We start from the raw sequence: 576,716 nt of genomic DNA on the forward strand, positions 1-576,716 counted from the left end.
TGCTTATTCCCATATCATTCCATTTTTATGCTGTTCATTTCCTGTAAGAGCTTTGCCACACTGAAGTGAAAGAGTGAAATCCTTTCCCATGAAGTCACGGGGACAGTTCTAATACATACAACTTCTTCCACAACATCCAGCTGAGGTCACCAAGCTCAGAGTGTTGTGTTCGTAAAAGCGTGGATGATTTGTGTTGGAAGGGGCCTTAAAACCCATCCCATCCCACCCCTTGCCATGGGCAGGGACACCTTCCACTATCCCAGGTTTCTCAAAGCCCCCTCCAGCCTGGCCTTGGACACTCCCAGGGATGGAGCAGCCACAGCTTCTCTGGGCAACCTGTGCCAGGGCCTCACCACCTTCACAGCCAGGAATTTCTTCCTAATTTCTAGTTTAAATCTACTTTGTGCCAGTTAAACCATGGCTGAGACCATTGACAACCCCTCTGCACAAGCTACCAGTTCCTGAGTTGTCAATGACTTTGTATCCAGAGGGGAGTCCTTCTTCTGAAAGGTGCATGGATGCTCTGGGTTTGGGGGGAGTATACTGCATTCTTCTTCTGTAGGTCCTGACTTCACTTTTAAGCCTGGAGTATGGTATTCCCAGAAGGGCAAAGCCAGGTCCTGTGCTGGGCCATGCACAAACACAGTTTATTGTGCATTAGAATATAGAGTCATACAACCATAGAATATTTTGGTTTGGAACGGACCCTAAAGACTATATTGGACAGGGATACAAAATATTGGCTTTTTCTTACCAAGTTATTACTAAAGGTGAGCACAAGCATTGATATTTGATTCCTGAGCCGATCTTTCACAATACATAGGAGGTGCCAAGGCTTGAGGTTTTGGTCTGAGCTTGTCTTTACTAGCAAGTCCAATCCTTTATTACAGAATAACAGCAGTAATACCTGATTCCTGGAGATAATTCCCAGCTATGTTCTCTGATTTCCCTGATGTAACAATGGTAGGACTGTGTTTCTGCCTTTGGGAAATGAAGATACCTCTGCTGTGAGCAATCAGAATTAGGGGAATTTAATAGTGTCCTGGGAGGAGCAGAAGATAAGAAAGAAATGTGTTTGATTTTAGAGGGATAATCACATATTTTGATTGTACCAAGTGCATACTTTTTTTTCCTTTTAGGCTCAGTTGTGTTATTTATGTGTGTGGTCTCTATTATGCAATGTAATGGGAATTTTAATTGTTTTTCTTCTTTTTTTGAAAAATGTGTATGGGGAAAAAAAACATGTGTGAAAAGCATTTATTGCCCGTGTAAAACTGTGCAGGATTTATTCATACAGGTAGGTGTAGCTTCCTGCCACTGGGTGGAGCGTTTTAAACACCCTACATGTCTCCCTGCCTTACAAAGGCATCTGTACTCCTTGTGGTGGCACGGCCTTCCTCCTAAGTGCTGACTGGGTTAAACTTGAAACTGAAACACTTGAAGGTTCAGGTCCCATTTCTCCTTTTATGTGTTTTAAGCAGGCAGATGCCACGATACCAACATGCCTTTGCTGCTCTGCTCCCCGGAGCGTGTGGTGCTGCTGGATTCCAAGTGCATTAGAAAGCATTTGTTGTTTTGCAGAGTTTGAGAGGATGATGTCTGGAGGGCTGTATCTGACAGAAGGTGAGGAAGAGATTAGACTTTGTGATTCCTTTTTGCACAAGAAAAGCTATTAAACCTTAATCCTGAACAACTGTACGTGAGAGAGATGGAGAAGGTACAGAGGCTAGACAGAGATAGATTTACCTGTTGCATTCCCTTCTGGATTATATATAAGCAGTTCTGTTATGCTGCTAGTGGAGCTCCAGTAATTAAGATGGGGTGTTGTGGAGAATTCTATATATAAAAAAATTACATCTTGAACCTCCTAAAGTTGCACATTTTCAGGGAAGTCTCACCTCATTGTGAGAGCATTTCTATTAAGCTCTTCCTCCATCTGTAAATCCAGACGTTTTCCATCTGGTGTGGTGCTGTTAAGCTGGGCAGGGCTCTGTCTCGCTTCTCCACCTGCCAAAGTCTGTGAGATTGTCTGACTGGATGCTTCACAGGGATGCTGAGGGGGATCAGAGGGGAATTGAATCCTTTTGAGAGCTCCCCAGCTAAGGGTTTAATAACGGAGGTGCAGTTCTCCTCTTCTGAAAACAGTTACAAGGCACTCAGTGCTGGTGATGTCTTTGCTGACTTCAGGACATTTACATGAAAAATTAAGTTGAACAGGTAGATTGGAGCATGAGTTAAGTAGGAATTACACTTGTGATTGTTGGTTTTTGGCTTTATAATGGGTAAGTAGTTCTCATGGAAGGTGAACCAAGATCAAAACCAAGAGCAAAAGGTAACATTTTTTAACTTATTCAAGGCTGCTGTTTGAGAACAACTCCATTTGTAGACCTAGTGATGCTCGGTCAAAACGCTGGAGTCATAGGAATGGCAGGGCAGATCAGGTGTAATCTCAGGCTGTTAATCCACAGCTATTTGAAATTGTCAGCATGATAAATTCCTCGTGGCAGGTGTTAAACCAGAGCAGCTATTGTTTTCCCCCTGGTGGTCATGCTCTTGCTCTGAATCAGCAGAAGCAGGGCTGTGTGTTCACACCCTACCTGGGCTGAGTGTGTTTTCTCTGAGACTAGGAATTGCCCAAATGTGCCATTAATGATTGTGAAACCAGGGCTTTAATCTCTTTGAAAATCAGTGAGCCAGGGAGCTGTTGCACAGAAGCTCAAGGCAGTAAGCTCAGTAGAGTTAAGGAGCCAGTCTGGAGAGATTGTGGTGCCCAACCTGGACACCAAGAGCAAGGCAGAACAAATTCCTGACCATGGGAGTGGAGTGGGGCACAGACTGGCCTTGCTGGGTAGTTCCTTGCTGTCCCAAAACAGACATCACACCAGGTCCTCTGCAGTACCAGGGTACTTGGAATAAATTTTGTTTGGAAAAAAAAGTATCTGTGAGTCAAAACCTATGAAGTATAGGGTTGCAGGAGGCAAAAGAGGGGAAAGTTTTGTGCCTTCATTTCTGTGTTGCTGCCTGATAACCTATGTGAAATGTTTATCATTCCTGTTACCAACTAATCGATTAGTGGAGCTTGTAAACTCCATCTGACCACATCTCAAAGGAAAACTCACTCAAGTTCTGCTTTGAGAGATCTTGGCACAGACAACAAACTGAAAGCTCAGAGTTTTTATGGTGTTAGATACTTCTGCAAGTTCCTGTGCTATATCCAAACATGTTCGTTCAGTTTTGAGTGCATGTCTTCTATTTCACATATTTTCTCTAACGGTGTATTTATTATAGCTGTTGCCAGGGAGAAAAAAAAAATTAATCCCTCTTTATAAACATTTAGCTCTAGTGTAAGATACACATGATATAATCATTGGGCTTTTTGTTTTGCTTGAAAGAGTACTTTACACTACAATGTTTTCCTCTCTGCTGTGGTCATTTATAAATAGAGATTTTTTTTTTTCAGGTCTTAAAAAGGGATTTGCAAAATCTAGAGTGTGAAGCAGAAGACAACATAATTTAAACACAGAAGGGAGAACTGAAGGGATGGCAGAGCATTGAGAAGTTCTATTTACTGGAACTATAATTGTTGAATTGACCATGAAACAGCTAATTTTCAGGAGGTTTTTCTCACGCTCACTAGGCTGAAGTTTCTCACCTACACAAGACTAAAGTTATGCTTGTTTTAGTGAAAGTACATTCAACAAAGTCCAGAAACTTCTAAATCACCAGAAGAGTAATAATGAAACTTTGAGGTTCAGCAAATCTGCAGTTGGTAGAATGATAAAAAAAATGACTGGTTTGGAGAAAAGCCTGTGAGGTTGAAGTAAGCAAGAAACAGAATATTTATGACTATTCCTCTAACAGTGGCAAGTGTGTCAGTCTGCAAATAACTGCAAATTCAGGAGACAGTAAGGAAGTAGAACATGGAGTAGACTGAGTATGGAGTAGGGTATGGGGTAGATATTGAGTATGGAGTAGGTTGAAGTTGAGAGAAAGGGCAAGGATGGATATGAATCAAGAACTGACTGTGGCAGGTGCTGGACACAGAACAAAACTACCCTACACAGACACTGCTATTTATTCATTAATCCTATTTCTAAAAAAAAGGTGAGGTTCAGGTGCTGTGTGCCAGGACTAGGGATGTCCTGCTTCTGGCATTACCCTGGAGGTAATTGTGCCCTGGAGGCTGGGAGCCCTGAGCCCTGGTGCTCTGGGCAGAAGTGTGTGCTTCAGGACTCTGTGCTTCTGCTTTCTCTTAAAACAGCTTCCAGATACCTCAGTGGAGGCCTGTGACTCTTGTACTTCAGAGCAGGTGTGCTCCTTGCTCAGGTCTGTTTCTCTTGTGCTGGAGGACTGATCTCTGTCTTTAGCCTATCCCAGGACTGAGGTGGGAGGCAGGGTGATGGAGGGCCATGGAAAAATGCAATTGCAGGTCTAAAAATAGGTTCCCTGAGAATCACCTGCCACCTGTGTGATTCCAGTCTAAATCACTTCAGAGACCTTTTACTGACTCTCCTGGGAGGGAAGGGGGAGTGTCAGTGACTCCCATCAGTGTGATGGAGGATAAGTAACTTGGATACTCTAACCATACAGGAGTGTTCTCTTATTCCTTTGCATCCCTGTTCTCCCCTTGTTCACAGTATGTGTGGGTTGGACATTTGTGCAGTTAGTGGGGACAGTGTTTGGGGACAGTGAGGCAACCAGAGAGACAGATGTGCCTCTGCTGGACTGGGCCTCTCCATGAGTTAGCTGTAGGTGTGGTGAGCTTACTGTTATCCCTCAGCCTGCTTCTTAAGGACAGCAGAAGCATGTGTGTCAGGAGATTCTCTGGTTCGGTATGACATTGCAGGTGGTCCCCTATCGTGGAATGGTTTGGTTTGGAAGGGACCTTAAAACCCATCTTGTCCAACCCCCTGCCGTGGGCAGGGACACCTTCCACTAGACGAGGTTGTTGTCTCCCATCCATGGATCTGGGGAACATACTGCATGAGTACAAGAGATGTTTGGAAATCAGATGCAAAACTGTGGAGCACAGCACAGGCACCCAAAGGCTGGATTGCCACGCTCCTCACTATCCCCCTTCCTAATGCTTTCCTCAACATACTCCCTTGTGCAAAGTTTGAGCTCAAGTCAGTAGATTGTCTTTAGGTCAAGCCCTGAGCAGAATTTGAGAGCAGAGCTATTGGGCTGGGTAGAAGTTGAGCATTAGGAAATTGCTTTTCCAGGAAATAAAGCGCATTAAAATTCTGAAGTGCCTTCCTGTGTGAGTTACCTTGTTAAACCATTGTCTACCACTGATAGTGCTGGGATTGGCCATAGAATCACAGAATGATTTGGATTGACAGGGACCTTTAAAGGACATCTAATCCAACCTCCCTGCAATGAGCAGGGACATTTTCCAACAGATCAGGTTGTTCAGAGTCCCACCCAACCTGGCCTCGTATGTTTCCAGATTTGGGGCACGGGGGTGGTACCAAATGCCTCGTACAAAGGCTGTAGCACACTGCACACAGTGGGTGTCAGAATCTGGTACGTTACAAACAATTAGTCAAAACCTGGCCTTCAAATTCACGGCCCTCAGCCCATTTTCCATTCCAGCCCTCGAGCTTATTCCAGCGCCACCCTCGCTAGATGGGCCTTTTCCAATGTGCAGTGGAGCAACTGGGCTCTCCTGCTGGCCTTGGCCAATGCCAGGCTGCAGGTGGGGAGCTCCGTGGTGTGACCTGATATTCAAATCAGTCACCTGCAGCAGTGACAGCTGAAGCAGCTCCTGACCTGCATCTGATAATGGGGCCCAGGCCACCAGAGGAAGTATTTGGAGCCCAGCTTCCTCAGCTGCCAGAAATGTGGCCGTGGCTGTGCCCTGCAGGTTTAGGGGTGCGTGTGGGTCCTCACTGCTCTGTGCAGCTGTTTGATTCACCCTGACCTGGCACTTGAGGCCCCCGCTGAGCTTCTCCAGTGGCACAACTGCTGTGTGAGCACATAATCTGAATCCCAGATGAGGTGAGATAAGGTTAAGTTGGTGTGTGCCGCGTTCACAAAGTCTGATTAGGAAATGAGTGTTCTCAGCAGTTGCTAAACGAAATCATTTTACAGTCTGTTGTTTGTCCTCGGGGAAGTTTTTATTTATTACGTAAATTTGTGATTTGTGAGCCCCTTTGAGGCCAGTACAGGGGTCAGCTTGACATGTTTTGGAGTGACTATCAGCTGCTTAAAGCATGTATTTGATATAAATAAAATCCTTTAGGACATCAACCACCAGAAATATGCTGAAGTTCATCAAGGTATTTGTTAATCTGATTGAAAACTTGCAACTGGAGCTCCCCATGCCCCTTTATACCATGAGTTTGTGATAGAAAAACAGAGAGGACTCTTCACAGGGAAAATAACGTTCTACTGATGGCAACTGTATTTCTAAAAGTGTTTAATGTAATTTATGGAGCTGCTTGTTGGAGGCGTTTGTACAGTGATAGTTTGGTGGCCATGTAGCACATGAGCTGAGGTATCTCTGGCTTTTGTAGGCTTCTTGGCAGTGTTCTCCAAGCTCTCTTTGTGCTGAGAAGAAGTAAAAGAGATCCCTCTCTTCCCATTTCAGATTTCAATGCCTGGATGGTAGAACTATTGCACAGTTATGCACCTATATGAATAGTGCACCAATGCACCTATATGAATAGGTGCTAAGTGTGGTGGGACTCCTCCAGTCTCAACCCTAAGGTTGTATGGTAGATGTACAGTCCAGTGCTAGAATAATGAAAAATTACATATGATTTTAAAGGACAGTTTCAACTGAGCACCCCTTCTTGTTCTTGCCCTCCAGAGAGGTGTCAGAGGTGGTGTTTGTACAGCTTACAGTGTGCCTTACTGTACAAGCCCACAGCTTGCCCATGGGGCAGAGTTAAACCTGCTCATCTTCCTACAGGATAGACAAAAAACCACAGGTACTAAAACTTGTAGCCTTCCTGGGGAACGAGGAGGGAAAAACTTGAACCCCTCTTTCTTGTGGGATGCAGAATTATGCCACTGCCAGTACCCAGGGCTGGATTTGTGGCAGTCCCTCCTCCCCTACGTGTGAATACAGAATCACAGAATATGCTGAGTTGGAAGGGACCCACAAGGATCACCGAGTCCAGCTCTTAACCCTGCACAGGCCCATCCCCAAGAGTCACCCCATGTGCCTAAAGACCATACTAAAATACACAAATGCTAAAGACAGTGGGAGCAAATATGCAGCACTCGAGATCAGCCTGTGGCACAAGGCATGGCCATTCTCCTGGATTTGCCCTCTTTATTCCATTTCCCAGGTGTGCTCCAGGCCCAGGAGTGTGCACCCTCCAAAACAGCAGAGGTGCCTGTCAGGATGGGGCTGCTCTGCTGTAATGAGGTTTCAACAGCATGGACAGACTGTTCCTTGGAGAAGTGGTTTCTCCTGTTGTTTATTTTGGACTGGGTCTTTGGTCTTACTCAGCACCAGCTCTCTGGCAGGTGGTGTGCACTGGTTCTACCTGCTCCATCTCCACCCACAGCTCCTCCACTTCCCACCTGGCATGAGACGGATGGACGGTATTCATCCAAGTCTCAGCGCTCTGGGGCTGCTGCCTTCGGCCAAGCAGAGCATCAGAAGAAGATCAGGGTGACCTGTAGCACTTTCACAGCTGGCAGAGGTTCTTTAGGATGATCTGGGAGAGGTGAGACCCCGCTTTTCCCCTCAAGATGCCCTGAGTTTCCCATGTAGCTGCTCTTACAGCGCTATTGATGTGGGCACCCGGGGCTGGGCTGTTCATACCCATATTTGTCCACATTAGCACTCTCAAAGCAGCTTCTGGAAAGGCCCAGCTGGTATTTGCAGAGGAGATGAGTATCTTGGGTGTACTTTGTGCTCAGGAACGTGCCAGATCTTGCATGGACTGTGACAACCTGCAGCACACATGAAACCTGTGTATCCCTGCAGTCACATCACAGGGCTTATCACGCAGATCACAGGGCTGTCAGGCAGACACAATGTGGCCCTGTTTAGGAGGGCCTCAGCATCTTCTCTGACAAATAGATGGCTCTGTGCCAGGCTGAGCTTTGCTTGAGGTCTTGGCCAACCAGGTGCCATGGAGAAAACCAGCCTTGGACGAGGCCATCCACCTCCTGAAGGCAAGGGATGGGGATAGGTGGCAAATAAAGTTTACAAACCATGTCTTTACAGTCTTCTGCAGCACTTGTGGTCTGGAGTTCATTTTTTTTTTCCCAGACTCATTTCAGTGGGCCTGGGGTCAGAGTCCTTATACAACTTTTGGGGTGAGTGGATGCCTGTTGGGACGTCAGGGTTCATAGAGGCTTATTGTCATCCAAGAGATGTATTTACATTGGTTCCTAACTTCTTTTGAGCAAGTTATGCAATGAATTCTGCAAATTTCATTGCCACTCATTCGAGGGCTCAAGAAGTGGAAGCGAGGGTGACAAGTGAGCCCTGTTAGGAGCTGGCAGACTGTGTGACAATGTTGCAGGGAACAGTCATGTGAAAATAAGGAGGTGATAAGGGATTTTTACTCACTGGAAAACTGTGTAGTACAAATCTGTTTTAAATTTTGTAGATGAGGATTGTAGTACTTGCATCAGGAAGAGGTAATGCTTTAAGAACCCTGACTTATAATGGCACCTATTTTAGTGTTCATGTTATTTACCCTGCAGTTCCCCTGTGTTTGTCCTTGCTTGTAGTTAAAGCACAATTTTGGGGTGGGAAGGAGGAGGACAAAAGACAAAGACACAGAAATGCAAAGCTCAAAGGATTTTGTAGATCTTCACAGTACCACAAAATGTCTCTACCAAATCATACTTAATGCTTTAGGCATCAAAGGCAGTCATGTCAGCTCTTTCCAGCTGGCTTGCTGTGCTTGGGCAGTGACACATCCACCCAGAGACGGATTTTTTGTGGATTACACCTCCCAGAAGACTGGACTGTGGTATTGTTGTCTGGCTTGGACTCTCTCCATCCGGAGAGGACATGTCTGAGTTGTGGATTCAGCTCACAGCCTCCTTGCAACACGCAGCCAGCTCTCTGCAAGCCTGTCACTTTTGGTACGATTTCAATTTGCGCGGATTTATTCTGAAACTCTGGCTGACAGAAAGGATTTCCCTTTATGCCTCTGGTTGTGTTGCACCAAGCTCAACCGGGGTTGGGAAATCGAATGCTGTTCTTGTCAAACGGCTTCCACTTGCCTCCGATTACAACAGAAGACACGCGGCAACAGGAAACACAAAACTCCCGGAACTGGGGGGAGAGATGCAAAAATAAGTCTCTAAGAATTGAGGGAGGAGGAGGAGGAGGAGGAGGAGGGCTGGGGGGGGGGCAGAACGCGGAATTTGCAGCCGAACAGCATCCGCAGAATGTCCAGGAGGACTGGGCAGTGGTGCCACGGCTGCGGTGCAGCTGAGGTCAGGCTCGCTGGACCCGCGCTTACGCAGTGCCGGGCTCTGCCGTTCGGGATGTGCCGTGGTTCCCTCCGGCACCATCCGCAGCCTCCGACCGAGATTGGCTGCGCCGGAGTCAGCCCATATCTGACTAGAGGGAAACTTGAGACCCACCAAGCCCAAATGTCAAATGCTGCCTAGTCAGATGAATAGCTGCAGTCACCGGGAGCCAGCCCGGGCTCTTTCCGCGTTTCGTCAGGGGCAGCGTTTTGCGTCGAACCTTTGTTTCTCAGAGGAACGTGTTAGAAAAATAAAACTCCGTGTGGAGCTGGCAGCCTGCGTGGAAAACCAGCATCCGCCATGCAAAAAAAACCCCCAAAAAGCAGATGAGTTTCCTCTCCTCCCTGCTCCCACCCTGCTCCCCACATACCTTCCCCTGACAGCTGGATGCTAAATATGCGACCCACAAAGGGCAAAGCCCTCTCTGGGGAACCTTGTGTTGGGTTTGCAGTGCAAGACTTCAGCAATAAAAGTAGGGGCTTCTTTCCAGGACTTCTCCTTCCCACCCCTTAGATCTCCAAATGTCTCATGGATGTGCTTTTCTGGCAGGTGGGGGCTTGTAGTGCTGCTCTCACATTTCCCAGAGCACCCTGCACACACCTACACTACCACCCCCTAGCTTGGGGATGCTGTTCATGGGACACCCTTTGCCTCAGGCACCCAAATACAGCCCCAAGGGTCGTGTGGTGTGCTGCTCTCAGGAGGAGAAGCTGGTTTGGTCAGGCCCTGTTCTCTCCTGGTTCTGTGCATGTACACATGCATGCACAAGCTTGCTTGCTTGTGTGGTTGTTACAGTGCAATGAAAAATAGAAGTCGTGGACACATTTAAACTTTTTTTCTGGTTTTTTTTTTTTTTTCCTCCCTTGTTGGACCTTTTTGGTGGGTTTTACTGTAGTTCCTGCCTTTGAACTGCAGTATTGCTCATTCAAGTGCTTTCAGAGCGATGCTGCCCTCACAGGGGTCAGCAATATCTAACAGTAAAAATATCCCAAGTGATTAATCTCGACAGAGAGGGTGGGAGCACAAGCACCTTGTTTGCTTCCACGTTTGCCTTTCCATTTGAACCAAAGGAAAAAGGCACTGGTGTGCTCTCCTGGAAGATGCTGGATGCAGGTCTCTCCAATGGGCTGCCATAGCACCTCAGGTCATCCTGACCTCTCTAAATCCCTGGGCAGCAGCAGCAGAGGACTAAAACACCCTTCCAGAATTACAGCTGTGATTTTTCCAGGGATTCCAGTACGCTTTGGATACAGACCATGCATTCAGGAGCTGTGCTGAGGGTGGGATACCTTCGGTTTAGTTTCAGCCCCCTGTTTAAGTTTGGCACTTGAGTGCTTTCTGTAATCTCTGGGGAGAGAGGCAGGGCGGACCTGCACATAGCAGCTATTTTAATCTGTGTTTAAAAAGAATCCAAGATGACTATCAGCCATTTAATTTTTAGATGGCTTATGTTAGGGGAAATGAATCCCTTCCTTTGCATCTGCCACTTGCAGAATATAGATGCAAATGTCTGCTAAATACCTCCAGCTTCTCCTCCCCCCTCTGCAGGGGTGGGAATGCAGGGCGAGCTGTGCCTTGTGGAAATGTGAAATTCTAGAGCTAAAAATGAGCCTTCTGGAGGTTTTTCTGGTGTTGTGTCTTATTTCTACAGTTATACATACCAGGAGGGTGTTTTTTTTCCTTTTTTCCCCTACGTATTCCAATGGGGTTAGTTTACTGCAAGCTCTTGTTTTGTTTCTAAAGACTTGTAAATGTGGAATATGGACTCTTAATTCAGCAACTGTGTGGCATTTCCCATTTAATAATACCTGGCTTCCCTGAAGAAAAATGAGCATGGATGTTCACAGACTCCAGTAAGTGTTTCCAGGGATAACTTTTCCCTAAAACTGTGGCTCCGGTTGGAAAGGAGCTGGAAAGGGGTGAATGTTCTGGCAGAGCTGATGCCTCTGATGAGAACAGTGTTTGAGTGGGAGCAGAAAAGAAATGTGGGATCTGTGATTTTGTATTTGAGCACTGGTGTCGTTCCATCATTGAAATTCACCTTCCCTACTACAACTTTACGCTTGACCAGTTCTCCTCCCCATCCACCTCCTTGGAAAATCCTCCAAGACTTTCACAGGGCAGGAGAACAGTAGTGAGAAGTTCATTTTCTACAAACTGAGGGCTAATCAACACATTTTCCAGGGGGAAATACCATATGAAAAGACAGATATAACCTTGTGCATCAACACTGTCCCTTGGAAGATGAAATTTTGGGGCTGCGTCTTGAAATCCCAGCAAATTTATCAACCTAAGCCAGCAGTGAGTGTGGAATTTGTGTTTAACCTCCAGCTCTAAGAGGAGCCCAACTATTTTCCTTTCCTGCAGTGTTCTTCTTGCCTTCAGGGTCTGTTTATTCAGAAAAAAAAAAAAAGGCAAAGATTGGTGAAATCTAAGGGAGCTTTTACACAGTAAAATGTTTTGCAACTGGCAATGTAAATAACACGCTGTGTTTCTGGAAATTCAAGTACAAACTGCTTGCACAGAGCTGCCAAATGATGTATGAAGTCTCCTTGTTTCAAGAAATCAAGAGAAAATAAGAATATTTCTGGTTTATGGGAAGAAAGAATTATTGGGACGTGATAGAAAGAAGTTGTAAAAATTATTCAGCTCTATGATCTTTAAAAATGAGGCATTTAGTGTGCTTTAAGTATAGACACAAAGTTGCATTCACAACTTTTTTAGTATGGAAATACCTTCTGCATCCCTTCAGGGAAATGACAGATCCTTTAGCACAACTACAGTAAACTTTATCAGCAGGTTCAGAAATGTGGACCAAGCTTTCCAAAATGGATTACACCTTCCCTCAAAAAGTTTTTAAGTTCTTAAATAAGTAAAAAGATTTTTTTTTTAAGCATTTAGTAGCTACATTTAGTATTGGGAAGTTTGGGAGTTTTTTAGGTAATATACAACTGCTTATGAAGGGATGTGGGTTCTGATAACTGGTAGATGTGACTTCTGGAGTCTACTGGGATTCATTTACTCAAGGCAAGGTTTACTAAATAGTTTCTGAAATCTGAGTATTTCTGTTGGTAGCAAATTAAGTGGTCTTCAAGAAACTCTGAAATAATCTAAATAATTTTTTTATTTAATAAATAAAAATATTGAGATCACCTGAGATCGCTTCTTGGAGGATGGGGAGAATTACTCATGATGAAAATAGTACAACTACAACCTATTTGATCCCAGAAAACGTCCGTGGGCAACTACCTTGATGGGATATGACTGTCTTGTGTCTTTTTTTTAAAGAGGGGTTTGGATACAGCAAATGCAGTTTCTGCCGAGACAGGAAACACCAGGGAGTGTTCAGCTTGAATAAATGGGAGCACAAGAAGGAAAAAATAAGTTGTTCCTTTTCCATAGGTGCTGCAACAGGAAATCTCCAAGTTTCTTGGCATCGCAGCCATCCAGTGCTTGTCCCTGTGGTTTGGCTTCCCCTGATGTCTCCACTACCAGGGCGTGTGGAGTCTGACACTGCTGGGAGGGGGAGACACTTGTGTGGCTCTGAGTGGCTCTTGGAGGGAGAGTGATGAAGTCTGAGACATCACTGAGAAATTTAATTTTAAACTGGGGGGGAAGACAGAGGGGAAAGTGAGCTCTGGGTACCGACACTCAGGGATGGCTGAGTGGGACCGAAGACCCAAGAAGCCAAGACTGGGCTTGTGGCATTCTTCAGTGTGAGCTCTTGGAGATGAAAAAGACAGTGAAGGATAAAGGGGAAGCAGAATCTACATTTTAAAGGCCAGGAGAGCTGTGGGTTTTCAACCTGGAGAAGAGAAGGCCACAGGGAGACCTGAGAGCCCCTTCCAGGGCCTAAAGGGGCTCCAGGAGAGCTGGAGAGGGACTGGGGACAAGGGATGGAGGGACAGGACAAGGGGGAATGGCTTCCCACTGTGAGAGGACAGAGTTACATGGGATATTGGTAAGGAATTGCTGTCTGTGAGGGTGCTGAGGCCCTGGCACAGGTTGTCCAGAGAAGTTGTGTCTGCCCCTGAATCCCTGGAAGTGTCCAAGGCCCGGTTGGACGTGGCTTGGAGCAACCATGTCTAGTGGAAGGTGTCCCTGCCCATGGCAGGGGATGGAACTGGATGATCTTTAAGGTCCCTTCCAACCCAAATTATGCTATGATTCAGTGGTTCTATGATTTTGGTTCTGAGCCCCCTTCCTAGGAGCATCACAATTCTTATTCCACAGAGGAAGAATCTCCACCAGCCCAGTGAATGAGGGAGAGAGGGTCTGGGAGATGCTGAGTGTGAAAATGGGATGGGTAAACTTTCATTTATGTATCTCTGAGGTGTGGTACATGAGGAAAACACCTGAATCAGCAACTCTATCACAGGCTCTTTCGTAACTCTGGTGTGAAGAAGAGTCTTGCAATACAGTCTAGAGCAAGTACAAAATCAGGTGATTCAGATGCCTTGTGCTGAGGTAGCTGTCACCAGGGCCATGTTTTTGTGTGAAGGAAAGGATTAGAGAGTTGCAGGTAGGGGGAAATGATATAAAGACCCATACTAGTGTTGTGCTTACTCTGGTCCCACCGAGATGTGCCAGTGCTCTAACAGTGACAACTCAGGAATTGACATAAAAGCTGAGCTTAAACAAGAGTTCCCAACTACAACAAATTCAAATCACAGATAAATAAGTAGTTATTTTGAGCAACAATCCCTGAAACTTGGTCTGGAAACCAAGAGTCATTCTGTGCTCCTTCCTGTTCACTCATTAACAAGAATAATCCCATGGATGGGTCTTCATTGCTGCCTCTGGCAAGGTATGAACCACAGAGGTAAAGGAGTTCATGAATAAAACAGGAGTGAAAATTAGCACCGATTCCTTCTCACCTGTGTGGTTACATGTTACAGTTGTATCTTTGCAATAAAAAACTTCTGCTTGTACCAAGTCACCTTCTTTTACTAATCCTATCAAAATTTTAGCACCTGGGCTTCTTCCAACGCTGGGGCAGAGCTGAACCTCACCATTAGTTTAAGAAACTGCTTTGAGACAACCAAACTCAGGGCTGCAATAACAGTGTGGTTGCAGCTTTTTCCATTTTGGATCAGGATCTAAACTGTTCTATTCCTGCTTTCTCTGCCTCACTGCATAAAGTGCGCGTCAAGTTGTTGGAAATGGGCTCTATTCATGCAGGAAAGTAGGGAATAAGTATGTAAATATGTATGTCAGGTAGGAGATATTATGTAAATATACCTGAACTGGGAAAACCTTGTGGCTTACTGAGACCAGGCCTCATCTGTGTTGGGCTGTATTTATGGACCCATCCAGCTGTTTCCTACCTGGAGTTAGGGACCAAGGTTGTCTGGATCTGGTAACCACTCTTTAGATGCATTTGGTTTTGCCAGAGACCTTTTAGGGCTTGATGGTATCCTGGGAAGGCAGGAGATGTGAAGTAAGCCTCACCCATCACACCTTACACCAGCTGGACCTGCTCGTGCACCCCGGGGCCAGTCGGAGGCAGATTCCCACATAAGGCAACACGGATCGCTGGAGCGCTGTTATTGCGACGGAGCAGCTCCAGGCTATGCCAGGAATCCTCCTCTTCGGCGGCTGAAAATACCCAGGTTGCTTTCCCAATGACAGCTGATTTCCGAGTTTAAATTTAGGGGTTGAGATCACCGTGGGCAATGGGTGGGTTTTTCTTGATGCAGCTGCAGGGAGAGGGGCTGTGCTCTGCGCTTTCCCCCGGAGAACTTCACTTTGCAGAGATGTTTTTAATTAATGTCCGTTTTATTCCGGGCTGTGCCGAAGCTGTTGGTCCTTCTGGTGGTGATAAGTGTTGATAAGATGAGGACCCCCAAGAGAGAATGAGCCGGCGCTCTCTGGCTGTGGTATTTCTGTGATTCCCCTGCCATCAACTGAGACCTTCTTGTCCGTGAGCATCACAGCTTAGGGATCTGTGGGAGAAGTCTGCCCAGGGAGCTTGTAGCCTCCATCCTTGGAGACTTGCGTGACTCAGCTGGATCAAGCCCTGAGCAACCTGGTGTGACTCCACAGCTGACCTTGCTCGGAGCAGGGGTTTGGGCTGCAGACTTCCCCCGAGGCCCATTCCAACCTGAATCATCCTGTGAGCCTAACGTGGAGGTTGCTAGACGAGCTCGGTAATTAGCTCTGGGTCCTTCCCTGGTGAAACAGCTGCTCACTTCAAATTTGTATGGTTTGGAAACCAGCTTTTTGTTTCTTGTATGCTGTCCAAAAGAAAGGGAAAAAACCCACATTCCTGTGAGCATTGCAGCTAGGATTTACTATGATTTACTATGAGTTTGTGTCTTGATGTTGATTAACTTTGGTGTTTAAGGAAGTATGAGCTCTGATTGAAAGCTCTCTGATGGTCAAGGTATTTAAAGGGGTCTCTGGTGTGTATGTTTCTCCAGTATTTAATAGGACGTGAACCCACAGTTCGATTCTTACTCTCAATGGATACACTTACAGGGGTTTTTTTCTCTCTGTTCTACTTAACATAAACTTCCAGAAACTTTGTAATAAAGCTAATTCTTTGAGATCTCTTCTTCTTTGCCTAAGTTACTTAAAAACTTGCCAACATGGAGCATGGTGGAGGGAGTGGGATCCTAAACTGCTCATCTACATTCACACAGGGAGCAGAGCTGCAGATCTTTTGGGCTCTCAGTTTAGGAAATGATAGGCACTGACCTCTTTGGAAATGTGACCCTTATTCAGGTTTGTGCGTGAGAGACGATATCTACGAATTTCTGGTGTTGTATTTCTTTCTGTCAAGAAAACGAGCCATAATATGACATGTGACTGTGTAGAAGTGGGATGGACCTTAATGATCAAGGACAAGATCAAAAGCAAAGTGCTTTGTACAAGGCTCTGGGTGCCCTTTAACCTCTGATCCTCCTCCCCCTCTGTCTCCTCCTCTTCCTTTTTTTCTTCTCTTTGCTTTCTTTGTTGCCTGGTCACCCTAGTGTTTGCTACCAAAAGCAAAAATATAGTGTTGTGCAGTGAACTGGGGACACATAGAACAAAATCCTACCTTGCTTTTCCTTGTGGTGGTTCTTCTCCATTGCATTCTGCCATGGAGTAGACAATTGGTGACTAAAATACCATGGCAGGAAAGCCTGGGGTCTATCTTGGGGCTCCCTTCATGCTTGTGTGGAAGATTTCTGTATCCTCTCAGTCAAACCTTAATTTTTTCTGTTTATTGACTAAGTGAACTGAGACACTGGACAAGTCCTGTGCTTCAAGAGACAATTCTGTGAACGAGGGCCCTAATTCCCTGTTCCTGCGTCCAGGAAGCTCCAGCATGAACCTGATAGTAGTAGTTAAGTGTCTGGAAGGAGTATTTTACCTCCTATCTTAGACAACAGGAGATATCTAAACATCACTTTCATGCCTCTAAGCATGATGAGATAATGAAGTCCCGTGAGAATGAAGGTTTCCAATCCATTGTCATCCAGGACAAGAAGTGTCACCACACTGAAGGTAAAGGACAAAAGAATATCAGAAAAATGAGGGCAATCATCAGGGTCTGTTGGGGTTTGGAGGTTACTGCCAGCTCTCACTGTGGGATGTTGTGTCCTGTTTGAGACCCCTAAGCCAGCTGAGAGGCAGTAGTCTGACAGCAAGAAGAGATGGCATGAAAACCCTGGGCCTCTTAAAGAGGATAAAGTGCATTCTTTTCCCCACAAAATATCGCATGTTTCATTGCCTTATCTTGTGTGGTCATGTTTCTCTGCTGGGAAGGCCGGGAAGGAGGAATGCAGCCTGTGTTTCACACAGAAACGTGGGCTTGGTTACGCTCTGGCTTCTGCCACTCGAGGAAAGTCCATACCTGGTGGGTGTAGGGGTTGGAACAACAACCTGCCCCATTTACATATATTAAAAGAAGTATTTTAACAAAGAGCGCTGTGTTCTGGCTAATTCTCCATTCAGTGCCCTGGTCAGCTCTGAAATGCCATCAAGAAGATTGGCCTCGCCAGGGAGAGGTCACGACTACAAAGGGGCAGAGCAAGGGAGCAGGAGCGAGCGCGACGGGATTTGTCTGAGTGCTGCAGATCAATGGCTCGGTCCCCCCGCGCTTCCCACGCTCTGTGTGTTGCGTTCCCGAAAGAAATATGGTGCAGAAGGGTGGTGTGAGTCAAATGACGTGGCCTGAAGCAGCAGTGGTGTCAGCAGGGCTCCCGTTGTTGCTCTCCTGCAAGCCAGCAGAGAAAGCCCTCAGCGGAGAAGGAAAAGACATAGTTAAAAAGGGAATTATAATTACGTTGCAATGGCACTTAGGTCTTACAGGTGGCATTAGTTTCACTGTGACAGACTTCAAAGCACTGCTGGGTAAGTGCTGCTGGGCTCCTGTAGCAGGGAGGGAAGCTGAGGCACACGGGTTTGGCCCTCACTCGAGGTGAGGAAACAGCTCAGTGCTAGAGATGGAGACAGATTTTGCTGCTTTGTCAGCCCTAGAGAGCAGTCCAGGCACTGCAAGAGCCAAATCAGTTGTTCCCATTCTGAAGTGTGACCCACTGCAAAGCTCAAGTACCTGAGATCAGATATAGGTGGAGTTCAGACCTGAACTTTAAATAACGCTGCTGCCCAATTTCTGCCTAGTACAGGGATCCTGACAGGGTCCTTGATAGAGTACATAGGGATTCATGGAGCCCCTTCAGAGATATTCCCAACCCATTTGCCACAGCAAAGCTCTATCTCCAGACTGGGTTTGCAGGAAGCCTTTTTTTGCCTGGCAGCAAGCCTGGGCTGAGATCTGAGCACCCCAAGCTAAATCCAGTGAAACTCCTGCTTCTTCCAGGGCTGAACCTGGACTCAGGCTGAATTTTTCCCTTGGTTTTATGGGCCTGCTTGAGCTTTATTACCAACAAAATGCACAAGGGCAGTCACCAAGGTCTCTTGGAGCAGCTGGTGGCTCTCCCATGAGGCTGGGAATCAGCCCCACCTTCAGAACAAATAAATGTACTGATCACAGGGTGCAGGTGATGAAAAGGGAGGTAAAGGGACATATCTGGCATCTCCTTCCTGGGGTGGGTTTGACTCTTTCAGCCTGAATCCCATCAAAGCTTGCTAAGGTTTTTCCTAGGAAAGTGGGTGACCAGTCTGAGTCAACAGGGGGACCTGAGGCCAGACAGGATCAGTCCTCTGAGCTGGAAGATCTCAACCTGCTGCTCTCCTGACAAAGAAACCATCTGTGTGCCTTGCTGCTAGCTTGATCACTGCTTCTAAATTTGATCCTGGAGTATGGAAAAACTTGTCAACTCATAAAGCAGCTGGCTGGAGAAGCTCGTTGGCAGGCTGCAGCAGGGAGCAGTGTCCAGCGTGCATCATGTTCTGGCATGTCCGTGTCTCTTTCTAGCCACCTTGGAAGATTTCCCAAGATATTACTTCTTTATGAAAAAAAAAAAAAAAGAGAAAGGGGGGCAAAAAAGCAAAACCCAGCAATACAGCACATCACTCCATGGCCATCTCCCTGCAGTTCACTGGAGCAGGAGAACAGCTACGGCACCGCGCTGTGACGCTGCACGCTCGCTCTGGATTTCATCCAGCCCGTGCTTTCCTGCTTCAGCGATGATTATCCCTGTCTTCTACAAACACCCTTGAAAACAAATGCTCTGACAACAAAATCACTGAGGCAGGCTTCTAGGAAAGTCTGCCTTGCCTGCTGCCTTGGGGAACCCCAGCGCCCTGCGGGGCTCACAGCCTCGAGCACTGGAAAGCCTGACCTCAGTCAACGTATCTGTGCGTGCCAGGTTTTCTAAAAACCATACAGTGATCTATTTTTCTACCTTATAGCTGATGCAGATGATTGAACACTTTATCTCACAGGTGAATTGCGGGAAATCAAAGCCATGGCTTGGATTCAGTGAATCCAGATGTTGGCGCTGGCAGTCACTGATTAGAGTTTTGGTTTTTTTGAGGCTTGTATAGCCAGCTGGAGGCTGATCACACTGTCAGGTTGGCTTTGCACCTCTTGCTTCTTCTATCAACTCCTAAGAAAGCAGCTAGAAAGCTTCAGGATCTGCCTTGCAGCATCTCCCACTGGTCACGGGATGACGGCAACTCGTGGACGTTGGCTGGGGTTTAAGGCTCTGAAACGTGTGGTGGATGTGGCACAGGGATGTCTCCCAGCGTTGCCCCACTGCTGACCACACACAGATGGCTGCAATCACAGCAATCCATGGGCACGTTTGACTTCTGTAAGTTTGGATGACAAAGATCTTGACGGGAGAACAGGACTGACCTTGGTGTCACGGTGACCAAATAAGTATGTTTGTTTCTATTTAAGGCTGCACTTCTTTTAGTCTTCTAAGAGATGAGGTCTGCTATTCTGTGGTAATTAAGGATTTTCTCCAGTCCATGAGTAGGTGGTGAAATATCCATGTGCGTATTATTATTTGCTCTGCTGACACCTCAAATATTTTAATGTGGTTTTTAATGCCATTTGTTGAATGGAGCGGGCGTTTGCAAAAGATGTCAACACTGGATTGGAGTTTGCCAACGTTGACGTGGTCACTGGGAAGCCAAATATGTTGTGCAAATAGAGAATGAAAAAAGTGGTGATGTCAGTGACCCTTCCTATGTGATAGGAATTCTGTAGCACTGCCGAGTGGGCTGTCGCATCCAAAGTGGCTGGAGAAGAGATATCCATCTGTCTGTCCATCCATCCATCCATCCTTGGGACTTCCCACTCCTCTCTGACCTCTAGAACCAGCTTTCTTGTGCAAAAGGGAGGAAAATACTTGACAGAGATGTTTGCTCTGGGAAAAGGCGTGTTCCTGACTTGAGTAATCAGCAAGGATACAACAGGATACTGAAGGCTTTTGAGAAACATGCGAAACAAAAAAACCTATGTTTTGAAATTAAAATTTAACATTTAAATTGAATTTGAAATTTAAATGGGCATCAGAGTTCAATGCTTTTTTTTTTGTTCAGCCCTCTGGTGTGTCTGGAATAAATTGGGAGAGGGGAAATAACTGCCTGTCAAGAAAAGGAGGGTTACTGAATATAATCAACATAGTCTTATTTAGGGAACACCCTGGGGACGTGTAATTGGAAGGTAAGATAGCCCTGTATATAATGTTATGGTAGGCTGTCAGCAAGTGGCTGTGTTCCAGACAGACATCCAAGATATTTTCTTTAATGTGTGAGCCAGTGCTCAGTTTGGGGAGGACAAGCCATGGTGATGTTAGCTTTCTATTATGTCCTGCTCTGCAGAGAAATCAGTGCCTTGGAGAAGCAGTTTATGAACGCATTTACTTCTCGCTTGTCTGCTTTGCTCTGGATTTTTCTAGCAAGGCACTTTGTTTAGCTGGTGTAAATGTGTCAGGGTAATGAGCAGGTCCAGATTTTGGGGCTGGTTTCTGATCCACTGGAAAGGCAACCTGGGAGGTTACCTGACGAGCAGCCCTGGGTGGGAGATATTCTGTGTCTGCTAAGAATGCAGATGTACAAATAAGCACGTACAAGGCAGATGCCCCTCTGGGCTCATGTAAATGATGAACTTGATAAACAGATGCTTGTTAAGGGGGTCAGATCTGTTGGTCTCTATGTGCCCCCCTTGTGAATAGTTTCCTCTTTAGCAGCTGAGCCTGTCACCTGCGTTAAGGGTTTGAATTTCACACCTCTGCCAAGCTGGACATTTCCTGGCTCTTTGTAAGCAGGAAATCTCTCCTTTCCGTTTTCCTGCGCTTGCAGAGATATGTGATGATGTGCACGAGCCTCTAATTGGCTCCATGGATTATGTGTGCAACACACAGCCCATGAGCCTGATCTGGGATCCTCCATCCCAGAGGAACAGCAGCTTGAGAGATCTTTGTACAGCGCAGCAATTCAGTGGGTTTTAATATTGCAGGAACCCCAGCTCACCTTAAATTGCCAGTGCTGGACTGTACAGCATCCACGTGTATCAGCTTTCTTTTTTATGAATCACTTGCAAAGCTTGCATTTGGCTCAAAAAATGTTTCTAGAATTCATTCATCTCTGGCTGTGCTGCGTTTCTCTGCAGGTCGAACACCAGCTCCTAAGTGGGATCTGATATTGATTCAAAACACATTGAGGCTTTTCATCAAAATCCTTCTCTTTAAGTGCACCGTGGCAAATCTGGATGTTTAATACATTTGAGGAGAAAAATAATTTTTTTTTCCTCCTTTTTCAGTCTCGCAGATAGTCTTACCCTGTAAAACGTGGTGGCTGCAAAAGTAGAAAGTGTGTCTGCACAAAGGGGAATTTCTGCTGGAGGGGTCACTGTTTATTGTGAGGCTGCTCGAGGATGAATGAAGGAGTATAAAATCATGTGATACAAGTATCTGGGGTTACTGCGAGTCACTGAACTTCAATTGCAGCATAGGTAACACCTCAGGCCCTGTCTTCCAATAGGAAAAGGACTTTTACAGGGAGAAATCAGGAGAGTTTGTCGACCAATGAACGTGTTCTCTGGGAGTGAGTCACATTCATAAAGAGTTTCAAGTCTGTGGTCTGGCAGATCCTGAGAGATGATTAAACCCACATAAAAGACCTTTATTAATAAAGTTTCTATGGCTCTGCAGCCGTGTTAGTTTATGCAGATGGAGCAAGAGAAGAGCTATAGAGGGGGTGGGGGGAAATTACTTACCCATGCTGGCAGCATGAGTCATTGCTGGGCGAAATACAATCCCTAAATTCTCTGTGGGCTCTGCATACCTGCTGGCACTCTTATCACAAAATTCCTATCTGGGACAAATACAGAAGCTATGGTAGTTACAGAGCAATTGGCCCAGAGGATTTTTAGCCGTGGTGTTTATCCAAGGTTGCTTTGAAGCAGATTTCCACCTCCTGGTCCCTGGTATACTGCCTGCTGTCCCAGCAGTGCTGCCTGGCTGGGATGGTGACCCTGGGACCCCATCACTATTCAGCACTGGGGCAAACCAGAGGGGCAGGTCAGCCCCAACTGCTTAGTCAGGGTTTTCCTGGAGTGGTACCCACCTCTGAATGGCTTCCTGGCAAGATGCTTGTTGTCTCTCTCTTCCCACCACCGGGAACAATTCACAGATTTATAGAATCCGTGTCTTGTGTCGGAATAATTTGTCTTGATTTTTTAACATTAAGATGATTTCTTAATGTTTCTATCCCTGGAAGTCTTCTGTTAGAGGAAATGTTTCTCATTATCGGCTATGAGGTTGCCAGGTCTGGGAAGTATTTCTGTTTTATATTACTGTCTGTGTTTCTCCTGGTGTACATGAGACGTCCCAGGACCAAAGATGATGAGATCCGTATTTTATCCATAGGAAAAAGATGATACAGATTACAGGGGGCTGCAGCCCCATCCGTGGTACAACCACCAAAATCCCATAGTCTGTAATCAGACCTTCATCCCCCTGGGAGAGCCAAGCGTGGGGATGCCTCAGGATGGTTGTCTCTGCAGCCCCCATTCTACCACCCTCCTGACCTGCCCTCCTCACTGGAGGAGAGAAACAGGTTTCATTCTGACACATCTTTGGTACCACTGCACCAGCTGCCAGGGAAAGTGCTAAAATAATGACGGGAAGGATGGGAAAGGGGTAAATTACAGAGTGACAATCTCTCAACATCAGATCAGAAGCGGCTTTAAACCCATGCTGTGTTTGCCTGCAGCAGGTGACTTCTGGGGTGGGATCTGCCTCCCTTGTCTTGGGGAAACTGCTTGAGAAAACTTTGCCATAGAATTTGACCAAAACTTTGTCAGGGACTGAAAGCTTTAGCAAAGTCTGTCCTGGTCTGCCTGTGTTTTTAAGAGGCTGTAAAACAGATTTGATCTACAGCTGCTGTTTAGGACTTCAGGTGGACTCTTTTCCACCTACTGCACTTATCCATAAGGCAGGAGATGTCTGTGGCCCTTATGCACTCCTGTTAGAGCTGTGAGCAGGACAATGAGTTTTCTCTTCCGTAGCCTTTGATCTACTAACAACTCTTGCCACCTCTTACCTGAAATCACTGCTTTTCCCAAATCCCACCCCTCCCACCATAGAGTGAGTAACACAGGGGATTGTCACAGGGAATTCTCTTCTTCTCACCCTGCTCAGGGGCTCGTCGAGGAGATGCAACAGCTTCCACATTTCATCCTCTTTGAGGGCAAGGAGAGAAAGGGACCTCTTTATCACCTGGCCCCACGGGCTGCTCTGACCAGATCAGATCCCAGCTGAGGTCACACTATTCCTACCTGATTATACCCTGTAATTTTCTGCCTAGGTAAATAATCCCACACCAGCTTCAGGAAGGGCAGTTCCATGCTGAACTAAATATTTCTACAAGCAGACACTGTTCTAGTATTTTTGGAATGAAACTTAATAAATAAATAAATAATTTTGCTGTTCCTCAGGATCACTTCCACCTCTGTTCTGCAGCTGTGCCAGGCTGGATGTTATCAACACTGGACTAAGTAATTTTTTTACCAACACTGAACTAAGTAATTTTCCATCCAATATATGTGTGTTGGGAATGCTGTTCTCATCCTTTTGTCTTCCTGATGAGGAATCAAAGTGCAGTTGGTCTCAGCTACACCTGCTGTCTCATTCACATTCTCAGGGCTTTTCATGTGGAAAGGAGCTAAGAAATAATTTTCTCAGGTCTGCCTAAATGGGAAGAGCTGGTAGCAGTGATTGTTCGTGGCTGTGCTCCAAAAAATGTTACAGTCTTGCTCTTCCCACGCCCAAGTGGAGCTCTGAGCTGGTATCCTTCAAGGTACATGATCTCCTCCCTGGAATGGGGGTCTCCTGGATAAATATCTCCTTGGACGGGGCCGAATTGGTTGCTGTGGCTCAGCATCAAAGCAAATGATGCAGCCAACTCTGCTGCACAGTGCCTGGGTGGAGAAAGCCCTCTCTAATTGCAGTTTGTGAGTAGCAAGGGCAAGATTTGTGCTGAGCACGCTCTGCTCTGAAGGTGCTGCTGTGGATGGGGCAGCTTTGGCTCAAGTGCTGAAGAGAGATGAAAAGGGACCCAACTCGACTTGTGACAGCTTCCCTGGGTGGTGAGGGAGCTGGGAGCTCTTATCCAGACATGGTTCAGCCAGTAGATTTAGTATCACTCTTCACATTAGATAGTAAAGGCTCGGGGCAAGGACTCAACTGTTACCTGCAGGATTATGGGGACGGAGCCTTGGCTGGAAATGACAACCAGACATGTCACCATCAGGATATCTCCAAGGAAAGTCTCATACTGTGGTCCATGGACAAATAGCTCCCTGTGGCTAAAAATCACACGTAAGTGTGCTGCATGTCTTCAAGGGAAGAAATGGATTGGCCAGAGAGGTGGTGGATGTCCCAAACCTGGAAAAAGAATCACAGAATCATTTAGGTAGGAAAAACCCTCCAAGGCCATTGAGTCCAACCTGTGCCTGACCTCCACCTTCTCCCCCAGCCCAGAGCACTGAGTGCCACGTCCAGTCATTCCTTGGACACCTCCAGGGATGGGGACTCCACCACCTCCCTGGGCAGCCCCTGCCAAGGCCTGACCAGCCTTTGCAGGAAGAAATTCCTCCTGATGTCCAGCCTGAACTTCCCCCGTTGCAACTCGAGACTATAAAACATTCAAGGCCGGGTTGGACAGTCCCCTCTCCCTCTCTGGATCTTTGACTGGAGAAGGGAAAGCCTAACATTGCACAAGTGTTTAAAAGAAAACCCCACTAGGAAGGCTTTCCCTAAGTAAATTCTGCTAAGCTATTTAATCTTTTTTTCTGGCAAATTTACACTTCTGATGGACAGACAGGAACTTTTCGCTGCAGAGAAGTTTGTGGGGTTTCATCTTCTGAGAAAGTTTCAGAGCCTTCACTTGAAAGGGGGATTTTGGTGGAGTGAGTTCGGCGGATATGCTCACGCTGCACAGCGACAGAAGAGGCTTTCAGAAAGGTCTGAGGCACTTCCCACTTCCTTGAAATGTTAGATGGGGAATTTGCTTTGCTGCCATCAGCTGCTGCTTTTCAAAGGAAATCCCCAGTGCAATCCCATATCAGTAAACTATAAAAAAAGTCTCTGCTGAGCCCTAGTCCCATGCCTGGATGGCTTGCAGTAAGCCTGGGAGGTGTGGCTTTGGGGAGAAACAGATGCATCAGTCTTGCATGTGAGTGTGTTCAGGAAAAACATTTTTTAAAAACCTATTAGCGTCAGTTAATTTTGCTGATTGAAGGCCATTAATGCACGGCTTTGGTTTTGCCATTCTGAAGAAATTCACATCCTCAATCACGATTTTTCCTCCATTTTTTTTTTCTTATTTTCTCCTCAAGCCAGTCTTTATAGACAGACTGTGTTCCTGGGTAGATGGTCTTTGTTTTTCAGCTGTAGCTGATGTTCATGGTTTGATAGTAACAAAATAATCCCTTAAAATTATTCCACTGTCTGATCAGCACCTCTGTATCCTGATCTTCAATTAATAAAGCACCAGGAGCTAACACTTTTTCTGAAACAGACACTTTGCAAGTATTTCCCCCCCCAAAAAAAAATCCAAAATTGATTTATTTTGATACTTTACAGAGGCAGAACCATTTTTTGGTTGCTGGTGCAAAATATTCTCTCGTATTTGGTAGCTAGGAGGATTTAGTCTTCAAATAAATAAATAAATAAATAAATAAATCCCTGGGAAAAAAATGATGGTTTAATCCCCATTTGTTGGCCAGTTATTTCCTGGGGAAGTAACTGTTGCATGGTAGAGTTAGAAAGAGAAACTGAGAATTTTCCTTTCCCGCAGTTCATCCTGGTTTTATATGGCCATAGCACGGAAAAATACAGTAGAAGGGGTAATGCAGAATGCAACTTCTTGTAGCAGTGCTTGGGGATCTTGAACTTGACCAGGACTCCAGCTCCAGACACGAAGGTGTCACCTGGAATGGCCCCTCCTCCCCTCTCTCTTGTTGAGGCATTTGATTTCTGTGTCAGCTTCAGCCCTGGGTCCCTCACTTATTAAGTTAATTAAAAGTTAATCACTTGCCTATCTCTTCTTCCCAGCACAGAAAGTTGTTTGAAGTCACAGAGGCTTGTTTGAAATAGTGGGTTCATGGAGGTTTGTTTACCTTTTCACCTTTGAGCTTTTTGGTCCTGTTTCCCTAGCGTCCACAAGAAAGAGCTTTTGGTTTTATATTGGTGACAGCTAGACTTTTCCTGTAAGAGCAGAAGCCCAGGAGCTAAATTCTTAAAGAAACCACTGAACATCATGAACCTGAGGGAGCAGTAAGAGTGAAGAAGAGCAGTAAGAGTGAAGAAGCAACTCTGATTTAATTAACTGTGAAAGGTACCCGTGTGCTTTGGACATGCAAGGTTCACCTTGTATGTAATTCCACTACCTGCCTATGTTTTTCAGTTTATAAAAGCATACAATGTAAGCAATTTTCTTACAGTTTGATGCCTGCTAAGTGACTGTGAGTGTTCTTTGGGCTGGTTTCCGACTCTGCAAAGGGATGTGATGGTGCTGGTGATTTTTAGTGTGAGAAACTGTAACCTGTGGTTTCCCTGTAGACTGGGAACGTCGTGCTGACATCCTCCCCAGGAGAGGAGAACTTCAGCCCCATGGAGAACAGCTACTCAGAGGTCTTGTACCACCTTTGTTGAACAAGCGTGGAAGTGTTTTGGGGTTTAGCATATTTTATTCTTTTTTAGTGGGAGTCCCCAGCACCAGAAGGACGTGGATCTGCTGGAACGAGTCCAGAGGAGGCCACGGAGATGCTCCAAGGGCCCCTCTGCTCTGGAGCCAGGTTGGGAGAGCTGGGAAGGTTCACCTGGAGAAGAGAAGGATCCAGGGAGACCTGAGAGCCCCTTCCAGTGCCTAAAGGGGCTCCAGGAGAGCTGGAGAGGGACTTGGGACAGGGGATGGAAGGACAGGACAAGGGGGAATGGCTTCCCACTGGCAGAGGGTAGGGTTAGATGGGATATTGGGAAGGAATTGTTGTCTGTGAGGGTGGGGAGGCCCTGGCACAGATTTCTCAGAGAAGCTGTGTCTGTCCCTGGATCCCTGGAAGTGTCCAAGTCCAGGTTGGACGTGGTTTGGAGCAACCTGTTCTAGTGGAAGGTGTCCCTGCCCATGGCAGGGGAGCTGGAAAAAGATGATCTTTAAGGTCCCTTCCGACTTAAAGCATTCTGGGATTCTCTGATAAAGTGTCCCGGACTATTATTGAGCTATCATTTGGCTTCCAGGCAGTATGGAAAGGACTGACATATAAAACCACTTTTTACCCAGCCACTACTCAAGGAATAATGCTATTCTCTCACAACTCACTGATTCATGCAGCTTCAACCCAGCTGTTGAAAAAGGAGAGAGCAAGGGATGAGGGTATCTGAGAGGGGGTGGCCTATGCCCTCTGGAGGACATGGAGCAATTTGGAAATGGACCCTTGACATCTCCCTGTGCTCTTGAGCCCAACAGATAAACAGGAATGATGAGAGGTAGGTCACTGCCCTGAGCTGCAGCTGTTGGCTAAAGGATTTCTCTGGGCAGGAAATGGGGAATAGACCCATCAGCCTAAGAGATGCTGCGTCATAAAGTTGGATGTGAAAATGCAGTGTTTTCTTGACTGTATGATAAATTAGGGATTTGTGCATAAATTTACTGTTGGGGCCTGGTGGAGCTGAAAGGTCTTTTGTGAGGTAGATGGTTCACATGAAGACAGATGGCCTTGGGGTGCTAAAGGAAGAATAGCGTTTAAAAGCTGAAGAACAACTCTGAAGAGCATCAACTGGTGCCACACACAACATAAGCTGTTACTTCACTTAGACTCAAACATTTCAGGGAGGTACTTTGGCCTAGGAGCATGTTGAGCCATAGGTGGGCCATGATGATGTTCTTTCTGAGTAATATGCAGGTATTATGTGGGAAGCACTGAATGTTTCTTAGGGATTATGAGTTCACATGTGTGTTCAACAATCTTGCTGCAGGTCAGAGAACTTCCTTGAGTTTTTTGGTCACTGGAGGCACCTTTTTCCCTCCCTTACCTGATCAGCAGCAGCTCATGACCCAGGTAGTATCTGACATGAATCACAGAACATCCTGAGTTTGAAAAGACCCACAGGGATCATCAAGTCCAACCCCTGGCCCTGCAAAGGACACCCCAACAATCCCACCTTATCCCTGAGAGCGTTGTCCAAACACTCCTTGAGCTCTGGCAGCTTTGGGGCCATGACCACTGCCCTGGGGAGCCTGTTCAGTGCCCAGCCACCCTCTGGGGGAAGAACCTTTTCCTGAGATCCAGCCTAAACCTCCCCTGACACAGTTCCAGCTGTTACCTTGGGTCCTGTCACTCGTCACAGGGAGCAGAGATCAGAGCTGCCCCTCTGCTGCCCCTCGTGAGGAATTTGTAGACCTTGTTGAAGCAAACCTCAGTGCCCATTGATGCAGTATTTTGGGGAAGTAGCACAGGGAAATCATGTCCCCATATCCCAGTTTGAAGAATCTCCAACCCCAGGGGTGGAGAACACCTTGTTGTGTCTCAGCTCACACTCACCCAGCCAAGAGTCTTGTCACAAGAGTCACTGTCTTGTACTACTAGACAAGACAGTCAGAAGGCTAAAAAAGTAGATTTTGAGTAAAGAAACAAAGATGAAAGAAGATAAAGCAAGAAAATATCTTATTAATGCTATGCTTAATTACAGAGATGGTGCTTAGATGATTCAGCCCTTTGACTGACACGTGTTGTTCTTTTGACTGGAAAGAAGCTGGAATCACCCTCTTTTTTCCTCCAGTTACTAAGACAGGTCTTTGTTTCCTCTCTTCTGAAAGAAGAAAAAGGTCCCGAGGAAAATGTGTGAGACCTTTCCAATTAACAAGCCCAGGCTCAAGTACCCCTGGTTGTGTGTGTTTGTTGAAGCAAGCTTCACACCTCATTCTCTGTGACAGGTTGGTGGAACCGTGCTTGGACTTAGAAGGGGTGAAATCCTATCTTCCTCAAAGCTTTCTGTGTGTTTGCACCCTTGTTAGCACTTCAGTGGCCTCTGGCTGCTTTCTTCCTCTTTAGCTATGTAAAGATGTGCCAGTAAAACTCTTTACATCTTGAGAATATCCTGACTTTTCTAGCTGAGTTATAATTCTTTTTGACTAGAAGCAGTGTATGATGAAGTCCATGGGTGCTTTGCTGGGGGTCTGTGCAAAGGAAAGGAAATGTGCTGCCAAGAGGTTTTCCTGTACGTGAGGCCAAGCCTTCCATGGGAAATAGTCAGAGGCTCAGGAAATCATGAGGTTGAAAATTCTGGCCATAGGGTTCAGCCCCGTTAGGCTAAAAATTAACAGAGACATGTGAAAACCTCAGCCCACATCTGTGGTAAGTGAAGGTTTACAGCTGAACAAATTGCTGCTGAAGGCTGGTGGCTCCATGGATTCGCTGGAGCTCTGGTGGGTCTGTCAAAGGCTGAGTTTTGCTTTTCAGCACTTCTCCACATTATGTCAGACAAGCAACAACACCAGTGTTCTGTGGAAATCCAGCCTTGTCCTCTCCTGACATCCTCATGGTTAGCAAAGCACACGGTGCATCCAGCCAGATAGCCAAGGCATGGGCTGCGAGTGCAAACTGCTTTTGTCAAGGAGTAATGAGGTTTAAGACGGAAAACAAGCCCTGGTTATGCGGGTAAACGCCAGCAACAAAATCAAAGTACCTGGGACAGCCTCCTGGTAATGGCTGTATGCATCTGCTGGTATTTACTTTGCACCCCAATGCAGGTGAGTGCTCAGTGGCTGCCTGCTGAGCGCCACGTATTGCCCAGGGGATGGCCACTCAGCTGTCAGGTGGATGTGCTGTGAAAACATGTGGGCTTGTTTATAAGGCCTCATTCGAAGTTTTTTTTCAGCAGAGTAAACGAAGACAGGATGTCCTCAAAAGTCTTGACGCAGCCATCTCGAAGGGCTGTGCCCTTGGGGTGGCTGAACCGAAGGTCCCCGCGCTGAAAGAGACGGTGGTAGGGCTGATTCGGGGAGGACTGTGGCACTAGGACAGATTTTGTTTCCAGCCAAGAGGGAATGTTTCAACCTTCCAACCTTTTGGTCATTAAGCTGAAGAGGAATTTTTTTTGTGCCACCTGAAATTCTAGGGAATTCCCCAGGGCATTCCAGTTTGCTGGAATCTGCCTAGCACCCAGGGCTGTTCTCATGTCATGCCTGCTTCATTCTTTCCTCCTGCCATCCATTATCCTGTACGTGCCTTGCTGCCTTCATGCCTTGCCTCCCAACATCATTTACATAAGAGGAAAATTAGCAGCTTGAGTAATTATGAATAACTCACATTAGACAAAGAGGCCTTCAGGCTGAATGTGTGCAGCTGAGATGTCTGGCACCGCAGACCTTCCACGCACCCAACGGCCAGGAAAGGATCTTCCTCGGGAAAAACAACTTTCTTTTGGGGTTTCCCAGAAATGCCAAGGGGTTTAGGAACCCAAATCCCACGGATGCTCAGTGGGAGGCTGGTGAAAACCTGAGGAATGCTCGGTGTGCAAATCTGAGGTGAGCAAGCAAAGCTGACCTAGCTGGAGTTTGGTCTCGCTCAGCTTTGTAAACCCTGCTCATCCCCGGTCGAGGTCTGGACAGTCCTTGATTTAAAAGGAAAAAGATCAGAGTCTGTGTTGGTGTTTTCCAGTTGAAGGGTTACCAGCCACATCTAATGAGGAGGATGGATGCTGCTGAGCTGAGTCCAGGACAACAGCTGCTGCTAGTAAAAATAATGATTGTTTTTACTAGGGAAAAACTATTCTGCTGACAGCAGAAAAGGAGTTCTACTTGAGCAGAAACTGCAGAGCCTGCCTCCTGATACCCAAATATACACATAAATCTTGAAAGGACAGCTTGTAAACAGCTAATGGTATTGTCTGCAAGGCCTGGTGAATAAAAAGGAACCTATTTCAGGTTTTGCATGTATTTTCACACTTACTTGCATAAAAAGCAGTTTACTGTTGCTTATAAAATATTAAAATAAGTGTAAAAAAGTTTAGGCTCATGGGCGTTTTTCTACAGGGTATAACCACAATTTCCAAGGAGTGACCATACCTGCCCCGTGGCAAATTTCTGTGCTGAAAATCCCCAAGTGTTGGAGCTAATATTTAATTTTTTTTTTTTAGGTGGTTCCCATTTGAAATGCAAATCCCAGAGCTCACATCAGGGCACGCATGCTGGCCCATACAGAGGCATCGTGAGGGGTCCCAGCAGAGCCAGGCTGATATGAACATACATCTGACCAGTAGATTCTAATTGCAGCCCAAGGTAGTCTCAATAGTCTTTTTTTTTCTTTTTTTTTTTTTTTTGTTCCATGCCATGAAAAGGATGAAGTGCTTCTCCCACCATTTATATATGGAAAAGGTCTGGTTCTGAAATAGTGCACTTCCCACTTGGAAAGCGATGACTGCTTCACAGCCTGCTGATCTTCAGTGTTACTCCCCCAAAATGTGTCATGGGATGACACATTTCAAGAGCATGATTTTTTTTCTTTTCTCTCCTGCACCACAGGACCTATTTGCAACTCATTTTTTCCAATTCTGGCCTCTGATTGTTTCCTGTTTCCTCAAAACTTTTTTTTCCTGCTATTGTTTTGTATCCTTTTGGTGTATTTCAAGGCCAGGTTGGATGGGGCTTGGAGCAACCTGGTCTAGTGGAAGCTGTCCCTGCTCATGGCAGCAGATGGAATGAAATGAGTTTTAAGGTCCCTTCCAAGTCAAACCATTCTGGGATTCTGTCTGACAGGATTTCTATTTTATTCCAGCTGTCATATTTTTTTGGGATTTTGGTCAGCCTGGCTGACTACAACATGTATAGGCCAGAATAAAAGCTTTGTTTGGCAGAGGTGTTGAATAGCTTCTCAGTGAGCACAGTTTACTGTACACAAAGACATCAGGGAGGAGAAATTTCCTTCTGTGTTTCTCCCTCTTTCCCCCCCCCCCCCGCAATTAAGCCTCTTTCTTCTAGATCTTGTACCCCAGTGCTGCTGGTTAATGTGAATTTTCTTAAAGATTCATTTTATCATCTTCAATCCACCGACTCTTCCAACCTTTTATGGGCTTGCCTCCTAATAGAAGAGGTTTTAAACTTTTTTTTCCTGAGGTTTTTTTTATGGCATCTAAGGAAATGAAGGGGGTCACAGTCTTTTGTCACTGTTGCTTCATTTTAACCTGTTCATTTGAGACAATATCACAGGGCAGAGAGTTTGCCAGGTTATGCTTCATGTTGTATAAAATCACAGCTGAACCCTTTGACTCACTTTTATTTTGCTTTTCAATATTCCCACTTGATCCCCGTGAGTTTTGGTCGCCTCATACCACCTGCATAATGACACCAAAAATCTCCTTCTGTAATATTTTGGCTTCTTAACAAGTAGTCATTTGTTTGCTATAAATCCTTTGGTGTATTTTACATTGTTTTCCATGCAAAGATAATTTTAAGAAAAGTTGCAGTATTGCAGATACTGAAAGGTCATGGGAACCTCTTCCTAAGATTAGTCCAACTTCTTCCTATCAATAGCTGTAAGTGGCATTGGCATTGTAAAAGGAGTACTGTGTGAGCATTAAAAGACATTTTTTTCTCCCCCAAGTACACATTGAAAAGCACTTTTATCCCATGTCTAGGGCTGGGCACTAACTGGAGCTCTATCACTATGGGCTGATGTTTTCTATTCAGGGGCTCACAGAGAATGCATTGTTCGAAGGGGAGCTGAGCTGCAGAGGTTGGAACAATTTCATAAGCACAAAATTACTGCAAGGTGTCTATGAGGAGCCTTCAGATGGAAGAGAAACCCAAGAATACAGGCCGTTAAGCAGATGAGCTCTGCACTGTACAACTCTCAGTATGGAAAAAATAAAAAACAACACAGTGTTGTCACTTCCCTTCTCTTTGCTCGGTTTATCATCACTAGGAGCTGGACAGAAAACACCATGTTGTACTGAACAGCTCTGATGAGGAGCAGCTGAGGGAGCTGGGGGGGCTCAGCCTGGAGCAAAGGAGGCTCAGGGGGGACCTTCTGGCTCTGCAACTCCCTGACAGGAGGGGGGAGCCAGGGGGGATTGGGCTCTGCTCCCAGGGAACAAGGGACAGGGTGAGAGGAAACGTCCTCAAGCTGTGCCAGGAGAGGTTCACATTGAACATCAGGAGGAATTTCTTCCTGGAAAGGGTTGTTAAACATTGGCACACCTGCCCAGGGCAGTGGTGGAGTCCCCATCCCCGGAGGGGTTCAAAAGCTGTGTGGATGTGGCACTTGGGGGTATGGGTTGGTGGTGGCCTTGGCAGGAATAGTTGGGCTCAATGATCTTAGAAGGCTTTTGATTCTAAAATCAAAATGATCTATTCTAATATAGAATCATCTAAAATCATTCTATTATTCTGTGAATTTCTTCAAGGATTTACAAACGAACATTATTCAACACAAAACATCCCTCTCCAGCGTGCTGGCCCTTAGGAGCCAGCACAGTGCTGATGCTGTAAGAGCATGGACACATGTTTTTCTAAAACTTGACAGATACAACTCTGATTTGTTCACTCTACCCAGATGAATTTAATTTCTCAGATGAATGCTTCTGGTTCTCCTTCATGGCATCTGGAGTCTTTACTGAGGGGTAGTTGTAGGCTGGGAGCCCTTATCTCCAGGGGCTGCACCCAGGAGTGGCTGGAGGCCACCTTTTTAGAAGCTGCATGGATTGTCCTGGGCAAAACTACTCTGTGCTGATCAACCTGAGCACCCCTGGCAGATTATTTCAGTTATGTGCATTTCTGCAAATATTGAGGGCCGAATGTGTTGCTTGGTGGCTTTTCTGCTCCCTCCAGGTCACCGTTGGCAGCGTAGACCACAGGCTGCTCTCGTGCTTGCTCAGCCCTTATAAAGAGGCAGAGAAACCAACTTGGAAGGACACCGAATTCCACAGGGGAAGAATTAAAACATCAGGCAACTACTGAAAACTCTAACGTGCAGTGACAACAAATATCACGATGCAACCGGAGAAAGACAAAGATGTCCCTCGAGTAGGATCAGGGCTGGCTTGTGTAGCAGGAGGAACAAGCTGTGCTTTTGGGGAGTTTTCTCTCCCCTAAAGAACAGATCATTCTTCAGAGAATTCTTGTACTGCTTACCAAGTGGTGCTTCCCACTGAAAGGCTGATTCATGATGCCAAAGGCTCCTTCAGCAGATGAAAAGCACCCAGTTCCTCCTTGTTTTCCCCCCCCCCATTGCAATGCAAGTACAATACTTTGTATTTGGCTAAAGCACACTATTGAGAAAGGTGATGTCTGGAGCTGAAGGTACCAAGAAATGCAGATCTATCACCTCCTATGACAGTTATCCCATGTGACTAATCAAATCCTTGGAAAAGGGAACTTTATTCTTCATTTGAGTTGTCTGGCAGCTGAGGGTCCATCAGTGTCCATTTATTTTTTTCCCAGCCCAGGCTCTCATATGCAGTGATCAAGACAATCTTCAACCCTCCTTTGGCTAAACCAGAGAGAACAGTGCCCTCAGTCCCCAGGATGAATGGAATCTTCTGTGACATCTCCCAGTAGCAAGGATCCCAGCTGGCAAATGCCCTCACTCAATGCAATATCTGAAAATCTTACCAGCCTCTCTGCTGTGGGGACACCACAGCCCGAGTCAGAGCGATGAACTCCAAATGAATATATTTTTTTGTCCTTCCATTTGACACAGAGACCTGAAAGTATTTTTTCTACCTTAAAACAACTTTTTCAATGCTTTCATTTTTTTTGGCACTGCTACCAACTTCTTCAATATCATTGCAGTTGCATCATCAGTCTAATATCGTTGCATCTGAATTTTTTTCAGCTGAAACCTTCCAGGACACATTTTCCCACCACGCAAATAACAGCTCCAGTTCTTGCTTTCTGTACAGCTCAGTAAAAATAGGATTTGTTGGAATAGGTTTGGCTGGCTGAAGGATCCCTGTCATCCTGTGCAGCTGCCCTGCCCCCAGCGATAGCTGCCATCCTGCCAATGCTAATACTGCCCACAGATTTTATCAGCAGTGTCATGTAGGTGTTTTTCAGGATCGTTTATTAAAAAGGTCAATTAACATTATGATATTTCCCACCTAAAAAAAAAAACCCAACTAAAGGATCAGAGTTGATTCCAAATTCCTGAGATTCCAAAGCTCTGAGAGTCTTTAAAAAGAGTGGGGAGATGATGCTGCATGAAGGAAATTGCCTTTCAAGCTGGAAATTTTTATAATTTCCGCCCACTCATTGTGCCTACTGGTATATTCTCTCTCATCACAATTTCTGTGGTGCAGAAGTAGCCAGGGACGGGAATGTTTTGGTTGTGGGGTTTCCTTTCTGTAAGATTGGTTTATTTCCCGGGAAAAACCTGCCAGCCTCTGTAAGGGCTCTTCAGTGGGAGCTCAAAAGCCTTGCTGGTTTTGAGAGTGTGTCAAAGGGCAAGAACAGAAAAATTCGTGATGTAACACAGATACAAAAACCCTGTGAAATTTGAAGGCAGGTAGATCTGAGGTTCTGCCCCAGGTCCACTCCTAAATCCTAGCAGTCCATCCAACAGCACCACGGCTTCTCTTTGGAAACTCTTCTGCTCCATCAACCAAAGTGTGCCTGGGTGCTCTCACAGGGGTTGTCAGTAGTAATATTTTCCACCCCGGGAGTCCAGTGTTGGCACTGGGATATCTTTTGGCTGAGGCTGATAAGAAGTTACAAGTCAGAGCAAATATTTTATTTATATTTAATACACACCCTCAGCGAAACTGTTGTGGGGTGTGTGACTGCTTGAAATGTAAACATAAATTTTACTCTTCATTAATTTCATGCAAAGAAATTAGGAAACCATTTGCAATATGACGTGTGTGGGAAAAACTTGGCCCAGAACAGGGTTGATATAGAATGATATTCTGTGATGTTATTTTTTTTTTCCATTTACTTTAGGGAGTGGACAGTACACAGTTTTGGCAGTTTCATTAGGAGCCACCACTGAAACACTACTGGAATTGGTCTGGAGAACTTCTCATAAGTGTTTCTTAAATGGGTTCCAACAGCTTAAATAAATTCATTCGTAGTTATCAATAAAAACAACTTAATGGCAACAATGAACAATCTGACTTTGTCTCAAGCTTTTATGCAGTTCCTTTTTGAGGTTAGTGAGAGGATGAGGTCGTTCTTATGGGACACATAGTGGATGAGGTTGGATGAGATGAAATGAACTCTCTCTATATGAAGAGTAGGATACAGAAATTACTGCAATGCTTTCTCTAAGCCAGTGTTCTACTTGATTTTCTTTGCTTGTCCAGAGTGGATGAGACAACTATGGCAAAATTGTGTGATTTTTCTGGCCGTGGTAGCATATTGAGAGTTCTTGCTGAAGAGGCTGATATTGTGATCATACCACAGTGGTCATACCCAATCTGTTAAACTTATCATAGGATACCAGGACAATCCCACTTGAGCACCTTCTCAGTGCCCTACAGAAATGTCCGGGGAGCAGGGTGGGAAAAGGCCAGCTCCGAGGCACAGGTGTGGTCCAGCCTGTGGGAACACCAACCCCAAGGGTAGCTTATGGTTTTCTGTGACATCCTGGATGGTTTGGGAGCTACAAATCCCAACAAACCCTGAACGGCAGTGCAAATTCTGGTTTGGTTGATGCTCACCTGAGTTGTGCCATTCCAGGCGTGGCCATGGTCCCTCAGGTGAACAATGAGACCTGTTGTTTCAAGGACAAAGGCTGCATTCCCCAGAAAATAAAGCTGTGATTGCTTTTAATGAAGTATGGGGAGCAAACAGGATCCTTGTGTCTCCCATGTGGCTGTGTAACATCATTCCTGAATGCCCCGTGCTGGATGCAGGGCCTTGTTTCAGTTCTGAGGAGTCCAGAAAATGCCAGTGGTCGTCCGAGTTTAAGGCTTTGGCATAGCCAAAGGGTAAGAAACTTGCTGGTCCTGACCAAACAAAAAAAATCTGGTAGCAGAGAGTTTGGCTTTTATTTTTTCCTATGTGGATTTAGACTGGATATTAGGACAAATTCCTTCACGGAAAGGGCTGTCCAGCCCTGGCACAGCTGCCCAGGGCAGTGTTGGAGTCCCCATCCCTGGTGGGATTTAAAAGCCCTGTGGATGTGGCACTTGGGGACATGGGTTAGTGGTGGGATTGGCAGTGCTGGGGGAAGGGTTGAACTCGATGATCTTAGAGGGTTTTTCCCACATAAAGGACCCTATGATTCAATAATCTATAAATGAATCCTATTATTTCATTCCCTTTCAGACCTTTCAATCCAAATATTACATGTTTGAATACTTTAAGGGCTCCCAGGATGCAGAGGCTGCAAGGTTATAACACTTATTCAATCTCCAGGTTGGGTCTGAGCTGGATGGCATCAGTTCTGTGCACCTGGAGCCTGAAGGGAGCAGGGACCTTTCAGAGGGAGACCCCAGAAGCATCCTCCTGGGTGAAAATGAAGCTCTGACATTGCCCAAGGGCCAAGCTGTGGTTTATGGACACAGATCAATTGTGGGTGCTCTAGTTGCCCCAGGTACTTGTCCTCCCCCTCACCCAGGATCCCCATCTCTGCCACACGGGTGGTTAAGCTCCCACGGAGCAGCTGCTCAACAGCTGCATGTTACACTTCATATATGAAAGAAACCCTAAATCTGTGTGAAATTTCCAGTGGTTTAACAGCTGTTGCCTGAGCCAGGCTGTCTGTGTCACATATACAGTGACACTGGAGGGGAAGGAGGCAGGACAGACAGCTGGGAGCAGTCACTCCTCCAGGCGCTTAGTTTTAATATGCTTTTGCTCATGTCAGAGCCCTTGGAGTGAAAATTTGAGAATGGAGAACCCTTTGGATTTATTTTCTCCCTTTTCTCACCCCTTACCCCACGATCGCAGCGAGTTTAGCCTGAGCCAAACTCTGTCATTAAGGGATTTTTTTTCCCAGAGGGACTTTTTAGTGGCATTCATTGCAACTTTAAATATTTGAGCAAGTCAAATGCTCATTCTTGGGAATGGAGAGGAGTAGTTTCTCTGTCTAGGAATGAATGGTTCAGCTTTGGTTTTAGGCAAAGACAATTTGCTTTGAGTCTTCTCTAAGTCTAAAGTTACTTTCTTTTTTTGGGCAGCAGTGCTAGTTGTGTATCCCAGAATGTGCTGGATCTTCTGGGAAGGCAAAGATGTTCTGGACAAATGAGAAATTGTTGAGGGAGTGCCACTGAAAGTCAGGAAACTGATTGTGTGCTTTGAAAAACCCATGTGGAGCAATTTGCCAGAGGATCTGGAGGGTGTTTAAAATATCCACATATTAATAGGTTGCAGTGTGACCAAGAGACTAACCTTGTTTGCTTGTGGAGAGGGAAGGTTTTATGCCTAGGACATAGCAGGGAAAAGTCTGGGTCACCAAAAGGGCTTCGTTCACCTCAGTCAGCAATAAAGTGCAGGATAAAATCTGTGGTGTTGCTGGGATTTATTTTAAAAAACCCTGGTGCAAACAGTTGATTTTATTTCCTGACATTTTATGCTCTCTCTGCATTTATAAAAATAAAACGACCCATTAATTCATAATCAAAACCAGTTCTTAAATCTAGTTTTTACTGAAATTGTATTTATGCCAGGAATCCCTTATTTGCTCTTAAAAGCAGATTCAGGTTAACCAAAAATGATGTGATTTTTCAGCTGTGGGAAGCACTGCTCTCAGCAGAGACGGCACTGCAAAGGTAAAGCCCACATAGCACCCTCTGAGGAGCTCACGTGTTCCCAGCACTGCTAGCTTGGATTTCAGCTGGGTTTCCCTGCTTTGTTCCTTGCCCCAAGAGTCTCCTGTAACGTCACATCAGTCTTTGTTCAGAAAATAACAACATCAAGGAATTACCTCTGGCTGCAACGAGGTCTTCTGCCAACGAAGCAGTGGACAGGTCACTTCAGTCTTGGTTGGTCTGCTTGAAATTGTGATTTTAGTTGAAGTTTTGGTGCAAGATCAAAATGGTTTGGGTCTGAGTGTCCCAAAACCCCTTGGCCATGCAGGGTGCTGTTACTGCACCCCGGTCCTGCCTGCAGATCTCATGGCTACAAAGGAATGGGACATCAGGAAGGGAGAAGGGATGGAGAGGCAGAGTTAGACCTTGGATATCACAGAATAGTTTGGGTTGGATGAGTCCTTATGGATCAGGTCCCCCAGAGACTTGGAGATTCTTGTGGGTGAGAAGCTGGACATGAGCCAACAGTGTACACTCAAAGCCTGGAAGACCAAACACATTCTGGGCTGCATCAGACGGGTGTGGGTAGCAGGTCAAGGAAGGGGATTCTACCCCTCTACTCTGCCCCTTGAGAACACACTTGGAGCCTTGTGTCCAGCTCTGAAGTCCTCAGCACAAGAAAGATGTGGCCCTGTTAGAGCAGGTCTGGAGATGCTCTGAGAGCTGGAGCCCCTCTGCTCTGGAGCCAGGCTGGGAGAGCTGGGGGGGTTCACCCAGAGAAGAAAAGGCTCCAGGGAGACCTGAGAGCCCCTTCCAGTGCCTAAAGGGGCTCCAGGAGAGCTGGACAAGGATGGAGGGACAGGACAAGGAGGAATGGCTTCCCACTGGCAGAGGGCAGGGTTAGATGGGATATTGAGAAGGAATTTCTGCCTGTGAGGGTGGTGAGGCCCCGGTCCAAGTTTCCCAGAGAAGCTGTGGCTGCCCCTGGATCCCTGGAAGTGCTGAAGTCCTGTATGGACGTGGCTTGGAGCAACTTGTTCTAGTGGCAGAGAAACTGGAACAAGATGATCTTTAAGGTCCCTTCCACCCTAAACCATCCCGTGGTTCTATGGTTCTATGATCATTTCGTTCCAACCCCCCTGCCATGGGCAGGGACACCTCGCACTAGACCAGGCTGATCAATGTGGTGCCAGAAGAAGCCCTGCATCTCCTGTGTCCTCCCCAGCAGCTTGAACACAGCTTCAGTGACTCCCCAACTGTGTCATGAGCAGCACAAACTGGAGTTTCCTGGTTGTGGCTGTGGGCTGTAAGCCTCAGGGCTCATACCCAAGGATAGCTAGAGGGGGCAGGAACAGCCTGGAGGCCTTCAGACTGGTGGGAGTTGTGCTGGTCCCCAGCTGCTGTTGGACCCATGGACATGCTCCCCATGGAAGGGACAGCAGAAAACAGGGCAGATCCTTCCAAATTGGGACAGAGCTGGCAGGGTGCCTGTATTTCCCTTCCCCAGCACTTGCAAGGGTTCTGTCATGCCAAAAACCTCTCCTTGGCACAATGGTGTAGAAAAGAAGTGCTCCATGTTGTCCCCTGCTTTCAAGGCACTGTCACCCTCACTGTCCCACCGGGGAGCTCGAGGGATACAGGATACCCTGTCTCTGAGATTGGTCCCACTGAGGGGCACAAGCTGGGATGGCACCAGGGATGGCAGGGCACAAAACAAGGTGTTTACCCCTTCCCTTCCCTGTCACTGAGTTACCCCTGGCCCCGGCACAGGGGCTGGACTCCTCCAGAAAACTCAAAGCAGAAAAATACCAGGGTTGGATGGGCGATGGTTTGGTTTTGTTGTCTTGTTTTAAACAGCCCGTGTGAACAACTGTTGTGTGCGAGGGGCGGGAAGGGGGGTTACCATGGCAAAATGGGATTTGCTGGGAATGAATAGCTTTCTTTTTCTCCCCTGAAATGAATGGGTTGCTGAGACCTCCCTGCATACGGAGACTGTAGGTGCTACCCTTGGTGGAAGGGACGGCGAACAATACCTGCCCCCCCCCAGCTTTACGTTATCCACAGGCTTCTTAATACAACTCAGTGTTATTACACACACAAAAAAAATGTGAACTCAAGTGTAGATTGAGAGAGACAAAATGTTCACAGTGGGATCTATCCGTGTCTCTTCCCCAGTCCCCTCCGACAACAGGGATTAGCAGCAATGTTTGCACTGACTGTAACTAGGACATAAAGACCATGGTTCATTTCTTCCCATTCAGCTAATTCTTTACATTGCAGACACTACAGGATCCATTTATGGGTTGTTGGTTTTTTGTTGGTTTTTTTTTTTTTGGCCTCTTTTGTGAAAGTAGGTTGGGGCGGGAGGGGGCGAGGGGGAGAAATCTGCTGAAGAAACTGTTGGCATCTCCAAAGAAAAGTATCTTTTCAACCCTCAGCCTGAAGCCCACAGCCCTCCTCTGCCGGGGATGAAAGGAGCCGCAATCCCTGTCTGGTGTGATGGCAACGTTGCTTTTAGGTGAAGGCCACGATACATTTGCCAGGAATGGCGACTTCCAAGAAATAAAGTGATTTAAGCTGGCAGATTTGACCTCCCGTATCAAGCTCCGGGATTTTTCTTTAAGCAAATGGGAGGGCTTACTCTCAGCCATCTCTCATTCCTGACACGTACCCACCTCTAAAGCAAACTACAGCACCAACTTTACGTATGGTTGCTTTTTTTTTCTGGGAGAGCTTCGCAAGGTAGGATTTGACCACGTGGGAAGGGTTTGGCTAGAACCCATGGGTAAGTATTTTTGCCAGCCACACAATCCCTAACATGCACCAATTGATAACATTCATGTTTTTCTCTGATTTGGAGGAAAACTTCTCCAGCAGCCCAAAATACAGTTCTGGGACACAAGACATGCAAAAGAGCTGGAAAATGCACTTGGCTTTGTGCAGCACAATCACACCACAACCTCAGCCTGTCTGGGGAAGGGTTAGCGAAGCAGCAGCACCTGGAACATCTTTGTGCAGGTCCTGAACTTGGTCCATCCCACTTCTGGGGCTCAGGGACAAGAGAAGAGATGGTTAATACTGCCAAAATGCCTCTGGCTGACCCAGGAACACACATTATCTGCTCCAAAGCCATGCATCAATCTTGCCTTAGCAGACAAGTCCTGCTGACTCATGGCAGGTTCAGGGGAGGTTACGTGGCAAAAGTGAAGGATTATGAGATGAAAGAGGGACTCATAAATCTTTCCAAGGTGGAGGACAGGTAGGGCTGTGTGTCACAGTCAGTGCAAGGATGTGGTGACCCACCTCTGCCCCGTGGTGTCTTGCTCCTCGCTGCTGCAGGCAAATGCTATAGAAATAAGAGCCACAGAGCTGATTTCAGGGCTTCAAAATGTGGATTTTGGGGGTTTATTTCCTTATTAAATTGCAAACTTCCAATCTCAGAGAGGAAAAGTGCACAAAGTGGACCCACCTCTCATCTGAAGTTTGGCCATCACCATTGTAAGCCATAATCCATGCAAGGATTAACCTGGATTTGTGCACAGACAAGAGAGAGGAAAAATGACCTTATGTTGCACCATGCATCTCGGGTGACCTTAGATAATGTGCCCCAAATGTCTGTGATGATATATCTACTAACTCTCACCTCCGTTCTTGGCACTGGGAGAGAGAGTGGATGAATCTGAGATGAATCTGAGCTGTCCTTGGGGGGAGCACAGGCTTGCAAGGGCTTCAACACATGTTTCAGAGAGCAATAATGCATGTGCTTGGAGTGGAGGATGATGCCTGAGTGCACTTTTTTGCTGCACTGGAAATATCCTAGGAATGGGCAAGTGCTGATATGCACGACAGATTCCTGGGCTCCTTCCAGCAAAGGGAAGACATGAATGGTACCTTGGAGAAAGTCGCCTTTTTGGCACCTCAGCTCTTCTCATAAAGGGTGTTTTTTGGTCCAGACCTCCCAGGGTGTCGATGTTGAGACTGATGGACAACATGTGTTCCCTGTTGGTTTGCAAGGGAAAAAAAAATAATAGGACTTTCACAGGGTCCTACCTGAAATCTGCTTTAGTGTAAGCGAAGTGGTCTCCAGCCTCCAACACCTGCATGACACAGTCACGGAGGCCCAGAATGGTTTGGGTTGGAAGGGACCTTAGAAATCATGTCATTCCCATGGCAGGGACACCTTCCACTAGACCAGGTTGCTCCAAGCCCTGTCCAACCTGGTCTTCAACACTTGCAGGGATGGGGCATCAGATCTCAGATGGCTCTGGAGGGAGCTCAGATGTTTAGCACATGTACAGACGCCTCCATTCAGGTGTTTCACATCTGGGGCTGAATCTTCTTGCTACTCACAGGGACACCTTTTGTTCTGCTGTTATTCCCCCAAAAATATACAGGACTCTTGGTCTGCTCATCCCAGGAACAGTATGGGGATACTTACCAAAGCTGCACATGGTTAATAGAATGTCTGTCCTGGGGAGTTTTCCTACCAGGGAGGGATGAGCTTTGGGTAGGTCAAAGGATGCTATGCATCAAAATAAAGGCATTTTGGAGAACACATGCTCATGCTGACATATTCACTGATGTTAATTAATAAGGACAGGGGAAATATGTTGTCAGGTTCAGAACAGTATGTTAGCTCACCCCTCACAGTCCTGTGCTGGGTGAATGATTTATACCTTTAAACCTAAAGAATTTGGAAACAGGGTTGTATTTTCTTCCCATGGGATTAGCACTGACTCCACTTGTTCTAGTTTGTTTTTTTTTTTAAGTCTGAAACAAAGATGTTTTTAGTTCATTACTGTCAAATGTGAGTGATGCTCTGACTTTGCAAAAATGCAACATAGTTCTAAAATTAGTGTCATCCTGTTTCACCTTTTTCCCAGTCACACTGTGCAAGCAAAGAGATCATACTTTTGTGCTTCTCCAGAATAGAAATTGTTCACTTTTTTCTTCATTTAAAATGAGGTTGGTGTGTATCCACACAGAGGACAAACTGCTTTGTGTTTGAAAATCAGGTGGAAAGAAGAGCATACTTTGATATTAGGAAATGTTCTGAACTTCAGAGTGCTCTTCAAAGATAATTGGAGATCAAAAACCTTTCTGCTTCAAAAGCAAAGAATAATGTACCCTGCTGCATAAGAGAAAAAGTCAAATAGGCAAGACACAAGGTAAGCTTTTTACTTATTTCAGTCATCATCAGATATCACCTGGGATAAAGCTGAAACACAGCTTTATGTACTACCTGTTCTGATTTCGGATGGAGGGATGAACTTAAAAATACTTCCTACCCTATTCAATATTTTTTATAGGTTTTCAATGTTTTTTAAGTGGAAATTATTCATTGTTTTTAATGAATATCATGTAATGGCCACAGGAAGGCAGCTATCACTTAGTTCCAGGTGGACTACTTTGGTTGTCAATTAACTTGGCGGAGTTAATCAAAGTTTCTGCTTTTACCCAGAAGGTAAATCACCCACTTAATGCAATGATGAAGCTGCTGTGGGTGCTTGTGAGAACTTAGGGCAATTAATTACCTGTGTATTTCCTCCTGTAGCAGGAGGAACACCACTTGCTGGAACTATCTTAACTAACACAAGCCTGGACAGTGTCAACCACCTCGTTACCACAGACATGAAAGTCAGTCTTATCTTGGTATAAAAGCAGTCTGGCTGAAGGTGCCCTTTGCCACTGAGAACATATTCAGAATTAGCACCAGGAGATGCAGTTCACCTGTGAGAAGAAATATTGGGGGGTTGTTTCTGAACACAACTGCAATTAATTACCAAAAGATGGGAGTGTCTCTCTCTAGCAGCGGGGGATGTGTAGGTCTCTGTCAGAAATCCAAATGTAATCAAAAAGCTCAGTTAAAAAAACCTCCCTGTGGATGTGGCGAGTCCACCCCCGTGCACAGGAGGATCACCAAGGTCACCACGATCAGAGTGATCTGTTCATAAAATCATGGAATGCTTTTGGGTTGGAAGGGACCTTAAAGACTCCTGCCCTGGGCAGGGACATCTTCCACTAGACCAGGTTTCTCCAAGCACTGTCCAACCTGCACTTGAAGGTTTCCAGATATGTGACATCCACTACCTTTCTGGGAAGCCTGTGCCATTGTTTTACCATCCTCACAGTAAAAAAAAACTTCTTCCTTGTATCTAATGCAAATCTCTCCTCTTTAATAATGAACTTCATCACAAGCTCAGGTACTGGGGTGGAAAATGGGAGGTAAGGATCAACCTTGCAGGAAAACCACTGCCCAAATTCAACAACTTCTCATCGATTTCTACCCAGATGGTTTCACAGGAGGCCACGAGGACACGTGTTTTTGCTGCTGGTCGGGAGCACAATCACTCCTGCTGCTAATTACCCCACCAGATGGGAGGGGTAATACGTTAGGTCTGATTCCCCCCTACTAACCTTGAGTGGAGCAGGGTAGTGAGGCTGGAACAGCACTGGGATGGCAGGAAGAGGATGTCAGGTGGAGGAGCAGTAGAGTCTTCAAACCATGCAATGAGTCCATTGGTGGTCCATTTGCTTTATTTCCATCTGAGCTATTCGCTTCAGGAGAAAGGCAAGTGTTTAATTTCTGTTTATTTTCTTACTGAGAGCTTGCAGTGGCTGGTGGGGGTCATTATTTTTAAGGAGCAGGAGGAGGATGTGCTGGTGTGGATGGAGGCGTGAGCAGCCATATGGATGTTGGCTCCTTTGGCTGTGCTGGGGTGTCACAAATGCTCTGTTGGACACAGCCTTTGTGTACCCAAGGATGCTGAATCTCTAATTCTGGTAATTATGGTCTTTTGCACTTTATCTGTGTCTGACAGGAGGTGGCTGGTAAATAAGGAGCAGATATGCTGTTGTATTTTTTCAGCTTTCTGGGAATTTTGGAGCGTTATATGTTGATAAATGAACTAGGGGATTTTTCTTGGAGATGTTATTTTACTCAGTTGCTAGTCTTATCTGAGAAATGTTTCCTGGCTAGAAGTCCAATAAAACTGTTGGAATGGTAATGAAGTTGAAAAGTATGATGTTTGGGAAGCGTTATCATGAATTATTCATATCCTGCCTTTCTGTTGTTGTTTACCTATTCCATTGCAATATCCTTTTTATTTTATGTATCTACATGTTGTTATTCTCAGAGAATTCAGTATGAGTGCATGCCTTGTGCAGAATACGGATGAACTACTTGGAAAAATAAGGAGAGGTTCTTTATGTTAAATAATTTCATTAGTACGGAATGAACACTTCTAGTCTTTAAGCATATGGTCCAATTGTCAAGCTTTGCCTATGCGATCTAAAATCATACTTACTGTCATTTTTAGTGTATTTAGAATATATAATGAATAGACACTTTCAAATTTGCCATCAGTATTTGAAGTGATGACATATACTGTTAAAGCACATTTGAAGACCAGCTTTAGCAGAATTATTTAAATGTAGATTTCCATCAAATTATGTACTTACAAAAGTGGAATTCTCTCCTCACTGGGTCAGGGAACAAAGACAACAAATACATCAGTTGTAAAGAACTGAAGAGATTTCAGTTATGTAAATTGGGATTTTTGAAGGTAAAAAGATGAGCTCATTTCCTCATTCAGGGTCCCAGCAGCCCCACACTTTACTGAAGCTCTTGACATGCAGCTCTCTGTGTACAGATAACCCACCCCCAGGTGTTTGGGGAGTTAAGGCACACCCTTGCCTGAAATCCTTCGCATGTTTTTCCCATTTCACAGTGTTGTGTTATTGGATACAAGTTCTATTTACAGTAAAATAATCTCTGATCTATATTCTGCTGTGAAGGTGAGCTGTGTCTCACTTGGCTGCTGAAGGAGGAGTGTTAGTCATCCCTACCCTCTCTGTAGTTGCTGGAGCAGGACAACTTCAGGAAGCTGGGGGGGGCTTTTTTATTATTTCTTTGGGTTTTTTAAGCTTGGATGAGACTGTTCAAAGTCACTTGCCCATATATATTCTTACACGTGGCTATTTAAGTTGAGATCATCCCCCTCCTGGAAATACTCCTCTCCTGGCTGTAGATGAGATGTTTCCTGTGGTGATGGCTGGAGGGAGATAAAACACCACTTTCCAGCCGTGTCCCCGCCAGGCTACAGCGCTGACATCACACGTGGAGCTGATGTGATTTCTCTGCCTGGATACCCCTGTTCTGTGTTTTCTTGGAGGAAGACAGGGCGAGAGGAGGTGCTGATGAGGGAGAGGGCAGAACATCTGGGACAGGGGGTGTGCAGTAAGAAGCCAAGCAGAAAGACAGGAGGGCCTGTCAGGGGATGATCTCTCCATCCTGCCTTCTTAGCTCTTGGTTTTTGGTTGTTTTTTTTTTTTTCTTTTTTACTGCCTTTTGATCTAGTTGTGCCTTTTATGCACCAACCTGAGCTGAGGCTGAGCAGTGTTGTTTGGGTGGATGGTTGCTGGCCAGGAGCTGGACGTGGGTCAGGTGTTCTCCAGCACATTTATCAGGTCATACAAGGATTTCCATGGGGTGGGTTATGTGACCTGTGATGTGAATGAGATGGAGGGGGGAAACAAAGGAGAACAAACACCAAATCCCATGATTTTCTCTATTAGCTTATATATGAATATGTGTGTTCTGCCACAGCTCCTCCACGTTTGGGCAGAAGCAGGAATTTGCTACTTCTGGCTCCTTTGGGGCTCAGTAAGTCCCTCTTTGGGGACTTTTTGGGCTGGGGAGGGGAGGCAGGGCAAGCTCCCCACATGACTGGTGCATAACAAGGACCAAGGGGAGGAAGGACAGATGAACATGAAATCCCCTTTGCTGTGACTTCTCAGGGGCACCAGGGAGACTTCAGAGCTCCCAGACCTCCTCCTGCCGTGATTAATTCAAATTCCCTTGGGATGAAGGTCGATGGGAAGTTCCTTTCCTGTCTATTCACAAGGCTGCTTGGAGGGGGGTGTTGTCTGAAGGCCAAGGCTGCAAAAACCACCAAAATAAGAACTCTTTGCTGTGAGCAACACTATTAACTGGGTGCTGGTAGGGTGATGCTCTGCAAAACAGGGTGATACCTTGGGGGCACGGTGGGAGATAGAAAACAGCCAGGAATGAGAAGTGTGTCAGGACAGCTTGTCTCAGAAATGTTTTCAGGGTTTACTTCGGGCTTTTTTCAACAGTTGAACTTATTAGAGGTGAAACCACTTGTGGTTTCCTGTTTTCAAGATTTGGCTTTTTTTTTTTTTTTTTTTTTTACTGTATGTCAAGGATATTTCTTAGAAGTAGAGATTCAAATCTCCAGGCCCACTTTGGTGCTACCGTGCAGGTAGCATGAACACCCAGAGACCCATTTAAGGTTTTGGCACCCCTTAAAAAGAAAGCAGCTGTTTATGGTAAAGGAGAGGGCAAATAAAAGCAGTGTGAGGCTCATCTTGTCACAGAGTCAAAAGAAATCTGGCTGTGTGTCTACTCTTGTTGTGGATACCCCAAGTTCCTCAGCTGGAGACCATCACTGATTTACAACACTGCAGAAAGCCCTGAGAGCTGGAGCAGAAAAAACAGGAAGTCAAAAAAAAAAAAAAAGCTTTATAAATGCACCAATTACTAAGAAATTGCTGAGTATTGGGCAGTCTTACCGAATTATGGTGCTTTTCCCATGAGTGTGTCCATGGGGAATAAAAAAATAGAGCATGTACTGGGCCAGCTCTTTGACTACTTTTCCCAGAAGTGTCTCTATGGGGGGAAATCAACCCTGTGGTTTTCCCCCCGTCCCAAGTTAAACCCACTATTGATACAATCATTCGAAATATGACAGATCATAGAATCACAGAATGGTTTGGGTTGGAAAGGACCTTAAAACCCATCCCATTCCAACCCTCTGCCATGGGCAGGGATGCCTTCCACTAGACCAGATTGCTCCAAGTCCTGTCCAACCTGACCTTCAACACTTCCAGGGATCCAGGGGCAGCCACAGTTTCTTTGATCAACCTGTGCCAGGGCCTCATCACCCTCTTAGCCAGGAATTCCTTCCTAATACCTGATCTCACCCCCCACTGTGAATGTGAAACCATTCCCCCTTTGTCTCCCATCCTTCTTGTGTTCCAGATGGCTGAAATTTCCTAGAATTAGTGGGGTTTTGGCCAGTCCAGGTGCATGAGGGAGAAGGTGTTGCACCCAACGGACCATCAGCACGCACTTTTGTGGAGCTGAGAGAAGCACAGTGTGGTGGGGAACTCTTGGCCCCAGGGTTGGTTCAGCAGCAGCATTTATCTGCATCCAGGATTGCAGAGAAATGTGATAATGGGAAAACATGGGCAAAAGTTGCTGCTGCACTTGGAGAAGAGCCCCTGCTCCTGCAGCCAGTGCCACAGAGCTGAAAACACGTGGTTAGTGAAGTCTTGCAAATGGAATAATCTCTCTCTCTGTCCTGTTGGGTTCAGTAGGAGTTTTGCTGCTCTTTCAGGCTGGTGCTGGGCTAGAGCCTGTAAAGGCCAGGAAGGAGAGGAATGTGTTAGTCTCCTCCTTGCTTCCCCCCCATCATCTGTCAAACTCATCCCAAAACACCTCCTCACATTGCAATGGCATCATGATGTGCTGCAAGTGACCTTCTTCCCTAAACATCTAGAGATAAACTTAGCTTTTTAGTTCCTTTCATCCACAAGGGAAACTTCTCCTTTTTATGAGCTCTATAACTAAACCCTGAAGGTCAGTACCGACAAGTGGATCTTTGTCATGTTTCCTGGAAAGTTTGTTAATTTATAGCACAGGATTTCTTTTAGGAGAGACAAAATTGTTCACGTTGTATAAACCTTTTTGAGGCACTGGGAGCTGTAAGTGCTGATAGAGCCGTGTTACACCAGTTTACATTCTGCAGATGGCTGATTTATGAAGGTGACAAGTTGGTGAGGCTTTTTCCCCCCTCTAGATGCAAGGCAATTTCCTGAGCAGGCCTGAGGCTGAGTGTCTGTCACGTGCATCCTGCACAAAATGTTTGGGTTTTTTTAAAGATATCTCCAGAATGAGACAATTGAATGCCCTACCTGTATGCAATTAGTACAAAGTTGTTTGCAGTGAGCAGAAAACTCTCCCCAGGCTGTGGTTGAGATGAAGATGCTGGGGGGACAGGGTGGCTCCCTGCTGGTTCCTGATGAGCAAAGAACCATCACTGGAGAAACACTTCATCGAAAACTATGAAGTTAATAACTAAGGGCTTTAGACAATTATTTCTCCCTTAAGAAAAAGCTGCTCACATGGAAGTAGAGGTGTGCAAGCAGCACTGGAAGAGAAATGCCACTGGTGTTTGGCCTGTGAAGGTTTTTATGAACAACCATGGCAGTTCCCTGTAGCAGAACGCAGCTGAATGCACTTGAGAATGCTTTTATTTTTCCATTCTACAGCTCAGCCACAGTAAACACTGTCTCCTCTTCACGAAAAACAGCTAATCACTGTTTATACTCATAATAACATCTCCGTTTCCAAGTGTTTCTTTGAAATTTCATCCGCTTGAAATGCCACAACTGGATGAAAAGTATCTGGGGATACGCCTGAAGTGGGGCTGACCTTCCTTGCAAGCATCAAACCTCCCCAGGTGAAGCAATGAGAGGTGTCTGCGGGTTTGCTTTTAGAGAGCTGCAAGTGTCCCACTTAATTTGGGTTACCCTCGTAAAATTTTTCCCTCCAAGCTCCACCCACTGAATGGATGCAGGAGGATACAGAGGGAGTTAAGCAGATATTTCAACTTGTGCTCAGGACCTGCCAGGTGCATTTCCACCTGCAGCTTGATGGGGGGATTGCACTAGCTGGAGCGGGCACAAGCTTTGAGGGACAAAAGAGTTTTGATGCCACATCCCACCTTCCAGGAAATCTGCTCCCCCCCAAAATATCTGGGAAAAAAACACCAACCCCCAAACCACTAAACAATGGAAACGGCTCAACTTTTCCTACAGTGGATCACTACACAGAGCTTTTCAGTGCTATCCTGTCCCGTAGTTTCCTTCCCTGATTCTGTTTCCCTTCTTCATATGTGCATCAGCAGATGGATTAGCTGGATTTAAATGGATTTAAATGTCCACCTGGCTGAGATCCTTCATAATGAGTCAGTGGCACTTCCCAGCTGTGCACAGGCCCCTGCATGTGGCTGCAAGCCTCCAAGCAGAAGCTCTGCAGGTATTTTCAGCTTTTTTAATGAACAGAAATGTAAAAAGCTTTGTCACTGCCAGCAAATGACAACAGGATCACCTGAGAGGTAGGAAGGAGAAAGGAAGTGAGGTTCTTCTTTCACAGAAAGACAAATTCCAGGAAATAGAAGAAAAACAACAGAAAACTGACTGCAAATTGAAAACTGCAAATAAAAGAAGCCTGTCCTGTGGAGTTAGGATTCTCCCTCTCCATCAAAGATGTGGTTTGAAACTAAAGTAAAAACCTACACATCTCCACCAGTGAGAGCGAGAATATTCCTGTCCAGCTCTGCCCATCAGCTTTCCAGTAATATGCATTATTTTGGCTTCCCTTAAGGTACAAGCTGCAACAGGCAGATTACAGGGACAGCTGTCTGCAAACAGTTGATACTGGGAATAAAACTGGTAAAATTTGGAAGTGTGCCTTGTCTGCAGCATCAGTGCTGTACTGATGCAGATGTGCTCTGATGGAAAATGCAGGGAGAACCCCACATTCAGAGCCATCCTTAAAAACAACAACAACAAAAAACCCTACAAACCACCACCACCAAACCCCTTCCCTGTGTGCAGCATGAACTTGTGATTACATGATGCTCAAAGAGATACTGGTGATGTGACCAGTGTAAGAGCTGCACTGAAAATTGTTTTGGAAGCATCTTGGGAATGAAATGGTCTAAAGAATACACTGTTCCAACGTTGCTGACATTGAGCAGGGAAACAAAACTGAAACAAAATGAAACAAAAATTGAAATATTAATGTAGATAGAAGTGACTCCTTGGAGAAGACGCATGTGTGGATAGAGTAGCTTCGTGGAGGACTGTCCTCATATGGTGATGCAGATCCTCTCTGCAGGCAGCAGAGGCAGAGGAGCTCTTCAGGAGTGTCCATTCCTCCTAAGAAAAAAGCATAAACATGAGAAACATCATCTTCTAAAGTGCCCATTATCTCCGCTGGGTGTAACAAACCTCTTGCCGAGACTTGAACGTCAAAAGTTTTAGCAGCCTAAGGGCATAGAGAAGCCTTCTGTGTCCAGGTTGGATCATCCAGCTGGCCCCTCTCTCTTTGTGCTACTCCAGGTCTGTGGAGATCACTTAGAACCACAGAGTTGTTCAGGTTGGAAAAGCCCTCTCAGACCATCAAGTCCAACTGTTCCCCAGCACTGCCAAGGCCGCCACTGACCCGTGTCCCTGAGTGCCACATCCACAGGGCTTTTAAATCCCTCCAGGGATGGGGACTCCACCATTGCCCTGTGGCTGGACAATCCTTTCCATTAAGAAATTTTCCCAATGTCCAACCTAAACCTCCCTGTGACAACTTAAGGCCGTTTCCTCTTGTTCTGTCACTTGTTACCTGGGAGAAGAGACCGACCCTCACCTGGCTACATTCTCCTGTCAAGGAGTTGTAGAGAGCAAAAGATCTTAATTCTTCTTGCTGCGACGGGACCTGAGGGAGCTGGGTGAATGCAGACCCTTCTCCTTTAACAGGCTCTGCCCGGGGAGTGTTTGCTGCAGCTGCTGCCTGGATACTTCAGTGGCTCAGATTTCAAGCCTTTTGTCTGCTCCAAATTGCATTGTTCTCCCATTCATGCGCCCCTGCTCATGAAGAGACATCCCCCTGGTGTTTTGGCAGCTCATCTTGTGGGCACTGTGAATTGGCTGGTGCTTTCTGTGTTGTTTCAGCTCCCAGGGTGCAGTGGCTGGAAGCCTGTGGCCAGTCAGAGCAAGGTGGCGTGGGCTCCACGTGCTTTATGGATGACTCTGTGGGTGATGGATGGTGTCAGACCAACAGGCTACGAGTAACTGGAGTCCATGAATTACTATGTCATGCTGTGAAGACAGGAAGGGGAGAGGTCAGTTTAATTACTCTGCAAATTTGAGTCATTTCATAATTTTCCTGTCACAACTGGGATCTGGATCTGGATCAAGCCTATTCATTCAGATTTTGCAAGCATGGGAAGAACAGGTCCCTCAATGCCCTCCAGCCGTTTATTTTGAGTAGTGTCCAGCTCCTCTTCTCTCTCTAGAAGCTTCTACAGTGTTTATTGCATTAGGAAGCATCTTCCTTGGAGAGTGGCTTTTTACAGGAACAGATACTGACAGGATGAGCAGGAACATTTTTAAACTAAGAGGGGGATTTCCAGGAAGAAATTCTTGGCTGTGAGACTGGGGAGGCCCCAGCACAGGTTGCTCAGAGAAGCTGTGGCTGCCCCATCCCTGGAGATGTTCAAGGTCGGATTGGACAGGGCTTGGAGCAACCTGGGGTAGTGGAAGGTGTCCCTGCCCATGGCAGGGGTTGGGTCTGGATGAGCTTTAAGTTCCCTTCCAACCCAAACCATTCTGTGGTTCTGCAATTCACTCTGAAATGTGCTAATGTGCTCAAAGGTCTCCTCCACACGTAGGAGCCTTGACTTGCTGGTCATCTTTGGATCTTCTTTTTTTCTTTCAAACACCACAATTATGTTAATAACAGGTCCGCCTGTGGCGAGACACTGGTCCCCTGTAGTCATGGCAAAAGATGGTTGTGTGTTTGGGGTGGGAGCAGAGGACAATTCTTTCTGACTCAGCCCTGGTCAGGAAGTTGCTGGAGCACTTTCATGTTGGAACAATTTCTGTTAAAGCATGACAGTGACCCATAACATACCTTATGTGGCCAGTGAGTAATTTGGTTAAATAGTCAAGAAGTTCCTCCTGCTGTTTTGGCTGGAATATGGGATTTTCCTGCTTCAGCCCCCCATTAAACAGGTGCTTTGTATCATCTGGAAATAGCTGCATTTCAGCAGGAGGATCAAGTGGATTTCACGGGGAGGCTGGGATTTGCTTTCAAGCCTGGCTCATGTGACGTGAAAAGCCGCTCTACATGTAATAAGCACTAATATTATTAAAGTGTGCTTCAGGGTGGGCACTCTGACAAAAAATACCACTTTATCACAAATGCAAAAGTGAAGGGTGAGGATTTTCCCAGTTTCGGAGGGGATTTTTGTCTTTTGTTATTGTTCCAAACCACAGTGCACTTTGTCTAACCCACAGTAATAAAATATAGATTATCTCAGGGATGGAGCAGGACAGTAAGCTCATCACCACTCTTTGCTGATAACAGAGAACAAAGCAGCCTTTGCATTTCAGCGTGTCAGAGGAACAGGCTGCACTCTCTCCCTTGCCTGGGTCAAGTCAAAGTAACAGTCTTGGCTGTGCATGTGAAAACAGGGTGCCAAGAGCTCTTTTTGTTTTCCTGCTTAGTTGATTTATTATAACTCCACCTGCAAGGTATTCCCAAAACTACATCTATTTTTTCCAGCATTGTCCTGATACAGTAAAATAGGGCCATGATTCCCCAAAAAAGTAAGAAGTATGGTGTGCTCACCCTCTCACCCTCTCTACCCTTTTTTTTTGTTTATTTTGTGAAAAAGAGGAAGAAAAGTGAAATCCTACTGAGGATAAAAATAATTGTTGCCTGTGTTAGGAAAAAGGGGTCTGAAATGACAAGACTTTTAATTCCTCCACTTAGACCTTACTGTTTTCTTTCCTTTGCATCAGCTTGGCTGTGGCAGCATCCCTTGCAGCCTCGAGGAGCACACTGGGTGGATGCACAGTGAGGGGAGGGTGTCACTCCCAGCACTACACGGGCTCGTGGCACGTCTCCCAGCATCATGCAACAACTGCAACAAATCCTTCATCTCCTGTGTATCACACCAGCACGTTCAAAGGATTTAATTAACTGTGAAGGCAGTAAAATTTTTGATAAATCAACCTGAAGACAGTTTGAGGTGCTACTCTCTGGTGCTTCAGTTTCCCAAACACACCTTCCCATGTTTTGTAATCATGGTCTTTGAAAGATCCCTAGAGACTGCAGAGACTGGGCACACACAGACAGAACAAGTGGAAGCAGGGAATTCTCTCTTCCTCTCTCAGCTGCTGAGATTTTCCTTTCTCCCAGCTGTGTTACTTTTCAGAAAACCAAAAGCTGATGTCAGTTGTACTGTACTTTGTGCAACAATCCAAAAATTACTATAAGAGGCATGTGGAAGCAGTAATACATTTTCAGATTCAAGTAATTCATTTGCCCAAATGCTAATATATTGAACAATTTACCAAACAAGCGCAGATTTTTATGAGTAAACCTCTACCTATCCCCATGTCTTTGATTATTTTGACCACTCTGTGTTTTCCTTTCTCAAGGAATAGCCTTAAGCTAATTTTATCTGAAGATATTTTATGCTGTAAGAGGTGCTGTTGCTACAATATTTGTACTGATGGGTTTGCAAGGTGGGAGCACTTTCATGATGGAGACATTGCTGTGTGTGGGCTTGGGAGGGTGATCCACTAGAAATAAGGGGCTAAATGCAATGTGGGACTTGGGGACAGGAGGACCAGGGAGCCACCTCCCCTCTTCTCTGCGTGCAGGGAGGGTTGAACCCCCAGGAGAGAGCTCAGGATGGGAGAGAGCTGGAGCAGCTGAAGTCTGCACACCGAGCAGATGCAACAGGACCTCGGGTGTCTGAAGCTTCAGCCAAACTAAACTCCCTCCTGACTACTTGCTCCCCAGATGTTCCCTGGAAAATCCTGCACATTCCTTTTTGCACCAGAGATCCACGGCCAGACTGCACACACCCACCTTTGTCAGGACTGCACAATCCGTCATGCTCTAGCGATGAGTAACAACAAATTTCCCATATATTTTGTGAATGACATGGATACTTGCAGGCAAGAGGATTGGGTAAGGAATAGCTCCAAGCCCCGCTCAATTCCCAAGGAGTTACCAGTCTCCACATGAAATGAGTTTTCCCTAAAGCACGGACGCTGCAATGAAGCAACACAGAAATGTTGGTCTCCTGTTTTGGTGAGAACACCTGGATCCTTGGAGGACCAGAGAGGCTGGGAGACTGCTGAGGTCTTTGCCCTTCCTACACCTCCATTTCACCTCTGCAGATACCAAAGCAGGTGGGGAAAAAAAAAGAGAAGTTTTGGCTCTAAGGTGTCAATATTTCAGTGCGTTGAATGTCTCCAGCTTATCAGGAGATATTCAATCCATTTTCTTTGCCTTTTCTACGAGAATAGGAAAGGCTGAGAGAATCAGGATTGTTCACTCTGGAGAAGAGAGAAGCATCCAGGGTGACCTAACTGTGGCCTTCCAGTACCTAAAAGGAGCCTACAGGAAAGATAGAGAGAGACCTATTTACAAGGGCCTGGAGGGACTTTGCACAAGGGGGAATGGCTTCCCACTGCCAGAGGGCAGGGTTAGATGGGGTATTGGGAAGGAATTCCTGGCTGTGAGGGTGGGGAGGCCCTGGCACAGGTTTCCCAGAGAAGCTGTGGCTGCCCCTGGATCCCTGGAAGTGTCCAAGGCCAGGTTGGACAGGGCTTGGAGCAACTTGGCATAGTGTAAGGTGTCCCTGCCCATGACAGGAATGAGATGATCTTTAAGGTCCCTTCCAACCCAAACCATTCTGTGATTCTGTGATCAGCTGCCAGATGGTCACTAGGAAGGACCTTCCCAAGCCAGTAGTTCTCCTGTCCATGGGCTGTGGGTACATTATACACCTTCCCCTGGGTGACAGCTGAGGCACACCTTCCTCAACCCCATGGATAACTTCGCCAGGGAGGTTGTGGAGGAACCCTCTCATGGGGGGACCTGAGGAGCCATCTCTCCTCTGGAAGGTGTTACACCTCAAGGCAACCTAGAAAACACAATTTATTATTTCCAGAGAGAATCCCCAGCATGTGAACCATGGGTCCAGGTCCCCTTTCTATCAATGCAGAACATCTCTCACCCCTGGGAATGACACCTTTTTTCCTGGGGAAGGGGATCCACTCACACCATCAGGTTATACTCTGGTCATGTTTTTCATGATTTCTTTTTTCCTTTTTTCGCCTTACACTCATAGATGGTCAGGAGCTTTGTTTATTTGTTTAACAAAAACTGAGTTTCTCACAAACACAAGAAATAGGGCTTTAGAAAAATCATCACAGCAAATTGCAAGAGTTACGAAAGAAACCTCGTGACCTTGTAACAGTACAGTTATATATAGAAATTTTTGAATTTAAGAAATTAGGACTTTAGAAAAACACATATATTAAGAAATACTGTGCATTAGAACCAACTACAAATCTGACACAAAGCCAAATAGTTGTGCAGCAAACCTCTTAAATACCATCATTTTTGGCTTTCAGCCTCACCCTGGGAAAATCCATCTTGACCCTCTTCCTCTGCGTAATTGATTTTTCGTATCAGATATTTTTGTCTCACAAGAAAGAAACGGCAAAGTAACCCAAAATCCTGGCTGTGCCTTGCTTACCACAACCAGCTTGAGCCAAAAAGCAGCAGATACACCTTTGAGAAGGATCATGTTGGTACTTGTGAATTCAATTCCTGTTTTCATGATAACCAGCTGAAGTGAACCCATTCTGCCTCTTAACATCACGTGGCTTTTGCCAGACTTTACTGGTTTCATTAGCTACAAATATTCCAAAGTGGGCCATGAGGCATCTGCTCATGCTGGGTTTGAGTTCCCACCACGATCCCTCTGGTCCTACCTCCAGCCTCAGAGCTGCAGGCTTAACTTTCCATGGCTGTTCTGTGTCTTGGGACGCGAGAAACTTCTGTGACTGCTTCAAACCCTTAACTCCTTCTGGACAATCAAAATGAAGATGGAAAAGCTTGGCATGGAAAAAAGTGCCTCCAACGTGGACACCAGCTTTAAAGCAGAGTTTTGTAGCTGCTGCCAGCCTAAGGGAAACAATGAAACTGCATTAAAAAAAATGAAAGGTGTTGTAATTATGCCCAGGAATAAAGGTTTGTCATCAGTATCTCCATATCATTAGAAGGTGCATCTGCAAATACTCAGATGCAACTGCATGGTTTTGTACAGCACTAAAAAGATTATTTTCATATCCCATTCTGATGACCAAGCTGCCTATTTTGCATCCACGCTCTTACAACCCAACTACAGAAGTGCAACAAATTAAATCACCAGGTAGAAGCTTCAAAAAAAGGTGTCAAGAAGGTCTATTTTATCACAGAATCATTTGGGTTGGAAAGGGACTTTTAAAGGTCATCTGATCCAACCTTTTTTATTCATTGCCTCATGAAGCTGTGAAAAACCATGGACATGATGATATTGGTCTCAGTGGGACCAGGCTGGGCAGGATTGGGGGCTTTTAAGGCAGTGAAGTCTATCCAAGCTGCAGATAACACCTCAGGCTCAGATACTGCTGTGGCCTTGTGCTCTTTTTTTTTTTTCCTGGAGAGCTGCTGTGCCTGAGCACATCTATTTGCAGCAGCAACACAACCCCTCAGCTTGTTAAATGCAGCAGTTTCAAACTGGAGGCTGACAACACAAATACCAGCTGTTTGCTGCACACCCTGCCCTTCCAGCCGCCTTCCCCGCTGTTAACAGCTGCTGCCTCCCTGTTCATACGGGTCAAAATCCTACGTAGATGTGCCAGATCGGGGACTTAAAAAGGCCTTTTCAGCAGGAACACGTCTCCTTTCTAACCCTCTCCCTGATGTGGGCTGGGAAGACCGATGCAAAGCAGGGAAATAGAAACAATAAAATATGTTAATCGCTCTTTTGCCAACCAGAGAGCAGAGCTGGGCCCCAGGGGGAAGCAGCATTTTCAGTTCTATCTCAGTGGCACTGCTCCCTTCAGTGCTGAAAAAAACTTGCTTTTTCATTACAGATATCTGAATATTCAGTATGTCATTTAAACTGGCTTCGGATCCGTTCCTATTGCCAGTGCTCCTCCTGGAAGCCTGGTGAGTCTAAACCACGAGCTTATATCTCCCATCAGGTTGTTTTGTCCAAGTCCAAAGTTTCTTTGTCTTGGGAAATCAAAACAACCCTGCCTGCTTCAAGGGACTTTCACTTTTTCAAGGGAATCCCATGCACAAGGATAGTTCTGCAGATCTTCTGTTTACATAATAACCCAGACAGCATGAGGATCCATCATAACTGAAAGGAAAACCTTGCTTTTCCCAGAATTTGGGAGGACTGGCTTTTCGTTCTGTTTTGATGGTGAGTGCAGCACCACAAGTGGAGAAACACTGGCATTTATAGTCTGGGAGGGATTTTAACAGAAGCAAACATTCATTTTAAAGAGAAAGAATAGAGAATCTAAGGGAAAATAAACTTGCTGGGCTCAAAGAACTCAAACAAAGACAAAAGAAAGGGCCTTTGAAATCTGCAGGGTGTCTGTGTCTCTCACCCTACCCCCAAAAGGTATCTGTGTCTCCCTCCCTTTTTGACCTCCCCCACTCCAAGTTTACATGACCCCAAACAAAATTTGGGCCTCAAAAGAAGGATAGTTCACACCACGTTCCCAAGGGCAGCTTGGATAGGACTGAGTCCAGCTGGGCACCTGCTATCCAAAGCTGGACTCAGCAAGGTTTGCAACCACAGGCATGTGTGCTCAGGACACCCAAGTAACAAGAGACAGCACAAGAGGAAACGTCCACAAGTTACACCACAGGAGGTTCAGGTTGGATATCAGGGAAAAATTCTTCATGGAGAAGGCTGTTCAGGGCAGCGTTGGAGTCCCCATCCCTGATGGGATTTAAAAACCATGTGGATGTGGCACTTGGGGACATGGATTGGTGGTGGCCTTGGCAGTACTGGGGAACAGTTGGACTCAATAATCTTAAGAGTGCTTTTCCTACCTAAATGATTCCATGACACTATAATGGAATCTCCCAAATCCCCAGCCAAGCTGCTGCAGAACATGCCTCCAAGCTCCCAAAGCACATCACAACCCTATGAAGGAGGGGATATCCATTTTGACTCAAACACTGAAACATTTTAAGTGGGGTGAGAGAGCACTAGGCTCAAATCATCCTTGCCCAAGTTTCAGCTTTGTCCTCTGCCCTCAGCCAGTGTCTCCTGTTGAAACAGCTCTCATTTATACAAGTAATTGTGTAAAGCCTGAAGAAGAGATTGCAGCTCAGTGCTCTTTGATGTTTCAGGTGAGTGGTCTCTCCATTGTAGTACTAAATCTGAGACAGACCTTGCTTTACCCTGTTTTCAGAAAAAAAATGCCCCTTTCTCTCTGCCTCTCTTCCACATCCTAAAATGAGGAGTCATTCCAAACCTCATGAACTCCTAGAAGTACTTTACCAAATTCCTTCTTCAGCTGAGCTCACCCCCTACAATGAGCCTTTTATCCTGGATAAATGGGAAGTGAAGCTCCATATAATGATTGTGAATCTCCATTACCTGAATTTTGAAACAGAAAAAAGGGAAGGTACTGAGTTGTTTCTTGTGTGATTACCTTAGCACTTCTACTCTAAAATGTTTCTGCACATTTTTTCTAATTTTTATCTTGTATTGGACAAGAAAATGACTGTACTTTTACATTATGAATGCTTAACTTTTGGTATTGTCTGTCTGGAAAACCTTTCAGATTTGGAAACCTATTGCACTGGATTCTGTGCAAACCACATGGGGAAGCATCATCAGTTCTCTTTGAAAAACTGAGTCAGAGAACCAGGTTTGACACAGATAGTGTCCCAGGGGTGGTGAAAATGACCTTATTATACTTAGAAAAATGCCTGTGTAAGTGGACAGACACATCCATCATGTATCTATCGACTTGGTGTTCCACTTGGTCAAATGACCATCTGGAAATATGATCCTTTGGCTTTACGTGGGCCATCGTGTCCTCCTGCAGGACCCCTGCCAAAGGCACTTACCTCCATTCTAGCTGGCTTGGAGGCTGAAGTTTGAAGAAGCATTTTTAAGAAAAAAGTTTGAGCTTGAAGTGATTAAAACCAACAAATAATTGCTGTGTTTCAGTTGGCATGAAGCTTGTACTGCGTTGGGGATGAGCAGGATTAGCAGTCCAGCAGTGATTGTCCGTTTCTTCTGTTCTTTGATCCCAGTCCTAATGCATTTCTGAGGGCTGTGCTTTGGGCAAATGTAAGCGTTTGGCCCCAGTACAAGGGTGACTGGATGGATGGAGCCTCCCAGAGCAGCCTCCAAAAAGTGTGCAGTTCAACCTCTTGTTTGGATATCATCCCCTTTAAAGTAAGAACCACCCACGGAGATTTGGTCTAATTTTAAACTTTCTAGGAGCGTTCGGAGGATTTGACAGAGGTACTCAGTTGGGGGCTGAAGTAGGTGGATAGAACACACAGATGAGCTCCGTGGTCAGATAAATAGGATCCTAACAGAGAAGGCCCATCATGACATAAACACATATGCTCCTTAACAGTTAGATATTCACTAGGGCTATTTGTGTCTGTCTGATCCTTTATGCAATCACTGAAATGACCTGAAAAAGCAAAGGTGGTGAACCAGAGTGAAGCAGGATTATCATGGCTCAAAATTACCTGAAGCAGCCTCAGAAAGCCGAGGAGAAGTTGGGGAATGCCCATCGGAAAGAGGCTTTCGGTAGGACCATGGGATGAAGGCTGGATGGAGAAACACCTGTTGCTGTTGAATTTCTGCAGGTTTCCCATAAAGAGATCTTAGTGTTCCTGTTTATGTATGTACTCCACGTGTGTGGAGTCAAACACGTAACTCATCACAAGTTAAATTTTTGGCAGGAAAGAAAAAGAGTCTTGACTGTTTCTGGGTTGTCAGAACTCCTTTCCTCAGGGTTAAGCTGTCTTCATTGTAATTGCCTTTAGAATTCTCAGTGCTTGGAGTCCTGCTGGGCCAAGTCCCCCACGCTCCAAAAAGAGAGTGTCTGTCCCAAACAATTTGCAGCCTGAATACAAGAAAAGGAAGGCATGCAGATGGGGAGAGCCAAAAAAGTGAGGATACACCTCTAGAGACAGCAATAGCGAGCAGTCTGCACCTGCCATCTGCTAAACTCCCTTTGGCAAATGTTTCTGCTCAGCAGCTGTATCTGAAATGTTTCTATCAATCCAAACTATTCTTCTCCCTTCCTCTCATGCAATCATTGTGGTTTTATCTTTCTTTTTCCTCAATTTTTATGCATTTTGTGTGTTGCTGCTTTGACGCTTTGTGTTTTTATTGTTTCTCCTTATCTCCACAGCCCACATTATTGTATTTTTTCTTCCCAGATTTTGAGGACCCAGACTTCAGCTGCTTCAGCTACAGAGGTGGCCAGACAAAAAATGGCCACCTCCCACCACTAATTCCCTAGAGTCTGGTGCAACCTGAGTCCCCAGCACAGGTTCTGGATAACAAACTTTTTGGTGTGATGCTGTTAGACATGTGCAGAGCTTGGGTCAGCATAGCAAGTCATTTAACTGATCTGTAAGTAATTCTAGAATGATTTGGCTTGGAAGGGGCCTTCAAGACCATCTGCCATGGGCAGAGACACCTTCCACTATCCCAGGTTGCTCCAAGCCCTGTCCAACCTGGACTTCAACACTTCCAGGGATCCAGGGGCAGCCACAGCTTCTCTGGGCAACCTGTGCCAGGGCCTCACCACCCTCACAGTCAGGAGGAATTCCTTCCCCATATCCCATCTAACCCTGCCCTCTGGTAGTGAGAAGCCATTACCCCCTGTCCTGTCACAGCAAGCCCTGCTAGAAAGTTTGTCCCTGTAAGGGACAGACCCCTGCTCATGACACACGGTGGGCGATGGTGGAGACCTCTCCCACTCTCCCTGCTGCAGTAACACTGTGGTCCCAGGGTCCTCTCTGGCTGCTCCCAGCCCCACAGAGAGTAAGAAAGACCCTACAGAGGAACTGTTTTTGTTTGATGGGCTTAGCAGGAAAGCTGCCAGGTGGAACCCAGCCAAGAGGCAGCAGACCATGACGGGTAGACCCACACCGTTTAGACAGCAGCAGCGACCCAAGGGAAGAATCCAGCCAAGGAGGGGGAAAACACACCCCCCCACACACACACGGGCACATCCACACTCACACACGGGCCCGGCGCAGCCGGAGGTCAAAGTCCAATTAGGTACTTTATTACTCATTTAAGCCTTGTCTGGCTTTCAGGGCTGGGAGAATGGTGGTGCGCGCACGTGAACCCGCGGCTCCGCCGGGACGAGCAGCGATTTGCATCTGAAGCGAGTCACTGATCCCATTCCCAGGAGGTTTACTTGATGCATGGCTTAGCTGAGGGGCAGCTTGGTTTTATTTACCGCCGGGACTTGGCACACGCTGGCGGCTCCGCATTCGCCCGCAGCCCCAAGGACCTGCGAGCCGCCTCTCGCTTCCAGAGACCACATGGAGAGTGGTTTGCACAGGAGAGTTAGTCCCTTAGGACTTCCCAATCCCACCAATCCCTCTACCTCCCATACTCCAAAAAACTGAAGGCTTTCCTAGGAAATTCCGCCGCTCTGGGTAGAAGGGACCTTCAAGACCACCTTGTTCCAGCCCCCTGCCGCGGGCAGGGACACCTTCCACTAGACCAGGTTGCTCCACACCCTGTTTAACGTGGCCTTCAACACTTCCAAGGATGGGGAATACCACCAGCCTCAGCCAACGGGAACTGAGCAGAGGGAAAATGCAGATTAATCAAACAGACCCAGGGAGACACGTCCCAGAGGTTACCAGGGACAAGAGGTTGATCGAGGACAAGACTGGGAGCTGGATGTGGTCGACACGCATGCAAAACCTCAACAATAACAGGGAACATAACACGGGGGGGGGGGAGCGATAAAGGTTTATCAGCTTCCTAAATGTGTTTGTGCTGAGTCAGATCCATCCTCACAACAGTCTCCCACATGACGGAAACAAGTCAGGGGCAGTCAATCAGCTGAGAAGGTGAGTTCAACAGGGTGAACACTCAACACCTGGAAATATGATGCCATTGTTCTGGATGACAAATGACTGAATATAGAGAGAGAGACCAGGGAAAAAGAGTCATTGATTCATTAGATGCCCAAGCACATGGAAAAGTGACCACTGATATCAAATTCAGCTGCCAAGAAAGTTATTTAGACACCAAAGTAAGCACCCAGGTCATGGAGGGAATAAAAAAATCGCAAGGGTGAGCATAAAAACTGGCTGCAAGGATCAAAACTGAAGTTGCTTTTCCTTAGAAGTCTAAACAGGACCTATGCTTTTTAAAATCCATTCCAACTTTCAGTACTTGAGCAGCTGGAAATCCATGACAGGCTAGGACTGTGTCACAGGAAGAAGGGCTTCTCCTCCCAGATCTAAAGCCATGTGCAAATATGCAGGCAGAAACCTGATATACTCAATCCTGGAGCCTGGCCAGCAGCACAGGCTCCAGGACTGAGCACATCTCTCTGATGCAGAAAGACCAGTCTCCTGAGTTAAAAAAAAAAAAGAAAAAAAAAACAAACCAAAACATCTGTTTGCTTGTGGAATTTCTACCCAGAACCCTAATTTGGAACATTATCAGTTACAAGTTTGGGGGAGTCTAGTTCTTTAAGAGCCATCTGTTCATTCTGGCACAGAGGGAGAGTTTCCCAGATCTAACTGCTTCTTTCAGGACAACACTGCTTGGGACAAGATCTCAAGAGCCATAACCCTGCAGTAGCTCAAGCCCAGGCAAAAGCAATACCCTTGTCATACGGTGGAGAGCCCAATTCTGCAACTGGCACAGCCCTAAAGTGAGCTGCTCAGGTTTATCCAACTGCCTAAATGCATAGTGAGCTTTTTCTAAGTCTGAGAGTCTCATTGTACTTCCTCAGCATCTGAAAAATTTTGCCTGAACACACCCCAAAGCGACTGTGTTGTAGAGGTTGGATCAGGATCCGTGAGCCTGAGTGCTCCAAATGTCATGAACCTGCAAAACTGGGCAAGAGAACGGCCTCATACTGCAAAATACAGTCCCTGTGCAGTTTCAGATGTTCAGTAAACACTAACTGGGATATTCACATCTCCACCCATTAATTTAATTATTATCCAATGTGTGCACTGCCATAAGACAAGGGGAGAATGGCTTCCCACTGCCAGAAGGCAGAGTTAGATGGGATATGGAGAAGGAGTTGTTGGCTGTGAGGGTGGTGAGGCCCTGGCACAGGTTGCCCAGAGAAGCTGTGGCTGCCCCTGGATCCCTGGGAATGTTGAAGTCCAGGTTGGACAGGGCTTGGAGCAACCTGGGCTAGTGGAAGGTGTCCCTGCCCATGACAGGGGGTGGAACAAGATGAGCTTTAAGGTCTCTTCCAACCAAACCATTCAATAATTTCATTCAAGTTCTCTGCCCTTATCAAGGGAAAAAGGTGTTTAAAGCTTTAGTGAATCCCACAGGGGATGTTTTGGAGATGAAATTCCTTGATTCATGTAGGCAGAGAAAGAGGTTGGATTAGAAAAGGTGCCAGTGTTGTTACTTTGTTTGGTCGTTTTGGTTGGTTTTGTTGTTTTGTTTCTTTTTTTTTTTTAAGGTTAAGAATCCCTAGTCATGCCTAACTTCTGTAGGAATGGCTGAGGGAGCTGGGTTTGTTTACTCCCAAGAAGAGGAGTCTCAGGGGGGACCTCGTCACTGAACCTTCACTGATCGGGAGCTTAGAACTGGTGGAAACTTTTGTAATAATTTATAAAAGCTTTGGTCATTCAGGAATATTGCATGTTGTATTGCTGTTGTAGGGATTTTGGTTCATTGTCTCAAGGTCTTGATAGTGCCTGGAGGGCACGGGAGGGAAGCTGTGCCTCCCTGGGGAGATTTAACTGGTGCTTCTCACTGTAGAGAACTGAGCCATTGATGGGTTTTGTGACCTGGTTGATTCACTTTGCTTCTTCTTACCTTCATTTCCCTCCTCACACTTCATGGTGTTGCTTTATGCAATGTGATCCCTGGGCAATTGCTCTTTATTTAGGGGTACCAGAATAGCGCCTGAAAAAAATTATGGAATTTTGATATATTTTGAGGCCTCCAAGATCTAATTTCTTTCCCATACCAATTAAATCCTCTGGAATAAGTTCTGCTCTACTACGTAAGGTGATCTACAGCCATCTCTTTATCTTCCCTTTATGCTGAGCACCAGGAATAAAGAAAAACAGAGAGAAAACAAATAAGCCCTGCCAGAGACAAATGGGCTTCATATGGAGTTAATTCTTGTTTTGCTGTTGCACACACTGTGATATTTCTGCTCTCCTCTAATTCATCTCCCTCCCGGCCAGCACAGGCTTGCACAGATGCAGCTGAAAGTGGAACGAGGCCCAAGGTCCATGAACACTTCACTCAAGATTAAAGGTACTCCGTGAATGCAGAGCATGTTGTCAGATGTTTCCAGATGAGAGAAAAACAGATTATCCTTCAGCCTGGTCAACAAACGTATCACATTGCAGAGCCAGACTCTGGAAATATGGTTTGAAACAAACCAAAACTAGTTTGAGAGACAAAGGAAAATATGTTATCTTGTTATCCTTCGTAGCAAATAGGGTTGAGATGGTACAGTGTCTGACACAATTTCTTCAAGATTTCCTCTTGTTCTGTGTTTGTTTGTTGTTTTTTTTTTTTTAGGATCTTACTAGCTAATTTCTTGTTTGCTCTTCATTTGAAAATGGAAAACAAGCAGTTCCTGCCTCTGGAAGGAATTAAAAGCCATGTGGATGTGGCACTTCAGGACATGGGTTAGTGGTGGCGTTGGCAGCGCTGGGGGAATAGTTGAACTTGATGATTTTGGAATGTTCTTTCAACCCAAATGATTCTGTTATTCTGTGACCAAACCACTGGGACAGTTTCTCGTGTTAAAAAGCAGAGTGAGGATTTGGTGCTGTTAAGCACTGAGCTCCCCACTGCCACATGGTAGATTTTTGTAGAAGAAACCCTGTTGATTCCTTGGGGAGGTGATGGTTTTGGTAGGCAAAAGCAATATGTCAAGGTAAGACTCTTGCATTGGAAAGTTGTCTTTCACTGAGTCGAAATTGCCAGAGCTTTCAGAGCTGTTCCAAATGCTCACGGAGAAGATTTTAAATGGGCTGTAATTTGGGTGAGATGGGGAAGTCTCAAATAAATTCAAAAAAGTCAGGTATTGCATCTTGTGTGTTCGAGTTTGATTTAAATTTCACTTTAAGAATTTAAGCTGGACTTAAAATTTTGCTGTCATGAGAGATGAAGAGTTGACCATGATGGGTCAATTTTTTTGGTAGTGGTGGGGTTTTTTGTTTGTTTATTTGTTTTTTTTTTTATTTGTTTTGTTATGTTTTTATAAAAGAGATAAAAATCACAATTTAGAAACTGCAGAGGGGTTATCAGAGGTAATTGTCTCTTTCTTACCAGGTGTATAGATAGGTGGATACATCCTTCAGCTTCACATGATGCTGATAATTCAGACATGATGCTGATAATTCAGACATGATGCTGATAATTATGCCCTTTCTACCATGGCCTGAACACAATGGTCCATGCAGCCACATGCTCCAAAACTCATCCCACGGTGTGCTTCTGTCCCTTTTTTCATTCTTCCAGCCTGGTTTACATATGTGTCAGTGAAGTCTAAGGGAAAAGAAGTGAGAATATGTGCTTCTTGCCGTAGCTGTTGGTTGTCTGGGTAGCTCCCTTGGGTTCTTATGCTCTGTCCCATATGCAGAGAGCCCCAGGGCAGGACCCCGTTCGTGGTCGTGGTGCATGACAAGCATTCCCCACCTCTGAGGCTCTTGGAAATCAAAACGCCCATTTAATAACCTGAACTCACTCATTTTCACATCAAAGGCAGGGCTAACAGTGGCTTTAGATCTGCTTCAGTGTCTTCCAGCTTAGGCCAGCTTTCCCAGGAGGTACAAGAAAGCAGTCAAGGAAGAGCTGGCATACAGTCCAAGCCCTTTGCAGCAGGTGAGCATAGTCTTGAGAAGAGGATTTATCTACAGATCTAGAAATCTGAGTTGCTCCAAGACTGAAATTCCTGCATATGTAGAAACCCCTGTGTAAAACCTGTGTTTCTTGTCTCTTGACAAGTGAAAGCATCAACCACAAAGTCCATAAAATGTCAAGTTCTGGCAGAAGCTCTTGTAAACATGCTGGAGAACTGGTCTGGGGGCTCAGGTTTCGGTATGGTATGGTCTCCTCTGCTGTAGGAAAGGGCTTTTTGCAGAGACTGTTATCATCTTAGATTTGTTTTCTGAGTGTTTTGAAGAACAAGGGATATGATAAGAGCAGAAGATGACCAGAAAGTGGAGGTCATCAAGGGACAGGCAGAGGAGCCTCATCCTCTGCATGGTTGGGTGCATCCTCTGAAGACAGTCCAGAAGAGCCCTGTTTGAGCCCACGTTCTTCTTTGGGCACCTGAACACCTGAGAATTGCTCATAGGAGTTATTTTAGGCCCCTGAACTGGAACATGAAAGTCAATATGGGTTAACCTGTTTATTGTCATGGGCAGAGAAAACTGCTTTGTCTGTGGTTTTGCTGCACAAATTCTTCTTTTAGACTTTTTTTGTGTCTTTGTCCCCTCTGGACCATCTGTGAGATTAGAAAGTGTTTGAGCAGGGATAAGGATGAAATTAATTTTCCTAACTTTTCCTCACTTATTTTTCGATGCTGCCTGTACTTGGAGGGCAGTTCAGGAATGCCAATGGTCTGTAGAGGGTTGCTCTGCTCCTAGTCAGTTTGTCACTTACTTCTGCCTTTGGTTTGCAACCTGACAGCAAATGGCCCCTCCAATTTGAAGCTCCCCAGACTGAGCACCACCATGCTGGAGGTGCCTGGAGAACACACCCCTGGGCTGTGACTCAGGAAGTCTGGTCATGGATGAATGGAGCAGGTTGGTTTTACTACAGTAACCAGTGGGAGGCTGCCCAGCAGCTTTACAGGTCTAACAAAGGACATCAGCAGCCTTCTGGTGTGCTCCCTTGAGGGTGCAAGAGAAACACTGGGGACCAGATTGTCCCCAGAGGCTGAAAATTGTATCCCTTGGTGACACAGCATCAGGGACTATTTATTCTGCAGCTTCCAACGAGGTGGGAGCTCTGACAATGTTCTTCTACTGATGAAAAAGTCCGTAGTTGCCAAACTAAGTATTGCCCCTTTTTTCACCCTCGGTCAACACTGGTCCTTGATGTTACACATGGGGTTGAGGGACTGTGTCTGTCTGTCTGTCTGCTCGTTCTAACCTGTGCTTGCACACAGCTGTGTGCAGGATTGCCACGTGGGGAGCTGGGGTCATATTTGGCACATTGTAAGACGTCCCTTGGTAGCTTTCACACCCTCTGCAACCATCCTGAGCTTGTCATGGGTCTGCAGTAGGATTGTCTTAGACCCAGCAGCCTTTCAGTTGAAAGAAAAACCACAAGATCAAGATGGGGCCAGCATAAATGTTTGTCTTTAAATAGATTTCGCCCTTGAAAATCACCTTCATCCAGGCTGGGTTGCGGGGAACGTCCTTTCCCACCTCTCACACCTCAGCAAGCAGCTCATGTCCAGACCTGAAGCAGTTTCACCTGCATTTGTGGACAGTAAGTACAGTGAGAATAGCGAATTATGGGGATGCTGTTGAGGGATTTCTGGCCTCAAGGTCTGGGTGGGCTTCAAGCATCCTGCAGGAGCAGAGACCAGCAACCTCATGGTCCACTGTTGGCACTTTGCCAAGGGCTTCAGAGCATATTTGGTCTGTCTCTGCCAGTCTGTGACCTTTAGGTTGTCCTTCAGTGTCAGTGTTGATGGCCAACCTTGGAACTACTTTGCTGTTCTGCGATACAGACAAGAGATCCTTTTTTGTGGTCAGCCAGCCAGTCAAAATAATACAACTGTGATTGCTTCAGCATCATCTCCAGAGACTCTGGGGAGTCCAGTAGCCAGGAAGGGGATGCTTGGTGTGCGTTTTGCAATAGGTCACCTTTAACTGCAATGGCTACAGAGGCTGTCTGCAGTTTAACAAGCACTGAGAGGCTTTTTGTTGCCGGGGGGGAGTGGATCTGTTCACAGCAAAATTCAAGTTAATAGCTCCTAAAATCTGCAACCTGCTGGGCCCCAGCTGCTCCATCTTAACAATTGTATATGGGGGGTGCTCCAAGAGAGGTGGTAAGGGACTTTGGACAAGGGCCTGGAATGACGCAAGGGGGAATGCCTTCCCACTGGCAGAGGGCAGGGTTAGATGGGATATTGGGCAAGAATTCTTGGCTGTGAGGGTGGTGAGGCCTTGGCACAGGTTGCCCAGAGAAGCTGTGGCTGCCCCATCCCTGGAAGTGTTGAAGTCCAGGTTGGATGTGGCTTGGAGCAACCATGTCTAGTGGAAGGTGTCCCTGCCCATGGCAGGGGGTGGGACGAGATGGTCTTTAAAGATCCTTCCAACCCCAACCATTCCAGATTCTATGATTTTTTTTTTCCCAAAAAGCGGGATGGAAAAGCCACATCCGCATGCACTCAAGCCTGAACTTGGTCCTTTGCTCTGTTTTTTGAGCTCAGTCCCACTGAAGCTATGCAATAAGATGCTCTAGGCAGGGCAGTCTGGACAGGCTGGCACAAACAGCCTCCTGGCCATTGGAGCAGCAAAATGCTGCTGAAACTGCACGAGGAGGTAACTCAGTGGGATTACAAAAACAAATTTTGCTTCTTTCTTAAATAAAATGTTCTTTTTTTTTAAATGGAAGTTAAAAGCTGATACAGTAAAACTGAAATAAAAACAACACAGCAGGAATTTATAAAAAACTGGTTTTGTTTGCCAGCCACAGAGTACAACAATGTGCCTCTTTGTCTGAAGCACGGATTATGCAGGAATAAAATAATAAATAAAAGGGCTGCTGAATGGGGCTGACATCGTGTCCCTTCTGAAGGACACTGAATTACCAAGGGGAATAAATCATCCTTGGTTTACAAACAAACAGGCTTGCTGGTGTGCCCATCTCCCAAAGTGTAAATCAGCCCCAGCTCAACCCTGGCAGTGAGCAGCTGTTCCAGTCCTGTGGCCAGGTCTGGAGCTGGAGCGAGGCAGGCGCTGCAGGTGGCTTTATCCTGGCTTTAAATAAAATTCAGATTGGTAGAGTGAGCAGAGAGCACAGCTCTGCTGCTGTACAGTCACTGTGGATCCCCACGGATGATGAGGAGCCTGACTGGGTGAGGACACAGTCCTTCAACTTCAATTCCCAAATTGACCACAAATATAGGCAAGGGTGATATGATCAAGGAGGGAGTCCTCTAAATGCCTTTGAGGTTTTTTTGGTTCCTACAGAAACTTCCAGTGAAGTGGCAAACAGCCTGGAACTCTGGTGTCCTCCGTCCATGGATGAGTGCACCATGCCTGCTGCTGTTACCACAGCTCCTGGTGGGAAATTCCACACTGGCTGGAAGGTTTTTTGTTGCGTGGGGTTCACCAGGTGACAGCAGCCAAGAGGGACAGGGCCCAGCAATGCAGGTGTGCCCTCTGCCCACCTGTGCCTTCCTTTATAAGATGCAGGTGAGGAGGGGCTGCCAGCTGTGCCTCTCCTGGGGGGTCCTAGGAGAGAATGCAATTGAGGACTGAGCTCCAAGGGTTTCTGCACAAGGGCTGCATCTCTTCCAACCTCGCCAGCACCCAAAGGGTTATGGCAGGGAGCAGATGGCCTGGCTGGAACAAGTTCTCCTCTATCACTGTTTGCCAAAGAATCATATAAAACTGTTTCCTGGACCTCAGCTGCTTTGATGTGTGGCCCTGGAGGTGCAGAGACATGGGAAGACTGTCAGCTTGCTAAGGCAATGACACTGCTCATCTCACTTGCCTGGTACTGGGGCTGGGAATGGGGTTTCTGCTGCAGGGAAGGAGCAACTCATCCTCAGGTATTTCAAAGCTTGCCCTAGATGCTCTCCTGTGCTTTTTCCACTCCTCTGCTAAGGAGGAGGAGAGTACTCAGAGCCTTCCAGGGGTTACATATTAGGGGGGCTGTGCACCCAGGAAGAAGACAAGGAGGAGCTCAAGATGTCAGCTGAGCTTTGGAGGGAGCTGGAATGTCGGCTGCCCTTGGTCAAGTCCCGTGCTGGGAGGCTGTTTGATAGGAATGATGGTGGGAAGAACCTCCTGGATAATGGCAAAGCAGTGGGTGGGCTGAGAGTGGTGACACTGAACTGGATGGATGGAGTGTAACTTAATGCTGGGGAGGAGTTAATACAGGTGAGGAATGGGAAGCAGAAGGTGAGAGGAAAAGACTGAGCAAGAGGTGGGCTTGGACTTGTGGGTAACAGGGGTAGCTGTTCCCAGCGCTGCTGGTGGGGTTACACTGACAGCCACTGGGGTTTGTATAGAATCTCAGGATGGTTTGGGTTGGAAGGGACCTTCAAACCATCTCGTTTCACCACTCTGCCATGGGCAGGGACACCTTCCACTAGACCAGATTGCTCCAAGCCACCTCCAACCTGGACTTCAACACTTCCAGGGATCCAGGGGCAGACACAGTTGCTCTGGGAAACCTGGGCCAGGGCCTCACCACCCTCACAGACAACAATTCCTTCCCAGTATCCCATCTAACCCTGCCCTCTGGCACTGGGAAGCCATTCCCCCTTGTCCTGTCCCTCCATCCCTTGTCCCAACTCCCCCTCCAGCTCTCCTGGAGCCCCTTTAGGCACTGGAAGGGGCTCTCAGGTCTCCCTGGATCCTTCTCTTCTCCAGGTGAACCCCCCCAGCTCTCCCAGCCTGGCTCCAGAGCAGAGGGGCTCCAGCCCTTGGAGCATCTCCGTGGCCTCCTCTGGACTCCCTCCAGCAGCTCCACATCCCTGTGCTGTTGTTCCCCAGGGCTGGAGGCAGCTCTGCAGGAGGGTCTCACCTGAGCAGAGTAGCTGATATTTGGGTGCAGATATTGAGCCTTTGGAGGACAAGCATGGGCTCACTGATCTCTAAAATGTGGGCAATAGTGGAAGAGGCCTGTTCTTGTAAAACTTGGAAGAAAAAGCAATGAGGAACATGGATATGAATCTATGGGATAGGGAGTGCTCAGCAGATGGGAGCCAACCCAAGGATGTAAATGGAAAAACATGGGTGCAGGTTGACTTTCACAGATAGTGATTATGAAGAATTATCTAAAAAATCTGTCTTCTAAATGTTTTCTGGGCACTAATGATGAAGAGCAGATCTTGGCTTTGGCTCCAGTGACCTGCAGAGGATGTGATTTGAATTAACACAATCTTTATTAAAATGCTTGGGGTTTTTTTTAACGTATAATTTTAGTGGAAGTGAAAGAGTGGAAAATTTTTTTCTGGCTGCTTTCTCTTGTCCCAGTTATTTGCAGAACTAGTGATGATTATCATAAGGAGATAGTATCTATTAAATACCACATGTCTATTTGATTTTGTCCTTGCTTCCCCCCGCTACTTAATAACTTGTAATAGAACTAGAAGAAAAGGAAACACTGGTGGGTTATTTCTTTAAGTCTTTCTTTTCTTTTCCATTTTTTTCCTCGATCATTTATCAGCATTTCACTTACACAATCAGGTTTGTTGCTTCTCCCATGTGGCTAACAGGTTTTCTCCACTTATTTCTCATGGTCTTCCAGTTGAGAAGGGGAAACAACTACGAAGAGCTCTATTACGGAGTAGCAAAAGTTAATTGAGGATCTTTGGATCAAACTGAAAAACCGGAGCTTCTCTTGGCTCATTTCTGTAAAGATGAACTGGATATAAAGTTCATCATGTCCTGTTAAGTAGCTGTTGGCCAGAACACAGAATCAGCCTAGGTCAGGGCTTTGATGTTGTTACTGGAGCTGGCTTGGAGGCAGCGTGTGGCTTGGACTTCACACAGGAATTTGTGTCAATGACTGAGGATGATGGGAGGAAGAAACCTGACAAAAATGTGTGCAGAGTTTTGATTTTGCTACATTTATGCCTTTCATTACCAGTCTTGCACAGCGCGGCACATGCTCCTCACCTCGGCGTTCCACCCACAGCGCCAGCTCCCTGGGCCAGCATCTCTCCATGGGTTAAAAACCACCAGAGCCTTGCTGAAGCACAAGGGGACACTCCAGGACGTGTCTAAGGGGAGCCAGCTGGAACACTTGTGCATCCCTGAGCTGTGGTCCCACCGAGCAGTGAACCCCGAGCCCGTGGGACAGCGGCTACTTGGAGCTCTCGGGACAAGGACTCGAGAGGGGTCAGGAGGAAACTCTGCAGACACAACTGACAGAGAAGCTGTCGTGTCATGTCCCTGCTGTTGCAGCTTTAGCTCCTTTGGCTGAGGAAATCATTAAGGGAATTAGGTACAGTGTGTAAATGTGCTGCTGCTCCCCTGGGGATAGATGTTCTGCCATAACAGCCATTAGGAGTGTTACAGAGTCCTGAAAGATCATCTCATCCCACCCCCTGCCATGGGCAGGGACACCTTCCACTAGAACAGGTTGCTCCAAGCCATGTTCAACCTGGACTTCAACACTTCCAGGGATCCAGGGGCAGACACAGTTGCTCTGGGAAACCTGTACCAGGGCTTCACCACCCTCATAGACAAAAATTCCTGCCCAATATCCCAATATCCCATCTATCCCTGCCCTCTGGCAGTAGGAAGCCATTCCCTCTTGTCCTGTCGCTCCATCCCTTGTCCCAAGTCCCTCTCCAGCTCTCCTGGAGCCCCTTTAGGCACTGGAAGGGGCTCTCAGGTCTCCCTGGAGCCTTCTCTTCTCCAGGTGAACCCCCCCAGCTCTCCCAGCCTGGCTCCAGAGCAGAGGGGCTCCAGCCTTTGGAGTATCTCCATGGCCCTTCTCTCCCTTTTAATTTTCAATTTCTTTTACCTGCTTCCATATTATATCTGGATTAGACCACATCAGACCAGGCTGAACTATTAGAAGAAATATTTAGTAAGCAAAATAAACTCCTCAACTATTTTTTTTTTCTTGAGGGTTGCTCAGGAGAGAAGACCATGAACTGTTCTGGTGTGTGTGCTGAGCTGTTATCCAAGGTGAAGGCATCTGGGCTTTGTCTCTCTCAATTGGTTGTGGAGTGTTTTTAAGGCAAATCTGTTAATCTTCTCATACTATGGGTTGATTTTGTTGTGTTTGAACAGATTTGTGTTCCTCAGCAATAAAGACAACACTAATAAACTCTTTGTAAAGAGAGCAGCAAGGTTCTTGAATAACCTTAGTCCTCTGCAAATCACACGGATCCACTGATTTGGAATTTGGAGAGAAATTTTAAGCTTTATTATCCAGCTTATTCTGAGATCATTGGATGTTCCCTCCATGGCAAGGCATGAATAAAATACAACTCAGCTTTTCCATGGATGTTTCTTTAATGGGCTATTCAAAGAACCGACAGATTGGCTGTTTCACAGAGATCTGCAGAGCAAGGCTCTTCTTCTCATTAACATCTGCAGATTTTATGGCAGGGGAGTATGATTATTTCAGTGCCCTTGCTTAGCTCCAGCTAAGCTGGTGTGGCCTTTCTCTTCATAGCTTTGTAGGACACATCTGTTTTCAGCCAAAAACAGGATATGGAAAGGAAAGGAGGAAAAAAAAGTCACTGAGGTTTGGTCCAAGTCTCATGTCATTTCTTACTTTGTCTGAGCTGGTTTGCCTCTTTCCAGTAATAAGCAAAGGTGGAACAACATGGCCTGGAAAGCCTGTTTTGTTGGTCCATTTTTCTCATTTTTCAATGTTATTACAAGTCAGGTCAGAAGAAAAGGATTCTGAATGTGTGCACTTTTTGTCTTCTTTGTATGGATTGCCATAAATATGCTGAAGCTTTGTGAAACAGCTGCAAAACAACCTGGAACAGAAAGGACAGAGATAGGAAAAGCCAGTAATCGAGCAATAAAAAATGATCTGATTTTTAGCTTTAAACTTGGGTCAGCTCTGGGTCAAGCTGCTTTACCTATCCCTCTGGGCAGCGTGAGGTCTCTCATGCTCTTACACGGACTTGCAGAAGTTGCCGGGTCCTTTGTGTTTGCTGCTGGGCTGGATGGGATTGCTGGGAAGGCAATGAACTGTATAATTTATGTTGGAATGCCAGCATCGGAAAAGGCGTGAAATTACAACTCGTTATCACAGGCTGAGGAGCAAGATCTTGGGTTTCCTGGACAGTCACAGTCACGTCTTGGAGAGGCTGCTCTTGGGGACCACTGAAAATATTTACCTGGTGGAGCGGGGCTGGGTTGTTGTTTCAGTATGGGAAGCCAGCAAAGAGTGTGATGTCCTTGTTCCTGAAAGGCTGGTCTGGTCCTTTTCTTCCCAAACAAATTTTTTCTGCCCAGATTTTTGTAGTTTGGAAGCAGCGTGAGACAGCTGGCACCTGCTGCACTGGGGTCCTCTGCTGATCCACCTTTCAGCACTGCCAAAGGGGGCTGTTACCCTGGGAAATGAGGGAGCAGAAAACTCCAAATGGACTTTGTGTTCAATGCGCCTCCTAAAGAGGGATTCTGGGGTGTACTTGACAGGCTGGGAGAGCTGGGGGAGTTCACCTGGAGACAAGAAGGATCCAAGGAGACCTGAGAGCCCCTTCCAGTCCCTAAAGGGGCTCCAGAAGAGCTGGAGAGGGACCTGGGATAAGGGATGGAGGGACAGGAGGGTAGGGCAGGGTTAGATGGGATATTGGGAAGGAATTGCTGTCTGTGAGGGTGGTGAGGCCCTGGTACCTGTTTCCCAGAGAAGCTGTGTCTGCCCCTGGATCCCTGGAAGTGTTGAAGTCCAGGTTGGATGGGGCTCAGAGCAACATGTTCTAGTGGAAGGTGTCCCTGCCCATGGCAGGGGGAGAACCAGGTGGTCTTTAAGGTCCTTCTCCAACCCAAACCATTCTGGGATTCTGTGATTCTGACTCTGTGATACTTGGTGAAACAGTGCCTGGTTGTTGCTGCCTGTGAGGCTGGGATGGCCCTGGACAGGGGTGAGGGGGTTTATAAAACATTCCCCATGCTGGGCCTATTGTTCCTCAGAGAACAGCCTGACCTTTGGTGGGACCTGACTCATGGGGCTGAATGGAGTGGCTGTGAAAAACTGACCCCAAAGAAACCTGGGGGAGGGGGAGGGATGCCAGGCAGCTGAGAGCACAGTGGTCAGCCCCACAGCACGTCCAGCCTCAGCCCTGCCTCACACAGACTTGGGATGTGCCCGGTCTGCCAGTCCTAAGCTGTTTAGAGACTTCAAAAATACCCTAAATTCTCTGGACACTTCAAAAAAATGCCCTCCTCTGTTTGTTTTCCCACTTGTCCAATGCACAACCAAACTCCTAACTAAGGCAGCTGTGCAGGGATGCATCTTGATGTGCCAGGAGGTGTGATTCCTCAACATATGTGGAGCAGCAGGAATGGTGCATTTGGGAGACAACACTTGGTGTGTGAAGGGCCAGATGCCTGAAGAGGATGCCCATGGATGTGAAAGAGCTACAGCCTGTTTCTCCCCTCTTGTGAGCTTATATTCTTCAACCTTTTCCTTTAGAGGCCAGCTCCTGCTTGTCCTTGCAGGGGGCTCACCCTGAAAGAGTCCCCAGCCCTTGTGCTGCAGCCGTATCCAAGGGGTAGTAGCCAAAAAATGAGTTGCAGATAACTGGAATGACTTCTGGTATTAGCTCACACACACACACACACTTTACACACAGTGGAAAGAAGTCCCACAGGGACACATCAGGAAAAAAGCTCCACTTCTGGGGTGCAGAGTACATCAAACATCTCTGTGCCACACCCACCAAGGCAGTTTTCCTCACAGCCAGGCACTGCTGGGTTTTCCATAGGAAAAGGTTAGTTAAGTAACTGGATGTAAATCTTCCTCAGCTCAGAGGTGTTTACTTTGTTTGCAGAGTCCTTCTGTCGCTGCTGGGTTTGTGCCACCAATTTGTGTCAGGCACAGTCAGAGTACAGTGAGAGGCTTCCCTTTAAATTTGGTGATGTGGCTGCTGGGAAAAGCTGGAAAAATCTGGGAAAACTCAGTTAGCTATAAGATTTGGGTAAGTTTTCTTAAAAGTATTCACCAGTGGGCTACCTAGTGAAGTTAGACAAAGGTGAAGCATTTCAGGCAAAATATAAGTGACATTTAATGGAGGAAAAAAGCATTAATGCAGGAAATCAAAGGAGAAGAAGGAGTTTGTCTGAACCTGTCCTGACTAGCCTGGCACAGCAACAATTCCAGAGTCCACTGTGTTCACTGCAATAGCCATAGAGAGCAAGTAACACACAATCTTTTTTTTTCCCCAGCCAAAAGCAGTAGTGGTATTGCCATGTCTGAAAGAAAACAGGTTGGGAAGGAAAGGCTTTAGTAGAGCTCCCTGCTGAATGTGGTTTATGGCCTTTGTGGGGAAGGGGCAGCCAGAACACCCCTCCACTGCAGCCCAGAGAAGGATTTTGATTTTCTGTTATTCACTCTGCCAAAAAAAATATGATCCCTTGAAATCATGTCCTCATTGCTGGGTTAAAGCTGGAAGTAAACCTGTAATCACAGGAAGGTTTGGTTTGGAGGGGACCTTCGAGTTCATCTCATTCCACCCCTGGCATGGACAGGGACAACTTACACTAGAACAGGTTGCTCCAAGCCCTGTCCAACCTGGACTTCAACACTTCCAGGGATCCAGGGGCAGCCACAACTTCTCTGGGAAACCTGGGCCAGGGACTCACCACCCTCACAGACAGCAATATCCCATCTATCCCTGCCCTCTGGCAGTGGGAAGCCATTCCCCCTTGTCCTGTCCCTCCAGCCCTTGTCCCAAGTCCCTCTCCAGCTCTCCTGGAGCCCCTTTAGGCACTGGAAGGGGCTCTCAGGTCTCCCTGGATCCTTCTCTTCTCCAGGTGAACCCCCCCAGCTCTCCCAACCTGGCTCCAGAGCAGAGGGGCTCCAGCCCTGGGAAGATGTCCTTGGCCCCCCTCTCCTAATGTATGAGGGGCCTCTCTACAAAGCAGGAGGAGATGGGGAGTGACTGGAGGCAGCAAGTGGTACGTGCATGGAGAGACCCATCTGACTTTGGCAACAGAGCCTGGAGGAGTCAGGAGGAGGTGCTGGCTAAGGGCACCTACCTGGCTGCAGGTCTCAAGGAGGTTGCCTGGCTGCAGGCTGCCCAGGACAGGGGTGAGTCCCCATCCCTGCAGGGATTTAAAAGCCATGTGGATGTGGCACTTGGGGACATGGGTTAGTGGTGGCTTTGGCAGTGTTGGGGGAATGGTTGGACTTGATGATCCTGGAGGGCTTTTCCGACCTAAAAAATTCTGTGATCAATAAGAAGACTGCTTATTTTTACAGAGCCCTTTATTTTTTGTCTTAAGGCTTATAAAAATTGTTACTTAAAACCAAAATGTTTAAAAATGTTTACATATGTACAATATGAGAAATAAATTATGTTTTAAGTCATACAAAAACCACAATATACAAATAGGGCTTTGAAACTGCTCTAAGTATGGCACGGTGACAAGTCACAGACACTTACCAAAGGCTTCAGTTATTGAAGCCTTTGCATAAAACCATGGAAAAAAATATCCCCAAATGTGCTTGCTTTGGTTGGGTTGAAGCTCTACAAAAACTCAAGAGATCTGCAGGCCTCAGAAGGACTTGCTAAGTCTTCAGAACTCAGTGCACCACCTGGCAACACCATTTTTGAGACTGGCTTTCTGCATGCCAAAGCTCAACATCATTCTCCTTAGGAAGAAAAAAGGTTAAAAAAAACCCAAACAACAAACCAAACCAACAAAAAAACCCCACTACTAAAAAAACCCAACCAAGCAAAACAAAACCTAGTTCACCTCTGACAAGGTCCACTCTGCTGCAGCAAACATGACAGCTGTAGAGTCTGCCAAACTCAAAGCAAAGCCAAGATCACCTGGGACCAGGGACTCCAATTGAGATGTTGTAGCAATCAGGGTAGGAGGTTGGCTGTTTGGCTCGTTTAAATATTTTACTAAAAAAATAAGGTCTTAATTATGCATTGGTACTACGACAGCATCTGAGCAGAGGGGAACATGTCCTCAGCAGCTGAAAGGACTGGTGCAAAGCTCTCCTGAAGCAGCACGGTGCATCTCGTTCCTCCATCCCCTACGGTCAGCAGGAGGGCAGCTGCTCTTTGCCTCTTAGAAAGGGATCCCCATGTGTGACTGGGCAGCCTCACTGCAGACACTGACCAGGGAGCAGCTGCCACCACCACCACCACACGTGCACCGTGTTGTGCCCCAGGCACAGGGAGGACAGAGCACTACCATCCTATCAAGGTAATATACAGAGATTTCGGTATCGGCCAGACACGGAACAGACTATTTTTAAGGCAAGCAAAAGACAACTTGAAGTTAAGTGGCATTGTGCTTACTCCCACCCCTTCCCTGAACAACCCCACGCACTTGACCTGTGCTGGTCACACCTTCCCACAGCCCATAGTGCTATTGGACCCACGGTAACTCCTGCACCAGGCACTAATTTGTTCTCAGCAGCTCTGTCCCCCGCAGCCTGGCGGGCAGTTAGCGTGGTTATTTATCCTCTCAACTCCACTGGCAGGCAGACCAGAAGATCATTGCTGAGGTCTGGGTGTGTGAAGATCTTGTGCATAGTCCTGGTTAATAGGAGCAGGGCAGGAAAAATGCAGCGTGTAACAGGTCAAGGTAAGGTTAAACACACAAACCAGGCTCCTTGGGAAAGGGAGGATGGAGTTTTAGTTATTCTAGGTCTAGGACCAAGGTCCATCAATTGCTCCTCAGTTTCTTGCATCCAATCCAAGCTGTTTTTTCCAGAAGAGCTAGTTGCTTTAAGTGCTACCAAGCCAGATTTTTTTCCCAGAGCATCTTGCCACCTGCGTGGTCTTCATGCATCTGGGTTGCTTGGCTGTGAGTCTTTAGGGAAGTCTTCAGAGCAGATTTGAGACAGATCTGGGAAAAAGCAGAGAGGGGAAAAAAACCCCCAGTTAAACGCAAAAGTTAATAGGAATAACAAAGAATTTCTAAGAACCTCTGGGGTGCTAAGAACAGGTTTGGACAGTACAGGCTGGTATTCTGTCAAAGCCACATTTCGCCCAGTAGCTACTCAGTGAGAGCCTCAAGCAGACATTATGCAGGCTGCAAATAGAAATTACAGGGCTTGAGCTAGACTCTGCCTGTGCAGCTCCATTCGGAGAGGACAGATGTTTGCAGTCTCAGTCTCCAAGCAGGGAACTATAATATTCCACTGACTTGGCAGAAACTGAGAGCTGAACAGCAAGTAATCGCTTGTCATTTCTGGGAGGATTGACCATTTCCTAGCAAAAAAAGTGGTGTGCTGGAGCTGAGCTCAGCCCCTCTGCCTCGTGCACAAGCTGCACTCCACGAGCAAGCAGGCAGGGCACATCTGCCAGCAATTCTGTTTTATGGGGGTTACCGAGTAGCATATCGAAACAGCCTTTTATTGTACCTGCAGGAATGTTTACTTGATCTTTTAGGACTTGTGGCAGAGCAACAAGTTTGTGCACAGGGATTTCATTCACAGACTGATTTGCTACTGTCTGTAGCACAGCTTGCTGGTTTCTGCCAAAAACTGGTCCTGGAACAGGACCAGCTCACACTTCTGAGCCGAGCTCTGCTGCTTGGGAGGGTTGTGCAAAGCTCGACTTCCACAGGGCTTTGCTAGTCCTAACAAGCACTTTGTCCTGTGGATTGGAAGTGACAAAGCTCTAAGTTTGCAAACTGAAATTTTAGGAGAGGGCAAAAGGCTGGGCTTCATCCAAGGGAGACTATCATTTAGACAAATGAACAGGGTTTTGTTCATTCAAAACATGACCAGAGGCATCTGAGGCAATCAAGTTGTCACTGCTGGGACCAGACTTTCTGGAAGTCATGCTCTGAGGACTGATCCAGGTGCCTGGAAGTCCCCCCAAAAGGTTAAGCAGGGCTGAGATGCTTTGTCAGTGGCAGAGTTTGCACCCTCCTGAACCTGAGGAGATCAGCGTGGCTGGAGATGAAGCCATAGGAGTCACTGCTGTAACACCATGGCAGATCCTCAGCTCTGTCCTGCTCATGCACTTGACCTCAAACTTTAATCAAGGGATTTCTCCACAGCTCAAGGTCTTCCACCAGGCTGAAACAATCTTCGAGGCAATTTCCTGCACTCCTCCCAGCTTCCCTCTGTTTTACAGGGCAGTTAATAGATACCTCTACTCAACTTCCCACTATTACACAGATCTTGGGGATTGGCAGAACCTCATTTTAGCCTCTACCACAATTAGGACCAAGGATTTTGCTGCACCCATTTGGTAGTAAACATGTAAAGGTACAAGGTGATAATCCAAGGTCAGGAGGGAGGATAATATCATCTAGTTAGCAACAGTTACAGCATACATTAAAATTAAGTCTAATACCCGTGAGTCCTGGGCTAGAATTTATTAACCTTCTTGAAAGAAAAACAGGTTCCAGGAGTGAAAAAACCCAAAAGGCTCCACTCATCCCAGCACAGCCACATGCATCAGACGGAATTTCTGTTGGCTGATTTCCATACCTTTTTCGCCATTCCTCTGTGCATTTCACAAACCAGAGCTCTTTGCCGGGAGTTATACTGGTTAGCTGGGAATCCTCCACACAGAAAGCAAACCTACAGGGAGGAATCAGAAGTCAAGAGAAGGTGAACTGTTGTCTCCGTGATTAACAAATAACAAGTAGTATGGGTTGCAGCTAGTTCTAAGACTAGTTGTTTGATTTAACATGCATCCCACAGAGCATCTTGATACGCCATTAGCATTCTGAATGGGTTTTTATTTCCTATATCAGAATTTATTTGGGGATCTTTGCTTCTACTTTGCTTCTACCCCTATGTTTCGTAGAGTGTAGAAACCAGGATGCACAATACCTTTCAGATGATAGGTGACGCTTATTTAAAGTTTTTAGAAATGTGGGAGCTTGTCAATGTCAACTGCTGCTCTTTGACAGATCTGGGTTACCTTCAGAACAACATTAACACATGATGTGGGAGTGCAGTGCTACATGCTTGGCAGATTTAAAACTTTTTGGATGCTCAGGTAGTTTTCCAGTTGCAAACAGAATCACAGGATCAGAGAATGATTTGGGTGGGATGAGACGTTAAGGATCATCTAGTTCCAACCCTCTGTCATGGCAGGGAATCTTCCACTAGAATTCTATGGCCAATTCTATGATCTAAGGATAATGATTGGGGTTGGAAGCGACTCTAAAGATCATCTAGTTCCAATCCCCCTGTCAGACCTCAGAAGGAGCAATATAGTACTTAAGGGGTTGATGGCACTATGTTACTGGTTGCAGTTTCAGGTCTAGCTTGCTCTGCCAAATCAGAACCTCATGCCTGGAAATAATAGCCATGACCACTCATGTTTCTGTATTTTCAATGCTTAGTATTTTATCCCTTCAAGTATCATCTAAACCACCTTGAAGGAGGCTAATTTAGTCCCCAGGGGATGTCACAGTATCTAAATAAAGCAAAAGATCTGATCTGCGGTGACCAGTTTTGCATAAAGCTTAGTTTGCAACCTTGTGCTGGCCAGTGACCCTCTCTCCTACACCCTGAAGGAGTGGTGACACCAAAAATGAGAGGCAGCTCAAGATACCAACTACGTCCAGAACACCAACTTTTTTTTGCTAGGTCCTGAACATTTCTCCTTTTGGCTGAAGTTTGAGTCAGTTCACGTGCAGCCTAGCACGGTCATTACCTCTGTTGTGTTTCCCCAGATTTCACACGTATCCGTCTGATATGCAGCTCCTGGGTGGAATTCACGGGCCGATACCAGTAGCTCCTCAGCTCTTTCCACAGATCATACCATGACTGAGATGTCCCCTCCCAGGTGAGCTTTATTTTCAAAAGTTCACCCATGTCCTCTTCAGTGTAGACCAGGAAGGTGTTCGTGGCGTTCAGGCCAATTAGATCAAGCCTGAAAGAAAAGGAGAGACTCAGCATTTCTTCCTTATGGAAGCATGCCAGGCGCTCCTTCGTTCCACGTGAGAGGTTAAACAGAGCCCTTTGCAGCTTATCAAGGGTTTTGCATGTTCAACAGTCACCAGTTAATTGTTGATTACACTAAAGAAAGTGAGCTCAGATAGCTGGTTCAATACAACGCATCATGTATTTAGCTCAGCCATACTTCCATAGCTTAGAGGTGGATTTTATGCCTTGCCTTTCTCCTGGGAGAGGCTAAAGGAGGTCAGCAATGCCTCCAGAGACATGGGTGCTGTATCCAAACGGTAGAGGGAAAAAGCAAGAGGAAGTACTCCAGCAATGAGCTGTGAAGGCTCATGCATAGAGGACTGGGCACATCAAATTGTTTTCTCAGCCAAAAATTATAATTAACTCAGTGGATGAAAAGTTTTTTTGAATGGTGGTGAAGTGAGGCTGCCAGGTTGGGGTGCAATGCTAGTGTTAGAAGAGGAAAAAGAATGTCTCCACCCTGTCTAGTCCCTGTGGCCTTCTTACTTAGTCAAACACAACAGGGCAGTTTACTTACATTTCTAAAGACAGGGGTTCAGATTCTCCATTGGTGCCATGGAGGGTGACGGAGAAAGTGGGATCAACCTCTCCCAAGCTCTTGTAGCTGAAGACATGCATTTTCATCTGATAGTGGTAGACTGGGGAGAAAGGAGAGAGCAGAGATGGAACCGAGTTTGAGAAACTATATTGCTCAGCATTGCTCCATGTGAAATGTTGCTGGGAGACAAAAGCCAGACCCGTCCTTTATTGAGACAGCATCGATGACTTTTTTCTGCCCTTACTGATTACGAATTTGACTTTTACACAACAGCAGCAGAAGGTCCACTCTGGGGAAGGCTGCCCAGACCTTACACTGCTCTAAGGTTGAGCCTTGCTCATGTATGACTTTTAAACCTTAGTCCTGCTCAAAAGGCAGAGTGCCCTTATGGCCAGGTCCTGTTGATTTTACACAGGGGAAGGAGCCCAGCAATGCCACAGGACCGTGCAGCCAGGTAACAGCAGAACATTAATGCCTGGAGCTGCACAGCTTTGAGGCGATGCTGCTCCTCCACCTCTACATCCTTCCCAGCGCTGACTTTGGGAGGCTGCTCCTACAGGTGAGACCACGCTCTTCCTAAGAGGGAAAGCGTACCTTTGAAGGGCATGTCAGCCCTTGTTTTCAGGTACATCTTGCTGTTCCTCTTGTGCCGTATCCTCCGGGCGTTGTAGCCGATGCCGTTGCAGCGGTTCTTGCGGCAGCTCAGGCAGATGCCCTTCTTGAAGCGGCTGGAGTCGGTGCACTGGAACGCAAAGCTCTGCTTGTCCTGGTTCACCAGGGAGTCCACGAAGAGGTGCACAGACCGCTCGTGCTCGCACTTGACCACCTCACCGATTGCTGGGGAAGCAGAGTTGCGAGGGACACGCTCGGTTAAAGCATTTGTCACCCCCCAGCAGCTGGTAAGGTGAAGTGAGCTAAGCCTCTTTGGTAGCCCAAGATGAGCCGACCATGGCCAAATGTTTCAAATAGTAGCAATTCAAGAGGTTAGTGGAAGATGCTTGGAGACTGTCCACTTAGTCCCTACTGTGAAGGGAGCTTTAAGAGGACCCTAGTCCCAGCATAAGAAGACCACATTTTGCGATCAAGTGTTGTGGCGAGAACATGTTACTTCAGAATAAAACCATGTGTAGTTTCTAGCAACTGTCTCCAGTAGTACAGAGAGTTTAGAAGGAAAAAATGGTTTTCTCCCCTTTCGTAAAACACATCATCCCCCACCATCAACCCAAGTCTGCTTGTGAGCAGTCTACACTGACCAGAGGCAAAATATGTAACGAGAACTTACTCCCATAAGCAATGGCTCCCAAGACATCACTCAGACCACAGCCAGGCTGGAAGTCTCCTCCATTGGGGTAGATGTCAATGTGGCCTACAGGCATCTGGATCCCAATGCTAACACCTAGTGTTTCCCTTGTGTAGGTGTGAAGGACATCCACAAAGTTGGCATCGTCGGGGGAGAGGCGCCTGCTGGGATCCACTCCTTCAAACATGGGGCCAGCTGGATCCAAGCCTGGAGTCAGAGACAAGATGCCAGGTGAAAAACTGGGTTATTTCATGTGGAATATAGCTCTCCTCACCAGGTGATGCACAGACAGTCCCAGGCCCCATTGCTGGTACTGTCCCCAAAGATCTCTTCACCGCAGGCTCACTGAGGGAACAAATAAGGTGCTTCACAGCACTTTTGGGGCAATGCAACCCAATAGTAGCACCAGATGGCTTCAGAGTGCCTGTTAGAAGCAAAGAGCTTTTGCCAGGTCACAGTGAAGAGGTACTTCAAGAGGCAGCTCCAAGGTCTAGCACCCCAGGGACAGCTGGCAGATAAAGCTGCCTCAGATATTTAGGCTGTTTTCAGACTGGACATTTGGAGGGACTAACACAATTTAAGCAGTAGCCAGGTAATCCCTGCATCTGAGATCCCATGATGGGTTTGGGATGCTCTGTTAACCCCTGAGCCTCACCCCCCAACCTGAAGCTGCACTCCTGAGCTGTTCTCCAACTTGACTGTTAGGTGATTTTTTTTCCTGATTAACTGAATACAGATAGCAATTGCTAGGCTTTGTGGAATTCTTACTGCCCTTGTCACATTTAAATGCTTAATTCAATCCCTTGCACTATGCTCTAAGTTGTAGAAATCAGCTTTGCCCTGGAGCCAGAAACAAACTCTTCCATTAGTTCCAGAATGAGGGGTTAGAGCTGTGTGATTTTTTTATTTTTATTCAGACATCCTGTGGTACAAACAGCACTCAGAAGCTCTCACTTCCATTAGCTTATGAGCTGCAATTACAAAAACAGTATCACTCAAAGGCATAGGATTTGGACAGCAAGAGTTTGAGCGGGACTTGTTTTGAACCCACATATAACTCCAAGTAAACTCAAGATCAGGTTGTCCTCAGTGAGGTTTTTTTATCAAACCTCTGCTATATTTTTAATGTGAAGGGACCTGTTCTTCCCACTGCTGCCACAGGTAGGAAACTTGTAATTTCTGAAAGAATAAGGCCAAAACAACATTGCAGCAACACAGGAAACGAGCCTCTTCGGGGAAACTCACTGCCACCAAGGAGAGGTAAGAGACTACTTGAAAAGGCACTTGCCTGTAATTCTGCCTATAGTCCCACGGACGTGGTTACCAGCAAAGCCAGCCACGTGGGCACCCAGGCTGTACCCAATCAGGTGCACATTCTCAAGCTGGAAGAGTGGGTCTTCCTGCAAAGAAAAAAAGATATGGTCATTTGACCCCCTGCCTTTCAGAGCATCTGGTGCTGGTCCTGTCTGCATGACTATAAAGTCCAACTCCAAGAAGAGATTGGAGGGAGGGGGCAGACAAGCATGCTTCGTTCTATATTTCGTCAAGGCAAGTAGGATGGTCTGGATGGTACTTGTGGTTTACCCATATTCCAACCCGAATTATGACATCCTTTGTTCAGGCAGCAGCTGGAGCAGCCTTTCCCCAGGGAGCTGCCACCAGACCTCGGCACTAGCTGTGGCCTCAGGAGCCAAGCGCAGCACCGTGGGCCTTTCCTTCTCCTTTCCCACCCTCTTGCCAAGCCAGCACTGACTTTGAATGCCCAAATCCCGAGTTCACATTGCTCAGGCAGGACTTCCAAACCTGAAATCCACCTGAGCATCCCTGATCCAAGCACCTGTGAGGCAGCATCCCCCAGGAAAGCAGGGTATCACTTGCACGCGCTGAGTGCAGCACCTCAGCTATGAGCCAGCACCCTGCCAAGCCCTGGGGTGGGGATTACACCAGAGCCTGCCCCACTGGTGCACCCTGGAGCTGGTGAAGGCTCTCCCTTGTGCAACAGTCCCTCATGGAGCATTACAACAGAGGCTGATCTCCACTCATGTTACCTGTAACCAGTCAAGCAGCCTTGCTATGGTTTTTCCAACAACCTGCGTATTGTTCACGGCATCGGTGTAGAGCTGGTGGGCAAGAGAAAGCCAGTCCACCACCACCACATTGGCATCCTTCTCCCTCTCCTGAAGAGCAGACACCAAGCTGTCCAGCCAGGTTTCGAACATGCCACTCATCTAGAGAGAGATTCAGGTGTTAGTTTCCAGCTTGCAGGACCGAGATGACGCATTCACAGTTAAGCTATTTGTATATCATTTACATATTCTGCTCCAGCTGCATGCTGCTCCTCTGCAAGCCCCACTACTTCTCAGCACTGCACTAATGGAGTAAGAAAAACAGGTTTTGAGAGACTCTGGCTGTAATTAGCCACTTGCCTTTTAAGGCAGGAGGGAGAAGCATTCGTTACGTGGCACCTTATCGTTCTTTTTCTCAAGACTTCCAGAAATTCTGATGGGCTGTAAAATTATTGCCCAGTCTTGGCACTGCTGTTTGCATAAGCCCTGGCAGAGCTGATAAGTCCCCTCGTGGCACGCACTTGTCCACATGAATAGCAGAAAAAAAAGTTTGATAAAGGCTGTGTGCCCTCTTGTTCCTTTATCAGGGAGACCTCGTAGCAGATGTCAGGGCTCTGGGCACCCAGCTACGATTATAGAAAGTCTAAGCACGTGTCAAGTCAAGTGTTGCATTCATAGTGGTCAGTTAGTTGGACTGTAGGGAAAAATCCAAAGTTCCCTTTACCACATTCACGTTATACAGCTATGAAGTGATCTTGTGCAGTTATGAATGAGTTGGGTGATTTCACAGAGTTCTTAAGCCTGACCCACATTGCTTTGTTTCAGAGACCCCAGGTGCAGAAACCACAGTGCTTGAAACATGAAAAGTTTTCACAATTCTCATATATTCATAGAATTCTAGAAAAGTTTGGGTTGGAAGGGACCTTTAAGATCATTTAGTTCCAACTCCCCTGCCTTGGGCACCTTCCACTAGATCAGGTTGTTCAAAGCACCATCCAGCCTGGCATGGGACACTTTCAGGGACAGGGCAGCCACAGAAATTCCAGAACAGAAATACTCTGGAGACACAGCTCGTGTGCAGGGCAGTTTGCTCGCTCTGAGCAGAGAGACTAAGCATTGCCCGGGGTCCTCCGTACTTACTGTCCAGCCGTGAATGATGAAGAAGGTTTTGGCTGTCACGTTGAACTTGCAGTCCTCCAGCCACTGGTGCTGGCCGACGGCGATCGCGCACCCATCCTCATCGGCGTCCGGCGACGAGCGCACCCCGAACCTCACCCGCGGCTTCGGCGCCGGCACACGCTCCGCGCTGCCATCTGCGAGCCCAGCGGGGACAGAAGGGTCAGCAAAGCGCCCCCGAACCCGCCCGCCCCGGCGGGGCAGAGCCCGCTCCGCCGCTGCCCCCGGTCCCGCGTGGGACCGCGCTCACCCACCTCCCGCCTCCGCGCCCCGCGCCGCGATGCAACAGGTCACGCCGGTGCACAGCAGGAGGACGAGCCTCCTCATGGCTCGGGAGGACGGACGGAAGGGAGGACGGACAGACGGACGGACGGACGGAGGGGTGGGAGGGTGGAGGAAGGCACGGACGGACGGACGGACGGACGCGCGGCGGCGGCGGCGGCGCTTTAAGGGGCCGCGCGGGGCGGTGCTCGTGGCACGATGGGGCGGGGCCGGGCCTCAGCGCCGCTCCCATTGGTCACGCCTTCTCTGACGTCACGCGAGGCATGAATGGGAGGCCACGCCCCCCGTGGGGAACCCGCGGGGGGCTTGGGAGGTCACGGGGGGACCCCAGCGCTGGTACCCCGGCGGATTTTGGGGACATGAGGGGGCTTGGGGGGCCACAGGGGGCCCCCAGTGTTCTCACCCCGAGGGGCAGAAGGGACATACGGGGGGTTTGCGCGGTCACGGGGGGATCCAGCTCTGGGACCCCAAGGGATTTTGGGGACATGCCAGGGTTTGGGGGGTCACGGGGGTCTCAGGGCTGAACCCCGAGGGATTCTGGGACATGAGGGGGGTCTGGGGGATCACGGGGACACCCAGCGCTGGTGCCCCAAGGGATTTTGGGGATATGTGGGGGGGTTTGGGGGGTGTCACAGCTCTCACCCTGAGGGGTGGAGGGGACATGCAGGGGCTTGGGGGGCTAACGGGGGTCCCCATCATTGACACGCCAAGGGGATTTTTGGGACATGCAAGGTTTGGGGGGTTCACAAGGGGTCCCCAGAACTCTCACCTCGAGGGGCAGGGGGGACATGAAGGGTTTAGGGAGAGTCATGGGAAAGTCTCCAGCGTTCTCACCCTGGAGGTAAGAAGAGACAAGTGGCCCCATGCAGGGAATTCACAGGGCTTGGGGGGGCTCACGGGTGCTGACCCCCTCATGCTGTGCCCCCTGACTCGGGTGCCTAGTAGGGGTTTAGGAATTCCAGCTCCATCTGTGGGAAACCCCCAGTTCTTTGCCACTTGGGGCCCTCTGGACCTACTGGCACAAGATGCTTCCTTAAGGGCATTACCTGACTTGCAGCCCACCACCTTCTGCAGTCACATTATCAATACCATAAATGCTTTTGTACCATTTATTCCTTGTTTTTTGTTACCTGTATGTTTACTGATCCAAGGCAAGTTATTTCATTTCATAGCACTAGTGTCTCACCATACAGTATAAGAAGAGGTCACATTCAGGGACACATGACTTTCCTGCTCTCTTTTTCTTCCCCTTCCTCAGCCCTGTGGCTCTTCTTTCCCTTCAAACTCACAGCAGAAAGCAAGGAGAAGGCACCAGGGTCCGTGGTGGGTAAAGGAAAAAAAGGTGCAGGCAAATGATGGCTAAAGATTAGTACTGTGGTGCCTCACCCCTAAGGGGAAGGGAGCACCTAAAATTCAGAGATGATCATAGTCGAAAGAAATTATGAAGGTCAGAGGGTCTGCAAAATGTACAAAGTTTTATTAGTAAATTACAGATTTGGCCTGGAAATTGGTGTGTTAGTCCCTGATTTTTTTAGTGTAAACACACAGCAGTGGATTTTGAGTAAGGGCTGTGGTGAAAGGAAAGAGAGAGAGAGATGGAGAGAAGGAAGGAGGGAAGGAAGTAGGGAAGGAAAGAAGGGAGGGGTGTAGGGAGGAAGGAAGGGATAGAGGGAGGGAGGGAAATTATGGAAAATCAGATACAGGACTTGCTTTAGCCCTCACCAGTATCTATGGAGACATCTGACTTTCCAGTTGTGCATTCCTTCAGCCCAGTCACCTCCTGATTCTGTGTGGATTGGCAGTTGGACTACACAATCATTGTAGGTCACTTTCAAATGAAATATTCTACTCCTATTCTATTCTATTCTATTCTATTCTATTCTATTCTATTCTATTCTGTTCTGTTCTGTTCTGTTCTGTTCTGTTCGATTCTATTAATTCTACTCTATTTATTCTGTAAGGTTTTCTCACAGCTCTCATATATGGGACACGTTGTGGCTGGGGACTGCTGCTCTTCTCCCCTTTGGGGATCATTCCTAGAACGTCTTAGTTCCTGACTCTGCAGGTTGAACACATGTTCTGGGAGCTCCTGGAGCACGTTCTGTTTCAGGGGGCTGGAGATGATGCTCACGCTCCTCCTCAGGGAGCGTGTGGTTGAGCAGAGTGTACTGAGGATGCAGTGTCTCCTGCAGCTGCGTGGTCCCTCTCGAGGAGCAGCATCCTGACAGCACTGACCTAACACAGAATGGACAGAGGCTTCTCAGCTCCTGGCCCACAACTTAGCCCCGCAGGAAATTAATCAGCTAAGCCTCATCACCCAACACTTCATCATCTTTAAAAACTCCTGGTGCCAACAAAACCCTGCCAGACTGTTGGCCACCGTGACATTATTGTGGTTTAATCATCATGTCTTGTCATTCTCCTTCTGTTGTCTCTTTCAGTTGTAAAGCTCCTCCTTTTGTCTGTGCAACTTCAGGCTCTGGGGAGGGGTGTCCTGGTGTTTGCCTCTGGCTTCCAAGAATGACAGTAGCAGTGAGAATAGCTTAGCAACAGCAAGGAAGAAATGCATCAGAATAATTCCTGGCTGCTTTGGCCAAAAGGTGATGAGCATCTGGGGAGATGCTCTGGAACTGTTGTGATGGGCATGGTATCAATGCACAGACTGTGGCTCTGCACTGACCTCTCTGTAACCCTAATGGCCTGGGGGGAAGGAGGCTCCCACCCAGAGCTGCTTGGAAAATAACAGTTCGTTAAGCCAAATAATTTTGAGGAAAAACTCCTAGTTTTGATTAGTTTTTCACTGGGAAAGTTTTTTCATGGCTCCCAGATGGAATTTCTGGATATCGTAATAAGTAATAAATAATAAACCAGGATAAAGTGGATAATAATCCACTTTAAAAGAGATGGAAGCTCGAGAATCACAGCACTTGTAGGGATGTTGGAGGCAGCTGGTGTCCCAGCAACGCTCAGGGAGATAGTGGCTGTTCTTGGAGGCATCTTTCTGGCTCTTGTCTTCTCACTCTGGCTTCATTCCCACTGTGATTTCCTACAGGTCTCAGTTCAGTCCAAAAGCAGAAGAGGAATGTTTTTGAAATCATGAACATTTTTATAGGAAATACAAAAATGTCTCACTCATTTGTAGTCACAAGCTCTTTGCAGGTGGGTGCTGGGTGAATTGAGTCTGGTTTCTTCTTCAGCACCAGATGTGGTGAGTCAGAGCAGAGTCATGAGATGTGGAGGTAGAAGGGACATGAGAGGAGTTAAGCTTTTTCCTTAGTAGCACAAAGCTAAATTTAGTGCGATATGTAAATTAAGATTCAAAAATATTTAAGTATCTGGAGTCTCCTGGTGCTCTCGAGGAAGGATTAGGCAGGTTTTGCGGCAGCAGCACCATTTAATTTGAGAGGTTTACGTGTCCATGCATCCATCAAGGAGGCACTTTCAATGCTGTTTCCATATGAGCAGAGCACCTCAGACCTAGGTTATGGTCAGTGTCTTCTGCAGGAGCTCAGTCCCTGAGAGAAACGGGCTGTCCCAGTCCTGCTCAAGGAGACTGAAACCGGGAGACCTTTGTAAAATATTTTGTCTTTAATGCTTCTATTTCCCTGTCTTTAAAATTAGTGTGCTGACACCTCCTTTCCTTGGAGAAATGGCTGCACCATTAAAGAGCTGAGCATTAAAGGAAAAGGGGAAACCCTTCAGCATCACACCACCTCTCAAAAGACCTGCAGAGGTAGAGCAATTCTGGTGTGAGCCGTTCTGGAGATCACAAGGAAAATTAGCAGCAGCCTTTTGCATGAACAGCGCTGCCAGCATTACATCCCTCATCCTCCCATGGGTGACCTGCCGTGGAAAGAGCAGCAGAGAGGATATTTTGTTGCCCAGGACTGGGTACCACCACCCCCATGAGAGGCTGCAGGAGGGATGTGCACAGTATTCCTATGGCTAAGACTGCATCACATTGCATTCTAGGAAAGCACAAGTGGAACACCTGACCAATCCTGATGGGGGAAATGTGTGGCTCTTGTCTTTATGAGGTGCTTGTTACTGAAAGCAATGGAACAGCAACCAGAGTCAAAGACACACAACGTAGAGATTGGTGTCATGGCTTTAGGTCAGACATTCAGTGTCAGGGAGTGATTATCGCTATCCTGAAAACTTTTAATTCAGCATTTAGAAACCTGAGAGTGTTTTACCCACCCTCCATTCTTCCTGCCTGCTTCTTCTCTATTCTCATTCTATTTCTCCAAAGGCAGAAGGAGTAGGATTTATAAGATAGGAGGAGGAGGGGGGGGAAAAGGAAGGGATCATTCTCTTTTTTTTTTTTTTTGTTATAAAACAGCTTTTCTTTTCTGTTATAAAACATAGCTCAGGCAGTAGAATTCAGTGGAATTAGTACTAGTTTCCCCTCTTGACTCCTTCTGCCTGCTTCATCTCTGAGATGATGGGGGAGGAGAGGTAGAGAAGAAACCAAGAGAAGGGAGGGCTTCTTGGATGGCAGCAGCCTCAGAGTGCACTGAGCTGGGACGAAGGCCTGGGAAGGAACCCCACATCAGATGGCTGTACAGAGCTGACTGCACCCCCCAAGGGGTCTGTGTTCCTGCAGAGGCAGCTCTGCAGTGAAACATCATCCTGGGTTAATCCTTGCCTGCTCAGCCCAGGACCTCCTGGTTTGTCCTCATCCCATCACACCACAATTATTTTATACTCAGTGCTTGCTGCAGAGGGAGGAGATATTATTTATGTGGCACAGTTTCTGCTCTGGATGCTTTTGTTCTGAGAGCACCAAACTGGGGTGAAAACAGGCCATGGTGCCTTTGTTTCACAGCCGTTCTTTACCCCACAGAGTCTCGTCTCCCCTCCTCAGCCTTTCAAACACAGCTCCTCTGTGAACGTGCTTTATAGGACCAATATACTTCATACCCCTGGATAGGTTTGTTTGCTTACAGAAGAGGCTAATCTCCATCAGGTTATGAAATCAGCTCACATGCTTCAGTGGCCTTACTCACTATTGATATCCCTGTTCGATCCCTGTTGAGCTCTCTTTGTCGGAGGTAACCCCTTCTCCTACTCCTCCTAAGCTTATTTCTTAAGCCACCTCATTCAAGTCCCACATCCCCATGGTATTTAGATGTATTAAAAATGACTGGGAGGAAAATAAATGGCAGGCAGTGAGGCCACTAAACTGTCTGACTATTAATGGTCCTGTTAGTTGCAAATTTACTTTACCACAAAGCCCCCAGCATGTAATCCTTAGATGAATGCCTTTGATTGTGAGGGAATATTTACAGCTGACCCTGCCAGCAGTCTGCAAACCTGCAATGGGCCTCCTGTCCCACATTAAATCCGCTGGCATCTGTTCCTGGGTTCTTATCAAGCACATGCTCTGTTGGTGCAGTGTTTGGGCTGCAGTGCTGGCAGATACGGTGGGCCTTGAAGAATAAATCCCCACATTCCTGGGAAATGCTAATTCTTGTGAACCGTTGTCACACAGGGAGGATGGTTACAGTGTGTACCTGCCTCCAGGCATCACCATCCACTGGGAGGTTTCCCTGAGGCTTTGATCCCTGCCGGCCACCCCCTCACCATAGCAGGACTCTGGTCCTGCTGCTGGACCACTCTTCACCGAGGACAAAATTCTTCTCACGTCTTCAGACTTCTCCTACCATTTTTTCAGACATGCCTGAGCGACATGAAGTGATTTTTATGATGTTTTTTATCTCTTTTCCCCCTTGCCGACACCTTGCATTAGTCCCCAGTTGCTCTTATTGAGCATGTTGCTCTTGCAGAGACCCTCAGGTGATTCTGGCCTCCTCCAGCCACAGCAGAGCTCTGCAGCAGCACAGGCTGAAAGCCAGCGAGAGCTCAGTGTGTCCTGATGCCTGTTCCCCGTGCCCAAGTGGACAAGTGAAACTCAGCTTGTCATTCCCAGCATGTCCCAGGGTACGTGAGATGGATCCAGACTACTTGGCTGCTTTGTGTCACACAGGAGACCTGGTGGTGTGTGGTGGGCCTGCTCCATCCACTCTGCAGACAGGGATGTCTTTAGGCCTGCGCTGAGGAATGACATGCATTTTCTCTCTTCTTATGCCTTTACCCAAAACTCACGCTTTTCCATCCAAGCTGGATGAATGCTGAGCATGTCTGGGCTTGAACACGGACTTGGAGCCAAGACCATTGGCAGTGCAGAGGTGTCGTGGGTGGCTAGGGGGATATTTGCTTTTGCTTTTTCTGAGGTCCTACTTTGGTGGGGAATTGGAGAAACGTCTCGGAAGTTTGTGATCACTTGACCCTTCAGGTGTCGGATGGTGAGTTCCCAGCAGAGTTTGTGCTTTAACTCTCCTGCACCCTACAAAGGGAAAATATTAAAAAAGTAATAAATTACTAAGACTGCTCCTCTGCCTTTATTTGAAGTAGAGCCTGGAGCTGCTAGAGCATCCCAAGAAGAGTTTGAGGACAGTTTGGTTTAGGGATTGCTTTAGAGTGTATATACTCTTACCCACTCACTTTTTCTTCAAATCCGCTGCAACATTTGGCCCAAGGCTGGCATGGATGTGGTAGCACCACCAGTGAGATGCACTCAGCCTCAGCTGGGCTGCAGCTCAAGAGGACACTGTAAGGACTGGCAGCGCAGGCAGTGGCCCTCCTGTGCACCGAGATAGGTCTGTCAGACCTGGCACAGCTCTGGACTGGGGTTATTTTGGGCTAATTTCTGGTCATTGACAGGTACAAGATCTTGGCATTTTGGCAGAGTAATTAGTAAGCTGACACCCCCTTCTTATCTGAAAAGCCCCCAGACTAAACCCCAAACCAGTTGTCTGGAACCAGATTGGACAGGGCTTGGAGCAACCTTGTCTAGGGGGAGGTGTCCCTGCCCACGGCAGGGGGGGGGGAAATAGACGATCTTTAAGGTCCCTTCCAATCCAAACCCATTCCATGACTAATTTTCAGCACTCCTACATCCACTTTGAATTGTTCTCAGTGGCATTCAGGCTTTCAAAACTGATCCTGTAAATCTGGATGGACACCAAAACCAGGAAACTCTGAGCATGCCACTCAGCTTCCAGTGCCTACGGGAAAGAAAATTACTTTTTATTAAAACCAATTAATTTGTTACTTACTTTAGAAAAGCCCTATAAAAACATATGAAGTTAGTTCTCACCCTTACTGCTAATTTGTACCCAAGCTCTACAGTTGCAAATCTCAGGTAACTGTTTCTTCCCGGGTGGTTGTTGTGTCAGATCACACACATTCCTCATCTATTTCTGGTCCTGATTGCTGATTCAGCTGGTGTTTAGGAGACCCTCTGGCAGTATTTCCCTGTGTTTCACACTGAAGAGTAATCCTATTTTAAAACCACAAACAAAGCCTTTACGCACTATCTTTTGTTTTTCATAAAGAGGGTGACAAACAGTTTGGGGATAGAAATAAGCAGCACAAGATGATGCTGTCTATCATCAAGGTCAGCATCATCTGTCCTCCAGCACCCTGTTTTTAATTAACCCTCTCCTTTGAACTTTTTGCCTTCACAAATCCGTGCGGGTGTAGTGCTGGGATCTGCCTGAGACGAGAAAGCCTTGAGTCATCTTTAGAGATACGGGGAGCCTCCTGCTTTTCTCAGATGTTGGCTTTACTTACAACAGTATTACTCATTTAGTTTTTCACCAGCCTGCACATTTTACTTTCAGAATTCATCAGTTGTCCCATCCCTGAAACCAGTCCCATTCCTTGGTGTCTCAATGAAAAGGACATCTGCCACATCCACTTGCAATGGGAAAATGGGCAAGAATGAGATGGCCCTGAGGATGCTGGTCCCCACCAGGCACTGTTTCAACTTCTGGCCATTTATTCCTAATTGCCTAATTTCTCCCATTTATTGTGCTTATTGAGTGTGTGGATCTTATTAGGAAGATTCAATGGCTCTGTAATTAATTAAGAAAAGCTTGGGGCATTTCTTAGTGCTTTGTACTCATATTCCTGCCTGCAATGTACAGACGGTGCTGATATTCATCCCAGGAATTCCCAGTCCAAGGTCAGACAGGCAGAAACACTGAGGTCAGGGCAGAGGGAGAAAAAAAGGGCTTCTCTGTACAGGTTGGTTATACCCTGGGCTGATCCCCAGCAGTGTGACAGGCAGGTCAAGGGGGAGATTCTTCCCTTCTGCCCTGATCAGGTGAGACCCCACCTGCAGAGCTGCCTCCAGCCCTGGGACCCAACAGCACAGGGATGTGGAGCTGCTGGAGAGAGTCCAGAGGAGGCCACGGAGATGCTCCGAGGGCTGGAACCCCTCTGCTCTGGAACCAGGCTGGGAGAGCTGGGGGGGTTCACCTGGAGAAGAGAAGGATCCAGGGAGACCTGAGAGCCCCTTCCAGTGCCTAAAGGGGCTCCAAGAGAGCTGGAGGGGAGTTGGGACAAGGGATGGAGGGACAGGACAAGAGGGAATGGCTTCCCACTGTCAGAGGGCAGGGATAGATGGGATATTGGGAGGGAATTCCTAGTCGTGAGGGTGGTGAGGCTCTGGTACAGGTTTCCCAGAGAAGTTGTGTCTGCCCCTGGATCCCTGGAAGTGTTGAAGTCCAGGTTGGACGTGGCGTGGAGCAATCTGGTCTAGTGGAAGGTGTCCCTGCCTATGGCAGAGGGTGGAACAAGACAGGCTTTAAGGTCCCTTCCAACCCAAATCATTCTGGGGTTCTATTCTGTGACTCTATTCTGTGATTCTATGACATGCTCTGCAGACCAAGGCTGGTATCCTCTGAGCAGAGCACAATGCAGGTGTGAGCAGAGACCTCCTGGGCAGGTAGGACAGGGGAGCAGCAGCAGCAGCAGACCTGCCTGGCCTGGGATTTGGGTGCAGGACCTGTCCCACTAACCACCTCCCCTCGTGGAAAGGTCCTTCCTTGCATTACAGTCCAATTCCACAGCCTCTGCTTCCCATGCAGGCTGCAGGTCCAGCTCCTGAGTGAGTCACGGGGTGGCCCATGGCAGGGGGGTGGGAGCTGGAGGTGTGGTACCTATCAGGGACCCTGTTCAGCAGCCGCCTGCCACAGCCTTGCCCGGCAGTCCCTACCCATCATATGACCTTCCTGAGCACTGGCATGTGACTGGACCATGCTGGAAAAGACCCGGCAGAGCAGAGCAGAGAGGCTGCAGAGGGGGAGGGCAGTTCTGCCAGAGAGGATTAGTAAGCTAAACAGATAGGGAAAGCTTTGAAAGAGGGGGCTTGTGTCAGAGTTGATGCAATAGCAAAGGGGGAGGTAGCTGGATGACTGGGAGAGGGAGGCATGGGGCAAGTCGGGAGGGAGAGATGACCTCAGAGGTGACATCTGGGGTCAAAGCAGGGAAGTCTGAGTCTGGTGGAGAGGAAGACACTGCAGTCATCAGAGCAGGAGAGAGCAGAAACTTGAGGAAGATCTCTGACAATAAGACTAGTAAGAAATGAACACAGAAGCCATGCACTGGGATGAAACATGAAGGTGCTGGGAGGGTTGCTGTGGGAATGAATTTTGGAAGAGATGTTCAGAGCTGCAGCTTCTTGCCATGCCATGAACAGAAAGTTGCCTGCTGGTTGAAACTTTGGCACAGGTTGTGTTAACAGGCATCATCCAACCTTGTTTCACAGGCTCTGAGCAGAGCTCTGCACAGCCAGGTCCTTCCTGCAAGGACTGTACCTGTCCTGGGTCCCTGTGTGCTTTGTCTGCCAGCAGGGAGGTGGAGAAGCCCCTGGAAGGGAAAATCAGCATTGATTGTGGTTTATCAGCTGATCCAGGGGAGCTCTTGAGCAAAGGAGCAGAAAAAAGGAGCAGATAGAATTATAGAATTGTTTAAGACTGGAAAACACCTCTAATGTCATCAAGTCCAACTGTCCAACCCATCACCGCCACGTTAATAATCATGATTATAACAGAGGAGAGGAGAAGGATTCTTTGATCCATTTTGGAGGTACAGGAGAAGAAAGGGAATTTGAGGCTGTGTTTTACAGTACAGGGCACATTCAGCTTTAGAAATGTTGACAGGATTCAGAGATAAAGAAACGTTGAGGTTGGAAAGGGCCAGTGGAGACCATCTAGAGCACCCTCCCTACAGCTCAAAGCAGGGTCAGCCAGAGCTGGTTGCCCAGGACATTCTCTCTGGCCCACCTGTTCCAGGGTACAACCATTCTCTTCTGCTTAAACAGAATGCCCCATAGTTTAATTTGTGCCTAAATTGTGGGCAATATCCCTGATTCCAGGGATATTTTTGGTTTAATTAATCAAAAGCACATTTAAAGTAGTACTTCGTGGTTATGAGCAAGAGAGGCTAGGGCAAATGTAAACACAGGATTTAATTTATCCCCAAAAGGCTTTATGATCGGGCACTTACATGATGCCTTTATTTACTCATCATGACCACTGGCTGGTCCATTTCTGGCCATTCAAGCCAGGAACGCACAACCTGCGTAAACGGTTTGCTGGCAAAAACTATCCTGGATAAACACAAACTTCAGCTACAAGGTTATTTAATCACACAGGAGGTTTGTTTTACCAGTGACTCCCTCCTAGCTGGGCGTGCAGGGGGTGGATGAACCCGCAGCGCTCGGACAGCATTCCAAAAATATTGAGTATTAAGACAGCATCACAAATTGCTGTGTTTTTTTTGTTTTGTTTTGACTGCAATCCTGGCAGGCGGGTCCCCAGCAGAGAGGAGAAGGTGCTGTGCCTGCTGCGTCACACTCCAGCAGCAGTGACAGGGAGGGCAGATCCTCGACTGTTTCCTCACCTCTGGTCTATGTACAGCATACACAGGACAGAAATTATTTAAGTAGAATGTGTAGCTAATCTCCTGTTGCAAAGAGTTGCCCACGTTCTGGGAGGACTCACCGGGTATCAAAAGCGTTTCAGTTGTTTGCATCTTTTAGGTGATACACTTACGATGAGTTATATATGTACACATATATACAGATATAAACACATAAATATATGTATGTAACTAATTTTATCTGCTTCAGTAAGGAACTTGTGGCCCCCTGTGGAAGCATCTCTTCTTAAAAATCACAGGGAGGAACATATAACATAACTGAGCTCTGCAGGTGACCCAGACAGAATTACAGACACTCTGTATCATCAAATACAGATGCTGACTTGCATCAGCAAATCTCTGATGCAGGTCAGTCCATCTTCTGGAGATGCATTTCACCCTTTTCCATGGAGTGACAGAACAAGGGGAATGGCTTCCCACTGCCAGAGGGCAGGGTTAGATGGGATATTGGGAAGGAATTGTTGGCTGGGAGGGTGGGGAGGCCCTGGCACAGATTTCCCAGAGAAGCTGTGTCTGCCCCTGGATCCCTGGAAGTGTTGAAATCCAGGTTGGATGGGGCTTGGAGCAACCTGAGATGGTGGAAGGTGTCCCTGCCCATGGCAGCGGGGTGTAATGAGATGGTCTTTAAGGTCCTTTCCAACCCAAACCATTCTGGGATTCTAAGATTCTATGATCTTGCTCCTGGGACTCACTGCCAGTAGATTTTAAGACATGCTTGTGGACAGCAGCTTAACTGGAGAACTCATCTACCATGTGTCCAGATGCTTCTGTTTTGCTGTCCATGGGAGGAAAAGGCAAACAATGGGGGTCAGCTGTGCCTCTGGAGGAGCCAGGCATGTGGGAGAAGGAGAGCAAGAGTCCGTAGGCTGGTCAGGAGAGAAGATTTCAGGGAAAGAAGGTGCAGGCAGCTGTTTGAAGGCTGGAAAGCTCCAGCGTTTGCAGCATTCAATCTGGTTTCAATTTAAAATGTCTTTGTCTTGAAGATTTCCTGCTTAAGCATTAGGACAAGGAACCCATTTGTGTGTAATTTCTGTGAACGACAGTTTAATATCCCCACATAATCCTCAGACTCCAAAAGCTGGGTCTGTCAGAGAAATGCCAAGAAATCTACAAAGAGGTTTGAGGAATTGGCTTCCATTCCTGTGCAAAGAACAGGTCAAGCCCCCTCCTGCAGCATGGAGGATATGTGGTGTGTTTTACTGAGCTGGAGTTAAGCTTGACCAATCATCCCAGTGGATCCACGTGTTAAAGGGGTTTTAGCACAGACCCTCCTGTGACTCCACGTGCCCCTCTAGTAGAAGTGAGTGCCCTAAGTCTGAGCTGAGTGTCAGGCTGGAAGGTGAGCAGGAAGGTCCCCTGGCTGGAAGTGAACTCTTTGTGGTTTCCGACCTGCCATGAAAACATAACCCCAGCCAGTCTCGAAGCTCACCTGTCCCTCCACCTGTCCACCAGCCAGGAGGGATGGTGGCTGTCAGGGGCATTGGCAGATTGTCACTTAGGGTGACATTTGGCTTGGCAGTTCCCGTAGCACTGATAAGCTTGTTCACTCACAGCCAAAGCCACAAAAGAACTTACATGAGACAACACTCCTGTGCCCGTTCACTCCCTGCTGCCTGCTGGGCAATGCCAGGGCAGGTAAAGGGGTGCAGCCCTCTTCCAGCCCCGGGGACACATTCAGAGGAGAGAATCATGGGATCAGAGAATGCTCTGGGTTGGAAGGGATCTTTAAGCTTATCCAGTCCCTGTCTCCTGCCATGGGCAGGGACACCTTCTACTACCCCCAGTTGCTCCAAGCCCCATCCAGCCTTGACTTCAACACTTCCAGGGATCCAGGGGCCGACAGAGCTTCTCTGGGAAATCTGGGCCAGGGCCTCACCACTCTCACAGCCAAGAATTCCTTCCCAATATCCCATCTAACCCTCTCCTCTGGCAGTGGGAAGCCATTCCCCTTGTCCTGTCCCTCCAGCCCTTGTCCTAAGTCCCTCTCCAGCTCTCCTGGAGCCCCTTTAGGCACTGGAAGGGGCTCTCAGGTCTCTCTGGATCCTTCTCTTCTCCAAGTGAACCCCCCCAGCTCTCCCAGCCTGGCTCCAGAGCAGAAGGGATGGCAGAAGCCTTTGCTGCCATTGTCATCAGCCCTTCAGGGGAGGATGCTACCAGCAGGGGCTCCCAGAGCACAGAGTTCAGGTCTGAGCACAGCTGGATGTTTGCTGCCAGTGCCTGTTGGGACAGGGAGGTCTCCCTGGGCTTGCACAGCACAGGTACCAGGGATAAGGGACAAGGGAGCTGAGAGGGGTGGCACCAGTGGAGTTTAAGGTGAAGTCTTACGGAACTGAGAATTAGGAGGCAGCTGCCTCCTACACAGGAGTTTTCAGGAATATGATTTTGGACTTACATGCCTGAATTTTCTGCTTAGGAACCCAAAGCTCTTTTTGAGTCAGCTCATACAAACCAAATATCCAAGGCAGGTGGTGCACCAGGGGAATAACCTGATTAAAACCCAACAAGGCCACACGCTCAGCTGCCTCATCGCTGGTGCCAGCACCAGATATGTGCTAGGCTGCCCCTGAGAACAGTTGTCAACCTCCCAGTAAAGCTGAACATGCATCTCAGGGCAGTGGTCACAGCCTCAGGTCTGCCAGAGCTCAAGGAGCATTTGGACAATGCTCTCAGGCACACGATGGGATTGTTGGGGTGTCCTGTGCAGGACCAGGAGTTGGACTGGATAATCCTTGTGGGTCCCTTCCAACTCAGGATGTTCTGTGATAGCCTCCCACCACTGCAAGCCCTCAGCAGCTGAGCAAAACAGTTCCACCTGTGGGGAAACAGAAAATGCAAGTAACAAAAAGCACACCCTGTTTGTTTTGGGTTTGATTGATGAGCACAGGTGATAATCCCCACCACGTGTCAACCACTTGTGTTTCACACCTCTCCTCCAGCTCTCCCTGACTGCAGCGTTGCTCCTGTGCTCTGCTATCAAGAAGCAGCTGTGTGTAGAGGTGCTTCCCATGGAAAGGCCGTGCTCCTGCCCTGGAAGAACACGGGAACAGGTGGGGGGGAGGGCAGTAAGGACAGAGGAGGAGAGTTGCATTCAGGTGTGTTGTGAGAGGGGATTCCCGCAGTATGGTGGGCAAGGCTTTAGAAGTGTTGAGGACCTCAGCTTCAGCCAGTTTTAATTTATTGTATCTGGAAACTCAGTGTTATAGAGCGTTGCCCAGAGAAGCTGTGGCTGCCCCTGGATCCCTGGAAGTGTCCAAGGCCAGGTTGGATGGGCCTTGGAGCAACCTGGGCTAGTGGAAGGTGTCCCTGCCCACGGCAGGGGGTGGAACTGGATGAGCTTTAAGGTCCCTTCCAACCCAAACCATTCTGTGATTCTATGTTAAAAATAAGAAATAATATTTAGCCATGTCCCAGGTTTCCCTCCTTGGAGATCAGTGCTTGGAAGTTGTTTGAAGACTTTGCAGAAAGCTTCCCCCCTGCCGAAACCAAAGTAAAAGGCACATTTTAAGGCAGGTAAATGAAGAGCTGCAGTCACAATTAGAGCTCTTACACTTTCCAGACATGTAAATATTTGTGATAGCTTGAATATTTTCCTCTTCTCACCTGGGTGAAATCCTAGCAGCAAAGCTTTGGGGGTTTTTAACTCTAAACAAGAGAGACAAAAATAACATCCTGGTTATTGCATTTAGATAGGCAGCAAGTTCTTGCTCTGCTTATCTAAACTCAAGAGTTAAACCCAGACTGTCTCATGCTGGGGAGCTGCCTGCACACCAGATTACTGCCCTCTCAGGAAGATATGCCTCTTTTTTTTCCCCATTCTATCAAACTTGTCTCAATGAGCCTTTTGCTGCAGCCAGGTACCGCTTTCAGAAAACGTTTTGCTTTTACTGAGCTGCTTTGTCAGATTTCCCAAACAGTTCTAGTCGCAAACGCCGTCTAAAATGGAAAAAAGAAATATCTTTCATCTTAACGAGTCAGTCTGTGATTATTTTATAACGGTGCAATAAACAGCAGTTGTGATTTATAAACACAAGTCTCTTTGCTCTGGTTTCCTGGTCACCTCAGTGAGCGATGTGCTGCTCTATTCCCATCCTAAGCTGCCACCTAATGGTGAACATGGTAAGGCTGCTGGGATGAAGGTGGACTCGATCATCTTAAAGGTCTGTTCCAAACTTAACAATTTTGTGACTATGTGATCTCAGGTGGAGGTTGGACTCTTTTTGCAGGGAACAAGGGACAGGATAAGACGACAAGAGTCTCAAGCTGTGCCAGGGGAGGTTCAGGTTGGACATCAGGAGGAATTTCCTCCTTGAAAGGGCTGTCAGGCCTTGGAAAGGGCTGCCCAGGGAGGTGGCGGAGTCCCCGTTCCCAGAGGTGTCCAAGGAACGCCTGGATGTGGCACTCAGTGCTCTGGGCTGGGGGACAAGGTGGGGATCGAGCACAAGTTGGACTCGATGGTCTGGGAGGGCTTTTCCAACCTCAATGATCATCTCACTCCATGAGGATCAGCACGGCCAAGTCAGATATGGCAGTGCACTCTCTGAGCCCTTTCTAATAAAGAATTGTGTGATTCTGGGATTGTGTGATTCCCTCACTAAAAGCACCTGTTCTGTGAGCCGAGTGTGAATCCTAGAAGAGGCTGAGTTGGAAGCGGCCCACAGGGATCATCGAGTCCAACCCTTAGCCCTGCACAGGCCCATCCCCAAGAGTCCCCCCCTGCGCCCCAGAGGATCACCCAAACGCTGCCGGTCTCGGTGCTGTGCCCACTGCCCTGGGGAGCCTGTTCAGTGCCCAACCACCCCCTGGGGGAAGAACCTTTTCCTGAGATCCAACGTAAGCCTGCCCTTACACAACTCCAGGCCATTCCCTGGGTGCTGTCCCTGGTCCCCCCGAGCAGAGCTCAGGGCCTGCCCCTTCTCTGCCCCTCCCCAGGAAGTTGGAACTGCAGTGACGTCTCCCGTCAGTCTCCTCCAGCTGAGCACACCAAGTGCCCTCAGCCGCTCCTCACACGGCTTCCCCTCGCGGCCCTTCCCCATCTCCGTCGCCCTCCTCTGGACGCCCACAAAACAAAACGGCATCAGTTTTATTCACAACGCGCGCCACAGAAGGGCCCCGCCTCCCTCCCCCTCAGGGCCCGGCCCCGCCGCCATGGCGGAAATCTCGCGAGATCGCGCACGCGCTGCTGGCGCGCCCCGCCCCCATCTCCCCCTCTCCGTCGCCGCCATCCCGAGGTGAGGAGCCATGGCCGGGCCCGGCCTGCCGCTATCTGCCGCCATCCTCGCCCATCCCGCCCCGTCCCACCCGCCAGCGCCCTCCCGCACATCGGGAGCGGTCCCACGCGCCCCGCGCCCGCGGTATTCCCGGGGATGGCGCGCGGGAGGGCAGGCAGGGGGCCGATGGGGTTGTGGGGGCGCGGGAGGGGCAGCACTCCCTGTGGGACTCCGTGGCTGCGGTGATGACTCTCTTAGGACACCTTTGGATGTAACCGTGAAAAGAAAGCGAAATTCCTGAGCGGCCGCGCCGGTAGGGCGAGCGGCCCGGGCCCTGCGTGCCGGTGTGCTGCGGGTTTAATGTGATTTTGTTTTAATCGGTGTTTTCCAGCTGAGCTCCCAAGATGGTGCGCTACTCCCTGGACCCGGAGAACCCCACCAAATGTGAGTTGATGTTTTGGGAGAGTTCGTGTAGGGAAGCCGCTGAGGTTTTGATTTCAAAAGTTGGTCTTTTTTCTCTCCCGCAGCGTGCAAGTCACGGGGATCCAACCTGCGGGTGCACTTCAAGGTAAGGAATGTGTAGTGAGCAGGAAGTGCAAATTCGGTTGTATTTTATGTTGGTTTTGTTAGGTTTTATATTATTTTTTAAAAGAACCCCGGACTGGGATTTTAAGGATCATCCCGCTTCAATGCCCTGGTATGGGCAGGGACACCTTCCACTAGCCCAGGTTGCTCCAAGCCCCGTCCAGCCTGGCCTTGGACACTTCCAGGGATCCAGGAGTAGCCACAGCTGCTCTGGGCAACCTGTGCTAGGGCCTCACCACCCTCATAGGCAAGAATTCCTTCCCAATATCACAAGTTTTCACTTTGGTTTGCCTTTTTATTACCATCAGGATTATAGTTACTCTCTGACTTCTGCAGTTAGTAAGTACTATCTTAACACTGAGATTTTATCCTTAATTTTTTGTTCTAAGCCCTTTCTTTTCTCCCCTTTGCAGTTCCTTCACAGGAAAATTGCATTGCCTGGAATTACATTGTTAACAAAAGTTGAAATTTTCTTGGTTGGATGTAGCCATTAGGTAAAAAACAGTAAAAGTGTGCTGGAGCCACAAAATCAGCAGTGGTAGTTACACCAAGGGTTAGAAAAGCAGATAACAAAGAAAAAAAGTGTTATTAATTATTCTTCATTGTTTGAGGAGGTTTTTTTTGTGAGTACTTCCTTTGTAGTCACAGGACAAGGGTCTGGGATCCATGATTACGTTGGAAAGATGTGTTACTTTGTGTGCTCTGTGTTGCAGAACACCCGGGAGACTGCACAGGCCATCAAGGGAATGCACATCCGCAAGGCCACCAAGTACCTGAAGGATGTCACCCTAAAGAAGCAGTGTGTCCCCTTCCGGCGCTACAACGGGGGCGTCGGTAGGTGTGCCCAGGTGAGACCCTAGGGGAAACAGGGGACTGTGCCCAGGTGAGATCCCTGGGGAAATGGGGGACTGTGCCCAGGTGAGATCCCTGGGGAAAGGGGGGACTGTGCCCAGGTGAGATCCCTGGGGAAAGGGGGGACTGTGCCCAGGTGAGATCCCAGGGAAATGGGGGACTGTGCCCAGGTGAGATCCCTGGGGAAAGGGGGGACTGTGCCCAGGTGAGATCCCTGGGGAAAGGGGGGACTGTGCCCAGGTGAGATCCCAGGGAAATGGGGGACTGTGCCCAGGTGAGATCCCAGGGGAAGTGGGGGAACGTGCCCAGGTGAGATCCCAGGGGAAATGGGGGACTGTGCCCAGGTGAGATCCCTGGGGAAACGGGGGACTGTGCCCAGGTGAGATCCCTGGGGAAACGGGGGAATGTGCCCAGGTGAAATCCCAGGGAAATGGGGGAGATGTGTCCAGGAGAGATTTTAGGGAAATGGGGGAGTATGCCCAGGTGAGATGCTAGGGAAACGGGGGAAGTGTGCCCAGATGAGATCTGGGGAGACACTAGAGCCCCTTCAGTGCCTAAAGGGGCTTCAGGAGAGCTGGAGAGAGACTTGGTATTAGGGATGAAGGGACAGCACAAGGGGGAATGGCTTCCCACTGCCAGAGGGCAGGGTTAGATGGGATATTGAGAAGGAATTGCTGTCTGTGAGGGTGGTGAGGCCCTGGCACAGGTTTCCCAGAGCAGGTGTGGAGTAACAGGACAAGGGGACCGGCTTCACATTGGCACAAGTTGCCCAGAGAAGCTGTGGCTGCCCCTGGATCTTTGGAAGTGTTAAAGGCCAGGTTGGACATGGCTTGGAGCAACGTGGGCTAGTGGAAGGTGTCCCTGCCCATGGCAGGGGGTGGGATGAGATGGTCTTTAAGGTTCCTTCCAACCCAAGCCATTGTAGGATTATGGCAAGTTCGTGATGCCTGATGTGTGAACTGTGTTGTACTGGGATAAAAGCAGAAGTTCACTGTTGCCCTCTCATTGCAGGCCAAGCAGTGGGGCTGGACCCAGGGCCGCTGGCCTAAGAAGAGCGCGGAGTTCCTGCTGCACATGCTCAAGAACGCAGAGAGCAACGCTGAGCTCAAGGTGGGTGTTACTGAGCACAGTGTCCCTGTTCTGCTGCCTGTCAGCAACCCTGACCCGTGTCACTGACGTGGAGGGACAGGGAACTCCATGGCACCGCCAGGCCCAGCTGTTTCCTTGGTCAATCCTTGGTGGATCCACAGCTCCCTGACACTGCTAAGCTTGGCTGTTTCATTGGTGAATCCTTTGTAAATCCTCAGGTCCATGGCACTGCCATGCTCGGGTATTCTATTGCTAAATCCTTTGTAAATCTTTGGCTCTGGGACACTGCTAAGCTTGGCTGTTCCATTGGTCAATCCTTTGTAAATCCTCAGATCCATGGCACTGCCATGCTCGGGTATTCCATTGGTAAATCCTTCATAAATCTTCAGCTCTGGGACACTGCTGAGCTCAGCTGTTCTGTTGGCAAATCCTTGGTAAATGCTCAGTTCCATGCACCACTGTGCTCATCTGTTCCAGTAAATCCTCAGGTGTGTGACCCAGCCAAACTTGGCTGTTTTGTTGGTGCATCCTTGGAAGACCCTCAGCTCTGTGACACTGACAAGCTTGGGTGTTTCTTTAGTGAATTCTTGGAAAACCCTCAGCTCCCTGTTGCAGCCAAGCTAGGGCGTTCATTCACCAGCAGTGGTGACTGGGACAGTAACTCACATTCTTGCTGTGGAGGTGGTTGATTTGCAGATGAAAACAAGTGACAGGTTTTATTTCTCTCCAGGGCCTCGATGTGGATTCCCTGGTGATCGAGCACATCCAGGTGAACAAGGCTCCCAAGATGCGCCGGCGCACGTACCGGGCACACGGCAGGATCAACCCCTACATGAGCTCCCCGTGCCACATCGAGATGATCCTCACCGAGAAGGAGCAGATTGTGCCCAAGCCAGAGGAGGAAGTGGCCCAGAAGAAAAAGGTATGGAGAGCCCTGTGTGCCTTTTCCTCCGTCACGTCATGAGAGCCAAGCATTCAGCAGAGGGGTTGCTGTGATGACTATCTTAGGACACCTTTGGAATTCCCATGAAAAAAATTCAGTTATTTCTGAGCAACCCCATTTTTAATTTTAACACAATATTAAGCACTTAAAAACCCTAAGAACCTTTTTTTTTTTCCTCAGTTGTGCAGGGGTTTTGTTCTTCCCTCTCATAACCACAGTATTCCCTGACTGCTTGGGTGAAGGTGGGGTGTGTGCGATTAAACTTAATTAAACTTGAGTTCAGAGTGTGTGAGCAGCATAGGGATTCCTGTGTGCATGCAGGTGTGATCAGTGGATCATCAGTGAAGGAATTTCTAACAGCTCTCAGTGCTTCCAGAAGATCTTGCAGATGAACTTGTGAGATGTTTTAGGAAGACGTTTTCTCATTTCACGGTTTTCACATTTCACCATCTTCTCATTCCGCCATTTTCCCGTTTTCGTGTTTTTCAGATCTCCCAGAAGAAGCTGAAGAAGCAGAAGCTGATGGCCCGGGAGTAAATCTGCACAGGCAGATGTACATAAATAAAACAAGAAAGCTTAAGATATTACTCCGTGTGTGTGTTTCTGTGCTCTGGGTTCTGACCAGTGGGACATGGGCAGGGAGAATTATGGGATCACAGACTGGTTTGGGTTGGAAGGGACCTTAATATCATGCAGTCCAACCCCCTGGTGTGGGCAGGGACACCTTCCAGTAGACTGGGTTGCTCCAAGCAGTTCTTCGTCAAAAGAGAGCAAATTGTGAGGATTGCCATTAATCATAGAATCCCAGAATGGTTTGGATTGGGAGGGACCTTCAAGCTCATCCAGTCCCACCCCCTGCCATGGGCAGGGACACCTTCCACTAGCCCAGGTTGCTCCAAGGCCCATCCATCATGGCTAGGCTTCGCAAACGAAGATTTGGGAAGGCTCTATCCACATTTGTTACAGGCACGCTGGTGTCTTATGAGGCCAATACGTGACAGACATATCTGATTACATAAGGCACAGCAGAAAGACTCCTTAGATGGTGTATTCTGCAAGACACGGTTCTTTCTGCATTGCCTTTTCTCCTCGAGAGTGATCCTGCGTGTGTTCTCAAAGGAGGCAGCTGCGTTATAGATGGTGTGTCTCCAGGTCTCCCGATTTGAGGCCAGAGTAGACCAGTTATGGTGATCACTATGGCCAAGGCTGAGATGTTGTTTTCAGGGAGTCCTTGTATCTTTTCTTCGGGGCTCCTCTCATGCGGCAGCCAGTGGCAAGTTCACCATAGAGCAGGATCTTAGGGAGCCTGGCCTTGAACATTCCAGGGATCCAGGGTTGCCCTGGGCAACCTGTACCAGGGCCTCACCACCCTCACGGAGGAATTCCTTCCCAGTATCTCATCTAAAGCCGGTCCGCCTGTTCCCGCGTGGGTGCCGATGCCGTACCGCCGTTACTCCCCCCCCCACACCGTGATAATTTGGGACACTTCCTGCCCCTGGAATTTTTTGGGGGGGGCCCTCTAACGCAGCCGGGGGGCGGGGCTGGAGGTCACGTGACGCGCGCTGCCACCTCCCATTGGCGGAAGCGGCGCCCCGGAAGTGCGGGGCCGTTCCGGTGCGGGCGCGGTGAGTGCGGGGCGCGGGGGGCGATCCCGGTATCCCGACATATCCCGCTATATCCCGATATCCCGTCATCCCACCTCGCCCCCGCCCCTCCAGCACAGCCGGCCGTGCCCGGCGCCGCCGCTCGCCGCGAGTGCGCAGGGTGTACCGGCCCGAACGTCCTCGGCAGGGCAGAACGGGAACGCCTCCTGGCATAACTCGCCCTTCCAGGCTGGCTCGTCCTTTATGAGAAAACGGGGGAAAACGGACTTTTTGTCCGCGTGGCCCTTTCCAGCCTCCACATCCACTGGGAGGAAGGCCCCACTGAGGTTTTCCTGTCACGGCGTTCCCTGTGCCCCCGGCGTGTGGGGGCTCACACTGAGGAGCGAAACCTCCTGTCGCAGAGAAATAACCTGTTAAAACCTGACCTTTTTTTTTTTTTTTCCTCCCTACTTTCCTTTTTTCCTTCTTTTTTTTTTTTTTTTTAACGTATTTTTCTTGCTCACCAGGTGACGGCGCATCACCAAGTGACAGCAGGAATCCATCAGGACGGTGATTCCCCCTGTTGGGACGAGTGGCTCCAGAGGGTCACTCGTGACCCTGGCACAGGTAAGGGTGATTGTTTGGCCTGGAATCTTGACACGAAGTGGCTGCAGAGACAAAACACAACACATGCTGTTTCCTTGGGACAGAGCATGGGAGTGACAGGACAAGGGGGAATGGCTCCACACTGCCAGCAAGCAGGGTTAGATGGGGTATTGGGAAGGGATACCTGGCTGTGAGCGTGGTGAGACCCTGGCACAGGTTGCCCAGGGAAGCTGTGGCTGCCCTTGGATCCCTGGAAGTGTCCAAGGCCAGGTTGGAATAACCTGTTCTAGTGTAAGGTGTCCCTGCCCATGGCAGGGGGTGGAACTGGATGATCCTTAAAATCCCTTCCAACCCAAAGTATTCTGTGGTTCTGTGATAATTCTATATCCTGGGGTGTTCCCTCCAGCCACTTTATTCAACTGCTGGATGAATCCTCAACATCTTGCTGGAAATTTAGTGTCTAGGAAGTTTTGGTGAAGAGAATACCTGAGTCATGTTGTCTCAATTTAACATTCCTCCCTAGACTTCAGAGAGCAGATTTAAACTATATTTGAAGCAGCCAGAACAGAACTTGGAAGTAGTCAACTGGAAATCGATATTCTCTTTTTTCACGGGGCTTAAAATCTTTAGGATAGCTTAAAACTTTTCCCTGGCGAAGCGTCCACGTCTGCCTGTTCATTGTCCATCTTGGAAAGCTTTTGTTTTCCTTCTTAATGCGAGAACTGAGATGTCAGCAGCCCAGAAAGGAGGAATGTGAAGGGCAAAGCTCTGTAGCAGCAGAGTGTGTCTAATGTATTGCTCGTCAGCACTGGCAGGGACAGCTCTAATCCCACTTAACTGCTTCCTCTCCCAATCATACCTCTCTGCCCCTCTGCTTTGGTTTTCTGCCTTTTTTTTTTTTTTTTAGCACAGACTCCAGGCTGCCAATTTTGAGGACTTCTCTGTGGGTTACAGAGAGAGGGGATGGTTCATTTTCTAATAGTTAATTTTATGGGATTGATGTGGGATCAAGGGATTCCTCTTGGGCAGGAGGAAGGAAATAACCCACATTCTGTTTCTCTCAAATCCTCACTGGGATTTTCTTCCTTCTCCCACGGTCCTGCCTTTTAGTGGTAGCAGACCACTGGATGACTTGGAGTGCTGCTGTTTAATTTCCCTTTAATTAAAAAGAGATTAAGAAAAACAAACCCTTTGGACTCTTTCCTACAGCAAGAACTGGGCTAATATCTTGCTGCTTAAACTGTTTTTGTGTGGTTTTAGCAAAAACTCTCATTTTCTGAATTAGTCTTTCTGAATTGCAGCTGCAAGATTGATGAATTAGTAACAAATTACTGGGGTTTTTTGTTAAAATGTGAAGAATGTTCCCCTTCTGGAGGATTTTGTAATGTTGAAACACACAGCAATTTTAACAGCTAATTTATAATTAAAGAAGACTCTATGCCCTAATATCAACTACAGCCTTTATTTAATTTGTTTTCTTGGATCATGACATACAACATTCTCATTCCGAGCTGTTTTTTTTCCCTCACCACCTTTGTCACAGGGCAAGGGGCAGCCATGGTGTGCATTCCCTGCATTGTCATTCCTGTCCTCCTCTGGGTCTACAAGAAGTTCCTGGAGCCGTACATCTACCCCGTGATCGCCCCCTTCATCAAACGTGTGTGGCCCAAGAAAGCTGTGGAAGATCCCACAGGCACAAAACAAGGACAAGGAGGCAGCTCTGGGGATCCTCCAGCACCTTCAGCTGCAAAAAGAGGCCTGGAGTATGAATCTGGAAGCTATAAAGTAAGATTAATTCACTTAGCTAACCAGGGAAACTCAGGGGTAGTTCAGGGTGGGCACCACAGAAGGATTGATAGTTGGGTGTTTTTACAGACCTTTTTGGGGAGATTTTCTTATGGATAGGACTTGCCACTACTGAGCCAGCTAGAAATAGTGGCTTCAAGACAGCTCGTGGCCTTGGAGAGATAGGAATTGCTCTTGTTTCCTGAAACAGCTTAATTAATTTATGCTTTTTTTAGGACTGGCTATTCTTTCAGAGAAGGAAAAAAGTCAAATATTTGGTAAATTGCACAAGATGTATGAAGCAGAATTAAAAAAAAACCAAAACCCTCTCTTCAGCCAGCTCTGCCAGTCATAATGGGGAAAGATGTTTAGTGCATGTAAATCGTGCATTTATTATTTATTTCTTCTGTCAAATTTAAAAGACTTGTGAACGTTGTCTCTGCTCTCATTTCCCCTGAAGGGATTATTATTTGCAAATCTGCGCAGACACCACCACTTTTGGTTCTTGCTGCAGATTTCTTCATAGATCTTCACTGGCCTTGCCCCCAAAACCCATTTTCGTCTCCAGCTGTTTGGGTGTGAAGTCCTCTTTTCGACATCCATTAATGGCACTGTCTTTTATTTGCAGTTTGAAAGCAACAGCATTGCAAATGGAATTGCTGCAAAGAGATCCACAGGAGCTTATGACAAGAAAACGGATTAGAGGAGTTAATTCCTAAGGATTTTATTCCCCCGTGTCCAATATGAACTGCTGATATTTCTCGCTCTCTGAGACTTGTTTTCTTTGCACATTTTAGCTGAATAAAAACCTTTATTGCTTGCAGGAGAGAGTCTGTTTTGCCACTAAAATGGCATCTAGTTCGTTTTTAGTTTAAAATATTTGAAAGCTGAAGTTATTGTATTTTTCTTGCTGGAACTACTTTTCATCTACCATTTATTTAGTGTGATTAGAGTTTAGGTTAAATAACTTATGAATAAACCTATCTATGGAAGGTAAATGTATCTTAGCATCTTAATTTCACTAAGTGCTAGTGGAATACTTGAGACTTTCACCTTAAAAGTTGTGTCTGTTCTTGACCTCTCTAAAGGACTGTGGATTGCATTGTGGCAACAGAAGCTCTTGTTTAAACTATAGGGGATTTATATTTTTCATGCCAAATCTGTGGATGAGGTAGAGGAGTTGTGCTATATGCAAAATTTGCTTAGCTTACTAAAACAGAAACTCTCGATGTGATACTTCTGTTAATTATTGTCCTTTAAATACTATGTCTTTTTGTTTGTTTGTTTCCTGAAGAGGAGCAGCAGAGGCATGATGCAAAAGAATTATTGCTTTATCTTCTGTTGTGGTGATTTAAAATGGTGCAGTTCCGGCTTTAAAAAAAGAAAACAACTAAAACCTCTTTAACATGTTTGTGGAATTTTAACTATAATAAACGAGGATTTTCTTTAAATATAAGTCGCTTCATGCAGTTGTTCTTGGGCATCTGAGTGATAAACACCTAAAATCTTTGAAAACCTGTAGACAGGCCCCAGGCAGAAGGAGGTCTTAAAACTCCATGACTTCATGATAAAGTGAACTGGGCAAGTCCAGCTTTGCCTCCTCCTGGGAAGATGGACTCTGCCGCTGACTTGAGTACCAACCATGATGTGTTTTGAGTGTCCCTGGGCTTAGTAAAGAATAAAACTGATAATTCCTGCTTTCCCCTCTCTGCCAAACCAGAGCACTCTTTGAAAGATTCAAAACCAAAACCACTCCAGCAGTTTTGGATTGCTATTTATGGTTTAATTTCCCTAAAATCCTACCCCAGACATGCCTAAAAAGGTACACCTTTTTATACAGGCAGTCCGTGTCACTGTGGTCCAGTGTTGTGCTTGTGACTGTGATTTCTCCTACCAGATAATTAATTATGCTCACCCAATGCCTCTGGTGAGGTGCATCATTTCCTACCACTGCCTGATTTGGTCAGGCCTTGTGTGAATCCATCTGCAGCATCCACTGATGGATATCAGGCCCTGGTTGCTACAGCCATTGCTTCTGTAATGAGCAGAGTCACAGAAAACCCCTTGTAAGACGTTGCTTAATGCTGTTTGCTCTCCCTTAATGAGCGAGTCTGTTCAAAAGTGAATTTGGAATTGCTGTTTAATCAGCTCTTGCCTCATCCTTGGAACATAATCCCCCACAGGATCAGTGTGTCGCAGATACAGCTTCCTCCTAGATCAGTGAATCACTGAATCATGGAATCATGATTAAAAAAGCCCTCCAAGACCATCGAGTCTTGTGCTCGACCCCCACCTTGTCGTCCAGCCCAGAGCTCTGAGTGCCACATCCAGTCGCTCCTTGGACACCTCCAGGAATGGGGGATCCACCACCTCCCTGGGCAGCGCCTTCCCATGCCTGACTACCCTTTCCATGAAGAAATTCCTCCTGATGTCCAACCTGACCCTCCCCTGGCACAGCTTGAGGCTGTTTCCTCTCATCCTGTCCCTTGTTCCTTGGCAGCAGAGCCCAACTCCCACCTCGCTCCCCGCTCCTGTCAGGGAGTTGGAGAGCCAGAAGGTCCCTCTTGAGCCTCCTTTTCTCCAGGATGAGTCCCCCCAGCTCCCTCAGCCCCTCCTGCTGCTCCAGACCCTTCCCCAGCTCCGTTCCCTTCCCTGCACACTCTCCAGCCCCTCAATGTCTCTCTTGTCTGAGGGCCCAGAACTGCCCCAGCACTGGAGGGGCCTCAGCAGTGCAGAGTCCAAGCTACAGCTGAGCAGCTGAACAGGAATATGTGTCCTGATATCCTGAGCATTGCTGAAAAGATTGTCCCTTCCCCTGTGCTTCCTGTGCCAGGTAACCCCAGCCGCTGTTTTACTGTGCTGGGCACCTCACAAACAGGCCACAAGTTTAGAGTGTGTCCACCTCTAGCAGATGTGAGCACAACAAAAAGCAGAGCAAGAGCTGTACTGGGGCTCCTTTAATCTGTAAACCTAGGCAGTCAATTTATAAAGGGTACGTAATGAATTATTTTGAGTTATTTAGGATATTATTACACAAGGAAGTGCATCAGACAATAACATGGAAAATAAAGGGTACAGTAAATTAGACTGCAGGCTGCACTGGGCTTCCAGCTTTGTATCAGCCCTGTATTTAAACACCAGGCCTACTGAAAAAAAAAAATGCAAAAACCAAAAGAGGCAGATAATGCAAGTGAAACTACATGTTTATGCTTTCTAGAATGCTGTTCCAGTACTTCTACTAGCTGCAGCTAAACCCTGAAATGAGTAATCTACATCACAAAACTTACCTCAGTGAGGCACTTCACTGGAAGCTCTGGTAGGAGATTTGTGTTATAACTCTTCTGTTCCTATTCTTTTCCAAGAATAGGTCAATAATCCTGTTGTGTTGTGAACAGTAAAAAAAAAAACAAAAAAACCAAAATCATGTGAAAGCAAAGGAACTGCCTGAGACTGGGCAGGAGAGGAGGAGATCATCTGGGATACAAAGAAGTGCACAAAGCCTTGTTTAAGGAGAAGAAGTAGACAGAAATTAAGGAAATCCTCACATGAAAATAATATATAGCAAGTGAATTTAAGTGAGAAAATTCCCGTATTTTTGTTACTCACTGAAAACAAGATTTAAAAAGGTTTAGGTATCTGATGATGGCAGGTGGACATCTGCCAGAATTTTCTTGACCAAGTAGCAGCTCAATTTATGCTGCAGACTTTTAGAAAATTGCAGAGTTGGCATCTTTAGGGACCAAAGTGCTTCTGTAAATCCAGTCCTAAGACCCTCACAATTAAAACCACCTGGCTTTATTTAGATACTATTGAGGAAGGATCAGTAAATAAATAAATATTTGAAAAGCCATAATTCAAATCAACTAATTTCAAGTGTTTTTTTCTTAATGGGAAGGTCTAAATGTGACGTGGTGCCTTCCACGTTGGTTTGCACAGGTAGCTGGATGCCAAGAAGTCAACTGAAATTCATGTAAAAAAAACCCCCTGCAAGTGTATGCAAAAAAACTCTTAAATAAAATTTTATGTTGCAGGTTATTTTGATGGGCCTGATTCTGAACGGAAATGAAATTCTGGCAGGTTAAGTGTAATGTGAACAGCTGCTAAGGATGTCTAAACTGATAATAAATTCACTGCAAAGTGATCTTTACTGAGATGTGTTCACAGAACACAGTTAAATTCTGATGTAATGATATTAACGTAATATGCTGTTATTACCCAGATGTAGCAATCATGGCTCATCTGGGATTCTGGGGAGCTGTTGAACTTGCTGCTGAAGTTCAGTCCTCAGAGTCATTCCTTCTTGATCTCTGTACAATGCAGAACATTATTGCTGAAAGAACGGCCCTTTCAGAGGCTGCAGGTGAAGGAAATGAAGAGAAATTTAATTTACACTTAGGTTAACTAAATCTCCTTTAGTGAGAACTAATTCTGTTTCATTAAACTTCCAAGGACATAAAAGAAGGGATTATCTTCCTTGTGAGGTTTTCTGATTGTTAGAACATGCTCACTGAACCAAATCATATTTTGGTTTTAGCAGATTGCCATTATTTTTGTGTTTCAGTGAACCTGACTGCAGTAATTTAATTGAAATGGTCTGGAAGGCCATGTTTGCCACAGTGACTCTCTTGCTTTAGGAATGCTTTTAGGTGATAGTGCTGCATTCTTCTTTCACTGTTGTTTTAGAATCACGGACTAGTTTGGGTTGGAAGGGACCTTAATTATCATGTGGTCCAATTCCCTTGCCATGGGCAGGGACACAGATTGCTCCACGGCCCCATCCAGCCTGGCCTTGGACACTGCCAGAGGTGGGGCATTGAAACATAAACTATCTGAAACATTGTGAATAGATGTATTTATACACAGGCAGATGTAGCGATTCTCGTTCTTGGCCCGGGGATTGTTTTACAGCTCCTTTTCTGTGCGTACAGCGCTTTACAGCTGCCCTGTTGATCCTGCACAACCCTTATTGCACCACCTTCATTCCGATCAAGCACTGTGTGGACGTGAGGGCCAACCCCATGCCAGGATTCTTGCGGTAAGGTGGCAATGTTTGCACAGTGGTCACACCCCAACTGTGCTGTTTGCATGCACAGCCTGGTTACGGGTACGTGTAAGAGCCCGGATGGATACTGGGAATCACACACCTTGTGGAATGTGGGACTCTGCTCAGGGCTACATTGGGAAGGGCTTCATTTCTAGGGAACGAACAGGTACCTTTGGAACCAGCCACTGGTGGCACAAAAAGCACCTCAGAGATGGAGGTTACCAGAGGCAGAAGCAATGACTTAAAGCAGTGTGAGGGCAAGGCTAGGCCTGGTAATTCATCCTTCCATCTGTCCCATCAGCTCTTAGTCCCACTTTCCAGAGCTACCTTGTGTCCCTCTGACTGAAAAGGTGGGATGCAGAGCAAAGAATCACAGAATGAATCCCAGACTGGCTTGGGTGGGAAGGAACCTTAAAGACCATCTCATTCCACTCCCCCTGCCATGGGCCACCCCGTGACTCACTCAGGAGCTGGACCTGCAGCCTGCACGGGAAGCAGAGGCTGTGGAATTGGACTGTAATGCAAGGAAGGACCTTTCCACGAGGGGAGGTGGTTAGTGGGACAAGTCCTGCACCCAAATCCCAGGCCAGGCAGGTCTGCTGCTGCTGCTGCTCCCCTGTCCTACCTGCCCAGCAGGTCTCTGCTCACACCTGCATCGTGTTCTGCTCAGAGAATACCAGCCTTGGTCTGCAGAGCATGTCATAGAATCACAGAATAGAGTCACAGAATAGAATCCCAGAATGGTTTGGGTCGGAAGGGACCTTAAAGCCCGTCTTGTCCTACCCTCTGCCATGGGCAGGGACACCTTCCACTAGACATGGTTGCTCCAAGTCACATCCAACTTGGACTTCACTTCCAGGGATCCAGGGGCAGACACAACTTCTCTGGGAAACCTGTACCAGGGCCTCACCACCCTCACAGACAGCAATTCCTTCCCAATATCCCATCTAACCCTGCCCTCTGGCACTGGGAAGCCATTCCCCCTTGTCCTGTCCCTCCATCCCTTGTCCCCAGTCCCTCTCCAGCTCTCCTGGAGCCCCTTTAGGCCCTGGAAGGGGCTCTCAGGTCTCCCTGGATCCTTCTCTTCTCCAGGTGAACCCCCCCAGCTCTCCCAGCCTGGCTCCAGAGCAGAGGGGCTCCAGCCCTTGGAGCATCTCTGTGGCCTCCTCTGGACTCTCTCCAGCAGCTCCACGTCCCTGTGCCGTTGTTCCCCAGGGAACAGGAGGCAGCTCTGCAGGTGGGGTCAGACCCGAGGGGTCAGAGGGTCTCAACTCCCCCCTCACGCTCTGGGGTCACGTCCCGCTCCCGGTTCGGGGGCTCCGCACCCCTCCTCCCGCACTACAACTCCCGTCGTGCCCCGCGGGAGCCCCCGGGCGCGCTCCGCGCACGCGCAGCGGGGCCGCGCCGGCGACGTGGAGGCGGGCGGGGACCGAGAGGGGCCGTGAGGGGACCGGGAGCGGCGGCGGCGGCCGAGGGGCCCGGGACTGACCCCGCACCGACCCGGCTCTGACCCGGCACCGACCCGGCACCCACCCGGCTCCGACGGTAAGCGCGGCCTCTGCGGGTGGACTCGGCGGGCGCCGGCTCCGAGAGGGGCCCCCGAGGTTCCCCCCGGTTCTCCCAACGCCACCGTCCCCTCGTGGCGCGGGCCCGTGTCGCGACAGAGGGAGGGATGCGCTTGTGTAAGTCGGCACCGGCGCTGCGGAGAGTAACATCAGCACCGCCGTGTCCCCGGCCGGGCTGAGGCATCTCCAGGGATCCCTTAGGGGAGATCCAGGGATCTCTGGCAGAGTCCCCAGGATGTGCCGGTGTCGCTTTATCCACCCCCCGGGTGCTCCCTGACAGGCATCCAGGGATCCCTCGCAGGTCCACAGGATGTGCCTGTGTATCTTAGGGATCCAGTGATCCCTCACAGCGTCCCTGGAGTGTGCCTGTTCCCCTTAGGGATCCAGAGGATTCCTCACAGGGTCCCTGGGATGTGCCTGTGTCCGTTAGGAATCCAAGGATCCCTCACAGAATCTCTGGGATGTGCCTGTGTCCTTTATCCAGCCCAAAGGTGCTCCCTTGACAGGGATCCAGGGATCCCCTCAGGGTCCCCAGGGTGCCCCTGTGTTCCTTTGGGTGCCCTCAGTACCAGAATGCCAGAGGTTCACACCTGTATTACCGGAATGCCAGAGGTTCACACCCGTATTTCTTGTTTTGTGCTCATAATGACATTTGTTATTTGTACATAGGTGATAAATTGGTGTATTTTCCATCCTCTTCCTGAGAACGAGAGCGTTTTCTGGTGCTCTACACCATCTCAGGTCTGCTCACTCCACCTCCTGCTCTCTCCTGCCACTTGTTTTCATGCTTCTGAAAGACAATATTTATTGAAAGCGAGGCATATTTGACTTTAAAACAGAATTTGTCTCTTATCAGGCTTTGTATTACCTCCTCTGCCTTCATGCCAAACACTGTTTTTTGTTTTTTTTTTTTTTTAAACTTATTTATTCTTTTTAATCTTCTGTGCTGAGCATAGGGAGTTCGCGGGGCCGTAATCTGATTTCCCCCCTTGCCTGTGCTGAGGGATAACGTGTTTGGGCTGCGCCTCTAATCATTGGAGGTATTTGCAGGAGTAACCAGGCTGTTGATATTCCCTGCACGGATCACTTTTGGGAGTGCAGGGGAGGGGAAAGAGGCTCCCAGGTGGTTGGGCCCAGTTTCCCAACGCAGGGTTGTGTAACCCCACGTTGTGTCAATTCCCAGCTGAAAACCATTGAAGTTGCTCCAGTTGGGGTGGCTTCAAAACTATTCTTGCTCCTTGGGTTGCCAGGAGCTTGGGAAGGCCTTGTGCTGTCCTTTCTGTAGGCTGTGTTGCCTTTCCACGTTGCTGCTGTATCAGCAGAAGCCCATGGACGGCCCAGGGAATGATGGACCCAGCTCAGCACTCTCACCTACCTGGAGCATCCGTTAGATCCTCCTCTTCCAGCCCTGTGCTGGTGTTTTACTGGCACAGCCTTGAATCCCTGATATTTCCTGCTAAATTCAGCAATAAAGTATTTATAGCAAATTATTGCTAAGCTCAGGTGGCTCTGGTGCTTCCTTCCAGTGCTTTTATCAGATTAATGGGAAGATCCCAAGATCACAGAATCCCAGAACGGGTTGGGAGGGAAGAGACCTTAAGGAAAATCTCGTTCCACCCCTGCCATGGGCAGGGACACCTCCCAGGTTGCTCCAAGCTCTGTCCAACCTGGCCTTGGACACTTCCAGGGATCCAGGGCCAGCCACAGCTTCTCTGGGCAACCTGTGCCAGGGCCTCTCCACCCTCACAGTCAACAATTCCTTCCCAGTATCCCATCTAACCCTGCCCTCTGGCAGTTTTTAACATACTTTGTTTTTTACATTGGTGAGGTGTTTTTAACATGCTGATGACTGACAAAAGTTACTAAAAGCAAGAAATCCTGTTTGGTGTCTGATGAGCTGATGTCAGAGTGGGAGATTAAAGATTATAACAGTATTTCTTCCAAGTGTATTTTGTAGAGTGGGAAGCCTCTTGCACCTTGTAGTAATCCCACACTCTGGCAAGTATAGTTTCATTTACAGTAGATCCTGGAGATAGGTGATGTAAATCATGATGTGTAATATAATAAAAAATTATTACACATAAAAAAGAGATTTGTCCTTCTGCACAACATGCTTTTTTATGCTGTGGATAGATTTCTAGCTGTGAGAAACTTCTAAAGCAGAGACGAACAGCCCTGTTGTAAAAATATGCATAATTCCCAATTCAAGAAGAGTACAGATGCCAAAATAACTGTATAACCTTTGAAATACAGAAACATATACCAATATTGAAACAAATGCAGACTTTCCAATGGACATCAGAGCACCTGTTTGAAGCTTTAAAGGTGGTTGAATGATCTTTTTGAAACATTACTTTGGCCATTAGGCAGGTTTTATTTATGTCTGGGAGAAAATCTTTGTGTGTAACAATAATCTTAACACTCCTTGCATAAAGAAGCTACATAGTTTATTAAGCCATGCTGGGTTTTTCCTGACTTGTGTCATATCCAACCTGGCTGCCTGTTTTAATTGTGGTGAAGACTGAATGGATTACTATAAATTGATGTTTAGGTATGTGTACTGAGTATTAAAACAAACAAACAAAAAAAAGAGGGACAGATTCAACAAAAACATTCTCATATTGAACAAAATTTCCGACACTGCAATCCATCATAGGTTGTCAGGGTACTGGTGTAAGGTTGTGTTTTGGAAGACCACTGCTGTATTTGTGGTGTTAAAAGTCTCTTTTTGGCCGCTGGAAGAAGATAAAACCAGCAACATTGTTACTGATGTGCAGTTATGCCAAGTCAGGTCTCTTTATGCATATTCTTGATTAGTCTTTTTTTTTTTTAAGCTCCATATCCCTTTGACGCTCTTGTTTAAAGTTCAGTTTGTTGGTCTTGTTTTGTAGTTCCAGCACAGCCATCCTGCAGGCAGCAGGAGCCTCACCGGTGAGGGCAAACACCAGATTTACAGAAGTACCTGCCCACTGCAAAGAGCAGAGATAGTATTTTAATTTTCCTTTCTTGAAACTTTTGCAAAGTGTGTTATTTACCTGTAACAGTTTCATAACGGGTGCAGAAAGCTGACCCTTTTACACGGAAATTGTAAGGTGTGCTTGACTCAGCCTTCCTCCCTTCTAACTGTGCTTACTAATTGGATTAAAGAAATTACTTCTGCATATACTCCAGAAAACACTGGCTGTGTTTGAGTGCTGACCTTTCCTTGGTGTGTAGGAATGTCTGAATAAGGATAGAGGTAACTTTTTTTTTATAATTGCCCCCACACCACCTCTCCTCCCCCTCTGTCACAGGACGTTTTTCTAAAACTGATTCTGTCATTCTACTCTCAGATTCGTCAGATTGGTGCAGTAATTATTTCACGGAATGTTATGTAGGAGTTACGTCAGAAAAATTATCAGGTTTGTAGCTTTAAGTTTTGTTAGCTCCTCATAAATTTTAGAGGCTTTTGTGTCTTTAGGCCACAAGTATGGTGTTTTGGTGGGGGCGTGTAACTGCCACCATTAAAAACGGACAAAATTGAGGAGTCCCTAACAGATCTTGTGGATTTTTGTGTCCATGAACTAGAGATATGTTTTGCTGCATGTGTGGGAATTGGACAAAGAAGTCCTTAGATTCTATAAATGTTTATTTACTTGTAAAAGTTAAATGGCAGCTCTCTGAACTTCTTAACAGAAAGGTGTTTGTGGGATTCAAAAAACTCCTTCCAGAGATTGAACACGTACCCGCTGTCCTACCCCTGACAAAACATGGTGACTGAGGACAGAGAGGACAAAAAGCTTAACATAAATTAGTTGTGTCACCTAATGATTGTGTGTTAATGGAGAGACCAATACTTGGTGGGTGGCAATACAACAATTTGGGGGTTTAGGTCTTCGAAACAGGATTATTGTTTGTCACAAGCATACATTTACTTTATTGGTGTTCGGTGCCATCACGTAACATTTTCATATGTTTTAGAGCAGTATCACAAGATTTTGTTATGAGGCAAAAGGTTGGAATGGTATTTTTGTGTCAGGCTTCTTTGGATCTTGAATAACTTTAGAGAAAAGAGATTTGAGCAAGGCTGGTTTTTTTTTCACCTGTGAGTCAGTAGTTCCATTTCAGGGTGAGGCTGTGAAGGTGACTAGTGAGGGTGACTAGTAGTTCATTTGAAATAAGCTTTTTTGAGATTATTAAACGGGCATCTCCTTATCAAAATTAGTAGGTTTGATGATCAGACATTAGCTGTTTGGATCACCAGTAACCTGGTGGTTAGTGATTGCATGTTACTATAAAGAATGAATTAAAATGTGTGAAGCTTCCGTGATGGCACTGAGAAAGCAGACCAGCTGTACATGTCAGTCTCGTGTATAGAATTCAGGTTTTCGTTTTTCTGTCACCTCCTTTCAGAATGCTCCATTGCAACACGACAAACCGTGTAGGGTGAACTGTCAAAGACAGAGGTGATTTATAGCATCTCTTGTGGAGCAGTCCGGGCAACCACCACAGCATCCGGGCTCGCTCACATCCGATTCCTTCTGCTTGAAATACTCTGCCTCACTGTGAAGGTCTTGAAAAATCCCTTCTTCGTTTGGGAGCAGAACGACTGTCCCGTAGGTGGGATGTGAAGGAAGCAGATTGTGCTCTTCAGAATTAGGCTTTTATTGACGACTGACTCCCACGAAAATGCTGTGGAAAAGGAACTGGAGCAGAAAACACAGCATCGTCACCCGTTTTTTCAGCTGCGTGCCCTCCCTGTGAGGGGCCTTCTCTGCCTGCAGTAAATCTATCAAGATAAATCACTTCTGCTACGTGCAGGACTCCCCAGGCTTCAGTGGAAGCCAGAAGGACCATGCTACTGTCACTGCAGTGCTGCTTTATTCAGGCTCTTGCTGCAGAAGAGGAAGGCAGTAGAATAGTCCAGGAGGACCAAAAGGGATGCTGTGCTTGTTCATCCAGCAGAATAAACAGTGGACAAGTCAGATAATTTATATTGGGAGCTGCCTTAAGACCTGAAGATGGATGTTTTTATTTTCCTTGTACTTAAGGTTTATGGGGACCACTTCATAATCCTGTGGCATTTCTTACTGCTGTCCAGAAGTGCTTCTGTCCTAAAGTACTTAGGTACTTTCAGGGAAGGTACTTTTGTACCTGGTGAATGGTTACTGTGCTGTGCTGCTGCAAAGGTTAAGTTGAAGGGTTGTAGGTACAGACTTTCACAACCCCAGGCAGTAGCCATCAAACTTGGTAGTGTGTGAAAAGTTCTGGGTAGAGGAGAAATGGATAATTATCTAGAAAACCAGGAAAGATGGTGTTGGCCCCCAAGTTGCAAGGATAGACCCCATCATGGTCATGTTGTATTTTTCACAAAAGTCTGCTACTTCTCGCAAAACCTTATTTTTTTTCTTTTTTTTTGGTTTCAGGGGTTTTTTTTTGGGTGCTTGTATGTGTCTCAACAGTTGCAGTGTGAAAAAGTGAAGGGGGTGGATAAAGGGAATTGGAGAAAGGAGTTGTCGCCAAATATGCTGCAGAAAAGGGAAGAAAAATTGCACATCAGTGAAAAGTAAAGTGAGCAGAAACAGTCTTTTCTGCATCAGTCGTTAACTTAAAAACAGTAGGAAACTTTTTAAATTGGTCATGAAGAACACATTTATTCCATTCTGAAATCTCCCAGGTAGTTTGGTTGTAAGTGACTAGGGTATCAGAGAAGGTGAATTCTTAACAGTGGTTTGACTCTATTTGATGATTGCCAGGCACTGAGTTATAGCTGAAATATTTTGACTCTTTAACATGCTTTAAAAACAAAGATTATTTCAGTGCTCTCCTCTGATTTAAAATGGCAAAAAATCCTAAAGTCCGAGGATTGTAAAGATTTTTTTTTTCCCCTAAAGATTCCTTTTACAGTCATGAGTAAAAGGAGAAATACACATTGCTGTGTATTTCTGCATCATTAGTTTTGTTTAGCAGAATGTTACCGATTTAATTGGTAGAAACAAAGTTCTTAAACTTTTGTGCCTCTTTTTGTGTGAAAACTAGTGAATGATTCCTTGGTATTAATGAAATATTTGCGTAACTGCCTTTTATCTTTGCAGAAAGATAAAATTTCATTTCTTGTTTTTTTTCTTTTTCTTTTTTTTATTTTTTCGAGCCTTGGTGACAGCACCAAAACTTCTTCAAAACAGTTGCCCAGGCAGTGCAGGTGCATAAACACTGAGTATGCCTGGGAAGCTGCAAAGCTGTCCTTATTGAGGGAGCTTTGTCACCCTGTTTTTCGGAGAGTGATTAGGAGATTTGGAGAGCTAACATAGCTGTGATTTGAATTACAGGGTCTGCTTACTGTTGCCTTCTTTCCTGGAATGGAGCAGAAGGCCTTATGTAGGTAAGAGAAACTGTAGGTCAGCTCCTGAAATCAAATCTCTTCAGTTTTACAGTGTCTGTGCTCATTCCATACAATCCCAGAATGGTTTGGGTTGAAAGGGACCTTAAAGCTCATCCAGTTCCACCCCCTGCCATGGGCAGGGACACCTTCCACTAGCCCAGGTTGCTCCAAGCCCTGTCCAACCTGGCCTTCAACACTTCCAGGGATGGGGCAGCCACAGCTTCTCTGGGAAACCTGTGCCAGGGCCTCAGCACCCTCACAGGGAGGAATTCCTTCCCAATATCCCATCTAACCCTGCCCTCTGGCAGTGGGAAGCCACTCCCCCTTGTCCTGTCATAGCAGTTAATATCTGTGACTCCTATTCTGGTTCCTTTGGGTAGGTGTGGTACCCAGTTCCAGTTTCTCTGGGAAAATTGCTTTGTATGGAGCCCGTTGGTATTTCTGTCAGCAGTTAATCCGTACAAAGATTCTGATCCTAAGGTACAGTGGAGGACCAGGTGATGTTGTTTCTTTTTGCATATTGTTTTATTTGTTACGTTTTCTTGGGCCCTGGAGTGTTCTGTGGTTTGTTTACTGATGGGCAGAAATAAGATCTCTTAGGTCATGAAGATTTTGCAGTCATTGGGATGTGATGAAACACGGGACAGGTTTAGTGAAGCTGAGGTGCAGAGGGGTGAGTATTAAAGCAGTACATGCAAGATCTTGCCCAGATCAGCTGGCACTTAATTTGATCTGTCTTTGGTTTGACTACCTCCCTACCTGCCTTTCAGAGGCCCTAGAGAAGTTTTGAGATATTTTGTGTGTTGGGTGGAAAATAGGGATATTTTAATAGGAATAAAATCCTGTATTAGGGAATAAGCTAGGACAGAATATTGAGGCTGTGACAGAAGTAGGTTAGTGAGTTGCAAAAGCTGGTTTACGGGGAGCAGGAAGGTGAGTATCTTCATAAAGATGGCAAAATAAGCAGGGCTTCTGGTTTACTGCAGCTTTTCCTGCTCTAGTAAAGCAAGTTGAAACACATTAAACAAATAGAAAGAGACTTCGAGGCTGTGCAGCTGCTTCAGACAACTCACTCTGATCCTGCACAGGAATATACATCTATAAGGTGTAACTTTGGGTTTTTTAGACTGTTCTTTAGCTGTGGATGCACTGCTGGCAAGTTGTGTATGATATTTAGTCCATAAAGCATTGGATCCTTGGGTCTAAATATCCTTCCCTGTGAGGGTGGGGAGGCCCTGGCACAGGCTGCCCAGAGAAGCTGTGGCTGGTCCTGGATCCCTGGGAGTGTCCAAGGGCAGGTTGGACGGGGCTTGGAGCAACCTGGGCTAGTGTAAGGTGTCCCTGCCCATGGCAGGGGGTGGAATGAGGAGAGCTTTAAGGTCCCTTCCCAGTCAAACCAGTCTGTGTTCCAGTGGAATATTACTGTAATATGAATGAGTAGTCAGAATTCAAATATGCTGTGTGGACAGTAAAATTCACATATTGGGGCTGAATAATGCATACTGTTAATATAACTTCTGTGTCTTCTGTTGCATGGAGAATCATATATATATAATGCAGTAGTCTCATAACTCTGTGGGAAGTTTCATGTTAGGAAAAAATATATATCATCTATATTATTCATGTTGTCTGCAAACTCAGCCACACAGTCATGGGAAGGATAGTTTTGGAAGGGGGAGCTGGCTGTGCTGGACAGATTAACAAAATGTCAGCACTGGCAGTTAGGTTGTGAGACCAGTAGAAGATTTAATCCTGAAAGGAACTATAATTACTTGTCTAAAATTATTTAAATAGAAAGTTTAGAGAGCATGACGAGTTTTTTCCCAAGTTCAGTAGTACACATCTGTGCCTTCACTTACACTTATGAGCACAGACCCAGCAGGTATCTATTGCTGAATTGCTTTTAACTTTCAGAGGAAAAAATATATTCTTGTAAACACTGTTAATAATTAATACTAAAATCTTTTAGAAGAAACAGTAAATTCGGGATTTATATCTGCCCTTAGCAATTTGAGGTTGGAATGAGTCCTGATGTGCAAAACAAACTCCCTTGTGTTGCTGTGGAGCATCTGCTGCTGCATCGTGGAGCCAAGTTCTGGGACTGAACATATGTTGGGTATAATAGAGCATGACACTTGCAGACCAGGCTGTGGTTCTACAGGGGTGTAATAACACTGATTTAAACTGAATGAGTTGCTAATAAGTTGTGTTTGAATTTCTTTTCTTTTCCTTTTTTCCTTTTTTTTTTTTTTTTAGCAGATAATTAGATTTGATTTTCAAGAGGAGATTTAACTTTTTTTTTTTAATTTTAATGAACTATGCATTTATTTAGTGTATTTCAAGTTAAAAAAAATTAGATTTCGTTGGTAATTTACTGCTGGGGTAAGGACTGACTTTTCTGGAGTGAAAGAGGATTTGCCATGATTTGGTGTTTCTTGGGTGTGTTGCACTTCAGCATGTGAGGAAGCAGAAGCTGTTCAACCTTGTTTTTTGCAGTGACTTTGGAATCCCCTGGAGCAGCCCTTCTATACAGCGGGGGCTGTTATGGAAGTCAAGTCAAAGTAGGGAAAATTATGGATAAATAAATTTTAAATACTATCTAAAACATAGTGTTGTAATTGTGTTCCAAATACTGATCAAACTTTTATGTTGTTTAAAGACTTTATAGGGCAGTTGAACCTCTACTGCCTTAACCAGCATTCAGGCACAGCAATAGCACCTCTTAGTCAAGAGCAATGTCCACATTTAAGTGGCTGTGTGTTACATTTGAGTGGCCTTTTCAGCCAAAGGCAGCTGTTTCTAAAAGAAACATTTAATAGCATGTTTGAAAATGATTTAAGGTGGTGACTAGCATTTAATTTAATATTGTGTAGTAACATCTGTCTTGGAAATGTATTCGAGATCATGGCTAGAATGTAACCAGATAAGTTAAAACATTGGGGTTAATCTGTTACTGTTGTTAAAATGCCTGGAAGTGAAATGTTGATAATGTTTATTCTAATTGTAGTTATTTTTGGACATTTTTGCTGTAGGATATTCATGAACTCTTGAGGAGGGATTTGTTTCCTGAGTCACCTGGTGGCTGGAGTTCCTCAAAAATGTCTTGCTTATTTAAAGCAGGGCCTGTGGCTGCTCAAGTTGTAGGAGCTGAAGGTGCTCAGGCTGCATCAAAAAGTCCTTGCAGAGCACTTCAGCAAGCTTTGAGATAACACAAGGTCCTGGTGGAAGGAGTTAGGAAGGAGTCCACTCTGTTACACCTGTTTTATGTTGTTTGTAAGTGTGGTCGTCTAGAACTTGCTGAGATTTTTACTTTGGAGGAGTATAGTGAATATAATGTTCTTACAAGAGGGAAAAAAACCTCCTGGGATATAACAAAGAGAGAAAAAGCCACGTTTGATTGCTCCAAGATTTGTTGGCTCCCAAATGAGTGGAAGGCAAAGCTTGCCAAGTCCACTTATCTACAAACTACTATCTGGAGCTCAAACTAGCAATCACATTCTTTTCACAGATCTCAATGGCTTGGTGTTTATTTCATCTAGAGGAGAAAATAGTCAGCCAGTGCCTCGTTTTCCTGTCACTTCAGGGCAGGGCTGTGGAGTCAAACATGTTCTCTGCAGTTTGGAAAGAGCCAACTGGGCATTAGGGCTGGGGAGCTCACTAGGAATTCCAACCAGCAGCTCGTCCTGTTGCTCGAGAGTGTGGCTGTGGCCACGGAACTGGGTGTGTTTTTGGGCACTGCAATTTGACACTGACTCTGAAAAAAAAACATGGCAAATATTTTGCTGAGACTTGCAGTTAAAGCACTATTTGTTTTGGATTTGTGTTAATGGAATTTAACCTGCTGGGATACTGTTGGAAATCTGGAAAGTATGCAGACTCTTTTTCAAGAATTAGCATGCAACCTGTTCCCATTGCTCTCATATTTCTGGGAAAGTGGGTTAAATGGGGGGCTCTGGGGAGCTGCAGCAAGCTGTAAGAATAGTTTGGGAAACAAAGAATATAGTTACTCATCTTAGGAGAACAGGCTAAGGATTTTGGATGCTGTCAATGCTCTGACATGGGGAACTCAAGAGTTCCAGGTTAAGGTGGAGGGATTTGAAGGCAGGGCTCCAACTGCCTCTTGGTTCTCTTCTCCCTTAGGTGTTCCTCCTGGAGCAAGTGGACTGGAAAACATGAGCAGACAATGGGAACATGAAGCAGACACAGACCAGACTTGTCTTTTCTCCAAGAAGTAATGGTTTAAATGTAGGGCCTCTAAGTCATTTAAAGGTGCAGGGAAGGGACCTGAGTCAAAATATGGGTCCAGGGCCAACAGTGTTGTTGTTGGCTTCTGTGGTAGTTGAACATGTTGGAAATGTGTTCAGGTTGGACAAGGCTTGGAGCAACCTGGGATAGTGGAAGGTGTCCCTGCCCATGGCAGGGGGTGGAACAAGATGAGCTTTAACGTCCCCTCCAACCCAAACCATCCTGTGATTCTGTGAAACGAGGGGATGCAGAGCTGAGATGTCCATGTACTAGCTCAACCTCGATTCTTTTACAAAGTGATCATCCAGTATTCTCAGATATTACACAAATTGGTTTCTCTTCTACTTTATTCTATAGCTTTAGTATTCATTGGCATTGTTTCGAAGGCAGAATACACTGATTCAGGGGATTTTTTCTTTGAGGTGGCAAAATTTGTGTTCAGGTTAAGATGCACTCATTTGGTCCTGTGAGTAAGTATTCGACCAAAGTTCTGGAAATCCTCTTAGACTAATTACATTTTATAGTCCTTTAATGCTTTTCCACAGAATTCCCTGGCACAAAGTCCCATTTTCACTCCTAGGCTACTTTAAATTTCTCTTCCTGCAGGTAGCCCCTGTGACAAAGCCAGCTTTTTCAAGTGCTGTAGGCAGTGTCTTTAGAGCTTTTTGCTAAGGGAGGTGTATATAAAGTTGTAAGGTTATTGCATTGGGTCAGGTCTAAAGGGAGGTGGTGAAAACCCAACTGTCCCATAAAAACAAAGAGCTCCCTAGGTGCATTTTGGCAGAGTTATGGTGGTGGAGTTGTTGAAGGAGAAGAGATACTGAGTCATTGTAAAGGTTTCATCTTTCAGTATCCTGTCCTCTAGAGCAGCTGATAGTGACAGTGCTGGAATGGAGGGAAGGAGTGTGGAGTGGTGTATTTCCAGCCAGTAGAGTCCCCTACAAATAAAATTTAGAAAATAATAAACAATGTCCTCATTCTTGTAGCATTTCACCTTCTACTGCTTAATATATCTTATATTCTACTCTCTGTACTGGCATTTTGTTGTTTCTGAAATATTTAGGTACTGTACATATGCTCTAAATATGAGAGAGAAGTTCTTCAGGCACCTCCACGATGGCTGCAAACATTGCAGCTTTTCCTTGCATATCTTTCTTTGTTCTTAGTAAGCTTTCCTCATATTTATACTGTTCTTTATTAATATTAACTTCTGCTAGAATTGTCATTTCTGGAAGTAATTGCTACTGCAAAGTCGAGAGAATCAGTACTGGAGTGATTCATGAAACAGATCCTGTATCTTTGTCAAGGGAAGAGTTGCTGATGGGTAGTAGCTTGAGTCTCCTAAGGTAGCTGTCCCTGTTCTTGTGTCTTATGCCAGCTCAGGAGTAACTGTTTGGCTTGCACAGTAATATGTTGCGCAGCACTTTTATCTTGGGAATGCTTTTTTTTTCATATAAACTCTTAAAGCTATCAGTCACAGTTATTTCTTCCCAAAAGATGGAAGATTATTGAATCTGATATCCTGGAAAGATGTAAGATACTTGGAATCATCCCTGGCACATAGTCGATAGCATCGTGGTGTTTTTTTTTTTTTTTCTTTAATTAAGTTGTTTATAAAGATGAGAAGCAGTGATAAGCTGCATGAAGAACTGAAACCTCATTCTTTGCACAGATCAAGTACAACACAGCTAGTAATGAAAAGAGGATTTGGAGTGCCAACTTCTGCACTGTTCTTTCAAAAAGCAGTTGTGTTTCCGATGGGTTTATTTTTTATCTTTTCCCCTTTGAAGTAGTTGCCCAGGAACAACCACGTTATTTTACAGAGATGGTCCAGTAGTACATTTCCTTGCTGGATAACAGCACAACAATAGCTGTGCTTTCTCTGGCAAGGCAGGAGCTTTCAAGGTGTCGATCCTTGGTGGCACACTGCATCTTTACAGAAGCAGCCATGTTCTGTCTGTGCGTATTCAGTTTGAAAATGTATTCCTGAATTGCTTGTCAACCTGTCACCCCTGTTAAAACTGTGGATTCTTTGCAGATTCCCCCACTGGTAGCAGCCCTGGTACTGATAAAACTGTCCTGAGTGTGATATACTTAAATCCAAGTGAGATGATGACTGAAATATATACCACAGAAACATCTAACTTCCTTGGATGAGGATGTCATTCTCCTAAGTTTTTGAAAGAAAGTCTAAAGTCTTCCTCTGCACGTGATTTCTACGTCTCAGTGATTTTTCAAGGGAATGAACTAAAGCTTTAGTGCTGTCTAATTTAGGATCCATATATTCCTTATTTGTACAAGAGACTTACGTTTCTCTCTTCTTCTTTTTTATTTCCTCAAAGAAATGAACGTTTAGAAAGAGATTTGCCAAACAAAGAAGATGGGAGCAAACAGCAGCAGCATCAGTGAGCTTCCAGAAAACGAGTACTTAAAAAAATTGTCAGGAGCAGAGCCCATCTCTGAGAATGACCCGTTCTGGAATCAACTGCTGTCTTTTAGCTTCACCACTCCAACAAACAGGTAAGAGGGTGCTGAAGAACTAAACTTAAAAGATATATTTATAGAAGTGACAAGTCCAAAAGCAAATGAGTGGTTATGTTGATTGTTCCTGTTTTAAGTAGCATAGGAATAAATGCCTGTGTAGAATAGGCTGTTGCTCCTAAGTTTGGAAATGTTTTCCACCAACTTTTCCATTCATGTGGGTTTCTTTCTTCTTCATGATGGCTGTAATTGCTATTCATTCTCCTGGGAAAGATCTGAAATAGGGTCTGTAGTGTTGGGGGAAAATTTTTTCTTTTCCTTGTTGTTTTAGGAAGCTTTCTTTTTCTTTGGTGTAGCCTCTGGGGTGACTGGACTTGCTGAATATTCCAACTCTTGATGTTTCCTCTCAACTTACAGTGAATTTTACGTCTTCCATGATTTAATTATATGTTAGCTGTTTAGTTTTTTAGTCTCTATGGCTTTTTTTCACCTTCTTTTACATTTTAAAAAGAAGTTTGGCATGTTGTGTTCGTACAGATATTTTCTAAATATCTAAAATTCAAGCTTTGAACATCTTTTCATTCCAGCAAGTGGTGTGGATATAAATAGAATTAGTATTTTTGAGAGGATCCATAGCACACCTCCAGGAACAGAGAATATAAGTCCTTGTGACTTCTGTTAACCCAACATTGCTAAATTCCTTGGCCTCTGTGCTGATAATCATTCTTACAAGAACAATCTGATACTATTTAACACCTTTAAGTGTTACTTAAACTGCTTTTACCTTTTACAACAGTGACCTGATGCTTTTCTGTGAATAAGTGAAAGTTCAGACAGCTGGAGTGGAAAATGGGTTAAGGTAAATAACTCTGAGGCATTTACTAGGTGCTATTTTTGTGAAGAGTGAGGAGGAAGAAGTGTTTTGGCTTCTGCCTGGAGAGAATAGCCAGAGGTTAGGAAGAAGGTGCAGTGCTGTGGAGGGCTGTAAAGCTTGTGAAGGATGTTTTGTAATTGGGAGTGTGTGAGGGAACAATTGTATTTCCTCTAAGATCCCTGATGAGACATGAATTATTTATGGCCTACCCATGGCTAAGAAGATGTACAATATTCCAAGTTATATAATACTCTATTGTTTGGGTTTTTTTAGGGGAAAATAGTTATATATAAACCCCCAGCAATTTCTTTGAGTGGTTCTACTCTTTTTCCTTCCTCTGTGGAAGTTAAAGAGTTTTTCGTAGTTTGCTTTGCTATTCACAGAATCAGATCCAGCACAGAGTAAATTTTCTAAAAATAAACCCCACCCAACTGAACAAAGCAAAAACCTAACTAAACAAACAAACAAAAAAACAACCCCAAGCAGTAAATATAATAAAAAACAAAGCAAGCAACAACAACAAAAATGATCCAAACTCAGGTTGAAAGCTTTAATTAGCTGAACACCAGATGGTGCTCTTGCCTGGCAGCTGGAGGAGAAATATTTTTAGAGGCATCTTTTTCTGCAGCTTAATAATTGGAGGGAAACAGAAATTTCCCATTAACTTGCACATCTATCTGAGAGAGCCATTTGACAAGTGATTTTGGGTGATGTTGGCACCCTCAGCCACTGTCTGTATCAGATAACCTTGCCTGCAGGAACAGAACAATAGAGGTCAATATTCATCTCTGAGACTAGAAGCTTGCAATTTGTCAAGTTAACTCTGTTTTTAATGAAGCCTGAGTGTAGGTCATACCTTTGTCAGGAGCAAGATGCTGGTTCGTGACTTGTGGAAGGGAGTCAGTTGAATGGGACAGAGTTTTAAAGTTTTCTTCTCTTTTTAAATTTACTTTTTCTGTTGCAAAATTAGTGACTGTTTGCAAGTGTTATTGGGAGCCATGTAAGTATTGTGGGTTGTTTTTGTGGAGGTAAATGGTGATACTCTAGAGTTTTTGCAAAGATGGGACTAATATGATCCCCAAGGAGAAGAGGGTTGTCTTTTCTGGATGCTGCTTTGGACATAATTCTGTTCCACATAGAGCAGTATCCCAGAGAAAGAGGGGGAGAAATACATGAGAAGAGAAGGCAGTGGGAAAATGCATGTTAGTAGGAAAAGCAATCAACCAAAGCCAAAATATCCAAGGAAAAACCAACAATGTGGGGAAGTTGCTGGGGTGGGGCTGGGGTAGATTTCCTCCTTTCAGCAGCAGGTGCCTGGCATGTTCACCTTGTTCAAGAAACCTTGGCCATAGCAAGGAATCAGTACCTGCAAGGAAGACATCTAAGGGGAATCTGAATCTGTGTAAGTGAAGTTTGTAGGGTTTCTAACACTTTTCCATGCTTGCTTTCCCTGGGGAGGGACGTGTGACTAGTGCTTTGCTTTACAGGAGCTGTTCCAAGTTAGTCCAGGTGCTGCTGGTCCCAGGTGCCAAACTGAGCTGGATTTTCTGAGGAACAATAGTCTTTTAATCTTCTAAATCAGAAGCCTAGGGCTTGGCTTGAGAGATGGGGAATTACTGTCTTTCTGCTCTGAGAAATACAAGGACATGACACTGTATCTTGTATTATAATGGCACCACTCTCTATGCTCTGCTGTCTGTCTTCATTTTTCTTTTACTTTGCTTGTCTTGGCACTTTTGTACTCTCTTCTGCATCCTTATTTTGCTTTTCCCTCTTTTCCCTTTCAGTTTGGTTGTGTTCTTCCTCTACTCATCCATTTCTCGTCTTCCTGGTTCTCTCCTTTGGTTTCTCTCCCTAGCCCTATGTGTCTTAATCTCTCTTCAGCATTGCTCATTTCCTCAGCCATGCCTTCTTTACTAGGTTTATTTTTTCAGTCCTGTTAACTTCTTGATCTGTTTCTGTGAAGAACACGAGGTAGTTTTCTCTGGGGAATAAGGTTTGCCAAATACCTTCTGACTGCGAAGTCACTGTGTCTCTGTCAGCAACACTGATGCAAGATGCTCTTGCCCTTTCACTATCTCTTCCAGTGTTTATCTGGTTCTGTTGTGGGTTTAATCAGGAACTAATCTGTCTGAAAAATAACACGGCCAAAAAAAAAGTGTTTGTTTTTTCAGCTGAGTTAATTCCCTAGAGTGATTCATACCTTGGCGCCACAAAACAATTCTGGCATAGTGAGGGATTGATTTTTTGGGGGGCCACAGCAGACTGTTGGGCTAAAAGGTGGGATTGCTTAAAACTGCTGTTTTAACCATCCAAATATGAGTGGAAAAGCATGTGGTCAAAGCAGAGCTGGCTGCTAGAAGTGTAACATTCTGCTCTTCTGGGCTGTTTGTTCTTCCTCATGTAATGTTGATTTTCTTAATAATTAGCAAGTATTAAGAGGAAATATTAGGTGTAACTAACTCTGGTCTGTGTATTCACAAACCCTGATTCTGAATCAGCTGTCAGTGATCAGCAATGAGCTGATGGTGAATCCCTGTGACTCCCCTGCCAGGAGTGATAGTAACAGCCAGAGCCAGTCTCAGCTATTTGGCAGGTAAGGGAGTCCACTGGGGCCTTTCACAGTCTGGGAGTGGTAGGAGATAAGTGGTATATACATAAGTGATAGTAAAAGGGAAAGTTACCAGCAGTTTAGTTTTAGGTTGCCTCATGCTTTCTGCCGTAAAAGGTTTATTGTGATATCATCTGACAGAAGTTTCTGCTGAGAAATTTCTGGTTTCAACCATTTGGAAGTACTTGGTGCTCCAATTTCACACTCCTGCACGTTCTTTTTTTTTTTTTTTCCCTTCATGGGTCTTTATTTGTTGCACAGAATGGACTTCTGGGAGCTGAATTAAAATTGTATAAAACCTCTTTAAATCTTACACTTCTACCTTTCAAGTGGCTGACTTATCAATCTGAATAATGTTTGGATATTGGAAAAACACAATACAGCTTTTCTGGATGACTTTTTTAGTTATTGTTACGATGAAGAGCTGTGAAGTTTACTTTGGAGCCTTAACTCTCAGTCTAGGCAGACCTTGTGTTTGTCTGGCTCTCCTATGAGTTGCTACCAAGAATGCAACCTCCTCCTTAGCAGTGGTATTAGTTACAATTATTTTCTGATGGAAAACTTGCAAGTTAACTAAAGCAGAACTTGCTGAAAATCATGTGCTTAATATTTACTGTTCAGCTTTGTTCCTTCCCTGGAGTTATTAATGAGTTGCTGGTTCAGGAATAGTGTGCATGGGCCTTTAGTGGAAAGACATAAAAATGAGCAGCTTTTATGTTGCCTTAACGTGGTACATTTTTAAAGTGGTACAATAAATCATATGCAGCCTTATGTTCTTTGATGTCTTTCCTCCAACTAGTCCATTAAAATCAGCATTCCCACAGTATGAATTGACTAAATGGGCTGGTTCTCCTGTTTTGTATTCAATGGCAAAGAAAAAAGGCCTTCCTATGAGGAAAAATAGTCAGGAAAGCTGCTCCTTTGGGTTTTTTTTCTACCTCGTTTTTTAAAGGGGGTGGTTGTCTGCTTTGGTTTGGGTCTTTTTCTTACCATAACAAGGGCAGGTGTCCTGGTATGTTTGTAATTACAGTTTGTATGCAGAATGTTTCCTCTTGCCATGTTGAGACACTTTAAGAAAAGTCACTACCACTTTGAAACCTCTTGTATGGTGATGCTGTTAAACTAAAAGGGGATAAGACCACGTTCTTCAAAGTTCACTGCTGTCAGGAAGCAACTTTTGCTGCCTTCTGGTAATTGTGGTTTTGTTCAAGTCTGTGGGACTGATTGATAATAAATTTATAGTAAGGCAACTGAATTCAACTGCTCTAAAATAATCCTCTTCATAATGCTACTGGGTTTTTTTCCTTCTGTTTTTTTTTTTTCCCCTCTTCTCTTTGGAAGTAATGTTTTTTTACAGTATATGCCATAATAGCTGACCACAGAATCCAGTTGTCTGGTAGTTTGAAGCCAAAAATAAAAGTCTGCAGTCAATGAAAACAATGAAATTTTTTTGACTGGCAGACTGCTTGATTTACCATTCTTTCCCACCTCCACTGAGGAGATGCTTCTTAAAGAAAACTCATTCCCTGATGAAGAAACTCCTTGTACTCTGATCAGCAACTACAGAGTGATTAAATCCCAACAAATTAACGATTATCCTTGGTTACTCTTTACTTCCACCACAGATGGGTGGTAGCTGGAGTCACATAGATTTTGCCTGTGCATAGTTGGGTTTGTAGTGGCAATTGGTGTGCAAAATACTCTTACTGCTTGGTGTTGGGGTGTTACAGACAATAATCACTGTTAAACCTCTCCTGATTTTATACCTTTAAAATTAAACAAGATAAAACCATTTTCTTTAAAGAATTCTGTGCTGTCAAGGGAACAAATTTTGCTATTATTAGTTTTAGTTTTGCTGAAGTCTGTGGACTTAACCCTCTACATAAAAAAAAGCAAATAAAGTAATTTCTTTCCTTTATGAAGTACTTTGAAAATGCTGACCATCAGGTCACAGGATGAGGCAGGAACTCCTGTGAAGCCTGGAATTTTTTCCTAAAGTGTGTGGGAAGCAACTCTGCACCTCACACACATGCTTGGATCTAAGTGGGCCAGTCAAGCCACTGTGGTTAAGAATATTTTGCTTTAAATCCTCAGTGTTTCCCCCCTGTGCTCACAGCCTGTTTGAATCCCTACACCAGGTGGTACCTTTTGCTCATTCCTTGGAAAATTGTAGAACTGATAAATATGTAAATATGTACAGCTTTCCCAAAACAAGGTAGGAGCTTAGTTCAGGTAGTGCCAGTTCAAATACATAATTACAAGAACAAACTCACCCAGGTCATTGTGATCATGCTGTTAAAGATCCGTGGCTTGAAACTGGTGTTTTATGTCATAGAATCCCAGAATGGTTTAGGTTGGAAAACGTGTGGGGTTTTTCATGTGCTTTGCCGAAAGATTGTGGCTTCCTTGATTCTCCCATAGATACTTTGTTACAATTAAATGTATTGTGTCGAAGGGGAACGATGTAAATGCATTTTTAACTTAGTCCCAAACTGTTATGTTATTCCCAGATATTTGCCTAAAATCATGGAATTGTTTAGGTTGGAAAAACCCTCCAAGGCCATCAAGTCCAACCATTCCCCAGCACTGCCAAGGCCACCACTGACCCATGTCCCCAAGTGCCACATCCACAGGGCTTTTAAATCCCTCCAGGGATGGGGACTCCAACACTGCCTGGGCAACCCCTTCCAATGCCTGACAGCCCTTTCCATGAAGAAGTTTTCCCAGTATCCAGCCTAAGCCTCCCCTGGCACAACTTGAGGCTGTTTCCTCTCATCCTGTCCCTTGTTCCCTGGGAGCAGAGCCGGACCCCCCCCCGGCTCCCCCCTCCTGTCAGGGAGTTGCAGAGCCAGAAGGTCCCCCCTGAGCCTCCTTTTCTCCAGGATGAGCCCCCCCAGCTCCCTCAGACGCTCCTGCTGCTCCAGACCCTTCCCCAGCTCTGTTCCCTGCTCTGGACACAAAGTATATATGTCTATATACATATTTGACAACATGGCAGTCCATATTCCTCAGGTGAGGAATGTTTTTAGAGAAAATTGGAGCTTTTATTTTTGATCAGTGAAGTGAAGGAGCTTCGCTCTGTGCTGGCTCTTGTTTGTGCTGAAATACAGTTTGAATATTTAGTACCAGTGCTGCTCTGTGGGTTAAGGAAAAGACAAATGTTTCAGTGTCGGGTTTCCATTCTTACATTAATTCATTAGCCAGATGTCATCTCCACAGGGACTGTAGAGCAAAGTCAGTACCACAGTTGCTTGCAGCATTTCCTTTGTGCCACCTTATGACTCTTAGCTTTGCCATTTTCTAGCTAAGTGTTACTGTAATTTGCCTTCTGTCTCTTCACTACACAAAAAAATACCTAGTCTCTCACTCCTCCGTGTCTCTCACTCCACTTTCCTGCCCAAGCAGAGGAAAGAAAGCCACTGCTAAGCTTGCCCCCAAGTACCTGGGAATGAGCTGCTATTTTTGTACCCCCCATACTCTCTCCATGAATCTATCCACGGGGATGTGACAGTATTAGTACTTCTGTTCAGTGCAAGAACACCATTTCACTGGTGTATGTATGTCTGTGTGTGTGTGTGTGTGTGTTGGGGTGGTGTTTCTGCTGAAATTCCTCCTCACCAGATGTTTCTGTTGAGTGAACTGAAATTCTGTGTGTGGCAATTTTGTGTGTCTTGTGTGTGGCAAAATTCACTTTTGTGTTCTTGTTGTATGAGTAAGAGTGAGTGGGCTGTAGGTAGTTTTTAAGCATTGCACTTCATTTGGGTAGAAAAAAAGAATGACTCGAGTGTTAAAAGCTTTGCTGAAGATCTGAAGGCCTTGCTTGGTTTTTCACTGGTTTTGATCCTGGCAACTTGCAGAAATTAGGCAACTCTGTGGAATTTGTTTGAGGATTTTGTGTGGATTTTAATAACTCAATGGGAAGAAAAAAAAATCTGTAAGAACACTATACTTTGAACTCCAACTGCTTAGAAATGAGGGGAAAATGAACCATAATTCAAAGCTGCATGTCTGCATTTATGGTTTAAATCCTGAAGCAATTATAATAACCACTCAGACTGTGTCCCCAGGATCTTTGAATAGTGGGAGGTGGGTCACGTTGTGTTAGATGATGATTATTCAGTACCTAAGAATTCTCTACTGAGTTGGTGTCCTATGCAATATTCACCCTCCCTGCTCTTAGGAAGGAATAAATCCTGATGACAAGCAGCCAGCTGGGCAAATTTAGAAGTTTGTTTGTTGTTTTTTTTTTTTCAGTGCAAGGTCACACAGACCTAGAAAACTGTGTTGTCATGAACCTGTTGTGTGTAGTTGCTGGTGGTGTGTTCTTACTCAATACCATTTGTTTTTAATTACTCCTCATGTTTTTAGTGCTGAAACAAGAGACCACCTTCGAGACCAAGTCCATTGTTTTTTAAGTATATATCAAAGTGTAAGTTTGTTCTTTCTGAATCTTATGTTTCAAAGCATAAGAGAGGAACGAATGCTGATATTTGATATCAGGACAAGCCAATCTGCATAAAGTTGTCTTAGGATATTCAGCTGTAGGTGAAGAGCTGTCTCAGCTGTCAGCTCACTGCACAGTAAATTACTCTGGTATACAGGGAAATTTGCAGCCATCTTAAAACTTAATATGTTTGATGTCTTTATCTTGAATAATTTCCTATTGAAGGGTTTTGAAATAATTCTTTTTGCTGCTGTTCCTGCCAATGTCGTCTAATCCTCAGGAGTTTGGTCACAGCTCAAACTCCACAGCTTCCAAGAGCACATCTCCACAGGGTTTTCGGCAGTGGAGCGGGTTTAGGTGCTTCCCACACAGCACCACTGATAATCTCAGGTTGATTGTATTACCAATCTAAATTTAAAAACAGAAAGAAGGAGGGCTGTTTTCCCCCACCACTGTCTTTTAGGTTGCTGGTAGAGCTGTAGGTGGTTGCTGAGATGGGGTTGAGCAGGTGGGACAGAGAGTTAGTCTCTGATAGTTTTGTATAAATCAGATTACTCTTCAGAAAACTTAATGCTTAGGAAGGAACAGCGACTTTGGCAATCTAATTATTGCAGTATTCAGTTTTGCTATATTTTTGTGTGAGAGTAGCTCTGCAAGAGAGGCTGTACCACCAACCTTTATAGGCTTAGCACTGTTCAGGTGTCGTTACATTGCCGCTCTCCTGTTTATTCTGAGGATGGTGGTTGTCATACCTTTCATTACAAGGATGTGGCTGCATGAGCTCTGAAATTGTTCAGCTATATTACATACAGTTAATTCAGTCTATGTAGGGGCTGTACAGTCTCCTTCAAAGCCCTGAGCAGTAGGACCTGCAGTGATAGGACAGGGGGTGATGTTTTTAAACTAGGAGAGGGTAGATTCACAATAGCTAGGAGAGGGAAGATTCAGACTAGACAGAAGTGAGAAATTTTAATGACGAGGGTGATGGGACAGGGTGCCCTTTAGTTATTAATATTGAGACACCTTCGTATGGCTCAGTGCGGCACTGGAGACAATATCTGGTTATTCATCTTGTTTTCCCATCTGTTGAGGATGTTTTTGAGTATCACTTGTCCTGCACTGGTAGATTTGTAGTGTTGCAAGTATGTGTTTGACGCAGATGGTGTTTACTTTCAGTGGTTGTTGGCTGGTTTTGCTTTACTGCTTTATTGTTCTTCTCGGATGATGGTTTTCTGAGGCGTATCAACAGGCAATTAATGAAGTTACAAAAAATTTGGTGTTTCTGATGTGGTTGTAGCATTAGTATAATAACATTAATTCAAGGAAACGCTATTAGCTTGAGGTTAAATATTGGGTTAAGGTTTCTTTAATTCGTGCTTTAAAAATATATAATTTCAAATGAAATTTCTTGTAAAAAAAAATCAAGTTCACTCTGTAGGCTGCTGTACTTTCAGTGGTGCCAAACTAAGTGTGACAGCACTAGGGCCACAAAGGTAGTGGTAACAAAAATGATCACAGAATTCCTTAGATTGGAAGGGGGCTCTATGGTCATCTAGTCCAGGCATCCCCCCAGCACTGCCAAGGCCACCACTAACCTATGTCCCCTGGTGCCACATCCACAGGGCTTTTAATTCCCTGCAGGGATGGGGACTCCACCACTGCCTGGGACAGCTGTGCCAGAGCTGGACAACCCTTTCAGTGAAGAAATTTTCCTTGAATATCCGACGTGAACCTCCCCTGGCACAACTTGAGGCCATTTACTCTTGTCCTGTCACTTGTTACTTGGAAGAAGAGACATTTCACTTGGACTGTTCACTTTTGAGTGTTAGTTTCCTGCATTATAGTTGCTGTACTTTGAATACGTCTTGCAGTGCCTGGTATTAGGATGACCAAGCACTAGAATGGGTTGCCTAGAGAGCTTGTGGAGATACTCCAAAGCCACTCGGACATGGTCCTGGGCAGCTGGCTCTAGGGAACCCTGCTTAGGCAGGTTTAACAAGCTGACCTCTGCCAGCTAATGGATTGCTGAAATTAAGTGCTTCATAGAAGTATTCTATGACTGTTTTGTAATGAATTTTCACTTCCAGTGCAGGAACCCAACTGCTTGTGTAACCATTTTTCTTTTCTTTCTTCCGTAGCGCTGACTTAAAGCTCTTGGAAGAAGCCACAATCTCAGTCTGCAAGTCTTTAGGTGAGAAATTGTGACATGTTTTTTTCCACGTGCTTTTCCAGAAAAATTAAGGACCAGCATCCCCATGCACATTCATGTCTTCAGTATTCTATTTGTACGTGTTACACTAGTGAGATTAAAGCAGTGTAAAGATTGTGTTTATGCATATCCCAAACCTTTAGAAACTTCTGCCATTAGCTGTTTTACAGAATGAAAGGTTTAAAACAAACAATTCCACCCCTACTACCTCTTCTTCCCTCTGCCCTCTGATCTGATCAGTAAGGGGAAGGGATCAGAGGACAAAAGGAAGGAATGATATAAATGTGATCAACGGTGTTTCAGTAAGGTAAAAGGCAGTTGTGAAAACCTGCCCAGTGTTCTGACAGGAGACTGCTATGGTGTAGACAAGTCTTGGAAAGAAAGCAGTATGAGTATCCCACCTTGGGGCTATTTTAAATCTAGGGTGAATAGTATTTTTTAGTGGTAAATCATGTGCTGGAGAATCTTAAAAGAACAACACCTGTACAGCCAAACAAGGCATACTGTGCTTTATGTAGAAATATTTAAGACATTGAAATTTGTGGTTTTTTCTATATGTTGTTTGAATGAAATAGTGTCACCTTAGACATGTTATGTAATTGTGTCTTATTTTTCCTTATCTAGTTGAGAAGAATCCTCGGACAGGAAACCTTGGGTCATTGATTAAAGTCTTTCTTTCTAGAACCAAAGAATTAAAAATTTCAGCAGAATGTCAGAAGTAAGTCCCTGGAGAAAAAGCTTGTGTGCCATAATTTTTTAAATGTTCCTTTTGTTGCTAGCCCTTGAATTTTTTACTTTACTCATTAACATGCTCACAGATCAAACCTTGGAATTCTCTTATATTGTGGTTTGAAGCAGAACAAGTGTCTAGTACTTTTCCAGACACAGAAGATTAAGTACAATAGTAGATAGGTTGCTGATGAAAAAGACATATTTGTGTTTTAGATGAACATATTTGTGTACAAATGGTGGAAGTTAGGATTACTACTGGTTTAGAACTGTTTAAAAATCACCTGAGCTTTTTAGCTCAAGCTTAATGAATAAACCAGTATTTTATCTTGGAAATGTTTAAAATATATAAATAATAAAAGCACATATAAATATATAAAATATATATTTATAAATATATGTATAAATATGTATCGAGATATTGCTTTCATGTCATGTTGTGCAGCTGCCACTGGTTTTGCTTGCCCCTTTCAGCAGTAGGAAAGAACTCCAGGAGATTACCTGTGCAGCACTGTGGGGCTTTTGCAGGAGTCTTTCCATAGTTGGTCCCTGACCCCCATAGATGAATGTCCCACTCTCATCAGATCTGAGGCTGCAAACCCAAAACTTCCTTTTTGGTGCCCCCTTGCTCCCAGGACTGCCATCAGTTTTTTTGCTTGTATCTGGAGAAAGAAGTTGCTCCTGGCTGGAGAGCTTTTGCTGCTTTAATCCAAAGATACCTTGAAAGTGGTAGTTGACTCTGTGCTGTTGCATGGGCTTCCAAGCAGTTACTTATTGGGACTCAAGAAAGTGTAATGAAGCTATATTCCCCTTCCAGGCATAAAACCTGGCAGATATTTGTGTAAGTTGCATAGGAAAGCTGTATGGTGCTTATGAAGTCCATGAATGCTTATGGTTATTTGAGGGTTATTTGACTCGGAGAAGGGATAAGGTTCATGGAGCCAGAGAAGCTTTCAGGTCTCAAATCTGTTGGAACTTTTCCAGTGTCTGGGTGCCTCGAGTCCCTAGTGTCTAGAAACCTTCAGATGTTTGCTGAACCATCAAAGACTAATACTTCTGTCAGCTCTGGTGTTTGTAACTATAAATGTCTTTGGGAATAAGGTTGTATTTTCTGTACTACTTTTAAATACATTTCCATTGTGTTTTCAGTTTTCAATTGAACTCCCTGCTTGAGCAGTTTGGATTTTCTTTGCTTCAGCTCCAGGGACTTTGTCTACTCTGGCACTTATTTTCTTGTGGTTTTTGATGTATGCTTGCTGGTGAAGCGTTACTGATTCTTGTTTGTTTCTGCTTCTTTTCTAGCCACCTCTTTATCTGGCAGGCTCACAATGCACTGTTCATTATTTGCTGTCTGCTGAAGGTATTCATCAGTCGAATGTCAGAAGAGGAGCTCCAACTTCACCTTACTTACGAAGAGAAAGCCGGACCAGGCTCATATGGTAGGTACACACTAGTACTAGTGAAACAAACATCCCATGAGAAAATAAAATGTTTTCATGTTTGCAGGTGTGGCACTTAGGGAAATGGTTTAGTGCTGGACTTGGTAGAGTCACGTAAATGGTTGGACTTACTTTAAGGGTCTTTTGCCTTTGACCCTTTAGGGTCTAATTAATTCTGTGATTCTGTGTTTTGTTTGGACTAAGAATCCCAAACTTTGCTTTAAAACTAGGAATTAAGCGCTAGACGTTTGGATTAATTTGGCAATTTTTAAACAGTTGTTCAGAAATGGTGCTGCAGACCTACTTGTCATTTTCACACAGTTTGAAGGGTGTTAATGGACCTCTTCAGAGGAACAGAACAGAACTAGGGTGAAGCTGACTGTATACTAATGTTGGAACAGCAGTACTGAAATTAATGCTTCTTTTCACATATTTTTCGTAAACCAACAGCAGCCACGGAGTGGAGTTAATGCAATTTTTAGGAATCTAGTGAGGGAAGGTGACAGTACTGTGGTTAGACTTGATCCATTGAAAAGGCAGCTACTGGGCAAGAGTTTATATGAGTACAAGAAAAGCCAAAGAATTTAGGCAGAATGTTCAAAAATGGGTCCATCTCCAGGAAATGGAGCATGTATTACACAAGATGGAAGATGGCAGGGAAGAAACTCAAGTAATCCAGCTGGTTTTTTTCCGTTCTTTCTTTTTGAATAAGTATAATATGAATGCATTCAAAATCAGTTAGATTGCAGCAAAAAGACAGTGTTAACGCTGTCTGCCACAAACCTTTGCGCAGCGCTGTATCAGGATGCTCTTACAGAGTTGCAAAGCACATGATGGAAAACGCTGGCATGGGAGCCTTGGTTTCCTTCTCTTTGTTGTGAGTCCTGGAATCGTGCAGGTTGGAAAAGCCCTCTGCGGTCATCGAGTCCAGCCGCTAACCCAGCACTGCCAGGGCCAGCTCCGGGCACTGTTCAGTTTGCAGATGCATGTTGTTCACCCCATAAAGGCAAGAACGTCTCAGAATGCTGATACAGTGTGAGTGGATTGTGGGAGGACAACCAGAAGGATCTCACTGTGGATTTCCTGCAAGGGGGATGCTCGTTGAGGACCCCGAATCGCTGCTTGCTCACTGAGCAGTGAAAACTGCTCGTTAAAGTCTGTTTAACTCCTTGGCGCCCGCCACTACTCTGGGGAAATCAGAATTCTGGTGCCGAAAGATTAAGTACTACATGTTGAAATGGTTTAATGTATTTAAACTGTGATGAGTGATCTCCAGGAATGAAGTCAGCTCGCTGATGCATTAGAAAGGAAAACCTGCTTGTAATAAGCTATCCCTGCAGACTGCTGTGGGTTAGTTCCTGATCTGAAAAAATGGCCCACCTCTTGTTGCAGTGTACAGCATAACCCAGTGGGATGGGTGGAAAAGCCGATACTTTTGTTGGGTTGAACCCCTGTGATCTTTATTCCTTGCTCTGGGAGTTCCTCGCAGCGTGGTATGGAAAGTGATTCTTGTCACTGGGGTAGATCCGTGTTTATACTGTGTCTAGTAGCACTTGACTGTAATTCACAGTGACATTTATTAGCGATAATTTTGTGCATATTGGTGGCAAATGTACTTAGCAATTATCTCCGAGCAGATTGTTCATGGGATGTTGTTGATTAGGAAGGTAATTGTGTGTGGTCTGCTGGGGAGGCAGGAAATGAGCCGCTCCTCGGCTCCTCCTCGTGTTTCCAGCTGGGGATGGTTCTTGCGTCCTTCCTCAGGGTATTGAGGTTCCTTATGGGATGAGTTTACACAGCCACTGGGTTTGGCTCCTAAAAATTTTCACACTGGTTTTTCAAAATATCTGTAGAGTGTGGGAATAAGGTGACTACCTTCCTATAATGAAGTCAAGTGTAGCTTTCTTTAAGTTTTATTTTTTACTCTTTGGAAACTAGACCATGCCTGTTATTGCGAAGTTGACGTAGATTCATAAGTATTTTTACTGAGGTTTTACTGTATTTGGCAAACATGCTTTTTAAAAATTATGTTCTTGGTCATCCTTGCTGGTTTTTTGTTCACTGGAGCTTGATGTTATTTATAATTCTTCGATCGCAAGCATGGTAAAACAAGCCTTATAAAAGACATTATTATATCTACTAGATAATGTAAATAAAATGTCCATATAGATAAAAGCTTTATTACAGTGTCTGAATTTTGAAATTTCCTTATTTCCTTAATGCCTGGTGAGTAGTTACTGAAAAGAACAGCACAACCACCCAACAACACAAACAACCTCTCTTTCCTGTGATCCATTTTCATGTTTTGTTCAGTCTCTCAGCTTTCTGAGAAAAGGTAACTGTTCTTCTCAGGATCATCAAAACTCCTTTGGAAGTCACACTGTGGTGGTGTTTGTTTGCCTGCTTAAACTGTGAGCATCACATTTTTTTCCTTCTAGTTGGATAATATATTCAGTACCATGTTCCCTGAGTTTAAATACAGCACCTGGGAGCTCAGAGCACGTTGGGATGCTCACGCTGCAGTCAGAGCATCAGCACCTGCTTGGGATATTTGATCTCCTCCCAGATTTTGCAGTTCATATGCTTTGCCTTTTTCTGAATGTCCTGTTTGTGCTTTTCCCTGCTAGACTGTGTTTTAAACTCAGAAGAAAGCTGTGCAATTGTGTTTTGTGTCATAAAATGTGGGTTTTTTCAATGTTTGAGTGCATGGATATGTTGTAGCTGACCATTACAAAATTGTAGTGAAGGAATTGCACAGCGTTTAGTCCCCACTAGCAGCACTGTGTTTCGATTTACTTCAGAAGAGTCATACCATGAGTAGAAATTTCTTCCTTTCGACAGTTTTCACGCGATCCTTTAGCCCAGGAAGTACAGCCTTTGCCTCTTCATCCATAATTGGGAATTTGCTTATAATTTTGGAGGATATTGCATAGTTTTGATTGCAGGAAAATTCTTACAGAGACTTAAACCATATTCTTTTAAGATGCAGCTAAAAAATCCTGATAATAATAAATCCCAAACTGGACTTGGCATCTGTTGATCTGAAGCTGGAGTTAGTCTCACCAACACAAATCATTCATCTTTCCACTGTCTGCATCCCATTATTGCTGCACAGTCTTTAGCTGTGTTGTGATTCAGAGGTGTAAGAGAGCACATGCTGGGTATTGTATTCTGAGTCAGACCACCAATTCATTTAACCTATTCCCTGAGCTGTAATAGGAAGCTTTATCCACTCTTTGTTTTATCACAAGGCTGCTGCGGGCTGTTCCTGGTGTATTAAAGCAAGTAAGAGGACTTAGAGGAGGGAATAAATAACAACACATTTACTGCAACCCTTAAATGATTTTGTGAGTGTTCAGCTGTCACATAAAGGAAATGAGGGATGGCAATTAATTTATGTACTTATTATTAGGACTCTTAAATGGAAGTTGGGAGTTCCTGAGAGTCCTTAGAGCTGAATATCAAACCACAAAACCCAAGGAAGCCTTAATTCTGTTCTGCAACAAATGATTTATCTCATTAATTGTGTCCAGGTTCTGTCCTATCTGTATGAGCAACAGGGCAGAAAAACAAGTGGCATCTAAGGTGAGGATACCTGGCTATGCCTGAATATCTTATTAATATTAGGCACATCCAGCTGCTACAGCAGCTCAGATCAGGTCTTGGCAACGTAGTGGTTTGGTTCTTGAGAAGAAAGACTGTTGTGATGTTGTTCTTTGTGTCATGGCCAAGGATGGAGCTGGTTTTGCTAGAAGTGGAACCTCCTGGCACGTACAGTTTCTTCTGGCTAAGCCATTTTGCCTGTGCACTGTGTGCTAATCCAGTGTCTGAAAGGTGTGTAGCTTTGGAAAAGTGTGTGTTTGTGTGTGTGTGTGTATAAAAAAAAAACGAACAAAAACCCTATATATAATATATGTTATATATTTATATAATATATATTTATATATAATATAAAATATATATATTTATATATATATAAATATATAAACCAAACCAAGCAAACCCCACCAAAAAGTAAAAATCTAGCAAATTACCTGCGAATTTAAGTAATCCATGTGTTTGAGGACTTAAACATAGCTGATGTAAAAATGGTACTTTAGCATAACTGAACATTTTAAGGCCTGAGTGTGTTTACAGTTCTGCAGTGGAGTTTGGAAGATGCACCTATGATTCCTCTCTCTGTGAGTCTGCTCTAATCTTATCTGGACAGGTTCACCCTTTACTTATTTCCCCCAAGGCTTTACACGTGTCTTTGATCCAAGTATGTGATCTATTAATGTGAATGAGTCTTGTGTGTATTGTCTTTATCCTGCTATTGAAAGAGGCATTGTTTGTCAAAACACAGAGTGTTCCATGTTTATGGCTCTCTCTCACGTTATAGATTTGGCTTGTATCCTCCTCATTGTCTTGGCAAGATGAAAATTAAACAAGAATGCTGTGCCCCAATGGGGAAAAGGACACATTAATTATTGTAGCTGAATGACATTGATTACAGCAATTAAGCTTTTTTAAAAAAAAAAAACAAACCAGACATCATCTATGTGACTGTGCTAACCCAATATTTTCTTCCTTCATTTTGAATATAGTCTTGGGGGAAAAGCCTTTTTTCGTATTCAAATAACATTATTCTCTCTTCAGATGAGTTGTGTGCGTAGTATGGTGGAAGAAACAATATCTTAAAAACTCGTTCACTTTACTTTTTTCATCCTTTTTTCTCAATTCCCTTTCCTCTGTTGTCAAGAGAAAAAATTAGGTACCTGCTGGGAACTAGCAGAAGTTTTGCTTTATAAGCATTTTCTAGATTCAGAAAGCCTCAGGAAAATGTCACATTCGAGTTACTTTAGAATACATTATCTGGGCTCCATTATTGGCTGTGGTTTCTGTCCAAGGTTAAATACTCCGAGCAGTTCTCGGTTTTTACTAACAGGAGCTACATTGTGTTACTCATGGGGGATTCTATATAAAGGAAACCACGTTTCCGTGATAAAAAACTGATTTCCTTTAGAATGTGCAGTTCACTAGGTGACAATTTTTAATGTGTTTTTAATAAATCAGTTGTGGAAAGAAATGATTTTGCTTTGTTGTGAATATTCCCCCCCGTGTGCTTCTTAAAATTGAGTCCTGGGCTCAAGAACAAACTTGGGTTAAACAGAGTAAAACTGTTGTAACCTGGCTATAATGTTGTGTTTATGGCAAGACTTATTTATTGGAAAATACAAAATAAACAGGCATTTGGGTAATTATTTTGCTGCAGTGCTGTAATGCAGGGGATAAACTATGCCTGCTCTTAAGCCATTCACCACCATAAACTCCTCCACTTCTTTATGGTGCTGTAAGTTTCTCTTCATAATTTTATTTTTGAAAGCAGAAAGAATCCTGATGAGCCAAGAGATTTATCTTCTGGGTTTTTTTAGTATTATATGAAAACTTCAGATGGTTTAATAAGCTTTTTCCTCAGTGAGTCTTACAAGTCTTTTTTTTTTGCCGTTGCTTTTAAAAATTGCAGTGCTGATGTAAAATACCACCAGTTTTATTGCTTAGAACAGCTGAATGTTTTAAAATAATTTTGAATCATTTCATGCATTTTGACGCATTGTGTATGACTAGAGAATAATTTCTGTTCCCTTAAAATGCACTTACTTGTCACTGATATGTGTAAAACCTCTTCAATAAGTAAAGATATATTAATGAAAAAACTGTATGTACATTACTTGAGAGCAGCAGTGATGTGCTCTGTAGCTGCATTCTTTTGACAGGTCACAACTTAGAATATTCAGTGTATGTTAGACAAATGAAAGTGTTTTCTATCTGTCTCTGATTATTCTCCAGTTGATTTAGCAAAAGGGGGGAGGAAAATGTGTGAAGTGATGGGAATTTTGAGAGATTTGACTGTGGACCAGTGAGAAGTCAGTAGTGATTAGTTCAACTGTTAGTAATGACACTGTTTAATATGACCTTATGCAAGTAGTAAAGTAAGGCTTGATGTGCGAAATGTTAGCATATTCCTACAATACCACCATCTCATTTAATTCATGCACGTGTTATTAGTTGTTTGTTTTATGTAAAAAAGTGAAGACATCACCATTTTCTCTGGTGATAATCCCAAGTACCTTCTATTTCAGGATAAAAATCCCATCTCCTTTAACAGGTGGAACTTCTCTTGTAATGTTTGTTCCTTAATTTAAATATTGACTATGTGAATCTGTGTTCTTAAAGCTTTGTTTTCTTTTGGTATTTGAAAATCAAGAAATCTTTTGATGTAATTGTTTTCAGGAGCAGAGTGTGAAGACCTCATAGAAGAGTTGCTGTGTTGCCTCATCCAGCTTATTGTTGAAATTCCACTCTTGTAAGTTGGCTTCTTTAATTTTTTTTCAGCCTTCTTGTATAAACTGATCATTTGAGACAATATGAAACTTGTAGTGATGGGTTTATAGTGTTTAAATACTTGCATGTGAATGTTCCACATGATGGTGCAGTACTGATAATGATACCCTTCTGTCAGTGCCAGCCCTGAATGTTCTGTTGGCAGAACTACATGGTGAGCATCTCACACACACTTCACACCATCAACAGAAGTTATTCCATATAGTTTTGGAGGAGTTTTGACGTTTGTTTCAGGTACCTCTGTCAGCACACATCCGGCTACTGGTGGAAGGGGTTGTGCTGATGGTACATTGGAGGTGACACTTCGTCTCTGGGGGATGCAGAGAGGTGAAAACTAAAGTTCCTCTGCAGTTGAGTGGGGTTTTAAACGGCAAAAATAAATCACTCGTTTGGTACTGATTTCTGAAATACCAGCAAATTGATGTCTGAGGAAGAGAAATGAGTAAGTGGAATGTTTCTGTAGATCTGCAGATTTGTTTACATGGCTCTTTTTTTCAGGCATCTGCTGTGTTTGAGAGATGTTGATTCCACATCTCTCTGGGATATGTGACATAAACCATACTTCAGTGTTGTATGCAGGGGACCTTACTTTGTTCTTTGGAAATAAGTGTTCTTCCATACCTGTTCTGATGAGTTTTCACCTCTTTTTTCCCCAAGATAAACTTTACTAAAGATAGTGTTAGCAGTGTCTTTAGTGTTAAATTGCAATATAGTCTGTGCCTAAAATGCAGTGCCCCAGTTGAAGGTTCTCAGCTCTGAAAGAGTTTCAGGTTATGTGTTACAATCTCTGCTGATTTTTTACTTGGAATTGTTCTTTTGGCTGGAGAACTGACAAAGATGCAGTGCTTTTTGAAACATTCCTCTCATTAAATACGGCTCTGTCAACATCACAGGAGGGTTTTGTGTAGGTAGTGTGTAATGAGTTAGTGGTATGATTCAGTGTCGTTCCGCAGAGCTTGTCAGGACTTCCTGGAACAGATACACTCTTTGTTCGGAGCAGATTAGAGGAAGTACAAAGGGCTGAAAGGACTGTGATACACGGGCAAGTTCATAAATCCTTCAGGGTTTTATTTGTCTTTCTTGGAAGTATCAATGTGTGTGTGTGGAGCCCAATATCATTTATTCTGCCTTTTCTGGCAGAAGGAGATTTACTGGCGTGATTGTTCTTCACCCCCTTTCAGCAGCTGAACCTGCCAGCATCTCTGTTCCTGCGTGAATGAAGTTGCTGGGAGTGGAAGCAGCTGTTGAAAGCACTTGGTTTGCTGTATAATCTAGTGATAATAATGGCTTATTAAAGAAAAAAAGTTATAAAGCCTGTCCATAATCTTTAGTATTCGTCTATATCAAAAACTTTTCATAAGAGACAGATGTGGAGATTTTTGTTTTGTTTTGTTTTCTTAGCTAATTTTTTCCTGAAGTAGCATGCTGCTGAATTATTAATAAGATACTAACACTTTAAAAAACGTATATTATTTCCTTGTATACCAGTAGAATATGTTTAACAATGTGATATGGCCTTAACTAAAAATTTTATTCCCATATCATCAAAGGGGAGGTAGGGTAGGGGAAAGGAGATATGGGAAAACCTTTGTTTCTCTCATAGATAATCCAAATTTCTTCTTCATAAAGATGTTTTAAGATATTACTGCAATACTGATTTTTTTCAGGAAAATGGTCAGGATTGTTTTAGTAGTGAGTTTACCTTTTGCTTACCTCGCTCTCCCTGAATCACTGTAGATTCTTTTCCAACTTTGTGTCAAGGGGATAGATAATTTCTGTCTTCAGCTGGAATAAATTGAGAGAATTACAAGCCTAGTATGTGAATTTGGGGAAGGAGTAGACTGAGTGGAATACATGAAATATTCAAACTTGTAGTAATTTCTGTGTCAGACTTAGGATCACCTACTAGAGGACAGGCAGCTTTGGGAGCTTACAGTGGCACTGTAACAGAGCGTGTGTCTGTAAAGCTGCTATTAAAGATGAATTTTTGTTGTGGCAGACCATTAAAATCTCTATGCTGAGCCTGTCTTTGAAGTGTCATTCAGAATAGCAAAGATTTTGTTAGGAGCATTCAATAACCTTAACAGGATTGTCACAATTAGTGTGTCCCTTGGGCTCTGTAGATCCAGTTTGGTGAAGGAGTGGATACAGCTGGCAGCTGCTGTCTTAATATATTGCTTCTCTGCACCCCAGTTTAAGCTTCTGGTTTTGTCCTTCACTGAAACTTTAACATTATTTCTGAAGCAGGGAAGACCCATCTCCGTGCCCAGAATGCAGGAGGAGAGGTAGCTGTGCAACAGCACTCCTTGCTTTTGGACGGGTTCTGAGTGTCACATCAGGTGCTTGGGATACCCGTGTGTGGTATTTTCCAGGGAGGGTGGCCCTGGGGAGAAGGTCCTGGGGGCTGGTGGGGGAGAGGCTGGACATGAACCAGCCCAGAAACCCCCTGCCCTGGGCTGATCCCACAGCATGGGCAGCAGGGCAGGGGGGGATTCTACCCCTCTGCCCCCTCAGGTGAGACCCCCCTGCAGAGCTGCCTCCAGTCCTGGGGAACAACAGCACAGGGACATGGAGCTGCTGGAGAGAGTCCAGAGGAGGCCACGGAGATGCTCCCAGGGCTGGAGCCCCTCTGCTCTGGAGCCAGGCTGGGAGAGCTGGGGGGGTTCACCTGGAGAAGAGAAGGATCCAGGGAGACCTGAGAGCCCCTTCCAGTGCCTAAAGGGGCTCCAGGAGAGCTGAGAGGGACTGGGGACAAGGGATGGAGGGACAGGAACAAGGGGGAATGGCTTCCCAGTGCCAGAGGGCAGGGTTAGATGGGATAGTGGGAAGGAATTGCGTCTGTGAGGGTGGTGAGTCCCTGGCTCAGGTTTCCCAGAGAAGCTGTGTCTGCCCCTGTATCTCTGGAAGTGTCCAAGACCAGGCTGGATGGGATTTGGAATAACCTGTTCTAATGGAAGGTGTCCCTGCTTTAAGTTTCCTCCCAACCCAAACCATTCCAGGATTCTAAGTGTAAGAGTTTGGGCTTGGCAGGGACACTGAATTCATGAAGGCTCAAGTCCTTCCCAAGCTTGGGCAGAGCTTGCTCACCTCTCAGCTTGCTCTAGTAGCAGCCCTGGCAGAATAAGCTCATTTCTGAGTACAAAACAACCTACGGACGTACTTGGAAATTGCAGGTGGGCGGCCTAGCTCAGAGCTAATAAGGAAGGTGGGGGATGGGGAACTAGATAAATGGCAAATGTGTAACCCACCTCTCTGTATCCCTTATTATGAAACGTAATTGGTTTTTGTTGGGAAAGGCTGCAGAGATGTATAGCAGAGCACATTTAGGAGTGTCTCAGTTTTCTACAATGAATTAAAGTATTTCTTAAAGTTAGCTTGTACTGGAAAAGGCAAATATGCTTTAAGGCAGAAATAGGTTGCAGAAGGGACTCTGGGACTGTGCAGCATTTTAGTGCTGTGTCTGAGAGGTATTAAAAAGATCTTGAATTACCTTTTTGAAAAACAGGCTGTGCGGCTTTGTACAGAATGCCAGGGAACAAGGTTTCAGGTTTAATTTTATAGAAAATACAGCATTATTGCTTTTCAAGAATTAGACTTATACAGTCCCTTGTAACATTTGTGTTACCGTGTGTCGATGTTTGATTTATGATTCCCTTGGGAATGTTATGGATACTCTGCTTTTTCTTTGGTTTTGTTAATCTTAACACTCAAGAGTGTACACTAATGATTAAAACTGCATAGTCGGCAAAAAGATGCAACATTAGTATTTAATTTAATTGTATGACTTTTATGTAGAAACTGTTGCTAACGTTTTGTTGCAGGATAGAGCTCCCAAAGCTTTGAATTATAAAGGCTTCTTTCAGCAGCTTGTTAAGAGCTGGTATCCATAGCTGAACATCTGGTTGTTATCAGTGCATTTTCACTTCATTAAAAACTATAAATGCATATGGGGGAAAAATGAAATACTGTGATCTAGTTACATCACTCCTTAGTAGCACCCTGTGGTGCCAGTACAAGTTAGTTGTATTTCTATTACATTCCAGTATTTTCTGTAGTTACAGCTGTTTTAGGTGGCGGTCTTAGTTGTTTGCAAGTTTAAATGTTAATGTTTTGACTCATTTAAGGATGCTTGCTGTGTTTCGTGGGAACTTGAAAGTCGAACGTAGGAGGGAAGAAAGGCAGTATAATTGATTAAAAAGCTCTACAGAATCGCTGCAGCATAGAAACGGTGCCGCTTGCAGACACAGGGAAATGTTCAGCCCTTTTTCCTTGCTAGTTGTGAGCAGAGAAAAGGATAAGAACTGTTTCTGTCCTACTTCAGGAGTGTCATATTTGAATGCTTTTTTTTGTTATTTTCGAAAGAATAGGTCAGAATGCTGCTTTTTAAAGGAGGTCTGTTCAGGGAACTTTTACCAAGATTGTGGAGGTTTCATTGTTTGAAAAGCTATTTGCCTTTTGCATTTTTGGTGACTTTGTCTAATCGCCAAAGGCAAACTTCCATCTGCTGAAACTGAGGTGGAAAGTAGCGAAAATGCTCAAACTCAGAGAGATTTGTGTTGCTTCACTTTGAAGAGCCTCAAAGTTTGAGACTATTGTGCTCTGTTTAGGAGGAGTCTGATTCATATAAAGGGAGTTTCACTTGCTGCTGCACCTTGGGGTGGAGCAAATAGAACATATTTATGTATTAGGAAGATTTTCTTTCTTACTCATATCCTCATTTGTGATGGCAGATGTGTGGTGTCCTAAGTGTCTGAAGGTCCTGAAAAGGAAAGCTTTTATCTGTATCACATATTCTTTGTTCTGTTCTAATTTAGTTTTTATTTTAGACTTCGATCACTGTTTCTCCATGACCAGTCTTTTCACTACACAAGTTTTAACCAATGTTCAACTTGCAGCAAACTTTCTAACCACAGAGCATACTATCAGAAGTCTGTACAGTTCATCATACATTGTACTGTGTATTCAAATTCCTAATAATCTGCTTTCTGCTATGGTTTTCAGCACTTTTTTTGTAAAAGATGATCTTGAAAAACCCTGGCTGCAGGGTCTCAGCAGCAAAGGCACGGAGAGACTGTGGAGCCAGGTCTGCCTTTCACTTGGGCTGCCTGGATGGAATGCAGGACATGATTCCTGTGGTCTGGCTCTGTCCAGAAGCCTGTAGCTTTTTGATCACCTGTGTCATCTTCTTCTCTGTGGCTGCCTCTTCCCTGTGGGTTGGAAGCCACACCTGGGAGTCACTGCAGCTGTCCATTTTTATGGGAATTTGGATATAGCTAACAAGACTTGTTGATATGAAAAGTAGATACAGAAGAATATGGATTCTCTGTGCAATGTTTAAGAGTCCAAAACTTTTTTTAGTATTTTTAATCTGTAGAGGGAAGAACTGAATGCCGATGAGGTGAAAATGGACAAAGTCACGTAGTCTCAGGTGGTTTAGGAACAGGTCTGGGAATAAAGGCTCTTGAATCCAACTGTTATATTAATCCTTTAGGTACTACCTTTAGAGTGTTTCCATACTTTTGATGATCAGAGAGCTGGAGCCCCTCTGCTCTGGAGCCAGGCTGGGACAGCTGGGGGGGGTTCACCTGGAGAAGAGAAGGCTCCAGGGAGACCTCAGAGCCTCTTCCAGGGCCTAAAGGGGCTCCAGGAGAGCTGGAGAGGGAGTTGGGACAGGGAGTGGAGGGACAGGACAAGAGGGAATGGCTTCCCACTGCCAGAGGGCAGGGTTAGATGGGATATTGGGAAGGAATTGTTGTCTGTGAGGGTGGGGAGGCCCTGGCCCAGGTTTCCCAGAGAAGCTGTGTCTGCCCCTGTATCCCTGGAAGTGTTGAAGGGCAGGTTGGACGAGGCTTGGAGCAACCTGGGGTATAGTGGAAGGTGTCCCTGCCCATGGCAGGGGGTGGAACCTGATGATCTCTAAGGTCCCTTCAAACCCAAACCATTCTGGGAGGTTTTGTTTCCTCACTCTCATTCTTCTCCCAGTCCAGAACACCCAATGTGGGGAGATGCAGTAGGAAGTGTCAGAGGTACTGTCTGCTTCCAGCCAGTGTTTGTTGAGTGCCGCTTTGGGACAGCTCCCAAATGTTTGGAGTCAGCTGTAATGAGTGTAGTGCATTATCAGCTGCCACAGTGCCTATGTGCCATCAGTGAGTGTAAAATTAGGAGTGACTCCAAGAGGAAAGATTATGTTCTCTTTGAGTTGTTGTACTTGTATCCTGAGACTGATAACCAGATACTCGACTTGCTTTTCAGTTTCCAAAACTGATCCTATTCTCTGTGGTGACTCCTCTTTCACCTTTCTGATGGGCCCTCAGGAAGAAGGGAAATGAAACCTGGTTCCTGTATGATTTGAGAGTTTTTGTATGAATCAGCCCTTTTGGCAACTCTCCTAAATTAGAAAATGGGTTACCTTTTAACCTTTTAATACTCGGAGTAGACAGCTCTGGCTGGGTGAAAGTTCAGCAAAATATTTGAACAGGGAGGGGGCTTGGTCTAGGGGTGGGAGTTGAAATTCGGAGTTTGGTTTCTGACTGTTCAGGCTGTTTGCTCTGTAGGTGTGAAATCATTTACGAGGTCTCAGCCTCTCTGTGCTGATATAGAAATAGCTGCATTTCACTGAGTAATTAAAGTGTTTACAACAGCATGTGCCTTCAGAGTGTTAATTGGAGTTCCTAGCTGAGATTTTCCTCTATGGTGCCTCTGTGCTTCACCTTGGTTCCTCTGTCACAGACCTCTCTCTTGCAGGCAGGGAACAAAGCTTGAATGATTGGGAGCACAGAAAGCACTTGTGAGCCTTGCTTGGCCTTGGAGAGAAGCCAGCAGCAGCAGGATGGTGACACATAGGGAGATTGTGGAAGTTCTTGGTAGGTGATGCTGATAGAAGGTCATCCACATGGTTTTGAATGGAAAAAGCAGATGCCAAGGGTACTGGGGAGCTGAGGTTTTAACAGGACTGTAGTTCTTGTTCTGTTCCATTTGGAAACAGTAGTTAGGTTAAGGTTGGATGGGGCTTGAAGCAACTTGGTCTAGTGGAAGGTGTCCCTGCCCAAGGCAGGGGGTGGACCTGGATGAGCTTTAAGGTCCCTTCCAACCCAAACCACTCTGTGATTCTATTATTCTAATTTTTGTCTTTTGATTTAATGAGTTATTATCTAAAGATTACTACAATTCAAACTGTATGTGGTTGCTTAATTTAAAAGTGTTCGTTGAAATGATCTGGCATCATTTGCTTTTGGAAGGAGTTTGTTGATGTATCAGTTTCTCACTGAAATGTAGATACTGAACACGTGTTAAATACATGCACAAGTTTATTGTGGCAGTATGGGGGAATATTGTATTTTGGAGCTCAAGTTGGCATTCTGTGAAGGACCCGTAATTTAAGATAATCTCAGATATAAATGACATGTCTTTTCTTTAGAGAGTAAATGTTTATATGTAAGGTTTGTTGCCAGAAATCAGTTTTAACGTGGGTGTCATGTGCAAGAACCTGGACCTGTTCCATCTGGTTCAAGGAACAGGCACTTGTTTTGTGTCACCGAGTAAAATATGCAGTACAAGGACAGCTACCTGCAATAAGGAGAGAACCCAAAGAGAGAAATGATTGCCGTCATTTCCAGAGTTCAGTCTGTGCCAGATTCTTTCCTCGTGAGAGAGGAACATCTTGAGGGACAAAAGAATAATATCTGATAGCTTTCCCACCTCGTATGCGAATATATCCTCCAGTGGAAAGGTGAGAAAGAGGAAAAAATTGAGGATAACTGTTGAATCTCTGAAAGAGAAAATCTAGAAGCAGAAAAAGAAAAAACCTGTGTATGTTTTGGTACACTGCTCTATGAAGTCCATTCACCCAGAACATGAGCTTTATCTGAGTTTGTTTTATATGACACTTGAGAAGGGGAGGAAAAAAAAACAAACCTCAGAAGCTCAAAACAACATGCAGTTGTTCTGGTTTTCTGAAATAAATGGCTAAATAATTTTGACATGTAATTGATACATGAGTTCATTATTTCTAGTTTCCTCCTTATCTGCAATCAGTTTTAAGAGGAAGTTGAAGATCAGCATAAATTCCATGTAAAGGCATTCTGTATGACCGATAGCTTTGAATAAAAAAAGAAAAAAAAAAATCAAGAACAAGACCCCCTATTCTATAGTCTCTAAATATAAATAAACAGTATATTTTCTTTGAAGTTAAAAGAGGTTCCTGGTGGTTCTTGTGACCCTTTAGAAATGCTTGAGTTTCAGAAAACCATACATCTGACCCTTGGTGGAGAAAATAATTTTGCTCTGAAGCTTTATCCTTGTGCTGATAAATTAAGGGTGACTGTAGCTGAGGGGTTACCCCAGATATCAGGACCCTGGTTGTGTTTATGTCAGAGCAGATTTAATTTGAACAGATTCTACAGGTTGAGTGGAATTTTTCTGCAGTTAGATGTGCCCTGTCTGGGTTTTGAATGGGGAGAAAATGAGAATAACTCACTAACTCTGACTGCATGAATTCAGCTTTCTGTTTGTTTTTTTCTTTCGGAGTTATGTAAGGATATTGAAAGCAGATTTTTTCCCCCCAAAAATTTACTTAGTGCATTACAGTAATCTCTTTGCTTATTTTTTTAATACTGATTCTTATAAAAACAGAAAATAATTTTATAACATTTCCTCAAATTTGCTATTACACTTGTATGGTTTATCAGAAAAATAAAGGAATGAATGACTGAAATGGAGAAAAAGTATGATAAACTCCAAAGTTTGTTTCCTCTCTGCAGAGTGTCCCAGTACATATTGTAGTGTGTCATGAAATTACCCTTTTCATTCATCAGCTTGGGGTGGGAGACATTGTTCTTGTATTCTCAGCCTTGGTAAATAATGATGAGCTTCTGAATTTTAGTGGGTTTTTTTAATAGCTAAAAAGTATTTTTCTGAGCCGTTCTTTTTACTTCGATAGGAAAACTTTTTTTTTTTTTTTTTTTTGCTGGTGGCTAAAGCTCTGATAATTTTTTTTATGTATATGTATGTCTTCCTTTCTTTGCTTGGGATGAGCATGGGTGGTGGATTTCACAGCATCCCTGGTTTGGAGAGGGAGCGGGCACCACTCCCAGCACAGCCTTGCTTCTGGCTGAGATGAATTTGCAGTGGAATCAGATCAGAGTGTAACCTCTGGCCTGATCTAATTATCATCATTTACACTGGCAGACTTCCTCAGGAGTGGGCAAAAAGTCAGGTAACTCACAGAAACAAAACGTAATTAGAATGGACTTCATGATTTTCAAGGAGCATGTTACTCGAGCAATACGTCTCTTCCTGACCTATAATTTGAGATGATAGGGGTTCACATACTCAAATCAGGTGAGAGGAAATAAAACCAGTGAGTTTGCATAACCTTCACTTTCAAAAACATTTTTGTATCAAGAGGTGCTGCGGTTCTATGGATAGATCCTGGAAATTGTGATTCCAGTTTGCTGTTGACTTTGAGTAAATAACTGCACTCTCTGGCACCCAGAAACTTCTTTTTACACTTCACAGTAATGCATGGTATTTACAGTGCATCTGGCAGCACACTTGAGAATATTAAAATATTTGAATGTGTTAAAAATCAGATTGATTTCTTCTAAATGAAACCCTTTTTGTTCTGATAAGGACCACACCAGTTCCCATCCTGAGACTAATGAAAATCTAGACTGGTCTGCATTTAATTTATTTTGGTTCAGGAGCTTGCACTGTAGTTTTCAAGTGATCATCGTTTGGAAGGGCACTTGGTTTTATGTTTATACCTGTTTTAACTGTTGAGAATAAAATTTTTGGAAGGAGACATTGTAACAAAGAAAAACTTCATCACTGATTAAACACACATGGATGCTGATTTGTTGTTTGGTGTTTGGTGCAAGGATGATACTGATTCAAGTCCTAGTTACTTCGTTGTGTTTTAAAAGGTTTTTTGCAGCCTGCAGTTTGTTACTGATTGCAGTAGCAAATGCCATTTTCCTCTCCCTTTTAAAAATAAGACCTCTAGCAAAGTCATTATAGGCAGAGGTGGGAACAGAAAGCACAAGATATCCTAAATAGTGGGTCTGTCATGCATTTTGCTGCACAGCCTTTCCTAATCAACCTTAATGAGCTTTGCTGAACTGTCTGCTGTCAGTATTTAACCATTACAGCACATTCTTTGGGATTGTGTGTAATATCTTGAGACTTTCTACTTCACTATTACCTCGAAAATATCATTTAAAACTGAACAACGTATGTGATACCCTGAGCTTTTTGTACACTTGAACTAGCATTTGTGTATTATATTCCTTTCATAAGAGTCCACTTTTCCTGGGAGATGGAGCTCTGTTTGGCTAGATGGACATTCCCTGACTTACTTTGCATAATAGTTTTGTGACAATTTTGTTTAACAGGACGAAGGATGCACTCTTGAGAGATATTTATTATTTTTAGGTAGAAACGTACTCTGAAAATTGCAACTCTAGTGTTCTGGGCAATACCTCAGTGTTTTTACATTGTTTTTTCTTTTGGCATATAAAAAAAAATACTTATGTCTGAGAAAAACAACCCTGTTTTGGTATGAAGTTGTTCTGGGTTTCTTGAATTTGTTGTTTACATGTTCCCAATTGACACTCTCTGTGCTACACAGTCTATAACTTCAGGTGAAGCTACCCAGTGTTCTTGGAAGTCAGCTTGTAAACAAACCCAACAGATTAATCTCTGCAAATTTTCCCTTTTTCCCTGCAGAGACATTACATACAGTATTTCTTTGGAAGCTGTGACAACTCTCATCGTCTTCCTCTCCTGCCAGTTATTCCACAAAGAGATTCTACGAGAGAGCATCATCCACAGATACCTGATGCGTGGTCGATGGTATGTCCTGCTCTGGTGTGGTGCCTGATGGCAGAGCAAATGCTTCTGATCACTTGTTTAGGTTGTTTGTACCTGGAAACAAAAGGCAGCAAAAATACATTTTGATAGAAGACTTGTTCTGCTCAAAAGAAAAGAGAACACGAAAGCAAACACTTGTAAAGGCTGTTGGAGGGTTTCAGGTTTAAATCTCGCAGCCCAGACTTCAGTAAAACTATTTTGGAAATAATTTCTGGTTTTGAGGGTAATTTCATTAACTTAAAACAGCATTTCCTTTTCAGGATGGTTCTTTTTTTTGATTCAGCTCTGGGGCTTTTCCTGTAACACTGCAGCCTAGAGAACCCACATACCTCAGAAGTGCTAGAGCCTTCTTGCCATACAAATAAAAAGGAAAGATGCAAATGTGTGCTATGCTGAGCACTTGGCAGGTGGTAAACTCAGTTGTGTGAGTGATACCACTTGTTCTGGCAAGTTGGTGGTTGTGTTTAAATGCTTTGTCACAGTGACTTATATGCATTTTAGGCTCCCATTCATCCTCTTTCAACTTTAAGTTCCATGTGGGCAGATTTTTGATGAATATGTTTGTTATCTTGTTTTCTGAAGTTACTCCTACATGTAAAAGGGAGGTACTGCTCTGGGGTGACATGAAAGGAAGGGGCTCAGCTTGGAGCATGGGACAGAAAAACATGAAACATCAGCAGGGTAGAGGCAGAGCCTCAGGATGTGTGGGGTCTGGTGATACTTAAATCTCTGGACTGAAGGAATTGAGGGTTTGGGGGGAAATGGGGAATGTTTGGGAGAAGAGTTAGTGTGTGGTCTGAGATCTGTTTTGGGATTAGCAGGTGCCTGGCCCCTGGGAAGAGGGGTGGGAATTCAGTTCCTGGGAGCCCAGAGCAATGTGAAGAGTTGGAAGGTGTGGTGTCCCACCCCCGAGGAGACGGAAGCACCCAGGGTTTGTAGATGCTCATAGGCAAAAGGAACAACAAAAGTCAGTCAGAGGGTCTGCAAAAACTCACAAAGCTTAGTCCCTGGTCTCCTGGTGTGAGCACATGGCAGTGGGTTTGGATAAAGGGATGGGGTGAGGGGGAAGAGAGACAGAGAGATGGATCAAAGAGGAGGAGAGAGAGAAATGAAGGGAGAAAGAGAGTTCACCAGTCCTGACTCCAGTATCTGTTCAGCTGATGGCATGTCCAGGTCCTGGAGCACCACCCGGACTTCCTGGTGGCACCTTTTAAGTTTTACCCTCCCATGCAAATTAATTCTTGTGTGCAGTCTCTTCTTCCAGACCTTTTTGGGAGTGGGCTGGAGGCTTTGGGTGGTCTTTATCCCGCGCTACAGTCCGTGCCCATTTCTCAGCCTTGTTCCTGCCCCTGTGTCGTGCTGATCTCCAGGAGCCAGGACAGGGACATGTGTGCTGCCCTCCCTCCACAGGGCCCCTTCTCCAGCCACATCCTGGTCTTTCTCACGAGGGTTGTTACCAACAATCCTTGGCTGGGGTTCCTGAAAAGCCTTGGTTGGTTCAACAGCCAGCTATTGGTGTCTGGGACATACACATTAACCCTTTATCTTCTGGGCTTCTACAGATGTTTAGAGGGTTCGTCCTAACACAGCTCTTATCTTTTCACCTCTGAATCACACTATTTGTTTGCTTCTGTGGAAATCCTCCTCTGTTAGGAAATATTATAAACTTTTACTTAAACCCAACAAATTTTATGTGCATTTGTCAAATTCACTGATATGAAGTCGGTTGTTTCATTGGTCTTTGCAAATTCATGGAATTGTAGAATCCTTTAGATTGGAGAAGACTGGTCCAAGTTGCACACACAGGCAGAAATATTGTGGGCATGGAGAAATGCTGTTGTTACCTGCTCTGTGTAACCAAAGCATGGAGTGAAAACTGAACAAATACAGTGTTTCTTTCCCTTGCATAAATATTTTTCTGGTTGTATTTGGAGGTAAGTGAATACAATGATTCAACAAACTAAATGGTTTATTTTAAAGTGGTATTGAAAAAAGAAAACAAAAGGTGGTTTCCATGACCCTGCTGTGGGAAGGTGCTCCTGCAGAGCCCTGCTGGAGTCTGGGCAGCTTTGCACGGGCAAAACCTTGGTGTTCTTTCCCTTTCCAGTCTGGTCAGCCCGGGGGGAGAGTTACTGACTGTCTTTAATGCCAAAACTCCAGCCTTTGCACCCTGCCTGGGCTTTGTCAGTTGTGAGTCAACTAAAGCTGTTTTTCCTTCTCTTTCCAGTCTCCCATACACCAGCAGACTTGTGAAAACTTTGCTGTATAATTTCATCAGACAAGAGAGAAGCCCTCCTCCAGGGACCCATGTCTTTCAGCAGCAAACAGATGGAGGAGGATTGCTTTATGGAATTGCATCTGGGGTGGCAAGTGAGTCTGATTTTCTATAAATTGTGCTTCAGACCATACGAAGTATTGCCTTCTATGTGACCTCTCTTGCAAACACACCTGTAGCCCATTTCTTTTTCAGCAAGTGGTGCCAGTGTAGAAAAGCTGTCCACAGGCCTGCTTGGACCTCAGGATGTGTTAGAATCTGAAGCAATTATACCTGCAGGACAGCAGATGGTGAAAGGATCACTTAGCCCGTTTGGTTTTTTTACTGACATATTAGAAAAGCCTCAACCAACAGAGTAGTGCCCTATTTGATAAATCACATGATTACGATTAATTAAAATGTTGGAAGAAATAGTTTTATGTGCTTGCTTTGTTTTTTATAATTACTCAGTGGATGAAGTGACCTGCTCTGTGGCTCTGCTTGGACTAGGTGGTCTCAAGGGGTCCCTCCAAGAGGGGTTCTGTGATGTAAGGGAGCGACCCAGATAGGAATTTTTGTAACATGTTTTAGTGAATGCCTTTCCCAGTAAGTTGACTAATATTTTTTCCTGATTAGTATGACTACGTTCTGACCTTTCACGTGTGGACTGTTTGCTATAGAGAAGTACTGCCTGAAAAATAGGAAAGACTTGCTGCCATTCTTTGTTCAGAAAAAGGTTTATCATGTTTGTTATGCTATATACTCTCTTTTGGTTGGTGGTTGCTCTTTTCTCCACACCAGATGTGTTTTACTGGTGTGTGCATTACACATAAAAATTATTCCTGAAGGTTTTTTGTTTCCACCTAATAAGAATAAAACATAATACAGTGCTAACAGTAAAGGTAGACGTTATTTTCCTTCTCCCCGATAAACTAAATAACACTTTGCAAGTCAGCTGCTGTTAAAAACGATACTATTTATTTTGCTCTTTTGTGAAATCCATTCACTGGCAGTGTCCCGAGGGAATATTAAAGTTCAGGCCGCAAGTGGTCTGCCAGAAAATACTTCCCAGTCCGTGGCAGTGCACGGGGCTCTCCTCACGGAGGCAGTAAAAGAGCACGTCTGTCACACGCAGCTCCCGGTGCTGCTGGAACACCATCTCCTGGTCTCCAGGGCAGACCCACTGCGTGTTTGGGTTGCCTTTGTAACATAAACGCGACAGAAAGCGGTGGCTTGGTTTGCAGTGTGCTTAATCACCGACGAAATTAATTGAGTTGTTCCTTACAGTGTTTTCATTCCAGAGTTCCATCAAGTGCATTCTTTTCCTTCATTTCAATTGCAAGAGAAAATGGCACTGAACTTGTTTTTCTGCAGCAGTTTTCACTGTCTGGTTTGTAGTTTTTCAGTTCTTGCTCTGTGTTTTGATGCCTGTTACTTACTACCTGATCATGTTGTTATTATTCTGATCTCTTGAGTGTCTTTCTGCCTTAGTGCTGCCGCAGGCGGAACAGCTTCCTTCCCCTCTTCTGGTTACTTGATTGATTTGTAAAGTCCATCCATACTGCCAGACTCCAGCCTCCCTCTGTGACACCTCTGATATCATATCCCCCATAACTTTTTACTTGTTGTATTTCAAGTTTCCATTTCTTAATGCAAACTCTTAAGGTTTCAGCCTACGTCTGTTCTTGTCTCTTCCTACACTTCCAACCCCTTCACTCCTGAACCATTCCCTTAACAACTCCCTCAGCGTACGCCTACACTTGTTTTCTTGCTTCTTTCAGCAGTACCTGAAGTGCCATCTCATCTCCCAGCAAATTAAGTATAGTCATTTAAAGCTTTGAGAGGAGCAGCCTTTTATGAAGAGCTTTCTAATTTCCTGCCTGGGAAAGGGGAAAAAATAAGTACCACATCCTGTTAGAAAATAGAGATTTTTTTTTCTCTGTCTGTGCCCAAACAGTTGGTTGATTATTTTTTATGTTTTTTTTTTTTTTTAAATATTATTTGCCTGTATATGAAGTTGGACTATAGGTGAAACTTCAACACAGTAGAGTTGGTAAAGTAAATGGCATATTTGCCCATCTAATCCCTGAATGATATCAAATCAATCCTCTGGATAATGTAGGATCAGGTACATGGATAGAGTGCAGTACAAATCAGAATAGAGCAAATTCGTAGTCTGCTATGGAACAGAGGCAAGTTTTGAGCAATGAACAGCTGTGGAAAACTTCAATGTAATTTCTGTATTGTGTTATTTTTGTGTGTTTTGTAGTCTTTACGGAATAAGGATTGAAAGAAGAATGGAAGAATTGAAAATTCACTTTTATGTTGCTCAGTGCTTTTTAAATACCACATAATGCTTAAAATAAGTTTGCTGAAGTAGCCTAACTGAAATCTACTTAGGATGAAGGGAGCTGGGAGGCTGGTTTTAAAAAACGTATGGAAATTTGAGGCCTAAAATAATTATTGTACTTTTACATTGTTTAACTTGATACTACAGTCATCTGCGTGACCATGTATTAAGTTAAGACTGTTTTGTAGTCACTTACACAGCAGCAGGAGATCAACAAGCTCTTATAAGCACCATATTTTAAATCCACCCCCCTTTTCCTTCCTTGTGATTCAGCAGGAGTGATAATTATACACAATATGAGCAGAAGTTTACCCTTTCCCACAGTTAACCTTCTCCTGCTTCTCATCCTTAGTAGCTTGTTTTTTTTCCTCTCATGAGCCTCCTTCAGTCTGAAACCACACAGCAGCATCCTCACACCAGTTACTCCTGGGTTTGGCCACTGACTGTGTCCAGGTTGTCTGTGTGCAAGCACCTTTCTCCATCCTGGATATAAAATACCTGGGTTAGAATTGTGTTGCCAATTCCATGACCCTCCAGTGGTTAAAGGAGCAGTTGTGGGCTTAGAAGGAGGGGGGAAATAATCAATATAATTTTTGTAACTTCTTGGAGGACATTGTTCTGTACTGAGTCAGCTTTGTTTTGTCTTTGCAGTCTTTCTCTGGGTGTGAAAATAATTGTAAAGTACTAGATTTGGTACAGTATAGTGAAGGCATAAATGACATCAACATGCATGCTAGTAGAGGTTAGATATTAGAAAGTAATTTATTGGAAACCAGAAATTCACGTTTTGTGGTTCACAACATACATTGAACCAACTTACTGTCGAAAAAAAGTATTTTTGTGGGCTTTAAGTGCCCTCTTCTTTCTTTCTTGAATAATATTAGCATATGCCAGTTCATGGTCTGCAGTCAACCGACTTGACTTTTTGTGGGCAAGCAAATTTTTTTTAATTAGTCATTTTATTGCTTGCAAAATAAAATCCTTGTTACAGCAAGGAACTGCCAAACAGATGATGTGCTAAGACAGGAAAATGTTAATGCTGCCCAAGACTATTGAAAAAGAAGTCACCTTAAATGGTTTCCTTTTAAATAGTTGATCCAGTTTATACTTTGCTATTAAAAATACCCCAAACACTTTAATTCATCTTGCAGGACTAAGGAGTTACTGCAACAGTAAGATCTAATTGACTTGGTTTGTGCTGTTTGGGTTTTTATAGATGTAATGGGCACAATGTTAAATCTGTAAGGAACTAAAGAAGAGGCAATAACCAGATTCATCTTCATTAATCACCTAAGTCTTCATCATAACTAACCTGCCCACAAATATACTGTTGTAGCATTAATTGCAGAATTCTGTGTATAGTGATCAATAATGACTTGTTTTTTCATGTCTTTGGTTGAAACCAGACAAACATTCCTGGCCATTAATGGCTTTATATCATGCAAGTATATGCTTTACTCTGCATTATGCTATTCAGCATTAGGCTACTTGAAGGCATCTGACCTGTGTTGTACATTTGTGATTTAAATATACTGTAGCTTATTCCTGTTTTTATTGGTGCTACTTTCTGGTTAATAGGAGCACTTGCAGATTAATCTTTAACTTTACAAGAAAACTATTTATTAATATTTAGTGTTTTATGTTATTTTTTTTCCCTTCAATTTTATGTAACCTGATTTGTAATATCTAGATGAAAATACATCAAAGTAGAGAGACACAAAAAGCTACCAGCAATGCGTCTGTTATTTCTCGTGATTCCAGCAACCTTTTTTTCTGCTAACAGATATTTCAGGCTGGTTGTTTGTACCTTCCAGAGCCTTTTCATGATGTGCCACAGATCAGGTGTATGATCTGCTCCATAGCTACAGCCCTGTCTGTCTCTGGTGCTTAGTCAGTGTTTAATTGTCTGTTCATGCTCACCACAATGGAGACGTGGATCTGAGCTTTCTGTCCCACTTCTGTCTGTTCGTCTTCGTCCTTGCTTGTTCTCACAGTCTGTAACAGCGTCATCCTCTTGACACTGTACCTGTGATATTTCTGCCTTCCTGGATGGGAGGATTTAGATAGTTTCCAGACCTTTAACCTTTCTCTTAGTTTCTCTGAAGATGTGCCTGACCCAGAACAAAACAAGTGGCGGCAGTTCAAGCACACGTTCTGTGAGGATAAGTGGCTGAGTGTTAGTAGTTGTGTAGCTGTGTCAGGGTCAGTCTGAAAAAGCTGCCCAGCAAACTGAGTACCAGAGCAGCTCCATCCTGACCAGAATCTGTGCTTGGGTGCTATGAGTGCCATATCAGCTGATTTGGAGTTTGGTTGAACTGCTTCCAGAGCAGTACCTCGGTGTCCCCTTGGAGAGTATTCATGTTTTCATGAGAAAAACTCATCTTCTGCTTTAACCACAGTAGTACAGAAAAACCTTGCCTCTGGTATAAATCCCTTCAGGCCATAGATGTGCTCACCATAAGGCACTTAGATACTTCCTTTGATGTACACTGTGTTGTGTTTTTTGGTTTTTTTTTTTGAAATCTAATGTATCTTTGTGTTTATGAATGATGTGAGGAAATAGAATGGTTATACAGCAACAGCAGTTCAGGTAGCACTTGGCTCCAGCTCCACCAACCTCTTGGGGCTTTTCAGCTGCAAAGATCTGAAACCAGAAGAGTTGTAGTATAATTATATAAGAAATAAGGATGTTCTGAGGGTTGGAGCCCTCCAGAGCTCTGGAGCCAGGCTGAGAGAGCTGGGGGGGTTCACCTGGAGAAGAGAAGGCTCCAGGGAGACCTGAGAGCCCCTTCCAGGGCCCAAAGGGGCTCCAGAAGAGCTGGAGAGGGACTGGGGACAAGGACTTGGAACAACAGGACAAGAGGGAATGGCTTCCCACTGCCGGAGGGCAGGGTTGGATGTAATGTTGGACAGGAATTGGTGTCTGTGAGGGTGACAAGGCCCTGGCACAGGTTTCCCAGAGAAACTGTGCCTGCCCCTGAATCCCTGGAAGTGTTGAAGTCCAGGTTGGATGTGGCTTGGAGTAACCTGGGATAATGGAAGGTGTCCCTGCCTGTGGCAGAGGGTGGAATTGGATGAACTTTAAAGTCCCTTGCAACCCAAACCATTCTGGGATTACATAAAATGGTTGATCAGTGTTGTAAGCTGCACCAGCATGTTTTTGATAGTAAGCCACCATTAATTAGAACCACCTGAACAGGTAGCAGAGACTTTTTCCTCTGTGAACTCTACTCTTTTCATAGACATTGGTGGCAGTGATAACAAAGCATTCTTTCCCAGAAGAGCAATTTATACTGTATGTTCCTGGGCTTGATAGATCATGGAAGTTTTCCATTGCCTCCAGTGAACTTGTAAGTACCTGAATGGAGGGGTCAGAGGATGCACCAGGCTCTGCTCTGGGATGCTCAGCAATGGCACAAGAGGAACGGGCAGGAACTGATGCCCAGGAAGTTCCACCTGAACATGAGGAAGAACTGCTTTGCTGTGCAGTGACCAAGCACTGAACAGGTTGCCCAAAGAGGATGTGGAGTCTCTCTCAGTGGGGATATTCCAGAACCTTCTGAGCACAATCCTGTGCCACGTGCTCTGGGATGGCCCTGCTCAAGCAGTGAGATGGGACCAGGTGACCCACTGTGGTCCCTTCCAACCTGAACCACTCTGGGATTCTGTGAATCCGTAGGGTTTTTTTTTCGTTTGGAGAGGCTGATGCTGCTGGGGACCCTTGGCTGCCACCACTCCACCCTTATGACAGTGTCTGAATATTTCATACTAAACATTCTCAAGTCTTACGTGTTTTTAAAGTCACTAAAGCCTCTTTTCTGTGTTTTCTACCCCACACTTTCCAGGCTTGCGGAATGTTGGGAGCTCTGCTTTTGCTGTATGTATCCTGTCAGCTGCTTGGAGTAGGGACTGTCAGTACACAGCACAGTGAGGCTGTGGTTCATGACTAGAGCTTCTGATTTCTGTGGTCATACAAATCCTAATTGTAACCATATGCTCCAGCTTGTTTACTGGGAGTGCTGCAGCAAGTTTCACGAGGTGTGTTGGTGATTTATCTCCCTGACATTTATCCTGATATTCCAAAACCTGAGCGGCTTCAAATAACCCATTATAAAAGAAAAAAAAGAAAGCCTATTGGCTCAAGGATGATTTTTCTTTAATTCTTCAGGGGAAATTGCTTGTTAAAGGAAACTTAGAAGCAAGCCGATATATTAAATAAAATTTTAAAACTTGGTGTCTTGCAATGACTAGGGCTAGAGTTTTTGGTGGCCATCCTTCTGAATGGCACATACAGAGTATGTAGGGTTAATACAGGAGTCAAAGGATGGGGTTTTTTTTTCAGTAATATGGGATATTAAAGTACACTTATGAGTTACAACTCCGGAAGGGATTTATTCTTCATAATTTTAAAAGTATCTGCAGTGAGCTGCTCAGGCTGGGGTGTTCTGCTACACATCTTCTCATGAAAATGGTTCAGTAGTTCAGGAAAAAGGATGATCTGTCGGGTTCCAGATGCACTGATGCCACATTATGAATGGTTTACACTTGATGTCTGGTTACTGGCAGGTCCCCTGGATGGCTTGGAAAGTGAAGGGACAGGAAAAACTGAGCTGCATTTCAGACCGTGGTGAGGAACACTGATAAAGCACAACAAATTCTGTTCTTTCTTTCTTTGTTACAATGTGTTTTTGAGGTTTGCTAATAGGTTAAATCCATCCAAAGCTGCATTTGTTAATAAATTACATGTTATTAAATTACACGTTAACTGTTTTCCCTTCATTGTCCTGCCAGATGTCAGTGCCATCTTTTGAGGTGGGAGTGTTCAGACATCAGATCATTCAGATTAACCATCGCCCATGTTCAGCAGGGCAGGGGAGCTGCTTTGCCTGGTGTGTGAGACACCTTTTAATAGTTAAATTTTGTGGGTTTGTTTATTGGTTGTTGTGTGTAAAGGCTAAAGAAATGAAAAGGCAATGCTGTGCACTGCCTGTATATATTGATTAGCTATCTCCATTTTCTAGGTGTTTTGTTTTGTTTCCTCCAGTAGGCTGCTGGAGTACCAGTTCTGTGAAGGTGGCCTGTTATTTTGCATTTTTTCTTTATGATTTTATTTTTACTGTTTTTATATTATAGGTGAAAGGGGGGTAGATCAAAGTGTGTCTGTGTGCTTTCTGTTCCCTGTTCTCCTTTACCTTTAGCTTCCTGCTCCTTCCCCAAAATAAATAATGATAGATTTTTTTTTTTTTAGTGCATCTGCAAGGAAAGTCTGTATTTTCACCCATTCCTCAAATAACTCCTGAAGTCTGGTAGATCTTTTGACACATACAAAGTGAGAGAGAAGTTTGTTTGTATGGTATCTATTATGTTGGGCATAGAAAGAACTATTGATGGGAGCAGCACCTTTCAGTCGTGGAAGTTTTGTGTCATGATCAAATTAGGTCAGGTTCTGAAACAGTTTTATTCTCCTTTCAATGATTTTATCAGGGAGGAAGAGTAATTACTTCAAAGCTTCCAATAAATTGAAGCAGCCTTTGAAAATGCAAAACTGAAGAGTACCTTTCCACAGTTAGGGACGCAATCAGTTGTGGTTGGGAGAGGGAGGCAACATCTACCACTTCAGTGGACAAGAGGAGCAGTGAGTTTGCTTACCTGTTAATTGCATTAAATCCTTAAATCCTTAAATTGACGCATGAGAACTTCCCAAATAGACTTGTTGCAGCTACAGCAGAGCTTACGGTTTTCCAATTAGCAGTAGATATTTTAATTTGCGTAACAGCTCAGATCTAGCGTGCAAATCTAGCCTTGATCTGTGATGTCAGTTTACTCATCTGTGATGTCAGTTTACTCAACTGCAATGCTTAGATATAAAGAATAGTTTGTATAAGGAGCTTGCAGATGAACTCTTATTTAACACTGTACTTGTGAGACAAGAATTCTCCTTGCAGGAAATGGTACCCGTCTTGCCAATGTGAAGTACCCGTCCAGAAGTTGGTGGATAATTAACCACCTTGATAACAAAGTCATTAACACGAGTAGAAAGATGTATAACTGGCTGTTTAATGTACATGGTGCAAAGGAATGCTGTGCTTTTAGATGATGGCTGTGGTAGGTTTTTGCTGTGTCTCTAAGGGATATGAAGGGAAACATGAATGTGTTACGAAAGCAAAACTTCCACTGGCACCAAAACTCAGAATCAGAGGAACACTTGAATCTGATTAATCTGTAATGAAAATATTTGTATGCATTAGGATGTTTGCAGTTCTAAATCGTGGTCTTGCAGATTTGTACAGAAACTTTCGTCCTTGACCCGTATCACAGAACTAGAATTTTTATTTTCCTATGCAGCATTGTTTGTAATTCAGTTGTGTGCATTTTTCTAATTGTGGTTGGAATGCAAGGAGTGTGTTGAATTTGCAGAGTGAGAGACAAAAATATTTTGGAGGATAAGAGAAACCCCATGATCCCTGGAAGTGTTCAAGGCCAGGTTGGATGGGGCTTGGAGCAACCTGGTGTAGTGGAAAGTGTCCCTGACCATGGCAGGATGTTGGAATGAGATGGGCTAAAAGGTCCCTTCCAATCCAAACCATTCTGTGATAAGGGGACATACCATGAAAGTCTTGGCTATAATTAATTTTGTAATTTTGAGGTACTGCAACCTTGATGGAGCCATACTCTTATCTGTTTGTGGCTCAGAGCATGTTTTCTCTTGAACCTCGTTGGGAATGTGCTTATGAGCACATATTTACAGTATTGCCTGTATGGACTGAAGTCCTGATTTTGAGGGTTGATTTCAGAAATAATTTCATTTCAAGAGCTGTAGTTTCTAATGGACAATTTTTGTTCAAGAGGGGAAAATGTTCCTCTACGTTTAAGCCTAAAAAATTTGGAAGTCTCTCCATCTTTCTTTTATTTCTGTGGATTATAGTTGTACTTCCTTGTTTTTGTAGACCCACGGAGGAGCTAAGCTCTGCACAGAATGATCTAAGATTTAATGAGGCCTTTGACTAAAATCTTTGTCTTAAACCAACAAAGACAAACCCTTAATGCGATTATACCATCGTTATTTTTTACCTAACGTTCTAGAAGAGCCAGTGGTAATTAAATGTGTTCTGCCAATTTGTAGTTTCCAACACAAGTATGAGATTTTTACATAACCTGATAAATGGCTATTTTTCCTTTTGATTAAGCCATCAAAAACTTTTTCCGTCTTTCTGCGAAAGACTTCCCAGCCAAAGCAGAGCAAAGCCAAGCAGATCATGTGCTTAGCAGTGTATTAGTAGAAACTATTTTCACAGTTACAGATTTAACTTGTCCTGAAGCCAGTTACTATTGTTGAGTAATTTGGAACTTTTGTGATTGAGGTTTGAGTTATCAGTATGTGGTAGTTGTGGCATCGAGCATGAACATTCATTTTTGTGACACTTGGGTTTGTTTGTCAATTTTTCTCTTTCAAGAGAGTGGCATTTTCCAGAGTGAGTCACTTTGGGGAAAGAAAAATACTATTAACAGGAAAAGAATGTGACACCTAGGAATAGACATCCTAGTTGAAAAGAATGGATTTCCATTATTGAAAAATAAATTTCTGCATTACATGGAAATTCAATTACTATCCTTAGAGGAAAGTGAGAATTGTTGCTCGCTTCTCAGTAATTTGATTTTTACTCGTATTTTGAATGTACACCAAGCCCAGAGCTGCTGCCAAGCCCTGTCACTTGGTGTCTGGTTGATGGTGACTGTCACAGGTGAGGGGACATGTCTCAGACTGAAGTGAGGTGCTGCTTTGTGCATGCTCAGCTGCTGACTCAGGGGCAGGGGCTGCAACTAGTGGGGAGAAATGGCATTTTGCTGGATTCTGCTGTGCTAAGGATGCTCTGCTGATGACTGTCATATGGTGCCATTCCTGAAGGTGCCCACAAGAGATGGTCTCTGAGTCTCACAAGAGTAGCTGTAAAGTTGTTGTAGTGGTGTTACAGTGATGATGAGGGTTTTTTATAATTTTGCATTATACCAGTTAGTGCAGTTGGAATAACACAAGGATGTGTATGCAGTGTGGCACCCTCCACGTGCTACCCAAACCATCCAAGGATTTAACCTTAAGAGGGAGCTTAAAGACTTGGAATTAAGCACCCACAGGAAGCTTTCTCTAACCATTTTACTGGGAACATTAATGGGATCCACAAATTCTGTTACTGGCACCATACCTGGGATACAGCTTTATTCGTTTAATCTTTTGTCAACAAATATTTCAGTTTAATAAAACAAAGCATTGCAAACTTGAGAGCTGAATCTCTTTTGCCATGTAAAGTAAGGGGAAGGACTAGAGAGATGACAGGCTGGAGAGGAAGGCACAGAAGGAAATCCCTTATTGCATGAGTTTCCCATATTGTCTTCTGCTCTTGTCAAACAGAAAGAATGGGGATGTCATGGAGCTGGGAAGGCAGAGTAGATGGAGGGATGAGGATGATATCTCTAACCCAGGTATGATTTGGCTGCCTGATATGAAGACTCCTGCCTAATTTACAGCTGTGGATGTAAACCCATTCCTGATGTGAGTGTATATCCAGAAGGTAATGGTAAAAAAACTTCCTTCGTTGGAGTATCACTAGGCCCTTGCTCATGCCAGAGGGGAGAGCATGTTGGTCTGAGAGGCTCCTGCACATTATTTTTATTTAGCATGTTAAGCAAATGCTTTCATGTTTGGCCTTTCCAGATTGGTCTCTAGACAGTATTTCTTCCCTTGTGCCAAGCATCGCCCTCTTTCCCACTCCTTTTGGAGCATTTTGTGAGGTTTGAATTAGACTGTTATTGCTGGAAATACTGCAGTTCAATGGACAAATTTTTCTTGGCCGAGATCCAAACCTTGTCTTCTTTTTGTGGATATTAATAATGACAGAGTTGAGACCTTGTCACTCTTCTGCTGAATTGGGTAGGTAATAAATTTAAAAATAAGTTTCATAAGAGAATTGTGGTCAGGAACAGGACAAGGTTTGGACAAGGTTTTCTGTCTAAATGAAAAATTTTAGAATGAGTCTAACTCTGGAATAATTCCTTATTTATTAAAAGACTGAATTTCTTAGCATTCCTGTTAATATTTTGGATTTTTCCTCAGCATTATGAGATACTATAGCTGATAAATACCCAGACCTGTAGTTTTAGTCTGAACTGAGAATTTTTACTTTCCTTTTGGTCTTAGTTCACACAAACCCCTCACACTGAGTTGATTTTATTCTGCAGTTAACATCCACAGCCAGCGTAAGTCCATTTATTTCTGCCATGCACATACATGGGTTCTGTTTTAAATAGCTGTTACAGGACTTTGGGTTTTAATAGGCATCTGGGGCAATGTGCAAGTCTTCAGGGTGCTGGAAGGTGAAAGACTTTATCAGTAGACTTTCTCAGATTGGCTTCAACTGGCATTTTCTAATCAGGCTTCAATCAGGTATTTAAGGTTGGCTTCCTGGACTTACTTTGCACTTCAAATCCTGAGGAGGGTACACCTAAAACATGCAGAATTCATCAGTAACCCCATTCCTAGAACGCACAGTGGCTATAATGGGATGCACAGGGCTGTTCTGCATCAGACCCAGTGTCTTTCCACCCTGAGACTGTAATCACTGTCCTGTGTCACTTCTGTCCATCACAGGCAGAGTCTGCACAGGTGAGATGTCCTGGTGGATATTCACAGCTGGTGTTGTGGCTGAAGGGTTTTAGGAAGGGCACAGCAGCCATGCCTTGCACAGGAGTTTGCTTTTCATTTTCTTTAGTATTTTGTGGTTTTGGTTTTTTCCCCTTCTTTCTCTTCTTTTAGAGAAGTAAGGAGTAGGAAACTTCAGTCTTGCATTTTCTGGGGGACTGTCAGCACCCTCACCTGCTCCATCTGAAGTAACCAACTTTGCTTTGCTCTGCCACTCAGACTGTGTTGTCAGTGTGTAAGCACTGGTTTTACATTAGAGAAATTTAACCTTTAGAAACCCTGGAAGTGTCCAAGGCTGGGTTGGACGGCGCTTGGAGCAACATGGTCCAGTGGAAGGGTCCCTGCCCATGGCAAGGGGTGGGATGAGGCAGTCTTTAAGGTCCCTTCCAGCCCAAACCACTCTGTGATTCTTTCTGTATCTGCATTCTGTAAAATATGTTATCTCTAAGTTTCCTCAATGATCCAGTTGTTTAGTCTCGAGAAAACAAATGAATAGCAACAAATTTACGGTTGGACTTGATGATCTTGGAGGTCTTTCCAACCATAACAATTCTGTGGTTCTATCAAATCTGAAGTAGTTTTTTGGAATTAAAAATCCTACCCAATCAAGCAGAATCTTTAACAGAATAATGGTGAGCCTGGGACTCTGCCTCCCTTTCTTGAATAGGTAGGGGATTTCATTGCTACCAAGTCTGACCTTAGTTGTGGTTCTCCATGGATTTTATGTTGCCAAACATTTGGTAGAGTGAATCAGATGACTGTAATGAGAAAGCTTTTGGGATGACTTTTATTCAGCCTCTTCAAATTGACTTGCCTCTGACCAAGAGGGGAGAGAAGGCAAAGTGTTCTTCCACTGGCATTTTCAGAAGCAGTGTTGTTCTTCTAGAGTCTCTCTCAAACAGCACCTGGAGCATCTTCTCCCCAAATTAAATCTAAGATTTGCACATAGCAACGTCTAGTGGCAGGTCTGCTGTTTCAGCTAATCTCAGGATAGTTTAGTGATCATTGAGTGGAGTTTGTCAGCATGCTTAAACATAATACCACTTTATTAGGGACAAATCTTTACTGGTTTCAGGCTTCTTTGTACTTCGTGAGTTCCTCTCCTGTTGTTCAGTTTGGGGATTTTGTGTGCTGTCTTTAAAATCTTAAATTAGGGATTTACTGCACAACATCATCCTTGAGGTGGTGTTTGTTGTTTCTAGGTCCAAGCAGCCCAGGAGATGGACAGAAGCTATAGAGCCTCTGATTTTTGTCACAGTTGTTCTTGGACAGGAATCACATGTAATCTAGGTTAGAGAACTGCTTGTTATGTAAAGGCTTTATGCAATTGGAAGTGCAGCATTTTACATTTTTGCAATTAAGAAGGTTGTCCTGAAATAGTCTTAGCCTACATGGAAAATGTGCTCATTAGCCACGTTCCTATTCTTGCCCAATGTTCTGTTTAATTTTTCTGTAACCTTTTAACTTGCTGTGGCTGCTGTCACTGCATTTTTTTGTTATAATTACTGTATTGATTCAAATTGCTTATTAATGAAGATTTATGTAAATTTTTCCCTTTCTGAGATATATTTACTTTCCCTATCCCAATTTCTAAAACACTCTGAAGCTTTGCAGAAGTTGTACTGTTTCCCAAGCAAACAATTTTGAACTGCTGTAGCAGTCAGAAAACAAAGTCCTGGTGACAGCACTTGGTGCAGCCGAGTGATTTAATTGCAGCATTAAAATGAACAAATGCAGAGAAAACTATTGTGTGGCTGGTCTGGGTGTGTTTGCCATTTGTGCTGGTGCTGCTTTATGAGTAGAAAATGCGTTATGTTTAATATGGGCTCTCCTGGGGCTGTGGAAGTTTACGAAACCAGTGCATCAAGTGATATGAAGAAAACAAGCAGTAGGCTGTTAGTCTTGTCTCTTCCTCCACGGTTTTCCTGTTCCCTTGGTGCACTCTGTCGACTTGTAAAAGCCTTTCAGAACTGAAGGCAAACTTACTTTGAACAGTATAGAGAGAATAAAATGTAGTATTTTCTAGAGTACTCAACTAAAGTGTTTTAAACATAATCCTATGTAGCTTGTCTAGTCAGGTTAATGATTTGTCACATAATGTGTGGCTACTTGTGGAATTTTTGCCCTTGCTAAATAGAAAATGTTTGTCTTTGCCATTTGGCTTCCTAGTATTTTCACTGGAAGAAGAAAAAATAACCTTGCGAGCTTTTGCAGTTTGTGTATTGGAAAATAATGTGTTCTCAATCACTCTTACAGTGTTTCTCTTCCTGTCTTTTTAATAGCATCTTTTTTTCCCCTCTGTGTTTTGCACTCTCTCTCCCCACCACAGACACCACCAGTCTGCTCGAACTCATGGCATGCTCAGATATTTGGAGTCATTTTTTAAGTCATTTCAGCATCTCATTGGTATGTCAAGAACTGGCATATTTGCAAATTGCAGAAGTCAATTTGTAAAGCATATAAACTGTGTAAAAGTTTGCTTCGGCACATATTTAGAGCTCCCCAGTTAATTAATTTTAAATTGAATTTTCACTGTGGTTTGGCACATACTTGAAACAAGCACAGTGCAACTCCTAAAGATGGAAAGTAAATACTAAATAATTATTGCACCTTACGTACAAATAAATCCCTTTTGTTGTATAGAACTGACTCTTTCCCTGTCCCTGTATCCTCCTTAGGAGGCAAGCTTTGAAAAGGAGTAATGACTGTATAAATTAAAATGTATAGTTCTGTCTGGTTAGTGTGGGTGTTGTGCTAGACAGCATTCCTTATGGAGTGTGGTGTCCGTTATGGGATCGTCACTGTATGCTTTCTCAAGCGTAGGAAGGGATTTTATAATCTACTGGAATGCCAGATGCTTTTAACTAGAATTAAAAGTGGTCCATGATCCATAAATTATAATCATGTGTGGGTGTGGGTGTCTTATCATTAAACTCTTATGTCTGCATGAGAGGTGTGGGAGGAAATAAAAGCGTGGGATGTAATAGTGGATTATGTTGTACATTTTGTTTTTCCAATTTGTTCTGAATGTATTTTGGAGTCCTTTAATTCACGCCTTCCTCAAACAAATTAATGCTGTGTTCGCTTAAAAGTATATTAATTAAGCAGCATCTTCTTTTGTTTTGTGGTGTTTTTTTTTTTCTTTTGGGCTTGTTTCAAATAGTGATTAATAACTAGCTAACAAGGTCCATGGCCTCTGCTTGAGTTTGTAAGGCATGTTTACGCAAATTCATACTGATTTTAGGTATTTGAGTTAGAACTGAAACTCTTACTGCTGTAACTGCATTGGGACATTCCTTATTGTGGAGGCAGGTGTTTCTATAACTGCTGATGCTTTTTTTAATTACTTAAACCCAAGGAAGAGGAGCTTGGCGTAGCTGTAATTGTATCTGAAGTGAGGATTCCTACGTGTGAAATTAATGTAAACAGTAAAAAGTAAGGGCATGCATCACTTCAGGGACACAGCTGAAGCTCTGATGTGGGTATTGAGTCTTGTGAGACAATCTGAAAATGCTGCGTTTCTTAAAAAATCCAGAATTTCCTCTAAATCTTCTGCTGACCCTTCATTTGAAGACTGGTACTCCAAAGGCAGCCTCCCCTTGAGCCTGTGATCTCCCACCCTTAAAGATAAGGGTGCACCCAGGGCTCGTGGATGCTCGTGATCAAAAGGAATGACAAAAGTCAGAGGGTCCACAAAAGTTTATGGGGTTTTATTGGTAAATTACACACTTGGCCTGGAAATCAGTGTGTTAGTCCCTGACCTGCTATATGAGCACACAGCAGTGGGGTTTGATGAGAGGGGTAGGGTGAAAGGGAAGAGAAAAAGAGAGAGAGATTAAAGAGAGGGAGAAAGAAAGGAAAGAGAGATCACCAGTCCTGTTTCCAGTGTCGATCCAGCGTAGTTAATTAGCCAGAGCCTGACCTTCTTGAGGTGCTCCCTTAACACCTCCATGGCTTCTTGGCTTCTCTGAGGACCTGTCTACTTCAGATTCTTCAAAAAGGCTTTTACTGTTGATTTTCTTACCTTTAGCAAGCTGTTCCCAGGTTATTTTTGGCTTGACTCAATCTGGTTTAGCACCGAACTTGCCAAAGCTTATGTACCTTTTTCTTTCCTGATTTGGAAAAGACTTAATCTTTTTGAATTTAATAGTCTCCTTTCTCTGCAGTTGTGTCATGGTCCTTTTTTTTTCTGTTTGGGGTCTCTAATACCTGATCCACATCCTCTCTGAGCCTTTATGTGGTGACTTTAAGTTGTTTTATTGCCATCCAGCAATTCATAAACTGAGCCTGTTTTCTTACCTGTTTCTTAATCTTTCTGAACGTTTTGTAGTTAATGGACTTCAGTTACGAATTATGGACATACCTGTGTGGGAGACTAGTGGGAGTTTTGGTTTTTAGGAAAAAAAATCAGATCATGGGATCCTGGAATGGTTTGGGCTGGAAGGGACCTTAAGGATCATCCAGTTCCACAGCCCTGCCATGGGCAGGGACACCTTCCACAAGACCAGGTTGCTCCAAGCCCTATCCAGCCTGGCCTTGAACACTTCTAGGAATGGGGCAGCCACATCATGTCCTTGAGCAAAGATGTTTTCCTTATCTGCAAAAGAAGGAAAAGTAGATATGTGGGAGGTTTCAGCAGAATTTACTCTCAGCTGGAAGGAAAATCTGGATCAAATTAATTCCACCAAGAATGGGAGATGTTTTTAGGCACCACAGCAGTTGACAGTTGTTTGGTACTCACTAGTTCTGTGTGTGGATGTGTATGTTTATTATATATATAAAAACTGCATAATATAAATAAAATATAGTGAGTATACAGAAAATATATAAACATCAATACGTTTAATAATATAAATATATATGACCAAGTATACTATATCTATATATTTAGTATGTATATACAAAAAATTACTATTCAATTATTGAAATACATAGAAATATAAAAATAAAACATGCATAAATTATATATAGGAATGAGTTGTTATATAAATATAGAATAGATTATATGAGTATAACATATATTTAGCAGTCATGCTGTTTGCATGTGACAGTGTGTAAGATTCCCACTTAAACAAATTCAGGTGGTTTTGTAAGATGTATATCAGCACATAAATATAACATATGTAAATATATTAAATATATATATTAAACGTAGATAATACAGAATATGAAAATAGTGACAGGAAAAAAATTTTGGCTTGCATAATTTCAAGTTTGCCTTCAGATTTATCCATCTAACTCACTGCTGGCTTCTGAGTCGAGCCTCTCTATGTTATATTATGGAATTAATTCTCTCAGCAGTTGTCATTGTCAGGATGTCTGTCAAGGTCTGTCTTTGTATCTCTCCGAATAACTATATCTGTGTAATTAGATCTATTCTATATAATTAAATAGTTGTATGTGTATATGTATGTATGTGTGCATGTATATACACATTGTGTGTATAATCTATTCCAGTGTACATATAATCTGCTCTGACTCTCTTCGGTGGCTCAGAGATCTTTAGAAGATTGGGGCATTAGCTCTGGAACAGCTCACATTCAGACCAAGGGAACCAGGGGTTAAATGCCCATTTTAAGTATAAAATTCTCATTTTTACAGATAGGGGAAATAGAGGAAATAACATCCTTGAAGCTTGGCTAAAATTATGTAATCATTTGACATTGCAGATAGGAATAAAATTCCAACGTCCTGATCTTTATCCTCGTGTTTTAACTGCTGGGCCTCGCTTCAAGGTTAATGAAACATGCTGTTTGGTTGTGATAACGTGTGCAGGAGTCCTTCTTACCAAACAATGTCAGGTGATTTTGCAAGGTGTATATACAGCATGTAGGTGTTTCTCGTTGTCTGTTCTTGTACAGACAATTGTAACGGTTTTGAGAAGGGCCTGGTCACGAGGCCCTGCTGTCACTTCCTACCAGATGGGTTGGCAGCATTTGTGACTTTGCACAAAGTTATCTCATAATGGCTGTGAGAATGTGGGGTGAGTTCCATCCTGAGAAGAGAAGTGTCTGAGGAGACCTGAGAGCCCCTTCCAGAGCCTAAAGGGGCACCAGAAGAGCTGGAAAGTGACTTTGGACAAGGGATGGAGGGACAGGACAAGGGAGAATGGCTTCCCACTGCCTGAGGGCAGGGTTAGATGGGATATGAGGAAGTAATTCCTGTCTATGAGGGTGGTGAGGCCCTGGCACAGGTTGCCCAGAGAAGCTGTGGCTGCCCCTGGATGTCTGGAAGTGTCCAAGGCCAGGTTGGACGTGGCTTAGAGCAACCATGTCTAGTGGAAGGTGTCCCTGCCCATGGCAAGGAATGGAACCAGATGAGCTTTAAGATTCCTTCCAACCCAAACCATTCTGCAATTCTATGAACATTTGGGATAGCAAAAATCTTACAATATTCAAATATAACAATATTCAAATTATCTACTCAAAACCTAAAAGCCTAAAAAGGTGACTCTACACAAGGGGCAGCAGCTGATGCTAAAGGCCTACAAAGTTTGAACACAGCATAGGGCTTGCCTGGGGTACGTTGGGATGGCCAAGTGGCTTCGACAGGAGTGAGATCTGCGTGGAAATCTGGAGGCATTGATATCATGTGTCGACCTCAAGGGCAGTCATCTTCCCAGATTGGCTTTTTGACTTCCAGATTGATCTCATGCACGATGAGAATTGTGTCAAATGTTATGTTAAAAAGTTACATGAGCTTCTCCTTCTCAGACCTGGGCATAGTCCTGTTGTGAGCGATGGCAGAGAGACAGTCATGGGTTGTCCACAGTATTTCCTAACTGTGCCCCCCAGAGAGCATACTCTTTCCCCTTCATGGCTTGGCATTATTGCAAAATCCTTAGGAACAGGAAAAGCCCAGAGGAATCCCTCACCCTGTGCTAAAAATTTTGGGTACTGAAGATAAAACATTTTGGAACTGAACATGCATGCTAGAGACAAAATAAACTGCCTCTAAATATAATTTTTCATATAAATGCAAATCTTTATGTAATTCATTCCATAAATTGGTGAATCAGTTTTTGGAACCCAAACTTTCTCAATACATTATATGTAATTTTAGTCTTTAATAGTAAAGTTGGGGAGTGTTAGCACATGTTTCTATATAATTTCAATGTTAACTATCAATTTTTGCTGGGAAAAAAATATAGAGGCAGAGTCAGTAATACTTAGTCAGCCTTTTTGTCCCCCCATAGTGTTGTGTTTTTGTAGTCAGCGAATTTGATACACCAAAACCCTTCCCAACACGATTCCCTCCACGCTGGCCATCTACCCAAAAGACACTGGAATTTAATCGGTATTAGATCCATAGGAAGACTTCAAACAGGATCTTGTGTGCTGCAGCTCTGTTTTGTTGGTCTGGATCCAGCCGTGGTGTCTGGTGACAGAAATGTGTTCCTGTCTGATGCCTCTGGAGTTGATGTCAGTTCAGAGAGCGGAGCCAAAGGGCAGGTGCTGACATAAAACAGCTCATCAGCCTTGGCAGTAACTCACGTCCTGCCCTTAGTGGTGAGCAGGGACGCAGGGTTCTTTCAGCTGAGGAGGCATTTTCTGCTAGTCAAGATAATGAAAAATGTTGCCTGTGGCACGCTTGTTCTGAGGATAAGACTTCATTCTTCAGCACTGCCGTTTTCCTCAGCGCTTCATCATTAAAACTGCCATTTTAATAATGTGCATATGGCTGGAGCTGGTATTGATGCCTCAAGATAAGCTTATATAGCACTTTCTGTAGTGAAATCCAATTTTCAATGGCTCATAATTTTTTTTCCCCCAAACTTCAGTTGTTTGTGATGAAACTTTTCATGCTGAGCGTCTTCCTTAGGCTCTTTTTTTTTTTAAGTTTTTTTTTTTTTTTTTTTTTTGGCACTGCTTTAATTGAAAACAGTTCTTCTGTTCCTGAGAATGAGGTTAGGGAAAAATGTTACTTAACCAATGCTGAATTCTTACATCTGTTTTATTGAGGAGTTTTAGAGCCTTCATGCCTTGGAACAGGCTCTTGAGATTTGGGGAGGGGGGCTTAGGGGAGTGAAGCTGGGGATAGAGATGTGCCATTTACAGTCCCTCTTAAAGTTTACTAAATCTGGCCAATTTACAAGATCCTGAAACTTGCCGTTTGCATACATGGAGCAGAAACTTGCTGAAAAACTGGCAGCAAAATTGTCTGAACGTTGAGCTTTCGTGAAGTGTGTTCCACAGAGCGTCGTGCCAGTGGGGCTTGGGACACAGCACCCCTTGTGAAGTCTGTGAGCCCGTTCCAGCATCCAGGGGGAACTTTCCCTGCAGTTGCTTCTTCCAGTTGTTGGTGGACCAGGTTTCAAGCAGGAGAGTTAACACTCGGGGATTTCCTCTTCCTTGGTGCAGCAGGTAGAGTAGAGGAAGAAGTTATCTCACTGTTTGACAGAATGTCACCACTTAGAGTGAAAATAGGGATGGGATGGGGTAGGGTGCATTAAACAACAACATGCCCATTGCACTGGGGAGAGGTGGCAGGCTCCAAGAAGTGTGAGCAAATCACTCCCAAACTGTGTAACTCTGAGTTTTCCAGCCCTACTTACATTAGGAATTTTAATTTAGTTGTTTTTAAATGCTCTCCTGAAGGCTCTGTTAAGAGAAACCAGTTGGAATTGCTGCAGGTACCAGTGCTCAGGTGCTTCACAAGTTTGGAGGAGGGAAAGTGAGGCCCTAGGAGGGAATCAGGAGATCTGTGCTGACTTTGCTGTCCTGGCTATTGCTTCTCAGTTTTGTATGGGATCTTTTTCTGGCTTATGGGCAGTAGGCTGGAGAAAGGAGCAAGCAGGGATTTATTTGACAGAATCCCAGAATCCTTTAAGTTGGAAAAGCCCTCCAAGATCATCAAGTCCAACCTGTGCCCGATCCCCACCTTTTCACCCAGCCCAGAACACTGAGAGCCACATCCAGTCGTTCCTTGAGCACCTCCAGGGATGGGGACTCCCCGGGCAGTTCATTCCAAAACAACCTATTTCAATGGAAGGAAGGACATGATGAGGCTGGGAAGGTGCCAAGTTATAGCTGTTGAGACATAATTCAGTGGTGGGTTGGAGGGAATAATGAAAACTGTGACCAGGAGGAGAGATTCATCCTGCCAGAGCTGAGTCCAGCAGTTCTGCTGATCGGTCCTGTTAGAATGCAGGCAGTGAATTTACCCCTTATCTCATCCTGCTCCTGGAGCTGCTTAATTCTTGCCTGATTAAACACAGAGAGGAGCTCAGTTTTTTGCCATGGTAAAGCTGATCTTTGTTATTTCCTGAATACTGAAGTTCATAGAATCACAGAATGGTTTGGGTTGGAAGGGACTTTAAAGCTCACCCAGTCCCACCCCCTGCCACGGGCAGGGACACCTTCCACTAGACATGGTTGCTCCAAGCCTCATCCAACCTGGCCTTGGACACTTCCAGGGATCCAGGACCAGCCACAGCTTCTCTGGGCAACCTGTGCCAGGGCCTCTCCACCCTCCCAGCCAGGAATTCCTTCCCAATATCCCATCTAACCCTTCCCTCTGGCAGTGGGAAGCCATTCCCTGTGTCCTGTCCCTCCATCCCTTTTCCCAAGTCCCTCTCCACCTCTCCTGGAGCCCCTTTAGGCTCTGGAAGGGGCTCTCAGGTCTCCCCAGAGCCTTATTTTCTCCAGGATGAACAGACTGAACAACCCCAGCTCTTCCAGCATGGCTCTGCAAAAGACTTGAACTAAGTCTGGATTTGACCCCATGACTGGTGGGAAGAATGATCTCTGAAGTCTGCCAAGGGATGTATCTTCTCATGGAACTGGGATAAGCCTTGTCATGATATTTACCATGAAAATTGAGCTGCATACATTTAACAAGTAAGGGAATAGAAGGGTGAAAATTATCTTGTGGCTTAGACAGTTGAGTTCAGAAAAACATTAGGTCTCCCTTGCCTCTTTGCATTTTTATTATACTTTTCTTTTTTTAGGCTATTAGGCAGAATTCTTTAGAGGGAGACTTTCCCAGAAGCCACTTGCTCATGTTCCTCATGTTCTCATGTCTCAAGAAACAGGTTCATTTTGAATTGAGGACCTGGCATCACAACAAGCCAACAGGAGCAGTGTGCTAAACTCACTAACTGATATAAAATGCTAACTGCTCTGGAAAAGTCATTTGTTGGATGCCTTGATCTGTCTCGCAATGTTACAGGTCACTTCAGTCAATGGATGTCTGGATTTCTTCTTCCCCCTTCCCCTTCTGTGTGGGGATGAAGTTCTTCTGAGGGTCTTGCGTCAAAAGCATTAGTTAATATCGGTGCCCTGATTAACACTATTTAAAAATAATACTACCAGGGCTTGATTTTTTTAAACATTTCCACGTTTGTTTCTGTCTCGCATTTTGTCCAATTGAGTGGACAAAAAAATGTTACTGAAAATCCCGGTATTGGTTGGATTATAAACGTGCACTGTGTTCCCTCCCATTCTGACCACAACAATAAAGTACAGGGATGATGCCCTGGGCAAAAGCCAGAGGAGTCTTCTATTAAAGACAAAAATAAATAAATAAATAATAACTTAAAAAAAACCCCAGCAACAAAACCAAACTAAAAAACTCCTGAAAACTAACTGCTCCTCCCCCAAATCCTACCAAAACAACCCAAACCAAAAAAAGCCCCAAAACCCCACCATCCAACAAGTCCCTTTTAATGTCTCGCTATGTGAACTTTCTGTTGTCGTGAGGTTTGCTGTTCCAAGGCTGAAGGATGATTGAGTCAGACAGTTCCTCTAAAATTCAATCCAACACTGGGTGGATTTGCAGTTTTTCCCACATTTCTCATTCGTTTTCCTCTCTCTCACCCTCTTCGAGCTTGCACTTAGTTTCCCAGGTTTCAAGTAGTCATAATACTATGATATTGTGCTCTTGTATAATACCATAAAACCTGTATTTATTTTTTCTTGATATTGTGGTCACATTTGCTGCTTCAGTTGTACTGGAGAGTCTTCAAATGCGCAGCAGGAATTTCGTTCCATCTCAAAAATTTTATCACTTGTGTCCAAAGGAGTTGAAATAGGTGTTGCCAGCAACAGGCCAGGACTGGAGCTAATAAAAATGTGAAGATTCTTGATTTAAGATGTTCCCTTCCTATAGTTCTTTTAATATATTTCTAGAAGTGAATTAGTGGTTTATTAAGGTTATTTCCAGCCTTATTGAAGACTTGGTAGCCTTTTGATTCAGGAACGTGATGTGTAACTTGCTTTACTTAATTCTTCAACGTGTCTGGGTATGTCTGCTACTCATATTCCAATTACAGATACTAAAAATGTTGTCAGGGGTTTCCAGCTAACAAAGGTATTCCATGCTTCAACATCTCTGTACAACTAAGAGAAGCAGACCCCATCTGCAAATGTTAAATTTATCATAGACTCACGGAATCATTAAGGTTGGAAAAGACCTCTAAGGTTGCCGATTCCAACCGTAAATAATATATATAATTATATGCAGTATAATTTCAGTGAGTTTGCAGGTGTTGACTTTGCTTTTAAATGTTTCTGTACTTTTTCGGATTAAATACTTTCTTGGGGGTGTCTTAATACATTTCTGATAGAGCTGTGGTGTCAAAAGCTTTGATGGGTTTGCAAGTCCACAACTGAGCTTCATGGTCATGGGAGAAGGGGGTTGTCTCTTTATTTTGAAGTTCAAAACCAGAAGAAGAGTTATGGTGGAATAGATGGGGTTCCTGCCCCTGAGGAGAGTCTGTCACATTTTGTATGTTACAGCGAACATCTCCCGAAATCTAGAGATAAAAAATAATATGAAAATTTTAAAATGAAATAAACACTATTTTTGCAGTGAAATGAGGAACATGCTTGTTTATTGTAGTAAATCTACAAAGTTTAGTGTTTGTAATGCTTTTCAGTTCCATGACATTTGAAAGGTCGTGCAAAGTATTGGAGCTGCGATTAATCACAGGAAGCAAAATGGAAAAGACTTTCAAAGAAAGGAAAGAAAAATCTGTGTATGTAATTTGGCTGGGCAACAAAGGAGACCTGACTGTGCCTTTTATTTAAAGGCTGTAAACACTGAACTGGGGAAGAAATGTTTTATGGTATTTCGTAGAACCACTTACAGGAATAAGGAGATGAAGCTGAACAAAGTAATGCTTAGGCTGAATATTAGGAAAAAAATCTCAACATTGAGGTTTATTAGATTATGGAACACTCTTCCCAAAGGATGTGGTTCAAGCTCCATTACTAGTTCCTTAAAATTAGACTGGATAGAATAACAAACTGGAGGGAACACTGTTGCATGGGTAGGGGATGGACACAGTTACCTAATACATCTTTGCATTTCGCTTGCTTCCATGATTCATTTCCTGAAAAGCTGCTTCCAGAATGTGTTAATGACATCACGGCCCCGGCAGCCTCAGGCCCGTCGGAACTCCTCCAGCTTTGGAGGGCTTATGTGGAGATTTCCTGGGCTACCTTTTCCCCAGCGGCTCCTACATCCCGGCCATTCCCTGCGGCTTCCCTGTCCTGCTGCAGCATTGGGAACAATGCCTGGGGTGTGCTTTAAAAATGTGGATACACAGACGTGAACTGAGCTGTTCCCAGTGACCAGGAGTGGAGCAGGCAGGGAATTGGTGTTGCAGAGCTTGGCTTCACAGAAATAACTACCTTCTGCTGTTCTTGGCAAGTGGGATGAAATACTGGTCGCCTTTACAATAGTGTTATTAAGTGTGAAAAACCTCAAACAATTAAGTCATACTCAGTCATATATTTCAATGAGCCAGTTGAAATATATGAAATACAGAACAGTCGTTCTGTCTCACTGATTTGACAAGAAGAAAGTAACTTGGTTTTTAAAACATTTGTTCTATACTTTTTTTTTTTAACATTTAAAGAAGTAATCTAAAACACGCTCTTAATCTTTCTATAGCATGTCAGTCACTTTTCTGTAGTATTTAGGAACTAAATACTGAAAATAAAGTATTATAATAAAGCACCTGAAATAGAGGAAAGCACCTGAAATACAATGAAGCATGTGATATAAAGCCCATGGCAATCCACTGTGTAGATTGTTGAAATGTGTGACTTTGACCTCACACTAAGGACTAAGTGGTAGTTTGATAGGATTTTGAGCCTGGATATGCAGTTTACAAGTGATCACAAATTGATTCTGGTACTCATCATGTGCCTTTCCTGTACTCCAGAAAGGTAGAGTCAAGATGGACTGGTACATAGCTGTTGTGTCAAAATGCTTTTAAATTCAGTATCTCCCACATGTGAAGTCTTGCTGCAGCCTGCTAATGACTTAGAGAGCAGCTAGCCTACCAGTATGTAAAATGTGAATTCGTTTTGCTAGACTGTGTGTCACCCAGAAACTATTCATTTATAGCTGTTTGTAAAACTTTTTTCCTTCTGTGTCTCAAACTTGCTTGGGTTAATTCTGTTACTCCAGTGTCAGGCAGTGGAGAGCATGAAAAATACTGCTGAAAATTAAAAACTGTTACTTCTGTCATTTCTATTACTATGCCCAGGTATAATGTTGCAAAAATGTGTAATTTATGAGATCTTTTGTCAGCTGAAAAAGTTTCTGCAATTAAGGAGTAACTGCAAACAAAAAGTTATTGCAGTATTTAGGACAGCCATTTTTGTGCTTCTGAGTTTTGTAATTTCCCTGCCTAAAATATTTATGCTCTGATCAGATGCCCTTTTTCAGTCAGCGGTCGTAGTTTTGTGTGTTTATGCTCCAGATGAGCTTAATCTTGCCTGAGGATGGAATATTTAACATGCAGGTTCATAAAACACAGAAAAATCATTCCATATTTCCTATGCTTCAGCTTTGCTCATTTCTTGCTGTAATGAATCTTCCCAAACCTGCAATGGTACTTTCCTAAAATGAACATAGCTGCTGTTTTTGTAGTCTTTTAAGCAAGTATACCCAGTATTCCTCACAGTCTGCAGTTTTAAGTTGCCTAGCTAAAGATCTGAGACGTTGAGGATGTGCTCATAGAGTGTAAAATGCCTTTGATACAACAGCTGCCTCACTGATCCCTGTTCATCATTCCGTGGACCACTTTTTCCTCTCCCATTCATTATCACATAACATCCCCGTGGCAACTTGAGAAATTGCTTACATGGAAAAGTAACCGTAGGAAAGTATTTATGTATTTTTAGCTTTCTTCTAACACAATGTAGCAGCTGGAAACGAGGACAAGAGCCAGCACAACGTGATCTGCCAGCTCTCCACGGGCCACCAGAAAGTGTTCACCAGACCACAGTGTGAGAACCATTGAATTGACTTAAGAAATGTGACACACATAATAAGCATTAAGTAAAAAAAACAACCCCTCAAGTTCCCAAAGCTGCTGCTTGAATGTAATAAGAATTAAATAGTAATTGTAATGTTTTTTAATAATACGTTATTCACTGGTTTTAGTGGAGGAAGTACAGGATGGTATCAATTAGATGCAATGAAAATCACTTTTGCTTTAGTTCATTGTCTGTATTTACTGATGCCTTAGATTTTATTGCAGCACTGGACAATCTTTTGGATGCTGAAAGTTTCAGAAATAGGAAATCAGAGTGTGGAGCTAGGACTTGATTTGGACAGATTGCTAAACATAAGTTAGAACTGTTTCAGTTTTTTTTCTTCATTGTTGGGTTTTCTTTCTGGTGTTTGGCAGTTTTTTTACCAACTTCTGTAGCCTCATCTGTTTGTGTTCTTTCCATTTTTGCAACAGGGGAGCAGGATTGTTGTTTTGGAAATGTTACAATGACAGGGAGAGATCAAGATGAAGATCTCTTTTGAAGATATTCATGTCTACTAAAACTCTTGTTTCATCCTTTTCAGTCTTGAAAGCAGCCTGAGGCTGCACCTCAACCTGGTGCCCTCTGAAAAATAATTTCAAAAGCAATAAAACTCATTGGGAAAATGCTGATGATGTATGAGGGGACTTGGGCTGTGAGATGAGAGAAGAGGCAATGATCTGCTTTGTTACCAAGCTCCACTGAGGAGAGGCATGAGCATACTCAAAAAGGCTTTGCCCGTATGAATTGAAATTTAATGCCTGTATTTAAACTTAATGAAGAATAGGCTGTTCAAAGGAAAGCTTGAAGTTCAGTTATTACTGTGATTGCATTTTGCAGCTGCTGTTAGATTTTAAAAAAAAAATAAAATCTTCATTTCGTAGAAAGGTGCTTGGAAATAAGTAATACCAATTTCCTCAGCGTTAGTTTAATGCTCTGTCCAGGGGGAAAGCTCAGAGAATTTGTCATCCAAGCCTTTATACTGAAGATTGGAAGGTAAGTAACACATTTTGTGGAAGGATTGCAAGTAGTTCAATAACTACCCTAAGAGAGCTCACAAATCAATTACACCTCACAGTCAGTTGATATACTGACTTAAAATAATGGTAGACACTACTAGAAGTTGTTGACTATAAACTGCAATGCTTTATATGAGTATAATGAGTTTTTAAAGTACCCTCTGCATTCCTACCTGTCTGTTGGTTTTAAAATGTATTCAGAACCAAACTCTTAAAATTCTGCTTAGTCACATGAAACTATAAATAAGTGGGTTTAAACTTTTCTTCAAGGAGGTACAAACATGAACCTTATTTGTTATCTCGTTGTGTAACAGAGACCAGGCACTGGGCTGAGATTTCTGCAGAATTGTGTTTGTGTTAAATAACAGTCAGGTGAAAGAAAGTTCTATTTTGATGGATGTGTCATAACTTCATTTTGCCATTAAGTGTTGTTTCACAGACTGTCAAACTACATTAAAGTCCTGGGTTTGTTTTCATGACTGTGAACTGTGTTTCCAGCCATCTTACAGAAGGCCTCAGGTTCTCTGTTGCAAAAAAACATACCTTGCTCTTAAGACCTGCCTTTCTTGCTCTGCCTTACATTGTTTGAGTGGGGAAAAAAATCTGTGATGGGTACTTTGGTGGAAGAGAAGGACAAAAATATATCTATAATTTAGTTTTAAAGGTGAAAGCAGTCAGTACCCGTATCAAAGTGTCCGGCTATTTGACAGAAATAGTTGGCAGGATTTTATATTTCTCAAATTGACAAACATTCTAGCAATGTGGTTCCATGTGGAACCGAGTCAAGAAATAAAGTTATATTAGAGAATTCCAGAGTGGTTTGGGCTGGAAGGGACCACAGTGGGTCATCTGGTCCCACCTCCCTGCTCCAGCAGGGTTGTCCCAGAGCACGTGGCACAGAATTGTATCCAGATGGTTCTGGAATATCCCCAGAGAGGAAGACTCTTCTGTATATTCTGTTATTACTATTATTATTGCTGTTATTATCATCACCATCATCATCATCATTTTCCCATCCTTTTCTATCCTAGTGAACAGAAAAACTCTCAACCCATGAGTTTTACAGTTCTTTTTTTCCAGTTCTCTCCTCCATCCCACCAGGGAGGAGCGAATGATTGGCTGTGTAGTGTTAAACCACAACAACATTGAAGAGGCTGTTTTAGGGTTATGGATTATTAACTTCATCAGGCTTATAATTAGGACCAGAAAGGTAGTATTTGGTAATGTAGAGGCTTTTCAAGAGTTTATAAATCTTCAGAAGCACTTTGGCTCACAATGCTATTTCAGGTAATCTGCTCCTCCCTCCGTTTCACAGTTCAGTGGTTTAGTTTTGAGAACCCTATCCTGTCTTGGCCGCCTCCCAGAGATCTAGAAAGCTGTAAGAAAACTTTGTGAATTTGCATTTCCCTTGAGAATATGGAAAAATGACAAGAGAATAGGAGTAAATTAAATTTAAAGTGAAAATTCAATGTGAAAGAAATCCAAGCTCTGTATGTTGAATTGTATGTTGATGTCTAGGCCAAATTTCTCTTAGTGCTTGTAGTGGTGCCAGGCAACACTAGTACTGTTACAGCCACCTATGGCTATCCTGTTGGCTTATATAGGAATTTTCATAGAATCATGGAATCCCAGAATGGTTTGGGTTGGAAGGGACCTCAAAGCTCATCTCATTCCACCTCCCTGCCATGGGCAGGGACACATTCCACTAGATCAGGTTGCTCCGAGCCTCGTCCAACCTGGCCTTCATCTCTTTTAAATATGGCATTTTCTTCCTTTTATTCTGTGGGGTTTTTTTGGTGTTGTGTTTTTTTTTGGTGTTTTTTTGTTTGGTTTGGTTTTGTTTTTATTTGTGTTTTGTTGTTGTTGTTTTTGTTTTGTTTTTGTTGGTGGTTGTTGTTGTTGTTTTGTTTTGTTTTTGTTTCTGTGATGTTCTGAAGAAGCAGAATCTGAAATGTGAGTTACTTGGTTCATATATTAATATGCAGATTTCTCTTGCACATGATGACCTCGTTCTCCCTGGTGGAAGATTCAGATTTTGCCCACATCCCTCCTTTCCTGACTGTTGAGGAAAGGTATAGCAGTGGCAGATGCCAGCCACAGAAGGGTGGGGTGGTGGAAAACAAAAAATGAGAACTCAGCTGAAGTTTAAGAAAGACAATGTGCCAAATTTGAATTTACTTAACCTATGATAAATGTATGGTTGTTTCGGTTTTCTTACAGTACTTTCTCTGCACACTACCCCTCTGGATAACTCACGAGAGTTTCAAAAACTAACTTCATGGTCAGCATCATTCATTCTGATTTAAAGGACAGTGGATCGAAACCATGGTGATAAAGGGTTATTAATGGAACATTAAATTTTTGCTAAGAAGACTGTAATTACAGTGCTTTTTATTATAAGAACTCCCTCAAGCTGCTTAACACTGAGTGGTATTAGTTCCCTTGCCCTTGACATGGCAGTAATTGCCCTGCAATTGTGCTGATGAGGGAGCACTGGTTTATTACATAATCTGACTGTACAATTACATTTGAAGAAAAACGCTCTTTGGAATGGCTTGAAATTTTGTAGGGCTAAGAGTACTTGAAATTCTTTTTAATTGGTTACACTACACTTAATGCTTTGCGTTCACATGGCTTACAGGATTTTATCATTTGCACCTTGAATCTCTCAGACTAGAAGATCGAAAACTAAACTTCCTTAATTTTTTTCTGTCTTCTTTAAGAAGTGGGGAAAATTGTAATTAATTTTCAGTTTAGGCATTAAATAAAAGAGGAAATAAGAATTTTCTATTTTTTTTTTAGTTGAGCTTTTTTTTTTCTCTATAATTCAGGACTTTGACCTATTAAATGAATAATTTGATGAAATGCTCAGTCTGTGCCATAAAATTTGAAGATACACTCAGAAAAATGAACTGCTGGGCAGGCATCTGGGGAGGAATGCAGTACACTGTGATTGAGAGAGGCTGCTTCTTATTCCCCTGGGAATGTATCAGGGGCTCAGATGTGATAAACATAGAGGGTTTGTCCTTCTTCTTGACTTTGTCCCCCAGTAATGCTGAGTTTGCAGCATCTCTCTTTCAGTTTTACTGTTTTTCTTATTTTTTTTTCAGTGGTGTAAGAGAGTGCCATGAGCAGTTGTAGGGAAATAAGGACTAATGGACTTTCTGGAGAAGGATAAAGAGAGTCCTCTGATGCTCCTTCTCCTCTGATTGGTACTTAGGCACGTTGCTGGTCAGCTTGGTTCGCCAACACTGCTGTAATTGGGAACAGGAATTTCAAATGCAGTTAGTGTTGGAGTTTATTTTTTGTTTTTTAGTGCTGTAAGTATGAAAATGACTCTGTGTTTCAGGCTCAAACGTCGAACTTTAAGCTGTGTGATAATGAGTTTTGACGAGCAGCATTTGGGGACATTGCTTTGACTTTGTACATTATGCCTTTAATACTGGACTGGTACGTGCACCATGTACAATCACACAATGGTTCGGGTTGCAAGGGACCTCAAAGCTCACTTCATTCCACCTCCTGCCGTAGGCAGGGACACCTTCCAATATCCCAGGTTGCTCCAAGCCCCGTCCAACCTGGCCTTGGACACTCCCACAGATGGGGCAGCCACAGCTTCTCTGGGCAACCTGTGCCAGGGCCTCACCACCCTCACAGGGAAGAATTTCTCCCTCACAACTAATCTAACCCTGGCCTCTAGAGGAGTTCTGTTTATTGAAACATTAACATGCTGTTTTGTGCTTTCCTCTGCAGCTGGCCTGTGGACGGTGTTCACACTCGGCGGGGTGGGCAGCAAAGCGTCACCGCAGCTGGAGCAGTGCTCCCCGCTCGCCAGCCAGAGCCTGCTGCTGCTGCTGGTCTTGGCCAACCTGACTGATGCCCCAGACATGCCCAACCCCTACAGGCAAGCTATTATGTCCTTCAAGAACACACAAGGTTCGTATCTGTTCTTATCTGTAAGCACGAGCTGTTGAAAGTGAATTTTAAGTTGCTGTGATTTCTTAGAGGTTCTCTTTCCAAAAATTGTTGTTCTTCCAGCAAACCCGTGGAAGAGCAGTAATTGTGCCTTTTCTTCTGGGAGTTTTGAGGTGACGTTCCTCAGCTGCTGGAATTTAATGGTAGGGACAGAGGAAGGATACTTTGTCCTTCAGACTTGAGAAAGATTAGAAAACTTTGTGATTCTAGTCCTGTTTACGGTTGGACAAAGATAATCTTGAAGGGTTCTTCCAACCTTGATGGTTCTGTGACTCTGTAATTTCATAAAGTATAAATAAAACTGACTTATAAGTCAGTTTATCAGGCTATCCAAGAGTCTGCTGGAGTCACCTAAAACTTTACAGAGAAATCCTGTTTAGCTGGAGTCATGTTCCTTAGAGTGAAGATAAGCAATTGAATTACTACCTGGATGGATTTGCTGACTATATTTTTCTGTTGCAAGTGTGAGGTAAAATATAATTTAAATAAGATTAACTTTAATAATTTTAATAAGGTTAGTATAAGCACTTTCATGAGTTTTGCTTATGTGGAAGGCTTCAGAGTATTTTCAGTGCTTGTCTTGTTTTTGAGAAGGCTGGTTCCAGTCTCTGTATCAGGTAACTGCAGGTGCTGTGCTGACTCTCTGACTGACAGAGGGTCTTGTTTGGGACACAGTGGTTCCTTGACACAGCCTGGACTGTCTGGGCAGCTCAGTGAGCAGCTGTGGTGCTTTTCATAGAATCACAGCATTGTTTAGGTTGGAAAAGCCCTCTAAGATCATGGAGTCCAACAGTTCGCCCACACTGCCAAGGCCACCACCAACCCATGTCCCCAAGTGCCACATCCACATGGTTTTTAAATCCCTGCAGGGATGGGGACTCCCAACACTTCCCATATATGTTTTATGGACTTAAATCTCTGAGTTTGAGCCATGGGGTTTTACCTTTCATTGGCTTTGTGTAGGTTGACAGCATGCACAGAGTTCAGGAGGAATGTGACAACCTATGAAGCCACAATAATCCCTCTGAGTTACTCACTTTCAGACAGTTTTTGTATTCCTTTAACCATTAAGTATTTAGCAGGTTGAGCTCTAAATTATTTACGTTTACCTAGGAAATTTTGTTAGATCATGAGGATGGAGGTTTGTTCTCATTAGAAGAATTCTGAATCCTAACATGCTCCTTGGATTTATTGTATGCCATTTACAGGTGGTTGAGATCAAATTGTTGATAAAGTTTTTGTTTTGCTCTATTTTTGAAACTGCAAATTTCCATTAATGTTTTATTTTGGTTGACTTTGATTAAATTCACTAGTAGCCAGTAAATTTTGTTGAGAAGTGTTATAGGCTTATCATTATAAAATTTTAAAAGAACTTCTTCTATGTCAAAAGTAACATAAAAAGCTGTATTTTCTCTAGATGTGCATGGTTATAGAACAACTTATGATTTCCCAGAAACTTGTTTCCACTTGTGATACTCATAATTGAGCTTAAATTTGATTCTTGTAAACATTCTGAGGGCTTAGTATGAGGAAAGTGAGATGAAAAAAGAAAGCTGGTTGCTGTCACAATGATCTATAGCACGTGACTATAAAAAGAAAACTTTTTTTTTTTAAGTAATTTATATGATTTAATTGTGACAACACTAGTAGAATTCAGGGTAGTTTTCTTTATTCTACATGGTCTAGAATAGTTTAGTTTTTCTGTTGATCAGCCTAATGTTCTATAGAATAATACAGGATTGTGCTGCTGTTGCTGGTAAGTTTCTTTAATACTATTTAGATTTTTATTACTGATAGTGAAAGGCTATAAATCCAAGTGGCACAGTTTAAACATCCACCGAGGTGAAGCTGGAGAGTCAGTGGACACTTCTCAGCTAATGAACTGTGGCACATCAAGGATGGAATTGTTCTGATTTTGCTGTCTACGTCCAAACCTCCCCCTGTGGAGAGGAATTTTCACCCAAAGCAGGAGGTTTTACACCAGTTGGTCCACAAGCGTGGTCAGTAGTTCAGCAAGGGCAGGTTTGGGTCTCTGTGGGTACATTGGTTTGGGACAGGCAGCGGGGCTGTGTCTCGCCTCCGTGTGCGCGGCAGCGCTTCCCGGCTCCCGCAGCAGGAGGAGGGTTTGCTCCAGGGCTCCTGCTGACTCCAGCTGAATGGCTGGAGCTGCCACCCCTCGCCCAGGCCAAGGGGAGCGGCGGCTCCCCAGCACGTCGTCTCTGCCGGGCCCCCAGAAAACTGAGGGGAGCCAGGGCTCCTGGGGGGCTCCCACAGGGCCTCCAAGCACTTTCTCCTTCCAAAGCGGGTGGAAGTGTTGCTCAAAATAAGTGACGACTATCGCATTCTTCTGTGCTGAAAGCTGTTTAGGAACTTTGCCAAGAATACGGGCTACAAATCAGAGAACCACAGTGTAGTTTGGGTTGGAAGGGACCCTCAAGATCGCCCAGTTCCATCCACCCCCTGCCATGGGCAGGGACACCTTCCACTGTCCCAGGTTGCTCCAAGCCACGTCCAGCCTGGCCTTGGACACTCCCAGGGATGGGGCAGCCACAGCTTCTCTGGGCGACTTGTGCCAGGGCCTCACCACCTTCAGTGTAAAGAATTTCTTCCTAATCTATTATCTAAATGTCTCCTCTTTCGGTTTAAAACCACTCCCCCTTGTCCTGTCACTATTTGCCCATGTAAAAAGTCACTCTCCATTTTTTTTAAAAGCCCCCTTTGAGTTCTAGCCTTTTCTGTTTCCACTGGGAACTTCTAGACCACAGAGATCTGTGCAGATGTTTACCAGTTTTTATTGAAACTGATAAAGGTTCTGTGAACAGAAATCTGTTCTATTTTCACTTCCAGCTCTGGCACAGAGTGTATTGTGAATATCAACAAACTGCTGTTACTTTGAGGGATGTCAGACGATGTGATGTCGTGTTTTACACCACTTAACCCATGAAATTCCCCACCACACACATCTAAGGTCCTGACAAAATCTGTGTTTCACTGAGATACCACAATAGTCTTGACCTATGCACATATCCCCTTCATGCCAAGATACTCCATATTGATGCCAGGGAACTAAACCTGGAAGTGTGGGGTGCAGGGTTTGGAAACACATGAATTGTCAGGATATTCGTTCCTGAGAAGATATTGTACCTGTTCTACTTGCAGCAGCTCCTGGGACCACATTCCTTCTTAGCAGGAAAAGCCATTTGGACAAAAAGAATAGCTTTATGAAAAAAGAAGAGTGTTTTGTGCAGGTAGTAGAGGGGTCTAACGTGCTCACGTGGGAGGACAACCTCAGCCTTTTTGGCACAGCTGAATCTTCATGAGACCCTATTAGGGTTTATGACCATTGGTGATAGGAGTTATGGATGATTTTTATTTCCTCCTCACTGTGGTGTCTGTATAAAATATTTCACCAAGGGATTTTTATCTGAATGATAAGTGTATTTGTTCAAGATTTACTCTTATTTCTTTATTTCAGATAACACGGCTTTTTCATCGTCAAATCCACACGCTTTCCAGATTAACTTTAACAGCTTATACACAGCTTTGTGTGAGCAGCAGAAGTCTGATCAGGCCACTCTCCTTTTGTACATGCTTCTGCACCAGAACAGCAACGTGCGGACGTACGTGTTGGCACGGACAGACATAGAAAATCTGGTAAGTCTTTCTCTGCCTGCCTGATTTTCGTCACAAGGGGCTGGACCTGAGTGTCAGCAGCTGCCAGTGGTCCCTGTTCTGCAGTGGGAGCAGTAGGTCCTGTCTCACGTTTTCACCAGTTCTAGCTCACTTATTCATTTTTGTTATGTCATCTCAGGAGTGTGATGCAGAACATGTCACTGCAGTAAAGGGTAGTACTGGTAAAGCTACAAGGCTGTCTCTTTCCCTCTTTCTCTGTGCCACTATTATGATCCAGGTCAAACCTGCTCACTTCTGTGATCGTAGTATAAAGAAACTGGTGGCAAATATCATTCTATTCATTATTTTATTTATCTCTTTTAGGTATTTGGACTAAAAAGTTGCATGAGCTTACTGTGTACATTCAGGAATAATAGTTAACAAAATGAGCTGTAACTTGACTAACATGCCAAATGTCGTACAGGGTTGACCTGAGACTGAAACTCCTCATGGAGCAGCTCACAGGTTTTATAGAAATACAGCTGTAGTGAGTTTTTAGCCACTTAAATAGGATTGTGGTTAATGGGCAATATAACAGACACCTGGTATGGTTTTTGTAGGTTATAAATTAGCTTATGCTCCCCACTTTAGTCATGTCACAAACCACTTTAGCAAATCTTACTTATTAAAAAGCATTCCTTTAATAAGATAATGGCTGTCTAGGGGGATTGGTAACGGAATAGAGAACTCTTTCCATTTTAATATTTGAAATCTTGCCAGGTAATTAGATCCCTTGCCTGTTTGATGGCAGATATGGAGTGAGTTTGGTTTCAGTCCAAGTTCCAGCAGATGTATTGCTAAAATCGGAGTTGATAGACGCCACTGTTGGCAAACGGGGGTGAGATGGTTGGTATTGAATTGATTCAAGACTGAACTCCTGTGTCATCTGCTGAGGATTATCTGGGCAGGGGCTGAGTCATTTTGCATGAGTTCTGTGAACAAATGGCAAAGTATAATTTTTGGGGCAGTTAGTGTGTGATATGAGAAGTTTAACAGCTGCTAACCTTAACAATTTGCTGTATCTTTAGACTCATCAAATAGAATCCCAGAATGGTTTAGATTGGAAGGGACCTTAGAGCTCATCTTGTTCCAACCCTCTGCAATGGGCAGGGACACCTTCCACTAGACCAGGTTGCTTTGGAGAAGAAAAGGTTAGGTGTGTGCTTTGTTTTAGAATCATGTTGTCTGATATACTGTAAAACTTCCAGAAAAACCATGAGGTGCATGTGTCAAAACAACTCCAAATGCAGGTACTCAGATGCTCTGCAATGTGGGATATTTTCATATATTATCACCTAAAAAAAAAAAATAAAAAGATCAGAAAATCCCAGAAATCATCAGCAGCATTTAACACTGTGTGGGAAAGTCTGAGAAAATTCAGACAAGCATCACTGAAAAGTCAACAGTATGTTTTTGGGGGGTGGTTTGGGGTTTTTTGGATACCAACATTTGAAACTGCCTGCTCTTATTTTGCTCTTCCCGCATACTGCTGCTTTTTTGTGATCTGTACTGACAAGTTACTGACATCTTTGTCCAATCCTCTTGTTTTTATCGGGCCAGTAGGTAAGAATGAGCAGCAACCAACTGAGAAGAGCAATTGTAATTGCTCAGTAACACAGACCCAAAAAGAACTGGGGGAGTTGGAGGATTACTGGACAAAGAAATCATTATCTCCTAATTACAACCCTGCAGTGAAAAAAAAAGCTAATTCAGTCTTGGGCTTGTAAATGAGATGAAGGGCCTTGAATATTGGAGCTGGTTATTCCTTCCTATGTGGCAAGGTGCTAATACACTGTGTAGTCTTCTGGTGGTGTACTACCATACTTCATGAAATAGTTACAAGCTGTTGAAAAATGGAGACAGTGTAGAGAATTTTAATTTTTGTTTGCCTTAAAATTATCAATAAAACTGTGAGAGGCTTAGGAATCTTACATGGTAGGTCAGAGAAGAGCTTGAGAAGCATCAGGACGTGTATGTGCCTTCATAAGGGGGAATCCTTGAACAGAGAGGACTCCCTGCTTGCAGAGAGGGGTGGTGATTCATTTGTATATGAATCTCTCTCTGTCAGTTATAGGTAAATACCTTCACCTTCTGTTGAGCTTCATGTTTTATTGTTAGTGAATCAACTTTTTTGCTCTTCCAGAAAGTGGAGGGACAGTTGAAATAGGATGCAGTTAACAAATATTTGATAGGCATAGCATCGTGGTCTGTGGATGAGAGAATGTTAAGCCTTTTCCTGTTTGAAAGTGCAATTAACACCAATACTGCAACTAAAAATGCCAGTGAGATTTCTGCTTATAAGGAATGAGCTATTCAATGTGTTTGCTTTGGCTGCTGAGTTGAGCTTTTGTTGCTGCTCGACATGACTGGACTGAAATAATGTATATAATGATGTATTTATATCAATTGATGGTACAGCAATATTTTTGCCTGTGCTATAATTTGGCTTAAGCAGGTTACTGCTTGTGTTTTGTTGATTTCTAAAGACAAGCTATTTTAAAACTCTTTATTGGGGAAACCAGCCCGGGACTGAATATAGCACCTGCAATTTTCAGTGTCTGTTTTTACCTGCCACTTGTTTTGAGGATTAAAAGTAACTTTTTAATGGTGGCTGTGTCTTGCCAGTTAAAAGCTGCTCCTGATGGGGGAGTGTCAGCAGTAGTGGTGGTTTACTGACTATAAGGTCCAGTAATACTAAAATAGGTGGTTGTTGTCTTGTCAGTGCATGGGTGGACAAAACCATCGCATAAGAAGGAAGCTCCCTGAGATGATTTTCCTCTTTTGGAGAAAACTATCTCCTCCAGATTCCAACTGGCATGTCCCAAAGTCTTTTCACTTTTCTGTTTTAATATAATTAGAATTTTAATTGAATCTTACATCCTAACTTTTTTATTTAAGTTGTGGCTTGTCAAACAGCTTTTGTTCTGAGCACAGTAATACTTGTCCTAAAGGCATGTGCACCTTGCAATCACTATAAAGGAAAAAGTGTTGGAAGGAGGAAGGGTTATGGAAACTGTGTGAATTTATTCTATTTTCATCTGGAAATGGCAGGTAGGAGTTGCCATTTGCCTCCCTGAGCTTCATCTGGTGTGTAGATGGAGAGAAGCCTAGAAGAGGAGTGGAAAGGGAATCGTGGCCAGGGCAGTGGAGGTGGGAAGAGGTTTTGAAAGAACAGAGGTTTGTTTGGGGCAGGAGGATTGATTGCAGTAATTTGGAAAGCCAGTCCACTGTTCAGTGGCTAGTATGAAATTTTAGTAAGAGTTTGACATATTGGCTCATAGGGAAATGTCTCTGATGTCTTAGTATCAAGGCATGCTTTTTAAATGTAGTTGGTAGCCACACACTGGTAGGACTCAGAGCACTTGAGGAACATGGATGGACTTTTTCAGCTACAATTTGAGCTAATATTAATGTGCATAGAAAGAGAAGATATTCTGAGCTGTTTGGAAGGATTATGCTTTGTGTGGAATTATTTAACACTAACCACACTGGATCTCAGTTACCTTTAAAGGTCTCTTCCAAGCCAAACCATTAAATGATTCTACTTGGGATCTGCCTAGAAAACCAAGAAGTTATTCCACTGGTTGACTTCAGCAAGGCTTTTGTTGTTCTCCTTGCAAAGTCCAGTTGTAAATGCAATTCTTGGTTAGTTTTATGTTGCTTCCAGCTCTATGCAGCCTATTATCATAACTCTTGGACTGGGAAAGGACTTAGAGCTTGTGCAGTCAAAGCTGCATGCAAGTGTTGGAGGTAGAAATAATTTGAACAGTAGACTAAAGTTAAAATAATTTAAACAGTGGACTAAATGTTTGTCTTCCTTTTCCCCCACCCAAGGAAAAGGGCTAATGTTTTTTGGCCATACATCAGTTACACGTTCTAGGGAAAACCTGGTCTTTAGTCAAGACCGACATTCAGAAAACACAAAGATGTTGACTCAAGTTTCTACTGGAGAGAGAAGTTTGTGAAGGATCCTTTAAAATGGCAAAGAAAGCATGATTGCAATGTATAAATATTTTTATGTAATGTTTTTTATTTTCATATTTATTTAATAGTAATAAAAATATTATTGTAAATATATTGTCCCTCAGCTTCTGTTGCGGTCTTGTCTTGACCCTGACCAAAGCATCTGTCAAAAGGTTTTGTGGCCTGCAGCATTTAAATCAATCTCATTTCATTTTAATAGAAACTGTTTTAGTATGTTCCAGCTGTTTTGAGGATGGTTGATTGTAAGAGAACATTTTGGTAACTTCAGAGGCTTGTGAAGCACTCGGTGTCCTGGCCACTCACCAGAATAGGTTTCACATGATTCATCCTGCTGCACTTGGCCTGTTTTGAAAAACAGCAAGCCTTTAGGTGTTTAGAAGCTTCTTGGAACTGAGAGTTTTCTCCAGTTCCTTTTTCCAGGGTATTTTGTGATTTAGGCCTATTTCTGCAGCCTGGGAAAGCCACGTCGTACTTAGCCAGTGGAAAGCTAATTTTCAGTTGGTAGAGGGACAGCGTTTGCATCTGGATTAACTTTAGACTAGCATTCAGGTATGCTTGCTGTTGCAATGAAATCTCATTTTCGTTATTATTGCAAGACTTTGGCTTAAACTGTTCATCCTGGTGGAAATGTTGCAAGACCTTGGGCTGAACTCTCATCATAATGTCAGTTCTCTTTGGCTGCATAATATCTAAAATTGGAAAAACAGGCCTTTTCTAGTCTTAACCCAACCAAAACTGGTTCTTTTCTGGGATCATCCTCGCACACCAAAATGAGATTTGACTCAAAATGCGTCTGTTCACCTCAGCTCCAATTTGCATGGCTAGATTTGATGAGGAAAGTCCTTTCACACCAGGCATGTGGTAGCACAGATGGTTAGAAACAACTGTTTTCCTGCTTGAACTGGTGAGAATCTTGTTTAGCAATTTGATTTTCCCCGTAGTGTAGAGAGGAGAACTGAAGCGTGAGGGGCCTATGGTAGGTATGGCTGGGAATCTCATTTATTAGGGATTGAAATTCCATGTCTGACCACACGAAAGCATTTTTTTAGACTCTCTTGCAGAGACAAAATCACTGCTTAGGGGTGGTTATTTCAAGAGGGAGGAATTGGTATGATATTGAGAAGGACATGGGAGCTTTAGAGCCTCCTCTGTTTATTGTCTGAAGTATTTGAAGAATAAACTAATAGGCACGTTTTTCCTTCCCTAAAGGTTCTGCCAATTCTTGAAATTCTGTACCACGTTGAGGAAAGGAACTCACACCATGTTTACATGGCTCTTATCATTTTGCTGATCCTCACAGAGGACGATGGCTTCAACCGATCCATTCATGAAGTGGTGAGTTGTTGTTTTGGTAAATAATCCTTCAGCTCTAAACATTATTTCAGTGTTTACTTGTATGAAGATACATTGGCAGATATGTTCCCTCAGAGGAGGCTGAATGGGCTCATCCAAATTTGATGACAGATACATATTTCTTTTGTAAGGATGGGTAACCTGAAGAGCAATTTCAAAACTTTTCCTCTCCCTCTTGTAGAGGAAGCGCTGCATATACCTCTTTTTCTTTGTCTTTTTTGGTGTTCCTGTTACAAAGTAATGTGGTAATAGCCAGGCAGGCTACCTCAAAGATGCTGAATGTTTGCTGTGGAAGTCGAGGGCCTAGAGGAGAGGGGAAAAAAACAGGAAGCCTTTTTTTATTTCTAATTAAAATCTTTGCTTAACCGGTCTGATGCAGCTTTTAGCTTTAACTGGAGTTTTATTTTCCAGACTGACTGTTACTTCCTTACTTGGCATTTCTTTTTGTGTCATTCTGCTAGATTCGTTTCTATTTTATGTTATCCATATAATAGAATCCAAATTTTGGCTAACTTTGGTGGACCTTGACCGTCTCTGCTGGACAATACCTTGGACAACTATGTTCTAGTTTCCCAGCTTCTAAAGCTGTGATAATGCATGAGATATCTGCACTGTTTAATTTCATTTTTAGACTGGGACACAGAAACTCTCTCTTGGGTTTATGTGAAATTATTGAAATGGCAAAAAAGCTGCAAGCTAGTTTCAAAGTTTCTAAACAGAACTCTTCCCAGGTAAATTTCCAGCCTGTTTTGGAAGGAGAGGCAATTTTTTTTGGTTACAGCATTTATTTTCTGAAATTTCAGATTATTTACTGTAGCTCTGAGGGTAGAAAGCAAGAAGAGATGATTTATATGCAATTTCCTGGCAATACCTTTTAGGAAGCAGCTTTTGGTAGGAGCACCTATAGTAACCATGAAGATGACAGAAATATTTTCCCGAAGCTTTTTTTCTCCTGCCTCCAACTTCGTGTGCCTTGAACCTGTAAATGTGTACCAGAGGTGTACGTGTGTGATGTGTATTTTTGGGTTCTGTGTCACTAAGTCATTTAACCTCTCCCATAAACTGAGCTGCAGACAAGGCTTCATTCCTGCCTCAGTCTCTTCCCCCATCATTCTTCATTCAGTTTGAAGGCTTTACACACAGTCTTTTAATAAATTCCTTACTGGATGAGTAAAAGTGGAAGATTTCCCTAAAATTTCTTAATGAGGATCCAGCTGTGAAATGAAAACATAGATCAAGTTTTCTTGTCCGGTTTATTCTTGCCTTTCAGCTCACCCTGCCAGCAGAGTTGTAGTGTTTGCTGTGCAGTGTGGATATTGGTTTGCTACTTCCATCTTAATAAAAACACAACCCCCACCTTGTTCCTTCTACCCTGCACTGATTTCCTTTTTTTCAGTCATGCCTTTGCTTCTTCCATTTTCTCCTGAATTTAATCTTTGATTTTACTTCAGATTTTCACTAACTGCTTCTTTCCTCCCCTCTGTGCCTGGTGAGAAGCATCTGTTCATTAACAGAGTGTGGCCAGAGTTTTGCTGGATTTGCTTCTTAGGTGGATAATGAGAGGTGGCTGTGAGATACCTGAGTCTGCAGCACTGTCTGTGTGAGCTTCTCCTGACAGCCACACTGCAGAAAAAGCTGTGAAAATGCAAACTTTTGCCCTCAAAAGCCAAAGCTGTGCTAAGGCACTGCAGAGAACAGGTGTGGAATAGTCTTAATTCCTCCTCCTGTTGTCCTCTGTTCCTTATTATTCTTTCTTTTATCCTTTTCTCCATTCTCACCTGGATGGGGCATGTTTGATGCCAAAGGAGAGAGCAAATTTGGAGGCAAAGCAGCTTTGCAGTGCCTTTTTTATTGAACTTAAAGGCTTTTTTTTTTTTAGATCAGCCTGTTTTTCTCTCTGCTGCTCTATATCCTGTGTACTGTTCTTATAAGAAGCATGACTGTACAGTCCATTTATGGGCTATTTTCCTTTGTGGCATTTAACCCACATTTATTTATTGATTTTTCAGATTAATTTTAGTAAGCAAAGTTTTATAAATCTGGTGATTATACCAGCTGGTAAAGAGCTCAGGAAACCACAAAAACTCTTTTTGACTGCTGTAGGATGCTGAAGGATTTTTTTATTTAAAATGAATGTGGTCTTAACTGCCTGGAAAATATGATCAAAAGCATAGGTCCTGCAATTGGTTGAATGCAGCTGGGTCACTGTAACCACATAGAGCTCAATTGCTTTTACTACTACTACTACTACTACTACTACTACTACTACTACTACTACTACTACTACTACTACTGCTACCAGAGTAAATGAGTAAATACAGGAATTCCCCAAAGGAGACATGTATTGGTGATTTTTGGTCTCTGATTTATGAAACTGTAAATAAAATTACACCAGATGTCAAAATAACATAATACAAAATGTTATGTAGCAGTACCCTTTTAGTACTACTACAGCACTGCATGCTGTAGTAAATGGTGATAGACTGTAAATCACGATTTAACTGTTTATTTTTAGTGTGTTAAAAAATATCTCATGAGGAAAGTTATGGGAAACTGAGAATCTTGCTGCTTGGTATATGTAGATCTGAGCTCCTGCTCTTTGCATGTGCTGTTTGTGCTCCCTGAGTTGTAGGTGTCCAGGAGCCTGGTGTTAAAAAGAGTAATTCATCAAAACATTTAATTTTTTTTTCTTTAATTATTCTTGCAAGACCACCCCAGGACTGAGCCTTTTCCTTTTTCCTTCTGCTTTTTAATGTTATCTGCAAATCAGTGAGGTTGGTCAATTGTGGCACTGTTTTCAGGTAGATGATTTTGAAATTTAGAATATTTTCATGGTTCATGCTTCTGAAACCCAAAGCTGTGTGAGGGATGGTGGTGGTTGCTGTTGTTGTTTTTCAAATAGTTGTTTCATTGCCTACCAGCTGTGGTTGCTTTCTTCGTTGTGGAGGAGAGGAGAGGTAACAGGTTCTCAGAGGTAACTTTTTAACCTTGAATTTATTTATTCATTTAGGAGTAAGTATATTATTTCAAGGAATAGTTGTCTCAGTGACTGGCCTTTTCCCAGGCTGATGTTTTTAGATTTTCAGGGAGAACCATTTGCCATTTCTGGAGTGAGACCGGGACACGAACACGTCTTTGTCTGTGCTTACAGCTGTCAGCATGTTTTTTTAACAATCTCTGGTAACTTCATGTTTTGCATTAGGCATTTGAAACTTTGTCAGGTGGCCTTTGTGCCAGGGCTCTGTTGCTGATAATGTGACTAATTGTGACCAAATTACCAGTCTCGGGGGCATGGGGAGTCTGTTTCCATCTGCGCAGCACCTATGTAACTGGAGGTGCCCTGACGTCCGTGGTGACTGAATATTCTCATTTTGCTGTTCCCAGAGCCAGCTGGGCTGTTTGCATCCTCCTCTGCACAGGGGTCATGTTGTCAGGTGAAATCCATAGGGACAAGCTTATGTAAGTGCTGCTTCCAGCTCCTCTGGGATGGCACTCTGCTCCCAGTGGTGGTTCTGTTGCTGCTTGGCAGTGGTTGAAACCACACAGAATTGTTTAGGTTGGGAAAAGTCCTTTAAGGCCGTCAAGTCCAACTGTTCTCCCAGCACTGCCAAGGCCACCACCAAACCCGTGTCCCCAAGTGCCACATCCACATGTTGAAAGTGTGTAGGAACAGGAGCCCTGATGTGAAAGGCGGAATTGGAAACAGGCTGTGGCTGGCTGTACAAGGAACATGGGATGGTGTAATGGGGGAGAGAGATAAGAATTAAACAAGAAACAAGTAAGATTTGGGACTGCTGAGCAAAGAAATGGGTAAAGAGGCAGGACAGGAACAGAGTGACAAAATGCTGAGGAAGATGGAGGCAGCCTTCTTTTTGATGAGAGATCGGAATGGGCAAGGTAGGACAAGGGGGAATGGCTTCCCACTGCCAGAGGGCAGGGCTAGGTGGGATATTGGGAAGGGATTCCTGGCTGTGAGGGTGGTGAGGCCCTGGCACAGGTTTCCTAGAGAAGCTGTGGCTGTTCCTGGATCCCTGGAAGTGTCCAAGGCCAGGTTGGACGTGGCTTGGAGCAACCATGTCTAGTGGAAGGTGTCCCTGCCCATGGCGTGGAGGTGGGACTGGGTGAGCTTTCAGGTCCCTTTGGGCCCAAACCATTCTGTGATGCCATGATTGTCAGGTGTGCGTGGGGGAGTGGAAGCTGATAAAAAAAAGAACTGAGAAGGAATGGGGTCTGTGGAGGCAAAGAATTGGGAATGAATTACAGGGAGGGAAAACTGGAAGGACGATGGCTTGTATATAACACAGGGAGCCATGGGTGGATGAGAAAGATGTGGATGGAGGGCTCAAGGTCCTGCTTGAGATTACCTAACTTCTCCCAGTCCTATCCCTCTTGTCCCACTGGGGCACCTTTTTGGAGAGAGGATTTGATGGGACCTGCTCCTGAGTCCCAGCTTAGTGTGAATCAGGAGCTTCCACTTCGCTTCATAAAGTGCAGGGATGTGCCCCACAAAATAGCACCAAAGGGAGTGGGAGGAAACATGGGGCTAATTTTATTTGTGGGAGGAGGTTGCTTTACTATTTCACTCGTAAATGAGAGACTACAAGAAATACCTTCTTAGAGATTTAATGATTCAAGCTGATATTTTTTTGTTGGACTAAGTGTATTTTGTCTCAGAGAGGAAAAAAAAAACCAATCCAACCCTTGGGTATTGTTTTAGAGCAAATCGAGTGCAATTATGTCTTTTCAATAATCTTCTGGAAATGTGTTTGGATTTGCATTGTGCGTCATGTCAAAACAAATAATATTTTCTACCTCCCCTTTTCATAGCTATATTGTGTTTTACAAGGAGTATGTTAGATTTTCAATAAGGTTTTAAAAGTCAGGAAATGAAATGTGCAACCACAACTTATCCCTCTTATATTTATGTGTTACAGAGTGTAACCATTACTTAATGATCATGTAATATATTCTTCAAATAACAGTATACTTTTGTTCTGGAGGATTCCAATGCTGAGCTTGAGATATTTTTTTTTGTCCAAGTAGTTAATTAATTTTCATATATAAAATCTTCTCTTGAAAACAGGTATATTCACATAGTCATAAATAAGCCATTATTAAGAATCATAACTAATGGCAACCAGAATGACTGTCTACACTTATTTTATGATTTTGCAGCTGTGAAGTAACCCAAGAACTTGCTATGTCTGATCATAGGTTTATGCTTAGCAGCGTTGGGGTGATCAAGTTCTCCTCTAGCAGTGAAGTTCATATATGTGTAATCATTTAATTATCCAACTAACAGCTTTTTAACTTTCCGATTGCCTTTTTTTGGTTAAAATAGGTGTGGATTTTGCTTTGTCTTTCAGGCATTTCCTGTTAATCATCTGTGTTGTTCATACCAACTAGTTGTCCTTGTTTACTGAAACTCCTTGGATGACTTGCTTTCATTTATACCATCACCACTTTGTCTTAAAATAGTATTAGTGACTTGTTATAACCAGAAATTATACTGGCTTCCGCATCCACTCATCACCTGCTATTTGTGGAAGCCTTTCTTGTAGAGATTTCGTGTTTCCTATCTGTTCCTCAGCCTTGACCATTCTTCCCTTAAATACCTCTCAAGCCTTCCCCTCTTCCCCGTATTCTGATTTTGTGATCCTTTTAGCAAAAGGTGTTTACCAGAACCCACCACACCTGAGCCTGCAGCTGGGGATGTTTGTCACCTTCGCCATTAATTAGTGGTTTTCCCATCTATGGGTTGCAGTCATTTGGCTTCATTTTAGCTTCCATGTGGGAAATAGGAAGGTGCTGACAAAAAGTGAGGTACCGTGCAATGTGTGATAATGGACATACCTTTTTAAAATTTATTTTAAATTTATTTCAATGTTCTGAACTTTTGTCTCTTCATATATAGTAAAGAAAGGACTTCTGTATCTCAAACTGCATCAGCTTACCAACTAATAGGAGTCATAAGCAGAATACTATTTCAAATGACTCTTGTACTGTGAAAGAGCTTCAAGAGACAGAGAATCATTGAATGCCAGAATGTCTTGGGTTTGGAGAGACATTCACGCTCATCCAGTTCCAACCCCCTGCCATGGGCAGGGACACCTTCCACTAGACATGGTTGCTCCAAGTCCCATCCAACCTGGCCTTGAACACTTGCAGGGATCCAGGGGCAGCCACAGCTTCTCTGGACAGCCTGTGCCAGGGCCTCCCCACCCTCACAGCCAGGAATTCCTTCCCAATATCCCATCTAACTGTGCCCTCTGGCAGTGGGAAGCCATTCCCCCTTCTCCTATCCCTCCATGTCCTTGTCCTAAGTCCCTCTCCAGCTCTCCTGGAGCCCCTTCTGACACTGGAAGGGCTCTGAGGTCTCCCTGGATCCTTCTCTTCTCCAGCTCTCCTAGCCTGGCTCCAGAGCAGAGGGGCTCCAGCCCTTGGAGCATCTCTGTGGCCTCCTCTGGACTCTCTCCAACAGGTTCACATCCTTCTTGTGTTGAAACACCTGAATATAGTCAGAAGTGTTTTCATGTAACTTCTGTAGAGAAGAGGTTAAATAGAGGTTGATAGTTGAGATTGATGTGGTTTGGAATTTTTAAGACATCCGTATTATTTTCGTTGAATCTGAAGTTTCAGTAAAACACACTTAAGTATCTCCAAGATGAAGTTATACAGAGCAGCAGCTTTGTGTGCAATAGTCCTTCTTAAACATATTTAAGTTTTGACCCAGAATAACCCTGAATTTATAGAGGATCTTTTCCATGTTTTTAGGACAGTTCCTGTTGACTCATTTTTACCAGTCTTTTAAGTCATGGTGTTTTGTGCACATGTTTCCTCCGTGTTGGTTGGCGGAGTACAAGGAAAGAATGGAGTGATTCTCCTCCTGCAATAAGTTTGGAAATGGTGGTAAACTTCATCCACCCCAATAGTGGAGAGCACTGAAAGATACGAAAGCCTTAACCTAGCTGATGACTTTGTTTAAGTGTTAAGGGAAGAGGCCTTGTGTCTGGCAAGAGAAAGGCGTCAGTGTGGAGTCAACATTTCGCCTGTGGATCTGCCCCGTGACCCTCAGCGTGTGAGCTCTTGCCCATCAGTCAGAGCTCCTCCTGCATGCTGCCTCTTGCCCAGCCTGTGGTGAGGGAAAATGGGAAGGAATTGGCAGCAGTATTCACGTGTCTAGGGTGGAAATGGAGTCTTTATAAGGTGAAAAGGGTTAAAATCAAAAAGAATATAGGAGTGTGGTGGCACAGGGCATAGAAAATAGGGAATAACTAAATGTAGTACTCTTTCTGCAGCTGGCGTGTTTCCACAGGGCTTAAAGTTGGTGAGATCTCCTAGGTGATAATGCTGCAGAGGTCTGACTTTTTTTTTTTTTTTTTTAAATTTTGTTTTGCTCATGCTTTGGAATACAAAAATTAAGTGACATTTGAGTCTGGAAGGTAATTTAAGGAATTTGTCTTAAGGAACATGAGATTCCAGACAGCTTCCCATGTTCTTTATTCAGACAGAGGTGCTGAAGAACCTTGTTCTTTTTTTTTTTTTTTTTTTTTCCCCCAGATACTGAAAAACATCACTTGGTATGCTGAGCGTGTCCTAACAGAGATCTCACTTGGGAGTCTCCTGATACTGGTGGTGATAAGAACCATCCAGTACAACATGACACGGACAAGGGTGAGTTACGCGGAGCCCTTGCGTGTGGATTTCCAACTCCCAACTTCAAACAGGGTGTGGGATTTTATTCATTCTGTTGCAGCCAGGTGGCATCTGGATTTGCAGCGGAGAATGGACAAATCAGGTACATTAACTGTGCGGTGTTTCTGAACTTGTAACACAATTTCTGTATTGTCATCCAGTTCATCGAGTAGGATTCTCTAAAGACCTTAAGTCAGGCATCAAACCCATCTTCAAACAAGAAGAAAGAGTTCCTTAGATTCAAGAAAAGAAATAAATTATTGCAGATTGTTTGTCCCTCTTAAATGACTTAAAAGAGGGAATTTCATTTCTACTTATGGTTAGCGATTTTACTTCTTCACCTTTATAGGCTCATATCAGATGGGTTATGTGCATTTTTCAAGAATTTGGTTTTATACTTTTTTTCAAACATATAAGCATAGTATCGTGCACTTCTGAATATTTCCAGCAATTAAAAGCACAGAATTTTTGCATTAAAAAGTAGCCAAAAAAATTAATTGTGTTTTAAATTGGAAGAATTAAAGATTTTGCTCTTATGATCAAAAGAATTGAAAGGAAGGAGGACGATTTTGGCATATATTTGTCATATTTAGAATCTGTTATGTTATGCAAATGAATATTTTAGACTTGAGTAGGGAAACTAATCCCTTTTGGATTGGATAAGTGGGCAGGTTTTTTTCTGTGAAAAACCCTTGACTTTGACAGGGCAATCAGTTAGTTGCTTATCTGGTCAAGTGGTTTCAGGGATGCTGAAATGAGGATCAGTTCCCTGAAGTGTACTATGGTTATAGTTTTGGGATATATGGAATGCTGTGAAAGAGTTAATAAGGAGATGAGTTATGAAGTAGAAAGTTTCAGGATAAGACTATAAAAGGGAGAGAGGAAGGGAGAGAAGAGGAAGATGTCTCTGTGTATTTTTTACATCTGTTATGCCATTGTAAGTCAACATCGCTAAAGATATGAAGACACACACCTACAAGTCTGTACATATAGATATAAACACCCTGAAATCTGTATGGAATCACTCTGTGCTTTTGACCCTGTCCTTTAAAACAACATACATTACTCAGCCTTTTGAATGACTCCTGCAGGAGGTGTCAGTGTCTGTCAGAAGAACAGTTTGATGTGTTGGTTTTTTTATCTTTCCTCTTCTTTCTGACAGGACAAATACCTTCATACAAATTGTCTGGCAGCCTTAGCAAACATGTCAGCCCAGTTCCGCTCCCTTCATCAGTATGCTGCTCAGAGGATCATCAGGTAAATATACAGACTTCTCTGAAAATCATCTTTGCTGAAACTCAGGAGTGGAGAAACTTGGATTTTATGTGATTTGATTGATACCAATGAACTAAGCAGCAGAAATGATAACTGAGTAACTAAATAATGCCAGAATATATCTTAACTTGCTTATACTTGAACCTGCTCTGAATGGACAAAAACCCCACTGTCTTGTCTGTCTGAGAAACTTCTGCCTTTTGGTTCTCTTAACAGAACAGCTCAGTAGCTGCTTTCAAACCACAAGGTTTTCAGAGATTTTTGTGAATTATGGTTTTTTTCAGTCATGTATCATGTTATTATAAAAATGCACTGAATGGTGGTTCTCAACTACTATGCAGGATGGATTTTCAGCTTACTTCTTCCTGCATAATTGGCTAAAGGTCTCTGTTAAATCAGACATAACGGAATGGTTGTTTTGTGACAGCACCCTGCAAATATGGGCAATAAAACCTAAATCCGTGCTTTTCAATGGATAAAGCTTATTTTCCTGTATAGTAATAAATAGTCAATATCTGCTGTGGTTCTAATACAGGGCCATAACTTTAAAGAAGTAGGTATCGAAGTGGGTCATTCCTATTTTGTTTCCGTGCTGCAAAGCACTTTGTAAGGGCAGATAATCCTGCATCAGGCATCCTTCTCATCTTGGCAGCCAACCCTGCTCCACGTTCCAAGGGAAACTGGGAAGGTCCTTGTTAATGTGATCTGGAATAAGCTGTTATGGTGCTTGTCAGGTACAGACAGTGTGCCACAAATAAGGAAATTATGACTGCGTGCCTGTGCACTTTGTGGAGGACTGGGTTAACATGAGATAACAGCTTGTTAAGGATTTAATTCTCTCCAAGCCACTTCTCTTTTGGAAATGGTTGTTTGTAAAAGTGTGGACAGGTAACCAGGATGAATGCATTCTGTTGTTGCCTTTTCCCTGCTTGATACTCATGCTCTTTTCATACCCTTGGCCGTGGTGATGAGGGTTCAGAGTTTGAACAGAAGCTACTTTCCCCTTACTTATCGCAGGCGTTGTCTTAAATGCCTGCTGTCTTCATTTCCCAAAACTCATAGAAATGGAGCCGAGTTTTCCAAGCATTTGCAACATCCTGAAATCACAGGTGTGAGATACACTTCCTTGGTTCTCAAAAACTTGGTCTGGTTTTTACTGTGATGCTTCATTTGCCACTTCTGAGCTTCTTCCCATGATCCTGGGTTCTGATTTTGTTCCATTTTATTCTAATGCTGTTTTTGCAGCCCAGAGTAAGAGGTGGGAGAGGGAGAGGTTATCTTGCTAGTCTCAAGACCCAAGAATTTCTCTTGCATTCCTTGTGTAAGTGTTTCAGTAGGATGCTCTGACATTTGGGATCCTTATTCCCCATATCTCTAGACATGCCCAGTTACAATATGACTTTAACATTGCTGCTTGATTTTACATGGGAAATGACTTTGCTGACATTCTCACTGAAGGCAGACAGACTTCCACTGGTGCTTGACAGTGGTGCATGTGGAAAGAAGGCAGTGGGGTGGATGGCAGAAAACAGGGAAACTAAATTCTGTCACAGTGAAAGATCGTTGAGTCCTACTGTTGGAGTCCCTGTCCCTGGAGGAATTTAAAAGCCCTATGGATGTGGCACTGGGGGACATGGGTTAGTGGTGGCCTTGGCAGTGCTGGGGAATGGTTGGACTCCATGACCCTGGAGGGCTTTTCCAACCTAAACAATTCTATGGTTCTGTTCTTTGGTTCTATAAATTAGACTGAGACCTCAGTGCATTTGGAGGACTGTAGAGGTTTTAGTCTCATAGGATAGCAGTTTGAGAAGGATGTTGGTCATCCCAACCACTGGGTGCCGTGAGGGTTGGAGTTTATTTTTCCGGTTGGAAATAATGTAAGAATTGATAGAGAAAATGGTCATACTCATCAACTGAAGAAGCAAAACAAAATGGCAATAGACTCTATATTATATAATATGATATTCTTACATAATTCATAGATATTCCATGTTGTTACTTTTAAGCTTCTGCCTTTCATAGCCAGATGCTCCATATTATTATATAGTGGAAATTGTAATGAAGGAGGTGACTTTAAATAAACAAAAGAGTATTAGGGAGAGAGGACTGGAGTTATATTCTGGAGTTATAAAACTGTACACCTGGACAATAAACAAAAATGATCACCAAGACTGGGATTTGATTTGTCACTGTGACCACCAAGACTGGGATTTAATTTGTCACTGTGATCATGATTGCTTATAAATAAAAGGACCCCAGTATAAAAATGTATTAAAATCTGTTCTAAAATGTCCAGTGGGACCAGGACATGGGCAGGCTGGAAGGAAGAGCTGGTTCTGGGGGCAGCCTGTTGCCTGTAGGACTTTAATGTGTTTTCTTCTCAGGAGCTTTACAGCCTTAGGTTCCTTGTTAGGTTTAAGCACCATAAAGAAGGTATTTTAACCTGATTTCCTCTCAAAATACGCAGATTTGTTATAAAGTTTCAGTTATCAAGAAAAGTAGTAAGAATACACGTATTTCTTAAGAGATTGATGTTTGAGTCATATATGCTTCTTCCTTCTTCTACCTTAGGAAGTCTGTTACCCACAATTATTAAATTTAACTAGCAGTGATGTTCCATGATGCCAAAGCAGAATATTTATATTTATACTCCTGTTCTGCTTCTGCCATCAGAGTACAAGCATCTCTGAGAGCAGAAAGCACAGTATCCATAAAGAGAAGGTGTTCTGTGTGAAGGAAAAGCCTAAAAAGAAAATATTACCTGAAGTATTTCAGGGTATAGGTTTCTAAATTAAGTAGCTGTGAAACACTTAACTTAAAAACTGCTTAGCAATACAACTGAATAGGCAGTCATAATTTAAGCCTCACCAGATGCTCTAATGACTCCTTCCTTAATGTGAGAAGTAATTCCGTTTCCACGCAGGCTTTTTCCTAATCCCATTCTGAGCAGAGACAGCCAATTGTTTTAAATTCTGAAGACTATTTTCTATGAAAGAATGATCTGGGAATATTCAATCTACTGCACTTAAGACCTCAGTAAAATACGACTTCATAATGCTGGGTAATTTGTACCACGTTCCAGCAAGCATGAAAATTGTCAGATTTGTATAAATCTATCACAAGTATAAATTTTGCACAAGCAGCTGCTGGAAGTAAAAATAGAAGTAAGAGATGTTTCATAGTAAAATCCAGGGCAATATTACTTTAGGCTGGATGTTCTCTGATGCAGTTTGCCCTGACTTTTAGATCCTTCTCTTCTCTATCTGCTGTTATCAGAGATTTGTGTTTAATTACACAGAGCTGTTTTATCAGCATAGTGACACTGCACTGCTCTGTGGAGTGCTGGTGTTTGTAGTATCTTTAAATTATGTTTAAATATACCTACATAGTGGTGCAGGTATTCAGTTTGACACTCAAAACTGCAAGTCATTTGGCATTAATTTCTTTAACGTATTTGGAAGCAGCTTCCACGATATTTGGCTTCTCTGCAACTTGGCCTGCCTGCCCTAGGATATGGAACATGTGGAGGGTCTTCCTCGGATCCGGTGTGTTCTGTCATCTCATCACCATGTCATTTGGATGAAGTCAGTGACAAGAAGACAGCTGATCACTTAAGGCAAATGCTTTTTGTATGGCTTCATATGTTGGAATGCTTGCTGTTTTCTAAGCAGGCATATGCCACTAGAGGTTGCCATACACCTCACTAATTAGACATGCACTTTTAATGTTAAATGACTTTATACTGCTGGAAACACCACCCAGTTTTCCTTTTTTTCTGTACTGTCACCACAGCTGTTCATGTGCTGGGCTGTGTGAGACCCTAAGAACACTTTATTGGCTGCACCTTTCCCTGTTGGATGACTGAAAGAACTTAAATATCAAAAGGTGGCCTGTAATTGTATCAGTGTCATATTTTGCTGGTTTCTTTGGCTGTCATAGAGGGCTCAGTGAGATTCAGGGAACAGCATGAGGAAAGAGGTTTGTGACAATACTCCTGATGCTTGTAGGAGTCAGGTGGAATTAGAGAAGAAGGTGTGCTTAAAAAGGATACAGATCAGAGACTTCAGCTTGTGTGTGCTATGGGATGCAGTGGGTTGTACCCAAGTGTCATCACAGCCCTGCTGTGCCTGCTGTGAGAGCAAAGCCTGAGGCTGTAAAGAGGCTGTAAAGGTTGGTGTAGGTTTCTTTTGTAAGTGCTTAAGTATCCATGCTTGTAAAGTCTGACTGCATTGCTGGGGTTCATCAATTCTCACCTGAGAGAAGGATGAAGCCCTGCATTCCCTTTTCACTCTTCAACAAAGTCTTCACCATTTTGTAGGGTCAGTTGTGTTTCAGAAGCTGCTGTGAAAAATTGCCATCCATTCTGATATGTGCTGCTGTATTTGAGAAGTTTCAGCTGCCCCCAAAAAACATTTGGTTCGTGGTTTGCTGCATTAGTAATTTAACTTCTCTGGTGTGGTTTCCTCCTATATGAGTCTGGTGGGATTTTCTTGGGTGAAATTGTGTTTGACAGTTGTTTAGGAATGAGTACCTGATGTTACTTTAAGCTGCACTTTTTTAGCTTGGCTTATGTTGGACTAAAAATTGTCTTTAGGTTGTAGTGTGTAAGTTTCTATAGAAAAATTGTATTGTGATTGCAGTGTATTTCATGGACTCCCAGAATGGTTTGGGTTGGAAGGGACCTTAAAGCCCATCCAGTGCCACCCCCTGCCTTGGGACAGGACACATTCCACTGGACCAAGTTGCTCCAAGCCCCGTCCAACCTATCCTTGAATATTTTCCTTACTGTGAATAAATTTCTCGTTCACCAACACCCCCTTCTCCTCAGGGCTGCTCTCTACCCAGAGAAATATGTGTGAATTCCTGTGTGTTCAGCAAAGAAGAAAAATGTTTACGGAGCAGCAGGACATGTGTGATCTGCCCTGCATTTTAGGGGCCACACTGAACTGAAAAATCTGAAATTTTTAAGTGTGTGAATGTGATGAAATCAGAAATTACAAATTACTTAATAATAGTTTTTAGCAGTGCCAATAATGAGATGTAATTGCTGGCTCAAAACTCACTAGGCTGCTCACAGAGGAAGATAAACAAATTTCTCTCCCACACAGCTTTAAACTCTGTAAGCATTCTGGTTTTCCTGCCTTTTTTTCTTTGATGTCAACAATGTTTTCAGGAAGCTCTTTAACACAGAGCTTCCTCTTTCACTGGAGAACAGTGATGGGATAGCTGGAGCAGAAAACTAGTGAGATGGAGTTACCCAATTCAAAGATGCTTCTTGAGAAGAAAAACCGGGAAGAAAAAGCCAGGTTGCTGCATGAATGCTTCAAAGTTGTTTGCTTTCTGATTTAATTCTTGTTTGGAAACCTGGGTATGGAACATAAGTGTTTCTTCTCATACAGGAGTCGTGATTTGTAAATTGTAAGATTTGAGCTAGTTAGTCATTTCAGACTCTAACTGAGATGTCTAAATTGAGCAAATCAAATTAGGTGAATAAGGTATTTAGCAGTTCTGTTAAACTCGTCATTCTGGCTTTTTTCTTCCAGCAGGGGAGTGAATGGTGTCAAATTAGAGCCATTTTTCAGATAGAAAACCTCCTGAAATTGTTCTAGATTTGTGAGTTGGAACCTGTTGACCCCAGGAAAAATAATTTTGAAAAAGTCTAATTTCAGCAGTGTCAGTTTTCAGTAATCAAAAAGCAAGATAACACGAGTAAGATGTCAGTGATGGATTTACAACACAATCACCGACCTCTACCTTTATGAACATGAGCATTCGTTCCTCCCTCCTTTTTTCCTTCTGCAACAGTTGGTACTGTTGGAACAAGGGATTTGTGCTGCCTAGAGCTGCACAGCTCTGGGAATCTTTGAAACACACAGGTTTGTGTCACACCACACATGCAGGGGGCCTGGGCTGTGATGACACTGTAGGAATGATCAATAGACAAGGTCTTCGTGTTCTGGGTTCAAACCTTCGTCTATTAATTGGGCCATTAAATTAGATCTCAGTTTACTGATCTCTCAATCATAATAGAGAAGTGTTTGTAATGGAAAACCCTAGAGAAAAGAGACTCTGCTCCCACAGCAGCAGAGATTGAGAGGCTTCACAAGTTGAATTTTATCATAATAAAAGATCAAGCTCGGAAAAGGCTTCTTGGAATTAATGCCCTGTGGCCAGAGCTGTTAAATACTGAACCCTCTGAGCATCAGCTTTCCAATTCCTTTTTTATAACCAAAAGAAAAGAAGAGAAGGAGGAACTGAGGGTAATGAAGAGTTTCACTGCAGCAGTGAAATCTGCCTCTATGGATATGAGGGGGGGAAAAGTCACAAATCCCTCATTTCTGATAGTGAAATGTAAATATCTGCAGTCTGAGCTGTTCAAGAGTAACGGGTAACTTTTCCTTCTCTTTTACATCACACAGTAGCTGTACTAGGAAGAAATTACCTCTGTGAAAGTTATGGCAACAGTATGACTGTTTTCTAAATTTCCTAAAAGAGGTTTTTAACCTTAGGGTTAGGTTGGTTTTCACTGGTGGTGCAGGATGCCCTGCAGCCCTGCTCTCCAATTCTGTGCTTTGGGGGGACCTGTTCATACCAACAGTGGCTTTTGGTAGTTCCTGTCCCCAGATATTTTCAGGCAGACATCATGCCACTGAGATAAACAGGCAGAGACCATCTTTCTGTGGATACAGCTTCGGGTTATTTATCTGCAACTCAGGCAGTTGTTTGCTCTTCTGTGTTTGCTTTAAAGCAGATGACCTGTTTATCCCAGCAAACTTACATTGCCATACAATACTCTGCCTGGTAAATTTGTTACTTTGCAAAATTTGTGTTGATTTTTTTTCCCACTGTGTCCTTCACTTTGGTGGCATTTTCCATGTGCTGTAAGACAGAGATTTTAGCAATCAATTCTCTTCAATATGGAGGGATACAGAACTGACTGGTTGGTGTTGCCTCAAAAGTAAGAATTAAAATCCTTGAAGACTAATTTAGTGCTTCTTAACTTTGAAATAGTTTTGCAGGATTTTAGTTTGGAGGAGAAAGCATTTATTGTCTAGCCCTGTTATAAAATGGCTTCACAGAGATGGGGGGGTGGTATTGGGAAGGAATTCATGGCTGTGAGGCTCTAGCACAGGTTGCCCAGAGAAGCTGTGGCTGCCCCTAGGTCTCTGGAACTGCCCAAGACCAGGTTGGACAGGGTTTGGAGCAACCTGGTCTAGTGGAAGATGTCTCTGCCCATGGCAGATGGTCTTTGAAGTCCCTTCCAACCCAAAACATTCCATGTTTCTATGATAAAGTGATATTCTGTTTATAATAAACTGCTTTATAATGAGATTTTTTTTAACCCCCATGCAGTGTGGTATGTTGCGAAATTATAATCCCATTTTTATTAGATGTTCAGAGTAGAGTGGAAACTAATGTCTTCTCAGAAAAAGGGCCTTCATGATATTCCCATGCTCAGGCTGTGTTTGAACGAGGACATTGTGGAAGTGGAAAATCAAGCAGCTTCAAGCCACTGGGCCTGAACTTTGCTTTTCACCTGTGGACTGTCAGTTGTGTGCACAGCAGGGTACCTGGAGAGAGCTTTTGAGTCACCTGGTCAGCCTTGGGCAGCTTTGCCTTGCTCTGCGTTGAGCTGTTCACGGACACAGTGCTCTGTGTACAGGTTCTTACACTGTTTGTTCTGTTCTGTTACTGTTACTACTTAAACATACAGAGGTTCTCAAATCTATGGAGTGGCTTTTGTTGGGAGACAGAAGTGATTTATGAAGATCTCAATAGCGTTAAATAAAAGAAACATATGCTGGCCTTATTAGTAGCTTGTTGACTTAGATTAGCTGTGGGGAAGCTTATAAGCTGATCAGCCCTTCCAAAATTGGGAGGTGTCATTGCAATTAGTAGGAAAGGCTGTGACAAAAGGGAAGACAACAATTGTTCAGACAAGGGAAAAGAGAATATTGGTAGCAAATGTGCTGTTGCTGGTATGACTTAGTGATGCAAATAGAATGAAGTTAGTTTTTAAAAGGAAAGAAGCATCCTTTGTTACTTAGAATTGAGTGTAGTTGTGGTCAGATGTACTAAAATGCTGCTTTTGCTGTGTCAACAACAAGAAGAGTACTCCATGTGGTCTCGCCTGTTTGTGCCTGTGTGTAACATATGGAGGCGAGGTTTTAGGCTGATATCAGCTGTTTCCAACATGGAAATATCATTGAACTCGGTTTAAGCCTGGTTGAACCTGCTGGGGATTCTGAGCGGGCGCCTGATGGGACAGTAATACTCTGGTCCCCCATCTGTTGTGGGCAGCCGAGTGCCCTGCGTGCCTTTGGAAGTGTTTTTGCAGCCCAGAATCCCCCAGCTCACAGGTCATGGAGACTTCCCAGATGGACAGACTCCCAGCTTTATTTACAGATAGATTGGATCAGGGTGAACCACAAAGGGGTCTTGGGGAAAGGTTGCTTCTCTCTGTCTCAGCGTCTCCTCACGTGGAGCAGAGTGGCTGAACTGTTTTCTGCTCTGCAGGTAATGGCACAGGACTCCTTAAAAATTGTTGATTGCTGACCTGGCTTAAAAAGGTATTTAGTACCTAAATATGCACCACTCTGAGAGCTCACCTTTGGACAAGGTAGTCTGCTCTTCCCTCAACCACTTTTTGTGTCTCTGCTGACTTGTGGGCCACATCCAGTGGGATAATTTTCTAATTTTGTCATTTTTTGGGGGGGGGGCAAGGCACTGATACAACTCATTTGTCTTCTGCCATCCAGAAAATCATGTGGCACTTCAGTGTCTTACAAACTGCAAGCCATTGCTTGGCAGGGTGTGAGATTACATGAACGTGTTGCAAATCAGCGTGGAACTGAGGTTTGTTGAATCTTGATCCCTACTTCACAGGATCTAGACCATCACACATGTCACAGAGAGCTGGAGTTCTGAGGGAAAAGGCCCCCGTAGTGCCATCTTTAATTATTGTGAATTTAATTATTCATAGTTACTGTGCCATATAAGCTCTTTGGAAACACTATGATTTGATAGTAATCTTCAAATTGAGGAATTAAACTTTTCTTCTTCTGTGGAACCTTAAAATTGTTGATCTTGTGAATCTCTTCTGAGGAAGAGGAAGAAATATCTGAGGAAATTACTGAGAGAAATTACTATTTTTCTGATACACTTCCAGTGTTGTTTTACAGATGAATTTGCAGAGACTGAGGTTGTTCTGAGTTGTATGACTTAAGTTTTCTACACGTTTAATAGCTAAAGGAAGCAAAAATGAGAAGCCAGGAACATTATTCCAGTCCTGCTAGTACAATTTTGATTTCTTTTAGCTGCCCTGGAAAAAGGTTAAGGCCACTAAAATGTTTACTGGGTTGTATCCAGCTATATTATTTGGGATTTGTGTGTACAGTGAGGATCGTAGAGTGCTTTGGGTTGGAAGATCATCTGGATGTGATACTTCCAGCTTTTGTATTATAAAATGTCTGTTCAAATTACTAGTAATTAATCCTGCAGAAGATTTTTCTGAGATTTAAAAAAACAAGGGATTTCCAATAGTCTTTTAGAAACTATTATTTGCCACTCCCGTAGAATCCTAGAAACTGCAGTCTTGTCTTAGTTTGTTTTGAATGGTGCATATTTATGGGACAGTGTTCCTTAACAGAAGTAGAGGTGATTCAGGATAATGACTTGCTTGAACCTGTCGTTTATCCTCAGTTGCAGGGTATTTGGCTCATTAATGCTTTATTCAGATACAGCATGTACTCTTTCCTTTTTAGAAATTGTCTCTTTGGAAAAAACAGTTCACTGGGATCTAAAGAAATAAATGACTAATGAACTTACAAAGATTTATCTGACAAACTGAAATAGTGTTATGGCTCTAAGTAAACATCAGAATGAAACAAAAATATAGCAAAAAATATAGGATTGATTATAAATATTTTCTTTCCTTTTTTTTCCTTGTCTGGCTGCTGCTTATTTCACGTTTTAACTGATGTCATTATAGATGTCTAGTGTGTGAAGCCAGAATAGGTAAGAGTGCCTGCAGGGAGAGGAGCAGATCAGTTTAACATTCAACTAACCTGTGCCTGTGCCCTCCAAATTGCTCCTGAAAACTTTCCTTTCCACCACACATGGAAATTTTCAGTTTGTTCAGACCCCACACTTCGGTGAGGATTTTCAAACAGGCTTTCTAATGGATTTTAGGAATACAAAATAACAGTTTATGAAATTTCTAAGTCTCTTAAGTACTCAAACCAAGGTATTTTCCACCACATTGTAGTCTCACTGTAGTTTGCAAGGAGAATATTGCACTTTGAATCATCTGACACGTGTAAATGGAGGGTGAAACTATAGGTACGGGAGAATCAGGATTTAACAACTTTGATGTGCACCAGGCCTTTATAACCATTGAATGACTCAACCTTTTTAATGGAAATGGCCTTCAGCAAGTTAAGGAAAGAACAGGCTTTTAGGGAAAGTAAATACACTTAGTTCTGCAGTGAATAGATAAATTTGCTGTGAAGTTGTGTAGAGACATGCTTCTGTAACTCATTAATTGTGTGCTGGGTCCGCAAGTGGGTGTTTCTCCAAGAACCCCAGTTTGCAGGGGCTGAGGTGGGTGAACCCTGCTGGGGAGCAGGGCAGAGGCTGACGTGGTGCCCTCTCTTGCAGTGTCTCCCGGCTCCCGAGGGAGGATTTTCCAGGCCCAGGCAGATGGAGATGTAAATGTCCCCTTTAATGAGGGTGTCCTAGCATCCCTGTAATCCCGTGCAGAGCCTGTGAATTATCACAAGTGTCTAGCCAAGGGATAAAAGCGCAGGAGGTTTCCAAAACAACATTCCCATAGTAGCATCTCTTAAGCTGCCAGGGATATGTGCCTTCCAAGTAACCAGTGCATCTGGGTGATTAAAGCCTTCGCCCTTTGTCTGAAACATCAGAACTGAATAGACATTTCCTCCAAGCTCTTTCATATCTTTTTTTGCTTATGGGTCATCAGTTGCTTGTGTCTGCTTTTAATATACAAATCCTTTTGTTCTTTTTGATGGAACTTCATCTGTACAGAAGTAATTTGGCCTTTCTATAGAAGAATCTCATATATTTCTCCTTTTGTTTTCAGTCTATCAGACATCTCCAGAACTTGTTTGGTTTTCATTTCCTTGCCCTCCTATAAATACTTTCATGCATAGAGATAATTCTCCTCTTGTAAGCCTGTTTTGTACATTTGGCCAGTACTGTGACAGAGTGCTGCTTCAGGGCATGGGAACTTATGTCTGTGACACATTATCACAAATAATCGCTTCTTGAGTATTTAAATAATTTTCATCCTTTTCTTTTCTGTGTTGTTATGGCACCTTTAACCCTATAATGACCCCTCGCCCCCAAACTGCTGTTTTGCAATAATGTAATTTACAATCCTGTCATCAGTCTATGCTATAAGATATAAATTTAGGGATGCTTGTATCTGAGAAGAAGGCCTGCAGGGATGAAGTATTTTTAGAAAGCTATGAGAATGTTGCTTAGATGAGGAAGTTAGGTGGGGGTCAAGGCAGAAGGAAAGTGCCAGCAGTGGAAAAGGATCAAATCAGGGATTACTGGAGAACTGACACATCCATATCCATGGGACCTGGTGAAAAGCACCTGGGAGCCCCATGGGAGCTGACTCATGACAATGCAAGAGCACTGGAAGATGTCGGGAAAACCACATCCAGGTTTTGGGCCCCTAGACACAGGAGAGGGGTTGCCCAGCTGGAGCAAGTTCAGTGGAGGGCTCTGTGGTGGTTGGGTGCTGGTGTAGGAAGGTGGTCTGAGAGAACCAGCCTTGTTTAACCTGCAGGAGAAAAGGCTTCAGGGCAAGGAGGGTCAGAGAAGGGGTGAGAAGCATTCCCAGGTCTAGGAGAAGGTTACTGAGGAGAGGGTGCCAGCCTCTTTATATGGAAGTTTGTGACAGAAAGATGAGAGAGAATGGTCAGGAGGTTCCAACCTGAGGGAAGAAGGCAATTTTTCATTGTCAGGGGAGTATTGGCACAACAGCACAGAGAAGTTGTAGAGTCTCTGTCCCACTGGATAAACCCCTGCTCAGGTGTGGATTCAGTTTTAACCCTACTTTGAGCAGGAGGTTGGGCTACAAACCTCCTAAGGTCTCTTTCATTGTAATTATGACTGTAAGATAAGAATAATAATTTTTAGGAAAACTGAATGAAAAATGAGGAATTTTTTGAGAAGCTTAACTGTGCTAACACCACAGTGGCAGAAACTCACCCTAAAGAAGCCCAAACCACCTTTCCGTGAACACAGCACGTCAATCTTTAATAGCAGTCTTGGCACTGAAAACCAAATACACAGTAGTATTTCTGCTGTGGTTCATCAGTACCACAGTTCATCACATCCTCAGTGGCAGTATAATAAAAATGAAAAGTGTAATCCAAAATTCTAATTTTGCATGATGTATATGATGTATTTTACTGTTAGCAAGAATCACAGTATCCTGGAATGGTTTGGGTTGGAAGGGATCTTAAAAATCATCTTGTTCCAGCCCCCTGCCATGGGCAGGGACACCTTCCACGAGACCTGGTTGCTCCAAACCCCATCCAGACTGGCCTTGAGATAGGCAGATAGATGGTTTGCTTTTCAGCTGTTTGTACCATATGAAATAACATCAATAGGTGATATTTTAGGCAGCAAATAAATCAGCAGTTCTCATGGAGTGGATGATCTAGTAAGTTGTTGTTATCATCTGCGTAGTATTTTAGTACAGAATGTGTTTCAGTTGGCTTGGTCTTTGGGAACAGAAGAGCAGTGACTAATAGGACTTCCTAGAGCACAGGTTATCAAACATGAACAATAGTGGAATGTTCATTGCGCGTCATGACATTCTGCCCACGTGTGCAGAGATAGTTCGGTGTGTGGACTGGTGCATACTAGTTTAATTAGCTTATACTTTCATTTATTTTTCTTTTAAAGACTTTCATATTGGCTTTTCCATAGAGTCATGTTGCAACATAACTACCTTTTGAAAATACACTGATTAAGTCTTCAGACTCAGCCGAAGATGTTATTTGCTGTGCATTTTTCAAATTCTGCCGCAGAAACGATATGACCTAAATATTTAATCAGGCTTAGCAGAATTGGCTTTTTTTTTATTATTATTATTGCTGCAGATTAATCTAGTTTCTCTGAGCTAATACACATGGCATGTATGTCTTCAAGACCTTTCTTTTTCTCAATAACGTTAAAGATTTATAGCCCTCATAAAATCTGGCATGCGCCAAGGGGAAGATTATGAATTACAATTACTTAAACATTAGCACTGGGAATTTTTCTTTTGAATTCTGTATATGATGTTTCAACCTAGGTTGTATTTATAGAGGGGTTAGTGAATACTGGTTTTATACCACTTTTCTATACCCTACCCAATTTGCTTCATTTCTGTGTTGTTAAGATGTTGGCTTGGTGCTGTTTACATTTTTGCCTTTGATATATTTATTTTAAAATTGCAGTTGACTTCACTAGAGAAAATATCAGATTTCTAGTTTAAACAAATAAGGATGTAAATGGCTTTGAATGTTTTGCTTACTGCCGTTGTCTTGTTCAAGTCTTAAATTTTGGATGAAAAAATAAATGTAAACATATAATGAATTTCAGCACTTCTTATTTTCAAACTCTTGTTTTTGCTAGGTGTTTAGTCTGTGACTGTAGTCTTGTGTACACTTCTTGAATTAATTTCGAGTTTGAGTTAAAAATTGGAAGTGATATGATCACCTAAACCAAAACAATTGCAGTGGCCATTTAGGATGTTGAGTTTTTTTCAGAGAAACAGCAGGTTTGGAAAAATCTTCAGGAAAGTTCCATTTGTTTGCTGGTTTTGATAATCTGTGTGTTTCACACAAGATCCTTGGAGGGCTTTCAGATGATCAAGGAGGCTCAGTAAAACTGCAAGAACCCAAGACAGCCCAGGAGGAAAACCACATCCTGGGGCACACCAAACACAGCAAAACCAATGGGCCAAGGCATTTCTTTACCAGGAGAGTGGTTAAACCCTGGAACAGACTTCTTAGAGAGGTCATCAATCACAGAACCATAGAATGGCTTGGTTTCAAAGAGATCTTAAAGCCCATCTCATTCCACCCCCTGCCATGGGCAGGGACACCTTCCACCAGACCAGGTTGCTCCAAGCCCTGTCCAACCTGGCTTTCAACACTTCCAGGGATCCAGGGAGTGTTCCCACAGCTTCTCTGGGAAACCTGTGCCACTACTGTAACATACTTTAACTTGGTCAGCCCTGAATTGCTCAGGCATTTGGACTAGATAGTCATTTTAAGTCCCTTCCTACTGAAAATACTCTCTTCTATTCACATGGGAACCTCCACCTTCCCTCTAGCTGTCCACATGACACTGCCATTGATTTTGAAGTGTGTCTTTAATGTCCTTGTTTAACTGCTGTCATCAGAATATCTTTATGGATTGGGATTGGCCAAACTCTGTGGAAAGAAGACTTTTCATCAAACCTGCATCAAATTACAAATAAATATATAGATGTATTGGGTTAATTTTTATATGTATATAAAAATCACGTTTCCCCTACATGTGCCTGGGTGTCAGGCAGAGAAGAGTGTGTTCAGGGGGGGTCTCAAGCCTTCATTTTAACTGCTGCTGGTTCAGACAAATCTGAAAAGCTCTCGAGGAGGACCAGAGCCTCCAGGATTGGAGGAGATTGGGATAAGCAGGTGAGAGTATTCTCACAGCAGTCAGAGGAAGGTGTTCACCTCTTGGAATATTGATGAGGACAGGCTGTCCTTGCAGGGTAGAAGAGGGAAGGACAACTCCAGAAGCTGGAGAGAGTTACAAGCAGGAGCAATTATCCACTTGAGCAAATTTACCTTTTTTTTTTTTTTTTTCTAGAAGGTAGATATAGCTGACTGATGTAGTTAGTTTGGGGGGTTTTTTTCTTTCTTTTTTTCCTATTGGGATTTTTTGGTTTTTTTCTTTGGATCTTATTTACCAGCCAATAATGCAGCTTCCTCCCTGCCCTCTCAACTTATACCAGCTGCTGGGCAAGATTAGACAGTGCCAGATCAGGAAAGGAAACATGTTCATATCCATATCCATAAACAAATAGTTATGTTATAGGACACTTTACTTTTTAGCTATTAGAAGTTGGCACTGTCCTACTGTGTTATCAGAATTCAAAATGTTGATCAGATGGCTCTTTATAAGAGGGGATTACAATCATTTGGAGTGGGATTTTAGTACAGTGTAGGCTACAGTTTTGTCCTCCAAGTAAACAGAATATGTGAATAATACACATGCACACAAACACCATAAATCAAATATAATGGCCTTTATTTTCTGCAGTAGTGCTTTTTCAAATTGTGTCAGTACTATATTGTAGTTGAAGATTGGCTTTTGCTGCAAAATAAAAGAAATGTACCCCATGGAACATAAAGAAAACAAAAACGTCAATAACATGTAACTGTAGCTGTAGCTGGACATCTGATTTCTGGTGGATCGAGTAAGCCAGTTTCAAACACATGATGAGTCAGTGAAAATTCAGTGTCAACTTTTCTTAATGTACGTGCTCTTAAAGGAACTAAGCCTTGATTTTATTCAGGTTTACCTTGGAGGATTTAATGATGGAGATGCTTAATCTTCAATGTGATGCAAGCTCTGGTGGTCAAAGGGACTGTTAAAAAACCACAGGTTTGTGGGATTGCATTGCTCTTGGTATGGGTTTACTTTTCAGTAAACAAGTTCAGCTTTGAAAATGGGAACAGCCTAATAAATTTCTCCTCTTCATTACCACATGCTGTGGTCTCATCCAGTTGATGAGTTAAGCCTAAATGTGATGGTTGTGACTGAGTGTCTTGTTGTTCCTGTCCATGGAGAACGTTGGCAGGAGTCAAAGATAAAGTGATATCACTTACCTTATGGAGCCAGGCTGGGAGAGCTGGGGGTGTTCACCTGGAAAAGAGAAGGCTCCAGGGAGACTTGAGAGCCTCTTCCAGTGCCTAAAGGGGCTCCAGGAGAGTTGGAGAGGGACTTGAGACAAGGGATGGAGAGATAGGACAAGGGGGAATGGCTTCCCACTGGTAGAGGGCAGGGTTAGGTGGGATATTGGGAAGGAATCAGTGTCTGTGAGGGTGGTGAGGCCCTGGCACAGGCTGTCCAGAGAAGCTGTGTCTGCCCCTGGATCACCTGGAAGTGTCCAAGGCCAGGTTGGATGGGGCCTGGAGCAACCTGGTCTAGTGGAAGGTGTCCCTGCCCATGGCAGTGGGGTGGAATGAGATGGTCTTGAAGATCCTTTCCAACCCAAACAATTCTGTGATTCTGCAGCTGAAGGTCCTTTCAATTTCTTGTCTAGTCTAACCAGATTGAATGGCCGGAGTGAGACCTATAGAGGCTTGACATAAGGTACAGTGTTCTGGTAACAAGGCTGGTAAAATATACTAAATGGGAACAGTGGACTTACGAGCATTTAGATCTTCTAAACATCATCATTCTAAAATATACTCTTTAATTTGGTTTAGAAAAAAAGGTCTGTGGCCTCTGTGTGTATCTGGAAGGGCAGGCCTGTGGGTTGAGGGTTTTCCTCAGTGTGGGATCCTGTAAATTCTTTATCTTCTCTATCCCTGGCCTGTGGAGCAAAGAGAATAGCCTGTGTTGTTCAAAACAAGCTGTGGTCAGGGAAAAAAAAGGCATAAAAGCTTAGGATATTGCCTCCTTGCAGCTGCTTCCTCTCCTGAAAATTATTATATCTGCAAATGAAGTGCCGAAAGGGACTGTGTGTTTCTCAACTTCCAGAGCAAAGGTAGGTGACTGATTTAACCGGGTTGCAAATGTTGTTTAAAGCAAAGCAATGGGAGCTGTTGGGTTTGATAAAGTCTTGGGCTTAGAGCCCTGCTGGTTATACCTGGGGGTCATCTGCTGGTGGCACTCCTTTCTGTCCTACTCTTTGACCAAGGTACACAAATAATTTTGTCTCTAGAAACAGTGCTTTAACCACGCTTGACTATGTCCAACAGGGATTGTAGAGAGATACCAGCCTGTGAAATGTGGGTGGTTGGGTACAAAACCCCCTGGCCAAGTTTTCACCTATGAAGCCATTGATTTGGTGGGGGTGTTGTAGCCTAAAGTTCATGTGTTTGTTGATTCTTGCCAAAGTCATCAAAGGAGACTTAATTTTGTAAATCTTCACTGGAAGCTTTTCCAGTTTAGCACTCCAGGGGTATGTTTCTCCTGGAGAGATACCAGGTTCCAGTGGGGATAGCTTAGTAGGACCATCATGAACTGACTTTTTTATCTCACAATACCTTAGGCTAGTTAAGGCTTGCTGGAGGACTTGGAATCATGGAGTAATTTAGGTTGGAAAGGACTTCCAGGATTACCAGGTCCAGCTTTAAGATCACTGAGTCACATCATCACATCACATCATCACACTTGCCATGCTCTGGGCTGAGCACCATTATGCAGTGAAGCATTTTCTTTGCAAACCCTATAACAGAAGATGGTCGAGGTTTTATTTTGTACATGCTTCAGAGTTTACCAGTGAGGCAGTTTGTTGCAGGTGAACTGCTCTAATGAATTTATTTTCCTTTCCATTATGAGTGGGAGGATATCCTGTACATAGGCATAGGCTATATATCTATTATTCAAGAGCATTCAGAGTTGCTTAATGTGAATATTAAATGTTCTATTGCTTGCTCTATAGTTACTTCATGGAAGTGATTGTAGTTTTTCGTGGAAAAGCTGACCAGGTCTTAATTGTGTAACTCGATTATGATAAAGCACTATGTTTGAGGAACTAGAATTAAATACAGGAGTGAGTACTCTACCACTGGAATCCCAGGCTGCAAGGCCAGTTCACATTGATCAATAATTCTGTTGGAACTTTTTCCCTTGAGTCAGGTGTCAGTTTTCATGAAAATAAGTTAAATATTGTCAATACTCTCAGATTTTTTTTAAAAAGTAAACTTTGTAAACCAGGGCCAGTCCTCTGCACTTACAATTTTAGGGCAGGTGCAGAGAGGCATAAGACTTTCCTTAAGATAGTATTGTCTCCAAAAAAAAAAAAGAAAAAAAAAAAAGAGGGGGACACACCCAAAAAAGGCCCAAATTCTTGTGTCTCCAGTGCCTGAGACCTGCAGGTTCCCCTTGCAGTAGTGACAGAACCAGCGTTGTGGGCGCAGGCGAACGGATCCCTCCGTCTCTCGAAACTGTTGTTTTATGTCAAACCGCCCCATTGCTTTCTTGGCATCTTCCATTGACTCTTGGCACAAAAACCAAGGATGTTAAACCATGACTTAGCTTTCTTAAAGGAAAATACCTCTTTTTTCTGTTTTGTCTCCCTCTGCCCTTGTCTTTCAGTTATACCTGCCGCCACTTGCGGAGATATGTGTATGTCTTGGACAAACTGTATTTCCCCCACTCCCACTGCTCTACGCTGCAGCATTGCTTCTCGACCCTCAGTGACAATGGAGAGGAACTCTTGTCTTTAACTTGTTCTCACATTCTCAGATCCTATGCTTCCAGGTTATTAACCTCTGCTCTCCATTTACTGCATGCTGCATGCTCTGTGCCTGATCTGTGCATGTTTTCAGTTAACTGATGAATAATTTTAATTTCTAAGGGGATGGTTTGTGTCTTGATGGCATCCTTGATGTGTATCCTAAAAAGTGTGGTAGAAATGGGAGTCTAGTAATGGTTTGGTTTTATCTTTTTAACTTTAGAATACAAATTCTGTGGCCTTTGGAAGTTTTAAATGCTTTTTATGTTGAAGTATTTTAGTCCTTTTCCAAAGCTATGACATAAGAATCATGAACTGTAATTCACAAACCTTTCATACAGTTGCATAGTTTGTTTGGAATTAGTTCAGAGATATAAGTTGTCAAAGACTTCCTTGACACCCACTGTTTTGGTAATATTGTCTATATAAATTGCTTTTCAAGAATGGAAATCACTGAGCTTTTCCCTCAAGTTCAGTAAATTTTCATGACAGTTAATCATAGGATCATTTATGTTGGAGAAACCTTCCAAGATCATCAAGTCCAACCATTCCCCAGCACTACCCCATGACCCAAGTGCCACATCCACACAGCTTTTAAATCCCTCCAGGGACAGGGACTCCACCACTACCCTGGGAAGCTGTACCAGGGATGGACAACACAGTGAAGAAGTTTTTTCCAGTATAGAACCTAAACCTCACCTGGGACAACTTGAGTCCATTTCTTCTTGTTCTGTCACTAGTTATTTGGGAGAAGAGACTGACAGTTAAGAAAGATCTGTCTTTTTTATATGGCTGATCAGTTTTGATTGTATGGAATAAGAATGATGAGAATCCATCAGCTCAAAATGACAATATATAGTCTTTGTTCATGGTGTAGAATTATAGGTATTCTACAAAAACTATAAAGAAACTGTAAAGGGGGTGAGTTTAAAAATAAGTTCTGCTTGAAATACCAGAAGATTTCCCTAAGCTCTTTACTCCAAGTAAAAATTCAAGTTTTACTATTTCACTCTTGATGCTGTGGATAATTGAATACGTTAACCATGATCCTAGAAGCTTTAGGAAAACAAGGAAAAAATTGCGTGACAAAATTGATCAGAACATGGAAAGCATCCAGGGTGGAAATGCAGCTTCCCAGCTAAGAAAGCGTACAATAGCAAGAGACCACACAGTAAACATAAGTAAAACCAGCTTGATTGTCAAGGGAAGAAAATAGGGCATGCAAGCTGAAATAGCTCTTTTTTGTACAGAAGAAAAAATTTTATGGTAGTACATAATGATGGAGAGTTATACTGAAGGATCTCAACAGGAGATGAAAATCTAGCTGTCCCAGGGGCATTCTCCGGATTAATTTGGAACAGGAATATGGTATTAAAGTAGTCAAAAGCCTAAGATTTCAAAGGCTTATTTAAAAATGAATACTAATAACGAGGGGAGTCCACGGCAGAATCTCGTTTAAGATGTACTGTTTTACATGTAGGAATGATGTCCTGAAAACATAAAAGAAATAGCACAATTCTCCCAGCTTGTTTCCGTGAAATTTTGGTAATTCTGTACAGCGGCAACACTACAAGGTTAAGATGACAGAATCGTCCTTGGGAGACTAAGTGCTGTTCCAAGGATATTGCGTCTTTCAGGTGTTTTATGTGTGTAAATAAGAACTGATAGCACTATATGCTCTCTCATGTAACAAGCTTGTGAAGTTTTTAGAGTGAAAAGTTCGTCTAGTTATTCCCCGAACTGAAACTGATGGAAAAATAGTTTACTGGTATCACTTTCAGAAATGGGAGTTATGCATCAGTTGAGGTACATTAGAATACATCAGTCTGGGAGATTGTAAAATCACAGATTTTCATTACAGGTTGTCCTGTTCCGAGGCAGGAGGAGAGTAGAGGATTTGGAATAGAAATTACTGCTGTAGAAATATAGAGGTAGTGGCTTTTAATGGCTAAATCTCTGTTGTTCTGGTACTGTATGATTAGAAAAGTGGATTCTCAGGAAACCTGCCTGCCTGGGTCTGTAAGCATCAAATGTAGCAGCATAACTGAGTCGCCAAAAGTCTTTTGTATGAATCCATGCACCCCTTCTGTATTACATACTGAACAGCCTGGTTAGAGAAGAGATGGAATTTATAAATTACTAAAGGCAGAGGATAATTAACTGATACCCCCAGATGGTGTTGCCTGTCTTTGTACATCCCATAGAATTAAGGTTTTTATTACTATTTTGAAACATTTTGTGTGCAAATATATTTATTTTTGAATGAAACATATTCAAAAGCAACGTGGGCAGCGGGGAAGGGGAGGACTCTGACCCTCTGCCCCTCAGGTGAGACCCCCCTGCAGAGCTACCTCCAGCTCTGGGGAACAACAGCACAGGGACGTGGAGCTGCTGGAGAGAGTCCAGAGGAGGCCATGGAGATGCTCCAAGGGCTGGAGCCCCTCTGCTCTGGAGCCAGGCTGGGAGAGCTGGGGGGGTTCACCTGGAGAAGAAAAGGATCCAGGGAGACCTGAGAGCCCCTTCCAGTGCCTAAAGGGGCTCCAGGAGAGCTGGAGAGGGACTGGGGACAAGGGATGGAGGGACAGGAACAAGGGGGAATGGCTTCTTGCTGCTAGAGGGCAGGGTTAGATGGGCTATTGGGCAGGAATTGCTGTCTGTGAGGGTGGTGAGGCCCTGGCAGAGGTTTCCCAGAGAAGCTGTGTCTGCTCCTGGATCCCTGGAAGTCTTTAAGGCCAGGTTGGATGGGACTTGAAGCAACCTGTTCTAGTGGAAAGTGTCCCTGCCCATGGCAGAGTGTGGAACTGGATGAGCTTTAAGGCCCCTTCCAGCCTAAACCAATCTGTTATTCTAAGTTTTTCAAGCTTCCGTGGATGTGTGTAAGATAGTGGCTGTGATGTGTGGCAGCCATAGGCACACCACATCCCACACTTCCTGAACAGCTATGGGTAAAGTGGGGGATAGGGAAAGGAAAATAGTACATGTTTTGCTATCCCACGGGGAGTAGGCCCACAACACCAATTCTCCAGGCAGCTTTAACTGGGATTTAGTGCCAGTGTCGCTTCGATTTCTTTTCCAAATTCTTCAATCATAGGAGATACAATACCTGTTTTATTATGCACTGCATTAGGTTGCACAAATAGTGAGCCTGGGATTGTAATCTGTCATTTCAAATGTGTAATAATTCTGCTGGGGCTGTGCTATATATTGATTACTGCAATAACTGTGCTTCGTCATGTGAAATATGTTCTCCCACTCTTACCGTTGTGGTTTCCTTTTGCATTGCATGTTCATCGTGTGATGTTTTAATGCTCGTGTGTGTTCCCTTTTTGTTTTAAAACTCTTTGGCTTGCAGTCAAGCTCAGGAAAATTGCTTTTGAAGATGAACTGTCTTAGTGCATGTGCTAGTAGAGAGGCAGCTAACAAGAAATGATTAGTTCTGGGACGCTAAACAAATTAAGGACAGTTTTATTTTCATAGCAGGCTTGACATTGTGTGTGAAAGGAAATATGGTTTTGCTGAGCCTTGTAAATTGAGTAAACATATTCTTAATGTAGTAGAGGTAAAAATTATTATGGACTAATTTGAATTAAGTTTTTTTTTTTTCCCCAGAGAAAAAAGACCAACAAATACAATGTCAAGCTGGCACACAGTTTACCTATTTTGCATATCTTTTATTGCTTAGTGCTAGGTTTGTTTAAACAGCAAAATGTATGTAATAAGATTTTAATACTCCCTTTCAGAAATGTTCTGGCATATTGTCTCAAGCGTATAGAGGATAAGCTTTGCAGCCATCCTCCTCCAATGCCATCAGAGTCAAGAGAATTATGCAATTACACTAATTTAAGAATGTGCAGCCTCTGCTGGGATCAGGGCCTTGGAGGTTAGCTCTAAGAAATACTGCTAATTGCTAGAAATGGTTCTGGTGCTGCAAAGTGATGCTGAAGTGCTGCTTAAAGCCAACTTGAACTCATTCTCCAACTGCCAGCTCCTTTTTCCTTGGAGTGTGAGCTATGCTGGGGCATAGGGAGGGCCTGTATCCCAGTCCTTTGTCCTAGTGTGGGTTTCTGGCCTGTCCTTGAGTACAAACAGGAAAGGTGTCAGGGTATCCTCCTCAGAAACAGATAAAACATTTGCAACTCTGATGTGTTTTCTTTGGCTTTAGTCTGTGAAGGAAAGGTGGGGAAAAGTGTAAGGCAAATACATTTATTATTGAACCTTAAATGATTTTTGTGTGAATTAATGGAAATAAAGATGTACCTCAATTAATATTCTTTCAAATGGGTTTTGACAAATGTGAATTCTTTTTCTCTGATTCTGTAGATCATCCTGAGTGTTTGTTTACATTCAGCTTTTAGGCAGTTAGTATAAAAATCTGAGTTAGTGCAAGTGAAATAGTCAGTACATCAGCCTGGCTTAGAGTCATCAAATTGTTTGGATTGGAAGGGACCTTAGAGCTCATCCAGTTCCACCCCCTGCCACGGGCAGGGACACTTTCCACTAGACCAGGTTGCTCCAAGCCCAATCCAGCCTGGTCTGGAACACTTCCAGGGATGGGAAAAATACTGATCCTCACTTCATTGTGAGCTTAACCTGTCAGAAGTTTTATGAATAGCCCCACTTACGTCACAGGAAAAGAAGTAGAATAACGAAAATGGCAGAATCTGGATCTGTCACAGGCAAGAAACAGCTTCACTTCATCTCTTACTAAAGAAAACTAGTTTTGGAATGTCAGACAACTTAGTTTAAAATATTTCTCCCCTCCCCCCCCCCCCAGTATTTCTCCGATAAAAAGATCTAAAAACCTTGGTAGATTTCAGTGCTTTTAAGGAATAAACAGACTTGTTTCTCTTTTTGACTATGCTGACTAAAAACATTTTTTCTGCAGAGTATTTTAGTAAGATTCTGCACTTTGCCTCCAAAACTGGCGTCTGACAAATGATCTGTGGGTGTTTTTAACCCCACAAGCAGTATTCAGTGATCTCTGCTCAGCATCCTGCCAAGCTGGAAGGCTGATGGGAAGAGGATTGGTACCCAGTCAGGGATTGCAGTATCATTGCATTATCGTAGAGTGATATGTGAAATTTTTCTTGTTTTTGAGACATATGTCATCATTCCTGCACCCTTTAATGTCAGAGTTGGACATTGTACAGTTTTTTGACAATGAGTAAATTTATTTGTCCTATTGGGATAACCTGTGCCACCGACAAATTCCGACTGCTGCCATTAACTGGTGCTTAACCTAAAGACTCAAAGGTGGTCTTTTCCTGACTGGGTTTAATATTCACAGTTTTACGTTTTATTTTCAGTGCCAACCCAGTGCTGTGAGTTGTTGTAATAGTCATTGATTTCAGTGGTTATGGAACGTGTATTTTAAAGTTCAGTCTTAGGTAGACCATAGAACAGCTGACAGAATTTAATTAAGTCACTTAAGAAGTAAGTGGAAGTAAGAATAAGTGAAAATTGACAAGGGGAAAAAAAGAGACAATCAAGCTGCATTAGTATTTCTTCAAGGATGCAGGCTGGTTTGTAAATACCCATATGCTGAGATTTCTGTAGAGCAGCCTGCAAATTTTTATGGAAACTCAGTTTCTGAGTTCCTGAGCTGGGAGCACAGGTCAGGAGATGAGGCTTTTTCTTTGGCTGCTGTGATGATGTGGAACAAGGTTTTCCTTTGGGGGAAAATAAATAGAATTAAAAAAAAATGGTCAGAGATCTGTTGAATGAACATAATTTAATATTTTATGGCTTTTAGATTGTGATTTTTAGTCAGCTGCTGATAATTTTATTGAAGGATTGGAGTTGTTTATTATGGAAGGATCACTTTACACTCAACATTGAGTGACTTGGCAGAGCTGAATTGTTTATAAATAATTCTATTACAGATTATTTATCTTCGTACTGCACAGCATAATGATTAAGAAACCAGTGAGATATAAAATCAATGCTGTGGGTATTCAATGGGTGAAGAATTGTCTGGCTTGCAAGTCTCAAATGCGGTTTAACTGGATGCTTATCAAGTGTGTGCATGTCTCGTGGAAACCCACTGCTTTGGTTCATTAACTCCTGCCCTATTTAAAATAAAGTATCAAGGATAGTTTTTAGGGAGGAAGGTGATCAGTGAAGGGGAGAGATTGCTGATATCAAAATGTAACTGTCCAAACTTGATGCAAGCAAGGCGTATTTTCATAAAGCTGGTAGAATTTCATGTGTGTAGGTCATGCCACGAGGTGAGAGGTCCAGATTGGCTTCAAAAGAACTCAGAAGTGCTCTGTGGCGTTTTTATGAGTTTACTCTTAAATTATTTGGAAGTTTAAGGGTAAATCCTTCAGCAAGGGGCTCTTTTTATTAAGATATATCAGGGGAGGTTTAGGTTGGATATTAGAAAGAGATTCTTCCCCCAGAGGGTGGTTGGGCACTGAACAGGCTCCCCAGGGGCAGTGGGCACAGCACCAAAGCTGTCAGAGCTCCGGGAGAGTTTGGACAGTGATCTCAGGGACAGGGTGGGATTGTTGGGGTGTCCTGTGCAGGGCCAGGAACTGGACTGGATGATCCCTGAGGGTCCTTTCCACCTTGGGACATTCTATGATTCTATGCAAAATATAATGCACTCCAGTATCTGGAAATTGAAGCAAACCCAGCTGAGATTGATCCATCTTTTTTTAACATGGTGAATGAGTCACTGGAATAGTTTAACAAAGGCTCTGGATTTCCCAAAATTGGAATTTTTAAATGAGATTGGAAGTTTTCCTAAAAGATATGTCCAGGTCCAGCCAAAGCTATTGGACTTGAAGGAGGAAGTAGCTGAGGGAATTCCTATGGCTTGTGTCAGACAAGCTGATCAAAGTGGCTTCTTTTGGCATGAAAAATGGAAGTTATAGGCAGATTGCCGTGCAAGATTTTGTTGGTTTGTTTGCCTCACAGATTTCTTTAACGGGCTGCGTTTTGATTTGCAATTTTCCCATTACAAGTGTTATCTTCTCAGGTTCCCCAGGTGATCTGACCTGAACAGTACAAAACAGCACAGATTGCCAAAACCCTACATTCTCATGCACAAAAAGCGAAATTTAAAGGGAAAAACTGCACGAGTGATATTCTTTTTATGTGATAACCTTTGTTTCTCCCACTCTGGTAAAAATTCATCACAGGCATGAGCTAGATGTGTTCTACCACACGAGCATGTGAGGCTAAAACACATCTTGGTCGGTCAGAATTATTTTTAATTGGATGCTTATGAGCCCACATTCCCATGAGATCAAGTTGGAACAAAATTACTTTCACACATTTCCATTGTAGCAGGATGTTCAGAGGCCGGGGGTTTTGCGTTCCTACGTAATGTTTGGCGATTAATCAGCGTTGGGGAGGGTGCCTTATTCTTTTATAAGTATGTAAATAAGCTATTGTTTTGGGACTAAAAAGAGGAAAATTCTATAGCCTGCCTGAAGAGTTCAGGAGAACACTAGTAAAGCAGTGCACATCAGACTGAATGTAGTGTAATAGTTTGTAACTGGAAGGAGAAAGGATTTATGCTCACTAAGCCACTGTTCTGCTGTGACCAAATAGCCTTGCTGAGGTGCAGCAAGTCTGTAGTATCTGCTGACTTTCCTCGGGGGCAGGATGTCACCTCTCCAGCAGCTTCCTTAAATCACTGTCACTGGCAGCATGGAGTGCCTGCGGGTGTCCTTTGCTTTGTCCATCCAGGTGATGCACTGGTGTCTGTTTTGGTTTTCCAAACAGCATTGCGCGAACTTTGACTAGGGAAGGCAACTTCGTGAAATGTGTAATTATTGTCTAAATATAGAAAATTATTCCCTAAGAGAATAACAGGCGTATGTTACTGATTCAAAACGTCTTCCCATTTGTCTCATTAGAGCACGGATTCTCACCAAAGCTACATTTTGGCTTATGCAGAAGCCCTCTTCATCATGAGCTCTCATGACTGTAGCTGTGATTCCAGTGCTCCTTTTGTTGGGATGGAACTAGTGGAAAGCACTGACTGCGGCTAGAATTATCACAATTGATAATTTTGATTAAGATGTTCCAACCAGAATGCCTGAAGCATCAAAATATATACTGTTTTCTCTCCTAAGTGGTGAGGGGTGTCTACATCTTGATATCAATTGAGAACTAAATGTTTAATCCATATACATGGGTCTCTTGAGAGAGATCTCGGTGTCTACCTGGCACTGGGCAGTGCCTTCAGTACTAAAACGTTTCAAAGAACTTTGCCAACCTTGACTAAAAAATGATTCACAAGTACACTGTAAGAACAGTGGAGCAAAAACCTTTGCAGGTGTCTCTTGGAGACAGGGATGTAGGTGATTAAGGGATTCAAATCATGCATATGAACAGTGATGATGAATGAACTTTTAAATTTTGGTAAAGGACTCTGAAGAACAGAGGCAGCAAGGAATTTGTTTTGTTAATGTAAAAGAAAAGAGTTTTAAGGTTTTAGGATTTTACAGTTGGATGCAAAATGTCCCACTTCATAAAATATATGGAATTTTTGTGCAGCAGTAATTTTTAGTCAATAAACCCAAGAATCAAGAGTGCAGTTGAAAATGAAAGAGAAAACCTCACAACATTCTTGTAGCTTTGTAGGTGGCTTTCACTTGAAATGTAATTTGATTAGTGAGATGTGTGTAAGATGTATGGCTGAGTGGTCTGCTGATTTGGGGCTGGTATGTTAGTTTAAAAGTGATGAGTCTGGGAGATAAACCTTATATAGTAAAATCTAAGGGTTTTTTTCTCAGTAAGCCCAGACTGTCTCAAAACAGATGTTGTGATATCTGCTGCAGAGATATTCTGCACAGGAGCCACAGGGCAGAACTGCTCAGTGGAAATACCTGAGAGTTTCCATTATCCTGTTAACTGCAGCTCTGGTTAGCACAAGTATGGAAAAGTTGGTTTATTTGGGTTTCTTTTAGCAGAAAAATAAAATCTTCTTTATTTAATATTTGATTAACGATATAAGTGATTAGGGGCGTCATCCTGATGGTTCTCCTTCTGGAGTAGCTCTGGGTGGTCTCTCAGCTGTCCAGCTGTTCAATTTAAATCAGGGATTCTCCATCAAAGAGGCAGGTGCCACCAGTGAGGTGTCACAAGCACATTAGAACGGAGGCAGAGCCCCCGAGCCTCTGGGTCCTGTGTGGCTGGGACAGGACGGGGAGGAAAAGAACTGAATGGAGGGAACAGGGAACATTGCTGACCTGCTTATTGGAGGTGTAACTGCTAAAAAATGGAAAATGGGCATCCAGATCCATTCACGCTGATCTAAATGACCCAAGCCATTCCAGATTTGCAGAATTAATAACACTGTAAGAATGATTTCTTCTGTTCTTTTCATTTGCAGCTTCTATTGAGAACATCCAACTACAAGGACTGTCGTGTCTTCTCACATTTTGGCCTATTTGACCAAGAAATTTAGACGTGGAAAAAAAAAAAGGAGCGGGGGGGGAGGAATTAGTCAGCTTTTTATTCCAATCCTCCGAAGGATTGATTTAAGTTGTGTAAGGAGTTTTTGGATCCCCACTCTACAGCAGGATGTAGGGGGTGAGAGCTGTGAGCTATTCTTAAGTGGTTTTGTTCTTTCGTGTTTGTAAGCTGAATTTATGAGAAAACATTGATGAGAATGCTCCCACTGCACCAGCCACAGATCAGAAAAAGCAGTGGGAGAGGAAAATAAGAACAACCACAACTGGTTTCCAAAGATGACTAATGCTGCAGCCCCGGTGTAACCTCCAGGACAGTGATTAGCGTTTGGCTTTTCTTCTGAATGCTGGAAGAGTTTTCTGGGGCGTCAGCCTGGATGAAAACTGGTTCAATGCATGTAACTAATGAAACAAGATTTTAAAGTTTCCATTTAACGTTCCTGCCTCACGCACTTGGTTACTTCAAATGCTTTTGGGTGCATGAGGTGCAGCATCACATCACATCTCACCTATATTCCATTTTACTTATCAGAATATTTTATAAGCAAGAAAAGTCTAGTTTTATGGGTGAGATACAATAAGGTAACTCTAAGGGAAGCGATCTGTCAGCAATAGTATGGTAAGGTTTTTGACTTCCAGCTGGTGAAAATTCAGTGATTGCTCCTCAGTTCTGCAGAAGAGTTTTACAGGAATTCAACAGAGATGTTTTCCTTTTCACCACAGTGCAAAAGTTTCAAGTCCTTTCTTTTAGTGTGACCTTCACCGGCAGAAATTAAAAATTGGTGATTATAAAAAAACCCCCAACCTAATAAATAAAATCAGGTCTTTTTGATGCTGCATCCTTGTAATTAATCAGCAAGCCGTCCTCTTGCTACTGCAGAATTTTGCCCTAAAGGATATTTTCCATATTTCCTAGAGTGCTTTTTAGTGCTGTTGTAGCTCTGAAGGTTTCTACTTTGACTTGGTGTTCATTCCCAACAGGCAATGTTCCTTGCACTTTGTTGTTTATTGATCTGAGCTCAGTGTTTAGCCATCCTCGTGGTCATTCCAGTGAGTCACCAAAGCGCCCGAGGTTGGGAAGCACCCATGGAGACTGTCAAATCCAAGGGCAGGGTCATGTAGAGCCATTTTCCCCAGGTGATTTTTAATATCTCCAAGGATGGTGACACTACAATCTCTCAGAGTAACTTGTGATTCTTCTCTTATGATTAAATGTGATTTCCTGTATTTCAGTTTGGGCCCATTTCCTCTTGCCCTTTCTCTGGCACCACTGAGTCTGGCTTCATCATCTCTACACGTTCCCATCAGATATTTGTGCATACTGAGATCCCCTCGAGCCTTTTCTTCCCCAGGCTAATCACAGGTCTCTCAGCTTTCTCTTTGCCACCTTTGTGGCAGTTTGCTGGACTTGCTGCACTACATGCGTGTCTCTGCTGCTGGGGAGCCCAGTGCTCCAGGGGAGCTTCCCAGTGCTGAGCAGAGAGGAGGGATCCTCTCCTTTGGTGTGCTGGCAGTGCTTTGCCTAGTGCAGCCTGTGGTGCCCGTGACTGTGTTTACTCCACTTCTGGAGTGTGTTCAATTCCGTGTTCCCCGGGAGCCTTGGGTACCTTGCTGCAAAGCTGCTATTTCTGGTCGACCCTCAATATCCAGGATCTGATTTAAGCAAGGTTTCTCTTGGTGTGTTTCTCCACCCTGTCCTGGTCCCCCCGGCTGCATCCCTTCTCCTCCCAGTTCTTTATCACTGCAAACTTGCCACAGCTGCAGTCAGCCCCACCAGCTGGTCATCAGTGGAGATGTTAGAAAGCATTGGTCCCAGAGTGATGGATGGTTGAAGGTGATCTTTAAAGCCCATCTTGTTCCAACCGAGGGCAGGGACAATTTTCACTATCCCAGGTTGCTCCAAGCCCCATCCAACCTGGACATGGACACTTCCAGAGATCCAAGGGCAGCCACAGCTTCTCTGGGCAACCTGTGCCAGGACCTGACCACCCTCCCAGCCAGGAATTCCTTCCCAATATCCCATCTAACCGTGCCCTCTGGCAGTGGGAAGCCATTACCCCTCATCCTGTCTCTCCATCCCTTGTCCCGAGTCCCTCTCCAGCTCTCTTGGAGCCCCTTTAGGCCCTGGAATGAGCTCTCAGATCTCCGTGGAGCCTTCTCTTCTCCAAGTGAACACCCCCAGCTGTCCCAACTTGGCTCCAGAGCAGAGGGGCTCCAGACCTTGGCACATCTCTGTGGCCTCCTTTGGAATCAGTACATGGGATGCACCACTCATGGTTAGGCTCCAGCTGGACTTTTTGCTGCTGTCTTAGCTCTCTGACCCCATGTGTTCAGCCAGGTTTCTGTCCACCTCCCTGTCCATTTATCTAGCCTCAACTGCATCAGTTTGTCACAACTTGGCTTAATTTGAGAATACCACGATTATCTTGATTGTATCTTTGAGAGCCTTTATAATGTTTGTATAGTTGTTCACATTTACAAATTGTTTTATTATCCAGGATAGTTTTGGCCTTGCATTAATCCAGATTACACCAGCGAGGTTGGGAAAACTCATATGCATGGGTTTGGTCATCACTGTGATCTCTGCTGGGCACTGCTGAGGTGCCCCAGGTCCTGTATTCAGTTCTGGACCCCTCACAAGAAGAGAGACATTGAGGGGCTGGACTGTGTGCAGGGAAGGGAACAGAGCTGGGGAAGGGTCTGGAGCAGCAGGAGGGGCTGAGGGAGCTGGGGGGGCTCATCCTGGAGCAAAGGAGGCTCAGGGGGGACCTTCTGGCTCTGCAACTCCCTGACAGGAGAGGGGAGTGAGGTGGGAGTTGGACTCTGCTACCAGGGAACAAGGGACAGGAGGAGAGGAATCGACCTCAAGCTGTGCCAGGGGATGTTCAGGTTGGATATCAGGAGGAATTTCTTCATGGAAAGGACTGTCAGGCATTGGCAGGGGCTGCCCAGGGAGGTGGTGGATTCCCATCCCTGGAGGTGTCCAAGGAAGGACTGGAGACTGGACATGGCACTCAGTGCTCTGGACTGGGGAACAAGGTGGGGATGAGGCACTGGGCACAGGTTGGACTCAATGACCTTGGAGGGCTTTTCCAGCCTAAATGGTCTATGATTCTGTGGTTCAGTCAACTGGATAAATTGAATTTCAGAAATATATTTGTATGTGTCTAGAAAGCCTTGTTAAGCCTCTTCTGAAAATTCTATTGAAATACAGTTTATATTTGGTCCAGTGGTTGAGTGTTTGTTTCCCAAGGTGGTGGGGAATTAACATCCCAACCCATGAGGGTTGTATTTGCTTCTTGTACAGTATAGAATATAAATTGTTAGTGTTTGCTTTATCATCATGAATTCCGTTCTTGGAAGTGTTGTCTTTGCTTTGGGAAAAACAGAGTGAACTGGAACATCACAGAAATGTGTCTTTTAAAAAGTACATTTTGGGGAGGGCATTGTTTTGGAATTTAGGAGGATTTTTGGATTGATAGAGGCAGAAAGAATTACACAGGGGAATAAGATTATAAAACTGAGTGGGAGGTAAAGCACAACCTCTTTTCTCTGTGGGAAGGAGGTTAATTTCCAAATAAATTGAAGACAATGTAAATTTAATTACTGTGCAGCTTGAGGGACTGGGACTTAAAAGCTATCATGTTAGTTTTTAAGATGGAAAAATATTGCACAACAGCAAGAATGCTGAAATGAATCATTAAATCAAATCTGTATTAGTTTTCCCACCAATCCTGAGACTTGAGTGTGATTGTGTGAAGGCAATAAAATAATCTCTCTTCAGAATGACATGTTCAGTAGTGGGTAAGGTAATTTTGGATGACAGTCTATGTGGGAAATAATGACCTTTTTCCTGCTGAAAAGTAATGAACAATAGCTTTAAAATGTTACCTAAAATAAAACCTGCCTTCTCTTACATAAGGGCTGTTCATGCCCATTTAACATTTCTAAATCTCACCGGTAATGTCTGTAACACCCTTTTCGCTGGAGAATAAAATTAAAAACACTGGCAGGCAGACCAGAGTGAGGAAACGTGGTTACATTTCAGCTCTGTCAAGGTTGGATTATGAAACTTGGGTAAGACGTGACTTTTGCTAAATAAGGGAGGTATTTTTATAAAAGATGAAGGGAAGGTCCAAGCCCGGGCTCCTTCAGGATGCTGACAAGCCTTTTCCTGCTGCGAGCTGCCGTGATTTGGGTTGCACGTGTTTGTCGTTTGGGAGAGCAGTGCTGGTGACGGAGACAAAAGCTGGGTGAACTCAGTGCTCCAAACATCTTTGCTTCCTTAAAACCTTCCAGATGATCTGTTCCAAAACTGTCATCTTCCTGCAACGATGAGTAGTTTAGAGCCTTTCAAACTCCCTGTAGGGTACTTCTGGAAGGGTTCTGTACATGCTGAAGACCATGGTATGTTCTTGATATGTATATACCGTACCCAGGAGTTGTGTTTTTAACCTTCCCAGGTCTTTGCTCTGCATTTCAAGGAATCGTTTAGGTTGGAAAAGCTCTTTAAGACCATCGAGTCCAACCATTCCCCAGCACTGCCAGGGCAACCGCTAACCCCTGTCCCCAAGTGCCACATCCACACAGCTTTTAGGTCCCTTCAGGTTTGGAGGGTTGTTTCACAGGTTGTTTTTCCCCCTTTTATGCTTTTTTTTTTTTTATGAGCTGTAGAACGAGGGAGAGAAAATCACCAAACACTCTGAATTTATGATGTGATGTTAGGAAGGTCAACTTTACTGTTCATAATACAGATACACAGAAAATGAAGCAGATGAAAGGCCCTGGCGTTATCTCTAAGACATACATAGGAAAGGGCATGGGTGCTGCTGAGAGGCTGTAGCTCCTAAGAAGAAAGAAATAAAGAAAATAAATCAAAAATGTTAAATAACAGGAATTAAGAAAATGCCGTGGGCTGACTTCCCAGGATGTTGGCACAGCACTTACACTGAACTGGGCAAAGGCAGGCTGGGGCTTCCTAAAGCCAAGTTAACCTCTGTGTGGATCATTAACTGTAGCTTTTTCCATAGTGAATTGCACTCTTATGAAATGCTTCATTATCACTTGTTTTGTTCAGCATTCACTGCTTTTAGATTTTGACTGAATATTAACATCCTTTGCAAAGAATTCAATATTCATGATAAATATTTTCTTTCAATGACGCAGATATTTTTCAGGATGAAAACACCTATTGTTATTTCTCATCTATTTAGACATGAATTGTCCTTTGGAAAGAGGTTTATTTATGACAGGCTACATTTTGCAGGTTTATATCTAAGCAGAGAAATTCACAGAAATGCAACAAAGGAGATGGATGTTGATATTACAATGAAGGATGTAGACCATTTTTATTTGTGGTACTTATTCTTCAGGTACCATGTTGTTATGATATTACAGGATAGGTTTAGTAATAGAAATTAAACTTAATCTTGGTCTTGGTATTCAAAAACATTATCCTATCTTTTTCCTACATTTTTGCTTTTTTTCCAAGTACTAGTACCTCCACGTGCCTCTGAAAATTTTTAAGCATTTCATCTCTTTCAAAGTATGTGTTTCTGCAGATCAGTGCTATTTGCAGAGAAGGTGATATTTCCAACAAATCTCTCTCTCTGGGGAAAGTGTGTGTGTGTGTGTATGTAGGTACATCCATTTATCCCGGAATCACAGAGTGGTTTGGGTTGGAAGAGACCTTCAAGCTCATCCAGTTCCACCCCCTGCCATGGGCAGGGACACCTTCCACTAGACATGGTTGCTCCAAGCCCCATCCAGCCTGGCTTTGGACACTTCCAGGAATCCAAGAGCAACCACAGCTTCTCTGGGAAACCTGTGCCAGGGCCTCAGAACTCTCTCAGCCAGGAATTCCTTCCCAATAGCCCATCTAACCCTGCCCTCTAGGAGCAAGAAGCCATTCCTCTTGTTCCTCCATCCCTTGTCCCCAGTCCCTCTCCAGCTCTCCTGGAGCCCCTTTAGGCACTGGAAGAGGCTCTCAGGTTTCCCTGGATCCTTCTCTTCTCCAGGGGAACCCCCCCCAGCTCTCCCAGCCTGGCTCCAGAGCAGAGGGGCTCCAGCCCTTGGAGCATCTCCGTGGCCTCCTCTGGACTCTCTCCAGCAGCTCCACGTCCCTGTGCTGTTGTTCCCCAGGGCTGGAGGCAGCTCTGCAGGGGGGTCTCCCCTGAGGGTGCAGAGGGGCAGAATCCCTCCCTGCCCTGCTGCCCATGCTGTGGGATCAGCCCAGGGCTTGGGGGTTTCTGGGCTGGTTCATGTCCAGCCTCTCCCCCACCAGCCCCCAGGACCTTCTCCCCAGGGCTGCTCCATCTGTTCATCCCCGGCCTGGATTGATCCAGGGGCTGCCCCGGCCCAGGAGCAGCACCAGCACTTGATCTCATTGAACCTCGTGAGGTTCCCATGGCCCTTTTCTTGAGCTGGTCTGGACGATGTCATACCACATATTGTATTGTGACTTTTGAGTTATAAAGTTATAAAATCCTCTTCTCTATTCCTTCTAAGGCATTTCGTGTCTGACATAATATATTCAGAAAGGAATGCATAAGCTAAATTTGAAAATTGCCTAGAAATTCTGTATGTGCTGGTTTGAGAGCGTGTGCCTTGGGAATTGCAGTTTGTGCACCAAGAAGGAACATCCTGCTGGAGAAGAACTTTCTGGTGAAGCTGTAGGGGGAATGAACAAAATTCTGCTCTGACCTTGGCTTTTTAGTAGTGCCACTCAAAATATGGTTTTTTTTTTCATGTCTTGAAATACAGTAAAACTAGATATTTGAGCCAAAATCACAGTATGGATGGTGCTACTCTGCTGAATGAGGTGGTAATACACTCAATGTATTATATTTTATGCACTTACTGCCTAAAAATTGTCCTGATCAATGTTGAAATTTCACTCAAAGTTCAGGAAATAATAGATTAAGGTTGTTTGAGAAATTTTAATTCATTATCTTTGTTTCAAAAGCAAAATACAGCATTTAATTAAGTGATTGTACATTGTGCTTTGTTCTGAATGTAGCATTATTCACTGCTTCGGGTTTTTTTACATTGTCTTTATTCCCCATGTGGCCTCAGGCACACTGAACACATACCATCTAAACTTTATCCGGAAGACAAAAAATACTCATTTCCTTAATTACTGATCTTTTTAGAGCCCGTGGTATTCATAACAGTTTTTCAGCGGTTCACAAATACTCACAGTGAAAATACAGAGAATTGAGAAAAAAAAAACAAAAGTCTACTGATCATGAATAGTTGGGGAAGATATCCACAGATATAAATGTGTTACCTTTCAATTTCTTCCCTTATGGGGTTCTGGAAGTTTAGAAATGGCCTCACTGTTATGTGAGAAACAGTCCTTGCATCCAAAATTATGTTTCAGAGAACACTTTAGTGGTGAGGCCTATGTCAGGTTTGAATTTTTGGTTGTTTCTGTAGGGTCCTTTGGAATGGCTTTGTTGCAAATAAATACAATACTGATATATGAAATACGTTTAAATAAAAGATAAAAAAATGATATAAGTACAATACTGATCAGTCCAACTTATTTTCTTTATTTCTTTTTGACCAAAGAGAAGGTCACTCCCTGAGGAAAACAGTAAACTCCTTCCTGTGGAGCGAGAAGGGTGAAGAGATCTTTCAGAAGAAAGGCAGGGGAAAAGGAAATTAAGGCATTAGAGAGAAATAATATTGTCTGTCTACAGGACGGTGATGTGTCCTCACAGCAGCTTGTTTCTTGTTCTACTGCTTCAATATTGAAAATTGAAAATTTTATGAAGTTAGGTCAAAGCCTGGAGAAGAGAAGGCTCCAGGGAGACCTTAGAACCCCTTCCAGGGCCTAAAGGGGCTCCAGGAGAGCTGGAGAGGGACTTGGGACAAGGGATGGAGGGACAGGACACAGGGAATGGCTTCCCACTGCCAGGGCAAGGTCCATGAGGACTCTCAGTTACAGAAACAGGCTCCAGACTCATATTCTGCTTAAGCCTTATCCCAAAGAGGACTGTTAGCAATGCACATACCCTGTGACCTTCTGCCTGTGAAACAAGTCTGTTAACTCCTAAAGTGGATCCAGATTCCTTCCTGTCAGAGCGAGTTCAGAGAGGCACAGAAATTTTCTTTATTAGTATAGCAAGGGCCCAAATACATATAAATACATGTGTGCATGCACACCCAGTGTGTTTGAGCAAAGCTGTGTCAAATAAAAGCTGCTCAAAGGGCAGGGATTTGGACCTTAGGTTACATGGCACTGGTGTCTTTTTAATTTGCCTGTTGTTGTTTCTTTGTTCAGAGTCTGTCTTCGGGTTTTTGGGTGGGAGTTTTGCTCAGGCTGCTTTCTCCAGCAATTTCCTCTTATTCTCACCCACAGAGCTTTGTCCTAATTCAAGGCAAATGTCATCTCTCAGCAGCTATGAGACACCCTGTTGAATGGAGAGCAAATAGATGAAATAGAGATATTGTGGGCTCTGCCCGTCCAGTATTCTTACAAAATAATAACAGCTCAAACACAGGGATCATTGAAAGGAGTTGCATTCATGTCTTGAGACACCTAAGACAGGTTTGGGGATATTAAGCTCAGAATAAACTTTATAATCTGAGCTTTGAAAACATGTACTCTGTTTGTACTGGACTGCACACATTTTCCTCCCTTAGCTTTCAGCCTTCCAGAATTCAGTTTCCAACTTGCCACTCTTGATTACAGGAAAATACAGGAGAGAGAGGGTGCTCGGCAAAGTGCCCTGCCAAATCACCATGTTCTGTAGGATTTGCTTGGGGGAATTCAGTCCATGGAAGACCCCAGTCTGATTACTCAGTTTATGCTTTAACACAAGGGGGAGTTAGGAAGATGGTGTTCCTAATCTGTGCTCCTCATCCTCTCCTGACCCTGCCCTTCGAGTGGAATTTCAAGGATGTTATTTGGCATGCCAGACTAAAGGGGAATAAAACGATTTGTACCAAGATACAGGGGAAGTATTTTACTGCTTTCTGTTCCTTTTGCTTCTCTAGCGATAGGAGCATCAATTTCCCAACATTGGCTGGAAAGAGGCCACGAGCTGCCGAACAGTTTATGCCTTCGGTTGAAAAATACATTTCCTGGTCCCTGCAAATTAAACTCTTGGCTTATTTTGTAAATATTTACTTTAGTCTTGCCACATCAAATTCCTTTCTTTCTTGCTTTTACTGCTGTCATTGTCTTTTAAACTCCATTTTAGCAGGAAATCCTGTTCGTTAATGAAAAACCTCCCTTAATTGTTCTAAGTTGTTTCTCAATTTGCTTGTATACATACCAGTGTGTGGTGACTGCATGTTTTTTCTACTTATTGTAATAATATTCTAATTAATAATATTGTCCTCTATGAGACAGAATGTGGTATGGCTTTACAGCACATGGCTTCTAGATAACATACATATCACATGACTTGATACGTAAGCAGTGGCAGATAAAAGGATACTCTTTAAAAATTAATGGGTTGCTTTTGTCGGGAATAAAGATATCTCAAAGTACATCATTTATTATGATAAAGTTTAGGATTGGAGAACTGAAAGAGTGGTCCTTAATGCTTGCTGTTTAACAGACAGATGGGACAGAAATCATTTGCTTACCCAGGCTGCATTAAAATCCTCTGTGATGCATGAGGGTGGCTTGGGAGACCGATTTTCTAAATGGGTGTGTAGTGACAGGACAAGGGGGAACGGTCTTAAACTGGCAGAGGGGAGATTTAAATTGGATACTGGGAAAAAATTCTTTACTCAGAGGGTGGAGAGGCCCTGGCACAGGTTGCCCAGAGAAGCTGTGGCTGCCCCTGAATCCCTGGAAGTGTCCAAGGCCAGATTGGACATGGCTTGGAGCAACCTGTTCTAGTGGAAGGTGTGCCTGCCCATGGCAGGGGGTGGAACAAGATGATCTTTAATGTTCCTTCCAACCCAAGCCATTCTAGTATTCTATGATTCTATGCTTCAGGATTTGCCCTGTAATATCCAGCAGCTGAGGCACACAGCCTGTTTCCAAGGCAACACAAACATATTTTTGAGAAGGCACTAAACAAGAAAAGCCAAAAAAAGTCAGATCACTGTCCAGCAAAGTCAGGACATGGGAATTCCAGCTTCATGAGGACTTTTTTCTCCCTGGGAGAAGATCTTTAAATCCCCTGATCCCCCCCTTTGTCCATCAGTGGTGCCCATACAAATGATGTTATTTGTGGACGTGACGTTTGTGGAGTCTGGGCACCGTGAGTCTCTTGGTTTCACATCATCTCCACAAGCCAGGTGGACCTAATAGGAAGTATAGCAAAACTTTATTCAGGAGAAGTTAGTCATGCTTCACTGTACGAGATTAGGAAGAAAGGTATAAAGCGTGTTCTTACTTTCTGGTTAGCAATTTGATATCTTAATTGGTTAAATTCCCTTTCCTGGGATCCTAAATATCTCCCAGGCATTAGAGTTGTGCTCAAATAAATAAGATCACTGTTCCTCCATGGAATAAACTGCCCTGCAAGGCCCCTGGAGTTCTCCGTGGCTATTCTCTCTCCATATTTCTATTTATATGCCGTTACAGCTCGGATAATTCAAATGTAAAAAGCCTCAGGGGCTCTTTAGTAGACATAGGGCTTTGGGGACTTAGTAATTTTTTTTCTGCATTTATTTGTGCTACGTGAATTTCTCCCAGGGCTGGGATCCTTAAGTGCTCACAGGGCACTTCTCCATCACCCACAGAAAGGCTGCACTTGCTTACAGTCTGTCCCCTGTACATGACTTTAGGACAATGCATTTATTGTGTTTGAAATGAAACAGCACAGGGCATTTGTTTTGTTATGACGTCTTGTGTGACCATCCATGAAACTTTATTCAGCCCTTGTATAGAGTTCTTGTGTCATAGCACACTCTTTTTTTCCTGTAATTCATTAAAAAAAATTAAGTCAAACCAAAGAAGTGTTCCTTACATATACAGGAATCAAGGTATGCTTTTAACTTTCAGATGTCGGGTTTCAAAAATAAGATATTTTTAGCACTTGCTATAGAAAGGAGCTTTTTTCTGATGCGATTGTGGCATTGTAAACCCCTATTGTTTAGGGAGTATTTGCGTAACGTGGTTTTGGTTTTTAGGGCTTACATTTAATTCTTTAAAATGAAGAACAATAGTGCATTTGGCATGTATATGGGAGCAGGCAGAATAAACAGCTCGGAGTGTTGCTGAATTGTTTGAGAACATTCGTCATCGAATTTTTTGATCCGTGGAACTGGGTTTTTTCCGTCACCAGATAGTGGTTAGTGTTTGTGTGCTGTTCAGTTTGCTTGCAGCACTTCTGAACTGGGAGAGTGAGGAGAAAAAGATTCAGAACGTCTGAATTCCAAGCTTCAAAAAAATTCTGTGGAACAGTACTTTAGTCCTCAAGTAACTCTTCACTCAGCACATATAGAATATTTCTAAATATTCAGATAAATGAAAATTCAAGAGCTCATTAGTGATTTGGATTGGGAGAAATCCAAGTCTTATCCCTTTTTCCTGTCATATAACTCAATCTGACCTTCCTCTGCTGATGTCCTCAGTCTGTCTCCCACTCTCTGTCCATGACCCTGTTTTTAAGGCTTCCATCTCTTTCTCTGTATCGTGGCATCAGTCTGAGCTCATCTTGTACGCTTGGTATTGAGATTCCCTTTCCTCTAAGATTTTTTGCTCCTTTCTACCATTGCTATGACACTGTAAATAGAAATTTATTGCACCTCTAGGCTGGTTTCACCCTCCTTTGTAAAAGAGATCTATGATTCTGTAGTGGTGCTTAACTTTCTGTTGCAGTAACTTTTTTTTCTTCTGAAATCTTTTGGTTGGAAAAGACATTTAAGCTTGAGTCTGAACATTCCCCCAGCATTGCCAAGGCCACCACTAGCCCATGTCCCCAAGTGCCACATCCACAGGGCTTTTCAATCCCTCCAGGAATGGGGACTCCAACACTGCCTGTGCAGGACAGCCCGTTCCATGGAGAAATTTTCCCTAATATCCAGTCTAAGCCTCCCCTGGTATAACTTGAGGCCATTTTTCCTTGTCCTATCCCTTGTTCCCTGGGAGCAGAGCCCGACTCTCCCCCAGCTTCCCCCTCCTGTCAGGGAGTTGCAGAGCCAGAAGGTCCCCCCTGAGCCTCCTTTTCCCCAGGATGAGCCCCCCCAGCTCCCTCAGCCCCTCCTGCTGCTCCAGACCCTTCCCCAGCTCCGTTCCCTTCCCTGCACACGCTCCAGCCCCTCAATGTCTCTCCTGTTGTGAGAAGCCATATTTTAGTTAAAACTGAAGTCAGTTGCTTTTCCAGCAGCTTTGATGCACTATGGGCAGCTGTTTGCTGTGTGCTGGTCAGCACACAGGGTGAGATCCTTCACACTTAAGGAGCAGGTTGGATTCTTTGCTGCTCCATATATGCCTTTCAAGTTTGGCTGGATTAAATCTCTGCAAGTTGGTCTTGCGTCCAATTTTTTGAAAGGTAAAGAAAAATCTAATCAAAATGCCTTTTCTCTTTATGTGCCACTCCTGTAACGACTCTGCCATTTGCACGTAACGTTTTGTAGAATCGTAGAACATCCTAGTTTGGAAAGGACCCACAGGGATCATCCAGTCCAACCCCTGGCCCTGCACAGAACACCCCAACAATCCCACCCTCTCCCTGAGTGTGTTGTCCAAACCCTCCTGGAGCTCTGTCAGCCTTGGTACTGTGCCCACTGCCCTGGGGAGCCTTTTCAGTGCCCAACCACCCTCTGGGGGAAGAACCTTCTCCTGAGATCCAACCTAAGCCTCTCCTGGCACAGCTCCAGCCACTGGCATTTCTTTATCGTTGATGTGTATCAATGATACCTGTCACCTTATATATCCTGTATGTTGAAAGTATTTAATTAGCTTTAGCAAGTGTTTAGTAGCTTTAGGTATTTAGACGGGCCAAGAATATATTCTTTTTTGGCCCTATTAAGAAAATTTATTTCAATTCAAATGTGAAGATTTTTCAGGCTGTTGAGACTTTCAGTTCATAGAGTGCATCCTGTGTTGCTTTTTTATCATTCAACTGTCTTAATAAAAAAAAAAAAAATCCCATGTGGTACAAAGTCATATGAATGACATGTACAAGCCTGTTGCAACAGGGGTGCTATTGTGCTTTATTTGATTGCTAGTCTCATTGAAAAAAATTGACAATGTGTATTTTTCAATGCCAGTGATATCCTCCTTGGAATGAGTCTTGCAATCAGAGTTCCATTATTATGCTCGGGATAAACCGACATGTAATTTCCTTGGGGCATCCTATTTATTTTCTTAAAATAAAGCACACAGGTACCTTTCCTGTGCAAAGCTGTGCAAAGCTTTCAGAAAGCTCTGTTTTTTGGCAAATTCTAACTTTGTATTTCCTTTCAACTTTTAATTTTAATTCCCATATCTTTTTTTTTCCATTTTTTTTTTGTTATAAAACTTCCATTTTATACATTTATTTTCTGATGTGAGAAGTGGACTTTATGAGCTGTTTGGAGCTGATGTAAATCAGACTTTCTGAGGAACTTGTTAAATGAGTCTCCCTATTGGCTCCTTTTTTTTTTTTTTGGATCTACAGCCTTTGTGGAGTTGACTTTTTGAAAGCGTTAAGTTCATATATTACAGGTTTGAATTTTATTGTGTGTGCAAGTAGCACTTAATCAAATCACTGGTATTTAAGCAACTATTACTCTTTAGTCTGTAATAATTTTTTTTACTTATCGAAGTTCAGCGTTGTGACAAATTAAAAACAACTTCTCCATAGGGGGAGAAAAGAAACCAATGTTGTTTTTAATTCCTTAAAATCAGAAACATGAGACCTTGAGATTGTTGTTCCTTGTTGGCTGAGCTCATCGATGGTGTGATCTGTAACAGATCATATTATCCTGGAATGGTTTGCATTGGAAGGGACCTTGAGGATCATCTTGTTCCCACCCTCTACCATGGGCAGGGACACCTTCCTCTATCTTGGGGTGCTCCAAGCCCCATCCTACCAGGTCTTGTGCACTTCCAGGGATGGGGCAGCCACAGCTTCTCTGGCCAGCCTGTGCCAGGGCCTCACCACCCTCACAACCAAGAATTTCTTCCAAATGATGCCAAGCTGATAGTTCATAATCTTCATAACAGATGCCAGCTGTTATCTCATCTTGCTATTATTCCAGCATTTTATTTTGTTTGCTAAGCATTGGCCCTTAAGTACTTCTGTGAGTGAGGGATGGGTTGAGGTACCAAGACGTTTTCACTGCTCTGAACATGATTTTTTGTTATTATAAAATGTCCATGATGGGGAAGGTGAAAGGGCTGTAGAGCTCCACAGCCTGTCTGACAGTCAATGGAGAAGAAGGGATGAAAGAGGGGAATTATTCTGGTAAAAAAATCCGTATTCTTGTCAGCCTGTGCAGGCTGCCCTTGGTGACCACACAGTATATGTATTTTTCTATTCAATTTCAACTTGACTTTTACTGAGGCAAAAATAGAAGTCTGACTAGGACATGTGAGGCAAACTTGGGAAACAGTCTTAATTTCCACTTCTCCATGAACTGGCACTTTTACCTTGTTGTGGATAGGAGAACAGGCTTGTAGTAAAACATTTTTGCCTTTTTTAAGTTGCATTATTCATGCCTTAAAAGTCAAAATCAAGCCCAGTGTTTTACAGACACTGCAGATGTGACTTCTGCAAAATCAAGCACCTCCTGTAGAAGGCAGAATTTGTTTGATGGTGAAAGATATTTATGAGCTAAAGTACATACAAATGCCTTTCGATGATTGCAGCTAAGTCTGTACTGAGATTGTAAAAATTAATCTGATATTTATCAAGGTGTTTTTCAGAGTTGGAGGCAGAGGCGTAATAATAAGTGAATGACTTGGTGTCTAATTTTTGCACCATTTCAGGAGGCAACAGTACTTTGTGGGAGCTCCAGTTTCGTCTGTAAATCACATATTTGGCCTTATTTTTTTTCTGTTTAGCTGTAATGTTCCAGTTAAGTTTGCAGTTCTTTGTATTTTTATTATGAAAAATTTAGTATCAGAAATTCCTGCGTATGTGTCCCTGCCCTTCTGCTCTTCTAAGGGGTGGTCCTTTGAGAAGGATAGTGGATTTACGAAGAAAAGAATTTGTGTTGAGGGTTTTTTTTAACCTGAATATCTGTGTCCTGGGCAGTGGTCCCACAAAGAATTGTCTCAGCATGGTGTGAGGGACATGAGCTTGTGGCAGGAATGCAGAACTTTGCGAGGGGAAGCCCCTGTGCCAAAGACAATGTATAACAGCCCCTCACTGCTCCTTCGGAACTAGAGATCAGCCACCAAGGGCTTGCTTATGCCATAAACTCTAGTTTAGTTATAGTACACTTAATTAAAAAAAAAAAAAAAGTATTTAAGGAAGCAAAAATAGGATCTGAAGAAATAATCCTCTGTGCTTTTCCTTTACCCTTCTTTTTCTCAGTTCTCTACGTTTCTGCCAGAGAAAATAAATTTGCTTTTTGCTATTCCAATTCCATGTGGAATACCAGTGTATGTGCATTTTCCTCTTCACATATATTGAATAAATGCACTTTCCAAAATCTTGATCCCTCTTCTTTGTTTATATTTAAATTTCCTTTTGAGCCAGAAGCGCTTTATGTATTTTGGAGAAGAATCTACGAGTTGGAAATCCTTTTTATTCCAAATTCTTCCTCTTCGTGAAATTGTCTGTATCTTCAGAAGCATTCAGACATCAGATTTAACCTGTTCTTCCTGCACCCTCCCATAAAGCATCACCAGGGTGGTTTTAGCTGATTATTCTGTCTCCGCAGCACTAGATGGTGCTGATGACAGTATCTCTGAAATCCGAGCCTTCAAAAATTGGAAAAGTAGTGCTGCTGCTTCCAACCAAGGACAACAAGTTTGCACATCCAAATATACTGGATTGGGAAAAAACCACTTCAGACTGTGAATGCAATCACAGACTATGGGAGGCAAAAAAGGTGGAAAGCCACAGCTGTATCTAGTGGTGGAATTTACTGAGTTTGCTCTCAAGAGCTGAGATTTGAGCTTGAGAAGCGTAACTAATTTGTCATGGCAGTGAGAATTGTTGGAAGAGCCTTCTCCTGAGGCTCTTGACTAGCAACGTGGGGACGAGCACCAATACTCTGAGAAATCTACGCCTTGTGAAGATCTCATCAAAAAATGATACATTCTAAGTTTAAAAAATTCAGAGAACTACTTCAAAGTGCTGAGCATCATTTCCTGAGGCAGAAAAGCTTTCCAATTATGTGCCTCCAAGCAGTGAAACTGTCCTCCAATTCCAAGAAATAGAGGTTATCCAGAGTATAACAATGAGGGAGTTTTTTGCCACTTATAAGTGAATTTTGTTCGTAGAGCCCCAGACTGGTTTGGGTTGGAAGGGACCTCAAAGCTCATCTCCTTCTACCCCTTCCACTGCCCCAGGTTGCTCCAAGTCCTGTCCAGCCTGGCCTTGGACACTTCCAGGGATCCATGGGCAGCCACAGCTTCTCTGGGCAACCTGTGCCAGGGCCTCATCACCATCACCCTTATTCGTGCTTATTGGTCATAGCAGCCTTTCCACCCTCTAAGGACACACATAGTCATCCTAGGAAAGCCTGATAGGAGTCCTCTACTGGTCCAAAAAGAAGCCCAAGTAATGTTTTTAAACACAGAAAGTCTTAAAACATCTGAGCTATAACAAGATTAAATGGCCCCAAGTTGCACCAGGGGAAGTTCAGATTAGATATTTGGGAAAATTTCTCTGTGGGAAGGGTTGTCCTTTCACAGGCTGCCCAGGGTGGAGTCCCCATCCCTGGAGGGATTTAAAAGCCATGTGGATGTGACACTTGGGAACATGGGGGTTAGTGGTGGCCTTGGCAGTGCTGGGGGAATGGTTGGACTTGATGATCTTAGAAGCTCTTCTGCAATCAAAACAGCTCTAAGATTGGGATGGGGTTATCTGTGAGTTGAAAGCTGTGTTTGAGGTACACAGGGCTTTAGAGCAGTATCTGACTCCTTGGAGCTGCTGAGCACTGGCTGGTGGCCTTTGCCCGCTGCTGCTGCTTCCACCATTCTCCTCATATATCGGGTTATACCACCCTCTATGAGTGCCACTGCTGTACTTTTTTTCAAAATGCAAGAAAAATATGTTTATTTTTCCATATATGTGTGGACCTCTGATTTCACACATTACTTATAAGCACTAAGATAATCCTTTTTTCCTTAACTTAAGCTAAAATAAATTTGAAAATAGTATATGCTAGTAAATGCAGAAACTCAGTGTCCCAACACCCAAAGCTTTTGTCATGTGCTTGGATTTCTCCTGTCTAAGCAATTAGGTTATTACAATGAATAATACATGAGATGCTTAAGGATATATTGCAGTGTATTGCATGAGGTGCTGCACTTAAAATTTGCATTTTAGTGAACACACACTAGTTATGAACTAAAAATGCATGTATGCCATTCGTTCTGTTACAGTTTGACTTTTAAGAATTTAATCATGAACATAAAATGTTCTTCACAACATTTATTGTATAGAATATTTCTGATTCAAACTGCTGTTACTTACTAAGGTGTGAAATAAATAAATAAATCATATAACTATCATGCATTACATTCTAAAGATCTTGTGTATATAATAAAACATTTCTTCTGACTGAATGGTCAAACTATTTGAGGACATTATTGTGAAATTATTTTGATTTTTTTTTATCCTTTTTTTTTTCCAGTTTATTTTCTCTGTTGTCTAAAAAACACAACAAAGTGCTGGAACAAGCCACACAGTCCTTAAGAGGTTCCCTGGGTTCAAGCGACTCTCCGTGTCCTGATTATGTGAGTATCAAACTGAATGTCGCAGTGGGTGATTCAAAAACAAGTGGCACATTCCTAAATCTGCAAAGAATTCTCAAAGTGTGACAGCTGAGCAATCACCGACATCAAAATACAGGAACCTGTAGGGATGATGTCATGTCTGAGATGTCTTTAAAAAACGCAAGAATTACACTTAAAAATGGCAGAGCAAACCCACAGTGATTCAGAGCGAAGAAACTTACTGTCAACTCATGATTTTCAACCCATTTGTAATTCAAGAAATTTAAATGACACAGTCGAAAACATTATTTTTAAGAATGGGGCTTTGGCATCCACATTATGTTAAAATACCTAAAAATTATTGGAAACAATTCCCAGTGAGCCTTTGGGGGACTACTGTAGTCATGGGGCAAATTGGTATGTTGTGAGCACATGGATACTTACATTTCTCTTCAGTTTCCTGAGCCAATGCCCACAAATAGGCAACAATTTTGTAATTTAATTGCATGGCTTGTTGGAAAATCTCTAGTTTCAGTACAAGAAGGAGACGTCTTGCAAGGACTTGAATAATATCTTTGTGCTGGTGAAGTATCTTTGGTTTGTACTCATTTGAACTCTTGCTGCAATACTGTGCGAAGAAAAAAAAAAAAGACTTGATTTATCAGTTGTTTTGGATTTTTGAGGATGAAAATGTAACAACTGTTTTATTTTCAGGGTTAATACAAGGTCCGGGACATGCCTGCTTGAGACTTTACATATCATATTACTCTAGCATTAAGTATAAAAATACGTGAAGAAATAATTTGATATAATGGTTTGATGACTTAAATCTCATACAACTAACCAGGTTTCTTAACCTGCATCTTTTAGTTATCTCTGACACATACCCTACAAACTAGAGGCACTTTTTTATTCAGGGACGTGTGGGTTTGTAAAGCAGATTAATCACTTGCAGGATTTTCCTGTGTATTCCTGCTGCCTTACCATGCCCTAAGTCACGTGAAACTCCTAACAGCACCCGTGGTTTAGGCCCTCTGATTTCCCTCCTAGAAATTGCTCTCAGACCTTTAATTTTCGGAACTTGAAACATTTCAGCAAGAACACCCTCAAATTAGTCTGTGGTTGAAGAGCAGGAGGTCCCACTCCTGTTTGCCTTGTGAGGTGATACACAGGCTGGATAAAGCTCTTTCATCTGCATGGGCATGAACAACTAAAAGCCTCCAAGACTTTAGACCCCTTGGCCTTTTTCTGTCTTTTTTCCATGGGTTTACTTCTGAGGAATAGGAACCTCTTGTCAGGAAGATACTGATTTTATGAAGAAAGATCCTTACGTTTTCTTCCTAAAATACCATCCCCACTGTTCAGAGAAAAGCAAACAGCATGATACATACATGTGTTTGTATAAGAGCACATATACATAAATATATATATGTATGTTCATGCACACTTAGGCGTGTGAAGATATATATATATATATGTACATATATTTTGGGGCTGTGTAAGAATTTGGTGCTGAAAAATATTTTGTAGGTTTTATACTCTGGAGTACAGCCAAGAGGCTCAGACACTTCCCTGAATTTCTTGTCTCCTATGGTTGGTATGACGTAGGGGTAGAGGAAACAAAGAGCAGTTGGAAAGATTGGTGCAGGAGAGAGTGAAATAAGTTCATGGCCTGTGTTTTAAAAGGACAAGGTAAACTGTTGTGGAGGGCTTTCTGGTCTTTTTTTTTTTTCCCCCTCTCCAATTGCTCGTGTTCCCACTTAATCTGAGCCATAGTCAGTTGACTAAATGAAAGTTTGGGCCAGGTTTCATCACTTCAGCATATTCTGCTTCTGAAAGTTCATATTTATGTTGTCTGTAAGAATGAGGAAGATTGTAGGAACTGAGGTGGCTGAAATGTCTGAAATCCTGAAGCCCGTTGTACCTCTGTGTTTCTGATAAAGAAAGAGATGATTCCCATATTACCTGCTCTGCACAGGTTTCTGGAGAAGTCTCTGGAGAGACCTGAAAGCCCCTTCCAGAACTTAAAGGGACTCACTCCAAGAAAACTGGAAAGGAACTTTGGACAAGGGATGGAGGGACAGGAAAGGGGGAATGGCTTCAAATTCACAGAGAGCAGGGTTAGGTTAAGTATTGGGAAGAAATTCCTGGGTGTGAGGGTGGGGAGGCCCTGGCACAGGCTGACCAGAGAAGCTGTGGCTGCCCCTGAATCCCTGGAAGTGTCCAAGGCCAGGTTGGACGGGGTTTGGAGCAGCCTGGGCTAGTGGAAGTTGTCCCTGTCCATGGCAGGGAGTGGAATGAGATGAGCTTTAAGGTCCTTTCCACATTGTTCTTGTTGAGGTTTTTCTGGTCTTTAAAAAAGAAAAGAACAAGTAGTTTCATTTATTAAGACTGGACCAGTTTCCTCATCCTTTCCTGATAAACTCCTGTCATTGTGATGGGATTCAGGAGCAGGATGAAGAAGCCAGCAGGGAAGAGGGAACCACCCCCTGCCATTAAACCATTGCCTCAAAGACAGGATCCTTGGTCAGACTAATTCTCATGCTACTTTGTTTACTCATTATTTCATAAGTTTATTATTCATCATTTTCATAGTAGCACTGGCCTCTTTTGAAATACCACACTTTGATCCCATTGTCCTTGTCTCCAGGCTTGAAGAAATGGGAAAAATCCAGTGAAGTTTATCTTTATTGCTTTCTCGCATTCAATGAAAGCACATTTTCTAAAATTCTCAGCAAACAAGAAAACTGGTAATAAAATAATTGAGGATTTTTGCTTCTTTCAGTTCAAATCAAGACAAATTACTTAAGTAAACATATCAATGATTTTCTTGGTAATTTGATTACAGCCTAATGTAATTTATTAAATCAGAGGTACTTAACAGCACAACTGGAGACACGCTAACTTCCCTTGGGAAGTAGCACGTCAGACGTGTTGTTGGAGCTACCATCTACCCAAGTAATTGCTTTTTAAGGATTTCATGGCATTGCTTATGATTTTTGAGCCCTTCAGTGCTTGTTATACTACAGCTGGTAACGAGAGATTCTCCTTAACTCTTTCTGGGGAGAGAAGGGATGGAGAAGGAGGGACTAAGTTTTGAATTTTTGCAAGCTTTTGTCAGGGGTTCAGAATTTTCTTGCTGATATAAAAAAAATAAGAATTTTCTTAATGCAAAACATTGAGTAAAATAAAAATCAAATACAGGAATAGTTTTAGATTCAAATAGTTTGGCACATATTGTCACTTGAGTCCTACCTTCTAAATTTTGGTTTAAAAAAAAGATACATCGTTCTATCCAGATGAAGCTTAAATGTGTTAGGAAAAATTCTAAAAATAATCCCACTTAGTGCCAATATCTTCCATTATTTCATATATAGGACTATCATTTAAGCAGCACTTCGATGGTGGATGGAATTCATCGAGGGTAGAAGCAATGTATGTAATGTTAGATTTTCATATTTATAGATGTACTCCTGTCAGTACATGAAGAGCCATCTTTTAATCCCCTGTCCAAAATCTGTTGGTTTTTTTGGGTTAGCTAGCATAGAAATAAATGCATGTTGGCAATCCGAAGGGAAAAATATGAAAATCTGAATGTAGTGATCTCTGTGTGTGTATATATATAAAAATATATATTTTAATATCTATTTGTGTATATGAAGTCTGCAGTAGCAAAGCCTGGCTATACCAGGAGGGTTCCCAATCAGAGCTGACTTTTCCTGACTCCTTCCCAATCCAGTTAGACCTACCTGCTGTGCACAGCTGGTGTTACATGGAGGCCTGGAATTCTGCAAATGCTGATGAGTTTCTCTCTCATCTTGATAACCAGAATTAAGCTTTGCATTTGGGTGATGCAATTTCTATGTTTTTTTTTCTTTTCCCTCTCAGTTTGTGCTCCATAATGGGCCAAATGAATTCCAATATTTAGATTCTTCTTTGATTTTTCCCTGATTTATATGGTAAATAGAAAGCAGCTGTCTGTTTAACCATCTAACTCTTGAAACTCCTAGGCCCCTCGAGCGTCATCTGGAAGTAATGTAGCTTGTAAAACAAAGCTAAGAAGAAAAAGCAATGTTTGTTTTATGTGGGATGAATGACTTCAGTTGGGGTCCCTCTAATTCGGCCATTATGAGAGTTATTAAAAAGCAGTATTACAAAAGTGGTTTCAACAAAAAAGGAATATTTTTGGGGGGAAACTTGTATCTTGTTATTACAGTTGATTATATTCGAAGCTCCAAGTACTTCATAAATAGTCCTTCGTTTTAGTTTCTACAACAGAGAACCAACATAATCTCCCCTCTGCACATCAATGGATGTTAAAAGGTTCCCTGTTTCATTTACTCCCTGGGAAGAAATTGTCTTTTATAATTAAAGGCACCCTATTTATCTTGGAAATTGGGTATTGCTAAAGAGTAGGTGAAATCAGGTCTATGAACTGCAGTATTTGCTGCCTCTCAAACGTAATGAAACAGATCTAAAATCCATAAATGTTCTAGATTCAGTTACATGCAAAGAAGTTAACTATTTTTAGCTTATCCAGCCTTTAGCAAACAATTAATTCATTCACTATTGATGTGAACAATATTTGACCTTTAAATAAGCATTGTGATGTTTTGGGAGTTGGAACAAGATGATATTTAAGGTCCCTTCCAACCCAAACCACCCTGGGATTCTATGAATCATACAATCATTTGGAGTGGAAAAAGACCTCTAAGGTTGTTAGGTCCTATAATATCTTCTGTGCTTGCATATGTAATACTGCATTAGATATCCTGCAGCTCTATTTGTTGGGGTTTTTTTGTTATCTTAAGGAGAACAGTTTAGTGCAGAACTCTACCATCACACAGAGGTGTTTTCCTATAAACGTGTGCTGTCGTGAAGAAGTAGAAAGTCTTCCCTGTGATCATCTTATGACTCCAGTAATGATGCAGAAATGAAATTAAACCCACTTCCAAATAAACTGGTCAAGCATAATAGAGTTAGTGTGATGCAATTAACGTTGTTTAGCTGGTAGTCTGTAAAAATACTGCTTAGTGGTAACTGCTGAGAACACACAAAATATGTAAAATTGAATACACTGTTGGCAGAACGGGAAACTTTTACAAATTAAATCAAGACTCCTAATTGAGATATGTCCATATTTGTCGAATACGGGGGTGAGGAAAAAAAGCTAAGGTAGTTTTTTTTGTCATAATCTTTCTTTAAAACTCAGTAAAACTCCTACTTTTCACCCAAAGCACTGCCCAGGTCTCTTCAATATCCTTTTTGCCTCTATTTTCTTCCAATTTTATATGTTGCCTAGTAACTCTGTAGGTTTTTTTGATTGCATTGGCCAGGCATTGTTAATGGCCTAAAAAACCTTCGTTTTTGTGTGTCAATTTTTAGATCCTTTTGTTGTCTAGTGAAATAAACTTAAAATATGATTATACAAGAACATTTTTACTAGTGTGTTGTTTACTGAAAGCAGCATATGGCAAACCAATATAATGTTTTAGTGGGTTTTATATGGTAGGTGGATTCTAGCAATTTAAGTTGCATTTAGTGGGACCTTGTTTTACACTATTTTACCTTCTTTTTGATTACTCTGAGTTGATGGCTCATGAAGTAACATTTTCAATGTCAGGTTATTCTTGGGTTTGCCTGTCTCCAGTTTAGAGCAGGAGGCCTATAAATACATTTTCTAAATATTAGTCATACCCTCCTTCAGATGAATTATATTTTAAAGACTATTACTCCTACCTAATCCCCCTATTTTTGTATCGCCAAAAAATAGCTATTTCAGAATAGACTGAAATAACCAACCTAACCCAAATCTAAAGCGAGCTTTTGTATTGAGTAATAGCTGAATTCTGCAGTTCTGTCTGAATTCTTAATCAGTACTTTTCTTCAAATGAATTGGAAACTTTCCTGTGAAAATACTGCATAAATTATCCTTAAGCAAAAGAACTATCCTAATATCCTTGAGATGTTGATGGATTTCAGTCTATTTAAACTTCTCCATATTACTATGAAGTTCTAATAGTTATTTGCAGTGGGTCTTTGCATTATTGTGTCTTAAATGATACACTGGCTGTGGTTGAAGAATTTTTGAGCAAATATACTGAAGAACATGAAGATGATGTTCTTCAAAAAGGTGATGTTCTTTCATCACTCAGGAGTTCCACAGAAGTGTCATTGGTGTCTGGTATTTGTGTTATATAGGTGTTGTTAAGCCTTATTTCACTTGAAAATTCTCAATATTTTGGAAAATAAGGATGAAAATTACTTTTTTTTTAAAAAAGAACATTTTGTGTGGCAGCAGCATCTCATGACCATCTGATTGAAAATCTTTAATTCTTCAGATCTATGAAACGAGAACAAATTGGAAGAAGTAGAACTGTAGACAGTAGCAATACAAACACCAGCTGAAGTAATTTTAAAAACCTACTGTTGTGCATGTTAGACACATTTGAAGCAAGCCAAACATGAGCTTTGTAATTTTTTACTTATTAAAGGAGGAAAATTGCTTTTCCTCCTTTAATAGTTCTAGAGGTTTAGGGCATTGTCATTATTTTGCAGGAGAGGGTATAAATTATGGCATTTGTTTGCATTTTTGAACTCAAAGGACGTGCTTTTGATAAGGCTACTCAAATGAACATCCTTAGAAGATGATTAAGCTAAAGAAGTTGCGAGAACTTGTGTTAGAAATGCATGAGATCTTGGGGTTCCTTCACATCTCCATATATTGAGCAGTGGAATTTTGTACGCTGATTTTTCTCCTGCACAGCTAATTGAGCTGCGTTGGAGGGAACTGGAAGCCTGATGGAATACTGGGATTCTAGAAGGGTCTGAGGCATAGCTATACATAGAAAATGTGATGCATTGATAAGAGAAAGCACTCACAAGCCTGTCTATAAACACAGTGTATTACTGCCATGAAGCCAAGTGCCGTGAAGCTCAGTTCAGACAAATGACAAATTTTGAAGTGCCTGAGTGAAAAAAAGGGACAGTACTGATCTCCAAGGCGTCCTTCTTACTTGGTTTGGCCTTTAGATGTTGTTTGTGCTGCCTCCCGCACGGGAGTGGGTTGTTCAGGGCTTCTCGGAAGTCGATTGTTCTGGATGGTTCATCCTCGTCATAGCTCCACCAGACAAACAGAACAGCCTAATGCAGTAGCTCTCCAAAGAGCAGGATTTATTTCTGTAACAGCAATGTATTTCAACAATGCAGGAAAACAATTTCTAGTGTTCCTAAAGCAAGGTTTTGATTGAAAAATGCAGTGCTTCAAAACCATAAATATGTGACCATATGTTATGAACATCTCAGTAATTGCTTTTTTAAACATGCAGCCATGTAGACTAATGGAAATGGATGTGGAAGGAAGTCTGTACAGAACCTTTTAGGCTATTTGGTACTAAATACCTAATTGGAATTGGAATTTTTATTTTTGCACTGCTTTGTGAGGCAGTGATGGAACATGTTGTACCTTCCATTTCCATCTTTTTCTCTTCATACTTTACAGGGACAGTTACGGACAAACTGGTGAGTTTTTTAAACAGTTCTGGTTGTTGATTATAAAGAGCAATCCATTTCTATCAAAGAGTAGTAAGGAGTTATTTTAAAAGGAAACATAACAAAGTTCTTTAGATTCTTTCACTGCAGTTATCTGTGATTTGGAATTGGAAAGAAAGAGAGAGAATATAATAGAAATGAAGGTAAACCAAGACTCAGTGATTTTGAGAGACATGATAAGAGACATCAACTCACAGTTTATATTTTGCAGAGGTATTATCCCCCTGAACAGCATTTCCCACTGTCTCGCTGAGGGCAATTCTCCCACTAATGGCTGTTGTTAATATTACCTATAATGTTATGCAACTGCTGTTAATTGGCAGTGTGGGTGGCCAGGAGACTGAAATGATGGGATGAAGGAAAGGGGAATATTTTAAAGGGTATGAGTCAAGCAAGATTGAAAGACAGTCTTGGTATGAAGTGAATAAGAGAGAGGTTTGGAGAAGAATAATTATTAATATAGGCAGAAATTCAAAACCAAAAGTGGGTTTTGAAAAAGCGTTGGTTCCTCTGTGCTGCTCATATGAAGTATCACATGCAGCAAAATAAGCCACTTGCTGAAAACTGATTTCCTCATCACCTGGCCTTAAAAGCAGCATTAAAGAAATGTATAAGGGAGTATTTTCATTTTGTTTATCCCTACTGACAGTGGTAGTTGCTTGTTCTCTGTAAAATTTCTTGTGGGAAACTGTTACGGCCCAATGGGGAAATAAGGGACGCTTACTCAGGGTTTGTTGTAGGTATGTAGGTGGATGAGCAAGTAAGTAAACCCTTTATTAACATGGCTTCCCCTTTATATAGGGGAAGAAAGGAACATTCTGGAACTGGGGGTGTGAACATGACATTTAGGGAAAGAGAAGGAGGGAACTTGCCTTAATAGGGAGAATAAGGAGGGGTTACATCTCTATAAGGGTTAAAGGGGAGAGGCATAACCTTGTATGGAACATCTGCACTGCGGCAGCTACACAGAACATGGGGATAAAAGGAATAAACAATGTGAGGGGATTTTCCATAAAAATACGGGAGTACAAAGTAGGAAAATATAACAAACATCAAAACCCGTGCATTCATGCAATAGTCCATTGTATTTGCTGAAAGTCCCTTATGTTCAAACTTCATCTTCCTCTTCTATGGATTTTTGTAATGCTTTCTTCCATCTCTAGTACTGTTCTTCTTCGTGGTCCAACTCCCACATCTCCGCCTGTTTTGTTTTCTAAAAAGAACGCTGAGGAAACATTCTTGATAATAAATCTTTTGACATAAGCAAAAAGGCAAAGTAGGATTAACAAAGTTATAACTAGAGAAAACAGAATTGAAAAACAAATTATAATTATTTGTTTGAGCCAATTGGGGGTGTTTGGAAGTTGAAACCAATCAAAAAGATCATTGGAGCTATACTTGGGAGATGCATGTATCTCTTTTGTTAAGTTTCTTAACTCGGAGATGCTACTACTAATTGACTGAGAATGATCAAAAAAATTGAGACAATGCATTCCTTTGAATTCTTGGCAACCATGACCATGAGCAAGTAGTAGAAAGTCTATGGCTGCTCTGTTTTGTGAGGTAACTTCTTTTAATTTTTGGGTGTCGGCTAAGAGGCCTTCGATGGCTGTGCTGGTGGCGTTGGCCTCCTTGGCCAACCAGCAACCCCATGTGTGTCAGAAGTGACAACGCATGTGCAGTTCTGATCCCTGGTAGAATGAAGTTACTCCAGAAATTTTTCATTCTTGACCAAATATAGATATTAGGGTCACAGTCTTCTGTAAATGGTAGGTTTTCTGTAAACGGAAAGAGACCTGGATGGGGCAGCATATAGCCTGAGGAAAGAATGGTCAGGCTCATTGTGGTTTGTTTTTTTCTTAGTACTTTTGAAATAGAAGTAGGAAATGGAATACCTTTGGGGAATCTCCAGTCAAATTTTTGTGGAGCTTTAGTGGTGGGCAGCACCTTATATGCAATAAATGATCTTTTAATTTTTGGTGGCTGAATTTAAGTAGATGGTTTCTGACTTGGGAGAAAGTTTTTCCCTGGATTAAATAATGCCAATTTCCAAACTGAAAAAGGCTCTCCTACCAGGTGGGAAGGAACTCCTGCCCAGGCTCTTTCTCCACAGATCAGAAAATTGCCTTGTGGAAAAGCCATTGGTTTAGCAATTGTTTCTGTAACAATCTTTTTAGTTTTTTTTTCCATTGCAGCAAATAGAAGTATTGGTATATGTGTTTTTTCTAGGTGTTACATTTTGTGTAATTTTTCACGTAGTGGTGATTTTTTCAAACACAAGGCAATGATTAGTCTTGATTGAACCTAAGAGGTTTCTCTCTTGAGGTTCAATATCAGTGAACGAATGACTACGTAGAAATTCGTTAAACTCTTGTTCTGAGGGCATACCCACTAAACAATTTTTAAACAACTTTTTCAAATTTGAAATAGATAAACATGAAGTATCTGACCCGGTTTTATTTGCCAACTTCACCCAAATGTTTTCTTCTGTTTAGTGGGTCCAGGAAGGAAGGGTAGTTGACTGTATTCGATGGCAGACCATGAATCCATAGGCAATGATGAGGATGGAGGTGATGAAGAAATGGTGATATGGCTTGGTCCATCTTGATGGAATCCACATGGGACCTTTATCTGTTAAGACACAGGCGTGTCCTCTCCCCCATATAATTAGAGGGAAAGGACCCACCTATTCACCTGTGATTGATCAAAAGCAAAAATAGATAATTTTTGCTTTTGATGTTTGGGGACTGTCTCAAGAGAGAAAGTGTTTCTGTACTGGAGTGATTTCATTTTCTATTCGATTTAAAAAATTTAAAACACACATGACTTTCTGGAGTTGTTCTTGGGGAGTTAGTCCCATACTCCCCCTTTTTTGTTTTATTAGCATGTTTTTAATTGTTTGGTGCGCGCGCTCTACAGTTGCCTGTCCTGTAGGGTTATGAGGAATGCCTGTCTTGTGTTCGATGCCCCACAGTGCTAGGAACTCTTGTGTTGTTTTTGAGATGTATGCGGGGTCATTATCTGTTTTACACTCCCGTGTGTGTAAATGCTGTCATAAGGTGTTTTTTCACGTCTTTACTCTTTTCACTAGAATGTATGGTTGCCACAATGTATTTTGAAAATGTTTCAATCAAAACATGTACGTACTTTAATTTACCAAATGAAGAAACATGAGTTATATCACTTTGCCAAATTTGGAGGGGTTCCCACCCTTGGGGATTAATTCCTTCTCGTTTTAGTGGAGATACTAATTGACAATCTAGACAATGTTTGTATTATTGTTTTTGCTTGATTTTGGGTTATACCGAATTGTTTTTGCAACGATTTTGCATTCTGGTGAAAAAATTCAGGTGACAGTTTGGCTTGCTCCAAGCACTGTGGGATAACTGTCAAACCTCCTGGTTGGTCTGTGAGGCAATTCCCTTCCACTACAGGACCAGGCAAGGAGGTGCGTTATGAAAAATGGGAAGTTGGGATTCTGAATAAGAACTAACAATTGTTTAAATAAGTTAAATAAGGTTTGATTGTTTATATCACATAAGTAAGAATTTTCAACCCTTTGTACAATCCCAACAACATATTGGGAGTTGGAGACTATGTTTATACTTCAGGATGAAAGCAAGGTCAGGGCACAAACAACTGCAGACAACTCATTTGAGGAGGACCTTTCACTTTGGATGTCTTGATGCCAGTTATCCTTTTCTTTCCAAATCATTACCGCATTTCTAGCTCTCCCTGATCCATCTGTAAATACTGTTTTCTTACCTTTTATTGGAGTTTTTGATAAATTTGATTCAATTGAAGTGGAATTTGGTTTAATCTCTGAACAAAGTTGCAAGCAGGAAGGTGAATTTTAATTTCTCTTGTAAAATTTGACATGGCAATTTGACAGTCGTGGCTCGTTGTCTGCAGCTTTTCAAGCTGCTTGGAGGTCAGGGGCAGATACACTGTCTGTGGATCTGTGCCTGAGAGCTCCCAGCACCTTGTCTTGCCTTTGAAACATAATTGACTCAACATTTCTGGAGAGGTTACTAGTGTTTTACAAAATTGATGAGATAGAAACAACCATTCCCATACACAAAATTCAGTTCCTTGATGGTAAAACTGTCCCAGCAGCCCAAATGGTTGCATTTGACCTTTTAAGATTATTAATACAGGAGGTTCACTTTCTCGCTTTCTGTGTCCTTGTTGATCATCTAACTTTTGTTCTACTACTCTCAAGGCTTGTGTGGCTTCTGGGGTGAGAGTTCTGGTAGAGGTAAGATCTGGATTTCCTTTTAGAAGAGAGAAAAGAGGATGTAATTCATCTGTGGTTATACCTAACACGGAACAGACCCAGTTGATCTGACCTAAAAGCTTTTGCAAGTCATTTAGAGTAGAAATCTTTGTGTTAATAGTTACTTGTTGTGTTAATAGTTACTTGTTACCCCCAATAGTTACTGGTGTGATGGAGGATTCTGTGATTTTTCCATCCTAGGTATTTCCAGGGAGATTCTCACTGTGTTTTGTCTTCTGAAATTTGCAAGTCATGTGTTTTTAGGGTGTTAACTGTTGTTTGTAAAACTTCCTGCACCACAGAGTAATTTTGATCACAAATTAATATATCATCCATGTAATGGAACAAAATGGTTTAAGGGTACCTTTTTTTGATCAAAGACAAAATATCTGCAACGTACTGCTGACACAGAGTTGGGGAATTTCTCATTCCTTGTGGGAGAACTCTCCACTGGTAACTCTGGCGTGGTTCAGCAATGTTCGTTGAGGGAACTGAAAAAGCAAACTTCAAACAATCTTTAGGGTTAAGTCAGATATGAAAAAAGCAATCTTTAATGTGGATTATAACTAAGGGCCATTTTTCTGGCAATATTGCAGGCGATGGCATGCCTGGTTTCAGTGCTCCCATCGGCTCTATGACCTCGTTGATCTTCCTAAGATCTTGTAAAAGTCTTCACTGTCCTGAAGACTTTTTTATAACAAAAACTGGTGAGTTCCAAGCACTAGCAGAAGGTTCAATATGATTTTTGTTTAAGTGTTCTTCTACTAATTGATAAAGGATGCTCAGCTTTACTCCTTTTAATGGCCACTGGTCTACCCATATTGGTTTTTCTGATTTCCACTGTAGATGGGGTAGCTGCTACGTGCCAGTGGCCGCTATTATAAATTTGATGAAATTAAGACTCCCCACTGAAATAAAACATCCCTTCCCCAAAGAGTCAGACGTAACTGCAAAACAAAAGGTTGGACAGTTGCTGTCCTCTCTTCCGATCCGGTAATTGTCAAGATGTTTGCACTCTGATTGGGTGATTGGGAACCACCTACCCCATTGATGTGAATGAATGATGAGGTCAGCGTCCAGTGTCAAGGCCAGTCTTCTTCTGCTATAATTGTAACATCAGGTCCTGTGTCTGTTAATCCGACAGTGGAAACTGTTTGACCTACTACAGGAGAATAGACAGAACAAGTTATTATCGGTCTTTCACTATTAATTGATTGTGCCCAGTTCACTTCTAAGGGTTCTTCAGTTGAAAATTTGGATAGTTGAGACAAAGACAGTAAATGCGCTATTGGTGATTCATCTGAAACTGCCACTGGTGAAAAAGCGACATTTACTTTAATGTTTAAGGAATTAGTCTTTAAATTCTTTACTACTTGTGGTACAATTATGATGCCTTTTTTGGCTGCTGAAGCAGAGTTTGTCAAAAGGTATGTGTCTTCAACGAAAACTTCTTTTGATGGTGCTACAGGAATTTTATGAAAATCACTGTTTTAAATTGTTGATGGTATAATAGGAGATAAATCTATCCACTGTAGGATTACATTTCTGTGTCTTCCGGTGCTGAGGGTAGTGTTTGGCAGTGCTAACAGTTCGGGAGAGTCTTTTGTGTCTGTGCACTCCCTCTGGCGCTCTTCACCCCGTTTCCCTGTACTGGCCCTTTCCTGTTTTGTGGTGGTGTTTTAGGTGGTAAAGGTCTTCCTGAAATGTCGTATTTAGATCTACAAGTGTGAGTCCAATGTCTGCCCTTCCCGCAATTCTTGCATGGGTAAGGTGGAAGAGGAGGAGGCAGAGTTTTAATTTTTGGACAAGCCTTTTTTAAGTGACCGCTTTCTCCGCAATTAAAACATTTTTGTGGCTCTTTCATTGCTGTTGCAAGTAATTTCGTTTTATGGTTATGTGAGCCAACATGACGACATGCCTCTACCATTTCCATTAACGTAGGATTTTTTAAATGTTTTAGTATTTCTCGGCAATCTTCATTAGCTTTTTCAACAGCTAATTTTTGAAATAGGGCTTCTTGGGCTTCCTTATGAGAAATTTGTCTTGAAATTGCCTCTCTCAATCTGGTAGCAAATTCAAAAAATGGTTCTTTCACTCCTTGGTGAATGGTGGTGAATGATTGACTAGGAGTGGAGGCATCAGCTACTGATTTAATTGCAACTAAGGCAAAATTTTTTGTGCGGTCTAGTTCTTCGATGTTGATTCTCGCTTGTTGGTTATTTGAGGCATATGGCCCTTCGCCGTAAAGGCGATTAATGGTATCATTAACAGATATTCTTCTGTATGCCAAAGTCTCATCAACATATTTCCTTATCGAGGCTTTCCATTCGTTCTCAAACATGTAATACTGCATGGTGGTAAGGATTGCTTTTGTTAATGTTCTTATGTCATTTGGTGTTAACGTATACGCATAAAATAATGATTCTAATAATCCTATCGTGAATGGCGCATTAAGTCCGTATTCATGTATTGCCTTTTTTATATCTTTGAGAACAGGGTATGAAAGCGGTTGCCATGTTGGTGGGTGACCCTCTTCTGTGTAAACAGGAAAAGCTTTTATAAATTCTAGGTCGCCTGCTTCCTCCGCTTGTTTGCGTGGAATGGCCCATCTACTGTTGGGGTTTGTTGGATCTGTGTCTGATAGTGTATCATGGATGGCACCATCTTTCCGGAAGTTTACACCGGAAGTATCATGGGCGCTGCCATTTTGATGACTCCCTTCACCTTCTAATTTCCAGGGTGATGATGTCATTATAGGGTTAGAGGATATGGACATGTCTTGTGTGTTGTTATGTTCTGGCGTTGCTAAGGTGCTAGTTGTTATGTCGCCATTTTGTAAGTTAGTTTTCCAGCCCATTGCCGCAACGCCATCTTGAGGGTTACTTTTTGCGCCATTTTGGTCACCACCCCTTTGCTTGCCATCTTGGATTTCTGTGAAGTTCCCACCTTTCTTTGAGGAGACAGGAGAGCTACCATTTTGAGGCATTGAATCTCTCCAAGGACTTTTTTGTCTTGTCTTTCTCTGTTGTTTTACTATGAGTAAAATCGTTCGCCAGGCTATTAGCGATTTAATTGCAAGTTTGTCTCCCCTATCGCTTGCTTTCCACAATTTTTCTCCAATTTTGTCCCATTCCTCATAATTTAGAATTTCAGAGACTGATTCTTTTCTTTTTTCTATCCATTTGGCTAGTGACTTTAGCGAATTTTTATCATAAGTATGGCCATGTTGATCAATTAATGTTTTTAAATTGTGGTATACTTCATTTTCGCTCCTTGATAGCTGAGCTCCCATGATTAAATTTTTGATTGGAATGGGTAGAGGAAATCACAGGAAAAGATGTGTTGCCCGCAGCTGCTCACCTCTTTCTTTTTGGGTGCGTGGATCAGCCCGCTCGTAGCGCGTGTCCGCCGTTCAGCTGGGAGAGGCCGTCGGAGTACGCCTCTCACCTCTCTCTCCGGCAATACTCGTGCCTTGGTGGGCAGGCGAGTTCCTTCAGTGTGAAGGACCTACAAAACCTGCCTCACGCCTTGGGTGCCGTTTGTTACGGCCCAGCGGGGAAATAAGGGACGCTTACTCAGGGTTCGTTGTAGGTATGTAGGTGGATGAGCAAGTAAGTAAGCCCTTTATTAACATGGCTACCCCTTTATATAGGGGAAGAAAGGAACATTCTGGAACCGGGGGTGTGAACATGACATTTAGGGAAAGAGAAGGAGGGAACTCACCTTAGCAGGGAGAATAAGGAGGGGTTACATCTCTATAAGGGTTAAAGGGGAGAGGCATAACCTTGTATGGAACATTTGCGTTGCGGCAGCTACACAACCAATCAGAACATGGGGATAAAAGGAATAAACAACGTGAGGGGATTTTTCATAAAAGTGTGGGAGTACAAAGTGGGAAAATGTAACAAACATCAAAAACCACTCATTCCATTGTATTTGCTGAAAGTCCCTTATGTTCAAACTTCATCTTCCTCTTCCATGGATTCTTGTAATGCTTTCTTCCATCTCTGATACTGTTCTTCTTCGTGGTCCTCAACTCTCACAGGAAACCTCTCAAAACATGTGAAGAGTGTATTTAGAAGAAATAGAAATTTGTAAGAATCTCTCTTACTCATGTTTATTGCATTGTATAGAGACACCCTAATGTGTTTCACGGGTGCAATTGGAAAGATAAACTTTTAATTCTCTTACATGTAACCAGCAATTTCTTTGAAATGTTTCATTTTTTTGTGGATCAGGAACTAAGCGAATTACAGGAATACACTGCACATTTTGTATGCTGGATCAGTTTTTATAAATTGGAGTTATTCCACAGAATTGGTTAATTACAGAAATAATAACACAGAATTTGGACAAAAAGTAGCAATTCTTAACAAGGTCTCAGTTAGATACAGAGGGCTGGGGGTGTTCAGCTGGAGAAAAGAAGGCTGCAGGGGGACCTGAGAGCCCCTTCCAGTGCCTAAAGGGGCTCCAGGAGAGCTGGAGAGGGACTTGGGACAAGGGATGGAGGGACAGCACAAGGGGGAATGGCTTCCCACTGCCAGAGGGCAGGGTTAGATGGGCTATTGGGAAGGAATCAGTGTCTGTGAGGGTGATGAGGCCCTGGCAGAGGTTTCCCTGAGAAGCTGTGTCTACCTCTGAATCCCTGGAAGTGTCCAAGACCAGGCTGGACAGAGCTTGGAGCAACCTGGGACGATGCTTTCAGTTGATGTCTGGCTTCCTAGGGTTTAACTACAGCAACAGCAGGAGAAGGTTTGGAATAACACATATGAAAAATACTCTTTTTTTTTCTTTCTTAATTTATGCCAACTTAAATTTTTCTCATGTTTTAGGGGAAAATAAGGGGGAAAGACATTTTAAAAACACAAAACAAAGACTCAAAACAGAAAAACATAACAAAACAAAATAGAAAACCAAACCAAGAAGCTGATAGTCATACTCTACATCTGTTTTCTACCAGTGAAATACCAAATATAAAGCCATGTCAGGAAAGTATCTTTTAAAACATTCATGAGAAAATTCTCTAATATATTTCTGGTATTTAATACTCCTGTACTTCTTGTCCCCAGCACTGTTGGGAGATGTCTGATTGCCTTCGTCTGAAACAAAGCTGGGACAATTAAGATACCTTTTCTTCTTAAAATTGTCTTTCAGATATGTTTCTGGAATGTGGTGGAGCTCTTCCACAGATGCTCTTGTACTTATTTAGGCTGGAGCCCAAGCTGTGTCCTGCTACTGAATATACGACATTTTCATCAAATACACTGTGTTCTGATCCATTTTTGTTGCCATCAAGCTGGTACAATGTGTACAGAGCCTGTTCCACTCCATCATTTATGTGTGTACTAACCCAAACTCTTGACCTCAAAGATAATGTTTGCTAATAACAAAAAACAACCGTCCTGTTCTAGAGAAAATAGGATTTATTGTAACATTGCACGTTCAATTTGTTTTGTTCACTGCAATCAGAATCATTATCTCAAGTGTATCTCCTCTCCCTAAATAAACTGGGAAAATGGATGTTGCAGTTCCTAAAAGCGAGTCTTTCAGCCATTCACCAGCAACTAATCTGTGGCACTTGCAGAGAAATGAGATGTTTACTCAGTGCAGCCACAAAAGAGTTACCAGAACAAATAATGATAAGTTTTCCCATTCTCACACTGATCTTTTAGATTTTGATATATCAAGTCAATAGGAAGAGTCATGTTACATTCCTATGGAAAAAGGCTTCATGGACTTTTTCTGAAATATAAAATCATTTTTCTGCAAAAAATTAGCCATCTGACCTTGTGGTAGACTATGTTATTTAAAATTCATTAGAAAACTTAGTGTAGACTATAGGTAAACAATCATAATCATGTACAAGATTTTGCTGAGGAAGAGTCGACTGACTCCAGATGGATATACAACATACCCAGGTGCTTCTCTGCCTTTCAGCAGTAATCTTTCATCTTGTCCCTGTCTGTCACTGCTGCACTTGATGAACCAGGCTGCACAAAATTAAATTTGGTCCCAAAATAGATGAGGCTTCATAAATATTCCAGGAAATTTTATTTAGCTGGATAATGCAGTTTTTACGTATTTCTATCAAGAGTGTTTTGCTTCAACATTTGACAAAATGTCATCTGTTGCTTATGGTTCATTTGGGAACACGTGCCTATGTACACAGACTTCCACAATTATTTCATGTGAGTTTTGAGTTTTCCAAATCTCAGTTAAAGGATTGGGTTTTGGCCTTCAGGCTACAGCTGCTTTGTGCTTCCAGAGCATTGAGCAGGAAGCAGAGCAGTGGTCATCCGCCTGTGTTTTTCAGAACTGATACAGCGTCCTTGTGTCCAAGTGTCCTTGAAAAGTAAGATGGAATGTAGTAAAACCAGCATTCAATCAAAAAGTTACCCCATTTATTTGGTTTTTCTGCTATCAGCCCTCAGAAGGGCTGTTTCTTATCTCCTTATGATTTGCAGTTTATCCAACTGGAGAAAGCGGGTACTGAAATTCGTTCATGGAGGTTTTTTGGGCCAATCTTAATTGATTAAATGATACTTTTACCGACAGTGACTCGTTTTGAAGAGTTGGTAAGGTAAGAGGAAAACAAATAAAAACACTTTCTTATACTTTGTAATATTTTAAAAGGACTTATCTATAGATCCTTTATACTGCACACCACTTCAAAGATCAGTAATGCAATTTTTCCTTTTAATATAATTGACTTCTCACACCTTTGTTAATCTATCCCCTTTAATTTTCAGAATATTTAACACCACTGAAAGAATGAATATGTATGTATGCCAAGTGGTCTCATAAAGAGTTTATTTCTGAATTACTTTCCTAACCATGCTGCTATCTCTTAATATATCATGAGAAATAAAAGCCCTCTCCATGATTTATCTTCAACTTTGGTGTAAGATGATGGCTGTAAAGCAGCATATTACTGCTCACAGCAGTTTGAGAATTTGCTACCATATCCCCTTATCAAGTGTCTCTCACCTGATACCTGACATTTTTTATCATGCACTGCTGGTCCTTCATACTGAACCACCATTAGAAGTTTTCTGTGCGCACACAGTCACCTTCTACATGAACAGCAACATGTTGAATCAACCTTTTTTACGTCACTACTATTTTTAAACATGCCTGATATTGTCATGAGGCCGTCAGCAGGGGTTTTTTGCATTTTGTTGTGATTTTCTATCAATGTGCTGCCCACCTTGGTTTACCTTTGCAGTGATTGTTGGTGTCTGAGCAGAGCAGGAGTCTTGCACTGTGGAATCAGGGGCAGTGTGGCCTCAGCAGTAACACCCCTTCGCTTGCCTCCTTGGCATTCCCCACGTTGTAATGATGGATATGTCTGCTCTGCAAATGCCTTCTTGACTTTCTTATGCCTCCCACAGAAATTTCAATAGCAATTTTCACCCCAAGGGCAGGAATACATAATCCTTTGGCTGCTGGGTAGAGAGCAGCACTGACTTTTCCCACTGATATCCTGTGTGTCATCAGGACCGGAAGATCTTCTGCTTGGATAGTATAGAAATTATGGAAACTCCACACAGGCTGTGTTGTTATTGAGAACTTGGATTACACAGTCTTGTCATGTTTCTTCCCTTAGACAGAGTCAAAATTATTCAGAGTGGTACTTTCAGTGGGAGACAACTGTCATAGTTCCAAGTCAGTAATGGTTTTGAAATCTCATGGCAGAGATGCTGAACCACAGGATCTAATCAGTGTGGAACCAGAGGAGAACTTAGGAATTCACCTTCTGTGCAACTCACAGCTTTAGTCAGGGATTGCTGTATGTTCAGGTTGGTTTGATATCTTCCCAATTAAAATCGCTTAGACACTAAAGGTAGGTCTGCAAAATTGTTGAATCACAGGTTTATGTTGGAGAAGCCCTCTAAAATAATCAAGTCCAGCTTTTCCCCCAGCACTGCCAAGGCCACCAGTAACCCACATCCCCAAGTGCCACATCCACACAGCTTTTAAATCCCTCCAGGGATGGGGACTCCACCACTACCCTGGGCAGCCTGTGCCAATGCCTGACAGCCCTTTCCATGAGGAAATTTTCCCGATATCCAACCTTTAACATCCCCTGGCACAGCTTGATTCTGTTTACTTTCATCCCTTCCCTTGCTCCTTGGGAGAAGACCCCAGCTACTCCCCCCGGATCCATCAGGGAGTTGCAGAGCCAGAAGGTCCCCCCTGAGCCTCCTTTTCTCCAGGATGAGCCCCCCCAGCTCCCTCAGCTGCTCCTGCTGCTCCAGACCCTTCCCCAGCTCCGTTCCCTTCCAGCCCTTCAATGTCTCTCTTGTCATGAAGGAGCCCAGAACTGAGCCCAAGATTTGAGTAATCTGTGGCACTGAGTGATTTTCTTGAATGACAGCTGTTGATTCATGGGAAATATGCTAATATATGTGTATATATAATTTTTGCAATGAGTATCATAGTTGTTACTGCTAAACATAATACGAGGGTGAAGAATATAGTTGATAATATAGCCGGAGATGATGTTGGGGCTATAAAGAACTAGTGGATAAATCCTGTAACTGTGGTGTACTGTACAGAGGAAAGTTTGGGAGGTGTGAAGGAAAAATGTGAAGAAAACTGTTTGGTTTAAATTGCTAATTGGTCTTTTTTTCTGGCCGTTTGCAAGATGTCGTATTTTTCCATCTTATTCTTCTTCATGATAGAAATAAGGCTTTCTCTACTTCAAAACATCACATAGGATGAAAAGGTTAAGAACCCATTCTAAAGCAGCAATAAAGATATGACAAGGATGATTAAATCTCTACTTAGATAGATACTGAAACACAAAAATGAGTGTGTATGTAGTGACTGTACCAACCTACGCAATTGTTGTTTGTTCCTTCTTGGAAGACCACTTACTTCCTTTCAAAGATGTTCTTCAGAAATTGTCTTTCAGACATATACTTGTAAGTCTATAGATTTCAGTAAGTACCATTATGCATCAAACACATAAATGAGAAACTTTGTGTTGTATTACACCTACCATGCAATTGAAAAAAATTGAATTAGGAAGTACCTGAAGGGAGCCTACAAGAAAATGGAGAGGGACTTTTTACTGGATCATGGAGTGGCAGGACAAGGGGGAATGGCTTTCCACTGCCAGAGGGCAGGATTAGATGGGATATTGGAAAGGAATTGCTGGCTGGGAGGGTTCTGAGGCCCTGGCACAAGTTTCCCAGAGAAGCTGTGTCTGCCCCTGGATCCCTGGAAGTGTCCAAGGCTAGGTTGGATGTGGCTTGGAGCAACCTGGAATAGGGGAAGGTGTCCCTACTGGTGGAATAGGGATTGGAATGAGATGGTCTTCACGGTCCTTTCCAACCCAAACCATTCTGTGATTCCATGATGAGTATCACGATTTCAGTTCCCACAGCAGTAATTGCTGAATGACTCCTCCAAACTGATTTGTTGGTGACATTTTGCAGCTAAGCTGAGTGTGTAGGGCTGGAATCAGAAATTTTTCACTTGAGGAATGTCTCTAAAGTCCTTGAACTCTTCTCAAGGTAGATGGGTTCTGTTAATTAAAGCCTGTATCATAATGATCTATTTACCTTTGTATGGTGGAGTTGGGGTTGCATAGGGAACTTGTCCTTTCCTGTTCTACCAGTCAAACTAAACAAAATCTTCCCATACCTCTAGGGAACAGTGCTTAGTTTCAAGGAGAAGTGGAGAAATCTCCATTTCCTTTCAACAGCAAGAGAACCTCATTAGTATTTCAAGTATGATTTGACAAAAATACAAATTCACAGTTTTAACTTTAATTTTCTTAGCAGGAATGCTGTCATTTTCCTAGCAGCAGTTGCTTCCCCAGTTTTGTGGTACCTTAGACAATGATTGGGTTTAGTTCTACTAAACCATATTTGCATTTTGTTGTCATTGTTGAATGTGGTTTGGAAATGCTGTCTTCTTTCGTGTGCAATGTTGGAGCCCCTAGCCGGTGACTGTCAGGTTTTTTGGGCACTGAGGTGGACCCCCTTGTGCTGGAGCTTCTTGGTGGACTTAGACTTGCCTCTTGAAGAGATGCCTAGCATAGTAATTTACTTTTTCTAAGCTAGCTGGGATGAAAATAATTTGATTTGATTGATTGATCATGGGGGCTTTGAGCACCCTGGCCTAGTGGAAGGTGTCCCTTGCCAACGGAACAAGATGAGCTTTAAGGTCCCTTCCAAACCAAACCATTCTGAGATTCTTTGAACTGTAAAGTCCTCAGTAAACAGGTAAAATGGGTAGAGGTCTAGGATGATGAAGCATCACCAAGAATCAGTAAAGCACTGAGGGAATTTGGGCTATTTTATAGTATTTTTGATTGATTTTGGACTTTGAGAGAGGTAAAGGCTAAATTAAGTTATTTCAACATGAAGTGTTTTAGGATTGGAATTTCCAAGATAGCAAGGATGGATGGAAGAAGAGATGGAAGTGAAGGTGTGGCCAGGAGATGAGCTGTGCATTAGCTGTGGGTCAGCTGGATAACAAACACAATGAAGTCACATAAGAACTACCTAAAGCACCTACACCTTCACTTGCATATACACGTGCCCTCAGAAACAGCTTTGTCTTTCCTTGGCCAGTGGCTATTGAAGCCCAACCCTGTGGCAGACAGGGTTTCTTCCAAGCAGTTGGGTTTGCTGCCTTGGCAGGTGTCATTTAGTGTGTTTTCCCTTGGAGCAGCAGCTCCTGGGCCTTTTTCCCTGGGACAGGACACACCACCACGGCATCTCCTACAGCGTCACCGTGTTGTGGGCTGTGGTGAGCTTTGGCATCGTGGTACAGGCTAGAAGCACCATGTTCCTCATTGGAAATGTTGTGTTACCACATGGGCTGGCTGGACATGGGTGAAAACCTGCCCTTTTAGCTTGCTCAGTTATTCAGGAGGGCAGTGAAGGAGTGTCAGAATGGACAGTTTGTTTAGTAAAGTGTCTGGCAACAAACTTTGCTCTGGTGTGACAGCTCTGCTTTCATTTCTAAGCAGTGATCAGAGATGCCAGAGTTACTTTTTGAGGCTATAATCACCATAGGCCCTGCATTTTTTCACTTAATACCTACTTGACCAAAAGTTGTCTGGGTTTGACATAGAACAGCTGAAGTGTATTGCCAGTAAAAGAGATGAAGATAAGATTCCGGTCACCAAAGGCTTGGCTTTGAAGTTCCTTTGCTCAGTGAGGGTAAGAACAGCTTTCTTGTGAGCTTCCTTCTTTCCCCTCCGCTCTTCCACTCCTTTGGCAGAGCGAGTTTATTTTGTTGAAGGTTTTATTTTCTGCTGAAAATGCAGGAAATTCAGACAGCTCTCTTGGAATCTCCCCAAAGCTAATACAAACAAGATACATATGCTTCTCTTAAAGCAACTAAAAATAAATTATTTGAAACTATTTAACTGTAGATATTCCTCTTTAAAAAGGAAAGGGAAGTTTACATCATTTATAATTGTAGATGCTGTTAAATTGTGTTATCAAGGTGAAATTCCCTGAAGTGTCACTTGTCTATTCCACACAGAAGAGTGTGGAAAACCACCCTGGAATCTGTAATGGGTGGCTTTCAGGCAGGCATAGAAGAACTAACTACTGAATGTCCAAAAACATAATTATTTGAAGTATTCCTTAGCATGTACAAAGCCAGATGAAAAAAAAGTGTGATGGAAAATGATCTGAACTGTTCATTCAGCTATACATTTTGTGGCTGCAGCTTATGGATCTGGAACAGTTTACCAAATTTTTCCTCCTTGTTTCTCCCTGGTAAAAGGAATGGCAGGAGCTGTTTGGGGTTAATTTGGCATTCTTAGTCTTTTTGGTATCTGTTAAATATTCGGGATGTGTGTCCATTTGTTTTCCATTGCTGACAAAATTGCCTTTATAGTCATGTCTGCGTCATGAAGGAAGTAGTCATTTATGACTAGAAATTTTTATGATTTGTGTTTGCAAATTATGGAATCTCACTGATGAAAAATTATAGTGAGTCATCGTGAATAGGGGCTCAGAATGGAGAAAAGCCATAATTAATGTTGCCTGGGCAACGTCCACCCTCACCTTTCTTCTATCCCTGTATCCACATGGAAGCTTTCGGCCCCAGAGCTGAGGATGATGGGTGGGTCCCACTGTGGGTGCAGCAACACAGACATGGTGCAGCCCTCCCTGATATATGGAGTGCTGTACCTGGTGCTTGCTGCGCCTTCCTCTGACTCCTCTTCCTACATACTGCCTGGCTGGGAGAGGAGGACTTGACCCCACCTGCAGAGCTGCCTCCAACTCTGGGGTCCACAACAGCACAGGGATGTGGAGCTGTTGGAGAGAGTCCAGAGGAGGCCACAGAGATACTCCAAGGGCTGGAGCCCCTCTGCTCTGGAGCCAGGCTGGGAGAGCTGGGGGGGTTCACCTGGAGAAGAGAAGGCTCCAGGGAGACCTGAGAGCCCCTTCCAGGGCCTGGAGAGGGACTTGGGACAAGGGATGGAGGGACAGGACAAGGGGGCAATGGCTTCTCATTGCCAGAGGGCAGGGTTAGATGGGATATTGGGAAGGAATTCCTGGCTGGGAGGATGGTGAGATCCTGGCCCAGGTTTCCCAGAGAAGTTGTGTCTGCCCCTGGATCCCTGGAAGTGTCCAAGTCCAGGTTGGATGGGGCTTGGAGCAGCCTATTCTAGTGGAAGGTTCCCTGCCTATGGCAGTGGAGTAGAATGAGATGAGCTTTAAGTTTCCTTCTAACCCAAGCCATTCTGGGATTCTCTGACTTAGGCAAAGGGAGCAGATGCCCTTTAAGTGGTCACTCAGAACTACCTGGGTGAGTGGTGAGTCCAAGGTGGTTTTGCTGATGTGAATTGTGGAGTTCCTGGGAAGGAAACTGTTACAGTGTCTCCAGCTGTTTTAAGTAGCTTCTTCACAGCTTTTTCATACTGTGTGCACTCCTTGCTCTGCTGGAGAGGGACCTGCAGTGTCAGTTGTTGTGAACTAAAGCCACCAAGCTGTGACATAAAGAAACTTGCCCTTTTGAAAATTCATATGTCAAAGCATCCTATTACTGGCAGCAAGATCCCACTTGCTGAAAGCCATTTATTGTCATAAGCAATAAGTTCAGGACTGCGTTTGGACATGTTGTTTTTTTTGTCAGGCTGCATTTCCATCGCATGTTTCTTTTGCTATTACATGTGACGCACTGACTTTACTTCATCAGGTTTCTTTGGATTAAGACTTCAGTACCATGTGCCTTTCCTGTTGTGTTGATTTTTTTACCCTGTTTACATTGTAGAATTGTAGGGTATTGCCTTACCCATCCCTGCTCAGGTTTTGTTTTTTGAGGCAGATTAACTTCTTCCTGCTTTTTTGTGCTAGCTGTACATTTAGTAGTTGTTTAGCTGAAAGCACTGTTTGTCTGGAAAATTACTGCAATATGGATGCACAGTGAGAAATGGAGCTTCTTTAGTAGGCAGCAGCAACCTGGATCGATATACTCGTTGTCGTGTGGTGCATAACACCATTCATATGGATCTTGCCACAAAGGAAAGGGTGCTCTATTAGATCTCAGATTTGTAAAAAAAGTTGCAAAGTAGACCTGTTTAGGCTTAAAATTATTTGTTACTTTGGACTGGGGATTACTATACATCCAGGTATAACAGGGGGAAAAAAATTGTTTCATTTAAGTGAATTCTAGTTTGCTATAAATAAATACATAATGATAGATAATAATATATAATCTGAAATATGTAGTTGTTATGTGGACATGATATGAGACTTAAGTTTGTGCACCAGTAGTTTTTAGAATCATGGAACAGAATCCCAGAATGGTTTGGATTGGAAGGGATCTTAAAGATCATCTCGTTCCACCTCCTGCCACGGGCAGGGACGCATTCTACAATTCCAAATTGCTCCAAGCCCCATCCAAGCTGGCCTGGGACACTTCCAGGCATGGGAAAGCCACAGCTTCTCTGGGCAGGCTGTTCCAGTGTTTTACCTCTCTCATTGCAAACAATTTCTTCTTACATCTGGTCTGAATCTCCCCTCTTTCAGTTTAAAACCATCACCCCTTTTCTTACTGCTACAGACCCTACAGAGAACTCTGCCCCCATCTTTCTTATAAGCCCCCTTTACATATTGAAAGTCTAAATTTTTAACCTAAAGAAAATAATTATTTCATTCATCATTTCAGCCTGAAATTAAGACTCCCAACATTTCCTTGGATACAGCTGTGCTGTCACTGCTGGTAACGGGCAGTTGAAGTGTTACCCCAGCTCAGATTGTGGGGCCATCCCCACGAGGGATGGTTATACAAACTTAAGCTGAATCATACAAGGACGTGCCTCCCTTTATCTCCTCAGAACTGTTGACATTTAGAGGCTGGAGATTTGCATTAACTCATAACAGAACTTTATTTACCAGTTCTTTATTATTACAAAAATTACAATTAATTTGACGTCAAATTGAATTAGAAAGATGAGCACTCAGAATGTTCTATTGTGGGAACCAGAAGATGGGTACCCTAAATTAAACAGGTTTTTGGTGACACTGAATTTTTGCAGCCTCCACTGACAGTGTTTTGATGGGTAAATATGTCTGTAAGGAACCAAACTATGAGCACATGCCTGGGGTTTGCTGTTAGGCTGCTTGACTTCTTTGGTTTTTATAAGCCATATACTTTTCAACTGGTTTTACGCGTCAGTGTGTAAGTATTGAATCCGGAACTCTTTGCCCAGGAGGATGACATGCTAATTAGCAATTGTATTGCAGTAAGGAAAGCAACAGTATTCCAGCCTGGTCAGATCCAAGAACATCCAACTCTGCCCGTCATGTGCCTTGCTTTTGCACTTTTGTGTCTTCCTTCATAGTGTTTATCAAACTCAAACTGTTTTTCTCCAGATAACGTTCTCATTTGTCATATTTTCCCCTGCATCCTCTCAGATTGTTTCCATTCTCTTTCCTCTGGCGTGATCACTTGTTTTTTCCTTTTTCTTTTAACAAAAGAGACCCAGACTACCCAGAACTCTACCTGGCTTCTTGTAGCTGTCGCTGCCTGGTTTATTCCTTGTACAGCTAGAACATGACCAAGCATCTGGCTTTTTGCCTTAAAAATTAGAATCTTTGCAAGAAAAGCACCACATTTAATTCCTCTCTGGAGAAGGAACATGAGGTGGTTCCCTAGGATTACCCTTTGATGCTGTGACTGCATTCCCATCCCCTTTGCTGTTTTAATTTAAGTCTCACAGAGTCAGTACCAAGCTTTTAGTTGCCACCTTTCTTTTAATTATTGGTATAATTATTTCCAGGGGTATAAATGAAAAAGCCAAAAAAAAGGTGGTGGAGGTTTGGTACACATCAGTGTCAACAGAGCCATTTTCTGAGCCCTGTTCTGTAAAGGAATACTGTAATAATTTTAAATGTGAATGCCACATTGAATTTGTCAATTGTAAGCATAGGAAAATGCTGTTACTTTGAACTCCTCTCGGTTAAACGTACTGTTTAATAGGTTGAAACGTGTCTATTCATCCCCTGCAAATCAATATCTGGCTTTTCTTTCCATATAACAGCTAATCCAGTCAAAAACATCACAGTCTTACTCTGCTGCTGAGGATGGTGGGGTAGTCCTTGACTTGGCCATACACATGCAGCGTTTCAGATGTGTTCAGCTACTCTGAAAATAATACACAGGGTGATAAACTTCGACGGCAAAACATTTTTGTAGCCGTGTTTATACCTGTCTCGATGCTATGTCTGGGTGCAGAGGGACTGTACCCTGATACTGGTGATACAGAGCAGAAAAATCACACGACATTTTATCAGCTCTTACAGCATTTCTCCATTATCTCGTCCAGATGCTGTCCTTGGCTCTTGGCTTGTTTTTTCCTTTGTTTTGAAGACTTCTAAGCCTTTAGAAATGCTTCTATCACTAATTATAGGAGAGTACAGTTCTTCTGATAACGTATATGCAATACCAGGATTCAGTCCCACTTCTCTATCTTTCATGGAGGTCATTCTTCTTATAACTTATTTTTTTTTGGTCTAGTCAGTTGTGGGTAAAAATCTTCAATGTATCTCCTGTTTTCCTTCACTAGAGTCCCAGATTCTTCACCTGGAACATGGCAGCTGAAAAACAGATGGTTGATTCTGTCCATCAGCTCCTAAAAACTTTATATTTAATTACTGAGCAATAACTTCTGCAACTTTTCATTGATTGAAGCTGACCACCAGCAGTCTCCAACCTAGTTGGAGATGGTTAGCAATGCTTTATGCTTCATCTAGCTGTGTGTCTGGGGTTTAAGGTGAATATATTTTATTAAAAAGCATTTAATTTTTGAAAAGTAGTTGTGCAGTTTCTTACCTTTCTGGTAACTGGGTAGATCTCACTTGATTCTGAATCATAATGTTCTGTAAAAGTCATGTAGTCTGTATTTTAGGATAGTGTCTTGCTCAGCAGCTCACCTTGCTGCATGGGGGAGGGAATTATACCAGTGCTTAGAGCTTTTAAAAACACACCATAATCCAGCATATTCTGAAATAAATCCAGGTTGATAGGCAAGCATCACCACCAAGATAAGTTACGTGTGGATTTTTCTTCAGATTGCAGCTGAAGCAGTTATTTCATTCCCACTGCTAGAGGGTAGGGTTAGATGGGATACTGGGAAGGAAATCCTGGCTGGGAGGGTTCTGAGGCCCTGGCACAGGTTGTCCAGAGAAGCTGTGGCTGCCCCTGGATCTCTGGAAGTGTCCAAGGCCAGGTTGGATGTGGCTTGGAGCAGCCTGGAATAGGGGAAGGTGTCCCTGCCCATGGCAGGGGGTGGAAAGAGATGGTCTTTCAGGTCCCTTCCAATCCAAACTGTTCTGGGATTCTGTGATCTACAGTTTCAGGAAGAAATGCACCTTTGCTTTGCATTGAAAGCAGCCAGAGTGGTAGCAAAGAATTTTGCTCTTCATGAGTCTAAACAGGACAGCAAAAACTTCCTGTGTTGTCTTCTGCCTTGATAAGAATGTACATCTGGCAAGTAACAATTCCTACAGTGCTACTTTATAGTAGAAAATAACTATATACAGGTTGAATGGCAGTCCAACAAAATGCTGTTACAAGTACTGCCTTATTATGAAGAATTTAAGTGCCATGTGGTAACTCAGAGAATGAGCTTTGTGGGCAGTTGGTAAAGGGAAATATTGGTGATTTCAGTGGTTTTGTACCCAGCAGAAAAACTCAGGCTGGTTTAATGTGATTCACATTCTTGCCAGACCTGTAAAGTCTCCCAGTCCTGTGTTTGATGTGATGGAGAGACCAAACGGTACAAGCAAGGTAGAATTGCCTTTATTAACTCTATTCCAAAGGAGGATAGACAGCTCTCCAATCTGAATGATCATATTGGAAATATCGTGATGTGAAGCTCAGGGAGAGAAATTCAGAAGGCTGGCAGGAGTTCATATGCCAGCTTGTTCAGCTTAGAAAGTTTTGAGTTTCAGAATCATCAGGAATGGTTTGTCAAAGGCACTGACAAGATGAAAAGCTCTACAAGTTTATCTTGAGTGTTAAAGCTTAGTGCACTACAAAAGGAGACTTCTTCTTTTTCATTTATTACAAGTATTCTTCAATGCCAGAAAAATAGTTTTTTAAAAAAAGCTCAGAAGGACAAAGTCTGGTAACAGTGATGGACGTTCAAGGTGCAGTGGGGTTTGATCCAGTCGGTTTTACTTGTGCTGTCTTTGCTTTTCTCTTTCACCAGCCATTTTTTATTTTTCTGATATTTTTTCTCTCTTCTCCCTCTCCCTCCTCCCCCAAGCAGGGGCTCAACAGAAAATGTGTTAAATTAAATATAAACTGAAGTGCTTTTACTTAGCATGGGAAAGGTTGAGAAGACTAAGTTCATTTAACCCTTGGTGAATTTGGCTGATTGCTATAAGATAATGCTTTATGTCATGAGGAGATGGCTCCTGTTGAGAGAATCAAGCTGTGAGGCCGAATACTAGTGTGATGCATTTCAATTAAAATTTTGGTGATTACAGGAGAAAACACGTCTCTTTCCAGATACTGGGGTGCCAGATTTGCTCACCAGAGAGACATTAACCATCTAATAGCTCCATTAATAATAATTACATGTGCGCTGCCTTTATTACTCAGTGTATTTTACAACGGAAAAGGGCACGCTAACCTTTTATTCCTTTCTTAAAGGCACAAGACCTGAACGTGATCGAGGAGGTGATCAGAATGATGCTGGAGATCATCAACTCCTGCCTGACGAATTCCCTCCATCACAACCCGAACCTGGTGTATGCGCTGCTCTACAAGCGGGATCTCTTCGAGCAGTTCCGGACTCACCCTTCCTTCCAGGACATCATGCAAAACATAGATCTGGTGAGTGGCATGTGATACCAGAGGTGGTTTGCACGTGGTTATTTGATCTCCTTTGAGAGGTGGAAATATTCATCACTTTCATCGGTTTGTTTTAACGTGTTGAGTTTGAGTTTCTCTTTCCTATTTTCTGGGTCTCCGTTGTAATACCTTTGGGGCAACACAGAAACACAGAATGGTTTGGGTTGGAAGAGTCCTTGAAGACCAGCTAGTTCCAACCCTCTAATTTCTTTAACAACCTTTTCCCATATCTTTAACTCAGCAGAGTCAGAGGGATTTTGAGTTGCCTCTGATAAGGAATTCCCAAGCTTTGACACATCTTTCACCCCTCCAAAGGGAGGACAGCATCAGCTTCTCTTTACTGCCCCTTGATAGAAACTGGTCTGTCAGGAGAGCAAAAGCAGATTTTCATCATCAAACAATCCTTTTTTTTTTTCTCTGACTCCCATCACCAGCTTATTAATGATCACAGGGAATTATTTTTCAATACCTAAGAGCAGGCTTCAGCTGCCATATTTTCTGGGCTGTGTGTTGTTTTCACCTACAAACAACAACCTTCCCATTGGATAAGGAAACATTTTAGAAAAAAAAAAACAAAAGAAAATAGCTGTGGATGAGAAACTGCAACCACTGTGGCTCTCTATGGTGTGTGACTTTGGGAAGCAGTTGTTAATTATTGCTGCATCTGATAGTGGCTTTAATGCTCATATTGAGAACTTGAAAAATTATTCCTACTAGAAAAATTTTACGTGTAAAAAAACGTTTCCCTTTCTTCCAGTCCGTATTTGCAGAGCTGAGCAATGCATGAAGCCACACTAGATGCAAAATACTGAAAGGGAGGGCTGAGCAGGGTGCTAAATCTCTTGCTGCAGTGAATAACACATTTAGTGTGGATAAAAATCTGCTGGTCCATAAAGGAGGGTAATTTTAAAAGTGGAACTGAAATCCTGCTCTGTACCTATCCCTTCTCTTATCACTTCATATTTTTCTGGTCATGCAAGAGCTTGGAGAGATGAGAACTTGAAGCTCAAAACTCTCCAAACTTTCAGCAGCTGCAGACTACAGCCACCGTGATACAGCCTGGATGATTAGGACAAGGTGTTTTCAGCTTGTGTAAAGAGGATATGGTGCAGTGAAGATAACAGTAGTCTTCATTCCTGACTGAGATAGGGACCTTCTCTGGTTACTCATCCAAATTCAGGGTAACTGGTGGTGTCCAGATCCTTCTGCGTGCAGCCCCGTGCCTCCCACAGATAGCAGGATGTCCTTTCCTTTGTAACACTTACATGTTGGTTTTCCTCAAAAATTTAAACTATTCCTCCCCAAAACTATTTAATATTGGCTTACAGCATAATGCCAGTTGCATTCAGAAACTATTTAAGGCTTTCCAAGGGAGCATGTTGAATTTTAAAATAGCTCCTTTGTTAGAGAAGCGAGGATGTCAAAAAAAAGATTTTTTAAAATTATTTTTTTTTAAAATGTACCTGTCACCAGCTGGCAAGTGGTGAGAGCTGTCAGGCTTGTAGATCTGAATAAAAGATGAGATTCAGCTGACTCCTCGTCTACCCTGTCACGTCCTGCACTTCATACACAGTATTGGCAGCACTACCATCCTGTACAGAACCAATCTTTGTCTTGTGTGCTACAGCCAAAACATTCTAACTGATCTTACTATCCCTTGAAAAAGTGGCAAATCATGTTAGTTTTACTGTACACACTGCAGGGAGCTTGCCTGGGACCATGTGGGCAGGGTCTGAGAAAAGCAAAAACGAGTTTCTCTCTCTGAGAACTTGTCAGGCTTTTCTCTGCAGTGTTAGAGCTGGGAACTCCACCCTCATGGCTGTGTGGGACACTGTGGATGTCTGAAATGCAGATGTGCTCTAAAAGGAGTCATAAAAGAAAAACTTTTAAGATTTGGCTCAATAAATTTCTAAACTGTATGTTGCTGGAGGCTGAGAGGATGTATTCATGGGGAGGATCTCCCTATTCTTTTCCTGCTCTCATTTAAGCATCCATCACAGCCTGCTTTCAAACAGAATAGTGAGCTGGCCAGGCTTTTTGTGTGGCCAAGGCTGGTTATTCAGAAGAGGATGGATCCAACAACTTCCCATGTATTGGGGAGCTGTGTTGGGTTTCAATGGAATTTTGTGGCACAAACTGTGTAAATTGCAGGTGGAATAAGAAGCTGTTGCAGCTTTTGGTAATGAAAGACTGGGGAAGAGAAATTACCGTTCTGAAGCCCCCAAGTATGTCTACAGAGGCTGTGCTACAGCCCTCTCTTGGTACTTTCTCTGGTCATTAAACAGCAAAGTGGGTTTGGATTATCTGCACCCATGCTACAGTGGAACCATGAGTGTAGTTTTTGACAATGGCATGGAGTGGCAGGACAAGGGGGAATGGCTTCCCGCTACCAGAGGGCAGGGTTAGATGGGATATTGGGAAGGAATTCTTGGCTGGGAGAGTGGGGAGGCCCTGGTACAGGTTGCCCAGAGAAGCTGTGTCTGCCCTTGGATCCCTGGAAGTGTCCAAGGCCAGAGAAGCTGTGGCTGCCCCATCCCAGGAAGTGTTGAAGTCCAGGTTGGACAGGGCTTGGAGCAACCTGTTCTAGTGGAAGGTGTCCCTGCCAATGGCAGAGAGTGGAATGAGATGATCTTTAAGGTCCCTTGCAACCCTAGCCATTCTGGGATTCTGTGATTCCCATCATCAGATGGCACTAGAGATCCACCTGAGCAGAAGGTGCATGTTACACTCTGGGTCACTTTGACATCCCTCTGCTCCAGCAAATTCCACCCACCAATTGGTATGAGATTCTCTGATCCTAAACTGTAGTCCAGATTTGTATTTCATGCAGAAAAACTAACAGACAGCATGGTAATGTTCCATATTGAAGAAATATGACCAAAATACAGAATATGTGAAGTCTGTAGTGAGTTTTGGACACCAGAACAGTTGCCAGTTTGCCTTGTCAAGAATATATAAAATAGATATGACATATATTGACTTTAATACTTACTGTTTTTACTCTGTTGCGCATAATGTTCTCATCAACCAACAGGAAGCATGGAAGAGGTGAAAAGGCTAAAAATTTGATGGAGAATTAGTTGGAAAATATTCTGAGGAGGTAATAATGAGTACTTGATGGTGCAAATAGAAAGAGGCATCTGCTGTTGTTCTGTGTGGGTATGGAAATGGAGAACAGCCTGGAGGTGTCCTCTAAGCCTACTCATGCTGGTGACATCTTAGCTGGATTTCGAATCACAGAATCATTTAGGTTGGAAAAGCCCTCCAAGACTGTGGAGTCCAGCTTTTCCCCCAGCACTGCCAAGGCCACCACTGACCCATGTCCCCAAGTGCCACATCCACATGGCTTTTAAATCCCTCCAGGGATGGGGACTCCACCAGTGCCCTGGGCAGCCTGTGCCAATGCCTGACAGCCCTTTCTATGAGGAAATTTTCCCAATATCCAGCCTTTAACATCCCCTGGCACAGCTTGAGGCTGTTTCCTCTCATCCTGTCCCTTGTTCCCTGGCAGCAGAGCCTGACCCCCATTGGGCTCCCCCCTCCTGTCAGGGAGTTGCAGAGCCAGAAGGTCCCCCCAAGCCTCCTTTTCTCCAGGCTGAGCCCCTCCAGCTCCCTCAGCTGCTCCTGCTGCTCCAGACCCTTCCCCAGCTCCATTCTCTTCTCTGGACACGCTCCAGAACCTCAAAGTCTTTCTTTCAGGGAGAAATAAGAGCTGTAGAAAACAGGACCTCTGAAAGTGCTGATTTGCCAAAGGAAGGTGAAAGTGATGTGACATTTTTCAAATAAAATATTGCTCTGAAAGGAAGTGGAATAATCTTTTTCACATACTTGTGGGTTCACAGGTCATAAGGAAACACTTTCCAAGGTTAATAATAATGAAGCACTGTGGTAGGTTTCCAGGGACTTCAGCATTGGAGACCTCTGGATAGCAGACATTTGACAGGATGACGCTGGGGCAGAGGACAGACCAGAACAGATCTGTAGGCACAGGTGGATATGGAAGGGGCCCTGCAGCTCCTCCAGAGCTCTGACCAGAGCAGGAATTGCCAGGGTTACCTGTGGTACAGACCTAGCCACAGTAACTCTGGATTGCACCTCAGGATTTGTGCCATTCCATTTACTCTGGAGATAACACATAACTGCTGTGTGCATCATCATTGAGGCAAGAATGGGTAAAACTCTAAGGGTCATCAGTTATTGAAAACTACTTATTTGTCCCTGGATTTTTATAAAGGATCTAAAAATCACCATTGCCAGCTGACTGGGGACATATGGGAACCATTAATGCTGTACAGAAGAAACTGAAATCAAAATACCTTCTGTTTCTTATTAATTTACTTTTCATTTTAGAAAGCCATCTTAATAGGATATTGTGCATCTTATTTAGCTAAATGGGATATTCTTCTTCTGGATGGTGACCAGAGAGGAATGTTACGGTTCCTCTTCTGGCCTTGTGCAGAAATATTTCAGCTGGGAACTGTCTGTATGCCTCTGCTTCAGAGGTGGTCTGTAACTTGGTCAGCAACCTCAGATGTGTCAGGAATTTGGTGGGGAATCTTCGCTCGTCATTCCTATGGATGCATTTGGTTCATGGCCACGGCGAGAACTCCTTGGCTTTCACTGCTCTCATATTTCCTATGAGCGAGTGACAGATACCGTGTGGTTGGACAGGCTTGACTAGGAGCTGCTGGAATTTTGTTTGCAAAATAGTCTGATAGGAATCAGGAGGTCGGGGGCAATGGCTTAGTGATGCAAAGGACTTGATTGGTGCAATTTCCTACTAGGAATTTAATTCTCTGAAGGCATTTCCCTGCTAGATTTTAAACTCAGTTGAGTTGGTTTGGCTCTGGCATAGCAACTCCTATTGCAAGACCTGCAGGACTTGAGAACTAACTTTTCATGGTTTTCCTTAAAATGTCTGTCGGAAAATCTTGATCCTGCTGATTACCAGAGCCTGGTTAAACATTCTAAGGGGTTTTTTTGTTTAGGTCTTTTTTGTCTGGCTTTTTTCCTCCCCACTCCTCTCCACTTGCTTTGCTAATAGTGGGGAGAGAAGAGCATAGCATCTTGAAAAGTTCACATGTCTTTGAACATGCTCCTCTTTTCAAGATGAACCTGTAAAGCTTCAGTACTTCAAGTTCGCTGATAAACCTCTTGTGTTTCTCCTGCTGTTGAATCACCTGGAGCTGTTTCATCCCTTCTTAGATCAGGGAGGGTTGGCTTTGCCTCCCTTTTGCTCCAGGTATGACTGTTGGCAACTGAATGTAGCTGTGATTTATGTTTTCCTACTTAGCTGAAGTGCTAATCCTGTGATGCTTTATGACAAGAGGTTTGTTTTCTTCTTTTCGTCTCCTTTCAGTGCGCCATCAGTACATCATATCACTCTCAAAGTGGTGAGTGTGGCTGGAAATAAAAATACCCAGGGTCAAAATGTGTGTTTTTCCCTTTCAGTCGCTTTCTGAAGGGGGGGAAAAAGAATTAAAAATTGACAGAAACAGCTTAAAAATGTTTTCATTTTGTGCCGAGTGATTTTCTTCCTCTCTCAGAGCTGACCTTTACAGTTGCAGGCAGAGGAGGCAGCAGCGCTTCATGCTGTTATTTTTAGCTGGAGGAGAGAGTAGCTGTAGTGTTAGTTAGGCAGTGCCACTGCCTGGGCTGCCACGGGCCTCGCAGCACTTCAGAATCCAGGTGGAGAAAACATCTTGCCCCTGATACCTCTGCTGCTTGGTGCATGCTGTAGGAAAGAGAAATACTTCTTTTCTTCAGCCTTGCAGCCGAATTGAAAACAATAGTTGGGTGAAATTAGTAGACGCTGTGGTTGTTTCCTCAGAATTAAAAAAAAAAAAAAAACAACTCCAAAACATAAAATACTGCTTTTGAATGAAAAACACCTCGAAATCATTCTAATCTTTTTCTTGTAGTGCTTTTAATCTCCAACAATACCTCTAAGTTTATTATTTAGAAAACAGAAGGACTAAAGATGAGTTTCTCATTGACCTCTAGGAAGGAATTCTTCCCTGTGAGGGTGGTGAGGCCCTGGCACAGGTTGCCCAGAGAAGCTGTGGCTGTCCCTGGATCCCTGGAAGTGTCCAAGGCCAGACTGGATGGGGCTTGGAGCAACCTGTTCTAGTGGAAGGTGTCCCTGCCCATGGCAGGGGGCTTGGAACTGGAAGGTCTTCCAGGTCCCTTCCAACCCAAACCATTCCATGAGTCTGTGGTTCAAACCAATTTTGGAAATCACTATAGAAACCAGTTTTTGTTTCTAAATATTAATGGTATTTTAATACAAAGCCTGGGGATTCCCAAGCCGGTGGTGACCAGGCCACGTCCCTCATGCCCATCACACCACAGGTCTGGGTACCTCGCACAGCCAGGATTAGACTCTGCACTGTGCCAGTTGCTTTCAGTGCATTGTTTTATCTGGACAGTGGTGAGATATTCCTTATGAGGGGTTGTCTAATCCAGGATTAGACGTGCCTTTTAATCTCTGTTAATATGGAAGCCAGACTGGAGGGAGAGCTCTTCAGAACGGGTTATGTTCCTTGCATGGAGAGGCCTTTCAGCACTCAGCAGGACTTGGATACAAGTAATTCACAGCAACTTCTGGAGTTTCTTCTTATTCCTCTTCTTAGAGCAGTCTTTGCAATTGTTTTCTATTTTCTTAGCCCAGTTGCCTAAATAATGAGAAAATTAATTTTCAGAATATCAAAAAAACACCCTCTCTCAGCCTTGTTTATTTGCCCTAAGATCTGGGGGTGTTTTTTTATGCATTACAGTCATATGCTCAGCATTGGGCTTTAAAACATGTGCTAAAACCTGAAACTCATTTATTATTATTCACCCAGTTTGTTTTTTCTGGTTCATTTTCTTTTTAATTGGATAAAGAGTTGAAATCTGTTAATTTTCATTATTATTTTAAATGCAGCTGTTACTTAATGGTGGAAGATAATTAAAGCACTTTCAAAGGAAAAGGCTGCTCTTCCTTAAATTTTAAACTTTTGTATTTTTACATTTGGCCAGATTAGTAGGTAAAGTGTTAGACCCTCTGCTACAGAGGGAGCTTGGGCAGTAGGGCTGTGATGCTGGATGCTTTTTAGTTTTATTCCTGATACAGTGGTAATAAGCAAATGCCTCTTTTAGGATCTTCTCTGTATAACTCATCTTCTTCTTTTTAATTTTTATTTTTCTTTTTTCTTATTTGATTGGGGTACTCATTGGGTACCTGAGTATCTCCTTGGGGTATTGTGCTCTCAAGGTCCAAAAGAGAGTAACTCCAATTCTATACTGTTTGAAGTAGTAAGACAAATAACACCTACAGGAAAGTGGTATTGTAAAGTCGGTATTTTTAATTTCAGTCATCAATTGTGTATCAAGAATAGCCATTCAAAGTTTTGTGAAATGCTGACATAGCCTGCAAATAGTGGAAGCCTGTCTTGCTTTTGTTCTTTGTGAAATATTACCTGGCCAAGATTAGTACCTTTACCACAAAAACGTAAGTCTTTTAAAAACATGTTAAGGTTGAAGGGTTTGACTTTCCAAAATAGGAAACGTCAGAATTCAGGTAGTATCTGTGAGCTTCATTCAGGTTTTTTACATGTTTGCATTGTGATAGTATTTTATCCTTTTAATTAAAAGCTAAATACTAAATTTTGCTTTTGTTGTGGTTTAGCAGAACTTGAGCTAACAAGGCAGCGCCAGTGGGATGGATTCCCTGCAGGAGCCTGCCCTGGGCGAGGATGGGTTTCACCAGTGATTACTGACAATAGAGGAGTGTTGAAATGCAGGAAGATGTTTTTTTCTTTCGAAGTTTGCGGGCAACTTGCTCATTCCTCTGTGAGCTGTGTATCCTCCACCAGCAATTTGTCCCAGACTCTTTGCCAAAACCATGTCAGCCTCGCTCCGAGGTCCTCACGCTCTGTGCACAAGCTCTTTCTTGCCGTTTTCCTCTGTTATTTCTGGTCCCTCCCTCCAGCTCCTTTGCTTATGAACTCAGCATGTCTTCCTACTCCTGGTTTTTTTTTTTCCAAGGATCAGAGATCACAGAGATCCGACAGGTCCTTATCTGTAAGAATGTAAAAACCTACCTGCAGCGTCTGCCAGAGGCAGTGAAATTCTCCCTTTCTCTTCAACTACGGAGATAATAGTAGGGACAGCACAGAAGGTTAAACCTGAATTTTCTCTTGACTGATTTCCATACTTCTGTTGTTTAAAACAAAACAGAAAAAAAAAAAGCACCAAAACCTCATAACAACCTCAAAAAGCAACTTCCAGCAACTTTAACCTGCTTCTATCTCACTCGGTGCAAGTTTCTAGAGATCCCAGCAAGTCTCCCAGCTCGGAACAAGGGCTGGGCTTTCAGGGGGGGTCACAAAAAGGAACAACAAATTTGAATCTCACAGTAATCGAGCCATCAGCTGTCTTTGTTTTATGAACAGCAGCTGAGCTGGGAGGCATAATTAGGGTAATGGTTTCTGGCTCCAGCTGTGTCTCACTACAGAACAAAGAGAGCTCAGCAGAGATTTTGTAGTATAATACATTTTTCCCCCCTTCTACTTGGGAGAATTAACAAAGATTACTCGATGGACTGGGGCCGTGATTCAGTTACAAGTGGACACGAGTATTTCTCCATGGAGAGTGTGTCTGAAGCCGATGGGATTTTGGGGAACTACCATCAGCATTGCCATGAGGGAAAGCTGTGCTTGCCTCCAGCCCAAGGGTACCCAGGTGCTCAAGTGTAGACAGGTTCTACCAAGTGGGTTGTGTGGTACTTCCAAAGGACTCTGAAATTTTTCCCTGGACCCTTTTTGTGTTGTTTTCAGTTCTGGATCCCCTGCGTGACTGCGGAGTTCCTCTGGGATGAGGGATGGGTTTTGCAAAGTGTGTTCTTTTTGGATTAAAGTAGCAATAGAAATGGAGGTTTTCTGATGTCCCACATGGAGAACTGCCGGTGGGATGTCTGCTTCTGGTGTGACCTACTGAGCTTGGAGAGGGATAAAAGTTAAAGCCTGACCTAACTGAGTTTGAGTTCTAGCTAACAAGGACCAGCTGGGTCACAGAAAAGGGGGTGGGGAGGGAAATATGGGGAAAATCAGCTTAGCCTCACCGAGGAGGTGACTGGGGGATGTGAGCATTGAGAGAGAACGTGCAGGTCCTTGGGTCTGGAATGTGTAATGGGGAAGGTACCTGGGGCACTTCAGATCATTAATCTGGGGAGAAGGGGAACTTTGTGGACTTTTTTTTCCCCATCCACTCGCTGTGGCTTTGAATGCTACAAAAACCCCCAGGAAATCATGTAGACTTTCATACTGAGATATTTTGTACTTGTCATAAAACCTTTTGTCCAGGAGTCATTGAAATTATAATGATTTTACTTTAATGCTCAACAGTCAGAGTAAATTTCTAGCTCAAATTATAGAAAGGAAGACCTAAAAAATCCTGACGTGCAGAACTGACAGATAGAAATATAGGCATATGTCAGTGCACAGTACTTGAAAATGTAAATTTATTAATTCAGCTGTGTGTGTTAAATTGTAAAATCATCTGTCTGTTAAAAATGACTGCGGGAGGATGCTGAGAATTGCGCTAACTTGACATTAACAAAGTCTCCCTGGCTGTGACACAAGCAGTAACAAGTAAGAAGCACAGATACACAATGCTGAGAAAGAAGATGACAGCTTCGTGTGCAAATTGATACAAGATCTCTTCATTTCTATTTATTTATGTGCTCTGATGTTTCATTTCAGGTGATCAGCTTTTTCAGCTCCCGATTAGAGCAAGCTGGAGCTGAGCTGTCAGTGGAGCGAGTTCTGGAAATCATCAAGCAGGGAGCTGTTGCTTTGCCCAAAGACAGGCTAAGAGTAAGTGCTTAAGACCTCATCAATTAAAGTGTACTGTTCCAATCAATTACTCATATTTGTCCTTTATATCTGTAATGTCAAAGCATCATTTCTCCTATCAATAGCGACTGAAAAGTGATTACGCTGTTGATTGCCGTATGTATATGTTTATATTTAAATTCCTAATTTCTGCTAAATGTTTGGGTGAGTTTTCATGATTAGTTATTAAATTGAAGCATGTGGAGGAATTAAAATTTGCTGAAGCTAAGGTGTTCTTCATCGCATTTGGAGAAGCAGCCTCACCTCTCCATCTGTTGTTTAGTTCTGTTGTAACCAAATTTTGATCATTCTTTTTTTTTTCCAGTTAATTTATTCTTCTTTCTCTAGTGTTCTACACCTCCTTCTGGGTCTGTATAAAATGCTATAAAGATAAATTTCTGGGGCTTTAGTTAAGACTTACCCAACCTAGTGAAAATCAGTTCAGGACCTGTAAGACTGGTCAACATGATGATGAGCTTTCTGTATAATCCTGAGCAGCCCTCTCTATTCTCTTCTGAGAATCTCTCAGATCTCTTGAGGGATTTACCAACTTGACAGGTTTTGTGAAGCTAAAATCCATTAATGGCTGTGTGATGTTTGAATACTGCAATAAGGAAATCTGTGTAAGTAGGTAAGTAAGTAAATGGGAGTTTTTTAAACACAATGAATTTTGCTTCTCTGTTATGCCAAGTATATTTTAAATACGGTCTGCTCTCGGCAGAACAATTTTTGTTCCTGCTCTGTGATAAGAGAGTGAGAGTGTCTTCTCAAGACCCATTTCTTTCGTGGTAACTTTAGGAAAATATCATCTGATAAGGCACACTGAGTCCGCACGGCCATTGGCGACGGCTGGTAATTTATTTATACCCTGGTAATTTTAAAACACCCAGTGGGAATTGTCTAGCTGGCTGCATATACTGATGTCTTTCCTGCAGTTCCCTGTGCCCCTGAGATGGCACGTATTTAGTCACTCAGACTGAATTACTTTGGGAGAGGTTGGTCCATGGTCCAAGTCCTGAGCCGCAGTACAGGAATAGCCTAAGTAACACCAGAGGAGTTGTTGTATCCAAACCCAACCCTTCAGGTTGTGTCCTTGCTACACTGTGATACTGTGGATAGAGAGGAACACTGGAACTTCGGCTTTGTCTGTGACAACTTATGTGCAGATAATTAAAAGCTCTTACGCTGAGGCTGCAGTGATTCCTTCTTGACAAAGAGGCATCACCAAATAAATTCACTGCTTACAAAAAAATTAAGGTTTTGTCAGTTCCTTAGTGTGCCACATAGACTCACATGTCAGGCCACAATTTACAGAAATGCTGTTTCTGGAGTGAAATCCCATCAAGTTTAAATTTTCTGTGTTAATGATATACAGTATTCAAAATTATATATTGCCACTTAAAGCAACAAACCAACAGTTTGTGACGTGCCAAGCTCTGAAAGTCCTCACCAAGCAGTTGAGTACTTCCATTTTTAAGGATGCTTAGTGTGGTTTGGAGAAATTCCCTTTCCTCTGGAGGACTTGAGTTTGGGGACAGAGTTACCAAGTGAACACAGCCAGCCTGGCACGTAATTCTTCTATACTGCCCACTTACACTGAAGAAGTTTTGTCCTTTTTTTTTTTTTTTAAATAGTTCTGCTGAGCAGCAGTTTGGCCAGAGCAAGTTTTTTCTTTACAGTCCTCTGTGAAGAAAAGTTGATGACATTGACCTTGGTATGTGTGTATATATATATACACATGTAGTCATGCATATATTTGTACATGCAAATAACATCCTTCCTTTGCACAGGCAGTGATGATGAGCAGCATGTGTTTCCCTCCTGTAGAAATGACCTTGTGAGTCTGGGTACCCTCTGTCCTTGTACCTCTCTCATAGGAGAGTCTCACAGTTCCTCTGGCCTTCCCACTTCAGTCTCTGAGGTTTTCAGGGGAAGCTATTCTAAAGCTTGACAAACTCATATTAAGATCAGACTGAAGATATAGTTACACAATAACTCTGGCAACTCTCAGGAATTTTCAGCAGCTAAATAAAGGAGAAAGCTTTAATCCACATGTCTTTAATGACACTCTCTGGGCAAGTCTGGATGGGTGGGAGCAGCCCTACCCACACTCTCTTTGATGACACCTTTCAGGGAGTTGCAGAGAGCAAGAAGGTCCCCCCCAAGCCTCTTTTTCTCCAGGCTGAGCCCTCCCAGCTCCCTCAGCTGCTCCTGCTGCTCCAGACCCTTCCCCAGCTCCATTCCCTTCCTTGCACACGCTCCAGCATCTCAGTGTCCTTCTGAGGGGCCCAGAACTGACCCCAGGATTCAAGGTGCAAACAGGATAGGGGTCAACTTGTGCCCAGCCAGCTTGGACAATGTCTGGAGGAATTACAAATCTGTTGCATCTGTGTTGACACAACCAACATGTAATTATAGTGTGCAAAGCTGTGGAGTTCAACCCTGAGAATTTATGGATCAACTTTGCAATTAATTGCTAATTAATTTTCAAGCCGTCTTTGCCTTTTGCCACAGCAATACTGAAGTGTTCTAAAGTACAAGAGACCCTGCAGAGACATTATTCCTACCTCCTAGAAATAACCATCTTCAGCTGAAGCACTCAGGGGAGGCATTTGAAACATGGGTATGATTTGGAAAAAAGAGGACTAAAGCACTCCTGTTTCCTTGCAGCTCAGACAATGATGGTTTTTTTCTTATGTGAAGTACCTAATGTATGCACGGATGTTTTCAAGTGAATGTTTTCAAGTTGCTTATCTTGGCCTTTGTCGAGGAAGTGAGCATTCAAGAGGCGTTACATGCACTCGGGTCCCAGTCAGTTGCTTAGCCCATAGTTCAAACATGAATCAACAGTCAACTAAAAATAACAGCACTTAGAGCCACGATCCTGATCTGCATAATGGAGCTTATCAGTTTTGTAGCACACCCTGGTGCTCCTGCTCCCTTTTCACTGTGGTAAGCAACACGGGGTGCAAAGTGAGCATGTGTGGTAGGAGTAGGTCATGGATAAATATATATTATATGTGAGTGTGTGTGTCTGTGTTAGGAAAGGTATCTTGAATTTTCTTAGCAAATAATTGTTGGGAAATGGGAAATCTAACTCAGATTTTCCTTCCAGTCCTGGAGCAGTCTGACTGGAGACAAATAATACAATTAACATTATTTTAAGCGTATGCTTTTAGCCGTGCACTGTGGAAGGCAGAGAAGGTCCAAGCTGAGTAATTAGCCTTTTAGAAGACTTCTGCACAAACAGAGAGATAAAGGGCAGGTGCTGAAATCAAGAGCTAGTTATTTCTCCCTCAGTCTGTGGGAGGAGATAAATGAAGTTAATATGCCAGGGATGGAGGCAGAAGCTACGGCGTGGAGATAGAGCTGTCTCCTTCGCAGACGAGCAGCCCACAATCCAGGCTCCCTGGTATATTGCAGAAGCTTATTAAAGGCAATTTAGAGATCACAGTGATAGGTGAAAATTGGCCTCATTCGTTCCTTTTTTTTTTTTTTTTTAAAGTTCTCAGGCTGCCTCTCTTCCCTTTTGGTGAACTATCTGTACTTTCTGGATTAGGAGTGTGAGAGAAGTGGGACCATGTCTGGAGCCTGTGAGTTATCTCAGGGTTTCAAGGGGAGTTAGCCAGCAGATAATCACTCTTTTGCAATAAGTGGGAAAACTTGTTTCAAATGCCAGCTAGTGACTGGAAGCTGACATTTGGGTTCATGGAGTGATCACACTTGGGAGGCCACGTTTAATGCTTTCTAAAAGAAAAGTTCCCATTAGCTAAACCACTTCAGGTAGAGATTTGATTTTCATGAGCATTTTCTGAGCTGCTTGTGTTTTTCTCCTATGCCTTTTCTCTTCATGTCAATGAGTATTTTGTCATCAGTGTGTGCTCTGTCAGATGTTCTTCATGTGCTATGCAGATGTGCCACTATGCCATCAACTTGCACCTTTTTGGTATGGTACAAAATTCAATATTTATTAAAGTGCATTTGAGTTCAATGGGCATTAAAATTTCACATAATATGTAAAAGGAGCAGAGGTAAAAGCCTTCAGTCTCTTAACAGAACACGGTTCGCTTTAGGTGTTAAAAGCACTTCTCATATGTTTCCCCTTCTATTAACAATGTACTTCCAACTCCATCAGCTTCCATCTCTTTCACTGGAGAAAGCTCCTAATCACTGAGGCAGCAGAGCACAGGGCAAGAGTAAATTATCATCAGAGTTATAGCAGATACTGCCTGGGACCTGGACCAGAGCACCTTTGTGTCCCGAGCTCATTACCCTGGGAAGCAGCACCAGCACCAAAAGTTCAGCTACCAAAAGTGTCATAAAAATAATGTGGCTGTTGACTGAGGTGGCAGTGAATTCAACAGGGGATTTCAAGCTTAGGTATTTTCATAGAATATCATTTAGGTTGGAAAATGCCTCCAAGACCATCAAGTCCAACCATCCCCCAGCACTGCCAAGGCCACCACTAACCCATGTCCCCAAGTGCCTCATCCACACAGATTTTCAATCCCTCCAGGGGTGCAGACTCCACCACTACCCTGGGCAGGACAGCCCTTTCCATGGAGAAATTTTCCCTATTGTCCAATCTAAGCCTCCCCTACCACACCTTGAGGCTGTTTCTCCTTGTCATGTCCCTTGTTCCCTGGGAGCAGATCTCGACCCCCACCTGGCTCCACCCTCCTGTCAGGGAATTGGAGAGAGGGAGAAGTTTCCCCCTGAGCCTCTTTTTCTCCAGGCTGAGCCCTCCCAGCTCACTCAGCCACTCCTCCTCAGACTTGTGCTCATGGAAAATCTGGAAAGAGGAGTAGCCATAAAAGAAAGCACATGTGAAGTCCCCGCTACTGAAGGAACCTAAGAAATTTCTTGGTTTGGGTACTGAGCTGTCTCTAGAATGGTTTTCCTGCTTCTACAGATGCTCCTCCCAGGGAGGAGAACTGACATCTGTTCAGCAGTCAGTTGTGCCATCACACCATGAAGAGGGGCAGGACATGGGCAGCACTCACACAACATCACAGATTGCAAAGGAAATGGTTAAAGTTTCCTATATATGCACTCTGTTGATCCCAACAGACCACCCATTGCTCCACCTTTTATTAGGATTGCTTGTGATGATTTCTTTTTTCCTGGAGTCCTGCTGTCCATAGTCCTGAGTGCTTGTTATTTGTCCATGGCCAGGTAATGGATTCACGATGCAGACCAATGGTCTTTAATGATCTAAATTAAACCTTGGGGCAGATCTGTAATTGCTCTAAAAACTGCATACAGCTTTCTTGTGTTTGTTTTACTGCTGTAACAGTTCCTTACTGCCTGGGTTTGTGTGAAATAGTGCAAAAATTAACTCTGTGTGACACCATAAAGAGGTAGGGACAGAGGAGTTACAGAGACCAGCAACTCCTTTACAGATCTCCAGGGCACAGCACTAAGCAAGAGAGACAGAAAACTTCCTTAAAAAATAAATTCATACAGTTCTTCCTGATATTTATCTTTTTTTTTTTTTCCCATCTGGCTGAAAGGTCAAAGATCTTACAATAGTGGAAGCTGATTGTGTCTAATACATCCTTAGGTCTGACGCTAGGCAGGCGCCTATAACACAGACTTCCTCTTGCTGACCCTCAGCTGCTGTTAACCCTTAACCTGAAGAAGATCAGATTAGTGAGAGAAGTGTAAGAAACTTTTAAACAGAGTGCTTTTTGGGCCTTTCCAAAACACCAACCATATGCTAAGAATAAGAATATTTATGGATTGTATATTTCCTTCTGACAGTTTATACCCTCAATTAAGATGTCAGACTTCCCTGCTTCCGTGAGCTGACCTGTAAGTGATGGACAATAACTCACATTTCTTTTGAAGGCATTTGTTCTCAGAGATCTCAAGTAGAAAAGAATATGCTCCTTGTTCCTTGAGAAATATTATTTTGGGTAATCAAAATTCCAGGGGGGGAAAAAAATCATCTTGAAAGTTTTGATGGGCTTTGTGGTCAGAAAACAACTTATCATCGTGAAACTGTGAGCAGCCGAAGACATGTCTGCACTCAGCTGACTCTGCCTGATCTTACAGTGGGATTATAAACCTGTCTGTCTGTCTGAGCCAGGGCAAACCCTCATGCAGGTGCTTTTCTATTAATGTAAGCCTGGCTACTTAAATTGTTGAGAATGAGCTGAAACTAAACTGAATGACACCACTTTATAATAGGTGCGTCCAAGCAAGAGTTTATATCATTTAAATCTATTTAATTAAATGGTGCAAACTTGTGTGTAGGCAAGATCTAAAGTACGTGAAAAATGTTATGGAAAAACTGTGATTATTATAGTGCTTGGAGTTAGATACTTGCTGACATAATGCATAGTATGGGAACTCTTGACTGTGCGTTTTAAAAACTTACAGAAAGAAAAATAGTTGCATTATCCCAGAAGAGAACGAAAGCTTTGGAGTTTTAGTTCAGAAATAAATACCTCCCTCACTTTTAAACATTAATATGATAATCCACAGAAATGTGTCTTTGATAGGAGGTAGACCTGAGTAGCTACTTAGAACGTGTGGCATGGCAACAAAAAAACTTACTTGTATACCTGATTGCTTTCCTTTAACACTGAAAATGCCAAGGGCCAAAGTAAATTTGCTTTGACATCTGTGGATTTAAAGTCGTAGAATCACAGAATCCCTTAGGTTGGAAAAGCCCTCTAAAATAATCAAGTCCAGCTGTTCCCCCAGCAGTGCAGAGGCCGCCACTAACCCATGTCCCCAGGTGTCACATCTACAAGGCTTTTGAACGCTTATTTGTTCAAAAGTCTTTTAAAATGTGGTGAATCCTGTTGTTCCTTGGTTAGAGGTGGGTTTCAGCAGTCTTCAGAGAGCCTTGTTTGTAGCTACGTGTAATGCAAATACAGCTGATGAGTTGGATTGAATGCTAACAACACTTCATTTTCAGAAGCATCCTTCAGGTAAGATGGAAGAAATCAGTTAACTTAGAGACTTTTGGGAAGGAGAAATAAATTATGCTTCAGTCTTTCGAAATGTAGTTTGCCTTGAAATTTACAATCCAGGGTGCTTCATATTGCTGGACTCAAGATGTTTGAAATGTTGGCATAGGCTGGTAGTGTTGGTGAGTCACTTATAAAGCTTATTTATTTATTTTTCAAAGTTTGCTTTAATACTTTCATGTGAAAAAAAACCCCCAACCTGAACTCTTCATACGGATACCTATTCCCGTAAGTGTTTGCATGGATTTTGACTGACATGCAGGTTAAGGTTTGGGTTTCTTTGGTGTGGTGTAAGAGGAGTCCTTTTGCACACAAGGTCTGGATTACAGCTGAGTATTTTATGTGTTTGAGTGCTGCCAGGTCCAACACCAGTGGTGTGCACTGTGGCATTCACAACCTCTCTTTGGCACTCCCAAAGAGAGTTCACTCACGCTGGAACCAACACCGTATTTACATGTTACTCTCAAGGCTGCTTGAAAAGGGGATGTGCTCTCCACCTTTCCCCAGTTTTCTTACAGTATCACAGTTTTTAAATTATTTTTTCCTAGCATTATGGGGAAAAGGGACCCAAAAAAGAAAAAAAAAAATCCCCACCCCTCAAACGAATCCAGGAAACTTAATTTTTCAAATGTGAATGTTCCTGAGAACCCAGACAATATAGGTTTGCTTTTACACAGCGGCTGTCATTCAATTTTGAGATTAAAAACAGCTTTTTAACTTCAGTTTACTTCAGTGGTTATAAATTCTTCCATGGGGGCGGAGAAAAATAAACAGTAACTTTTGGCATTGTTGACTAGAACAAGAAAAAAAAAAACCAGCTATTTTATTTTGCTTGTCTGCCTGGCACACAGTTAAAAACATATTAATGCTTTTCTGACACCTCCCTATTGAAGAGTAATATAAACATCATTGCAGCATCAACATAGGAAAATATGCATTAGCAAACTCTTGAATCTCTGATCTTTAAACTGTTTCTCATGTAATATCAGTTTCTTACTGTAAAGCAGCCAAAAATCCCTTCGAACAGAAAATAGTAATCATGCTTTCGACTTAGAGCGCTGTATAAAGCTTTTCTTCTCAGATTAAGAATAAACTGAGAACTTCAGCCTTGTTTTCTTCCTAGTCACTGAAGCATTCATTTCCATGGGGAAAATCCTGCTTTCACTGGAGAGTTTTGCTGTTGGCTCCAACATTCTTAAGTTTGTCGAGCTATATCTTCATGCTTATGAGATGCCACCAGGCATGATGTGAGCAGGACACCAGGCAGGACCCAAGGCTTTTGCGTGTCCCGTGGTGGGGAGCATGTGGCTCACAGTGACTGGTATTAATTAGGAGGGAAGAAGGACTGCACTTCACTTCTCCCTGCCCTCTCCTGTGTTTCCCTGGCTGCTGTTTTGTAGGCGTCGCATTGACTGCGCGGTAGCTCAGAAAGTTGAGCTGCTGCGATGGTCAGCAGCCTGGTCAGGGTCTCATGGCATGAGGTCCTTGTGTTTCTTCCTGTGCTGTGTGTGAACAGAGTAGGAAAACTGAGTCTGTGAACTCCTGAGCTTTACCACCTGGGCTGAAGTGGTGATGGAGCCCCGTTAACCAGTGAACGGGCAGTTCAGAGGAGCTGGGAGTGGGTCTTGGTTGCCCACACAAAACCCATTCAGCTGTTGCAAGCTCCCATGTTGAATAGTTTACATTTTAACCATCCTTTTTGATGAGCGATTTATTTTACAGGTTATAACTGAAATAAGACACTGATGCCTGAATCCCTTCGATGTGTTTTGACTACTTGTTATAGGTTTAAATTAGATATTGGGAAGAAATTCTTGGCTGTGAGGGTGATGAGGCTCTGGCATATATTGGCCAGAGAAGCTGTGGCTGCTGCATCCCTGGAAGTGTTCAAGGCCAGGTGGGATGGGGCTTGGAGCAACCTGGGATAGTGATAGATTTCCCTGCCTGTGGAGTTGGAACAAAGTGAACTTAAAGGTCCCTTCTAAGCCAAACCATTCTGTCGTTCTGTGATAGAAATGCTGATGTTGCAGTGCTGCGTTTTACTTATGTCAACCAGTCCATGGCACTCCATACCCTGCAGTGTTATCCCCCAGTTTAAAGCCACAGCCTGAAGAGAGGAGAAAGAAGACTACTTGTTTTCCTGCTGTAGTGTTTCTTGCTTGTTATGCGATGTTCTATGTCGAGTCATCTCAGTATTTGGTTGAAACAGAGCAGTAGCTCAAAAAGGATCAAGGATCCTTTAAAGGCATCAGAGTTGTAAATATCCAGATGCTCCAAAGAAGACCATATCCTTCTTGTATCCCTTTCAGCTCTTCCCTTTGCTTTTCTCATCTGAGGGCTAAAGGGTGCAATAATTAAGGTGAGTAAAGTCATGGAAGGAGAAGTGGGAATGGGGAGTTTGTTTGGTCTAAGAGTGGGTATTATGTCTCAAGTCCTGCTTTGATGTTCCTCCAAGACTAAGTACTGTTTTTGCAGACCTGGGTAGATAGTGAATATAGAGAACTGGGGGTTTTTTATGTTATTGGCTTTTGTCACAGCCTTGAGCAGAAAGCATCCAAGATCCCAGCAGAGCCATGGATAGTGGTGGGTGTGATAAGGGGGCAGACTGAGTCAAGTGAGTAGCAGTTTCCTTGGGAGCAAGAAAGAATTTATCCTGGGCTTTCTAAAGAACTAGGAAATGCAGTAAAACTGGATTCAGACACTTTGAGAACAAGCATAATATTTCTTTAGCTTCCTCACCTTCCATTTCAGATGTTTTGTCTTTCAGTGATAGGATGTTCTGCATCCCAGGAAACTCCAAACCCACAGTACTTTCTCCCTGTCCCTGAGACATCTGGTTGTGCTGGGGGAGGTAATCAATTGCAGACGTTGTTGCTATTAAAAGCCTGCAAGCCACTTGAAAAGTTACCCAGGATTTTGGTAATGAAGGGCCTGAAGTTATTATTTGAGCTTTTTTTTTTTTTCTTTGTTTTAACTTCCCTTCAGGGGTCATCAGACTGGCAATATTTTATTCTTTTTTTACAAGCTCAAATTTTAGACTTTTGGAAGTTCAAATCTGTTTGTGTAAAGCTACTCGAATTTCCTATAAAAGTGTTGTGAGTTGTGAATTGATTTGTAATAATACAAAAGTGAACAAACATCCAGATTAACTCTGTCTGAAAAATTGTTATTTAAATAGCTCAGAAACTCAGGGCTGAGCTTGGGTTGAGGCACATTTGTCATTTTGCAATTAGAGCTGATATTTACTGTTAACATTCAGTAAGTCTATCAGTCACATTTATGATAAGTTCACAAAAAATCCATTTATAGTTTAAAACCAAGAGTGGTTTTAAAACTGGAGAGTGACGTTCAGCTCTCGACACAACACACCCTACAGCTCCAACTGAAAACCCCTCCTTCAAAGCCTCACTAATGCCAGAATCTACCCAATAATGAATGATTTATCATTCTGTATTTGGCTTTTTCCTGTTGGAAGGGCAAGGGGGGAAGATTCTAAACTCCAGAATACCGAGTCACTCCTAGCGCTTGACTCCGAAACACATAAACAACACGGACCCGTCACAAGCCCCGTCCCAACACCTGTTTTACACAACCACGTGTTCCCAGCCCTGTCCCTAAAGTCTGATGTGAGGGGTGTGCTGGTTTGTTTTTTGGGGGGGATCCCACGTGCCGATGAAGTGCCATCGCCCTGTGCCTCCATCCGGCCCGGGATGGAGCCTGGCAGCGCCGGCGTTCCGCTGGTGCCGCTCGGCTGGGCGGCGATAAGCAAAGAGACAGTCTGGCTCCTTCCAGGAGCCTCTCGGTCATGTCTGAGCACTCGGCAGTTCCCAAAGCCTCTGGCTGACTTTCCCCTGTGGACCGTTCATTTATCAGGAAATGGAATTGGTTACAGGATTTCACACGTTGCCAAACCTCACTGACGAAATCGGGCCCGTTCCTGCTCTCAGAAGTAGGAAGGATGTATTAACTCTTTGTACCTTGTTTATAGTGCTTTTGCTGAGGGAAAAAAAAAAAAAAAGCCAGACTCCTTCCTACTTTTAAAGGTTTCTGGAAATTGCTGACACACTTTCACCCTGTATGAATATACTACTAATTTTGCCTGTTGTACTTGCTCCTTTGCATCACAGTTGCCACTGTCTTTACAAATATTATTTTAGGACAACTGAATGATTTTAGGGCAGTTAAATTATGCTAATATGAGATTTGCCTATTGAATTCAGTGTATTCTTGTTTGAAATATAGTTCTAAAGTAGAGGAGTGTAAATTAAAATTTATTAAAAATGTAAACATTGTCTTGTTGTTTACAGGGAGTCTTTAAAGCAGGTTATATATAATCTTTAGAAGCTTAACCAGAATTGAATAGAAATATGTCTTTAATTATGCAGATAGAATGACAACAAAAAAACCAAGTACAGTTGTTTCTGAGTGTATTGCTGGGTTTGCATGTAGTTAGAAAGCCAGTTGTCTAATGGCAAGGTAGACACCACTCTTTTTAGATGCTATTTGGATGTCATCATCTTTCGTTGTAGATCATGTTTTCAGCAAACTTCAAAAACCAAATGCACTTCTAGAAATCCAGATGCTTTTTTTTTTTTTTTGAGACTCACCGAACTTCAGGTCACTCCAAAGTTTGTAGGGCAGAGCTGGTTGGCAATCGTAGAATCATTTGGGTTGGAAAAGCCCTCTGAGATCATCCAGTCCAACTGTTCACCTAAGCCCAGCACTAACTCACATCCCAAGGTGCCACAACCACACAACTTTTAAATCCCTCCAGGGATGGGGACTCCACCACTACCCTGTGCCAGGGCTGGACAGCCCTTTTGGTGAAGAAATTTTCCTAATATCCAACCTAAATGTTAGCAAATTCTCAGTGGGGCAGATTGCAGTGAGAAATAAAAGAGCCACTTTATTTTTATTAATTTATTTATGTTGGTAGGACATTCTCCTAGGGATTTTTCATCTCTCCAGTGGTTAACACCTGTCTCTTAAGACCCCCTAATTTTCTCCCTCGGCATCTGAGCTCACTGCTGTCATTCTCCCCTTTCAATACTGTGTTTGTGTGTTTAGGAGGGGATGTACAAATGACCATTTGCAAGTTGTCCACTGGTGGGTGCAGGTAGCTGCTTCTGTTTCACTTGGATCATTCTAGTTTGTGCAACGATGTGTTGCAGCAGGAGCATTTCTGTTGTAACACATCAGTATGTTTTAATGCAATCAATAGTTGTAACCTGCCATGTATGAAATTAATAAGCTCAGAGGTAAAGCACAGCATGCATATGGTAATTATTATGTCTGGAAGTGCTTGCTGCATCAATTGATAGGGGCAGCAAGTAATACAGCCTCACTTAATTCCATTGCTTCTTATACCAAGATCCTGTAAAAAGAATTTTTGCAATCTAGTACGTCAGAGGGTTTTTTGTCTTTTAAATATGAGAATATTTAGAGCTCTCATAGCTTATTTAGCGTTGTGACAATTTTTGGCTATAGATAAAATGTGACTGAAAACAGCTTGTCCACAACCTGTGAAAGTGCCTTTTAAGTCTCATCTGCTGCTCACTGGGACATGGCTGGAGTTGCAGGATCAGCCTTGTGGCTGGTGCCAGCCACAGGGACCCTGTTCACAGCCTGCATCCTGTGAGGCTGAACCACTGCAGGGGAGGGTAAGTGGGTGACTTGGCCTCGTTGCTGGCATAACTGAGACTCGGGAAAAATCAGATGTTTTCAAAACTGTGTCTGCAGCTCAAGTTAACTAAAAAATATTACAAACTTAGCATTCCTTGCATAAATATGATTTTCCATTTTAAAACAGTGCATCAGGTATGTTCCTGAGAATCTCAGAACACTGGTCCTTTCTGTTATATACCAGGGAAGCCAGAAGATGGCTGGGGGCTGTGCATGCTTGGAGATCCCTCATGTCTGTCAGTGACAGGCTGTTGATGGTCAAGGCCAAAGTGGCACTAACACTCAAATCCACTTGCTTTATAATATGTTGAAAAATGAGTGAACTTGTCATGGTCCCAAAAAGACCTTTATTGTGATCCGGGGAAGCTCCAAACAGTTTAGAACCATCATTTGGGTTTAGAACCATATCAGTGGTTTGGGTTGGAAGGGACCTTAAAGCTCATCTTGTTCCCACCCCCCTGCCATGGGCAGGGACACCTTCCACTGTCCCAGGTTGCTCCAAGCCCTGTCCAACCTGGCCTTGGACACTTCCAGGGGTGAGGCAGCCACAGCTTCTCTGGGCAACCTGTGCCAGGGCCTCACCTTTCTTCAACACTTTCTTAAGATCCTAATTTTCGTTAATACATGCAGGATAAAGGACTGGCTGAAAATAGACTATTTCAGGGTGCTAGGTAGTAAAACTGAATCGTATAAATGCATGTAGAAAGACCTTACATGTAGGATTCTCAGACACACTGGTGGGGGTTCACTGGCTTCAGGGTTATAGTGATAATAGTAGTTTTTAAATCCAGTATATTGTGTATTTTTATTTTCTCCTTCATGTCCTACTTGTAGTTCAGTTGTAGTTCTCTAGAAGAGTTGCATCCTGCTCATACAGAGGGCTTTGTTTATCGTACTGAAATCCAGGGAAGCACATTTCATCCCAGGATGACGGAGTGCATCAGAGCTGGGTATTGCACAAGAAGCCAAGGTAGCTTGTGGGAGGGTGGTGCTTGGGTGAGTGACTTGAGTAGCAGTGATTCTGCAGTTCAGGAATGAGGTGCATTGGCCAAGATGAGGATGAAGGGTGGGCTTGCACTGGACACTCCTATTCCCAAGCTGCTGTCTACATGGAGACTAATATTTACATGGAGGCTTAATGTCTGTCCCCTCCACCCCTGAAAACTATTCCAGTTACCTTCTGGAAGCTGCATTCTGGATTCAGTCACTTCATTCCCAAGTCATTGCTTTCTTTACAAAGCTCAACAATTACAGTGGAATGAAATCACCTTATTCTGGAGTTGCCATAGTTGCTTCTGAAGAGCTATTGTATAATACTGTTATGCAGGTCAGTCTTCTGCAGAGGTCTGGACAGTGTTTTCACTATCCCAAACTAGTTTTGGGAATAAACTGAGAAGTTTAGATGACAAGGTCCTACCTGCTCAGCCAGGAGACATGCGCTAGGTAAAAGTAAAAAATTGAACTGTATAAATGCAAATATAGTAATATTATATAAATACAGTAATATATGTTGTTGTTCTGAGGCTTAATTCTGAGACTGAACCAATAAAACTGGAAAAAAGAAAAATAAAACCCTTCTAGGAGCAGGGTGATCAGTGGTGCAGGAGTTTGCTGTTTATCTTCTGTGGTTGTCTTCACTTTGCCATCACCTTTGCTGCTCTGCAGAGCCGTAACTGCAGTCACAGCCCTGTACCCAGCCAAGCTGATTAATGTCTCAACCTTGCCTGTGGCAGCCTGTGGGTTGTAATTATCTACTGCTCAGATGAGAATTCATGCAGTTACATGCAGAGGCTTTAGAAGATGGAATAGTGTCCTGTAACAACAGTTATTAAAGGGGTTTTTATTTCTTTTTTTCACTCAAGACGAAGGGGAAAGGTTTTAAACTAAAAAAAGATAGATTCAGACTAGATATAAGGAAGAAACTTTTTATGATGAGGGTGGTGAAAGACTGGCACAGGTTGACCAGGGAGGTGTTGAATGCTCCATCCCTGGAATTGTTCAAGGCCAGGTTGGATGGGGCTTGGAGCAACCTGGGATAACAGAAGGTGTCCCTGCCCATGGCAGGGGGGTGGAACTGGATGATCTGTAAAGGTCCCTTCCAACCCAAACCATTCCATAAGTCTATGATGCTGTGAAATAAATGTGTAATTGTAAATGTGTAATTCTTTATGCTACCTGTAGGGAGCAGAAAAATATTTCTGTAAGGGGCACAAGGGAAGTCCACTGCAAAGATCTTCTCCTTCCTTGGATCAGAAGAGTCTGGTTGTGCTCTACTGGTGACAGAGACAGCATGAGAGGGACCTCTCAGCATCTTCATCTCGTGTCCAGGGAAAGGTGCCCCAGCTGGTTCTTACCCAGGAGGATGCTGTTGGGCAGTGAGGAGCAGCAGCCATTGCTGTTAGGAATAATGTCTTGGAGGACAAAAATGATGGCATTTTCCTGCTGTCACCCGTGATGAGGAATGTTTTCCAAGCTGCTCTGCCTGTGGCAGAACGTCCTAGCTCAGGGCATTGCCAGAGGTAATAGCTGGGGGAGCTGGTGTTAGGTGAGGTTAGGTACTGTGCAAACTTCGTGGAGGGGAAGGGTCAGGACATGACACACAAACTCCGGTCACTAAAGGGAGCATGGGTTGGCAAAAGAGATCAATCAAATACTTCTTTATGCACAAGTGAAACCTGGTCTTGGCCTTCCATTGTACTGTGAAATACTCAGTGAGACTGGAAGTGAGTGCAGCAACAGGATCTGATTTTCCATGTGAGTTCTTGAGACACTGCATTGTCTGTGAGTCTGCTTTGACTTAAATGTGCAATTTAAAAATAAAGAAATAGTCCCTAAATTTAATTTTTCCATGACATTTAGAAAGATAGGGTCATTTAAATGGGAAGAAGGATGTTTAGATTAGATATTGGGAAAAAATTCTTGGCTGTGAGGGTCATGATGCATAGGTTGCCCAGAGAAGCTGTGGCTGCCCCTGGATCCCTGAAAGTGTCCAAGGCCACGCTGGAGTAACCTGGTCTAGTGGAACATGAAGCAGTCTGTGTATCTGTTGTTTGACACCAGATACATTAAATTGGTTGATTTCATTGGTTTAAGGAAGCTACTACAAGAAAGAGACACCAAATACAAGGCAGAAAGCAAGCACTGGAGAAATGAGATGATGGGAAAGCAGTGTGAGACTTTCCAAGTCGCTCCCCATGGTAACAGAGCTCTGACCCTGGTAAACAACATTCTGCACGTGTACGTCTCTCAAAGCTACTTCCATTCTGCTGGCCTGCCACATCATTTGAACTCTGTTAACCCTCAAGGATGATCCCTTTTTTTTTTTTTTTTTTGAAAGGGAGCACAGAGGAGCTTCCCTGCCCAGAGCTGCAGAGCTTTGGCTTCGCAGCAGCTTGGCAGGAGCCCAGTGCTCATGAGCAGCCCATCACTCCCTGTCCAGCACATCTTACAGGAGGGCTCCAGGCCAAGGCCCAGCCCCTCTTCGCTTCGGAGCTGTGCAGTTGCTCGGGCTAAATAACATTCCCCAAGTTCCCCTCCCTAGAAAGCCTCCCTATACTTTCATTATGTTTTTTGCTGTGACTGAATCTGCCTCACATGTGTTGTGCAGTTCTTCCCTCCCTCTGCTGCATATGTTCTGAGTCCAATGAAAAGTCCAGTGCCAAGTGCGCTGCATGTGCATGACGTGTTGTTTCCAAATATCTTGCGACTTTGGTCAAAGCAAAGTAAAATTACACTGAAATGCTCTGACCTTTTATTCCCCCCCCCCCTCAGTTGAAAGCTGTTTCCAACCCCTGTGTTCATTTCCTACTGCAAACCTTCGGTATAGGTAGAGTAGCTGAAAAGTAAAAAAAAAAAAAAAAGGAAAGTTGCATTTAAAATTGATTTTTTAGTTTCTTTGATTAATAAAAACCCACATTTTTTCTGATTCCATAAAAAAAAAAGTATTAACCACTTTTTAAATAAAATGCAAATTAATGAGGCAGAGGCAAATAACTTTATCGCAGAAGGTGCAAGATTTGTTGAGTTATGACCACTGAATACAGGATAGAGGGAGAAAAAAAATCATGTAACCAACTTCCAATTATACTGATCCAATTGCTCTTCCACTTTTAAGGTTTAGCTGTCTTTTCTGAATTAGTCTTTTGAATTAAGTTTCCATAACATGTGGCAGATTGAGAAAAACAGTCCTCAGAAAATTGCTGCCCTGGATGACAGATGAACTAGATAATGGAGTATAATCTCTTCCATTTTCATGATTTTGACACATTTTCACTTCTGTGTGTATGTTTAAATCAAGGAATCAAAATAATTTTGAGTACAGAATATAAATCCTAGACAAAATTACAGCTTTCATTGCAGCGTTGGGTTAAATGTAAACAGCAGGAATGTTATAGATATCTTCTAATTAAATGCATAAATCAGAGAAATATCTTGAATGTTTACAGTAACTGCACCAAGAAGTGAGAATGAGGAAGAGATGTACTTTGTCAGCTGATGGCTGCCTCCGCTGCATTGCCATACTGAGTTTAATTTTGTCACAACCTTTGGTGCAAGTTGCAGAGCTTCTCTCTAGTTGATTTACAGGCTGTTTGTTCCTGCTGAGGATGATTAGTGTTGGAGATGGCTTTCTCCTGGCCAAGCAGGGGATTTCTCATGTCTGCCAGCATCACTGCTGAGGGCTCTGCTGCTGGGATTTAGAGGGCAACTGGTTTAGGTCACCATGCCTTTCTTGTAGCTCTAGTTGTTCTGTAGTATCAGGTGATGGCACTGAATCTTAAATCCATGTGGATTTAGGCTGGATTTGTGGTTCCTGAGGTTGTGGCGCTCAACCCACAGTCTGTTGAGCCTGCAAAGAAAAACTGATTTTCCTTGACCGTGTTCTCGTGCTGACTCTGTACCCTAAAAACCCTACTATGCTCCCTTCTACCCAGCTTTTCTCCTTGCCCTGTAGGTTGGAAAAGCCCTCCCAGACCATCAAGTCCAACTGTTCTCCAGCACTTCCAAGGTCACCGCAAACCCATGTCCCCAAGTGCCACATCCACATGGCTTTTAAATCTCTTCAGGGAGGGGGACTCCACCACTACCCTGGGCAGCTGTGCCAGGGCTGGACAATCCTTTCCATGAAGAAATTTTCCCTAATATCCAACCTGAACCTCCCCTGGCACAACTTGAGGCTGTTTCCTCCCATCCTGTCACTTGTTCCCTGGGAGCAGAGACAGGCAGGTGCGAAGTGTTTTCAGTCACTGTGGGCTCTTAGAGCACAGGACATGAGAAGAGACAGAGAGTCCTGCATTTACTCTTTCCATGCCAGCTAGGTGATTTATTCTAGTTCTCTGTCACAAAAGATCCCAGAGTCACAGAATGGTTTAAAGACCTGAAAGACCATCTCATTCCAACCACCTGCCAAGGGTAGGGACACCTTCCACTATCCCAGGTTGCTCCAAGCCCTGTCCAACCTGGCCTTGGACACTTCCAGGGATGGAGCTGCCCCAGCTTCTCTGGGCAACCTGTGCCAGGACCTCACCACCCTCCTAGCCAGGAATTCCTTCCAAACATCCCATCTAACCCTGCCCTCTGGCAGTAGGAGCTGTGGCTCATGAGCTGAGTTCAGCTTGAGGACAGACAGTGTAGCAATGGGGTGACAATTTCCCACTCTGATGATGCTGCAGCAGCAGTAGCATCCAGAAGCTCCAGGAGGAAGATTGCCCCTCCTTCACTGCAGCACGTGAGCTGTCCACAGCAAGGATTGTTTTTTACATAGGAAACCTGAGGCTTGTATCAGATATCTCACTGAAGGAAGGTCTCCTAGGTGGTATGAGCAACTGGCAGCTCCAAATAAGAGCAGGAAATTCTGTGCCTGTGCAGTAGAGTGGGAGGAGAGCTCAGGCCCTAAACTTAGGTGTTGTCCTCAAATGTGGGACCCGTGAGACTCTAGTGGTGCCTGTAGCTCTGAGCTCAGAGTCAGGCAGCAAAACTTTATTTGAATTCCTTATGCTTATCTGTCCCGTCAGGTTTTGCCAAGCTCCATCCTCCTGAGCTGAGACCAGCAAACCCTGCTTGTTACCACTAGGGTAAACAATCCTGACCTGAATGCACAGGGAGGAAGGGGGCAGTTATGTTTGATAACCAAGGAGCATAATAGCATTTAGGAATAAATGACTTCGAAAATTCCCCGGCCTGAGCTGGGGAGTTCTCTAGAAATGTTTGATTCATGTCCTAAGGACAGTCTTTACAAGAATAAGTCTTAATACAGTTGAGGTCATTGAAGGCAAACAAATCTGGAAATGCAGTGTCTATAGCATAGTGAAACAGAAAATACAAGTAATTTTCATTTGTTATTGGAAAAGCAGCTCGCTTGGGGCCCTTTTTCAGATCCGGGTGGTTGTTTGCATTAGAAGAAAAAGCAGTTTCACTCTAAGAGTGTGCTACTTTTTAAACTGGTGGCTTCAGGAAGACACCAAGCAAACATCCTTTTTGGACACAGTCAGCTCCTGACTCCCTCTGCTCAGGCAGTCAAGGAGATGCAGTTGCCCAGCTTGAAGACTTGTAAAAATGCTCTCCACCTTGAAACAATCCTTGTCGTATTCAGCAGTAGCTCTCCCTTTCTCCCTTCTACCCACTGCTTTCCTCTGTCATTGATAAAGGCACGTTTCCAGTACCTAATTTGAACTTTTTATCACAACCTTCATGAATATAATAGAATATAGAATAAAATACAGAATAGAATGAACAATCTAAAAATCCATTTTTAGAAAAGGCACCCTAGTTATTTTTTGAGGTCAGGTTAACCCCTCCCCTTGCAAACCTTGGGTTTGTCTTCACTGGAGTCTTAACGTTAGGGCAAATTTTTTTTTTTTTAAAAAGCTGTGAAGGTCCACATCCGCAAAATAACTGTGTAAACGTCCACATTTGGCACCGATTCCTCGTCTGGCAGTCCCAGCAGAGATAAGGCTGCAGTCTGGCACCGCGTGCTGTGGCTGGAGAGGCCTTACTGTCATTTCACCTTTCGCTCCTTGAGACAAATAAATGGGGTTTCCTGGCATGCGGCGGGGCAGTGCTGCTCATCCCACGGCACTGGTTGTCTCTTTGCAGAGGCTTGAAATACTTAAGAAGGGAGTATGTCCGTTGGGGTGTACGTTTTCCAGTTTGGGGAGATTAGGGAGCCAAAGGTCTGCAGACTCAATAGGGTGTTAGTCAGTGTGTCCTGAGCCTCAGGCAGATAAGGGTCCACTTCCTAGGCTGCCCTGATCTGAGAGTTAACAGTTGGTGACAGCGAGTCTGTCTCTGTTCTTAAGTCATTGTTATCATTTTTTTGTAATATTTACAGGCCTGGCTCTCTCAGATTAAAAAGTACAAAATCAAAAGGAGGTCTTCCTCCGTGGGGGTGGGGGGAGAGGATGTTTGGGCTTGGCGTGCAGCCCCGCCGCCGTGCTGGGTGGGAGGGACCGGAGGAGGATGTCGGGCTTGGGCTTCGTCTCTGTGGCTGCTGTTAAGTAAACGTCTAACCTCGTAAAGCGACCCGTGAGGAACCCTCCACACGAGGAAATGTGCTGCAAATGTCAGCCTCCCAGGGGCAAATCAAAGCTCAGCTGGGAGAAGGGGTCTTATCTCTCTGGTTGGTGTGCAAAGCCAAGGTCTGGGCGGCGGTTTGGACCCCTGTGCAGTGATAACGGAGAGGAGCGTGGTCCCAGTTGTCCAAAGGAATGTTCTTTTTGGCTTGGTGGGATGTTTTGGATGCAGCGTTGCACCAATATCCAGTGAAAGCATGTCTGGGACCTCGTCACTGGAAAAATATGCAAACTGAATCACTCTGCTCTTCTCCTGCCACCTTTTGTGTTGGGGGAATATATTCTATGCAACTAAATGAGAAAACAAAACTGACATTGCAGTAACTCTGGATTTGGGGTGAAAGAAACAGGCGGGTGACAACAGCATTTTTGACTTCTCGATGCTTTGTAGTTCTTCTGGATAATCCCAAGACTGTATTAGAGCAGAGAGGGGTCATGTAGGTGATTTGCAAAAGGAAGAATCCTTAAACTATGAAATTAGTGTGGTTTATGCAGTCATTATGCTTCAGTCTCTTCCCAGCTCAGATCCTGAAGAGCAAGGAGGTCAGCACTCCATAGGTGATCACCAGCTCCACCACCAAGCACAGGGTGGGATCAAGTCAGATGGCAAAATCTCCATCTCCTTTTCCAGGGTAGGTGAAGAAGAATCTAACCCTGGGCATTACAATCCATATTAAAAAAAAAAAAAATGAGAAAAGAGCAGTGTTTACCTATTACTGGGCCAGAATTTGTACATAATCCAGACAGGTTCCTAAGGTGCATCCCTCTGGCAGCAAGGCACAGTGTTTGCTCAGGTGTCTTACTGAAACACAAAAATGTGGGTTAATTTCTTGAAGTTCAGTTGTTTCCTTCATTGTCACATGTGTGTCCAACACCCTCTGGGTGGCACAAACCGTGGCAAGACTTTTATTTGCACAATAGCTGAGTTTTTGGTGGAAGTAGGAGCCGGGCAACAGTGAGAGGTTTATCTGGGGTTTGTTTTGGGATGATGGGATGGTGCCTTAGCCTAGGTGGGGCAGTCATCCGTGATGTTATCTGGAGCACAAAGCATTTCCATGATAAACAACATTCCTTGTATTTTAGAGTAGTCTGCTATCAAAGTCAAAACAACTGCTCTGACTTAGACAGTAGCACTCACTGCTCAAAATTTTTAAAATACATAGTTGGCTCCAAGATTTGTCAAGAGTAGTTCTACCATGTCTTTGAGTATATAGCTACACATATCATTCATTATTCAGCAGGGTTAGTTTCTCCAAAGCTTCCATCTTTCATACATTTCATAGGCCTTTTTCCAGTGAGTTTTTCTTTACTGTTAAAAGAAAGTTTAATAAATTATATCTATTGGACTAAAAGTGTGGAACTCACTTTTCAGAAAATAATTAGCAGGTGATCGTCTCTGGCAGGAGAACTGGAATATTGTTTGGCATTTATAACATTGGCTTTGTTTTTAAAAAAAAAACAGGTACACAGTTATGGAGTTAATCCTTCTTTGCTGCCTTCTCTTACAGTATCTCCAATAGGAGACTGCTTTTTTCACCCCTACTTTACCCTCCTTTGAGTTCCTTCACATTGTTACAAGTAATCAAATTGCACAGCAAGAATTATTCTTATCTTTGGTGAGTCCTGAACCATAAAAAACCCCTTTTGTATTATGTAAGGGTTTCCCCACTGACCAGCTGATGAAGGCCCTTGAAGGCACTGTGAACTTTTTATGGACTGATCAAGCACCTCAGTCTCTCACAGGTCACAAAATCGCAGAATTGTCTGGGTTGGAAAAGCCCTCTGAGATTATCGAGTCCAACCATTCCCCCAGCACTACCAAGTCCACCACTAACCCATATTCCCAAGTGCCACATCCACAGAGCTTTTAAATCCCTCCGGGGATGGTGATTTGCTCCAGATCTGCTGGTTGACTGCAGAACTGATCCTACTCTGCCTTCACTTGCTTGCTGAACTTTATGTCTTCTGTCTTTGGCAGAGTGATCCAAACAGTACATGTATGGATTTAGGACAACTTGAGTTTATGGCCAATGTGAGACCTTCAAAGAGTTGTTCCTCCCCCTGCTACCAATTTACACAATACATGAAAGTGAGATGTTCCCAACTGAGTTATGACAGCCAGTTTCTTAAACTTTACCTTTTGCACCCTTGAAAAGGGCAAATGGTATTTTGGTGTTTGGAAAGTCTTTATAAGGTTGCAGGGTTTGAGACTTAAAAAATTTCTAGATGTCTAAGCCCTTCTTTGAGGGTACTGCTAAAGCATCATGGTCTTAATTGTGAGTTGTAGCAGAGTGAAGTGTCTGAATTCTACTGCTAATCTTGTGACCTTTTGTTAGCAGCTGTAGAAGTCTTCTGTATAAAGGTATCAGTGAATGAGTGATTTCTAAACTCATTTCAGTTTTAACAGAGGTGTTTGCTGCAAACCTACTGTTTTTCATGGCCACATAAAGCTCTGCACATCAATCTAGAGGCGGATGGGTTGTGAGGTGAAGCACAGGAAGCCAGGGCTTAAACTCATTTGCATCTTCCTTAGCACTGGTAAAAATAGGGACTGCTGTTATGAAATGTGCATTTTCTGCAAATCCCATGGTAGGAAGGGCTTATACCTCCACTTCACATCAATAGAAGTTTTCTGAGTTGACAGGCTCATCCCCGTTTGTGCTGTGCTGCCCTTGAATGCCACTGAGAAATGGGTCCAGGGATTATTCTGGTTTTCAGATTTTAATTCTCTAAATTCAAAAGCACACAAAGGATTTTATTTATTTATCTGAGTAGTTGATGTGTGGGTCACGAGTGCTTGAGCGGGGTCAGGACCTAGAACCATTTTTGTCAGTTGAGTCAGTAGCTTTCTTCATTCCACATGTTTAAATCTTTATTAGTTTTACTTCAATTTTAAAAACACTCTTTGTTTTTAACTGTTGTCATCTCGAGGTTCTTTACTTTTTACTCAAATCTATATTCTTTCTTCTAAAAGGCCTCTGTATTTTCAAAGAGTTATTGTTTTGGGTTAACCCTGAAGTGAATGAAAGTAGTCTTTTTTGTTGATGATACCTGGTTTACACGCCATGCCTTCATCCTTGCACTTAAAATTTTAATTACATATATCAATCTCTAGTCCACTTTTTTCTCATTATTTGGTAAAGCCAACATATATTGTATATTCTGGAGTGTTGCAAATTCCTCGTAGTGTTCCTGTTGCAGTTCCCCATCTCTCCCTGGTCAGGCAGCAAGTCAAAGCTCTGTCTGGCTCCTAGGTGTTGAACTGTCTTCTTGGAAGTGTTCTGGAAAAATGTGTGTCTGTCTAGAGAACATGGCATAGAGAACAATCCTGACAGGGCAAGCAAACTGTAGTTACAGCTCTAAATCCTTGAGTTGGGACTATGTATGTATAATACATACAGTGTTTTCTAGAGGTTAATGATGCTTAACAGTGTGTAATATCTGAGTTTTTCTTTGGTCTTTCATCTTCCTAATCTTTTCTTCCTGTTTCAAAATTTCTCCAGGAAGACACAGTATCTCTGAAGCTGAGCAGGGATCCCCATTTTTTCTCAAACTGAGTGCTTTAAGGAATTTTCAGAGAATCCCAGAATAGTTTGTGTTGGAAGGAACCTTAAGGCTCATCTCATTCCACCCCCTACCATGGGCAGGGACACCTTCCACTAAGCCAGATCAGGTTGCTCCAAGTCCCATCCAACCTGGCCTTGGATATTTCCAGGGATCCAGGGGCAGACACAGCTGCTCTGGGAAACCTGGACCAGGGCCTCACCACCCTCACAGACAAAAATTCCTTCTCAATATCCCATCTAACCCTGCCCTCTGGCAGTGGGAAGCCATTCCCTGTGTCCTGTCCCTCCATCCCTTGTCCCCAGTCCCTCTCCAGCTCTCCTGGAGCCCCTTTAGGCACTGGAAGGGGCTCTCAGCTCTCCCTGGAGCCTTCTCTTCTCCGGGTGAACCCCCCCAGCTCTCCCAGCCTGTCCTTACAGCTGCTGACCAGTGTTTTAGTTTATTTACTGTCCTGTCTAAAAGTAGCCCAGAGTCCAGGTGTTTCTGAAGTGGACTCAGGAGAGCCTGAATTGGCTACCTGGCCTCTTCCTGTGTCCAGATATGTGTGTTTATACAGTGCTTTTGGAATTTGTATAGATTAACAACTCAATATGAAGACAAAAATCATTTCTATGGCATGGTTTGGAGCTATTGACATTTATCAGCAATATTACTTAGCTGGGTAGAAGAGAAAAAAGTGTGGATGTATTTGCATCCCTGAATTTCTAGGACTTTAAAACTGTCAGTATTTGCCATTCTATCCCAGAAAGAAATGCAGTCTTCCTCTTATGGTACCCTGCAAAGCTTTGTGCCCTGGCAGGTTTACCACAACTATTTATCTCATTTAAATCATGGAGTTTTTACCAATAAACATCTAGTCAGAGCTGTTTGGCTAATTTTTCCCCAAATGACCTGGCTTCTCAGTACTCTGTTAAAATAAAATGATAATTGCTGAACTCTCACCAGAGGCACGTCTGCTTTTCTGGTGGTGGTTCACGTCCAACACTGAAAATTCACTGCTGAACATTTATTTTCCTACAGCTCTGGTTGTACAAACCTTTACTCAAAGTGACCTGAAGACAGAAGTCACGTATCAATGATCCTAACTTTCTAAACAGCTGTCTCCCTATAGATTAACTTACCTGCCCTGCTGAACCAGGAAGATTGTGTCCCAATAGGAGAGTATGGGTTACCTGTCTTATGGAATTTTACTCCCTGGGTAAAATGTTGTTGTCTACTACAACTCGTGTAATTCCTTAAACTTTTACATTTCTTTTATTATACATAATACTATATTTATTATATTTAACATATTTAGCTTGTGCATAGGTGGTTTTGAACATCTTATCACCCTGAGTTTTCTGTTTCTTTCTCAACCCTCCTGGCATGTTCCGAGCCCCAGTTTTCTTCACCATCTTTCAGTTTGCACCTATTCCTCACGCAGATCTCTGAACAAGACATGCGGCTCACACCTAGTCTAGCATGTTTCCTGTTTGCTTCCCTCATCTCCCCACCACCATCCTCTGCTGGGCTGTCTGTGCTGCAGGCCTGAGAAGGAGAAAAAGATGGTATCAGGCAGGTGTGGTGTAGCCCATACAGATATTTCGCCAAAGCCACACCGGCTTTCTGTCTGAAGTCAAAGAGAAGCACCGCAGACACGAACAGAAACAGAGGAAGATGAAAGGGCCTTATCACCTCAAAAGAATTAAATAATTGCAAAAATTCAGTCTATCAGTGTCTTAAACCAAGCACTGAGATGTTTGCATCCACGAATTGTGTTCCATTAAAGAACTCAAGTGCTTGTATTTATATAAAAAACAATTACATCAATGCTTACATATGTACCTGGGTATTGATACCATGCACAGTGTACCAGGCATGACTGTTGAGGTTTTTTCCAGGATTGCTGTTTTGGGGACCAGATTTCAAGGTGGCATTGTGGATTTTGCAGACAATAACAAGTGCACTTCCTTTGCCCAAACTCCTTACAGGTTGGTGTGTTTGGTGCAAGGCAGGTTGTAGGGGCAATCATGGCTAGAGTAAATATTCATTATGGACCCTAGAATAGAGACTTGGTACAATGCTGAATCTGAACCCTGTCTCTTTTTTTCTTTGCCATTTGATGTATTTTGCTAATAAAGTCCAATCCTACAGATGCTCTGCAGGCAATACTGCTATATTTAGCTGAAACAATATGAAACACATAATTTGCCAGCATGTCATTAGGTTACCAAACAGGACTCAGAGTAAGCTTTTCAAACACACACAAATCCCACTTTCAGAAAGACTTTGAAGGTTTGGATTGATGGAAAGTCCCCATGAATTTGACTCTCAAATGTGTTCAGACTCTTTTGGAAATGGTACTTTCCTCCTCAAAGAGTCACCTGTTTTTGAAAACAGTGACCTGCACTTGATTGCTGTTTCAGAAACCAGAGTTTCTAACCACAAATAGAGGAAAAGAGGATTCTCCACATTTTTATTAATACAGTTCTTTAATTTCTTTATTTTCCACAGTGACTGCCCCATTTCTTTGGCGAGTCCTGCTTTTCATCCAGTAAAACATCTAGATCAGGGAATAAAGCAAAGACATCGCTCTTAAAGCAGCTCCATATGCCCTTGCTTATATTATGTTCGTGGAGATCATCCACTGACATAACACTGTAGCCTAGGAGCAGCTCCAAGGGTTGATTTGAAGGGAAAGGCTATTTTATTTAACGTACAGCTCAAGCCTTGCAGTGCAGATGCCACTGCGTTGCCTGGAGCGGGGCCAGGTGCTGCTGGCTGGCCATGATGTTCTCTTCCTCAACGTTAACTGAAAAAAGAGAAAAAAAAAGACCAAAAAGAAACCAAAACACCCCGATGTTGTTGAACTTCTGCGGTGGGGGAGTTATTGCAGTTCAGTTCTTCATCTGTTCATCAGGCTTCTTGTGGTTTTTCATCGAATCATATGATTGACAACGCAGACAGTCTGCAAAGTTCTCGGTCTGTCTCGTTTGTACCCTCGTCCCAACCACTAAATCTGACTTCTGCTTTGTCTGGCAGAAGAAAACAAGATAGGGTGCAGTGGTGGAGTGATTCACCGGAGCTGATAAGTGATGTCTCTGTTTAACTTGTGCTGCTCAAACCGTAGCGTTACCTCCGCCTCTCGGGTTTTCAGGGACTGCCTCAGGTTGGTTTGTTTTGAACTATCTGGGGTTGTTTGTCCTCTATAAGGGCTGGAGGGAAATGCAAATAATGGCTCCAGTGGACCCATTTGTGTTCAAAAACTTAAATAGTGAACAGCATCGTATATGGGATCACAGAGGGTGTTGTGTTGGGAGGGACCTTAAAGATTATCCAGTTCTAACCCCTGCCATGGGCAGGGACATCTCCGCTAGCCCAGGTTGCTCCAAGCCATGCCCATCCTGACCTATGACACTTCCAGGATCCAGGGACAGCCACAGCTTCTCTGGGCAACCTGTGCCAGGGCCTCACCACCCTCACAGCCAGGAATTCCTTCCCAGTATCCCATCTAACCCTACCTTCTGGCAGCGGGAAACCCTTGTTTTGTCACTCCAGGCCTTCCCAAGTCCCTCTCCAGCTCTCCTGGAGCCCCTTTAGGCATTGGAAGGGGCTCTCAGGTCTTCCCAGGCTCTTCTCTTCTCCAGGCTGAACACCCCCACCTCTCCCAGCCTGGCTCCAGAGCAGAGGGGCTCCATCTTTCGACACCGTCACAAACAGGACTGTCAAGGAAAAAAAGGGATGATTAATCTCGTGCCAGGGCTTGTCCTCTGTTATTAAGACTACTGTTTAAGATGCCTTAAGACGGTCCCTCTTTTCAAAAGAGGTTCACTGGAGTGTCACCAGCTGGGGAGCAAATGTCTTTCCAGGAGTAAGTTGGACACAACAGCAGCAAAGCAGAAGAAAATGGTTTTGTGCACTGCTGGTTTGATGTGCCACTTTGGGAATTTTGTTAACCGTGATAGAAACTCAACAGTGCTGGCTGGGACATTGCTGGGAGTGCCCCGAGACTCCTGTGACCTGGTTGTTTTACAGCTCTGCAGAAACACTCATTCAGTGTCACCTCCTGTCTGCAACACATGGCTAAGGCTCCTGATCACTCATTTGGAAGCAGTACATGCAGGAGGCAAATGGCACAGATCTGAATTGAACCATTCCTTGAACCCATTGAAAATCTTACGGCTTTTTTTCCTCAATAAAGCTTCTTATGTGGTTTCTAATTCTGGCTGTTGCAAATAGTTTTAAAGTCAGTCTGATAAGAAAGAAACTTTTTGAGGTGGCTTAAATTTGGTGGTTTTGTTTGTTAATAAATTCTGTTTTCAGTGAACACCCTTGTAGTGAGACAGTATGGGTAGTTTATCATCTTAGCAGTGAATGACTGCCATGGTTAATCTTGCAAGGTAGATCACAAAATCACTGAGGTTAGAAAAACCCTCTAAGATCAAGTTCAACCATTAACACAGCACCACTGTGTTCACCACTAAACCATATTCCCAAGTGCCACATCCACATCCCAAAGATGCTGGTGCAGTTCTCTCCATGCTGGGCCTCTAGGATTTCTCATTTTTAATGAATGAGAAACCGTGGCCAGCACACAGCCAGGCATCACTGCAGCCGTCTAAAGAAGGTGGGTTTGAACTGCTGACCTGCAATTCAGATTCTCCGTGTGTCATTAACAGTGCATTGAGCTGTCCTGGGCCCACTGTTCAGGTGGACCATCACAAATCTGTCACTCCTGCCATTACTTACATTATTTTTATACAAAGGCATTCAAAATTGTGTGTATGTAATGGCGACATGTATGATCCCTCTGCTTAAAAGTCTCATTTTCCTTTTCTACATTTCCAAGATACAGTGCAGACTGTTCAAGGCATGTGTTGAGTGTGAGAGAGTGCAGACTGACTGCAGTGAGTTATAGCCTTTAATCTGAAATTGATTATTAAATTGCTGCAGTACGATTGCAATCGATGGCAACATCGATCAGCCTGAAGAAAAGCTTAATAATAAAATCAATGCATGGCTTATTGCCTGAAAATATGAATGCTATCTGATTTATTTTATGCTGCCCCTCCAGCTGAGAGATAATGGGATAGTAAGACCTGAGCATCTCAGATGGAGCTGTTGGAACTTCTAATACAATTTTACCTACAGCTTTAGGGCTGGAGATGTTTGTTAGGCTTCACAAGAGCCCAGAATGCTCCCAGCTTACTGCCACAAGTGTTTGCAAAAGCAGTAGCTGTATCTGTGTCCCCGAACGTGGGGAAAAAAAAAAGTTATCTGTGTTTAATTCAACTGAAATTAGTATCTTTAATCACTTTTCCCCCCTTCCCTCCCAGAAGGACTACTCCAGGCTGCAGTCCTGTCGTGCAGCTGCCCCTGGGGTGAAGAGTGGCAGCTGTTTAAGGCTTTTCTCTGCCTTGAAACGTTACCATGGTGTAACCATGAGGTTTAACCATTCATTCTGCTGATGCAGTGCTGAAGGGAATGTGCTGCTGTCAACACTGACCACAAGTCAGGATGTTTTGGAGGGAAGTGGGGAAGACTGCACTGAGGATAAGCAGAGTAGAATATCAGGGTTTTTTTAAAAAAATAAATAGTTATGAAAATATACTTGAGGGCTTGATTGGGGTGAGGTTTAACCTTCCAAAAGAATTATAGTGTCCTGAGAGGAGGGGTAGGGTGGCAGAAGAGGAAGGCAGGGACAGTTTGAGAACTTGGAGATGTGGTGGGAAGGGATAGAGGATATTAATGAAAAGGAAGATCTCTTGAGGCTGATGAGAAAAAAGAAAACTTGCTTGGGCAAGTTCAAAATAGAAAGATACATTAAAGAGAGAGGATAAGGATGCAGTGGAAGGGAGTTGGGGTGGGAGTAGGATAGGAGGCAGGAAATGAGAGATGGGGGTGAGTATGGGTGCAAGGTGCCTGAGAGTGAGAAAATAAAGTGATGCAGAACATTAAACAGGCTCATCAAAACAGACCTGGGGAAGAGAGGTGGTAGAAAGTGGGATGGGTGCGCGAAAAGGCTGTCGTAGAGCTTCTCTACCACAAACTGCATGTCTGACACAGGAAATTAAACTTGCTGATGTACCTTTGAGGTTCTGAGCTTTGAACTCAACAGGAGTTAAGTGCAGAAGTGCCTTTAACAACCTGGTCTTTTATGTGCCTTAGTTCCTTGAACAGAGATAGTGGTGTCCTCCTTCCCTCCCTGACTGCTCTGAGGCTGAGCTCCCCACTCCTTCCAAAGTCCTGAAGTACAATAATGACAGTCAGAATGGTTCCTCCCAGGCTCCACATTGTCATCTGGCTAAGTAGAGCTGTGATTGAGGGCCTGACCCCAAAATGAGCCAAACCATGGCAGCTCCAGAATGTGAGAGCACTTGGAAGGTGGCACTGACATCCTCAGCAATGGAGGAGATGTCACATTGTCACCCAAGGCTGTGGTTGAGCCAAGCTGGACAAGCTGTCCATGGAGACATGTAGGAGGTGGCACATTGTCACTTGGGAGGGTTGGAAGAAGCTGTCCATGGAGACATCCTCCTTGTAAAGCACAGCACAGGTGGCACCTTTGTGTCTCGGTGTAATTGTGTGCTCAGCACTTGCACCAAACTGCTCCAGTAGCAGCAGCAGCAGCACAAGGAAGGAGTAGAAACATAGAGTCACAGAATCCTTGAGGTGGAAAAACCCTCCAAGATCATTGAGTCCAAATGTTACCCCAGCACTGGCAAGCCCACCACTAACCCACGCCCCCAGGTGCCACTTTTACATGTTTTCTACAACTTTCTACAGGTTTCCATGTTTACTGGCTCCAAGAATACAAATAACCTGAGTGCACAGAAGTTAAATACATAACCCTGAAAACCAAGAGGCCAAGAAAGGCTCCTTTAAAGGAGACTGATCAAGCCAGAAGTCCTGTACCCTAAGGCAAGGAAACAGGACACTGTGAGCTCAAGAAATAGGATAGGGAATCCCTTCATTATTAATGGGCAAAGAGGCTCCTTAGCCATTGCTGTGCTTGTTCTGATCATGTCACACCGTTGAGTTTATTCTTAGTCTTAGCCACAGCCTTATAAATAATAAAATGCATCGTGTTTTATCTTACCCCAGTGATCATTGCAATGCGGCTTTTGTCTGAGACTCTGCCAAGCTCAGGCACAGGCAACATTTAGAAGTGGATAAAGTGAAGACCAGAGTACAAAAGTAGACTCAGCCCTTCCAAAAGCACACTGAGAGTGAACACAGTGGGTTTTCAGTGTGTGTTGCTTTGGGAGGGGGGTGGAATGAGAGGACTGGGAAACTAAAGTCGCAGCATGTCTGTCTCTGCTCTCTGGTGAGAGACAGGACCCGAAGGAATGGCCAGAGCTGTGTCAGGGGAGGATTGGGTTGGATCTCAGGAAAAAGTTCTTCCCCCAGAGGGTGGTTGGGCACTGAACAGGCTCCCCAGGGCAGTGGTCACAGCACCATGGCTGACAGAGCTCCAGGAGTGTTTGGACAATGCTCTCAGGGCCAGGGTGGGATTGTTGGGGTGTCCTGTGCAGGGCCAGGGGTTGGACTTGATGATCCCATGGGTCTGTTCCAGCTCAGGATATTCTGTGATATCACAGGCTGTGTTTATTCTTACAGCCTTTCCAAAGGATTCTCCTGCTAAAGAGCCAAGTAAAATTAACAGCAAAATGCTTTCTAGGGAAAACTGCAATAAACAGGTCTGTATGTGCAAAAGCAAGAAGGCCTTTGTGAAGCTGCTGAAAATGACAGTTTTCCTTAGGACCTTTGTGTTTCGTAAACGATTCACGTGTTCAGTCTGTTAACATGCAAATGGATTGTGACCAACAGTAAAGGAGTTGAATACAATATGCTAATGTAACACTCATTCAAAGAAGAAATTATAAATGATCTCTTTATCCTGTAAATATTTTCCTTTGGGTCTAATGGTTTAGTTCCTCCCATTATTTTGTTGACCAGACCTCTTTCTTCAGTGTTTACATGGGCCGTGTGTTTGCAAACAGACATGCAAAGCTCCCCTCATTGGACTTTGGTTTCTTGTTGCAGAAGTTCCCGGAGCTGAAGTTCAAGTATGTGGAGGAGGAGCAGCCTGAGGAGTTCTTCATCCCCTACGTGTGGTCCTTGGTCTACAACTCTGCCGTGGCCCTGTACTGGAACCCCCACGACATCCAGCTCTTCACCATGGACTCTGGCTGAAGGACACCCAACCCAACCCAACCCAACTCTGTCTTCTTACAGAAAACGAACCTCTGCACCGCGTGTTGATACGTGACCCTTTCCAACATGCACCCTCTGACCCCAAAGCTTACAGAGAATGAAGTTGCCACCACTGTACAGCCCATTTTTGGAAGCAGATTGCCACCGACACGCTGGTGGCAGGCTGTGGTGTGAGGGACTTGTAGGCACCCTTGTATTTATACCCATAACCTAGAGCTTGTTTGATGAAAATGAGGCCTTACACATGGGGTGTGATGTTACTACCAACCACAAACCTGATTTTTCTTTTAACTTAACGGGGTAAATGAGGAAAGAGGCTTTGGTTTGGAAGCAGCGTTTGTGTTTTTGTTTCTTTCAGGCGAGGCAGCTTCGTTGGGTCAAGCTTTTTATGGTCTGTTGGATTCTGCCGTGGGTTGATTGTTACCTAATCCCGTGTTTTCACTCACAGCCCTCCGTTTCCGTGGCACTGTCAGGGCTGCAGTCCTGAAATTGGTGTCTACACTGTCATCCAAGGGAACTAAGCAAGCAGCATCTTAATCAGATTAGTTCCCAGGCAGATTCAAAACACTTGATTTAGATGTTTGTGGGAGGATTTTCAATAGCAAGTCTTTTTTTTTTGTTGTTGTTGTTTTGACTGACTCTACATAGGGCTAGAAACACCAGCTTTCGGGGTCAAGTCCCTTACAGACTTGTTTTTCTGTGCTCCTGTACAAAAGTTGTTCCTGGAAATTGAAGGTGTAGGGAAGGGGGGGGGTTGGAAAAAGTCCAAAGAAAATAATTATAAGATTGTAAAGTAGACCAGTGTCCTGTAATGTGCGTAATGGTGACAGTGTGTCCTGGGGGTCCTTGACGAAGCTCTGTGTTGAAACCCCTCTTTTTGGTATTGAAGGTTTTATGGCAGAAGTATAAATTTATCTGAATGTAGAGTACTTCTCTTTCTTTCTGTTGTTGTTTTCAAGTGCCCTTTCCTGATACACCTGTTTCAGCAGTGGGAAAAGCAGAAGAAATGTGGTGTGATTTTGAAAGAACATCTCATGTTATCAAAGTGGGGATACTTTTTTGGGAGAGACTCCCAACGATGCCCGTTGCACACACGTGTGCACACTCTCCCCATCCCATGTGCTGCTGTGGGGGGGGACTGTCACCAGTGCATTGCATGCCAAAACTTCCAATTTCAAGGAATCAGTTCCTAAACATATGTGGCAACCCTCTGTATTCACTGCCTGCTCCAGCATGTTCTGTTTGTTGACCTGAGGAATCAGGTGCATTTGCTTTCAGACAGTCCTTCAAGTGGCTTTAAATAGAATTTCTTGCACTGTTTGGTCCCCCTAAAGGATGTGCTAAGATTGTGCTTTCCTTTTATCTGCTTGTTTAGAGGTGGAAGTCCATTTGAATCCTACACAAATGGAATTGCTGGCTTAAAAAAAAAAAAGCTTTCCAGATTTATTAAAATATAGCTACAAAGGGATATATATATATCTACAGCCCTGGAGCATTTAGGACTTTATGGCAGAAGCTTTTGAGAAAAGGCAACGTTAAGACTGGGGATGCAGTGTTTTCTTAGGCAAATAGGAGAAATGAATGAACCATGACTGAGCTGCACATAAGTTGATGCTGTGTTTTTGAACTTATTCTGTTTTGTTTTGTTCTTTGAGCAAACGTCAAAAGGGGATGACTTTTCTTACTTACTGTAGTGATTCGTAATTTTGTCTTTATTAAAAGACTAAGAGTGTTTGTGAGTCAGCAGGGCTGCCCAGCTTTGGAGAGGTCAGTCTGAAGATGCACTTTTAAACTGGGGATTCTGAAGCTACTGGGATGGCTCAGTGTTCATCTGTTTTAAGCAGAACTTGAACCTGCCCAAGGGGAGCACCCTCCACCCCCGGGCGAGAGAGGCCTCACCAGAGCAGACAACTCAGCCAGGTGCCAGACTGCAGAGAGCCTGATTTCTTCTGCAAAAGGGCTTTTTTACAAAGAGAAGGGTACATAAAGCAGCAGTCTGACAGAATAGGTCAAACCAGCTGCTGAACCAGCGTGGGAGTCGCACAGCGAATTGTCTCTCACTGTCCTCTCATTGTGGGGACACTGAAGTACAGAAGGAACAGGTTTGTTCCAATGGCATAATTTCCTTGTGTGTTTAATAATATGCTGTGATCCCAGATCCCAGTTGGTTTGGAACAGCTGGAGTTACCACCTAAAGCTGGAACAGCAGAGCCAGACCAAGATTTACACTAAAATCCATTGACTCTTCCAAGAGTTGGAGCGTGATGTGGGTCTGGCAGTGCCCTGATGTCTGCACTCTGGTACGGTCACAAATACTCTTGTTTTCCTTCACCTTAGGGATCCTTTTCATTACTTTGTGTGAAAGATTTATTATGCATAATAAAAAAAAAATAAAACAGTACGTACAGAGTGTTGTTCTGCTTTCTGTGATAGCTGCCGTGGGATGAGTCTTGGGCTGGTCATCAGGCCTAACGTGCACAAGGCTTTATAACATCCTCCAGGATGTGCAGTAAGAAGGATGTTATTTTATTTACTGTATAAAGTAAATAATTGTTTAAATCAGTGCTTGGTGCAAGACGGGAAGTGTCATATGGAATCTCACCTCTTGACAACTCAACCTCGACGGTCGTGGGGGAAAACAGAGCAGGGACTGGATTGTCCACACCAGACCAGATGTGATGTGCTGCTGCACCCCCAACTTCTCTTTCCTGTTGTTCTGGCCACCCCATGTAAGCCAATGTTGTGTCTCTGTTTTTTGGGGGGACAGGATGAGTGTGTCACGGGGGCCTTCACCTGACCATACTCATATTTGGGGTGATCTAACGGTGGCCTTGCAGTACTTGAAGAGAACCAACAAGAAAGATGGAGATGGGCTTTGGGGAGGCCTGGAGTGACAGGACAAGGGGGAATGGCTTCCCACTGCCAGATGGCAGGGTTAGATGGGATATTGGGAAGGAATTCCTGGCTGAGAGGGTGGTGAGGCCCTGGCACATGCTGCCCAGAGAAGCTGTGTCTGCCCCTGGATCCCTGGAAGTGTCCAAGGTCAGGTTGGATGGGGTTTGGAGCAACTTGGTCTAGTGGAAGGTGTCCCTGCCCACAGCAGAAGGTGGAACAAGATGGTCTTTAAGGTCCTTTCCAACCAAAACCGTTCTGAGATTCTATTCTGTTCTTGCTCTGAGTGCTGGTCACCAGTGACACCACCTGCTTGGGCTCCTTGAGTAGCTCTGGAGAGGGAAATCCATCACTTCAGGGATGGGGAGGAGAAGAGAGGTCAGTTCTCAGAAGACCAAGCTTTGTGGATAACAGGCAGGAAACCCAGTTGCTGTCTGTTGTGGGCTGTGCCTGTGGAGCCTGATGCACATATCCCTGGTGAGGGAGAAATTCTCCTTCCTCAGAGTGAAACTCTGATCTCACTTTGAAACTGAGGTGGTGGGTGGTAAGCTACGAATGAGTTGGGAATCACTCACTTTGGAAGGTTTTTGGGCTGCCTTTGCCAGGTGTCCTGGCTTTTCTTGACCCTACTAGCCTAAAACCGAAGAGTATTAGGCAAGTTACGGGAAAAAAAAACCCCAAACAGTTCTCTGTGTCCCTCTAGATTGTTGATCTACCAGTTAAACAGGAAAGGAAGAAGCAAACAACCCCCCTCCCTTCTTTGGAAACTCTAAAGCTTTTTGTACAACCTTTTCTACCAGTTTCATTCTCGTGTACGTTGTCTAATTCAGCCAACTAAAGGTCAGATGCCATCTTACGTTTAGTCAACCCCGGGGTCTCTCCTGATGGATTGGGCTCAGTGTGTGTAAATCTCAGTGTGTGTAAATCCTGGAAGAGCAGGAGTTTTTATGTAATTGCACTTCTAGAATCACCTGACCCCTGTAAATCCTTTCCCATTTCTTCCCATTAGCAGGGCTTTGGCCACCTCACCTAAAAATAAGTACCACTGGTACCAGTAATGACATAAAATTCAGGGTCGCAGCTGCTTTTGTGTTTGGTTTGCTCTGAATTTGGGGATTTTGAGGGGAGTTATTATAATATTTATTATCTGTTTTTATAACAGACTCTACTGACTCACAACTAGCAGTTTAAGGTAACAGCTGCACGTCTGATGGCAACACACAACAGCCTCATCCTGAGCACCTGGAGGATGAAGCATCAGCTCCTGGACACCTTCTGGCAGCAGCTTTGATGGCTGTGGGCTCTCAATATGGTGCAGATATTCCCTTGAGACTGACTTCTGTGGGGAATGACGTCCTGGGTGTCACGGAGTTGGTTGTCTGGGCTAGGATGGAGGTGGCTGGGTATTACTTGGGGCTTGGCTAGAAGGCAGAACCTAAACTCTGAGAATTATTCATTCATGGTCATTCACGGGTCATTCATGACGTCCAGATGTGTGTGAAGGGCTCAGGGAAAGGTTCATGCACGCAGGGAGTTTGCCTGGGTTTTTTTCCCTTTCAGGAAAGGATCCTGCTGGCAGGACATCCCCGGGCTGTGACATCACCAGACAAGTGCTCCGGGGCCATCCTTCTTCTGCATGAGACACCAACACACGTCACCAGCATCGCCCATGGCGCTGATAACAGTTCTGCTAAAGGGAGATAATGGTGTTTCAAAGACAAAAGGGCAACTGTTACAACCTCCACTGACCTGGACAGCAGAGCTGCACTTCCTGCTGTGACTTCGGGAACAGCGACTCATCGGGAGCAGGGCAGGGAGGTGCTGTGGGCTGTGGACATGAGGATTCAAGGTAATCATAGAATGGTTTGGATTGGAAGGGACCTTAAAGATCTGAGGGCTGGAGCCTCTCTGCTCTGGAGCCAAGCTGGGACAGCTGGGGGTGTTCACCTGGAGAGGATAAGGCTCCAGGGAGAACTTGGAGCCCCTTCCAGTGCCTAAAGGGGCTCCAGGAGAGCTGGAGAGGGACCTGGGACAAGGACTGGAGGGACAGGACAAGGGGAATGGCTTCCCATTGGCAGAGGAGAGGGTTAGATGGGATATTGGGAAGGAATTGCTGTCTGTGAGGGTGGTGAGATCCTGGCACAGGTTGCCCAGGGAAGTTGATGGGGCCATGGAAATGGCTGCAGGCTTGCCTGAGCTGGGATCTCAAAAGCAGCAACCCATCTCTCCTTTGCATGTCACTGACTACAGATTTTGGCACCCCTTCAATGGGAATACCGGGGGCTGCTCTGGAGTGACAGCGCTGTAAATGCTTTTACTCTTGGAGGGTAGTTAACCCCAAACTGCAGGGCTCCAGCTGAGATTACAGCTTGTAAGCATTTAATCATAGATGCTGGTTATTGCTGGGTGGATGCATTTCGGATGTTACAGGCTGTGCTGCCTGTTTGTAAATGAATTGCTCCAAGTGGCCATGTTTAATATTGAAGGCACTGCTACCACCCATGGGCTGTGCCAGCACTTACACGAGCTCAGATAAATGGAAGTGTCACTATTGGTGAATCCCTCCAAATCAAATGCACCCCAGAGCTGCCAAGCTGGGACAATTTGAATGAGAAGTTTAAAGAAGAGAGAGGTTGGTGGGGGGTTTTTTTAATTTTTTTTTTTTTAATGCCTGCTGAAGCGCACGGCACAATCCTTCATCATCACTTTAAAAACTGTCTTAAAATTAATCCGAAATGACTATGTCTTGGCAGACGTGATGAAATGTTCAGCTGTACATAATGCTTTTGCCAGATGTCTTGGCAAACTGAATGGCAGACTTCAGTCTTCCTTATAGTCACTTTGTGCTGCTGAAAGCCCTGAATCTGATGGCACTGGGAGAAAATTGGAGGCCTTTGAGGATCTGGAGAGGAGCAGTGACAAAGTAGGTGACATCCTCGATGATGCTGCCCCGGCCCCTCCTCCTGTTTATGAAATGATGAAACAAATGCTTTTCAAAGAGCAAAACAGCTTATTAAAAACTGGCAATTTAAACTAGGAACAGCTGTCCTCGCCCTGCTGCTTCTATTTTTGCCCCTGAAGCCGTTGTCAGGGTCCATCCCTTCTCCCAGCACAGCTCCTGCATCCCAGTCTGCAGTGCCCCCTCTTTCCATGAATCCTGCTGTGTGTGGGTGCTCGGGGCACAGCAGACCTGGGATGCTCAGCCCCACCAGAGCTGTCTGTCACTATTTAAGGACTGTATCAACTAGGGGATAATGGAAATAAACCATACAGGGGCAAACCTGTACCTGGAAATTCAAAACCTCTCCCAGAACAGGTACTTGAAGACCTAAAATGGTGGGTTTTTTTCCCAAAACACCCTTGTGTGTAGTTTTGTTGCTCCTGCTGCTTCCTACAGGGGGAAAACCCACTGTCATTCCTGGATGTGGGATATTCAGTATCCAGTATTTACTTGTCTGGGCTTCATATTAAATGTTCTGCTTAGTGCCTTGTGTCTTGTCTGTGTACCTGCAGTGCTGAGCTGTGCAGTAGAGAAGCAACAGAGCCACTTTCACCCTGGAATGCAGCTCTTTATGATGGCTCCAGAAAAAAATCCTCACCCTCTTCCCCCCCCCAAAAAACCCATCTGTGGCGTCTCCTGTCTTGCAAGTTTCTCCCAACTGAAATACGAAGTGAAAATTAAATTTAAATTCTTTTCTTTCTCCTAAATCAAATCTCACGGGCGCCAATTGCCCTTTAAAAGGTCAAGCTTTTAGCACACAAAATTGTAATCGATACATTATTGACCTAAACAATAGCCATAAACTTCGGGCTCCCTTTGTCTCCTTGCTTGGCTTCTCCTCCTTCCTGATAGAGCACGTTTGGGCCAGGGAAGTGGGAGCTCCTGATGAAGGTGAGATGGAGAGAGTTCATAAAATCGCACATCCACAGCAAGACCAGAGGAATCCATCCATCCATCCATCCTTCCTTCCTTCCTTCCTTCCTTCCTTCCGTCCTTCCTTCCTTCCTTCCTTTCTTCCTTCCTTCCTTCCCTCCTTCCTTCTCTCCTTCCTTCCTTCCCTCCTTCTCTCCTTCTGTTCCTTCTTCCTTCCTTTCTCCCCTCCCTTCCTTCCCTCCTTCCATCTTCCCCACTGGTGTGTACTGGAGGCACATGGCAGAGGCCATTCTCAATTATTTTGGGGAAGAAACAGCCATTTTCAGTCGATACCTTCATGCTTGTTGTCAGTGAGTATGCAGCCAAATGAAAGTCCATTGAGTACCCACATGAGCAGTGCTAGAGAACAAACCAGAAGCCATGGTCCTGACCCAAAGAGTAATAATTAGCAAGAAAGTAAACTGACTGGGAAGGGACTGAGCCCAGATAGGTAGCTTGGATGTATGTGTATAGTGTGCATGTGTGTATCTGTGGTATGTATATGTATATATATATAGCATTTACATATGTATATGTGTGTCAAAATGGCACATCATTATTAATTATAATTCTGTCATTACCCATAAAGTGACTCCTTTTCTCAGCACCACCCTGTCTGACGAAGGGCCACGAGAGGAAGCACAGCACTGGTCGGGTTTAGGTGGGTGCCCTGCAGAACTCCTCGGCCCCCAAGAGGCGATGGATGAGTACAGTGACTACAGGTGACATCTCAGCTGCACCTGGGGCAGGACTTCAGGAGACACCAGGCTTTTCCCAGGCAGGTTCCAGCCCTCCCCGGGTTGCTGAGGCTCTGGGAGGGCTCTGGGAGGGCGCAGGGCAGCACGCCCCGTGCACCAAGGCTGCTGTTGATGGATTCACCTCATCCATTACCTTGTGCCCCACGTGTGTTTATGTTGTGGCTACGAGCATTAAGCGAGGGCAGATTAGTTGTGTTTGTGCAGCTGCCAAGCTCGCTGTTGTGACATTTCCATCTGCCTCGCTGTTGTATAACCCTCTGCTCCTGATGAAATCAAGAGCGGGGAAGAAATCCCCTCCTTCCCCGGTATCTCATGCCCAGGCTGGCAGGGCAGCTTATCCCCTAGCCGTCAGTATCAAGTCCCAAGGCCTTCCCTCCAGCCTACACCTGAAATCTCATGTCTAGCTCATGGCCTTGGGCTGATCTGTAGTCAACAGAAAGCCAAACCCCTGTTTGTACCGATGAGTTTCAGCATCACATGTGTCTCTGATAAGCTTCAAGGACTGACAGCCATCTTCAGTCAAAATAATTTAGGACCTGGTCCTGGAAAGCCTTTGATTCACATCTCTGATGTGCACCCCCAGGAGATATTGGCAAGGGCAGGAGCTGTTCCTGCCATGGCAGACCCTTATCCTCCCTTATCCCTCAAAAAAGATACAGTAGGATGAAGAGCATCTCTGAAACATTTCAAATCACAACCTGCAGAGACCTGGCTGATGGATCCAGGGCTTTTTCCTCAGACCTGGCTGATGGACCCAGGGCTTTTTCTTTAAGTCTGGGGCTCAGATCTGGGGCTCGTGAAGTTGGGAATAGTGGCCTGCTACACCTTCTTCCCAGGCAGTGCCCCCAGCCCTGTGATGGACCATAAGGACCAGAAGTTTTCCATTGAATCCTCTTGATTTAAGAGACGTAGAAGAGGATTTGGCACCCTGCACTCCCAGTTTAAGGCCAGATGGAGAGGGACTAGGCTCGGGGCAGATGGATTTTTACTGATGCCTTTAAAGTACTGCCCCTTCAAGTTTTAAGAGTGTCTTCACTTAGCAGCTTTCTCCTACCTCGACAGTAACCCTTGGGATGGCGGGTTGGTAGGGGTGCGTGTGGGAGATGATGAAAGACAGGGAGATGCAGAAACTTGTACTGAACACACTGTTGGCTCCAGGCCTGCGACGCTGGGCCTGCTCGAGGTCCTGCCAACATCGTTTTCTCTGGGAGGATACACTGATGATGACAGCCAGGTATTTCTCTGCTGCAACTCTGTGTATTAATCAGGAAAGTACGTGGAGTCCCATTTCCCCAAACACCACGGGACCGAAGAGGCTGCAACAGCCCTGGGCCCAAGCCCGAGCCTGCCTGGAGCCACTCCTGCACACCCCGTGTGCCTTCCTGCTCCCCCTCCTCACGTTGCACTTCCCCAGCTCCCTCTTTGGAACCTCCCTGGCTCTTTGCTGGCTTTTCCTTTTCTTTCTCATCCCTTTGGTGTACTTAAAATACACGCACACTCCCTTCTGTGCAAGCAGCTGACACCCAACCAGCGCCCTGGAAGGACGAGCAGACTCCCCTCCATCCTTTACAGAGATTCCCAGGGAAATTTCTCATTTTTGAGTGATTCTGAGCAATTTCCATGGTGGTTTGTGGCCTCCGTGAGAGTTTTTCCTGTTTTGACTTTCACCACACAAGGGTGAGAATGTCTTCCTTCCTTTAGCCTCAAGGCAATGTAGGAAATTGACCAACTCAGTGACAATAAAAAAATTGTTTCCCAGAGAGATTGAGGACTCCTCATTCTTGGAAGAGCCCGAGAACAGGTTGGATAGGGCTTGGAGCAACTTGGTCTAGTGGAGGGTGTCCCTGCCCGTGGCAGGGGGATGGAACAAGATGATCTTTAAGGTCCCTTCCCACCCAAACCATTCTGGGATTTTTCTGATTCTGTGAAAAATCCCATATTGGGGTGGAGAGGAAAACACAAGGAGGTGTTTGCCAAGACCAGACCACCCAGAGGCTGCCCAGGACTGGGAGGAGCAGGAGTCTGTCTAAGCCGTGCCTGGACGTTTTTCTGTGTGGATGCTCAGAGGGACCAACAACCGCAGCAATGCAGTCGAGGAGAAAAGGGAGCTTATGTTTTCAGGGGAAAGGTACCAGATTTGGGGGTCTGCCCAAGGCAGATTTGTGCATGGGGTGTCCTGCAGACAGAGGAACCCAAGGGGCCACTCGAGGCATTGAGTAACCCGGATTCCCACCACGATTTTAGCGTGAGATGGTTTGGTTTTCTTCTTTCTGGGAAAATTGAACGTTCTTTCGCAGCATTCATGAGAGTGGCCCACGCACGGAACAACGACGTAAGAGGGGATGCTCTTTTTTTTTTTTGTATGTGTGCTCAGGACAGAATGTCTCTGAACTGGTGACAAATAATGAATGAAACACCAATGCAGGGTGTTTCCCTGCTGACGCCGCCGTGCGTTACCCCGACGGGACCCCGGCGTGTGCCGGGGGTCGTGACCAGCACACTCACACACACAGGGCAGCACGCTGGGGACAGAAACACATTTTTCATCGTGGGGGACGTCCGTGACTCCTTCATGGGGCAGTGCACCACCAGGCACTCGGCACATCCAAATGAGAGCAGAACATCTGGACTGCTGCTCGATAAACAAGACGTGGGCAAGTCACGCCCCTCCAGATAATCCGTTGTTCAAAGTGAGAGCTCGCCACAGAAATTTGGAAAAGGAGGCGGCAGGACCGGGGTAGGACTTTTATTGTGCTTGGAAACTATTTAAATATGTCAATATTAAGGGAGCGTAATTACCACTCAAGCAGTTCCAGCAAACAAGTCGGTAACAGCGCCTGCTTTACGGGAAGTGCATTTCCTCTTGGCAGTCTTCTGGCAGGGAGTTATTGAGTGTGCAGCTCTCCCCTCCATCCACTTCATCACCAGCACCAGGGGGACCAGCATCTTCCAGCCAAGCAGGGCCATGAAGAGATGTGTGTGCTGGGGTGCCTGTAATGTGTGTGAGGGACCATGCTGGTCAGTGGAACCCCCCTGGAAGTGATGCCCCAACCCCTGATGAGGTCTACTGTGAGTCTGAGGACACTGAGCAGCCCCGTAGTGCTGAGGAGCCCCGTCCCATGCTGTCCTTGGAGTCAGTGGTGACCATCATTTCTGTGGTTGCAGTCACCAGGAGCACCCCAGAGCTACTCCGCTTCCCAAAGTGTCTGCCCAGAGCTTCCCTTGCAGCTGCACTGTGGAAGGAGTCAGAGGACAGAGAGGGTTGTGGTTCAGGGAGTGGACTCTGTGCCCAGATCTCCTGAGTCAGCTCCCAGCGTGTCACCAATGTCCATGTCACCTCGGGCAAGTTGCCTCACCCTCAGTGTCTCTGGCTCCAGCCTTACAAAGCCCTTCTGTGGTCAACTGTGTGGCAACACAGGGTTGTACTCTGGCTTGGGGGAAGTTACTCAGGGCCTTTGACTTCTCCTGGTTTGAAAACACTGAACCTAAAAGTGAAGTTCCTTGAACCATTAGTCATCGAAGAAACAACAGCTTCCCAAAGCTGCTGAGAACCTTCCCAGGGCTGCTCGAGTTGGGGGCAACCTTCCCCTCCCTGTTAGAGATGTTTGGGGAGCATCCAGGCTGGCACATGGTCCAGAGAGACACTGAAACTGGTTGATACCCATGAACAGTGGGAATTACCTCATGGGAAAGCCACCCTGTAGAGTGGCCACCCTGCAGCTGTCCCCTCCAGGATCACCCACGGGCGAGGCCACCCAGCTGCCCCGTGCCATTTACACAGGAACCCACTAAGGGCACCACAAAAACCCAATCTTCGACCAAGGCAGTGGCAATTAACCTCATCACTCCTTAGCTAGGGCCTTGTGTATAGTCCTCGTTGCTGAATCTGGGTGTTTTCCAGCATCTCTGGGTGCTGTGGAAGTCCTTTCATCCACACACTGCAGATGGTGAACCAAGATCTCAGGAGTCTGGAATGAGATGAACTTTGATTTCCCTTTCAACCCAAACCATTCTGGGATTCTGTGATTTTTGTCACCGTTTTGTCTAGTTTGGAACTGCACCGGCCCAGCATTGCCCCAGATGTTCTTTACAGGCCTGATATGAGATATGTGAGTGCTCATTATTGTCCATAATAAATGGACCATGGTAGGAACCCTTTTAAATTCATCAAATAAACACAAATATTTTTAATTTATTTCTTTTTTTTACAATACCCACCCAATTTGAGCCCTAATCCCATCTCAACGGCTGCGGAGGATCTATAACAAAAGATTAGCTCGTGTTTAATGTCTTTAATGAAAGGCATCTTGAAAATGTAAAATGACACAGAAATGCTGAATAGTCATATTTTTGTTGTCAACACTCCCCTTGAGCAATGCCCTTAAGCCTGACAAATGCTCACTGCAAGCGAAGCAAACATCCTCTCATTACATTTGAACAATCCCGTCTCCTGCCCTGACGTACAGAGCGCCTACAATGGTGCCTGGCTAGCTGGGCACAGCCCCAGTTTTTGAGTCTCCCCATAATTTCTCATTGCAAAGCTCGGATTTCTGCCCACTGCTGACCCCCTGCCTGCAGTAGCTCGTGCAGTCCCAGAAGATAAGGGGCTGGTGTGCATGTCTCCAGCACCGATGGCTGGGTGGCCGTGGGGCCAACCAAGGACTTTTGTGAATAACAGACAAACCTTGTTGGTGATATCACACATGAGAAAGACCAGGTTAGAGAAGGCTGGAGAAGGGGCCATGCAGGGGTAAAGCAGCACTTTTCTGGGGACAAACCAGCACAGGTCAAGAAGCAGGCATGGGCTCCAGTAAACCCTTTGATACTCTCTCCCGTGCATTCTCCTGGAGAAGCTGCAGCCCACGGCTCAGACAGGTGCTCTCTTTGCTGGGTTAAGAACTGGCTGATGGCTGGGCTCAGAGAGTGGTGGGAAATGGTGCTACACCCAGTTCAATCCCAGGTAGTGTTGCCCAGGGCTCAGGAGGGGGGCCAGTCCTGCTTAATGTCCTTATCAGTGATCTGGATGAGCAGATCAAGGGCACCCTCAGTAGGTTTGTGGATAACACCAAGTTGGGTGGGAGTGTTGGTGTGCTGGAGGACAGAAGGCTCTGCAGAGGGATCTGGACAGGCTGGATTCATGGGCTGAGGCCAAAGGTGTGAGAGTCAGCAAGGGCAAGTACCATGTCCTGCCCTTGGGTCACAGAAACCTCCTGCAGCTCCAGGCTGGGACAGCGGAACTGGAAAGTTCCCTGTGCTGGCCCTGCTGAGGCACCTCCAGTGCTGGGGCAGTTCTGGGCCCTCAGACAGGAGAGACATTGAGGGGCTGGAGCGTGTGCAGGGAAGGGAACGGAGCTGGGGAAGGGTCTGGAGCAGCAGGAGCGTCTGAGGGAGCTGGGGGGGGTTCATCCTGGAGAAAAGGAGGCTCAGGGGGGACCTTCTGGCTCTGCAACTCCCTGACAGGAGGGGGGGGCCAGAGGGGAATTGGGCTCTGCTGCCATGGAACAAGGGATAGGAAACAGCCTCAATGGCAGCAGGAGATGTTCAGGTTGGACATCAGGAGGAATTTCTTCATGGGAAGGGTTGGAAGGGGCTGCCCAGGGAGGTGGTGGATCCCCATCCCTGGAGGTGTCCAAGGAAGGCCTGGACATGGCACTCAGTGCTCTGGGCTGGGGGACAAGGTGGGGGTTGGTCGCAGGTTGGATTTGGAGGGCTTTTCCAACTTAAAGGATTCTGTGATTCTGTGGCTGTAGAGGGGATCAAGACCACACGAGACCTCTGAAGCCTCCAGAAAGGTCTGGAAGAAAGGACTATGCATGAGAACTAATCTCCATAGAAAGTGAGAAACTTCTCTCCAGGGTGGTGAAAACTTACCTATAAAGGTACCCCCACGAAGCCCATATGCCACTTCAAGGATCTTGGACATCTCATCAGCTGGACCAACTCTAGCATCAGGACTGGTGATCTGTCCTTCTCCCTTCCTTCCTTTCTTCCTCTTTCCCCCTCTTTAATTCATCCCTCTCTCTTTTCCCTTTCACTGCACCCCTATATCCAAAACCCACTGATGTGTACTTACATTGGGAGGTCAGGCACTAACACACCAGTTTACAGGCCAGGTGTCTAACTTACTAAAAAAGCTTTGTGAGTTTTTGCAGACCCTCAGATTTTGTTGTTCCTTTTGATCATGAGCATCTACAAACCCTGGGTGCTCCCTTCCCCTCAGGGGTGGGACACCACACAGCTGCTACTCAGCCTCCAATGCCCCTGCAGAAAACCAGCGGATGGGACTCCCCCATCCACATCTTGGACAGGGAAAGCTGGTCTGAGCTGCTCCATTTTCCTGTGTTTCACCCTTCACGAAGTGTGTTGGCAAGTGTGATGCTGAATTTTTGCTGAAAACCCACCGCTGGGACAACAAATATTTTTTGGGGTTGTGTTTCCATTTTATTTTGCCCATTTGTGGGGGGGCGGGGAGGGGGTAGAAGACACCGCGCTCCACAACTTTTTTGTTGCATCCCTGAGATCATAACAGCTGATCCCATAGCTGTGTCCATGCTTTTCTCCTCTAACAGCCCCAGCCTGCACTGTCTGGGGGAGCCGGGGCTGCCCTCTCAGCACCGCATTGATCAGCGCGGTAATTCCTCCAGCAGCGTGGGGCACGCTGTGCATTAATCTGCTCCCGTTGGCCGTAATTTGATAACATTAATGCTTGGAGGCCAGCCTGTGGGATCATATGGATGGCTTCCCACTTGCTTCAGGCTCCTGCTCTTTCTCAGGGCGCGCTGTGACGCAGGGCCGGGCGCTGCAGTGTGCGGTTTGAGGGGGGAGCCTCTTAATGTGGGTAATGCACTCAGGAAGTCAGCTGTGGGGGAAGAGAAATCAACAAAACCTTAAAGGAGGCAGCAGAGGAAGGTGCTTCCCGTCGTCCCTCAGTGCAGCTGCTGGGGTACTGTGGGGTTTGAGCGAGGATGGGCCATAACAGCACTGGGTACCAGATAATTATGGAGAGTTTACATGAGAAATAACTCAGCATGGGAAATACATGGACCTGCTGGAGCAGGTCCAGAGGAGGCCAAGGAGATGCTCCAAGGGCTGGAGCCCCTCTGCTCTGGAGACAGGCTGGGACAGCTGGGGGGGTTCACCCGGAGAAGAGAAGGCTCCAGGGAGACCTGAGAGCCCCTTCCAGAGCCTAAAGGGGCTCCAGGAGAGCTGGAGAGGGACTGGGGACAAGGGATGGAGGGACAGGACAAGAGGAATGGCTTCCCACTGCCAGAGGGCAGGGTTAGATGGGATAGTGGGACGAAATTGCTGTCTGTGAGGGTGCTGAGACCCTGCATCCCAGATTGCCCAGAGCAGCTGTGTCTGCCCCTGGATCCCTGGAAGTGTTGAAGGCCAGGTTGGATGGGACTTGGAGCAACTTGGTCTACTGGAAGGTGTCCCTGCCCATGCTGGGGGGGCGGAACGAGATGACCTTTAAGCCCAAACCAGTCTGCCCTTCAAACATCAAGTGCCTCAATCAGGATAGAAGGTTCCAGGCACACAGAGGAGCTGCTCAGTGAAATGAAGACAAGTATGCTGGTGCTGATGGTGATGCCCAGGCACAGAACCTGCTCCTAGGCAGGGTGTCAGGAGGGATGCTGATGTTTTGCAGCATGGTCCAAACTATTCTGAGTTGATCCCCTTTGCTCATTAAAGGATTTTAATGTTGACTGGTCACTGCAGAGGAGGTGGAGGAGGCAGGAGAGCACAGCCACATCTGCCCCAGTGGCACATGCTGGGCTGTCTGGGGGCTCCCTGCATCCATGGCAGGGATGTGGAGAGGAATGCGATGTTGGCTGAGGGCATGGTCCTGGATGTGGATGCCCAAGGCCGTGCTGGCTTTGTCCTTGGCTGCATGACAACATCCTGAAACCATGAGCTGCTTCCTTGCCCTTTCTGCATAAGGCACATTGCTCGATAAGGACGGACTTTCTCAAGGTGGGACAATTCTAGTTAGTGCCTAAAACTGAGTTCTTTAAATTTAAGAGCTGTTGGGAACAAAACCTGGCATAGATGGAAATACAGGAGCTCGAGGCTTGAATCCTTCAAGATCGATGATAAAACTGCAGTTGTCTTCAGTGGGGCCAGAGCAGAAAGACAAACCCAGCTGTGCTGCAGGGAGAAAGAGTTCTACTAAAGCAGCAGGTCACTTAGAAGAGTGATTTCTGGCTGTGATCCCAACAGTAGTGCACTCAGAGAGAGAACTGAGACACTAATACCGAGGAAGCTTGATACTTCATGTCTAGTTTATTTGTCTGATGAAAAATTATCGGGGCACAAACGGGAAAAGTGGTTCTTATTTTCTTTACTATGTAAATGTTAGAGAAAATAATTTCTCTTCCCTGTAATAAACCTTGGGGAGAAACTTCTGTGGCAGACATTTCACCCCAGCTGTCAGCTGAGAAAGATGCATGAGGAGATGTAGAAGGAAAATAAGGAGATTTAAAAATAATGTAGATTCTGTTTCTCTATCAGATGTAATTTAAAGAGAGCCTAACCATCCACATCTCATTGCCTGCAGACAAAACATGGTGTAACATTGATCCCTTCAGATGATTAAGAGGTGATTAAGAGAAAGGCTTTCATAGAACATATTTTCTTGAATAAACAGCAGTCTTCTTCCCAGCTTTGGCCCCAGATACTGCACCACAGTGATCTCAGCATCTCCCAAAATGAATTTTGGGTGGGGAAAAAACCAAACTCTGGGGTGCGAAACGCACCAAGGTAAGAGGATCTTCTGCTTAGGCAACCAAAGGTCTCCAGGGAGACCTGCAGCCAACCTGGTTTTCAGGGAACTGTTAAATATCCAGCTCTGAACGTCCTCAGATACCTCTGGCCTGGAAAGCCCTGCAGAGGCAGAGTGTCCTGCTTGTGTCACGCGTTCATATGGATGCGAGCTTGGATTTTAGCCACAGTGTCCTAGTGGAGATTAAGCAACCCCACAAGCAGCTGCTCTGTGGTGATATCAAATGGAGACTGGATGAATTTATCAATTTAGATGGAACTGGGGAAGTTCTGCTAATGCACTCGAACAACAAAGGTGCACAGATGGCAGCTGGAATGCTTAAGGGAACTTCTTAAGAAAAATCCAGCTGAGCCTTATAAACAAATGTCCTTTGTAAAACCGGCATCTAAGGAGCAAGTGAGAGAGACTCTGTCTGAACCACTTTAATTAAAATATTATTTTTTTTTTTGCCATCAGGGGCCTGTCTGAAGTGTGAGGTGTTTAAATTATCAGTACCATTGCAGCAGCCACATGGCTGCAGGGAATGAAGGAAGGATTTGCCTGGGGCCCACCAGCAATCGTTAGGGAAAGGGCAATTCTTTTCTTTTTTTTTTAAAAAAAAACAAACAAACAACCAACCAAAAAAAAGGAAAACAGCTTTATACAATTATTTCCCTCTCATTTCTGTGGGCAGGGATCATTTCTGAGCACAGCACCTTGCATCCATTCAGATGGGTCTTTGAAGCCGCCCAAACACAAAACATCGGGCTGACGGAGATTGCCTCGCTTGACACTGAGGACAGGAGGCAAGGCAGCTTAGCTGACGGCTTTGAACTCATGCATGTACTTTCCAATGATTCAGATGGCCTCGTCAGATAAACATCAGCACCCAGGGATCACCGTTCATATTCACAAGAACAAATGTTCCAGATTTTCAGCCCATAACTTATTCAAACCAGTTGGTCGGGCACCGGGGCTGTTGAACCTGTGTTACCTTTAAACTTCAAACCTCCCAGGGAAGGGACTTGTCTGGCCCCATTCACCTGTCCAGGTTCTCTGAGGTGATTCTGCCCCTCTGCCCTGCAGTGAGATCCCCCTGCAGTGAGATCCCCCTGCAGTGAGATCCCCCTGCAGTGAGATCCCCCTGCAGAGCTGCCTCCAGCCCTGGGGGCCCAGCACAGGAAGGACATGGAGCTGCTGGAGTGAGTCCAGAGGAGGCACCAAGATGATCAGAGGAATGGAGCAACTCTGGTAAGAGGAAAGGCTGAGAGAGTTGGGATTGTTCAGCCTGGAGAAGAAGAAGGCTAATTGCAGCCTTTCAGTACTTGAGGGGAGTTGACAAAAAAGGATGAAGACTGTTTACAAGGGTCTGGAGCAACAGGACAAGTGGGAATGGCTTGAAACTGTCACAGGGTAGGGTTAGATGGGAAGAAATTCCTGGCTGTGAGGGTGATGAGGCCCTGGCACAGGTTGTCCAGGGAAGCTGTGGCTGCCCCTGGATACTTGGCAATGTTGAAGACCAGGTTGGATGGGACTTGGAGCAACCTGGTCTAGTGGAAGATGTCCCTGCCCATGGCAGGGGGCAGAATGAGATGACCTTGAAAGTCCCTTGCAACTGAAACTATCTCTGATTCTATGATACAGAATAATCGGTGGGGTCGAGTGATCCTGTATTTGGAAGGTATCCAAGTGTGCTCTGACATCACAGGGGATGTTTTTCTGTGAGAAGAACATTAACATCATCATCATCAGATGACGGGGTGTTCATGTTTTGTTGGGGAATCGAGCAGGCAGCATCCTCATCATCCTTCCATCACTGCTCCTCTCAGAATGGATCGGCTCATCTCCAGTCAGAGCCTGTATTTCCATGCCAGGTCCTCAGCAGTACTGGGATGGTGCTGCCTGCCATGGCCCATGTCCCCTTGTATGAATCCCCCCTCTGTGCACAGATCTAAGGGCAACTGGGCTCTTCAAGGGTTGCTGCAGCTCTTGCTGGCCACAGGAGGGTTTGAGGCCAAAGGAGTAGCTGAGGCACTGATGAGTAAATGCTAATTAAGTATAACTCATACTCTGGTCTGTGGCTCGGCAGGACACCCAGAGCTGGCCTACAACATAAGGGCCACTCCCAGTGTGCACCACCAGGTGGAATTAGCAATGTGTCTCATGCAAAGTTCATGCCAGGAGACGGTGCCCAGAGGCAGGGGAGAAGCACACACATGCCACTGTGATGTCCAGGGGCCCAGGCTCAGCCTGCCTTCGTCATCCCTCCCATGCCAAGCCCATGGAAAACCACCACCTCTGGTTACTTGATGGCTGTGTCAGACTTCGGACAGCATTTGGTGGAGACTGATAGAGGGAGGAGAAGGTGAAAGGTGGGTTCTGCAGACAACAAAGAGGAGGAGTTTGCTGTTCTACTTATGGATTACCACAGCTAACTTTATTCTTCGTGTGCTGGTTTTACTTACCTTTGCAAATCCAACTAGTTAGGGAGAAAGCAAGAACACATGAACACATTAGAATCACAGAATCATGGAATGGTTTGGGTTGGAAGGGTCTTTTAAAGGGCATCCACTCCAACCCTCCTGCGATGAGCAAGGACACCTTCAACACACTGACAAGCTCTTTAAAAATTGATTTTGCTATACTTTGAAATGATGCAAGCCAATGGCAGAGATGGGTATTGATGTTTCCGAAAGCCAAGTGAAGTACATGGTGCATGGACTGGGGCCAGTGGTTTGAATTTTTGTGGGTCAAAGGGTCTGTGTCTTCATTGCTTAACCTGAACCAGCCACACGCAGACAACAGTGACATTTTTGTCTTCTTTGGAGGCACAATAAAATCACTCACGTGCTGGAAGATGGAGGAGTTATGCCATAATAATAAAAATGACTGTACAGGCTGTGCCAGTCAATTTCCCCTTAAAAACAAGCCCTAGCATGTGCCTTGTTCCTTGACGTTTAATTTAAGACCTGTTTCCTATTTCTTTTTTGAATGAGAATAGCAAATTCTGTGATGTTAGGGAAGGTCAGGGATTTTTCACTGTGCAAAGCAAAATAATTTCACTTCACAAACAGCCATGGGTACTCAAAATGCAACCCCAAAGGAATGGACCCCGTGTTTTTAACACAGGGTGGTTTCTCCAGTTGCATGTAGTCACACATAGATTCTTTTTGCTTCTTTGCCTGGTGACCTGACTGAGAAGCTAATTCACAGGGTATTTAGTGCAAATAATTTCTGACAATAGTTGGAATTGTAATTCAATTGCAATTCTAACCCATCATCTTATGGGTTATCTAGTATGGACCAAATGTCAAGATCCTCCTCTTGCTCTTAAGTCAACAGTTGCCACACTTTGAAAAGGCTGTCCCTGTTTCAGTAACACACACTGATTGGCCTGATCTTATTTGTCAGCCATTCTCAGAAAAGGAGAAGCTGCATATAATATTTTGCTGTCTAATTGTGAGATCCATTTTAGTACTCAGTCTGCTGTTCTCACGCATTGATGTTTGTATTTTAATAAAAGCTGAAAAGAGCCTTTACAATTCACCATTCAGTAAAGCAGACACATGTACTGGTCAGGCCGCTGAGCAGCAGAGATGTCCTTATCCTCAGGGCACCAGTCCCCATTTTCTCCTTATCTGTGGTTCACTGAGCAGCCACCACACTTATGTTGGGGTTTTGTGAGAGGCTGAGAAGCCACACAGTTTTTCTCTTGGGAAAGGGGAATCTAAGCTCTTGGGTATATCACAGAATCATGGAATCAGACTGCTGTGGGTCAGAAGGGATGTTGGAGCTCATCCAGTTTCACCCCCTGCCACAGGCAGGGACACCTTTCACTAGACATGGTTACTCCAAGCCACATCCAACCTGGACTTCAACACTTCCAGGGATCCAGGGGCAGACACAGCTGCTCTGACCAACCTTGAGAGGGCCTCACCACCCTCACAGACTACAATTCCTTCCCAGTATCCCATCTAAACCTACCGTCTGCCAGTGGGAAGCCATTCCTCTTGTCCTGTCTCTCCATTCCTTGTCCCAAGTCCCCCTCCAGCTCTCCTGGAGCCCCTTTAGGCACTGGAAGGGGCTCTCAGGTCTCCCTGGATCCTTCTCTTCTGCAGGTGAACCCCCCCAGCTGTCCCAGCCTGGCTCCAGAGCAGAGAGGCTCCAGCCCTAATGCAAAGGTCTTTTTTGGGGGGGATTTTTCTCACTGAAGTACAACGGGTGCAACTTCCAGCTGTGCTTCACGGGGATCCTGCCATCATCCAAAGACACTCAAGAGTCTTGCACATCTAGGACAGGCTTCAAGGAAAATGAGTGAACTCAGGAGGTGCAGCAATGGAAATAATAACCCAGTTCTGGATTTGGCAAATGGACAAGGGCTTATGTCCGGAAACAGGGTGGAGGCACGACAGGCTGATGCCACCCAGCAGGGAGCCAGGACTGCCATTTCTCTGAGAGAATGGGGATTGTTTGCTCTGGTTGCTTTCCAAAGTCATCCTGATGACTCGGATGTGAAGGGGTTTCAAGGAAACATTCGAGGTGCTCATTTGGTCACATCCAGACCTGGTTTTAAAACATGCCTCAGCAAAATGACTCCCTGTTTCACACGGGAAGGCTCTGAGTGCGTCGGCACTGGGAAGTGCTGGAGGCAGAGGAACACTGCAAGGACAGTGCTGAGTCCATTGGGAGGAAAGAGAAATGTATTCTAGGATGAATGCTTCCTAATAAATCAAGAGGTCTTTGTTCATCTGCCAGTTCCCTCACGGGCTGGCTGGGTGGTCTTGCTGTGAGTTAAATCTCTCTAACCTCAGTTTCTCTATCTGCAAGATGGGAAGGAAAATCATATATTCCCTCATCCCCTTTAATAAATGTCAAACTCCAAAATAAATGTAAAACAATTAACAAGTGCTGGAGAAGTCTGAGTTGTTGCTGCTATTTGTTACATGGCAAAGGCCAAAGCTCCTTGGGTGAGGAGTCCTTTTAGCCTTAGTTATCACAGAGATTTTTCTAAGATAATGGTAATCCATGAGAGGAGACGGACAAAAATTGCCAGATCCTGAATGGGATTCCTTCCAAACTGGAGAAGTGGGGCAGAAGCCTTCCTTCCATCAGCAGACTGATAATCTGCTGCCTATAGAAAGGGGACTGTCAGGAACTATCTGAAAACATGTCATCCCACCTTGGATACCCAGGCTTTACAGCAGGAACACCATGACCTGCAAAGGGCAGCCAGACTTCAGGATGCTTATTAGACCTGATCAAGTTTCCCAGTGCTCACTAAGCCAGGGCTCACTTCATCTCTTTATTACAGTATAGTCTTTCCTGATCCAGTCTGTTTTTTAGTTAATTGTTTTTCACCTTGGATTACCTACAACAAAGTTTTTATGTAACAGCTCTTGCTGAGAAGAAAAGCATGAGAGATGGAGCCTGGGGTCAAGTAGCTTGGTACTTAGGTGGCCCTGCCAAGAGTGTGGTCAAGAATGCTGTAAAAAAATGGTAAATCTCAGCATCCACAGCATCCACCACGTAAAGGAGCTGCAACTCAAAACACAAAGGCAGCCATCCAGAGGGAACTGGATTTGTTTTTCAAAGTAGCTGGTCTAGACATAATTTTACCACCTTCCACCTTTGTATTCTCCCCTTATTCCTCTCTTCTCTTATTGCCCCTTGGGGAAAATCCTGAGGTTGCATTTCGTTATGTTCTACCATCAGCTCCGAACTGTGCTCACACAAACTGCAACGTGTTAGCAAATAGTAGAAACAGTAAAAACACTTCACTGCTGTTGTGAAAGCGTAGGTATAATGTATCTATTTACTGAATTACAGAAAATTCCTTTCCTCCCGCAGATGAGTGTGGGCAAAATTGGTCACTTGATTCTGAAAGACTGAGAGAAAGTAACAGCAATTACTTCAATGTCATGGCAACACATGGCAGCACTGTGAGGCTCCACACGTCTCCTCATTGCAGTCCTCCCTTGGGGGGGGGGGTGTGTGGGGAAATCATCTTTTTTGGCAGCAGTTTAGCACTGAGGTTTCCTGGGGAGGCATCACCCATGCTACCATGTCTGCTGGATTTGGGGGAGCATCTCCACCAGCCCCATTCTGAGCATCCTTCAGGCAGCTGCCTCTGCCCAGCCCAGGATTACCATCGGCAGGCGTTCAACAGCACCTCCCTGTCTGCTGTTGGAATCCTCCCCCAAGCATGCACAGGGCTTTTCAGTAGAGCAGCCTCTGAAAGAGCACAGGACCAACCTTTTGTGCACCTTTGCAGCCATCTCACACGACCAAGGGCTTCAAGGGGCTTTGCTGGGTGATGCAGTGATGACCAGTGTGGGTGTGGGGGCTCAGGCTTTTGGCTTCACCCTCTGAGAGTAAATGTAAATTATCTTGCTCTCCAAGCTAATGAGAATAAAATCCTTACAGGCTGTAAATTACACTGAGTCTCTCTAGGATCTATGGACTCACCCTCTCGAAAATCAGCTCTTTTGCCTTCAGCCAGGGCTCAGCAGAACGTATGGGTGGAGTATGGGTGGATTCCCAATGATATCATGGAAGGATGTGGGTTTGCCTGCAAATTCCTGTGTCTTCTCCTGAGCTAATTTCACTCTTTGTTTACTCTTATCAGGACTTCTGCAGCCAAGAATTAATTAGCAGCACTGCCTTAGTACACTGGGGTCCTACCAGTTCGAGGCATTGTACACACACAGAGCCAAGAAGATCTGCACAGCTTAAAACAATTTTTTAAAGGAAGCCACTTCTAAGCACTATTACTAGTTAAAAAAATCAGCTAATTATGCCAGCAAAAATAAACACTGAAGTGGGGGACATCTCTGCAGCTTCACTGTATAAAGCAAGTGGTGCTAGTGGTTTGGAAGAGGATGTTTTAGTAAGGACTTTGGCATTTTCTCTTTGGTTGCTGAAGAGCTTTCTGATTGCCCTCTACCATGCCAGCTACCTGGATAGGTCAGGCCAGAGAGCCTCACTTAATGCACTGCCTGGGGCCGTGCATTTTTACTTCTGTGCAGGGGTTTTGTATGCTTTGGAGGTTTTTTAGAAGGATAAAAGGCATCCTAAACAGAGTGATACTGTCACACAGCATTAAGTGGAGTTCTTTGAAGCGAGACACCAGGGGGTTATTTGCTTCCTCTATTTTCTAAAGCAAATAAATCATGTGTAGATTAAGTGGTGCACAAGGAAGGCTACATTGTACACAATATCCCTCGGCAGACGGTTATATTGCAGAGATAAGATACGTGGCAGAAAAGTCTGATGAACCACAGGCTTTAGTATGAAAATACTACTTACTATTATGTCTACTAAAAATACCACCCAGATATACTTGCTAAAATAAACGTTTATATGCACAGATAACCCCAAGCTTTGATGTGTAAACCAATGGGTAGTGGAAAACTGTTAGGAAAAGCTGTGCTAGTAAGTGGGTACCTGCAACTGGCCTGTCAGAGGCTCTTTTCTGGAATCCTGTCCAAATTACTGACAGGAGTTGGGACACATCGGCAAGTGGAAGGAAATCCAGGCCTCATGTCCCAGAACAAACAAAATACAACAACAACAACAGAAAAAAGAGCCATGAAGATGCTCCGAGGGCTGGAGCCCCTCTGCTCTGGAGCCGGGCTGGGAGAGCTGGGGGTGTTCACCTGGAGAAGAGAAGGATCCAGGGAGACCTGAGAGCCCCTTCCAGTGCCTAAAGGGGCTCCAGGAGAGCTGGAGAGGGACCTGGGACAAGGCCCTGGAGGGACAGGACAAGGGGAATAACTTCAAAATCACAGAGAGCAGGGTTAGGTTAAATATTGGGAAGAAATTTTTGTCTGTGAGGGTGGTGAGGTCCTGGCCCAGATTGCCCAAAGAAGCTGTGGCTGCCCCCAGATCCCTGGAAGTGTTGAAGGCTGGGTTGGATGAGGCTTAGAGCAACCCTGTCTAGTGAAAGGTGTCCCTGCCCATGGCAGTGGGGGGTTTGGAACCTGATGAGCTTCAAGGTCCAAACCAAACTACTCTGTGACTCTACGTAATTTCTTCTATTGTTTGTTTTAAGTAGAAGAAAAACTTTAGTAAATATTTTCACATCATAATTTTCATGCCGATGAGAGCATCAGACCAAGATAACGGGAGTGTCATTTCCTCTTAGGAAACTAACTAAGGCATGAGGCTTGGAAAGAAGCTCATGAAGTCAACTAATCTGTCACCCAGCTCCACGAGAGGGTTACCCACAGTGCACATGAATCCTGAAGGAGCCCTTTCCATCAGGGACAGTGTGGTAGAAGACCCTGCATAAGCCAGCCCTGGCATAAAACCCCCATCCCAGTGTGCTCCCACCCCTTTCTATTTCCTCTTGAGGGAAAGTCCGTATTCCATGTATGGTAAGTAGACATGTTTAGCCATAAAAAGGTTCCTGACTTACAGAAGGCATTTATTTATTTTTCTGTGGTGTGGGAAGATGGGACATTAAGTAAGTAGTCATTTGCCAGACAAAATCAACTCCAGAATGCAAAACCTTCTACATTGGGAGACCGAAAGCCAGTTAAGCAACTTATTCAAGTGTTCTTATGGGATAATTAGAATTCCAGAATGGTTTGGGTTGAAAGGGACCTTAAATATCACCTAGTTCCAACACACTGCCATGGGCAGGGACATTTTCACTAGACCAGGTTGCTCAAAGCCATGCTTCTGCTCAGTGAAGACTATGTCTGTTTTTTCATCTAAATATTTTGCAACATTTTGGCCCTCTGTTTCTGCCTACTTTTTTGTGCCGGGGATGGGAAGGCAGCACCGTGGCCTTGAGATAAAACAGTACAGCTCCTGAAGCATGAGAGAAATAGCTGTCACTGCTTATACAAGGAAGAGTTCATCAGGTAAACCTGAATGAAAAAACAGTGAGATACACACCAAAATGATGTACTGGGGCTCAGTACATACAAATCCCAGAATAAAGATAACACAGTGTAACCAGCTGGATACATATGTCATACAATAGCTTATGCAATTTGGGTTTTTTCTTCTTAATCCTCCTGTACCAAAAAAAGAAAATGAAGTTAACTATGAACATGTTGTCGGGGGGGGTGGGGTGGGGTGCAGTTGTTCTACCACAAACACCTTAATTGGAAAATCCTTGAGCAAACTGTTCGTTTTCTATTCCAAATCTTAAAACAAATAAAAGCAACAATCTCCCCCCCTACCAAAAAAAGTTAACAATTGAATTTTGCCACGGAAGTCCAAGCAGATATGTCCCCTTTTAATACTAGGTATTTACTTTCTTGTATTAAGTGTTCCTAGTAGACAAGTGAAAGAAAATATCTCAATTTTTGCCTCTCACAATGTCACTTCTAAGAAACATTTTTTCAGTTCCAGGAAAGATCAATCACGTTATTGCTGGCAGTAAGTAGCACTCCCACAAGCTGTTAAATTCTTTACCTGCAGACGAGTGGCTCTTGAACAGCTAAAAAAAATATTTCCTGCCTTTTGAAGATATGAAAGAGACCCAAAAGGATTATGAAATCATTGTAGTAGATAACCTTCAGACAGCAGTATCATCAAAAGGCAAGGATAAACGACGAAATTCATCCAATATCTAACTGTTTAAAGTCAATAAGTTCCAGACGGAGATGAATTGCCTTCAGCAAAGCCAGGTCTACAAGGTGCTGTCTTAGTGAGTATAAGGAAAGATTGGCAGATATTAGATTGACAGCAGTAGTATATATATAAATATATTTATGTGTATATACATATATATATATGTATGCATATATATATATAAATCTGAAATAACATACAACACTTCAGAGGAATGAAACCACAGACCTGGGGTAAAATTAACAAAAGGTACCAGGATGATACAGAAGCCTTTTCCCAAATTTAAAATAAAAATATCCTACAGTCTAAACTGGGACTCTCAGGCCAAAAAACTCTGGGTTCACTTTGTCCAGGAGAGACAAGCTCACCCCTCAGAAAGGGTCTGTTTGTTGTGCACATCCTACAATCACATGCAACCACCTGAAAAGATTTTTGATAGATTAGTCTTTTATTAAAGCCCTTAAGTCCAAGTGCTCTGCATGAGGTATGCACTGGGACAGACGTTGGGCCGTAGACACATCTCTCTTTCTTCCTAAGACCTTCTTCATTGGATCTCTCACTTCTGCTGCTCATTTCACTCATGGCTTGCCCATGGTTACCCATCTGCCAGTAAGGTCAACATCAGGAAAATAAGGTGCTTGTGTATTGACCAAACCCAACTTCCCAGACAGAGACACCTCTACCTTTAAAAGTATTCTACCCCAAACAAAAGTTGTAAACACTTTCAAGCTCTCCCTGGTGTCAGTAATAATTGAGGATGCTCTACCTTCCATGGGAACAAATTTTGTTTCCAGGCATACTAAAATTTCTTTAGGTTATTTTGGTGTCTCATTCGAAATAAACCCCACTGGACTCTTGCATTGACTTGTTTGCATTGATTATGTTTGCCCAGCATTCCACAAGGCATGAGGCTACAGTATAACTCAGTCCTCTGCTTCTATCTTCATCTCACACGTAATATTTTGAAAATTTGCAAGAAAACCATAATTTGTGTTATTTATTATCGCTCAGTGCCAGCACCCTCACAATCCTGGAGGACTTCTTTTTTCTCGAGAGGGAGCAGTTCCTGCTCCATAAATGGCTCAGGATCCAAGTGGGTGGACAGGTTAACAGAGGGATACGAACCTACACCCTGAAAATGAAAAGAAAGAAAATGGCCAGACTTGAGGTTTGACTGGCAGGGCCAATGAGTATCAGCAAAAATATCCTCCCAGAAGTGTAGACTTTGAAGATCAGCACAAACAGGTCCTCCTGCTCTTCCAGCTCATGCCATTTGGGAGAGGACTTTAAGCAACACCTTACAGGAAGGGTTTAGAAGTTGGTATGAGACGTATTTCCTGAGCAAGAAGTATCTGGGTGCAATGGTACAATTCTGCTGCTAACTCCTCTGAGCACAGACAAGACCAGTTCCTGTCCTAACCAACCTCACCTGGAAGGCTAAGTCTGCTGAAAAGGTATTAATTAAGAACTATTCACCTGGAGCCAGACTTGGTAAGTGTTTGCACCAATGACCAAGCCAAATAAAGGGCAGACTAGGCACTCTGCAAGTTCTCCATGGGCAGAGCTACCCAGGGCAGTGAAACACATGATGACAAGCAGTATATTTTCTTATGTCCTTTGATCCTGGTCCAGATGCTGTTCTGCCTGTGTCATCCACATCACTCCATGACCAAGCTCTGGATGAGTGAAACTAAGTGAAGGATGGCCTGTGCTTGGGTTCCTGAGGATGAACCATGTACCAGCAGGTAACAGTAAGCCAGCAATGTGGGATTAACATTCTGGTGGCTCATATTTTGTCCATCATCGCTGACAGAGGACTTGGAGACAGATGTCTCGCCTGCAGTGACAAATGAACTCATGTTTTGAAGTTAACAGCTTCTCTTGAATTCCTCTCGTTATTCCATACCACAGACTGCCATTACTTTATGGACATCTTATCTTGAGCCAACCCTACCAGAATGACTGGGTTTAATATTATATCACAAAGTGGCCGGATGAGATAGTGATACGTGTCTCTCTACATGCCATTTCCCACAACGCCTTGAAGGCATCATCATACTTTATTTTATGATCAGTGGGTCACTCATCTATATCTGCTTTGAAGCCACAATAGACTTTTTGCCAATCACTAATAGAAACTAAATAAACACAGCCAAACAGTGTCATCTATCTGTGTGGTGAGTAATTGTGAGGGGTTCCTCTTTAAATAGATGCTTAAGTAAATATAGAAATATCATTTTACAAATGCTGGCTCAAGAAGAGATGTTGGGGAATTACAAAGAAGGGACACCTCACTTAAGTATGTACATACAGAAGTGCAAACGTGACCCTACACTGTTATCAAGTACGTACCAAAGGAATTTATTTTGGCTTTTATAGTCACATGCGTGCGTTCTTCAATGTACCATACTCAAGAGGGAAGAGTACTTTCCTATTTCCAAAGACTTCATTCACAAAAATGACCTTTTTCTTTAGCGTTTTCGTATTAGCGGGCAACACTATTTATTTCTCAAGGAGGCTCTCGGGGGACTATTTCACATAAAAGTTTGTGCAATACAACGGAGGGTTATAACGTGGCTGCATGATCCTTCTATACCCTATCTCTCCCTCCTGTTTATTAATGACCCTGTATCACTGAGCCCAAAGCACTGGGCGTCCTGGCTGACGCAAGTTGTTTTGCTCTCAAGGACAATCCTCCCTCCGTGTCTCTGGGACACTGTGTCTCTTTAGCCTCACCTCTCCACCTGCAGTGTCAGGCTGCACCATGGGTCAAGAGGTGGATGCCTCTCAGTGCCATCTGGAGCTGCCTGCTACCTGCAGTGCAGTCACTTGAATATTAAGGATGGGTTGGTTTGCAAAGTTCAGCTCTCGGTGAGCAAAACTCAACTGCAGGAAGAGGGAAGTAGAAATAGGGAAGAGGAAGCAACGGGGAAGCAAAAATGGTTTCAAATGCCTTTGTAATTGTCTGTGGATCAGACATGAGGCTGGTGACTCCCACTGACACCTGCCAGCATGACACCACCATGGCTCACTCAGACACCTGAGTGCGACTGAAAGATTTATCTCCAGACAAGTAATGGAGATGGTGGTATCGAGGGAGCAGACAGACATGAAAGAGAGTGGAGCATGGGGAATCACTCACAGGCAGGAAACTTGGGCACCCAAATCTGGAGAAAGAAGGGAACAGGTCTCTCGGAGCTTCTGGTATTTGAGCATTACCTGTCATTTTGTTTCTACCCTTCTTCTTTGCCTCCCCTCAGTGGCTCAGTCCCTTCAGCCTCCCCTCACTCACTGCCTCCCTTCTTCCTATTGATAAAACTCTTGAACCAGAAAGGAAGAAGAACGCAGACCTTTTGCAATACTTCTGCCATTGCATGAAAATAAGTTGGCAGCGAGGCCAGGAGTCAGGATTCCTGGGACTTGCACCCACACAGAGAGAGACAGCAACAGTACACACGCTTTTGCAAGGGGACAACCCTACTTCTCCAGCACTCAGGGGCCCTGAGTTCAGCAGGATTACATGGTGAAATGCCACATCATTGCTTGCTTTCTATCAGACAAGGTCATGCCCTTTCTATTTTAAGGAAATTGGTGTTTTCTGACTACCTGCAGACACTCGGTGGCAGCTGTGGCCAGGAGTGTGGGCTGGGTACAGCCCAGACTGTGGGCAGCAGGTGAGGAGGGGATTCTGCCCCTCTGCTTCACTCAGGTGAGACCCCCCCTGCAATGCTGCCTTCACACTGCTGGGATACCAACATCAGAAGGACATGGAGATATCAGAGCAAGTCCAGAGGAGGCCATGGAGATGCTCCAAGGGCTGGAGCCCCTCTGCTCTGGAGCCAGGCTGGGAGAGCTGGAGGGGTTCACCTGGAGAAGAGAAGAATCCAGGGAGACCTGAGAGCCCCTTCCAGTGCCTAAAGGGGCTCCAGGAGAGCTGGAGAGGGACCTGGGACAGGGGATGGAGGGATGGGACACAGGGAATGGCTTCCCACTGTCAGAGGGCAGGGTTAGATGGAATATTGGGAAGGAATTGCTGTCTGTGAGGCTGGTGAGGCCCTGGTAGAGGTTTCCCAGAGCAGCTGTGTCTGGATCCCTGCAAGTGTTGAAGTCCATGTTAGACGTGGCTTGGAGCAATCTGTTCTAGTGGAAGGTGTTCCTGCCCATGGAAGGGGTGTTGAAATGAGATGAACTTTAATGTCCCTTCCAACCCAAACCATTCCATGATTCTATGAGATCAGCTGCTCCCAGCTGGGCAGTGGCACCATCTCCCCCCAGAACTGATGCAGACTTCTTGGGTAGCAATCATTTGTTGAGACACAAGGCAGCAGCCCCCAAATCAAACCTGCCTGGGCCGCAGCACATCACTCACCTGTGCCTTACCCTGTGTGTCACCGGGACCACATAGCTCCCTGGGCATCTTCTGGGAGCAAACACCAAGGGTGTCACACCCACACTGTGATGGGTGTCGAGGAGAAGGGAGAGGAATTGCAATCTGTAGGGATTTTTCTCTCTCAGAGATCCTGAGGAGATCCCACACAACATTACACCAGAATTTTAACTTTCTTCCCTCTGAATTTACGCAAGATGAACACTGTCTTATAAATGGCCCAGCCAGGTAAGTACCAATAGTGACATTAATTATTTCAATCAATGTCAAACGATGTATGAGCTAATTGAGTTTTTCCTATCCAGTCTAGTGAACAGAGATGAAGTGCCTTGGCAGATGCTGGAACAGAAATCCACACTGCCCTCAGGGGTGCATATAATGGCATGGGATTTCTGTACGTTACAACATTCCTTTAACACCATGTCATCTAATGACAGACTTTCTTCTCTTTTTTAGGGGGGAAGGGATAGAGAATTAGGTTTGTTTTATGGCTTTTTTTCCCTCTGCTGCTTCTTGGTTTAGTTTCCAGACAGACCATGGAATACGTGTTCACTGTGAAATAAAAAAAAAAAAAGTAAAATAAGTTCTGCAGAGCAGAACTTCACCCTTTGGAGTCTGGGAGGGGAGTAACTGTGTGCCTTCTGACTGTGAGTAGTTGATTTGCCTTGGAGTAATTACTCAGTGAGTAACCTGTTAGTAAGCACAGTCATGCTGGGTAGACTGAGGCAGGGGGGTGGCCCTGGTGAAAAAGGGTGTCATGGAACAGGGTGGGCACAGGATCTGGCAAAGTGGAGTGGTGGCATCGGGTGGGGCTGCTGAGGGCGAAGGGCAGTGGAGGAGGAGGAAGAAGAAGAAGAGAATAAGAAAGAGGAGAAGGTGGCAGGGAATCTCCAGCCCCAGGGAGACTGGTAGGGGCTGAGCAGGGCAGCTCCATGGACTGAGGGGTAATTGTGTGTTGTGTAATGTCCCTGTGATGACACTGCTGAGGCACCTCCAGTGCTGGGGCAGTTCTGGGCCCTCAGACAAGAGAGACATTGAGGGGCTGGAGGGTGTGCAGGGAAGGGAACGGAGCTGGGGAAGGGTCTGGAGCAGCGGGAGGGGCTGAGGGAGCTGGGGGGGCTCATCCTGGAGAAAAGGAGGCTCAGGGGGGACCTTCTGGCTCTGCAACTCCCTGACAAGAGGGAGGAGCTGGGAGTGGGTCAGGCTCTGCTGCCAGGGAACAAGGGACAGGATGAGAAGAAATGGCCTCGAGTGGCACCATGGGAGGTTTAGGCTGGATATCAGGGAAAATTTCATCACAGAAGGAGTTGTCCAGCCCTGGCACAGCTCCTCATCCCTGGAGGGATTTAAAAACTGTGTGGATGTGGCACATGGGGACACAGGTTAGTGGTGGCCTTGGCAGTGCTGGGGGAACAATTGGACTTGATAATCTTGGGGGGCTTTCCCAATCTAAACAATTCCGTGTTTCTACAAATAATTTTAATATTTTACTGTCACCAAATATCTCCCGTTCATTCAACTGAAAGGTGCTCAGAAGCTGTCTTACATCCTTTATCCCAGGGCTGCATCCCAGCTGGTGCTATGTAAGAGCCTTGGTGGGGACAGGACTCTGCAGTCAGGGAGGTAGTGCTTAAAACAGTTCAGGTGTACGGAAATGCATCCTTGCTTCTGAGGCTCTGAGTAGTTCTCAGTTCAGAGCAAATTAAGAGGGCTTTCTGGCTTTACTTAGTCTAATTTATCACATTTTTCTGTAATGAATATGTTGCAAAATAGTTTAGCTAGTCCAAACAAAATGAACCTTCAGAGCAGTGCCAGTTTAGGTTACCTGATGTTCTGCAAATAGATGTGAGATGGAGGAAGATGATGCACTTAGACTCACCCTAGGACTCACCAGAGGCATCAGGACAGTGTGTCATGGTGTTTCTAGCTTCGCCCTGAGAAGATGAAATTTTGCTCTCCCTTCTTTCTATCCTAGGAAGTATTTAAGGCCAGGTTGGACAGGGTTTGGAGCAACCAACCCCATGGCAGGGGGTTGGAATGAGATGATCTTTAAGGTCACTTCTGACCCAAACCACTCCCAGATTCTGTGACCTTCCCAAGGGACCAAGTGGTGCTGGAAAAGTCCTGAGAGCCCTGAACTGCAATTGACACCCTTTGGAGGTGAGGCTGCTCCCAGCAGGAGTCAGTGTGATCTTGAGAAACCTGAGTTGCAGACTTCCTAGCACATCACCATAAACAGAGAGAGTAATAGTAGTAATAATAATAATAATACTTAGCACGTAAGGACAGTATCTGTTGGGGCTGTGAATGGGATGGTTCTTGCACAGCTCTGTTTATGGTGCCGGTGATATCAGCAGTCTGGCAGGAGGTCTGCTGCTCAGATTTCTTAAGGGCTTTAGGAGGTGGTAATTGTCTCACTTTTGCTTTAAACACCGTGTTAATTATGTTTTTAAACAATGGCTACAAACTCATGCTTTAATTCTTTGTGAAGTGCTCTTCACCATCTCTGTGATTTGAGGGGGTGAATATTGGAAGGCAGTGGGGGGAGATTACAGCTAAATATCATCACTAGGCTAGCAAACAAAAAAAAAATCTTTTTAATTTTGCTGATTGTAGTGATATACTTTAATATCTAAGGTCTTTCTCAGAACTTGAAGGCACAGTTAGCATAGGATCCATTAGAGTGCACTTTCTCTCTTTGCTTTAATTCAGTTTTCTACTCTGTTCCATATATGGTGTTGGGTGGTTCAACTTTGTGCCATTAAATTATGGCAGCAAATGCCCACAAAAACATAAAATGGAGGGGAAAAAAATAAAAAAGAGTGCCTCTAATATACTTTGGATGTTTCAGACCCAAACGTACTTTTATGTCTTTGAAAAAAACCCAAGTATTAATACATGTGGGAAAAGGAGGGCTGTGTTCTGCAGCCTCTAGAGGACCCACAGGTATCTCAGCCAGTACAGCTGCTTTTACCTTCTCACAGAATATGTAATTTTTCCTCTTAAATGAGGAGAACATGTCTGGGCCTCCTTTGGATTAATCACTGGTATCAGATGGCGTGCCTTCCTCCCTCCAGATGAAATGAATGTGCAGGTTTGGGTAATGTGCTTTTGAAAATCCAATCTTTAAATTACACTTCACTACTAATACTTCTTTTTTCTTCAATTTATGCAATTTGGATTGTGAAATCAGGGTAGTCAGGTCCCGTCCAATCCTATATTTCTTGTTTACCTGAAACTCCCTTATTTCAGGTTGAAAGGAATTTTCTCATCCTGGTGGTAGTGACTATCAGGCAGAGTTCCAGTTTTATTTCAGTGCCACTCTCCAGTTCTCAAGCAATTTCCATCACTTGGATATTTTAGAGAAAAAAAAAAAAATCAATTCCCAGCAGGTTGCTTTTCCTGGAACCGAGCCATGTGCAAGACTGTCATGAAAGCATTTCAGTTGGGTTTAATATCTGTAAAAAGCTATTAAAGAATCCCAGCCCTACATTTAGACAAATGAGGACTTTTCAATTATCTGTTTTAATACACTGTCTCTACTAATTCATAAATTATCGGGTACGAAGGGTTATGCCTGCTGTCTAGACGATCCCACCTGAGTAACTCGGGGCAAAAAGGCTCCCTGCACCCGTGCAGGTTTGAACCAGCTGGAGCTCATCGCCCGAATACCACCAAAACCTCACTTCACAATTACTATTGACGAAGCATCCACCACAAACAGCGGTTTGCTCCACCTGGATCATTACCATTGAAAAACGATGCTTCACTTCTCACTTGTATCCTCCTAGCAGAGCATCTTGGTTTTGGGTTGTCCTCAGTCTTTGACAGGCTCAATGAACTGTTATCAAAACATTTTTTTGTTTTGTTTTGTTTTGTTTTGTTTTTTCTGCTGATGTAGGTATTTCTTGACTAAGTCATCGTAGTTAAAAGACACGATTTGTCTCAGTTGTTAGCATTTTGGAGCATCTCATAATTATTTGCATGCACTTCTCCACTCTCTCTCATGCACATCACAGAAGTGTATCATACCTAAGTCTGAAATATTGTCATCTAGAGCTAAAATGCTCCCAGAGAGCCAGAAGATAGAGAAGCATCCAACAACTTGTTATTTTAAGCAAGAATTTGTGTTGGATTTGAGGATGAGAAATCCAAACCCTGTTCCTTGAAGCAGATTTGCACAGTGTAACTGCAATACTCCACACGGAAAAGGTCAGCGCTTTATAAAGTCCTTGATCGCAGATGTCTGAACACTGGATTATTTTTTTTTTGTCAAGCTGTAGGTCAGGGTGAGGCACACTGATCCTAAACAACCCACCATAAACATGAGAATTCTCTTTTTGCAACCAGGCTGATTGTCCAGCTCTGACTGGACAAAATTCCTGCTAGCATCAGTGGGAATTTTCCTTGGAAATGTCAGTAGAAAGCATAGGCTGGTATATTGTCATCCATGAGGACATGACTAATGTCTGAGGGAGAGAAATCAGCTTCACAGTGCATCTGGCCAGGCCACTGCAATAAACACAGAAAGACACATAAATGATGGTAAGGTTATGACCTATCCCATTAAAAAAGGAAGGAACTCCAAAATTACACCCCTACCTGCCAGCAATAGGAAATACAGAAGCTGGAGTTTTTCCTCTTGCTTTGCCTGCTACTCTGCCATCCCTTTTACAGCTATTGCCTTCTGACAAAAAGGGTTTGGTGTGTTTTTGTTTGTATTTAAGAAGGGGATTGTGGGCTCCTCCCGCTGGTAAACTGATCTGCGGAGCAGTGGCACCTCAGTCCTTTGTTCTGGGTAAGAAGGAGGGCACATCCCTGCCTTGTGGCTGCATCTGAGAAGCCCATCTTTCACGATCTGATAAATCTCCCTAAAGCCAAAATTCAGGGATCGGCTTGATAAGGTTAAGACTAAAATGCTGCTTTTAAGTGATGGACACCCCACCCTTTCCCAGTGCTCCTAGGCATGGGTGTTGCAATGTTGTGTGTGCCATGTATTCAGAGTCTAGGAGGTAGTGCATCCTCACATGGGATGTACCCTGGTGTCCTAGAATCATGGAAACACAGTGTGGTTTGGGTTGGAAAGGACCCTAGAGATCATCTAGTTTCAACTCCCCTGCCATGGGTAGGTCTATTGGCAAACCTAATTGAAACCATAAAGTCTCCGTCTCCTCTGAGCCCTGGAGGTGTCAGGAGAAGGAATTATAGGGTTACAAACACTCCTAGTTCTCATGTCAGCCCCAACTCTTTCCATATATCCCCCTATCTGGTCCAGAGCTTGCCATGGGTAACTATAGGTAACTACAAATAAAACATGCAGGCAGTTCATGCACCTGGAAAATGTACTTAATTGAAATAAAGAGGATTTTGATTTCCACCACTGAAATTGAAATGTTGAAAGGAGTGTGTCAGCTATACTCTCCACATGTGCTTACCTTCAAAATGCTCCAGCAGAGCCACTTTGCTATTTCCTTATAGAAAAAAAAAATCCCTTTTTGAGAGCTTAGACACCAGAACAAACCTGAACAAGTGTGTTTACTATTTCAGGCGTCTGAAACACAGAAGTACAGGTACAATACAGATGAAGAGTTACACATAAGGTGGTGCATTAAGGCTGTATTTTTATACTAATATTGAGATTCCCACTCTGCTAGATCCTAAGGAGCTCCAAGGCATTAGGATCTCTAGGCTGGACTGCTGGAGGAAGAAACCACCCTCTTTCTCAGCATAATATGTCCCTACCAAAGGCTTTTGAAGGCTTTCCCACGTCCCTAAAGGAAAATATTCCACCTATCTCCAATCCTTCCCTTTACACCTCCCCTTCAACAGCCCTGCGTCTCCTCTGCCTGGCTGCTGGCTCTCAAATGACATCGTGTTCTCGTGTGCTGCAGCGCCCAGCTCCAGCATCATCCCCTCCCAGACTGTCTGACCTAAATCCCTCTCACCTCCTGGTCACAAATCCCACTGGTGACACTCGCCAGGAGCTGGGCTGAACCTTGGCCCCACTGGAGACACAGCACTGCTGCCACGAGTCATTTGAGGGACAGGGGTGTGACACAGCTCAGTGGACACTGTGTGGCTGTGAGTGGCCACCAGAGAGGCCACGAAGGGCAGGCACTGCTCCTGCTGTCCAGCTTGGTTTGTGTCGTGGCTGTGGGACACCAGATCCTTCCTGGCAGCAGCAGCACTCACCCTCTGACACCAGATCAAGTCAGTTCTTTCTTTCTCTCCAGCCTGATCCCTAAACCATGCACGTTCCACTTTGATGGGCATCGTTATACTGGCACCTTACATTCCAAACAGCAAGTTCTTCCGCTATCATTAGGGAGACATTCTATAGATTTAATACATATTTATATATATAATTTCCTTTACGTGTCCATAAGGGAGTCCTGGTAAAGGAGAGTGCCTTGTGTTTAACTCCTCTAAGCAATACAACATTCGTGCAGCTGAACTGTAAAGCTAACAAAATGTCAGCAAACAAAGCACATACCCAAAGTCAGGCATGTGTGAGTGCTCTGTTGAGTCAAAGTATTACCACATCCACATGAGCCCCCCAGAGCCAGCACTGGTGCCTGCCATAGCTACTGCTGGGTGCTGGATTTGGATGGATCAATTCCCAGGGCTTGAGAAAGGAGTGTTTTTCCACATACCTGTTAAGCACAGGCAAGGTTCTGTCTCACCAGGTCTTTTCTTATTTTCAGACTCATGGAATGTTTTGCCTTGGAAGGGACATTAAAGCTCACCTTCCTCCACTCTCCAGACATGGGCAGGGACACCTTCCACTAGACATGGTTGCTCCAAGCCACATCCAACATGGACTTCAACACTTGTAGGGATCCAGGAGCTGCTACAGCTTCTCTGGGAAACCTGGGCCAGGGCCTCCCCACCCTCACAGACAACAATTCCTTCCCAATATCCCATCTAACCCTGCCCTCTGACAGTGGGAAGCCATTCCCCCATGTCCTGTCCCTCCATCCCTTGTCCCAGGTCCCTCTCCAGCTCTCCTGGAGCCCCTTTAGGCACTGGAAGGGTCTCTCAGGTCTCCTTGGATCCTTCTCTTCTCCAGGTGAACACCTCTAGTTGTCCCAGCCTGGCTCCAGAGCAGAGGGGCTCCAGCCCTCGGAGCATCTCTGTGACCTCCTCTGGACTTGCTCCAACAGCTCCATGTCCTTCTTACACTGGAGACCCTAGAGTTGGAAGCAGTGAATATCCCCTTGCTCACACTTGCACTGAATCCATTTCCAAAATGCCAGTGTTGGAATGGCTGCTTACACCCAGGAGCACACGCACTGAAATGATTTCAGCCTGCAGTGCTGCGTGACAAGAGCGAGAGCATGAGGTCCCTGTCTCCCTGTGATCTGCCACTCAGCACAGAGAAAGGTTGCCTGGAGAATACTTTTCTTTGCAGACCTGAACTCTTGTAGCTTGAATTTGCTGTCTCGACACGAGCTGCTGTAGTGGAAGGAGACTTTGGCTACAGTCAAAATGGCATCATAACCCAGACTTTGAACATTGCTTGAGAGCTCTGCTCTCAAAATAATGCATAAAAATAGAAGCAGGACCACAGGCTTAGCTATTCCTAATGTGCACAAAAGGATGGGAGAGTGCCAGGAGCCAGCCTGCCCTGCCTCTGCCCTGCCTTCAGCCCGGCTTGTTCTCTCCTACCTCCCCTGAATGGCTTTTCACTGCTGTGAAAAGGAGAGACATACCCCCAAAAGAGCAAAGTGTGTTTGTTATTGACCCTCGCCTGGAAAGTGTATGAAGAGGGATCAGCTCTGTTTGTTTGTACCCGGTAATGATGTCAGGAAAAGGTTTTTTTTTTTTTCCCCAAGTCTGGTTTTATCCCCTTTGTTGGAAGTGCCTTTGGTGAGTCTCACACCCTGGTGCTGTTAGCAAAACAATTAGGTTAACAGTGCCTTGGCTCCAACTGTCTGTCAAAGGCTGAATTGCAATGCAAATTAACTCGGCTTTAGCTCTTCAAAGCCAGCTGGGTTCCAGAAAGGCCCCCAGAAACCCCCGTGAGAATGAAGGTTTAGGGCTGGGGAGGGTGGGCTCCGTGGGATTTTACATCCAGGACCTAATGTGTTTGGCAAGAGGGATGCAGTACGTTGTACTGCAAACACATCTCCAAAATGCAGTAAATCGTATAAATCCTTTCAGTACTTGAGAGGGGCTTAGAAGAAAGATGGGGACAGACTTTTTAGTCGGGTTTGGAGTGACAGGACTAGGGGTGATGGTTCTAAACTAAAAGAGGGAACATTCAGGCTACACAGAAAGGAGAAATTCCTGTCTGTGGGGCCCTGGCACAGGTTGCCCAGAGAAGCTGTGGCTACCTCATCCTTGGAAGTGTCCAAGGCCAGGTTGTACCGGACCAGAGCAACCTGGTCTAGTGGAAGGTGTTCCTGCTCTGATAGGGGGGTTGGAACGAGATGAGCTTGTAAGAGAGATCCCTTCCATTCCAAAGGAGTCTGGGACTCTATGACTCAAACAGATTTTTTTCCTTCTCAGGGATTAATAGTGTCCCTTGTACATTTTGGAACAGTTTTCTGGCCCAGGTTGACATTTGAGCAACACATCCAGAGCAGTTCAGGCTGTGGGTATAACCTCCCTTCTGAGCATCCCCCCAAGCCATGCCCATACTTATCAGCTTCATTATGCTTATTTCTGTATTTTCCATATGGGCACATACATATGGTCTATTTAAACAAGCTTGCAGGGTTAATTAGAAAGCAGTTCTTTATCACTTATTTAATATTTAGCACTTCTGGGGTAGTTTTCACTTGCAGAGATCACAAAACTAGGCAAGCACCGATGGCCCAGGTGTACCAATGGGCAACCAGAGGCGCCAAAACCCAGGTCTCTACTCACAGGGAAAGGGATGTGCCCAAGGTCACCTGGAGAACTTATGGTGGGGCCAAAAAATTATATTAACTTCTGGACTCCATTCTTGTTCTCTATCTCTTTGCAGTATATACCATGTTATACTTTTTTCACTTCCTTGATGACAATTGTAGTCCTCAGTGGTGAAGCAAGAGGAACCAAAAGCGGGAAAAAAAGAAAAGAAAATTTTGATCTATTTTATAACAGTCTGGGAAGTTTTAAAAAATTAAGAAGCATAATGCATGGATTAATGGACGTGTCCAGTGTGTCTTTCACCAGCAAACATGGGAATGAGGTCTTTTTTTTTCCCCTCTCAATTCACCATATGCATCACAGGAAAAAGGGATTGAGGTTCTCTGAGGAAGTGAGGAAATCAGCCTTGGTGTACACAAGGTCACTTCAGAGGCTGCTGAACAAGACATTGAACTGAAAACATTACCCAAATTCCACTTTTCAGGCTGCAGAAGTGACCATTTTAAATGCAATGGGATTTTTTTTTTTTTTTTTTGCACATGCAGCAGACCCAGACACTGATGCTGTTCCGATTTGGTCCCTGCTGTCACCCTGAGGCCGGAGGGCTGTGCCCTGGGCTCCCCACAGCTCACTCCTGCTCTTACTCCACCTTGGCTACAGCATCAGCTACTGCAGAATTCAAGGAGCTGCTTAATGAGCATCTTTTACTTTTACCTTTAATTATTTGGAGGTGCAGTGAGGAGTCCACCCGCTTCCTCAGACTCCAGCTGTATAGCAAGCCTTCCTAAATTGTCCTTTCTGATGCAAGAAAATAATGTTCTTCCCCTCCTCAATTTTTCCCCTACTATTTATCAAGATATTGAGCAGATTTGTGCCTGGGTGGGTTTAGTCTCGTTAAGATTTGACCAGGCTGCTTCGGAAACTAGCCCCTTTCTAGCTAATTTAGATCCACGTTCTGCAAATACCAGGCCTGTTTGGAGCATCCCTAATCAACTCACGTGAATATTTGTACAACTGAGCTCTAAAATTATCCCTGCCCTCCTGCCTACACCAAAGGCAGGGGTCCAGGACAGGCACCCCCAGGGATGCCCTGCCTGCACGGCACAGGTCATCTCCTGTTTTATGTGGTTTATGGCTGGTGTGGTGCTTAGTTGGGTCTATTCGTTTCAGGTTTGGATTTGAACTGTATTTGCTTGTAGCAGCCGTGATTTAAGAGCCTTGGCTCTTCCTTCCGACGCGATAACTGACTTAGTGACCTTAAAGCAACTTATCCGCCCGCAGTTATTCTGTGAAAAAGGAGCTGCTCCTCCGTGGGAGTGCGTGCGGGATGGGGACCCCTGGGGAGTTCTCCTGCCCTGCCAAGCCTGGCGCTAGGAAGTCTGGCCGGACTTCCCAGCTCGGCCACAGAGCGCCGCGGGGCTGGCCCAAGAGCGCAGCCTCTTGGTGGCTTAGTTTCCCAGCCCTCTGCAGGTCCAGAATTGGAATGGGGGATCTGCGGAGCACTCAGGGTGCCAGGGATTGTTACCATTAGTAGTAGAACATCAGAGCGCCGCGTGCTCATCAGTTTTGCTTTACTTTCGGTGAGAATCGGGGTGTAACGAGCCCCCACGGGATATTTTCCCGTCCTTTGGTGACAGGTGCCGGGAAAATACAAATTACTATTACTATTATTATTATTATTACTACTACTTTTTGTGCCGTGCCCTTATTCGACACGCAGAACCATATCAATATTTTAAATTTTTTTTTAAGGTTGATTTGGTTTAATGTTGCAATACTTAAAGACTGAGCACGGGCACCCCTCCAGCCCCGGGGGCTCCCCACTGGGTACGGGGTTGGGGCGGGGTGGGGGGAACACACATACACCCCCTCCAACATCTCCGCACCCCCATCCAGGGGCAGGGATGAAGGTGGACAGGGGTGGGTGGGGGGGGGGTGTCACGGACCCACAACCTCCCCGCAACCCGAAGCCGCCTCTTGCGCAAAAGGGCGGTTGGAGATAAATATAATATATAGATATATTTATTTTTTTTTTTTTTCTCCCCGGAGCGACACGGTGTCTAGACGCCCACGTGACGGGGCCGGGGCCGGGCCGGGCCGGGCCGCTGCGCACTGCGAAGCCGCCGCCGGGGCGGGGGGGACCGGGGGAGGGCGCAGGCACCGCGCCGGCTCCGCTCCCGCCGCGCCCCGCGCCCGCAGCACGGCACACAGCGAGGTGCGGGCAGCGAGCGAGCGAGGGAGGGAGGGAGGGAGGCTGCGGAGAGAGGGGAGGGGGGAAAGGGGGAACAAAAAAAAAAAAAAAAAAGAAAAAGGGGGGGGGGAGGGAAAAAAAAAAAAAAAAAAGCAGCCAAGCCGAGAAAGGAGGAGGAGGTGGAGGAGGAGGAGAAAGGAGGAGGAGGAGGAGGAGGGGAAGGCAGGAAGGAGGAGAGAGGAGGGGAAAAAAAGGCACCGCGGCAGAGGCGCCGGCAGCGCGGAGAAGGGTCGGCGGCCGGCGGGCACCCCCGCACCCATGTAAGCACCGCCGGGAGCGGCGGGCCCGGCTCGGCCCGGCGCGGCTGCTGGGCAAGGCAGGCAGGAAGAAGAGGGACGCAGCCCCACTTTTCGCCTTCTTCTTCTTCTTCTCTCTTTTTTTTTTTTTTTATTTTTTTTTTTTATTTCCTTTCTTTCTCTTCGTAGCAGCCGGATCAAGACTCCGTGTGGATTAAAACCACTGGGAAGAAGGAGGAAAAAAAGACAAACCAAAACCAACCAAAAACCAAAAAAAAAAAAAAAACCCGCCCCGAAACCCCGCATCAGGACGACCTGGGCTTTAAAAAAGGGATACAACACTCTGGATGCGCTCGTCCGCCTCTTTTGTGACAGATGCTTAAACCGACGTCCAGACCTTAGGGTTGGTTTTTAAAATTTATTAATTTTTTTAATAATTTTTTTTTTTTTTTTTGATAAATAAGACGCCGGTTTAGCTCGCGTTTTTCAGTTTCGCCTCCCGATTCTGCCGTGCGCCGCATCCCTGCCCCCGCGCCCCTTCCCCGGCGTGGCGGGTTGATGGGCGCCGCGGCCCCCGAGCGCCCGAGGCTCCCCCGCGTCTCGGGCCGCGCTCCGCACCCGCGCAGGGCGGCGCGGCGCCGGCAGCCCCCGCCCGCCTCCCCCCGCGCCGGGCGCCGCGGGCTCTAGACGGGGATTTTTTTTTTTTTTTAAAATTTTATTTTTTCTTCGCTTTTTTGGGCAAAGCCGGAGCGAGCGGCGGCTCTTACCCTTCCCCCCTCCCTCCCCCCCGGCACCTCCTCCCTTTATTTTTTTCTTTCTTTTTTTTTTTTTTTCCCTCCCCGTCCTTTAAATTTTATTTTTTTTTGGGGGTGCAATTTTTTTAATTTTAATTTTCTCGCAGCGGGCGGAGGCGCGGCCGGCGCATCCCCCCGCGGGAGGCGGCGGGACCCGCGGCCCCAGCGCGGAGACTGGCGCATGCCACGACCCGCCTCGGCCCCGCTGCCCCCCGCCGCTGCCCCCCGCCGCCGCCGCACCCCGGCTGCCGGCCCCTTCATGCTCGGCGGACGACATGCCCGTTTTGTAGCCGGGGGCCCCTCCTCTCGTCCCGCATGTTCAGGACCAAACGCTCGGTGCTCGTCCGGCGGCTCTGGCGGAGCCGCGCGCCCGGCGGCGAGGAGGAGGAGGAGGCGGCGGCGGGCGAGCCCGGCGCGGCGGCGGCGGGGGCCGAGCCCCGGGCGCACCTGGGCGGGGGTCGCGGGTGCTGCCCGGGCAAGGCGGCCCGCGGCGGGCGGGCGGCGGCGGGCGCGGAGGCGGAACTGAAGGCGCTGACCCACGCCGTGCTGAAGCGGCTGAAGGAGCGGCAGCTGGAGGGGCTGCTGCACGCCGTGGAGTCCCGCGGCGGGGCGCGGACCCCCTGCCTGCTGCTGCCCGCCAAGGCCGACTCGCGGCTGGGGCAGCACTGGTACCCGCTGCCGGTGCTGCTCTGCAAGGTGTTCCGCTGGCCCGACCTCCGCCACTGCTCAGAAGTGAAGCGGTTATGTTGCTGTGAATCCTACGGCAAGGCTCACCCCGAGCTCGTCTGCTGCAACCCGCACCACCTCAGCCGGCTCTGCGAGCTAGGTACGGGCGGCGGGGAGGGATGGCGGGGGGTGTGCTGGGGATGCAGGGGGGGATGGAGGGGCTGCAGAGGTGCTAGGGGGTGGAGGAATTAACAGGGCTGTAAGGGATGGAGGGCATGCAGGAATAATATAGGGGGTGCAAGGGATGGAGGGCATAAAAGTGCAGGGGTTGGAGAGAATGCAGGGGTGCAGGGGCTAGAGGTGTGCAGGTGATGGAGGGATTGCGGGAATATAGGGGATACGGGGATGCAGGGGTATAGGAAATACAGAGTTGCAGGGGATGGAGGTGATGCAGGAGTATAAGGGTGCAGGGGATGGAGGGGATTCAGGGATATAGGGGTACAGGGTCTCAGGGGAGGGACGGGATGCAGGGGTACAGGGGAGGGAGGACATAAAGGGGTGCAGGGGATAGAGGTGTGCAGGAGATGGAAGGGTTGCAGGGGATGCATGTGTGAAGGGGATACAGGAACGCATGGGTGCAGCCCCACTCACCTCCCAGCCCACTAAACATTTTTTTTTTTCCTCCTGGAAAAAAAAAACAAACCCAAACAAACAAAAAACAACCAAAACCCCCAAAACAACCCACAACAAACGACAAAGCCCATCGCACACGCACAAAACCTTTCCACTGCCGTGGTTTATGTGTTTCTTCTGTATTTAGAGGAGGGGGTGACCCCCCCTACTTCCCCATCGGCGCCCCCCTCCCCTCCCGGGGGCCCCGGCGCTGCCTCCCCGCCGTCCCCGCGCGGTGCCGGGGGATTAGGGGCCGGGCGGCCCCGGCGCTGCCGCGGCTCCGCCGAGCCAAGGAGGCCCCGATCAGACAGCCCGAGCGGCAGATAGCAGGGAGACTGGCGCCAGACGGACCCTTTTGTTTATCTGACAGCTAAATATCAAGGCAATCACCGCCTCGCTGCCCTGCCTCCAACCCCCAGAGCTAAGACAAACAGTTTTGCTAAAAGAATGCCACTGTTATCATAAGTTCCTATCTTTTTTCCTTTTTTTTTTTTTTTTTTCTTTCTCATGGCTCTGCCTTTATTTTCTCTGTACTTTTCTAATTCCAGAGTCTCCCCCTCCACCCTACTCCAGATATCCAATGGATTTTCTCAAACCAACTGGTAAGTGGACTTTTTTTCAATACAGATAAAAGAGAGATAAAAAAAGGGAAAACAGACCCTTTCTCAGGGAAAACAGTGTCCTGACTTTGTCATGCATTTCGTTTTTGGCCGCTTTAGTGCTTCTGTGCCTCTTGCTACCCCTGGAAGAATTAACATATAATTTATCTAAGCCACCTTGTGCACAAAGTAGGATTTTAAAACTCTGGCAGGAAACTCCAAGAGGGATTGCAATGCGGCACAGGCCTGTGCTGCTTGAGTCAGCCAGGAAAACCATGAGCTCCAGTTGAAAATGGCAATGCTCCCGCACCCCTGGGCGAATTTTTAGGGATTTAGGTTGGGATCCAGCACAGCATCTCCATGATGCCTGGGAATCTCAATGAACCTTGACAGACTTGTTAGAAATCTTTCTGAGTTTTATAGAAGCTTAATCCTGCCTCATCAGGTTGGAAAAAAAAAAAAAAAAGAAACCCAGGAAAAGAGGTTGAAAAGTTTTTTTTCTTTTTTTTTTCTTTTCTTTTTTTTTTTTTTTTTAAAGTTTTAGCACCACTCTGCATGCCTGTTGCTTGTAATTGAATGTCAGGGTGCCAGGGGAGAAGCCCATTTGAGGCTGGCACCAGCTCTTTTGCGGTTGTCTGCATAAACTCTTGGTTGGCAGTGAGCTCTCCGAGTGTGAGATAAATCAGGCTGGAAGGAGGAGAGGTGGGGGGAATCGGAAACGGGGCGGGGGGGGGGGGGGGGGAGCTCGGGAGGAGTAGCTCCTGGCTCCCTGAGGATTAGTGGATCTGGAGTGCTGGCTGGAGCACGGTGGTCTCTGTGGTCATGGCAGACAGGAGAGGCACGGCGGTGCAGGGAGGCAAAGGTAGAGGTATTTGTGAAGACCGATATCAGGTTATTTGTTTTGGGGTTTTTTGGGCCAAAGAAACGACTTTTATTAAATTACCTGTCTTCAGTTTCTTGCGACTAAAAGAAACCCCAACCCTGAAGCTGCTTTGCTACCTTTGTGGGGTCCCGTCCTGCCCACTGCTCCCTTAGAGGCTGTACTGTTCTTTTTCCCCCTCTGCAAACTCCTTAAGAACACAGATAAGTGTTCTTAAGTGTTACTTAAGTAAGTTACTGTGTTAGTTGTGAGTTAAGTGTTAGATAAGTGTTGCTGTGCCTCCTGGAAATAAGCAGAGCTGTTTAACAAACAATCGGGTTACAAGGCATGAGATATTTTGCCTTGGTGTAAAAAACAGGAGATAAAAGCTTATGAATGGAAGAGGGATACTGGGAGTAGGTTCAGCACTCCGGGCATGTGCTGGGGTGCAGAAGGGTTGTTCTGTAAGAGGCTCTGAGAGTCTGCTGGGTCACAAAGTTTTGTGGGAGTTGGCATCATTTTGACTGCATCCCTGGAGTGGTCCCCCAAGATTTCCTTATTTCTGCCTTCATGACCTTTTCACCCATTGATGATCCTGGCATTGGGGTGCAAAGGGGTTTGGAGCTGCAGGAGTGAAGGGTTAAAGCTTGGTTTTGGTTTCCTGATGAAGATGTTAGGATAAATCTATTAGCAGCATTTAAACATCCAGTCTGCCTCTGCCAGGATCTTATTTTCAGTTAGCTGAATGATATATTTATTCATTAGCAAGTGTTGACATAAGGTAGCAAAATGTGTGTAAACAGAAAAGCCGCAGAACATGAATGTGCCATTTCGAAAGGAAAAGTTATTCCTATCGGCCAATAGGAAGTGATTAACGCTGCCCATCGGAAGCACAGAAACAACTGGGTTACTCACCAAAAAGTCCTTTTTTTTTACTTTTTGAAAGAAAAATCCCTTTGGCAGCTGAGGTCTGACTAACGGGGCTGCGACAGGCGCAAGCGGAGCCTGGAAGTCTGTTGTGGCAGGTGGGTTTTGCAAGCTCAGGGTTTCTCAGTGTTTCCTCTGCGGAGGGTTTCCCGTCCCAGCATTGGTGCCGTCTCCTGCGACAGTTCCCCAGCTGCTGTTGAGGATTGCTCGTCATGGGCTGGTTAGATGGGATGGGGAACAGTAGGTGACCGTGGGAAGGTGTGAGGATTTTTACCTGGCCAATGCACATCAGCTCTCTTCTCCCCAGGGATCTTGTGTGGGAACAGCCCTACATTTAGACTCTGGCAGCGGGGCTGGGGATGTTCATCCAGGAGGAAACTTCTGCTTTTCCATCAAGCGTGGTAGTGGTGATAAAAGTTTTTAAATGTTTAGTGCTAAGCCTTGTAAGTGATTCATATGGGCAGACAGGCAGGTAGCACCTGAAACTGGTGATCATAGAATCAAATAATAGTTTGTGTTGGGAGAGACTCTAAAAGCCATCTGGTCCAGCCCTCCTGCAGTGATCAGGGACATCTTCGACTAGAACTGGTTGCTCACAGTCCTATCCAGCCTGACCTTGAAGGTTTCCAGGGATAGGGGGTCTCCCACCTTTGTGGGCAATCTGTGTCAATGCCTCACCACCCTCATGATGAACAGTTTCTTCCTTCTGTTTCCTCTAAATATCTCCTCTTCTAGTTAAAAACCCTTATGATGGGGATTAAATTGTGGGTTTTTTGGGTGATGGAGGCTGAGACAGGCTGTGTTGCAGGCTGGAGGAAAGCAGGGATGGACAGGGAGCTTGGAGTCTGTTGTAGGCAATGAAATGCCATGTCAGATTGTGTGTTGGTAGGGTAGATTTAGTGTTTGTGTCCTTGTAGACTGGAAAGATCTGCCCTTGATGGTTGGGTTACCTGTGGGAAGGCTGAAGGTCAGGCTGACTTGCTTGGCCATAGAGTCCCAGAAGGGTTTGGGTTGGAAGGGACCTTAAAGCTCACCTTCTTCCACGTCTGGACAACTTCCACTACACCAGGTTGCTCCAAGCCCTGTCCAAGCTGGCCTTGAACTTGCTGGGGATCGGGGAGGGCTTTCATCAAGGAGAGGACTTTTCCTCTTCCTTAAGAGGATGTTTGCAGGGATGGATGATGATGGCTTGCTCTGGAGGTGTGGGGCTGCTCAGCATTCCTGATGTCCCTACAGGAGCTGCCACTTGCAGCTGTGTTGAAAGCGAGATGGACAGTAGTGCCCTCAAATAATTCAGGCAGATTGTTGATTCATCATTAAGCGAGACAAGGGGCTGCAAGTGGTTCCACTGTGCCCCTGCGTGACTGGTCATGGTGGTGCTGGAGTATGAGAGTGCAGGAGACTCGCTGAGATGTCTTTGCAGAGCCAAATGCCCTCCTGTGGCATCAACTTTCAGGGGAGCTGGAGGTTTGGCAGCTTCCAGGAGCTATTTGAGACCTTGCAAGGTTGGGCTGGTGGCCACCAGGAATAATTGTACGTCTCTGCAATGGTTTCATACTCTGGGAAGGCAGCGTTGGGAGGAGATTAATGTGCAGCAGGCTTGGATGAACCTCTGATCCTATGACCTGTATGGTGCTGAGGATAAAATGAGCCCTAGTACCCCTTACTAACAGGAACCCTGGGCAGCTCTGAAGGGGATGGGAAGAGTGTCCGGATGAATTCAGCCATGAGAGTCCTGCCTTTGGGCTTATCCCATACCTGACTGTCATGGTTGGTCTAGAGTTAAGGTGCATTAGCTCTGTGTTTTGTAAAGAGACTTCAGAGAGTGGTTCATAGATGAGGGGAACTGTCTGTTGGATAGTGGGACACAGGAAGGGAGCTGATGAAGTCATGAAAGCACATGCCCCTATTGCTAGTGTTGTGCGTTTTAAGTTGGGATAGGATTCTGTTCTGCAAGTCCTGTCTGATGTGCTAACAGAGGACCTGGTCGTGTCTGATCCCTACAGCAAGAGAATGTGCAAAGGGCCAATTATGTTCCTTATCTGCAGGAACTCCTCGGGGAGCTGTAGCTGGGAGCAGAGGGAGCCCAGGGCAGGGCAGGGTGGTCCAACCTGCATTTAAGAAAGCATCTGTAGTCCAAGCAGGTTGAAGCTATCCCAAGGTAATGGTGGGGGGAATCTTCTATCTAGACTAGAAAGGGTTAAAAGAAGTGGAAAACTTGTTTCTTTAAAGCATAGAAAGCAGGACAAGGCATTTAGGGAGCCAAGGCATTTAGAGAGCGTATGGTATACAGTGTTTCACAAGTAAGTCTATTTCCTGTCTCCCCTATTGTTTTCGGTTTGATTAAGTATATCCTGTTAAACTGTATATTCCTGTTAGGGCTTCTACTTCACTCTGATAAAATGAGGTTATGCAGACAGGAATTTCTTATTCACTGGGATTTCAGGGATGGGATCTGGAAGAATTGCTTTATCAGTAGGGAGAAAATCACCTCTGCTCTCCTGGTGGTGGCCCTCGCTTTGAGATACAGATGTGAGCGAAATGATGTCATTAGGGAGCCCAAATTTGATGAAGCCTAAAGCCCCTAAGGACCAGAAAGTTGCATGAACTTTACAGGTCTTCTCAGGCTTGTCCTTGAGCTTGTAGTTCTGCATGGTAGTGACCAAGAAGCTGGAGTTTGCATGTAAGACCAGGAGATCAGTGTTGGCTTCTGACTTGTCACCTGGCGGAGCAGGCTTGGGATGGAAAGGTCCAGACCTTGAGCTCCAACAGCTCCACACATCAAGAGAAACCTCTAATGGAGCAGCCAATCTTACCCTGCCCTCTGACTGTGAGTGGAGTAGGTCCAGTTGCCCACCTGTCCCAGGAGTTGACAGCAAGATCTGTCAGAGCTGGCGGTGACAAAAATTGAGCATGGGAACGCAAACTTAGCCCGTTTGCCGCAAAAAGGCGGCGATGAGACGTTTCCCTTTCGGTTCCCTTTTTGGTGAGTTACAGGTGTCGACTAAATCGGGCGCATAAAGCCATGATTTAAGCATTTTTGGAAGCTCGCTTACATCAGGACGGTGACAACCTTGATCTCCTTACCCGGTGACGGGGCCGGAGAGGTGGCAACCAGCCTGTAATTTCTGCCGGTCTATAATCAGCGTTGGCTGGCGATGAAGCGCAGCCTTGACTGAGACAACGAGTTAGGGTGGATGCTTCTTGATGAACTACTGTCTCTGCGCGGACAATTAGTAATCGCTTCCTGCTAAGCCCTTTGGAATGTGTGTCCTGCTTGCGGCGATGCTGGGAGCCTTCAAAGAACCACCTATATACTGATTATTCTTTTTTTTTTTTTCCCTTTTCCTCTGCTCCAACAGATTGTCCAGACTCTGTGCCTTCCTCCACTGAAACAGGGGGAACTAATTGTCTAGCCCCTGGGGGGCTTTCAGGTAAGACATCTCTTGTTGTCCTTGATCTTGGCTGTGGGTTGCATTGACCGGGGGTCCCGAGGGAAGGCGAAATGATGCTGGGGGGATTTGGGAATGTCTGTCACTGAGAAAGGTGTGCTCGAAGGGGAAGTTGGGTTTCACTTCGGTGGCAGCTGTGTACATCTCGTGCAGAGGATGTGTTGAAATCCCAGGTGAGGTTCTCCTTTGAATTCCAGCCTTATGGCTCCATTCATTTTTGGACTGAGGCAGGAGGAGGTGTGCTGGGGAAGGCTAAGTGATGTTGACTGACTGTTCATTTGGATATGTGGATTATGGGAGTAGATGTACTTTTAGGAAGGATTCAATGTCAGGGTCTCCTTGACTTGGTGGTGGTGGTGGTGACATGTCTTGTCTCTGGGATGAGAACCATGCTTGGACTTTGCTCCAGGTAAGGCCGTCAGCACCTTGCATCTGATGCACAAGGGTCATAGTGCCCGGGGAGGAAAGGTGGTTCTGTTTCATGCAGAGATTATTGCAGAGGGAGTCGGTGATCCTTATGGATCCCTTCCAACTTGATATATTCTACGATCACCCATTTGCCATCTCCTTCAGCCCGCAGGTGCTGTTACACAGTGCAGGGCTGGAAGGCACCCCTCTTTCCTCACCCTGCTTGGGCTTTTCATAGAAATACAGAATGGTTTGGGTTGGAAAGGACCTTATAAAGGTCACCTAGTCCAACTCCCAACCGCTTTTCCAAGGTGTGATATCTCCAACGCTGCATGTCCCATTCCGGATTGGACAGCTTTGTGGCTGGGCTCTGTCTCCACCAGCATTAAAGTGTCTGAAACCCTGTACCTGCAAGTACTTGCTGATGTTTGAAGGTGCTTCCCTTTGTGGTGATGTCTCCTTGATTTATGATTTATTCATCGCCCTGAAACTGGAATTCAGAAGTAGGTCGGCGGCGGCCGCACGCGCGCGTGCGTCTGCCCCTGCCTCTCTCCAGGAATTGCGTTTGGTGTGGATGTCTTTAAGTGAGCCTTGTTTGTTTTTTTTTGGGTGTAATATATACCCTGTCTGTTATTTGAGAGGGGAGCATATTGTTTGTTCAAAGGCCCTAATGAGAATTAATCAAACGAAGGGGGAGAGGGAACAGAGAAGCTTGTTGCTGTTTTGTTTTTTTTTTTTTTTTTAAATTCAGAAGACTTTGGGGTTTTTTATTTTTTTTGCTATTGGAGCCTATAGCTTCAGGGAATTAAAAAAAAAAAAAAAAGAGACTGTGGAAAGAAAAGACAAGAAGCAAAACAACACAATAAATAAGGATGTTGTTAGATCTTTTTTTTTTTCCTTTTTCCTCCTGAAATACACCCATTGCAGAGGGGAGGAGAGAGTTCAGTTCCACAGGATACCACATGAAATAAGCAGAGGAAGTACTCGCTTTTAAAAGGGGGCTTTCTGTAAGGTTCAGCCTTTTGATAACATCTCGTCTGGCTGCTCTGCTCCCGAAGGGAAGGCGGGAGGTGGGGGCTTGGACTGCAGGAAATAACATGGCTCGTTCCTGGTGCCTCCTAAAGGGCCATGGAAGGGGACCTCTAGCTCCTTAATTGAGCTTCTTCCCCCAGTGAAAGCACATTTCCACCTGAAAATACATTTTTTACTTACTTTATTATATTGTTATTATTTCACTGGATTTTCTTTTTTTTTTTTTTTTTTTTTTTGTCTCCCTTATCAAAGGTTCCCCCCTCTCCCCAAGCCTGGAAACAGAACCTTTTACGATCATTAACCGCTCTTTTTTTCCTCCCCAAATGTAATTGTAGCCATTTAGTTTAATGAGGAGCTGATAGGAGAGTTGGCTCATGAAGGGATACGGTTAGCTACCCAAGCCCTGAAACAAAGCCGAATGCCTCCACATGAAAGAGCATTTGTTTTGAATTTGCTCTGATTTACTGGCATCTCCCTTCCGCGTGCAGAAGTGCAGAGCTGAAAATTCCCAACTGGAGAGACCGAGTCAAGAAAGGAAAATAAACGCACTTTGCAACAATCCTCCAAAGCTCACTTTCTCCTCCTTTTTTTTTTTCCTACCCCCTCCTGCATATTTTAGTTAGCAGGAGAGCGTGTTTGAAGGGGGCTTTAATGAGTTATTGGCAGGGTACATGGCCCGCTCTTTGGCTTGGTCTTACCTACGTTTGGGCAGATGGGGATGGGTGACGCTGGGTGGAGAGTCCAGCATCCCTCATCCCCTCCAGAACTGCACAGGTTGGATTTGCAGCTCTTTGATGAAAGGATGGCTTAAGAAAAGAAAAAAAAAACAAACAAACATTTTGGTAGTTTGGAAACTGTACTGGGTGGCTGAGGAGAAAGACATCATGGTGGGTGGTGGTGGGTTCCTGTAGCACTGCGGGCTTTGGCCATCAGTGATGGGCTGTGGATGCTGCTGTAGCAGTGGAGATCAAGGTCAGTAGACCTGCTCTGATGTGTTGAAGTTGGAAGAGCAGGATATAGCAAGGAAGACTGCTCTCAGCCCTGAGAATTTGGGAATAGGGACAGCCAGGGGTTTGCAGCCCCTCTGGCAGGGAAACCACATGGGGGGGTTGAGGGGGTGGTGGCAAGGGGAGCATTAAAGGGGCTCAAAGCAAGAACCCCTTGCAGCTCTCTATGAGGATCCTTTGATGATGAGGAGTCTCAGATCCAGCCCCCACCGGGGTCTGTCTCTTTCTGGAGGCTGAAGGCAGTTTTGTTGATGGATACCAGAGGCACTGGAGGATGTGGTGGGGGAAGGGGAGCGGCGTGGCCGGGGAGATGTACGGGGAGTGTTTCCCCTTTGTGATAACTGATCTGAGCTGTTCCTTTCCTCCCTCCTTCTTCTCTCTGTTCTCCTTCCTGACCCAGGAATGCAATATTTGGCAGTCCTTCACACCGTGCTTGGTGTCCTCTTCTCATCCCACCTCTGCTCTCTCTTCCCCCGCCATCCTCTTCTCCAGCTGATGGACCTCGCGCTTTCCCTGAGGCACTGAATCTCACTTATGTGTTCTTGCCTTTATTTTTTTTCTTATATCATCTTTATTTTTGTCGGTGGTCAGTCTGTGGGTAGGGCAGGACTCCTCGCTCACGTTATCTCCCACTGACATGGCTGTGCTCGGGTATTACCAGCCAGATCCTCTCTGCCCTCAGTGTGGTTAAAGAGCAAAAATATCCCATTTGAGATAAAAATAATTCCTGTAAATGGGAGACAGAGGGTGCTTTTCCTGTATTTTGAGCTGACTTGTTCTCAGCAGATGTGTTTGGTTATGACTTCTTTCAAACAAGCAAAGCTATGCTTGGAGAGCATGGAGGTGGCTGGCCCGTGGTCCAGTGGCATTGGATTGGTGGGAGTGAAATTCCTGTGGGACCCATGGAGAAGCTCTGCTCCAAGGGTAGAAGTGAGCAGATAGTGTTTGATGGTGTTGGTGCTGGGTCTCCATGAAGTGTGATCCCCCAGCCCTGGACATCTCTGTCTTGACCCCTGTGTGGTGTGGGACTAGTGGCTCTTGGGTGATGGGAGGTTGTGGTGTCCACGGTGGGCGAGAGGGTGACTCTCCAGCAGGACAGGTGAATAGTGCTGTATCTGCTGGCAAAGCAAAGCTCTCCAAGAAGCTCAGAGCTTGTCATCAGAGAGGGAAAGCAAGATGAGCTGGCTTGTGTCCTCACCGCCTCCACTGCTCTTTTATTTATAGAGGTTGTTCCTAAAATACCAAACCCGAGAGTTTACCCAGATTTTGGCCCAATCCTGTTCACTTGCCCAGACTCTGGAACTGCCTCAGGGTTTCCAAGAGCCAGTGTATGTTGAGTGATGATGCTTGGTGAACGCTGGACCAAGGCTCTGCAAGGCTTGAGGCTGGGAGACCTGCAAGGCGCTCCTGCAGCAGGCACAGACTCAGTTTCTCCCCCCCAACTCCACACCAAAAAGATGGGGAAAAGACCTCCATAGGCTGGAAAAGCATCAGCATCGCTCCCTGCTGTGGGACCTTGTCTGGTTTAAGGGACCTCTTGGCTGATTGACATTTCATTCCAAAATTGCGGACAGGCCGGGAATGTTTCACTATGCCTCTGATCCCTGCTGGTATCTGCTCACCAGGGAAGAAGCACCTTGTCCAAATCCGGAGCTATTTGCCCCCCGAAGCGGCTCCCCACTGCTTTCCCCCCGCCCATGTAAACAGGATCCTGAGCTGTTCCTCTGCCAGAGTCCTGCCTGTGTTTTCCCATTCCCCCTACTTCCACCTCTATCTCCTACAGAGTTTATAACCTCCTGTGAAATGCCTTTATTTACAAATTGGCATCCTATTATAATCTGAAATTGAGACTTCTTCCTGTGGAACTAGGATTGTATATTTGTCCCAGGGATAAACAATTGCTTGGGAATTTTTTTTTCTTTAAGTCACTTATTTTTGGTTTATTTTTGAGCTTGTGTCCTTTTAATATTTTTTTTTTTTTTATTTGCTTTGAGCTTCTCGGGGCATTGCACTCTTTCCTTCCCAGCCTCGTTGGAGACACGGCTCCCCCCTCCCCCATACCCCCTTGCCTACCTAAAAACCACCGTCCTGTCCTGGAAAGGACAAGGTTATCAGGGGTTAACGCCAGGATGACAGCACTGGAGCCTCTGGAGCAGAGCAGGCTGCCTGCCAGACTAGGAGCCTCCCGGCTCGCCTCGCACATCATCTGACCGTGGCCGACTGGGAGGAGGGAGCCGGCGCTTGGCATCGGCCCCGGGCTCTTGGCTTGGCCACCCGCTCCGGTTCCTTGAGCCCCGTGAGGGCTCTTTTTTTTTTTTTTTTTTAAGGGGGTTCTCACCCTGTGGGGACCCCCCTGGGACATGGCCAGGATAGTCTCTGTGCTGCTGCAGGGATGCAGGGGGCATCCTCCCCGCAGCTCCGCGCGTTTTGCTGGACAAGATCCTTCCAAAGCAAATAGAATCCATTTAATAATTACTTTTAAGTGCTCCAGAGCCTCTTGAGCCTTTCCTAGATACTCTTCTATGATGTGTTTTATAAAGACATGGTGGCAGAGGTGCTCCCCCCATTAGGTACTGGTTATTTCAGTCTGTACCTGTACAGGTCCATTAAATCCATTTTTCCAGGTGCTGATTGATTTTCCCAACCTTTGGAACAGCTGATGATAAAATGCAGAAGAAGAACCCTCAACCAGAATCCACCATGGTGGGGGATGGTGGTGTGGACCAATGATGGGGACTGTGAGGGGAACAATCGCATTTTAATCCCTGTACGTGGCACTTTTTAGGGAGTAACGAGGGCGCAAAGGAGAATTTTGGAAGTTAGGTGTCAATCCAAACTGTGCCCTGCTCGCAGTGGCCACCCCGATGAGCGCCGGCAACTTGATCATTGGGGACATTTAAAACTCGATGGGACAAAAACACTCGTAGAGGAGCAGCCCCGGGCTGGCAGGGATTCGGGCTGCATCGTTTCCATCCCTGCTGTCTGCCAGTGGGTATCACTTACACTAGAGGAACCAGTAACATTATCCACATGCATTTCCCCGCCACCGGCATGGGGGGATGCCTATTTCGAACGGCGTCGGCCAAGACCGTAAACCTCCATGCTGGCTTGAAACGGGGTACACCCCATTTTGGGGCACACAGGAAGAACACTGTGTGCAACGACCTGCTCCTCAGCCCTAGCTGTGCCCCGGCAGGGCCACGGGCTGGGCAGGTGGGTGGGTGCCAGCCCCACCGCCGTCCCCCGCCGGCGTGAATGACCCACGCCGCAGCCTGGCCGCCTGCCTACTGTCACAAAGGAGCTTCCTTTCCAGTTTATTTTCAGCACCGAGATATTATTAACCGCCGAGGCACGGTCTCTGCTCTAGCCGCCCTTGCTTTTTGCCTGAATCGCTTTGTTTTCGCCCCCCGCCTCGGCTGCCGGCGCGGCCCCGGTGCCGCCGGGGTACCGGCTGCGTCACGGCTGCTGTTGAGGAACAGAGGGCACGAAGGGCCTGATCCTGCTCGGGGCTGAGGTCGGGCGAGGGAAGGAGCTCTCAGCGGCTCACAGGATTTCCGCCTGCTGTCTTTGGATTAGCCCCTGGGTTCTCTCTCTCTCTCTCTCTCTCTCTCTCTCTCTCTCTCTCTCTCTCCCTCTCTCTCTTTTTTTTTTTTTATTCTTCAACTTCTTCTTTTAATAAAGGCAACGTCTTGGGTGTTGCCATCTGCTTCTTCCTCTGCAGGTTATTTTATTTTACGTCTGTTCTCTTTTATTATTTTGTTGCTTTTTTTTCTTCTTCTATTTCTTCTTTTTTCTTCTTTTTCCTTCTGTTTTCCTTCTTTTTCTTCTTTTTCTCCTTCTTTTTCTCCTTCATTTTCTCCTACTTTTTTTCTTTCCTCCTTCTTCCTTCTTCTTTTTCTTCTTATACTTGTTTTCCTTCTTCTTCCTGTTTTTCCTCTTATTCTCGTTTTCCTTCTTTTTATAGTTTCCTTTGTAATGCAAGAAAAAAAACTTTTGTGGGCAGGCATTGCAGGGATTTTCCATCCCCATCCAGGGAAGGGTGGGGGCTCAGATCCCCTGTGCACAAACCTGCTGTGAGAGCCACCCTTGGGGGGGATCTTTGCCCATGGTCTCAAGTCATCGGTTCCAAAAAGCTTTTTCCAGGGGGTTTTGTGCTGTTGGGGATGTGATGTGGTGTTTGCTAGCAGATGGCCCTACTCTCTTCTTTCTTTTTGCTTTTCTTTTTTATTAATTTTTCTCTTGGTTTTTTTTCCTCTCCCCTCTTTTGGGTTACCATTCAAATGCGTGATGATAACTTTCACCCTGTTAATTAACAGGAAACATTGGGACAAGACAGGAAATTACATCAGTCTTTTATGAGGAAAGAGCCAAGAAAAAAAAATGCAAGAAAACATAGTTATTAGTGAAAGGAAAGAAAGTGCCAGGGGAGGAGGAGAAAGAAGGAGAAAAAAAGGGAGGATAAAACACCATCCCATAGGCCCTGCTTTTCCGAGGGAGGCTGCTCCAGCACTTGATTTTATTTTTATTGTATTGAAAAATATTTGTCTAGAAGGGTCACCTTTGCTTGAGTGCGACGTTCTGGCTTCCCAAGGAATCTTTTTTTTTTTATTTTCATGCTTTTTCTCAGCTTCCTTCCCCAAACTGTGAGGCCTAGGAAGTTCTTGGCTGGGAGACTAATTTTGGTTTGGCTGCTCAGCCCTTCAAATTGGTCCCCACCCAGTGTCATTATCTTGGTTTTAACTTGCAAGGGGAAAAGAAAAAAAATAAAAAAACCACCCTGTAAGAGCTGGCTCAGCCCTTCTCTACCCTTTTAACCTCACTGAATAAAAAAACCATACTGGCTTCAGCCTCCCCGGCTGGATTGTGCTGGCAGTGCTGAAGCACCGTGGGATGGTTGCAGGAGGTCCTGGTGATGCTCTTGTGATGCTTCTCTGTGTGTGATGGCTGCTACCTGGCTCTGTGGTCCTTCCTCATCCTCCCTCAGAGATGAAGTGAGATCCCTGGTGGGGTGCTGAGGTTTGGCAAGCCACCTTTGGGGTGAAGTCCTGGCTCCCTTGGGCTTTCCTGGCTTTTCCTTGAATACCTGGGTAGGTGGAAAGGCAAATTTTGCCATCATGAATAATTCAGAACAGCTGGGGGCTCTTAACCCTTGTTGCAAATATGTAGCTGTAGATATACATCATAAGAGAGACTGTAGATGGTTAAATATTCAGCAAAATCTGTTCAGCCTATTTGTATAGGTTAATGTATATGGAGATAATATAGTCAATATACTATATGTATAATTATACAGGATATATTCAGTATATAATGAATATATTCAATATATTCATTGTATATTGGACAGATTCCATACTAGAATTCTATATTATACATATATAGGTTAAATAGATTTTGCTTGTTAGAACCAGACCTGCATCAATAAGTGCTGGCTTTGTGTTGGAGAAATGGGGCGGTTGGGAAGGTAGTGGAAGCTCAAACTTCTGTGGCTTTTGAAAGTGGTGAAGTTGACTCTGGATCCAATAATTCTTGGTGATGGAAACCTATGGGTTGAATTTAGGGATGATAAAAATTACCGGGCATCAGTGGTGAGGAGGAGGTCCCTCCATGGTGGGTGATGCAAAATAATACCAGAGGCGTTTTGTGTCTGTTCACACGCTGGTGTGCAAGGTGGGGCTTTGAGTGGAAAAGCAGGGAAAATGGCAAAATAGTCGAGAAACTAAACCCTGAGATGAGGTCCTGCTCGCCCACGTGGGATGGCTGTCAGTGACCCTGTGGCTGGGCTCTGACAGCACCTTCCCAGGCAGAGTGGATGGAGTAAATAACTCCATAAAGTCATTCTTCGAGCAGGAATCAAATAACAGGAGTTTTATTTGGAAAAGGAGCTGGGAGCCTGAAGTTACATCACTGCGTTTGAAGTGATGAATTCATTTACTTTGGAAGCCAGGCTGAGACTTCTTAGCTCACGATAAGGAACAAACCCATAAATCATAGGCAGAGGCCTGTAGTTTTCCTGTTCTTTGTCACAGCCAAGCATTGAAAATGTATCCTGGGTGTCAAGAGCAAGAAGCCTTGGCTCACCTGAGATGTTGCACTGGGGAAGCTGGTGTGGTGCTGGGTCTGCCAATCCTCAGATCCCCTGGGCTTTATCCCTGTGGGAAGGTGCTGCTGGGTCTCAGTGATGCCTGAATCCCTTGGGTTTTGTCCCCATGGGAGGATGCTTCCTGGGTCTCTGTGATGCCCAGATCCCTTGGGTTTTGTCTCCATGGGAGAATGCTGGTGACACACCAAATCCCCTGAGCTTTGTCCCCATGGGTGGATGCTGCTGGTTGTTGGTGATGCCCAGCTTCTCTGGGCTTTGTCCCCGTGGGTGGATGCTCCTGGTTGCTGGTGACAGCACAAATCCTCTGAGCTTTGTCCCCATGGGAGGATGATTCTGGGTGGTGGCACCCCGATGATGACATGGTCCCCTCCTGGGACCCTTCTCTGCTGTTGCCACCAAAACTGGGGTGAGATGAGCCACGAGGAGCTTTTTGGTGTTTTTTTTAATCTGGGTGCTGCCAACCTGCCCCGTTTTATAGCCTGGGGCAAACCTCTGCCGGCCTCCGTCTGTGAGAAGGGGGTGCCAGCTCCACCAGAGCGCCGGGAGGGTTAATTACTTAATGAATATAATATTCTCTATAATTGCTATGCGTTATTAATCCAGAGCAAAGTGAGAGGCGAGGGGAGGGGTGTGTGCGTGGCCAGGCTTGCGAACTCCGTCCCAATGCCGTCCGTCCCGTCTGTCCATCCCACCCGTCCATCCCGCGCTTGCCCCCTGCGCGGGTCGGGGCTGGTGCTGTCCGTCTGTCCGTCCCTGGGTGGTGACCCTGCCTGTACTCCAGCGTGCTTTTCGCCTGCTCTTAGGAATAGGCGTGATTAGATTATGAAGGCAGACAGAAGTAATGATTAACTTTTTCAGTCTGCCTGCTGTCTCCAGTCTGGCGCTGGGTGTTTTTTTTTCCCCCTAAGTAGGCCCTGGCCCCGCGTCGACAGGGTATTAGGTTGTAAAGAAAGCCAGGAGGAATGAAGGCAAGTGAGGGAGGGGAAAGAGGAGGGAGGGAGCCTTTTCCATCGGATCCGGGACTGGAATTTATTGGCAGGAATGCAGTAAATGCTCCAAATGCCAGCCCAGCTAAACAGTTTTCATAATTGTTATGGAGCAGGGCACGACGAGCGTGAAAAGGACTTTTGTTCCTACCCTGCTTTTTCCATGCGTTTACATCCCTGTGAGGGAGATGCTGCTCTGGGAAAAGGAACTGGGGGAGGTGGGCTTTTTTTTTTTTTTTTTTTTTTTGCCGGGGTGAGAAACATATATTTACGTCTGTTTTCAGTCTTTGGTGAGAATTCTGGGTTGGTGTGCTGCAGGGAGAGGCTTTTTTTTCAATACTGAAATGAGAACGGCAGTGATGCTGTGTCTGTGTCTGTATGGAATGCAGTTGGGGGGGGGGAAAGAAAAAATCCTAACACACATCTGTGTATTGGGTATCCCATTTGGAAATCCTAGACTGCTCTACTTCAGTTTTTATTAAGGTCTTTACAAGGTTTTTAACGTGTAACCCACATAGCTACATGTTGTCAGTGGAGGGTTGTGGCTTTGGTGTGACTGTATCCCTACCCTCCCTAGGGCATCACCAGATACTGAGTGACCCTATTTGCAACAGTGGAGCTTTATTTTTAAATTACCAAAGCTTTTTAAGGCCATCCTCTAAACTCGAGCTTGGTGGCTGCTTTGAGGGGATCAGTGATGCCATGGCTGGCGTGGCCAGCTGGTGGCCTCTGGTGGCTTCAGTGTCTGTGGATTTATCCAGGAAAGGTGATGGGCAGGATGCTGCCACAGGAGCCTCCAGCACAACCCAAGTCGGGAAAGATATTTTGGCAAGCTCACCTCGCGTCTGATTTGCATCGCTGTAAGTCAGGATCCCTTTGTGTGCTGGTTTCTCTTTCTCAGAAGTTTTCTGGTTGAGATCTGGGTTGGGTATGGGTGGAGAAGAGGTGTGTCTTTGGTAGCTACTGCGGCTGAAGCATGGAGGTGGCTGCTCCTCTCTGTGAGCTGGGGTTGGTGCCATCCTTGAGTCACTTGGGGATCCCGTGGCATCATCTCATGAGCACTGGCTTGGGCTTCCTGTATTTTCCAGAGGAGCCTCTTGTCTGATTTGTTATGAAAGTGTGATTATTCCGGGTTGCTCTCAAGGAAGGGGAGGAGGTTGGAGGGTGCACAGGGCAGTGGAGCACCGTGCAGCACCTCCCGAGCCAGCAAGTCCTCCCACCAGCACGGGAGAACAGCAACAGGGACACATGCAGCGAAAATAGCATTTCTAGGGGTTTTCCACAAGGATCTTCATGCCCTTGTGGCTATTTGGATGGCCTAGGTTTCTTAAAAATCCCATGGATGTTGGCAGGACCACTCTGGAAGGGTCTCCCCTCTTGAAGAATCCCTGTGTCTCACCCAACTGTTGGGCTGGAGCTTGGGGAAGGGATTCCCGTCCTACTGCTTTTTTGAAACAAGGGAAAAGTTTTCCCACACCTTTGAGGGGTGCAGAAGGAGAGGCAGATAAAGACGGTTCTTTAAATTAAAACTTCAAAAATAATTAGGCTGACTGTATACTAAACAACAGCAAAGAGGCCCATTTACTGTAAATATTATGAATGGATTTGGCTGGCTTCTTCATCCCCACCCTTCCTCTAAGGCTTTTCTCTGAGCTGAGTCGAAATTCGGCCTTCAGACAGCACGATACTCTATAATTTGCATGGCTGATGAGGCCTGAAGCCTGGTACGGAGGAAACTGGAGTCAGCTGGCTCCTCTAACCACTGGAGACAGGCAGACAGGCATTTTTGGTGTGTGCCTGTGTGCTTCCCCCCCCCGCTCCACCTCCTTGTAGCTCCAGCCTTGCTTGGCTTTTAAAGAGAATGGTCACAAAAAAAGGGTTCTTCTCTTCTGGAGTCGTTTTTAGCCGTGGTAATTGATTAATCACCGTAATTAGACAGGAACAGTGACTAATGGGATGTTTATGAATCAAATTTCTGGTTTGGTGGACTCCATGAACTCAGCAGTTTCACTTGGGTTCTTTCTTTGCTGTCCTGCAATGCAGGGGACATTGATCACCCCATATTTTTCAAACTTGAACACCTCTCCTGATTCAACCTTGGTGTCTGCCATGCTGGTGTGTGCTTTGTGTGCAACATTCTTAGAGGGCTCCTTTCTCACTTTACTTTCTTGATTTTATTGTCCCATCCCTGAATTAACCCTCAAAAGGTCAGGGCTGGGTTCCAGGCTGGGAGAAAGTTGGCTCAAGATGCCACCAAGCTGGGGTGGGAGCCTGAGGGGATGTCCTCAAGGGTGAGTCATCTCTACCCACCATCTCACCTGACCTCATTTTTGTCCTGATTTCACAAGGGGGTTTCCCAGCTGTGGTGAAGGTCATGGAAGTTCTTGGTTGGGTCACCTGGGGACTGAGTGGAGCACTCCCAAACTTGTAGGTGGCCACTGAGTCAAATCTGAGCCAAAGCCCCAGAAATATTGGGAAATAAGAGACTCCTTCCCCTAGTGGCTTCTGCCATGTTTTATCCTCTTTGTCCTCATTGAACTCGCCCTTAGACAACATCAGCAAACTGAAGTCTTGTGGGGAAACTCAGGTGGATGTTTATTTTCATGCAAGGTTGACTGATTTTGCAAGGAGCCAGGAGCCATTAGAGTGATTGGGTGGACAACTTGCTAATAAATTAAAGAAATAATCTTAAGGCTCTTTAGCCTGCCTGACTACTGTATATGCTGAGTAATAAGAGCTGCCTAATTAGGCATAGACACAAATTTATGGTCTAGCCTGTCAATCCGCGGATTAAGGACTGCATAAGTACCTACTGACACGATGGGCTGTAATGGCTCCTAAAGAGATGTTATGGTCTATCGTGTCAATAATCCACAGATTAAAGGCTCCCTAAGTATGTGTTGACGTGACTGACTGTCTCAGCTCTTTGGGGGCTCTTGTGCTGGTGAGGTGGACAGACCCCACAGGCCACCTTGGGCGGTGGCATCCCTGCAGTAGGTAAGGGTTTATTTTCTCTGCAAACAACAGGAGCTTAACACATAACCATCCCCTAAATTAGGCTTTCAGAAACCATCCCAGCCATCAAAATCAGGGGGTGGTGAGGAAGGTGAAGCTGTCTAGCCCTTGTGTGCAGGGAGATATAAAAGGTTTGGGGCAAACATTGCTGTGGGTGGTGTCTCCAGAGTGCCCACAAACTCCGTTAAAGGCACAAAGACCCTTTTCTGCAGCAGGGTATATCCTTTAATTTGGATTTTTTTTTTTCCCTTTGCTTTTGCAAAACATACCTGGAAATCTGGCTTTAAGTATTTTTCTTGGGGTTTCATTTGTTTTGTTTTGTTTTGTTTTGTTTTGTCCGTTCACCCCTGTAAATAACCTGAGATTTAACTTTTGGGCGCCCATTTTATTTTGTTTTGATGAGCATGTCATGCTCTGCATTCTCCTCACCCTGATGTTATGCCACTTCACTTCTCAAGTTAGGGCTGGGGGGGGGGATGTGTTTTTCCCGAGATCCTACAAAATCAGCACTTTCCAATAATAGGAGGGGCAAAGCGGCAACCAGAGTGCCCGAGCTGTCCTGAAGACCGCCTGGAAGAGCATGACAACAACAAAACCTGTAAAAAATTCCAGGTTTTGTGTCTCCATCTCAAAGAGTAGGAGAAGACAGTGATCACGTCTCTGCCCCGGGCACACAGATGCCACTTAAGGTCAGCCAAGAGAGATTACCGGGTGCGAGACGTGCTGAGCTTGGTCTCAGCCCCGGCCCAGCCAGACAACACGTTGTGCTGACACCAGTCCAGCCCGTTTTTTTTTTTTTTAAGCACCGATCGCCCTCCGTATGTGCAGGTGGATAAAGGGGGAAGGACTGTAATGTGTTCATCTGCTCCTCAGCAGGTGCCCACAGCACTTGTTTTCCAGCAGAAAGCTGTCTCCTGGAAAGCTTGGCAGGGATCTCTCCGGGTCTCTGGGGTCCTCAACATGATAAGGGCGTGGAGCTGCTGGAGCGAGTCCAGAGGAGGCCATGGAGATGCTCCCAGGGCTGGAGCCCCTCTGCTCTGGAGCCAGGCTGGGGGAGCTGGGGGGGTTCACCTGGAGAAGAGAAGGATCCAGGGAGACCTGAGAGCCCCTTCCAGTGCCTAAAGGGGCTCCAGGAGAGCTGGAGAGGGACTTGGGATAGGGGATGGAGGGACAGGACAAGGGGGAATGGCTTCCCACTGTCAGAGGGTAGGGTTAGATGGGATAGTGGGAAGGAATTTTTGTCTGTGAGGGTGGTGAGACCCTGCATCCCAGATTGCCCAGAGAAACTGTGGCTGCCCCATCCCTGGGAGTGTTGAAGGCCAGGTTGGACGTGGCTTGGAGCAACCATGTCTAGTGGAAGGTGTCTCTGCCCATGTCAGGGGGCTGGAATGAGATGGTCTTTAAAAGTCCTGTTCAACCCAAACCATTCTGTGATTCTGTGAAAATGAGAAGACTTTTGTTAGCAGTTCAGGGTAGATGCTACCATGGTGAGTGTTGCGTTAGGGTTGATGTTTGATGGGGAAGCCAGACCCAGGGGTCACAGAGGAATGAGGGAGAGGAGGGGGTGAGATGGTGAGTAGTTTAGGAAGAGCGTGAGAAGATACTCGGGATCAAAACTGCCCTTTCAAAAAATAAATATATAAGTATATATATATATATATATATATATTAGAAAAAGCATTCATACATAGTTTGAAACAACTCTACAGTTGGATAATTTTATTGGCCTCTAATCCTAATATCATTGATGAAAGATCCAGTTACAGGCATTTAAAAACCTCATCAGGAACACCATTTTATTCCCATTTTCAGCAGTGAGTTGTTATTATTGCAGATACTGGTGACGATTTTGACAGCTCTTGACGTGATCTGCTGGGGGCAGTCCTGGTGGGTGAGATAGCTCAGTGTGTGCTAAACTTGCTGTTTTCTTTCAAAGTCCGTTGACTGCAGGAAAACTTTTACCTATGTCAAAACAAAACACAAACAAAGGATCCCCAGCCCACCTCCCCTCCTTGTCCATGAACTTGGCCCTGGCACAAAAGGTGGACAGGAGCTACGTTGTTTTAGTTTATTACTATTACTTTTTAAATTCAGTTTTGCTAAAATGCTTTGGTTCTTTGTGAATTAAAAGAAAAACCCCAAACCACTTTTTCTTCCCAAATGCCTAATAAAACTGTTGGAGCTTGGAAAGAAAAACTGTGGATGACATGGTTTCATCATCTTAGAAGTGTTCATGTGATGGGGAGAAAAGCCACACCAGAAATTTCCTACCACTTCCAAGTGATGTGAGATATGAGTCCTCCTGCCATGGCTTGGAAGAACCAAGTGTGGGGCCTTTCTGTTAAACTTGGGTGTTTCCATGGTGTGAATCTCCCATACTCACCGTCCTCTGGACCCCATTGGTTTCAGCAGCTGTTAATTTTTTGGAGTTATTGCTTTGGTATCCAATCCTCCAGGATTTCTGTACGGATGAAGCGTTTTCAGCAGCATCCCTGCCTGGAGTAGGATGATGCCCTGAGCCCACAGGCGGCATGGGCACACCCCCAGTGTAGAGGCATCCTGGCTGTGGTCTCTTATTGAACAATTTTGGGCAGGATTTGGTGTCCCTGAGGGTCAAGGCAAGTGTTGGGGAACCTCACAGCCTCTTGTGCTGATTGGCATGTTAGAAAGTAGCTGGGATGGTGCTTTTATGGAGGACAAGGGTTGCGTTGGCAAAGTCAGGGCAGCCCCTCAGGAAAATTCAGGGAGGTGTGAAAAATACGGAGAAAAAAAGAGTTTTCCAGTGGGATTGAAATACTGTATAATATGGTTGTGCTGGGGCATCACTGGTGATGAACCGTCTGCATCAGAATTACAAAAAATGTCACCCTAAGGACTTTGGGGTATCAAGTTACTGCCTTGACATCCCCCCTCTGCGAGGAACTGTTGTGGGTGGTTGTTCCCCGTCTACCCAACTATGAGTTGATCAATAAAACTAATTCCCTAAATTCCCGAGGGCGGACTCACTTCATTTTCAGTTATTTCTGTACTATTATTTTTGCACAATAAGCTTGCACAACGCACTGGGGTAGGGTGGGGGGAGCCTGGCAGAGCCCCGAGACAGGCTGCAGTGGGAACCATGGAAAATCCTAATAAACCTGGCTGATAGCAGCAAATGGAGGGGTGCTTAATAACGAAATAATAGCGCGGATGTTTATAGCATTAAACATTATCATTGTTTGCTGGAATATGGGAACACTCCCGGTTTGCTGGGAGTTTTCCAGGCATTTAGAAAGGGATGTGTTTGCTCCGAGTTGCTCGTAAAAGCCATGCTTTTAACTCAAAACAGGGATCCCAAAGCGTTTGCAGCCGTTTGTGGGCTGTCGCACACGAGGGTGTCTTGAGGATGATGCGGCTGTGAATTTCCTGGGATCTGGGTTTTTGTGTGAGTTGGCAGAGAGCAGAGATGGGTGTTGGATGGTGGGTCCCTGCCATGACCCCAGGTTCCACGGGATGAACTGCATTTTTGGGCAAAATCCTTCTATTTGCTTCATTTGCACACATCATTGCCACCAAAAAAAGCCTTTTAGGGGGAAAAAAAAGAAAAGTCTGTCACTGTAGGAAGCATCTCTGAGTCATTTTTTCCTTCTCTCCTGCCCGGGTGATGCCACTGGCGTTTCCCACCCCTTTTCCTGGTGGATGCCAGAGCTGGGGAGGTGGGTGGGAGTGAGGAGGCTCTGATGGGGTCCCAACAACTGTGAAAAGCAGCTTTGGTGGCGGCTGGCAAGGAGGCCTGAGCCTGTTTATCCCAGCTCAGCCCTTATATTCTCATGGCTTTTTGACTAGACACCCAGTCAACAGCCGAAGCCCGCAAACGGAAGAGGCTCTGGCATATTTATGCTGTGTGCTGGCATCAGCTCCTTAAAAAAAAAAAAATATCCCGGATTACCTAAGATTCGTCCTTGAGGTCTGGTCACCCCGTGTCATTGAAAAACCTAGTGGGATTCATTCATGAACTTCCAGCCCTCCATAAAGGCCTGTTCATTCATCGCCAAGGCAGTTTGCTATTTTTTTTTTCCCCTTTTTTTTTTTTTTCTTAAATGCTCTGGCAATTAACTAACTCTTTGTAAGTGGCAACAGGCTGGTTGTTAAGTGGTCTTCACCAATGCAAGCACAAATGCCAGGTGAAAAAGTCCTTTTTTCACCCTCTGCTCCCTCCTGATGTTCAAATAGATAAAAACCTATAGGAATTTCAGCAGGGATTCAATGGCTGTTGCTCCAGAATTCCCTCAGCTGCTGTAAAACCAAACCCAAGAGGCTCTGAACATCACTGGCAGGCAGTCAGTGGGGAGGAGGGTGGTGGGTGGTCAGTGCAGATCCCCTTGGATGCAGGACCATCCTCCTCATGGATCTAGAAGCATCCTTCCCCTGGATCCAGCATCATCCTCTCTAAATTCCTCTGTCTCCCAGGCATCCTGCACCCCAGTTCCTCCATCTCCCAGGCGGGTGGTGGAAACTCCACCTTTGGGGGTATTTCCTGCCCCTCTGAGTGCACCTTTAGGTGGGGGGCACCCTATTTGGGTTAGTGGGGAGGAAACCCAAACTGCCCACCCTGTCCCTCCTCCTCCTCTGTCCCTGGTTCCAGCAGGATATAAAGTTGTCTACAACAAAGTCTTGTGAGGCACCAAAAAAGGGAGGTGGGAGGACAAACCAAGCTGCACCTTGACAGATGCTGTCCCAGGGGCCACCCCACCACGACTGGAACCCTCACCCTGGTTTAACCTGGGAGCAAGGGTCCCTATTTTGAGGCAATACATGGCCAGGCCCATTTTTAGTAGCTGCCTCCAGCGACTGGAGAAATATTTTCCTCGCTGGCATAGAAATGAGGAAATTAAAAGTGTGTGGTTCTTTCTTTCTTTCTTTCTTTCTTTCTTTCTTTCTTTCTTTCTTTCTTTCTTTCTTTCTTTCTTTCTTTCTTTCTTTCTTTCTTTCTTTCTTTCTTTCTTTCTTTCTTTCTTTCTTTCTTTCTTTCTTTCTCTCTTTCTTTCTCTCTTTCTTTCTCTCTCTCTCTCTCTCTTTCTCTCTTTCTCTCTTTCTCTCTTTCTCTCTTAGAAGCACAGTGCAGGGCTTCAAACACAACTCTGAGACGGGAGAAAAACGCCTGCGCTGAGGAAACGGGTTATTAATAGCAAAAAATTGAGAAAACAGGGAAGCCAGCGTGTTGCCATGGGGAGGGGGAGAATTGAGGAGCTGCAGGGAGGGCTTTGGGTTGCTGGGTCACCCACCATCCCATCTCCCATGGTGCAGGGGATTATTTTGGTAGTGCTCACTAACTTGCATTCCCAGTTAGTCGTTTTGTTGTTTTTTTTTTTTTTTAAATACAATTATAGAGATGAATAGTTCCCAGGTCTTAACATGCCTACTGAGGCTGGAAGGAATTACCCACTGAGCAGCGCCAGCCTGCTAGGGATCCTCCATAAGGAAAAGGGGCTTTCTCACATTTTTTCCCTCCTCCTCCCTTGCTTTTTACTCCTGCATCATATCCTTGCTGCACACACAGGGTAGCTATCAGGAAGGAAGTTGAAAGAAGGGCTAAGGGAATTTAGTTCTAGGGGTTTTTTTGAGTTTTTTTAAGCCATTTTTGTTAATAAGTGTGAGATTTTTTGTTCCATCTATCTCTTGGTGCTTCCCATGAGTTAGAGTTTTGTCTGACATGTCCATCCTCTCTATCACCCAGGCTCTATATCTGGGTAGGAAAAAGCCCCATGAACTGGGGGCAAGTTCCCATCCCCTCTGGTCCCATGGAGTGAACTTCAATGTGGTTTTCTTAGCAGCATCTCATGTTTTTTCTGTGCCTGTGAACAGTGGATCATTGTTTATGGAAATTATTCCACCATTTGTTGGGTAAAAATAAGGGGCCTTAGTGTGTTTGGTCTTGATGGATGCTGCTAGCTGGAACATCTCCTCTCCTTTTGGCACTGAAGATGGTCCTGGTGTTGGTGTGGGTGAGGGTGACTGTGCCTCAGGGGCTGCTGGTATGTCTGAAGCCACCTTTAAAGATGGACCTGGTGATTTAGGACCCACAAATCCAGCTAAAGCTAGGCACTGGAACAGCACAGGAGTCCCCCAAACCTGGAAATGTTCTTGATAACATGACTTTTGGAAACAGAGGGTGTGCTGTGGATGTTGGTTTGTGCATGGAGAGCATCATGAGGACATGGGCAGGGCAAGGTCCTGCCGTTTCTGCATCGCTTTTGGTTCATATCAACACCCCTGGTGCTAAATTTCTCCTTTTTTTTTTTTGTTTTATTTTCTGTTGTTCTGTAGATTCTCAAGTTCTTCAGGAGCCAGGGGATAGGTCACACTGGTGTGTGGTGGCATACTGGGAAGAGAAGACGCGCGTGGGTCGGCTGTACTCTGTCCAAGAGCCCTCCCTGGATATCTTCTATGATCTACCTCAGGGGAATGGTTTCTGCCTCGGACAGCTCAACTCAGACAACAAAAGCCAACTGGTGCAGAAGGTCCGCAGCAAGATCGGCTACGGCATCCAGCTCACCAAGGAAGTGGACGGCGTGTGGGTGTACAACCGCAGCAGTTACCCCATCTTCATCAAGTCGGCCACACTGGACAACCCCGACTCCAGGACGTTGCTGGTTCACAAAGTGTTTCCGGGTTTTTCCATCAAGGCTTTTGACTACGAGAAGGCGTACAGCCTGCAGAGACCCAACGACCACGAGTTCATGCAGCAGCCGTGGACCGGATTTACCGTTCAGATCAGCTTTGTGAAAGGCTGGGGCCAGTGCTACACGAGACAGTTCATCAGCAGTTGCCCGTGCTGGTTGGAGGTTATTTTTAATAACCGATGACTCGAGACAGTGTGGACTCATGACATTTATACTACTTTGCTGCTACTATTTCCTTCTGAGTGCTTGCTTTTCATGCAAACTTTTTGGTTTTGTTTTGTTTTTGTTTGTTACCCCTCTCTTCGTTTTGAGAAATAGCTTATGGAAAGATATTTTTTTTTTTTCTCGCCTTGGGGGTATTTTGATAAATATATCTATTTTTTAGAAGTGTGAATGACCAATGACTCAGAAGGGTGAGAGAAGGGTGCAAGGGGGATATCTAGAATCACATAAGATAATTATTTCACACCTTTGAAGGGGATCGACGGATTTGAAAGCCACTTGCTCTATGTTACAGCTCCTTCTCTTGGACAAATCAACAAGATACCTGTATTTTTTACGCACCACCTTCCCAACCCTGGTGACGGTGACACCGAGATCCCTTCCCCAGCGGTGCTAACCCTGCGTTGCCGCCGGAGGATGGTGCAAAACTTTCCCAACCGGGTCTTTTACCGACCCTTTTGAATTTTTATTGTGTTTTTCTTGTTGCTGGGTTCGTGTCTTGTCACTGTGTTCATCCTTCCACTGCTTTTTCCGTGTGTTTTACGGCCGTGGATTTGATGCAAGGGGAGAAAACAACAGCGGAGGAGCTTCGCCCATGGCCCGTGCTTGGTAATTTCAGCTGAGATGTGAAGCGACAGAAGCCTAAGCCTAAAAAAAAAAACCCAACCATAAAACAAAACAAAAGAAAAAAACCAAATGGGGAAAACAAAAAGACAAAGTGTTCACCATAGTTGGTCTGTTGTAACCTGCTTAGATCAGGTTATCCAGGTACCACCTTATCTGGAAATGCAGTTGTGCTTTCATTTCTTCTTGAATTCATACACGAGTATGATACTTTTACACTGTTCTTAGCTCAATGAGCATGTTTAGACCTTAACATAAGCTATTTTTCTAAATATAAAGGTTTAATTGAACAAGAGAGCATTCTCATTGGATCTTTAGCATTGTAGTGCTTTCGAAATACACACACACACACAAAAAAAAAAGGACTCCTTAAAAAACCCTGAGATTTATTAAAGAAAAAAAATGTATTTTATGTTATATATAAATATATTATTACTTGTAAATATAAAGACTTTTATAAGCATCATTATTTATGTATTGTGCAATGTGTATAAACGAGAAAAAATAAGAAAGATGCACTTTGCTTTAATATAAATGCAAATAACAAATGCCAAATTAAAAAAAAAAAAAAAAAAAGAACACGAGATTGGTGTTTTTTCTATGGGTGTTATCATCCAGCTGAATGTTGTTGTTTTTTTTTCTAAAGGAGTTTATGTTCTGTTAAAAAATAAAAATGTACACTTGATCCCAGGCTGTGCCAAGTGGCTTTTTTAGTGGTGGGGGGGAGGCAGGCAGGAGAGATGCTGCTCCAAGTGGGTCCTGCGTGGGGTCAGCGGTGGGAGCTCCCACCCCAGTCCTGTGTGGGGCTTCTCTGGTGTGGGTGGCACCGGGGTGGGTTCATCCTGAGATCTGGGTTCTGTTGGGTCGATTTGGTGCACGTGACTTTGGGCTCCCCAGCTTGAGTGCACCCCGTCAGCCCCAAGAGTGGAGGGACTGGCTGCCCAAAATCTGCTGGATTATTGTTCCTGTTTTTCATAATTTCAGCTTGGAAGAACCCCAGTGCTAAGGACACAGCTCACATTAGACGCTGTCCCTGTCTCTGAAATACCCGGGGAGGCCAAGCTTCTGCTCTGTGCTGGGACACAGGTGTCTGTGCCACCAGGTGAGGAGGAAAATTTGAGAAGAGGAGGAAGCCTTCGTGGGTTTCCCCAATTATTTCCCACCCCTTTTATCTCCCACCCCTCTGGAAGTAAAGGTTTTTATTCCTTTTGCCCCGCTTCACCCTTCCTTCAGGCATTCACTGCCCCACATCCCCCTTGCGCACGTGCTCTGCCAGGGAGAAGATCCCTACAGCTGGTTCCTGCCTTTTGGGGAGAGGGACCTTGAGTGGAACTGCCAGAGTCCTGGAGACTGGAGGATGTGAAGAAGTAAAAGGTTTGTATTCTACCCCACCAAAATGACTGGACCCCGGGAGTGTGACTTTAGCCTCTGCTGTCCTTTGGGTGGTGGATGGACGTTGCAGCAGATCAGACTGTGAACAAAAGCTCCATGATGTACCTTCTGTTCAGTGGAGAGGTGCTCATCCCAGAGGGGTTTACTGAGATACAGCATTTGGTTGTCTCTGAATGGACTGTGTCTTCAGCTGGATTCATGTTACTGAACCCATGAACCAGCTTCAAAACGGCTTCTGATTGTGTGCACGGTTTGTGTGGGAGTTTCCAGGCTCTCACCTTGTCCTTCAGGTGGGAATCAGCATGGAAAGCTGAGGGCACGATGAATGCAGCCATTCTGTCTTGCTTGATGTGTACTGAGAGGCAGCTGTAAGAACAAGTCTTGAAACAATGCCATCTACACTACAATTTGGCTTTGGCCAGCAAACTTGAAATATCCAATAATCACATGACACCTGCGTGCTCCAGCAGCCAAGCTGGCAGTGATGACGTGTCAGGAGCTCAAGGAACACTATCAAAGGTTCTGCAGGTGAAGGATGAAACAGACAACTTCATTGCAAAGCCAACTGTTGACTCCTTATGTGTGAGTTTTTGTAGCATTGATCTGTGTGAGCAGGTCTGTGTGGGCAGTAGTGACCTGGGGTTAGATCATTCCAAACCTAGGAGCCACCACATCAGTGACCACTCTGGGGTTACAGTCAGCTGTCTGACAAGCACAGAAATCTGAAAAATCCCAGAATGGTTTGGATTGGAAGGGACTTTAAAGATCATCTCTACCACTTCTCTACCATGGGCAGGGACACCTTCCACTAGACATGGTTGCTCCAAGCCCCGTCCAGCCTGGCCTTGGACACTTCCAGGGATGGGGCTGCCACAGCTGGGTGGCTTTTGCCTTAGATTAACCAAAAGATGGGGAATATTTGGTTCACTTGTACTTCTCCCACCTCCAAACTGTGCTTCTGAAAACTGCTTGTGGATCTTAAGCCAGAAGAGATGAGATGATAGTTTTGCCTCTGATGTGTGGCACCAAAGTAGCATTGAGCCATGTGGACACACCAGAGAACTCTGCATTGTAGAGATGTTTTGCAGATGTTTTCACCTGGTTCCATGAGGTATGTGCTGTATCCTGGTGGTAAAAGCCCTGAAGTAAAATTGTAGCTTTGTCCCTTGAACTGAGATCTGGTTCTTATTCTCACTCCTCAGCCCATGAGATGTGACCAAATAATTTAACCTTCCTATCTTTCAGGGTTTCCTCTTGTGAGGTACAGAAACTACATGAAATTGCTCATCCCGAAAGCCGAAAGCAGAAGATAAAAATACTGTACCCCTAAATGAACTCTTCACAGCAGCTTTCCAAAATATATAGGGTCACAATAATGCTCAGAGGCTGAAGCTGCTCTATCATGGAGACAGAAGTGACATGGCTGGGAGAGCTGGGAGTGGTCAGCCTGGAGAAGACTCCAGGGAAACTTTAGAACCCCTTCCAGTGCCTAAAGGGGCTGCAGGAGAGCTGAAGAGGGACTTTGGAAAAGGGCCTGGAGGGACAGGACAAGGGGGAATGGCTTCAAACTATTAGAAAGAAATTCCTGGCTGTGAGGGTGATGAGGCCCTGACACAGGCTGCCCAGAGAAGCTGTGGCTGCCCCTGGATCCCTGGAAGTGTCCAAGGGCAGGTTGGATGAGGCTTGGAGCAGCCTGGGACAGTGGAGGGTGTACCTACACGTGGCAGGGCGGTGGAATGAGATGATCTTTTAACTGTTCTATTGTTCTATGACAGTGCAAAGAGGAAAAACGATCCAGTAAAGCCCAGAGTTTGGCCATGGAGGTGCCCCCCAGATGGGTGCAGTGCCAGCGGGCTGTTTTTGGAAGGTGCAGTGAAGGGTCTGGGACGTCCTCCACACCCCTTACCTGACTACCCCTGGCCATGGCTATGACACATTGAACTGTCCAGACCTTCAGGTGGACATGCTTTTCCAGGTCAAATGTTAAATCATCCGGAGAATGACCTGAAAAGCCTCATGGCTCACTTTATTTTATGGGATCTTTGCTTGCATTCATCTGTCAAAATAAACGACCCGGCGATGCTGTTCACAGTAAGAAAGCTGAGAAATAATCAGCAAAACTATGGCTTTTCAGTGCTATGACAGCTTTAGCTAAAATGTTCCAGCCTTCACCTCCTGCTGAGCTAATTTTAGCCCTCATTCAATGCAACAAAAAGAAAGGGAAAAGAAAAAAAGAACGTGACAGAAGGTTGCTGAGCACCAGCTCATATGTGTCCCCATTCACCCAGAGCTCACTTAGCTCTAGAACTGGTAGATTTGGGGTGAGTGGGAGGTAGTCTGAAGGTTAAAATAGAGATTGGAGGTTAAGCAAGGAAGAATTTCCCCTTGCCTGGGGTTTGCCAATGCTGTAAATCCATCTTTAGGGCTCAGAAAAGTTGCAGCCACAGGAAGCAAAGCGCTGACCTGGAGTAAACCTGGTCTGAATAGAACCACAGCCCCGACCTGCCCTTGGGTGGAGGATCTGCGGGCAAGAGCAGAGCCAGGTCCTTCCCAAATGACAGGTTGCTCCTGGACAGCAACATGATGTCCTTCTTGCTTCATGCCCTCAGCACCTAAATTCAGGTCTCCCCAGCTCCATTAACATCTTCCAGCAGAACAATGGAGGCCCTGGGACCTCACCTATCCTCGTGCTCTGTATGGCTTAGCTGTGGATTCCACTCTTCCCTCCTTGGAAATCACCTTAGGGAAATCTCATCCACTTAAGAGGCTCAGACATCAGGTGGTTGAGACAGTCTGAAGTCCAGATTTTCCAGTGGATGGCAGGACATGTCTCCCTCCTCTCTTCCTCAGAAAAGGATTTCTCTGAAAATTTGGGATGTCTGACATCAGCCTGTCCCTGTTAACTGTGCTCTTTCTTTGGACCACAGCTCCAGAATCATCAGTACTAAATCTTCTAATGACATATGGCAACAAAGTAAATTGCAGCACGGTTGGGCCTTTTTTTCCCCAATGTTGCCAAGCAGTAACTGAGGAGTGCAATAAAGAGGGGTCAAACGATGCAGTTATTGTGGTAAATCATACGTAAAATATTGTCAAAATGTCAGCTGCTGATGTACTGTAAGGGAAGGTGGTAAAATTCCACCCTCTTGAGGTCATGGTTTTTCACATAGGAAAACCATTTGCAAGTGGTGCAGAGCCATGATCCCAGTCTCAGGTAATGCTCAGCATCTGACTCACTCCTCCGACTCTCCAAAGTATCTGTGGACTCTTGTCTTGCAGGTTGTCTTCCAGCCCATGAGATGAATGGGTCCTTCTGCCCATGTCCCTGGTCTGAAAGGCCTTCTGGAGGCAAAATGGTGAAAAATTGGCTTAGGAGGAATTAGTAAACCCACCCCCCCCACATGGAAACAGCATTTTCTTTGTGCTGTCTACGTGCATTTTAAAATTCATCCTGGTTTGCTGGGCACGCAGTGGAGACATATCAAGGTGGGGACAAATGTCTGGTGGTTTAAGGGAGGAGATGAAAATGGGCTGGGACAGCTAATTGGGAAAAATATTCACAGCAAGAAGTGATGGATGGAGCTTCTCCCATACCATACGGTATCATGGACTCACGTGGTGAGTTCTGGGCTTTTTTGGGCCAGGCATTACAAAGACCTTGCCCAAAGCAGTCTATGCACAAGCAGCAATGAGAAGTGAGGTGCTGGGGGTGACAGCAAGGCCATGATTGGACCTGAACAGCCATGGCTGAACACCCAATACTGGTTGGAGAGGTCCATCCCCTGTGATCCCACTGTGTCACCGGACTTTGGCAGGAGGAGTCCCTTCTCAGCCTTGTACAGAGGAGCCAGAGGAACATCCCCAGACTCTCCAGCAAGTCACTGTACAAATTTTTGTGTGGCTTAAAGATGAAATGAAACAAAAAATGAAACACTTGAGAGGCTTGGGTGGTTCTTGTGGTTAACGGGGAAGTCACTGCTGTGTAATGTTTACCAGCCAAGGTCCTTGTCATCAGCTCTGGTGGAAAAGCCCAGGATGTTTCCTCTTCGTCATGCTTCTGGATCACCCTTATAAACTGCCAAATTGCTCCTGCTGATGAATCTGACCATCCTCTTGGGTTTTTTTAGACACTCTGATTTCTGAAAGGAAAGAGGCTCTGATGTTCACACATCCATCTGGCTGTCAGCTGCACACATGGTTGGACTTGATGGTCTTGGAGGTCTTTTCCAACCTTGACGATTTTATGATTCTGTGATTCTGAATAACTCCTGAACCTTGTGACAAGGTTCATGAAGTCTGAAAGTGACGGAAATCTGAGGGTGAATTCATCTCCTACTTCCAGGAATGACAAAGGTTGTGTGGAGGGAGAAGACCTGAATCAGCAGCTGTGCTCAAAGCAGTCCGGGCTATGCTGTGACTCATCCTCGTGGAGGGACCCTGTGGTGGGAACAAGAGTCTGCTTTTCTGTCTGGGCTGGAGTGATGGTCTGGGCTTTTGGGATGCTCATTGAAGCAAGGAAAAGCAGTGCTGATCAGGAGCACAACTCTTCTTCAGTGGCTAAGACACCCTGTGCAGAGGGATATTGGTGTCCCTGTCCCCAGCCCTGGCGTGTGCCTCATACCATCTGACGTATTTACTTCAGCCCATTTGGGCTGAAACAAGAGATTAAGGGTGCCTGGGTACCCTCCACACACAGCTCAGTCTGTAGGCACCATGGAGAGGTTGGGGGTGTTCTAAATTCCTTCAGCCAAGAGATGTTGAGCCCCTCTGAGCAAAGCTGATCCTGATGCTGTGGGCAGGTGCTCAGAGATGGTGGCTCCATCCCTTGCATTTGAGCGAGCTTAGGGCTAAAGGGAGGAAGGCTGAGGCCCACCGGGTTGTTAGATCAGCTCTGAGAGTCAAATCTGGGTGGTTTCATTAGCTTTCAGTGTGGTGAAGTGTTTGCAGGCTTTTTTTGTACCAGACGGGAACAAAGCAGCGCGAGTCAGACGGCGGTGCGGGTGCTGTCGGTTACCAGGGTTACAACACGCATGGGAAAAAGGGAAAAAAAATCCCACATATTGCAAAGCACTAACTACTAATTTTGCTGCTGTGGCGATACAGAGGGCTGGCATTACCATGGATGTATTTATATCCCCTGCCCTGTAGAAAATATGCAAGTTATTCTCAGGCGTGTGCATACCCAAGTCTGGAGCTGGACCACCAGAGACCTCCAGGGAGTTGCTGTGTGAGAGTTAAGGGGGTCTCCTCTTATTCCCCACAGCTGTCCAGATGAGAATGTCAATCTGAATATGCTTAAAATAGGGAAAATCACATTCTAACCCCAAAGGTATCTGTTTTACACAAAGCACCCTACAAAGGAAGGAGTAGACAGCTTGGGGTCCCAACCTTCAGCGCCAGTATCACACCTACCAAAGCCTGTCAGCTCAATTCAGAGCCAATCTCCAGTGGAAAATGGGTCAGGAAACAAGTTTTGCCTCTCATCAGCAAGGTAAGCCAAGGCTGAGAGCTTGCAAAAGGCAGAAACTAGAAAATAAAGAGAATGTAAAAGGGGTCCAGTGAAAGATAATGGGAAACAAACCTGATGGAGGTGACAGAATGGAAACCAACCTTCCTGATCTTGATGGGAGCTGGGTGGTGAGATCCCACAGAGCAGTGGGTGGGCAGTGTGGTCACCTGAGTTGGCTGCAGGAGTCAAGGGGCAACACTGGTGCAAACAAAACCAAACCCCTGGAGATGCCCCAGCACCCCAAAAGGCCCTGCTGGAAGTGGTATTTACTCCTTCCCTGGAAGCTCTGGCCCTGCGGTTTGGTTCTTCCAGCCCAGCATGCCGTGGGGAAGCTGGGATGAATTTCATGGTTGGAGAATTTTCTGTTTTTAATAATTGATCAAGGGCGAGCAGTGGGGATGGAAAGGCCTCGTGCAGGGATGTGCTGCTTGTGGGCTCACCGGCAGAACCACTTCCAACCAGGAGACAGAGTGGAGCAGGAATGGAGGGAATCGCCTCCATGGGACGGACTGTTCAGGGCTTTACAGCCTCCACAACCAGGCGGAGAGGTTTGCTTTCATCTCCCCGCCTGCAACATCTGCAGCCTGGACTCGTAAAACTTTCATTGTTACTTTAACCCTTCAGGGTCTTTTTTTTTTTTTTTTTTTTTAGGGATTTTGTTTTGGGACAAAAGGCTGCAGTTGTGCTGCCAGCTCCGTCTGCTGCCCCTGGAGAGAAGGACAGTGGCACCTGAACCCTCAACTGGGATTGTCCCCTGGAGACCTCTAGCCTGAGAGAGACTGCTGGACCAGGCCAACACTGATGTTTTAGTGTGCCTACTATCAAAACAACATTTCTTGGGACTTTTTTTTTGCAGGGATGCATCACCACACTTGGCAGCAGCGTGGCTCCAGGGTTGGATTGATTTTCAGCACAGTCAACCCTGATGTTCCTAATCCAAAGCCTTTCAGCTCTTGGAGGTCATGCTGAGTTCAGGAGGAAAATTTCTCACCTGGGGCATATTTTTGTTGCACGGAAACAGATCTCTAGATAGGGACCTGCTTTGCTAGAGGAAACCGATCTCCAGATACAGACCTGCTTGTAACTTGGGAAGCTCCAGGAAGATGGAGCCAGGGTGATTTTGGTGTTCAGAGCTCAGCAGTTTCTAATACACCCATCTCCTTCCAGTAGAGATGCATGGTCCAGTGAACTACCTCAGCTGAAGCAATAAGGTGCACAAGATAATAATAAAGCAGAATATGATGAATGTCTAAACTGGACCTGAAAGTGGAGGTGGTCTTCATGAAGAGCAGGAAAGCACAAGGTACAGCAGATCTTGGTTATACATTTCTGTGCCAAAGTCTTAGCTGCTTTTTGAAGCTCCATGTAAGGTTCCCACTTGTGGATTCTGCTTGGTGTGGCTGCAAAAGGCTGACAAGCATCTGTGAGCTCCTGGAGCCATGTAGGTATGAAAAAGTGGAAAGCACAACTCTCCAGTCCTCCAAATGTAGAAGAAAGTTTAGAAGTGCAGGATGAAGAGTCAGAGGGAGAGGAGGGAAAAAATGGCTATCCTGACTTTTAAATCAGCCTTAGGATGGGAGCAATTCTTTTTGTTTTTTTTAATAGTTGGATTGGCAGGGCTTGGCTGGGCTCTGGGACTCTCACTGGGAACAACTGAGGACAGTCCCAGGCTTGTCGTGCCCAGAGGTGTGCAAATGCTCCTCCATCAGGCACTGAAACCTCCAAACCTGCTCCAAGTAAGCTGCGATGGATTGAAGGATGGGGGAAGAGGGAAAAGGCACACCTTGCACAGAGAAAAGAAGTCATGATGGAAATGGATATATTCTTCCATATCCGTCATTCCCTGAAGCAAATTTCTGCTCCTCTGTGGCTTTGTTTTGAGTGGTTGTATCTCAGAGTCTGACCCAGAACCCTAAAACCTGGACTTTAAGCTTGGCTTTTGGTATCTGGCCCATGGGTGTGATCTCTCTTCCGCATCTCACAGTTACACAGTGGTTCATAGTCCATGCTGGCCTCACTCTGCCAGTTTCTCCTGCTGCTGCAGCCTTCCAGATGCATCCCTGAGCTTGTCACATCACAGAAACACTCTGAGTGACCTCGGGCAAAGTGCTTCTGCCTTACTTTCCCCTCCCTCTCAGTTATCAGCCCCTGTGCGTTGGGTGGCATCTAGGATGACTTTCCTCCACCAGCAGAATTTGTTTATTTTAGAGGCTGGAGATGGCTTCTCCCCAGTCTATTTATAGACCTGTTGCCCAATAGAGTGCTGGAGATGAAAGCTGTGATCCTTCCCGACAGAGAACACACCACGGGAAGGGTGTTTGCAGCTGGGACATGAGCGCTGCTACCGCTGCCGGTGTTTGTAAGAGCCAAGAGACATCAAAGAGGGCATGGCACCCTCAGCTCCCAGGCAGCGGGGAGCTGAAATGCCCTTCCAGTTCAGGCATGCCTCACAGTTTGCTCAAAAAACCCCACTTCTTATTAATCTGCGATTGAAACTGTAATTATGTCATCGCTCTGAACAGCCCCATCGACAAGTTTGGGCATGGGACGAGCCTGAGCTGCTGAGGCTGGTGTGCTGTGCTCAGCCCAGCCTGGCCGCCTCTCCCGCACTCACTGTGGGGTTACCCGGGCTGGCAAACCCCACTGTGGGCCCTGGTGCCCTCTCCAGCAGGGACAAAATGCGTGCCAGGCTCCAGGGAGAGCAAAATTGCCTGTGATGGACCAGTGTGGTCACTGTGGCCACTGCCCCCCTGCACTGCTGCTGCAGTTCTGTGGTTGCTCCCACCCTCGTGGCACAAATCTGGGTGCCTGTCCTCAGTGCCTTTACCCTGCCTTCACAAAGGCCAGATTCTTCCATTTCTTGCCTGAATGGGCATCCCTTTGGGAATGCAGGGCTCAGCTGCCTCTGCAGGGTGCTTAATGCAGGCAGCAGCCCCTCAATGCACCCTGGGGGGCTTCTGGGTCCCAAAAGGGCCCCAGCTTCTGATGCTGCTGGTTCCCTACCTCCCTAAATGCCATCTCAGATGGCTGGTGCTTCCCTTGTCCCATGCACAGCCCTAGGAGCCAGGGCATCTCCTATCCCAGGGGATGCTCAGTCCTTCCTCCACCGGGGTGTTCGACCCAGCAACTCTTCTGAACACCCATCGCCCAACTTTTCTCACCCCAGAAGCTTCCACCTCCTCAGGTGCCCCTCATCCCCCAGGAAGCCAGCCCTCCAGCTCCCTCAGCCCCACACTTGCCTCTGTTTGTTCCGAAAATGCTGGTTTCAGCTTTCATTGCTCTCAGATGTTTTTTTGGACCCTATTAAATAACATTGCAATTGCTGATGTTAATTAAAATTCCTCCTAACCGCTCCCTGCTCGGCCTCCTCTTGTAACCCCTCCTTAAAACCTCATTCATTTTTGGGACCTTCCCAAACAGAGGCTCTCCAGACCCGGCTTTATTTGGAGTGTTTCTCCATGCCACATCCCTCCTCTGCAAATAAGCTCTGAGATGTAAAGCCCTGCCTGCTTTTTCTTCATCTCCATCTTCCTATCATTTTGTCTGTCCTTGGACTTTAAGCCTGAGGAACATCAAAAGGATTTATCACGTAAATGCTGGTGTTTTTGCCAGGAATGCTATCAACATCTCATGGAAACAGACCTTCTCCAGGTTGGTACATCTCTCTGGAAGATGATATTTTAGAAACTGAGCTCCCATCTGTTCAGCATTGGACCTTTAATACCTGGAGTAATGTCTACTGTATCCCTGGAGTTTGCTATTAGTAATCCCTGTTGCTGTTTTTTTGGCCCCCTTTAGAGATTTGTTGTCCCTGCTGAAGGAGAAGACATCTTCCCTCTGGAAGACTGGTCTGCAGATAACGACAGAAATGCTAAAGTGAGATATTTCTTTAAACTTCAAAACACAATCCAACCAAGGAAGCAAAATAAACTGAATAACATAAAATGGTGCTGGAAGAGAGCACTGAAAATCAGCTAACCTCCTGCTAATCCCAAGGACAATCCCGACATCCTTAAGCCACTTTCCAACATGTTCTTAAAAATCTCTAGTGTGGCCCTACAATGTTTTTTCAGGCAACTTTTTCCAGGCCTCTGTCACCCAGACTGCATCTTCCTTCCTGCAGGTTAAGCCCATGACTTCTCAGCCCTCCTTTTGTGATAATGAAGAGTTTATTTCCTTTCTCTCAACAGCCATATTTTGTGATTTACAATACACTCTCATCTTTTTTTTTTCTTCTCTAGACTAAACAGCCCCAGGTCCTTCCAGGTCTTTCCTTTCTTGGGATATCTTTTTATTTTCTAAGAACTTTACACACCGTCCTCCAGACTCCCTCTGTTACTACTTTACCACCTTTATTACTAAATCATTACCCAGGATTCATTAGACATCACTTATTTGGGTAAATGCTATTTATTATAATATCCTTGTTCTTCTTGTTATTATGGACTGTAATAGCTGCCATCCAGCCATCTGCCAGCTCTTTATAGCTTTGCAGAAGTGAGGGACAAGTGTGTAAGAGCAGTTATTTTCAGCACCAAGTTGCAACAGGACCATAGGGGAGCTTGGAGGGGTTTAATAAGGACCAACTCAGTGGTTCCAAACTTCCCAACCATCACTCAGATGTGTTTGGGGACCCTGTTCTCACAGAGGTGTGAAACACCCACCAGAACTTTGGGGGTCCTCTGAGATCTACATAATTTTGGGAACCCCTGGACTGCTGCAGCTCACAGGATCCCGAGGAAATTCCGAGTGAAGTCTCCGTATTTCTGCTGGGCAGGGAGCAGCCCAGCCAGGTGTTAAAAGAAAATGGGTCAAGATCACCACATTTCTATCCATTCTGAAATTATGTTTTCCTGCACAAAAACATTTTGATAAGGAAAAGCATTTTGTGCTATTTATTGCAACTAGCTCTGAGGATACAACTGACTCTGCCGAAGATAAGGAGGACCTTGGAATTGCAGGAGCAGGATCACCAGTGAGTTAAGCAGCAGCCACTAGTGCATAGTGGGTTTCCATTTCAGACAGAGGACATCAGACCCCCAGCTAGAGTAAAACCCACCAGTCCTACACAAGTACACACAGCTAGGAATATTTTTTCCAGTTGAAGACTGGGATCTGTACAGCAAAGCAGTGAGTTGTTGTGCATGAACTGCATGTCTGCTAAGGGTGTTTAAAATGCAAGAACGACTCAGTGCACTTATTTTCTGCTTGAAAAGTCTGCACATGTTGCAGAGGTTTTGGTCAGAGAGCTCCATTTACTCTCCTGCATGTTTTGATTCAAGCCACTCGAGAATAAAATGTACATTAAAATACACCTAACTTCATCTTTATGAGTGTTTAATGATGTCTGCTCCATCAAGGATGATGGTCATAGAAACACAGAGTGGTTTGGGTTGGAAGGGACCTTAAAGATCATCCAGTTTCACCCCTTGCCATGGGCAGGGATGCTAGACCACTAGACCAGGTTGCTCTAAGCTCTATCCAACCTGACCTTCAACACTTCCAGGGATGGGGCAACCACAGCTTCTTTGGACAACCTGTGCCATGGCCTCACCACACTCACAGCGAAGAAGTTCTTCTTAATATCTGATCTAAATTCTAAATGATCCTGAAACCAACTTTCTGAGGCTCAGTTTTAAGCCCACTACTCCTTAAAGAGGTGGGAGAAGGTGAGGTGTCCAGGGAATGGGCACCATGCTGGAGTCAAGACACGTTGGCTAATGATGGGCAGGGTAGTGAATTCCCTCAAAGCCCTGCTCTCTGGAGCAAACATATTGGATCTGGGAGGGGCTGGCCCCCAGGGGAGTTTGGACATCTGAGATGCTTAGTCCTTTAGGCCATTACTTGAGAGGGAGAAGATGGGGAAATGGAGAGGGAACATGGGGAGCAGAGTGCTGGGGAGGAACATGAATTTCCCTGCAGGATCCTGGTGTTGTTGTCACTTCTTGTTTCATTTTCTACCTCTTTTTTCCCCTCTTTCTCCCATCCTCAGGCCAGGACAAGATCTTTTATGTATTGCAGGTACCTGTGTGAAGTGACCCTTAAACTGGGTTGTTTGAGGTGAGCAAAGCCCCCACCAGCCGCTGCCGATTAATTATTACTTCCATCCTCCTGCTTCTCAACCTTGGGAAACTGCTCTGTATTGGGTAATTCCTTTTTTTTTTTTTTTTAATACCCTCCCCTCAAATGGGCAACAGTCAAAATACAACTTGCCCTGGGCTTAAAAAAAAACATTTCCTACCAAAACTGCCGGTCAGAGACAAGAGACCCTTTAGGGAAGGAGCCCGTGGATAGAGGGATGCCTGTGGGGTTGTCCCCCATGAGAGGCACAGATTAATCTGCACCAGGGCAGCGGCATTTGGGAGCAGGATTTTGTGGTGACGTTAGTGCCCTGGCAAAGAGACAAGGTGGAGCCTGGTTGTTACGACACTGAGCACTTCAGCCCCCGGCACGATTTCCATTGGCACCTGTGCCAGGAGCCAGGAGGGAGACCTTTGCTCAGCTTCCTATTAACCATTTAGTTTTAATTAAAAGGCATTCACTGGTGAGCTGTCACTGACCAGCTGGGAGGATAAGTGGGTGGTCCCCAACCATCATGTTGAACTATGTTTGTCACTAATCTGGCCATTTTTGGTATTGCAGAGAAAGGGATGAGATGGGTGCAAAGGAGGTGCTTAGGAAAAGAGGTGTGAGACTGTGCTGGAGCTTTTGGGGAGGAAAGGGTGGAAAACTCTCACCCTGTAGTGTGCACAGGGGTGAGAACTGAGCATCTTAGTCCTGACCCCTTAGTTCTGCCTGAACTTGAACACTCTCCCCATATATGATTAGGAATGCCCAGTTTTGGTTGGGCACACCCCAGAAGGAGGGTTAATTCATCCCACGAATCTACCCCAAGATGTTCAGTCCCGGTGCCACCAAGCTGTCCTAAAGGGGCAATGTCTCCTCTGTGCTGACATCTGTCCCTTATGACTCAGGGTGACCAGGCTGCTGGCTGGCCCTTATCTCCTCTCTCTGTCTTATCTCCTTCCAGTAGAAATTGGATTGGGATCGGGCGCCCTGGGAGCTCCAAGTGGAGTAGCTGATGGAGGCAGCTGACAACAGCATTTCCTGGAGGCTGAGCTCTTGGACAAGGACTCCTAGGAACAGCTCCTAGGGACAGTGAGGCTGAGGTGGGTGACATTAAAAAACCCCTCTGCAGTGCTGAGTTCCTCATCTGCCTGCAAAACAGCTGGTGCTGAAATCCTATGGGACACCTTGGAGGTGAAACAGAGTGGTGAGAGCCCCTGATGACGTGGGATGACCCTACAAGGCTGATGAGGATGGGCAATGCTGGTGGCCAAGCTACAGCTCCCATGAACTGGGATTGAACGGAGCATCCCGTGCACCTGAAGCAGCACAGGGAAGTGGGTCATGGCTGGAGATCCAGACTTGTCCTAAAAAACACCCTGAGGTGCAAATTCAGGCAGCTGCCCATGGGGTGAGCCCTGGTAAATACCTCTCATAGGCAGGCAGGGGTGTGGCCCCTTGGGACCAGTGATGCAGGCACGGGGGGGAATCACACCAGGGCTGCCTCACTGCCATGTGCCACCATCCCATGCAGAGGTGGTCCCATGTGGTGGGTTCAACTCACCCCCTGGCAAGACTTTGGGCTGGTGTCAGATGGGGGTTCGCACGCACTGGGGTGACAGTAAGGGACAAAGGCCACCAGCTGTCCTCCGGAGACCCCGGCTGAGCGCCCTGGGTGGAAAGCACGGCGGTGCCCGGCGGTCTGGGCTCCCTTCCAGGCCCGTCATGGGACTCCCAGCAAATCCCCCAGGGCAATCCGATCTCCGGGACGCCGGGCACCTATCCCTCCCTCCGGCACGTCGGGTTTTCCATGGTTTAAGGTGCCAAAGTTCATTGACAGTGGTGGCAGCTCGGGCACACCCACAGCCTGTGCCACCCTCCATGGGACAGCGCCGGTCACCCAGACAGCAGGAAGGAAAACAAGGTGCAATAGGGACAAAGCCACTTTGCAAACGGGTGTAAAACCGTGGGGGATAAAAAAAAAAAAACCCAAACAGTCTTGTGACACATACTACATAAGCCCCAGAGGTTGTATGGCTGCTAGTAGATGTTAGCTGGTTTTATTTCACAGAGCAGTCAGAACTGATGATGAAACTGTCTGAAGCCTTGCGGAGACAAATGACACATGTTTCCCAGTAGTCCTTGAATGGCTATCAAATGTGTCATAGTTAGGAGCCAGCCTGGAGGGACTTTTCCTCCAGTAGGTCCTATTCCAGGAAATGAGTCTGCCTTGTGCATTCCCTAAATTTGTCAGTGATCTAGGAGGCATCTCTATTAAAATTTCGGTAAAGTTTCTACAAACTCTTGAGTAATCTAGGAGGTGAAATAATCATGTGGTAAAAGCCTCCTATCTATTCTGGGAAGAGAAGGTTGGCTCACTGGGAAGCACAACTAGCCCTGGAGTGATGCAGTGCCACTTGTCCCTTTGCAGCTCTGCTATGGGTTCTGTGTGAAATCCCCACAACCGTCTCCTTGTGCTGCTACTTGTACTCCTGTGGCCCAGAGGGGACTGTCACATCCCCAGAGCGAGGTGCACGGTGCCATACGTGCTCTCTGCACCACCCACACACCTCTGCACGGGTGCCAGGGGCTTGCAAAACCCAGGGGGTCAGGGACGTGGAGCATGGCTCTGGCTCCCAGGTCCCTTGGTGCGTGTCCAGGCAAGCAAATTCATCACTATGGGGTGACCACAACAAAACTGAGGATCAGGAGTAGTGCTGGTAATGCTGGAAGGTTGACATGGGACAGAACTGTGCCAAAAATCCCTTGAAGAATCTCCATTTCAGACTATTGTGTTCCTTCTGCACAGTGTCACCTTCCAAACTCACTCCCAGTTTTCCCCTTTGTCTTCCCACCCAGGCTGAGCTAGGGGAAGGCTTGGTCAGCCCTGCACTACCCAAATATCTGACATGTTAAAAATGCCTGTGGCAGTATTTGAGCCACCACATCACCATCTTGAACTAGGAATACTACCACGAGAAGAGGTTTTCCAAGTTGATGAAGCACTCAAACGCCAGTGGAATCACAGAAAGAGCAAGTTATAATAAAATAATCCAGTACCCCCCCCACTTGCCTCCCTCCCTGCGAACTCCACTGAACTTGGAAAAACCAAAACAAAACAGGGCTGAGTTCAGCCTCAGTTCAAGTTGTAGATAAAGTTCAACCTACTTCTAATTTTATCCTGACAGTTCCCACCAGAAAATAGGCTCCGGCACGGCGCCCTGGGGGTAATCCAGCCCTGACTCCCACCCCTCCTCCAGCCCCCCTGGGTGTCCCCAAAACCTCCTGCCCATGTCCCACGGGACAATGAGCACCAGGCCACATCTCCCAGACACCCCATGGGACCTTCTGCTGAGGGTGCATCACCATCCCATGGGGCTGGTTGTCCCCAGGACCAAGCTGTGTCCAACCAGGACCACCCCCGACTGGGACAGGTCTCCAAGGGACAACTGCTTGTTGGACCTGTTTTGGGTTTTTTCCCCATTGCTTCCCTTAGGAGTGTCACTTTTATCCAGTGCCACTTTGATCCAGCACCACAGGAGCAATTAGAAGTGGGGGAGAGGGTAACGAGGGGAGGAACTGGGAGGCAAAGGGTTGTGCACAGAGGGGTGGGATGAGCAGGGGAGATGAGGCTCCCTGCAACATCCTTGCAGCATTTACATTGGTACGTGGGTGGTGGTGGTTCCTGGGGGGATTTTGGGATGCAAGTACAGCACAACCCTGGAAAACTGGAGGTTGTGGACTCCCCATTCCTGAAACTGTCCAAGGCCAGGTTGGACAGGGCTTGGAGCAACCTGGTCTAGTGGAAGGTGTCCCTGCCCACGGCAGGGATGTGGAACTGGATGAGCTTTAAGGTCCCTCCCATCCCAAACCATTCTCTGATTCTATGATTTTACAAATCTAAAGTGTTGCAGAAGGTGTTAACAGAGGGAGAAAATCCTTGTGCAAGGTTCTGAGAACCTACACGTGAACTGCAGGGACCAAGGACTCTGTCCCCAAAAAGGTGAGTGCAGGTGGGAACTGACACAAGGACAACTCATCATCCCCAACATCCTCAGCTGTGGAAAGGGAGTTGAGGTGCCCAAACATGGCAGCACAGAGCTGGAGAAGGGAAGGAACCCTCCCTGTAAATACAAAGGAGCAAAGGGAAATATAAATTACAGGACAGAGAGCAAATGTGGGGGAAAAAAAATGGGTGAAACGGGCTGAAAAACAGAACCCAAGCATCAGTACTGTGTTATTTGGGTTTAGAACCCCTGTGAGAGCAGTGATCCCCCACAGCACCACCTTTAAGTGCTCAGAAAAGCAGCAGCAGAAATGTGATTTTTATAAAAATACATACAGGAGGATATGATTGTAAAACCAATCGTAGTCACTACATACAACTCTATCCCTCCCCCAAACGCTTCATCGCCCCCCCAGAAAAGAGGACTGCATTTATCTTCAGGAAATCAGCACAAAAGCATGTTTTCTAACAAATACATTGCATTTTTTTCTGCTTGAAAAGAAGAGCAGAGCAGCCCTGCTAACTGGGGGTTGGTTTCTTCCACGAGTTGTAAAATCCAGCCCCGGGGATAGAAGTTACCTTCGCTGTAAAACAATCCACCAACTGGATTTCACAATCTCTGTCGTCTTTCTCTCCCCACAGCAATATTTTTACAGTGTTTGCCCTCAAACCAGTTTTTCATCAGCCGACGTGTAATTACCACCAGACAGGTTTTGGATAACCCATCCCCTGCTGCAGTTTTTCCTCCCACCCTCATGCTGCACAGCCGCTAACCTACCCTATCTGGCCTCTTCCAGACTTGCTTTGAAAGCTCAATTTGACCTCTTCTGGACCTCAACATTTTAAATTATATAAAAAAAAGCCAGTTTAAAATTTTTTTCTGAGCTTGAAGTGTGCTAATCTGTGGAATTGTTCAAGGCCAGGTTGAATGGGGCTTGGAGCAACCTGGTCTAGTGGAGGTGTCCCTGCCCATGGCAGCGGGGTGGAATATGATGAACTTTAAGGTCCCTTCAAACTTAAACCCTTCCAGTATTCTGTGATTTTATGATCAAGGCAGGGAGTAGTAAATGCTGATCAGGATTTATTTTGGGTTTTACCACATGGAAAAAGAAAGTGCCAGTGACAGATAATTTGGCTGTGGTTGACAGAAGGGACCTGGGGAACCCCCAGCTCAGCTGATACCTGACCATGGCACACCAGGTTGATGCTGCTCTCAACTCACCTGTGCGTGGTAGCCTGGCTCCAGCTCCTGCACATCTGATGCCAGAGCATAGGACTCTGTGCCAAAAAAGCCAAGGCTCCTCCAGAGCTCACGATTATTATTTTTAAAGGTAAGAGGGCACAGCTTGTTCCCCACCTCCACCCTCAGGATGACAGCCAGAAGGAAATTCTCCTTGGTGCGAGCATGAAGCAAGAGCAGACAGGATTTGTCCCTTGGACTGGTAAACCTGGGGCATCCACCTATATCTTCAGGCACCTTCCAATTAAAACTCAGGCTTGGTGCTGCTGGTAGAAGTGTGGAAATGGTCTCCATAATCATCCATTTGGACTTTGCACTGGTCCTTGATGCCACGGAACCTCATGGACCATTTTATTGACCTGCCCATGGCAGGCGGATGGAAGTAGATGATCTTTAAGGGCCCTTCCAACCCAAATCCCATTTTGGGATTCCATGATTCTATAACCTCTCACACTCATGCAGACCCTCACGGCAGCCCAGTTCCTCGGACAACTGTATCCACCACATCTCCACCAGTTGCAAAGGCAGGGATCTGCCCCAAGACCTGGTTTCTTCTCACAGCTCTGTCACCGATGACTGACGTGGGGTCACCAGCAGCATCAGCAGGGTCTGTCTGCCCCACCCCACAACTTCACAGAATTACAGAATCATTTAAGTTGGAAAAGCCCCCCAAGACCATGAAGTCCAACCTGTGTCCAATGCCCACCTTGTCTCCCAGCCCAGACCACTGAGTGCCACATCCAGTTGTTCCTTGGACACCTCCAGGGATGGGGACTCCACCGCCTCCCTGGGCAGCTCCTTCCAATGCCTGACCACCCTTTCCAGGGAGAAATTCCTCCTGATGTTCAACTTGAAGTCTTGGCTTCAAGGAGGCCACATGTCATGTATTTGGACACCAAGAATGATATGTGTGGGGCCAGAAATGCTGATGCATTTCCCTCTGGCAGGGTTGGAGGAAGAGGAGCAGAGGCTGAAGCCAGGCCAGGACCATGCAGCGCACGGTAGAGGTGATTTCTCCCATCAGACCTTTGCCATCTCCTGGCATCACTTTCCCCAAAGTGGAAACTTCTGACGGGAAAGCTCTATGGGAAGTTATTGAGAAGGTCTGAGCTAATAAAATCCAAACAATTTGTTTAAATGTTATTGCTACAGCAACATAACATACATCGAAACAAAACGCTTTGTTTGGTGAAAAAACTGGGATGATTTAGGACAGAATGGAATTCTGAAATCTCAGTATTTCTCTTGAGAGGGAGTTAGTATTTTTTCCCATTAGCTCTGTGGCACGGCCATGACTGGTGGGAAATGGCTTTGATCTGGCATGGAATGAGGCATCAGTTGAGCAGCCCATCCACCAAGGCTTTGTCCTTTGCAACACCACTTTACCCCCCTCAGAGGCTGCAGCTCCAAAGGGAGCAGTGCCTTGGCACAGAGGGGAAAGCCAAACCACCTCCCTATAAAGGTTCCATTTCTGGGACCATCTGTCCTCAAGACCTCACGCTAATCTGTGACAGAAAGGATAACCACAGGACTCTCCAAGAGGTACAGGCAGTGTAGGCATCCTGTAAGTGTTTAAATCAATAAAATATAGCCCAAATATCTAAGTACGTGATATTTTCTGCAGAAATCTGTCCCTAGGAATTCAGAGAAGTCCTGAGGAGTAGAACAGACATCAAGCTAAGCTCAGTAGTCATATTGATGCAGCCACACAAGTCTCCAGTTTCATAGCTAAGGATCACAACGTTGGACTCAAAAGGAAGAGGCCATATATTCTTATAGTGTGCATTATTGTTTTACTATCAATGTTTTTCTTGGATCCCAAGCAATAATAATTGAAGCTACAGTTCAGCTGGCCAACACAGCAGCAGTGATGCTACATTAAGCTTACTTATCTTTGTTACCCATTTTGCCATCAGCACAAGCATTTAAAAACTCCCCTTAATATCCAGTACAGGACTGGAGCTGCTGGAAGAAGAGAACATCCTGCATCTCAGCTATTTGCAGGTTTGCCATGTTTTAGGAAAGCCAAAGAAACTTACTGTGATCCATAGGGTTTCTTTATTTGCTGCTGTCTGGGATTTTGGCAGTCATGAGGAATTCACAGAAATATTCCTGCATCTTGAAAGCTTCAGCTCTGTACGGATGCCCATCCATCTGCTCCAAATTTTCTGTTACTGCAGGTTATTTTCTCATTTAATGTGTCTTGGTGGTCCCGGGGGCCCAGGGATCATCTCTGCTCTTGGCTTCACTGCTCCCAGCCCAACTCCATTGCTGACAAACTCTTCCCAAACCTGGTCCAGATGCTCAAAACCCTGATTTTGTGGAACAGGTCAAACTCCAGCTCCAGCAAAACCTGGAGCTGTAGGGTCTGGCTGTAGGTGGGGGCTCATGATAGGGATGTTTAGGGATGGCTCCTTGGAAAGGGTGGCACATAGTCATTTATGGTAGGTCATAGAGTCATAGAATGGTTGGGGTTGGAAGGGACCTCAAAGCTCACCCAGTTCCACCCCCTGGCATGGGCAGGGACACATTCCACCAGCCCAGGTTGCTCCAAGCCACATCCAACCTGGCCTTCAACACTTCCAGGGATGGGGCAGCCACAGCTTCTCTGAGTAACCTGTGCCAGGGCCTCACCACACTCACAACCAAAAATTTCTTCCCAATATCCCATCTAAATCCTGAATGATCCCAAATTCAGCTTTCTGAGGCTCAGTTTCAATCCCACTATTCCTTAAAGAGGTGGGAGTAGGTGAGGTTTCCAGTGAATGGGCACCATGCTGAAGTCAAGACACGTTGGCTAATGATAGGAATTTTCCCCAAAGCCCTGCTCTCTGGAGCAAACATATTGGATCTGGGAGGGGCTGGCCCCCAGGGGAGTTTGGACATCTGAGATGTTTAGTTGTGTCCTGTGAGCCCATTATTTGAATGAGAAGATGCTCTGGCATAAGGAAAATGAAGAGAGAACATGGGGATTAGAGTGCTGGGGAGGAACATGAATTTCCCTGCAGGATCCTGGTGTTGTTGTCACCCCTTGTCTCACCTTCCACCACTTTTCCCCCTCTTTTTCCCATCCTCAGGCCAGGACAAGTTTCAGGCCAATATATGCACTTCAGTTAGCCAATAATTAAACGGCATGGGCTAGAGAAGGGTTTTTCAGAGGAGACCTCTGAATAAAAACTTTTTAAAAGATTGTTTTCTAACAGGCAGCAGTGGCTTGCAAGCCCTCATTGCTATAGCATTGGGTAAAACTGATGTGATAAATTGAGGGGGTCCTCTAACAGACCTGCAGGCTCAGCTGAGGTACGGCACAAACAGATGGGAACAGGCAGATGTGGAGGCAGAGACAGGAGAGTGGCCCAATCCATCACCCATGGACCTCTGAGCCCTTTGCACTGCTCCCATGGGCTTCATCCTCAACCCCGTGAGAAGTGATGAGGAGCAAGAGGGACCAACTCCATCCAGAGGTGCAGCAGGATGTGACCCAGCATCAGGAGCACAGGCTGAGCCATCCCCTCAGAGCACTTCCAAGTTGTATTTCCAAGTAGAAACCATGAGGGATAATCTTTTCTCCCCTCCCCCCTCCATATTCCTTTTCCTCCATCCTGAACAAAAGGAGGTTCCCTCCCAGACCAGCAGAAGCGATAGCGTGTACCCACAAAGAGATGGGGAAATGTCAAGCTTAAAACATTTATTACTCAGATGATGCATTTTATAGCATACAGTGGGTCTGGATGTTCTATAAACAAAGACTGAATTGCCACAAAGAGTTATTAGCTCCCTTGTTTTAACAGTCTCTGAAATGCTGACAACGATGAGTTTGTGATTTCTCTAGTATGAATATCTAGTCTTTATTCTCCCCAAAACCTTTTTGCTTTTTTTAAAATTTTTTTTTTTTAAATTTTTTTTCTTAAAGCGCTTAGTTTAACAAATATGATTAAATTAAAAATGTTGCTTTTTCAAATGCAAATAAATACATTAAAAAAAAAATTGCTAGCGTTAACTCTGCGTTCTGCAGGACACCACAGCTCCCCTGGCTATTGACAGTGGACTTTTCAACCCTTAGTATAATTTCTCCTGAAAGAATACTGAAAATATCACTGTGACTGTCTAATAGCTAACGCCAAGAAGAGTAAAATTAGTGTAAAGCCATAAAGTACCCAGCAGGGAAATCAAAAAAAAAAAAAAAAATCATATTTAAGATTTTGAGTGATTTCCAAGTGAGGGATGTTATAAAAATAAGCATGAAAATAAATTATAAGTTATTCTGACAAGTTTTCTTTCAAAACCATCAATCATGCTAAGAATAGATACTAATTAATCTCCTTCAAGGGAAGGGGGGAACCAAGCAAATCACTTACTTTTCCTTTCTTTTCCCCCACTTCTGTTTCACCTTCCTATACATGAGACTTCTCCAAACAAGGGTGAAATCCCTCATGGGGAAACCAAGCAAGTCACTTTGTGGGTAGCAAAAACCGTCAGTTCGGGAAAGAATTTCACCAGGAATGAGGTGAATTAGATGCTGGGGAATCTGGCAGGGAGTCAGAAAACCTGCCCCGCATCCGAGGGAAAGGGGCATGGCCACGGTGTGGAGCATCACTCCTCGCAGAGGCTTCAGCCCCTCGCTCTTGCACCAGCCCGAGGTTTGGCCCCACACATATTTGGCCCGAAGAGGTTATTTTCCCCCTTTGCTGATGTAGCCACATGGGGACAACGTAGCAAAACCCCACACAGATGATTTTTACTGAGCAGCAAAGATGGAATCTGGCTAATCTGGGGAGACGTAGCTGGTGGCTTTGCACCTAAAAATACACATTGGAGAGAATTACGCTCTTTGGCGACCGTTTCTACACAAAGACAAATAAGGGAGAAAAAAAAAAGAGAAGAAAACACTCTAAGATCCCCAGGTGCTCACCAGGCATCCCAAAAAAAATTCCCCAGCGTTGCTCCTCATCAAATGTCCTCGTGGTGCCTCTTCTCCCGACATGGTGCATGATGCCACGTGCCTACCGGCTTCCTACAGATGGCCTTCAGAAAGATACTATTGGCAGCATGTAATTTTGGGGAAAAAAAAAACATTTTTGGTCAACACTTTTATTCTCGGATATCAACAGAGTGACTGATGTACCGAAGCAGTTAATGGCTGGACGAACCCATGTTAATAGCAGAGATAAATGGCAAGACACCAAAACCAAACAGACTCCACATAAAAGTTCTTCGTTGGGAAAAATCCCAGTGTTGGAAGGGAAAGTCATGGGCCAAGCCTGGCCAGAGGGGGTTGCAGGATTGCCCTGCAATGGGAAAATTGAATAAACCCTCACAGCAGGCAGGGGTAGGGAAACGCTTTAGCAGAAATACTGCCTTGTGGCTTACACTTTGACTCTGAATGCCTCCTGATGCACTGATGAAAATTCAAGTTTTTAGAAACAAAATCCCCAAGTCTCTGGATTTTTCTTTTTTTTTTTTTTTTTTTTTTTTTTCTTTCACTACATCCCAAGAAAAAATTCTGGGGGATGTGAGAAGCTGCAGGGGCCGGAGTGGTGGTCTGGATCGCTGCTGGCAGGATCCCTGGCACCCCGACCCATCAGGCTGCGTCCCTGTTATAGGACTTTTCTGCTCTGTAAAAAATAAAAAAAAAATGAAGACAAAACTGGTTTTCAGGTCTTCTCCCAGAAGACTGATGCTGTGCCTGAGCGCACTGCGATGGGTGTTATATCCCCTTCTACTTCACTCCCTGAGAACTCAGGGAGCAGGAAAAAACAAAGAGCAATGGGCACAACCCTGAGCCTTGTAATACTGATGGGCTTTGCTGCCTTAATGAAGTTCATCTGCTCATTAATACTCTCAAACCCCATTGCTACTAATGAAGCTGACCCAACGCAAGGCGTTGTCACCATGCAAAGTTCCTGGGCTGAAATCCACAAAGTAAAAATTCATTTTTCCAGACACTTCCGGTGCACTCAGAAATCATTTTGCTGCTTTCTGAGCAGACAGGAAAACTGAAGCTCCCGTTTTCAGCTTGCTCCTCTTGCTCCATGTGCAGAAGAAGCACAGCAGACAATCAGATGAGAATCCAAATAATTTTGAACTCCAGCATCACGACTCCCACCTCTTGCAATGCATTTTCTGCTGAAAACTTCTGCCCTTTAAATTTTGCAGCAAAAGCTTCCTCCCCATCACGTACAGACCAACACATTCATAAGGCACCCAAGAACATACTGCACATCCAAAGAGGTCAGGGTGAAATCTGTCTTCTCTACAAGCCACCAGAAATTCAACATCTTCCTCGGAAAAATGGGTTTGAGCCGCTGTGTTCAGACCCAGCCTGCCTGGTCCGGGGTCCAAGTGCGCCGTCATCGCAGTATGAATTCTCTTATCACAGTAAAGGAAAGTAAATTGAATAATGGGAAAAACCAGGATGGGCTGCCGGCATCGTGCCTTCCTTGGCTCCTCATCTGCTGTGCAGATGGGACGGGGCAGCTTGCACCCTCATTAGGCTTCACTAAAATAAGCACCTGGAGGGATTTAGTAAGTCAAAGTGTTGACAGATGAACAAATAAGGAGACGATCAAATCTTCTTCACAATTTGGGGAGCGATGCAACGGCGTGGTGTTCCTCCGGACCAGCCTCCTCACCCTCAGGGCATTTCCTCACCCAGGTGGCATCTCAACATCATCCCCTGCAGCCACCCTCTCCCTTGGGATGCTCCAGCACGGAGCAACGAAGGGATCCTGGAGCAACCTGGGGATCCCCAAGAAAACTCTGCCTCTCTGAAAATCAGTCACCCATCCCTCAATGACATGGTGCCACTTACACCGACCACGGGACACAGCTTCTCCTGCACACTGCACACCTAGAAACACTGGATAGCATATTCAGCTAGTTAGAAGCCAGGCTCAAAACCTCTATTTTTGGCTTTATCTATTTTTTTCGTCTTCTTTTTTCACTCTTTTGTTTTGCCATACATTGTTTGTCTTCTCTTTGACCGGTCTCCAAAGAAGAACATCAAACCTTCATTTCTCCCTCGTCCTGTACATTATTAGGCCCAACTATAACAGGCCTGGATTTAAATGCATAATTACAACCGTGACAGTAATTACAATAAAGCACTCCTTCAATGGAAACAAAAAAAAAGTATTACAAAAAAAAAAAGGGTTATAGTGGCTGAGGAATAACGGCAACTTGAACAGCAAGAGCCGCAGAATCCCCTTTTTTTAGAGCCCCCAGCTCAGAGAACACATTTCTCAATCCACCAAAGAGGTTACTGGCAAGATGACAGTGGCTATGTAACTTCTGCAGTGGCTTTTGGACTCATTTAAAACACTCCTTCTGCTTCAGCATCTTCACATAAACCATTAGCCAGCTTGTGGGAAGGCATTGCTCTACGCGCCTCCGAGCCGCTCGCAATTGTCCGTTCGACGATACAATAAGAAGAAATTACAAATGCTCGAGAAAAAGAAAAGCCAGTGCAAATAAGAAAGTCGTCCCGCTCTCTGATCTGCTCTTGAAGGGGTGGCGGGTAGGTGGGGGGACACACAGAAAGTCGAAAACAAGAGGAGGAGGGGGGGAACCTAACGCAAGCCCCGCTCGACAAAAGCCATCAATTATGAGCGTCTGGTGTAGTGTGTGTCTGGCTTTGTCCTCCCGAGACATCTGCTGCTTGCTGTCTCCCGCCAGTTGGCCAGGGCAAGGCAGGAGGACGGCGTGAAAACAATGCTAGCCTCCACTTGGATTATATTTTTTTTTTTTTCCTTTTCCAAATTCTGTGTCTTCTTTCGAAAGCCAAACAATAACCCGGCGGGATGCGCTGCTGCCGCTTGAGCAATGAGTTCAGAAAAGAAACCCCTAAAACAAAACCACGGCGGGGAGGAGGGGTGGCACTTGGCGGCGCGGCTGAAAAAGAAACATGCTTCTCCCTCCCCACCCCACGAACATATTCTCGAGCATGCTGGGGTTTGGTCTGCTGGGGGGGTTTAAATCGGAAAAGCTCTTGCCGGATCCCATCGAGGCGCGTGTCTTCTCCTCGTCCCTTCCCACCCCACCTCGCCCTGCCCCTCAAGCCGTCAGTTTTTGGATGGTCTTGTTGTAGTACTGCGTGATAGTGGGTGTCAGGGGGTTCCAGTTGTTGGCGTGCAGCTCGATGACCTCCAGCAGCAGGGACCTCGTCAGCATGGACTCGGAGGGGCACAGCATCTTGTCGCGTGCAATCGCCAACAGCTCCGTCATCATCTCGGGCAGCTGCTCCTCCAGCAGCCGGCCAGTGCTCTGCAGCTGTTGGGAGAAGAAGGGGTCAGTCGTGGATTATTGATCCCTGCGAGTCCCTTCCAACTTGAGACAGCCTGTGATTCTATCCCTCTATCAATATTAAAACACCCCACTGCCTTTTACAGACACCTCCCGTCCCTCCAGTTCTCCCCTGCGTGGTGCAGGCAAGGTTAAAGGCGTCGTGGCTTCTGAAAACCAAAACCACCCAGCAGCAGCAGGCTCCAAGAGCTGAGCATGAAGGGCGAGGTTTTCAAAAGCATCAGCGCCGGGCTGCAGGAGGAGTGTATGGTTCAGCTCCCACTGACTTCAAAGGCGGCAACGCTGGATCTCTTTTGAAAAAAAAAAAAAAAGAAGAAGAAAAAAAAATCCCACCTAAAAATCACGCTATTGTCAAAACAAAGTGCAGGCTGTGATGTGGTATTCCTGCCTTCTACCTGGCCCTTCATTTACTCGCTGATTCACAGCTCCCAGTGACTCCCAGTCATTAGCTGGAATAAGCAGAACACTCCTGTGTGCATAACAAATCCTGCTCCACCGAGATCTGCATTTATACCTGTTGTGCAGCTTTGCTGAGCACAGCCAAGGGCTTTTTCTGAAACAATTACTACTTGAAGAGCCTCCATGGAGCAGCATAAGCCTTAAGTCGTTCCACAGAGAAGGTCCAAGCTTGGGGTGGACAGTGGTGAGTCCCCCAGCATGGAAGGCTCCCCAAAGCAGAGCTCCCCAAGGTTTTCACCTTAAAAAGTCAAACCCTTCTCCTAGGCTGCCTGTTGCTTAGCTGAATTTTAGCCATTCAGGCTGCAATTTCAACTGCTCTCTGCAAGGAAAGCATCTATCCCCATGGGCCAATCACTTCCCAAAAAAGTAACTAATGAAACTCAGCTATATTTGTACCAGCATTTCTCTGAGAAACTGCTGCTGAGCAGTGCAAACCTCTCATATGAGCAACAGGACAGCTTTTGCTCCAATACAGGTGTTTCTGTGCTTAAAAAATTAATGGAGGGCGAGATTTGAAGGAAGGAGGATGATATAATTTTGTCATGGGACCCCAGCTACCAAACTTCTTGAATCCATTTACATGTACCAGGAGCCCAATGACAGAGCCTCAAGGGCCACCTCTTATCTCACCATGATGTCTTTTACCTACTCTGTTTTTGTGACACCCCAACTAGAGTCCTGAATCCAGTTCTGGAGTCCTCAGCACAGGAGGGACATGGACCTGCTAGAGCAAGTTGTCCCTGCTGTTTGCAGAGGGGTGTTGGACCAAATGACCTTTGAAGATATCTTCCAACCCTAACCATTCTGTCATTCCATAATTCAAAGAAACAACACAGCTGTTTGGGTCTGTAAACATCACACATGCATGGCCAAGGACAGAAGGGGTAAAGCAATGAGGATTAGGGCAGATGTGCAGGTGCCTCCCTACCTCCATGGAGCAGCAGAGCACAGCATCTTCCTTCACATCCTGAGATTGCAACAACTGCAAAAGAGAGAAGAGAGAAGTAGTGAGAAATCCATGACCTCATCACCCTCTTCCTCCTCTTCCTCCTCCTCCCTTATGACCTTCCTTGCATCTCTCTTCATGCAGCTTGGCTTTGGACTCCTTTCCAGGAGGAAAGAACAGGAAATCAAAAAGAGGGAAGAAAAGAGATTGTCCACACAAAATTTTCAGGTAAACAGCGGCAAAACACAGGGTAAAATTTAGATTAACAACTTTCATAATAAATTTTGTTCAGGTTACAATGCTTTGTTTTACCCCATGGCGGGCAACGAGAAAGCAAACTCATTTCACACACACAGTGATTAAATGGAACCATCAGTCAACAACACTGGAGCAGTACAGACCTGGGAGCAGCTCTTTGGGAGGGAAAGGCTCTGCCCAAGAGGCAGCCACCCACCACCAAACCTCCCCATCCCCATGGGGATACTTTGGAGAGCCTAAAAATTACCTGATGGGAAAGTTTTACATCCAATACACCCTAATTAATATGGCTCCTTCTAGGCTGATTATACAGTGGTGCAGGTGCAAGGGGTGCCAATGAAACTAGGGAGTCTCAGGTGCACCAACTCCAACCCTGCTCCCCATGAACTCTGTGTCATGAGCTCGCAAGCAGCAGCAACTTTCAAGAAAGACCCAAAACGTTGCTGGGCATGGCATGGGGTGGCACAGGAAGATGCTCATCCTACTTGATTCAGACTCAGGTCATGCAGTGACAGTCAATGTCTCTACCTGACAGCAGCAAAGTGTGGGACCTCAGCATGACTCACCCCACAAACCTTGAAACCATGAGCAAGGACTCTTGAAATGGGACCAAAAATACACATTTTTCTTTGTTTTCATCTTTATGACAAGTACTGGCAACGCTCAAGGCCATGGCCACTTCCATCTCATCACTTTGGGATGAACAACGCCTGATGGCCCCAAGCTAATCCCTGCATGCAGTGGGGAGCTGAGTGCATGCACTAACCACTGAGAAAAAAGGAGAAAAAAATGGGAAAACTGGCTTTATTAGTTTCTGAAATTCATTAGGCCAAGGCAAACTTCAGAAAAGGAGTTGAACTGATTAAAACTGCCCTTATAAAAGTCGCTCGGCATAACTGAACGTGCTCCAAAGTCACATCCTTTAGCTAAAATCACAAATTGTGATTCTCAGCCTTATCATCTCTCCTTCCCACTCTTGTTTTTCCTTGTTTCCTTTCCTTTACAAATAAACGCCTGTTTGTTTACCAGCTCCACAACGGCTGGAAAATAGCTGGGGAAAAAAGAGGTAATGCAAGGAATTATCATTGCTCTCAAGAGTTTTGTCTTCAGCCTCTTCTGTACTCGGCAGACAGCCGTTCGTTCACTTTGAAGATGATGTTTACAGCATCTCCATGAGCATGTTGTCCACTGGTTTTATCTCACATTAGCCAAAGGTTCAGCCAGGGTTTTCGAGTCGTGCAACAGTATTTTCTTCCCTCCTTTCCCCCACCCCAGTTTATCTTTCTGCTGAGCTGGTTGGAAACTGTTAGTTAAGCCCAAGCCACATGCTCTGAGATAAGTTCTCAAAAACAGTTCACAGATTCTTCACAAAAAAACACCCATGAGAATATTTTAAACCTAACGCTATCAAGGAAAAAAAAAAAAAGAAAAATAAATTAGGGAAAAATATAAACAGGAGTAGTCCAGAAATTCCCTCCTGGGGTATTTAGCTCATGAGCGTGGGATGAAGTAGGGCCACAAATAAAATACATATTCACTTTTCTTATTTTTGCTGTTCTTTAGTAAAGAACATAATATGAAAACTCAAGCATGAAAATGGAGTTAGGGTTGATTAAGAAGGTCCAGCTCCAGCCTATCCTCTGTTGTGGTCTCCTCAATGATCCTGCTCTCAGTGGAAAAGCTGCAACTTCACTTGGGCTTTCCTTGCCCCATCTTCCCACCTGCAGGATTGGGACACACTTCTCTACCTCAAAAGGTGTTTGTGAGGATGAATATGTCACTGTCAAGCATTTGGCTAGGGAATAACAGTCTTACCTACCTATGACGAAACAGAATATATCCTACCCCCAGCCCTGGGCAGGCACCCTCTAACTTCATCCTTGCCCTCCTGGACCTCACCTGATGTGACTCGGTTGAACAGGGAGAATGCACGTGCTCCATCTCATCCATCAGGGTACCACTTACTCTACCTTGTCCATGGAGACACCATGTACACCACCTTGTCCATCCAGGATGTCCTCCATTGCTCAATCACTCCATTCAGGCACTGTGTGCCCCACCTCATTCATCCAAGGCACCACGTACTTCACTGCTCCACACAGGTACCAAGAGATACCAGTCCCAAGCGCCACAGGTGAGCCTGCCTGTGACATGTAGGCTGGGGAGGCCCACAACCTGCCCACCAAGCCCAGGCACATCCCTGTGCAGCAGAGCAGGGCCCACCACTCAGATCTGGTGGTGCTCTGGGGAACGAGAGTCCAAATCCATGGCCACAGATGGTTGTCAGCCACCTGCATCCGTGCAACGGACCAAAGACTGGAGGATCAGAAAGGTGTCCCTGTTTCTCTGCATGTTCCTGATCATGTTTCTAGCATGCTGGGGTGCAAGCACTAACTATCTGCTGCTGATCCCTGCATGATGGGGCAGGAGGAAGCCTGGCACAGGCAATGAAGCTTGCTGACTGGAAGGACCATGCTGGTTGCCACCATCAACCTCTTCACCCATCCATGACGACTTGCATGTGTTTCTCAAAGGGTGTTCCATCGCCACCCACGGTGCCCCATGTGAGCACCACGCCACCCCAAAGCACCTGGAGCTTGCTTCAGCATTTCCCAAATTTATCTGACCCCTGAGTCAGCCCTGATGGGGGCTGCAAGAAAAAAATGGTGCAAATAGTTTGAGAGGTCCAGGGAAATCCCAGCCCTGAAGTACCGGCACTTGTGTGACCACCCAGCCAATTGCATCCATCGTTCACAACCTAATTCATATTTGCTTACAATATTTTAAGGTAAACACGCTATACCCATTAAATTAGCACTCCCACATTGGAATTATTATTTATTTAACCATTTATAGCTGCTCCTCCCTGCTGCATGCCACAGCCCAACTCTCACCTTGGGCACCATCCCCTCCCCCTCTCTACCAGGTTCCCACGTGGTTCAAACCGGCCACCGAACGTGGATGAGGGATTTGAAAAAGGAGCATGAGGCAGACAACAGGACAGGTGAGCTGAGACTCACATGCTTCTCGGTTTAACCTGTAATCATCCCCCGGGGGCTGGGGCTGTCTGAGAGAAAAACTTCCCTTTGCTCTCCAGCCGGTTTCCCCCGTACGGGGCGAAGCCGGGCAATGAAAGCAGCAGTTCCTGCTGGAAAGCAGACAAAGAGTCTGCTTGATTTCCTAAGAGAAGAGGCTGCATGCCAGAATCTGCCCGGCCAGTCATATAATACCCAGCCTTGGTTGCGAAAGGCTTCTCACTTTTGTTTCTGGTGCTGGACTGGCTGCTCTGCAGACTGGTGGAAGATATCGGGCGCCTTCCCTTCTGAATTTCTGGGTCATGCTGAGAGATGAGCATCGGGCAAGGTCTTCTGCAGGGTCAGTGCAGTGGGCTTAGGGTACTGAATATTTGCATAAGCAACCCATAAATAAATTTTAGGGTCTTCTCCTATAAGTGCTATGTGTGGTGGGGGAGTTGTAGGGTTGCCTTCCAGGGTGGCTCTTAAATGCAACTGGTTTCCATGACGTGCTACTGGTACCCACCTTCCCTGGCCTCCATGGACTCAAAACCTGCTCTTTACATCTTTGCAGAGGTAAGTATCATAAGCCACATGGGGTGGGCATGCAGTGGTAGTTGAAGGACCAAAGAAACCCCAAAACTACAGTTGTGCCTCATCACAGACAGAACCAGCTTGGTCCTTCTGAACAGCAATGGATGCATGTGCAAGAGGTGCAGACCACCAGGAGCAAACCAGAGAGCTGAGCTGATGGGACTCACCCCAAATATTTGGGTTTATTATCTGCTTTCTGAGATCACCTGGGCTGCAGAGAAGCTGAAATGCTTACCTGGTGTTCTCAGGGGTGCCCACACCGCAAGGAGGACAGGAGAACCTGCCCCACCACCCCTTATCAGCAAACCACGCAGGTTCAATTGTGTTCTTCAGCAATTCCCCCCCAGGACATGGAGTGGGAGCAGCCCAACGCATACATTACCCTTTCCAGCTGCAATGATACTTCTTCTGCACGGCACAGCACTAATTACTGCGTATGATATCGCTTGCAAAATGACACATAAGTGATGCCTGCCACTAACTACCCCTCAGAACGCCGTGTTTTCTGATGCTTCGGCGATGACTACAGTGTGAGAGCATGGAAACCTTGGAAATACCCACTGAGAGCCATGGAGAGGCCGGGGAGAGACTCGGGGAACGCTGGACTGACCACAGCCCGCGCGCCGCTCGCCCCGGCTCCCCCGACGGGCATCCCGGGTTCATCCGTCCAGGTGGCAACACGCACGGACACCCAGACAGCCCCGGGCAAGGAGCTCCAGCCTCCCAACCACTCCACGGTCCCTGCCCACAGGAATGCTTTTCATCTGCACCTAGGTCACAAGGAGGTGCCTGCCAGTATTCCCCCTGGGAGCGTAGACCACGGCCACAGGGGAACCAACCAGCGCGCTGCGAACGCATCACTCGGGGGTAGTAACCAACTCACAGGTGTGAAACGAGGGCTTATAAGAAAGATGGGGAGAGAGCTTTTAGTGCAGCCTATAATGAAAGGACAAGGGGTGATGATTTTAAACCAAAAGAGGGGAGATTTGGACTAGATAGACAGAAGAAATTACAATGAGGGTGAGCCTGGCACAGGCTGCCCAAAGAAGCTGTGGCTGCCCCATCCCCGGAAGTGTGTGAGTCCAGGCGGGATGGGGCTTGGAGCAACCTGGTCTAGTAGAAAGTGTCCCTGCCCATTGCAGGGGTTTGGAATGAAATGGGCTTTAAAGGTTCCTTCCAGCCCAAACAGTTCTATGGTTCTATGATTATCCCCTATAACCAGCAGTGTGGTTAAGGTGCAGGGTGTGCTATGCTGCTAACATGGCTCTGCAGGCACTCTTAGTGCTCTAATGGACCACAGCTGGGGAACTCCTGCCCCCAAAACCTCCTGGAATCCCCACAGTCTGCTGGGTGGGTCCTCCTGGGAGCACAAGCCAGTTCTGCTGTGCTTGACGGGTTCTCTGCAGACAGACATCAATAGCAATTTACTGCTTTTCCAGTGGCCCCTTATCGACCTACTGTCGCAAGCCTTTAAGGAAGATGCCTGAGATAAGATCCACGGGACTAAATGGCTCTGCATGGGGAGAGTCACGCACTTCTCCGAGCTACAGGCACTGCTACAGCTCTGCTTTTCTTACTGTCACAAGGCAGGGGGTGGTGGAAACAGCCAGGACTGAGGAAAACACAGAGTACAAACATGGGTGTGGGGGATGAGCAGTTACAAAACACTCCACCAACAGGCCAGCTTCAGGATTTCTACAATTTGCTCCCATCAGAATATCAGCTCCTTGACCCAAGACATCAGAAGGTCAGCTGAGCTGATCCTGTGCCCATCAAAAAGCTGTGCCAGTGCCACCCTCTTGAAAGGGGTACCGAGTCCCTCTCCAGGAGAAAGAGAAGCCAGATGGAACCTTTTTCTAGAGAAGAAACAAGTGAGCACCTTTAGAAGTCCACAGGCATAAGTCACATCTTCTCTGCTCATCCATTTGATGCTAAGGTTGCCCTAATACAAAGTTTTGGATAAAATCTTTCCATTATGAAGCTATCTGTGCTGGTCTCTGTATGAGGCACAGGCTCTGCTGTGCTCCAAAATGTGACTTGTTGGGATTTGAAAACACAGCTGACCTGGGAGAGGCAGTCTGTGTCCAGCTGCTTCCACCAGCAATGGTGTTTCTCTCCATACACCCTTCTGCTCATGCCTCTCTGGGGATCTGGGAAGTCTTCAAGCCTATGGATGATGCACAAGGTGCCACCAGCCCATGCTTCTCATGGTGGGATCCTTCTTCCCAATTGCCTGATTGAGGTGTTGTGGTCTCAGCCTGGGTGAGAACACACTGACAGCAACTCTTGCTGCTCCATTAGGAAGAGGTCACTGCTGATCACCTAAGCAGCTCCCCAAATGAGGTAGCACAGGGGGGAAGGACCTCTGTGCTGGAGCTGCTTGTGCCTGCATGGCTGCCTCAGAGCTGTGTCCATAACAGGCACTTTCCCTAACATATTTGGGACAACTTAAAGCAGTTTTGGTGGCACCAACTCCTTTTACAGTGATGTGCTCCTCTCAGCTGAGGAGGAGACTTCTGTTCTCCTATTACACAACCAGGACTCCCCGGGTGGAGGGTAAGAAGAGATTAGTTTGTTTATCGCACCGAGTAAACCAAAATGTTGGTTATCCTCCTTGTCAGGCTCCTGAGGAACTCAGAGATACTTAACAGCAAATTGAATTAAGGCCAGAGGAACAAAATCCTGTACCCAGTCGTGGGAAACTCCTCCTACTCCTTTCCACTGTAGACAAGGGAAACCATGAAACATGACTCTCTCTCCCCGGATCTGGAACGGCAGAAGGGATTCCAGCGAAGATGGAAACCATTAAGAGGCAATTAGTGGAGACAATGATGAAGAAAATCTGGTCACTCATCAACCCAGACACTGCAATCCAACAGTAGCCTGGTGGTTACACATCCCCTGGCTGGAGGTGGACCTCCAGGACCCGAAGGTGAGTGAGGCAGACGAGCAGAGCCACCCAGTCTGGGTGCACGGGGAGTTCGAGCCACCCAGACGACCGGCTTCATCCTGCCCGGCTGAAGACATAATAACCCTGGGAGAGGAGGATGTGATCTCATCCCAAGGGTCCCGGGGAAACACAAAACATGGAAAGAAACAGTGGTGAGACCATCGTGCTTGATTGCAGCGGGCTCCACCCTGGCTGGCCGGAGGCTCTCCGCTTTCCTGGCTCTGCAGAGGGAGAGAGCGCATGGCGGCAGACGCAAATAGTTGTGTTTACATCCCATTGAAAGGGTTTTTGGGAACTAACAATGCCTGGTACGGAGGGTGAGGGAGAAAAACAAAGCCACGCGAGGAGGAGGGACCATCCTGTGAGATGGTATCTAGCTTCGTTTCTTTATCTGCCCAAATTGCTTCCGCTGCCTTCTCCGTGGGTCCCAGAGAGAAAAGGGTGGCATTTCCCCTCCCCTATTTGAAATACGCCACCACAGTTTTAATGCTGGGACTAGAGAAGTCCTGTGGCTTTCCGAGAATATGTTCCTGCACATAAAATACTCAACAGGGTAGCTGGGCTCGAAGGCCTTGGGCAGCCCTCCTTGGTTTGGCCTTCCCTCGTCTGCTCCCAAACAACGCACGATCTCCTTAACCCTGCCCTTTGACCAAAATGACCAGGATTAAAGGAAATTTGGTGCTTCCCCAAGTAAGCTGCATTCACAGGAGTGTTTTTGCCAGCACAGCTATGAGGGTCTACGGTTGTGGGAGCTTTTAGCATGGTTATTTACTTATGTACTTATGGCAAGGCAGGTGTGGAGGTAGAGGGACATCCAGCCCAGCCTGGAGCATGGCTCTACAGACAGTCACCCATCTCTGCTCTTTGCAGACCCCTGCTCCTGCACTCTACCTCCTGTCATGGCTGTGAAGGTCCACATCAACCCACAGATTAGCATGCTACACTTGCTCCAAATCCCAGACTTTTCTCCAAGCTCTTCCACGTCTTCAACCCTCATCTTCTGGATTCCCAAGATATTTCCCCACTTGTTGCTCTCCTCTGCTCTCCAATCCTCTTCCTTCATGTGTCTCTGACCCCTAGTCTCCTTTTTTTCCTGCCCCTCTCTGAAATCCCTTCCCTCCCATGCCCACAACCCTCACCCTCTTCCATTCTTTCCCTATACAAACCACTTCCCAGTTTGTCCCAGTGCCACTGGACTGGAGACTGAACAGTTGATTTTGGCAGAACCAGACTGGGGGGGTACCAGAAGGGCACTTCTATGAGAAAATAAGTCCCCTTCTCCATAAATGACTTATTTTCTCTTCAGATCTGGCCTCGTGGAGCTACCTGGGTGGATAGCGGCCTGGGGTCAAGATCCAGCCCCCTTGGTGTCTTTGCTCATTTGATAAAGCAAAAATTCTGCTTCATTCTCTGACTAGGAAATCAATGTTAAAAATCCTAGCATCTCATTATACTATCAAAGACCCTTTTTTCGACTCAAAGGGCTGATGCTTTTTAAAAAGTGAGAGTGATTAAAAAAATCCAACACAACCCACGTTAAAAGATACAATTTTCTTTTCCAAACAGCACCACCCTCCTCGCTCATGACTGCAGCCAGGAAGGTTTTCCTTTCTCTTCCTCTGAAGGAGACAGTGAAAAGGCAGTGCCCTCTTGAAGTTCAGACGTTAATTACTGTGTTAGAATATTTTGCTAAATTACACAGCATGGCCTCGGGAGATAACAGGCACTAAGAGAAGGGAGGGGAGTGGATACCGGTCTACATGCTGCACCGCAGACTCAGACGTGGGGGGAAGGCAATTAGACGGGGAGTATTTATCCTCCCTGCACCACCACCCCGAGGCTTTCAGTTAGCAGCATGTACCCAGCCAGGGAAGCGATGGGAGTGTGCCAAGATTTTAAACGATGCTGAAATGGGACTGTCTCTGCCAACCAGACTGGAGGTAGGAGACAACTCCTGCAGAGAAGCAACTGTCCTGCCTGCTGCCAGCCTGCCGGCTCTGATCCCTGCTGTTTCACGGCTCCTGGGAGCTGCCCTCAGTCCCCAGGGTTGGTAGTAAGACCCTAAAAGCGCCTGTCTTGGGTCAGGTCACTGACCCAAGATATCTCTTGGGGATATCCCCTGCATACCCACCTAGCCCCAGCAGCAACAACCCCCTCAAGCTGGAGGGATCTCTGTGAATTGATCCTGCAGCCACAGCCTCCCGCAAGAAGGAGTTCTGCAGCTTCCTTAGTCTTTCTCTGATGAGCTGCTTTCTGGGGTTTGCTCCTGTTTGCCCCAACAGCCCTGTCCGATGCACCTGGGGGGGCTGAGAGTGGGATGGTGCCACAGCAGGGCTGCTTCCTGTCACCCCTGATATCCAATCCCTTTATATCCAAGCGAGGACATCATGGGTGGACAACAGGATGGGAAAAAATTTGGGCCAGATGGTTGGGCTCAGAGGGTTGTAGCTACTGGATTATAACCCAACTCTGAGGGCCAGGAATGAGCAGTACTGAGGCATGATTCTGGGACCTGCCCTATTTAGCATCCTTACCTGTGGCAGGGAGGAGGTGAGGAGCACAATCTTGTGAAGTTTGGAGATTTAGGGGTTGGGGATTTGGAGATTTGGGGATGTCCCGAATGTGCTCAAGGAGCTGCCATTCAGAGGGACTTCAGTGGGGTGGAGGAAAGTGTCAAGACAAAACTTAAACATTCAACAATAAATTAGGCCAGTGCAGGACAAGAGGACAGGGACATGGGCAAGGGGTGGGATAGGATTATTATGGGAGGTGAGAGCAGGCAGAACCCACCCTGTGTTGCCTGCCCATGGGACACCAGCCAGCAAGGTGCCTTGAGGGGACAATAGTGGCATTGCCACCTGGCATCTTCTTGAGCTTAAGTCCCCCAAGCCAGTTTTTCCACCTCCTCGCTCTGTTGCCATAGGCAACTGCTCAGGTTACCTGGCTGTAAAGGCAGGTGTGGCTGCTACATGGCGTCATAAAAATAAACAAATGCATCCAAAGCAGCACTCAGCACCAACCACCTTGGCTGGAAGTGGCTGCCCCTGGCAGGGGGCTGGCAGGAAGGTGGCAGTTCCCAGCCCCAGAGGCACCTCCTGAGTCAGTGTCCCATCAGCATCCACTGAGGATGAGACTGAGACACAAGAGGAGCCAAACCTCCCAACACCACTCATTTGTCCCGGCTCCTACAGAGCCTGGCCATGGCTCCACACTGGCTGCCAGCCCTCCTTCCCTGCAGACTTCAGCAATCACCAAGAACTGGGCTGGGTCTCTCAGGATCCAGTGCTAATTCTTCTCCCCAGCAGCAGTGAGGGATGAATCAGGGAGGTCACTGAGCTGGGGTGGCCCATGCCCACCCCGCTGACACACACGCAGCCACAGCAGCACAGAGCTGGATGAAGAACAGCCAGCTCCAACTCTGTTTAATAAAGAGCTAGGGAAGGCAAAAGTGGTGACAATCAGTGAACAATAGATGGCAAGTAATATTATTTATTATCTCTACATCTTCAGTAGCCACGGGGCACTTCTTGCACCACGCACAGGGCTCTGATGGTTCAACTGACATTTGCTGCTCCCTTGTGTTAACCCCTTTTCTACATTTTGCTGACACTGCCAAAGGCCATGGTAAAGAAGAAATATGGCCAGGCTGCAAGAACCAAAGTCCCTTGGTTGTTCTCCTGGTTTTAGTTGGTTTTGGGGGACATGCAATGTGAAGAAGTGTTGGAGCAGGGCTGAATGTGGTCCCCAGGGTTTGGACATGGGGCACAGGCTTTGGGGCGGCAAGGATGTCAGCATGTTCACTCCTCACCTTCCTGGAAGGGCAGAATGAGATGTACAGGGACAAACTGAGAGTGGTTTTCTGAAGTAAAGTGAGGCCTGAGTAAAGAAGGCTATAGGAGAGCTGAGAGGAGACAGTGGAACTCCCTCTTGCTGAGACCATCATGCACAGGAGCCAGGACAACTTCCCAGAACTGCTAAATCTGTTTTCCTTCAGACAGATAAAAGACCCATGAAGGAATATCATCCTGGAAGATGCCACCACTGCTCCTAAATGAGAAGAGCCAGGTCGGGAAGCAGGCAAGGGCCAGGCCCACAGTGCCCTGGCTGCAGCACCGCCATTCCCAGGGAAAGCCTTTATCCCAGGAACAATGCCCTTTTCCAGCTCACCCTCGATTCCCCGAAGCTCTGAGGGAAGAATAGGAGGAAAGCTCTTTTATTTCTTTTTAACATCTCTGCTTTGTTATTCTTTTCACAGGCTTCCCAGATTTGATGGCTGCAATAGTCCTCTTGTTCTCATCTGCAAAGGGCTCTCCTGCTTTCCCCGATTGTCTCCAATTCTGATCTTTGGGTTCACCTTGGGGATTCATTTCCCTTCTTCAACCTAAAATACGCACTGTTCCAAGAATAAAACCGTGTTTTGATCCAAACCATCATTCAAATTCACTGTGCTCCATCAAACCATTTGGATGGACCACCTTTTATCTCCCTTAGTAAACCATCTCTTTGCCTAAAATCCCAACGCTGACCCCACCAGGTGTTGTTGTGAAGACACTCTCCACCTGTACAGATCTCACCCCAAACCCTCAGAACAGTTCTGGAAATTAAACTTATTGTTTCTTTGGGGATTGAGCTCTCAGGATATGCAGTCATGGTGTTGGATGTGGCAGCAGACCCTTCCTTCTCCCCCCACCCTGTTTTCCAGCAGTTGGCCCCAGTGATCCTCAGGTCCAGAGGAGGATGTGGCAGAGCCCTCTGGGATGGGGGCTTGGTGTGGACCATGCTGGTATCAAGGGGCACAGCCACTCCCTAGGCTCCCAAAACACAGCCTGGGTGAGGTGGCAGCTCTACCCAAATTTCTTTTGCTGTCATCAGACACCCGTTCCTCTGTCTGACATCAAACACCGTGGTCTGCCTGTTTCCCCAAGTATAGAGACGAGCATTGGTTCCATTAACTAGCAAACCCCAGCATTTATCACTCCAGCCTCACTTCAAATGAACTTCTCTTCTTTGGGGTCTTTTTCAGCCCACAAAACCAACTGATCCACATCACTCAATAAATAGCACTGGTGTTGTCACCCAACGCCCCAGTCACGTCCCCAGCTCCTCCTCAGCCAGCACGGATGTCCTCACTGCCATCCTCATTCCCTCCCTCCCAGCTAATGATGCTGTTAATGAACTTTTATTCGGGGGGAGAGGAAAGGAGCTGGAGAGAGGAAGCTTTGCAGGCAGAAGGGAAGAGACATTCCTGCCTCAGTCATCAGGCAACTTTCCCCTTCCTCTTGCTCACTCCCTCGCTGACCTTTGGCTGAGTCTGCCAGAGCTATAAAGGAAAAGGGAAAAAGGAAAAAAAAAAAAAGAGAAACTAAAAAGCAAGAGGAGCTGAAAGGACAGGCAGAGGGAATGATGTTATCTTACCTCTGCTAATGATTTCTGGTCAAAGGATGGGTGGATGAAGGCAGAGGGAGCTGTGCAGGATTGTGGGCAGCACAGAAGGGTTTTGCTGGGGGATGCCCAAGGGGGAAGGAGTCAGGGATGAGGGGCTGAGACTGTATATGGGGACATACATGCTGATCAGCAGAAGGAGAAAATACCCATGGTGCGTGCTACTGCACCTTGTGAATCTGTCTCAAGGCATGTGGAGGTCCAAATCTTACAGGCCATGGTGACACCCCCTCCTCCCTTGGCACAAAGGCCATATGGTTCATGGAGCTCACCAAGAGATGAGCACTCTGCATAATTAGGGACTTTCCACACCCCCATGGAGCACCCAGCAGGGCCAGCCTGTGCAGATGCCCCTGTCCTCTCCTGGGTGCAGCTGGAAGAGCCCACCAGCTCCTTGGTTGTGTCTACAGCCTGGCTTTGGTTCTGGCAACCATCTTGGAGCCTGGCACCTATCACTGCTGCTAAATAGGTGATCCTGTTCCCCTGGGCTGGCCCTGTGCACCAGGATTAGCTGACAGCATCAAAAAACAGTGGCAAGAGCCATGGAAGAGGAATAGCATGAGTCAAGGTCAGAGCACTGCAGAGTGAGCAGTCACAGATCAACCATTTTGGGGCAGGAGTGCTGGGAGAGTCAGGCTCACCCATGTCAGCTAAGCTAAGAGTCTTAGAATCACAGAATGGCTTGGGCTGGAAAGGACCTTAAAGATCTTATTATTAAAGGTCATCTAGGAAAGTCATCTTCTCTGACAAAACAACACCACAGGGACAGACCTGTCCTGCTAAGGAACAGAGATGTATTTTTAAGTGCAAATTTATGCATGACATCTTGATATAATTAGTAAAGTCTTATTATGGAGCTGCCCTGTAGCAAAAAATATCCCTGATACATGAAATTCATATCCCCTCTGCTCACCTTTAGGTCACCACCATGTCCCCACATGCCAAAAAGGTGACAAGAGGGACTGTGATGGCACGGTAAGGGCAGACAGGAGCGGGCAGGGAAAAATCCTGGCAGAATCAGGACTGGGTTGTGTCACCAGTATGATGGGAAGCAGAGGGAAACGGGGACTTTGCTAGACGTCAAGATCTTCCCTGTAAGGTGACACATACCTCTGTGGGCAGAGATTTTGGGGAAGTTTGGTTATTTTTAGTGTTCCTGTCCCACCTCCTCCTCTGGATATGTGTGCCTCATCACGATGCCTGTGCTCCTCCTCACAGCTACAGTCACCATCTGTGAACCCTACCCACAATATTACCAACAAGACAAAACGTTTATAGTGTGTTTGCATTCAGAGAAAACTTCCCATGCACCTAAAAAAGTCATCACCAGCACTTTCTTTATCCCCCCCCTTGCCCGAGGTCTAGCGGAGAACTTATTTTACAGCGAGTTATTTATGGCCTGACAGAAGCACCACTGACAATTTGAGATTCACAGCTCCAACCCTGGGGAACGAGACGGGTTTTTCTGAGAAAACCTTCTACAGGCAGCAGCAGGAGGCAAAACCATCTTTAAAACAGGATGGGGGGAAGCCCTCTCCTCCTCTACTGAACATTAACACTTAAGCTGTCTCTTCTGAACATACTCACTGAGGTTTCTGCCACCACCCTGAGCCGTGGGGAAGCTCAGGGTCTGACTTGAGCTCATCAGGAGCTCAGGGTCTGAAATGCCCTCAACGCTGCTGACAGGGCTGGGTTTCTTCTTTGCTAGGTGGGGAGTAAGGGCATAAGGGACTTAGTTTCTCTCCCTCTTTCCTCCCCTCAGTCTGCCTCATCCATTCAGGTGGCTTCACCTGCCTTAAGAAGCTTTTTAAGCCGCTTAGGTGGGGAGGTGGGGATTTTCACAACTTCGGGATTTGCAAACTCAAACACTGGGTTTGCCATCCCAACTGTTGGTCTTTGCAAACCCTCGGACAAAAGGAGCACGTGCTTTAATTATTGTGCTTTAATGATCAGAAACACAACATGGAGGAAGAGCCAAGTATCCCTGCAGATGTAGGTACCTTTGAGGTGAGAAGTGTTGATGCTGGCAAGGCAAATCTCTAGGAATCATAAAGCAAACACGGGATCCTAGAATGGCTTGGGTTGAAAGTGATTTTAAAGATCATCTTGATCCAACCCCCTGCCATGGGCGGGGATTTCTCCCACCAGACCAGGTTACTCAGTCCAACCTGGCCTTGAACACTTGCAGGGATGGGGCAGCCACAACCTTTCCACTGTCATCTACGAACCGTGGGCATCTCCAAACTGCAACGTGACAGCTTGGTGGAGAAGGACAAACTCTGAAGGCATTTACCTCCCTGAGGCAGGTATAGATGGGGCAGACCAGGACTCGAAAGGGCTCTCCAGTGCTGCTCCTCATGGTCCCGAAGACTTCACAGAGGAAGGTGATGAAGCCCAGCCAGCGCTCCACGTCCCGCTGCTGCAGCTCCTCCCGCATGGTGAAATCCTTCTGCAAGAGGGACAGAGACAGGAGGCTGCATCAGCAAAACCACATCGCCACGGAGAGGCAACGGCTGTCTAAAGAGAGAATTAGGAGGAAACTGAAACTCAGGGTGGGGGGAGGAAGACAGACAGACTGACTCTTTGGTAACAGTGGGGAGGTTACTCAATGCACGTGGAGTGGCTGGGGTTTCAAAACAGCAAAGCCTCCAGAAGGCAGGTACTGTAGAAATACCACCAGCTCCTGCAATAGCTGCCATGGCTTGCACTAGAGACGGTGTCCCCTGTGCCCTGCTGTCCCTCTAGGACAGACACAGGGACTTTTTTTCCATATGCACAACCAAGACCTTAAATAAAATGCAGGGGAAAAGCTGGTGGCCATGCTGGGCTTGGTGATCCAGGTGGACCTACTCAGCCCATTCATTCCAATATCTTCAGCAGACTCAGTGTCTGGCCAGGAACATCCTAATGGTCTGGCTGCTCGCTGGTGTCTCACAAAATAATGGCAGAGACTGGCTCCCTGCCCAACCAGAAGATCAGGGCAGCCTGGGCTTGGCATTAAAAGGTCACCCTGCTCCTGAGCTGATGGTTGCTATGACTAAGGATTATCCCAGTGACGTGATTTATGGATCAACATCAGGAGGAAGCATGCAGGGAGATAGATGCCTACCCATCAGTCCTCCAGCTGGGGAGAAAACAGGGGTTTGTCCAAAGGCAGGATGTGAAAAGGGACGTTTGTGTTGGGAGTCTGTGGCAAAGAGCACGGGACAACACAGAAAAGCAAATAAAAACCTTTCTTGAGGATGGCACAAGGGAGTGCATCGTGCTCAGAGTCAAGAAGGTTTCCCTGGGCTCTAAGTGATGCTGCAGAGCTTCTTGAATGACATCCCATGTGACTCTGCTTGTCTGTCTCCATAGTGACCTTTCCCTGGTACTAAAAATTAGTAGACACTAAGCAGGGGAATATTAAAGCAGAGGACAAGTTCGTTCTCCACACCGTGTGTTCCCAGGGTGGGTTTCACAACATTTGAAATCCAGCAACTAAATAAATCATCCTCTATCTTTTTCATCTGAGTTTGTTCCTCCTGCCTGAGACAGAGGGCCTTGCTGCTGCTCTCTGCAAAGCCAGGGGAGATACAAAAGCCACCACAACAAAGTTCACCCTCGTGCCCTGGACAAGACACAGGAGATCTTTCATTTAGAACAAAGGTAAGTGAAGCAGCTACTAAAGAAAGCCAGGCAAAAGCACAATGATTATTTTCATGACACAACTTCATGAACAGAAAATCCAAGGCAGGAGCTATTTATATGTTGCATTACAAAAGGAAAAATAAAATATGTATTTGCATATGCAGGAAAAAGACTTGTAAAATAACGAAGGCACTTATTAGCCAAACAGTGATGACTAATTCCTCTCTACACCCATTTCCATAAGTGAGTTGCCCAACTGTGTCTGCGACTCCAGCGTCAACCTGCAGCCAAATCCTGTTGGGTCTTCCCAGACTCTCTGGGGGAGTTTGCAGAGTTCATCCTTTCATTATCCAGCCAGTCCCTGGGCAGTGATGGAGGAGTTATTTGCCAGCTCAAGTTATCATCCCAGAGCTACCAAATTACTCATTTTGGAGTTTTCACTTGAATTTTAATGCAAAAAAGAAGTCAAAGAGAAATGATGCCCTGAATTACTGAGAAATTAAAAAACCAAGCGAGAGCATTCCATGCCCCTCATCTGCCTTGTCCACCGATAAAGTGGAGGAAAAAAGCTCCCTTTGAACCCTGGAGCATTTCCTTGATACTCTGAGACCTCTCCATCCCCTGGCACTGTTTCCTGCATCTCATGCAGCATTCCACCCAGCTCCAGCCCCCAACCCATCCTGCCCCCAACACTCCCTGTCCTGCCTGGGAAAGTCCACACTGATGTACCTGGGGAGCTGCACTGTATTTTGGGATCCTTGGGGCATGCTGGGAAATTCCTAGCAGCTTGGGATAACTGCATGGGCTCTGTGGTCCAGGATTACCGGGAAAGAACAAAAACCACTGCAGGAAACTCTCCCCCTTCCTGTTTCTGCTTCAAACACAGTGTCCTGCTCTGCAACCTTGCAACAGAGAAAACTGAGACTTCAACATTTTCTCTTAAAAAATATTTTCTGTAAAAAACCCCAAACAATCAAACCAACCAACCCCCTAAAAATTCCATAAAACAACCAGCAAACCAAACCAAACTCATCAGGCCTGGGATGGGAGCTGGGCAAGAAGGGAAGTCACCACTCATCACTCTCTTTTTATTATCCTGTGGGTGATGCCACTCAGCAGAGACATGAATGAACAAACTGCCCCCAACTTTGCAGCTGAAGAAGACCCTTGTAAAAGAAAAGGAACTGGGGTCCCCTGTCTCCTTCAGTCACAAAAAAGCTTGTGCAGACTTTGATGGACCACCATGAAGGACGGGAGAGGGGGATGGAATGTGGGATGGATGCAGAAGTCACCGTGATCACTTTCACCCAGAATGTGATGCCACAGTAGGAATAATTTTGCTCCATCTGCAGACTCAGGTTGGGTCAAATTTTGAAAAAGGAGATTATTTGCATGCACTCTGTAAAAGAAGGGGGTGATACGGATTCCTCTGACAAAGTAGGAAAAGAACCTTCCTAGAGGTTTTCTAGGCCACACCTGCCTACAGGCCAGGGCTGGGCCTGGCAGGAACTTCCATGGCAGCTGGACTTGCAGTGCCAGGACTATCTTGAAGCATCCTGACAGACCCATCTGCTTCAGATTTGGCATGAGGGGTGCACGAGGAAGGTGTTCCGTCCTTAAATTTGGGTTCCAGACAGCAGCTTTGACCAGTACCACAGAGTGTACAGATGGGCAAGCCAACCTGAATGCCACCCATGCAGAGGTGTCCCACCTCCCTTGGGGTGTCCATGTCTGAGGAGACCATCCAGGTTGTTTGATCCGTGGATTTACACGAGCAATTCACCTGGTTGCAGGTCAGCCATGCTCCCAGCAGGACCTGAGACCCTTGGAGAACGTGGAGACCAAAGGGTGTGCAACCAAAAGGGATGAGGCAGAGCAACCACAGGGGAAAGTTGAGGAGCTGGCCAGCAGGGAAGAGTGGCTCAGCAGGGAACAACCCCCACGTCCTGCATGCCCGGGGCACTTCTGATGAAGCCATGCCCTGACCTGCAGACCTCCACACACCAGTGACAAGCCTTGAGGGGGCTGAAAAGCTCTGAAACCAGACTGCTGGGTCACTGCCCTGCCCAGTGAACTTTATTTGCTCTGGAAATGCCTCATGGAGTTATATAAAAATAACCTGTGGATTGGCTTGCCCCATGCCTAGGTGGTGATGTCAGGGCAGCAAGCAAATTATCTTTCATCAGTTTGGCTGTATTTTTAAACACAAATTGTATTACTAATTTGGGGGTGCTCTGGCCTGTAGATAATCTGGGTGTGTTTACGGGATGACCTTCATTCAGTACCTATAGTTTAAAATAAAATGTATTTATACCAGGTAGCAGGGTTGACCACCCTTCTCTGCCTGGTTTGGGAGAAGAATTCATCGGGAAACCACGTGGCAAGTGGGAGGATGCCAAGGGGACCTCTAAAGAGGTCTCATACAGGACAAGTTTGGGGCATAAACCTGAAGGCTGAGCATGTTCATCATGTTGGGTCTCACCATATGTGATCAGTAGGTCAGGGTGGCCTGTATTCACACATCATAGAGATGGCCCATGGCTCAGCCCATCTTCTGACATCCCCTGTTGGACCCTTTGTAAGCTTGGCTGAAGTTCCTGCCAGCAATGGAAATTCAAAACACCTTTATCTTGGGCGTCTCCACTCCTGCACCCAAATGAAAGCCCACTCCTCATCCCAGTGTAGGTGCAGGGCATGCAACACTATCCTGAGACCTCTCCAAGCCTAGGACCAAGCTGGAAGAGCCAAGAGGAATGGCCATTCCATGGGAGAGGAGGCAGACCCATCCTCTAACATTTTTGGTGGGCAGCAGAGTCAAGTGGGATGAGAAGCAGCGTTTTGCCATCAGATCTAAGCCCTCACTCCAGCCCAGACAGCTGCAGCTGAAAATTCATCCCTTGGGAGTTTGCCACACTTTTTTTAAGGCGAGTTCCAAATAACTTTTCCCCAGATCTGGGCCCACCGACTCATGGCTGACTCTGTCAGCAGCAACTGAGGGTAAAAGTTTAGTGTGGGATAAAAATGAGGGTTAATTTAAGCATCGCCACCTTCTGATGGAAAAAAAAAAGACACATTTGGGCTTGTTGCTCTGTAAACACAGGGCTCTTCCTCTGGCAGCTCTGCTGTTTACTCAGTCATTGTCAAGGAGGCAGGAAATACTGAGTCAGAAATACTGCACAAAAAGAAATATATAATGCTTAGATATCCGTGCTAGGAGCTATATAAAAAGCTGAGAGAGGCTGTGCTAAATAGTTGATCTTCCTGGCAATGTGCTGCAAAAGGCTGGAGCCCTAAATGGCTCTTTGGAAGGGGCCTGAGATAAATCAAGTGGGTTGGAGGAGGGAGCTGGTGGGTAGAGGTTGAGACAGCCGCCGTCCTTTGCTGCTGTCCTGGAGAAGCACACCCTCCACCCGCTCCCTCCCCAGACCTTCCTAGACTCCATAAATGATATTTTGCACAGTTAACATCACTGCATTGCTCCTTGCTTACAATTTAAATTCTACTTGTATTTAGGTCCTGGCTAGGAGGAGGTTCTGCAGTGTAGCTTTGCTTTCTGAGGAGTATAACCCAGTGAGATGAGTAGTTTGTAGCACTGGCATTCAGAAGAAGCTCAGGAGGTGCTGGAAGAATTTGTGACAGTACAGGGAGTGATCAAACTGCTCTGCCCATGGATGGTCAGGGTCTCAACGAGCTCCTCTGTACCACTCACAGCTTCACTGGGGATATTTCACTCCATGGACACCACTACACAAACTCCTTTGCCGGAGATGGTGGGACATGGCAGGACCATCAGCTCTTCCATGGGCTCTGCTCTCCCTTCAGCCTCCCACAGCAACACTCCAGGCCTCTCTGTCTGACCCAAGGACAGAACCACACTGAGATCCCACCACACCATTCCTGCCCACGCTGCCAGTACAGGGACAACAAGACAAAGCAGAGGAAGATGATGATAGGAAACCTGCTTTGAGCCAACAGTTTCCATGCAGGACCTGGAAAAGAGCAGCACAGGAGACTGAGGTTCATTTCCAGCCCTGTGTGGGCTCCCATCACCTCTGTACCCTGATTTCCCATCCAGCAAAGGGGAATGATTTACTCATCTCCCTCTGCAAAGCGCTCTGGGGCGTGTGACTGAGACATGCAAATCATGGCAATTATTATGACTCCAAGAAAGGAGCTATTGACATTTAAAGCAGATAAAGCTTTTAAATTACAGATGACACCCTGTGCCCAGCCTTGCAAAGGTCCTGGCTTCACCCAGCCATGAGGCATTTCACTCCCACAGACTTTCATCACGTTGTTTCCTCCAGGCTGGATCTGCACCCCATGAACGTGCACCAGCTTCTTCTCGGGGTGCTTTGGCCCTTTTGGGAAGGGGAGGAAATCCCATTGGTGGCCCTCGGTGTGGACCTGATTTCATGACGGCCACAGGTCTGTGAATTATTTTAATCAGAGAGTTCTCCAAAATGCCTTGCACAGTGAAGGTCCAGGTTACCAGGGCTGTGACCATCACCCCATGGACACCTATCAGTCGATCACCAGACGACTTGTAACTTCCATTAGATGTCACTGACCAATTCATAGAATCACAGAATCATAGAATGTTTGGGTTGGAAGGGACCTTAAAGCTCATCTTGTCCCAGTCTCCTGCCATGGGCAGGGACACCTTCCACTAGACCAGGTTGCTCCAAGACCCATCCAACCTGGCCTTCAACACTTCCAGTGATGTGGAATTCTTCCAATTCTACAAGAACAGGTCACCAAAGATCCTTCAGCCACCAGGCTGAACAGTGCTTATTTCTCTCAGAAGAATCTGGGCAGGAAGGGGAAAGTAAGGTCAGAAAACTCCCGGTTCTTCTAAAGGATAGGCAAACTCCCAGGATTAGGAACACAATGATTTTTAAATTCCCAGGTCTGGGTAACTGAGGCAGCTGATGATCAGAGCCAACAGGAGCTGTGGGCACTTCCTGTGTCTACAAACACCCCGAGGTGACCAAGCGAGTGGTCACTTGAACCTCCTGCCCCCTGGTCTCACCGTGACCTCTCTATATCTGGCTCCCAATCTGGGATCAGCAGCAATTACCCACCCAACGTGGGCGTCTCATGGCTTGAGCTAGTGATGTCTGTGAGGTCCTTGGGGGCTTCGGAGGTGCAAGCAGTTAATTATTGATTTATCTCAGGTTTAAATCACCCTGGTGGGGACGTAATGACGGATGTGCAAATAAAAATGTTGCTGTTAACCTCGCAGTTGCTAGAGATCCTGGAGGACTGTCTGGGTGAAGGCTCTGAGCGGACCAGGAGGGTGAATTCAGCAGCATGGTCTGTGCACTACCAACAGCAAACACCACTTTGCCCTGGGTGTTTGCCAGCACCTCCTCCAGTGCTACCCAGGTGACGGAGTTGTCTTCCTTGTCACTTAATTTTTATTGCCACCCTTCCTATCTCACACCTTTCCGGATTCCCAAACACGTGCCAGGGTGTCAGCTCAGCTGGATAACAGCAGTTTATCATCACTTTAAAGGCTTGTTATCCCACGAACCCAGACACAGCAAAACATCATTACCAGCCTCAGCTGGATCTTACAGTGAGCAGAGGGACACAGACAGATCTGCAATCTGCAGGACACACAGATAGGGAACTAATGATGTGTTTGGGAACCAGAAGCCAATCTCTCAGTCCTGTGAAGAGGGACTGGAGAGGAGACAAGGGACCACAAAGAAATGCAAATTAATTTCCTTGTTGGGTTGTCATCAGAGCAGCTGGGGCAACCGTTTGACCCAGCCCTGCAGACACCCCATGGCTGTAATGCCCAGAGGAGGCAGCTGTCACTCAGCAGCCTTGCTCCTCTGCAGCATTTCAGAAGATCCTTGTTATATTCATTTAACTCATGTAAGTCTTGCTACTGTGGGAACCTCAAGGCAGTGATGTGCCCTTTGCCTTTACAAGCGTGTGTGGGAAACCCTGGGCTACCTTCAGATGTTGGGAAACAACAAGAGTCCTCCCCCCTGTGATGGGGACAAAGCATCCATGTCCCTTAGAGCATCCCAAACCTAGGCCAGCAATCCCCTCCACCACTACCATGGAGGTGGTAGGAAGAGAGGGGATCAAACACAGTGGATCCCTGCTCATCCCAGCAATCTGCAGCAGCACTGACACCCCAGCTCCATGGAAAAACATATTAATGTAAATCTCTCACCCCACGGGCAGGAGCTCAGTGTAAAACCATAATGGTATGAAGAAATCCCACAAAAAAATATTTGGAGGTTACTTTATATGGGTGGGGATGGTTTGGTGGGCAGTTAGCAAACCCTTCCCCACATTAGGGCAGGGTCTGAGTCTCAACACCATCCCCACATCTGTTCAGAGGTCACTTTTGTGCCTGAAAAAATGCCCATCCCACTCCCAACACCAACTTGGGGTGATGACTGGGAACACCAATTGTGGCTGACAGATGGATCCTGCTTGCAAACACCACATCTTGAGATGTGTGCCCAGCCTTGCAGCCTGGGAGGATGCAGGAGGGACCAGTTGGATTTTGCCAGCAGGATGCATTCTTATTCTAAGCTCTGCACAAGCAATGTGTCCTCTTTATAAGGTGGAGGTGACAAGAGATCTATGGGGACAGGCCAAGACAGGAAAGAGGGATATAAGAGGAGGAAAAGTGGCTCTGGAAGCAGGTGCTGCTTGGTCCAGGCACCAGGGCTGGAGGAATTCCTCCTGCACTCGAACTGAAGCTGTGTCCATTGAAAGGCCAGCCTGTCTGTGGATGAATGAAACCAGCTGGGGAAAAGCAGGCAGCTAATCCTGTTTGCCACCGGGAGCTTTTCCGCACAGGCGCTCCTGGCTTACACTGGCTCAGTCCGAGGAGGGATTTTCCTGGGTGCCTGGCAGCTGGCAGCAGAATGTTCTCCTGTGGGATGCTGACACCTTCCCAGGAAGTACATGCTTGGTGGTGTTCACCATGAGATGGCACTGGGACCATCAATCTGCTGAGCTGGCTGTGGAGTGTAAGGCACTGAGGCTTGGCCTCTGCTTCTCCTCAAGCCAGGACCAATGGATGAATGAAGCCCCCCAGGCTTTCCCCATCCCCAAATCCTGCCCCTGAAGTGGAAGCTCTCAAACTCTGCGATGCAGGGAAGCTGACAACTTTTGGATGGATGTCAGTGCACAGAGGTGGCTATAAATAGGTCCAAGAGGTATGAGGCATTATAGAATCAGGGTTGGAAAGGACTTTTAAAGACCATCTCATTCCAACTCCATGCCATGGGCAGGGACACCTTCCACTAGCCCAGGTTGCTCCAAGCCCCGTCTAACCTGGCCTTGGACACTTCCAGGGATGAGGCAGCCACAGCTTCTCTGGGCAATCTGTGCCAGGACCTCACCACCCTCACAGACAGCAATTCCTTCCTAATATCCCATCTGACCCTGCTGTCTGCCAGTGGAAAGCCATTCCTTGTGTCCTGTCCCTCCATCCCTTGTCCCAAGTCCATCTCCAGCTCTCCTGGAGCCCCTTTAGGCCCTGGAAGGGGCTCTCAGGTCTCCCTGTAGCCTTCTCTTCTCCAGGTTGAACACCCCCAGCTCTCCCAGCCTGGCTCCAGAGCAGAGGGGCTCCAGCCCTTGGAGCATCCTCCTCTGGACCCACTCTAACAGGTCTTTCCTGAACTAAGGACTCCAGCGCCCCATTATGGCCAGAATTCTTGGCTCCCTCCTTTACAAAAAAGCAAAAAACCCAGAAAGATGGATGCACAAAAACTCGGTGGGTGGGAGAGCACGGGGGTCCGTCAGGCAGTTGTCCAGATTCGTTGTGGGATGGGCTTTCCTTTCATCTGCCCAGAGAATGAACCACATGGATGATCAAGGAACTGGAGGAGTTAACAGACTCCCAGCCAGAGATATTTGTGGCACCCAGAGTTCGTGTAAAGTTTCATACCGGGACCCTTTACTAAATTCTTTTGGTCATGGGAGAAAACACTGCAACTGTTTAGTCTGCAGGGAGGTGGTGGCTCTGGCCCAGCACTCAACGTCGCTGAGCAAACACGCTGGAAAGCAAAAAGGCTGAAAACCCTCTTATCTCCTCTGTCTGCTTTTCACTGTGTCCCTCCCACCACCATGACCAGGCATTCGATGGCCATTGGGTACCGGTGCTGGATCCTCTTGCTGGAAAACACAGGTCTGGGATGGGGGACAAGAGACCCCTAAAAATCAAGACCTGAAGGTGAAGTACCAGTCTGCTAAAAAATGTTATTTACGCAAAGGAGTTCAGAAAAATCTTCCTCAGGGGCTAATATTTACAAATTCTATGCAGCCAGGGAGCTTTTGCTATAAGAAATGTTGTTGTTTTCTTTCTTTCTTTTCTTTTCTTTTTTTTTTTTGAGGGAGGTAAAAGATGCATTAATCTTTTCTGCTCATCCCTTGAAGCATGTAGGTATGGAGCACCTTACGATGCCCCCGAAGTTGCCTATCCATGCTGGGAAAGCTGAGATTACAGAAAAGACTTGTAGAAAACAACATCAACCAGCAAAAGCCTTCGATCCCACCATACTTTGCATCTCTTTGATCCCTCCATGCCTTGTATCTCCAAAGGGATGCTCATGATTACCATGACTCATTTTGCAGCGTATCAGAAGACTTTGAGCATCACTGTATGGTATGGGTTGGAATATTAAAGAGATGCAAAGAAACACACCTTACTCTTATTAACTGGGCAGAAATGGAAAGGTTTTGTTTTTCCAGCCTGACACTATTTCCTTAGCTGATGGGCACTTCACTCCCATCGTCTTCACTTTCAGTTCCTGCTGCTCCTGGACTGGAAGTGTTATCATAGAATCACAGAATACTTTGGGTTGGAAGGGACCTTAAAGATCATCCTGTTCCAACCCCCCTGGATAGGAAGGACACCTTCCACTAGATCAGGTTGTTCAAAGACCTGTCCAACCTTATCTCTGGGTTTGGACTCCCAGCGCTGCCTCCTAGGCCCTCTTTAATAAAAAATTAATACGTTGAGCAATAGCTATTGAAAAAGAGGAAAGAAAAGTGAAGGAATTTATCACTGGGAGGGGAAAAGGAAGCACTGTTTTTGGATGCTCAGTGAGGGCAGAGAGCATGGGGGGACCCCATGGGTGGCAGAACAGCTGATGAGACCAGAGGATGTGTCAAGATGGGGCAGCACCATCCAGCCTCACATTCTTTGCTCCTATCCCCAAGACTTAGGTGCTGTGTTTTGCATCAGTGTCAGGTCTGGCAAGCTGGAGGACAGGGACTTGAAATAATTCTGATGTCTCATTCCTCACACCCCAAGTATCTTCTGTCTCCTCTGCTCCTGGGACTTACCCTGCTGAAGCCCCTTTCCACCATCATTTTGCAATTTGCTTGTTCAAACGTCAGCAGCAGGAAAAGATGAGGCTGTGCAAAATGATCCCCCTCAGGGGAGGTAAAAGGGATGTGGACTTCATGGAAGCATTGATCCTCCAAACTCAGATTTTGACAGAGAGCAACATGCAAAAATATCCACCAGTGAAAAAAAAACCTGAGCCTAAGCCTGGCTGGGGGATGATGAGGGTGCTCAGGCTGCAGGTCACACAGGACCATCCCTTTGGCTGCCACCACAGCATTAAAGTCCATCTGGTTGGAAACTGAATCTTGTACAAATTCCTGTGATTCAGCTAGAAAACCTTAAACCAAGAGATTTCCTCCTGGTGAGCACAACAGCATCCCCTGTATGTCATGGGCCTGTGTCCAAGTGATGCCAGGGAATGGGCAAAGCACAAGCTATCTCATTTTCCCCCTTTCCCAGGAAAGAAAAAGAGCATTGCCCTCTCCAATATCCTCCTACCCAAACTCCATCTCTGGGTTGATGCTGACATGTGTGTCTGCTCTGGCCTTGGCTCAGGAGGTGATGTCCCTGGTATGTGCTTCTCCAGTGTCCTTCTGTGTCAGAAGGGTGATGCTTCATTTACTGTCAAAGTGACTGGGGGATGTGGGGGTTTTCAGGAGGGGTCACAATCAGGGTGATGCATCACAGGGTCCCTAGTGAGCCTCCAAAAATCCTCTCCTCAGGTGAGGTGAAGAAGTGAAGCACCTGAGACTAGGGCTGGGAATCCCAAGGGGGCTGTGGGTATGGGCAGCAGGGGTCTTCCAACCCTGCAGCATCCTGAAATCCCCACCTTGGGGTGCCTGCAGCAGCCTGAGCCGGATTTATGTCGGTGCAGGCAGGAGCAGATGGTCTGTCAGGAGGGTGCCTTAGGCCAGCTGAGTCCCTGGGCTGGCAGGAACATACTCCCACATCCCGGGCTTGGATTTGAGCCTTTCAGGAGCAAATGGAGAGTAGGAGCTGATGCCAGTCCAGCCTGAGCTGGAGGGATCTCAACACTGAAGTGTCCCCCTCCCTTTCCTCACCTCTCAGTCAATACATAAATGAATTTTGAGGTTCATTTTTTTTTTATCCCTGCCTCTCCTGGCAGGACCCCCAGCATCCTCACCTACCATCAATGGCTGGGGGCAGCTAGGAGCCCACCCCAGTGGCAGACTGCTGCCTGGCTTTGTCCCAGCGCTGCAGGCAGGATGCAGGCAGGCTGAGCAGTCTACAGTCTCCACCTAGAGCCCAGCAGAGCCTCTGCTCTGCACTGCAGCCCCACACACAGGGTGTGCACAGGCCCCACCACCTTAAGCCCCCCGATCTGAACTTGGCTGTGCTTTTAGCAGGCAGCAGCAGCTCAGCCAGGGATGCTCCTGACATTCCTCACCAGCAGCCTAGAGGACCAAAAGAAGCCTCTGCTGAGTCCCACCACCACTGGAAGATGCTCATATAGGGCATCCACTGCCCAGCAGAGATGACAGACACCAGGTACCATCCCTGAGGACACCAGGTAACATCCCTGCTGGAGCAGGGGCTGGTCCCCACAATGGCCTTGAAATCTTGGCCCCTCCAAGGTGTAAAGGATCCATGAGAAACCCCACATTGTTTATTTACAGAGTACAGCTAATGGCTATTTCCCACAACACACCTGAGCACTGCAATAAAAAACCTTACCAGGACAACGAATTAAAGTCAGATATGCCAGTCTTTAAACTCTAAAGGTTTTTTTTTAGAATCTTAGACCTGCTTCCCATCAATCTCTCAACTGCATGATGCACTGCTACCCTGAACTAAACACCTTTTCCGTCAGAGCCATGACTGTAGCTGCATCAGATGGACTCCTGACCCCAGTGACCTGCAGGGCTGTGGGGACAAGCCCCTTGGCATCCCCTGTGACACTTGCTGCTACATCACTGGCCCTGTGGCCACCTCCAGCTGCAACTCTCCTTCTCAAAAGGGCTGTGATCCCCAAAACTCATCCCTGGGCTCGGGCTGACACACAGCGCAATCCCACTGATAGTTTAATTTGGGGTCTGGCTCAACTACTCCCAGCTCAGAGACCTCCTAGTGCTTGTGGGGCACAGCTCCTGTCTGCATTCTCTCCGTCCTACCAGTGGGAAATTGCCTCCCCTTCCCCTTCATTAAACCCCTAGATCTCGGGCTACACCCCTTTCTGTGCTCCGCTAACCCCCCTCATCTCACCAGCAGCCTCCGAGGAGGTGCTGCCCGGCACCACCACTTTCCTGCGTCATGGAAAGGCTACAAATGGCTCCTGCAGCCGCCGTTCCGCCCGGGAAAAGCGGCGAGTTTAAAGCAGGCAGCTCGATATTTAATCCAGGGCTCTCCAGTAACTCCCGGACCCGCACGGGACCCGTCTGCCAGCGGCTCCCGTAACCTCCGCGGCAAAGCCCGGCGTTGTTACTACGGGCAGACACAGCAGAGGCTTGGCCGGAGCCAGGGGTGACGGCAGGGACAGCTCTGAGTGATGCCCAGCTCTGCCCTTCACCTGCCGGCGCAGGCAGGCAGCCAGCCCGCTCCCCTGGCTCCCTCTCCTGCCTGATGCCGACACTTGCACGGGTTCGGCCCCGGATGACGGCGCAAAAGAAGACCAAAAAGGAAAAAAAAAAAAAAAAAAAAAGAAAAGGAAAAAGAGAAGAATTAAAAAAAAAATAAAAAAATTAACCTTATAAGTTATAGGTGTTAATATATGTAATAAGTAAATATATACTAACACATAAGGGAAATAAGGAATGATCGAACAGAAAAATAATAAATAATATTTAAAATGAAGTACCAAGAATAGTTTTTAGGGAGGAAGGTGATCAGTGAAGGGGAGAGATTGCTGATATCAAAATGTAACTGTCTAAGCTTGATGCAAGCAAGGTGTATTTTCATAAAGCTGGTAGAATTTCATGCATGTAGGTCATGCCACGAGGTGAGAGGTCCAGGTTGACTTCAAAAGAACTCAGAAGTACTCTGGCATTTTTATGAGTTTACTCTTAAATTATTTGGAAGTTTAATAAGGGGTTCTCTATTAAGGTATGTCAGGGCAGGTTTAGATTGGATATGAAGAAAAGGTTCTTCCCCCAGAGGGTGGTTGGGCACCAAACAGGCTCCCCAGGGCAGTGGTCATGGACCAAAGCCTCCAGAGCTCAAGGAATGTTTGGACAATGCTCTGAGGTACAGGGTGGATTGCTGGGGTGTCCTGTGCAGGGCCAGGAGTTGGACTGGATGATCCCCTGTTGGTCTTTTCCACCTCAGGTTTCTATTCTATGATTCTATAAGTAAAATAATAAATACCCCGTTACGGAATTACAGAACACTTTCAGAGACACAAGTGTGGGCAAACAACGGGGGATGTTCTTTCCTTCCCACTCTTTTTCTCTGTGCTTGAGAGCAGGAGGATGCAGGATCCTCAGAGCCACCCACAGGGGCTTCCCATCAACCCCTGTCCCCCTCCAAGCACTACATATATATGTGTGTGCATGAATGTAGAATTGCCTTTGAATTCCCTGAGCATACAGAAAATAAATCTCTGCAAAGCTGCCCTTAGCAGGCAGAGTCCCACAGTGGCTTACAAAAGCAGGACAGCGCTGTCTGTATCAGACATGTGAGGCAAAAAGGTTTCCAACTTCTACAAGCTTCTGCAAACCCCCAAATGAAAGTGTTTACACAAGGGCAGCATCATTTGCTATTTCTCTGCTTGTGCTGGGCTCCTGGGGGGCTGGCAGAGCCCCCCCCCCCCAACCCTGAGGTTCACTACCAAGATGTTCCTCACTGCCCTTGAAGAGTTGTGGGGAGCAGATTGAACTGGGGAGGCTTTCCCCATCAAATTGTCACTTTGCAATGGGAAGAGCTCATCAAACTCTTCTGGAAGAGTAACCAAAGGCTGCAACATTGGGCTTACACACTGTTTGAAGAGATGGATGTGGTGCTGCTCCATGGAGCTGGGCGAGTGGACCCTGTGGCACACGAGAAACACACCTTTATATCTTCAGGATTTGCTCCTAAAGGGTCCCCTAAAGGGACCTTTTTTCCTCCCTGTCTTTCAGTGAACCAACCTCTCTGGTGTCTGCTGGGCAACGTCTTTCCAGAGACAAGGAGTAGTACTGCTCTGTTTTGTGTGCATAAACTGGACCATCTGTAATTAAATTGCATTAAAAACACCCAGGGAAAGAGGGCTGATGGGTTTTTGCAGTCAGTGCTGGACATGGTGTACAGGTCAGATGGTCGCCAGCTGCGCTTGGATCCTCCTGCCTCCAGCTCTGCCAAACCACAAACCGTTCCTCACCAAAACCTTAATTATGTTGAAGGGGGGAAAAAAATCTGCCTTTCAGCATCAACCATTAGCGTATTACTTAAAATAACATAGAATATCATAGAATCATTAAGGTTGGAAAAGATTTCTAAGATCATTGAGTTCAACCAACTTCCATGTCCCAATTCCCACAGTGTCTATTGTTACAACTTAGAACCCCTTTGATGCAGAAAGGGTTGCTTTCACTTGAGGTTGTTTGCTCAAAGAAGAGGAAGCCTACAGGACAGGAAGTATTTCAGCTCATTCCTCCCAAATCCTCATGCTTAGCATGGTAAACACCTCACTTTGCACACTCATTTACTAAAGGGAATCCATAAATTCTCCAGTACCTCGTGCCACAATGTCTACATCCCAAGAAATGATTCATCCTAAATGCTCCTCTTCCGTCCTCCACCTGGGATGACAACAATGGACTTTTGACCACCTTCCTGGTGGAGCCTCTCCAGAAATGCTCACATTGACCATCTCAAATCCAGGTGAGTTCACTGAAACCCAAGAGCAACCTCTGCCAAACCCCACAGGATTTGTCTTAAGTTCATCTCATGGGTCTAGAGGGGAAGCCACACAAGGAGCAGCTGAGGTCACTTGTCCTGTTCAGCATGGAGAAGAGGAGACTGAGGTCAGATCTTATCAGGGTCTGCAGCTTCCTCATGAGGGGTGGAGGGTGAGACACTGATCTCTTCTCTCTGGTGACCAGCAACAAGACCTGACAGGACAGCATGGAGCTGTGTTAGGGAATGTACAGTCTGGATACTAGGGAAAGGTTCTTCCTCCAGAAGGTGGTCAGGCGCTGAACAGGCTCCCCAGGGCAGTGGTCACGGCCCCAAGGCTGACAGAGCTGAAGGAGAATTTGGACAACACTCTCAGGGACAGGGTGGGATTGCTGGGGTGTCTGTACAGGGCCAGGAGCTGGACTTGATAATGCTTGAGGGTCCCTTCCAACTCGGGATATTCTACGTTTCTATGAAGTTTCTACAACCAGAACCAAGCACAGCAGTGACCAAGGAAGGGCCATTTCTGGGTCACCAAGAGGTTAAAGTAAGACAATGAAGAAACCCTGTGTGGGTGTGCAGCAGGGTATGTGTGGGTGTGCAGCAGAGTATGCCACAGGGAATGTAGCAGGATGTGCAGTAATGTGTGCGACAGGGGTGCAGTAGGGTAGGCAGAAAGGCAAGCCATAGGGTTTGCACTTGGATGTGCAACAGGGGAGGCATTAGGATGTGCATTAGGATGTGTATTAGGGTATATAATAGGGTATGCATTAGGATATACCATATGCTAGGCATTAGGGTATATAATAGAGTATGCAATAGGAAAGAATTAGGATATACCATAGGGAAAGCATTAGGGTGTGCCATAGGGTATCCAACAGGATATGCAGTAGGGCAGGCAATAAGGTGAGCCATAGGGTATGCATTTGGGTGTGCAATAGGGTAGGCATTAGGGTGTGCAATAGGACGTGTATTAGGGTATGTAATAGGGTATGCATTAGGGTATGTATTAGGGTATACCACAGGGTAGTTCATAGGGAATGCATTAGGATATATCATAGGGAGTGCATTAGGATATGCCATAGGGTATCCAACAGGATATGCACTAGGGTGCACCACTGAGTATGCATTAGGGTATGAATTTTGGTATACATTAGGGTGTGCCCTAGGGTATGCCACAGGGTACCTACCCAACAGGGCATGCAGCAGGATGTGCCACAGGGTATGCAACGGAACCAGCCCCTCTCCACTGGCACCAAGGCATTTCCACCAGGCACTGGCTCTCTGCAGTGGGCTCTGCTGCTGCTCTGTGTTGGGATGTTCATTTCATGATGGGTGGTTGTCCTTTTTTTTTTTTTTATTATTATTAAAAGAAGGTATCAGCCTTCTGTTTGATGTGCTGTTGGCCGTGGTTGCTAAGGGGAGCAGTGTACAATTACAGCCCCAGTGATGTCCACTCTAATAATACACTTGGCTCTGCATAGCTCAGATGCAGACACAGCTCTGCTATAAAGAGCACGGTTGTTCCAGCAGAGGAGTACTCCAACTTATGTTACATGTGAAGGGTTTGTGGCACATTGCTTAACACCCTCCAACTGAAAAAAAAAAAAAAAGAGCCTGGACATGCCAGTGAGTGAAACTGACAACCAAAAACCTCTCACAGGAGACTTACTTTTAATGTATTAATTAAGAAGGTATTTCTAGAGGCGTGAAGAAACTGTATATGTGTCCACTAAGATGTTCTTGCATGTCCCCAGCCATTCAAGCTCCCCAGGCCCAAGTCACTCAGGCCTATCCCAGGGGCTCACACAGCTCAAAATCGCTCCTGCTACCAAAACCCTAAGCCAAACTCAACAAGGAGAAAATCAAACCCAAATCACAGAATCACTGAATTGTTTAGGCTGGAAAAGCCCTCCAAGATCATCAAATCCAACCATTCCTCCAGCACTGCCAAGTCCGCCACTGACCCACGTCCCCAGATGCCACATTCACATGCCTTTTAAATCCTTCTAGGAATGGTGCCTCCACCACTTGCCTAGGCAGTCTGTGTCAAGGCTGGACAACCCAGATGCCAAATGACCCCTGCAGTGCCCAGCTCCCTCATGGCAGCATCTCCCCAAGCTTACCAGCTCTCTACTCCACAACTCCCCTTTCCACATCACTTTTCCTGAAAGGTTCACAGCACCCAAACTCAAGACTCAGTCAAAATTTTGGACTAAAACACAAACTGAGGGATAAATTCAAACCACAATTTTCCTGACAGACCCCCTTAGAGCACGAAATGTACCAACACTGGCTGGGAGGAAGCTTTTAGAGGAGCTGCTGGCAGGAAGGGGGATGATGTGACAACATTCCAGTGCTGCAGCACTGGCATCTCTTTTGGGATCAAAACAAGTCCCCTGAGATAAGTTGTGAACATGTGCAACCCTTGAGCATGACTGCCTTGTCAACAGGTGAAAATATAAGAGGATCCAGGTTAAAAGGAGAGTTTCCTGCCTGTTCTGCAGCAGAAGGCCTTGTTGCTTGTGTTAAGGTCCAGTGGGGCACAGGGACGCTGTCTATAGGCACAGGGACGCTGTCTACAGGTAGAGGGACACTGTCTATAGGTAGAGGGACACTGTCTATAGGTAGAGGGATGCTGTCTATAGGTACCAGGATGCTGTAGGGCACCTCAGCAGGTTAATGCATTAATTTCTGAGATCCTCTGGTGGGGCAGAGCTGTTGCCTTCACAGTCCTGAGAGAAAGGGACAAACAAGCCCCTACAAAACAGGAGCATCTGCCGGGAGCAGATGGGGGGGCGAGAGCTCCAGCCCCAGGCGCCAGCAGCACGGGGAGGGGATCACGTTGATCCCGATTTATCACACCCCGGCAGAGTAATTCCCCAGCTCGCCAGTGCCCAGCGAGCCGAGCTCCTTACGTCCGGGGATCAGATTAGTCTGAAAGGTGCTACAGAGACACAAATCCTGCTCTGGACCAGGCGTTTTATTAAAGGGGTGTTGTTTTTTTTTTGGGTTGGGTTTTTATTTTGGTGGTTTTTTGTTTGGTTTTTTTTTTTTTTTGATTAATGGTAAATTATCTAGAAATGGCTGATGGAAAATATCTGATGTGCTGGAGGGGTCAGGACTGAAGCTAGGTAATGTTAAATCATCATTCATATATCTATCTATCTACCTATCATAATATATCTATATATATATTAAAAAAATCAATATTTATTTTTATATATAAATCTATGGGTATATAATAATTTATATCAATGTATTATTATATCAATAGGATATCCACATTACTCCATAATACGGTATAATATCCAATATGCCTTACTGATATTGATAATACATAATAGATCAATTCCAATATACCATATTGATATTGATAATCAACCCCCTTACTTTATACCAAGGCAGTTGGAATGACTTTTGTGCCTCATACCTGAGTCTGTCTCCAGCCAGAGCTATCAAGCTTGAATACATAAAACAATTCCTGGTTTAGGGCTTAACCAAAGTATTTAATGAATCTGTGTCAGTGCATCCAATTGTTTTGGTTGGAAAGAGAAACTGTGCTTAGAGAAAGTCAAAATCCTTTACTATCAGAAAGGAAATGTTAAATTATTTAATTTCACATAGCACTTTGCTTTTGACCTGTGGTGATCTGTCACCTTTTGTCCCATGAAGACATTTATAAAAGATGTGCAGTTTGGTGCTGAACAAATCCCTTCTGCATCTCTCTCCTTGCTTCAGCACATGAACTTGATCACCCGCACACCCTGCTCACTCTTTGCACTTCATTTCTCCCCATCTCTCCCCAGTAGACACCATGCTCCAAATCACACTGTGACTGGCTACATGTTCCCGAGAAGCACTTTGAGACTCTCTGGAGATAAGAGATATATTATTTATCCTCCTACATTCATCCTGTGAAGAGCCGAATGTGAATGCACTCGTTCTTGCCCATGATGCTGCAGTACAAATCAGTTTACTGGGTCTGTTGGCATGGGTGGAAACGCTGGGACGAGAGAATAAAGCAAATTGGAAGAGTCCTCCCTAACTCAGGACTCTCATCAGCCTCAATATTTTGCCAACACCCTGCTGCCCCTGGCCGTCGTTCCCAGACTTTATTTTGGATTTCCTAGGTCGCTCAGCCAAACAGGAAGAGACACAAGAACCACCTGATATGGGAAGAGTGGGATGTACAGAGGGTTTAGAGCTCCCTCCAGCCTCTTTGCTGCTAAATCTGGGACTGATTCTGACTGCAATTTGACTCATTCTGATTTATAATAGCTTTGGAAACAAAGTGATCTGGAGAAAATCACCACCTGGTACAGGCAATGGGCAGGTTTGTGTGCTGCCCAAGGGCTTTGCAGGGCAGAGAAGAGAAGGAGTGGGCACAGGGGTAGAGCAACGACAGAAGCAAAACTTGAGCAGAAACTTTGCAGAATTATCTTAGGTTACATTAAATATTGATTTTCATAATTTTAATTTGTTCTTTATTTCTCTGCTTGCTGTGATGCCCAAAGGCCAACTCAGTGTACAGAAAGCCAGGCACAGCATCCAAGACAGGATCTCCAAAAACAGCAGCAAGAACAATATCAGTCAAAAAACTGGAGCTCTGTATGTCCCCCAGATGAGATGTGTGTGTATGGGGGAACGGCCAATGGAAATGAACATTAAATTAAGGATGGAAATTCATGGTTTCAACTCTGTCTCCAGAGGCAGAAAGTTGGAGGTTCCCAGAAAACAACCCCCACTTTGATGGTGGTACTACAGTAAAAAATGCTCTTCTCAGCAGACCATGGGCAGTTGAGGACAGCCTTTTTCCCCCATCATCCACCACTATCAGAAAATCATCTAGGATGGAAAAGACCTCCAAGAACATCAAGTCCAACCATTAACCTCATGGACCAGCTATCAGAGCCACTGCTTTTTTTCTGCCCCCCTGCAACTTTGCTGTCACTGACGGTTTAGGAGCAGAACAACCAACCAGCTCTGCAGACATCAGCAAACAAGCCACACAGAACAATGGGCGAAGACACAAATTACTCCAGTTTTGTTTGCAACCAGAAACCAAGAGCGAGCCCTTCAGCCAGGTGATGCAACCAACGGCCCACTCAGGGACCCTGACTTAACTTGGAGTTGCTGGTGCTGAGATGGACCCTCCACTCTAACAGCCCACACTGTAAGACCCTCCCAGTTCACTTCTCTTCATGCCATGGGGATGCTGCCTCAAACAACTGACTCATTTCACAGATGGGCCCTGGTGTGAGATTCTGTAATTCCATGTAGAGTTCATGAAATAGGAACAAAGAGCAACTTGACAATGCCCTCAGTGCCACATTTTCTATGGTAACCACAGACAAAATGGCAGGTACGCTTCCATTCTCTCATCAGTTGGGTTCAAAGGGAATTTGGAAACAGCTCAGCTCCAAACAGATGGTTAAGACCAGGTGAGGTGATGCTGCAGGCATCTAGCAAACTTATTTTTTCTCATTACCTGCAACATATTGAGGAGCAGACTCCGGAACTTGGTTCCTTCCACCATGAAAAGGGCCATTTTGTCACACAGCTTGGCTGCTGTGGAAGCAAAGCTGCGGTCCGTCACCGCTTTCTGGTAGATGGTCTTGACTATCTCGCCCAGCATCTCCTCAGAGTTGGTGGAGTTCTGGGCCTCCTCCATGAATGTGGTGAGCTTGGAGTCAACATCACTGCTGTTGTTCCTCATGCTGTTGAGAATTTCAATTAGTTTGTCCATTTTATTCTTTTCAGGGTCGGTGGTTTCCACCGTAACTTCGTCCTGGTCCGTGAAAAGGGAAAGACAAGGCGTCTGTTACACAAGGAAAAAACAGACATATCAGCCCTTGTCCTTGCACAAGCAGCAAAGGGGGAAAGGGGATAGGGGAGACATATAAACAGACAGAGAAAAGAGAAAAGACAAAGCATCTTTTAGCAGCATGATGGTATAATCTCAGCATCGAAAGCTACAAGCGCATGAATCCTGCCCCAGAAATGTTCTCTTTCTTCATTTCCCACAGCACTCCATCCCAAAGTCCTCCCCCTTGGCTCAGGGAGAAGATGTCCTTGAGGGTCCTGAGCCAGCATGCCCTGAGTGGCTTTGGCATCTCGGACCAGCTTCTGGTGTCTGCGACATCATGATAATGGACATTTTTTGTGTCTCTACTTAGAAAGCGCACTGATGCTTGCAAAATTCTCAGACAACAATCCTGCAAAAATACCTACTTTTTAATATATATTTAAGAAGGTAAATTGAGATCAAAGATGTCACATCAGCATTCGAAAGACTCTCAGCTTTTCCATCTCTTGGCTGTTACACGTTTCACTTCACATCATTACCATAGAAATTACTGCTTCTTTTCAACATTTTATCGTGCACTGCTCCTTCTCCCCAGTATAAGGCATTGCATCCCACTTGTTCTGGCCTGCTCCTTTCTGCACCTCCACCTCAGTCTTACACTGTGCTATGCAATACAAACCTGTAGCAGTTTTCTGGACAACACCAACACCAACTAGTTGGAGCTGTCCAAACCTCCCATCAGGAGGCTGGTTGTGTTGATGACACCCACCCAAAGAGTGGGTGCTTATGTGTGTGTTTCTTATGAGACTCTACATTCCCGAGAAGAGCATTAATATGAATACACTGAAGGTCTCTGCCATACTCCCATTGCTTTAAAGAACATAAAAATAACTAACAAGATCTCTTCCTCCTCCCCATGCCACATACAGAAATAGTAAATCCTCATGCATTCAAAGGTATAAATTTCCAGCATGCACTCCCATGGAATCGTATGTGTTCATGTTATTTTTGCTCTGTATTTTGGAAATCTCATCAGAGATACCCTCTCAGATGCATTTTCCAGCCTTACGAAAGAATCTCAAGAATTTGAGTTTCACAGGGGGCAAATGGAGATATCATCTCCAAATTCCTCAGAAATCTGTGGTTGAATATTGTTTCCAAAAAGGATTTCTCCTCCGTCACTTGCATGCAATAGTTTTGTTATTGTTGGGTTGTTGGGAGGAAGGGGGAAAAGATAAGGGCATTTCAATTCATTGCAGAGATAAATGGATATCAACTTTAAAGTACCGGAGCCCAACTATTCAGCACTCAAAAGGCAAAGCTTGGCATTTAGCTCTGTACTTGCAGACAGACAAATTGCCTTTTTTAGATGTTTTTTTGCAAAGTGGATGAGCTCTGCAGATCAAGAGGGAACCTGTGTGTGCACCCTTCCCCAAGGACAGGGGGAAGCCTTCCCTCATGGATAGGGGCAGAGTTCCCAGTCCTTGGAGAACTCAAGCTGGCAGCAACCTCAACCAAGAAGTCAAGCACAGAGCCTTAATTATGTCAATAAAAAGCCTCCTAAAGAAGCACAAAGACACCTCATGAGAAGCGCTGACACCCGCAGATTAAGGTAAGTCAGATGCATTGATGGGAAGGTCCCCTGAGCCCACCCCACCTTTGTGTGGAGAATGGCCAACAGCCATATTCTCGAAAAAACCCAGAAACTCGAGGTTCCCCTAAGAAATAATACCTTTTCTTTTAGTCTCCTCCGCAGCCTGTCTTTGGACGACTGAAGCAGATTGATCTTGGGCCTTTCCCCGATGCGCTCGTGAATGCTGTCCTTCCGCTTGGTCTCCGACTCCGGGGTGTACTGCTGAGGCTGCTTCTCCACAGCCTCTGGGCCTCGGGGTGCCTCTGTGGGGATGTGCACCGTGCAGGTGGAGGTGTCCTCGATTTTCAGATTCTCAGTCTCTTTGGCGTTTCTGTGCGTTTCTTTGTCGTTGGGCGAGTGCTTCTGGTTGTGGTGCCATCTCCGGTTCTGGCTGTAGCCGTGGTGGCCCGTCCTGCCTGAGGAGTGAGGGGCCTGGCCTCCTTGGTAGACTTTCTGGTGGTCCCTGTTATGTTTGGTGCCACCTTGCTGATGATCCGCGTGCTGCTGAGACTTGTTCCCACTGGGAAGTCTCTGCTGTCGCCTGGAAAGTCAAAGAAAGTCTTTAGTTAATCTATTCCTCCATGGTTCTGCTTGGTCATCACATCTGTCCCACCAGACAGCCCGGCCCTTGGCAGGGGACCACAAAGAGAGAGCCAATTTTTTGGCATCTAACAATCTACCACCAACCCATGCTTCTAAACCTCTTTCAGTTAACAGTCGTATTTCAGCTGGAAGTTTTTCTTGAGTTAGATAACATGACTTTGGTTCCCAGGAAAAACTCCCCCAGGTTTCTTTGTTTCTTCCACACTAACCAGGGAAAAACTGGTTAGCCCAGCTGAGCAGCAGGAAGTCAGGTAGGCTACAAATACCAGGAGTTATTTTTTTCTGAAGTCTTAAGGAGCTCCTGATACACCTGGATACACCAGCATCACCTGCTCCTCTTGCCTGCCAACATGGCACGCTGCTGCATGGGTTTGCAGTGAAACATTTTAAGTGTATCAGGAATTTCAGGGTGGGAAAAAATAAATTAAAAAGCAAATTATCAAGTAAACTGGTAATTTGCCCACACCAAATGGTTTTGTTTGGCCTTACTTTATGCATGTCCTTCATGATTGCTACACTGGGACAGGACACATGCATGGCTGAAGAAGAAGATGAGGGCCATGCTTGGCTCTGGCAGCACGGGGAGGCAGGACCACAACCTCCAGATGGAGGGCTGCATGCACAGAGCTCCAAATGGATAACATGGAAATTCAACAACCACAAAGAGGAGGAACTGCCCAAAAAATGGTTTACTCGAGAGACTGCAATGTTTCAGAAGGAGTGAGCAAGCCCCTATGTGCTGGCTGTAACCAGTAGCCGAGATGGCAGGTCTCCAAAAAAACAACAGTCAAATGGAAGAAATGCTTTGGCAGCCTCAGACATCTCAGATTTCCAAACAGGCTGCAGCGTGGCTATCCCCAGTGAAGAAGGCAGAGCTGAAATGCCATCATCAAGGATGCAGCCAAGATGGAGATGGTCCTGGCACTGGCTGCCTTCACCCGAGATGATGCAGGGTTACCCTACGCACACCTGCAGCTCCCTGACTGCCTGCTGCCTTTTTAACACTCAGTCTTGGCTCTGAGAGCACGTGGGATGTTTTAATGCCTCGCTCCTCACAAGGCTGCTGGGAGCAGTGCTTGAGGGTGGCACAGGACATGTCCCCAGGATCATCCCCAGAAACAGGGAAACAACTGTGAGTGCTGTGGTGACCACAGCAGTCTGCATCTGTACTGGTTTTGTAGCCATAAAACCCCTGCTCAGCCTCATCCCTTACCCCAAACCCTCGCCTCCATTCAGATAAATAGCAGTTTTTATTTTAACCCCGTCCCACAGCAATTAACTTTATTTTCATCACTGGCACAGCTCAGCTCAGGGCGCTCAGATGAAGGAAGCAACCATTCACAAATACATTTCAATGGTCAGTGGTTCAACAGCCTCCAACCCTGCCTGCCAAAGCCATCTGCCCATGGAATCTGTATTCCTTGGCATCCCCAGGAGTTAAAACCTATTTTCTGAGGCCAACTGGCTTTTAACCATAAAGAGCGAGGGCTCATGTTTGGCGAACGTGGGACGAAGAGGCTTGTTCGTGGCAGTGGAAGGAATTTGTGTTTAGTCTCAGACCACCAGATCCGGTTTTCTGAGATATTCAGTGTGTGGTTTTTTTGAAAAATTTTTTTTTTTTGCAAGCTGAATGTCAGAGAATTAAAAAAACCCAACCAAATAAATAAATAATAATAATAATAATAAAAAAAAACCAACAAAAAAAGAAAAAGGAGACGGGAAAAGCTTTCCTGTTTTCTGGAGCTTACAAGCATTTTATGAGTACAGATCCTCCACATCAAGTTTTCCTGGCATTTCTTTGTTTCCTCTCAGTAACGCAATCACATAAACCGCTCTGTAAAGAGCAACGCTTATTAAAAGGGAATGTCAAAATAAAAGTTAGTTAAAACCCTTATCTGTTACTAAGCCCTCACAAGCTTAAGTGTGCAAGAGTTTTTTGTTTTCTGCGGTTTTGCTCTTCTCTCAAAACATCTGAGTTTTAACTGTTTGGTTGCACTTCAAGTCTTGGGTTATAAGCCAGACAGTCTGCTACTGTATTTAATTTGTAAATATTGCACAGAAATTATAAAAGTTGCACACAGACATGGCTTCAATTTCAGCAGAAGTAAGGTAAAATGCATGGAAAATGAGCTGGGAACTAAAATTCTGCTGTAAATTCCTGCAAGAAATGCATGCAGGGACAGTTTTTTTCCTAAAGACATAGCGATATTATAAGCCAAACCCTTTGTGTTTAAGGGCCATGAATGAAAAAAAAGGTTTAAGATTAAAAAAAAAACAACCAAACCAATTAAGTCAATGTGGAATGTGCAAGATTGTTCAGTTTGGGGCTGCTGCAATAGGACAGGGGAGGACAGATAGCTCCATCCCTGTTCAGGACAGATAAGAGGTGATACCCCCATGGCAAGGGGCAGAGCAAACACAGACCAAAGCTCTGCAGTCACTGACCACAGGATGGAAAATATCAGAGTTAAACAAGCCTGGGGGAAAAAAAAAATGCAAGAAATAAAAGGAAGGAGAATGGCAAACAAGGAGCAACGTCCGTGACTTGGCATCAGGCAGGGGTGTAGATGATCATCCAGCATTCAGGCAAAGACTAGTTCTGTGCTTTTATCTTCCCAACACCCCAGTGAAGAAGAAAAGCCAAGAAGAAATAGGATCTGTGGAGAAGAAGAGCCAAAGCAGGGAGAATGGGGCCCAGACCTTAAAAGTTTTTTTGACTGCATCTCAAAGCCTGGGAGGTTGGGATGACCTGTCCTTGCTCTCAGGTGTGACCAAGGAGCTGTGGACACACAGAGCTCCAGGAAGGGGCAAGAGGGGGACCTGGGCACTCCACCATGCACCCACTGTGGGTTGTTGATGGAAACAACCTCGTGCTTGTCCAAGGGCAGGAATGTAGGTGCACAGATGGCAGCTTGAGGTGTTGTCCCAAGATGGTGCCTTGGAGTGATGTGTCAAGGGAACCAGACCAGGTAGGAACACAAAGGCATTTCCCAACCTAGGCTTTTAGGTCTGAGATGCTGAAGGGAGGAACTGTTGAAGCCTGAATCACACAGCAACATCTCCAAGAAAAGCAAGAATTCACCCTAGAAAAATGCTTCAGTTACTGGAAAATCCTTCCCCTGCCCTTCTCTGCTCATCCTTAGCTGTGCATGCCTTGCAGGGGGCCCTACTTCAGCTATGAGAAAGAGTATCTAGACAGCACAATCTAGGCCTCTTATCTCTTGACTCCATTTAACACTAAATAACTATTTTCACTTCAAAGGCTGAATTCCAATTCATTTCAAAACTCCCCCGACTTCAGTGGGACTGAGGATTTGGCCATCAGTCATCGTAGAAACTGAGAGACACAAAGAAATTGGAAAAGTAGTCAAAACCAAGGGGAGACACTCGGGCTTGCCAAGCTGGAAATAGGATGGTATTGCTTCTGCTATTGTTTCTCCACCCATTTTTTTTATTTAATTAACTGAACAAGATACCTTTCAACAGAATTTAGATCTGACAAATGTCTGCTCTGTTGGAGAAGCCTACGAGAACGAACCTAAGGCTTCAGCTGTCTCAGTGATTACCAGCCTACGTGCTCAGAAATACAGGATTCCTGCAAGTTTTTACTACACGGTTTGCTCCCAAGGAAAGGAGCTGGAAGGCACAAGGCTGGGGAAAATAACTCCAGACACGTGGACAGCTGTGGTCTAAAACACAGTTGCTCTGTCCTGTCAGCCCTGCCTGTATCCCCCCTCCAAGCAACTCAAGTCCTCCAAGAGCCCCAACCATTTGTCTGGCATGTGGAGAGCTGGAGGACAACACGGGGTTACATTCTCCTGGTGGTTGCATGGAGATTTGGTTTGGCAATTCTTACAAACACTAGGTGAGGAGTTACATTAGAGCGCTGGTCTTATGAGGAGTGTGTGAGGGAGCTGGGGGGGCTCATCCTGGAGAAAAGGAGGCTCAGGGGGGACCTTCTGGCTCTGCAACTCCCTGACAAGAGGGGGGAGCTGGGCGGGGGGTCGGGCTCTGCTCCCAGGGAACAAGTGGCACAATGAGGGGAAATGACATCAAGTTGCACCAGGGAAGATTCATGTTGGATATTGGGAAAATTTCTCCACTGAAAGGGTTGTGCAGCCCTGGCATAGGGTGCCCAGGGCAGTGGTGGAGCCCCCATCCCTGGAGGGATGCAAAAGCCTTGCAGATGTGGCCCCTGGGGATATGAGTTAGTGGTGGCCTTGGCAGTGCTGGGGGAATGGTTGGACTCCATGGTCTTGGAGGTCTTTTCCCACCTCAACAATTCTGTGATTCTGTGCATTTCTAGTGGCACTCGAGACACTTCCCCCATGATGCAGAGCACCTTGTATGGCCAGACAGACTGAGATCCTGTTCCTGGACTTACGGACTGGGTGCTCTCGACATGCTGGTTCCTGCCTTTGAAGAACCTGTCTGAACACCCCCAATCCCAGGCAACCTTCCCATGGGACAAACTTTCAAGGACACTATAAGCTCCTTGCAGAGGAGAAATTTTGATTTAGTACTGCTTTTGCGCAAAGCTTGATACTTGGTGGGCATGGCCAGGGCCATCCAACAATCACGAACTAATGTGGACTTGCAGCCACTTAGGCAAGAGGCTGAGAATGAAGAGCAGTGACGTGGTCAAGGTCAAACCTTCTCTATCCCCTTCATCCCTCTGAAGCTTGAAAGAAAACATTCCTCACTGCATTTGGCAGATCGTAAGTTTCTCTCCACCCTTTCCCCTGCCCAGAGAGGGTCTCATCTCTGTGCCAGGATGCACAGGAATAAAATGCTAAGTGTTGGAAGTATCTCATGATCAGTTTTGCTATTCACTTGCCTAACACTGATTAGCAACTGCTATTATAAGGGACAGATTAAGATGACAGAATCATAGATTAGTTAGATTTGGAAGGAACCTTAAAGATCATTGAGTTCCATTCCCCTAGATCAGGTTGCTCCAAACCCTGTCCAACCCGGCCTTGAACACTTCCAGGATCTGCTGCAGAAATGGACACTGTGGGATCTTCCACTCTCATGAGGACACCAGATCCCACTTATTCATGATACCCCTCAAAGTTGGAGTAGCAGAGCATCCCCAAGGAACTCAGCAGCTGTACCTGAAAATGAAGAACTGGGGCTGGATCTGTGGGATGACAGGCCACTGCTCTCTACCTCCCTTCTGAAAATCCCACCACAACTTTCCATTCAGGGAGGGAAATTAAAGAAACAAAACCTCTTAAGAGTCACTACTGAGTCAAACTCACAATTTAGCAAGTGGGTTCTTCCCAGCTGTACTAGCTAGCTGCCCAGGATACTCATCCTCAGCAGGGAAAGGGCAGGAAGAAGCAAAGTCCCCTTAAACATTCCCTTGAATAAACCAATTTCTCCAGGCTCAGCCTTTCTGTATTAAGTGTATTCCAGTCAGACCAGCTGCTTCACTCTGCGTGATGCAGCTCCATAAATAACTGCAGTGGCACCCCCAGGGAGGTGCTGCTGGAGAGGTTTGGGCATGGCAGTACTGCTGTGGTCAAAACCACTCATCATCACTGGCTTTGGGCACCTAAGGGATGTTGTGGTCCAAACTGGATGGCCTAAAGGATCTCTGTGAGGAGCTGGAGGAATTTTATAACATCTAAAACTGGTCCTGGAAGTCTGTGGAATATTGTTGTTAATATAACAAGGAAAAAGGCCTGACTTCCCTCCAAGGTATTCTTCACCAAACCTACTTCCATCAAAGGTGCTCTGATGTTTCACATGCATGTATAATAACTCAGTGTTGCTTTAGTGCATCACAGTCCAGTTCTGGCCATTTTCTATCCTTGCTATGTCTGAGAGTGAGAAACACTCAAATAAGCTTGACAGTTCCACACAATTTAATCCAAAACCTCAAAACCCCCCAGAAAGCAACAACCAACAGCTCCAAGGACGAAGAACACAGGATTTGTGTGTGTTCTCCCTTCGGCTTTCTCTCTCAAACTGGTTTCACTTGGCTCCAGTTTCATTTTTGTTTGCATTTTTCCCAGATGAGAAGGGAACAAGATGTCATGTCCACTCCTGAGAACAAAAATGAAATTATTCACACTTCTTTCGTGCCTTTCTGTCACTAGGGTTAAAGGCCACCCCAAATGCTAGACTAAGCCCACACTGTCTGGACACACACAGCATTTTGGAAGTGTAGAAAATCCACCTGTCAAAATGGTGGTGATCGAGATTTAGAACCACCTTTGAACAGCTGAGATGAAGAGCATGCTTTAAGTCTTACACGTATGTATCTTTGAAAACATACAATGAACTCCAGAAGACAAGTGCAGCCAACAAATACAACGCTATGGGGGTAGAGATGTTTTTGATGATGCTCACAGCATCTGGCTGCTGGGAAAAGCATCACAAAACCTTCATGTGAGCTGCCTACATGGGCACAACTTCTCTTGTGCCTGGACATCACATCTGCCTTTGTTTGTTAGAGATGATTTCGTTTGGCCTTTACAGCATAATTAGACTCACTATAACCCAAGAGCATTGATTTTTACAATGAGGGTTGTGAAACACTGGCACAGGTAGCTCAGAGAGGTGGTGGATGCCCCATCCCTGGAAACATTCAAGGTCAGGTTGGACAGGGCTCTGAGCAACCCTGGTCTAGTGGAAGGTGACCCTGCCCATGGAAGGGGGTTGGACTAGATGAGCTTTAAAGGTCTTTCCAAATCCAAACTATTCTATGCCTTGTACATCCAAAATCCCCATTGACTCTCAAGCAAATGGATAAATGAAGAACTTCTCCCCCCACAGCGATGGGTGGGACATTCACAGGACCGGCACACGAACACCCAATCCAGGCTGTGCTGCAGGAGCAGAGACAGCACTGCTGGGCTGAAGGACATGGCACAACATCCCTCAGAACAGACTCAAAAGCGTCGAAGAGTGAACTTGTGTCTACTGCTGAAGTCCAATAGAAAGCTCTCACACACTGAAATGCTTGGCTGCACAGGCTGCCTGAGTCAGCTATTTTCTCCTAAGCTTCATGGAAATGAATCTTCAGGAGGAATTTAAGTAGCTGTTTCGCAACACCAGCTTGGGAAAGACATCCCAAGTACAGATGGTATGTGAGATAGCTCCAAACCAGCTCTTTTAATGCTTTGCTGGATCTCCCACAAATCATTAGGGATGTCCAGATGGAAGCCCTTGTTGCATAGAGCGGGCAACCAGCTAGGAAGGCACCCCCTGGACTTCAAGGCTGAATGCCCAGACTGGTGTAGAAATCACTGCAATGATTTCACATAGAAGTTGTTTGGAAATGGTTCTCTTCATAAACTACATTACTCGGAATTATGTTGTTGCATTCTTAGCGTACTGCAAACATGATTGCAAAAACTACATGAAAACCATCGGAAAAGACGGTGACAAAGAACTGAATCCAGTTTGGATGAAATAGTTTAAATTAAGACACAACCACAGTATACAACATTCCCCAAACACGAATGGATCCTGGACTACTGGTAAGAATGTGACTCGAATGAATATAGATTCATCTTTTACTACTTTGCAGTAAAAGAGCTTATACTTCAGACTCCAGGCTGCCTCCTTTAAAAATACACCCAGGCTGATCAGTTGTCCTGAGATCTGATAATCCTCCAAGAGATATAAACTTTAAACCCATGCCAAGATGCACAGACAAGATGCACATAAACTTTAAACCCATGCACAGACAAAGCCCACCACCATCCCTCCATGGTCCTAGCCCTCAAGACACATCCTAAATAGTACCATGAGCCCCCACCTGCTGCCTTTTGTGTTCAGCTGTCCTCCTTCAGACCTCTGTGACTCTTTGACCTGCAGCAAGGAGACATCCTAGGTTTTTTTTTTTTTTTTCCATATCCTATTTATACCAGTGCTTTCTAGTGAAGAAATAAATGTCTTTCCCGTAGGAGCTAAGGCAAGATTTGACAGGATCTCCTAACAGCTGTCCAGACACATGAGATGACCCAAAGTCAATGGCAAGCAATTACTTCCGACGCAGGGGTCCAGTAAAACACCAACCCAAGCTGCAGAGATGCTTTGGACTTAGGTGTGTCAGAAGCCTTTGTCAAACACATTGAATAAAATTCTTTAAAAATGATGTGACAGGCTACAACATTTAGTGTGGAGTTTTGGGAGCCAGGATTAATCTGGAAATCGATTTACTGCAACCCAGTGACAATCCTAAGCTGTTTCCCAAATGCTCTGTCCCACTGTCAGAAGAAGAGTTCATAGAATCATAGATGATTTGAGTTGGAAGGGACCTTTTACAGGTCTTTCAGCTCCTGGCAATGAGCAGAGTCATATTCAACAAGAGGAGTTGTCTACTCTTGACCCAAATCCTGCCTCCTTCCTTATGCTATCCCTAATGCTCTCATGGGTTTGCTCTGTCAGGGTCTGATTCACTCACAGAATTTACTTTCTCTTGGATAAGCTTCCACTCATCAGTTTTCATGGGAACACACTGCTTGGGGGCGAGGCACAGAGCTGGGTCACCTTCTGCAGCTCCAGTGTCACGTAGCTGTTGGTCCTTGCTGCCTGGGGACCAGCGCCCCCAGCTTTAATCAGGAAATTAGGATGATCCATAGCATCTGCACAATGCTGGGAATGGCTGGAGCAATGTTAGTTTAAATGAAAGAAAGAAGCCTGTTGTCCACTCATGCCCCGGAGGCTGTCACGCTAAATAAAGACATTATCAGAGAAAGAGCAGAGACTCAGCGCCTTCATGCCTGTCAATGACCCTGATACCTTCCAAATCAATCTAGGGACTCTCTTTCCCACAGATGGTCCCTTGGAGACAGACTGCTGTGGCTTCGGTAGGAATAAATGGAAACAAAACAGTTAACAAATATCCAAAAATAGAGCATAGTTAGCTTTTTTTTTTTTTTTTAATATGGAGATGAAAAATCCCTGGGTGATTTATGTGCCAGCAAAGACATTAGCTGCATATAATAGATGCAATATTTTTAATACTAATATTTTGGGCTGAGACAAGAGCCGGAATGGAAAGTATTTCCAGTGCCTTGACTTCTTTATTTTGCAAACATCAGTTGCTAACTGGGGTCAGACAGAAATATTGTTTCTGCAACAAGAGCCCAAACAACTTGAGCTGGCAACTTCTTCACACACTGACCATGCCAGGAGGCCCTGCAGAGCTTCAGCACGTTGTTCCCTCCCAGGTCTCCGGGGCCAACGTCCCCCAGTTGGACTTGGAGGGAGAAGGAGTGGGTGGTAACTGGTCTTTTGCTGAGAGGCTGGCTACTTGTCATGGCCAAAAACTGGAAATCACCACCCAAACGGTGCAACCACACCACTGAAGTGCTGCTGGGCTTCTTCAGCTGGGCCAGGTCTCATAGAAAGACTTCATGTGACACAGTGGATGCCATAAAGCCTTTTTCTTATATCCATCTAAAGCATCAACGTGTGCTTGCCCTTGTCTCTGAGTTCAGTTGCCATGTACTTCGAGGAGCAATTTGGCAGCGGGAAGCCCTGAGTGTTCATTCCAAAGCATCACCAGCAACGGCACATTTACATCTGAGGACTGAAAGCGCGAGAAAGAAAAAGATTATTTCACTTCATATTCACTCCAGCAATCAACTTCTGACAACAGCTCCACGGACCCGTGCTGGAAAACAAGGTGTGGATGGATAAACCCATTTCCAGCGCCGAGGAGCCGTGCCGGAAACACTCCACCAAAGAGAAAGCCATTTCAATAACAGATCGGTTTCCTAGTGCAGAGGAACCTGCCGCTATATTTCCTTCCCTCAATTCTGGCCGGCTGAAATAGCATCACGTAGTCACTTGTGTTTTGCACCGTGTGACGCTGAGAGAGCAGCCCTGAGGGGCAGCCTCGTGGGTGCTGGGGTTCACACATATCTGGTGGCCACAAGGTTCAACGCAAGGTCTGCAGTGGGGGAAGGTCCAAACACAGCCCCTTTCCTCCCTTCTGCCTCGGTTTCCTCACAGGTAAAGGGGGGATGCTGAGAGCAGTCCTCTGCCAAAAAGCGTTTTGAGGTGGATAAAACACTGTTCTGGTGTTCTACTGTTCACCTCTGGCCGTCTGCCCTGGGGACAGCTCTTGCATTGCTTCCCTGTGGCCCACCCCACACCTAAGTGACCCAGAGATACCCTACCGCAGCCTTTCAGTTTTCCCTTCCAGAGAGGGCTTACTAAAAAAAGGGAAAGTGACTTTTTACACAGGCAGATAGTCATAGGACAAGGGGAAATGGTTCTAAATTTAAAGAGGAGAGATTTAGATTAAATGTCAGCAAGAAATCCATCCTGTGGGGGTGGTGAGGCCCTGGCACAGGTTGCCCAGAGAAGCTGTGGCTGCCCCATCCCTGGGAGTGACCAAAGCCTCGTTGGAGAGGTTTCGGAGCAACCTGGGCTAGTGGAAGGTGTCCCTCCCCGTGGCATAGGGTTGAAATGAGATGAGCATTAGGGTCCCTATCAACACAAACCATTCTGTAATTCTGTGATTTTATAAAGATTACAAAGGTCAAATTTTATGAAGGTCAGATTTTATAAAGATGGCAAACCATCTTTTGGCAAACCTCCACCATTGGTGGAGGGCCAAAAAAAAAAATTGCTCAGAGAGCTGAAGCACCTCTCCTGTGAGGAAAGGCTGAGAGACCTGGGGTTCTTCAGCCTGGGGAAGGCTCTGCAGAGACCTTAGTGCAGCGTTTTAGTACTTAAAGGGGAAAGAAATGCTAGGATCATTGAGTTCAACCATTAAGAAGAGGAGAGCACTTCTGGGAAGCAGCGCTGCGTGCCTACCCTGTTCTTCTCACACTTCTCCTGGGGTCACCTGGTCTTGCGTAAGGCGTCGCATCTCTCCTCTTTCTCTCACGGACCTCCCGAGCCAGCCCCAGCACGCCTAGCGTGCAAATTAAAAACTCCTGCCCCTCTGCTGACAGAGGGCAGCATGGCAAACGCCAGGTAAAGCAGGTTATCCCCCGGCTGGGCGGAGGGGCTGCGTGCACGGCCTGCGGCGCACACACTGGGCAATTACCCGCGCGCCGTAATTCATTAGGCCGCAGTAACACAATCACCCAGCTGAGCCCTCCTAGGAGCAAACCGCCGAGACGATATCTTCCCCTGGGGACCCGCAGCCCGGAGAATTAATTTAGTGTAATAGCTCCCAGCGATGTTGGAGACAATCAAACCGAAACGACGATCTGTCTCTCAACTGCTTGCCGGTAACAAACCCCTCGGCTGAGCCCTGAGGCCGCCGGCTCCGCTCAGGCAGGCGCAGCAAGTACCAGCTGCTGGGACTGTCATGGCTATGAACACTTAACCCGTGAGGAGACTCATCGTAAAGGACCAGCATTCCAATAAGGAGATCTTCACCTCGCTCTTGAGGATGCTCAGCTTCAGCTGGGACAGCTTTCTTAATCATATGGTTTAGTTTTAGGCAGTCCTGTGAGGAGCAGGGAGTTGGACTTGATCCTTAGGGGATCCTTCTATTTGGAGGTGTTCTATGATTGGGACAAAGGGGAATGGTTTTAAACTACGGGAACACATGTTTAGATTAGATATTAGGGAGAAATTCTTGGCTGTGAGGATGGTGATGAGGCCCTGGCATGGGTTGCCCAAAGAAGCTGTGGCTGCTCCATCCCTGGAAGTATCCAAGGCCAGGTTGGATGGGGCTTGGAGCAACCTGGTCTAGTGGGAGGTGTCCCTTCCCACGGCAGAGGGTTGGAATGAGATGATTGTCAAGGTCCCTTCCAACCCAAACTATTCTATGATTGCTTTCTGAGATGCACCTTTAGTGCAGTTGTTCCTGAAAACACGACCTGTCCTTCATTACCAGTGCAAAGTTTCTGAATCTTAAGCAGAACTGCAACTATTATTTTATCATCTTTGCTTAGGCGCTTTCAGCTGCCTAGAAGAGTTTTTTTGATCATTACACTCTAAACACTATGATTTATCCAGATGCTAGTATTGCTGTTCATCACTGCAGGCAAGTACACCACCAGACTTACTTCTGTCCTTAAAAAGAAAAAAATTACTGGTCTTGAGTCTGCTCAGGAGAAGAGGCAGATTTTCATAGCAACCACTAAGCTGGTTCAACTCCTCTGCAACCTGCTCAGCATGGGTGGCTGTGACATCCCCACTGAGTTTGGGATGTTCCCTCTGCACCCACAAAGACAGTCCCTGTGGTGGCTCCAGTAAACCTCATCAGCTCCCAGGAGGGCATGGACAAGACAGGAGCATAAGGAAGAGGATAAACCCCAGATGCTGCTTCAAGGGTTCAGAACCATGTGCTGTTAAATCTAATTAATTTGATTTGGAAATCCTACTGAGAAGGAAAGGGGTGTTTCAACTTCTTCAATTCCTTCCCTTCCTCTCTCTTTCCTCTGTTCCAACAGAAGTTCAGTAAATACACTGCAAATCATTTAGCTCAATGCTAATTGTCAGTCAGTATCCAGTCCGTGTCAAACATTTCGTTTTGTTCCAGCTAGGAATGGCCCTTTGGCCCTAAAATAACGTCTTAATATTGTTGCTTTCTTTAATAAACATCCTCTCCTCTCACTGCAAAGCCCTCAGTAAATGGCCCTGAAAGAACAAAAGACATTTCTGTATTGTTTTAAGTTCTCTTCCTTTCTGAAAAACCTCAATTAAAACGGTGAAAAAGCAAACGTGTTGCTACTACTCTCTGTAATTATGAACTCATTTCTATTCACTCTCTCAGCAGGAGAGCTTTGTCCTGTTGACCTCTGGGAATGGGTTTCTAAGGCTCTTCCAAAATTTCACAGCCTTAAAACCGACATGCTCATGCCAGCCGTAAAACACGTTCACCTTCGCCTTCACCCAAAATAACTTGCAATCCTTGAGTCCAGGGTGAGGGCTGTCCCTGTGAATATTTTTATTTGTGAAAGTAGCTCTAGCGCTGGCCATGAATAGATTGGCAAGGGAGTGGCTCTGGAAACAGTGCAACCCCTCCAAGACAGCATGAAAATTGCGTGAATGCGGGCTGTCAGCTTCTTGTAGAGAGCTTTCAAATAAATGCCTTGCATGGCGTGCTCCCGAGTGATGGAGCTGGGATTCCCTTAACAATCTTTCCAGCACAAAAACTACCTGGCCTGAAGAGGATGCACGTGAGGGCGACCCCAACCTCTTGACTTGCCAATGGGATGTTTGTGGGAAGACCTGTGGAGATTTCCTTTCGCGAAGTCCCCTTGAGAAAACATTTTTTGAGACAAGATGCCGGGACAGATTGGTTATATGTGTGTACATCCTGGTATCACATGTGTGTATATCTGCATCTTCAAGCACACAGTAGAAGATTAAGGAAGGTAAACAAGAGGTAAAACCAATTTTTTTTTTATAAGACATGAAACAGTGGACAAAAAGATGATGCCTGAGAACTCAGAATTAGATAACAGTCAATGCAGATGAGAAGATTTTCACATAAACTAAACTAATACTGTCCTTTAAATACACTAGAATAAACTAGAATAAAATTCACACATAGGACTACAAGCCACAGTGCTTTAGGGTCCAGTCCTGATCCTCCCATGATTTCATGTGCCAACAACACATCAAGGCATAAATATTTATGCATATATACATCCATAACACAGCTTAGGCACAGCTGAGTACAGCTCATCAACCACATTGCCAAAATCCCACTAAATCCCAAGGGTTTGGCTCAGTTCATGTTCTCTCTGAAATGGAAGGGCCAAAAGCATTGCAGCCACGCACCTCCTGATACCACCATCTCCTCAGACCCCTCCAGTTCAGCCAGTTCCTGCCTTAGGATGTACCAGATGCATTGACTGGACATCCACCCACCAGCTCTCTTCTGGAAGAAACCTTCTAGAAGGTGCAAACTGTTAACTGGAATGAAAATATTAGTAGATTTAAAGGGGCTCAGGGCTAAACCCTTCCACTTGTGATGACAACACTTCTGTTGACAGCTGTTTATGAAAAAACAAGGGCAAAAAGAGGCTACTACACACCTCAACCAGGTTGCTGAAACACCAGTGACTGGTGCTAACTCCTGTTCATCAGCAGCACACAGTCACAAGGCTGGTAGACCTTGTTGAGGTCAGCCTCCCCAGGGGATGGGTAAGCGGGGCTTGTTCTGGTAGCCTCAGAAAGGGGTTCAGCTAAACAGGGGTAAGGAATCTCATCAGCCATGTGTGTCTCCCAGGTACAAACACAAGTACATTTTCTACAGGCACCAGAATGGCATGGCAGTGTCTGAAGTGGAGACTGTTGCCCTAAAGCTTCTCAAGAAGAACCAAGACAGTACTCTATGTGAGCATGAAAATGTCTAGGTGGATAACCTTGCTTTCCTTGGCTGAGAAGGGTTTTCCCCTTCAAGAGACAGGAGAGGATGGGATCATGGAATTGTAGAATGATTAAATGGTTTGTGTTGGAAGAGATCTTTAAATATCACTTGTTTCTACCTCCTACCATAGGCAGGAAGACCTTCCACTAGACCAAGTTGCTCCAAGCCCTGTTCAACCAGGCCTTGAACAATTCCAGAGATGGGGAGTCCACAACCTCTCTGGGCAACCTGTGCCAGGGCCTCACACCCTCACAGCCAAGAATTTCTATTATCTAATCTAACCCTGCCCTCTGTCAGTGTGAAGCCATTCCCCCTTGTCCTGTCACTACATGCCCTTGTAATGAAGGTCTCAATGTCAGTTGAGATCAGAATCCCCAGTCTGAAGTTTTTGTTCCTGCTGAAGAGAGCCCAGAAACAAATCCCTGTCCTGGTGCTTCCTCCAGTGTGAGGTGGTTTGGCTCAACTCCTCCCACAGCTCTTTGTTTTTCAGACTTCCTTGGTTCTGGTCAACATGGGAAGGCAAAATAAAGCAAGGAAATCTGTTCTCTATAAGATGGCCAGACTAATGTGGGGGTGAAGCATCCTCCAAAACTTCACTGAACACATCCCCTCTGAGCATAACAGGAACTTTGGCCTCCAGTTCATATATGGTCAACATAGCTATGGATATGTGGTAGGATCCAGATGGTAGTGACATTGGAGATGCTTTATAGCATCTTGTTTGGCTTCCGGCCCATTCTGGTGCTGGTTTCAAAAGGTCTGGTGTTTGCCAGCTCCTTGCATGGATTTCAGGCTGTGCTAGGGCACCTGATATAGCAACTGTGATCATGGAGGTGAAGCCCAGCAGTCCCTGATAAAGGTGAGAGCTGAAATGAGGTCTCCCATGTTCCCCCACCAAAGCCTGTGACTTAAGAGTAGGTTACTCTCCTAACCTCCTCTAGTTGTACAGGCAATATGAGCTCCTGTTCCCCATTCCCTAATGCTCACGAAAATCACAGAATTCCATGGTGTTTTGGGTTGGAAGGGACCTTCAAGATCATCTTGTTGCAAACCCCCTGCCATGGGCAGGGACACCTTCCACTAGGCCTGGTTGCTCCGAGACCCGTCCAACCTGGCCTTGGACACTTGCAAGGAGCCGTTGATGACAACAACTCACTGATCTCCAGATCAGCCCCCCGTGCCACACAGGAACAAGTTACCTAAAAATACAGAGTTCTGACGAAATCAGGTATCCCTCCACAAGGGAACACTGAAGTTCTCCTGGATTTTTTGCTGGACCAATTATTTTGCTTTTTGTGAAGCAACATCATAAGGCCCTGGGATTATCCAGCAGGCCATTACGTTTCTATTGAGGTTTCATAACAGTAACATGTTTTGCCGGTGGTACATAAAGTCTTTCAATCAGCTGCAGAGATGGAGAAAAACAACCTGCAAAAGCCTCCTGATGCCATGAAGTCTACTGGCAGCTTGGCAATTCAGGTTAAATTTAGTCTGCAGGACAGGGGCCACTGAGGTCACCAAGATTGTGAAAAAATAGGGAATAAAAAGTCTTGTGTTGCAGAGTTTTTATGTAATGACAAAGCCACTCTCAATAGAGAGGTGGCAACCCTGCAGCTGGGAAACGCACCCGGCTTGCTCCTGCCACTGCCTCCTGGCATTAAAAAGAAAGGAACAATGAAAGGAAAGGATTAAATTTGCTTAGATGAGTATGTTTTAACCCTTCTGCACCATGTCTTTAGCTGGACACACAAGGAAGATCGAGCATATATGGAGAATGGTAATAGACATGCACGTCCTCAAGTCCTGCTCATATGGAGCATGTCCTGTTGAACTCACAAAAGTTTATCTCTCTCTTTACATTAGTGTTGAGCCACAGAGGTCTCTGGTGTTTACAGAAGTACCTTTTCCCTCCATTACATAAAATGTAAAATCCTTTTAGCTGTTGCTAGCATCAGGAAAGGAGTTGTAAACACGTCATCGCCTTCCATGGTGTGTTTTGCCAGCAGGATTGGAGCTGCAACCATCTGCCTTTGGGGGTGACTCACGGCTGGGCATATTTTCACTGACACCCTCAAGTCTGCAAGGTCTTAGTGCTGCTCACAATGGCAGAAACAAGAGCAGCTGGGTGGAAAACCTCTACTCACCCCACCACAGCTTGAGACACGGGTGACAGGCAAAACAAGCTCCCTGGTGGATGATAAATACCAACTGCTCCACCTCACTGCTACTGGTGCTTCCCTTGGACTGCTTGTTCCAACCCTCCTGCCATGGGAAGGAACACCTTCCACCAGACCAGGCTGCACTAAGCCCCATCCAACCTAGCCTTCAACACTTCCAGGGATGGGGCGGCCACAACTTCTCTGGGCAACCTGTGCCAGGGCCTCACCACCCTCACAGCCAGGAATTTCTTCATAATGCCTAATTTAAACCTGCCCTCTGTCAGTTTAAAGCCATTACCCCTTGCCATGCTGTGTCCTGTTTACTGAGCCACAGTGCAAAGGCAGCAGAAGGTGCTGATGGAGCCAAAGAACCTCCAGACCTCACCTCCAAGAGGTCCCTCTTGGCGAGAAGCTGCAGTGCTACCCAGCAGCTCCACCTGTGGCTGAGTCACTCCAGCCGCATGCCCACGGGGTGTCAGGAGGTGGCTTTTTATTATTTGAGGACTGCTCCTTCAATAGGGAGCCTGGTGCAGGCTTTGTTCTGAACAACCTCCTCCCAGGAGTGCAGTCCCAGTGCTGTGACCCCTGGCAGAGCCTTCTCCTCGACGCCTGGAAGGAAGGGCAGCAGGGCAGGGCGATGCCAGCACGTCTGGCCAGCATGGCTCTGCGGGTTGGAAAGGCTCCTGCTTGACCCCTCCTGATGCCATCTCTGCCCTGCTCCATCATCACCTTAACCAAAGAGTAGCTGATGGACTAATCAGATCTAAATGACACCAGGTCTTCATACAGACCTATGCAATAGCCTCATGAGAGGGTATGTGAGTAACTACAAACACAGGGAGGAAGGACTTTGTGTCACTGCAACTCCCTTCAGTTCCCTACCTCTGTTTCTTCCTTGGTGGCAACCAAGGCAGATCTTCCTCTGACTTCCAGTCTCAATTAACTGGCCTGTTTTATCTGCTTGCTGCTCACAGCAGCATGTTTCTTCAACAGAAACAGCCCTTCTTCCCCTGCACCTTTCACCCCTGGGTATCTTGAGAGTATCCTCAGCCTCTGTTGGAAACAGCCGACATGTGCGAAGCAGCATTTCCTTCTCTGAGCCTTCAAGTTTATTTATCTTTCACTTCCCTGGGTGACTCTGGATCCTCATACTAACAAACATAAAGTAAAAAAAAAGAAAAAATGCAGCGAACTTTTGCTTTCTATCTCATTTCATCTTAAATCCCCCTTGCTCATGGCTCCACCTCCCTCCAGCATTATGTGGTGGTGCAGCTCCCACCTGACCCTGTATCTTCTCCCTGAATGAGGAGATCTTGCCCTCGAAGGAGCAAGCTGGGCCAAGCTGATTCCTGTGATGTTTTACAACAGGGTGAAGTGGTAGAATGCCCTTTATGGTGTTTTGAAAGGAAATTGTACAGGAACAATGTCCCGAGCAGCATGGCTATTGAAAACCCTTCACAAAAGGAGTTTGCCACAAGAGGAAAAGCAGCTTAATCAGTCGAACTAATCACTGTAGGTGGTTGAGTGTCCCTGAGGGTCTGTAAAATTAAATATAATGGGAAAAGAAATATATCACAGCTTGCCTACGCTCCTCAGTGGAGCCGCCAACGGATATGGGACGTTCCCTGCCTGGCCCCGAGCCCGCCATGACCGTCCTTTGGGCTGTCCCTATGCAGGACCACGCTCACCTCCATGTAAGACCCAGGCCAGGGCCACATGGCTTGGCTGGGATGAGCCCCAGGAGGTTTCTCAGCAGCTCAGGCTCTGACTGGGCAGTCAGGACAGGGATGCCCACCCCATGTGCTCACCCCAGATAACCCGGTTTTCGGCGTGGGCGTGAGCGGGACGGTCAGCGGTGCTTACACAACCCTCCTGCTTCAGGAAGAGGAAACCGTCCCTGGCTGCCACCCGGGGCTCTCCGGGGAAGGAGGATATTTCTGCCTCCCCCAGCTCTGAATCTAATTAAGTCCAGAAAGCAACACACACAAAAATACAGTAATACAGACTGTTTTTTCCTGATCGTTTAAGTGTAAAGCCAAGTTGACGGTAGGAAGTAAATAAATTCAGTCAATGCAAGAGGAAACCTGGGGACATTTCTGTAATCCTGTGGTCAAAAGCTGTAAGTATTTGGCACACACTGAAGGGAGATGGGGAGAGCTCATAAGCCTCTTTGCTCCCAGCCCCTCTCCCCATACATCAGCCAGGAGAACCCACACAGACTTCTGCTCCAGCTTGCCATGCAAGGGCTTTATGAAGGATGGATTTCCAGGTGAAGAAACAACCCTCTTAAAATCCCATCCAACAGGAGAAGGAGGAGATGACATGAAACTCAGTCACAGTTAAGGGTGACTTCATGCCACAGTCCTTTACCTGAGGTGGTCACAGTCCCCAGCATGACCTGCCTGGCTGGGACAGGCAGAGCAACCCCTCACTGTCTCTAATCACCCCAAAGCCTGCAGACACACCAGCTACACAGAAGCACAAGGGACTCCCACTTCTTTTACTGAAAAGAGGAATTCAGACACCTTTTGTAGAGAGGGAATTGATTAACTCTTAGGCTTTTACTCCATCCTTTTACAGACCCTGTGCTTCCCTCTGCCATCCTCTCCTGTCCTTGTCCATAGACAAGAACCACCAAGAGCCCTGTGAGGTAGCAGCCAGTATGTATGCACACCTGAGGATCTCCTTTTCATAAGGTATTCAGCCTGATTTGACTTTTGAGTCCCACAAGACGTGATTATGATGGTACAAACTCTTTAGGACTTCCCTAGCAACCTTTTCCTGGTCCTCAGAAAAACTGTCTCCCTTTCTCAGGTGACACAGAACCATTTCACTACCTTCAATCAGAAGACCAAGATGTAGGTACAAACTCACCTGTCTTAACCTGTTGCAACTCCATGTATTCCCTGTAAATCCTATCTAAATTGAGCAATGTTTTTTATCATTCCTATAAGGCTGGTGCAAGCCTCTGTTTGTGCATTTCCAGGCCAAAGGATTCACCCAGCTGGACCCTCCATCCCAAAACACATCATACCAGGATGTCATAGGAACTGAAGGAACCCTGTACAACACAAAGTTGACTTGCAATGCTTCAACAGATACTTAGGAAATGGTGGCTTTGGGAACTTTTTGAACAACAAGGAGCCAAACTAAGCCCTAAGTGGCCCAAGGAGACCACATCTCAGTACAGCTTGTGTGCTCTGCTAGCAGGAAGGCATTGGGCTGGGAAAGGTCAGAGGAGAGGACCTGAGAAATGGATCTGTTGTGCCCCATACCCCAGGTTACTTTTTTTCTTGCAGGAGAGGTCCTACCACCACCCAGGAAAACTCCTTCCTTCCCTAGAGGTGGTTGCCCATGGGAGGTCAAACCAAGTGGCTTTTGGTGCCTTTGGACATGTATGAAAAAACTTGCCCCTGCTGCTCTCCTTCCATGGTCCCAGCAAGTGGTGATGCCCTCCATCACCCTCATCAGGAGATGGCAGTCACACCTCGTGACTCTAAGCCAACAGAGAACACACCAGGTGTGGGATTTCTGCCAGGAGAGGTGGGGAGGGCAGCACCTCTCCCTCGTTTCCTGCCCTGATTATAAGCTCTTTGCAGCAAGGACCTCACCATCTCCTGTAAGCTTTTACAACGCCCTGTGCAACCAAACCCTCCATCAGATGGGGCTCTGATGTTGGTTGCTGTCATGGAAAATGCATCCAGGTTTTTTAAATAACACCTAATTCCCTCTTCATCCCTGTCTTATGCAACAAATGAGGTATGCATCCAGGGAAAAATCACAGAATCCCAGATTGGTTTGGTTTGGGTTGGAAGGGACCTTTAAGACCATCCAGTTCCATCCCCTGCCATAAGCAGGGACACCTTCCACCAGACCAGGTTACTCAGGGGCTCCATCCAAGCTGGCCTGGAACACTTCCAGGGATGTGGCATCCACAGCTTCTCTGGGAAAAAATGACTTGTGGAAGGTAAAAACAGCACATATGCAAGGAGTGAGCTATGGCTGCATGTCCACAGGGTTGCTTCTCCCCAGGGGAGGGAAAGGTGCATGACAGAGACCTCAGCGTAAGTGAGCTGTGCTCCTCCACAACGCAGTGACAGCATTTCCCGAGGAAAGGTGACGCGAAGGAAGCAGGGACAGGGGTTATTTATAGCAGGGCCGGACATCAGCATGAGGAACAAAAGGTGTTTCACTGGTCCAAGACATGTCCCCTTCTGAATGTCACTGCCAGAGGGGTGAGAAGCCCGTACATGCTCTGGGAGGGAATTGGTGTCATTTATAAGACCAGTCGGAAAAAACCAGACAGATTTCTGGGTACTAATGTGCTTTATCAGCTTTCTTTATAATAGCTGTTTTATATAAAGATCCAGGCAACTCGAAAGTCAGCTACAACCAAGCAAGGCCAGCTGGACCTGTGTGCTGAGCAGAGGTCAAACTGGGGGTTGACACCTCGACCCAAAGCTGGATGGACACTTGTAAGTGTGACTCCTGCTCACAGGAGGACACCAACCATGGCATCCATCACTTGGGATTTGTCAGCCTTGCATGAGACAAGTCCTGGGCAGGGAGAGCCCTTGCACCACATAAAGGCATTGCTGGTGGGGTCTGGGGTGCTCACCACATTCAGGAGAAGGGGAAGAGCTGCCTGATGAAAACCAGCCCCAGGTGTGGCCAGGACTTGGAGTGAGGCCACACTTGCTTTCAACCAATTTAGCAGGACAACCTCTTCTCTTCTTGCAAATCCATTGCATGTCAACCCCACTCTCACCCTTGGCTGCTCCCATTTCTAAGAGTGGTGCCTTCTAAAGCACCTTCTCCTCCTTTCTAAGAAACCAGATTTTCTTCCCTTGGGGCCAGGCATCCCAAACTGCTTCCTAAACCCCCTCCCAACCCAACCACCACCAAATGGCCCTGCTCAGCCTCTCCCAAGCCTCGCTGCCTCTGATGCCCAATCCACAATCTTGCAATTTTGAGTGCCTCCATATCCAGATAAGATTTAAAAAAGAAAGCCTGTATCTCCTGGCTTTTTATCCTGCCGTAACATCTCACCCTGAGGGATTTTTATGCCACCTGTATGGCTCCACCAGATCAGAAATTAAGCTTTTCTTCCTGCTCCTCACCCCCTACTGAGAACTACACCTCAGACATTAAGATAATAGCATTGCAATGAAGTGTGAACAGCTTTGTAGTCTGTTTGTGCTCCAATACAGTCTGTTTTTTTTTCCTATTCCCTTTTTTTCTGTCCCCCTGTTCCTAGCCTTTCCCATCCCCTATTTCCATCCTGTTTTTCACATAAAATGACCATTCTGAGACCTAACTTACTTCTAGAAATCAATTTTAAGGAGCAAGTCCTCTCTGAGGCAACTCAAGTGACATTAGAAGGACTCCTAGTCCCAAATGCACCTCAGAGACAAGGGGACCCTGAAAACCCCAGCATCAAACAACGTGTCATGGGGAGAATGAGGCTGCATGGGGAGAATGAGGCTGCTGAGGTTCCAAGCTGAAGTCTAGGGGAAGGGATCATGCCTTATCCTTTCAAATAATTATTTAAAAGACTGCTTTTTCACTCCAGCTTCCTCTACACAGGCTTCTTACCATTTTGGAATTAAAATAAATATGCTTTTCTGTGTAAGCATCGACTACTCCTGCAGGACTGTGTGTTCTTTCCATTTTATTTCATTTGTGACTGCTTAGGGCTGAAATGACCCCATGTCTCTTCCAGAATAATGCTGGATCAGTCGGGTTTTAGGGCCTTTTTCCTCTCATCCCGGGATATTATCCCAGTGCTACCCGGTCTGGGCTGTATCTCACCCTGTGATCTTCCAACCACAGCCCAAGGCAGTTTCTTTTGCTATCCCTCATTGACATCTGTGTAAGAGGCAGGGAGGCCCTGAGGGGCTGAATGCTTTTGTCTGCTGATGGTTTATCTGAAGGGACCAGAAAGAAAAAGTGCACACCTGGAGTGATCCCTCCAAGTGGCTGGTTTTTTTGGATGGGAGGGAAGAACCAACACGCAGTTCCATGGTTCATTGCAGCTTTGGTCATGGGACTTCAGGCAGGAGACCACGTGGCTCTGAAGGTCTCCTCTCCCAAAGCATCATGCACTCTTTGGATGGCAGAGGAAGACCCACCTAGTGAGGTGAGATGGGAGCAGGATGCTCCAACCTCCACTGTGATTTTCAAGGAGCCCAGACCAGTGCTTCAAGTAAACCAACTCTTGCAACACTGCAGACTTCAGCTTGATTTTAACCACGTTTTGGTGATCACAGGGCTGCAACCCAGACGAAATGAGACCTTTCCCACTCCCCCCCTAAATCACAAGACTAAATTGTCTTTTAAATTGCGTACAAGAGGAAAGGAGGGAGCCCCAAAGAGAAGAGGAAAAACAGTTTGCTGCTCGTGAACCGCCCTGCCCCACAGAGGAATGTTTCTAGTATGCCTAAGAAAACTCTATTCAGCTGGTTTTTTTGGTCACTTGGTAAAATTTGGGAAAACCAAACCACGCATAGGGTTAACTGCACCATGGCTCCGAGAAGCCATGGGGTGATCTGAGGACACACTCCAACTGCTATTAGGTATCTGTAGGACTTCACCGAAAATCCCCCCTTGTGACAGCTCAGGTACAGATTTCATTCTCAGAGAAAACGTTGGCCACTTTTCCTCCTGTTGAATCACCTTGCCAACAAACTCCTGGTTTTAGAAACGCTTTGTTACCCTGGATGTGTTGTCTCAGCCACAGCAGAAAAAGTCAGCAGAAATAAAGCTACAGGTAGTAACTACCTCCCTCATTCCTGGCTTATTTTCACATTTAACCATAGTCATGATGCATATCAAGGACTCTAGATGCCCTCCAATAATTAAATATGCATTTTACACAATTAAATATCCAATGGACCCTATTAAATTAACTCAATGGATTGAAATTGCCAATGCCAAAGGAATTCAACTGCCTGCTTAGCACATCCCCTCCTTCCCACAGACAGACACATGAGGCTCACTCCAGTCTCCTCTTAACCAAACCATACCCACTTTTCAGGTGACCCTGAAAGTCAACAAATTTTGCTTTTCAATAGAAAAAAGAGAAAGCAAAGCCCAAGGACTCAAGCTTTAACAGATAATAACTTGCCAGATGCCTCTTACAAGTGAGGAGATCTGGCTATGTTGGAATAATTACAAGGGGAAGAGAAGGTCCTCAAGATACTCCTGGAGCAATATAGGACATATTCCAGATTTAAAAGACAAACCAGAGGGATGGATAGACTGTATTTTCAGGATGCCAGTGCTCAAATAAGGGTTTATATATTAATCCAGTGCTGACAGCTGCTCAACAGCAGCCCTGTCTCAAGACAGTCCACGAGACAGTGGAGGAAGGTGCGCGAGGAAGAAAAGATTAAAAAAAACACGAAAGAGGTTTCACCTACCTCCGGTCGTTTCTCCTCCTTCTGAACAGCTTTTTGGTGTGTGCGATTTCAGCTTCATGAGGCAATGGATGGTAACCCTGCAAAACAGAGGGAAGAGCAGCAATGAGCTCCAAGAGACAGGAGGCATCGGCATGGAAGGGGTCAGAGTGGGACAGAGCTGTGCACCCACATGCGAGCGTGGTAAAAGGAACGGTTCCCATCCAAACACCCTTACAAAATCCCAGCCCATACAAAAGTGGGTCTGGAAAACCCAGACTTGTTGTACCCTCTCAGGGCCCTCAAAGAGCAGGGAATGAAGTCACCTGCAGTTTCTGCGTGGGAGAAACCACACAGGGCAAAAAACTGGATCATGTCTGTACAAATCCAAGTATACACCACTGACAGGGAACTCACCTACTTTACACACAACTCTGGTCCACCCAAGCCACCCACTTTCCCTGGGGTGTTTCCTTCGTATATTGATCCAAAACCCAGCTGTAAAAATGTGTGTCTCAGTATCCTTTTGAGGACACAGCTGGCAGGTCTGTGCTCTTGTGCTGTTAGGAAGGGAACAACCACAACATGAGCACCTTGCTGAGCCTGCCCACCATGAACAAGTCAACTCCATGGAAAGGACAGGTGGCATACATCTTACTGGAAAAAACTGAGATGTGTTAAATGATGTGCCCAAGCCCAAGCTGAAGGAAGACAGATTTAGACTAGATAGTAAGAAGTAATTCTTTACTAGGAATTAGGAAGAAATTCTTTACTATAAGGGTGGTGAGGCCCTGGCACAGGTTGCCCAGAGAGGTTGTGGACTTCCTATCCCTGGAATTGTTCAAGGTAAGACTAGAGGGGCCTCTGAATAACCTGGTCTAGTGGAAGGTGTCCCTGCCCACGGCAGGGGGGTTGGAACAAGATGATCTTTAAGGCCCCTTCCAATACAAGCCATTCTAGGATTCTGATTCTAAGCCAAGGCAGTGGAAGAGCTGTGTGTAACTCCAGCTGCTGTCTTTCCAGTGTCCTCTTTCCACTGAAGGTGCCGACTCTGACGTGGTATGTTCATCTGATAAGTGGGATGCTGTATTTGCCATCCTACTATGGGCATGACAAGGCTTTGTTAATGCTCGTGAAGAGCTCCGAGGTTCCTGGATGAAAGGCCCTGCATAAGTGCAAAGTGTTATTTATTTTCCAGGGACCACAGAGCTGTCATAACCATAATGAATTTTATTTATGCAGTATTGTACTTCCCCAGCTGGCAATAAAAGCCCTGTAAAAGTCGCTCCTTTTATTTCCATCGCAATCTATCTCGGCCTGGAGCTCCAGCCGCTGCTGGTGAATCACCACACATGAGGGGCCATGAGGGAGCAGCCTGGGCAAGGGCAAGGGCTGGGTGGGGATGTGTCTCATTGAACAGCGCCTTTGTGACATTGGCATGACAACATAACACACCGACTTCAAAAAAAAGTCCCTCTCTCTTCGCACGAAGAGCCTTTAAAAATTACAGTTCATTTTTGCAGTGGTTACTGAGATAATAATATTTTGAGTTTCTCTGGTGGAAGACGTAATTGGAGGAGAGAGGTTGCTGGGGATGACAATGAATTTAGGCATGCAGGCCTGAGAGGCACCACTGAGCCAAAGACCATCAGGGTTAACTGTGACCATCCATCCTGACCATTTGCAAAAAGCCAGGAGAAACTGCCTTTGCAACAACCCTACAGCTCCCATGGCAGCTGGAGCCTTCACCTTTGGATGCCTTTGCTCCTCAAGACTTCAAGCCAATACAGAACTCACCAAGCCAAAATACAAAGCTATTAGAAAACGTCCAAAGGAGGGCTACGACCATGGTGAAGGGTCTAGTGGTGAAGCACATGGTGGGATGGTTGGGACTGCCCTGTGCAGGGCCAGGAGCTGGACCTGATGATCCTTGTGGGTCCCTTCCAAGTCAGGATATTCTAGGATTCTATAATAGCTTAGAATCACAGAACCCTGGAATGGTTTGGGTTGGAAGGAACATTAAAGATCACGCAGTCCCAACCCCCCTGCCATGGGCAAGGAGAACTTCCACAAGACCAGGTTGCTCATATTGAACCTTTATTACTGAGGGCTGTGGTTTGAGTCTTCCTCACCACTTATTTTCCCAATCATTCATTTTCACTGAATGCACAGGAGGGGCTTAATATCACCAAGACCTCTGCTCCTGTGAAAAATTACTTGGAATTGGCCAATGGATACCAAACTCAACGAGAAAAGGAAGGGAAGGAGGAGACACACACAGCCCAAGCACATCAGCCACACAGTTTAGGAAATGAGGCTAAAAATAGTGCAATAATCAGCGAGGCTGTTTCTAATGCTGTATTACCACAGGAGGCTAAAGCTTGGGGCGTTTTTAAGAATTTAAGCTTCACTGCAGACACACGTGCAAATACAATTACCTTGGAAAAATGAAACTATCTCCGCATAACACAAGGACCAATTTCCGAAGCCCTCATTAAAGTCTCTGCTCTTTCCAACTAGAAACCGTATGTACAGTGGTGCATTCCCACATGTCCTCCTTGCAGAGAATCCCTGTGCTTCCTCAGACCTCGACCCACCAGCAGCTGACGCCAATGGGATGAAAGACGAATTAATTACACGGGAATAAGCTCCTAATCCAAGGAGCACTCCTGGACACTGCCAGTGCCTGAACACGGGAGAACTTCGTGTCCCCGTTAGGAAAACCAAATGTCTCCCTTCTCCTGCCGAGCAGTTCCCTTCCTCAGTCCTAGTCATGAGACAATGTTTTGGAAAAAAACAGTCACCGATCCCTACTCTTGTCTATTTTGGTGCCTAAACAGAGCTAAATTTGGAAGGCAGAAAAGTTGACTTTTTTTGTGCAGCGAGCTGATGTAAAAGGAAATATCAGCAACTTGTAAGGAGGGCAGAGTGGCCAGAGAAGACCAAAGGTGATGGGTGGGTGGGGACAGGCCTGAATCTCAAGGGAACAGTGAGAGCTTTGGCTCTTGTCTCGAGGCTGTTCCCCACCATGGGTTGTGCAGGACAGCAGTGGAAGTGCCTTCAGTAGAGCCAGCTCACTGAGGACAATGTGGATCTGAAATGCACCTTTCAGCAGACATACTCCTTTCAAAGCCAAAATCTCTGAACATTTCCGAAACCAAATGTCTCACAAGGGAGAAAACCACCCTCTGCTCTGCAATGAGTCTGTGAGAAGACCCACACAAGAGGGAAGGTTTTTGCTCCTGCCTGGGCAACAGGCACCATCAAACTCAGGTGCTCATGGTTTTCAGAGGCAGGTTTGCAACTCCTCAGTGGGCAGCAAAATTGCACTTGGTCTCCTTCCCACATGGGTTTTGTTTTGGTATTTATTTGCAGGTGGTTGGAGAAGGTAACAAACCAATATTTCAGAGCTGCTTGTTCTGGAAGTGAGGGGTGTGGGAAAAGCAAAGCACAAGCAGCCCATGGTCACAGGAAGGATTGCAAACAGGGGTAATTTTCAACTTTGGAGCTAAACACTCTGTGGTTTACATGGTGGGAAGCTTGGAGCAGAACCTGAGATGCCCATGAGACTTCTAATGCATGTACGTTCCAATTTAAATCATAAACATACATGCTCCAGCAAGAAAGGCCAAAAGCTCTGGAAAAGAAGGGTTGTTCAGGAATTGTCTGCTCCCTGGGCCTGTTCTCAAGAGATAGCTATGTTGTGACGTGCATACACATTGTTAGATTTTCTGGGGAAAGTAACTCTTGGATAAGGTGATACTTGGCAAGCTTAGGTGACTGTCACATGGCCAGCTAGCACACACCAAGGGAACTCTGTCACCTACTGGAATTGCTGCAAACAGAAGTCAGAGGGAGCGGGTCTGAAGCCCACGTGCACCATTTTTGTGCTTTACCTTCCTTATGAAGGTGTCTGTCCAACCTCCATCCCCGTCCACCTGCCTGTGGGAATCCAGAAAGCTGGCAGCTGCCTCTCTGCTGCCCCAGACCCACTTACATCAAATTATAATGAAAGAACAAATATAAAGCTTTCAAAATCTTGTTGGCAATCTGCAGCAACCCAAGAACCTTCACCTCTTCCCCCATGGATACCTGCCCCTCTCCAGCAACATCTCTCTCCTGATCCCACCCCACATCTCAGCCCAGCAACCTGCAGGATACTGGCTTGGGAGTGACAGGAGGAAGAGAGGCAGGAACAAAGGAGGGAAATGGCTGGCTTTAGTGCTACCCTGCTAAAAGAAAGAGCTTTGCTATCATTTTTCTCTGCCTCCTTTGCAGCAGCATCATCTGGAGAAGCTGGAGGAAGGCACCAGCTTTGCCTCTTTTACTGGTGATGGTAAATTGGTAGAATCTTAGAATGACTTGGTTTGGAAGAGACCTTAAAGACCATTTAGTTCCACCATCCCTGCCAGGGATGGGGCAGCCACAGCCCCTCTGGACAGCATGTGTCAGGGCCTCACCACCCTCACAGCCAGGAATTTCTTCCCAATATCCCATCTAACCCTGCCCTCTGACAGTGGGAAGCCATTCTCTTGTTCTGTCCCTTCAAGCCCTTGTCCCAAGTCCATCTCCAGTTCTGCTGGAGCCCCTTTAGGCACTGGAAGAGGCTCCCAGGTCTCCCTGGATCCTTCTCTTCTCCAGGTGAACACCCCCAGCTCTCCCAGCCTGGCTCCAGAGCAGAGGGGCTCCAGCCCTTGGAGCATCTCCATGGCCTCCTCTGGACTTGCTCCAGCAGCTCCATGTCCTTCTGCTGCTGGACAGGAGGTAGGGTCTGCAGGTGGGGGTCTCACCTATGGGTCAGAGGAGTAGAATCCCCCCCTCCCCTGCTGCCCACGCTGTGGGATCAGCCCAGGGCATGGGGGTCTCAGTGGCACCACACATGGCCAGGACATATCCAGCCTCTCATCCATGAACACATCCCAAGCCACAGGGAGATAAGCAGGAATGAGGTGTGTGGGGGGGTTTCTGTCCCTGGTTCTTCTGTGACCACCCTGAGGCAGCAAATGACAGCAACTCCTCTGGCATCTGACAACAACTGCCTTACAAAACGGAGGGTCCTATCTGGGACCAATCTGCACCCTCCCTCCTTCTCCACTTCTGCAGTGCAACAGTTGCCCGAAGTGCCTGAACTTGTGGGTGTTTCACAAAGACTGGAGAGGCCACTAGATGTTCAGGTTCATTGCTGCATCCCCATGGTCTTCATGTCTAACACATCCCAACTTTCAGATGTGAAACACCCCAGAAAACAACCATCTTCTCTCACACCAACTTATTCAGTCCCTTCCATAAACACTCCTAGCCTGTGATGGTCAAGCAGGTGAAGATGCCTGAATTGGAAACAGCAACACTGAAACCCTGAGTGTGAACGAAAAGCTGAGAAAAACAACTGGACTGATGGGAAAAAATTCTGCTGATGAGAGAAGGAAGAGAAATGATCCGACCACTCCACGGGATCAGTCTGCAGGAGATTTATCTGAAGAGCCTTTTGTGCCCTCAAGAAACATCCGCCCTTGCTTATCTTAAACAAATGGTTGCAGAAGGCCTGAACTGAACAAACAGGTTATTAGGCCTGGGGTAGGAGCTGGGAGTTTCGCTGGGTTTTATGGCACACAAAGTTCAGGGTGGGATTTATTTTCCGGGGGAGTGGGAAGGGTGAGGTGGGGCCGGGATCACAGCAGCCCCGAAGACACCCCATCTGCCTGTGCAAAGGCAACAACAGAAATACCAAGGTTGGAGGGAGCATAAAAAGATAAATATATTGTAATTCCAGACATGATCAGCAGAAACCAACCCAGTGAAATGCAACACCCCATGATAAGGCTTTCATCTGCCTATAGGATGGATTATCCACAGCAGGAAAGTCTGAGACAGCACAGAGCTGCAGATACATTTAACTTTCATTACAGTTTAATATGTGTGCCAGTCCCACAATCCTGGTGCCTATGGGGTTGAATGTGCCAATATTCAGTACAACCATCCCAGGTATGCCCTTGCACATGAATAACACCTCCACACCAGCAGCATCCCCATCATCTCTACCCATCCAAGAACAGCATTTCTAGTGGAGGTGATTCTAGTGGAAGATGTCCCTGCCCATGGCAGGGGCATTGGAAAGTGATGAGCTTTAAGGTCCCTTCCAAACCAAACCTTTCTGTAATTCTGTGATTCAATGATATATCAACATCTGTAAGTCCTGTGGGCAATTCCAGCAGAGCTATCTCCGCAGAGGCCACCTGCCTCTTCCCCTTCCAGGAATTCCCACGGCTCTGGTCTGTCACATGAGGGGACTCTCCTCTCTCACACAAGGGGAATTTTTTACCTCTTGAAAGGAGAGAGCTGAGGCACAAACCAAAGCCTTGACCTGGTCTGGAGGCCATGGAAGGACACCAAACACTGTCAGGAAGCCACATGGAAATTATTTCCTCTCTGCTAAAATGTAAGTGATAAATCTGTTCCTTCAAATTGCAAGCTATTCATTTTTTCCTGGAAGGTGCTTACAATAAGAGTTGCTTTTGAATAAGGAAGCAGTTGGTGCTCAACATCCATGGAATAGAAAAAACAATTTTACAAAATACTTCTCACACAGGATAAAGGGCAGGTAAATCCTTACAACACTTGATGGTTGTGGCTCTCCCATCCTTCCTCACCCACAAAACAGCACACATGGGTCCCATAACCTTTGAAGACACCTTCTTCTCAGTCATTGGAGCCAGGGCTAAATTAAGCTATAGGGATGACAAAGGGGAATCAGCTTCCAGCCACCCAGGAGTTGGAAAATGAGCAAAACTCTCACAGCTTTGCCACCACTGATCCAACGAGTCCTGTGGTAGAGAAGGGACCTCGACAGTAGGATGTGCTTGCCTGATGAATCATGCAACATTCCTCAAAGAGGAGTTCAAGGAGCATTTGGACAACACTTTCAGGGACAGGGTGGGATTGCTGGGGTGTCCTGTGCAGGGCCAGGAGTTGGACTCCATGATCATTTTGGGTCCCTTCCAACTCAGGACATTCTATGATTCTAAGTCACTCCATGGGAGATGTCCTGGTTTGGAGGATTTCCTGATTAACTGCATCTTTGGGGGGAACACCATAAATCACAGACTGCCAGCAAAGGTTGAGCATGTAGCTGCAGCACACCTGCCTCAGTGATGAGCACACTGAAGGAGACTGTCTCCCCCCCGAAAAAAAGCAGTGGGAGCACAGAGGAGACAGCTGTGGCTGTGATCAGGACTGTCATAGCTAAATATCACTCTTTAGTTATCATTAAAAATACAAGCACTATTTCCTAGAGGGCTCTCCCCTCTCACAGAACCCCAAGGACACAACCTCCTGGATTTCCACTTGCTGAGTGTTAATGCCGGCATACACAGTCCCTCTCACAGAATGAAAGGTGTTTTCATGACTTACAGACTCTACACAAGCAGTCCCAGACCCAAAAAAGTATAATTTAGATCCTTGTTTTCCCATCACCTCTCCTTGGTGTTTGTTACTGGCTCCTGGCAGAGAGCAGACACACAGCTAGAGGGAAGACAGCACTGAAAATGGCACTAAACACTTGGTAGGAGCTGAGCTGTCCCACCTCATCCCTCTGCATCCAGCTCTGGGATGACACAAAAGACTCAGAGAATGGCAGAACAACCCAGCATGAAACTCCCTGTGCGGGGTGAAGGATGCAAATGCAATTAAAGCATTAGAATAATTAGGCAAAGCATCCCAAGTGAAACATAACCTGAACCTTCCTCAATGCCTTCTGCTGATTACTCACAGCGAGTTTTCCGGGGTCTATTTTTAACTCTCGGCCCCTAAGCTCCTGAATTATACATAACTCAGAGATAATAAAACTTTAAACACCAGGACAAAGTCTCCTAGGAGTAACGACCTCTGCAAGCACACACGTACACACATCAGCACAACCGGGATGGGCAGAAAGAAAAGCCCAGCCAGTGCCACCGAGGCCCAGCTAAGCCATGGAGATGGGGACAGGCTGGAGACACTGCTGCACTGAGACAGGGTGCTCCAGACACTCCAACGCAGACACATGGTGCCATAGGAAGAGTATAAATAACAGACAAAAGAAATCCCCTTTTGTTACCAGAATCCGCAAATCCCAAATCAGTTACGAGCTGACTTAGGAAATGGAGTTTTTCCCATGTTATAGCAAAATGGGAACAATACTTTGCAAGTGGAAGTAACTCTAATTGTTTTAACTGATGTTATTTTAGTGTTGTTTAGGTTTATTGTTTATTTGTATGTATTTCCTCTACCCTGGTCAGGCCTAAAAAGAAACTGTACTGTCAGCAGTAAAGCATCCCATCCATAAATAAATACATTTATCCAGTAAGTATAGATATAATCACACCATTGCTTGGAGTCCTTAAATGCAGAATATTTAAAGAATCACTAAAATAAATTGCGTTGATGACCTGGGCTTGCTTTTCCCTGGAAGAGGGAGCCTTTTTCAGCTACTATTGGGAATAAATACTGCCTCCATCACTTGAGACCAAGACAGGCTGTTTGGTTTGCAGTCTGTCCAGGTAGCCCAAGCTCATCCTGAAAAAGGGCTGCTCTACTCTGAAAAGCATTTCCTACATTTTCCTTGGCTTGCACTAGTTTGGGGGTGAGGGAGGAACTGCTGTAGCGGGGAATTAAAAGTGTTATGAGGTTGCTATGGGAATATTTGTAACTAGAGCTATTTCGGTCCCTCTGGGACCTCGCATTTCTCTAAAATACGCTTTTCCTCTATATTTTTCATGCTCCCCAGCCTGGTTTTTCCTGGTACCTTGTCCCCTTCAAACCCTCGTTGGTGCAGCTTGCTGTGCCGTTTGACCATGGCTCTCCAGCAGAGATGAAGCAGGCAGGTGAGATGGCAGGAGGTTCCTTCAATCCCCCTCCACCCTCAGCACCTCCCCACTGTTCATCGTGGTGGATGGTGTCACGAGGAAGAGACCTGCAGGCAGAACAGGGGCCTCCTCCAATAATTTTTAAGGTGACCTACAAACAGACCCCACAGGACCTCAGGGAGTTTGGGACCAGAGCCCAGGTCACCTCTAAGCTGCTGAATCTCTGTGCAAACCCCAGTGTTGGCACAGCCTCCTCTGGCCAGCTGCAATCCAACCTCAGCATTGCTCCTGGCAGGTGGTAAGGACTGTATTTGAATATACTTTCATTTCACTCTTACTGTTAACAAAATACTGTGTTTTCCATGTCCATCTGTGCAATGCCCCAGAACCAGGCCTTCAAAAATCTGCTCTTGGGTGGACTGGGGTCTCAGCCTGAAGGAACTTCAGATCATGCAAGCTCCCAGGATTTGGGACAGTGCAACGGCAACAAAAACCCTTTATTTACAGAGTGACAACTTCACAGCTTTACACACAAGAGGTGGCTTGCCTTTTCTTTCAACATCTGGTAGATCCAGAGGCACCAGGAGAACTTTCTCACAGCTCAGCCCTTGGCACTTCCCGTTGGACGCCTTCCAAGTGCGTGAACTTTTTTCAACACCCTAAGATCGCCGGCAATAGTTAATAACTAAACGAGCATTTTTTGCCATTATCCATAACACTGTGATCATACACTGCGCTACCAAAGCAAAGGGGAATTTTGGCATCAACTTGAATAGGGTCATGGTGGTGGCAGCCCATCTTGGTCGACCAGTGGACCATTCTCATAGACCTCCATGGCTGAAGCATGGTCCTTTCCTTCTCCAAGTCCCTTGTGTTGTGCTGGAAACATTTTCCCAGAACAGATATTCCTGTTCACAGTCGGTTGAAGACAGAGCCAATGCACTTTCCCCAGGATTACACCACAAAGAGATGTCTTTTCCCCTCTCTGAAGTCGCTGCTTAGTCTAGTTCAGCCCAGAGAGAGCAAGCAAGGATCCCATGTCTCAGCCACCGCAGCTTGGAAAATACCCCAATGTGCAAATCCTATAAAAGCCTTCTTCTTCCCTTTGAAAAGTCCCATTCCTTCATGGGACTGTGGGCTGTGCAACACAAGGGTTTGACTTTCTCCTTGCCAGTCTGTACCCGGGTAGAAGAAACTGCTTCTTGAGCATCCACCTGATCCCTCCCAGGATTTTCCTTTTATGCTTCCAGGATCCAAGATCCCTCCTGCTGCAATGGGTTTTAATGCAGGGAACAGCACAGAAAACGTGATGCACTGGCCACAGACTATCAATCATATCACATCATATATTAATTACGCTGGTGATTTTTCACTGATGTTTTGGAGACCTCTGAGAGCCACAGGCTACTCTGAAACGGTAAAACAAGGACGAGTAAGAAAAGCATGTTTGTAGCTGCTTTACAGCAGTGTCCAAGTGTGGCACCTGGGAATGGATCTGGCATCACCACCAAAAAAAAAAAAAAAAAGTCCTGAAAAACTCTTTCCTATCCAAAGTTGCTACGGGACAGGCAGCAAGATGGCCGTGACCATTCTACTGTCTTGCAAAGGTTGAACCTCAACCATGACAACTCCAAAGACAGTGGTATCATTCAAACATCAGCTTTCCTGCCAGAGGAAGCATAAGTTACAGCTACTTTTGTACTGACTGCCAGGTGTTGGGTGAAGCCTCTTCCATTAATTTCACGTTGGTCACGAGGACACACCTTCAGGTGTTTCATCAGAACCAAGCAGCAACAAAAAAGATTAGATTGAGATTGGATATTAGGAAAAAATTCTTCACAGAAAAGGTTATCAAGCCCTGGCACAGGCTCCCAGGGCAGTAGTGGAGTCACCATCCCTGGAGAGATTTAAAAGACCTGTAGATGTGGTACTTGTGGACATGGTTAAGTGGTGGGCTTGGCAAACATGGGTTAACAGTAAGATCTGATGATCTTAGAAGTCTCTTCCAACCTAAACAATTCTACAGTTCCATAAGAATCAGCATCAAAACTCAACAGACCAACACAGCTCCTGGATATATTTCCATGTGTTAAGTGACCAACACTAAAGACCTTGCTTACTGGGATGTCTTGTTGTCCCTCCTCATCACAGCTTTTTCAGCTGCTTTCTAATCTCCTTGATGCCCTCCTAGCTGGCAGGATTGGGCTTGTATGACAGGCTTAGCTCCAGAAGCTGGAGAGGGTCTGAGATAGTGGCCACCAAGACCAGTATGGGTAATGAGCAGAATGGGGCACAACAGGAAAACTGGAGATGCCCTGTGTGATGAGCAACTCAGAAGTGGACATCAAACTGCCTGTTAGCAGAGAGATGGTAATTTTGGCAACCAGCACATCTCCTATGTCCATTTGCTGGCTTCCTTCTCTGCCCAGGACTCCAGCCCATCACCATCAGCACCACACCCATAAGCATCCCACAGGTGCTATGCCTTCACAGTGGCTCTGAAGTCACACAGGAAGTCTACAGCAGACCCAGGATGCAAAAGATACACTCCACACTCACCTGGATAGCTCTCCCGTGGCCTTAAATTAGGTAGACAAGTATTTCACTGGAAGTGGTTTTGGACAACCTCGCTGGCATTCTCATATAGATGAAGGAGGGTAGATTAAGATTAGATTAGATTAGAAAGAAATTTTTTCCTGTGAGGGTGGTGAGGCCCTGGCATGGGTTGCCCAGAGAAGCTGTGGCTGCCCCATCCCTGGAAGTGTCCCAGGCCAGGTTGGATGGGGCTTGGAGCAACCTGGGCTAATGGAAGATGTCCCTGCCCATGGCAGGGTGGTGAAACAAAATGAACTTTAAGGTCCCCTCCAACCCAAACCATTCTTCAATCCTATGATATTGCTCTTTGCCCACTTCCTATACACCCATGCACGAGATGCTAAAGGCACATGGGGTCCTTCCTCCTCCGTGCATCTCTGCTGGGATCAGAGACAATCCAGCAGGCCGGGATCTCTCAAGCCTGCCTTTCCCAAAAACAAGTCATCAGATGTCTGTGACTCTGTGCTTGGCAGACTCAGCCTTTCTCTCCTTATCACTGCCAGAAATTATTCACTTAACATCCATGGCCTTCCGCCAGCAGGAGCGCGGCACGAGGAGCAGAACCATCTCCTCCGCTCCTCCTGCAAACCAAAGCAACAAAAGCAAGGCTCTTCCTCAAGCAAAAAAAAAAAAAAAAACACCAAAAAAAAAGAAGAAAAAAAAAATTCCCACCAGCTAAGAAAAGCTGGAGGTTAATATAAATTCCATGGGTTTGAGGGGGAAATGGAGCTGCATTCAAAGACTCGATGGCTAACCACGCTTCCTTCGTCTGGCAACTGCCCGCTCCCCCGGCAGAGTTATTGAGGAAGTTAGACGAGTGCTGTATTTGTTCCAGCTGCAGATTTCCCTTAACCCCTGGTACTGGTGTTTTCAAAAAACACAGATCTTCTTTTCTGATGGTGGCTTTTCATTTTCGTGCGTGCCACGTCTGCAGTTATTAGCTCTAAGCACTGTCATTTGTAGATTAAATATAAAGAAAAAAAGCCCACTGCCATTCTAAGAAGTCCAGGCTGGATGAGCAAAACGGGGGATTAAAAGAAGGCTTTCAGGAATTAGCTTGGAACAAGAAAGAAGAAGATAAAGCCATTATAAAAGCTTGGGCTAATACAGGAGTCCTTTTTGTTGTGTTAATGCAGTCACACAAATTCCTATGAAGATTTATTAGTCAGGTCATAAAATCTGTTCTCCTTCCTTTTCTGATGATAAAATCAAGATTATTTTCCTCCACTAACATGTTCCTTTCTCTCAATTAAGAGGAAAAAGAAAAACGTATTTTTCCAAGAGTCTGTTTGTGGTGTACAGAAGGCTACAGGTGAGGCTGATGTCTTCAGAGCAGAGCAATACAGATGCTGAAATTCAGGTGCCTGTTTAGAGACTACACTGTTTGGATGCACAGCCCCAGGTCTGTGGTTCCCAATGCTGAATAACTTGACCAAGCTGGAATACACAGCACTGTCCCCTTCCACCACCCCAGACCTGCTATGACACCGTGCTGTCCCAAGGAACTTCAGTCCAGTAAAGCATTTACTTTATGGGAATCTGCTCCTAAGTCTACTATTTGCCTTGGCCCACAGCCAGCCAAGCACTTAGGCACATGCTTAAAGTTAAGCACAAGAGTAAACAGATTGAAGTCAGGGGGACTTAAAATTAAGCACATATTTCAAGGATTTGCTGGATAAGGGCCTTAACCCTGGTGAGCAGCGTTTAACTGGGATGATTCCCAGCTGATTAGCTCCCCCTTTTCCCCGACCTCCCCTCCATAGGGCCAGGCAACAAACGGTTTCTGTTTTGCCACCACGCCGAAGGCCTGACTTTAAAGAAGCCTTGTCAAGCCTCCAGGCAAGAGCATGTCTTTCTTTAATTATACCTGCCTGTGAAATACCTTCCAGAAATCCCCACCCAAACAAAGCCTCAGGAAAGGAAATAACGGAAATTCTTGATGGTTTCCACGGGGGAAGCGATCCGAACCAGTGAGACAAGGCGCACGTAAGACAAGGCTGATGACTGCTCCTACTGTACACAACTCCCAGCCCGGAGACACTCCTTACAGCTCCATCAGAAACTCACAGCTCCCCCAGCCCTCACCTCCCAGGGCAGGAGCCCCCTTGAACCTGTCCCCTGGATGTGTCTCTCTGCACGTGTTAGACATCTGAAAAGCCATTTGGTGGACACTTCTGGTGAAGGAAGAAGGAAACCTGCAGGACTGGAGGTTTTTTTTTTGTTTATTGGTTGGTTGGTTTTTGTTTTGGTTAGTTGGTTGGTTTGGGTTTGGTTTTTTTTTTTTCCCTTCTATTTCCTTTCATATGGGCTTTTAAACCTTATTTTAATTGCATCTACCCATGCTAGTTCCTTGGTGGCTGTGGGTATGTGGGCAGGTCTGGCAGAGTGAAAGCCCTCTTGGCACAGAGGCAACCCCTCCAAACAGGCATCAACAGGCGAGTCTTGGAAGACATGGACAAAACAGACAAGCAGAAGGTTAGAAACCTGGACATAAAGATGGAGATCTTCTGTTGACTTCTTCAGATACAGGACTCCTCTCATCAAGGAGCAGCAACTTGCCTAGACTTGACAGTGAGCTAATGAAACATCACAAAATCCCACTCCCATTCCTTACCTGTCCCCATCCAATTCACTTCTAACCATCCTCTGCTCCATTTACCCTCTGCTCTTGAACACCCAGTCCTTTCCACCAGGGCATTAATGACTGACTCACCTGTGATAAACATAGCAAATAACCAAGCACCTTTGGGAAAGCACCTGTGAAAGATGCCTGGATCACTCCATCCAAACTCCAAACCACTCTAGGTGACCACTAAATGATCATTTTTCACTGCAACACGTGCAGGAAGACTTCTGCATTGCCACAACACCTTCCTTTTGACCCAGCCTCATCTCAGGGAAGCTACCTTAGACCTCCCAGAAGAGCACAGCCACCAGCTGCTGCTCTGCAGCCTTGCCCTTCCCGAATCAACAACTCTCAGAAGTTGAGGACTGGCAGAATAAATTCAAGTCCTGCCTTGTATGCAAACTGCACCATGAAAAGACACGGCAAGCAGAAGCCAAACAAAGCAGTTTTCTTCTCCTTCAGACAGGAATGTCAGGATGGTCAAGTAGTCACAGAGCTCCACCTCTCACGCAGCAGGTTCCCAGCCTCAGGTGCACTTGCAACCCTTGGAGCTACTTGCACTCCGTTTTCGTGCCCTCACTGGCCACTGGCAGCTGGGCACTAGTTCTTTGGAACAGCAGCAAAGGAGCTGTATATTGGAAATCTGTCATACTTCACCTGCCCTGCACCAGGTCAACATAGCCCATGTAATAATCATTTATTACTCTACTTGGAAGCACCACCAAAACCCTGAAGCAAGACATTGTGTGCAGGGATCAGAGAGTGCAAGGAGAAAAGTAGCATAACACCAAGGCTGAAAGAAGAACCCGCAGCTCACTAGCTTTTACCTTCAAACATGGGCACTTGTAAAGGAAAAAAAGAGTTTCAGTAAAAAATCTGTTTGCCTAAGCATTTATAAATTGAACTACAAGTAGCCTTCCTTTCAACTAAAAGACCTTGTAGTGTGTGTAGTCCCAAAACTGTGGCACTGCAAGAGGGGTGGGGATGAGACCCTGAATTCCTCCCTGGCCATGACAGAATCACAGGATATGCTGAGCTGGAAGGGACCCACAGGGATCATCGAGTCCAACCCTCAGCCCTGCACAGGCCCATCCCCAAGAGTCACCCCCTGTGCCCCAGAGGATCATCCAAATGCTCCTTGAGCTCTGGCAGCCTTAGTGCTGTGCCCACTGCCCTGGGGAGCCTGTTCAGTGCCCAACCACCCTCTGGGGGAAGAACCTGTTTCTAATATCCAGCCTAAACTTCCCCTGACATAACCACACTGTTCCCTTAGGATTTCAGGCAGGACATGGGACAGTTTTCCCTCATCTCCCTTTCCAGGGCTTCTGCTCTGTCTGACAGTTTGTCATAACTATGTCCAGTCTCGCTTCAACTTTTGGAGCACTTGCAGGAGAAGAGGAGCTTCCACCCAACCCCACTGACGTTGCAGACGAGGGGAAAGAGGAGCTGCCGCCGCGCTCTTTGGATCATGTCGGGTCGCACGTACGTTTGAAGTTGGCCACCCAGTTCTCAGCAGCCAGGAGCAACCCTGTAACGGCTACTTCCTCCACTGCTCTCAGGGCTGATCTTCAGGAAAGCTCTGTAGTGCGAGGAAATCCTGACCATCGCCACCAGAGCGTTATCGACACAGCAAGGAGATAATAACGACAGGAACCGCCTTGCGGCAAAATCACCACCATGATTCATGCGACTGCCTGGTGCCAAAGTCCAGCGAGCTGGGACACGGCGACAGGAGGTCACACATGCTATTAGCGGGTTATTGCGCCAGGAAAAGAAAAAGGTGGGTTCCTGCAACTTGATGAGCATCATACGCTCTCCCTCTGGGAAATGCATCAGGTCTCCAGCACGTGATATACGGATTACTGCGCTGAACTCGGCTTCTCTTAGAAGGCCACAGGCCCCACCTTCTCCTCTGGGAGGGCAGGTGGCATCTAGTCTGGTAGATGCTGCCTGGAAAGAGTATCACCACTGGGACTGCTCTGGATTCACCAGAAATACCACAGAATCCACAGCAGCCCTCTGACTCGCGCACGGCCTCCTCCCCAGAGAGATGTAGGTGGCCTTAATGACAGACAGGACTGGCGGGCACATCACTGTGGCCCCACAGCACTCCTCAAAGACCTCCTACTCCAGGGATTGCTGGCTGAGACCTTCCCGGTCTGTGATATGCATCTGAGGAGTAGCAGTTGTGTCATTAAAGGTGCTGGCTTGAAAAACTGGGTGCCCCCAGGTGGTGGTGAATCCCTGGAAGGAGCACAGTATGTCAGGCAGCTGTGCCTCCTTCTCCTCCCTTGCTGGAGACCTTACACCTGCAGCACACAGGCCTTCTACTGGCACTGTGGGAGCAGCAGAAACTCCCCACCTTGGACAAGCAGAGAAATGGAGGAGCTCAAGGGCTGGTGACACAAAAAGGTTCACCTCCCTCGGCAGGGATCTGGCCACTTGTTGAGCAGACGGCGGGGAAGATGCTGACGTGGCATCATGAAGGAGCACCTAGGCACGGCAAGGGGACGGATTTCCCCCCACCATGAGAAACACCCATCGGTACCTTCTCCAAGTGTAACAGTACACCAGAAATAGAGCCCCTCAGAGACTTTATTTTGTTCTCTCTTTCTTCTTTTTTTTTTTTTTTTTTCTTTTTGCAGGATTCCTAAGTTCACGGACTTTCTCTTTAATGTCACATGTGTGGCTCAGGTCCCTCAGGCCCCAGCAGAAGCAGCCTGGGATATTTGCACAGACCCCTCACAATGGAAGGAAGAGGGTGTAGGAGGGAGGATCAGGCTGCTGACCCCTTTATTGTTCTTGGGCCAGAAGAAAGCTTCCTCCTGGCTTAAGAACCACGGCGCTGAAAAAGTTTTCCAGCCAAAACGAGTCAGATGGAGTCACTGGGTGGTGGTTTTTATTATTTTTTTTTTTCTTTCTCCTTCCCCTGCCTCCCCCTTCGGTCAAGCGACAGGGAGTCACAGGGTTGTGCTCCATTCACAAAATACCTGCTGCACATCACGTAGTCCTTCCCCCCGACGGTGGGGAAAGGCGCTGTAACCCAAGCAAACGAAAATAAACCATTTTTTTTTTCCTTTCTCTGCAGATTTGAAAAAAAAAAAAAAAAAAAAAAGAAGGGAAGAAAGGACCCTGTTCCCAGACTGACGCCTCCAGCGCACGCCCGCCGGGGAAGGGGTAGGCGGAGGGGGGAAACAAGACGACGATATGAAAGAAAACAAAAACCAGCAAATTCTGCTCCGAAAGGATTAAATGGAGGTTTTCCAAAAAAACACCCCGCCATTATATAATGAGGCTTAGCTCAGAGTCACCGGGGTCACACGATGCAGCAGACTGGAAAAACCAAAGCGCAGTGTAGCCTTTGAATTGTTAAGCCGACCATAAAAAAAAAATAAAACAGAAAACCGATATTGTGATTGCACGACAAGGTGGACACTCATATATTAATGGTCAGGGTATTTTTTTTAATGCTTTTGCTCTTTCTGGCTGAAATACCGTTTCAGTGTGAATCCAACTCCTTGCCTGCTTGTAGGGGTGGTGACCTGTTTTGTGGGGACACTGCTGGTGCTGGGCAGTGATGCCACAGGGAACACGGGGACTGCACCAGCTCCTGAAACCTTAGGACACACAGGGCTGGCTTTGCACTCACAGCAAAACCAACCACGAGTGGAAACTCTGCTGCAACAACCCAGGTATCAAAACCCATCGCTGTGTTTCCAGATCAAAATTTGCACACAAGGAGATGATTTTTCAGCACGTTGGTTGTACCTAAAAGTCCAGCCATGATCCACAGTCACCTGCCCAGTCCCCAGGCTATCCACAGCCTTTAGGCTGAGTTGTTTGTACAACCACAGGTTATCTTGAAGCTCCTTCATCCTTCATGTCTCCCAGTGCTGTCTAAATCAAAGATAGAATCATACAATCACAGAATTGTTTAGGTTGAAAAGCCCTCTAGGATCATCAAGCCCAACTATTACCCAGCACTGCCAAGCCCACCACTAACCCATGTCTCAAAGTGCCACATCCACATGGCTTTTAAATCTCTCCAGGGATGGGGACTCCACCATTCCCACATTTGACAACCCTTCCCATGAAGAAGGGTTGTTCCCTAATATCCAGTCTAAACTTCCCTTGGTGGAACTTGAGGCCATTTCCTCTTGTCCTGTTGTCTGTTAGCTGGCAGAAAAGACAAACTCATCATGGCTACACCCTCCTGTCAGGCAGGTGTGAGATCCCAGCTCCAGGGCTGAACAACCTCCATGGACAACAGGGATGGGAATAAACCTTCAACAAGAAGAAAACTTTAAAAAAGCCCACCCTAGCCATCTGCTTTTGGAAAGCCAAGCTTTCACTGACCACAGGCCCAGTGGCTGGAGCAGAACAGCCACAGCCATCATTCCATGGTGTGCCAAGGGAGTCCAGCAGCAGCGGTGTGATGGTACCTGGACACCATCCTGAACTCCTGTTTTCTTTTAAACTACAACAAAGGCAAATCTGTGCTTCACATTTCAGTGTTAAAAACTGGCTTTGGTCTGGATTATTGTTGTGGAACAGTAATGAAAAATTTCTGCTGCTCCTTCAGAGCATGTCCATGCAACTACCGACCCCAAATCTTCTCATTCTTATCCAGAAAACATGCAGCAACCTAAACGTAAGGAATATATATTTTTCTATTGTATTTGTGCATAGCCCTTAGAGGAAGCCTGGCCAACGAAGGTGTACACAGGCCACCAACTTGAAGGAATAATGTTGCTCACAGATGCGTGGTGGAGCAAATGTCAGCAGTTCCCTCCCTAGAACTAACAAGCAAAAGCAATCCATATCTTCTGTGATACCTGCTTATTTTGCCCAGCCAAGGGGTCCTATTTGTCTCAGCCAAAGGGAAACAAACAGCTCCTACAAGCACACATATTTTCTTTCCGTTTGGATGCCCCAGAAGAATATACAATGAGAAACAAAATAATGAAGCGGGTCACAAAAGCAGGAAGAAATGAAGCTTTATCATCCTCCAGTGGTTTCTCTGCTCATACATTACAGGAATTGTAAAAGAAAAAGAATTAAAAAGAAAGCAAGCCAACAATGAGGAGTTTCTCCACAGCAGTACAAGCAGGTGAAGGACAAAGAGGAATAACCCTTGGAGACATGGGCACTGGAGCAGCACCGTTTGATCAAAGGTGTGCAGACCACACTCCACTCACTATTCCTATTAGCCCCAACGAAATCCTTCAAACCTACCATCCAGCAAAGGCATTTTGGGGAGATGCCACAGAGTTTTCTTTCACTGACAATGCCAGCACACATTGGAGCCATGTCTGGAGCCAGTAGAGAAGTTCATGGAGTATCCCTGGAAGTGTTCAAGGCCAGGCTGGATGGGGCTCTGAGCAATCTACTCTAGTGGAAGGTGTCCCTGCCCATGGCAGAGGATTTGGAACAAGATAATCTTTAAGGTCCCTTCCAGCCCAAAACACTTCATGATTCTGTGATCTGCAAAAAACCCAACCCCCAAAAGTATTTTTAAAAGCATAAAATGAGGGACAATATGAACACAAGACTAGAAAGAACCTCTGAGTTACAGAGTTTGGTCTGCTACAACAGCTAGGACATCATTTAATCCCTTCACAAACAGTCTTTATTTTCCCCATGGAAGAGACATCCAGGCGTCATGTGCAGCAATAAATTTCCCACTTAAATGACAATCTTTGACCAAACCACCTTGGATTGCAATAAACACTTATCCAGCCACTAAATACATATATTTACACCCATAGCTATATATACATCTCCCCAGGCTGGATGGGATTCACTTACCTGCTGCCTCCAGGCAGGAAGTTCACATTTTAAGAACTTCTGGTCTCATTTATTGTATTGGTTTCTATTCCCACAACATCAGAGGAAAGGCAGCAGAAAAGGGTGGGGGAGCATCTTCTGGTTAAGAAGAAATTTATAAATGTGACAGGAAACATTAACCTCCTATTTTGTCGGACAAGGGACGAGGACAACCCCCATTAGCAGGATTTTTAGAGAGCGATGTGTTTCTAGGCTCTGCAGGTCCCTCCACCAACAGCGATGTGTGCACGTCTCTCTTCTCTGGTCCTGTGGTATGCCTGCTTTTTTTTAGAGAGAAAATTCCTTCCTTTCCTTTATTTTATTAAAAATTCAGGTCTTTCATGGAGAGCAGGGAAGGGGATTAGGATGTGGAAATAGCCAAGCCAGCAGAAATAGCTGCTTGACCAAAGAGACACTGAGTTTTTATTTGAGATCCCTAGAAATCTGGATTTTTTTTTCTGCTACTTTTAATAACCTTTTTCTTTAACTTAATCATTATTCCATATTACTTCCACATTTCAGGAAAATATTCAGCAAATTCAAGGGACTGTAGCAAAAACCCTCTCAGATTTCTAATGAATCCTCTGGGAAAACAAGGGCGAAAAAGATGTAACATTACTGAGAAGTTAAAATTCAGGCAGGATTTGGTGAGGGGTGTGTTTTGGAGTCTATAAAAAGGACTGGGAAAAACCAAAACAAAACCTTTCAGGTTTGCTTTCGATATTAGATAGCTGCATAAAAGCAACACTTTCTGAAAGGGAAGTCATCTGTAGGGCTGGGAAAAATCCGTGTTGCTCTCTGCTGCATTTAAGACAGAGCATAATGTGGTGCCATTTTTGAGCCTTAAATGCCTATCGAGTTGCTATTTATACCTCTGTACAATTTCCCTCACCCAAAACAGCTAATTCCCCAGAAAACTGCAGTTCACAGGTCTAAAACTGCTCATGAACTCTCTAAAAGCAAAACAGAGGATCTTTCTTCATCATCCTCCCAAGAACAGACTTATCCACCTAGCTCTCCCATCTTCCTGCCTCCTGGTCATGAACCCAAAACCTACCAGCCCCTATCGGTAAGCCCAGCCTAATCCTGCCATCTCTTCATGTCTACCCTTCCATCAGCCTGGCCCAAGGAAAAGCTGCAAGGCAGCCAAAATCCCATTATTAAACTGAGTTTGTAGCAGAAGCCAGTGCCTGGCAAACTGGGATCCAAGGAACAGAGATGGCCCAGCAGAGATGGCTCCCTCCTCCTGAGGCTGGCATGTCCTTCCAAGTGGGGTTGGGCACAATCCAGAGTAGATGGGGGACAGGGACAGGTGGACAAATGGGAATGTGGGTATTCAGGGGTATTCATCCTACACTTGATGGGGCAGCAGCACTTCCAGAGGAAGGGAGGACCCCTCAGCACACCTTGGTATGAGAGGCATGGCTTCAGACTGAGCCCTGCTGGAGCATCCCACAGGAAACACACAGAGCTGAGGATTACGCTTGCAAAGGTGGGATTTCCAAGAGAAACTGGGGAGGTGTCACGATGCCAGCAAGGGCAACCTGGGCTGTGGGGTATATCTGATGCCCAGATATCAGCTCCCTTCAGGCCGCTGATATTCAGGGGACCTTCAGTTTTAACCCTGCTCTGCTCAGGGATGCCATGAGGCTCAGCAGGATGCACAGTACTACCCAAATTCAGCCCCAGGTACAGAGAAACACCCTCCCTCTCTGTAAGCCCCAGGTTCCCCCATGCTGGACATGCACCTTGGGCCCCAGGTGGGCACAGCACAGGATGGAGAGCAGCACGACCCGGCACCGGAGGGTGAGAGGCACAGCCGCTGCAGAGTGAGGTTTCTGCTTGGAAAAAGCCTTTGGAAAAAGCCTGGTTTCCTCTGCACAGAGCTGTGTTTCGGGGCCATGCAGCGAGGCCGCAGTGCCCTCTAGTGCTGCAAGGGCTCCCCTCTGCCACCAGTCCCGTCCCCTCGGCCACCAAACACCCAGCCAACCATCAGAGCTGCAGCATAAGCCACCCTTACCCCTTCCACCGTCCCCCCCTTGCTTATTCCAAACCCATGTCCCTCACCAGCTGATCCAAGCAGGGTGTGACAGCATCCCAATGCCTCCCATCCTGCAGGCATGGCAGCCTGGCCCTAACCCTGCCTAGCTGACCAGTACCAGCTCCAGGAACCTATAAAACAGGCATCTCTCTGCCCACCAGGCTGGGAAGACAATCCCAGGAATTATGAGTCAGTATTGCTAAGTCTGCCTGACTTAAATGACAGCCAGAAAAATAACACCAGTCCTGAGAAGGGAGAACCCATTTCATTTCTTAAAATCATGAACCACCTCTGAACCATAATAGTAGTAGTAGTAATAATAATTATAATAGTGATGGAAACATCAAAGCTCTTGGCCATTTCTCTCGTGTTTCCTTTGTGCACTGAATAAGGCTATTGTATGATATCAGGAAATTGGATATTAGGAAAAATGTCTTCATCCCCAGCACAGGCTGCCCAGGGCAGTGGTAACGTCCCCATTCCTGGAGGGATTTAAAAGCCATGTGGATGTGGCACGTGGGGACCTGGGTTAATGGTGGCCTTGGCAGTGCTGGGGGATGGCTGGACTGGATGGTCTTGAGGGTCTTTTTGAACCTAAATCTTTCAACGAACCTGTGATATGGAAGATGATCATAATGTGATAGAGCCACTGGAAGATCTTCCCTTTCCTGCATGTCCAATAAAAACCACGGGGTTTATAACCTGGTTCAGGGCTCACAGTGACTGTGCTGTTCTGCCACAGCCCAGGCTTGGATGTTGCTAGAACCTGTGAGGTGATGAATTGTGTGGGAGGTAAGCCAGCCTTGGTCCAGACCTCTCCTCTCCAGTGCTTTGGGGATGCCAATGGCCTCACCTGCCTTGCTTGGATAATGGTGTCCTTAACTCTGACTTGGGAGTGATGCTGAAGGGGTTACAGGTGACCATGGCAGTTTTCCCTCTCCAAACTGAAAGCCAAGGCGATGGTCACTGTCAGTTGGGTTAAAAACAACAAAAAACAGGCCACAGAAAGACTGTGACTTACTGGAAGCCATGGCAAACCAAAAGCTTTTTACTCAGCAGTAGAACTCTGACTCCCAATATGTTGTGACCTATACTCAAGTAAACCCTGGCTCTCTGACAGGGACTTTCCACAGTGGTTTTAGCTGTTACAGTATTGGAAAGACCCTTGGGATATGGGCTTTTCAGACAAGAAACCTTCTCTGAAAGCAATGCCATGCCTACATGTTCTGGACAGAGTCCAGCAAGAACTGGGGGTGAGGAGAAGAAATCTCTGTTTTGGGGCTCCCGGGGAGAAACCCCGACTTCTTCATAAGGGTTTGATGTACATATAAAGGACACCAGGGTTAGACCTGATGAGCGACAGCAGAGACATAGAGCACAAGGGGCCCACACCACATCAACCAGGTCATTCCCAGTGGGAGGGGATGCCAGAGGAACGAGCCCAACCCGGCTCCACCAGTGTGGAACAGCCTACTGGGAGAGGAAGGATCTGAGCTGCCCAACATGCTGGGTAAAACGAGAACTGCCCGACCTTGTAGTGCAGAAAGAGCAGGCAAGAGACAATGTGGAGAGGATGACTCCATATGGTGACAGTAAATAACACCACCCCACCAAAGAGATATCCCTGAGCTCCAGAGAGACCTGGTGCCCTGCCACCACCACCCTGGGAGGGCCAGTGATCTGCAGGCTCCAGGAGCAAGCCCTTCATATCAGTGCTGGACACTGATCCCACCTTCTCACATGGAGTGTGACAGTAGAGGGGATCCAACCCTTCTCTCCCTGGACACCTGGCTTGGCTTCATCTCTCTCAGGGAGAGATATCCATATTTGACCAAGTCCACGTGTGAGCTGGTCCATCTAGGCACCCTGCAGAGCTGACAGGGAAAGGACGTGGGTACCCTCAGATGGGAATCATCCAGACTTTCCTAGACCTCTACAATGAGGTGCCACAAATCACACCCCAATGTGCCCATGCCTTGGCTAGGGCAGGAACCTCAAGCGAGCAATCCACGCACAGGTCCCACCTTTACTCACAGGATCTCAGCCCTCCCAGAATTTTAGGGTCTGACTTGAAAATACTTGTCAATGAGGAGGGGTCCCAAGGAAAGTAGGCAGAGATGCCTGTAGGTGCCTAAATTCAGGTGGGATCCCAGCATGATCGGGAATCGTGGTGTTTCTTAGCCTGTTTGGACAAAATCAGGAATACAGTGGTGCTAAGAGGAACACGAACAACTTACAGAGTCTGCCTTTCTCCCAAGGAGCTGCTCCCTTGGTTCTCATCCAGCAAGGAAGCTGGATGACGACTGCAGCCAGAAGAGAAACAAGCAGTTTATTGTAACTGCAAGCATATGACAAAAAGGGTCAAACATCAGTAAGGAAATGGAAGGAGATGAGCTGCAAGGCAGTAAGGTGCCAAACCAAATGATATCAATGCTGCCTTCCAAGTTTATCCCATTACAACAGCAAAGCCCAATATGCCTTTCAGAAGTGCCACACAGCTGGACAGCGAAGGCACATCCCCAGAGTTCTGAGGAGGGCAAGCCCATCCTGAAGGTAGGAGTCCAGCAAACTGAAAGCCAAACACTGAGAGACACCAGTCCAGAAACCACTTGGGATATGTCCTAAAACTCTCTGCTCGTGTCTAGCAGCATTCACAGCACATCCCTGTGACATGCAGCCTCCTGTATCCTTCACGAGTTTTACAGGAGGGAGGGGGTTGGATTTTGTCCAGAGAAGCTGTGGCTGCCCCATCCCTGGAAGTGTCCAAGTCCAAGGTTGGATGGGGCTTGGAGCAACCTGGTCTAGTGGAAGGTGTTCTTGCCCATGGCAGTGGGTGGAATGAAATGAGCTTTAAGGTCCATTTCAACCCAAGCCACTCCACGATCCTGTGATCTTGCAGGACACGACCCCTTAGGTTGTTTTTTCTGGTAAATATAGAGTGTGCCCAGGGCTTTCAGTCTGAAGCCTGTGCGTAAAGACTGGAGCACTCGGCTATGACACATCCAAGACTGAAAGCCTTCCCAAGCGTTTGCCAAAGGGAGCAAGAGCAAAAGGCACTGACTCAGCCCTCCCTGTGACGTCCTCATGACGTCAAGGTGGTTATGTGGTCTCCTTCAACAAACCAGCTGAGGTGCAAATGCAGAAGATGATGACGAGCAGCTCTGCACCTGAGCTGCGCCTCTCTAATGCAGCAAATTGATCCTCTCTGGTATGCAATAAAGAGCAGTTCTTATGAACGGGGAACACTTATCTTCAAAAGAGTAGCCTTTTGGCAGCACTCTGGTGAATTAGTGCCCAAATCCAACTATAGACTTTTATGAGTAAGGAGAGATGAAGAGGTTACAGCTCATGAGCTGAGCCAAAGCAATGACCTCATGAGCTCCTAGTGATGAAGCTTTCAAAAATAAAACCTATTTACCAGTAAAAATCAGCATGTCAGATGAGTTTTGAAAAGATGGAAGAAAAGCAGAAGAAAGCTTCAAAATACCAGCTGTGGTGAAGGAATTGCAGAGCTGGATTCACCTGCCCGTGCATGTCCACGAGATGGCAGAGTGGGCTGTCCTGTGAGAGCAGCCCCAGGGAGCATTCTCTGATTTCCAAACAAAAGAAGAGGATTTCGGGGACGCTGTTTCGGGGGGGGGGGTTTTGTTTATTTTTTCACCCTTTAACCGCCAAACACTCAGAGGCTTTCCTTGCAATATTTTCTAAAATACTATTGACAGATTCAAGCAGCAAAACTCATGTATAGACATATTAACATCCAGATATCCAGAATAGCCTGCTTAGCCCCCAGATACCCAGAATATTCTGTTTAACCTGTTAGGGATGTCACTGCATCTCTCTGTAGAGATACACATACACATCTGGATGTATACCTGAGATTAGTTCAAGATTCATGTCCTATGCCTATCATACCTTAATATCAAAGGCATCCAAATCTCCAAGAAGCCTGCAAGTAAGACCTGCTACCTCTCTCAAATATACTGCTTTTAACCCTTCTACAGCTGCTGAAGTACACTCAGCAGCAAAACATTTGCATCTGAGTTGTGCTGGGGGATGCCTGGACCACCCCAGTCGTGATGGAGGATGCTTGGACTGGTTCAGTCACACTGGAGGGTTCTCAGACCACCCCAGTGGCACTGGAGGATGCTCAGACTGACCCCCCTGCCTGTGCATGGCTGCTGTAAGCAAGCCAGGAGCTCTTAAACACAGACAGAATAAGAGCTTATGTATCTCCAACCTGAAAAGCCTCTTCTTCATGACACCTAACAAACAAAGCCCCATCATGGGACAAGCCCATGGAAGGTTAACGATTTTCCTTCCATAGTCTCACACAAATACTTTCCCTTATGCCCCCACACACTGCTCCACAGAGCCATTTCAAACAAGGGATAAAGACCAGAAAAATCTCCGTCAGCGTTGCACGGTTGCATTCAAATCCAGTTAACAATGACATGTGAGGATTAGACCAGCTGTCTGCAAGTATTTCACTTGTCGGCATTAAAAAAGACAAATCCTCACCCAGAACTACCTGGCTCCTAATTCCCACAGACACACATGCCAAGGTAAGCACGTCTCCAAAATAACTCAGCATTGCATGGGTCTGCCCAGGGGCACAAACTAAACACCAGATCCAGCATTCCCACTAGGTCTTCTAGCTTAGAAATGTCACACTAACAGTTAAGCTAAATATTAAGGTATATATTGCAATTAATTCATTGGAGTCGATGGACTCAACCTGGTGTTAGGGTACGATGAGATAACCATACCAGGAGGACTCGGCTTATTTAATAGCTGTTCATTAAAACCCTCTTGAAGAAAATCAGCTCCTCGCACCAAAGATGGTTCAATTCCTCATTTCCCAATTATTCACTGGGGGAAAACTAACCTTATTTTGCAGAATTACTGGGGTTTGTACCAGCTGAACCTGATGTTTTCTCCCTGTGACCTAAAGTCCAGACACACCAAACATGGAAGAGACGGAGTAGGAAGCAGCTGCAGGGAATGCTCCTCCCTGCCAAAGTCAGCAGCACTTCTCCACTCCTTCCACTACTTCGTGTATTTAGTGCCAAACAGCTCACCCAAAAGAAACAGTAAGGCAGATCATCACATGGTTTGCAGGATGAGCAAAGCTATTCCTCACATGATGCATGAGCAAGAAGCCTGGTGAGCTCTTGGCTCAGCACTGAAAAGGGTAATGCTACCACAGCACATGAGATGTCTCCGTTCTTTCCTCTGGAGACAGAGATTTCAGCAAAAGCACACCAAACATCCTAAGAACCTGCCTAGCCCAGGACACTCTTGCAGGACCAGGGCTCTGTAAAATGAAAAATTATACGATGCTGACAAATGGACTTATTCAATCTGACTTTTTAACTGAGGGTCTCATCCTGCCATTCCCCAACATCCAAGCGTCAGACTGGGCCGTAAAGAGAGATCCGGAGAAGGAATAGGTTGGAGAAAGCACACACATGGATTATCACGGCATGTAAACACAGGCACACTCCAAAAGGGAAACACCTGGGTCAGCACACCAGCACTGCTGGCTTCCTGGCAGCAATTTATTTTGGAGCTGTCGGGAGGATTGATGCTTTTCAGAATCTCCCTTTCTAAAGCACACGAGTCCTGTGTACATGTACTTATATATATGTATATATACATATCCTGGCCTCAATATATCACCTCCCAACAAAGTCTACGTGGCAACTGCCCTTGCCCAGCACTAACACCCGAAATCACAGGCACCAATCTCCATCCCAGCCCCCAAAGGACCAGTGCTCAGCAGCCTTCCCACTCCTGAGGGGGGTTTCCTAAGGAAACACAAGGCAGGGAAGGCAGTGCTGGTCTCCACTGTAGCATGGGCAGATGTCCTTGTCACCTACCTGCCACACTGGGAGGACTTTCTCTATGTCGTTCAAGTTGATGCTGTCACCATCCTCGTATTTCCCTTTTCCAAGCCTGTGGCAAGAGGAAAACAAACAAAACCACGTGAAAACTCGCTGGAGACACAGCTAATTGTCTATTACGGCACATGGGGAAGATCAGTTCTTACTGCAAGGGACCTTCATGAAAACAAAGAGGCTCTCTGAGGCGAGTATGCTGTGCCTCCGAAACACTCCCACGCGGGCGCAAAGCTGTTAATACAAAATTAAATGCTTTTCCCAGTCCTCTCCACCTGCACCATCTGCCACAGCGCTCAAACACTCCTGGTAGTGGCAGCAGTGAGAAAACCAAAGGCAGTCCTTCCTGAGCAGTGGCGTTGGGTTACTCGATTCTCAGACCAAGTAAAACTGAAAGCACAGCCCACCTGGACAGAAGAAAAGTGAGGACACAAAAAAGTAATGAAAGACGTTTCCTTTGAAGCACTGCTCATTTGTTGGTCTCCACAGGAGCTCCAGTTCCCCTGCTGAGAAAGGTGTCAGCGAGCAAGCACAAACATACATCTCAGACAGCAAACAGCAATCGATATAAACATAAACAGACAATTTGGAAGACAAAAAAATTGGGGTGAGAAGCCAAGCACTCACACACCGAACACAGAGCTGGCAGCTGAAGGACTTTTTTGTATCAAGAAAGGAAAAAAACCCAATCCAAAGGTAACTACTAGCTGGATGCAGAGAGTTTGTGATGATATAGAAGAAGAAAAAATGGTCAGTAAATATCATCCTTCTACATTTATAAACAATTGAGATGATCTTTTTTATTATGCAAGAATGATAATGTATTTTTTTGTCAATTAGTGATGAGGCTTCATTGAATAAGATACAATAGGAATTTTGGTACAGCAGATGCAGGTAATCAGTGCTTAGAAGTCAGAGAAAAACAGATGATGGTGGACTTGGAGCAAATGGAGAAAAAATTAAAAAAAAATGGGCACGTGCTGAAGTGCCAGGCTCAAGAAACAGCAAACTGAAGGCAAACAATTTAATTAACCTTGGCTGATTGGAGCAACTTGGTCTAATCAAAGGCGTTCCTACCTATGGCAGAGGGGTTGGACCAGGTGATCCTGAAGGTCCCTTCCAACTCAAACCATTCTATGATTCTATAGTTATAGGAAATCAGAGGTGTTCAACAATTGACTTTCCATCATAGATGAAATCCTGACTTTGAGTTACAAAGGGAAAAATATAATGTGTCTACATATACAAATACGTATACATACATATAAGCATTGATATATATATACATTTATACGTAAGAGAAAAATGTCAAACATTTGGGGACAAATAATACCAGTTGCTGGTACAGAATGGGCGAATGTATAGTAGGAAAAGGTTATCTGAAAAGGATGGGGACTGTTCCAGGCCGAATTTCTGATGCTAAACTGTGGCATAAAGGCAGGGGACGAGGAGGAGGCAGGGCTTGGGGGGTTGAAGGCAGCTTTCCCCTAGAGACAGAACGGCTGAGCCTGATCTACAGGACCACAGGAAGCGCTGGCAGTCACGTTTCAAAGAGGTGGTAGAGGAATTTCTCAGACTACCAGAAAAACTAAAGGCTTGAGAGATACCTGGAATGAAGAGGAAATATCAGCTACAAAAGGTTGTTTGACCTGGAAGAGTAAAAGCAGAGCAAGAGATAACACTGGAAATTAAAGCCAGACAATTTCAGGTCAGAAACGAGTCAGGTCAGTATAGTTCCTCAGCTTTGCTTAACCACACCACTTTGATTATTCAGGAGACTACCAAACAGCATCTTCCAATAAAATTCATGTCTTTCTGGAGGAAAACACTTCATCCAAGTAAAAGTCCCTTGAGGTCAAATAACTGGATGCAACTACATGGCCAGTCTTGGGTAAGAGATCAGACTAAGGAATAAAATTGTCCTTTTGGTACTTACAGTGTTGAAAACACACAGCTGAACAAAGCATATGCTTTTTTTTCCCCCATTATTTTTTTCATTGCACAGATACATCGTTAAAAAAGCTTCCCATTCAAGCCAGAGAGAAAATGCCTAGCTAGCAGGGGGAGATTCTTGGAGGTTCAGCAAGCTGAATCACACTCAGCACAGATTTGGCACAGAGTGCTGATGAATGCACAACACAGCCAACTAAGAGCTAAAAAATAAAACCAATTTTGTCTGTGCTTCCTCTATTTTAGCCAAGTTACTTAGAATGACCCGCATTTCTGGGAGATGCACTGCTTGTGCTGACAGCATCTCTTTAACTTTTCTGCAGATACACTAATTCTTGTCCAAGTTTTATGGCTGTAGTACTTAGGAGTGATTAAATATCTCACCTCCACACTGCCTTCTCTACCCGTTTGCATCCTGGGCATTTGCACTACACTGGGAATGGAGGAAAACCACAACACAGACCCTGCTGCATCCTCCCTGTATGTAGCAGATGTCACTGACATCATCATCTGGCAAGTGCCATCATCCACTGGGCATATTAGATCTTATTTTACTGAGGGCCCCTTCATCTCGTTTTTCAAACCCGTCAGAAGAAATGGGAGTAAACATGACTAAGGCACTTGGTGACTTAGAAATTTAGTGTCCCATTGTTCCAAATGTTCTGAAAATTGCTCTTCATACACCTGCATTATACCTTACTTACACTGCAGAAAACAATTGAGTTGTGTGACTCTTCCTGTCGCTCTGCAGTGCAAGGGCTTCCTGCAGGTGCTGAGCCTGTGCTGGGGTGGGATTGCTGGCCTGGTTAGAAACACCAAGATGTTTCTAACTGTTTCTAATCAACTGTTCTAATAATAATTCTAACTGTGTCTTCTAAACAAGATGTGCAGACCAGGCACATAGCATTGGTCAGTACTCTGGGAAAACCAACTTATCAACAGAAAAACTGGTCCAAGAGAGGATTTCCATCCCTACATATGACATGGTAAAGCTTTTAAATGCCTCTGGGGATGGGGACTCCACCACTGCCCCGGGCAGCTGTTCCAGGGCTGGACAAACCTTTCTGTGAAGAAACTGTTTCCAATTTCCAATCTAAACCTCCCCCGGTGCAACTTGAAGCCTTTTCCTCTTGTCCTGTCCCTTGTTACTTGGGAGAAGAGACTGACCCCCAGCTGGCTACAACCTCCTTTTAGGTAGTGATTGTTTCTCCAGCTGCAGAGAATCCCCAGAGAAAAAGTGATACCCATTTAAGCAACACTGGTGATCCACCTGGTGCCAGTACACATTTATTTGGCTTGACCAACCAACAGCTGATGAGGAATCCAGCAATACCACGGAAGTCCATGGAGGCTGCCACCAGCAAGAGGAGCTGTTGAATGTTCCCACAGTTTCATGCCTAGCAGATGGGGGATGAGCACTTGGATCTACATGAATCACATTGATGCTCATTTCTTCACTGAAATCTTGTTGGAGAGAACAGTAACTGTAACCAGGATCAGCGTTAAACCAGGATCTTTCTCTCAGTACCCAGAGGTGTTTAAATCTAGGAGACCTGCATCTGGAAGACTCGGACCCATAGTTATTTAAAGACTGGAACCTACCAAACAGCGCAAAAATACAGAGAACAACTCTGCTCCAGCCCAGCCCTGGATGACAGAGGAGCCAGCCAGACTGACTGTGGCATCCTCAAACCCCGTATGTCTTTCCAGCACCTTTTTCCCATGTCCTCCACATGAGGTCTGCCACCAAGCTAGTGTCCCTACAGTAAGGGAGAAATTAAGAGACCTTCCTGGAGAGCACATATAGCACACAGGGCACTCACCCTTCTCTGTCTATGTGAGGCAACGGATGTTTGGAGGTGTTTCTCAGCTTCCTGTGAAATTGGGTGAAATCTAGTTTTTCAGGCTGCAAATCCCACGTCGCGCCACTAGGTGAGAAAAACAGGGAAAAAACAAAGAAAGAAAGTCCAGTACTGATTAAACACCACTGAGCTGAAGAGCAGAAGGCACACTGGAGCCTGCAGACGAGGAAAGCTGGTACTTCTGGAAGCACCATGCCCTGCTGCAGAGCACATGGATGTGGGCCTCCAACCTCCACACTGCTGCACCTCCTTTCTTTTCATTTTTTTCTCCTTTTTTAGATATGCTGAGCTCCTGTTGCTTGATCTGAACCCCTAATTTTGATACAGCACACACCTTGAAAACTATACTTGCTCTCTATGAAAGGGCTATCAAAAAAGGTAGTGGTCCGGTCCATGCAATGGAGATGTTCTCTCTGACCCTGCACAGCCTGTCTGTTCCAATGGCCTGGAGCAGGCAGGTGATAACTCAACCCCTGTAGATTCTTCATCTTTCACTGCTTCCCCCATGCTCAAACACGAGGTAAAGAGCTCTTCCCAGCAGCAAAGAAGCCAACACGTGATTGTACCTCCAACTAATGGAAAAGTAAGTCCTGGAGCAGTAGCTCAGAGCTGACTCAAGTCTTGCCTGTGCAGCTCTCAGATGATTACAAGTAATTGTATCGGTACCGGTTTCAGGTGTTTGGACTGCAAACCCATCCAGCGGTCTCTCCAAAGCACAAAGGATGATTTATGTAGATCAGCTGTGCTGATTTAGCCATGGGCTAAATGGGGATGGGGAGGAGGAGGAGCAGCAGCGATGTGAGTACTAACAGGGTACTCACTGGTGCCCAGGTACCAGCAGGAGGGGCCTGTGGGTGAAGGCTAAGAGAAGGCACAGTCCATCTAAGAGTCCCTCTCTCTCTTAAAGCATTTTAACACCAGCTTACCTGAAGGAGTCAAAGGTGTTGGCAGCCCAGATGTCTGTGCCCAGCATGTCAAGGTTGCTGTCCTTGTTGCCATTCTAGGAGAGAGGGAAAGGTGGTTACTCACTGGAAGGCACGTGGAGCTATCTGGACCATGGCACAGCCCAGCACATCCTCTCCCAACACCAGCCACAGAGGTGTCCTGGCTCTGCACAGGGGCTCCTATGCTTCTGGGTGAATCCACACTCACTTCAACACAGAGATCCCTCACAAGCTGCAAAAGTGCACCCTGAAGGCAAGGAGTGAAACAGTTTCAGCCTTGGGAACACAAAGCTGTGGACAAGACAGAGCAGACAACACGTAGGCTCAGCTCTGACTCCAGCCCTGTCCTCCTGCCCCACTGTCCACGACCACCATGACCCACCAAGCTCCCCTGGGCAGGCTGAGACCCACAGAATCACAGAATCAATTAGGTTGTAAAAGACCTCCAAAATCATCGAATCCAACCAGTGCCCGACCCCCACCTTGCCCCCCAGCCCAGAGCACTGAGTGACACATCCAGGATTTCCTTGGATACTTCCAGGGGTGGGGACTCCACCACCTCCCTGGGCAGCCCATTCCAATGCCTGATCACCCTTTCCAAGAAGAAATTCTTCCTCATGTCCAACCTGACCCTCCCCTGGCACAGCTGGAGCCCATTTCCCCTTGTCCTGTCCCTTGTTCCAGAGCCTGACCTCTCCCAGCTTCCCCCTCCTGTCAGGGAGTTGCAGAGCCAGAAGGTCCCCCCTGAGCCTCCTTTCTTTCAGGATGAGCCCCCCCAGCTCCCTCAGCCCCTCCTGCTGCTCCAGACCCTTCCCCAGCTCCGTTCCCTTCCCTGCACACGCTCCAGCCCCTCAATGTCTCTCTTGTCTGAGGGCCCAGAACTGCCCCAGCACTGGAGGTGCCTCAGCAGTGCCAGCACAGGGAGGGCACTGCCCTGGCCCTGCTGCCACAGCACGGCTGGGACAGCCCCGGGGCCATTGGCCTCTTGCCCCCCTGGGCACACCTGGGCTCGTGTCCAGCCGCTGCCACCAGCACCCACAGGGCCTTTCCCAGTTTTCCAACCCCTCTGTCCCAGCCTGGAGCTGCAGGGGGTTGGTGTGACCCAAGGGCAGGACCTGGCACTTTGTCTTGTTGAACTCCATAAAAAAATCACAAATCATAAATCCTCGTAAAATCTCAGCCATGAAGTCGCTCAGCTTCACAGCCACAGACCTTTTGAGGTGGGAAGGGACCTCTGAAGCTCATTTGGTCCAACCCTCCTGCTCAAGCAGGCCCACCTAATACCTCAGAATAGTTCAGGTTGGAAGGGACCTTTAAAGGTCCTCTGGTTCAATCAGGTGCCCAAGATCACATCCAGATGGCTTTTGAATACCTCCAAGGATGGAGATACTCGTCATCAGCAGCTCTACCAGAGCCTGCTGTCACCAATAAGGATGGTGAAAGCTATCCTTCTTCTTCAAGGAGTTGTGGTGACATGGTTTTCTTTGCTCTAAGAACAGGCACATTTTTAGATTACTTAAGCATTTCAGCCCAAATGGTCCCACTCTGGTAAAAAATACCACATGCTAGAGAAGATGGATTCCATATATTCCCCATTGTATAATTCCTGTCATTTTCAAACATTATTAGTAATAACCAAGACACTAAACACTCATAAAAATTTGATAATTTCTTAATAAAGTCCCAGACCTCAATCTACCCAAATGAGCAACATTTCCCCAACCAGTGTCAGGACACACATCCCCAGGGAACACTACAGATGGTCACACTTTGCAGCCATTCCCAGCACAACAGCCAATTTAGACATCACATACTCCAAACACAGCCAAATTGCTCCCTTTTTAGTCTCCTCCAAGGGGTTTATGGATTATGATTTTAACCTCTGTGGATCTGCAAGTTGACATGTCTCTGCTCAGAAACAAACTGCCAGAAATACATCAAACTCTCGTGATCAGTTACGGAAGCTGAGCTTTTTATTTTAGGCAAATGTAAGCACGATTTTCTCCCACCATAGAGAGAAATTAGTTTCCTAAATCCTTACAAGCATCCAAATGCAGTATAATGAGAACACACATGTCAGGCCTTCCTGGCTGTCACACAAAGAAGAGATACCTCTTCTTGCAGACAAATCCATCTCAAGTGATGAGGAGGTCAGACAGGTCCAAGCTTCTAGGCAGCAGTTGGTGCTCTCACCCAAAACTTCCTCTGAGAAGATGTCCCCATAACCTCTCAGAGGCACTCTAAGCATTAGCCAGACTCCATACAGACGGCGCCAGGGCCCCAATAACACACCTTGTCATTAAGTCTTGAGTCACTATGGCCATTTCGAGACACCCCTTAGGTCTTCGACTACCTGTCTCTAGAACCAGTTTCTGTCTCGACTCACAGGACAGGCAGCATCCTTGCTGCCCTGTGCTGCAGGTCGTTTACTAAAATGCTCACAGCAGTGCCAAGATTTAATAATAAGACTTCAAAAAGCCGATTCTCAAGCCCAGGTACAAAAAAAAGAGAAAAAAACCTTCATGTATTTACGAAAAGAAGTGACTTGCTGTCAGTCCCCCCAGGACTGCAATTACAACCCTCAGCAGTTTTAACGTGAAGCTCCCCATGACCCAACCCTCAGCTTTAGATAATCATTTTCACCGCGAAGGAGTCAGTGCCGATGAAAATTAATTAACGAGGAATGATGAACGAGAGGCACACTGACAAGAATAACACCAATGCTACTCAGAGAGATGAGAGATCCGGTGAAGCAGACCCTACAGGCAGTGAGGTTTAAACACACGTCCACAGCCTCTGTCCTCCAGCCCCTGCGAGCTCACGTCACCTCCGTCCACCGCTGCCCAGCTGCCAGCACAAACAGGGACGGCCCCACGTGGACTCTGGCCTGTTTACCGTGCATGCAGCTTCAGCAAATTCCCCACAAAGTCAGCATTTGCATGCACGCAGCAGCTTCCCAAAGCCCAGCTCAGCGTCCCACCTCTCGCCGCTCCTCATCACCGTCCTCCAGAAAGCAAGCACAAAGTCATGCCCTTTGCTGCACGGCTGTGTTAGCTCATCGCTGCAGAACAACACCAGGTGGTCGCCTGAGTCCGTGGTATAAACCAGGGATTATCCTGTGCCATGTGTTACTTCTTAAGCATTTTTCAGTTCCAAGTTTGAGGAGCTTCCCCCACCCTTCCTGCTCTTCTGCTGCCCACAACCCCTTGGCTGCACTTTGGTAGGGAACAAAAAGGATGGATAGGTATTGAACTGTCTGGAAAAGGTATGAATGAAAGATTTCCTTGTTGAAAACTTCAAGCTCTCGTAAGAAAAATACAGATAAAAATATAGACATTTTGAGGAAGACAGTATTATTCCTGCTCAAAGAAGGAAGGATATGTTGAGTCTCACTCCTTCCCACCAGAAAGGACCACCACTTCCCAGCAGCAGTCTGGTCCTGTGGGTCCTCTCCCACCACAGCATCAGGAGACAGACTGGTTTCCTTAAGCTCTCCAGGAGGATGAAATGGATGAACAGACCAGGACTTTGACCACTGGTTCCAAACCTCCCAGAGTCTGCCCTTCACTTCTGGCACAACCAGTGCTCCCGTGTGCATAAGCAGAGAAACTCCAAGAGAAAAAAGGACAGAGGCTGATTGAAACAAACAGGAATGGTCAGGGTCTGAGTTCAAGGATGAGCCTAAAATGATAAAAGTGAATTCTTACAGTCTTTTGCAGGGTAAGTAGGAAGGTGATTCCCCATCTAGCCCTATAGACAGCTCACACAGAAAGCAGTTGCACTCAAGGTTACCATTCAACACCATCTATGTGGTATCCACTCATCTATCAACTTCTAATGAAGACTTGTCAGCAAATAATTACAGACATCTCTTAATATCCCAAAATTTAAATACTCCAAGACTTCAAATAAATTAAAAAACCCCTGACTTGCTTTGCACTAAACCAGTTGACTAAGGAACTTCTTTCCCAATACTAAGGCACTCAGCACACCTCAACAGGTCACACATTATGACTGAATTAATTAGGTCTTTGAAGTGCCCTTCAAAACTGACATGCACCCACACCTACGTGTGACACACACAACAAACATGTCGTGGGGAGGATGCCTCCAATAAGCAGCAAGCAAGGGACACAACTTCAGCACAGCACTATCAGATATACCTTGGTCGATTGCCTGAACTGGTTGCTTCTCCTGTGGCTGCCAGACCTGGATCCAGACCCCTGCCTGGAGCCCGACCCCGGCTGGGATCCTGTGCTCCCACTGCTGCTGTGATCCCACTCTTCCTGGAAACAACAAACAGGTTGCTTTAGTCAGGGGCAGCTCTGTCCTGCACACTCAAAAACCACCGACCTGGCCAGACAGGAGAGCTCCAGCTCCCAGACCACACCTGCCAGCACCTACAAAACTATGCCCCATGCCCAACACCCTGATTTTGGGGCTTTCTCATGAATCCTTTAGCATGTTCTATTTACACATTGCAAAGGGATGACACTGTGGGAGGCTTCGATGAAGATGAAGACAAGACTTGGCTCCAGTGCACGCCTGGGGAAAAATAATACTTACCTTCTCTATCTTCATGAGAATTAATTATGCTTCTTCAGCAACCCCACATCCTCTGAAGCTGCTTAAGGGCACTTGGACAATGTCCCTAACAACAGGCCTTAACTTTGGGTCAGCCCTTAATTGAACAGGCAGTTGAAGTGGATGATTATTGTAGGTCCTTCCCAACTAAAATTATTCTATTCTATTCTATTCTATTCTATTCTATTCTATTCTATTCTATTCTATTCTATTCTATTCTATTCTATTCTATTCTATTCTATTCCTATTCCTATTCCTATTATAATTCTATTCTATTCTATTCTAATTCTAATTCTAATTCTATTCTATTCTATCCTATCCTATTCCATTCTATTCTACTTCCTTAATTCTCCTCCCAGGCCTAAATCAACACTTCAGTAAGTTTTTCCCACTGCTTAGCCCAGTATTGGAATCTAGTTACTCACACATCTGAAAACACTCGTAGTTCACCAGAAGACACATTACAAAAACAACTATTTTTGCCTATTAAGGAGCTGTGCCTAGTGTTCTCCTTTATTCTCTTACTTGTTGGGCTGTCAAGCAACCTGCAGGTTTCTTGTTCAGCCCTGAGGGCATAATGACTCATCTGAAAACCAGAATAACTCACCTGATCAGTCCTATACAAACATCCCACAAGGTGCTTGGGGAGAAAGGTGGATATTGTCAGGCTAATTGCTCCAAAAGCAAGAGGCTTGGGAAAGACTTTTGAAGTGACCTAAAATGATCAGAAACCCACGAAATCACAGAGTGCAGAATATCAAACTCTTTCAAGTTCTCTGCAAATCTGGGAAGCACAAAGGGAAGCATATGTTTTAGGACTGGTGTGAGAGCTGACACTTAAAAGAGGGTTTCTCATGCCTCGGACATCCTCGTGGGGCTACATGAGGTCCTGCAGACACTGCCATGGGCTAAGGCAGGGGCAGGGCCACCTTGGCCTTCAAAAGCCAAAAGGACTCACCACTCAAACTCCCGTTGAACACAACAGCCAAGTCCAGGCCACTAATTTAAAGGCACAGATCAGGTCCCAGCTCCACCAGCGCCACTCGGGTTGGATGGAGTAGGGAGACAGCTGCACAATAGACCCTAAACTACCCAAGGTGATGCTACCCAATGGTCCAGCATGGACCTTAATGCACAGGAAACATGTAAGTATTTACCCAACATGAGGGATTGGGAACAAAACACACTAGTGCTCGTTTCTGCTTTGTTCCAGCTGCTCATTCTCCATCCTCAAACCTAATAAGTTTCAAGCACGCTCAAATACATTGTGGTTGCTATAGCCTAAATTCAGTACTGACTTCAAAAGAGGAGACCAACTGGTTTTCAAGCTGAGTATAAATGAAATCTGAAAGGTTGTGGTTATTCCCACCAGATGTTACAACAGCTAAAGCACCTTCCTCCCTTCTGAGCACACCCTGACCCGAACCTCCCAATGGCTGAGAAATACCAAATGGAACAAAATTGAGAGTTGTTAAATTGGCACGGAGGGAAAAAACACTGGACCCATGTCACTTGTGAGACACGGGCAGGTGGCCACTTTGGGAAGCCCTGGGGAAGAGCCAAGCCTGCAGACATCCTGAGAAGTGAGAAATATCTCACCTGATGAGGGGAAGAGGTGCACCAACTGAAAAGGTGGTTGGGAGAAAGGCACCTTCAGTGCCCAGATGTTTGAAGGACTAGTTACCACCAGTGTGTATCCTACACTCTGAACACCTTGCTCATCCACACACACAAAATTTCAGTGCCAAACGCTACGGTGGGATCAGATCTCACTGAAAATAAACACACAGGTTATGTTCAGTTGACCCAACTTTTAATCATGGCTTTCTGCAGACAGCCTGAGGTTTTGCCAATTCCAGAAATTCAGCTGGCATTTTATTGTGATAAAACCCGTGTGAGAAACAGGGAGATAAGTACCACCATGTATCAACATCCATCAAGACAGCCAGTGGATACAGCACAAACCAGTTAGATCAGAATCACAGGTACCCTTTTACTAAAGCAGTTTGTCTCCTGGCTCTAACTCATGGCCTGGGGCTTTTTTCCCGTTCATGCTCCTTATCTATATCATGCACTAGTAATATCTATGTTGAAAAATGATTTCTAAAATAAAAATTTTTAAACTAAAAATTGTTGAAATTTCTGTTCAATCTGAAACAGTCCAAATGAGTATGGCCTAGACATACTCATGTTCAAACTCACCAGCACAGCTACACTCGATATTTCCCCCAAATTTCTGACTGATTGCTATAGGTGAACAACTTTTCACTGGTACCTTGCTGACAGAGATTCAAAACTCCAGAAAAAAAAAAAAAAGTCCACCAGAAACTCTGTCAGACATTTCTGGTGGCTTTGTGTCCTTTAATAAAGCCATTTCCCACTAAAATGGGCCCTCCCTGCAGACCTCCTTTCTGCAGGATCAGGGAAGCTCGCACCAACCTCATGGGTGATGCTCAAGGACTGGGTAAGAGTACTCAAAAAACAACCAAGCAACAAAAACCCCTTCACCATAAAAACCCATTCCCAAACCCATACAGGCAGCTGGACTTCAGCAGAAAGCCAGGGCTCGGCAATGGTGAGACGTGGCACTGCTCTTCCTCCATCCCAAAGCGCGGGATGTGTCTCCCACACAGTGCTCTTGCTAAATAAATTCAGCATGTTGCAGGAACAGGATTGCTTGCCAAAGCTGACAGAAGCTGAAGATACAGCTGTGATGCCACAAAGCTCTCCATCCCTTGCCTTTTGCCAACCCAATCCCCCATCACCTGGCCCTTTTACTCTCTGCCCCGCCCTCAAAAGACCAAGACTCTCCCAGTCTCTTCCAAGACCCCAAACAACCCTTGAACCCTGTGCTCTCAGCTTCTATTCATGCTCCTCCACCTGCCATTTGTGTTCTACCCTCACTATCAGGAGATGGGACCTCCGAGCCACACTTGGAGGGAAAACATCACCCTCTCCAGAGATGGATTCCCAGCAGCTGCTCTCATCCATGCCAATCCTTCTGGCCAAGCTCTGCACCTTCTTGGGAACAGTGAGGCTCGTGCACATAAACACTGCCAGCCACCCTCCTTTGGAAACTAGCTGTCAAACCTAACATTTGCATTTTAATTAGCAATAATCATATGTTTCACTTACACTGCAATTTTCACCTTCGTACCGAGCTCTTTGAGGCATGAACTAATTAATCCTGCTGCCTTTGCCAGCTCAAGAGTTAATACTTGCTACTGCTTCAGTGAAAGTCTGAAAATCCTATTTGCAGAAAAAAGAAGATAACTTTCCCCAATGCACAAGCAATAAATGGAAACACAGTGATCACCTACGTGGTTGCTCTCAGTGATGATAAGTACGGCTGAAGTGGGCTGTGCTGGTAGAGATGTAGACCAATGCTGGCAATATCACAAGCTTTAAGTGTCCCAAAGATATCAGCGGATTCTGGATGGGATTCATGTTCAATCACACGTAAAAAATTCAATATTCAATGTACAGCATTCACAGCTTAAGGTGGGAAAGAGACAAAAACAACAGAAAGCTAACCAGCTTCTCAGGACCCAAAAGCCTCTGAGATATTCCCCAGCCTAACAACAGTCCCATCACTGCACCTACAAGGATCTCCCCAGATCAAGCCGTGGGGTGTCCTTCAAATGACTCTTAAACTTTGGTCTGAATCCTGGTCAGAACAGAAGACAGCTATCATGTAAAAGGTTCTTTCTGGGGCGTTTCTGCAGCAGAGGTTTTCACACACCCACTTTGTGCTCCTGCCAAATCTTCCAGTTATGCAGAATTTTTACACCAGCCTTCAAGCACCCCTCTGCTCTTCTGGACTTGCTCAAGAACAACCACTTTAACTTTTCTACAGGAAATCAATGATTTAATTATTTGAATAACTTAAAACGCATCTTTTAGGAAAAAACCCACTAAGGTTACTTTAAACATTTTAGCAGGCAAAAATTTCCATCTTCTTTCTTCTCAGTGCATTGCACAAAGCTATAAGAACATTAGAAAGCTTACTCTTATAAAGATATCATGCAGAAAACAACCGTTTTGGCTCTCCTCCTTCCCTCCCCAGGCCCATGCCCACCTTCTCCAGCTCTCTCCAGTCTGGTACAGTTTCTGATCACTGCTTTGGTAAAGACACATGAGAAGGGACAGCAAACATCACTTGGAGCTCTTCTTTTTACTGAAATAAGGTTTTATCTATAACTGTGCCACAATACAGGACCAAAGGACCTGATGGGTTTGGAAGTTGGATGTTAAGCCTACAAGATCTTTCTGGACTACTCAGGGAAGTGCCAAGCCAAGTGTGGTTGTGTTCTTTCAGACAACATCAGAGATGTGCTAGCCAAGGATGTGCTAGATAGCTCATTTACACACCAGGGCAAAGATGAGGAACACTGAGGCACTTAGAATGGCACTGAGAACTCCAGATGTGCTATGGAAACCCATCTGCCCCAGCCTCAAAGGAAATGGCTCATGTCACCCTTTCCCTGCCACGAGCTTCAGCACTTACTGACCTATTCATCCAAATCTGGAAGGATGGAGGTCTCAAAGGCAAATCAGCTACTGCAAGTTTCACAAAAGTAGTGTGTGGGAAGCTCTCCCTTCAGCGGGCAGACAGGTATCACCCTGTCCATCCTACACAAATGGAAAACGACATGTCCTCCCAAGTGAGTCACTAGTGACACCAGGCCTAGAAGACACCTTCCTCCATCCCTGGAAAGCAGCAACACTTCTCCTAAATCAGGCAGCAAAGCAGTGATGCTTTTCTCTCCCAGACCTTCATACACCCAAACAGGTGTCAGTTGCCTGTGGGGTGGTGCTGCTCCATGAGGTGCATCCCAAACAAAAGTCCCAGAGAAAGTCAAACCCACACATTAGCTAAAGGACTTGATTTCTTTCTCGGGAGTCCTCTTCAACTGTAATTGAGCAGGGCTCCATTCAGTACAGGGAGGGAACATCACCCAGCAATTACAGGCAGAAAACCACTAAGCAACTGGTTTTTTCAGAGCTGCTCTTTGATCATGAGCAGGTCACCCCACTCAGGGCTTTAATTTCTTCCTCCGTCAGGCAGGGATACACCAACATGTATTGTCTGACAAAGCCAGTGTATGTCTTTTGCTTTCCCTTTTTCTTTTTGGAAACAACTCGACAGCAACTGCAGCATCTGCCAGCACCCACCTGTCCCAACAGGCCTTCAGTGTGGTGGCCAGCCTCAAGCAAATTCATTGTACAGACTTGCTCTGGGCTATGATACGAGCATGTCAATGAGATGGAAAACCCCAAACTGCCCCCGGGATCATCCCTCTCGAGTTTTGTTTCAGATCTAGACCCAAGGATGGGCAACTCAAGTCAGACACAGGCTGCCTACCAGCAGGGGGAAATGAATTACATCTTTGTTCACAGAGGTCCTGCCAGCCCACTCACTTTCCAGAGCTGGTCTGGTTAGCCAAGGATTTGGGGCATTACACGCTGCCTGCTGATGTCAGTGGATTTAAGCCAGCAAGACAACTTCCCTGCTGACTTCAGAAGTTTATGTGACAGCAGATCTCGTCACAGGAGCCTCAGTCCAACTCTGGACCTAGTGAGGGGGCATCCATCCAAGACCACGATTCCTCGCCACCTGCCTCTGCAGCATCCATCAGGGAGGATTTCCTGGTGTTTGAATCCAGGAAGTCAAGCAGCACTAATGCCTGCTAAAAAAAAAAATAAAAATTCTCTGGAATTGCAAGAGAAATTTGCACGGATAATTTGGTTTTTCCACTCTCCATAAAACTAAGTTACACTGTGCCTTGAAAACTGCTGTTTCCCAAGAGACAACCTTCACACATCCCCCCCACACCTACTATTGCCTTTGCTTTGGCAACATAGGAGCTTTTTCATGTAGCCATGACTACATGCCTAGGGCATGGAGAGACAGGACCTTCAAGATATCTCATTGCAATCCCTTCCACGGGCAGGGACACCTCCCACCGTCCCAGGTTGCTCCAAGCCTCGTGCAACCTGGCCTTGGACACTTCCAGGGATCCAGGGGCAGCCACAGCTTCTCTGGGCGACCTGTGCCAGGGCCTCACCACCCTCACAGCCAAGAATTTCTTCCTAATATCCAACCTAACTCCTCCCTCTCTCAGTGAGAAGCCAAACCCCCTTATCCTGTTACTCCAGGCCCTTGTCAGAAACCTTATGATAGCGCAGCCCTTGGGATGCTCATGATTCCAGCCAGCTAATCAACTTCAATCAAGGCCCAAGAGTGGAAACCCACAACCTCATCCTGCCACCAGAGTGCTTCTGTTTCTACTGGTTTAATATTCCTATTAAATGGCAAACCAAGTCATCTCCTCCACCACCAGCTCCTCAGGGAGGACAGAAGAAGTGTGCTACGAGCAAGGTGTAGGATAATCCCCACGTGATCCACACACTCTGCCTGCTCCTCTGCTCCACAGCAGACTGGCAACATGACCATCAACTGGAGAAGCCTCTGAGGTCCCAAATCATGCACTGAGTCCCCACTGCCCTTGGTGGGACATGGACACACAGGCAAACAAGCAGCAGAATAAAAGCCAGTCCCATTTACTGCCAACAACACAGGTTTTTTCTTGGTGATGGTGGGTGACAGCCACTGTGGGGGAAGGGATGGGCTTGGCCAGGAAGAAGGATTTGCAGCTCTCCCTCTCCCACCGCCTGGAGAAATGGGACAAACCCGCAGAGTTGCCCTGTTTTTTCTTAATGACCTTTACACAAGGGGAGCCTGGGATGGAGCTGCTGCCAGGCCTTTCATGTACCAAGAGCTCTGCTGGCTCCTGAAATACGTACCATACCAGAAGTCTTTTACTTAATGAATTGCTCTCAGAAATATATCAAAGAGCTTCCTACTTGCCACAGCCTCACAAGGGGAATGCAAATAAAGTATTATATAAAATCTTCCCACTGGGTCTTTTTGGGGGGGAAAAAAAAAATCCAAACATAAAAGGATTTAAAATGGTTCCATTACCTAAACTTTCCTCATTTGTAGAGGGAATAAGGTGCTCAGACAACATCTGAAGTAGCTCGATGGAGTGGTCTCCACCCTAGAGGCTCACACAGAGTGAGACTCAGCAGAGCTTCTGGGGAGTATCACTCAAACACAGCAGGGGTTACAGATGAGCTGAACGTAATTGTGAGACCAGGATGTTCTCAGCACACCAGGAGTCCACAAAATAAATCTCAGGACATTCCCCCATGAGCAGACCATCTTCTCACAGCCACCTGCCCAGAGGACTGGAAAGACCAGAGTAAAAGGTTTTCCAGGGGGGGTTTTCTCCATTTTTAAGCCACTGTTTAGTTGCCAGACTATGGGAACTGACATCCATATAGTCTCCCACAGCTGCTAACAGATGTCTCACCAAGTAGTGCAAGAGCAGGACGAGTCTGGGATGCTCTTTCCCAGACATACCCAACGACATCAGAAAAACAGCAATTTAGGAATATCCTGGACTTCAAGCTGCACCAAGATACCTAATTTTAATCCCTATTATTCAGAAATCACTCTCAGCCCCACATTTATACAACAACCAGTAGATGCTTATATACAGACATTCTAAATATAAATGTCTATACAAATACAGTACACAACTATACACACTAAAAAAAAAATCTTCCTTTTGTTTGTCTTAACCTTGCTGGATCCTACAGACGAGAATTTCAAAGGTATCGGGTACTTAGGGATGTATAGGGGGATTTTCAGGCATTGCTTCTCTCTAGGCTCCCCTATAACCTTTAGGAAGCCAATTACTTTTGAAAATGCAGCCCTGGACTACTCTGCCTTCACAGAAAATGAACCTGATGCTGCATATATTTCCAGGACTAACCTAGATTTCCATACAAATGCCCTTTCTGATGGCCAGGTTAGAACCACGTGAGGCATATCACGGTCACCGACACATAACCCACATTTCCACAGTAGCTGAAGCCAGCAGAAATCTCACATCCAAGTATTTTTCAACTAAGACCAGCAATGCAGAAATATCAGCTGGAAAAACAATAGGAAAATTAGGAATTCAGTTTTCTGTCCAAACCCCTCGAAATCCATAAAAAACCGTAACAAAAAAACCCCACCCCCTACATCCATTGGGAAATAATTAGTCAGCTTCTTCCTTAGGAGGTTTGAAGAGTGACTGATAATTTTCATTCAAGACAAACACCTTATTAATGATTGATTTTTTTTTTAAACGTTGAAAGCTACTAGCAAAAACTCAACAGCCAGAAATGGTAATAAACTGCACCTGGTCCTCACCAGCAGCATTTCACTCATATATCAGTAGCAGCAAGAGAAACGCTTGCTGGACAGAAGAACAATAGCTTCCAGCTCCTCTTTGGTGCCAAGGAAAATTTGTTACTCACAGTTAAAGGAAGCCAAACATGGAGAAAGATAATTACTAGCTCTGCTGCAGGCTGGGAGACAGCCCAAACACCGGGTAAACAGCTTCGGCATCAGCAAATGGTATTTGCGTGTGGAAAAGAAGCTCCGTGTTGGTGCAGATCAAATAGGTTTAATTCCCAGGAAAAAAAAAAAAATCCAGCAAGAAAACCCCCCAAAACCCACGTAAGTTGAAACAAAAGAGTCCATAGCACCAGGCAGATGGAAGATGCCAGAGAAGTATCACTCGTGCACGACTCCTGCATCCTCCTGCGGTACCCACACCAACAGAACCCATGGGTGAAGAACCAGGATTGGATTCTTCCCCAGGGAAAGCACGTGGTCCTGCCAACACCCCAAGCCACCCAAGGAGGCTCGATGGACAAGGCCAACCTCCCAGCTGAGTATCAAGCATCTGTCTGCAACGCTGGGAGGGAGCCTGGATGAGGTTCTGCTGCTGAATATTTCGGAGCAGATCAAAGCTATAGCAAATTAAATCCACAGTTCCATCTAGCACCTTCAGAGGCTCACCTGAAGCAGTGTCTCCATTCAGCACAACCTTACTACACAAGATCCTGTCTTTGTTGGGTGCAGGTGTTGGTATAGATGCTCCCAGCATCCCTGCATCCAGGCCTGTTGCAGGGAGGGGATGCATGAGCCCCCATCCCAAATCCAAGGAGTTCCAGCATGGCTCAATGTGTGAAGAAACTGTGCCCAAAATGAGAGTTGTGACACACACTGCTCAGACAGGCACAGCCTCTTGTACACCCTGCAAGGGGCTCCCAGGTTCCTTCTCATGGATCCCACCTATGGGGATGAACCTGAAGGACACCAAGCAGGGCAAGAACACAAAACCCACCAGCTTGAAGCCCCTTCTCCAGGTGGGACATCCATCAACCAGGGCAACTGGAAATGCTGTTTTGCCCTTCCTGAGATACCTGGGTCTCATATCTCCTCGGGCAAACGCTGCTCTCACAGAGCTGATGGTCTCATGGTGACACTGCAGCTCCTCAGCCAGGTGACAGTGGTCAAACTCATGCCTCTACCCCCCCCAACCCTTTCCCACATGGGTGCTCACATAGAGGAGGGACAGTCACCTCCAGCAGTGCCTGGTAAATACTCTTCACTGGTGTTTACACCACATACAACCACCAAAAACCAACTCATGCCTGGCTTCTGTTACTGCACGCCCAACACAGCCTCTCAGCACATGCAGTTCTGCTTCTTCTCCCAGTTCACCCTCTCAGCTATTTAATCCTCTTCCCTGTAACACCATCCTTGTGCTGCAGCACATAACCAAGACATCCAGTTACACAGAGATCCCTCGCTCCAGCTATATCTCATAATTCCAAGTGAGCTCTGATGCTTCAAATCCATCCCTCACACAGGTGGCAACAAGAAGCTCTTCAGGAATAAATGGGAGACTCTCTATTTTTTCCTCTTTACTGCAGAGCAATAAGCTCCTGGTCAAAGCATCCATCCACACATTAGGATGTCGCCCACCTCCCATGGTTTTGGCAGGAATGAGGTTTCAGATGCCAAGTAGAGGGACACGTCTCCCCTTCCATGGGAGAGGGAAAGCTGGCAGCACAGCCAGGCCCCGTGCTGCACGACGAGGCAGTGCAGAAATAAAAGAGAAGGTCTGGGGAGGAAAGAACTAAACACAAGCCCTACCTGGTTGTGTTCGTGGGACGACGAGCCCTTCCCTCGGGATGGGGAACAGCTGCCATCGAGCTGCTCACTACAATCCGCCGTCCACTGCAAAAGGGATAAAAAAGGGGATTGTGTAAAATAATAGCCAGGCTGGGGAAAACTGCTGTGTCAGTCCAGAGTGCACAGAAAACACCGTGCAGCCGCGGGCATCGCTGTACGCCCGTGGCACCCCCTCCTTTTTGAGGATGATCCCAAAGGCTTTGGCTTGGAAACGCTCCACCCGGCACCAGCAAATAGAGGGAAGATACAGGAAAAATCGTAGGGAAGCACCTGAAATGATGCTTTGCAATAAAACCCATCCCAGACGCTTCCTTGCAGACTCAGACAGTGTTTGGAATCTCAGGTGGTACACACCAGGGAGGCTTGACTTAATCGCTCTTTTCCATGGAGGTCTTCCATGGGAAGTTGGGAAATTTCTGCTTTTCCTAACTCTGTTTGCTTCAGGGACAGACATGAGTCCTGAGCTGTCAAAACCCTGTGCTTTTATTTTTAAACAAAACAGAAAATGAGGCTTGAAGCAGTAGGTTTGGCCATTGCCATATGTGGCCACAGAGGATCACGAGCTGCTTAGGCCAGCTTCCCCCAAGGTTTGACAGTAAGGTGCCTCCAACAGAATAATTGAATTTGGGATCATTTGTTAGGCTTTGGTTTCTTTTTTCCCCTCAAAAGAAATGAAGGGCAGCATCATAGCGGGGGAAAAAAATTAAAGAAAGGGAAACTTTCACTTGACAAACATGAGAGATGCTGCTTAATCCTAAAGATAAACAAAATTGAGACTGACCAGCCCCATTTCTGAGGTCCTTCTTGGCTGCTCCATAAGACACTCAGCACTTGGCACCATCACCAAGGGCAATGCTCCAAGAAAATGGAAGTCAATTCCACACGAACTTGAGAGCTCCATGACAGGTATGGATGGATGAAGCCACAAAATAAGTCACCACTAGAACTGCCCATGATTCCTGCCCTTATCAGAGAGTCTGTTCTAGATCACAGATGGAGGGACCTCAGTCTCCCCTCATTAAAGAGCTGCCCATCAGTCTCCTGACACCTCTGATGACCCAACTGGGGAGGCTCATGGTGCCATCACTCTTGAGAGCCTCCTGCTAGACCTGTGCCTATCTCCTTTAATAATTTTGAGTGCCACAACACCACACACCTCTCTTGAGGTACAGCTCACTCATTATTATGTCCACAACCAAAATAAAACTGTATTTTCTCCCTGACTCTCCTCTTTTCCCTAGTGGGAGCGAGGTTGAAAACATCCACGCTTTGTGATTCTCTAAACTGGTGATGGGTTCAGCTCCCCCCTGGGAGTGGTGTGAAGGATGAAGCACTGCAGAGTGTGCCTCCCCTTCCCTCCCCCAGCACAGAGAGCAGTTGTCCATGGATGTGGTACCATCCGAGCAACTCTCACACACGGGTGAATGGATTTATCCCCTCTCAGGCAGGGAAAACATTATTGCAGCCATAAGGAAACAAATGACAGAGAGATTAAGTAACTTGCCCAACATTAAAGATTTAGTTGCTGGCAGATCCTTGCAGCTAAAACCAAATTTCTTGGTCTCAGTCCAGTGCCTTTCCCCTAAACCCATTCTTCTTCCTCTAGCTCTCATTAAGAGGGAACATGCCACCTTCTATCAGGACAGCTTCCACTAGGATTACTCCAGCCAGCTGCAGGATATGTGTGTGTTTATTCCTTGCTTTGCTAAGTAGTGATCAGGAAGAGAAAATCGGGAATAGAAATTCCTGATTATTTCCTATACAAATTTGGGATACAAGGTGGTAAAAATAAAAATCTTTGAGAGACAAGAGATAATTCCTTAATGCATCCATTGAGACATGGCTTGATAAATGCAGGTGACTTATGTAAAAGCCCATCCTCACTTTCTGTCCGATATACAGCCCCCAAAAATACGAAATATCACATTTTGATGAAGCTTCACATACAAATCTTAATTAAACTCCTACACCAATGGTCTGGGGTACAATCACATTTAGCTGCTTCATTTGAGGTGCCTCTAAAAGTGGTTTAATTAAGAGGTTCCACATTCAGATCTTTCATTATTATGAATTTTTCTTTTAAAGTAAAACCTAACCATCTTGAAAGGGAACACTCTCAGAACTGACATTAGAAGCCCAGCACCTCCTTTTTTTTCAGTGCAGGCCAGGAAGGAAAGCTAAAATCCCATTTCCACAAATGGAAGATGGATTTGGTTGTTGCAATCAAGGATCTTAATGCAAAAATTGTACATGGGCTGCCACAAGAATTAGCAATTTTTGTCCTCAAGATGCAGAGGGAGCCCAGGCTTATTGGCAGAGCTGTGGACAGGCTGGAAGAGGTTGTAAAACTTTGTCTATTAAATTAGTTCTAATTCACAACTTTTTCCAATCTTGACGTGCTAATAAGCAGCACTTGCCTGTTGGACATGAAGCCCCTCCAAAGTGTCACTTCAAACACAGACATTTTCCAGCCTTGGGTTAAAAAAAATGCACTATGAAGTACTACTTTGGATCACTAGATTCTTAAATTTATTTTCTCACACTTTCAGCAGCTTCAATCCTCGAATTGTAAAAGACCTCTTCAGCAAAATCTATTCTTGAAAAGGTTCCTTTGATTGGCAGTTTCTTTACACTGAGATAATACAAACCAGGTCCAGAGCTGTGGGTCAGACCCTCAGCTCCAGCTGAGCACAGCCCAGACAAATCAGAGAAATGCTGCTGATATCAGGCAAAGATGGGATCCTTCATGTGGAATCATGGAATGGTTTGGGTTGGAAGGGACACTAAAGGCCATCATTCCACCCCCTCTGCCTTGGGCAGGGACACCTTCCACTAGACCAGGTTGCTCCAAGCCCCATCTAACCTTGCCTTGGACACTTCCAGGGACGCACCTTTGAGATCCAGAAAACCCAAAACCCAGCATCGGGAGACCACTAAGATCCTGAAAACCCAAAACCCAGCATCAGGAGACCGCTACCAACTGGATGGAGACCTCATATATACATATATGTAAGTAAATATATATATACACACACACACACACACACATATATATAAGTAAATATATATATATACACACATATACAAACACACACACATACATATACATATATGTATATTTTTATATATATTCACGCATATATATGTGTGTATATACATGTGTGTATATATATATATACATATATCTATATCTATATGTATCTATCTATCTATATACACACCTATATCTGCACCTATATTTGTACCTGTATCTATCTATCTCCATAAATACCACCAGACCAGCAAGCTGCCCGCGTCCGGCGTTCCATCCTACTCTCCTTCACGTACAAAGCTCCTTCAGCCGTGACACACATCCCCACGCCAAGCCACAAGCCCCACAGCCCCTCTCCCACCTGTGAGACGTGGGACTGTGTCTTCTCGCTCTCGCCATCCCCCTCTGTTTTGTCTGTCAGCAGCCCCTGGACCTGGTACTCCAGGACGTAGCTGTCGATGAAGCGCTCCAGCTCCTCGATCTCCTGGGAGCGGCTGCTCCCTGCCTCCGAGGAGGCCGACGCCACCGACGAGTTCTCCATCCCTTCAAGGAGTCACACCAAGAACGGAGCGGGCCTGGAAAAAGCGAAATGAAAAAAAAAAAAAAAAAAAAGGGTAAGGAGAATATTTCCCAGTAATCACAAGAAAAGTTAAAAAAAAAAAACCAAACCAACCAACAGCCAAAGCCTGTTTCGGTTACCACAGGAAAGGATATTTTTTTTTTTTTTTGCTGTACATCTGCATTTATCATAATCCTAGGTGGTCGAATTTAGAGTTTCCAGGTGTGCAAAAAAAACAGGTTCCGTTTCTGTAATATTCCTACATTTGAGGACGACTAACGTATTTCCTGCCTTCCTTCTTAAAAAACACACTGCTGAAAACCACCAGACACATGCGCGAAGGAAAACCAACACTAAAATGCTTAATTTAATAAGTCCACATTTAATATCCTGGATAAGGGTGAGAAGCCGTGAATGATGGAGGAGGGGCAGGAAGAAGATGATAACTGAAAAGCTTCTCTAGGTCTGTGTCAGTAAATTATGCTGACTCGGTGGTGTGACTGCAAATGGTCCAGCAGGGAGGTGAAACAGAGAGCACAACAGAATTTATTTTTAAAACCCCTCACTGCAGGAGAGTGGCTCTACAGAAGACATAGGGCCTTTACGATGCTCTTGTCCTCTCCCTGTTTCTCCAGGGCTCAGTGCCAATCACACAGGAAAGAAAAGAAACCACCAGCTCCTGGACCTGTGCCGGGCATGTTGCTGATCTCTGCTCTCTGTAACCAGTGACAGGACTCAAGGGAATGACCTGAGGTTGTGCCAGAGCAGGCTCACGTTGGATCTCAGGAGAAGGTTCTTCCCCCAGAGGGTGGTTGGGCACTGAACAGGCTCCCCAGGGCAGTGGGCGCAGCACCAAGGCTGACAGAGCTCAGGGAGTGTTTGGACAATGCTCTCAGACACAGGGTGGGATTGTTGAGGTTGTCCTGTGCAGGGCCAGGAGTTGGACTGGATGATCCCTGTGGGTCCTTTCCAACTCAGGATGTTCTGTGATTCTATGTCTGGAAAGAACTAAGCTTTGGATGAATGTCTTGTGGTAAGACTCATATTCCTCCTTCCCTGCAGCGGGGAGGGAGAAGACACAGAGCTCCCTAGGACACAGCAACTTCATCCCTCACCCTCTTCTTCACCAGGAGCTGGTATTTACAGTCTGCTTTGAGACAAGTATAATATTACTAAGCAAATTCAGAGTGAGCCACATGCCATCCAGAAGGGAAGGGGGGAAAAAAAGTAAATCTGCTCCCAGCTCATGTAATTTCCAGCTCCTGAACTATTTTCTCATCTGTCACTTCTGAACAATTGTGGCTTCATTTGGAAACTGCCAAGAACGAGCAGTTCTGGCCTAAGGATTTCTTCTTCTCAAGGAATTATTCCCAAATGTGCCCAGACTGTCAAAAAGGCTCATTATGTAGATCAATATCACACATTAGCTCCTGAACAAAAATCATGTGGCGCATTAAAAAGGAGAAAGAAAAAAGAAATAAGTCAAGAAATAAAAAAGGAGGAGCCCCAGAGAGTGTGGAGCCCTGGAGGAGGGCATGCTTCTACCCTTTTTGCTAATTAGTGACAATTACCAAATGGAAGGAACAAACTATGAAATAGAAAGTGCTAAAGAAAGAGTTGGGAGAATAGGAGGCTCCCATGAGTGATGGCATGAGAAATGACCACATGAGGTAGAGGACAGGTGGCATCATGGCATCACTTGGGATGGTGCAAGCAGGGTCAAAGGTTATCCCTGCATCCCCTGGGGCCACACAATACAAAGCCTGAAGTTGTTTTGCCTATTTTAAATTTTTTTTGAAGGTGGCACTGGAGGAAATCCAGCCCTGGGGATGCTCCCCCTTGAACACCCACGATAAAGCACAAAGTAGAGGAAGGGCTAACGCATGCCTCCACTTTTGGGGTGCTCACTGCTGTGTCCAACCAACATTTTGTGATTAGCAACGGCAGAGACGGTGAACTGAAAGGGAGTGGGTTTGTCAGAAGTCACCAGGTACAACAAAACAGCACAAACCACATATTTGAGATATTTATGGATCTCTAGTAGGAAACTCTGAGACCAAGTCATCTTGCAACACCATCACATCCCTCTAAAGAAAACCATCACTTATCAGGAAGGAAACTCCCCTAGGTCTAAGGGTCGTGAGTTACCACCTACACCTGAGACAGGATCATCACTGTACACAAAGATCCCTTGGTGCAGGTGTCCAGGCATGGACAGTGAGGTGGTTGTCATCTAATCCTTACAATAAGAAAAAAACACAGTCACAGCCTGTAATCATTTTTACGTGTTTAGTCTGCACCAAGCTGTTGTGAATTCTGTAATGACACAGAGATCGACATCCTGATGTGCTGCTGCCAATATGCACTGTCAGCCAACCCATTTCTCACCCATTTCAGATTTAGAGTTTTACCAGTTTGCATGCAGCTGCCCTCTCCAATGCCACCAGCCTGCCCAGGGATGTCCCAGAGCTCAGACAAGCACTGTTTTGGCCACCATCCTCTGGAAGCTTTTTCAGGTGTCACCCACTGAATTCTGGGCTCTGCCTAAATCTACCAAGTGTGAGATGCGTGTCTGTAAAACCCATTTGAGAAAACCCAACCAAGAGGATCAAAGATTTACAGAGGCCCATTTTCTGGGTCCTACAGGATGATTCCTCTTTAAAGCCACCTGGCCCTTTCAAAGGAACACCTTTGGAAGCCCTTCCTCCTTGGCAGGAGGTATCTTGGGAAGGGAAACATCCACCAAGATCCAGACCAATTCAAGTCCACCTGCAAAGGTTTACTCTCCCCATTAACACTAAACCTTCTCTCCCATTTAAAACATCAACCCTCTCCACCCCAGTTTCCTGACATGAGAGCTGTATGGTCTCCTGTTCTTCTGGTGCCATGAGTCAGGAAACCTCTGTGCCCAAAAGCAGGTTTCCCCTCTTGCCTCACCCTCAAAACATGTACAAAAAAAAGAGCTTTTGAAAGAAAAACCCAAACCCACATTTGAGGACCAAGGCAGTTGGTATCTTCCCACATGGAACAAAGAAACGTTCTTGAGAGCTCTTCATGGAGTGGTAACCCCTTGGATCTGTGTTGGCTTAGCACTAAGGATTCCCAGATCCCAGATACATTCCTTAATGATAATTAATAGAGATCAACATCAAATTTCCATTTGATGGGGCTTGAAGCAACCTGGTCTAGTGGAAGGTGTCCCTGCCCATGGCAGAGGGTTAGAACTAGATGACCTTGAAGGTCCCTTCCAACTCAAACCATTCTAGGATCCCATGATTCTATGGGGCCCATGCTGTGCTCATTATTATGACCATTAAAGGAGGAATCATCAGCAGAAGAAGTCAATAGATGTGCAAACTGCTTATTATAACTTAGTAATTATCAGCATTACTGTAATGTATAATTATTATTAATAGCTGTTATTAAGAGTGATCTAAATGGGGTTCTTGCTCTAGCAGGATTGTACAGTTTTTATGGCAACTATACAGCTTTACCCTTCATCAGCAAATAATAAGAACAAGCACTTTTCTATGACATTTTAGGTCCATCCCCTTTCTCCCAAAGGTTGCTTTGGGCTTGTTGGACTTGTGGAAACAAGTGGTGAGTCTGATACGTGAAGAGCAGCAATGGAGAAGTAACCAACCCATTTGGGGCATTCTCATAAAATCACAGAAATGATTAGTCTGGAAAAGCCCTCCAAGACCACGGAGTCCAACCATTCCCCAGCACTGCCAAGGCCACCACTGACCCATGTTCCCAAGTGCCATGTCCACATGGCTTTTAAATCCCTCCAGGGATGGGGACTCCACCACTGCCCTGGGCAGCCCCTTCCAATGCCTGAACACACTTTTGGTCAAGAAACTTTCCCTAATATCCCGTCTAAACCTCTCCTGGCACAACTTGAGGCTGTTTCCTCTCATCCTGTCCCTTGTTCCCCGGGAGCAGAGCCCGATCCCCCCCTGGCTCCCCCCTCCTGTCAGGCAGTTGCAGAGCCAGAAGGTCCCCCCTGAGCCTCCTTTTCCCCAGGATGAGCCCCCCCAGCTCCCTCAGCCCCTCCTGCTGCTCCAGACCCTTCCCCAGCTCCGTTCCCTTCCCTGCACACGCTCCAGCCCCTCAGTGTCTCTCTTGTCTGAGGGCCCAGAACTGCCCCAGCACTGGAGGTGCCTCAGCAGTGCCAGCACAGGGAGGGCACTGCCCTGGCCCTGCTGCCACACCACGGCTGGGACAGCCCCGGGGCCATTGGCCTCTTGCCCCCCTGGGCACACCTGGGCTCGTGTCCAGCCACTGCCACCAGCACCCACAGGACCTTTCCCAGTTTTCCAACCCCTCTGTCCCAGCCTGGAGCTGCAGGGGGTTGGTGTGACCCAAGTACAAGACAGCTCTTGCTCCAATTCAGCAAGACAAACCAACATTAGGACCTGCTATCTGGACAACAACTGCAAACCTTGCTCCTGCCCAGGGTCCAACATGGTTGATCATCAGCAAAAGAAACTAAAGAAAGGGATTGCTTTTGCCAGCTCTTTTCTTCCCTTGGATGGATGCTGAAAGCCTAAAATGCTTTTGCACCTATGACAATTTTCTTTGAAGGTTGTGGCCTTCAAAGACAAAAAAAGGAACTCCACACTCACACTCCCCCCCAAACAGTGAATGTTGGAAACAGGTTTACCTCACAACTATACTGCCAGGAGCTAACACTTTATGCTAACACACAAGGTGACTGGGAAATAATACTAAAATAATGGTTCAGACAGAACTACTTCATGCATCAGGCTTTTTCACAATTAATACTATGTTATTATCTCAATTTTCAAAAGTTCTAATCACCATCAAATTCCAATGCAGGGCAAGTGACTGCTCATCTTTCCAACAACCTGGGCTCAGCTGTTTAGATATGAGCTTAAATTACTCCCTTAAGGCATTTAATTGGAAAACCCATGTCTCTTCCTTACTTATCCTTCAGTTAAACACTGAAAAAATCCCAGGCCAATCCTCTATTCCTCCATGACTCCAAAGCAAGGCAGGAGGAATGCAGAGCAGCTTTTCTCTGTAGAAGATTTATCCCTCAGATATGCCATCACAGGCCAGCTGCTGGAAAGACAGGCTGTGAGGAGCTACAGAGCTGTCCTGACAGATTCCTGAAAGCCTTTGTCTTGCCACATGTGATTTACCATTCCAGGTTTTTCTAGGAACAAGAGATGCTTCCTAAAAAAGGCAGCTGTGGTGCAAATTCTTCACGTACCAATGCAGCCACCTTCCAAAGTATTTTGCGACAGGACTTCCATCATCCCTCTTGTGTTTGTTCTCCCTCGGGAGCTTATAACAAATAAATTTTAAATATTGCTGTGACGTGTCCCTTCTGCTCTGAGACACGTGGGACATGAACCAAGAAGTACCTCAGCAGCCCAGATTTACTTGTCCGCATGGAGTGATGGTAAAACCAAACTGAAGAGACACAGCGAGGCAGTGAGACACAGCAAGGCTCCAGCCCAGTACCAGACACCACATCCTGCCTCGTGAGCAACCAACACCAACTGCCACATCTCTTGTCCAGGCTCCAAAACCCACCCCATTGTTCCCTGCTCCCTACAGTGATGTTGGACATCACCTTGCCCATGTGGTGATGGACATCCAGGGTGAGATGACACCCTCTTCTGCTCGGTGCCTCTCTGACAGGAACAGCACATGGTCAAACCCTCCATCACCACCTCCCTCACACTGCCTGCCCACTAAGACTCCAAGCCAGGCTTCCCAAAGCCCCTGCTGAAGCGCACACCATGCAGGGGAAAGGAGGTCCCTTCAGCCCCTTCAGATCTGGGAGGTGAAGGATGCTTCGACCACACGGACCAGGGCTGAGCAGCTGGTGCAGGACAACCCTTCCTACTTCTTATCTGCCTCTTATCAGCACCTTTAGGTCAGGTGAAATCCTGAAATATCCACCAGTTCACACTCTGGTAGCAGTACAGGCAGGAGGACCTTTGACCGTTTGTGTTGGGGGGTTGAACTCCTGGCTACCAGCACGGCCACAGCCTGCTCCCGTCCCAGTATCTCCTTTTAATGAGCTCCTCCCGCAGCAATATTTTCTCCCTCCTAATCCAGCCCATTTCCAACAACAAGTAATTAGCAATGTGTCTTTCTGAAGCGGCAAGAGCATCTCGGAGAACGAGGCGCGCCGTTTCATCCTCGCTGCTGGCAGCCAGCTCTCGTATCCAGCAACCCGCAGGAACAGTTACTATGGAAAACAAAGGCAATGGAGATGAACCATGACTCCCTGCGTCCAGGTATTGCTGCATCTCCACGAAGCATCACGTGCCTGGTTTGGATTTGCTGCTGCAAAACCGGTACCTTTCCAGACGCCGATAAAACATCAAGCGCTGAAATGTAAATTATTATATCCTGGATCTGACCTTTTTCTAATTAAAATGTAAACACCTTTGAAATCCACATTCAGCGTCTGCTGCTGGGGCTTTTCAGATACTGACGCATCCATGGCTGGCTGAGCATTTGATATATTTCATCATCCCTCCAGTCTCAGGTCTGATTTCAGCTACCTGGTGATGCAGAAAAGCCCAAGTGACAGGACAAGAGCCCAACAGCTGCCACGTTGCAGTGCCACTCATGAGCCTGGCATGGAACACAGCAGGCAAACGCCACAGTGCATTGAAACAGAGCCATCAAAACAAACACAGAAATAAATGGGGGAAAGACAAAACAGAGAGAGCCAGAAGACAAAACAAGTGCTGCAGAATCCAACCCAAAACAGCCCCTTTGACACAGTGATCCAGCAAGGAAGGGAGAGGAATAACCAGAAAGCCAGAAATCCCTCATTCTCACCCAGATAACAATTTTTTAGGTAGCTTGCTTCCCTGCAATAAGCAATTCTTTGTGGTTGGGAAGTGGATCTTTTTCTTTCTTCTTTTTAAACAAAACCAAAGCCACATCACCTTTAGAAACATAAAGTCTTTTAGTGTGTCAAAACTGTGCGTGAGGTTGGAGCGGTTTTCCATCAGATGGACTTTCTTGCCTGGGGGGGGAAGATGTTATCTTTGGCTTGTGATGGATATTATTAAGAAAAAGGAAAGAAAACACAGCATAAAACTATGAAAATCACTGTCTGAACTGCAGGAGGTGAGTGGAGGTGGGTTTGTGGGCTCACCCTGTGGTACGATGCTCCACTGCACGGGATATCAGGGCAAGGAGATGCTGGAGCATCACTCTGACTGCAGCACAATGGCAAGGCACGGTCTTGTTCCCAGATCTTTACACAAATTCAATACATGCAAATACATCAGCCTTTCTAGATATAAAATCTGAAGCAGGTCATAAAAAGCCTCCAACCACCAACCCCTGAACCACAGGGGTTTTAACAGCCTGAGTTTTATAACCCAGTTGACATTGGCTGATGCTACAAACTGTGACTTAAGTCAGACATAATCCATTTCCACGTTCCCCTGCTTCTACTAAAAGCTAATGGAATAAGAGCCCACACGACATCTCATCCTTGCCATCCTTCACCTTTACAAAGAAAATGTTGCCAGACAAAAATACCGAACAATTATTATTAATATTTCAAGAAAGAGCAAAAAAGAGAATAAAAATGTGGATTTCACACACGCTCCATCGTCTGCTCTTCGGAGCTGCACTGTCTCTCCTCGGAGAGCCAGAGTGCAGGCTGGGTAGGATGTGATGGCTGCAGGGACTGCGCTGGGAGACGTGAAACAAGGGTGTTCTCCTGCCAGATGAGCTTGCACACGTACACCGTGCAGGTGTGAGTGCACCCCTACGATGTGCATGGCAGGCAGCAATCCTCGGGCAACCAACACCTGATTTGTGCTCAGCTATTCCAGAATCCCAGGGGATGAGCCCTGATCCCATGGGAGCAGCAGCCACGGCGCAGAACTCCCCGTGCAGGCAGCACTGTGCAGGCAGAGAGCACAGCCCACATCCTAAATGAAAGCATCACCATAACGGGCTGATCCACACGCTTTGGGAGCGCTCCTTCCGCCAGGCGCCACGCACCGACCTTTGTAAATAACTGAAGGGAAAACATTACCAGGAAGGAGATCTTTTCTTCCCAGGCACCCAGGCAATATAATGGGCACTTGGGCTGTGAAAAGCTCCGTAATCCTAAAAGACACATCCAGCTCCCAAGTTGAGATGTCAACCTGCTGAAGTAATCCATCCTGCTGGTGGCTGCCGGCAGGGAGGGAATGGGGCAGGAGCAGCACAGCCTGGTCAGCAGCAGGGCAGGCGTGGAGGCTGCTTAATCCCTATTTAATCATGCCCGCAGTTCACTGGCAAAAAGCATTTTTGTGCCCATACACCAGCGTGCAGCAGCAATTCAGAGGACATACCTTGGCCACCAGCCAAAATGCTGGAGCTGCCACTCGGGATGGATTGGAGGGGGGTGTAGGATTTTATGCTAGGAGGAGCCAGCTGGTCCTCTCCTTCTGGGACTCATATGATTACAAAATGGTTTGGGTTGGAACAAACCTTTAAAGGCCATCTAGTCCAACCCCCTGACAAGGGCAGGGACACCTTCCACTAGACCAGGTTGTTCCAAGCCTCGTCCAAACTGGCCTTGGACAATTCCAGGGATGGGGCAGCTGCAGCTTCTCTGGGCAACCTGTGCCAGGGCCTCACCACCCTCATTGCAAAAAAATGTTCTCATTATATCTAGACTGAATCTCCACTCTTTTAGTTTGAAAGCAGCAACCCTTCACCTACTGGTACAGGGCCTATTCAAAAGTCTTTTCCCATCTTTCTCATAAGCCCCATTGAAATATTCAAAGGCCACAATAAGGTCTCCCTGGAGCTTTCTCTTCTCCAGGTGAACCCCCCCAGCTCTCCCAGCCTGGCTCCAGAGCAGAGGGGCTCCAGCCCTTGGAGCATCTCCGTGGCCTCCTCTGGACTCTCTCCAGCAGCTCCACGTCCCTGTGCTGTTGTTCCCCAGAGCTGGAGGCAGCTCTGCAGGGGGGTCTTACCTGAGGGTGTAGAGGGGCAGAATCCCCCCCTGCCCTGCTGCCCATGCTGTGGGATCAGCCCAGGGCAGGGGGTTTCTGGGCTGGTTCATGTCCAGCCTCTCCCCCACCAGCCCCCAGGACCTTCTCCCCAGGGCTGCTCCATCTGTTCATCCCCGGCCTGGACTGATCCAGGGGCTGCCCTGACCCAGGAGCAGCACCTTTCACTTGGCTTTGTTGAGCCTCATGAGGTTCACATCCTCATGGAATCTTGCCTCCATCCCCGTTAATTGCTCCTGTTCATCATGGCTTTCCTCTTTCTGGAGAATAAACTTTTCTGCGCAACAAGACCATGGGTAGGAAAGCCTCAGGTGAGTCCCAAATTCAAGATTTTTGAAAGAGGAAATGGAAATGTGGCAGCAAGTTGGTTTTTGCAGCATCAGTCACCTTCTGCACCATCAGCAATGGATAAAAGCAAATGTTCCCTGGGTTCCTGCTGCTCCAACCAAAGGAAAAAGTCCTTCCTGGCCTCCAGTCTGGTGAGGTTTGGGATGGGGTTACATGAGCAAAGCAAGGAGGAGATTTGAAGGAGAGACAATTCCCTACGCCTGAAGGCTGGCTCACTGAGAGGGTACCTCTGCCTAACATGAGCTGCTCAACTAGAACTGGAAAGAAAAATCATCCAGTAAACCTCTGCCACGTTGCAAAGGGAAGCGGAAAACAACTTACCATGTCCTCTCTGAGACAGTTAAACTCATCTGAAAGACTCCATGCACAGTTGAGTATATTCAGAGATTTTCTGAATCTTTAATTATCTTCATTTCTAAAAAAAACCCCAACAAACCACCCTAAAAAGTCCCACTCAACAACACCCACAAACAAATAAGATTTCCCGAACCTGCCTCTGGATCCCAGACCCCCACTACTCCACTGCATCCAAATGTTTAAGTTATAAAAGAAGCTGTAGATTGGTTTTTACATCATGGTCACCCTGGGACCATCAGTCATTGACTTTATCAATTCCCATACTCACAGCAGCCATGAGACGAGATCCTCTGAATATTCTAGTGAAAAAGAACAAGAATTGGGGAAATCGCTAATTCTGTACATGCAGAAGGAAAAGCAGATGTTTCCTCATAAAATTCCTAGTCTAATAATAATAAATTAAGAGGTGGAGAACCAAACAAAGGCCTGGAGAAGCACCTGGGAGACAGGGAATTCTGCGGGGGGTCAGTGCCCAACACCACACGAGCAGGTCCCCTGTGACAGAGGTGGCAAAGGAAAGGGGCATCAGTGTCATGAGAGCTGAACTTTCCAGGACTGCTGTCCCTGCTTCTGGCTTCCTCCACATTTTAATATAAGAGCTACAGTTGCTTGCAAAGGCAGGGAAAAAAGCCACAAGCAGCATCCCCCATGTCCTACCTACTTGATTAAACCTTCTGGCTGGGAGAGGACAGAGTCCAACATACACCCAACAGGACATCTGACTCCCTCATACTTTTGACCCCAGACTGTGCCAGTCATCAAAGTTTTCCCTTCACCTGGGGCTGGACAGTGTCCTCCTTAGCTCCTGCTCCTGGTGACATGGACTGGATGTGGTCCAGACAGTCAATTTTGATTCAGCAAAGTGACTGTATTATGGAAAAATCACTGTAACTTCAACCAGAGGGACCATCCAAACTGAAGCCAGTTCTCTGAGACAGATGATGCTCTTTGCCCACAGCAAAGACAGCTCTTACAGCTCAGGAAGATCACAGAATCATAGAATGGTTTAGATTGGAAGGGAACCCTGAAGATCACCTCATTCCAGTCCCTGCCATGGGCAGGGACACCTTCCACTATCCCAGGTTGCTCCAAGCCCTGTCCAACCTGGCCTTGAACACTCCCAGGGATGGGGCAACCACAGCTTCTCTGGGCAACCTGCGCCAGGACCTCCCCACCCTCACAGGGAAGGATTTCTTCATAAAAGAATTTCTTCTTGGATGCCCTCACAGAACCTAAATCCATTTTCCAGTCTACAGGGATCTCCTGCCACAGTCTCCCACATAGCTTCCCACTGCAATTAGGAGAGCAAAGGTGATAACCAAATGGACCCAGGTTTTGCACTGGGCTCCCAACAGCTGCCCCAGGAAGGGACATGACACAGCACAGGCACCACAGCACCCATCAGGGGTCCCACGAGCCCCAGGATGTTTCTGTGTGCCAGGGGTGGGCTCCAGCTCCCTGTGAACCCACCACAGTGACCAAAATCCCAGCAGCAGGAATGCCCAGCCCTGCACAAGTGGGGATCAGACCCTCCCCAAGCTTTGATTTGCCCAACTATCATGAACTAAGGCCACAAGCTTAACCCTCCTCTCAAATCCAACCGCAGCTTCTAGCTCCTTCCAGCAGCTGATGGGACAGCTTGAACCAACTCACCAGGAAAACGCCTGTCTTAGGGAACCAGCCTAAAAATAGCAGGGAAAGCACCTCCCCAGACAGGAATTTTCAGAGTTACTGGCCAGCCACCAGCCTCCTTTTTGAGGCTTGAAGTGCATTTTTTCGCAATCACATCCAGACTGTCACTCTGCTGGGTGCTCTGCAGCAGCAGTATTGCCACACATCTCCCAGAAAGCCGTTCCCTGGCAGCCCCATTCCCCCTTGGGTTATTCCCCACTAAATCACAGCGAGGCAGGGGTGACAAGGAGCCAGCAGTGGGGATGGGAAGCGCAGCCTGACAAACCCAAGGGTGTAAAGACGCTGGAGGCACTTGCACAGCTCTGTTTATCACCCAGGGGGCCTCTGGGTCTGTTCAAAAAGAGGTAAATGAAGCAGCCTGACTCAGCTGAGCCCCAGCAGACAGGAGCAGGACAGGGAGGTGTTCCTTAACACAAAGCAAACAGAAAGGCAGGTACTTCCAGGACATGACAAGTAGTATGTTTTGAAATGAACATGAGGTTTGGGAGTGTCTATTTACCTCCACCAGAAGCAATGACAGTAGAGACAACTGGCCTTGATCAAGAAAGCTTTGGGACTCACCAACCCTATGTCCTAACACACCCTGCTGTCCATGTCCTTGACACCAGCCCCTTCTGCCAACCCCAGGTCTTGAATCACAGAATGGTTTGGGTGGGAAGGGACCTTAAAGATCATTTTGTTCCAACCCCCTGGCATAGGCAGGGACACCTAGGACTGATCCCCCTGCAGCGACTGGGTGACCTGTAGGCAACAGGGGGCAACACAGAAACACAGCCACAAATGAGTTTTACACCATTTTTTGTTCTTTTGTCAAAGGGTCCTTCATGTTCACCATGAAGGTCTTCCCATGATGACCTCCACATGCTGCAACCCCACCAAACGTGGCTGCAGGGACCAAAGGCCACATCATCATCTCAGAAAGCCCCCTCCAGCACCTCCTGGCACTGGCCAACCTCTGCTCATACCCAAGGGGTTAAGAGCCCCCAAGTTAATCACAACGAGGGTAGGGGGGAGAGCTGTAATTGCAGCAAAGGGGAGCAGCATCAGCAGCTTCAGCAGAAACATCATAGCAGGACACCTGCTACTCACCTTTGAACTCAGAGATGCCAGCAGAGAGCCCAAACTACATAGTTTTGTTAAAAAAAAAAAAAAAGAGGGGAAAAAAGAGGTTGGGGAGGATTTGATTAATCAAAAGGCTGTATAACGCTACATACTCAGCTGGAATCTCACATCAAGGGCCTTGCAGCTGGAAGCCCATCATTCCCAGCTCTTGGATATCTGCACAGTGCAGGGATGCCCATCCGAGGGGTATTTATGATCCATCAGTTCAGGAGCAGAGATTAAAAAGGGGTTGGAAAAGGCAGTTTTGCAATATATTACGCAACATGAAGGATAAAGAAAATAAAACCTCGTGTCTAGTGCTGAGTTAGTGCAGGACTTGGGAGACTTCAGAGGAAAATGCAAAGAATGGCAAGATAAACACAGAATTCTGGGGTTTTGGCAGGTTTTCTCCACTCCTGATGGAGCTTTCATAGAACCATGGAATGGTTTGGGTTGGATGGGACCTTTAAAGATCATCCAGTTCCACCCCCTGCCATGGGCAGGGACACCTTCCACTATCCCAGATTGCTCCAAGCCCCGTCCAACCTGGCCTTGGACACTTCCAGGGATCCAGGGGCAGCCACAGTTGCTCTGGGCAACCTGTGCCAGTGTTTTACTTTTGTGTTTGCTCAGGATTCCCAGTCCATGGGGACACTCTGCTGCTGCTGAGCATTCCCACATGACCATGACATCCAGAGGCAGCTCAAGGTCTTCCAGCACCCGGAACCAGAGGTGACACCTGGCACTCAAGCCCCACATGTCCCCTCCTCCAGTGTGGGGCAAGGGACATATTTCTCCTCTGTCATAGTCACCAGAGGAACAGAATTCACCCCTGAAGAAGCAAAAGGCTGAACCCATTCACATAATAACAATAATATTTTTTAAAATAATTTGTTTGCCAGCAGCCCAGCTTTGGCTCGCTGAATTATAAATAGTTTTGGTCAAGTCACTGCAGCCAAAACACTGGGAAGAAAACACTGAAAAAAAAATCTTTCTTCTTTTTTGGGGGGGTTTGGTATTTTTAAACAAAGGATTTTTACTTTTATGTCATGGTGACGTACACTACATTTCCACAGCTCTTCATTATGGTGTAAAATAATTAAAGACAGATTTCATTTTGGATTCAAATGGGACTTTACATTATTTTGTTTCCTGTTTTAATAGAATAAAATATCTGTTCTCATTGAGCTCAGTTAAAAGCCCTCTTATCCTCCACAACTATCCATAATACCATGATTTTTCTACGCGCTAATTAAGCAAAAAGAAAACCCCAAACCAAAACAAAACTACTTAGAATTAATTATTTGGTTTATGGTTTACAGCAGGATGTTGAGGAGTATTCAGAATATCTAAGGATAACTTGGGGTACCCACCCAAAGGATGCAGCAGTGCTTCAGGAAAAAAATTTGATTTAAAGTCTTACTGTAATTCACTTACACGTTGGAAAGTCATAGGAACCTCAGGAAAGTATATATATGTAATTAAAAAAAAAAAAAGAGGGGAATAAGGAAAATGGGACCCACATTCCCCCAGACAGAAGGGGCACTGCTGCAGCCTCAGTTCTGCATGAGGCACAACCCCAGTGCCAGCACTTTCAGGCCTTATCCTCCCAGCAATGCCTCTGCTTTGGCTTGTTCCCAACTCCTCCATGGGCTGCTCTGCCCCAGGAGAAAATATTTACATTCCAGAGACTATCAGGCCCTGCACAAGGTAACACCCAGGGCTGCAGAAGCCCCAACTCAGACAAAGCTGCTCCTCCAGTGATGCTTCCCACTCCCTTTCAGGTCAAACTGGAACTTGCACAGGACAAGGGGATAAAAAAACTGTAACAAAACAGGTTTTCAGGGTAATGCTGCTGACTGGTTGTTTTCCAAACCCTCTGCCACCAAGCCCCCGTGGTGCTGATAACCTCTGCTGATCCCATCAGGTGGTTTAACTGGGAAGCTTAGCAGTAAGCCCTGTTCCTGCAAGGAAACACCACGTTACATCAGGTTATTCTCTGCCCAACAGGGACCATGGAGGCTTTCAGACAGCGCAGGGATAAATCCCAACTACAATTTTCAGGAAGAAAATGAAGTGTATGAATGGAGGGAACTCGCCCCAAGTTGCAATGTTTTGTTGTTGTGTTGGATTTCAGGCTTTTTCACTCTCCTAGGCTTTATTTTTTTCATGTTGAAGGACCTGTTAAATCTTGTTAACATTCTGCAAATCCCTGTCTTGCTGAAAAAAGAGAATGTGGCACCTCTAAAAGGCACTGTCCTATATCTGGAGCAAAATAAACCCGTTTTGAACAGGAAGAGGGGGAAGGTAGGGAAGGGGAAATCTGCAGCAGGGAGGAAGAAAAAATGGGATAGGGAATAAAAAACCATGCTAGAGAACCAAAAAAAAAAAGATGGGATAGGGAGACAAAAAATGGGATAGGGAACAACATCAAAAATAGGATGGGGAACAACAACAATAAAATGGCAACAACAACAATGGCAATGAAAGAAATGGGATAGACAATAAAAAACCACCAGGCTAGGCAACAACTCCGCATCCATGAGCAGGGGCATAAAGTGTCACTGCACAACTTTCATCCACTAACTTCGGCAGCCAGAGGATTTCTGCAGTAAAGAGGATGCATGTGTATGGTCAGGGCAGAGGGAAGAGCAGGGAGCTGTGATGAAGGAAAGCTGTGCAGGGGGGCTGCCTGGAAAGCCTGGTAGGCTGAGACCACCAAACCCAGCAGGACGGCCATCGGAGCAGGACGGGCAGTTCACAAGTATTACACCCTGCCTGGCTACAAAACTCATTCCCAGGCTTTACCCACCCTGAGTGAATGAATGATATTATTAAGAGACAGACAATAAATCAAACAGCAGCTTGGAAAAACCCGGGAAGCCTTCGGAGAGCCAGGGAAACCTGCACTATCTAGGGAAGCGCAAGATTACAATAATTAGGTCAGCTGGCGATAAGCCTTCTCAGCACACACGGGCACACACACAGGCTGCTGCCTTGCTAGAAAGTGGTGATGGCCCCAAGGAGCTGAAGAATCCCATAGGAAAACGGCAGGGGCATGGAAAAGACTGGGAGCAGGAAAAGACCTCTCCCTGCCCCAAACCACGGCACCCGCTCAGCTCAGGGTCGGCGGGTGCACCTTGGGCAACTCCAATGGAACACGTGAAAATTCCTGTACTTTGACCCATGGCTCAGCACCCAGCAAGTGACTCAAAGGGTTGTGTGGTCTCCATCCTTGGAAACAGCATCAAGACTCAACTGGATGAGGCCCCAAGCAGGCAGGTTTCAGAGAGTCACAGAATATGTTGAGTTGGAAGGGACCAACAAAGATCACAGACTCTCACTCCTGGCCCTGCACAGGACCATTCCCAAGAGTCTGTGTAGAAGATGGCTCTATGTTGAACAGAGGGCTGGATGAGAGGACCTCTAGGGAGCTTCAATCTGGAGTAATTCCAGGGTCTCACCTAGGGACACCTTCCTTTGGCCCAGACTTACAGGACAAAGCTGCAAAGTCTTATGTCCAGCTTAATCAAAAGCAAAAGAAACTTCACAGCAGCAAGTGGCCTGGAAGTCCAGCTTGACCTTTAGGAGAGGAAATAGGTTGCTGTGAGCCCAAATACCTGACAATCATAGTGGGTAAAGCCTTCTGCTCTAGGAGGCAAAGAGGATGGTCCCAATACAGGGAGTGCTGACAGGGTATGGATGCACTTTTCCCCGTGTAAAGGGAGCCAGAAGCTTTTTTTATTACCCATCACTTCCTTCCTGGATGGTTTGCCCTCAGTTCTGCCCCTCCTGGCAGCCTCAGGGCTCAAGGACATGAAAGCTACAGCCCCAGAGGAGGGGTCAAACTGAGCTCACATCCAGATGTTTGACATCAAAATTAGCAAACAGGAAAGGCAGACCAAAGAGGAGAATGTACTCACTGCCCTGATCCCCTCCTCGCTCTTCCTCCCCACCTCTGTACCATCATCTGCCTGTCTGATTTGGCCACCAAATACCGGGGCCCAACCTCCATCCCAAAAAATAGAAAGCAGTCACCTATTGCTTGGGCTTTAGGGTCACTCTGCAGGGAGAGATTTGAATCAAACCCCCACCTTCCAAAAGACACTTGCTTTTCCTAACAGAGGAGGCAGACACTCCTTCTCTGCAGTCTCCACAATTTTTTTTTAAGCTGCTTCTTTCTGAGCACCACACCAACACTCCCACCTGCCCTGCAACCCACAACAGATCCTCAGAGCAATCCAAACATCAACAAACAGCATGAGATGATCGTGTTGAAGCCTCAGTGCTTACAGCCCACACAGCTGTGTTGATACCAGCAAGCTTTTCCCACCAGTCAGTTGCTGAGTTTTCCAGCCTCTGCCCTGCTCAGGTGAGATCCCCCTGCAGAGCTGCCTCCAGCCCTGGGGAACAACAGCACAGGGATGTGGAGCTGCTGGAGAGAGTCCAGAGGAGGTCATGGAGATGCTCCAAGGGCTGGAGCCCCTCTGCTCTGGAGCCAGGCTGGGAGAGCTGGGGGGGTTCACCTGGAGAAGAAAAGGCTGCAGGGAGACCTGAGAGCCCCTTCCAGAGCCTAAAGGGGCTCCAGGAGAGCTGGAGAGGGACTGGGGACAAGGGATGGAGGGAAAGGACAAGGGGGAATGGCTTCCCATTGCCAGAGAGTTAGATGGGATATTGAGAAGGAATTCTTGGCTCTGAGGGTGGTGAGTCCCTGGTTGCCCAGAGAAGCTGTGGCTGCCCCATCTCTGGAAGTGTCCAAGGCCAGGTTGGACGGGGTTGGAGCAACCTGGGCTAGTGGAAGGTGTCCCTGCCCATGGCAGGGGCATTGGAACTAGGTAGTCTTCAAGGTCCCTTCCAATTCAAACCATTCCAGGATTCTATGAATACATGAAGTCTTTCAGGACATAAGAACTTTACTGACTGATTGATCCAAGTTAGACCCAATTTTCACATAAGAAGAGCATCCTACAGACTCAAGAAGAGCATCCTACAGACTCAACTGTCCTCTACATCCTTCATGCAGCCATGAAGTTCCTGCACTCACTACAATTCACTAGCCAAAAACCATGAGCCCCACTTAAATATACAGATATTTTTCCAGACTCCTAAGTCATGCAGAACACCTCATGCACGATGTGCACACTTGGCCTCCAAAATTCCCTCATTAGCTTCCCGACCGATGCTCTCATTTGGTGATGCACTCTGACCCGCCTCCAACACATCAAAAAACAGAGGCTACAGCTCCCCATGTACTTTTAATCAAAGTTCACTGCTTTTTTGTTAAAATAATTGGCTAATCAAGCCCATTGCTTCCAAGCTGACGTTCCTCCTAATGCTTTAATCAATAGACAGAGGTGCTCAGAGGAGAGCTAATACAGCCTGAGCTGAGCAGAGGTGCTGCAGGGACAAGGCCATGGGTTTTCAGTCATATCACTGGATGACGTGGAAGAAACCTGAGGAGAGAGAAGCTGGAAGCACACAATGGATGTGTCTGCTGGATAAACAGACAGAATTAGGGAAATAAGTGGCAAAATACAGCCTGAGGCTTGTTAGCCTGTGGAGAGAAGCAGAGGAAGGCTTTGCTGGCTGACACTCCCAGCCAGTCTCAGTGTAACACTTGCAGGCACATGGAAAATGTCAAAAGCACTGAGGAATGGAGGGAAGAACTTGCCAACAGATCCACCTCTTGACATCCAGTTAAGACAGCTACAAGAGTCACACCACTGGATGCTTTACAACCACCACAATGCTTAACTAAAGGCCTCAAAGGGTTCATGATGTGGTTAGATTTCTTAAAAGAGGGGAAAAAAAAGATGGATACAAGCAAATCAAACCCAAGTCTGGTTACTGAAGTATTTCCAGGTGATGACCAACTTAATTTTTCCCAGCATGATCCTACACCTCCACGCAAATATTCATCTTGGCTGCTCAACTTCCACAACTCCTCAATTACAAGGTTTTTTTTCACATCAGTCACCACCCAAGCTTAAAGCATAAAATTTGATTTTAATGCCTGTATCATCTCATAACTGCCAGAACTGGACAGAAAAAACAAAGTGATGTTCCCAGGCACCTACACTCCACCTGCTGCAATGGGCTGGCCCAGGGCAAGGATCAAGGGACTCAAGGAAGGAGAAGTGTGATGTGACATGGGCATTACAAGAAACAATTGTCTAAGTTTTCTGGGTTTTCTTGTAAAAATACCTGGAAATTCTCAGTTTATATTTACTTACCAGAGAGAGTTCAAACCCCAGCATACCCATAAGTGTACCACAGCATCTGCTGGATACCAGACCAAAGAAATGGCTTCCTTCCAAAGTGCCTCCCTCATCCTTCCAACCAGCCTTTTTTGTTGTGTATTTATAGCTCTCACTACCAGGAAAAAGCCTCCTCTGTGCACTTTCCACGGCAAACAGCTCCTTGAGACAGAACCTAATGAGAGGGGCAGGTGAAACCTGCCTCCTACAAGACTACTAAACCTTCTCAGTAACATCTGGCTGAAGCAGACAGGGCTGATTCAACAGGGATCCTAAAAAAGATCAGACAGAACTGGGTCCTGGGCTCTGTGCTCCTTGCCCCAAGATTTTGGGCTAGTCAAGGCCCTGTTTTGGAGCACTCAACACGGTACCTTTGCTACCAGCACCAGGCTGCTCAGTATGAGGACTCCCAGGTAGCCCCTACACACTTGGAGGTACCTTAGAGATGCTTCAGCCAAGCACAAGTTTGGTCTAGCCCTAGCAACCTAACCAAGCCTGTGCTGGCACTGATTCCATGACATGAGACCACTACCCAAAAGGCCCATTTTCCAGCTCTTCTTCTGTGGCACAACAGGATCATGATGAAGGTTCATATCCATAGCACCAATCCTCAGTGCTATTGGATCCTATCCATTTCCACCAGGGATCTCAACACACACAAATTACTACTCTTGAAAGTGATAATTGAGAGAAAATAAGATTTGAGACAAGAATAATTTGAGACAAAGATAATTCCTACTCCAACAACTTTGCAAAACGAAGGGGTAAGTGGCACATGCTGGAATTCCCCGAGCAGATCAAAATTGCTTTCAGGGTTTGAGTATCTGGATTTTGGAGGGGAGATGGAAGACTCTGGGGCGCTTGGAGGTTTCATCTTCTTTTTATTTTCCCTTCTCCCCTTTAGGGAGAAGCAGAGCTTGCAGGCAGCTGTGCTGGCTTCCAGGGTAGGAGAATAATTAACCCGAAAACTAATGCACTTGTTTTTTTCTACAGAACACGGCACACCAAATGCCTGGTATCAAGAGTGGCAGACGATTTAGTGACTCCCTGGCTGAGCAGCAGTGTCTGAAAGCCCTGTAGAGAGCAAGCAATGTGTCCTCCCTGGTATTTAGCAGCCGGTTCAGCTCTGCCGTGAAAGGCGAGCTGGCAGCAGCCCTGCACAGAGCCGGCGTCACCCTCCATCCATCACCCACACCCACCTCTCCCCGCAGTGCCTGGGCATCCTTCAGCAGTGCCAGCAGCACGGCCAGAGTCACCCCCTCCCCAGGGAGAGCCCATGACATCAAATGTCATCATTTCTTCATATTATGACCGGGCTAGCCCTCAAATTTTCACTTGGCCGGACCTTCCCCCACAGATGTCCGCACGGAGGAGGGGCAGACAGGAGACCTGGAGCTGCCACGGGTCTGGCAGCATGTTCTCCTCGCTGCTTTACTCTCCTCCTGGCACGGGGAAAGCTCCTGCTGGCAGCTCATCCTTCCCCACCGTGCCCTTCCCTCCCAAAACATGCGGCAGGGAGGGAGACAGCTCCTGCTGAATGGAGCGAGCGTAACTGGAGGTGCTCAAGGAAAACCTCGGCAAAGCCAGCAAGGGATGACTGCGCAAATCAGAGCAAGGGAAAGGCTGAGTCACTCCCTCCCCCACAGCTCTAAATAGCGAAGAGCGTAAGGAAAATCATTCTCTGAGCTGACAAAAAAGGAAGAGAATCCCCAGTTTAAAAAAAAAAAATCAAAATCAAAGTGCATGTAGTGACAGCAGCAGGGAAGGGACAGAAAAGGCGGCCTCGTGCTGCAGCTGCAACTGCAACTGGGACAGGAGCAGAGAGAGGCAGAGCATCATCCCTGGCTCCTTTGGGAACTGGAGGTTCACTAATGAGTTTTAACAGCAGCTCCAGCTCCAAGGCAAGTTCATGGACCATGAATGATGCCGAAAAGCCACCACTGCTGCCTCATCTTCTCCAGGTGATGGTGTCAGCCATGACCTCAGTCTTAATGGGAAACTGCAGCAAGACTGGGAAGAGCTTGGGCAAGCTTTTGGGGGCAGATTTTACCCACTCCTCAGCGTGAAAACACCCTGGGTGAGCTTCTCGGTGGTTACACGTGAAACATCTGTATCAGAAGCAGTAACAGTGTAAAGCTGATTATCCATCCCAGCAGGTACAGGGCGAGAATAAGATAAAGGCTGAAAAAAACCTTTTGAACTGCAGGATACCTGTACAGGCAGAAGCCTCTGGAGAGAAATCAGCCACCAGCTTTTCACTGCAAGCTCAGTGGTCACGCACAAGCACAAAACCTGGGGACAGCAGAGTGGTAACATAGAACAGAACAGTTTGGGTAGGAAGGGGCCTTTAAAAGTCATCTAGCATCATCCCAACGTGCCCTCCCTGGCAGCATCCCTACAGCCAGCTGTTCCTTCCCTATGTTCAAGATGATTTGGCTCATTTCCTTAAAGAAAATGTAGTGAATTGCTAAAGGTAGCTATGAGTTAACCGACCCACTTGCACCCAGACAGATAATATTTAAGCTCATGACTGATGCAGCCTCTCCTTTGAGACAAGAAGAAATTTGCATTTCCCTTTTCCACCCTTTTTCTTACAGCCTGTAAGTTCTTTTCTCTAAGATGTGCCCTCCTCTGTCAAACTTGGCTGAAATTAGTCCCTGGGTTAAGAAAGCTTCTGGAGGAACAGCGAGTGACAGCCAGTCTGAGTGCATAAGCCTCATTGCTGTTAATTAAAAAAAAAAAAAGGAGCAAGGACGAGAACAGGGTAGAAGCTTCAAAGAGGCTGTTTGCAGTCGATAAATAAATCTCTCACCCCATGTAATGAAAATATATATTAAAAAAAAAAAAAAAAGCCAGGCAAATGTTCTTTCTCGGAATCAATTCTGAGAAAAAACAATGTGTGCTCTGCGGATGCTCCGAAATCCAGGAGGGAGGGAGGAGGGACCGGCACCCTGGGGCGAATCTTGGCACTGAGAGCATCCTGGCAGGGAGGGATGCTGCAGCTCTGCTGAGAACCAAGCACTCCAGAGGGCTGTGATGTCCTGCTCACCACTGATGCTGCTCCAAGCATCTGCAAAGGCAGGAAAAAACCGCTCCTCTCCCTGCGCCAGGCCAACATGGGGATGGACAGAGCCGGGATGCAGGGAGGGATGGAAAACTCAGCATTCACCAGAAGAGCTTTCCAGAAGTGTGTGTGTTTCATTGCAGAGCTGCCGTCAGGATGAGAGAAACTGCTGATCTCAAAAGAAGGGGGAAAAGCTGCCAGAGAAAGCCATCCATCACCCCGTCATAGCTGGTCCCCTGCAGATCTTCATCCACATCTGGGGCCCCCTCCTCCTTTAGAGGTCTCTGCAGCCACCGTGGTGAGACCCCCAAGGACCCTGAAAGCCCCACCTAATTCATCTACTCGCTCGCAATGGTGAAATGTGCACACAGCAAGAAAAAATAAAGGAAATGACTTCCCAAAGCACCCCCTGAGCCTCCACGTCCTACTGCAAAACCTCCAGCTGCAAAAATTATTGCTGCAAGTTTTAGTGTCACCAGCCTGGCTTCCCGAGCCAGAGAAAAATGTAATCAAAGATGCCTCCAAGACCATCGTCTGTCTGGGAAGAGACATTCCTTGGATCAACAATATGCCCTGATTTAAGGGAATACACTTCCCATGGGTGAAGGCATACACCCCTCTCTCCTCTCACCGTGCGAAGCAAACACCACCTCAAACACACAGCACTGTTATTAACCTCCAGCTGACAATCACAGCACAACCACAGCCTTTCCTGTGGTTTTCTTTTCTTCTCTTGCCCAGACATCCAACAAGGTGTTTTTGATGACAGGTTATTAAAATCCCCTCTGGCTTCACTGCAGTTGGACACGGCGCCCAGGAGTCCTCCAGTCTAGGGGGTTTTGTTTCTGGATGGGTGATGCAGAGAGATGCAACACCCAAAAACAAACCAGCACTTTAACCTGGTGAAAAGGAGGCTCAGGGGGGACCTTCTTGGTCTCTACAACTCCCTGTGACAGGAGGTTGTAGGAAGGTGGGTGTCAGACTCTTCTGTTCTAGGCTGAAAGGGCTGTGCCAGCAAAGACAGACCTGTGAGATTTAATCAAATGACAAAAACACTTGGGATCACACCTGATTATTTCACAGAAACACAGAATCGTTTGGACTGGAAGGGACCTTAAGATTGTCCAATTCCAATCCCCCCACCATGGGCAGGGGCACCTTCCACTATCCCAGGTTGTTCCAAGCCCCGTCTAACCTGGCCTTCAACACTTTAAGGGATCCAGGGGCAGCCACAGCTACTTTGAGCAACCCATGCCAGGGCCTCACCATCCTTGCAGTCAAGAACTTCTTCCTCATATCCAACCTAAATCTACCATCTTTCAGCTTAAATCCATTCCCCCTTGTCCCATCCCTGCTCGCCCTTGCAGCAGACCCTCCCAGCGCTGGTTTGGGGTAGACTGGCTGCCATCCCTGACACAGCTGATCACAGGGACACACTGTCCTGCTGCACTGTGCCATGTTCCCGTGCCACAGCCTCCCAAGCCACCCTTCCCACGCCAGCCCAGCCACTCGTGTCCTGGGCCAGCTCCCACCCAACGCAACCGGCGGCACCTTGGTTGTGAACACCAGCTCCTCCCAGGCTTCTCTCATGGTCCTAAGGAATGACAGCCAATCAACACAGCTCCTCCAGGATTTCATGAGAGTTGAAAAGCATTTCACAGAATTAATTACGAACCCTGCTAATGGTTCCCCATCACTGGTGCCTGGGGAAGCTGGTGGCAGCCGCGTGTCTCCTGGCAGCTTCTGCTCTGGTGCAGGGCAGGTTCCAGTGGTGGAGAAGCCTTCCCAGGGTGGCACAGGCTGTACAAACCAGTCCCAGCGAGCCAAGCCTGCTCCAGAGGCAGGAGAAGGTTGGGGATTTTTTTAGGGTTTTTTTTTTGCATTAGGGACAATCGTAGTTGGTTCACCCTTGTTGGATGCCAGGTGCCCATCAAAGCTGCTCTTGTCACTGCCCCCTGCAACTGGACAGCAGAGACAAAACATAGCAAAAGGTTCATGGGTTGAGATAAGGAGAGGGAGAGATCACTCACTGATCACTGCCACGGGCTAAATAGGCTGAACTTGGGGATATCAACTGAATTTATTAACAACAAAATCAGAGCAGGATAATGAGGAGAAAAATAAATCTTAAAAACACTTTCCCCACACCCCTCCCTCCTACCCAAGCTCTGTCTCCTCCCCCACAGTGGCACAGGGAGATGGGACCGGGGGATACAGTCAGTTCATCACACGTTGTTCCTGACACTGCTCAGGGAGAGGAGTTGGACTCCTTCCCCTGCTCCAGCCCGGGGTCCTTCCCACGGGAGAGGCTCACTATGAACTTCTCTGATGTGAGTCCTTCCCACAGGCAACAGTTATCCATGAACTGTTACAATGTGGGCAACTCTTCCATGGGGTCAATCCTTCAAGCACAGCTCCAGCCTGAGTCCCCCACTGGGTCACAGGTCCTTCCAGGAAACCTGCTCCTCCCTCCATCACAGGTCCTGCCAGGACCCTGCTCCAGCACGGCTTTCCCACAGGGTCACAGCCTCTCTCAGGCATCCCCCTGCTCCAGTGTGGGCTCCTCCAGGTGGAACTCTGCACTCCAGTGGCCCTCCATGTGCTGCAGGGGCACAGCTGCCTCACCACAGGCTGCACCATGGGCTGCAGGGGAACCTCAGCTCCAGTGCCTGGAGCACCCCCTGCCCCTCCTTCTGCACTGCCCTGGGCATCTGCACAGCTGTGTCTCTCCCATATTCTCACTCTGCTCTTCTCTGGCCACACTTACATCTGCACAACAACTTTTTTCCTCCTTCAACACATTATCCCCAAGGGGTCACTGCCACCTCTGATGGGCTCAGCTTTGGCCAGCGGCTGGTCCATCCTGGAGCCCCCTGGAACTGATTCTGTTGGACACGGGGGAAGTTTCTGGTAGCTTCTCACAGAAGCCACCCTGTAGCCCCACTGCTACCAGAACCTGGCCACGCAAACCCAACCCACCAATTAAAAGCACTGGTGAGAAATAAGAAGCTTGTGGGCACCTCCGTGCATCCTCGTGTCACCGAGGCACGATGTGACACCAGGAGATGGGGCCACTCATCCCTGATCCCCATCCCACCATGGTCATATTACCCCACCCCTAACCCTTTCCATCCTGTTGGAAATGCAGATGGCTTCCACCACCCCAAATGGACGAAGCCATTCCGGGGAAGAAGATGAAGCTGAGCCAGTGCTGGTCTGCCACGGAGGAGACGCCCTCAATAAGCATCTGCACGTTATGAAATACACCCATAGTAGCTTCCTGGCTGACAGGTGTGGCAGGATTTGGTCCTGCAGAGATAGCTGAGGCAGAAGTTTAGTTGTGCCACCACGGGCTGTCACCACAGGTCCTCCTACCACCTAAGAAACCAGGTTCTTCTCCTCCTGGACCACAACTGCTACGTGCCCGGGGGACGGGGAGGCCAAGGGATGTCTCTGTAGGAGAGGAGGTGGGAGCAATTACCTTCCTGAAGTAAGCACAAGGCTATTCATAGCAAACCTGTGGTGCCTAAAGCCTCAGAGGTCCATGGACTGCCTCAAAGGAGTCTCCAAAAGCTAACCCAAAACAGCAAAGACCTCAAATCCACTATTTTCCATAATAAATTTTCCTTAATCCATCCATGCTAGAGACACCATTCCGATTTCTGGCCACTGTTGAGGTACCTCTACATTGCAGAAGACAATGACAATGCAGAATCCAGCAAGCCAAGAGCAACCTTGGCACACCCCAAGGAAGATGTGAAAGAAACAAATCCTCTCTTTTTGGCAGCAAAGTTGATGTTCTAATGCACAAAAGTTTTAAGAACATGCATTGTTGTTTCCATTTCAGTCTGAACTGAGCAGGAGACTTATTTCTCTTAGGATCACCAGCAAGAAATCTGTGTTGTAAATGAATATATATAAATATATGCACACATATGTATATAAATAAATGAAATAAAATAGCCGGGGTCTCAAACAAACATAAAATGATTGGCTAGCTACAGTAGCTCTTCATTTCATATGACTCAGTAATCTGCTAATTATACTCAGGTAGCAGAACTGCCCCTTCTCTGAGGAGTTTCACAACAACATCCCAAGGCATTTATGGAGATTATTTGTCCAGAAGCCTCAACACTTCCAAGCTTTTAGTTGTTCTTTCCCCAGCATGATGGAGACCAAGAGCTACCCCAAACAGGGCATCAAACTGTTAACTCTGAAACTTAACAACAGTGTAACATAAATGTCTTAACACTTCTGCCAAACTGAAGAACAATGAAATCACTAACAATATTTAATGGCTCTATCAAAATAGACAGGCAGAAAGTTAAATGTGTCCCAAACAGCTCCTGAAAAAGCTCATCTGCTGCCCCAGCTTCCATAGAAACCACAGGGTCTTGCTATACTTTTAGCTATAGCTCCTCACAAATACACAGGACCCCAAAGACTCACTTGAGCAGCAAGAACACGAAATTAAATACAGTCCAGGAAGGTTTTCTTGCTGCTTTGCACAGACCTGCAGGCAAAAAATTCAACCAGTGGTAACTACCACAATTTCACTCCGTTGCTTCCAAGCAGCAGCAAGGATGGCTGCAAGGAGAAACAGGAGAGAGACCCACAAAATGATAAAGGAGAGGAGAGTCAGCATAGCAAAATTTGTCCTCACCAGGAGACCACAGAAGAGCGAACTCAACGGAGCAGTTCACCCCACAGTGAGGGCACTCCGAGAGAGAAAAAATGGTATTATTCTCATGGAAGATGAAGTGATGAAGGAGAGACTTCTGGAGATAAAGCTCAGCACCTCGTCATCCTCCCTTCCACATTTTGGATCGAGGACTAACAGCTATCAAGTATGTTTCCATGCTTTGCATACTATTTTTCATGGCTCTCAGGAACCCTTCATAGACCACTCCCATCCCATTTGTGGATGAGGTCGACTCAGCTATGGGAATGAATGTGCCAAACCCAGCCAAGCCTCTCAGGTAGCTCACTCCTCTCCCAAATCCCATGGCAAGGGCAGTTCATCTCCACAAGCAGTTTCTACAGTCTCCCACCAGCTGGAGAGCTCCTGGGTGTTGGGCTTTACCCTCCAGCTCACCTGAGACAAGTCTCTTCCTCACATCACCTTCACCTGCAGCATCCAACTGCTGCTCCTCTGCCTTGAAAGCAACATGAGATCTTATAAATGATAAAAAGAAATGCACAGCCCGAGCTTCCCAAAACAGACACTGCTTGTCTCTCTGCCAAAGGTAACACACTTAACACAGGGAAACCACAGCCTGCAAATCTTACCCAAGGCTTCAGGGAATAAGATGCAGCACAAGGTTTTGCTTTTGTACCTCGGGTTCAGCAATGGCAGAGCAAAGCCTTTATGGTCCTCATGGGGAAAAATAATTTGGATGGACAATATAAAATGGATTTTCCCACTCACTGGAGACAAAGTGTGAATATTTGCTTGCCAGTGTCACATAAGCCATAAACAGAGAGGAATGTTTCCCTCTCCATCCCATGCAGCACCCTCCTGTCAGCATCTGGATGCTCAGAGGATGCTCCATCATCAAAAAGCCTTCCTAGATTTTGGAGAGGAGGGAGTGTTAAATCACCTGGTCTTATTTTGGCATCTTTGCATTGAAAGAAAAATCCTGCAAGCTCAGTATATCCTCTGCTTCCTTCTACCTCTTTAATTTCTGTTAACAAGTCCGTGATTTCAAGCTTCATCCCATAACCTGCCTGAGTGGTGGAGAGAGAGCAGCGGGGACTACTGGAGCAGGAATGAAGGTGGCACATATGGACATGTGGAAATGGCCTATTTGAAAGAAGCAACCAGGTCCTGTGGCACTCCAGCCCTCCTCATCATGCTGGGAAACAGCATCTGCCACTTTCCAAACTGATGGCATTACGGCCTCATACCACGTGGGGGTCTCACTGGTGGGTCTCACCCCTTCCAGAGGAGCCTGACACAAGGAACAGCCCCAGGAGATGAGAACCTCAGTCTCATTCTACAGAAAAATAACTCCAAGGACTGAGATTTGAGGCACTGGGACTCCTGTGACACACAGCAACTGTGCCTCCAGCCCTTCAGCATTGCTGGGGGCAGCTGCAGCAAAAAGCATCCCAGGACCGTCGGCTGCCCCGCTGCCACAGCATCTGTTGTCCCCTACTGTCACCCACGGCCCCCGAGACCACGTGCAGCCAGAGTGACTCTGCAGGAAAACGACAACCATAAAATAACAACAAAACAGGGTCCCCAGTGAGCCCTCGCTCGCTGCACCCAAACTCAGCCCGACGCCAAGGACGGGCAAAGCACCTCCTGGGAGGTGGGAGACTGCTCCCAGCCCCGGACCCCCCCGCAGCGGGCATCCTACCGGGGATGTGTCCCCCCCCCGAAGGTGCTCAGGTGGCACCTTTGTGCCTGCGGATGCTGCTGTGCGGGATCCGCCGCCGGCTCTGCCGCGGCGGGGACCGCGATGGGCGACGCTTCACTGCCATGGGGACGCGATGGGGTCCCTCTCTTTTTGTCTACGGGGGGCTCGCCGTGGCGGGAGGGGGGAGGCCAGTCCTGCCCTTCGCCAGCCTAACGGAGCGGCCGGGAAGCTTCCAGAGGCCGGGAGCACAGCCGAGCGCAGCCCCGGAGCTCCCCGCGGCCGCTCCCGCTGGAAGGGGCACATGCTGGGGGGGGCTCCACGTCCCCGCACGGGCTGTCACCGAGCAGGGGGGGACCCCCCCGGGGACGAGGCCGCCCGGGCACCGCCACCACCGAGACCTGCCCCGAAACCGGCTCCATCCGCAGCGCGACCCCCATCCCCGCGGGGTTCGGGTGTTTCCACGGGAGACAAAAGCCGGGATGCGCCCCCCCACCACCACCACCTCCCGAACCTTACTCCCCCCTCGGCGCTGCCGTGTCACGTCCCCCCCCGGGCCGGGCTTACCGTGCGGGGCCGGGCGCGGTCAGTGCCCCGACGGGGCGGTCATGGGCGCCGCGCCGGGTGCGGGGGGACGGCGGGGGGACGGCGGGGGCACCGCCCGGCAGGACGCACCAGCTCCGGCTCCGGGCTCGGCGGAGGGACGGGCCGGGGCGGCGGGGAGTGACGCGCCGAGCCCCGCCCGCCGCCGGCCCTGCCGGGAGATGTAGTGCGGGACCGGCCCGGCCTGGCCGCCCCGCGGGGCTCCGGCCGGGGTACGCCGCATCTCTGCAAGCACGGAGGTCTGAGGGGGATCCCCCACCACATTCTGCACCCCCGCATCCCGTCCTCCGGGCTCTGACAAGGACCCCACCCCCGGATCCCGCGCTCCCCGGGGATCTGAGAGGGGCGCCCCGCATCCCGCACTCCCGGGCGCTGAGAGGGAGACACCGCATCCCTGCGCGCGCGGGGGTCTGAGAGGGACTCCCCACATCCCCGCATCCCACGGCTCCGGCAGGGAGCCCCCCGCGTCCCGCACCCTGGGCATCAGAGAGAAACGCCCCTCAGATCCTGCACCCATGCAGGTCTGGCAGGGACCCTCCAGATGCCGCACCCTGGGGATCAGAGAGGGGGACCCCCCACATCCTGCACCCCGGGGCTCTGAGAAGGACCCCCCGGATCCCACACCCTGAGGATCTGACAGAGACACTCCAGATCCCCACACCCCGGCACCCCCAGTCACCAAGCTCCCAACCTGTCAGTGCAGGTGAGAGACCAGCCAGAGCTCAGAGCAGCGTTTGGGGTGGGACTAACCCATCCGATACACAGCACCCGGGGACAACACTGAGATTCTCATGTCCCTGCCTGTATCGTTTGGGATTCAGCTCAGAGCTGCATCCTCTCCCATCCTACCTCCTCACACCCAAGCAGCATCCAGCTGGGCTTTAAGGAGGGGACTCTAAACTGGGCTTAAAGGAAAGAAACTGCAAGTGTTTCACTGAATCACTGAATGGTTGGGTTGGAAGAGACCTTAAAGATCAGTTTGATCCACCTCCCTCTAATCCTGCTCTCTGCCAGTTTTAAGCCATTCCCCCCTTGTCCTCCAGGCCCTTTTCCCTCCAGCTCTCCTGGAGCCCCTTTAGGCTCTGGAAGGGGCTCTCAGGTCTCCCCAGAGCCTTCTCTTCTCCAGGTGAACCCCCCCAGCTCTCCCAACCTGGCTCCAGAGCAGAGGGGCTCCAGCCCTTGGAGCATCTCCGTGGCCTCCTCTGGACTCTCTCCAGCAGCTCCTCATCCCTGTGCTGTTGCTCCCCAGGGCTGGAGGCAGCTCTGCAGGGGGATCTCACTTGAGGGGTCAGAGGGGCAGAATGCCCCCCTCCCCTGCTGCCCACGCTGTGGGATCAGCCCAGGGCAGGGGGGTTCTGGGGCCCAGCACACACATCTGGGGCATGTGGAGCTTCTCATCCACCAACATCCCCAAGTCCTTCTCCCCAGGGCTGCTCTCAATCCATTCTCCACCCAATCTGTATTTGTGCTTGGAGTTACTATGACCAACGTGCAGGACCTTGCTTTCGGCCTTGTTCAATTTCATGAGGTTTGCACAGGGCCACCTCTCAGGTTTCTCAGGGTCCCTGTGGATGGAAGATAAACCAAGTTTTTCTATATAAACACAGAAAATTCTGAGACAAGAAATGTAAAACCCAGAATTTAAACACATTTTAAACACCCCTCTAGCCAGCCAGATCCCTTCAGCCCCTTCAGACCTGCTCAGAACCACCAAGAGATGTTCCTACAAGCAACTGAAACCACATTCTTCTTCCCACATCAGGTTCCCGAAAACACCCACCCGGCAATCATTCCCCATTTCATGTCGCATGGGTTGTATTCAAGAGGTTAACTCAATTTCTAGCCGTGGATTCTTTGTTGCTCCCTGTCTAGCTGTGCCGTCACACTCGTCCGGATAAATGGATCACGTTAATGAACATCAACGGAAGGACCACAGCCATAAATTCACCAGAATCGTTGGCCTCTGAAGAAACCTTAATTCTACTTTGACAGCAAAATCGGATTCCAAAGATCTCTCTCCCTGCTGTGCTTTATTTTGGGCTGTATCGTTTTGCTGGGCAGGTTGTCATGGCAACCTGATATTCACTGGAGGGTGGATGTAATTGGAAGAGCACATTGTTAATTTAGCTCCAGAATTTTTTTTTTTTTTTGTTATTATTTTTGTTGTATTTTAAGCAAAGGGGAACTGCCTGGCTTTTCATATTTTTATCCATGAACATGCTATGGTTTAATTATTAATCTGAGTGCCAATAGCATCACTCCAGTGACGGTTGAGCTGCTGTGCAGAGCTCATGGGGGCAGACAACAGCTCTACCCAGATCCCTTTTTCTCAGCTCATCTTCTCACGCAGCTTCCCCACATCTCCTCCAGCCCCCAAGCCCCTAATCCGAAAGCCCCCAGGCCCAGGCTTTCACAGGGATGCTCCTGGTGCATGGGGGTAGGACTAGGGGGGGACAAAAAGGGTACGATCTGCTCTCGTATTAATGATAATTTTTTTGGAATTCCAGTGCAATTGGAATCATCAGCTTTAACCTGATAACAATTCATCTCAGATAGTTATTGAGAGCAACTCACCCTCTTTGGAGAACACCAGCTCCTAAAATCAATGGTGTGAACAGGATGACACGTGTACATCCAGCTCCTGGGTGGGCACAGCAAATCCTGGCCCCTCCTGGTGGGACCTCTCTGTGCATTCCCCTCCTGCCCCAACCTGCTCAAGGCATCCTTGGCCTGGAGACATCACAGGATTCCACCAGGCACTCACCTGCATCCTTGCTGAAAGCAGGAGGATGGCAGGATGGGGGGGTATGGTTCACCCAGATGGATCAGGGCACACAGCTTCCAGCTTGAGATTTTTGGGAAACGACCCATCCCTCAGAGCACGGTGTCTGTGGAAGTGTGGAAGGGAGTCAGATTCATTCCTCTAGTGGGTGTGGGGAGAATTTGGACAGGGATAACAGCAGGGTGACTAAAGGTAAGCCCTGAGATGGGTGCTGGGCAGCGTCATTCCAGGACTTGGGAAAGGTGCCATCTCTGTCACCTCACCCCAGTGCTCCCACCCTCGTGTGGGTTTGAAGCTCCACGGCCATGGTGTTGGTGTTCATTATTAACATGTCCCAACAGGAAGAAAGGGCAGCTTTCCGGTGCCTGGGGATTTTTCTCCAGGAGCTGGCACAGCTCCAGGTCCAAAGAGCAAAGCAGAGCTGCAGGTCCCATCCCCAGGCAGGTGCAACCCTGCTCCCCTCTGCTTGGTCCCTCAGCCCCTCTGACCTGCACATCCCAGCCTCTTCCTGTCATCCCTGCTTCTGGCTTAATCCCGTCACAGCTCAGAAAGGAGGGAAGTTGGGATAGGAGAGGATTTCTGCTTAAAATAGGAAAAAAAAAAAAAAAGAGAAAAAAAAGAGATGAGTCGTAAAAGCCAGGGATGGAGGAGGGAACAGAAACATCCTTCTTTCAAGGAAAAGATGCTGTGGCTGCTGTTCTGGGTACCATATGCCAGGTAATAACACAAGATGACTCAGTGTTTGGGAAATTAAATTGGCTCTTTATTAAAAGCCTGTATTTAGGGAGGTAGTGAGGTGTCAGAGGAGTTCCTGCATTGCCTTAGCAGAGGGGATTCAGGCAGGCTGTCTGGCTCCTTATGCTGCTAAGCACGGAGTCCACAGGGTGCTGGGACACATATCCTGCCTCAGCATCCTCCCAGAGCTGCTCCTGGGGAAGCACTGAGCATCTTTGGGAAGATCTTAGGAGCTCTTCCTAAGCTCTCTCCTACGTAATTCAGTGGAAACTGGTGGATCTCTGCCAGTGGGAAATGCTCCAACCTCAAGATTTCTGTCCCAGGAAAATAGCAAGAGGCGGAAAGAGCAGCCAGGGACATGAAGTTATTTGAGAGCACAAACTGCAACCCAAAACATACTGTGCCAAAGTCTGGCCTTGCCATGGCAATACCCTTCAAAATGCCTTAGCAATGATGGGAATCTGCTGATTCGGAGGGGAAATACAGAATATTTACAGAGAGTATTTACAAAGTACCTTGCTCATAGCTGTGGTGTGCTGGTAGCTTGGCACTCCCTCTCTAGCTTGGAGCAAATCTTGGCTTCAGAGAGTGTAGCTGAAGGCAAAATCCAGCGTACTGTGTTCTGCTCAAATTATACATCCCCTGCACGGAAAGCTCAGCTATACATACAGGTAAAAAAATAAACTCAAGAAGGTGAGAATTCCTTTCTTCTTCCCCAAGTCCTTCTGGCATAGGTGGAATGATGGGGATGTCTGCCAGCATGGGGACACAGCGGTGCCCTCAGTGGGTTTCTAAGAAGTGACCATGGCCATTAAGTGCTTAGATGCTCCCTCAGAGACTTCTGCAGGAAAATAAGCTCTTAAAATAGTTGGGTCAACAATCTTCCTGCCAGAATCAGAGTGATCATTATTTTGGTCGGGCTGCAGTTGAATCGAAAGCAAATAGACCTCCTTTAAAAGCACAAATAATAGACCTACTGTAGGAGAGAAGGACTGGAGACAGACAAGGTCTTTATTCCCATCCTGACGGAGTCTGAGTGAGTGGCTCTGTCCTTCCTGAGTGTGGAGATCTCTGTCTGTGCCTGGGGGTCCAGTGGTGGTGGATGTGGGGTTCCAGCAGTCCCTCCTCCATCCAAATCTCATGGGGTGGGACAGCCTGGAAGAAAACCTAGAGAAGAACTGAGGTGATGGGGTGTGAATGTGGCTAGCCAGGATGTTCGTGGCAGAAGACACAGCACCAAACTGTCAATATTCTCTCATATACATACATATATATATATATATATACATGCATCTATCTATCTATCTATCTAAAATAAAAATCAAATATCGGAGCATGGGTGAAGCAATGCTTGGCTATGGCAAGAGGAGAAGGTGGTTTTGAAATGCTGAGTGTGGGGACAGGCTCCTTCCCCCATTTCTCAGTTATTTTTAGAAAGGCATTTGTATCCAGCACAGTAATCAGTGTGCCAAGGCTGTTTGCAAGTCAAGGCTAAATTCACTGCTATTTGGGGAAGGCCTGAAACAGGGATGGCCCAGGCTCCTGGAGAGCTGGGTTTTTGGGGACTGCTTTGCTGCAGATGGGTTGAAATCCTGCTCTGATGCTGGTTTCCGTACTACAGGTGAGAAGATGCAGCTCAGAACATTTGGATTTTCTCCTTGACCTCCCACATAGCTTAAAATAATAACCTTAATTTCCTGTATTTCACATAATTCAGTTGAATAATAAGACTACCTGGACATAGCTCATTACCTTCCTCCCCCGATTTAATTCACATCTTTGGATTAAAGAGGCCTTAGAAATACAAAGCATGATTATCCAGGTAAGAACAAATTACCAATTTAAAGGATCACCACGATTCCAGCCACAAGGATTTGCAAAGGTCAGGCTGCTGAGGAAGCTGAGCCAAGAGCTGGAAGAGGAAGTGCAAGGATTTGGGATGGGTGATGAAGGGTGTCCTTCCGTGCTGGGCAAGGATAGGATCCTGTCAGATGCCTCCATAGGGTGACAGAAAACGTCTCTGTCAGGGACATCAACAAATCCAGGTTTGCCGGAGAAGGGAGTTCAAATTAATTGACAAGTGTGTTTTGCAGAGGCATGTCTGGCCAGGGAATATTCCAGTAACCCAGAAATATGTCTCTCTTCCTCTGGCTGCAAATAGGATTTTTTTTCCATAATCCCTTATTGTGGATATTAATTCCATCAGAGGATTACAATGCTGCTTACAGGGGTGCAGAGGGAAGGAACTGCTAATTGTTGGGGTGGGAGAAGAAGTAGAGGAATTTCACTGGGTGAGGGATGTGGGAAATCCAGGGCACTGGATGGAGAACAAGAGTAAAAGGCTCTTCTAATTTTCATCTCCAGGGACACCTTATTGTGGCCTTTCAATACTTAAAAGGGGGCTTAGAAGAAAGGTGAGGACAGACTTTTGTAGTAGGTGCTGAAGTGATGAGATACAGGGGAATGTTTTTAAACTGAAAGAGAGTGTATTTAGATTAGATATAAGAAGATTTTTACAGTGAGGGTGGGGAGGCCCTGGCACAGGTTGCCCAGAGAAGCTGTGGCTGCCCCTGGATCCCTGGAAGTGTCCAAGGCCAGGTTGGATGGGGTTTGGAGCAACCTGGGCTAGTGGAAGGTGTCCCTGCCCATGGCAGGGGGTGGGATGAGATGTGATTTAAGGTCCCTTCCCACCCAAACCATTCTGTGAGTCTATGACTGCCATTTCATCACTTGGTATATTCTGTGCAGGCAATCTTAGTGACAACATTAATTTTTAAGCAATCTGCAGCCCCAAAAGTCTGCCTGTAATGACGCAGTAGCAAGAAGGAGACTAAAACTGAGAGGCTTTGGAGGAAAGCCAAGCTTTAGGCAAGGCTGAGCACCAG

The 576,716-nt window shown here is 45.6% G+C and overlaps 6 protein-coding genes, 1 long non-coding RNA gene and 2 other non-coding genes across 17 annotated transcripts; 6 read left to right on the plus strand and 3 right to left on the minus strand.

The window, feature by feature from the left end:
- Nucleotides 1–79,134: 79,134 nt before the first annotated feature.
- LIPG (lipase G, endothelial type) lies at nucleotides 79,135–89,268 on the minus strand. The gene is made up of 10 exons (XM_051803719.1): nucleotides 89,102–89,268; nucleotides 88,812–88,984; nucleotides 87,654–87,833; nucleotides 86,894–87,005; nucleotides 85,588–85,812; nucleotides 84,900–85,142; nucleotides 84,285–84,405; nucleotides 83,496–83,714; nucleotides 82,316–82,408; nucleotides 79,135–80,718 (listed from the first exon to the last, which is right to left on the minus strand). The coding sequence occupies exons 1-10, from the start codon at nucleotides 89,172–89,174 to the stop codon at nucleotides 80,697–80,699; spliced, it is 1,461 nt and encodes a 486-aa protein (XP_051659679.1). The 5' UTR covers nucleotides 89,175–89,268; the 3' UTR covers nucleotides 79,135–80,696.
- Nucleotides 89,269–105,066: 15,798 nt separating this feature from the next.
- On the plus strand, nucleotides 105,067–109,186 carry RPL17 (ribosomal protein L17). Its single transcript, XM_051803765.1, has 7 exons — nucleotides 105,067–105,151; nucleotides 105,522–105,574; nucleotides 105,658–105,698; nucleotides 106,429–106,563; nucleotides 107,579–107,677; nucleotides 108,387–108,578; nucleotides 109,089–109,186. Exons 2-7 carry the CDS (start codon nucleotides 105,535–105,537, stop codon nucleotides 109,134–109,136), a joined length of 555 nt encoding a protein of 184 aa, XP_051659725.1. The 5' UTR covers nucleotides 105,067–105,151; nucleotides 105,522–105,534; the 3' UTR covers nucleotides 109,137–109,186.
- LOC127478314 (small nucleolar RNA SNORD58) lies at nucleotides 105,368–105,436 on the plus strand. The gene has a single exon (XR_007907173.1). It is a non-coding gene; the product is annotated as a small nucleolar RNA SNORD58 (small nucleolar RNA).
- LOC127478313 (small nucleolar RNA SNORD58) lies at nucleotides 108,644–108,712 on the plus strand. Its single transcript, XR_007907172.1, has one exon. It is a non-coding gene; the product is annotated as a small nucleolar RNA SNORD58 (small nucleolar RNA).
- A 948-nt stretch (nucleotides 109,187–110,134) lies between the features above and the next one.
- Nucleotides 110,135–114,029, plus strand: CUNH18orf32 (chromosome unknown C18orf32 homolog). The gene is made up of 4 exons (XM_051803766.1): nucleotides 110,135–110,224; nucleotides 110,710–110,809; nucleotides 112,332–112,573; nucleotides 113,202–114,029. The coding sequence occupies exons 3-4, from the start codon at nucleotides 112,346–112,348 to the stop codon at nucleotides 113,274–113,276; spliced, it is 303 nt and encodes a 100-aa protein (XP_051659726.1). The 5' UTR covers nucleotides 110,135–110,224; nucleotides 110,710–110,809; nucleotides 112,332–112,345; the 3' UTR covers nucleotides 113,277–114,029.
- A 1,831-nt stretch (nucleotides 114,030–115,860) lies between these two features.
- On the minus strand, nucleotides 115,861–118,444 carry LOC127478307 (uncharacterized). Its single transcript, XR_007907167.1, has 3 exons — nucleotides 118,081–118,444; nucleotides 116,789–116,927; nucleotides 115,861–115,950 (listed from the first exon to the last, which is right to left on the minus strand). It is a non-coding gene; the product is annotated as an uncharacterized LOC127478307 (long non-coding RNA).
- Nucleotides 118,445–119,013: 569 nt separating this feature from the next.
- On the plus strand, nucleotides 119,014–332,591 carry DYM (dymeclin). Of its 3 annotated transcripts, none has more exons than XM_051803671.1 (18): nucleotides 119,014–119,162; nucleotides 132,131–132,308; nucleotides 142,337–142,389; nucleotides 143,032–143,125; nucleotides 144,439–144,575; nucleotides 150,849–150,921; nucleotides 161,685–161,810; nucleotides 164,056–164,198; nucleotides 195,169–195,351; nucleotides 198,866–199,044; nucleotides 204,256–204,381; nucleotides 211,960–212,073; nucleotides 213,257–213,351; nucleotides 231,718–231,882; nucleotides 258,994–259,096; nucleotides 289,044–289,226; nucleotides 298,988–299,101; nucleotides 302,625–302,693. In XM_051803671.1, the coding sequence occupies exons 2-18, from the start codon at nucleotides 132,169–132,171 to the stop codon at nucleotides 302,676–302,678; spliced, it is 2,082 nt and encodes a 693-aa protein (XP_051659631.1). In that variant the 5' UTR covers nucleotides 119,014–119,162; nucleotides 132,131–132,168; the 3' UTR covers nucleotides 302,679–302,693. The 3 variants fall into 3 exon arrangements, with proteins under 3 accessions (XP_051659631.1, XP_051659630.1, XP_051659632.1); XM_051803670.1 differs by lacking the exon at nucleotides 302,625–302,693 and adding an exon at nucleotides 330,939–332,591 and having other exon boundaries at nucleotides 119,015–119,162; XM_051803672.1 differs by lacking the exons at nucleotides 231,718–231,882; nucleotides 302,625–302,693 and adding an exon at nucleotides 330,939–332,591 and having other exon boundaries at nucleotides 119,016–119,162.
- Nucleotides 332,592–372,394: 39,803 nt separating this feature from the next.
- SMAD7 (SMAD family member 7) lies at nucleotides 372,395–401,410 on the plus strand. Of its 3 annotated transcripts, none has more exons than XM_051803736.1 (5): nucleotides 372,395–372,476; nucleotides 372,938–374,368; nucleotides 375,429–375,482; nucleotides 380,625–380,699; nucleotides 399,575–401,410. In XM_051803736.1, the coding sequence occupies exons 2-5, from the start codon at nucleotides 373,858–373,860 to the stop codon at nucleotides 400,111–400,113; spliced, it is 1,179 nt and encodes a 392-aa protein (XP_051659696.1). In that variant the 5' UTR covers nucleotides 372,395–372,476; nucleotides 372,938–373,857; the 3' UTR covers nucleotides 400,114–401,410. The 3 variants fall into 3 exon arrangements, with proteins under 3 accessions (XP_051659696.1, XP_051659695.1, XP_051659697.1); XM_051803735.1 differs by lacking the exon at nucleotides 372,395–372,476 and adding an exon at nucleotides 372,646–372,772; XM_051803737.1 differs by lacking the exon at nucleotides 372,395–372,476 and adding an exon at nucleotides 372,646–372,772 and having other exon boundaries at nucleotides 380,628–380,699; nucleotides 399,575–401,409.
- Nucleotides 401,411–422,662: 21,252 nt separating this feature from the next.
- Nucleotides 422,663–570,430, minus strand: CTIF (cap binding complex dependent translation initiation factor). 5 transcript variants are annotated; one of them, XM_051803687.1, is made up of 13 exons: nucleotides 570,279–570,430; nucleotides 541,319–541,532; nucleotides 537,888–537,971; nucleotides 527,404–527,526; nucleotides 523,223–523,296; nucleotides 522,258–522,362; nucleotides 518,467–518,542; nucleotides 490,681–490,757; nucleotides 466,286–466,727; nucleotides 464,236–464,535; nucleotides 443,247–443,402; nucleotides 428,678–428,731; nucleotides 422,663–427,257 (listed from the first exon to the last, which is right to left on the minus strand). In XM_051803687.1, the coding sequence occupies exons 2-13, from the start codon at nucleotides 541,496–541,498 to the stop codon at nucleotides 427,042–427,044; spliced, it is 1,887 nt and encodes a 628-aa protein (XP_051659647.1). In that variant the 5' UTR covers nucleotides 541,499–541,532; nucleotides 570,279–570,430; the 3' UTR covers nucleotides 422,663–427,041. The 5 variants fall into 5 exon arrangements, with proteins under 5 accessions (XP_051659647.1, XP_051659646.1, XP_051659650.1 ...); XM_051803686.1 differs by having other exon boundaries at nucleotides 464,236–464,565; XM_051803690.1 differs by lacking the exon at nucleotides 527,404–527,526.
- Nucleotides 570,431–576,716: the final 6,286 nt, after the last annotated feature.

Source organism: Manacus candei, unplaced genomic scaffold (assembly GCF_025592945.1).
Source record: "Manacus candei isolate 608988 ecotype Guabito, Panama unplaced genomic scaffold, ASM2559294v1 h1tg000059l, whole genome shotgun sequence".
In the NCBI taxonomy this organism is placed as follows: Eukaryota; Metazoa; Chordata; class Aves; order Passeriformes; family Pipridae; genus Manacus; species Manacus candei.

What these genes read in the sequence shown, in the direction of transcription:
- DYM (XM_051803670.1), top strand. Translation starts at nt 132,169, where the DNA reads ATGGGAGCAAACAGCAGCAGCATCAGTGAGCTTCCAGAAAACGAGTAC. An exon ending in GGACAGACATAGAAAATCTG is followed by an intron (nt 199,045 to 204,255) that starts GTAAGTCTTTCT and finishes CCTTCCCTAAAG; the next exon opens with GTTCTGCCAATTCTTGAAAT. An exon ending in ACAACATGACACGGACAAGG is followed by an intron (nt 212,074 to 213,256) that starts GTGAGTTACGCG and finishes TCTTTCTGACAG; the next exon opens with GACAAATACCTTCATACAAA.
- CTIF (XM_051803686.1), bottom strand. Translation starts at nt 541,498, where the DNA reads ATGGAGAACTCGTCGGTGGCGTCGGCCTCCTCGGAGGCAGGGAGCAGC. An exon ending in AACACCTTTGACTCCTTCAG is followed by an intron (nt 522,363 to 523,222) that starts GTAAGCTGGTGT and finishes TTTCTCACCTAG; the next exon opens with TGGCGCGACGTGGGATTTGC. An exon ending in AGGAGGAGAAACGACCGGAG is followed by an intron (nt 466,728 to 490,680) that starts GTAGGTGAAACC and finishes TTGACTTTCCAG; the next exon opens with GCGACAGCAGAGACTTCCCA.
- CUNH18orf32 (XM_051803766.1), top strand. Translation starts at nt 112,346, where the DNA reads ATGGTGTGCATTCCCTGCATTGTCATTCCTGTCCTCCTCTGGGTCTAC. An exon ending in ATGAATCTGGAAGCTATAAA is followed by an intron (nt 112,574 to 113,201) that starts GTAAGATTAATT and finishes TTTTATTTGCAG; the next exon opens with TTTGAAAGCAACAGCATTGC.
- LIPG (XM_051803719.1), bottom strand. Translation starts at nt 89,174, where the DNA reads ATGAGGAGGCTCGTCCTCCTGCTGTGCACCGGCGTGACCTGTTGCATC. An exon ending in TCATCATTCACGGCTGGACA is followed by an intron (nt 87,834 to 88,811) that starts GTAAGTACGGAG and finishes ATCTCTCTCTAG; the next exon opens with ATGAGTGGCATGTTCGAAAC. An exon ending in GGGAGCCATTGCTTATGGGA is followed by an intron (nt 85,143 to 85,587) that starts GTAAGTTCTCGT and finishes CTGCTTCCCCAG; the next exon opens with CAATCGGTGAGGTGGTCAAG.
- RPL17 (XM_051803765.1), top strand. Translation starts at nt 105,535, where the DNA reads ATGGTGCGCTACTCCCTGGACCCGGAGAACCCCACCAAAT. An exon ending in CCCGGAGAACCCCACCAAAT is followed by an intron (nt 105,575 to 105,657) that starts GTGAGTTGATGT and finishes TCTCTCCCGCAG; the next exon opens with CGTGCAAGTCACGGGGATCC. An exon ending in ACCTGCGGGTGCACTTCAAG is followed by an intron (nt 105,699 to 106,428) that starts GTAAGGAATGTG and finishes TCTGTGTTGCAG; the next exon opens with AACACCCGGGAGACTGCACA.
- SMAD7 (XM_051803736.1), top strand. Translation starts at nt 373,858, where the DNA reads ATGTTCAGGACCAAACGCTCGGTGCTCGTCCGGCGGCTCTGGCGGAGC. An exon ending in CAGCCGGCTCTGCGAGCTAG is followed by an intron (nt 374,369 to 375,428) that starts GTACGGGCGGCG and finishes TTCTAATTCCAG; the next exon opens with AGTCTCCCCCTCCACCCTAC. An exon ending in AGCCCCTGGGGGGCTTTCAG is followed by an intron (nt 380,700 to 399,574) that starts GTAAGACATCTC and finishes GTTGTTCTGTAG; the next exon opens with ATTCTCAAGTTCTTCAGGAG.